This window comes from Indicator indicator, chromosome 3, assembly GCF_027791375.1.
Source record: "Indicator indicator isolate 239-I01 chromosome 3, UM_Iind_1.1, whole genome shotgun sequence".
In the NCBI taxonomy this organism is placed as follows: Eukaryota; Metazoa; Chordata; class Aves; order Piciformes; family Indicatoridae; genus Indicator; species Indicator indicator.
Genome location: NC_072012.1, coordinates 20350109 through 20926824, shown reverse-complemented (window position 1 = coordinate 20926824; position 576716 = coordinate 20350109). Strand labels below are relative to the sequence as shown.

General features: G+C 37.8%; 2 protein-coding genes across 4 annotated transcripts; both read right to left on the bottom strand.

The window, feature by feature from the left end:
- Positions 1-92589: 92589 nt before the first annotated feature.
- On the bottom strand, positions 92590-143592 carry HGF (hepatocyte growth factor). Its single transcript, XM_054399776.1, has 18 exons — positions 143196-143592; positions 135649-135814; positions 130018-130130; positions 129306-129420; positions 124413-124555; positions 122636-122756; positions 118278-118396; positions 109892-110066; positions 107856-107983; positions 106287-106389; positions 104256-104395; positions 101440-101478; positions 100871-100967; positions 97723-97797; positions 96992-97138; positions 96148-96254; positions 93903-94048; positions 92590-92760 (listed from the first exon to the last, which is right to left on the bottom strand). Exons 1-18 carry the CDS (start codon positions 143590-143592, stop codon positions 92590-92592), a joined length of 2502 nt encoding a protein of 833 aa, XP_054255751.1.
- A 68501-nt stretch (positions 143593-212093) lies between these two features.
- CACNA2D1 (calcium voltage-gated channel auxiliary subunit alpha2delta 1) lies at positions 212094-566410 on the bottom strand. Of its 3 annotated transcripts, XM_054399508.1 has the most exons (40): positions 566316-566410; positions 514146-514227; positions 494758-494874; positions 394468-394527; positions 377806-377850; positions 361709-361838; positions 321646-321777; positions 312018-312087; positions 311192-311242; positions 309994-310093; positions 294111-294269; positions 291242-291346; positions 270867-270945; positions 266622-266671; positions 264947-265036; positions 262004-262072; positions 260395-260469; positions 259141-259215; positions 255101-255157; positions 251157-251228; positions 250046-250117; positions 244673-244734; positions 241003-241094; positions 239084-239144; positions 237203-237300; positions 235501-235585; positions 235225-235287; positions 234194-234297; positions 232856-232942; positions 232349-232416; positions 231540-231578; positions 230340-230411; positions 229261-229413; positions 229117-229169; positions 225800-225855; positions 225527-225656; positions 224454-224566; positions 221421-221503; positions 220038-220126; positions 212174-212210 (listed from the first exon to the last, which is right to left on the bottom strand). In XM_054399508.1, the coding sequence occupies exons 1-40, from the start codon at positions 566408-566410 to the stop codon at positions 212174-212176; spliced, it is 3330 nt and encodes a 1109-aa protein (XP_054255483.1). The 3 variants fall into 3 exon arrangements, with proteins under 3 accessions (XP_054255484.1, XP_054255485.1, XP_054255483.1); XM_054399509.1 differs by lacking the exons at positions 220038-220126; positions 255101-255157 and having other exon boundaries at positions 212094-212210; positions 241018-241094; XM_054399510.1 differs by lacking the exons at positions 220038-220126; positions 231540-231578; positions 255101-255157 and having other exon boundaries at positions 212094-212210.
- Positions 566411-576716: the final 10306 nt, after the last annotated feature.

Below are 576716 nucleotides of genomic sequence, written 5' to 3'. Positions count from 1 at the left end.
AGTTGTCCAGGGAGGTGGTTGAGGCCCCATCCTGGTGATATTCAAGGTGAAGCTTGACAAGGCTTTGAGCAACCTAATCTAGTGGAAGATGTCTCTGCTGACTGCAGGAGTGTTGGCCTAGATGGCCTTTTGTTTGGAGGTTCCTTCCAACCCAAACCATTCTATGATTCTATGATCAAAGGAGTTTTTGGTTCTGCTATCAGAAGCAGCATTAATATAAGTAGTATGTGTATGTCTATGAAATTATACAAATTGTAAATAGGTATGTATTTACCTATGAAAAGTGACAGAATTAGAACTCTGACACTCAGTAATAGAAAGAAATAGCTAAGCTAAAATAAAGTAGATTACTTACTGTTTTATGGTAAAAGACTTCTGTTTACTGTCACCTGTAAAGGTGACAAATATTTCCTTCATTCCCTGTGATTTCACAACATAGTATCTGGGCATGATCAAATGCAGAGGTGACCTCTAGAGCTAGAAAGAGTCTCCAGGACCCCAGTCATTGCTGCTTTGAACATACCTGGGACTGCAGAATTTTAACAGTAAAAGGGTATAATTCCTGTTACCAGTGGATTCCTATGGCTTCACTCTACATGATTTGTTCAGATGTTTCAGAATAACTCTCAAGTGATTTGAGAGCATTTTGGACCAAGAAGGTATTCACTTCTGAAGTATATATTTCTGAAGTACATACTACCACATCATCTTGCCTTAATTTTTAAGGTCTTAGTATCTCTGATCCAATATTGAAACAGCAGCTTCATCTCCAATCTTATTTCCACTTTTCACTATCCATTTTTCAAATGTTATGAATTCTAATGCAAGTGACTTTAATACTTTTGCTCATAATGCTCCTCATATTTCATTTAACAGTTACATAACTGCTGTATTTTTTTCCTCAAAATCCCTCTTATTTCCACAACACAGAAGGAAACTAGCAGTTGCTGAACTGGTGATATTCTTTGATTAGTTTTATCTCATGGCTTTCTCATAGTACCTGATTTGTCTGACTGCATTTGTTGCTCTAGTACCGGATTCAAGTATGAAATCTGCTGATAAAGAGCAACAATTTTGTTGCTGTTTCTCAGTGCCATGTCATGGAAAAGGACATGGTCCACGAGTCAGCATTTAGTAACCTATTAATAAAAACAGTTCAGAAATTAAAATGTCTTTCCTAGAACCATAGAATGGCTTCAGTTGGAAGGGACCTTAGAGATCATCAACTCCAACTTCCCTGACATGGGCAGGGTCACCTCTCAGCTAGACTCAGCTGTTCAAGGACTCATTTGACTTGCCTTTGAGAATCCCCAGGAAGGAGGCACCCACAACCTCCCTGGGAAACCTGTTCCAGAGTCTCAACACCCTTGTACTGAAGAAATTCTTCCTAAGATCCAGTATGAACCTACTCTCCCTCAGCTTCAAACCATTCCCTCCTGTCCTGTTGCTAGAGACCCTTAGGAAGAGTCCCTCTGCAGCCTTCCTGTAGTATGCCTTCAGGTCCCCCTGGACACTCTTCTCCAGGCTGAACAACCCCAGCTCCCTCAGCCTATCCTCATAGCAGATGTGTTCCAGCCCTTGGATCATCTTTGTGGCCCTATAATTGTATTTCTAATATAGTTGTGCTGGTCACATGCTGTACTATCCTCCTTATCTTGTTTATTGAGCTAATATCTGTGCCTGTGAGATGCTGGTAAAGACTTTGGCACATGAGGAATGTAGCTGGATTGTGTGCTTCTAGATCCATGCACTCTTGGCTAAAATGGTTATTAACACCATTGGCTAAATTGTATGGAGAAGACAACAGTAGAAAAACTGATTGTTAGAATTTATTGTAGCAAGCTCTGTAGGATTTATGTTTGTGAACTACTGCACTATGAGCATTGTGTTGTCACTGTCATCTTGATGCATTTTCCTGGTGTGTCTGTAACTGGTCTGTGCATTTCACTGGTCTGTGACTGATATTTACATACTACTGATAGTTAGACACCTAATAAGTCAGCTGGAGATAAGCACCAAGGGACTATCAGTGGCTGTACGTGGCTTAGAATTGTATTGAAGTTTATGAAATTTCTTTAGTTTACACTCACTAAGGATCTAGCAGACCCTCTACAAAAGATCAAGAGCTTCATGCTGGCTCCTCTGTAAGTGCAGCAGTTCAGAGGCTGGCAGTGGATTAATAACGTGACTCATGGATATGACAGTCGCTGGGACCTTGTTATAGTCAGAACCAGACCGGAATGTGAGAACTGTAAATCACAAATGCTGAAAATGCTTGAAATCTTGTTGACCATATGACAGAAAAAGTTTAAAGGTATGACATCTTCCCATTTTCTTTTATCAGGTCTATAAGATTTAAAGGAAAATTTCAAGGTACAAAGAAACTGGTGATGAAATGAAGATTTTGTGGGGGGGGTTTGTTTGGTTGTTTTTTTTTGAAATGTGTAGTCAATGATTTAAACTGTACATTGTTCATAAATCTTATGCAGATCTCTATAGTTTCATATATTCATATTAAAATTCACAAGGTTTAAGACTTGTTCTACCCAGAGGGACCATAAAATACATTCACCTTTTTTTTCACATTAAAAATTGAATAAATCTGCAAGCTGGATTTTATCCACTTCCCCTCTTACCCCCCATTCCCCCCCTTTTTTTTAATTTCCGTTATATTTTATTTTTTAGGAGCTCTGCATGCTTTAGTTTTTATGAGAACTTACAGTCCAATGATACAAAAAGACATGTGTTCCCTGCATGATAATCATTGGGGCAATCTAGCATCTAGTGAGATGGTGTGTTCCAAGTGACAAAAAGTGTAAAGCATGGAAAGAATTATTTTGATAGCATAATAATCTACTTAGAACTACTTGCCAATGATTATATATCACTTTATTCTGTGTTTTCACTATGTCTCTTCACTTTTCACACTAATTGCTTCTTCCTAAACATGGAATTTTCCTCATGAAGTCCCCTTCCAGCAATGATGTTCTGTAAGAAGAAAGTAAATTTTTATAGTGACTCATTTTGTATGGCTAAATATCCTGTGTAAATCACCCTAGATGTGTTTGCTTCACACTAAGCAATTCAGCCCTGTCCAAGACCTATCTGAGAGCAGATTTACTCAAACTGTCTTAAGCACAGAACTTCATCTTCTTTCAGATATAGGGGGAAAGGATCATCAGTTTACAGCAATACTTGAAACTGTTCTTGTCTTCTAAACCATTAGTCCAGATCAGTTAACCCACTGCTGAGTACATCACTGTCTAAATGTTTGCTGCCTTTCTGGATGTGTGGAGAACATGAACCACCAGCCAAACAAGGGCTAAGATAGCCCTCAAGCAACTGCAAAAGCTCTTTGGAAATAAGATTGCTGGATTCGGTCAATAATACAAATTTATCCCTGCTTTGAAGAAATAAATCATATTTCTCTTTCAAAAATCAGTAAGAGGCTTGAGGACGTGAAGGAGGAGTAAAATCTTCCTATACTTCAGGGCTGAAGAGAAACAAAACTGATATCTCTTGAAGATAATTGTGGAAGTAATTAGTCATTAGATTTGGCCATAAGAGATCTGCATGGGGAAAGAGGGCTCAAGACACATGTCCTCTTAGAACAACAGATTTTGTTATTTCTAAAATTCAGTGACTTGCAAATCCACAAGTATTTGAGCTAGAAAACATAAGGCTTATCTCAATCTCTTGCATGTAAAAAATTTAAAATCAGCACTAATTATATATATGCTCAATCCCAAAATCTCTTCAGGATTAGGGGAGAAACACTGATTAGAGGATAGATGCTCAGTTCTCAAAATATAATTTTAGTTTTAAGCTGTAATTTAACTAAACATTTTCTTTATATTAACCTACCGTTTAGAAGCAGAAAGTTTAATTCCTCTTGGAGTTAAATATAAGCTTGATTGAGGAATTCTACCTTTGTCTAGGCAACTCATTAAAACATAAAAATTATTTTCAATACCAAAGGAAAAGAGGAGGGAGCTGGAAGGTGTGCAGTGGCTAGGTAGTGTATTAAAGTTCACAAAGCATCTTTCTGTAGTAGGTTTGTTTGCAGCCAGTGTTATAAAGCTTCTCCAAATGAGTGAAAGAAGTTCATCCTGAAGTTCTCCTTGGGGCAGGGGAGACACAGCAGAATGCGACTGAATTTCTGTTTGATTTTCTAATCCAGAAGAAATGAATGTTTCCAAAACAGTTTAGCCTCAGAAATTGCAGGTGACCAAACTAATTTTATGGTATGGAACACCTTTTTTGTTAGTTCAGGTCAGCTGTAGTGGCCACGCTCCCTCCCAGCTTCTTGTGCACCCTCTTACTGGCAGAGCATGGCAAACTAAGAACACCCTAACTTAGGAAACACACTACTTAGCACCAACTAAAACAACAGTGTGTTATCAGCCTTATTCTCACTCTAAATCCAAAACACAATACTGTACCACCTACCTGAGAGAAAATTATCTCTATCTCAGCCAAAACCAGGCTGTGAACTTAAGTAAACCTGAAAACAGCAGTAGAATTTTTTATTATATTTTTATATGATTTTTGATAGTCTAGGGATACAAGGACTTAGTTTTTATTCAAGTCCTTATAGACACTAACTTCTAAAAGACAGTTTCATTTACTTGAGTGAGGTGTAGGAAACTAGTGCACTCTGAAATAGACCTTGATTACTTTCTTCTGTGAGAAAGAGAATCTAACCTATAGCGGATTCATACCAAGAGAGGCTGCAAGAGTTTATGGGGTTAGGTTTCATGTTTATGTTTGAAGAGTTGTGATTCCCTCATCATAATAATCAGTCTTGGTTTAGTGTTGACAAGTATCATCATCTTGACTGTCAACAAAGCTGTTGCACAGTTCTCAAGCCTGGGAAGAGAAAGGACTAATGTTTTAAAATATATATAGTAATCATTTCTATGGGAAGGTTAATGGCCTCTTCATTTGTTTTCACAAAATAAATACCAAGTTTCTTCAAGTTCCAGTCTGCTCACTCAATCACATTCTAGCTAAAACACTGCAAAATTAGTTGCATGTGAGTGAAGTTACCTCTAGGGAATTAATCGCTCAAAACAGATGTAGAGGATCTTCTCAGTTTGATTTGCTGTTGCTGTTCTGCATCAGAATGCTGTCAAGAGGAGCTAGCTAAGGTTGCCCTTTGTAAGGGATGCTCAGCTTTCAACTTTCAGACCTTGTGGATATTACAAGAATGACAAAAGACAGTCCGAGGGGAAACCCTACTGTTTTATCATCCTGCAGCAGATACCCAGCTGATCTCAGAACTGTATTGAACCACTCAACTTTCTCAAGGCCTTTTTTTCCCCAATTTTTCCTCAGGCCTTGACTTCAGTGGGATTTACGCAAATGGCCAAAATTTATAAGCTAAACTACTCCTCCTTTCCCAGCCTTCGTCCTTCCCTGAACCCTTCATTAGCAAACAGAGATGCACTAGAAAACCTCTCTGCTATAGTCAAGTCTCTGCTGAGCATTGGGAGGTGGAACTGGAAAAACAGCTCTTCTTTCTTAAGGAAATACTTCATTTAGGATAGAGCTGAACACAGTTTTACAGCTTTTATCTATTTTTGGAAAAAAAAAGTATATAAAATAATTTAAAAGGAAAAATCCTAATTTTTAAGCTTTTTAAAAATGAATAAAAAATAAAAGATTCTTGAAGGCTTGTTCCATAATTTAGTTGTTGTGTTCCTAGATTTTTCTTTACACATAGTAATATGCCAAATATATTCATTTGCTAGAATTATTTGGGATGCCAGAATACATTTATATAAGAACAGCTAACTAAGAGGCGTTGTGCAAAGAAAGCTAAGAAGATTTCTTTTATTCATTTGTAGGTTTTTAGTTTGTTTTGTTTATTTTCTATAATCTTAGTCTTTGAATAATATTCTTCACACTGCTTGTCAATAAATGTCCAAAGTGATTTTGAAAACATCCTAAATAGGACTGATTTTATTTCTCACCTTACCTTTCTTTTAGTTACTAGTGATCATGTGTGTACTAAAGATTTAAGCCCTGTCTTTACATACTATTTGGCTGCTACCGTGACAATTTGAAACTAATCTTCTTCAAAATAAAGCCTGAAGTTTATCCCATTAGTTTCAGCTGAATGCTTCAGTAATACAAATCATTATATATAATTATGATTTATATTGTTCCAACCCTTAACATTCTGTGATTCTTTGTGTATGATTAATACTTCTGGATTTGAATATGGCTCACTTTCAGTCAGTCAAAGAGTATTCATTCAGTTCCACCACACAGGAAGCAGCTGTGTGGTGCTTAGCTGCTGATTGGAGTCAAACCATGACAGAAGGACATGCAGTGTCATATGTAGTGTAGGTAGCTCAATTTTATCAGTATGGAAAAAGAAATAAACTTCAGAATACAGAGATAAACCCACTACCTATTATTATTTATTTATTTTATATATACCAAAAGAGAAGCCTAGCAAACCAGGTCATCAAACTTTTTGAAGACTCAGGCTTTTCTGTCCAATGTGTTTTTAACTTTTCCACATAATTCCTCTCATATAATAAAATAAAAACAGTAACAATGGTTTTAAAGAGTTTATACTGGTGAAACACTGCCTATTAAGGAGGTTTACTGCTGTGGGGCAGTAGTCTTTTTTCTATCTTTAGCTTCATGTATCAAACTAACCAGATTTTTTTTCCCCAGGATAAACTGAATACTTTTTGAATGTGCCACAGATTTTATTACAGATTTTATTCTGTTGAGAACAAGGACTGTAGAGGAAATTCAGCAGGCTCTAATTATATCTTGTATATTTTATTCTTAGGAAAACTATTTGATACTAAAATAAGGAGGATTTAATACATACACATCGTTGCAATTCTGGGTAATAACTGGCTAAGTTTCCTGAAAATCTTAAGAGCAGGAAGCTCCTGTTGTTCACCTTGAAAGCATATTGCATAAAAACACTGACAATTGCAAGGTGAAATTCTATGATTCATGTTATGCAGGCATTCAGACCAGATGAGTGCACTCCTTTTTGTTTCTGATTTTAAATTATACACATTGAGACAAACATGGCTTTTCACAAGCACAGATACAACTGTACTCACCCTTCAAAAAGATTATGTAGCTCAAATCTTGAAACACACCAGAGAAAACAAACCAGTACAATTGGTGCAATTTCTTCTCCATCTTTATAAGGATGGCTGTTCAATAGATGTGCTTACACAGACATTAATATTAAAGCAGATTGTTGATGTACACCCAAAGTTTAAAATTGAAGATGTGTTCAGAGTTGTGGAACTAGTTTTCAATGACAATGTGGCTGTGGAACTGTGGTGTAACACCCACACTAATGAGCACTTCCAGTCATGAAGGTGGGACATTTTAGCTACAGTGCTAGGGCTAGTCTGGGTTTTTCCCTGTTCAAGGGAAGTCCTGGATGACAGTCAACCAGTGCCTGTTGCAGGGAGCATACATGCTCTGAGAAGCATAGAGATCCCTCCACCTCTGAGGGATTTGCCCCAGGACTGGAATGAAAATGATCATTACTTTTTACAGCTTAACAGTGACATGAAAGAAAAGTATGCTTATTCACCTGCTGGGTACGATCACTAGTGCAAACATCAGGGTAACTGACAATCCTAACAGTCCATTTGTGGAAAGTGCCTGGAGAAATATCATCATACATGTCCAAACCCTAAATTATTAAGTGCTATTTTTAAGAAAGATTCTTGAATTATCCTGTCTTAGAGGTCACATTATGACAGTGGTTGGAATTACTTAAGAGTTTGGTGAAGGAAAACACCTGCAGTGGATCTTCTGCAGAAGATTTGAGTGTATGAGACTGTTCTTATTTGAAAAAAAGAAATTATGAACAATGTAAATCTAAGAGCTTGCAGGTGGACTTGCTGTAGGGGAATCATTGGTAGAAAATAACTCATGACTGTGGTGAAATGTAAGAAGTGCCTCATGTCATGTGAAATTAGAGAGCAAATGGTAACTTCTGATGCATTAAATAAGGAAGTACTAAGTACAATAAGATAACATTACCTTTATGATATATATAATTAAAAAGACCATTATTGGAATACTATGTGACATTCAAGTACTAATGTATTATAAAATATATTAATAAATCTAAAAGGGTCCATTCAAATGCTATTTATGCAATTCATCGCACAGCTAATTTTCCAAACTATACTTAACATATTTTTTGTTTCCTCTTCATGAAGTTTCAGGCTTGTAAATGTTTCCTTTCTTTTGCTTCAAAACAAATATTACTTCTTTGTTTTGTTCTCTCTGTGTAGGATCACAGGTGTATGTTGTCTCTGCCTTAGCTCAGAATGCAGAAAACCCAAAGTCAGGTCCCTGCAGAGGGTGCCTAGCCACTGAAAATGAACCAGAGAAAGTGACAAAGAGCTCTGTATGTAAGAGAGAATGTTCAACATGTGTTCTGACTGAACATTAAAGCTACCCTGGACCAAGTTAACAGTATACATCAATGAGAATAATTGCTTATTTGTTGGTTTAGAAGAAGAAGAAGAGAAAGATTCCTTAGATATATCAGCGTGGGATGTGAAAAAGAGTTCAAATCCCCCTGCATGCCAGAGGTCACACTCAGCAAAGCTAGCTCCACCTTTTTCATTATATCTTTTATGTTTTCCTGTACAACTTATCCTGAAAGATATTTTAAAGAAATTATTTTGAAAAAAAAAATCAATTTTTAAATTCTAACTTGATTTTCTACAAGCTTACACTTTCTTGTAAAATTCAGTTAAAATCCCTCCACACCCCTACACCCCAGTCTGTGGATCATAGAAGCTCATGCTTTCTAGTTTTCTGTAATTAAGAAAAGTTTAAATGCAACTGGGTAAGCAGAGTGTCACTCACAGACATCTTCTGCTCTCTGTTGAACATATATCAATCTCCAGTCTTGGGAGATAAATATGCATTTGTGCCTGTTCTAATCTCAGCAGCATCCCTGCTTTGACAATTGTAGGGTACATCATGTGCAGCAACACACATAGCAAGAATTTAGAGCAGGGAGGCAAGTGTTAGCCTCTTCTTGTGAGAAAGGCTCTTGTTTCACCCTGTATGAACCTGCATTAAAAGCAAAAACAGACATAAAATCATATCTGTTGGGTTGGCATATCCTTTTAATTCTGTAACACAAAGGATAGTTCCTGTTTGGGAAGTGGGAAGATTCATAGAACGGCTCAGGTTGGAAGGGACCTTAGAGATCATCTACTCCAGCCTCCCCACAGTGGGCAGGGACAACTCTCAACTAGACTCGGCTGCTCAAGGTCTCATCCAATATGGCCTTGAACATCACAGTGGAGGGGACATCCACAACGTCCCTGGGCAACCTATTCCAGCATCCCACCACCCTTGTACTGAAGAACTTTTTCCTCAACTTCAAACCATTCCCCATTGTACTATTGCTAGATACCCTCTAGCAGTATTCCTGTAGGATCCTTTTAGGCATTGGCAGGATAACTGTCATTCTTATCTTTGACATTTGCTTACTGCATGATTGGAACTGACTTGCTCCAGGTAGAAAAGATTTCAAATAACCTACAACTCACAGGATATTTCTGAAATGAAGGCTCTAGGAGGATGCAGTGGTTTTTGCAGATCTTTGGAAATCAAAATATAGGGAGTTGGCCTTTGAGGCTTTTTTTTTTTTTTCGTGATGTTTTATTGGTTTGGTTTGGTTTGGTTTTGGTTTGGTTGGTTGGTTGTTTTTTCCATTGAAAATGTCAATTGCTGTTCATTTGACTGTTCTAATTTTTATCTCAGCATATGTTGTACCCAGTATGAGACAAACTCAGTGATAAGAAAAGAGATTACAATTTTTCTGTCTGCCTGGATAATTTACCAGAGATTGTATGGTACAAAAACCTAATTTTATCTGTATACTCAGGAATTATAACATGATTTTAGAGCAGTCATAGGAAGAATCTCTATAAAATTGTTTATTGCTGCTGGCTTAATATAAGTTTCTAAGCAATCCCATTTGATTTTCTTGTCAATTGCAATGTTTCGGCCAACTTTGTAAAGTTTCCATCTTATTAGCTACTCACAGGAGACATTTGTAGACCTGCTTGAAGTTCATATTGAATAGGATGTGCTCAGTGTCTTTGGGAAAAGAAAACAAACAAACAAACAAACCCAAAACAACAACAACAACAAAAAAACCCTGTAAACAAAAAAAACTTTAAAATTCCCAAATTGTCTCTGCTGTTGAAAAGTGGTGTAATGCTCTGCTGAAGGGTAGTAAAACCTGATTTCTGAAAAAAAAAAAAACAAACAAATCAAAACTCAACACAAACCCCACCACAAAACATCAACAACAAAAATTTAAACAAATAAGCAAACAAACAAAACTCAGCTTTATTTAGCTGAAAATTAATCTCCTGCCTGGAGCATTCTAAGTTTTCACGAATGATTGACATTTCATGTCAGCAGTTTTTTGGGTCACATAAAACATGAGTTATTGAATAGAGTTTTTGATAAACTGAATTTCTCTGTATGAATTTGGTGGGCTTGTAAGAGGAAAATTTGCATTTACTTGAAATATAGTTCTTATAAAGATGAAGGATAATTATTAGACCTCCATCCACATACATACATACATGCATACTTACCTACGTGAAGGCAAACCTGATGAAGTTTGAATGAGGACAAGTGCAGAGTCCTGTATCTGGGAAGGAACGGTACCAGGCACCAGCACAGACTAGGGGGCATCCTACTGGAAAACAGCTCTGTGGAGAAAGAACTTGGAGTCCCAGTGGAGAGCAAGTTCTCGATGGGACAGCAATGTGCCCTTGCAGCCAAGAGGGCCAATGACATCCTGGGGTGCAGTAAGAAAAGTATCCAGTAGGTCTAGGGAGGTTCTGCCGCTCTGCCCTGCCCTGCTGAGACCACACATGGAATAATGTGTCTAGTTTTGGGCTCCCCAGTTCAAGAAAGATAGGGATCTGCTGGAGAGTCCAACAGAGGACTATGAGGATTATGAAGGGACTTGAACATCACTGCCATGAAGAAAGACTAAGAGACATGAGGCTGTTTAGTCTTGAGAAGAGAAGGCTGAGAGGGGATTTTATCAACATCTATGAATACCTGAGGGGTAGGTATCAAGATGAAGGTGCTGGGCTCTTTTAAGTGGTGCCCAGAGATGGGACAAGTACAACAGGGATGAGTTGGAGGACAGGAGGTTGTGGAGTCTCCTTCTCTGGAGACTTTCCAAACCTGCCTGGATGCATTCCTGTGTGACCTGACCTAGGTGACCCTGCTTTTGGCAGGGGAGTTGGACTGGATGATCTCTGGTGGTCCCTTCCAACCCCTAATATTCTGTGATTCTGTGATTCCATGGTTCTGTGATCTGAAAACCTTGTCTAATCTGTTGAACCAAACTGCATCTTAAAATTTGATTTCAATAGCAATTTCTCTTGAAAGTAATGCAACTTTCTGCATATCTGGGTAGTTGTTGAAAAAAGTCAATGCAGACCAGAAAGTGACCTTTACTGAACATTCACTTAAAAATAAATGGTGAATTAAAATCTTCCTTACACTCCTGACTGATCTTTCAGCACTGTGAATCCAAGTACAAGGAAAGGACAGGCACAGGAGCAGAACCTATGGAATTAACAGTAACAAGATAAGTAATTTTCTTAGCACATTGTATTTGACAGAAATAATGGAATCTACTTTCATACCTTTCTGTATTACAGATACTGTCAGGCTATGTTTTACTTAGTAATGAAAACGCATACTGCTGTAAGGTCAAAGCTCTGTACTTAAAAGCCCCTCAAGTAACCTTAGAGTTAAAAGATACTCAGATTCCTAGGTTTCAAGCCTGAGTATGTTATACTTTTGATTTAGCAGGATGGTACAAATGAAATGTAAGTAGGATCCGTAATTTTCTTTGGTGATTGCAGAGTAAAACAGATTTTTTAGTCCTGTTTAGATTGTCCTGTTTTCTTAAGCAAACAGATGTGCCTGTAGCACTCAGCTCCCTGCACAGCTGAATTCAGGGTGGGTGGGTTGGTTGTTTTTCAAGGAAGCTCAGGATGACTGGTTGAGATGTAAATGTCTATGCTGCTGGCATCTCTACAACAGATAAGCTCTATAGGCAATGCCTCAAACCCATGGTTCTTTTTGAATGTGTGTGGCCTTAAGTCTGATCTTAAGCACTTAAAGGGCTAAACCAAATCTTCAAAAAAAAAATCAAAAAAGCCACACTGAGTCAAATAAAGGGCAGGTGTTCCTTCATTCATAAAACCATCCCATCTCCCACTCTGCTCATCTAAACCCAGTTGCTTTTAATGAAAGAAATATGTAAAACGTGTTTGGACCATGTATCACGCTTCCATGTCAGACTCTCAGAGAGCAGAAAACAGTGTACCTTCTGTGGACCTCTCATGTTTTATAGAGGTTAAAGATATGGTTTGTTGTTTTAACACCAAAATAACAGTTAACTTTATATAAATAAATTTACATAATAGGCTATGACTTTGTTTATTTGCTTTGAAGCAATTTAACAAAGTGACCCAAAGAAAAGAATTTCAAAAACCGTGACTTGCAAATGTCAGTTGTTGGGGCTTTCTAAAGAAACAATAAGATAGATGATGTGTTAGATTAACCTGAGCTAAGAAAATAGAGTCATAGCCAAAATTATAGACAAAGACTAATATCTGTGCAAAGAAACATACTGAAAACAAACCAAGTTTGACCTCTGGTAATGCAGCAGCTGGGCTATACATGAGTGCAACTTCAGAACGGTTCATTTTAGGATTTTTTTTTTTTAGAGCCCATTTTATTGAAACCCTTCCTGATAAATGAAGACTTGGGTGAGTTTTTGCTATTTTCTTTTCTTTCTCTAAGGAAATCTTTCAGACCAATCTACTGAGAAATGAAATGAAAGTTCATCATACGGCCTGTTGCTATATAAATTTTCCCAAGGAAGAAATTTATGTTATGGACCAAAATGGTGAAATAGTGAATTAGCACATTTCTCTGGATTCCTGTCTCACATCAAAATTTTCTCAGCCAGGTACTTCAATCCCATTTTTCTTCTCAAAGGCACAGTTCTCCATACATTCTGTCTCCCTGTTACAAATAGCTTTCAATGTAGCAGCCTGTTCTCAAAAACTTCCTGCCACCTTGGACTACAGTTTCCTGCCCCTTTTGAGTAAAGTAGCACAAGGAAGTACTTTTGTTTATAGTGTGTTGCATGCTTTTATCTGGAGTTGATGTTTATTTCATTATATCAGCATCACCGAGAGGGTCCAAGAAATCACAACCAGAGATGAGCAGACAGGGAGAAAAGTCTGTGACACAGTGGTTATTTGCCCAGACACAGTGTATGTGATGCTACACCCTAGCAGATCACAGAGAAACATGGCTATCAAAAGGTCAATGGAGGATAAATAATTTTGATAAGATTAACAAAAAAATGAACATCAGGATTTTATTTAACGGGGAGATGTTGGAGAGGATGGAGCTGTAGTGGTAGGACAGGAGCACCCGCATGAGATGCTCTCTCAGATTATGCCTCAACTCAAAAATGCCTATGCAAGACCTCTGTATTTGCACACACAAGTCTGAATGAAAACTCCTTACTTGCAGCTTATCTGCAGAAGTGATCCTAGATCTCAGTCAAATCACAGAATCACAGAATGGTAAGGGTTGGAAGGGACATCTGGAGATCGAGGCCAAACCCCCCGCAAAAGCAAGATGACCTGGGGCAGGTCACACAGGACCCAATCTAATATAATGCACAAAATGTTTATTCTCTTAAAAAATGCTTCCCTTTTTTTGTGTGTTTCCAACAGTACCTGGAGTGCTACACAGTGTTTAAATGAATATACCAGAGTTCGTACATCATCTGGTTGCTTAGAACTTTCATACAACTCATTTCTCATAATTTTTCTGGACATGAGCAATACAGTACTTGTATTTTGTACTTTGAATTAAAAGACTTTAAGGACATGGTAATCTAACAGATGTCCTTAAACTGATGTGACATTGCCATGCAAGAAATATGAAGGCATTCTAAAAAATAGAAATAGATCAAAATATAATTTATTGGTGTATAAGAGGGATAAAGAAATGTGCTAATCTATTTATTTTGGAAAAGAATCAAGCCAGCATTCAAGACAGCTCCCTTATGCATGAAGCATGTGTAAGGCAAGAACCTCTATCCTTGAGGATTTTGTATAACCCAGAGAAAAAAAATCTATTTTTGGTTGTATATTTTAATATTTGTATAACACCTTTCATCTTCTGCCAGAAGACTTACAACTGGTATAAAAGACAAGTGAGTGGATGTTGTTGGCATGAATAGGTAGGAGTTCTGGATTATATTTCCACTGCTAGACAGCCAGGGAGAAATCATTTTTCTGATGAAGACTTTTATGACCCCACTAAAATTGATTAATAACATCTCTCCACTTCTTTGCAGAATGATAAATATGCATTGACAAAATATGAAGTCTAGTAGCTAGGTTATTATTTATTTAATTCAAATTTCTTCCTACATGTGCTCTTGATATCTAATCACCTTTAAATTCCTCTAAAGAACACAGTTGGGAAAGGTGGTAAAAGGTGTCAGCTGAAACTTCAAGAAGTCCTCAGAGATACAAACCACTTTTGTCTTGAACATTACATCACTGAGAAAGAATTTAGATTTAAGCCCCAAAACACAATCTATAACGGTGTATTTTCCTCCACTCCTATGGGTTACAATTTTTTTATACCAAAAGATTCTCTTAGGGAAAATACTTAATTGTCATTATTCATAGGTAAGATGTTTCATGATCGCATACTCTATTTTCCAAAGGATTTCTGCCTTATAATTCAATAAGTATTTAGTTGTTCACCACATGGTTTCAAATCTTACTTAATATTCATCATGCAAGTTTTTGTCATGATGTATTTCATTGATCGATCACTACCATGTTTTATCAGTCTGTTTGTTGAAGATTCACTCATAAGTGTAAACATAGCTGTTCCATAACACCAACCCATCACAAGAGATTGCAAGAGATATTAAAAAAAATCCCAAATATAGTATTATATTCTTAAAGAAAGAATTTGTTATGTGGTTAAAGCACCTCACCTGAGCAGTGAAGATATGAAGAAAGTGATCAGAGTGTTTTGGAGACTATTCCAATTCAGTAATTTATAGCTTACACAGAATTACTGCATAGCAGCCAGAAAGAATCCTGAATTAGCAGACTTTAAAAATCTTAGACGCACAACAGAGAGCCAACACTTCGTACTCTGCACTTAGCCATTACCATTTGCACAAATTATGTTTAAGCAGCTTTTACCTTCTGTTAACTTCTTCAGTGTGGTGATCCCCCTTTTTAGATTACAGCTCTTACAGATAGTATAAAACAACAACAACAACAACAACAAAAATCATGCTAGCTCAGTTGAAAGAGTTTTAGAGAGGCCTAAGCTCTGCAGCATCCTATTCATGCTGAGCAAATGCATTGTCTTGGCATCAACAGTTCATAAGCTGGTTTTTAGATAGTTCTGTTAAAACATTTTAAATGTCATTGTACCTTTTGTCTCTCCTTTATTCTTCAACTTCATAGCTTTTAAAGCACCTATTAGCTGATATTGTGGGCTTTAATTACCTGTCTCACCTATCTGTATGGGCTTTGAGATACTGACTCCTTAATCACCTGTTCCATGATAGTTCTTAACATTTTGGTTTTTTGCCTGCAATGAGTATCTGAACCCATTACAGACTGTTATAAACAAGCATCTTTTCCTAGGCAGAGGCTTAAATACAAAACACTCTACTTCATATTCTTCCTATTTGTACAGGAAATTTGGAAACTGATGTCTGAAATGTATTTACTCAGTTGTGACGTTGTAAAGCCACGCATGGTACCTACTGTTTAAAAATGTGCCCTTTCTCCATTCAGAGATTTATATTTTTTAATTATAGTTTTATATTGACATTGTACCAGAAGAGAAACGGGGTTTATTCAGCCTGGAGAAGAGAAGGCTCTAGGGAGACTTAATAGAGGCCTTCCAGTACTTGAAAGTTGCCCAGGGAGGTAGTTGAGGTTTCATCCATGGACACATTCAAGATGAGGCTTGACAAGGCTCTCAGCAATCTGATCTCATGGTGGATGTCCCTGCTGAATGAAGTGGGGCTGGACTAGATGACCTTTGGAGGTCCCTTCCAACCCAAACTATTCCATGATTCCTGAAATCCCCTATTTGACATACAGCATGTGTATTCATCTGAATATACAGAAATTAAATCTACTTACCTGATGTATATTTTTCCCCTGAAAATTTGGGGATTTTTTTGTTTTGTTTTTCTGATTTAGTTTTTTTTCATTGTAGTTTTTATTTCAACTCTCAACTTAATCACACTGAAGATGAGGATAAGTAGAGTGCATGTATTGTGAAAGGATGTTTCTGGACTTCTGAAGACCAAATGGAATTACACATTAGATCCAGTAAAGTCTCTTTATAAGAAAAAAAAATTGAATTATCAGTTTTATATTCCAAACTGAGATAGGAAAATTAGATTAAAAAACACTGAAAAGAGAAAAATGGTTAAAAGCATCATTCTGCCTTGGGAGGTGATGACGTCACCATCCCTGGAGGTGTTAAAAAAAAAAGTAGATGCAGCACTTTGGGGCACATTCTAGTGGTGATGGAGACGTTGGGTAAAATCTTGGACTTGATCGTAGAGATCTTTTCCAAGATTTATGTTTCTATGATTCTGTGAGCATGCTAGAATATGGTCAATGTGGCTCTGGACCAGAATATTCTCCCCCTCCACTCTGCTCGTGAGACCCCACCTGGTGTATTGTGTCCAATACTGCTACAGAAGAGCTGGGGAGGGACTTTTTCACAAGGGCTTGTAGTGATAGGATGAGGGGCAATGGCTTTTAGCTGGAGATGTAGACTGGAGATTAGGAAAAAATCTTTACAGTGAGGGTACTTGTGCCTAGGTTGAACAGCCTCGTCTAGTAGGAGGTTGCCTATTAGACATGGCAAGGGGGCTGGAAGTAGATGATCTCTAAGGTCCCTTCCAACATAATCCATTCTATGATTCTGTGATACTATGGTGAGACACTGGAACAGGTTGTCCAGGGAGGTTGTGAATGACCCCTCCCTGGAGGTGTTTAATGACAGGCTGGATGAGACCTTGAGCCTCCTGGTCCAGTTGAGGGTGTCTTCGCCCATGGATCTTCCTAAGATCCAGTCTAAACCTACTCTCCCTCAGCTTCAAACTATTGCCTCTTGTCCTATTGCTAGACACTTATGAAATGTCTTCTTCCAGCCTTGTTGTTCAGTCTAGAGACTGGGGAGACCTATAGAGCTGCATTTTAATGCCTGAAGGGATCCCACAAGGAGGCTGGAGAAAGACTTTTCATAGGGCTGTCTAACAATAGGACAAGGGGCAATGGTTTGAAGCTGAGGAAGAGTAGATTTAGACTGGATCTTAGGAAGAAGTTCTTTGGTACGAGGGTGGTGAGACTCTGGAATAGGTTGCTCAGGGAGGTTGTGGATGCTTCTTCCCTGAAGGTGTTGAAAGCCAGGTTGGATGAGGCCTTGAACATCTGAGTCTAGCTGAGAGGTGTCCCTGCCTATGGTGGGGTGGTTGGAGTAGATGATCTTTAACGTGCCTTCCAACCTAAGGCATTCTGTGATTCTATGATTCTGTGAGGCACATGTACCCATAACATTGTCACACAGTGGGGGTGCTGATATTTTCACATCTGCACTTTTGAATTCCATAGCATCTGGAACTGAATTTATTTGTCCCGTTCACAAAACAAACCTCTAGGCTATGTAAAAAACCCTGCATCAGATGTGCAGTTTCTTCCTGCGGTTTCTTGAGATGAAAAAAAAAAGAGATAAATTGATTCCTAGTCCACTGGTGTCATCTGGTGGCCACACGGAAAACCAGCTTTTTCATGTTTTTTTGTGTACCTTGAGCTGGCTGACAGAGGCCTGCTCACCTAGGTGGCCTGAGCACAGGGCAGAAATCCTTCTCTCCCTGTGTTAACAGTTCACAGCTTGTTTTGCCCTGCTCTTTTTGTTGTTTCTCTCCATTCGTGCTCTTCAGTTTCCCCCGGTAGAGCACAGAAGTCTAGAGGAGACTGGGATTAGCTTGCTGCAATTTGTGAGCTCCCATAGGCAAGGGGGAGACTTGATTTGAGGTCTGTAGGACTCATCCCACAACCGAGGAGTCTTTCTGCTTGTCTCTGAGCTGCACTTAAGGATGATGCAAGAAAACTAAAACCTGTGATTCTGGGAGAACAGCTGAGATTTAAGCTACTTGAGAGGTAAGAGAGATTTCAAATATGGTCTAGATTTAATTTCTGACATCTGCACTAACCCTAAAAGTTCTAAGGTTTTATTTTGTCCCAGAGAAAATGAGAAGACAAAATCTTAGGATTTTTCATAAACATTAGTATTTTAAAATATTTCATTTTGAATTATAATTGAAATAAGGGCACCAAAAGGAATCACTTAATTGTCATTAGAACACTTAGATGAATCCATAAAGGACATTGGTATAACAGTTACACATTTTACTGAACCAACATTCAGAGTGCTGCTTCTTTATAAAAGTTATAATGTCAAATCTTTAAGAATTATTATTGAATACCTGTGTACTTGATGCTCCTTCTTCAGTAGCAAACATGCAATGCTATTAATAATAGTTGCTAATGTAACAATTTGATGCAAAATTTTAAAGCTAATGAAAAGCAGTCTTTTTATTTTTTATACCTTTTCTCTCTGTACCTGTTCAATGTCTGGTCATTGCATCACTTAGAAAGATCATTGCCTGACTCCCTTCACAGACCCATCTCACTGAAGAGCTCTTCTAGCCTTTACAACCACAATGTCTTAGAAAGAAAACATGAAATCCTTAAGACTTGCAATACACCTGCAAAGAGGGATTGTTCTTGTCGCTATTTTATGCATGGGCAACTAAAGCAGAGATGATCTGATGTTCCCAAAGAAGGGACTACTCCAAACATTCCCAGGCTAACACCTCAACCACTGACATATACTGAAACTGTAATAAATAAATCCCCCACTGGTACTAAAGTGATCCAGGCTGAACTGTATGCTTTTCCAAGGCAAAGGGAGTCCTTGTACAGGCCATGTACACATGTGGGTGAATGATGTCTGGGGCTAATACATCACTAGATCTTAAAGATCATCTAGTTCCAATCCCCACACCATGGGCAGCGACACCTTCCACTAGACCAGGTTGCTCAAGGCCTCATCCAGCCTGGCCTTGAACACCTCCAGGGAGGGAGCATCCATGACCTCCCTGGGTAACCAGTTCCAGTGTCTTACCACTCTTACTGTAAACAATTTCTTCCTAATCTCCAGTGTGAATCTGCCCTCAAGCTTCAATACATTCCCTCTCATCCTATCACTACAAACCCTTGAAAAAAGTCCCTTCCTGGCTTTCTTGCAGGACCTTTTCAGGTACTGGAAGGCTGCTCTAAGGTCTTCCCAGAGTCTTCTCTTCTCCAGTCTGAACAACCTCAACTGTCTTGGACTGTCCCCATAGGGCAGGTTCTCCATCCCTATGATCATCTTTCTGGCCCTCCTCCAGACCCACATCAGCAGCTCTGTGTTCCTATTATGCTGGGGGGCACCAGAACTGGATGTAGTACTCCAGGTGGGGTCACACGAGAGCACAGCAGAGGGGCAGAATCACCTCTCATGCTGCTGGTCACTTCTTTTGACGCAGCCCAGGCCACAGGTACCTTTTGGGCTGCAAGCGCACATTGCCCTGCTCATGCTGAGTTTTTCATTAACTGACACCCCTAAGTTCTTCTCCTAATAAGGTTCTTCTTTTCATAACTGGTGTGGCAATTGTAAGAATGAAGGTACATTCATACTAGCATATTCTAGACAACCATCTTACCTTAGATCATGCAGCAGTTCTCACAATATGATCATGGAAAGTCCCTTTTTGAAGTTTTTGAAAAACTAGTTTTGTTAAGCCAAGTGTCCTGGACAAATGCCACTGCATCTGGGGCTGTAATGAGAGAATTCTGCTGCTGCTGCTACACAAGTGATTCCAAAAATGAATTTTCATTTGATTATGTTCATAAACATTGCATGTTCAATTAACCCAAATGCCAAATAGTAGAGCTTCTTCTTAACTAGATTCAGCATCTTAGAAATCATCTTAAGTTTATAATGACCAAAATCTGGAGAATTTCTGTTCTAGAACATATGTTCTCCTTATATGTTCCAGGACAAATTCTGTCTTGCTGAAAAGATAGAATGCTGCATGATTTAGAGAGTTAAGCCACACAAAATAATGACAGTAGAAAATATGCACTGTAAAATAACTAACTAAATGAACAACTCTCAGTGAAATGGCAATTCAAGCTTTTGAAGAGAGATTTAAAAAAAAAAACTGGCTTAACTTGCCTTTCTTAGGAAGCTGTGCAGCTCATCTACTGAAAATATTCAACCTGCTTCAAATTCTCCATTTTGCTTGAATTCAATAAATGGTATTCTTTCCCTTATTTTACATTTTCTTGTGGTTTATATGTCAGTCCCTGCAGAATTTGAAATTAAGCTTATATGAATTTTCTTATTTTTGAAATAAGTTTATTTCTAGTTGTATGGGAATCAAAGCTTGAAGCACGAAGCCCCTAATTTCAAAGAAAAAATGGAAATGTTAAATAATAAATTCCAAAGCATTTTCATAATTCAGATAACTCTTCAATCATTTAACTCTCACAGACTTCTTTATTATTACTGCAGTATTCTCTTCTCCCATGTTCTTGTGAAAGCTACCTAACTGTGCTACCAAGGTATCATGGTAACTATCTCATTTGATGGTGAGTCATTAAAATAATGAACAGAGACATAAAGTTTTGTCGAGTGTCATAGATTGAGTTGAACCTGCTGCTGTTATTCATACCATGCTGCAGTCATGTCTGCTTCAAAATTAAAGTGCTAACTGGAGCAAGTATTATGGGGCTTGAAGTTCAGATTGCAATATGGAGGCTTCCTCTTCCCATTGCTGCTTCTGGGTTCCAGATTCTTGGATGTGGTCTCTTTTCTACAGGCATGGAACAAGTGGAAGGCAGGTAGCTGCTGGCTTTGATTTTCTGTTTTATGCTGTTCCCCCAACACCCCCCCCCCCCGCCCCGTGTATTTCACTGTTCTTCATTTCCAAATAGGCTAGGGTGAAGTAATCATGTATTATATTGTTAGATTAATTAAATTATTAGCTAATCTTATGTTACAGTAAACTCTTATCTCTTTATATCAGCCCTGAGTTTTGTGTGTCACTCTTCCCCTCACTTTTGTATTGGGAGAGCAGGAGGTTTAGACCTTGCACTAAACCATTACATGGAGATACCAGGCAAAAGGGAAGATCTATTCATATTTACTTCTCTCCTCCTGTGCCAAAGGTAGAAATAAAGTGATTATCCTACAGAAAGCATTACTACCATTTTGTAGCATTTTCTTTGGGCTTTCAAAATATCAAAGGTCCAAATTAAAAAATATAGATTAACAAAATTTATCTTTTCCTCACTCTACAAGTTCAAACAGAAAGTGAAGAAACACTGAAAGAAGAAATAGCCCACATAGCCACAGGACACTTGCCATAATTTCAAATACTTATTTCTCTGTTTCTTGTAAGTCTACAGATGTATCTGTCTTTCTAAAGTCTTCTCCAGTCTTTCCTTAAGGAAATCTTCATCTCAGAGTGTGCTAATAGGGTTCCTGCAATAGTTTCAAAAGGAAGAATTTCTTTTGTAAATCCACAGTCCAGATCTTTTTCTACCTCTCTTCTTATTATCTTCCAGGACACATGGTCCTACAGAAAATATATATTGAAAAACATTTGATGAACTGCGTTTATAAGAATAACTAGATCTAGAAGTGCCATGGGTTGTTCCATTTGCTAATCAAAATCACAGTTAAAAGGATGATTGACCTCAGCATCAAAGGCCTCAGCTTCACTTGAACACTGTGCTACAGAAGGTTTCTAGAAACAGTGTCCTATAAAATATTTAATACACTGCATGTAAAATGTGAGAAGCATTAATACCAGGACTAATTGGTTCATGTTTCCTTTCTCTTTTCCAATACAGAGCAGAACTTTTGATTTCAGAGGAAATAACTTGTGGTTTCATTTGGAGATACTGTATTGGATTATTGATCCAAAATGTTTCCTTTTTGGCTTGCTCCACTAAAATCTTTCCCCCCACCTCCCAGGACCTACCTTTAAAAATAATCTTATCTCTGTAATGGGACAACCCACAAGCTGGGGTACATTTAATGAAAATTTTTGCAGCTTTGGATGTGGTGCAAACTTTGCTTGCTAGGCTGCTGTTAATGACAATATAAAAATAGATAAATTCTATATTTCAGCTGCTGAAATGAAGGTCCTTTACAGCAAAGCTGTCTTAACCTGGAAAGATTTCATGCTACACAAGTAAATTGTAAATGAGCCTTAAAATGTAAAGAATTATAATTTGAAGCACAGTTTAAAAGGAGTAAAGAAAAACTGCCTAGTGAAGGAGAGATTTTTTTCAACATAAAAGCTTAAATCTTAATATTTTGGGCTTTTGCTGTTCAGAAAAAACCTCCAATGGGCTTTGACAATATGGGCATATAGTCTATAAACGGTGAAGAAACAGAGGAAAAAAAATAGATCTTAAATACTTGAAACTCTATTCCCTTCTCTTTCCAGAAGATGGTAGTGTAGCATGCTCTTAAAGACTCTTGCAGAACCTATCCAGTGTACGAGCACTAAAACTAGAAAGATATTGAGAAGAAAACAGTTGAAAAAGCTAAACTTTCAATGTTTAAAATGTAGGGAAGGTCATTTTAGTCCACTGTTTTTTATGTTTCAATGTAGATGTCATATTCATTAACACAAAAATATTATTGAATTCATGGATTACTGAAATATTTAATAATATTTCATATTTCATGGATTACTGAAATTGTAGAATCATAGAATGGCTTAGGCTGGAAGGGACCTCAGAGATCATCTACTGCACCCTCCCCACCATGGGCAGGAATGCCTCTCAACTATACTTGGCTGTTCAAGGTCAGGTTGGATGAGGCCTTGAACAAGGGAGGAGGCATCCACAGCCTCCCTAGGCAACTTATTCCAGAGTCTCACCACCCTTGGACTGAAGAACTTCCTAAAATTGAGTCTAAACCTACTCTCCCTGTGCTTCAAACTGTTCCCCCTTTTGCCACTGCTAGACACCTTTATGAAAACTCCCTCTGCAGCCTTCTTATAGAATCCCTTCAGGTATTGGAAGGCATCTGTAAACCCCCCCAGACTCTTCTCTAGGATGAACAACCTCAGCTCCCTCAGCCTATTTTAGCATGGAAACGATAGGAAAAACAAAAATGTTTTAGAATGGAAAGTACAGGAAAAACAAAGACGTTATAGCATGGAACCTTTAGAAAATCAAAGAAGTTTTATCATTGAAATCTTAGGACAAACAAAGAGGCTTTAGCATGGAAAGCACAGGAAAAACAAAGAAGGTTATCATGGAATGCATGGGGAAAACGAAGTTTTGGCATGGAAGCTAGGAAAAAAACAAAAAAGTTTTAGAATGGAAAGCATTGGGAAAACTACAAAATTTTGCACGGAAAGCACAGGAAACACAAATAACTTTTAGTATGGAAACCATTGGAAAAACAAAGAAGTTTTAGCATGAAAACCACTGGAAAACCAAATTTTAGAATGGAAAGTATGGCAAAACCAAAAAAGTTTTAGAATGGAAACTATAGGAAAAAGCAAAGAAGTTTTCGAATGGGAAGCATGGGGAAAACAAAGAAGTTTTGCATGGAAAGCACAGGAAAACCAAAGATGTTTTATCATGTAGAGCATGAGGAAAACAAAGACGTTTTAGAATGTTAACTACAGGAAAAACAAAGAAAGCACAGAAAAAACAAAGAAGTTTTAGCATAGAAAGCATGAGGAAAATAAAGTTTTAGCATGGAAACCACAGAAAACCAAAGAAATTTTAGCATGGAAGGTATAGGAAAAACAAGGAAGTTTTAGCATGGAAAGCTCAGCAAAACCAAAGAAATTTTAACATGGAAAGCAAATGAAAAACAAAGAAGGTTTAGCGTGGAAAGCATGGGAAAAACAAAGAAGGTTTATCATGGAAAGAACATGGAATACGAAGAAGTTATATCATGGAAAACATGAGAAAATCAAAGAAGTTTAAGCATTGGGGAAAAAAAGTTTTTGCATGGAAAGCTTGGGGAAAATATATAAATTTTGACATGGAAAAATAGGGAAAAAGCAAAGAACATTTAGCATAGAAAGCCCTGGAAAAACAAAGAATGTTTAGCATGGGAACCATAGAGAAGGCAAAGAACTTTTAGCATGGAAAGCATGAGGAAAACAAAGAAGTTTTAGTATGGAAAGAATGGGGAAAACAATGAAGTTTTTCGTGGAAACCACAGGAGAAACAAAGAATTTTTATCATGAAAAACAAAGAAAGTTTAGCATGGAAAGGATGGGAAAAACTAAGACGTTTTAGCATGGAAACCATAGGAAAAAACTAAGAAGTTTTAGCATGGAAAGCACAGAAAAAACAAAGGTTTAGCATGGAAAGTATGGGGAAGACTAAGGAGGTTTAGCATGGAAATCAAAAGGGAAAAAACAAGTTTTAGCATGGAAAGCTTGGGTGAAAACAGAGACATTTTAGCATGGACAGCACAGGAGAAACAAAGAAGGTTTAGCATGGAAACTATGGGAAAAACAAATTTTAGAATGGAAAGCACAGGAAAAACAAAGTTTTAAAACAGAAGGCACAGGAATAACAATTTTTAACATGGAAACTATAAGCAAAACAAAGAAGTTTTAGCATGGAAAGCACAGGAAAAACAAGTTTTATCATGGAAACTGTAGGAAAACCAAAGAAGTTTTAGCATGGAAAGCATGGGGAAGTAGTAGTAGCAAGTGATAGAACAAGAGGAAATGGCCTCAGCCTCAGGGGAGGTTGAGGTTGGATGTTAGAAGAAAGTTTGTGACTTGAAGGGGTTTTCAAAGACCAGCGCAGGTGATAGACTGAGAAGAAACAGCCTGAAATTGTGCCAGGGGAGGGTTGGGTTGGAGATGAGGAAAAATTTCTTTGTTGCAAGAGTGGTCAGGGATTGGAACAGGCTGCCCAGGGAGGTGGTGGAGTCAGCATCCATGGAGGTGTTCCAGAAACCTGTGGAGATGGAACTGTGGGACATGGTTGAACATGGTGGGGTTGGGTTGATGGTTGGACTGGATGATCTACGTGGTCTTCTTTTTCTTTTTTTTGTCAGCCTTAATGATTCTATGGTTCTATGACTTTCTGCTGTGGGCCTTGCAGATAAATTCAAGCAGGGTTTAAGCAATGAGAGATGTGACAAGCACCTACCAAAAAAACCCCAGGAAGCATTTACATCAGCAAGAAGCAGAATTGTACTGAGGTATGTAAGGATGATATTCCATGAAAAAAAAAGTCTTTCCTTACTTCCAGAATGGAAACAGAAGGAGAAATAAAAATGTAGGAGACATCAACACAGAGCAGAGTACAGAAATTAGTAAGTAGAGCAACACAAGGAAGTAAATGTAAGCAAATCAATAGAGACTCCCAGCATCACATCTATTGGATACCTGCCACCTCATCATGATTCTTCATCATCCTCATCAGGGATGAACTATTTCCTGGTTGTTACAATCTTGATAGCAGAAAATTAATCGAGCACTGTGAATAAATCACCAGGTCACTTGTAATGCTCTTCTGACTCTTGGAGGAGAGATCTCCACATGAGCCACCAGTGGACACTGGCAGCCCAGAAAGCCAAGCAGAGCCTGGGCTGCAGCAAGAGTAGTGTGACCAGCAGGGTGAGAGAGGTGATTCTCCCCTTCTGCTCCACTCTGCTGAGACCACACCTGGAGCTCTGTGTCCAGTTCTGGAGCCCCTCTTACAGGAAGGATCTGGAAGGTGTCCAGACAAGTGCCAAGAGAATGAGCAGAGGGCTGGAATTCCTCTTCTATGCGGACAGGCTGAGAGAGCTGAGCCTAAGATTTTGAGCCTAAGAGTAGGTGTGTGCAAAGAAATGTTTGCATAGGGGAAAAAAATATATATATATTGAATATATATATGAAATATGTGTTAATATATTGATGTACACTGAGCATAAATTGATATATTGATGTATATGTCTATATATGTAAATATGAATATATTGAATATGTGTATATTCTATTTTTGAGCCTAAAAACAGACGTGAGCAAGGAAATGTTTGCATAGGAAAAAATATATATCATTGAAGATATATTAATATATATATATTCAACAGGTATATATTGAAAATATGTTATATATTAATATATGTGCACTTATATATTATATTATTTATATTATATTATATTATATTATATTATATTATATTATATTATATTATATTATATTATATTATATTATATTATATTATATTATATTATATTATATTATATTATATTATATTATATTATATTATATTATATTATATTATATTATATTATATTATATTATATTATATTATATTATATATTACTAATGTGCACTTGCAGCCCAGAAGGTCAAGCCTGGGCTGCACCCAAAGCAGTGTGGCCAGAGATGGAGAGAGCTCCTCTGCTCTGGGGAGACCTCAGCTGCAGGGCTGTGTCCAGTTGGGGGACCCCCAACAGAGAAAGGACATGGACCTGATGGAGTGGGTCTAGAGGAGAGTAACAACATCGATGAGAGGTCTGGTGCAACTCTACTATCTTGAAGACAAGCTGGAAGAGTTTTGGCTGTTCTGCCTGGAGAAGAGAAGGCTCTGGGCAGACATTCAAGCAGCTTTCCAGTACTTGAAGGCGACCTCCACAAAAGCTTGGGAAGGACTGTTCACAAGGGCAGGTAGCACTAGGACAAGAGGCAGTGGTTTGAAACTAGAGCAGGGTAGATTTAGATTGGACATTAGGAACAAGTTCTTTACAATGAGAGTGGTGGAACACTGGAGCAGGTTGCACAGGGAAGTGTTGGAGACCTCGTCCTGGAGACTTTCAAAGTCAGGATTGTTCAGGCAATCTGATCTAGTTGGGGATATCCCTGCTTACTGCAGGGGGGGTTGGACTGCAGGACCTTTAAAGAACATCCCTTCCAGCCCAGTGCATTCTCTGATTCTCTGAGAGGTTTTGTGTTTTATAGGTCTGAACTGGAAAGCAAGACGTTGAAATAACACAGGAGGGTTCCTTCCAAGCAGCATATCAATTAGTAGCCCTAGAAACTTGGCTATTTTTTTGCTGCTTTCTCTTTCCACCTACCTTTTTAGGCCACGAGAGATAGCTCTAAAAAATAATGTCTTCGTTTAGTGACTTTTCAGTGTTTTCTGTCATTTTATCTTGGAAGCAGAAATAAATACCTCATCTGAGGAGATTACCTACAGCTGCCCTGGAATCACAGGAGAAAGAAATTCTTCTGCATATCATTCAGCTCCTAGGAAGTCATCTATACCTTTCCCTCTGCCTTGGCAGAGGGAATTTAATGAAATTTAATTTCATTAAATTTCTCCCTGCCCAGCTCTCCAGCCTGTGTAAGTCTTGCTGAATGGCAGCACAACCCTCTGGTGTGTCAGCCTCTCCACCCAGTTTTGTGTCATCAGCACACTTGCTGACAGTGCTTTCTGTGCCCTCATCCAGGTTGTCTATGAATATACTGAACAGCACAGGTCCCAGTACTGACTCCTGAGGGACTTCACTAGATACAGGCCTCCAACCAGACTCCATCCCTTTGGCCACAACTCTCTGACTTTCCTTCAACCAATTTGCATCCACCTCACTACCAAATTGTCCAGACCACACTGCCTCAATCTAGCTGCAAGGATGATACGGGAGACAATGTCAAATGCTTTACTGAAATCAAGATAAACTACATCCACTGTTCTACCATCATCTATCCACTAGATTATGTCCTCATAAAAGGCTATCAGGTTGGTCAAACATGATTTCCCCTTGGTAAAATCATGTTGTCTACTCCTAATGACTCTCTTGTTCTTGATGTGCCTAAGGACAGCACCAAGGACAAGTTCCATTGTCTTTCTGGGGATGGAGGTGAGGCTGACCGGTCTGTAGTTACCTGGGTCCTCCTTCTTACCCTTTTTGAAGATTGCAGTGGTGCTCGCCTTCCTCCAGTCCCTAGGCACCTCTCATGTCCACCATGACTTACCAAAGATGGTGCAATGTGGTCTGGCAATGACCTGATATGTTCTGCACAATAAATTTTTTGGTCTAGAGAATAGTTTCATATTATTGCAGCTGTGGTTTTCACACACAGTCCTTCATTAAAAGAAAAAAAAATAATGCCTTGCAGAAATTTTCAGTTATAATTGTAAGGATCAGATTCTATGTGATCCACCTTCATATGTGAGAAAAAATTCCACTGGTTTTCCCTGTTATGTTGCTCTCTCTGTAGACATAAATTCGGGGTTGTTCCTTGTACAAACATGGAAATATAGAACCTGAAGGGATCATGCAGTTTTACATTACACTAATTTTGCTTCTGTAGTTTTAGTATTATTTTCCACCTAATAATTTACTCCAGAATGTTGATTGTGATGACAGCAAAAGCAGCCTTCTATCTGATGGGATCAGGTTTAACATCAGTACTCAGTTCTACTTCTCCAGTTGTAAGACAATACTGAGATTTGGTTTCACTGTTCAGTGCAATTGAAATCTTCATAAAAATGTCAAAATAAACAACTGTATATTTTTTACTGAGCCAGATTGTTAATAAATTACAGAGTAGTACAAAAAAAGCTCTAACTTAACTGACATAACTTCAAAATGTAACTTTAAGTAGTTAAGTTTCACAGATCTTTAAACCATAATTTATTATTATAATTAGATACATGATGGAAAGAAACATTCTTTTTTCCATTTTTTTTCAGTTCAGTTCACCCTATCAAATTAAAGTGTACTGATTTTTAAGGATGGATACAGTCTACATTTGGCTTTTTTATAAGATGCAAGGATGTTTCCTCAACAGCCCCCAGAAGTAGTGTGCTTCAGCTTACTGAAGCTGACCAGAGCTGATGTCCAAATGTCACCCTCCAAAACAGGGAATCTGTGCAGCTATCACCAAAAAGATATTTGCGTGAGCCATTAGGGTTCATTAGTCTGTAGTCTGTTCATTAGCACAGATCTCTTTCACACTAACTGTACCTGTGGAAAAGCAAGTCAATTTGTTATTATCATCATGCTTATACACACTGGGAGGCAACACATTCCAAAAACCAAAGAAGCCTGACAAAAATAAGAGATCTGGGTGATTAAATATCTAAATAAGCCTTTACAACTTCTCAGCAGTCACAAAAAAAGAGCAGTTACCTATCTCCTGCCTGGTTTGCTCTCAGGCATACCTTCATATATTTCTCTGAACACACCACATCTCCTGCACTGACAGTGGCAAAGAGAACTACCCTGTGCAGCATGAACCTGTGGCACTCCCCAGGGACAGATCCTGCATGACGGCTGAGGAGCCTGCTCAGCCTCAGCCCAACACTAAGAGCAGCAATGCTTTCTCTGACACACTATTTGAAGGAGACTAATGTTTCTAGAGATTTGGCAGTTCAACCTTAACACTTCAACCTCTCAGCCTACATTCCTCATCAAAAAGGACCCCAAAGTGCCCTATATTCTCCAATAATTGCACAGTATCCTGATCCATTTAGCTGGTTTGAATCGAAACAATCCCCACATGGAAATATTCTACATTACACTAATGGATTATTTGCTTGTATTTTTATATACAAGTATATGCCCAGCATTAATAATCTGTAAATATATCAGCAATTTACATGTGCACTAGCAGACAATTAGAGTTGGGATATTGCAAAAATACATAAAGAATTTTATTGATTCCTGATATTTAGCTTTTATATTATTATTTCAAGTGTTTGGCTTTTATATTACTATTTACAATGCTTGCCTCAGTTGTTGAGGACTGTCTTCTTTTAGAGCTGAGGGGAGTGTGTATGTAAATAATCCTTTTATATCTAAGATATTTTTATGAACTAGGCAGGAGCACAGTGAACTATTCCTGGACAAATGCCTAGGCAAAAGTCTAAAAGAAGATGAATTAGTGACTTGACCCAAAGACTACTGAGTCAAAGAAGGTGATTGCACAAATTTATCATCGCTCTAGATTGTATACAAGAATATTATGCTTAATTATTGAGCTATCCTTTCATCCTGCTTTCCCACCAACACAAAGACTTTGGGATTTCTGGAGCTCTAAGTCAACTACTGTCACTGCTGAATTTTGTATAGTAAGTGAACCTAGTCCACTAATATTGTTGGAATCACTCCACTTGGCTTCAGCAGTATTTGCGGCTTCAGCAGTATTTGCAGTTTCAGCCAAGCTCCAGAATTAGTTTTCCCCCTTAAATTAACTGAGTTAAAGTCATTTATACTAACTAAAAACCTTTTCTTCCTATCAGCAGGTACAGGTCCTCTGTGAATAGATGGCACATAAAAATGTACCTATATAGGGGTAAATGAATTTTCTACTTTGCTAACAGACTTCAAGAAAAAAGTATGTTTGGTCAAGCTAACCAAGAGGATCTGCATAAAATATCTACAGTTTTGGTTTATTTTTTTTTTTGGAGGACTGGGATTTTGTTTTGGTTTTGTACAAAGTGTTATTTTCCACAGTAAGAAACCTGAACTATTTTGCTAAGCATTTTGAGCGTGTATATCACTCATCTACAAGGTAACACAGTTTATATCTTCTAATTATTTGCAGTGTTTATCAATGAGCCCTTTGTGATGGGAACCTTCCATCAATTTTATCAATCATCAGTGTGTACTAAAACTTGTCTTTGTAAAAATGTCAGGATTATAATTTAAATATATTATTATACGTGTGTTCGGCCTGGAGAAGAGAAGGCTTGGAGACCTAACAGAGTCCTGACAGTACCCAGAGAGAGCCTACAAGAAGGCTGCAGAGGGACTGCTTCCAAAGGCCTGCAGTGATAGGGTGAGGGGCAATGGTTTGAAATTAGAGAAGAAGAAGAGATTTAGATTGGGTGTTAGGAAGATGTTCTTTGCCATGAGATTGGTGGAACACTGAAACAGATTGCCCAAGGAGGCAGCTGAGGCCCCATCCCTGGTCAAGGTCAGGCTCACCAAGGCTCTGGGCAACCTGATCTAGGGGAGAATATCCCAGCTGACTGCAGGGCAGTTGGGCTAGATGACCTTTGGAGGTCCATTCCAGCCAAAACCATTCTATGATTTCGATTTTCAGTGCCCTTGCTCACTCATATTTGCAGACCAGAGCTAACTAGTAAATTCCCAGCCAAACACTAGTGCAATGAAAACACGGAAGCAAAACAACTGAAACCTGGTTATTTCCACTGTCTTGTGCTGTCTTATTTGTGTTTTACATGCTTTATACCTTTTAGATGTGTTTCTTTACAAACACAGGAAAAAAAAAAAACAAGTCAACAACAGAAAAGAAAAAAAAACAAACCCCAAAAACCCAGTTGATAGCTCTGGAAGTGGATATGCCTCTCAAAAAGAAGTCTCATGGAAGAATTTTAAATCAGATTTTCTTGGTACTTTACAAAGATCTTAAAGAAGCACATCCAAAACCATTCTATGATTTTATGACTCTTTGTTGATATCCATAATAATAATTATTATATAGATATAGAACAGGTTAATAAAAGAATCAATAAGATTTGTAATATTTTATTCCCTCTCTTCCACAGTTTCAGAAATACATTTGGTATTAATGCTAATACCCCTAATTTAATGCCTAATTTGGAGTCAGTGCAGAAGTTACGGACATTTAGGAAGTGATCACTTTGTAATTCCATATGTTTAATATTAAAATAAAGTGCCTCACACTGGTACTCTGGTAGATGTCACTTCACAGTGAATTAAAATTGCTTTAGACCTCAAGAATCAAAGAGGAATTCAAAATTATTCTGCTCTATAGTTACTCTCATGAATATAATTAAGGATCTGTCAGCACTTTCATTACATAAAGCCATTTTAAAGCAGTTTATTAGTTACTATGGCATCTTGCTTAAAGCTGAAAATGGGATGTGAGTTTCCTTCCTGGGAAGGAATTTTTGTCTCTTATGAATGTAATTGGAATCAGATTATTTTCCCATCCATGACAAACGGGTTAAAGAGCATTGTCTAGTTTTTGTGTTCCTCCCATACAAACAAAATATCTCTGTACTTTAATTTAGCACCTTGCAGATAATTAGCCTCCATCAGGGTATAAGAAAACAAAACAGATGCAGGGCACAGGGTAGATCACCAGCCTACAGGTGTGTATGGCTTAATACACATCCCTGATATGTTTTTTGTTCATCCCAACTAGAGATTTCTCAATATTCAGAGGCCCTTTGGGGAATACCACAAGCTAAGAGCATGTAGTTGTGCAGTTTTGGAGATTTGAAGGAAAGAGTTTAGTCACAGCTCAGATATAAAATACAGCAAAAGCTTTGGGCTTAGGACCATAGAAGTATCACATTTTTTTGCCTGTTTTTCTTTTTGTTTGTTTGTTTGTTTTTATAGATGGGAAGTAGATGAATCAGTTTTATTTGTCAGTATTGACCAAGGCTTAGCATACTTAGCAACTGAAAGGCTTGGGGCTGTTCAGTCTGGAGAAGAGAAGGCTCCGAGGTGACCTTATTGTGGCTTTTCAATATCTGAAGGGGGCCTACAAGAAAGCTGGGGAGGGACTTCTTAGGATATCAGGTAGTGATAGGACTAGGGGGAACGGAATAAAGCTGGAAGTGGGGAGATTCAGACTGGACGTGAGGAAGAAGTTCTTCACCATGAGGGTGGTGAGAGCCTGGAATGGGTTGTCCAGGGAGGTGGTTGGGGCCCCATCCCTGGAGGTGTTTAAGGCCAGGCTGGATGAGGCTCTGGCCAGCCTAATCTAGTGTGAGGTGTCCCTGGACGTGGAGGGTAACATTGTAACTAAGGATGAGGAGAAGGCTGAGATTCTAAATACCTTCTTTGCCTCCATTTTCAACAGTAAGGCAGGAGGACTTCAGGATAACTGGCCTCCTGAGCTGGTTGATGGGGTCAAGGAGCAGTGTTGTACTCCTGAAATCCATGTGGAAACAGTTCGAGACTTGTTGAGTCACTTGGATATTCACAAGTCCATGGGACCTGAGGGAATTCATTCTAGGGTGCTGAAAGAGCTGGCAGATGAGCTGGCCAAGCCTCTCTCCATCATTTTCCACCAGTCCTGGCTCACTGGAGAGGTCCCAGAAGACTGGAAACTGGCCAATGTGACACCCATCCACAAGAAGGGACGAACAGAAGAACCTGGGAACGACAGGCCTGTCAGCCTGACCTCAGTGCCAGGGAAAATCATGGAGCAGATTGTCTTGGGGGCAATCACTGCATACCTGAAGGATGGCCAAGGAATCATGCCCAGCCAACATGGATTTAGGAAGGGCAGGTCCTGCCTCACCAACCTGATCTCCTTCTATGATCAGGTGACCCGCCTGGTGGACGTGGGAAAGGCTGTGGATGTAGTCTACCTGGACTTCAGCAAGGCCTTTGACACTGTCCCCCACAGCAAACTCCTGGTCAGGCTGTCAGCTTGTGGCTTGGACAGCAGCACTCTGCACTGGGTTAGGAACTGGCTGGAGGGCCGAGCCCAGAGAGTGGTGGTGAATGGTGCCACATCCAGCTGGCAGCCTGTCACTAGTGGTGTCCCCCAGGGATCAGTGCTGGGCCCCATCCTGTTCAATGTCTTTATTGATGATCTGGATGAGGGGATTGAGTCCCCATCATCAGTAAATTTGCAGATGACACCAAGCTGGGAGCAGGTGTTGATCTGTTAGAAGGTAGAAGGGCTCTGCAGAGGGACCTTGACCGTCTAGACAGATGGGCAGAGTCCAACAGGATGGCATTCAACAAATCCAAGTGCCGGGTGCTGCACTTTGGCCACAAAAACCCCATGCAGAGCTACAGGCTGGGGTCAGAGTGGCTGGAGAGCAGCCAGGTGGAAAGGGACCTGAGGGTACTGGTTGACAGGCGCCTGAACATGAGCCAGCAGTGTGCCCAGGTGGCCAAGAGAGTCAATGGCATCCTGGCCTGCATCAGGCATAGTGTGGCCAGCAGGAGCAGGGAGGTCATTGTACCCCTGTACACAGCACTGCTTAGGCCACACCTTGAGTACTGTGTCCAGTTCTGGGCCCCTCAGTTTAGGAAAGATGTTGAATTGCTGGAGCATGTCCAGAGAAGGGCAATGAGGCTGGGGAGAGGCCTTGAGCACAAGCCCTATGAGGAGAGGCTGAGGGAGCTGGGACTGTTTAGCCTGGAGAAGAGAAGGCTCAGGGGTGACCTCATTGCTGTCTACAACTACCTGAAGGGAGGTTGTAGCCAGGAGGGGGTTGGTCTCTTCTCCCAGGCAACCAGCACCAGAACAAGAGGACACAGTCTCAAGCTGCGCCAGGGGAGGTTTAGGCTGGAGGTGAGGAGAAAGTTCTTCACAGAGAGAGTGGTTGGCCATTGGAATGTGCTGCCCAGGGAGGTGGTGGGATCACCATCCCTGGAGGTGTTCAAGAGGGGATTGGACGTGGCACTTGGTGCCATGGTTTAGATAGTCATGAGGTTTAGGGTGACAGGTTGGACTCAATGATCTTTGAGGTCTCTTCCAGCCTTCTTGATTCTATGATTCTATGTTAGGTGTACACAGTGGTCTAAGACCATTTTAACATACCAATTTTGTTTAAACTTAATTCTGCGTAAGAAAAAAATCCATGAGAAGTTCAAATAACAGAATAAAATTCTTATCTACTAATACCAGTATTTATCCAAAATTTGTTATTATTTAGGCAGAGCTTCAAGAAAATCAAAGGATAGTGTTATGACAGAATTATTTAAAGAAGGACAGTTCACTAACATGCTGCTTAATTGACTGTTGTGAGCTTTGGAGATCAGAGGCAAGATGAATGTATGCACAATCACTGCCAAGGAATTCCTTGAAAGGAAAGTGCTTGTTCATTCCCAAGAGAAATCATGAGATTGCTGAAGAGGTTAAAGGAGCTCAGCATGCCCCTCAACCATTCAGACAAATCTTTTCCAGGATATGGAGTATTTCCAGCACTTCTCTCATCACCTTGAACAGCATCCCAAGTGGAGTCACAAGTTATTCTTCACAAATGAAAGATAAGCAGTACCGACTTCGTTTATATATGAGCAAGTGTCACCATAAATCAGGACATATGACTGAAACACTTTGATTTCATTAGCAGTCAAAGTAATTTTTTAATTATAAAACTCACAAAGAATTAAATCTCTGGTGAGAAGAATACTGTGGCCTGATCCAACTTTACCCTGCATAAGAAGGTAACTAGTTGTTCTTTTAAAGATGAGCTGGTCTGGGAATGTCAACACCATATGTTTATAAAGGCACCCAAAAAGCTATCAATAGCAGGAGATTAGTCTGACTTACAAGCATTTCAGCAGCATTGCCATAAAATTTCTGCAAACTCTACTTGGAAATAAATAATTAAGAATAATACATTATAGCCAGTTCACCAAAGACACAAGAATATTATCTGCATGCACTGAGAATGAATATCTGTAAATAAATTCAGTGGCTGGAAAAAGGAGAAGCTCAGTCACAGAATTATCATTGTTATCTGAACAAAATAAGGAAAATGAATATGTCATGCTCCTTCTGCAAAGAAAAAAAGTGATAGACACTTGCTTATAAAATTGGGAGCTACATAACAAACCTCCACCAAAAGTGAACAAACAAAAATGCAAGCAAAGAAAACACATGACTAAGGATCAGTTGAAACATAGCCCTTTCCAAAGATTCTTTACACTTAAGGCATATTGCAGGTATGAAGGCTAAGAACGATTCACTAAGAGCCAGGCTGATAGCAAGGTAGATTTTCCTTTCGGAAAGATCACGGCAAGATTGATCTTTCAGCTTAATGACCTGAAGAAGCAAACAGCAGTGCTCAGAAGGGAGATTCTTCTCAAGAATTGCTCTTGATGTTCTTGACTCCACTGTTTGGAAGATAAAAGTGGTGAGGGCTGTAGCACACAATCTCAACCAACATATATTGAGGTCAATAAAGTGAAGATTAGTGACTAAGGAATCATTTATATTGCCACTGAGTTTATTATGAATCTACTGGTTTCATGATGGGCTTTTAGGAAACATTAAAGGTAACTTAGGGTACCATATGTCAACTCCCACCATACCAGAAAAACAGTAGGCACATTAAAATGTTATTCTGATTCTCACAAAAAAAAGTTGTTCTGAATCTCAGAAAGGTTGTTCTGAATCTTACATTTTATTACTTCATCAGTTCTCCTGTTCTAAGAATGTTAAATGGTACTTCAACAATTAATTTTATAGTGCAGTTTAGAGATAAACTTTCATGTTCTTGGAAAGATGTAACATATTAAAGATGTCAGTAAAATGACAAGGCATGTTTTGACTCTGTCACAATTCCCCTGTGACACAGACTGGACAGTGTTTTCCTTTTAAGTCTATATAAAACTATCCTAGGCATGGTAGTATGAATACTATTCTCTTAAATAAAATGAAACTTCAGCTTAAGTTTCAGAATGCTGTATACCAATAAATTAGCTGTACTACATATTCTTTCTTTAAATAAATACATCAAACTATTATAAAAGTAATACCCCTTTATAACTGTTAATAATCAATGAGTGTCTTCTCCAGTGTAATGCTGTTTTCCTATTTTCAGGCCAATGGGCTGATTGGCAAGCAAACCACACAGCTGCAAGGTCTGCTGAATTCAGCTTAAACTCTGAGTCTTCAGCTCTCCTAAAAAATCAGGTCAGACAGCTGAGGTCAGAGTCTGGACTGCTATCAGTTCCCTACCTTCCTAGTCTGGCCTGTGTTGAAGTCAAAAACTCAGACCAGCTGACTAAAGAAATCTCTGGCTTGAAAGCCTATAGATTTTTTTAAATTTTTTTTTCTCTGTGGTTTTTGTTTGTTTTGTTTTGTTTTTTTTTAAACACAAGGATTCAGCTGTGGTTTTTTTTTTTTTTCCAAGGTGTATGCAAGTGTATCTAAAAACAACATTTGGCCTTAATATGCTGAATGACATTCTCTGGGTTCCTGTAAATTATATTGATGCAAGAGGTCATACTGAGGTTGCTATTATCAAGCATAACTGATCAGAATTGTTTTGCCAAAAGACTTTTGAGTGAAGGAAGATTGTTTCATTTGCAGTGAAAACTTTTAATTTTCCTGAAAGTTTCTGTGAACCTTTTTCTTCTGACAAAGAAAAAAGTAATTTCCTTTGGAAAATGGGAAATTTAATTTTCTTTTATCCATTTCTTATATTACCTCATTTGACTAGTTAGACACAAGTACAGGGACAATAATTTGTAAACAGAGTAAACATGAGAAATTTCTCACGATTTGTAAATGCATCCAAAAGCAAACCCTGGGATTCTTTACTGAAGAAACCCCATGGAGTTTCCAGTGAAATCTAATCTTTTTCAGGAAATGTAAACTTTCTGAGAAGTAGAAATTATAAGTTTAAACTGTTCTGCTCAGGGTTCAAAACTCTGCCCAGCTCATGGGCTAAATGGTAAAATCAGTAACCATGCAGTCTTCTGCCACTCTCTGATTTCTTGATTCTGTTAACCCCTACTTTCATTTAATACACAGTATCACTGCAGTGTTTTATTAGTCTCAATAGTTTGAGAAACATCCCTTTAAAACCAGATACAGTCTTACACCATGAAACAAAGGAGATGCTTGTTGAAGGCAAAATATTATGTTGAAAAGAGTGGATTTAAAGTGATCAACGAAAATAACATTGAGATCATTTTTCACTCATCTATTAGGCACTAGGAAACCAGGCCTTCTCATTTTATTTCCACTCTTAAACTCCAGAAGCATGATTGAGATCTAAAATGTCACCTTTAATATTCTTTTACTTTGCTATTAGTGTTTAATTGTAAACAAGTATTCATATTTTTCAATATTCCTGGCCTACAAAGAAGTGAGAGATTGAACGTGATGGAATTGTTTCCTGTCGATTCAATCTCGTTGCCTGTCCCACGCCTGCCCATCTGACCTGTTTTATTTACTCCAGAGGTTAGTCATATTGCAGTTTGCAGCAGCATATCGCTGACCAGCGCATTTGTATTAATTATGTTTTCCTGAAGAAGAAATGGGACAAGAAATTAGGCCAGCTATTCACTGTTAACCAACAGAAACACATTTACACTACTGATCCCAAATGTTCCCTGGGCCTCTGTTTAAAATTAATCCATCAGAAAATCACATGAAGGAAGCTCAAGACCCCCCTCCAATTACATAAAATCATGTCATTAAATGAGACAAATGCTGGCACTGCAACTCACCAGGCGATAATTTAACCCATATGCTTTGGGACTGTTCCTACATCCTTTTGTCCTAGCCAGAATTTATGCAAGATTTTTTTTTCCTATAAAATAAAATTGTATTATAACATAATGATACAATTTTAAGTCTGACTGATTCTAAATAGAAGATATATATATATATGTGTGTATATATATATATGCATTTTAGCTCAGCTGAACATATAATGACTTCTTGGAGACTAATATACAAAGGAAAATCCAAAAATCATATGAGTAAAGCACAAGCAAGGAAGTTCAGTCACCAGGGAATTAGTGTGAAATGTTGTTTCATAACAAAAAAAATCAAGATAAATTCCAACAGATAAATGACATTATTCTGAAAATACACTATTAAAAATATTAAATGTATGCCTCCATCCTCTCCTCATAACCAACTTTCTTGTCTTTCTGCACTTCTCTCTTCCATTTCTCCATGCTGTGTCGTCATTATTTCCTGCTTTGTCATGTTTTAATCATCTTCCCATATTTCTCCTATGTTTTGTCATCTCAGATTGTTTCCCATTTTTTTTTGCCAAGTTTTGCATACCTTCCTTTGAAGTCTGTGTGTGAAAGAAAAGGATAAAACAAATTAAGACTTAATATCAGTTGGATTTTTCTAAATGCACAATGCAGACTGCAAAAAATCTGTGCAGCAGCTTTTCATACTCTGAGCAATTTAAAAAATAATATTCATTAAATTATTAGGCTGATTTGTATATGACTGTAATGAAACTGTATTATTTTGATATTTGTGAAAAAATTATATAAAAAAAAGGACTGAAGTTTGGGGGTTATTTGAACACTAATGGAAACAAAAAGAAAAAAAAAATTTCTAGGGCAGTCATGGCTACTGACGTTATTCCATCGGCCATTTACTATGTGATTAAACAAACTTCAATGCAGTAATCCCAAAAGAATAATGCAGGGAAAAAAAAAAAAACAAACAAAAACCAAACAAAAACAAACAACAAAACCCCCACACTCCAAATCATTATTTACAGGTTTGATTTGTGTTGTGATTGTGCCAGACTGTATGATTTTAAAAGTTTATATGGGGGTCTTTTTGGTTATTGTTTTGTCTCTGTAACAGCAACTTGCCATCTGGAAATGCTAAAAGTGCCTGAAAGATACAGGATTTATATGTAGAAACAATAAGCCCCTCTTCAAACTTCCTTCTGTCTGAGCTATGCTTTTGTATGCAAGCTGCTCTTCTCAACTGTCATTTGGTTTTTATTTTTTAATTAGTCATCACCATAAGACTCAAATTATTTAATTCTGTGAACACTTCTGTGCATTAATGAGTGTTTCAACTGATTAAAGAATAGGCCTCTTTACAGAAAATTCAGTCTGAGATACTTGCTTCATTTTTGTGAACAAATTGTGAATTTTAAATAACTCTGATTTAAGAAAAATTAAAATATGATACTACCAAAACAAGTTTCTGTCTTAGGCTATGCAGCTTTTCTAGGAATTTACCATGCTTATCTATGTTGTACAACTGAAAACAACAATGGACTTGATAAAAGCTTGGTTACAAAATATGATGCATGAGTCCAGAATCTTGCTGCCTAAAGGGAGAAGTTTCCTCATTCATTGACTGGGATCTCATCTCAAGATACTCAGTCCTTCTTTTGCTGACAGTTTCCAAGCTTTTTGATCCTTCTTGCCAGCAAATTTCTTGAAGCTGTACCCAGTAAAGGCTTTCTCTGTTGCTTTTACAAAGCGTTAAGTGATGGTTAGTCTCCTCTGTCCCTGATCATTTACTTCCTTCCTGGTTGACATGCAGATACAAAAGTCGGTGACAGAGGAGACAGAAAGAGGAATCCAAGTAAGTAATTAATACATATTCATAGTAATTTCCATAGGAAATCCCCCTGCCCCCCTCCCCCCCCCCCCCCCCAAAGTACACTGGCTGAAACAAGAGTATGAAAAGCAAGGGCTGGAGACTTTACAGAAGTGGCAAAAGAGGTGGAAGAAAAAGTTTATAGTAGTGGAAGTTTGGAGGCTGAAAGGGCACAGACTGTCTAAGTGACACTTTGCTGACTGATGGATGCATTTGCAGAGTTCCCAGAAATCATCAAACAGAACAGAGAAAACCTTTAACTGGAGATTTGCAGGAATTATTATTGATAGTTTTTTTCCCCCCACACTATGACTCATAGCCAGGAGAGAAGGGTGGGTCTGACTTTTGCAGGGTATTGGTTCTACAATGAAAGTTTCTGATCTTGGTTATTAAAGTGTGTTATGACAGAAGATTCTATGCATACATGCTGGGATCAAAACTGCGCATTAGCTGGTGCTGCTATGATAACTTGAAAGTTACCAATTGCTTTAAAGAGAATACACTTAAGACCCAAATACTCTAGATCTCAGACAGAAAAAGAACCCCTTAGCCCCTATCAGATGACCATCTTCCTTCACACACTTTCAGATAAGGTGCATGTTATTAACAAGCTAAAATAATCCCCTGTATAACTGTTTTCCCCAGGTAGATCACTAAAGGAAAAAAAACAGCTGAACACTTAAGTTGTGTTAGTTAACACAATGTGGTTACCAGTGCAACTAATGTGTTAGAGGAACCCACACAAACTAGAATAGCAAAGTCATATGATAAATTATATAGCTTTTCTGTAAATATAGTTTTCCCCTGTCCTCTAAGAAGCTGTAAAGCACTCAGGGAAGGCATTCTCAGCTTTGTCTCAGGGGACACATGGCAAGACATACCTGGGTGATGCTCATACCTCCAGGAAAATGAATATAAATTAGCTAGTCAGACAAAGCTCCCGTAATGGTTGATGAGAAGAATTAGGTTAGGGAAATTATTGAATAGAATAACTCAAAAAGGTTATACACCTCACAGTTACCTATTTCACTCTGTTGAGGATAAATAAGGCTTATTTAGCTCAAAACTAAACACCTAATCATTTAAAATTCAATTAAATGTTTCCCTGCATTTTCTTCTCCATGTCTATCTTTTTGCAGGATCTAACACGGCTGCATTACACATGATATTTTGGGTAATTTCATACTGGCATCAGTGAGGACGTTGTGATATACAATAATCATCCTGTGGTGCTTCAGTTTTTGACAGAATCCATTCAAAGGTAGGATTAAATGTCTCATGACCCTAAACCCCAGTGAAATCAATGGAAAGTCTCCTAACTTTGTGCATGAGAATTGTGTTTAAAGTTTGTTTTCCTAGGCTGCAATTTTCCAAAGAATCTCTCCTCAATCTCAGTTTTAAGGAATTTGTTATGAAAATGAATGATAGTTTATAGTTTTGGACTGAGAACATGCCTTTATAAGTATCAAATTCAATTACATGTTAACAGTTTAGCTACAAGGTAAATTTCATACATGAAAATGGGCTGTGGAAATTACTAGAGGAAAATCTTTCTGAAGACTTACCACTGCTATTGTTGAATCCTCTTCCCCTCTCCAAAGGACTTTTATTGCACAATATATCTTAAACCAAAATTCATCTTTAAAATCAATAGAAAGAAGTATGAAGAGTTTAACAACGAAAACATCTTTTTGGAATAAACATTGTTTACAGATAATTTTGTTGTCTTTATGGTCAGTTTCATAATCCAGAGCTGGTTCAGCGTTTTATAAATCATTCACTATCTGGATCCACTAAAAAGAACACAGTTGTTTTAGCTAAAGAATGCAACAGAGAAAAATGAAAAACAAAATAATAAAACAAGAAACATGGGTTTTTTCCTTATGTCTTTTTAACAAGTTCTCTTGAAAATAACATATTGTGAGCTAATGTTGATCATATGAGGACAGATCACGTAAACAAAGCCTATCTAGTGATTTAGTTCCAAACTTAAGGAGGACAGTGAATCCCATTATATTTTCATTTTTATACTTCCAAACCATTTTTATAATGTAACATTTATTTTTGGTAATGCTCAAAACTATAAATCATTTTACTTTACAACCCTTGAGTCTTAGGATTTATGAATACAGAAGAAAATCTGTTTCCTATTTGTATGCTCTACTGTTTGGAATTAGATGCTGGGAGAAGAAAATCTTTCCTTATAAAAATGTGATGGAGAAAAATATATGAAAGTGTCCTTGCTTAGGTATGACCAGTCAGCCTCATTGGGCAGATCTGGTGTGTTATGTTACTTGCAATGTAACAATAAATAAAGTTCTTGGCTCACAAGAACAGGAATTCTATTACAATATATATGGGCCATATACTTCTTTCTGTTTCTGGTTTGTGACTGTAATTCACTCTAAGAATCAAAGGTTGTGAGGATCAAGTGCTCCCAATTTAACATAAATTTATACCACCTTTACTCCCGATGAGTTCCCGGTCTGGGTACTATTTGCCTTAGGGTGTAAATTCCTTTCTTTGACTCAGATCAAAATTCTATTGTGCACCTAAGTTACTGTTTTCCAATAGAAACTACTCTGCATTTGTCAAGGATTTCTCATCTTTAGTAGTAGTAATAGAAAAATATTAATAGAAAAAATTCTCAACTTCTTTGGTTGAATGTGAAGGAACTTGTTGCTTTTTAAACTCAGCAGAGACACACATCCTATGCTTTTCTGCACCAGTACACAAAAACCGAGCCTAGATAAGATTTTTAAAAATTATTTTCTTCCTAATACTCTTAAAAGAAAAAAAGAAGGAGAAAATGTGTGGAATTTATACAGACTGACAGAAATAGTCAGTAGTGTTACTGATAACCAATATGCTTCTGCAATCACTGAACTTATTTATAAATATATGTGATCTTTCACATGGGAAAAATTTATATCTGTGAAAAAGAAGGATGCCAAACAATATCAAAAGTCTAATAGGTATTTCTTTGAAATAGTGTAGTGAAGAAAAATTAGTCTCTGAAGGCAGTGACACATGCAAGAAAACGTGTCGCTTTATTTTACAGTCTCTTTTTCAGTGGGAATTAATAGAAAAAAATCAAATGTATTTTCTTGAGATTGCTTTCAATAACATTTTAAAAGTATGCTTCTGGACTTAGACATAGAATCATAGAATGGTTTGGATTGGAAGGGACCTCCAAAGGTCATCTAGTCCAACTGCCCTGCAGTCAACAGGGACATCCTCCACTAGATCAGGTTGCTCAGAGTCTTGGCGAGCCTGATGTTGAATGTCTCCAGGCATGGGGCCTCAACTACCTCACTGGGCAACCTGTTCCAGTGTTCCACCACCCTCATGGAAAAGAACTTGCCCCTAACATCCAATCTAAATCTCCTCTTCTCTAATTTCAAACCATTGTTCCTCATCTGATTACTGCAGGTCTTCGGAAACACTCCCTCAACAGACTTCTTGCAGGCTCCCTTCCTTCCTCCTGGAGCCTTCTCTTCTCCAGGCTGAACAACCCCAGCTCCCTCAGCCTGTCCTCATAGCAGAGGTGTTCCAGCTCCCAGATCATTTTTATGGCCCTTCTCTGGACCCACTCCATGTCCTTCTTGTGTTGAGGGCTCCAGAGCTGGATACAGTACTTCAGGTGAGTTCTTACAAGAGCATCTCAGCCGATCTGCTGCAAGAAGCCAAGGCAATTTCACAAGACCACTGTGAGCTTCAGAAATCAGCCCTGGGTTGGCTAGGTTAAGAGGAAAAACATTAGGAACATAATACACCAAAAAAGAAAAATCTCCTGGGTCATCAGCATTTTCCTCTAGGCCTAATACCAGCTAGGAATGTTAGCAGGATTTTCAAGGTCTGAATCCTACAATGACTTTTATAGGAAGTCTCACATACCTAGAGAAGCCCTAATGAAAACAGGTTTGCATTCAAACAGTCCAGTTACCGCTTTATTCCAATTGCAGTACCTTAGCAGAAAAGAAAAAGTAAATGAAAAATACTTATTTCACAAAAGACTAATTAAAATAATTGACATTTGCAGTCATCCACATACATAATTAGCCAAAAATCCGTTCTCAATTTAGCTCCAGCAACATGTGTGACATTGTGTTCCACGCTGAGTGAATGCCCTAATACTTACATTTTAAAATTAAATGTCTACTCGATGATCCATCTGCTCAAATGGCTCTCAAGTTCAGTTTGACAGACCTAACCAACTACATCCCTTCTTTGTATTCCACAAGGATTTAGGTAGACTTCTGTTTATCTTTGCCTTTTCTCAGGGAAAAGGCTGAAAAAGGGCATATTTAGGCTACATAATGTGCACTACACAGAAGTCGTCTTGAAGTCCAGAAGTCTTTTCTGGAGAATGCTCCAGGTTAGCAATTTTCAGATTGGAGTCTCCATCCAATTATTCTCAATGAAAAATCAGGACAAAATATGCAGCTCTTTTGATTATATAGGACATTTTTTTCCCCAGTATGTTTCATAATCTATTTCAACAGCTTATTGAGGATATGGATCTCTTGCAAGAACTGTATAGACAGCTACTGAAATAGCATACACTTCAGAAATCAATAGTGAGATGCCTGGGTCATAAAATAAAAAATTACTGTGGCTGAACAATGTTTGTCTAAGTTTGTAAAAGATCTAATTTTATTTACACATAAATATGCATTGCATTAAAGTTGTCAGCACTGTCTATCTGTAGTTTTTAGTCAAAAGTTAACAACACATTAGTTGATTTCACTTAAATTAATTAAAGGAAAAAACACATTGAATTGAGTTAACTCTGAGAAAAATTAACAAAATTAAACACATGATCCTGGTTAAATATCATCGTCTAACAAAGGCCACACGTGATTGGAAGGTGGCGGTGTATTGAGTCAGTTAAAAGTTGGTGTTGTACAGATTTGTATTTGCTCTTGAAATGAAGTCTTTTATTGGAGTAATTCTGCCTTAATGCCTCTCAGAACACAAAATCAAGAAGAGGAGCTAATATGGATCTCCTAGATGCTTGTTGTAAATTTAGAAATGGTTCTTTGCTCACCCTCTTTGGGGTAGAGTAAAGTGCATTCACTCTGAAAAACTATACAAGGCTCATCCCATTCCTAATATTAATCATACTTCTCCATTATCTAAAAATTGATATAGGAAATTTTCCTGTGGCCTACCATTATGAACAACTTCGTTACAGTGTTTCTCTGTGAGTTACCATGTCTCAGTAACTTTTTTTGTTGTCCTAGACTGTATTCTGTAGCTCAAAGGCTATTTTGTGCCTAGACACCTGGCAGGCTATAGTTCTGGGCTACTGGATCAGATGCTACTGAATGTAATGAATTTATTCTTTTAGTACTAGTAAATAAACTTTCTGACTGCCTAGATAACTAGTCTGCATTCATAGCAGTGGAAAACTTAGCTGAAGATGTGCGTAAGTGTTGCATTTACCAAATCGCAAAGTCGTTTTTTATTGTGCAACAGAAATAGAAAGAGGCTATTGTACTGGTTTGCATAGCATACTTGTTTTTTTGCACCCTGGAAAGATTCTCCAAGCCAAATCTATGTTGGCTGCTACAGAGGGTTGGCTTAATACCTAAAAAGAGAGGCCAAGGCACTTGTTCAAACAGAGCCAGTACCCCTGGCTCTTAGCACATCTAGCACAAAGGAGATATAACCAGACCATGTTTTGAAAAGCAGCTGTGAAGTGAGGAGTTATGCAAAGGCATGTATTCTGACTCTCATTTTGGCAGGGGTGATTTCCAGATCCCCAGTTGCTTTAAACTCCACTTAAATAGATTCAAGCTACTTGAAAATTACGTGTCTAGACCTACTTTTTCTCAGGAAACTAGCTGAACATTCATGATGAAACACAGGAGTAGTCATAGTAATATTAGCAATATTATCTGCCTTGTAGAATGCTCTAGGGTCTGCTTTTTGCTTGTCATACTGACACACAAACTTATACTGGTTCTGTCATTTCAACTTTACTGTCTGCAACACAGGACTTATGACAGGTAACAGTTTATAACTTTTATCTTCCTCAAACACACTTGTAGTTGTTTCACACTGTTCTTCTAGCAAATAAACTTTGAAGTTTGGGGTTAACTTGCCTGCTTGCATAGAAAAACCTGGTTTACATTCACATTGTTCAGAAATATCATTAGTGTGTAGAAAGTAATAGAGAAATTTCCAATGTCTCTTAATTCTGGAGGCATGGGATAGACTTAGGTCTTCTCAGGGCTGTCAAACAGGCTGAAGAAATGTGACCTCTGGGTGTTTTGGAGTGTGGATTTGTTTGTCTGTTTTCTTGTTTGTTTTGTATTTTGCTCACTTTTTAAAGAAAAGAACACGAATATGATCCCATTGAAATACACAACTGATGCTACTACGATGGCAGCAGTTTTAACCTTTTGAGATATGTGAGAAAGACAACCTATGATATATTTTTATTTATTAGTTAAAAAAAAAAAGTTAGTTTGGCTTATGGAAAAATTAGAATGTTTTAGAATGTGGCTTGTAAAAAGAACATGTGAAATGTAGAAATCAAAGAACTTTTACCTGCAATAGTCTAGTTTAAATCCACCTGAACTGCTGAGACTGAAAATAAAATTTATCAATAGTGTTTGTATGAAAAGAGACAGTTCAGGCCTTGATAATGAATATAGCAGGTCCTTGTGCTGCACAGCCCAGTGTGATGATTAAGGTTCTTTCACAGTGGAGGAATTTCCAGGTAGTCTAGAGTCAACATGGCTGGTTTATATCATTTCCAGGCTCAAAGACGAATATTCATCAAAGGTTCTACTTAGGGAGTCTTTTGTGGTGGGAATAGCCAGTGGATATCTTCCATTAACGTATTTTTGGAAATATTTGTGAGCATAAAGTACAAACATCCTCACATTATTGCTGCCAATGTTTTTTTAGTTAAATCTTTGTTACCTCAGAAAGAGTAAAGTACTAAAACAGGTGAGCAGATAAAGAGAGTATTATTATTCTTGCTTTGGTACCCAAATTATTTTGGTACTGATATCCTAAGCTGAAATTTACTTTACCAAAACCTTGAAGAATTCTTAGAATTAAAGAAATCCCACATTTAAAGTTAAGAATGTGATGATAAAGTACTAATTTTATCCTTTAACCAAAATAAAAAAAATATTTAATCAAAGCATCTAAAAACTGAAATGCTACAGAAGCTGGGAAAAAAACAAGTGTCATTTATTTTGAAAATAGAAAGACACTGAAGTAAAATAATATCTTAGCTGGCAGAAGTTTTCAGAACAAAGTGAATATGTGAGAGATGATGTAAGAAGCCTGAGTAGATGGACTGAAAAAATACAGAATAAAGAGAAGCTTATAACAATGTTTTAGAAAAAGGAAAAGATGCCTGGGCTTCAAAGAATCATGCTGAAGAAAGCAGACAAATTTCAAATCTGTTCAAAAGTGATGACATTTCAGCAAGTTTCTAGGGTGGTTCCTCAGCTGTAACTCCTCCTCATATTGTCTTAGTTTTGCTGATTTTCAACCACAATAAACACCTGCCAAAATCGAACTGGAATCTATTTTGGACACAAAATAGAAGTCTATCAACTGAGTTAGAAGAACAATACACAAAAAATGGTTTTAAAATTTCAAGAACTATGGTATTTTGGATACTGGCCATATGAAATACTGCTCTTTTTCAAATACGTGAGAGCATTTACTGGTATTAAAGAGCTCTGGGAATTGTCACTGTCACAGAGGAGATTAGTGTCTTGGGCTCTTCTCATGGTATTTTCAACTTCTGAACCAGGCTGTGACTAAATTTTTATAATTAAAAACGTTTGCAGTACTAACGCTGACCTCATTTGTCTCTTAAATTCTAACTGAACTTTAACCTTATTAATCTAAAAATTCTACTGTAGAAACAAAAATTTGATCATTTATATATAGAAATGGAAAATATTGGACTTGCTAGGATCCAAGTAAAACACTGTCTGTGGAACAGAAAATGAACAGGTGATAACACTACTTGCATCCCTCTCTTTTCCTTTACATTGTGATAAATTAATTGCAGCAGATTTCTTTCCACTTGCATTCACAGATTGCAAGGAGCAGTCTCCTACAAACAAGACATATGAGGAGAGGTTGAGGGACCTGGGGTTTGGTTTGGAGAAGAGGAGGCAGAGGGGAAAACTGCTCTCTAAAACTACCTGAAAGGAGATTGTGACGAGGTGGGGGTCAGTGCCTTCTCCCAAGTAACTAGCACTGGGATGAGAGTAAATGACCTCAAATTACACCAGAGGAGGATTAGATTGGATGTTGGAAAAATTTCTTTCCTGAAAGAATGATCAGGCATTGGAACAGGCTGCTCAGAGAGGTGGTGGAGTCATCATCTCAGGAAGTGTTTAAAAAAAACCTCATAGACATGGCATTTCAGGACATGGTACAGTGGCCATGGTGGAATTGGGTTATTGGTTGGACTCGATCATCTTGGAGGTCTTTTCCAACCTTAACGATTCTATGATATCTAACAAAATTTTATTTATTCTAAATAAATAGATTACTGTGACCATCTGTAAAATGAGGTGGGATAGAATATTAATTCCCTATTCCACATACTTTCAATTTCTTAGTCATCATTATCAACAACTGATTCTGAGTATATCACACGCTCATGCTACAATACAGTATCTGAAGGTGACCTGCAGGAAGGCTAGGGAAGGACTGTTTAGAAGGGCCTGTAGTGATAGGATGAGGAGCCATGGTTTGAAACTGGAGCACAGTAGATTTAGTTTGGACGCAAGGAAGAAGTTCTTTACAATGAGAGTGGTGAAATACCCAAACAAGTTGTCCAGGGATGTGGTTGAGACGCCATCCCTAGAGACATTTAAGAATGGGCTTCATGAGGCCTTGGGTCTATCTGATCTTCGTGGAGGCCTCCCTGCTGACTGCAGAGGCTTGGACAAGATGACCTTTGAGGCGTATCTGTGAAACTCCAATTTACCCTCTCTTTCTTTAATGCTTCAAAAAGAGTGAGTAACTAATACTTCCACAGAGCAATTCTTTTTCAACCATAGCACAAGATGGAAAGACAAATTACTCCCTAATATCATATATCTGTCGTGATATTCTGTATCACCTTCTGTAGTGAAAACTCTGGATTGAGTGAAAAACTGAACAATTCTCATTAATATCTAAACTAAAACCTGATTTGATTTGGTTTGTTTTTCAAATATTCTTCATATATACTGCAGCAAAATACAGACACAGCTGTGTCTGTCTCTAGCTTCATGTTCCTCTCAAGCTTTGTTTTGAAAAATGGTGAGGAAGTTCAGTCCAAAAAGGAAAGTATTTTTTAAAGTTGTGGTGCTTATTATAAACGTTTGCAATGAAAATTAATCTGAATAGATTTGGAAAACTGACCAGGGCCAAATTCTAAGGTTTTCCTATCTGTTTTCAAAATGACAATTTTAATTATTACTTTAGAATCTGATGAATTTTTATTAATATTAATCAGTCTCAATATATTTTTATTTAAAATAAAATCAATATTTTAAGGCAATCCAGATTTTCCTTCATTACCTTTACTGTAAATGGATAGAAGTCTTAATTTCTATTCAGTTTAGCTTTAATTGATGTTCATTTATCAGATTATGTCCAAAACATGTTATAATAATGATAATGACAAAAAACAACAATGACATTTTATTATTATTGTTGTTATCATTATTATTATTATAAAATTATATGGATTTTCCATTTACACATGGAATGTTATAAGGATTAATTTAGTCTATACATTAATATGAACAATCCAAAGCTACCTTTAATTAAATCAGTATGCCAGAAAAATAATGAATTCATCTCAATTTCTAAGTGATCTGTTCCAATTCTTTTGTCAGTGCATGAATGTATATTTCATTACAATGCATGCCAGTAAACTGACAGCCTCTTCTGAGCATTCTCCAAGGTAAGACAAAATCTGGTTGCTCATAAAGTCTGGTTTTTTTCCTGTATAGGGAATAGGTCTCCCTGGATTAAGCTTGAGATGCATTAGCAAAAAATGAGTGGGATATTTTAAGACCACTGTGGTGTATTACTGCTTCATTAAGGTTAGAGACATTGCGGAATTGCCCCTGTACCAAAACTAATCACCAGATTTTCACTTCTATATCTTACTTATCTTCAGTAGCACTCTCTTGCCCAATATTTGTATTCCAGGGCAAAGTCAGGTATACTAGCTGCTAAATGTTAATATGATATTGTCCTGTGACAGACTGACTTAAAGCATGCCAGGTGGGATGCTTTCCTAAGAACAGTCCCAGGGTCCTGTCCTAGGAGAGTCCCTGAGTCATTTCTTGAAAGACCATGATGTATGTCTCTGACATAAGGCAGGCAGAATTTTTTTCTCTCAGAAAGCTCTTGTCATCCATATTTCACCAGTTACAGAGAAAAGGGTTTGAAGGAAAAAAACCAACATCACCATTCATATGATCCTTCAGTAAATTTAGCATCAGTTACATGCAGGATTTTCAGTAAAACAGAAAATATCTATTGTTAAATGCTTTTTTGCCCATGGAAAATATATCTTTTCTTTCGAATTCTCAGTTCATAACTTTTTTTACAGAATCACAGAAACATTCAGGTTGGAAAAGACCCTCAGAATCACCAAGCCCAACTGAGAACCCTATTCTATAAAGTTCACTCCCTACACCTTATCCCCACGCACGACATCCAAACAACCCTTAAACACATCCAGGGTTGGTGATTCAACCACTTTCCTGGGCAGCCCATTCCAATACCTGAACACTCTTTCCGTGAAAAAAATTTTTCCTAACGTCCAGTCTAAACCTACCCAGTCACAGCTTGAGGCTGTTCCCTCTTGTTCTATCTCTAATTACCTGTGAGAAGAGACCAGCATCAGCCTCTCCACAATGTCCTTTCAGGTAGTTGTAGAGAGCAATGAGGTCTCCCCTCAGCCTCCTCTTTTTCAAACTGAACAGCCCCAGCTCCTTCAGTTGCTCTTCATAAGATTTATTCTCCAGGCCCTTCCCCAGCTTTGTTGCTCTCCTCAGCACTCGCTCCAGCACCTCCACATCTCTCTTGTATTGAGGGGCCCAAAACTGGACACAATACTCAAGGTATTGCCTCGCCAGACTGAAGTACAAGGGGGAAATCACCTCCTTACTCCTGCCGAGCTAATACAGACTAGGATGCCATTGGATTTCTTGGCCACTTGGCACTCTTATGCATTGCCTCATCACTCCCAGTCTGCATAACTGGTAGTCTGATAGCCACATCAGACTGGGGAGTCTCTTAGAAATGTCCCTAAAATGTGCTCCAGGCAGGCAGCAGTTTCACAACTGAATATCTTATTTGGAATCAGAGAATCATAAAATGCTAGAGGTTGGAAGGAACCTCCAGAGATTGAGTCCAATCTCCCTGCAAAGCTAGTAATGGCACTAGCACCTGAAAAGAAAAGAAAAAAAAGCACACTTAAGATGATTTACATGTTTTTTTTTTAACTCTGAAACATGTTTTCACATACATGCCATATACTTCGGAGATTCATATTTATAAATGCTATTTCTGTAGAATGCAATTACACAAAATAAGTCAGAAGTCCACTGTATTAAGCAATAGAAGAGTTTTGGACAGGAGGTAAGCTTTCCCTTTTCTCTCACTGAAAGATTCATGTGTTTGTTTTTTGAACTGAACATGGACAGCAGTCTAGCTTAAGTTATTTTAGATCAATTATTAATTAAAAAAATGCCACTTTAAGTCTATCCTGGAACTTCACATTTTAAGAAAGTAAAAGTTCAGGAAATATGTCACAACTTGTAGGACTATAGCTTGTTAAAAGGACTTTTGTCTACTTCTATTGTCAATTCTGTACAAACTTCTAGAAAGTTTCTTTTATTGAACTACATTGTATTGGAATAGGAGCATGCTCTACTTTATCATGCCTGTGGAATGTCTTTCGTAAAAAGGAAATATTTTGGAAGCTACAGCCATGGAATGAACACAGATTCCAAATCTGACTATCCACTGAAGATGCTAATCAAAAATGTACTTAAATGATTGAGTAGAAAGAAATCGGGAACCAGCTCAAGTCAGTGCTGAGTTCTTGCAATCTGCCAGCAGTTTGGTAAGAAATTTCCTGACAATAGAAACAGGAACACAAGGTCAGCTTAGTTCTGTGACAACAGGTTTGGTCTTGCTGAGATTCAATGAGTCAGTGATGCATACGAGATCAGCTGTAATCTTAGAAACCAAGATGAAAAAGAGAGACTGGATCAAGTGAGAACCCTTCTAAAGGCAGAGGAAGATAACCACCTTGTAGCATAACAACTGAATTGAGCTTTACTGTTAGAAGTCCTTCCATCTAGCACTGAGTCTCTTAGCTGAACGTCTGTCTTAGGCACTGACTCCTATTCAACAGACCAAACAGCTGCATCAGTTTAAGGCATAACCCCCTCATCTTTCTGCTTTTTTTTTTTCCCTCCAGAAGTTATGCAATGGGACTGGAATAATTGAAGAAACTGTGTTTCTGCCTCACTACAGATTAATTGGAGCAACTTCACCTCTTCTAGCTTCAGAGGTGTAAGCACATTTATTCTGTCACCTATTTTCAGGTTGTCCAGCAAAGTGGTAAGGTTAAAACTATCTTCAGCCAACACAGCTAGATCACCAAAGATTTTAGGCCTGTTCTTTCTATTGACTCTTATTGTTAATCCATTTTTTAACATTCCATTTTCCTGTCCTGTTTCTCTTGGTACATAAGATATCACTCCTAATTGCAATTTTCACCAAAAAGATTCTGACAGCACAACTCATGAGACAGGAAATTTCCAATAAAATTTATGCAGAGCTGTTAACTCTGATACAACAATCAGAAAATTTATAAAGACTCACTTAGTCTGTATATCCTAGCAAATTCAATAGGCACTTTATGACAACCAGGGACAAACTTCTGATGCTCATATTCTCTATTTCTGACCCTCATTCAGATACCAAGATGCTAACTTCCAAAAGTGGATGACTGCTTAACCAATCTCAAAAGTGAAGAGATACACCAGGAATTTGCAGAGGAGAGAGGAAAAGGAGGAAAAAAAAAATAAAGAAAAAACTGAGGCTGGTGAGCTGTTGCATCCTAGTATTAAGTTTTATTTTTTTCATTCTCAGGGTATCTACACTTTCATAAACAATGTTAATGGTATAGTCAGAATCCTAGATCTAAAATACTTGGAGAAAACGAAAGCCATCGAGCCAGGTCCTAAACAGTGTTTCAGCAGTTTATGCTGGCTCAAGATGCAATATTTCCTTTAGAAGTTTTAAAGCATAATTTAGATATTTTGTTTAAACGTATAGATCTTCTACACTCAAAGTGAAGCTAAACTAGCCTACTAATACCAGAAGAGCAGGGAAAAAAATTAAAAATGTTACAAACCTGCTCCAGTATAAGACACTCAGAACAACCAAATGTGAATTTACATGTTCTGCTGCTTCCTTTATATGAAATTGCTTAGAAACGGAATGCAGTTGGGACAAATACTTCAGTAAACTCCATGAAATGACCCAAAGCCAAACACTCTTTTTTTTTTTTTTTTTTTTTTTTTTTTTTTTTTTTTTTTTGCAAAGGGGCTGCAAATAGTTAGGTCATGTTACAGCTGATAGAATTTTGTTTTGTTTGTCTTCCATAGCTGCAGATGACAGAGATCCAAAACCCATTGACTTGAATAGACTTTGGATTGACTGTGGGGAAAGGATTTCCACTGTAGATAGGAATGCCAGAAACAATCATTTAAGGCTCTAGTTTCAGAAAAAAAATATTACAGCCTCTCTCTGTCTGTCTTGCACATACACACATTTGTTTAGGATCAAATTCTCTCTCCTTTGTTCATGTTAGATAAGTGTAAAATCACTGAAGCTATTGAAAGAGCAGGGTGCAATCCAATGTGAATAAAGTTTGAAATACTTGCCTAAAGGTGGGAATTTTGACTTCAGGCCTTGTTGAAAAGATATCAGGCACACCCTCAAATGAGGCCAGCAGATTTCAATGTGTTTTTGCATGCAACATCATCATTTAAAAACTTACTTGTACTAAAATTATGTGGAGTTGTAAAGTCAGGTACTACATGCCTAGTTGGTGGCAGAAGTGGAGTTGCCCCTTATTCTTCAGTTCCAAACAGCCTAGCCCCAGGCTGGCTGTGGTTTTCCAGGACTATAATTCACAGATGCAGAGTGACTGGTCCAGACAGCACTCACCAACACATGCGTGTCTCAGACTTCCTTGGAACAGCTGAAAACAGGAACAATTCAGTTACCAAGGGAAGACAACTGAGAAACAGCAGCCAAATAGCTTGCTGCTATCAATCATTAAATTTCAACTTTCAGAAGAAAAGAAATAATTTAAGAAGGCCACAGGTGCATGAGAAGAGAGGAGGAGAATAAGGAGGGGGGAGAGAGGAAGAGGGAGAAAGGAAAGGGAGCTCTGATTGAATCAGTGATTTTTTTTTTTCTTTCCTGTGAACAAAAGTTCAGACTTATCATGAACAACTGAAGATCTAGATGGATAACTGAAGTATTCCAAGGAGACAAACAAGGACTTTCAGTTTCTTTATTTTTTTTCCCTGTGATAATCAAAGCAAGTAATACTTATGAGATTCATTCAACCCACACATTTCTCTGTTAACCAGATTGTAATCTATCAAGATAGTACACAAATTCACCTGGAGCAAGGAAAAGGAAAGAAATTCAGTATTTTTTACAAACACAAAGATGAAATTTCATGATGGAAAACATAAATGCAGTTTCTAGACTTACCTTAGGTAATTGAAGACACTGAAAGTGACTAAAGCCCTTACAAAGTGACTTGGTACATCCATTAGGACTTGCTGAGGATTCTAAAGACTTAGCAGGTATTGACGCTGTCACTGACCCACTGGATTAATACTGATTAACCATGTCTATATCTGACAGTTTATTAATGTCCTTTTTATCCACTTGAGGATTGAGGGAAAAGAAATATTAAATGTGCTGTGTTTCACTCAATACTTTAAAATACCTCTTCACTAAAAGAGCATCATGTATATAAAGAGTGTTGGTTTAATGTATACGAGCTGAGTTATTAGTGTATGTGATACATGACAGTCACTAGTGCAGACAGGCAGAGGAAATGAGAGGCTGAAATTCACCTCAGAAAGACACTTAGATTTAAATGCTAACATGAGTGTGAGACAAATAAAGACCTAGTCATTGGAATCTGGATAGCTATGTGAGATGAGAACCATGCATGGCATGGGGAAGTGGTGCCATTGGATATATTCTGGGACAGTCCACCTTGCCTCCAACTGCCAGAAGCATAGGTCTGTCCCAGACACATCTGCCAGCTCTGTGCATCTAAATGAGTTACAGAATTAGGTGTCCATGTTTAGTCAACAGAATCTTGCCCCAAATAGGTGTTTACTTTGAATATATTTCTTTCAGAATGAACTGAATCATTGTCACTGACTACATGGCATAAGGACTCCATTCAGTTACTCTATGTTGTGGTGTTTAGTGCCATTTAACATACTTTCAGGCATCCTATGTGGACTCCAGCTGGGGGAGTGGTATTAAGCTGAGGGAGAGTAGATTTAGACTGGAATTTAGGAAGAAGTTCTTCAATACAAGAGGGGTAAGGCTCTGCAATAAGTTGCCCAGCGACATTGTGGATGCCTCCTCCCTGGGGGTGTTCAAGGCCAGGTTGGATGAGGCCTCAGGAAGACATCTTTGCCCATGGCAGGGAGGTTGGAATAGATGGTCTTTCAACCTAAGCCATTCTATGATTCTATGATTTAAGATGATTTAAAAAAAAACCCTTGTATTCTTATTCTATATGTCATTTTGCAAAATAGCACACTCTTTGAAACCAAAGCTTCCTGATTACAAGCCAAAGTATCTGTTGCATCATGGTCATATTTGTATTGCAAAGATACATCCTTTCAGTGTTATAAGCAACATGTGAATTAGACATCTTCCTAGTATTATAACATCAGCATAAAAACCTATTAGAGCACCATTTTTTGAAGCTGTGAGAATCATCCTGTCTCTGAGGACTTTCACATATTAGACTGATGCAATACTTGTTCTTAACCAAGTATAAATATGTATATTCATTGTTTATAGACTGTGCAGACTAAGAAAGGCCATGTCTGATCCACAGCTGTGAAACTAATCATGCTTTATGTACGGGGGATTTCAGGGTGACTTCTTGTATCTCAGTACTCTGACTCCTCGTAATGTTCTTTTTCTTGGTTGATAAAGTTTTAAACAAGGCAGTACAACTGGTAAATTAAATCTACTATTATGTAACAGGTTCAAAGAAAAGAAGATTAAAAGTACAAGTAAGAAAAAGAGCACGATTGCTTAAAACATATATTGAAATATAAACATAAAGCCTTCAAAACACAAGTCAGCAGCTTAATGTATTAACTACTTGGTATAAGACAGACATTTACCCCCTATGCAGACAGCAATGCACAACAATGGAATGCTGGCAGTCCTGCCTGCCTGAGTGTTCAAGTGACAGCAGAGCAAATGGAAAAAGTGGCTACCTCTCAAAGCGTGAATTCAGATTATTTTGTGAAAAGCTTCTACACATCATAACATCAGTAAAAACTTTTTCCTGGCTCATAAGCTAAATTACCTTCTATACAATTGTGCTGCTTTGAACATGAGGCAGAAAAACCAAAGGGGTTGAAAGCTGCCTTTCATTTACAATCAGGGGAATAAAAACTCAAGGGTCTGAACATGAAGACGATTTCTTAGTAAAATAACATCTATATCTTTCGAATGTGGAATAGATTTTACTTTCAGTTATGTTGAAGGGAGTAAATAATTAGCAAGGAAATTCATTGCCAGTGCCTTATACTGCCATAGAAAATGCAATGACATGGGAACAATGGGACTGATGTTCCTCTGGAACAGAAGCTGTGGACCCAGCAGAATCCCCATAGAACTTGAAATTGCACTCGACAGTGAAGACAACTGAATCCTGCACATAGATTCTTTTTTTTTTTTTTACCCAAGATATCTAGAGAGACCTCTTCTGATGTGAAATTGTTGGATGGCAGAATCCCCAGTAACTGCAAAATATGTTCTTTCTTCACTTCTTTTTTTTACCCTTCCACTCTAGAAAGACTTGTTCAGAGGTGCTCTGGGTCAGCGGCTGTGGTCCAATAACAATCTGTATGAGACAGTAGAATAGGATCAGGAGCTTCAGTCTGCATTGCTCAATCAGCAGACTGACCTAGACTTCATAAAAATGACCAATGGATCGAGCCCGATGTCTCAGAACAATAATTCTGAAAGCTTGTGAGAGATCCAGAATAAAAACGTGTGGGTTAATTTTCTGTTTTAATACTGTTTTACAGGAAGATCTAGCTTCCTAGTTGCAAACAGTAAAGTGGAAAAGATCACAGAATCACAGAATCAAACATTCATGTTGGAAAAGACCCTCAGGATCACCAAGTCCAACCTTGCTCTACAAGGTTCACCCCTAAATCGTATCTCCAATCACCACGTCCATATGACCCTTAAACGCATCCAGCGTTGGTGACTCAAGCACCTCCCTGGGCAGCACATTCCAATGCCTGACCACTTTCTGAGAAAAAAAAATTCCTAATGTCCAGTCTAAACCTACCCAGTGGCAGCTTGAAGCAATTCCCTCTTGTTCTATTACTAATTACCTGTGAAAAGAGAGCATCACCAGCCTCTCTACAACGTCTTTTCAGGTAGTTGTAGAGAATAAAGAGGTCTCCCCTCAGCCTCCTCTTTTCTAAGCTGAACAGCCCCAGCTCCTTCAGTTGCTCTTTGTAAGATTTATTCTCCAGGCCCTTCCCCAGCTTTGTTGCCCAGATCTCTAAAATAAAAGTAAATCATAAAATTAACAGCTGAAATTTATAGACCACATTGTTTTTCCTGAAGGCAAAGGCCCACACAGGGAACAAGAGATCATTAAAGTTAATATTTGTCCCTTCCATCTAGCTATACTAATTTTAGGACTTTACTGCTTCAGACTTTTGAAGCCAGTTCCTACTGAAATCCTGATGTGCCATGCAAAATGAAAGATGGAAAATGTTTATTTTTTGCCTTATGATAATTAAGAAGCTGGAATCATCCTGTTTTAATTACAAAGCAACTCTCCCTCACTCTGTTTTTTTATGTGTTATGTTTTTCCCTTAATAACATGTAAAGGATTATTACCTATACAAAAAGCTTCTGTCATTTCTTGACAAAAAATAAGTCTTTTCCAGCCTAAATGATTCTATGATTCTATGATATTTCCTGTGTACCATGTGTCCAAACATTATTCACTTTCCTAGTCCAAACAATACCACTGAGTCAAAAGCAGCTTTTGCATAAAACAGGATTTGACCTCATTAATGTTTGTCCTGAGGAAGATGTTTAGAGAAAATGAATAATGTGCTGAGAAATGTTAGTCTAAAGTCACAGGATAGGAAAAGTGGTTTGTAGCAGTCATCTCCATAATAAAAGTACATTTAATTTTATTTAATAAAAGGAAAATGAGATACCCAGAACTGAATTATGTTCCCTGTTACACTGAAAATATCCCTACAAACTGAAGAACCACCCTCACCCCCCACCATGTCAAGTATTCATTACATGCTTTTGCCACCTTTATGTGCCAACTGATATACAAGGCATTATGTCACACATTTCTTGCAACTGTTGTAAAAGCTTGTATCCTGAGAGTGCCATTTCCTGGGCTCAGAAAAGATGTAAGTCTACTGAGAGTGCTGTGGGCATCCATTCAGAAGGACAGCTGTCAGAGAAGTTATGCTCTTTTCTTGATGTATGGCTTGGTGCCAGATCATAGGCAAGAAAACTGGATTCCAAGTTCCTTAAAAGTGAACTCTACTAGAGATTTTCCTCTTTCAGGGAGAGGGCTCCAACTACTAAACTTTTAAGGCGCTGCCTGCTCTTCCCAGTAGCACTTTTGAAATAGATTCTGTCTGGAACTGGAGCAAAGAAACTTACTTCTCCTAATGTGTGAGCACACTGTTCTCCTGAGAAAAGCTTTTATTCCCATTGATGTTTCAGTATTTTTAACATGATTCCTCTTTGTATAACAAGCATAAACAGTCCAAGAGAAGGAACTAAGATTTGCAGTCCTCGGCTGATGTGAGAAGTCTTACTCTTTTCTTCACATTCAATAACTTACTGAAATTTTCCCTGAAAAATAGAAGATAAGATGTTGATGCTCTCAGTAGCAGGAAAAACATTCAACTAACATTACATATGGCCTGAAACAATGTTTCAACTGGTGTTTTGTTAATTACTCTCTTAATTGTGGAATCATAGAATCATTTAGGCTGGAAAAGACCCTTAAGATCATCCGTTGCAGTCATTAACTTTTGTCTTGATTTATTTTGAAAGGAACAGTTTAAGGAGTTTTCAAAGGTGAATCCTAATCTCAAATACAGTGAAGCATCTGTAATTAAAAATCTTCATTTTCCTCAAATACGTCATTATAGATGTCTGCCTCCTGCACATTCTGCAAACCGCTTACAGGTGTCAAAGAAATTTGTTTAAAAGCACTGTAACAAAGGCTTGGATAAGATTTAAGATCTTAAAAGATCCCCAGAAAGTCATCACAGAAGAATAACACTGGCTATTAGAAACAGAAAGGTGTTCTTCAAGAAGGGGAAAGTGCTTTCAAGAAAAAGAAGTGGAATTAAGCATAAACTCTGGCAAGTCTAGAATAAAAAATCACTTTTTTAAATAATTGAATGAGGAATAAAAACTACAAATTAAACTTCTTTAAGAGTATCAATAACAGGAAGCAAGCCAGTTTGCCTTCAGGGTTGATAGATGCTATATAAGGTAAAAAATTATTTCTTCAATAATGTGTAGTCATAGCAGAAATAGCAAGTGAATTATTTGCATTGGTGTGCACTATAGAGGAATGTAGGTAAGCTCTGACACTGAGCATTTCCTTATGACAGACAAATCCAAGGAAATAACTCAAACTGAAATGTGCTTTAGAACAGGTTTAGAGTTCTGATGATTTTTGTCTCATTGATAACATGAAGAAAGAAAAATAATTTTCTCTTGAAAATTCAAAATTGGATTATATTTGAGATTGCCAGAATTGCTCAAATCAGCTTGAATGCTGAGAGACTGAAGGCGTGTTTTCAAAGAATCTGTGAGAAGATACACAGAAAACTACATAATGGTAATTGTCTTGGATCAGGTAATTGAGCTGCATAATGAACCACATGGATAAATATGTTACCATAAGCAATATTCAGCACAAGTTTTGCTGGGAGAAATCCTTCTTCACCACAGATTAGCTGAGAGAAACAAGAATTACAGGTGAGTTATCTAATACACTCTATCTGGATTTTGACAGAACTTTCAAAAAGTTCCTTATCAAAGTTCTTAACCTAAGAGGAAAGGTCACCTCACAGATCAATAGTCAATTAAAAGCTGGGAAACAAATAATGAGGACAAATAATGTGAAATGTTACTATTGGTAACCTACAACGATCTGCATTTTAATGCATGTGGCTAAACATATGTGGCCTGGGATGAAGAGGAACAGAAAAACTTAGTTGATACACGTATTTTCAAGTCAGTTATGCCAGAAATTGACTTCAGAGAGTTGAAGATATAATCTGATAAAAGATGATTAGATATTAAAAGGTCAGATAAAAAATAAGTATTAATAAATACAAAATAGTTAAAAGTAAGTCTAGTTACTCATACATCATGAGGGATTTTAAATAAACTTCTTCCAATGAGGAAAAGCATCTTTGGATCAGTCATTTCTCTAGAATTGCCAGTTCAATGACATCAATAATTGAAGGAAAACAGAATTCTAATAAAGAATAAGAAAGTTTGCACCATTGTAGAAATCTGTGGCAAACACAGGCTGTCTATCCTATGTAAAGTACTCTCACCATACCTCTCTTGAAGTGTGTATAATAAAACTTGTAAAGGTATGGAGAGCTGTGACAAGGATGATGAGAGGTAAGGAATGCTTTCCATATGAGCAGGTTTTAAATAGACTAGAACTTTTCTCAGAAAAAAAGAAGGAACTGAGAGTCATTTGATAGGTTGTAAAATCGTGAATAGGCTGGAGAAGGTGACTAGGGAATAATCATTCTCTGTATTTTATAACACAAGGGTGAGAAGTACCAAGTAGAATTTTCAGGCTGCAGATTTAAAGGAAATAAAAGGAGCATTTTTCCATACAACACCTCATTATGTTGTGGAACTCATTGACACAGATCACTTCCATTGCCAGAAGAGTAAATGGATTCAGAAACACACTAAGTAAATTCAGAATTGGAAGATTCATCAAAACTGATGATGTGGTGCAATATTCAGTTTGAGAAAGCTCCATCAAGAAATGGCTGGAAGCTGCATGTCTGTGCAGTTACCAAAGACTGCTGACCACTATCCATGATATGATATCAGTACACATGAGTTTCCAATCCGATTAAAAACAGATGTTTTTATAGTCTTAACTTTTGTCACAGTTTCCAGTGATTTGCCATTACCCCGAGCCCAGTTCCTGAGGTACATTACCCCTGCACTCAGTCTTCAGTGACTATCTTAGAATGACTTTATCTGGGCCTGTATGTTGCACATTCACATTCTCCTGCATCTTCCACCCTTGTGTTATACCCATGAAAAGTAAACAACATTCTTTTTAGGTCAAATCAGCCCATTCAGGATGATGCTTTTTTCTCTGGAATTGTGTCTCTTTTCCTTGGCCACCTATGTTTTTAAATTAGACCGTTGAAATAATTGTGGATAATTCAGCTTGCTCTATTTCAATAATATGAATAAAACACTGAAAATTATTCACATTTATCCCTTTCCTTGTCATATCTGTATACCACAAAAGTGATTTGATGTGTCCAGCTGAGAAACAGAAATGATCAAATCGTAATACTAAACACAGTAGAATAGAATCCTAAAATTATGGAATCACAGAATCATTTCAGTTGAAAAAGATCTCTAAGGTCATTGAATCCAGCTATTATCTAGCTCTACCAAGCCTAGTGCTATACCATGTCCCTTAGCACCACATCTATACATCTTTTGAACACCCCCAGGGATGGTGATTCAGCTCTTCCTACCCTCAATCAGATCAACAGTTCCTCCCAGCTGGGTCTTATCTGCAATCTTACTGAGGGTGCATTTGATCCCCATGTCTAGATCGTTGATAAAGATACTAAACAGAACTGGCCCAAATCCTGAGCCAATACTTTACAGAATTTCAGGAAGATGTATGCCTCTCTCCATATAGATGGGTAAAAAGGACCAGCCAAAGAGAGATTCCCTCTGCGTTGTAATACCTTCTAGCTCATTTATAGCATTCTGAGGAGGACTCCACTAATCCCAGCTAAAATTCACTGGGAAATGGTGAACAACTGATTGATGTTTTAGAAAATGCTAATTTTCTTCACTAATGTCATGATATTGCTGTAAAGAAATAGGAGAAGCATCAGCTTTTGAAGAGTGTGGTTCCATATCTGCTTCATAGGCAAGTCTAGCCTCATTTAAAACAACTCAATAAGACGTTAAGTCACTTACAGACTTTGAATATTCACATCAGTTTACCAATTTAGACAATTTTAGGTTCCAGGCCTTACAAATCTCTTTTAGGTCCTTGAAGCCAGTTCCTAAATTTGTCACCCATATAAGCCAGGCAATATCTTAAATGACTTAATGTCTGGCTATAGTTTTAAACTTTGGTTAAAAAAGTTTATTTATAGGGAAAGAAATTGATTTTCACAAGTCCTGTAGAATAAGCCTTTAACAGGGTTTTCTAGGAAAAAAAAATATGGCTGAAGCATGCAAGCTTCTTTAGATACTTCAAAACAGATAAAAATTACCTATTTTTGAAAAATATTCGTATAGTTTTAGGGCTTTGTTTAGTTGGTTGGTTTGTTTTGGTTTTGGTTGGTTTGGTTTTGTTTGGGGTTTTTTGTTTGTTTGTTTGTTTTTCCTGCAGGTGAGCATGAGACATTCTGCTTCTACTATACCAAAGTTTTTAAAAAAGATATATACTTTGATAATAGCCTGCCTATCTTATTGCAGGGATGCTATTACTTTGTGTTTCAGAGTTGGAGACTGAGAAAAGGTGCTCCCTTTCAGTACTCAAATTTCATCAGACTGCTGGGTTTTTCCCATCACAAGGGAAATCCCACTCAAGGGAGAAGATATATATAGGCACGACTTGCAGTTGCTTTGAGATGACAAATGCCATGATGAAACAAAAGAAATTTCCCATTAAAATAAACCACATGTCAGATTTCAGCTCAGATTCAGCCAGCTCTCAACTAAGGAAATATGCCTTAGCTGTAGATCATGGAGTAAATTCATATCTGCTTTGCTCAAAGTGGCCCATAGAGAAACAAAGAGAAATATGAGCTAGCACTAAAAGAATAAACGGAAAAACCATCTCATACTTTGACCAGAGTACCCCTGAAAGGGAAAGATGCACACAACTCTTCGCCTTAGGCAATGCTTAATTACCTTCTATAAAAATAAGCTGTGCAGTTCAAGGCCAAACATATCCAGTGAATGTTCAGGATATTCTGTATTACTGGCTATAAAACCTATGAAGAACTGAAGCTTACCACGAGGTTCAGCAAAATATAATCAATTTACTTTGCTGTAGCTAAACAGATTTCTCAGAATCTCTACTTAGCCAATTAAAAATAATTTTAAAAAAGAAAAAATGTGGGGAATAAAGGAATTCTGGAAATAGGGAAGAGAAAATAATAGAAAATTCCCCTGCTACAAGTGATTAGCTTTCTTCATCCTTTAATTAGGCAGACCAGGGAGATAAACAACGTGTTTAGCATTCAGTTTAGTCCACTCAGATTGACTTCATTCCCACAGAAAGCAATGCTGAAGTGCTTAGGATCTTTCTGATAGATTTTTTTCCCCCTAAAGTACTATACTATTTACAAAAAAAAAAAAAAAAATTTCAGAAGTGTGTACATTAACAAGTTTTCTTTGGGCAAAATTTCATGTCTACCAGGAAATAAAATCTGAGTAGAAACACTATTACTGTTTCTAGCTCCCTTATCTTTCTTTCACTGCCCCTTAATCGTACTCTATTCGCAATTTCATAAAACATCATTCTGTCTTGAACTCAGACATTCAACAAAATCTACACAATGATTACACTCAGGTCATCCTGCTTTAGTGTAATTCCTTAGATACACTCTGAGGAATAAAGTATTCCAGAAAAAACAGGTGAACTAACTTTCCTGATGTGAGAAAATGAAGTCTTGAATGGCTGAGAGGGTTTCAGGCCTGATATTTGAAATGTTCTGGCTGTAAGGTACACCTTGTCCTTCTTAGATAAAAAAAGTTAAGATCAATATTTTTCCAAAATATTCATTTCATTCAATCCAAGACCCTGTCATGAGTAAATTACATAGCCTTAGTAGGCCATCAAATGTTCTTTTCTCAGATGAAGTAGTTGAACAGCTTTTAGGGAGTTCTTCTATAAATGGAACAATCAGATCCACAAGATTCATTGCAAAGAAATATCAATGGCTTGTTGGGGAGATGCTAATCCATAACGGAAGTAACAGCAATTCTCTTACTTGTGGTATTCATTTACAAAAAGGCAAGACCAACCAACCAAAAAAATCCATTCCATACATATTTTTATTTCACTCTAGAACTAAATAGATAAAATAGTTTCTGGTGAAACTGACTTTAAACAAAAATCAAAGTAAAATGACAACTGGATATTTAAGTGATAATTCAGTACCCTCTGACCTAGCTGCAAAGTTATAACTGGCCATTTCTGTCATGTTCTTGACTTCACATTTCTTTGAATAATCAATTTGGTAACAGTTTTACTATTTTCAATGTTTTTTCAGCTAAAAAATATTAATACAAATATCTGGATTTTGTTTTGTATTAGTATTAATTATGTATTAGTATTTGTACTAGTGTTTTCTTTTTAGTTTAATCATAAAAAAGGCATGAAATGTGGCTAGCAAGTATTATAGTGCTAATACAATATGGTTAGCACAGTGTGACTGGAAATTAATCACATACCACTAAGAATAAATAATTCCTGACTTTGTGAATAAGCACAGAAATGTAATGTATTTGTAAATATAATGAGCACTGATAATTGCAAGTAAAACCAGAAGTATATAGAAGTTAACATGAATAATTTAAAAAATAAAATACTGCCTTTTCACTCAACTATTCAGCTGAGCTTAGGCTACATCACAAACTTGGAGGCATCATCATTACAATTATAGATGGAGCTGTATGATTTCACCTTTTTTGGTATTATATTTCAAAAACTCTTTGTTGAAAGAAATGGCGTGATGGAGACAGAAGTGATGAATGCACTGAAAAATTGCTTCCTGTCATAAATGACTTTATAAACCTACTGGGAAATTTTTCATGTCTACATCTGGTAGATGGTGACTAATGCAGGATAATCAAATTAGAAATCATTCAGCCAGTAGGGACTAGTGACCACACGAAGGTCCAGTGACTAAAGCAAGATTAGAAGTTGATATGTGTAAATCACAACTGATCCTAATCAGAAGCAGATGCCTGATTTCAGACAGGTCTTCATGGACAAGATGTCAAAAAAGATTACAAATAATTGAATAGATGAAGACAATGAAATGCAGACTGCATTATAGTACAAGCAACTGACAGAACACTGTACAAGTATGCAGATCTTTAATAAAGCTTATAAAGAACATGTGAAACGACAGCTAAATTACTTTCTTCCTGATGCTTATGTAATTTAAATAAATAATATTTAGTATGTACCTCATATGTAAATGAATAGTGAAAATGTGGAACAGTTGATTAAATCAGACATACAAGATAATTTCTGATTTTCTGTGGGTTTGAATCAAGCATTTGTTATTAATTTATGGACTAAAAATACACTTTTGAGGATTATGTGGTTTTATATTCTCCCTAAACCAATTCTGAACTGTAAATTTGCATTTCAAAATGTTCCTAAGAGTGAATATCAGTTTAAATCATAGAATAACTGCAAAATTGTTGCGGCATTCAATATCCCAGTGCCTTTGTTTTCTGAAAATTTTACTGCAGTTTCATGAAACCTTTCTATAATTCCTGATCTTTGTTTTAATTTTATAGGTCATATGCAGAATGTGTTTCAGTGCCTAATAAAGAATTTAGGAGATAAGTAATGGGACAGCATAATATTTTTCTATTCTAATAATATTCACAATTTATTTTCATAGTTTAGAGGTAGTGAATATAGATCTAGGTTATATCAGTACTTCAAAGAAATACTAAGCATATAAAAACTCCTCCTACTACTGCCTTATTCATAGGCAAAGAGATCTAAATATCATTAATTTTATGTTGTATGACACAGGTTTGAATTTATGCAGAACATAGAGAATATTATAAACTGTGTCTGGATGGATATGTTTTGCCATAGCAGCGAGCATTGGGCAAAGGAGTTTGATATTCAGATAACCCAGAGATTTTTACCAAATTGCTTGTGAAAAGACAGGATATAGGTGAATTTTACTAAATGAGATATTTTTATGGTTCCTCAATCTTTTGTTTTCTTCCACTTTTGATTAGGTGATTTTCAGACTCCAACTTTTTGCCAGCTTTTCAGCCTGATTCATTATGTCTTAGTCACAATTTTTGATTGGCCAGCTAAGTCTCACATGGCTCAATCTCCTGCCTGGATGACTATTTAGATACAAATGATATTTGCTGGTATTTAATCATAATTCTATACATAAGTACTCCTGTGAGTTGAGATTTAAGGGAACACATATACAAACACTACGCTGATGTAAATGTTACTCTAAGCCAAAGAACAATTTAGACAAGGTTATGAGTTGGAGAATATCAGTGAAAATGTGAGTCAGAGACTTTCCTGGAAACTAGGAGGGTGGGAAAGGATTGAGCATACAATAAAGTTTCACCTTTACTTTTCCTTACTCAGCGTTGTAGATAGGTTGATGTTGGTCTCTTCTCACAGGTAATTAGTGATAGAACAAGAGGGATTGGCCTCAAGCTGCAACTGGGTAGGTTAGACTGAACATTGGGGAAAATTTTTCACAGAAAGAGTGGTCAGTCTTTGGAATGGGCTGCCCAGGGAGGTGATTGAGTCACCATCCCTGGATGTGTTTAAAGGTCATTTAGATGAGGTGTTTGGGGATATGGTTCAGCAGCTAGCTTTGTAAAGTAGGGTCAACTTGATGGTTGGACTTGATGATCTCGAGGATCTTTTCCAATCTGAATGATTCCGTGATTCTATGAAAAGGGCCATTAAAAAATAAATCAGTATTTTTTTTTCACCAATGCCTTTTAGCTAAATGTTCTTTATTGGTTTTAATGGCAAGATTTTCAATACGAGTTTGAACCTAGCACAAAAGTTCGTTTCCATTATCACATGTATAATCTGAAGGTAAATATGATGACATTTGTGCAACAGTTCTCTACTACTAAAAAGAAAAGGCAGCAGCAGCAGGCTTAAGCTGCTGGCTGCTATATTGCATATACGTCATGTATACTAAACATAGTGTCACTAATCCAGGGATGAAATCATTCTCCAGTGCAGAAAATAGGAACTTCGACTTCCTCAGCCATATACAATAGTTTCCTAAAGATCAAGATGTTTGTGCTCATAATGTTTGTACAATGACTGATAAATTAAGATGAGAAAAAAAAATAAAAAGGAATTTATGTGAGTATATAAATGATCTATTTAGAAGGATAAATTCATCACTCAAAACACATGCGTAATTCACATATAAGTCCTTTTCAGCTCCTGAATGCAAACAATTAGAAGCAAAAGCAGAAAATATGTTGCACATATTTAACAGACAGGATTTTAGAGCTTGAAAAACCTCACTCTTTTGTTAATTCTTTCAATCAGCAACATATGTTGTTTACTTATTGTTGCATCTTGTAAAAAGAAAAAAAAAAAAACCAAAAGTTAAGTTGGCTTCAGCAAATGATGAGCAGATGAATTTTGAAGAAATACAACTGTGTGGCTAGAATTACGAATACCAGACAGTAATGCCATTATACTGTGGGCTTAAGGTTTTTCCACAGCAAAATAATAGCCTGCCAGGCAGACAAACAAATTAGCTGATGATGGACCTTCCTTCCACAACTGACCTTTATCCAAGACAGCCCATTTAACTGATGAGGAATCCTCCTCTTGTACTACTATGATAATATGAAAGTAGTGTGGAGCTGATAAGCTGAAAAGAGTCAGTGAAGTTTCTGACCTTTCTCAGAAGTGCCTTTGACATCAGCTAGACGAGAATGTGAGGACTCAGCCATTTGAGTAAGTCTCCAATGATCAGCCCCTAAAAAGTCTCAAATAACTTCCTTAGTCATAACAGGCACTTTGGCCTCACTCACAAAACAGACTAGCATGTAAATTCAACTCCTACTTAAAATTGTTAGTGGTTTGGATTCAGCTCACTTATCTTTAACCATTTTAAATATAGATGTCTAGTCCAAACTAGTCACTTTCCAAAATCCCCACATAAACTCCTAAGTAGAAGTTTCAGTCTGTGAATTTTCCTCATGGAGTCCTTAGAACTCTGCTCTAAGGCATGTGCTCATTTTGAGTAAAATATCATCAATTATCTGAAGAGCTATCTCATATTTACTCCTTTTGGACTCACAAAACAGTTTACCAGCCTTTGACATCTGTTGACCAGTAGGTTTCGAGTTCATGCAAAAGCTCACAGAAATAAAGGAGGATGAAGTGCTGCCCTTTCTCCCTGCAAACTTTTCTCAATTTGATTGCTCAGACGATGGAGTATTCAGCCTTTTATTCTGTTGTCAGATGATACTGCTTGAATGCACTTCCTTCACATTACATTAGGACTAACAAGTAGTAAATATGCTAAGTAGTAACCTCTTTGGATATATAGAAAAGGAATAAAGAGAGAAAAAACACAGATTTTCTCTCTTTTTCAAATTTTTACTGAAGTTGGTCTAATTTTCACAATGCTAAGAAAGACTAAGCTAAGAAGAGTCTGAGATTCTTTCATCCTGAAGGCTGTGGAACAAGTGTGAAAATATGTCCAAGATGTAATGCAAGTCTAATTAACTTCGAGGTTGGTGCAGATAGACCACAACAGTCAAAACCTGGGAAGAAGCAGACTTTGATCTAGAATTCCCTGAAGAAGGCCAGATGAACATCAAACAAGATTTTAAGCGGAAAGCAGCATCACTGAGATGCTGTTCAATGAGGTATGTTGAGATACTTTCTCAACATATAGGCCTTCATTCAATTTACCTTATTTTCCTAGGAAATCGGTGTTTTTATTATTCTTTTTTGATCCGCTGGCCTCAAGAATTCTGATGCTGTCTGTTAGATGCTGCACTCTAATGGTCTAATGGCTGTGTACAACTAAATTAAATCCACAAACCCAAACAGCTTAAACTTGTCAAAAATCCTTCTAGAAAGTGGGCTGTCCATGCAAGGAAGGCAGATAGAAGAAACTTTCAACTGCAGAAGCTTTCAACTGTATTGACATAATTTGTCAGGAATCAAGGGAATAATTTCTTATAAGCACATATCTGAAAAACACCTCCAGACAGACTCAGTCTAAAAAGTAGTTTAGAAATGAATGAATTATTGTTATTTTAAATAATCCTTTAGAAAATGCAGATTCTTCTTTTCTCATGTACAGATGTCATCTGCAAGCATTCTCTGTTCTGAAGTTTTGTCATCCTTTGAGGCCTCAGGATTTGGCTGTTACTGGAGGACAGATATGAATGTTGATTGTGCTCTAGACTGATAGAAGATGACAAATTTTGTTTTGATCTGCCTTGGGCCACAGGAGATTTCAATTCTTGTCTTAAAAGGATTCAGTGCAAGAGTCTTGACATGAAATAAATTGGAATAATTACAGTAAGTGTCTAATTATACATGGCATGAAATAAACCTCATTTTCAATACAGTTCAGGAAAATCTAATGAGGTCTGATGTTGACACCTATTTCCTTGCTCCAGATCGGGTTAATGTTCTCATGAAATCAGATTGGCTCTGTCAGGATCAGAATATATGGAATTATGAGTAATAAATAAAAAAAATCAACCTGAATTTTTTAATACAGTATTTTAATTCATATTTATGTTAGAAGTAACAGGTTTGTCTGCCTTTTCCCTCTTTTCTACCACTCATATATTTACTTATATTTTCTACCATTGGATTTCTCTCTCTCAGCAATCTTGATATGTGAGAATGTCTCTCTGGCAAATAGAAAACCAAATAAATAATTTGATTGAGTTACAGGAAGTATAAAATCCAGAAAGTTCAATTTTACTCAATAATACAAGTAGATGCACCTGTACTCACTAAGCACACATAACTAACAAGAATCATTGTTATCAACCAACATCAAGTTTCTGATGAGGAGAGACAAAAGAAGTACCGTTCCCTCTCCCACATGAACATTAGGATGCTATTTACAGCTGGAAATACAAAACAAATGGAAGCAGATGAAATTCTAATGTCATAAATCCCTTATCAGTTAATTCTTAGATCTCTAGAATATATCATCTCCAAAACAGCAGCTCTGTTTTCCAGGACAACCTAATCCTACATTTGTGAACTGCCTCTTTTCACAGCCTTAAAGCTCACCTCATGCTGATCACAAGTACTTCTTCTGAGGAGATGATGGTAGACTTTTAGATACTGGCCAAACCTCTGCTGCAATCCAATTTTATGGGCAACCACACTAGGAGTCTGTCTAATTGTTCTGGACAAACCCTGAAAGGTTTATGTTGTCATAAATGAAGCCAGTTGTGATAGTGCACAAACACCTCTGTGTAGATTAGGTAATTTTCATAAGATAATTGACTGGTCCAGGTCATAGTATCACAGAATGTTAGGGGTTGGAAGGCACCTCCAGAGGTCGAGTCCAAGCACCGAGTCAAAGCAGGATCACCTCAGGCAGGCCACACAGGAATGCATCCAGAAGGGTTTGGAAAGTCTCCAGAGAAAGAGACTCCACAACAAAAAGAGGGTTTATCGCCTTTGGAAAGGGGGGGAGGCAACTAGTGATATGTTTAAGGATGTTGTTAGATCACGTAGAAGAAAAATTAGAGAGGCAAAAGCACAGTTAGAAATTAAACTGGCCGCTTCCGTGAAAGACAACAAAAAGCATTTTTATAAATATATTAATGCTAAAAAGAGGGGCAAGAGGAGCCTCCACTCTTTATTGGACGTGGAGGGTAACATTGTAACTAAGGATGAGGAGAAGGCTGAGATTCCAAATACCTTCTTTGCCTCCATTTTCAACAGTAAGGCAGGAGGACTTCAGGATAACTGGCCTCCTGAGCTGGTTGATGGGGTCAAGGAGCAGTGTTGTACTCCTGAAATCCATGTGGAATTAGTTTGAGACTTGTTGAGTCACTTGGATATTCACAAGTCCATGGGACCTGAGGGAATTCATCCTAGGGTGCTGAAAGAGCTGGCAGATGAGCTGGCCAAGCCTCTCTCCATCATTTTCCACCAGTCCTGGCTCACTGGAGAGGTCCCAGAAGACTGGAAACTGGCCAATGTGACACCCATCCACAAGAAGGGACGAACAGAAGAACCTGGGAACTACAGGCCTGTCAGCCTGACCTCAGTGCCAGGGAAAATCATGGAGCACATTGTCTTGGGGGCAATCACTGCATACCTGAAGGATAGCCAAGGAATCAGGCCCAGCCAACATGGATTTAGGAAGGGCAGGTCCTGCCTCACCAACCTGATCTCAGGTGACCCGCCTGGTGGACGTGGGAAAGGTTGTGAATGTAGTCTACCTGGACTTCAGCAAGGCCTTTGACACTGTCCCCCACAGCAAACTCTTGGCCAAACTGGCAGCTTGTGGCTTGGACAGCAGCACTCTGCACTGGGTTAGGAACTGGCTGGAGGGCCGAGCCCAGAGAGTGGTGGTGAATGGTGCCACATCCAGCCAGCAGCCTGTCACTAGTGGTGTCCCCCAGGGATCAGTGCTGGGCCCCATCCTGTTCAATATCTTTATTGATGATCTGGATGAGGGGATTGAGTCCATCATCAGTAAATTTGCAGATGACACCAAGCTGGGAGCAGGTGTTGATCTGTTAGAAGGTAGAAGGGCTCTGCAGAGGGACCTTGACCGTCTAGACAGATGGGCAGAGTCCAACAGGATGGCATTCAACAAGTCCAAGTGCCAGGTGCTGCACTTCGGCCACAACAACCCCATGCAGAGCTACAGGCTGGGATCAGAGTGGCTGGAGAGCAGCCAGGTGGAAAGGGACCTGGGGGTACTGGTTGACAGGCGCCTGAACATGAGCCAGCAGTGTGCCCAGGTGGCCAAGAGAGCCAATGGCATCCTGGCCTGCATCAGGTATAGCGTGGCCAGCAGGAGCAGGGAGGTCATTGTACCCCTGTACACAGCACTGCTTAGGCCACACCTTGAGTACTGTGTCCAGTTCTGGGCCCCTCAGTTTAGGAAAGATGTTGAATTGCTGGAGCATGTCCAGAGAAGGGCAACGAGGCTGGGGAGAGGCCTTGAGCACAAGCCCTATGAGGAGAGGCTGAGGGAGCTGGGACTGTTTAGCCTGGAGAAGAGAAGGCTCAGGGGAGACCTCATTGCTGTCTACAACTACCTGAATGGAGGTTGTAGCCAGGAGGGGTTTGGTCTCTTCTCCCAGGCAACCAGCACCAGAACAAGAAGACACAGTCTCAAGCTGCGCCAGGGGAGGTTTAGGCTGGAGGTGAGGAGAAAGTTCTTCACAGAGAGAGTGGTTGGCCATTGGAATGTGCTGCCCAGGGAGGTGGTGGAGTCACCATCCCTGGAGGTGTTCAAGAGGGGACTGGATATGGCACTTGGTGCCATCGTTTAGATAGGCATGAGGTGTAGGGTGACAGGTTGGACTCGATGATCCTTGAGGTCTCTTCCAACCTTCTTGATTCTTGATTCTTGATTCTTGATTCTTGATTCTCTCTCAGCAGCCTGTTGCAGGGCTCCAGCGCCCTCACCATGAAGAAGTGTCTCCTCGTGTTGATGTGGAACCTCCTGTGTTCTAGCTTGTACCTGCTGTTCCTTGTCCTATCACTGGGCACCACCAAAAAGAGCCTGGCACCTTCATCTTGACACCCACCCCTCAGGTGTTCATAGACATTGATTCCCTCTCAGCCTTTACTTCTCTGGACTAAACAGACCCAGGTCTCTGTCTCTCTTCGCAGCAGAGATGTGCAAGTTCCCCAGTCATCTTTGCAACTCTCCATTGGACTCTCTCCAGAAGATTCCTGTCTCTCTCTCTGTATCATGATTCAGGCCAGCAGACCATGGCCTCAGGGAGAGAAAAACTCCATAAGGATATCGGATTATATCCTAAAAATGAGCTAACATCCTGCAGATTTGAAATCATCTTTAATGTGCAGATTTGGAGGTTTCCACTTCTGCAGAATGAAAGTTAGTAAGGTGCATCCCAAGTGAATGAAGGAGATGAATATTTCCTGTTCTTTCACTTGTTCTCAGTGGAAAAGGACGGTCAGCTACGCATATACAGGCCACAGAGCAGACATTTGAATTCAACAGCCTGGAAATCTTTCTGCAAATCTCAGAAACATTAACTTCTTTTCAAAACTGTTCAAGGGATTAGGGAAGCTACATTTGGGAAACTCAGATGCCCATTCTTTCCCTTTCTGGGGCCAGGCACTTTAAACTGGAAATGAACCAGTGATTAAACTTGAACATACTAGACACCATCATATTGCAATATTGAACAAGAAATCCTGGAAAAAAGGAACTTAGGTCTTTGGTTCACATGACAAGCTCAAGGTGCTTGTCTAGAAGGAAAATTCACAGCTATGGATCAGTTTGCCAAGTTCCAGCATGAGCCATGGCAAGAATATTCATATGAAAATAGGAAAATCTGCCTAGAAATCAACCATGCAAGTCTGATTATGATAAAATAGAAAGAAAAGGATAAAAGTAACCCTCAGCTTTCCACAGGCTACAATTTCCTTTCTCCGTTAGAAGAAATAATTTCTTCAGGATTCATTTTAAGAGTCTGATGAAGATTCAAGCTTCATCTGGGTATTGATGCTGTCACAGGAACAAATCAGAAGGAAAATTGTGCTTCTTCTTTCTTGAATAGTTATGGTAAGCATTTGGTAGATGTGTGCAGATAAACTGTGGGGAGATTACCTTATAATAACAAAACTCCTCTCCTTTGCCAGCTTAATAATCTACAGTAGATCCCCACCCCTGTCTTGCAGACAATAGTGAATACAGAAATCCCAGAAGAGAACTGAAATTACTTTGCCATTGCAAAGTATTAGGGTAGGCTGTATTTCAGAAGTGTCCAAACTGATTTTCAAGGGAAAATCTGCTGTAATCCAAACAAAGTTGATTGAGGGTGCATGCAGAAGTTGGTTTTGCACAGAAAACACAGGAAAATCATGCAGAAAAGACTCTTGAAGTCAGAAGGGAGGTCTTTAACTGATGTACATTTTTTGCCCCTCATAAATCAGGTGGATTGTTGGGTCTGTTTGTCAAGCAAAGCTTTGGTCTTGTAGATTTGGTTATTTGTATTTCCAGAATGGTTTGGGAAATTAGAGCTACAGTGTGAATGATACAGATATTTTCAGAGACATCAGGGAAATATTTCATAAATACGGGAGGCTTAATTTTTGACTGTTCACACAGCTTTTTAACCTGCTGAACAGTGTTTTATAAACAAAGAGAACATGCTGAAGACATATTACAAATTGAATTAGTATCTTTCCCTGTTTGTCATATTAACTAAAACACAGACTTAAGATTCACACCAGAAAACTTCATAGAAACTTGGCAGAAACATAATACAGAACCCAGAGGGAGTCCGAATCATTGTCTTATGTAATACAATAAAATAGATTGGTAATGATTCAGACACAAGTCTGCACTGTCTATGTAATTTCAATATATTTAAGAGCAAAAAACCAAAACAAAACCAAGAAGCAGACAGAATAGTGCTTCTTAGTCAGGATAATTTTACTATTTCAGACATCACATGGGAATAACAGATCTGTAGAGACAACAACGTTTCATAACAGTGAGTGCAAACTCACTCCTGTGTTGTTGGAACTAAACTATAGTTTTGTGAACACAGTGATCACCATGGATCATTTCTTCCAAATGACTACTGTGTGTTAGACAAACAAGATTTCATTAAATGCTTTATGTTTTGTATCACTCAGTGATTTGTGCAGTTAGTGTCCATGTGTGTAACTTAGATTTTTTACAATAGTCTCATCCCAAGGAAAAAAAAACCTCATTAAATAGTACCGCAGCCACTACAGAACATCTTGCAAATGAATGGGTATTGTTCCTTCTTGACTAACAGCTGCTTTTAGTTTTAGTTTACTGTAGCTAAAAGCTCTGACAATCCAGATAGTTTTTGCTATCAAGGTTTATCTCAACCTGCTAAAGTCTAGATAAGGAGTTGCCAGTTTTCCTGCTTCAAAGGAGACCAGAGTAATTGGGACTATAAACTCTCCCATTCATCATTAAAATGCACGTTTTTATAGGACCACAGAAAGCATCTGTATCTTTACTAAGACAAGGCATGCATTAGACAGATTTAAACTGAGACTGCTCAATAGAGCAGATCACTTGTCTGACATTTACAGACGTTAATGTGCACACACTCATTTCAGAAAAGGAAAAAATAGCACATGCTTAATCAGAAGATTATTTTACAGAGTGAGGTCCTCATTCTGCACAGTTCTTTGCTTTAGCTGAAGCCAAAAGCCCTTAGCCCTTCACCAGAGTTATTCAATATATTCCATGTTAAGGCTCTGAAACTTTTCAGTGCAGCTTCTCTCACTTGTGCCTTGCCATAAAGGCATCTTTGTACAGCTAGACCCAAGACCTAAGCAATCTGACAGTGTTTTATTTCCATAGTCCACTAATAGAACCAGGAATCTACCTAGCAGCCATGGTTTGTATAAGATGTACATATTTCTTTATGGCCAGTTTGATGGAATCTTCACTTCCTTTTTGATAACTTGCAAATTTATCAAAGATAGAAGCAGTTTCAAAGCAAGTTCTTTACTCTTCAAGGCTATCATTAGCATCACAATATATAAACAAATAAATTCTACTCTCTAAAGTAAGACTTTGACAGAGGAGTAAAAAAAAAAAAATTATAAATTGGGTTCCTTTCTCCTGTGCTCAATAATTGTAAAATGACTCCCTGATTGTTTCTAATGGAATATTGTAGACAAGGTTGCATGACAAGATGCTCATCAGTTTTCCTAGTAAACGATATTCTAGTATTAGCAGAAAAGAGGATTTTGGTTAACAAATCACTGACAGTAAAATGTATGGCACTTTTCACAAATGTAGAGGTTTCTAACAAGTTGGGTTTTTTTCCATTCAAATGCTGTCTCTGTATATCCTGGGGTTTGCAGGATATATGAATAGACTCCATAAGCAAATTACTTGTTCTATAAGAATGAATGAATAAGAACCATCTTCAGAGGTATTTTGAAGATTTTATATACGTGTGTTTAGATGGGCTTCCTAAGGAAACAGGATCACAGAATGGTTGAGTTGGATGGGACCCTTGGAGGTCAGCTTGTCCAACCCCCTCTCTCAAAGTAGAATCACCAACAGCTGATTGCCCAGGACTATGTCCAGGCAACTTCACCAACAGCTGATTGCCCAGGACTATGTCCAGGCAACTTTTAAATATTTGCAAGGAAAGACTCGACCACACCTCTGTGCAACTGCCAACTTGTTCCAGTGTTCAAGCACCAGCACAGTATTTTTTTAATTGCATTCATATGTCATTTCCTGTATTTTAGTTTATGCCTATTGTCTCTTGTCCTGTCACTGGATACAGCTGAAAAGAGCCTGCTCCCGTCCTCTTTACACCCTCCCATGAGGTGTTTATAATCAGAGAATCATGGAATGCACTGGGATGAAAGGGACCTCTAGAGGTCATCTAGTCCAGCCCCCCTGTAAGACACCCCTTCACAAGGCTGAAGAGACCCACCATCCCCAGGCCTTCCAAGACCTTAAAAATGTTTGTGACCCTCCAGTACAGATGGCTAATGGACAGCTTTGCTGTGATGGTGCATTGCTGGCTCATAGTCAAATACCCTTTGCCCACGTGCCCACAGGCCCATCTTTCTCTAACTATTTTTGAATCTTCTGAATAACTTCACTTTCAAAGAAGGGTAGAAATCCAGAAAACAATTACATTTTGGAACACACAGAACCCTGGACAACTCACAATACTGTTCCTTGTGGTTTGGTGAGGCAGATTTTGTGTTACCACATTGGAAGATATTTAAGGGAGATACATTCAAAGGAAATCAAACTTCCTTACTTCTTCTGTTAACAAAACAACATCTTGTTAATTGTAATTGCACAAGCTACAGGCCACACTTGACAAGTTGCTCAAGTCTGCAATTGAATCATGTATAAAAATATACCTTAAAATCAGTAGACTGCTGGGGAATTTAAATGACATAATAAGGAAACTACTCTTAAAATATTCTATAATGAATATTAATCCTTCACTAAATCATCTTAATGAACCCAAAACAAAACTTCATTTGTATGCTATAGAAATATGGCAGCCTCTTATAAAACTTGTTGTGCACTTCTCTTAATGTATTGTTTTATAAGCCCTTCTAGAGAGCTATGTGATTAACTTTGTTTTGAATACGTTTCGCCATCTTCATAGACAGGAATCTGTTTTATTTGGTTCTCTTACTTGTATCTTGAACAGTATTTGTGCCTTGACTGGTTTCTTTACTAACCTCTAAATATGTTATTTATTGACATACTGAGACTAAGCTTTATAACAATCTTTGATGCTCTAACCTAAGCCTTAAAGAAATCATTGGTTTTGAAAGATCATCTAAAAAGAGAGACCTTTTTATTGTTCTTCAATTACTTTATACATGTACAAGGGCCTACATGTGATTGCCACTTCATAAATGGAAGAGTTTGCTGAACAGTTTGGGGTGGTTTGTTCAAGGATACTAAAAAAAATCAGTGCTGAATTTCCTCTTCTCAAAAAGCTGTTGCATGGTGGAACTGAATGAATTTTAAAGCTCATTTTAAGATCTGGCAATATGAACAACATTGGCATATAATTTTCAGCAAGATAAAATATGCATGTGGAAGAAGAAAGATACTTGCAGTCTAATCCATTTAGCAATCTGTCTCCAATTTTAATGATGTATTTGTCATTTTATTACTCACGAAATGTCATTTATATGAAACTGTCACTATGATATTGGAGAGGAACAGCTTGTGTTAAACTGTCACTTCTTTGCCAACTTTCAATGTTAGTTGGAGTCTACCTCTTTAGAATTTCCCTTGCACTTTCAATTCAGCTTGGATATATTAACCATGTACTAAACTTTTGTACACAGCTGCTGTACAAACCATGTGCATTTCATTTTGGGGTGGATACAGCAACTATAATGTTTAGTTAATCTAACAATATGGAAATTATCCTGAAAATCATTGTGTAAAAATAGCCTGAAATGAAAATTCTGCAGGACCCTCACTTTCTATCATAATTTGAAAACATTGAATAGGTGTCGTAGTTGCTTTCAAAGATAACAAATTAAAAATAAATAAAAGGCAGCGATAGTACATTTCTTTTTTACTTAAAGATGTTTAAAATAATTGTTTTCATGCCTGCTAATCACTGAGCTGAGGGAAAGGAAGGTGTGAAAGAGGCAGCGGCATCAGTAAGGGTGCAATCTAGTTTGATGGTGTAGTGAAAACGAGATGGCACAACTGAGTCTTAAATCTGCCCAGTGTAGGGGAATCCACCACTTCTCTTGGGAGATGATTCCAATGTCTGTCTGTCCTCATTTTGAAAACACTTCACAATAAGAGGCTGATCCTGGGATAGGCTCAGGACAAGCGGAGATGGTGTCCCGTGGCCTTACTGGGCATGATTGATGGACTGGGGGCTGGAATGGTGTTCTGGGCTGTGAGCAGTGCACTGGGGAGCCCTTGAGATGGGCAAGGACATTAGAGCCCCTGAATGCACTCAGGGTCTGGACAGACAAAGACAAAGTGACTCTTGGGAAGCCAGAAGCAGAGACAAGAACAATGGTAAAAAAGAACTGCTACATGCATTGATTGCAACAGACTATTTAAGAACTTCCTCTAGGGAGAGGCACGTCCTCATGGTCTTCCATGTGAATCCCCTCTTGGCATCAACATTTGTTTTAACCCACAAATCTTCATGCTAATCTCAAAGCAGTTGTAGAGTTGTGAAATAGAGATTTGCTAAATGACATAGCATTATTTCTTGACTATAATTCAATTGGTTCAATCAAATAATTCATCTAATTTAGGTGTTTATAGTATACTTTTCAAGTGTACATCTCAAGTATTTTTTAAGCTCCAGGACTCCTTCTGGGGATGGATCAGAGTTTAATTTTTAGAATAAAAGGTTGGACAGCAAAGATCTGGGGCTTTTGTACAAATACATGCATTCTTTTATTCTATAATGTAATCATAAAGGGGGGTTGACCCTGCCACATGAATGTTTTTGGCTTCGTTTTGATCTTAGATGAAGCACGTATCAGAAACAGCTATTATTGTTGTAAGTATATCTCTGTACTCTATCAAATAAGTGTCAGGCCTGGTATACAATCTGTCATTTGTAATTTTGAATCCTAAGAGATGTGTCTAGACAAGTAATAGAGATACTGCAAAGATATACATTCTAAATTCAGCTCCAGAGCACAGGCCATTTATAGGTGCTCCCCATAGACTCTGAATGCCATTAAAATACAACCGTATTAAAATGTTTCATGCATTACCTTTCAACTACACCAAGACATAAAATAAGGCATCTAATAAGACTCTGAAGACTAAACCACAGCACCACAACTTATTTTCATGGGGGTTACATGAACTGTGGTCAAAGCAGAAATAATTTTGAACATATATAGTTGCAGTTGTGGAGCCTTTGAATGTCATTTTAAGATGTTGTTTTAAAAAGAGTATGAAAAGGAGCCACTAACATTTTTAATGTCAGTTTTGGAAGTCTTTTTTATGTTTATGGTGTTGCTGGCTTAGGTACTGTATAAACAACTCCCATCCCCAACTAGAATCCTTACACACATTCAGCTGAAGTCGCAATGCTTTATAAATTCACTGGATTATTTCTGTCTTCAAAGGAAGGCGCTTGTCAATGGGACTTACGTTTATGCTTGAAGTTAAACATATGTTTAATTATGGCTCCAAATGAGGACCTAAGTGGTTTCTTACAGCATAATCTATTCATGTTTATATTATGCTGCTAAGTATGTCAGAAGTGGCAGTCTATCTGCTCTGGCTGAATTCCTATAGGTACATTAAATACATAGGAACAATGTCATAAAGTCTATGCACAAGTATCTTTCTCAGCATTTTGAACATTATGACAGAACTTAAAAAGCATAAAACCCCGCAGTATGATGACAGCATATACAAGTTTATCTCTTGTTACAAGTGTGATGGTTCCTGCTGCAGAATTTTTCAATTGGACAAAACTTATCTGGTTCAGCTATCTTGCAGACTATAAACTGGCTGCTTTCTCCCATGCAACATCTTAAAAAACAGTTATGTTAAGATTCCCATCAAAGATAAACTGTTAGGAAAAGCATCCACTTTTAATTCTTGCCCTCTTACAGCTATGAAAACTTTATCTATCTAGAAGTCTCTAGGAAATGCATCCATTTTTAAAATTTTGTTTTATTTTTATGGTTTGACAAACTGCACTGCATCTGCACAGAGAGAAGAATTAATCGAATGAAGTACCTTTGACAATATTTGATAACTACATAGCAGTACAAAACTACTCTAAATACAGCAGTTGAGGAAATCTATGGCAGTTCTGTATGATCAGATCAATGCAGCAAAGATAAAATCTGCTTCTGAGCCTGACCTTGGAATATTTCAGATTATTTTAATCCTTCACATCATCAGGTAACTGTTTCTTGTAAAGACTCTTACTATAGAGGTCATATTTAGTACCATGTGTAGCAGTTTCCATCTATTACAATAAATCCTATGTAAGGTGACAGAATCTCCTGTAATCAGATCCATTCTAGTTCATGTTATTTCTCTCAATACAATAAAAATTAATTTTGGAGGGAAAATCAAGCCTAGTGAGTCACATCTCTAAATGGACTGCCTGTCTTTGCAGCTGCAGTTTTGTGCTAGATTACAGGGCATGCAATCTTTGTTGCACAAGAAGTCATTCATTAAAAGGTAGTTCTGAGTTATGTGAAGTACAGGACAATATCCTTTAATGATGTAAAGGTGAAATGTTAGTTAAAGACCTCTTTAGTTTCTATGCTCTACACATTATTTTCTTTTCCTAAGAGCTGATGTTTTCTTCATTTTGAATGTAAGAGAAAACATTAGGAAAGGCCTGGAGGGAAGTATAGCGCACAAGTGACTAGTAACAGTCTAATCTCCCTCTAGTATTGGAGGAAAATATGTTTTGGTTTCTTTCTTCTTAGTCAAGTAAACAGATAAATATATTTCCCCTGGCTTCCATTACAGCAAGTTGGCAGTTACAGAAGAATCCTTTCAGTTTTGATTTCCTGTCAGCTTTATTAACAAATGACCACAGAGCACAGTATTCTCTTGGTGTGGTTTTTTATAGACTCCATGCCTTAAAAGGAGTGTTACTGAATAAAATTGTTGTATGTGCTCATTTGGGTGGCTTTGTTTGCTTGCTGTATGCAGTACATTTCCCCTTTTAATGAATGTGTGAAATTGGTAAAGTGATATGAAGAACTGGCCTGAAATATACATATATATATATATATTTTTTTTTTTAATAGTATTTTCCCTTCATCTTCTAACCTGGATTCAAAGGACTGATTAAGTTCAGATGCAGACAGAAACTGGTTCAGGTCATTTTTTTCAATCTGTCTATGGCAGACAGGAAAAAACAAGGTAAACAAACCAGCTCAATGTGCAATGGGCTGAGCTCAGGGAAGTCAGTAGCCTGCTGCTGATTGTTTCCAGCAGAGCTTGCTGAAATTTCTCCGTTGAAGTTCTTCTCATAGGTCAATCTTCCAAAGAAAGAGACCTAACAACAGGGATCCTGAGCTGTTATCAGAAGCTGTGTAGCCACTCATATGAGCTGGACCTAAAATTACTGCCTTACTCTTTCACACCTGAAATTCCCTGAGGGTATCCCCTAACCTTTTCATTTGCCTCTGTAGGACTTATCTATTTCAAGCCAGACATCCATTCACTACGCATGGGAAAGCAGTAGCTCATCTTGAAGAGCAATCAAAACCTGCTGTGTGAGCAGAAGTCTTTTCTGCAAGTTTTTCTCTTTTCCAGAGTGAGTTTTCTTTTTTGTCTCTCACACACCACATAACTCTGTTCTTATAGGCATGGTCTCTGAAGAAAGTAAGGCAGATGTTGTAGAAATACCACTCCACTCAGGGCCTTGGCTGCATTTTCTTCATCAACACATGCACGCCCAAGTAGCCTTTTGCTTTGTATTCTGCAGAAAGAAAATATCCTTCAGTGAAGTCCTCAGTGTTGTTGCTGAATCTGCACTGAGGGACACAGATAGCAGTGCAGGGGAGGGAGAGGGGGAAAGAGAGACAAAGTGACTTCATCACTTCCACCCTTTCAGAAAAGGTAATGAGGAAAGCACTTCCCAAACAGAGAAACTGAAGTGTCTTCAGGCAGCCAAGGAGGCCAAGAAAACTGCTAAGAGAGGAGTGAAGAGAAGAACATTCCAAAAAGCTGTCCTTAGCAGACCATAAATCTTACCCAGCAGACAGTTCAAAGGCATCACTTGCACCAGCCCTACTCTTCCCTGTTTATTTTCTTCCTGTCAGCATTAAAATAGAATAATAACATCCTAAATAAACAAACAAGACCAACAAGAAAATAAGCAAGAACATCCAGTACACAAGAAAAGAAATTGAGTCCTTGTCTGTCAGCAGTGTTGAGGAGTTTCTTGGACCACACTGTGTTACAGCCTGTGCAGACACCACTGCCTCACCGTGTCTTATCCAAGAAAGAAATTCACAAACTCTTCTTCAGTGTCTAAAATAACTACTCAGAGGAATATGGGGAAACCAAGACTATATTAAAATATTTAAAAGGGAAGCACATCCAAAAGGAGTGAGATGTCTTCCTGTGAGGTTCATCTGCCCAAGCTCACATCAGGTTCACAGATTCCTTTCTGCATTGAGTTAGACATTTCTTAAATGTAAAAGGTATTTTATATTCCTGAAGAATTTTTCAGGGAGATAGGAATAAAAGTCCATCCTCCCCAGCTTGGAGTGGAAAAGACTGGAAACTCTGGTGACAGTTTTGAAAGGGAATGCACAATTCATACCCAAATAGGCAGGGAAATACCTCTTTGGAGGAAACCACTGAGAGTGGGAGCCTAGGGAGGTAAGCAAGAGTGCTGGAGGGAAAACAAACGAATTTCATCTGGAAATGAGCCTGGTCTCTGTTAAACATACCAATAAAACTGACATGTTCCTGCAGACTTAGTTGGTAAGATCTGGTGTCATGATGGGGAAAAGTACTGATAAGAGAATTTATTAGTGATAATGTAAAGGCCAACTAAAGAAAACTGAAAACCTTTTTTTTTCCTGTCTTTTTTTTTTCACTCTTACCCACCCTGGCATGTGTATAAATCAGACAGGAAGGTAAGGCCAAATAAAACACTTTAGTAGAAAGTTAAAGGAATTCATGCTTAGGGATTAGTGTTAGGGAGTTACATTAAATGGAAACTTGTTAACACTAAGTGGCATCAGATGGGATTAAAGAACATCACGCATACAAAAGCAGTTTAGTGACTCTGCTAAGATAAAGCAAGAAGTCAGCCTGGAAAATCCATCTACACCTTTAGAAGAGACTCCTGTGCAAATTAAGCCCAGAAAGAGATCCACTACGGAAGCAGGTTTCCACAGGAAAAACATTTGCTTTTAAGACAGCTTTCACATTAAGCCCAGCCTTAACATTAAAATGGAATAAAAGGAAAAAACAAAACCAAAACCCAAAAACCCAGCTTCCAGAAGTGTCTCCAAATGCCTACACACCATTTCAATTAGCAGTATAGATGCAAATGGCTGATACTGATTCCCTAGAGGGTTTGAACATCTTATGAGATAAGGCTGAGCTTTTTTAGTTCTTAACTTTTGAGGCCTTCACATGTAGACTACGGTTCTACTGAAGGGTCCAAAGTAGTATGCAGCTGGCTGAACACTAATCAGATCTACTTGTTTGCTTCCAGGATGATACACACCAATGACAGAGCTTCTATGCTGCTCCAGGCAGAACAAATCCATGTATACACATACACATGAACACACACACATACAGACATATGTCAGCATGGCATTACTGCAGAGCTGGTTGAATTGGTTTGCATGGACAAAGGAGCTGAGACACATAAGACATTTTCCCACAGTTTGGGCTTTCCCTACAAAAGTTTGCCATCACAAATGTGCAAATTCAGGGTGCGAAGAATTCCTGCTCCTGGCCATCACCGCTAAGTTTCCCCTCATTATTCTTCATTATTAGACAAAATGAGACAAGTACTCCTTGTAGGAAGACCTCTCTTCTTGGGTTGTCCTCTTCCTATAGTAAGGCACTTCAGTTAGCACATCTCTGGGAGACAAGGAAAATCCAGGTCATAATTTTTTCTCCTGAAGCTTCTATATAGACCAAGATGTTGTGAATTATTCATCTGGATACCATTGTGAAGGCATCTGTGTGTGTTTGTGTGGGAGGGACGTGCATTTGTTTGTGTGTCCAACAGTAATTTAGTGCTTTAGTGCTCAGTCACATTGAGCCTCTGGCTCTGTATGGATGGCTTTGTATAGAAGGCTGTGGAGAGCTTCCCCAGGGATAGCCAAGCCTTGCTGATGTGGGATGTGTAAAAGCCAGTTAGCCCACTAGCCTATCCCTTTCCCTCTGGTAATGTGCTTGATGGCAAGGTAGGAATATCACTGTGGATAGTTGAAGGCTGGTATCTGAGTATTTCAGGACTACAATGGATTTTCACCTCCTATAGATAATTCTTAAAGACATATTCTGAATACTTTCCACAGGGGAAAAATAAGTTTATGTAGAGATTTTGCCAACAAAAATATAGATTTCAAAGAGTTATAGGATCAGGCAATAACTGGGACTCAACTGCCTCATGAGGATACACAGCCATGAGAAACAGAGGCTTAATATGAAGCTTCAACAGTTTACACTGCTGTGAATAGCAAATTCTTTGAGATTTCACTTAATTAAAAATAATTGAAACAAAAACCAAACACAAAGCAAGAGAAGAAACAATGTGATGTAACAGCTATTTGAAGTTACAGAACTGTTAAACACAAGGCTGAACAGCAGATGGCATATTTACAACCAAGACAGGAGACAATTGTTGACATGGTTGATGTCAATGTATATTTGCTCAGTCATGAATCATGCTGACATTAATCCTCAATGAAAGAAAACTATCTGGAAAATATTCAGTTAGTATAATCTGAACTAAAATAAATACTATAAACTCATATTACTCAAGATAAAACTTCTCTCAAGTGGAGAAAAGGACTATAGCCTTGTTTGTTTTACACTAGACTTACTAAATCCAATGTGTGCCTCTAATGCCATATTTCCTGCCCTATTTTAATAAATTGCTATGAATTGCACTCTCCTGTATATATATATGTATATAGAGAGATTTTTTTAATTTATGTTTTCTTTTTCCTAGTGGAAATTGTGGACACCACGAGATTAAACAGACACAACTTGAGATATGTCAAGCAGATGTCAACGTCTTGTGAACTCTGAAGTAGAATGGTGCTTTGCTCTAGTGGAGAATTCTTCCCTGAGGAGTATATTATTATGTACATAAAAATGCATTAATAACAAATGCTTAGTTTTATAATTATTATTTTAATTAAAATATTTTAACAGTAAGCAAATCAACCAATCCTTATAATCAATTAGACTCTAACTGAGGACAAATACAGGCTGACTGCAGAGTGGGTTGAGAATAGCTCTGAAGAAAGAGACTTGGGATAATGAGAAGCTCACCATGAGCTAGCACTGTGCCTGTGCAGTCCAGAAGGCAAATCATGTCCTGGGCTCATCAAGAGGAGTGTTGTCAGCAGGGCAAGAGAAGTGATTCTGCCCCTTTACTCTGCTCTTGTGAGACCCCACCTTGAATACTGCATCCAGTTCTGGTGTCCCCAGCATAAGAAGGACGCAGAACTGTTGGAGTGAGTCCAGAGGAGGGCCACAAAAATGATCCAAAGGCTGGGACACCTCTGCTATGAGGATAAACTAAGGGAGCTGGGGTTGTTCAGCCTAGACAAGAAAAGACTCTAAGCAGACCTTAGAGCTGGGACACCTCTGCTATGAGGATAAACTAAGGGAGCTGGGGTTGTTCAGCCTAGACAAGAAAAGACTCTAAGCAGACCTTAGAGCTGCCTTCCGATACCTGGAGGGATCCTACACAAAAACTGCAGAGGGGCTTTTCATAACAGAGATAAAACAAAGCGGGCAGTTTGAAGCTGAGGAAGAATAGGTTTGAAGTAAAACATACCATTTTCTCTGCAACTTAGTAGCAATCCTAAGTGCAGATGCATGTTCTAAGTGCTTGATTAAGGATCTCAGATGGTCTCATTGCAAGATCCATAGGGTTCAAAAGGAGGATTTAGGACCTATCTATTAAGTACTAGATGGAGCTTGGACAATGGGTTCAATGCAAGCAGGATCTCAGGTCCTCAGACAGAGAAGAGGGACTTGCACTACATCTTCTGTGATCATATGGAGAAGCCATTGCATCTTCTTATGTGTTCTGAACCAAAGTGAAACAGCTTTGGTAAAGTTATTGAGCTGTTCTGTTGCAGCTTTTCAGACCATATATTCTATGCTGTAAAAAACTCAGACAAGAAAAAAGAATTATATTTTCATTTGAGGGCTTACATTGATATTAACCTTTTAATGGTTTGCCTTTTTTCCTTTCAGCTGTTTTCTTTCCTATTTATTGCACGTGGGTTTTACCAGAACATAGCTGTCCAGAAGGCTTTTGAAGGCAGAATGGATACACAACTGAACTCTACTAAACAGCCTACTCTGTTTACACAAGCCTTAATAAATAGGAAAGAGCAGAAAGCAAGTACTGAGCATGGATGTGGGTTTTTATCATTTGTCATCTGCAGATAATAGTGTTGCAATGATGAAAGATAAAACCATGACAGAATATAATAATTACACAATACTCCTTTACAGACCTTTTTTTTTTTTTCTGTTTGTGTGTGTTTGTGTGCAAATTGCTGTACAAGTAGTTACATCTCATGGCTCCCAGGAGGTAGCAGGTCACCTGAACATCTTTAACACTTTGGTTGTAAAACTATAGTAAGATATGGTTTTGACATATGGACTATTTCTAGATTTTTATAGCTTTGAAATTATTCCTGTATGGTTGAAGCTATTGGCAAGCTTCCCACTGATTTCAGGAATTCCTGATAAAATCCACTGATTGCATGAATCAATTACAAAATCCCCATTTCGAACTGCAAACAAAACAAAAGCGATGTTTACCATGGAAAATAAAGAATCTGGGTTCAAACACTCTGTACATGAATTTATCTGAAGAATGGCTCACTGTTATCTAGCTGGAGTTGCTGGCAAATATATGTTTAAATCACCCAGTGTCACCAAAAGTGCTTAGAACTTCAACATTTTGGATGGATAATGAAAAAGAAGTAATGAACTTACTGTCCCTTATTTAAGCTTACAGGATGCTATGATGCTGTGGGAGCCTAACAATGGTCAGCTGGACAGAGAAATTAATCTGATGGGGCTAATAAGGGTGTTACATATTTCCTTTTATGGCAGCTATTGCTGTTGGCTGGTTTTGACATTAAGTGCAGCAACAGTACCAAGATTCATGCAAGATATTTGTCACCTCTGCACTGTCTTTTGTACCATCAGTAGTAGCAGATACAGTGATGGAAGCCCTTTCCTGAAGTGTAAAGTATATTAAAAAAATTTACTTAGAATTCCAAGCCTCTCATTTGGAAATTGTAAGGAACTACAAACCTCCGATCAACATTCACGTTTAGGTTAATACATCCTTTCCACTGCAAATATAATTTCTCCATAACATGCTTAGGTCTTTCTCAGTGTAGAATTCCAACAGGAATCTCTCAGGAGACTTAGTGGGGCCACAGCATGGATTCAGCTGTTTCTTTGTGTTTATGTGTAATTCTACTATTGAACACATGAAGATCTTTAAAATTCTCCTTACTCTTCATGCTAAAATCTCTCACTGAAATTGGAATGGGAAGCCTAGCAATGGGTTTCCAAACATACTTCTTTAAATAAGAAATGTAATGCTAATTAAGCTGTAGTTTTTTATAAAATACTTTATTAAGAATAATAAGAGTAAACAAGGTTACAAAAATACCAACTTTATTAACTAATGATGCCATTAATTACAGAAGATTTGTAATACAAGTCATAACCACAGTGTTCGCTTTTCATTAGGCATTCAGCTAGCTGTATTCCATGGGAGCACTATTTTTCCCACTTAAATATGAAAAAATACTCTTATCATACACTGAATTCTACAGGCAGCTCCCTGAAGTTAGACCCTATGTAAGGAAACACCATACATAAACACCCAAGAGAATGTTTAAAAAGGAACACTGTAAAATTTTAGGATGAAAAGCCATGTTAGTTCCTGCCAGCAGCCCCAACATTCATAAAACATTAATACACCAGTGCATGTGGGGGAGGAAGAAAATAATTGATAAGGAAACAAGGCTAGACAACCAATCCAACAGATTTCATATAGGTTTGGGGGTCAGCTAGTTTTTAACCAGCCTTCCAGAAGAATGGTGATACAGTCTCATCTCCTATTGAAGCTGCTGCAGAGCTGAGTATCTGTGTGCCTTTCAGTGTACAAGGATGAATGCAGTTCAGTGCATGGCCATAGGAAAAGCACTGAGCAATTTTCAGCCCCCACTCTTTTGACAATCACATTCACTGATTTCAAGGGACATTTTGCCTGAGTAGACTTTGACCCTCAGAGATATATTTGGACCCTTGTCTGAAACGCACTAACTCAAGCGAGTAGCTCTGTCACGTACATTAGCATTACTGCAGCAAGAGTTTGAAGAGTGCCTTGGAGAGTTTTAAATTAGAAAAGAAGATTTCAGCAATAGCAGCAAAAATCCATACCAGTACATTCTCAATGACAGCTACAGTTTCTCTGAGGGTCATGAGGTTTACGAGAGAAAAAGAGATAGGGAAAAAAATCTTCTTCAAGGAAAAAAGAAAGAAGCATCAGCCATTTCTAACACCCAAAGAAAAGCAGTAATTAAATCAAACTAACTTCAGTGGCACAAAATCTGCTCTTAGGTTTTAATTCCAAAATTTATATCTGGTTATTATACTTTTTAGAGACCAAGGATAGGTTACAGCAAGGAAAATGAAGATGAAATTCAATGGAGTTGAAGAATGAGTTTACATAAGTTCTGCACTCTTTGATTCGAATAGGAATAAAGTATAGACCCCACTGAAGTTAGTAAGATGCTCTCCAGCAATTTAGTTGAGCACTAGATGAAGTTTTCTCATTATTACAGATAGAAACATTAAAACAGTGAAAAAATACCTATAAAAGTGTCCTTTCTTAAGAGAATCCTGTAGTTATAACAGTTGCCTGGTACGGTACCATTGGTACCAACAAGAAATATTCACAGGAATAAATGAAGTACAAGTTCATTACCTCATATCATTCTTCTTCTCTTCTCTTGCTTGTAAGTCTCACGTGCTCTCCATACTGAGATAGGGAGAGCAAGAGCACCTGATAAGCAAGTGCATACAAACATGTTAAGTTCTGGAGCATCAACTCTGCACAATTTATTTTACTGAGGCACTGTCCAGAACAAACAGGTAAAAATCCTTACACATTGTCTAACAAAAAAACCAGTATTTTTATCATATATATATGTGCGTGTGTGTGTATAAAAAAAAAAAAAAAAAATCAGTCTTCTGCACAGCAGAAGCTTGTAACTAAAATATTTTAGGATTTGATTGTTTTAGATAGACATAACAAAATGCCTGCAAGTATAATACAGTAAGCACATAACAATTCTTAAAATACGAAGTGTGAACATGGAATTATATGTTTTATCCACATTCTGCTTGTGACTGAAAAAAAAACCCAAAACACCTCAATGGAGTTTTTCTGAAAGTGTCTCTTCAAAACTTAATCCTTTCAATAAGATATGGTCAGTATATACTTGGTAATAATACACCCTTCACATACATGGCAATAATTAACTGTAAATATAACAGGCTAAATCCTGCCCTCCTTTGGCCTGGTAAGCAAGAAAGTCCAAAAGGAGCATAAAGCCTTCAGAGGCAGCCAGAACAGATTGAGACAGACTATTTGTGTAGCATCCACAACCTTGGATACGCTGTACAGAGAAGTCACATTTTGTCCAAAGAACCTATTTACATCAGGAGGAATTTCAGAAGCTTAGCTTGCTGAAAAGACTTCTTCCTGTGTGCCAGTAGAATCTGCTGGATGCTTGACACAAATCTCAGTAAGCCAAGCCACTTAAGCATGGGCCAGTTCACCAGAAGATGTAAGCATATTTGAGTCCTCACTGAAGTCAAAGTGCACTGCTGGAGAAAATAATTTGGTGAGTCAACATGAGGGCTGCCTCCCAAGACAGCTCTTCTGAAGTGGTTACTTTCTGCCAGGCAGAATTCAACCCTGTGTCTCCTGAACCTACATCACCGTGTCAGCTTAGTGGCTATAGAGTTGGAAATGATGCACAGGCCATACAATTGGCTACTGGAAACATTTACAATTACATAGTCACAAGTCAAGTAACAGTGCAGTTACTTATGCAGTTACATGTACAGCAGTAAAACTAATAATTGGATATAGGATGTATCAATTTTCCAGATATTACAGGGTAATAGGTGCCACCTATAATGACCTATTTGCATAATACTTCCAGCCATATAATTAGATGCCTACAAAAGAAAAGTGATTTTTCATAGATACTGATTATCTGTTCCTTTTCCATGTCAACATAAAGGAAAATGATGACTCTACATACAAGTAGGAAAAAAAGTTATTAAACTATTGGTGATGTTTTCCATATTACATACAAGATCATACCAATCACTGCTATCATATTACCCTGAAAGGAATTATACAAAGGGTATCATTTTGTCCAAATCTAGGTAAGGTTTTATTAAAGCTCTTAAGTCTCTGACAGACTATTAACACGTTCTTTTTTTCCAGTATTAAATCTCTCAGCCAAACGCCAGAATCAGTTTTACTTTTTCCTGCTGTAAGTATGGAGTAACTATTATGAAATAACTAGAATCAACTGGACTTTTAATGCTTGCCTTTTGAGAAAGATTTGGGCATACTTGATTAAAATGTCTTTCAATGGCCCAAGTCTGCCAATAGCTATTTAGGATTACTTTTTCAAACTGTATTAAAGCCTCTCTTCAGCATTGTAAATCCACAGTTATTGCTGGGAGTAATGTTAAACAAACTGCTAAAAAAACACTTCTGTGTCTCCCATCATCCAAGAGGAGTTTTGATATATGTTAAGGGACTACTTGCACACTGAAGGAATCGAGTGCAGGACTAGAGTGTATAAGCACTGTGTAAAAGGAAATGATAGTGACTGTGTGAACTCTGCTTATGGCAGACATGTCAAAGTCCATCAAAAATAAAAAAAGATAAATTTCTAAAGAGATGATTTTTTTACTGAAATATTGAAATCTTTAACCTCTTACATGAGAGAAGAGAAATACAATTGCATTTGCTGTCATTGACAGATGTATATATCTCTCAGTAGGTCTTTTGTCATAGATGAAGAGAAATATAGCTGTAGAAAGAATCAGATGTGTTAAATAAAACTATAATTTGTTTCTCCTTCTAAGATAATCTGAAGAGCAGCAAAAAAGAGGTCATTTGATCTATCCCTACAAAATTGTACGTCATCCAGTAATAATTTCTTTGCAAAATTGTTTACCCATTCAAGTATCTTCAGGAGATATGTCATCATAGTTGCATATGCTGTAAGTTACTCCAACATTTATAAAACAACACTGAGAGACAAAAACACCAAAAACACCCATAAATATTAAAAGAAGCTCAACAAACTTGACTATCAAGTAGTTTTAAAAAAAAATGTTGATCTTTACATTACACATTAATTCCATGCTGTCCCAAATCTTTCTTTGAATAGAAGTTGTTGAATTTTTCAGGGTTTTCTATAGGTCATCATAATCTTATGTATCCACCGGGAATAATATGAGACCCGGACAAAAATCCCAGGACGATTTCGAATGGCGCATCCACGGCCAGGAACAATGACACCAACCACTATCTTCAGTCTGTTTTGTTCACAAACCAAGGGACCACCATAATCTCGCTAGGGAAAAAAATAAACAAAGAATATCACTTAGAATCAAAGAATGGTTTGGGTTGGAAGGGACCTCCAAAAATCACCAAGGCCAACCCCCTCTGCAGGAACCAGGAGCATCCTCAACTAGATCAGGTTGCTCAGAACCTTGAGTATCTCTATGGATGAGGCCTCAACTACCTCTCTGGGCTACTGCGTTCCAGTGTTCCACTACCCTCAAGGTAAAGAGCTTGTTCCTACCATCCAATATAAATCTCCTCTTCTCTAGTTTGAAACCATTGCCCCTTGTCCTATCTCTCCAGGTCTTTGTAAGCAGTCTCGCTTCATCCTTCTTCTAGCCCCTGTATCAACTATTGGAAGGCAGTTAGAAGGTCTCCCTGGAGCCTTCTCTTCTCTGGGCTGAAAAACCCCAGCTCCCTCAGCCTGTCCTTGTAGGAGAGGTGTTCCAGTCCCCTGATCATTTTTGCAGCCCTCCTCTGGACCTGTTCCATCAGGCTCATTAGGGAGATCAAATGCTCCAGCCTTCTGAATAATACTAAACCACAGTACATTTTGTGATGATCTTTTCTCACAATTTATCAGCTCTGTTGTGCAGTGACCTCATTATGTTTTGCGTTAGATTTATTCCAGTCTTTGCTTTCTATTCAAACAAAAGATACACACAGCCCACTTTAGCCCTTATGATGAAGAACACAAATTTATTGCAGTCCAATGATGCATTTAGCCATAGTAATGTATTTAAAATCCATGTCAATCCTTTACTGGTGTGCTGGTATGGTGAACGTGAAGCAAAACAATCTCTCCCTGCTCTGTGGCAGGATATAGATCACTAAAACCAGAAATTGTTTTCTAATGCAAAAGATTAATTTTTTTCATGTACAAGTTTAACACAGAGAAAATAGTTATGCTGATGGATGTGTGAACGAAGGTGAGGGTGATGAGACACTGGAACAGGCCACCCAGGGAGGTTGTGGATGTCCCTTCCCTGGAGGTGTTTAAGGCGGAGGTTGGATGAGTCCTTGAGCAATCTGGTCTAGTGGAAGGTGTCCCTGTCCATGGCAGGGGGGATTGGAACTAGATGATCTTCAAGGTCCCTTCCAACCTAAAGCATTCTATGAATAAGAATGTATTTGAGAAATTGCAATATTTACCTCACAAGGCCCAGCACCAATGGTTTCAGCCACAGCACAGATTTCTGACTCATTCACAGTGATCTTCCCTTTGAGATATTGGTTGCATTTCTCATTACCCAAAATTAACAGGTTTGCTACTCGGAGCAGGCCATCATAATTAATTACTAGAATTAAAAGGAGGAAGAAAACTTTATTCAATTTTAAGGGGAAAAGAATAATTGAAGATGCAATGTGGATAAAATCCTGTTACTTTAGTTATTGCACTTTCTCTCCAGTACTCGTAGTTTTGACTATCCCTCCTGTTGTCATATATCTGTCTTTTGGGTTTCTTATGCTTGCTAAAAATAAGCTTTGCAAGAAATTTTTTTGGTGTCCATGTCTGTTCAGTTTTCTGAGAATATCTGGTGAAGTTTTTTGGATTAGAATAAAGGGCTAAGTAACCATATTTACACTGCAGTTCACCACAAGCTTGTCCACAGAAATCAGAAGCGAGACTGAGAATGTTTTCACTCCTATCAGTGAAGTAAGGCTTTTGATCCCTGCCTTAAACATGAGTTAACGTGTAAGAGTGCCTGCCACAGTCTAAGGAAGGACATGTGGCTTGAAAAATACTGCAGCAGATCAGAGTTTTTCTCATTCTGTGCTGGCTCAGCTACACTGAATGACTTTGTGCCTGCAAGGGCAGAGCCACAGCCTTGCGCAATCTCCATTCATCAGTGTGAAGGTCGGGAAGCAGGAGTCCTGTGGAGCTTGCTCTTGTTCTACATGTCAAAAGACAAGCCTGTACAAGCTGCGAAGATAAATAAAGAGCCTGGACCTGCCTGTTCTTTGCACAGCCATCAAAAGAAAATGCCAAGCTTGCTCTTTACCAACTTACCATTCTGTTTTATTTTTTAAAAATGACTGTAACACTTCTTTCCCTGACCGGGATGCCGTGAGGATTATAATAAGTAGTGCATCAAATCTAGTACAAAGTCTTTGGATGACAGATGTTATGTGTTTACTCTATTACATAACTCCACAACATTGCAAATTCCTTATCAGTTCTCTTAAGCTAAGCTCTCCTGTGATGCTGCACTGTGTTCCAGCCTGATTTCCCTGTCCCCTAGTCAGCCATTCCCATCAAAGGGTGGCTAATATGGCCATGCTGGGAACATCAAAGGCAGTCATCTGGGAGAGGGCTGGTACAGATTGCTTGCCACCCACAAAGAAATGCAGCATGATGGCTACAAGGAATACAGAACTACAGGCTAGTTTTTCCTCTGCTTCCAGGACAACATGAGTATGTTGCTGCTGCTTACTTGGGGTCTGTGGCAAAATGACATTTGAGCACAATAATTATTAGAGTACTTATTGTTAACTGGCAGCTATTAACTTTATTATCAACACATAATTAGCCAGATATAGTACTTACCAGACTAAATAAATGTCTGTTCTCGCACATATTTGTATTTACTTCACACAAAAACTGTTTAATAAACATTAAAAAGGTTGCAATGTCAAGTACTCAAAAGTTAGGAAATGCCAGACTTGGGGCACTTTTTTATGTATGTTAATTATCTCTCTGATCATATGACTCTATTATTTTTTCCAGTGTCCCTGTACTCAGCACTGGTGAGGTCATGCCCTGAGTCCTTTTTTCAGTTTTGGGGCCCTCACTCCAAGAAAAACATTGAGGTGCTGAAGCAGGTCCAGGGAAGGGCCATACAGCTGATGAAGGGTCTGGAGAACAGTTCTTAAGATGAACAGTCTGGAGAAAATGAAGCTGTGAGGGGAGACCTTATCGCTCTCTACAACTACCTTAAAGGAGGTTGTAGAGAGGTGGGTGTAGGTCTCTTCTCCCTAGCAACAAGTGATAGGATGAGAGGAAATGGCCACAACTTGTGCTAGCAAGATTCAAATTGGATGGAAGAAACTTCTGCACTGAAAAGAAGAGGCTCCCCAGGGAGGTGGTTGAATCACCATACCCAGAGGTGTTTAAAAAGACACATAGATGTGGTGCTAAGGGTCATGATGTAGCACCACGTTTGGTAGCTTGGACTTGATGTTCTTAAAGGTGTTTTCCAGACAAAACAATTCTATGATCCTGCACTTAGATAAAATACTCAAAGATCCTAAAAACAGGGAAAAAAACAAAATTCCATTTTAGAACAAGTGTTGGACACTGTGGCATCAGGCAATACCAGCAGCCTCACCTATAGTGACAAGAGGAAGTAAGTTGCCAACGTATTCATTTAGGTTTTTAAAAATAGTTTTTTCTTACATCCAGTGTATCCCCATCCATAAACACTGCAACTGGTCTTCTCTGGAATGGTACACCCAGAAATGGGTAATCGGATTATTTCTACAAAATTTGTCAATATAGCAGGTCTGAAAAGAGAAAACAAATAGTAGGTAGTTACTTAACCTTCTAAAATGTATCTTCAAAGTGATGTTAAATTTATTAGAGACCACAGCATTTAAAAACTCTGCTAATTCTTTCCCATCTTTGAAGAATATGATGGATTCTTTGTCCAGTCCTGGTGTCCCATAGTAAGAAGGATGCAGAGCTGTTGGAGTGAGTCCAGAGGAAGGCCACCAAGATGATCCAAGAGACAGGACACCTCTGTTGCGAGGACAGGTTGAGGCAGCTGGGATTGTTCAGCTAATATGGAGGAAGTTTGAAAGCTCGTATATACACGAGGATCTAAGTTACAATCTGATTGTTATGCTATAAGTTAAAACCATAGACAGGTAAATGTTTTAAAAAATAAACCCAACAGAAAAACAGACAAAAAACCAAAATCCACAAAACACACAAACACAAAAAACCAACACAAACCAACAAACCAACCAAACAAACAAAAAAAAAAAAACATTGTAAAACCAAAAACCTCCTAATAAACCTAAACTTGGTTATCAAGAAGAAATAAAATAGGCATAATTTTTCAGAGGTAACATCTGTTTTTTGCATATGCCAAGTAAACTTTCTCATCATTGGAAGATTATCCCATGCAGAAATCATCTGCAGTATCAAAGACAGCAAGGAACTGAATTTGTAAGTCTCATTTAGGAGGAATCTTATTCATCAGTTGAAAATCCTGGAATCTGCAAGAGCAGCTACTAACCTGCTAAGTTTCAGTAAAACCAAATCTGACCCTGTGGGGCCATATACCAACTGCGAGATGTTCAGGACTTGTCTGTGCTTCTCCTCTCCTTTTCCTTTAATATTATGGACTCCGAGCCAGGCTTTGTAGTCTTTCAAATCTTTGTACCTAAATGAGGCAAAGTTGGTTAGGATTTTGTTGTGTATAATAAAATCACTCGAAATCTTTGCTTAATATGATTATGCTAGAAGATGTTAACTAGTAGTCTTCACAAGAAATGGGCTTATGCTACCAATTCCTATTGCAAAATCAGTATGCTGAGATCTAAGTTTTTGATCTAAAGCCATCTCATAATTTTATCTTTAACTGCTACTAAAATCTAATTTTTATTTCCAAATACTTCCCAAACATTTAGATCCTTGGACAGTACGAACCTTTGAACTTTTTGAGACTTTCCCAAGTTTCCTACTTTATTCTGTCCAGTTAAGCAGAAACACGTGATTATTTTCATGAAGAGGCCAACCATTACACTCGGAAAATATATTTATACTTCTATGTAAAATAACCAGAGCTCTTTTATATTAACAACAATAACAACAGAAAATACCAAGGTCTCACAGGACTTTTATATCAGAAAAGTATTGATAGAGCCAAACAGGAGGGAAAACCACTGCATTTAACTCAAAATGATGTGCTGATAAATTCTGGAAAATAGATGGATTTCAATATTGCAAAACCGCAGACTACTGTACCGAGAAGGGAAACACTGCCTTGCTGTCAGGACCCACTCTTCCTTTATCAAAGTGCCACCACAGATATGCTTATTCCTGGGAAGAAAAAAAGAATAATACATTTAAAAAGGTAAAAAAAGAAAAAAGAAAAAAATCCAACAACCTAGTAATAGTATTTTTTTCTACATAGTCAAAAAAATTAGAGAGTACTTTTTCTCCCCATGTTTTTTTTCTGGTGAAAGGTGGATGACTGATAACCTGCAAAACTATGTCTCTGTCCCTTTCCTCTGCATTTTCAACACTTACAGTAATATGACTCTGCAAAGAATAATTCCAATGTATAAAAACCAGGAAAAAAGAGAAATTCAGTGACTGATCATTCAGTGGTTTCAAAGCTGAATTTATAATGAGACCTTATTTATTTATTTTTATTAAAAAAAAAAAAAAAGACAAGCTAATTCTTTACAATAGTATCTGGACTGAAACCTTCAAGCAAGTCCCCAAACTGCCACCAGATGTAAATGACATTTGGTCATTATTCATGCAGGCATTATTCAAAGCATTGACCTCAAGGTGAAAAGTTCCTATTTGATTGCAAATCCTGGGAGATTTCTGTCCCCACATACTTCAGTTGGAAACAATCTGCAATGTATGACATCCTACATGTGATTACAGAAAACCTGCAACATAATATATCAAGTAAAATTAAGGCAATTAAGCATGACAGTCCTTTCAAAATTAAAGACAACTGTGGAATGCAGATTAATTAGTTTCCTTCTTTGTGCCCCCAAAATCACATTTATCTTCTGCAGCTCTTTGGAAAGTGAATCAGAATTGTCAGCAATTTGGGAAAAGCTTAAAAAAATCTCACAATTTATAAATTCAAATCACACAAATGTTCAAAGCTTTGCAAAGAACTTCTGGAAGGAGCCCAGACTCTATATGGAGTCCAAAGGCATCAGAAAAACACAGATGCTTGTCATTTTACTCTTAATAGTATTTTGGTTGAGAAACAAAATATCTGATCCAAAAGGCTGGATTCTTTTTTAAAATATGGATTCTGCCCAGTTTTAATGTAAAAATGCCACAATCAGGAGTATAATGTGTTCTTCCATGTTATGTTTGCATCACTAATTAGCAAAAGGATTTTATAAGATTGCATCATCTGCTTTAGAAGATTGACTAGTACATATAGGAAGATTAAACTTATTTTCATGGGAGACAAATCCAGAGCTGATTCCACAAAATACAAGAAATTACTCTAAATATACTTAAATATACCTGATAAGAGATTATCTATCACATATATAAGGAGATATGTCATTGATTAATTTCATATGTTTGGGCTGTTGAGCCTGGAGAAGAGAAGGCTCCAGGACACCTTAGAGCAGCTGTTCAGTACCTACAGAATCGCTGGGGAGGAACCTTTTACAAGGTCTTATAGCAACAGGATGGTGGGCAATGGTTTTGAGTTGGAAGAGGGGAGATTAAGATTTGAGAGTAGGAAGAAATTCAAGTAAATATAAACATAAATAAATAGTAAAGGTGGTGAGACACTAGGACAGGTTGTGTCCAGGGAGGTTGCAGATGTCCCTTCCCTGAAGATGTTTAAGGAGAGGTTGCATGAGGCCTTGAGTAACCTGGTCTAGTGGAAGGTTTCCCTGTCCATAGCAGGGGGTTGGAACTAGGTGATCTTGAAGGTCCCTTCCAACTCAAACCATTCTGTGAATCTATAAACATTTAGAGGTGGACATTGGGCCTTTACCATTCTTTTTACCTTTTGAGATGTAGAGTTAGTTTTTTTGCAGAACGTCCTGAAGTTATTAAGAATTTTTTTTCAGAAAACATTCTATTTGCTTCCTTGGTAACAATACAAAATAAAACTACATATTTATGCCCACATGTAATACTTAAAAATATAATTTTCTGCAGGACTATTCCAAGAATCTCTTTTTTCATAAAGGAGTCTGCAATTTTTTAAGCAAAAAATCTATGTTGAACTACCTTAATATTAGCTATCTAAATTTTAGGCATGCAGATGTAACTTGTCATACCTGTCTAAAAGTTCCTCACACATCAAGACTGCTTTAAAAAGGGTGCAAAAATAAATTTTTCCAGAGAGTGATTCAGCCCACCTATCTCACTATTTACATTGTCTAAATAACTCTAGGAATAGAGCAATGCTCATCTAGAAATATATTTTTGAACCATCTGCTGGACTTCCAGAAAGTTCTAGGACTGATTTGTTCTCATAAAATACAAAGATTGCCAAGGATTAGAAGGAATTCCAGAATTTATCTGGCAATGAAGCAATGTGGAAAACAGACTTATCTTTTCCTTACTCCAATTTCTTATTTAATACCTGTCTTATAACAAGGTTTTATAAGAGGTGATGAACCATAAGCTGACAGAATCGAGCCGTACTTTAGTCTGTAGTAGAAGACAAAGACTTTTTTAAAAACTTCTTTTTCATAATAAAAGATATAGGACTGATGCATGAGATTTATCTCCTGTTATACATTAACGATTTACACTTCCAGCTGATGAGTTATGGAATCAGTGTAATCAAAGTAGGAAACAATAATTCCATATTCTGTCTTTTACACAGTAGTAAAGCGAGGATCAGCCATAATGTAAGACACATTTCCAGTTGTACATGTTAGGGTCTTGTTTAACAGAATGGAAAAGATTTCCGTATAGATAGTACTTTTATTTTTTTATACAGAATGCATTTTAATTGTACTCATTGATATGAGCAGAAAACTAAATTTGACACAGGTATAAATCCTGAATCCAATTCTTCATGATTAAATCCATTGCTGTTAAAGTGAAAATATTGATACTAAACTCAATTTGTATGTAACAATCTCTAAAACAAACAATTTAATGTTAAATTCTACACTAATGTAATAAAAAGATCTGCAATAGCTAATGTAAAGAGCAGAGCACTATGAATGCTTTACAAGCTCATGTGTGTAAGCTAGGGATAAAAATAATTCACTGATGGAATGAATACTATGGAATCACTTGATGTTTCAGGAATGCTGATTTTCTGATTTTACAGAATTTAAGTACAGTCTAAAAGTATTCTTATCAAGGTTGTCATTCTTTGCAGTTCCAAAGCAAATATCCTAGTAGACATTGTCCTTCTAATCAAAGTGATAGTTACCTGTATGTCAAACTAACCACCCATCCTTCATTAGTTTGTGTTGGGATTCCATTTACCACTCTCAAATGTTTTGTTGAGGCACAAGGAATGACAGTATCTGAAAGCAGGTCCAGAGATCACATTTTACTAAAAACAGCGGTAGGAAACCTGTACAGTTGCACATAAGGACCACAAGAAGGTCAATATTTATTACAGATTAACTTTCCTGTGTTAATGAAATACATTTCTAGAGCATCAAAACTACTTCAGCAAAGCTGGGTCAGCCTTTGTATAAATACTCATAGGGAGTATAAAATGCATATATCTAAAGAAGTTTTTCAGAGATTTACATAGGTATAAAGCAAACATTGAAAATAATTCTCATATCTCAGCACTGGCAAGACAGCAAAGTACAATGAGATAAAGAAGTATAATAAAGCTATTCCACGTTTTCCTCTTCTAAAAGCAATTTTTACCAAGTTTCAGGTTTGTTTTTTTTTTTTTTTATGTTTAACTGATCTTTCTCTTGTTTCCCAATTGGAAAGAAATGGCTGGTCTTAGAGGATACAATACATGCACTGCAAACTTACCATCTAAGCTGGTTGTAGTAGGAGTTGTATCACCTTCACCTAGACAACCACAAAGCAAAATTAAAACAACTAAAAATCTAATAGAGTAGAACTAAACAGCAAATGGTATATTGTTGATTTTAGTAGTCCACAAATTTTTAACTTCAATGATTTCTTCAATACTCTGCAAAAGCACAATTTGGAAAGGACTCACAAGAACGCTGTATTTTGTTCCAAGAAAATGAAATAAGAATTAACAGAAGTTCCAAGTATTTTTCTTCTTGGCTGAATCCTGATTACATCAGGCTATCTGTCATGTTCCATTTACAAGTTTCATTCAAACCAGCAACTGCTGAAAAATTAGGTTGTGACTTTTCTATAAGCTTTCAGGAAGTACATAAGTCAAGTGGTTAAATCCAAACCAGATTTGATGAATTTTTGTCATTTCCTTAAAAATCTCTGAAACTTCAAATGTGCTTTTATGTTGCTATCAGCGAAAACTTATCCTTATCGAAATTTGTTCCCCAAAATCTGGTTTGGTTCTTCCATTGAGACCACAACAGTTACAACAAGGTTGCTTAAGTCTGATTCTAAACTTTTGCCTTCAGTTAAGTCTGCACATTGACGTAGCATTAGGAGCTTGAGGCATAGGTGTAGCTACAGAAAATATGCACAGTCCAAATCCAAATCATCTCATCCAACTAGATTTTCATCATTAATAAAATAGATCCATATCCATGAAAAGACATAGACATATACATAGTTGAAAATGTCCAAGTGTATATACCTATGCATATGTGTATGTATGTATACATATATCATAGAACAGTAGAGCTTGGAAGGGACCTCTGGAGATTATCTAGTCCAATTCACCTGCCAAAGCAGGATCACCTAGAGCAGGCCACACAGGAATGAGTCCAAAATGCATGCTTTGAAAGTCTCCAGAGAAAGAGACTTCACAACCTCTCTGGGCAGCCTGTTCCAGTGCTCCATCACCCTCACAGTAAAGAAGTTTTTCCCCATGTCAAGGTGGAACTTCTCGTATTCCGGGTTGTACCCACTGCAACTTTTCTTATTGCAGGGCACCACTGAAAAAAGATTGTCACCTTCATTTGACACTCACCCTTCAGAAATTTATAAACATTAATAAGATCCTCTCTCAGTCTTCTCTAGGATAAAGAGCCCCAGATCTTTCAGGTTTTCCTCATAAGACAGATGTTCCACTCCCTTAATCATCTTTGTAGCCTTCCATTGGATCCTCTCTAGTGTTTCCCTGTCTCTCCTGAACTGGGAAGCCCAGAACTGGACATAGTACTCCACATATGGTTTCATGAGTGCAGAGTAGAGGCAGAGGAGAACCTCCCTCAGCCTGCTGGCCACATTTTTCTTAATGCACTCCAGGATACCATTGACCTTCTTGGCCACATGGGCACATTGCAGTCTCATGGATAACATTTTGTCCACTCCAAGGTCCTTCTCCATAGAGCTGCTTTCCAGCAGAGGTCAGCCCTCATCTCTACTGGTGCATGGTGTTGGTCCTTCCCAGGGGCAGGACTCTAAGCTTTTATATATATATATAATGTATATTATAATATATATTGTGATATGATATTATATTAATTCCATTGTATCATAACGCAGTTTGAAGTGACCAGCTGAAGGCACCGAGTAAGTCCGCTTGGGGACTGCCAGCATTGTTTGTGTAATGGTTAAGCTGGTTAGCAATACCTCAGTGAACTGCTGGTAGTTTAACAAAAGTTACAACTGAAAACCAGACATATTCGATGTCAGAACTTTGCTTCTAGAAATCATAACCTTCACCATTGCCCTGAGTATTTCCATAGATCCAGATAATGAACTCAGAACAAATAAAATTTGTATTTCTTCAGCTGTTGTTCTTTATCTACATTGACAAAAATAACCTTTAGCACAGTTTGTTTACTTTTCACATAGATGCCAAAATATCACCTGAGACTTCACATATCACCTCATGAAAATGTTGCACTTCAGACTATGAGAAAATACAGCAGATTTGCAGCTAGGAATGAATGTAACATTATCCTTAAGTTCTTGAGATGACAGACATGCACTCAAAAGCCTGATGTTCCATTTAAATGTTCTCCCTGGAGATACAGCTCAATGGTTTAGAAATAAGAATTGAAGTGAAAAAATTTGAACATAAATATGAATTGCATATTTTTCAATGTAAATCTCTCTTTTTCTACTTCAAGTTACTACTGAAATCCCTAGGATCTTTCTATCTGTTTATTTAATCTATTTAGATTTTTAACTTGCAGCTTTGGAAGAGTGATGTTCCTAATTCTTGCCAAGAGTTAAATCATCCCATAAATATCTGAAAGCAGAATTTTATCTATAAGGCACATACACACATCAGAGTACATATAGTGAGTTTTCCTAACTTCATAAACAAATACAAGTCACACAAAGCTTGTAGCACAGAAGATAACTGTCCCTGGGTGTCTTGAGGCCACAGCCAGCATTCTGACCACCAGACAATTCTTTGTCTCCGTCCAGCCCTCAGTCAATAGCTAGATCTGTTGGAAAATGTTTGACCATCTGTAATAGCCCTTTTATGCTCCTACTGCATAAACAAGCCTTGAAATCTCCAAGCTGATCAAGGAAAAAGACCCCTTGTTCATGTATTGCACAAGCAGCTTCTGTCTGTTCCTTCTCAAGTCATGCACAACTGATTCTTGATTGAATTACACATTTTCTGCTGCCACAAGTGGCAACAGAAAGGTAATCACACGTATGTGACACCATGGCTTCATTGGGACTGCAGAGCTGACAATGCCTGAGGCACACCAAGTACTCACATCGAGAAATAGGGCAGTAATCCCAGGGAACGAGAGGATCATCTGTGTAACACCAGGGACCATGAAAATCATCATCTGGGTTGCGGCAATAGTTTTTCTTCAGTTTACTAACATCTGGTTCTCTGAATATTTGTATATGCCTACAGGGAAAAAAAAAAATTCAAAGTGCTGAAAAGCTTTATACTATAGCCCAAATTTTCAGAGGTTAAATGTTGCTTTGCCCCACATTGTAATATTAGCTGATTGAGAAGCCTACAGGTCAGAGTTTAGGGCTGGTTAAAATCAAAGGGAAGATGAGACCCAAATATTTGCTGGATCTGAGTCCAAGTTTCCTCTGGTTGGCATTTTTAAGCACTGTATCCACTGGACAGCTAGGAGGTTTTCTTGCACTTGAGATAAAATCCCTGGACACCCTCAGGAGCTACACTAACTAGAAGAGTGTCTGTGTTCCCCTCTGCAAATCCATAGACTTCTCTGGGAACACAGGTATCTTCTCCCTGAAGATTAACAGTTAGCAGAATGGAGTACTGAATCCACTAAAAAAGATGAAACTTAGGCAAAGGAGACAGAAACACTGAGCAGCAGGCAAGGAAAAGGACGAATGGCAAACATTAATGAGACACTTCAAAGGTGAAATTTTGGGGTGAAAATTTGAAGCAGAGAAAGCTGTTTATTTCTGTCTTGTTAAAAAGAAGCATACAAGTTTCCTAAGTTACACCTGCGCTGCTTTTTCAGTTCATAACCAACTATGCACGCTGCTTCTAGCACACCCATAACCAGAGTGAGAATGATAACACCCTAAAGAAGTTCCCAGATGGAACATTTGTGGTAGTAAAGAAAGTCTAATCTGTACTCAAGATTACATGAATGCAATTGTGTCAAGAATCCAGTAGGTTCAAGCTGGTTTGTTCACAGCTAAATCAACACTTATCACAGACTCAAATGTCATGATCTTAAACCTCTGCCTCCCTCAGATGACCAGCATACTGGAATACACATGCCATCTCTGACCCTGTGTAGGAAAAAATACACAGAAACATAGAATTGAGTTGGAAGGGATCTCGAAAGGTCGTCTAGACCAATCCTACCGCAGTCAGCAGGGACATCCTTCACTAGATCAAGTTGCTTAGAGCCTTGTGAACCTGACCTTGAATATAGCCAGGGATGGGTCTTCAACTATGTCCCTGGACAACCTGTTTCCTAAAGTCCAGTTGGTGATTCCAAATTGTGTTACTGAAATCTGCCTTTTGCAGTACAGCTTCCCCAAAGGCTTACCTACTGACATACACATTTTCACTGGACTGACTATCAACAGGAGCTAAATTCCAGAGGGCAATGGCTGATGTGTCAGGCATTATGGCTGTGATCATGAGCACTACCTCAACAAGAAGTACCACATGTAATACAGACACAGTCATATAAACTTCGGGAACTAAAAGACAACAAAGGGAAAACTGAGGAACTTGAAAACTCACAACTTCTTCTACTTAGAACTGACTCATTCCTACTTTAACAAATAAATTCTATTTCTATTGCTTGAATACAAAGCCAAAGTAATAATAAATGACAGAAATTGCGAGTCGCACTGATGACGTTTGGTGTGTCATTAGATCATAGACTTAAGATTCAGTTTCAGGCTGTTAAGAGACCTTAAGTAGTTTCAAGTGCAACCTTCTGCTTGAAGCACCATGAGCTATGAGATCAGATTCATGAGAGAACAATTGCTGACTTCATTTCTACTATCATTTCATAGAACAAAACTTTCAAGCACAAAGATGGGGGAAACCACACCAGTAAAGTAAGCACTAAGAAACATCCCAAAGCCTGCAATTAGTGGTTAGCCTGAACAAAAACACGTTGTGTAATATATTTAAACACTAAGGAAAAAAAGAAAGAAAAAATAACAGATATTAAAATCTCCAGGGCATAAGGGACTATTTTAGAATTGCTGCAGCAGAAAGAGATGCCATCTGGAGGCAGTATTTATTCAGGACTCACTCAACCATCCCTTTCTCTTTTGTATAAACACACCTACGTAAGTCTTCAATATTCTTGTCCCACGTGGAGCAAGTCAGTCCAAATCTTGTTTTGGATAAATTCCCCATGTAACTCTTGCCATTGCCACGATAACAATCTGGGGGAAAAAAAAAAAAAAAAAAAAAAAGGGATGATTGTGCAACATTGAAAAGAAAACTCTTCCTCTTTATCAGTAATCCAAACAAGTAAAACCAACTCTTACAAGTCTTATATTTAGCAAACACTATACAATATAAATCAGACAACTGCATAAATCAAATCAGAAATAAAATAGCAGAAAGTTTTAAAATTTATTAACATAATTTCTTGCTTGAGGCCTTCATTCTCAACACAGCATTTAAAATGTTTTCTTACTTAGATAAAAAGAGGAAAAATCACTTCCATAAATAGGCAGTGTATGGTTAATTTAAAAGGGTAACACAGAATATCCTAAAAGTTGTCTGGAACTGCTTTATATAAACAAAACAACATTGCCCCTTATTGCTCCCTCCTCAAAACTCAGACACTCTCAGTCTACTTGAAGCAACTTACCTCTGTGAAGATTCTGGATGCTGGCAGCAGTCTATAATTCTAGACTTACATTATACTTTGGCAAAATCAAAAAAATCAACATGACTTTCATTTAAATGTGATTCAAACCCTTGCCTGTTCACTCAAGCAGAAGTCATGTTTCATTCATAAGCTTTTATCACAAATCTTCTTGAGATTTTTTTTGTATGAAGTATTTAATGTCATATTCATCAGTATTTTTACTTTTTGATAATTGTTACTTTACAGAAAAACACAGAATGAAAGTCAGAGTTTAATCCTTTCTCTGATATAACTCCTGCAACTGCAACAGTTTCAAATTTCAAAAGACAAAATGGCTAAAATTTAAAGACGGAGTCCTTAATTCAGTCCTGTGTTGGATCATTGGTCTCTCTTCCTCAGTATATGCTATGATTGACCTCAGTTCTTAGGATGCAATAATAGGGTAATACCAAGTCCTCATGGGAAAAACAACATTTTCCTGAAGACTCAGTTTGGGCTTTACAGGCAGAGGCAGCGACCTAGACTTTACAGGTACAGAAGCACCAACCTGAAACCAGAAAGAGGCTATAATGGAAAGTGGCATGTGATTTTTACAGCTTAACTCCTTTTAGACAAGGGGGTATTAGAAAAAGAAAAAATATTTCCGTGGTCTCATATGTAATTATAAAAATACTGTGAACCAAGGAAATCATCTCAGCTCTGGAAAAAGACCTTTCAAACCAAGAAAGGTAAGACAATGGAGCAGATCTCCAGCTAATATAAAATGGCACACACAAATAAACTTGTCTGAAAATCAGATCCAATTGCAAATCTTTGATGCAGCTTTCCCTGCTGAAATTGAAACACGAACTGAGAAACTCATCTCATTTTCACCATAATGAATTTCAAGTATGCAAATAAAGCCAAAGAGGAACTATACAGGTGTAATCCAGATGTACTGAGACCAGCTTCTCCAGTTTTCCAGCCTGCTTATCTGCTTTGGAACAGTACAGCACTCACTAAAAATCATGTTACCACCCTCCCCTCTGTTACCTTTTTCATTTGATACGTCGCATTTAGGAATCTGGGAGCAATAACCAATACGGATGTTTGGGTCAGTGGTAAAACACCAGGGTGATTCAGATCCATCTGGATTTCGGCAGTAGTTCTCCCTCAAATCTCTATAAAAATAAATATGCTAGCTCACAACAGTGATAACTTAAAAGCACTGATGCATTCTATTGCTTTTTATTATGAATTAGCAATAATACAGGCTTCATAAAATCAGTATTTTACTGACCAGTGTCAAGTGCAAGGATATGAGGAGCCAGTAAGAATACAGTGTCCAGAAAAATAGAGTAATTGCAATGAGAATATAGTTATGGGATTAATTTTCAGTGGACCTGTGTTTTGACTGGCTATAAGATTTCATTTGAAGGTTAACAATATTGTCAATATAGTTTATTTTTAATCAGGATTCTCAACTGAAATTTGCATGCAGGCTGACATTTGATACACCTGCAATCCATTATATGTGCTTTTAAACACAAACATTACCCAAGTGCTTAAAATTCCCTGCACTTTAAATGATTCTGCTGAGTTTAGAGAAACAGAGTCCTGTAGACTGTCAGCAAATCATTTCAGAAACTGAATCTTGGAATATAAAAGAAATGTATATGGAAATTTTATACAGCTGTTACCTTTAAAGTAAAAGCTAGTCACAAGGGAACATCTTTAAATGTCTCTCACAGCTTGCATGAAATAGTCAAACCTCTTAAATGTAAGTTTTATTTTTCCATGTCCTGACAGTTGTTGCCATGTTCTGTGCATCTCCATTTTTCACCATATTTTTCTGTCTGCAGCACTTACAGATAATAGAATACAGAAAGAATGGGTCTAATACTGTAATTCTTCCTCATGTGAGCTTTGGACAGTAGTTCTGTTGATTTTACTCAAGCTATTTGCCTGAGCAGCCACTATGCTCTCAAATATGGGCTGAATAAGCATCCCTAATATTGCCAGCCCCCAAACCACTAGGAAAATAGTTAGAACTGCACAAGGGCCTAATTCTGCAGCAGGATTACACAGCTACAGCACAAACTGATTTAAGTGGTGGTTTCTCTGATAAAAACCTGTGCGATCAGGTGTAAGCACTAAATTCAAGCTGCTCCTGAGATGGACAGAGGAAGCTCAGGATCAGTCCTATTTTCTATTACAATGATGACTGTTACATTTTCAGTAGATGTGTTACAATGCACAGTAGTTGATCAATAAATTGATCAACAGTAGTGAAGGGAATAAGACCACAAACTTAACTGTTTTGCTCAAACAAGTCATTGTCAGATTGACAATCCAAACTCAGACTGGCATCTTCTCTTAACTTTGAAAGATCCAGACTGTCAAATCCCAACACAAGCCCAGACTGATATTTAGACAATAAAGATTTTTAATACAAATGAGGCTTTGGGTGCATGATGGTCAATTAGGTTTCCTCTATGCTGAAAGTAAAAAAGGACTGAAAGAGCATGACTAAGGTAACTGTCTCCAATAAGAAGATTATGCACATCCTAGGAGTTTATGTACTGTACAGAAAGGTTAGATCACCCATGGTTCTTCAGGCAAAACCACCCCCATTGATGCAAATACGTTTTGTAATGAGACAGAAAAAGGATTAAAATGATGGAAAACAAAAGAAACATCAAGTACCACAAATGTCAAGTGTTGTAAGCAGATTACACTTAAGTCACATTTAGGACATATCAAGTCAGCCACCAAATGGCAGACAAGCACTTACCTCCTTGAAAGAAAAACAGTGGTAATATACTAGCACTATTAGGATTCAAGTTCCAATCTGGTGAATACATTATTGAAGAAAAAGTTCATAAAAACCCTAAAAGTTTTATGCAGATTCATCTAGAACTAGTATTTTGAAATCTGAAGAACTTTTTTTTCCCTATGTTCAAATGGTTTTCAACATCATCAAGCAGAGTGAGTGAATCAGGTTGCAGCAGAGAGAAAGAGATCCTTTGGTGACAGGAATTTCTAAACATTTAAAAACTAAGCTCTTCTCACACTGCAGTAATACTCACTTGCACTTGAAGTTCTCAGGAGTGATGTTGTGCTGGTGAGGAAACTGAGAGTCCCACCTCTGGCACTGAATTCCACTCCATATGGTGTTGACTGTGCCACGGTAACTCTCACCCTGTCCCTGAATGCACGTTGATGTCGCAACTGTTGCCTCTGTGGTGTTCACAATGCTTTCATCTGCAGACCCAGAGAAGAGATGCTGTTTTGTTTTCTTAAGACTAGAGTCTAGCTCAGGATGTCAGGTTTGAAGTCTACATTGCAGTTCAAATCATGGTAATTGGAGCTCTTTGATGAAGTTACCAATCTGATGTCTTCTACAGAATAATTTTATTGTCTCTACGTTCACATCCATGAAATAACAATAGGTGTTAGACCTTATGCTAGTTTATCCACTTGCAAGCAATGAATTTGCAACACTCAAGAGTTTTTCTTTAGTGAGACACCTGACCTATATCACTGAAGGTCAGGAGATATTCTTGGTTACTATTTGCCATTTAGCAAATATTTTCTCGTTTGCTTAGTTTTACAAAACAGAGTGACGACCCATGTGCACACTGTTAAATATGTTCATACATGCCTGCAGGATTAAAATCCAGTTGGTTTTCTCCAAAGAATTCCCAAAATATCAAATCACAAGGAAAAAAAAAAAGAGATGCAGATAAAATAAAATTAAAAAAAATAGTAAAGAGAAACAGAAAGAGAGGGAAGATAAATTCTATTATAACGTAATGTGCTAAATCCTCCTAGAAGCTTTTCTTTTTATGCCTCATATAGTTGGGTGGGTGGGGGAGGGCGAAAGGAAAAAAAGCCCAGCTCTTGGAAATCAAAGATCAGTATTCTCCATGGAGAGACAAATGTTTTAAAGACTAACAAATTCATCGGACTCAAGATCTTTTACAGATGTTGATATACTCTGCATTCACCCTGGTGTGGGCTGTCTTGAACTAAATTCAGAACAACAGTGGTTTTTGAAATGACTCATTCGCATAACTTGAAAGCCCCTTTTTATTTCTTACGCAATTTTCATAATTGCAAATTAATGGCACAGATATTGCATCAGATATATAAAAAGTAGTACAAAACTAAAAAGCAACATTTTTACAATGTCCTAAAAAGCTCCCAATATAATCTTTTTGTAAGTAGCTGTCCATCTTTTGGCAATTGCTGTTGTTCATAAGACTGATTTTATTAATTGCTTTAAAAGCATTAGCTGCTAGCATTAAATATGTTAATAAAGTTGTATACTGAGTTTTCTTCAAATGGTCCAGTGACTAAAACAATATTTGTGTGTTACCCATAATGCAGCTCATTCCTGGTAACTTGAGCCAGTTCTGTGAACTTGCAGAGAATATGGATCTTAAGGAAACCAAATGTCATAACAGATGGGTCTGGCTGATTCGCTGTCTAATCTTCTATGTTAAAGATCACTTCTCTGTCAGATGAGAACATCAAATTGTGTAGTCGAATTGCACATTTATCCAAGCTGGAGAAAATTTCCCTTTTTCTCTTCATCTGGTTAATGTTTTTACATCAGTGTTCTGTGGTCAAATTAATTCCCTGTCCTTCCCAAGGCATTTTGTCTGCAAAGGTTGTCCTCTTACAATAGGATTGTGAGTTCCAACTTATTTCTAAAGTCCTTTGACTGCAAGTATCACAAGCAGCCTTCTGCAGGCTGACAAATGCACCCTTTCTAGTGGATTGATCATGCAGGCTTACAGCTAGTAACCATATCAGGTTGTTCAGAGTTCTCTTGAGCCTGACGTTGAATATCTCCAGAGGTGGGGCTTCAACTCCCTCCCTGGGCAACATGCTCAAGTGTTACACCACCCTCATGGTAGAGAACTTCTTCCTAACATCCTAAAATTTCACTATGCAGGCAAATACTTTCATTTCATATTAGAAGTACCTTTTTGTTGTCATTGTTCAGTTTTTATACTATTAAAGAAAGATGAAACAAAATATAATCTTATAAAAGACCTTGAGCAGCCAAGTCTATTTGAGAGGCATCCCTGCCCATGTTGGGGAGGTTGGAGTAGATGATCTCTAAAGTCACGTCCAACCTAAGCCAGTCTATGATTCTATGACACTATTCGTGATTTAATAATTAAATATCACTTTTTATTTCTGCATTAAACTTTATTATTAGCAGAAGAATTTAGTCATTATCTAGCAGAATTTTACTACTTTTGAAATCTATTGCAAATTCTTTTTTCCTTTTTATTCTGATAACTCAAATTAACCATGTAAGACAGATAGCTACTTGAGGATTTCCTGCTAATATATCCACCTTCACATGTTCACTCTGAAGTCCCTGACCAAACTATGATAATGCAAAGGTTTCTTTTTTTTTCCATGAAACCCTCCTTATTTAGATATTAAAAATCCGTAACTTTATTAACATGGGCCAGCTCATGCATTCATAGATGCTTAAGTAAAGAGATGAAACATTCTCCAGAACTTCATGTGCAAAGCCACAGATAGTCGTCTTTGTTCTGGTTCTCACAGTAATGTCAGCATGAGGGAATCAGCAGGGGCCTTGAGTCATTCTACAGCTGAAGTAACCAGTTAGAGTACTATTTCTGGCTTTAAAGAAGAAAATACTTCAAAAATTTTAGGTCAGTGGTGAAACTCCTGCTGACTTACAAGAAGGTAGAGATTTTGATGGAGTATTCATGCTCTTTCATGGTTATGCTATCTATACATTTTTTGAAGAAGACAGTTGAAAAATAAATTAGTCCTAAGTTACGTCATCAGGAAGATTCCTTCTTTTGCTTATATTGTTGCAGTATCTTTCTAGCGTGTCAGTCATCAAAGGAAAAGGTGCCTTGATTTGCAGCAAAGGATTTTAAAAGAGTAGATCTTAAAAGAGATGAGATGCCTAATCCAGTAAAGTAAATGTTCTAAAGACAAAGCCCTCATTAAGTATGATCCATGCAATTCATTCTACAAATGTCAGTAAGAAACGTGAGTGACATTATGGGGAGAAGCTGCTCATCCTGAGTTACATTATTTCAAGATATCCCTGCCTGAGGCAATACCATCTACAGTTCTGGGCAATATGATGGTGGAAGCTCTTTGCTTTCTGTGTGATTCCTTCAACGTACTGTCTTACAATTCAGGAAACATAGGAAAAAACACGGCCCACTGATTTCTAGTGTTTTGGGGGGTTTTCAGTTAAAAAAAAAAAAAATCAGAAGTTGAAGAAACAAATTAGACTCAAGCTCTGGAATCACAGTACTGAAGATCTGTCACCCACAAGCTGCACACATACAAGTCATTTGTCCTTGTCCACAGATAGATCTTTACAGGTTGTTTCAGTATCTACAGCTAGATCAAAACATTTTTTAGCTTTAATTAATTTTAAAATTTAAAAAAATTAAAAAGGGGATCTCTGCAGGTTCAGAGCTCTTAAATCTCACTTTCAAAACTCAGAAATGATGAAAAGTCTCTGAGAAGGATCCTTTTTGAGGAAATGTAAATTAATCCACTGCATACACAATGAATGCTGGATCTTTGCTATGGCCTCTGTATGACAGAAAGTGGAAGGTAACACTTTACCAGCTACATCAGTGCTTTTTCACTGCCTTTCTTTCTACAAACATCTTTATCATACACAAATATTAGGCTTGAACTGAGAGGCATTTTTATTTGTTTACATGTTATAATTCAACAAATAATCCTTAAATTAGAAATTCACACTCAAATGGGAAGTGGAAATCTCTGCTTCTAAAGAAGGATTAATTTAATACTGGTAATTCTTTGTCTTTGCAAAGGTTGCAGGCACAGTGAAACAGCTAATTTCACACCTAGATTCTCAATTTTGTTTTTTCATTGCTTGTTCTTTCCCATCAAACTCAGAACCTTACTGAATTCTCTCAGGGCTTTTTGGGCTACAGTCGCTTCTGCCTATTGCCTATGAGTACTGACATCAAAGCCTAAATTCACGATCAAATCAGCTGGGTGAATTGGAAATCAGGTTGGTTGCAACCAAACATACTTCTTACAATAATAATCCTGTATCGCTCTGCAGCTTTCAAATGAATGACATTTGAATTAACCCCCCCAAAACGCTAGCTTAATTTCTGGGCCTCTATGATAGCCTTCTGGCTCACCCAAAGAAGCACATCTATCATTTTTTCTTTTCTTTTTTAAAAAGCAGCATTAGCTCCCCATTCCTGTCTTCCCTGTAGCCCATGCCCTCCTTCAGGCTGAAGTAACAGTCATTTTCTTTTTCATATTTGCTGTCACTGCTTACATTTCTTCATTTCATCCTACACTTCTTTATTGCTGTGATAGTTGTCCTTTTATCCTGTCTTCTAACCAAAAATTTTCTCAAGCCAAAACCACAGACACATATGTGAGCAACTTCAAACCAGTCCTGGGGTCCCTGAAGTCTTAATCCAGATCCAATTTTTGCAGCTTGAGCCATCTCTAATCCTTAATTGCTCCTGTCATCTCTTTCTCACAGCCCTGGCTGCAAGCCACAATGTTTTATTCTGCCTTCTGTGCTTGGAAATAAAGTTACGATGCCCTCCTGTCTCTTCAGTCTTGAAAACATATTTTTTTTCTGAATTCTTCCTTCCATTGACTCTTTTGCTGAAAATTTTGTATATGAGCTGTTGTCAGCATTTTGGCTAAAGAGCATACTAGCACTCATGACATGTAGCAAAAGCCGCAAGCAGCAGGCTGCCTCGTGGTCACTCTCCCAAAGAGAGGACACCTACGTTTTTGTATATGGTCCAAGGACTTGGATTTGCAAAGCATGTTTTCTAATTAGTATTTCTTGTAAAATATATAAACAGTACTCAGCATACAAATTAAAAACCTGTGTGACAATCCAAACCACAAAGCTATAAAGACTCACCATGCTCTCTTTTTAGTGTACTGAGATTGCACACAGCCACAGCTTCAGAAAATGGATCAGCCACTGCAACCCAGAACAGTCTGGTGTTTTGGGCTTCCTGCTGGGAGGTGGGAAAACAGTTTTCCTATGTGCCTCAAGAAGGACAGAAAACTGAAAACAGGGCTTTGATATTTTGTGTTGATATTCTGGTACCAAAACTGGTGATTCAACAGTAATAGCAGCAACAAATTATTTCACTGGATTATAAAGCACTGAGCAGCACTGCATCTCCTGTAGAGAGAAATGCTGCATGTCTGTGTTAACCATCCTTTGGAATTATCTGCAGGACTGTTCACTTTCAAGATCCCTACTTTTGTATTCTTCCTCATATAGGTTGCTTTAGTAACTTCCACAGAGCTACAGCTTTTTGCTGTGAAAAGACACTTTTCCTTGTGAAATTTCCACTGGTCTTAAGGTGCTTTCTAATTGAAGAACAAAGAACCAATTTCTAGTTAAGGCAGTCAAATTTTGCTTAGAAATGAGTGAAAAATCTTTAAGCACCACACTGAAGTCATGATAGTGTGGGTTAAAAAAATGGTTTGATGATTAGCTTTTCTTCAGGAGTCTAATTGTGGCTTAGGTAGATGAAAGTGACATTACAATGGTTTGCAGGACATTTCCTACCCAAGTATTTTATAAAGCTTTGGCCAGGCTCTAGATACTGAATATTTCATGGACTGTAACTTTACGTGACCAGCAAAACCAGATGTGAATCCTCAGAACACTGACACATCAGCTCAGGAAATGCCAAAGGATAAAGGTTTATAAAAGTTGCATTTGTGAAACAGTCAGCTGTAACTTCAGAATACTTTTTTTTTTCATAACAAAAACATATCTACCAGAGGAAAAGAACACATCTACAGATGATTCATGGATTATGTAATAATTAAAGAAATGTAGGAATGTCTAGATTAGAAAAAACTTCCAACCCCAAACCAAATGAAACCCACAAACCAAAAATCTAATCCAACAACCCCTAAAAATGAACTCACTAAAAAATTGGAAAGACAATTCAGTTATGGAGCTAAGCAAGACTTGTGTTCCCAATGGGGACAGACTGAACTTTCCTCGTTATCAAAAATAATCAATAGCTGTAGATGCAATTACATGAATTAGTATTGCAGTTCACAGGCCAAGCTTTCAACATGGCTGTGACTTAATTAGAGCCTGACACAAAACAAGCAATAATCCTATGAAATTTCTTCTGTCTCTGAAGAACCTGATCACAAACATTGCTCAAGGTCACAAAGTAACCCCACATTTTTACTGGAGAATAATTTCCCTAATTTTAGCTACTTTATACTGGATTTTCAATGATATATGGTAGTTCAGAATAAATTCAATTGCTCTCCGCCATAAAGTGCATTAAGAGCAATTCTTACTCAACCTGTGGTTTTCAAAACATTGACTATTTGATCAGACATGACTGCCACAGTAAGAAACTACACTGGCCAGAGCTAAGAACAAAAAAAGAGAGAATATTCTGGACTGGTAGAGGCAGAAAGCATGGGATAATTTGGTTTGGTAAGAATTCCAAGGGAAAATGGAGAATTCCATGCATCCCCTTTTAGGTAGCAACTGCTCATGAGCATGCCAGCCTCTTTTCTCTTCCCCTCTGCTCGAAATTTATGTTAACATTATAGGAAGATGAACAGGATTACATTATGGAAACAGGGATTTTGTAAGATCCACTACTGTATCTATGTTACCTGGATTTTAGATATCCCAGTAATGGTTTATCTTCATTTATGTAACAAAACTAACCAAATACAGAGAACTTTGAAACTTACACAGTCATTACAAATCAGTCTTTTTGTGCTTATCATATTTTTCATTTCTTCTTTTGTGAATTTTCACATAAATCTAGTTCCAGGTAAGCTTTATTGTTCTTTTCAATTGAATCTATGCTCTTCTATACTCTTCCCAAGAGAACCAAATGAATTTTACAATGACAAAAGCCTGCTGAAGTGACACTTACAGATAGATGAAAAGCAGAGTGTCTGGTTTCAAGGATTATTTTTTTTAACACTTAATTTTGGTCAAATGTGAAACAGGAGAACAAAGAAAATTATAGTTCCCAAAATTGCACATCTAAGAGAAACTGACTTTCTCATGAGCTGACACGACACTGAGTTTCACTGAGTAGTTTTAACAGCTTTCCTCTGCCTCTTCTGCACAGAAAATCCAAAAATGTTGCTGTCCCTTTTCTGCCTGTATTCATGGGAACTCTGCCACAGGGCTATGGCACATAAAGAGTTTGAGTGCACCTTAAGCAAACTTGCAGGTGATACCAAGCTGAGTGGTGTGGTATTTTCAGGAAAAAAGAAAAATAAAGAAAAGAAAATCTGCCTAGGTATTATGAGACTGCTTTTAACAGAATGCTTCTACGTGGCTTATTTCACATGTTGTCAGTTCACTAAAGACAAAAAAATGGACTCCAAATTTAGCAATGAGAAGCATGGGAGTTAAGAGAGGAGACTATCACCTGTAAAGCAGATAAGTTGTGAATGAGGTAAGGAATTTTAGGGATGTAAATCTCAGTTTCTTAATTAAAATGTCTCAAGAAAACTTAATTCTACCATCTTCCTCAGTCTCAACATTACCATTAAAGTATAGAAAAAGTACTTTATCTGAGTTTTCCAGGACCATCCAGTAGTTTTACCTTTCTTGATGGCCCTGTACTTCTCATTTAAGACATTTAATTATCAGTAGAACAGATCTGTCAGAGCTGCCAGCAAAGTTAGAAGGATCAGGACTTTGAAGGTAAAACATGCTGCTGAATGCTCTAAAAAACTAAAGTGACTCAAAGTGGGCATCCAATATCTGTATCCCTTAATGCTAACTTGGATTCATTTATCTTCTGTAAAGTGAGGTTGAGGAAAGCCACCATCTTGTAGCTGACAGATGAAAAGAAATTAATTGCCTGGGGAGTGCTTTGATACTGCAGTGATGAATATCACAGAGAAACCCAGGAGGAAATTAATAATACGGTCTTCAGCACAAGTCTGAATATTTTGCAGGAAACAAGGCCTAGAACCACACAAGGTGCAAGTGGAAAACAAAGCAATGAATATTTGCTGACACAGAGCACTGCATAGGGAAGAAGATGTGCCTGCAACTACTCCTAAATTGTAATGCAGCTGCCCAGAATGACCAGACTAATACTGTTCATAAGATCTTCATAATGATGTTGCCTCATTTTTCTTACTTCTCTATTTTTATGTTTTAATGCAATTTCCTGTACAGAAGGTAAACATATATTCCAATGCTAAGTAAGCACATATTCTGGTGCTAACACACAACTCTTTCACTTCCTGTCCAGATTAAATGTAATGTCCAGATTATAATATGATTATCTTTGAAAGCTGTTTTAAAAGTCAGTGAACTGCAACAAATGAAGTAGCTATGGTCCTATATTGCTTGGACTATCTGTGTCCAGATTTTTTGGAAAGGAAGAGGAAGTAATAAATTTTGCTTGAACTCACCACACGTTTTAATTGCACAGAACTCCCAGGGGGTGTTAGGGTCAAGAGTGTAGCACCAGGGTCTCAGTTTGCCATCAGGATTGCGGCAGTAATTATCATCAAAGCCCTTGTCAGGATATCTGCAAACCACAACAACAAATGTGTCAAGGAAGTCTTCCTGGCAACACTACACAAGCTTGTACAAGGTACTTAAAGGACAGTCTTCAGCAAAGGCAAACAAGAGCCAGTTACCATTAACCTTGGGTCTGATCCTGTGAGATGGATGATGTCTTTTAACACTATTAGAAAATTCATAACATAAAATCTCCTTCCAGATATGCAGCAGAATCAGACCTACACTGGGGGGATTCCCTGCTGTGCTAATGCACAGGATACCGGATGGGGTAACTCCACTAATTGCTAAATTCTTGCTCCTGTGTCTGTCAACTGATGACCAAACGCTAAAGCCACATGGGTTTTTAAAACAGCCCAATTAAAAGTGGATTATATAAACACTGCCTGACATGCTGGACTCATTAAGAAAACAGGTTCTTCAGTGCAACAGCCATGAGTTCAAACTGGAAGCTGTTTTGAATAGTTATGTTACTAATGATAGCTCCATTTTTGCAATAGAGCTTATTCTAGGTCATGCCCTCATTTCAGGCATTAGGGGGGGAAAAAAAAAAGAAAAATAAGGAATTAACTTCCATCTCACTTTGTCTCATTAAGATTTGGAACTATTGTGCCATTTAATTGTTTCCATATTCCTACAGCAATTATTGAACAATCAGGCAGACATTCAAGATAAGGAGAGGGTTTGGTTTATTTGGTGTTTCTTTTTTTTTTTTTCTTGTGTGTGGACGTGTTCTATATTATCATCTATAAACTTAAAGACAAGGAGATAAATGAATATATTTTATTTTTCCTCCAGTGAATACAAATTGTCTTGGTTTTCTATTTTTATTGAAACGTGTTTGTAAAAGAAACATGAAAAGTCTATAAGAGAACAATAAAGTTAACTATCTGGGAACCTGAATCCATTTACAATGGCAAGCAGATGTGTTTCATACAAGCAGAGGAAAATGTGATTTACAAGATTGCGCTTTAGCTAGGATGCTTTTTCTGTCAAACGATTATCCTAATTTTGACTCATGCATTTGCAACTTGATCTGCCATACCATGAGAAAAATCAGGTTCTTCATTTCTACAAGGGACAGGGACAGAATTTAAGTAGAATTTGAAAAAAAAAAAGAGAAAAGACAAAAAAAATTACCCCCAAATCCAAAACCCACCCAATAAACCAAACATAAACACAACCAAAAAAACCCCAAACCCATTAAAATGGCCAAGAAGAAGCCTTACAAAAAAGATAATTCAAGTGCAGTCAAGCATGTGAGACTTCAAGGTCTAGCAGCAGTATCCTGCTTTCTGCCCAGTAGAAGGCAAACTGTCCAATGATTTCACAAAAGAACAGTTAATGAGCTAATAATATAGCAGAAAATGACATAGATTTCAACACTTAGTAGGTCGAGTGATGTTGGAAGCACATGCTCTATGTCCTGTACCAATGGGAATTCCATGGTATTATCCAGGAACAGAAGAGTTGTAAGGTGTCTGCAGTCATAGCTCTCAAAATCCATTTGAAACAATTGCAGATGTAAAAAATCCACTGCCTAGAAGACACGATTCTTTCATAACACTGAGTGCTCCCTTCACCCTAATATTATTTATGTTCCCACAGTACATCAAAGGTGTGCCATTTACTAACTAAAACTTAAGTAGAGATGGAGCAGTTTTCCCAGGATTAAGCTTTTAGTGTCTCTGTGGGATGGAGTAGTGTCCATGAACTGTATCCTTCCATCTATTCTATGTTGCCTTTGCTAGAGCCACAGCACACTTTCCAGTCATCAGTTCTTCCCACAAAATTGAGGCATTCTTTTGGTGTTCTTCATTTCCGTTAAGCAAAACTTCCTCAATTCCTGTAGAAAAGGCCAACTGATACCTTTAATACATAAATATTACTGATAAGATAAATAATAAGGCTTCAAAGAGTTCACACAATTCAAAAGGGAGATTAAGAGTTCATCCCTCTGTTCTGCACACTTCTCCTTCCCCACTACACTTAGGCACAGACCTCTTGGTTAGCTCCAGCAAAGAGCCTGAGGTTTCCAAGATCTTTCAGAGCCCTACATATTTCTTTTTTTTGCCCCACCTTGAAACTGCAGTAGTGTAGTTCACTGTCCAAACATAAAGGAAGTATACAAGAAATAGGAACAAGACCATTTTAATAAAAGGATACCTGCAGTTAAAGTCTTACATAATACTTCAACCTAACATTGCTCCATGTAGTAGGTACCTATTTTCACAGCATGTTTAATTTTGAGCAGAAAAGCATAAGCATACTTCTTTATGCTTCTCTATGCCTAAATTATCATCCTCAATGCTTTTACTTCCATACTGATCCATAATCCTTCCTGTGAGGAGTACACAAGAGAAATGGAGCTTCAGAATACAATTCTGCATCCACTAAGAGCTAAACACAGGTCATGTGGAAGCTGTTTAGGGGAATTACTGTTACTCTTCTGAAAGCACATGCTTATCAGTTCAATCTGGATGGGTCACTTTTTGACAAAATGTATTTTCATTGTAGTCTGAAAGGTCTCAAGGAGACACTTTCTAAAGAAAATCTCTTAAGGAGGAAGGCAATAGTCCAAGAGACTGCAGTGAGGCTGAAAAGTCATTTTGCAAGCAATCCAAAATTAATGTTAATTATTGTTTGTACCAAGAAGCTTTACAAATGTTTAACTCCCAAGGAACAAAATTTTTTGCTGTGACTTATTCTAGAACACACAGCAAGTGCATGGCAAAACTCAGAAACAGATTATCTTCAGCCCCAGTCTACTAATACAAAATATTTATTGCAGCAGAACTGTGGGAGAGCCTGCTATTATTCATGAAACAGGTCATCAGAGCCAAGAGAAAAAAAGAGGTTATAACACATAAACTCCAAAAATGCAGATCCAGTTTTGCTGAACAATTAGACTTTCTAAAACATACCCAAGCTCATTTATCTGGGTATTGAAATTATATTTTATTTAGCAGAACAGTTCAACACATTGATACTTTCAGTGGAAGGTTTCCATCAATCCAGGGGTGTTGATTCTTGCAGCCTTCCTCTAGCAGTTTAACTTTATTCAATGCACTTTATAAATGGAGTTAATAGAGGATTCAGAGTAAAAGTAAAATGAAACTTTTGTCTAGCTTAAGAGAAACTTAAAGGCCCTCTTCTGTGGCCTAAACCCCACATAAAATCTTTCCAAAAGGGTGCAGTATAGATGACCCTTTGTGGTTGGGTGAATTCTACTCTCTAGGACAAATCCTTGTCTTGCTGTTTCTGACTCATCTTTTGGCAGTGTGTATCTATTTAAAAAATATAATTTAAAAAAAAGGTTAAAATAGCTGCTTATGCGCAAAATACTAAACAGAATAATGAAATCTTTTCAGGGTTGGAAAAAAAGTCCATGTAGTAGATACATATTTTTGTCAAACTAATTGGGTGCTTAAACCTGACTACAACAGAAGACCATCTATAGCTTAAAACTTATTCACTTTTTTTAAAAAAGTAATATACCCTGATTGGATAATGTTAGCACTAATTGTGCTAAGAATTCTACGAAAACTTCATTACTTTCAATCACTATTTACTTTGTGATGACTTTAAGGTATTTTAAGCTGACTGAAGCTGGATCCCAACATATATATATATAAATATTCAGAGGTTAATTTTTTACTGTCACAGAATTACAGAATACATCTGGTTGGAAGAGACCTCGAACATCTTCCAGTCAAACCTTTGACCCAGTACTGAAGAGTCAACACTAATCCCTAACCACCAGGTACACCTGCTGCTTAAACACCTCCAGGGATGGTGACACCTCTACTGCCCTGGGCAGACCATTCCAATGTTTGAGAACGCTTTCAGTGAAGAAATATTTCCTAACATCCAACCTAAACCTCCCCTGGTGCAGCTTGCTACCATTTCCTCTCATCCTGTTCCTTGCCATCAAGGGGATGAGGCTCGCCCCCTCCTCACCCCAACGTCCCTTCAGGTAGTTGTAGAGAGTCAATGAAGCTAGGGAAGAAATTTTGATCAATTAATGCGGTACAGCACTGTGTTATGCAGCTATGTAATATAGCCACGACTGTACAAAAGAGTCTCTAGTCCCCATCCTGCATCTCCATTGTAATTGTAGCCAGCTACAACTGGAGAACTCCATAAATTTCAATTCAGCTGATGATGATTTTGCCCAACCAGTTCAAGAACGTGTGACATTCAGAATATAACCACATGGATTTGCTTGTGGGGTAAAAGAGATTACCTCTCTGGGCGAAATTTGTGCTTGTGTGGTCTCTGAAGATCCCAGCGCTGACACTCCTTGCCTGACTCAGTGTGATCCATTGGCCCTCTGTAGCTCTCTCCATTGCAGGTCATGCATTCAACTAGGGGGGAAAAAAAAGTACTAGCCGTTTATTATTCTGATGACTCACAACACACACACACAGACACATTAAATTATATCCCTGCTGTTATAAATTCAAACCAACCTAGAGAGGTATATAAAAGTGCTATCTTTTAGTGAGGTTGGTATGGGAAATGCCCTTTGGGATAGAATTGCATCTCTTTCTTAAATCTAATCCAGATGCTCAAATTTGTTCTCACTTAACAAGACACTTATGGTTTTCAAGCAGGTAGGTGCGAGCTGCTAGAGACATTCACATTCCTAGCAGATTTTTAACCTTACCTATGGTTAGCAGCAGAGAGACACAGATGCCTAAGGAAGAAGTATTTCTTAGAGGTGATATTCTCTAATTATACAACATTTGTTGTTCTAAATCACTCCATGTCATATTATAGTAACATCTCATCCAGAATAATGGCTGAAATTTCACACAGTACAGTCTGTCTCTTTAAATTCTCAGCACTTTCAGCCACATATGATACTGTTTCTTTTCCATACTAATTCTTTTTGGCAGCTTAAACCATGATATATTTTCATCCCTGTTTTGGGAAAGTAGGGGGTGGAGGGAGAGTGGGTAGAAGCTACCAAAGGGATTTAAAAATCACTGTTAAAAAAATGTGCTTCATAATGTAGAATAAGAAGTCTTAAAATATAAAATATATTCACCATAATTAACTATAGATGTATTTCTCAAGTGTCCCCTAATTAGAGCAATAGTAGGAAGGATCACTTAGTAAATACTAATTCATGCAATTAGAGACTTCAGTCAAAACATCCAATACCAAAGTCTTTATCCTGCAGTGAGCTCCAGGTCTTATCCCATTTGAAGTTCACTTCAATTGATCTTTAAATGTTAGCTTTTAATAGACTTTCAAGCTCCTTGTAAATAATTCTCTTCCTCCACCTTCTGCTCCCTCCCTTCTTCTTCCTTTTCTTCCCCTTTCACTGCATAGCTATTGTACGTAGCACATTAGCAGGAAAATTAAAGGCATCCTATCCCAAGAATTTTTAAGAGTTGATTGACTGGAACTAAATTGGCTAATTAGCAAGAAATAAGAGCTTCATTTGGAAGTTAATTGAACTTAGAAGTCAACAAATACAAGGGTGTCAATGAAGTGTCTTCCAAATTCTGTGACTTGAAAGTCGAATGGCATTAGATTTATAAAAAGTTCTACTTATTTACAGTAGTTGTTTGAAAAACAAAACGCTTTCTTTGACTGAGCTTTTGAGGTGTGATTCAGTATCTGTATTTTCATCAAAAAGAAGTTAATTTTACTGTGGAATGGTACTGGCTGATTTTATCATGTAGTAATACTAAAATTGCTCATGAACTAGACAAGAAAAAAAGTACCAGATTTGTGCAATCAGCACAACTTCATTTTTTCCAGCTCCTCCATGACCAGGAAAATATCTGCTGAGCCTGAAATCTTGTTCACATCTTCCAGAGTACTGTTACATAACAAGATGTCTCTTGCACTCACAACTGCTTTTCTTGGTACGTGGGCTGTTCTTGCTAAGAAATCACCTATGCTTTCTCCAAAGTCTATCAGCAAGTGTCACTGAAACTATTGGAAGTTCTGAGCACCTGCTGTCAGCAGAGAAAAGACAACTTTACATGTGAGCTGTTCTGCATTACCTTGTGAGCAGAGAGGAATATCACAGACTTCATGACGTGTCTCTGGACTGGTGGTGAAACACCAGGGCCCTCCTTCTTCCCCTCGGGGGTTTCGGCAGTAGTTTTCTCGCAGGTCTTTACCCCGATAGCTCGAAGGCAAAAAGCTAGTTTTAAAATGACAATCATTACAGTATAAGAGCATGCAAACCTTGGTGTTAATCATACTATTTTTCTTCACAAACAGTTAGAAGCAACCACATTTCTGCTTCCTTCTCCCTCCACCCTGGTTAGACAAATGCACACACCCAAATTATCTCTCCATTCACAAATACACATCTTCAGTAAGGATTACTCAATCAATGTCCTAAATCTGGGACAATCTGTCTAGCCCATAGCTTGCTCTGGCAAGTTTTACTCCTGTCCCTTGGGTGTCCAGAGCCAACTATCTGCTGCACAGCCAGAGGCAGCAGCACACTCCCTACCAGCCCTCACTGTGCTGTCCTTCACAAACTATGACTACTCACACAAATAATGGAAGGCTCTTGGACAAGATGGAAAAACGGATTGGGTGCACAGGGGGACAGTTCACTGGGTTCTTAGCCATGTCAAACCTGCCTATTCTATACATGTTCTGCACATATAGGAGACCCAGCTAGGCTTAGTGTGCACCTACTGCATTAAACCCACAAGCAGAAAAATCTATGCCCATGCCTGGTCAGGCAGTAGCAAGAACTGAGCATCAGGACTGTGTGAGTGTGACCAAGCTGTGTGACACACCATGGTGAGAGGCTTTCACTCTCTTAAACCATGTACTGCTTTGCACTTCAACTTTAGAAGTTTCCCTAGATCCCACTTTAGCTATCTCGCTTAGTTGAAGTTAATGTTCTGCCCCAAACCCCACTGTTGTCACCTTAGGGTCTGCTACTTACAGACCCACTCATCATTGCTGTTGTACACATTAGGTTATCTAACAGCAACCTAGCTGACCTTAAACTGTGCTCTCTCTCTCTCATTATATTTTCTACCTTTTCCTGTAACGCAGTATTAAGTAATAATACCCTGTAGGATTTTTTCCTTAGATTAGGAATTCTCAGTCCAATGCTAAACACTTTGTTTTTCTGTAGTGATTTTATAGAAATGTGAGCTACTAGTCTATTGTTTTGGGTTTTTTTGCCTGACTGATATTCAGTACGAGACTTTGCTGCTTATATTTAGTCCATCAAATACAAACTCCCCAGGGTCAAGGTTTTGTGTTCTTAGCTGTCTGTGAAACTATGTGCTTACCTCTAGAGAAACCCACACATACACATTAACACAGAGATATGTATGTCTATAGGTCTATATATATATTTATACATAAAAGTAATAGTAGTGATTTCCCCCCACAAACCAGGGAATAGCTAATCCCATAGAAGCCGTTTCTGTTAAATACCACTGCAAGAGCTCATGACCACACTCAGGCTGAACATGGCAGGCAAAACTTAGTGGCATTTCAATGCTAGTTTCATTGCAGTGGTGCTTAAAGACTAACTAAACCCCTAAATTTAATAAAATAAAAATCACATCAAATGTTGTAAATGAATACCTGGAAAAATGTATAGGAGGTCATGTGGAACTTGTAATTCTACTCAATAAAATTAGTTTTGGAGCTTTCTAAGGTCTGTTTCATTCTTTTAACTGAAGTATTTTCAAATTCTAGTGGAAACATCACAAGAAAAGTACGCCTTTTACTCTGAAAATTCCTAATATTTTAATTGGGGAATTGAGTTTTGTTTTGTATCATTTTTTTTCTGTTGTATTTTGTTTGGTTGGTTTGTTTTGGTCGGGGTTATTTTCTTCACCAAGGGAATTTAAAGTTATATATATTCTACAGAGAAAAGAAAAGGAATAAAATTTTGTCTAATTTCTTTTAGAAGACTGTAGACACTTGCAGCTTAGAAAACTAAACAAAGCCTTTGGGACAGTATTTGTACACAGACACTGATTTAATTTATATATAAAAGCAGAAGAGAAATGCACGCTTTCTACTGTCCTGGGCAAATTCTATGCTACAAATGAATAAATTAAAAAAAAAAAAAAAGAGAGAGAGAAAGAGAGAGAAATAAATATAAAATTTTGACATGTGGCATTTTAATAATATTTTACTCAATTTAATGAATCTTTGAACTAACTGAAGTGGAAAATACCTCTGTTAATCACATTATGCTTCTAGTCAACGTAAGGCGGAGGCACTACTTCAAAGTGTTGTTCTTATTTTTGGTGCTTGAAGAGAATATTTTTTTATCCCTGTAAAATTGTTACTGTTGTTTTTCCTCTGCAAGCTTGTAATATAAACCTTTCCATTTCTTTTTAGATAAAGACAGGCCTGGGCAAAATTTTCTGTTGGAACCTTGCAACCTGTGCATACATTAAAGTAGTTTGTCAGTGCATATTAGAATATTTAATTTTCCTACTGGAAAATCTTTCTTAAAAATCACAGGCATTAAAAATATAGGGAAAAGGCATTTCAAATTATGTCATATACGCAGCCTTAAAAAAAAAAAAAACACCCTATAAAATCTAAATGAATATCACTAAAAACTGAAGCTGGGTCAGATATAGAAATGGTTTCAACAGGTACTGAAGTAGCATTCTTGAGAGAGGAAAACGAGAGATGCCTTGAAGAGCCATCCATAAATGAAGACAGAGCCACTCAAACTGTGTGCTGATTTAGTTCAAATATTAGGTAAAAGGAAAAAAAAGAAAAATTCAGAATTTGAATCCAATAAGAATAATTGTAGAAACAGGTTCAGCCACAGCAAAAGTTATGGGAACTAGCAAAAAGCCTGTGTAGTACTCATCTCTTCTATGACCATTTCTCTCTGAACACTTTTTGCATTGTTTTTATGCACTTAGATAAAAAAAATATTAAAAGTGAAAAAAAAAAAAAGAAAGGAAAAGGTAGTCTTGTAATCTATACCAGTATGGAAAAAAAAATAATGGAAACCTGGTTTCAGCTGGGAGTCTCCAGGTTCTGCCATAACACAAATAAATAAAAATATAATTTGTTAAATCAAAGCACAAGTTTAAAGTCTGAAGTTATTTCAATTCTGTCTAGAAGGATAATAAAAAATTAGTAAAGTACATTTCTCCCTTGAATATGAAAAAAGGGATTCATTTTCCAATGGGACTTTGTGATAATCAGATGTTGAGAAAAACTGACCTAAAAATCTAAGCCTTTCATACTAATAAGTTCCAAACACACCACTACTGTCTGCTTCTTCCCATCTCCTTCATGTCTGATGATGAAATCATATTTTCTGATGTTGAAAAACAAAATTAGCATGCAGCCACCTCATTTATCCAATGACCTTTTAAAAACTGAACTTATTGCACAAGACAGGAGAAAAGTCATTCTCATAAAATCCAGCATACAAGAGCAGCTGTCCAAATGTATTAGATAAAACTGTGTATGCTGTATATTAAAATGCAATTTAGTGATAATATATACCATGCAATCATTTTTCTTTCATTAATTATATAAAGTCATATGTATATTTTATAGAATAAATGCTCATTCATACTTAGGCTGTAATTACTGAGGATTCTTTCACTTCTAAAAGATGAAGATTGCATACTTCAAGGCGTTGAGTCTCAAGAGGTCATTGCTGTGGGAGCTGATGGTATTTATCATATGTTCACTATTAAGAATGAGTAGGGCTTCACACTGAAAATCAGACACACTACCATCTATATTACAAGCAGCCAAGTCCAGCCAAGTTCAAGCCTGAGGCTCAGTTTTATAACACATCATAAGAGCAGAGGATCCAAGAATCCTTTGCGTTTTAATGTTGTTCCAAGATATCATCTTGCACACGGGATAGATTTGGTCAAGACAGGAGTCAGCACTACATAGCCTAGTTCCTCAGTAGCTATCTCCAGACTGGCTGCCACTAAATCAAGTGTTGATTCTAGGACTCCAGAGGAAAGGGCAGCAATGTGGCTAGGAAGCTTATGGGTTTGGCTCTTAAGGGTTTATTACCCAAATGGCTAAAACCAATGCAAAAAAATTCAAAGATAAATGGTACAAAGAGTACACCAGTAGTTGTGATTGAATCTGTTTTTACCATTACTCTTATTGGCTTCAATCCTTGGCTTTTTCCTTAGCCAATATAGCTGCAATTAAGTCTACTCTCAGGGTTTAGATAAGGCCTCAGTTCCTCACTGTATCAGGTCTTAAACTGAAAAGTTAAGTTTCACAGCAGTTCCCTAATTCTTTAGTAATTGCTTGTATGATCTGAAGGAAAGGATTTCAGTAATCTCTTCACTCTTTGCCATGTATTTGTTTCCTGGTCTAAGTGCTTTATAGAGTTTAACATATTCTACAAATAATAGAGAATTAATAGTAACTATGCAAAAGATAGTAACAAGAATTAGATACTGATCAAATATGTAGGCTAATATTCCTCATATCCCTCGCTTCATAATATTTTTTTTTTAATTACCCATTTCCTGGGAGTTAATTACAAAACAGTGATAAACGTCCAGACTCCAAGCTGAAATTATGCAGATGTTTTGTTTCTGCCAGTAGCTAAGAGATCAAAAAGGATATAAAAAAACCCCAAACCAAAACCACCAAACAAAAAAAAAAGAACAACAACATAAACCCCAAAGCCTGACACAGGAAAGGAAGGGCTACAGACACACAGGCTGGCATTAGGAAAGACCTTTTTGGAGAAACTCTGAGAAGGTAAGGATTTTCTTGGGTCTGCAGAGAGGCATCTCTTTAGGGAAAAGCAAGAATACACTGAAGGGATTTGTTTGTCTAAGGTCAGTGTTCTCATAAATTCTTTGTCTGCTAATAAGTCAAAGTAGTTTGACTTAATGGAAGCTGTCTGGGCACTATTCCCATTGTCTCTGCTCCTGAACTCTTACCTGTGCTCATGGGGGATCATTGAATTCCAGGCTTGACACTGGATACCACTTTTGGTAACAGATATGGTTCCTTTGTAGTCTGCTCCTTTTCCAATGATGCAATTCCTGACATAGTCTATTGAAAGAAAAAAAGATGAAAATTAGAGGTTTGGTTAATGTAATTAAAATTAGAGATTATCATCAGTTTTCACATAAAAATTATATTTTAATAGCCTTTAAGTAATTAATTATTCAAAGCAATTTTTAATTGTCCACGTACTATTTTTTTTCAAAATATGGATTGCTAATTTCTCAAAGAAAACTACATGAAACCTAAAAATGTTTCTAAAATGTCTAATAGATCAGAAGTCCATGTCTGTGGACTTAATTCCCCCTTCTCATTAATGAAGTGAATAAAAGCAATATTAAGTCAGCAGTAGTAACTCATAGAGCTGAGCTTTTAAGCAGTAAACTAAAGTAGTGATTCAGTTTAGTGCATATGATGGCAGGCAAATATGCAGGTTGGAAAACAAAGCATGAATAAGTATGTAGGAGAGCTCATGTGGCAGTCAATCCAGGGTATTTGTAAATAAAACTGTTAGATACAGCTTCCAGAATGCCTAAAACAATCCCATACCCAGGATTCTCCTACAGCCAAAAATCACTGACTGACCTCAGCTTTTTTTTTTCCCTCCATAGCTGGAAAAACAAAATCAGTAAATAAATCAGTTACCCTTCTTTTCATACAGATCAAACGCATGGTCTTGCTTCTTTCTCACACCATTTGTCAAGCTGTTGAAGGATAACCAATGGCACCGTTTTGTAACTCTGTCATAAGCAAAGGCCCTGCAAAGAAAATCTGGATGAGAAAAAAAAAATCTCTGTGTGGTTTATAATAATGACACATGGCCTGCCAAGGAGCATGCAATGACATCAGATTTATTTTTACTGGGAAAGTCAGAGAAACAGTCCAAATTACTTTTTAAACCCACAACTGTGCTGACAAGAACAAAGAAACAAAGAAATTAAATTGATGTGGCCATTACATTAAATACAAGCTTGGTTGTTCACACTAATCTAAGAGTTCCCTTGTCATTAAAGATCTTTGTTTTAAAAGTGAGATAAATGTGACTGAGACAGCATTTGTGTCCCCAGTTGTGCTGCTTTCTGGAAGAAAAAATAAAAGACAACTAAAATATCTTCTTTGCAGTGCTTACAATATGCCTCTGAAATACTTAGTCCCTCACTCTGATGGCTTGAGGAAGATTCAAAGACAAGGAGTCTGTTTCTTGCCTAGAACAACAGAGTTGTTTATGAATAAGATTATTTTTCTTAATATCTAAACTGTGATAATGTAACTACAGCTTGTCCTTGCTTTGCTTTTGTTTTCTTTCTTTCTTTCTCTTATTTTTTAACTACTTTCAAAGGTAGACTACAATATTTGCTGAACTGAGTGGATTTTTGCAGGACAAGAAAGAGAAACAAAAATCAGATGAGTAAAAATACTTTCAATATTTTAAATGAAATGTGTAGATCTTTTTCTTCTTTCTCTTGAAAGATTCTTGAAGCATAGGTAAAGTATTTCAAAGTATGTTAAAAACATAACTGACTGCCTAAGTGGGAGGAATGGTTATTTCAATAAGAAAATAAGAGAAAAAAATAACCCCAACTACAAAAAACACAACCCTCAAAAAACCCTGAAAACATTTTTTCCCTTTAATTTCTCATTAGAAAAAAAAAAAAAAAATCACTGACATGATCCTATTGTCTCTAGCCTATCATGAAGTCTACATTTCACAGTCACAGAATATCAGGGTCTGGAAGAGACCTCCAGAGACTGAGTCCAAACGCCCTGCCAAAGCAGGATCACTTGGGGCGGGTCACACAGGAACACATCCAGATGTGTTTTGAAAGTCTCCAGAGAAGGAAACTTTCCTTTCATAAAGAAGTGTCTCCTCGTGTTGAGGTACTAAGTTCTGTGTTCCACCTTCTACCCATTGTTCCTTGTCCTATCACTGGGCACCACCACAAAGAGCCTGACACCTTCACCTTGACACCCACCCCTTAGATATTTATAGACATTGATAAGATCCCTTCTCAGCCTTCTCCTCTCAAGACCAACTAGCCCCAAGTCTCTCAGTCTTTCTTCACAGGAGAAATGTTCAAGTCCCCTAATGATCCTTGTGGCTCTCCGTTGGATTCTTTCCAGCTGGTCTCTGTCTCTCTTGAACTGAGGAGCCCAAAACTGGACACAATATTCCAGGTGTGGTCTCACCAGGGCAGAATAGAAGGGGAAAAGAACCTTCCTAGACCTGCTGGATACACTTTTCTTAATGCATCCAGGATGCCCTTGGCCCTCTTGGCTGCAAAGACACGTTGCTGTTCCATGGATAACCTCCTGTCCACTAGGACTCTAAGTTTCTCCATGAAGCTGCTTTCCAACAGGGTGGCCCCTACACTGTACTGGCACCTGGTGTTTTCCCTCCCCAGATGCAGAACTCTGCACTTGTCCTTCTGTCAGTAAACCCAAACCTTCTGATGTATTTTATTATGACATGAGAATGCATTTTAACACTACTTTATATTATCCAATACACACAGATTTCCTATACTTCATCCATACATTTTCTAAACTTCATCCTTGCCATATTCCTGAGTGCTGAATCCCTCAACTCAAAGTTCCTCCATCTTCATTTAATTCATCATACAAGTTTTTCTGTGTGAAATTTTCCTGGCTTCAGTTAAAAATATTACAAGATCCTATCCAACCTCCCCACTCCTCTCTCTTTCAAACATCCTCTTCATTATCGTTTCCATCACCAAACAGATTTTTCATCCAACTGCTCTCTCTACTCTGTTGACTCCAAATGTTTCCAACCTGCTAACCTTCATCCTTCTGCCCTTGCTCAGCCTTCTGTTCTCTCCTGGCTGATTCTCAAATATGAGCATATCCAAGTGCCTCTATCTCCATCTTCGCAAAAATATCCTTGACCTTTTCTGCCTTTCCAATTACATTCTTTTTTCCCCCTCCTCCCTTCTAAAGTGAGGATGCAGAATGCTTTGTTTACAAACATTTCTTTCAGCTTTTGCCTTTCAGTTGCCTTTTGGTTTCTTTCCAGTTTGGCTTCAGCCACTTCTGCACAAAAAAGTTTCTAACAATCTTTTCTTGGACACAAATCTGGAGGGTTTTTACACTTCCAAAGTCAACATATTAAAGTAAATTCTTGGACTGTCTTCTACTGATACTGCCGATCACAACAATTTCTGGTGTCACCATTTGTGCTGAGATAGTCATTAGATTTTCTGATCAGATACTGAAACCCTGTGGTCTGTATTAGAATCCTCTTCTGTGTAACTACTAAAACACTGCAGAAATGAAGTACATAGCAGAGGATAAGACAGGAATGGCTTTGCAGTTAAGGAAGTGACATGTCTGCAAAAATCATCTGTATAGCAAATAAAATAGTAACTGTATTACCTTTTCCTCATCCGTAAGAAATGTAGTGAGGAAAGCTGCAAGCATGACTGAAGGAAAACAGTGGGGGTAATGGACTGCAAATGATGGTGGAACAAGGGAATAAGAACGGCTTAGCAGCAGGTTAACAAAGCTGATAGAGGAGGCAGGAAAGAGAATTATTTAGAGTGATTTAGAGTTAATAACAGTCATTAAGTCAAAAAGGCAAGGTAAGAGCATCTAAGTAGGATGGGGGATTTTAGGAATAGTGTCATGAAGAAGAAAGAAGTCAAAGTAAAAATCTTCTAACTCAGTTGGAAATTACCCAGATCTATGCAGCAAGAGAAAAAACAGTCCACTCTGAGAAGTGACATATATTAGCTCCAACAAAATTGTTAGAGTTAAAAACATCAAATATTAAGGATTATCGAATATAATATTAAATATTTACTTGCAAGTGATACAGAAACTTACTAGTAAATTGAAGTTGTCTTTTTAATTTTTTTTTTCCTTCCAGAAATAAGGGGTTGCTGATCCTTTGTAAGTTTGTGGTACATGTAAGATGCTACTTTACCATTTCCTAGTAGAAAAGAAACCTGAGTCTCTTTCTGCCTGTGTACCTCACAGGGCACAGATCCAGGTGTTGCACCTTCCAGTGCCATTGTCCCAATTAGATTAAAAGGCATTTCTATTTTATTTGATCTTACTACTTAAACAAATAGAGTTTCCATCCAGAAATCAAACATCAGTGTCGTGACCCAATGGATGGAAGAGAACTGAATGGATGTGGAGTATCAGAATCAAGACGTGAAAATGCCAATCAACAAAGAAAAACCCAGGTTTGTTTTTCAAGTACTTAAAATGACACTTATGTTAACTTCTCTCCTTATTTTAGAATGCTCCCACAGCAGACAAACTAATTGGATTTAATTTAAGTTAGTAATAAATTTCACAGAATCATAGAATCAACCAGGTTGGAAGAGACCTCCAAGATCATCCAGTCCAACCCATCACCCAGCCTTATTTCACCCTATATCAAATTAAAGACTGGGGACCCTAGGAATAAAATGGAAGCATTGGTAATAACTGGTTCCTTTAAAAGGGAACACATGTCAAATATGTGTTTACAGTAACATCAAAGAACTGTGCACACTACAACAGGACTCATCTGGGGCCAGTTGGGAAACCACAAGAATGTTCCCAGATACAGCAAAGCCCTCCTGCTCTGCTCCATAGTGGTAGCACAGGCAAGACCTAACAACCTACATCTCTGCTACTAGTGTTCCTTTGATTAAAAAAATGTTGTTAGGGAAAACTGGGAATTCAGAGCATGTGTAGTCAGATTTGTAATTCTTTTTCATCTTCAGTGCAAAATAATTACATGACTGATTTCAAATATACTATCTGTGAGTAGGACTCTTCCCAGCTCTGTTCTCAAAGTCCCTCATGGCTCCTCTGTGTTGCTTTATTGACTGATTAGGCAAGGAAAATTTGCCCCTTAATAAATACAAGAGACACTGTCCCAGGAGAAAATAATTTCTTCACAAATGAGGAAGTTATAAACATTCAGAGAGATTGTAGATCATTGGTCATGTAAAATAGAATCAACAAATATATTAACTTCTTATTTTCAGCACATAAAACATACCATCCACAGCATCCACAACTAGCTTGAGACAATTTTCCTAAGCAGCTGTTGGAATAGAGAATTGTTGTTTGCTTGACATAATTCAGAACTTTTTAATACTGTGAAATCTAATTTTATACTACTCCATGCTGCAGACCCTCAGAACTCAAGGATCTATTGCTTCATTGAATACAACCTGATCCACTTGGCAATGATATCTGTGGAAGCTCTGCCAATAGGAAAAGGAGTAGCTTGTACCATGTGAAAAATATTAGTGTCTGGAAAATATTTCCTAACAGAACTAAGTAAACTCTGCTCCTTGTTTACATATATAAATAATCAAAGTACAAAAACAACACAAATATTATAACACTGGAATTAAAGGCTTAAACAAGGAGTAAATTACAGTCAAGGACCTTTTCTGCCAAGGAAGAGCTTTTGTTATCATATTTGGTCTAGCTTCCATTTGTAGCAGTTGTCAAAACATTTTTATGTGCCGACATCAGGCTCGTATTTAGTCCAGTACTTACCAGTACAGAAGTCATCCATCCTCTCCAAGATCCTCCTGCATTCATGTACTCTCATTTATTGCTAAAGGTCTAGACTAAGAGAGGCCAGGGGGATAATTTAAATCTAATACATGGGAAGAATAACAGTGATTTGTTCCAGAAAATAGTAGAGAATATGTACATGGCAGACAAGCAATTAGCTGTATGATGTGTTTCTAAGAGACAGCAGATGTTGAAGAATAGCTATCATATATTTGTAGTGATTGTGCAGCCCAGAAGGTTTGATTCCATTGTATCAGCTTCATAGTACTTGTCAGTGAACTTCAGCAGTGCATGTATCTGTGCTCCATGTGTGAGGTTCCCATTGACTTCAGCAGGAATAATGTGCAAAGAATGAAGAGAGAATATGGTCTGAAGTGGTGCTGAAATACTGCAGCTGTGATGTGTGACAATAACCATTTTATAAGAGACATAAAAATCTTAGAAATGTTCACTGAACACTACAGTCCAGTCATCCACATCTTAAGAAGTCCATTTTTTTCAGCTGTTATGGAAAAAATTACAGATTGGACAAGTTAAGACAGAACAGCTCAGATAAAGCTTCAGAAAAGACTTACACCCATTGCACAGGTAGAACAAGATCTTGGAAATCAGAGCAGTCTTTAGGATGTCCTCTGTACAAACTACCACTGGAGACACTTGCAGGGAGAACTTCAGTAAAAGGGTATTTTAGAGCTTTCATTAGGAAAAATAAAATAAAGATATATAACTTACTTGCAAGTAAATGAAAGGCCTTTGTTCCTGCTGCATCTCTTGGCACATTGCTCAGTGGTATTTAGCAGCTTGGTTTTTACTTCCAGTGTTTTGTTTACTTTAATAAGCATCAACTCTCCTGTTTTTTTGAAGTCATGAAGAGGATTTCTCCTTCTTCCTTTACCCTCTAAGAAAGAGGGGGTGGGGGGGATTAAAAAAAAAATAACACTGTAAAGTAAGCACTGAGATTAAATATGGCATTAGAAGTGAATAACATTTATTAGGAATTGTAGAAACATTGCTATGTAAAGCATAGAGAAATTAATAAAAATAAGGTACAAGCAGATACTTGAGAATATTTTATTATTTTGGATAGTCATCTCCATTCTTAAAACAGGAATGGTAGGAAGTATAGCAAAATTAATTTCAAATAAAAATTTGAATGCTAGAATTAATGCTAGAAAAGGGTGAAAGGAAAACGTTAACCTTTGTAATTTTTTTTTCAGAACCCTCAAATTATCTGAGATCTATATAAATATTTTCATGAAAAACTCAAGTAAAAAAAAAAAAACAAAGAGGAACAAAGGTCTGTACTGGATGGACAAAGTGTACATACAATCAGAAGGAAAAGGATATAAATGTTATAGAGCATCACAATGTGACTGTGATAAACTGACCTTAAAACAGCAAACTTTCTATCACAATTTGTGAAAGTGGAACCTGAAAGTGACACAGAATAACCATTTCTTCTCCTTCTGCTACAGTGAAGACTTAGTGTGAGTCTAGTGTCCAGCTTAGATGTGACTTAATTAGAATTGTTAGCCTACAGAAAAGAAGATGAGGGGAGGCAGAGACCATGGCACAGAAACAGCCTGCATTGCTGCAGATTTCTGAAATAAAGGAGCACGCTGATCAGGTTTCCATGTCTCTGTTGAAAGGCCCGGAGGAAAGACTGCAAAATGAGGCATAGAAGATAGGCTAGAGATGTTTGAAAAAAGCACAAGAGGAAAAATCTTTGATTTTTGCAGGAGAAACACACAATTTTCCAAATATGCATGTATATTTTGATTTTTTTTCTCCATAGAAACCAATTTGACAACATAGATTGACAATGAGGGTAGAAGAGCATCTTTAGAGAGTGATTCTTGTTTTTCTGAGAGACTAATAACTTAGGAAGCACAAATTGTCCTTTGGATCTATTTATCCTGTTTCACTCACTGATTCCAGATGAACATTTTGGATTAGATGGCTAATCCAGGTAAAGTTAAGTGAATGAATCCTTCCTTAATTTACCAAGTAGGTAATGGTGTTTTTTGTAACTTCTTTCCATATAACTGTTTTCACAGCTGTCTTTTTGTTTTTCTCTAGAGAATCTGCACCAATGACAGAACATGACTGCTCAGGAGCAATTTGTTAAATTTAGCTAGAGTTTTTCAAACCTATGAAACCTCAGAAAAGCATTGTCTTACTCTGAACAGAAAATTCCTCATGCAAGTGCAGTGTGTTTAAGTTAGTTAACTTTTGCTTTGTGCACTCTGCACAGAAGCTCAGAAAAACTCTGTAAATTGAGATAGTTGAGACTCTGAAGGAGTTACTGACAACTCCACATATTGGAAAGCCAAGTTCGTTTTACAGAACTTCCATCCTGGTCATTAAGTAAGCTCACATTTTTTACTGGATTCAAGTAAATCACACTTCTCAGTGCTGAGTTATCCTTAAAATACACCACATTCAAATGAGATTTCATCAAGCTTCAGCCTTAAAAAAAAAAAAAAAAAAAAAAAAGAGAGAAATTCAAAGGAGTAGAATATCTCTGCTGCATGGTGCCTATAAAATAATCTTCATGTCATCCTACTCTCCATCTTTTTGAACTGCTGGTGAACTATGCTCTTGCCTTGCACTTAATAGATCACAATTTTTATTGCAACTACAAACATTTTCAGAACAAAACACAACACAACCTTCACATCCATGTTATTATTATATGAAGAATCTTTTGAGGAAATGATCAGATGCTAACCAATTTAGTGCTGTGTTAGGGACTCAGTTCTCTTCAGCATTTTTAGTCTTATAGTTGTTTAGTGCACAGGTGCACTAAATGAATCATAGAAGAGTTTGGGTTGGAAAGGACCTCCATAGGTCATCTAATCCAATTCTCCCTACAATAAGCAGGGACATCCTCCGCTAGAGAAGACCTCTCAGAGACTTGTCAACCCTGACCTTGAATATCTCCAGGGATGGGATCAATATGTTTAGGGAAATGCTACGAGGAGACTTTTGCCTTAACTGTCAAAACCCTGTTACAGAAAACCATTGTATCTACACTGATTTATTTTTTGCTGTACCTGTGATAGAGCTAAAGTGCTATGAAAAGGATTGCATCTGCCCTTTAAGGCAGACACAGTAAAACAAGTCTTCTATAAAGCTTTTGTGGTAAATTTCCTCAATCTGTTATCTTACAAGACATACTTGTTAGATCCATGCTGTCTTATCCAAGACTTTGATGTCAAATGGAGGTAATAATCTGTACAGAAATATCAAAGTATTCTCTTTCAGCTCCTGGTGATAACATTTGCTGTCTACCAATAAGTGTCATTATCTTAATTCCCAGTGATAACAGCTTCTTAAACTCACCAGGTAACATGCAAGAAGATGATTAAAAAAAAAAAAATTCTGTTCTGCCTGAAGAGCATGGCTCATAGTTCTGCCTTTTTTATTTTTCCCTTCTTTCCCTAACAGTTGTCCAAAGAGGATTATGGGTTTGATTCTGCATTTAGCAATTCATAACAGTCTGATTTACTTTAGCTTTCAAACATCAACATTCTATGACTTGCCTATAATCCAAAAGGCAAAGAGCCAAATGCATCTGTGGTGTGACTATTAGAACCATTAGAGTAATAAGAAACATTACTTTTACAAATCTAACACAATTAATAAAAATAACTGAGGCTTTTAACTTCAAATTAGGTGCCTTTATTATTAAAATCTTAAATCAAATAGTACCCCAGAAGTATTCTACCTTAAAGGTTATCATGCAATATGCTTTAACCAGTGTTCCTAATTTCTAATTGCCATTCATTTCAGTTTCTTAAACTCTGGTTAACCAGAATGTTGGGGTTTTTTTTGGTGTGTGTAGCATATCTGATGTTTCTTCTAGCTGAAGACCAGGAAGTCTGACATTCCACCTGACTTGAAAATAGCAGCTGACTCAACCACACAAGAATCTAGTCAAGTATGAATAAACATTTTTTTTCTTCCACAGAAACAACCACTAATTAAAAATATTTTTTCAGTCAACATCAAGACATTCCTCACAAAGGTGAAAGTGGTTCCACTTTCTATTTCTTAACATGATAGCAACCTTGGCTGAACAGAAAAAAGTCAGCCAGCGTCCAAGGAAATGGGAACTACCACAACTGCTCTAGCAGGATGTAGCATTGGATGAGCACTCCGCAATCTCATTTGGGATTTCCACAGTCTCTCTGCTGGAGCTTCACTATTTTCATAAAATAAATATTTACTGAAGAAAAAAGTTCCTCACACTTAAAGTTATCTACCAGGGACTTACAGGAACTCAACTATGGGTTCCCTCAGTACATTTTTTTATATGAGGTCTCTGTATAATTTTCTCAGATATGAAGCATTAACTGAGATTAACGCAAACTATAGAACATCTAGCATCTAGATTTTCAGCAACACCTTTTCTTGGAGTAGTTCCTGTCCATACTAAATAAATAATCACAGAGAATGTAAATTGCAATTCTATAACATTTTAGTGAGAAAATTCACTAGGAGGTTGTAATATGTATATTCTAGAACACACTTAATTGCAAGTTTAATTATATTTATACAAAATACAATCAGTAAACCACCAAGCACTGAGATGCCACAGTATTAAAAATCAGAAAGGGAGACAGTTTCTCAACTAACATGAGAAATAAGATTGATTCAATAAAAATGTTTACATTCAAATCTCACCCCTTCTTCGGATAATTTCTAATCACGGGGCTAAAGGGAAAATGGCAGCAAAGTAATTCCTTTTTTTTTTTTTTTGCTTCTGGCCTGTGCCCTGCATCAAAAAGGGCCTCCTTCCTTTTGTTTTATTGCAATTTTGCATCTCACTTTATTTTACAGAACAAAGATACCAAAATTCAACACCAAATTTTCCAAATGAGAAGAAAAATACATTTAAATTAAGGGTTTAATATTTAAATCAAGAGTTTTATTTCCTTATTCTTATTTGTTTACACTTGCCAAACTTCAGAATTGGACTACTCAAAAGCTTTTTTTTTTCCTACTTTCAGTTACTAATGTAAGTCAGTTGGATATAGGTCTTTATAGTGTGGATTAAAAAAAAGAAAAAAAGACCTTTTAGAATTTTCAGTTTTCAAAAAAAGTATGGACAGTCACATAACAGCACCACTGTTCGTTCTGTTTGACAGATGTCTGAGTTAAACTAAATCTTTGGGATTAAAAAAAAAAAAAGAAAGAAATTAAAAATGCCTAAATTCCTCAAGATGGTAGATGATGTCAGAGAACTGCAGGAATCGACTGCAGTCCTTCTAAACAGAGCAACAAAATACAACAACAACAAAAAAATTATGTCACTGGGATGAAAAAAGGAGGGAATTTCTCCACACTGTGTAGGAGGATCAGAGAAGCTGAAGATTCAAAATAGATTCCAGAGAAGAAAAATGGTCATATAAATTGACACAATTATTTCAGAAATACGAAACAGACATAATTCCTTTCTTTAGTACCAATCAGTATTTCAGATCTCTGTTTAATATTTTGCATCATGTTTTAAACGAAATTAAGTCACTTGACCTTGAGCACTTAACAGATGGACTAATTAGAGATTGAATTATTTGTGTTACAATTGATAACCAGGTCAGAATGTCAAAATGAGATTAGCTATTAATTTTGCAAACAATCATCACTGCAAGGCAGAGTAAACCAGATTTCCCAATGAACTAGGAAAAGAAAACCAAACCAAACCAAGCTGTAATTCATATGATTTAAAACTTGCAAAGAAGGGTGTGAAAAAATTAGAAATTTATCATCATATGAAAGAAAAAAAGAAAAAATTAAAAATCTTAAAAAAAAAAAATCTTCAACCTTAAAACATTCAACAGATTGAGAGAGTTAATTCTGCCACTTTACCCTGCTTTGGTGAGATCTCATCCAGAGTACTCCATCCTCTGGATGGACCCTTCAACACGGGAAGGACATGGACCTGATGGAGCAGGTCCAGAGGAGAGCCCCAAAAATGATCAGAGAGCTACGAGGACAGACTGAGGGAGCTGGGCTTGTTCAGCCCGAAGAAGAGAAGGTTCCAGGAGACCTAATAGCAGCCTTCCAGTACCTGAAGGGGGCCTATGAGAAGGCTGCAGAGGGACTGTTTACAAAGGCTTGCAGTGATAGGACAAGGGACAGTGGTTTGAAATTAGAGAAGTGCAGACTTAGATTGGTTGTTAGGAACAAGTTCTTTAGCATGAGGGTGGTGGAACACTGGAACCGGTTGCCCATGGTAGCTGAGGCCCCATACCTGGACACATTCAAAATGAGGCTGAACAAGGCTCTGAGCAAACTGATCTAGTGGAAGATGTCCCTGCTCACCACAGGGGAGTGGGACTAGATGACCTTGGAGTTCCCTTCCAACCCAAACCATTCTATGATTCTATGAAAGTACAGTTTGACACAACAAACATAGCAAACATATTATCGGGGAACACCATACAAGACAAAAATTGCATGGTAACTCCCAAGGAAATGTATTCATAAGTATGTGTCTGACTGGAAAAGGAAGAAACAAATTATGTTAGATCTCAATAAAATATACAAAGCAAATATCTGTGAAACCATGGATTATCATGGTGCCAAACAACACTTTTTGGAAGATATCAAAGCTGAATGCTTATCTCAGTATAAATCATGATAATTTATTATGAAAATCTCAAGTAAAGCATGTTTAATTAAATGCATAAAATTTTATTTGGTAAAGCTTATTAAGAGAAAAATGAATAAGTAGGGTTTGAAATAAAAGAACAGTTCCCAGCATACTTGTGATGAAAAACTGTGTAAATGCAAGGAGGTATTTAACTTGCCTAGAACACATGGTTCAAAGAATAATTTAAATTCAGTGATATATTTTGAAGACAATGCTTCCAAAGGAAATAAAACATGAAGAGTAAATTCATATTGGTGCAGGCCCCATTTTGACAGCATAAATATACTGGGTTTGCTAAGGAAAAAAAAACAAACCAAAACATGAAGCCAAAAGTTGACCAGATGGTGCAAGTAGATGTTACTAAGTGGTTTCAGACTCCACATGCTTAAGTTAACAGTAGGGTCACAGTAATAAAAGAATATGTTAAAGGTTAATGTTGATACTAAAATAATTAATAGGCTCATCAAAGTACTGTTATCTATGAGAACAGTTAGGAAGTATTTTTTAAACAAAGAAATTCAAGACAATTTTCTCTCTTAAAGCAATTCCTAGCAGAGTCACTTTAATAAAAAGAAATAATGCTGAGCATTTTAATTTCCTTTTAACTTACTTTCACTTACTTTGACTTCTCCTTATGCCTGTTTCAGTATCAGAAATATCCAGACTCTTGGCTAAAATGAAACTCTTTTCCAAAGAAGAAAAGCAAGAAAGGCCAACATAGTGAGGAACTGAAGCAATTCTAGAATGTGCTTGAGAAAAGAACTTTGCAGATTGAATAGGCTTAGATGCCAGATTATTGTGGTTATTTATGTGAGACAATAATTTGGTGTGAGAGAAGTTTACCAAACATACTCCTAAAAACTGCAGTCAGCTGTATAGATGGACATTCACCAAAATAAAACCAGCTGTCCAAGGAAGCATCTCTAAGTTGTCACCATTAAATAGTTTCTCAAGAAAGGTATCTGGAGGATGATATGATTACTCCTTAGCAAAAGAGTCACCGTGGGGCAAAAAAATATCTACAATTTTTAGAAAGCAGTTTAAAATACAGGTGTGTAATTTAAAGATTTTTTTTCCTTATTTTTATAGTGGCTTTCAGTTTAGCTGTTGAGCAGTATCAGGAAATCAAGAAGATATTTCTTTTTGGCTTTACACTGCATATTACCACTCTCTCTCTCACACACACACATACATACCCCTTATTAGCAACTTCAAATATTGCCATGTTACTTTGAACCCAACTTCGTGTTTATGCTAAATACTGCCTTTGTAACCCTTTCCTGTTGTCAGCATGAAAGCTCAAGAAGCTAAGGATAACGCTAACAACTGATAGTATATTCTAAAATTGGATGGTAGATGCAAGAGGACAGCTCTTTTTCTTCCAAGAAAAGGTTATCTGCTTAGCAGGATGCTGAGACTCATTGACAGAAACAAATGTTCTGCAGTTCATACTCTGACTTGCTGTACATATCTAACCTCTGGTTAAATTACTGAGAGGATTTTCCCTTCTAAGATTTGTCTTCTTATGCATTTTGCACAAGGATTAAATCCTCACCATTTCACATTGCATTTCACAACCACAACAAGTATTTATTGTTTCCATCAAGGCACCCAGTACCTTGTGCACTTTGCAATGGGGGGTCCCAGTCACCACTGAGGATGTTCAGTAAGGAGACAGGGGTAAAGGGAAACGCACACGCAGGCAGGGCAAGGATTTGGGCAAAACAAAGAATGACAGCCTGCTGATGGCAGATAAACTGCCCTTGGGAGGAGTGAAGAAAGCCTTGCTGCTTGTTGTATACATAAAAGTAGTGCTGCTGGCCAAGACTGGGAGGTGTAGGAAGAGCTGGAGCTGAGGGGAGACAGAAGGAGCAGCCAGTCTCTGGCTGGGCCAGCGGTATTGAGGACTCCCAGGCATGGCTGGGTTCATCAGAGATGACATGGGTGGAGGCCTGCAAGCCATTGAAAACTCCTGCAGCTAGATTTTGCCAATACATCTGACTAATCTGGAGCATGTTCCCAGCTCTGCTTGGCTTCAGTGATGCTTTCCATGTAGGTACTAACCACTTTCAGGAGCAGCTCTGCTATCCTCTAAGTGCACTGACAAAAATATCTACAGAAAATAAAGATGGGGTAACAGCAAGAAGGTCCTCACCTATTCTTAGTTCTTTGTAGTTGCCGTACTTTCCCACTACAAGGTAAAAACACTGCACATAGCAAACTCCTGGCCAAATTGTCAGCCTGTGGCTTGGACAGGAGCATTCTGCACTGGGTTAGGAACTGGCTGGAGGGCCAGGCCCAGAGAGTGGTGGTGAATGGTGCCACATCCAGCCAGCAGCCAGTCACTAGTGGTGTCCCCCAGAGATCAGTGTTGGGCCCCATCCTGTTTAATATCTTTATTGATGCTCTGGATGAGGAGATAGAGTCCACCATTAGTAAGTTTGCAGATGACACCAAGCTGGGGGCAGGAGTTAGTCTGTTGGAGGGTAGGAAGGCGCTGCACAGGGACTTCAACAGGCTGGACAGATGGGCAGAGTCCAACATGATGGCATTTAACAAGCCCAAGTGCTAGGTTATGCACTTTGGTCACAACAACCCCATGCACCATTTCAGACTGGGATCAGAGTGGCTGGAGAACAACCAGACTAAAAGGGACCTGAGGGTACTGGTTGACAGTGGGCTGAACGTGAGCCAGCAGTGTGCCCAGGTGGCCAAGCAGACCAATGGCATCCTGGTCTGGATCAGAAATAGTGTGGCCAGCAGGATCAGGGAAGTCATTCTGCCCCTGTACTCAGAACTCATTAGACCACACTTTGAGGACTGCATCCAGTTCTGGGCTCCTCAATTTAAGAAGGACATTGAGATACTTGAACGTGTCCAGAGAAGGGCAACAAAGCGGATGAGAGGTCTCAAGCACAAGCCCTACAAGGAGAGGTTAAGGGACCTTGGGTCATTTAGCCCAGAGAAGAGGAGGCTTAGGTGAGACCCAAACTACCTGAAAGGAGGTTGTAGACCCACAGGGTTTGGTCTCTTCTCCCAGGCAACCAGGGGCAGAACAAGAGGATACAGTTTCAAGCTGTTTAGGATCAAGGTGAGGAGAAAGTTCTTCACAGAAAGAGTAATTGGCCAGCGGAATAGGCTGCTCAGGGAGGTGGTAGAGTCACCATCCCTGGAGGTGTTTAAAATAAGACTGGATGTGGCACTTGGAACCATGGTTTAATTGTCATAGGGTGTTAAGTATTAGGTAATATGTTGGACTTGAATGATCTCTGATGTCTTTTCCAACCTGGTTGATTCTGTGAGAACAAGGTACAGGTGATGTTCACATGTCTTGAAAAACAATGGAGATTTCCTCTCCTGTGAAATGCAACTTTCCTTTATTTAGAAACTCAGCTAGAGTAGCTGCAACTTCTTAGCATCATTTTTTCCTGCAAAACTAGAAAGAGAGCACCACCATTTTTGGACCCATCCCAGAGCCAGAGGAAAGACCCTCAACCAGCCAAGATACCACACAGAGGAGCTCAGACCCAGAAAAGAAGCCCAGCCAACACTCATAGATGATATTGGAAGGAGCATCAATTTTCTTCCTACCTAACCGGGGGGCCACCAGGCCCCCCGGCCTTTGTCCTCATTACCCACCACCCAGTGTGCACCACAGGGACTCACCAGTGATGAGAAGAGGATCCCTCAGCCCAGATGGGCTCAGCTTGGAGCTTGTGCCTTTCCTGGGGGGGATTAAAAAGGGAAGTGGGTGGGGAGGGCAAAGTGGCCACACCTGGGGTGGGAGGAGACTCCAACAGAGCCCAGGTGCTCTGGATTTGAGGTGATAAAGGGGGGTAAAGGGGGTGGGTGGGGGGCAAAGGGGCAGATATGGTGGGAAAGGGGAAGTGGTGGTGAAAGGAGGGGACTTTAAAATAGCTTTGTTTTCCATTAAATCTTTCATAATGCACAACTGCAGTTCATGCTTTGCTTTGCCTTCATGCAAAAAGTACAAACCCATCAATACTTCATAAAATAAAGAACAATTCAAGGCTGCATCTTGAATACTTGGTTCAGTTTTGGGCCTCAAATATATCCAAGAAGGATATTGTGTTGCTTGAGTGTGTCCAGAGAAGGGTGGCAAAGCTGGTGAAGGTTCTGGAGGGCAGGCCTGGTGAGGAGCAGCTGAGGGAATTGGGGTTGTTCGGCCTGGAGAGAGGGAGGCTGGGGGGAGACCTCATTGCTCCCTGCAGCTCCCTGAAGGGAGGTTGGAGTGAGGTTGGGGTTGGTCTCTTCTCTCTAGTATCAGGTGATAGAATGAGAGGAAATGGCCTGGAGTTGTGCCAGGGAAAGTTTGGATTGGAGATTAGGAAAGTTTTTTGCTGCAAGAGTGGTCAGGCATTGGGGGAGGCTGCCCAGGGAGGTGGTGGAGTCCTCATCCCTGGAGGTGTTCAATAAAGGTGTGGCCATGTAACTTGAGGACATGGTTTAAGGGCCATGGAGGCATTGGGTTGATGGTTGGACTGGATGATCTTGGAGGTCTTTTCCAACTGAAACAATTCTATGTTCTATGATATCATGCCATTTCTCCTACTATTCATGCTTTCCAAGCAAGTGTGGTGATCAATCCTTTCTCACCTCCATGCTGCCTTCTAGCATCTGTCCTTCAACCCCACCTCAATGCTGACAGAGAAAGTGAAATTCCAACACTCATCCAGTACAAGTAACTGCAAAATGTTCATGGCAACTCTTCTCCCCACATCAAGCTTTTACCCATCAAGAGGCCCAGTTATCTTACTTTCAAATCTCCTTGGAAAAGTTTGAAATGCTTAAGTGGCAAACTAATGTTCAGCATAAAGATCCAAAGGGGAGATATTATGCTCTCCAAGGGAGACTGCACATTTCCCTTCCAACCCTGGCCTCAGCTGAAGTATTACAATAATGACAGATGAGCTCCTCCAATAAGAGGCTTTCCTTTCCTTGACTTCAGCACACAATTTTCCAGTTTTATGCAATGTTTTAATCTCGTGTCTTTCAACCCTATATTCTGCTGCTCTATTGCTTATGAAAATGGCATTAATAGAAAATCCGTTAAGCAGGGTAAGTGCTGCATTACGTGTGAGAGCAAAACAAGCAGCCCCTGGCACTGAACACCAAAAGGATTCCATTAAACAGAAGGAATATAGTCTTCCAACTGGCAGAGTACCATTTTGCTTTGTTGACAGTATATAGTATAATGATTATCTACAGCTGGGATGGAGAAGTATAAATCATATTAAATTTTTAAAATATACTTAGCTATGCAGACCACAGGAATACACAACATTCATGCATCGATTATGACTATGGGATTTTACTATATATATGCATTTTTTTTTAAGCAATAGTTGTTTGTAGGAACTAAGTGCAACTCCCACATCTTCATTAGCAATGGCTTCAGATCATCCAGACTACAGCAAATCCTGAGACATTTGAATAAACCCACTTCGCCAACAGTCTCTTCACAGAAAAAAAAAAATCTTTAATTTAAATAACTCTCTAGTATTCACTCTTTTGCACTATACCAATCTACTTTTTGCTTTGATTAAAAAGAAAGTTTCAGTTTCATTAATTAACATTGTTAAAAAGACACTGTCTAAAAGTACAGAATAATATCTGAACAAGGAAGAGAACTCTCTGATAAAGTTATTAGTTACAGACTAATTTCTTGGTGCAAGTGACAGACTTATAGGATATTGATAATGACTAGGCAAACAGCCTATAGGAACCCTGCATATTTATCTTTCACCAATCACCATCTTATCTTTTATATATTAAAAAGTAACTCAGAAAATGATAGTGTGGACAGCTTGCTGACATTAAAATTTCTTAGTGTTTTCTTCACCCTTCTTTTTCCTTACCCATTAACACAATCTTAATGTATAAGTCAGCAACCTCAGTAACACAGGACATTGTCTTCACACAGAACTTAGGTCATGAAGTTCTAAACCTAAAAGTCCTGTTCACAAAAGAAATAACATTCATCATTTGGTACATTATAATCAGCTTTGACAGAACAGTAATAGAAAAAGTATGGCCACTCATTAGAAAAATACCATTTTTCCCCCTGATTTTTAAATGCTGTTTTCATCATTTAGCTTGTCTTTATGTATAAAAATAAATATGTAGGTAAATATTTCTTAAAAACATCCTGTTTAAAAAATTTCAACATCCCCTACAAAGATATGTATGTTGAGAAAGAAAACAAATATTTTCAGAAAGGAATGGCACAACTGTCACTTGCCTACACTGTAAAAGCCTAGACACTTTGGTTGTAGAACATGTATTTTTAATAAGCAAGGTAAGCACATTGGCAGTGTGTGGTAAAACTTGTCTTTCTTACCCATAAGGCAAACAATAGGATTTATGAATTTTAAGGGGGAGAGGGAGGAAAGTTAAAGAAGAGAGAGTTGCCAAGAAACTGTCATTATGAAAGTTGGCCAGAAAACAAGTTCTACTCTGTGAAAAATTCTGAAGTTTTGGAAATCTAATTTTCCTCCACATCAGGAAGAACCAAACATCTACTCCTATTGGTTATGGTACAACCCTGTCCATCAGTCTACTGATACTGGCAGTATGGAGGCTGTCGCTCAATCTCTCCTGGTGGAATATTAGATGAAATATTCATTGAGCCTGGGTAAACTACAGACCAGTGCTAAGAGCCAACAGTGAGGGAGAACAAGGACTTTCATTCAAGAAAAAATATCCTAACTATCATGAAAGTAACCATGACTTAGGTTCTTATGAACTTGGATATAAACCAGTTTCTGTATCTTTAGCCCATGGAATAAAGTTGGGGTGGATTTATTCTTTCTGCTTGGTTTTGTGGGTTTTTTTCTTTCTTTTTTTTTTTGTTGTTTTTTTTTTTTTGTTTCAAACTAGCCCATCAATTGATAGTTTTCTGCCACAAATGAGGGTTTCTCAGCAGCAGACACCACAAGCTAACGTGAATGTCTCCTGCAGCAAATGGCTCTTCCATTTGATTTGGGGCAACCAAGACAAAAAAGATTTTGTTTAAAAGCAATTATTTTTGTGAAAAGTTTTGTTAGGCCAACATTTTCCAGAGGAAAAAAAAAAAAAATCCTGAGAAAATTCCTAACCAGCTCTAGTCTTCATTTTCCAGAGAGATGTCACATCCATACAACAGAAATTGCAATGTGCATGGAAAAGGAGTTCAGAAAGTGTAGTAACATAATGGCTGTATATCTGTGTCACCTGCTAAGAATGCCCACAAAGGCAAAAATCATCACTGAGTAGACAAGCACAGGATGTCTGGTGAGATGATCAGCATCCCAAAGAATCACATTCTCGTGGTAGGGGAACAATGACAGGTTTTACTGCACTTGCTGATGCCAGTCTCTTTGTGTTTGTTTTTTGCTTTGCTTTTTTGGGTGGGGGGTTGTTTTGTTTTATTTTGTTTTTCTTGCCTACCTAGGCAAAAAAAAAAAAATATTCCACTTTAAAATCTTATTTGGACTTTTTTTCTTTTTAACTAGAAAATATAGTTATGTCTTGTAAGCCATCAACATCACTTGCCATACACATTGCCTGATGCCCTCATCCTTTGCCCCAGGATGCTGCATGTGCCTGCTCTTAGTCTGTGTGCTCCTGGCATATTTTTCCCTGAATTGTGGCTGTCTTTTGTTTCTGTCTGTGCAAAGGTCTGACCCTCACAATGTTGCCGGAAGGAAGGAAGGAGAGGTTTGTAGAAACCTTTGCAAACTTTTTAGTTTTTTTCTTGGCCTTAAACTTCCCCCAAGAGGGCCAATAGAAGCAGAGTTCACTCTTCAGATATCCAGTCCAAGGGGGACACTTCAGGAAAGAAATTCAGCTTAAGAGCTTCCAGCACTTGATTACTTATTGTTTGTTCCTACCCACCCCAGCCCCCCTCCAAACTGCTGGATTTCGTTGGGAACATCTAATGAAATTACAAGTATTTCAATCTGGAAACAGCACGTTCATGCTGCTGAACTTCATCAAGGACATTCACCTTCAGCAGCATACTATCTTGTGTTTGGGTATTCCTTGACAACTTCTGTTATTTAACATGAATTCTTCCACTTGGAAGTGGGGGATACATGTTCATATCCTGATAACACCCAGGAGCACCTATGGGCGACGATGAGATTTCCATCTCTTGCTCTCAGTGTCTCCAGGGCTCCCCGTCCTGAGCAAGCCCCGAGTTCACCTTCACCCGGGGAGGAGGTGACAGGAAGCAGCGACCTCTCCGCAAACCACCAAAAGGTGCCGTGTCTGCCCGCAGACCGCGAACACCACGCCACAGCAGAGCGCGGCTCGTCCCGACCCGCCGCGCTGCCCCGGCACGCTGTGCACCGCAGCCCTCCCCGGGCGCACAGGCGCTTGGGCGGGCACCGGCGCACCTCAGCCCCCGCCCGGCTGCTGGCTGCTGGCTGCGGTGCGAGGTGGCTGCCCTGCCGAGCAGGTAGGGGATGACAGGCGATGGAAGGCGACAGGGTCGCCCCGCCTGCTCCACCTGCGGGGGGTGCTGCCGGTGCACCGCCCCGAGCACCCACCCTCGCCTCGGCAGAGCGAAGGAGAGGGGAAACCATGCAGCTGTGAGGTGGAGGAGGGTCGCTAGCGAAGTGATAGAAAAACTAACCTGCCACAGGGATGGTGATGGGAAGCAGCAGCAGCTGATGGAGCAGCAAGGCTGGCAGGAGTTTGGTGACCCACATGGTGTTGACGGCTCCCCCGGCGGCTGGCGGGGAGGAGAAGAGGAGACGGCTCCTCGGAAGGACCCAGTGCACAACCGGTCACTAGAGGAGGCAGAGTGAGCCGAGCTGCTTTTTATTGCGATGATCTAAGTTTGTTGTGTGATTAACTGGAAAGATCTGGGTCCCAACTCCCTCTTACGGTAAGAAACTGTTTAACAACATCCCCTCTCTGTGTCTTCTCCTCCCCTCCCCAGGATCTGCCTACCCTCCCGCCCCACAGCCAGCCCAAGGATAGGGCTACCACCGCGTCATCCCTCCCTCCATCCTTCCCTCCCTTTCTCCTTTCCCCTGCCTCCTTCCCTCTATCCCTTAGAGGTTCAAGAGGTGCAGCCCGGCTCAGCCAAGCTCCTCAGCCCTGGGGCTAGTGTCTTGCTGTTGCTTCTCCCCGGCACTTCCTGGCTCTGTAGACCCTTTTGCCCTCTCACCTGCAGCCAGAACAAACTTATCCCTCCGTGCAAACATTTCCCTTCACAAACTCCCCGTTTCTTCACCTGCCCACGAGCCCCACCCCCAGACAGCATCCTCGTCCACAGCCCTTTCAGCAGGAGTCCCCCATCTTCTGGCAAGCGAAAAGGCAAGACCAGTAAGAAAACACCTTGCCTCCAACCTGCCCATGGCTGCCTCTGGACACTAGCCTGGCCTTTTCACCACCCTCATTGGCCATCTGACAAACACCACTTCCCCAAAATTGTGGCAACTCTGGGGAATTTAAAGGTCAAGTATCAGCTGGTTGGCATCATTCCAGGGAGATGAGCATCAGTCTAAAGTGAGGCCTGACCTTCCCTCTGTCACAGATGAAGTGGTTGTAATTCTTCTGTTGCACTTCATTTTAACTTCATGGAAGCAATGAGATTTTTTTTGTTGTTGTTTAAAGTCATGAGACTGTCCTTTGTGACATGTGAGTATTCGAAAATAAACACTTCAGGAAAAGTTCTGCCTTATTTTAAACTATTCCTTTCTCCCATGCACTCATCTACCAGCTACACCACAAGTACGTGACAACACAGCAAAATGTTTCCTCCTATTTTCCACAAATAAATCAGAGACCTGCATGTGGTCCCATGCCATGTGAGTCAGGAAAGAGGACTCCTCCATCCCAGACTCCTTTGCCTAGTCTTACTATCCATACTGCTGATAAACACCTATGAGTAGAAGTTTTTCTTAAAATTAGTTGTTTTCCAAGACACAAATATTAATTGTTAAGTTTTATTCTTTTTTTCCCCATAGTCCCAAATTATTGGGTTTTTTTCCCCCACCCAATGTGTACCTAGTGGCAAAACACAAAATTTCAGTTTGGGAACTACTGTCCTGGTAAGTGAAAGAAAGGGAATGGAAAGAATTTGAGAGAGAGTCTGTGAAGAAAATATTTTGAACTTTGGACATTATAGGGAAAAAAAAGTTTGTGTGAGGAAAAAAAATAAAATACAACAAACCCAATCAACAAGCTGAAAGCTGCAGATGAAAATAATTTCTAGCTTGTTTTATTTTGTTTTGTATTATTTTGTTTTTTTTTCCTGTATTTATTTTTCTCTCAAGAATAAAAGTTAATGTACAGGCATCCCTTAGAGATTCATAACCTGAGAAAGGAGAGAATGTATTCCACTGGCCAATGCCCTTGTGTGAAATCCTTGTCCACTGTAACTGATGGAACATGAATATCTCACTTGGTGTTTGTTTTCTGTTTTTCTTACTATGCTTAAAGATAGACAAAAATATAAACAATAAAGGAACAAAAATAAACAGCACCATGCTGAGCCCAAAATAGTGACATTGTGTTAACCAGATGTATTTGACTTGTGGTCCATGCATGTGATGAGTGACCTTCTTTTTTTAAAGCACAAAATCCATTACCATACCCAAAACCATTGAAGTCAAGCAGATTTTTGTGCCGCTGCCTTCCCTGAGGGGAGTATTTGGCCTTTAGTCAGAATTCTTCTGAATTTTAGGAAGACTTCTGTTGTGTCTCTTGAAGACTGGGTTGCTTCTTAATGGAGAAAATATTTTACTATATTGATTTCTGTTATTAATACATACTCCTGTAGATTATTCATGATGTATTTGCAGCTCTGCTTGAGTGTTCAAGTCATGGGCATAAGCTTCTTTGCTACCTCTGTTGTGCTGGGCAGGTGCCTCTCCGTAGTTCTGGTTCTTCATTTGTCTGATTTTGGGGACCTGACAGAGGTCCCTGATGGACACTTTTGCCTTGCATATCTGCCCTTAGTGGAAACTAGGACACACAGGGAGGAGGAAGAGGGACAGAACAGGGATTAGAAAGAGAAAGGTTCTGTAGAGTCTATATTCAGATGCTCTAGTTCTAGCCAGTCAAAACAAAGGTTTGCATCCGGTTCTGGGAAATGCACCATATATTGTTTTCTTGCCCCACGCATTTTACAACTGCAGCATATATTTTAGTTCAGTTCCATCAAATTTTATCTTGAAATGTACTTCAATATGAAGGAAACATGAAAAAATTGCATTTTGTTCATAAGTTTTCAAAAAACATTTCATGTTAAATTTCAGTTTACATCAACAAAAACTTAAGATCTAATAATCATGACAATCAAAAATTTGTAGGTTTCATGCGAGAATATGCTGTTATGTTTTCTGACCTTTTGAGGGCATGTTTTCTGATCTGTAAATCTGTTTCTCTTTTTATGTTTTTGGGGATTAACTGAGAGTAGGGATTTTGGGCTTTCTTTTCTTTTTATTTTTTTCCTTCTGTTTTTTTCTGGCAGCTGTACAAACTTGTGCTGATAACCTGACTTTCAAATCAGTGTAGCTCTGTATTAAGTAAGTAGCATAACATTTCTGTAGAAGATATCTAAAAAGAAGAATGTTACTGCACACTTTACCAAAGATGTATTTGCTCTGGACTGCTTACATGGGTAAAATAATGTGAAAAACCTTATTTTGATTGGAAAACTAAGCAGACATGACCAAATACATAGAAATTGCTATATTTATATTCCCTTTTCTGACCATAACCACAGCTGGAATACTTTTTCAGATGTAATTTACTATTCAGAAATGCTAGATACTCGCAGTTCCGGAGGGAGTGTTCCCACACACAAAGTAATACTGTCACAATTAGCCCTAATGAAGGCTTTTCTAGATGAACCAAAATCTATTATATAAATTACCTCATGTTCAAAAGAAATCTTTTTACTTCTTGGTTTATCTGCTATAGGTATCACTCTGTCAAGATCTTATATTGTCTAATCATGATAATACTACAACCAAGTGCATTTAGTAATTATTGTTCAATACTGAGTTGATAAGCAAACAAACAAAAAAAAGTGTCAGCCTGCCTAAGAAGTTTAAACCAAGCAATTGTGATTCACATTTCAAGCAGGATTTTTTTTTTTTTAATAAACTTTTTTTTTTTTTTTTAAGACCAGAAAGGGAAAAGTCTGAGGTAGGGACTGTGGGATTCAAGGCTGCTGGGAAAGGCAGAGTTTAAACAGAGCTATAGCATATGCTACGTTTCAATACTTGCTGAAGCATCTCAGCTAGAAGCCCAGCTGGACACAAAGCACTCCCCAGCTTAATGCCCAAACCTCCTTTATGCAGAAAGAAGTTAAATAGCGCAGGAAGGCTAAAAGGAAGAGGGGGAAGGAAGGGGATAACAAGATCCAAGCACAAGGATTAATGTCTAGTTGAAAGCAGAAGCTCAGAAACTCCCCTGAGTCCACTGTTTTAGATTCAGCCAAAAGGATTTTGCATGTCATCGTACTAAATGCTGCAGATCTGAACTGCTAGTCCCAGAGAGCAAATTCACCACACCAGTCAAATGTTCAGAAGCCCCATGCAGTGAAGCAGGAGAGTGTGGCGTCTGAGACAAGGCTTCTGGTTGATTAGCCACCAGGGAAACCCAAAGATGAACACAAGAGCCACACTTCCTTCTGCAATGTAGGCACTAACCTGCAATTCTGAGTCAGTCACCTCTGCAAACATGGCAATTCGCAGGTAAAATTCTGTATGTATTTAATAATCTAAACTGTCTAGCTTTAAAAAGTTTCTTATTCCTTCAGCTCATGTAAGAGCTTATAAATAAAAGTCAGGAGCTGTTACCTGGTTTTGTAGGCACAAGGTGTGGTATGATTTGATTTGAAACTGTACAGTTGCACTCTACTCCAAAACAGACACATGCAAGCAGCTTCACACCTTGACGAGCACTTTCAAGGCACAAGTGTGCAAAATAATATATGGCATATGAAAATACAAAACTGTCTAGATTAGAGTAGGATCCTGGGAGACCTAATAGACACCTTCCAGTACCTGAAGGGAGCCTACAAGAAGGCTGCAGAGGGACTGTTTCCAAAGGCCTACAGCGGTAGGGTGAGGGACAATGATTTGAAATGAAAGAAGAGGAAATTTAGATTGGATGTTAAGAGCAAGCTCTACACCTTGAGGGTGGTGGAACTCTGCAAGAAGGTTGCCCAGGGAAGTAGCTGATGCCCCATCCCTGGAGATATTCAAGGCCAGGTTCAAAAAGGTTCTGAGTAACCTGATCTAGTGAAGGATGTCCCTGCTGACTGCAAGGGGGTTGGACTAGATGACTTTTAGAGGCCCCTTCCAACCCAAACCATTCTATGATTCTGTAATTGTTTTATACACAGATGCATGGTCCTGGGCAAAGTATGGCCTTGCAGTTGCTGAGGTTAACAAGGAACAAGAGGTCAGAAGTGACTTATTTATGCTGGTTTCACCCATTGTAATTCATACATATTTTAACATTTAAACACATAATTCACAACTTTCACCAGACCCCCAGGTGCTTAGGTCTAGGTTTTTAAACCTTCATCAGGCAATCCAGCATCCATCTCTTCAGTCAGTTAGTAAGATAAAGTCTTTGTGGTTTTCCTATGTAAGACATATCGCAACAGCTTTTTACATATATGTTATTTGCTAACTAGATGAATAAGTTTTGGTATGAATGCTATTGAAGCTGTTTGTGGCATGGTACCCAATGGCATTTGATGATAATACAGCCCTTCAAGATCACTTTGGAAATTAGTCTTTCAAATAGTTTGGGAAAAGAAATGATAAAAGAAAAATGCAAACATCTATATAAAACATTTTGCCATTAGTAGGAAATATCTGATCAGATTTTGTCTGATCAAAATTCAGATATCTCCACACATAAATGCTTTTTATTTACAAGAAGAATACAAAATATCCCTCACTCTACTTAGGAGAATTGTTCCTTGTATGTACTCAGAATTTAGATGTATTTGACTGAGGACATTTACATTTGTTTGTTTCTTCTTCTAATAACCTGCAGTGCCAAGAAACTCTTGAAAGCATAAACATCTTTGGCAGTACTGATAAATAGATTCTAAAATATTTTGTCTGTATTATTTAGGGCCTAATTTGATCTGCAAAACCTGTATAGTAGATTTTATTTTATTTTATTTTATTTTATTTTATTTTATTTTATTTTATTTTATTTTGTGAGTGCAAGAATGGAAGAAAAAAATGAACCTCTCTTTGATCTTAGTTTACTAAATCAAGTTGTGGGGCTGGCCACTGGGGGGGAAAAAAAAAACACAAACCAAAAAAAACAGAAGGTGAATCCATTTGATATGAAGCAACAGCCCTTGAAGCCCTTAGTTTTCATGCCATAGTTACTGAGTTACTTCTCTGAAGCCAGTTCCTCTCTATAGTATTTAACTAGTCAAATATGCATCAGTTTGTGCTTCTCTGTAAGTATTCCTTGTTTCCTTGTTTAGCAAATAAAGAAGTGTGGTGTTGGTTTTTTTTTTTTTCATGCTTATTAGAAGGTATCTTCTCTAGAAAAAAGTAGTCTGAAAATCAAGGATTTGGACAAATTAATCTGTGGTTACCACCCAGTCTTCAGCTCTCCTTTATTCTAGTTGTTGATCTTTTTTTGATTCAGAAAGCATTAATCCCTTTGCATATTTAGATTAACTACAAAGATTATTCTGAAAATCTACATTTGTGTATATATTTTTATATATTTATATATTTAAGTGCATTTAATCTCTTTTATTGTTGAAAATTTTGAAAACATCAACCCAAAGTGTTCAACAACTAAGGAAATCTCCAAATCGGATTGATTTTAAAACCACCTGCTTTTTAAAGCAGTTTAAAGATTTTTAGGGCCTGAGCTAAAGTTTCTATACATGTGGTTTTGGCAATACAGTAATGCTTACTCTGAAACTTTTCTATGTACAGATAATTCACCCTTCCCTCTGCATTCTTTAAGTCAGGGGAACCCAAGAGTGTACTTAAGTAAAACCACTGAACATATCTGGCTGGATATTTTTCAATTAGCTGGCTAAACTCTAACACTAAAAAGCAGTTTTCTAAGATCTTGTTATGTGTTAAATCCCAAGCTGGAGAACAATTTTTTGATTTTCTACAACATCTGTTTTTTCCCTCTTTTCAGTAATTGCTTCTATTTTAAAGACAAAATAAACTTTTGGAGGATTTCAAATTATCATTTTAATCAATAAAAAAAATTAATTTCTAAAATTATAATTTCATTCTATACATTAAAATAAATAATAATGTGAAAAAAATAATAATTCAAATAAACAAAAAAAAAGATTTCCCAGGAAAATAATAATAATAATAATAACAATAAAAATAATAATAAAGAAATGTTAATGTAGAACAATGCATTGTTTTGTTTAACTTAAATGTGTACTTTTAGGTTAGGAACAGTTTAAAACAGGTTTTCTCTATGAGGTATTGCTCTAAAAATACTATTAATATCTTTCAAAACAGTAGACATTTTAAAATGTAGTTTCAATATGTTTAGAGTAACAAAGAATAAAAGTATGCTGCTCATTGTGAATTGAATTCAGCAGTTTGAAAATCCAAAGACAAAAGCCCTTTGAATTCCAGAGAATGAAGACTTCCAGAACTTGCTTGTCAAGAGTAAAGTCTCTAGGATTTCCTATCAAAGAAGAGAATTTCTGCCTCGGGTGCTGTGAAAGATTTTAGAAAGAACCCTAAATAAGAATAGGTAGTGTCCTAGCTCTCTCAGACATGAGAGCTCAGAGAGCACACAAACGAAAAAAAGAACTCACAACTCATGACCATAAAGCACTGATCTTTCTTGGCTTAAGATTTTTAACCCCTGAGACTGAAAGCTTTCCAAGATATCAGAAAAGATGTTATCAGAAGAGGAATCTCAGCTTGACTTCTTTTCAAGAACAAGCTTTAGGTACTTTATTTCAATTATTCTTGTTTGAGGCATGAGCTTTCTAACACAGCTACTGGAAAACAATCAAGTAGGGAAAAGGAATGTGTGGCTACCGAATCCAGACAGGAATTCTCCAAGGAAGACGGGGACAAACAGTTATATTTCTCTGCAATTTCCATTTCTTTATATACTAAAGAAAAACCTTTCTCCGTAAAGTTTTGTCCCTTAAATATCTTACCATGGGTGGTGCAATGCTGGTACTGAAGTGACACTGGTAACAGTGTGATTGTTTTTCATTTGTTATGCCAGTAAACACATCCACTTTTTCTCTGTGCTGTTTTCAGTATTACATGCCTCAGCATCCCTTTTCACCCAGTCCCTGTTTTCACAGAGATTAATTGTTGCCAAGCTTTTTCCTTATAGGTGAAATTTGAGCACGGATGATTAGGCTTCACTGCACACTAAACAGTGTCTGACTGTATTTTTACCTTAGCATATTCTACTGAGGATTTTGCTACCAACTTCTGCAGTGAATACGAGATTGAAACACAATTTAGATGTAAATTCTAAACCTGTCTGCTTGTTCACATGCATCAGTTTTACTCAAATTTCCCAAAATTATGATCTCATTCTTGACCTCCAAAATCAAACTTATGAATTACAAGATGCCATCCAGAAGGACCTGGACAGGCTGGAGAGTTGGGCTGAAGACATTTTCATGAGATCAAATGAGGCAAACTGCAAGGTCGGTCCTGCACTTAGGGCAGGACAATCCCAGATATCAGTACAGTTTGGGGGATGATGGAATTGAGAGCAGCCCTGCAGAAAAAGACTTAGGAGTGCTGGTGGATGAGAAGCTGGACATGAGCCAACAGTGTGTATTTCCATCCCAGAAGGCCTCTGGCATCTTGGGCTGCATCAAAAGTGTGGCAAGCAGGTCAAGAAAGGTGATTCAGCCACTTTACTCTGTTCTAGTGAGACCTCACCAGAAGGTGGTGGACTGTGTCCATCTCTGGGGCTGCAACACAAAAGACATGGACCTGCTGAAGCATGTCCAGAGTAAAGCCACAAAGATGACCAGAGGGCTGGAACACCTCTCCTATGAAGACAGGCTGAAAGAATTGGGGCTGTTCAGGATGAAGTAAAAGCTCCAGGGTGACCTTACAGCTACATTTCAATATCTGAAGGGGATTTACAGGAAGGCTGGGGAAGGACTGTTCAGAAGGGCAGGGAGCGATAGGAGAAGGGGCAATGGTTTGAAACTGGAGCACGGTAGATTTAGGCTGGGCATCAGGAAGAATTTCTTTACAATGAGAGTGGTGAAACGCTGCAACAGGCTGTCCACGGATGTGGACCCCATCCATAGACGCGTTCAAGATCAGACTTGATGTGGCCCTGGCCCTGGGCAGCCTAATCTAGTTGGAGGTGTCTGCTGACTGCAGGGAGGTTTGACAAGATGACCTTTGAGGATCCCTTCCAATCTGATGCAGTCTGCATCAATCTGTGAATCTGACAGCAATCAAGTTTGTCCAGGGAAAAGTATGAAAAGAGAACAAGTTTGCAGTGACACTTCTTTACAATGTTTTCCAACCTGCCCACATTTGATGGTCAGCCAATTTTTGGTGCTATGAAATTATCTTCAGGGTGCTTTAAGACTTCCCCCCCCCCCTCCCCCCCCCCCCCCCCTTTATGCAGTCTACCAAAGTTCCAATGTAAACAGATAAACAAAAATAGGAGATAAATCAGCTGGACAAGAAATTTTCAAATTAAATAACTTTCTGACTTATTTTTTACTTCCAGTACAAAATTTCTCACATACAAACTTTTTCATATACTACAGAATGTTAAATGTTAAAATTTTATTACTTTTCCTTAAGATTAAAAAAAAAAGTGAATGAAAAATCTGAAACTCAAGAACCTCTGTCCTTTACTTGGTTTTCACATAAACACTTGATATAAACAATTTTTAATAAGAAAATAAAAACCGTCAATTTTGAAAATACATAGATTTACATGGTAATTTTAACCAATCCCATATTTATTGCCACTAGATAAAACAATGTGATTTCAATCCATATATTAAAGAGCAATGACAATAAGCTATCTTTATTTTCACCTGAGATTATTTAATGCATGTCTCCTTTAGTTATGGAAGCACTTCAGATAAACAACTGAGGATCTGCGTTAAGTACCCACAGGAAATAGAGGTCTGTGTCATTCAGCTTGAATGAACATCCAAACTACATTTCTTATAATTTCTCCAGTAAAAAAAAAAAAGTGGGTGTTTGGTTTTATTTTTTTCCTCCCAGATTAAAATAGCAAGCACACTATCTTTGATTAATCTGTATGTTATGGCAAAGATATCTGACATAGTCCCATTGAAAAGACTGGTGTAAAAATCTGACCACTTCTGGAAATAATCTTCCAGTTTTAACAGGACGCATAATTAACTAAAATTTTTAATGCACTATATCACATTTTTTTGAATCTTTGAGCACTAATTACTCTGATAAACCACTTGCATGCTTCATTGCCAGTAGCAGACCTTGTGTATGGGATTTAACATTTTCTTTCTTCTTTTCCTCCTTTACTCTCTCTCTATTAACCTCTCCTTTTAAATTTCTTTTTTTGCCTTTTTTCTTTTATTTCCTTCCTTTTTTTTTTTCTGTCTTCCAAAAGTTTTATTAAACCCCCAAATCTAGCAACTATGTTTCCTGCTAGTAATTATTTTAGGTGGCATACTGAGATATGTTATGATCGTGTTGTCTTCCTTCCTGACTTTGTAGATATCAGAGTGACAGCTGAAACATGAACTTAAAATAGAACCAGAAAATATATTTCTTCACAGTGCAGTATTTTAAAAGAAACTTTTTAAGGAGGTAAAACATTAATAACAGCACAAAATGTTCTGTCATTTTTGTGTATCCATCTAGCACAGGTAAAGTACTGGCACAATAACCAGCAGCCTACTAAATTTTTATTTCCAAGGATCTCCTGTTACAGGGAAGCTAAAAGACAGAGTTTAATATCAGAGAACAGCTTTTATACCAGTCACAAAGATCACATCTGAAGATGTTAGAGTTGGGAGCAGGCTGTAACTCCCAAGTTGTCTAAATTTTGCTTATAGCTATTCTCTATTTCATATAGAACCTTAGCTTCAGAAAAGCATGTAAGTCTCCTTAACATACTAACACTCATGAATGTTCATTACATTATGCTTTAGAACATGTATATCAACATAAAAGATTTGTAGGTTTGCCCCAAACTATAAACTAGTTGTTGATTTGTGTGACACATTTAAAGAGAAAGTAAAACATACTCACACATTTAAATCTTTGGTTACCTCTTATTTCATAGAATGGTTTAGGTTGGAAGGGACCAACCTCCCTGCCATGGGTGGGGACACCTCTCATCTAGACTCAGATGCTCAAGGCCTCAACCAACCCAGCCCTAAACACCCCCAGGGAGAAGCCATCCACAATGTCACTCAACAACTTAGTCCAGAGTCTTATCACCTACATACTGAATAACTTGCTAAGATCCATTCTAAACCTACTCTCTCTCAGCTTCAAACCATTCCTCCTTGTCCTTTTGCTAGACACCCTTAGGAAAAGTGCCTCTCCAGCCTTCCTGTAGGATTGTTTCAGGTACCAGAAGGCAGGTCTAAGGTTCCCCTGGCATTTTCTCTTCTCTAGGCTGAACAACCCCAGTTTCCTCAGCTTATCCTCACAGCAGAGGTAGTCCAGCTCTTCTATCATCTTTGTGGCCCTCCTCTTGGGCTTGCTCCAACAGCTCTGTGTACTTTTTCTTTCTATAGGACCTTTAGACAAGTATTCAAAAGAAATTTTTGAGTCTGTTATTGTTTGCTTATTTATTGAACTAATTTTAAAAGACAGAGAAGGAAATTGTGAAGACTTTTTACTCCAAAATAACTTAATAACTATTGATCAAGTGATCAGAATTATGTGGAAAACCCATTTAATTTTATCATCAGCAAAACACAACAAAAATTCATTAAATACAAATCTCAGCTTTGTAAAATCAAGTCTGAATGTACAGCTGACTTTTGCAATGTCATTCAACGAACACAGAAAAGTACACATTCAAGCTGAGAATTTTAGGTCATCTGGCCAGCAAAATGTCCAGTGAAGTGGAAACTATGGTGATATGAGTATTCAATCAAACATGCCTATAAATGCAACAGGAAGGAAAAGCATTTTTCAGCAGTGCATCACCCTGTTTAAGCCAAGACTGATCACATACTAGATGAACAATGAGTCAATGACACAACCTTCTTTATGAGAAAAATCTCTGCAAAGAAGAAGGTTGTGGAGCATTAATTGCAGCTCAGGGAAAAAGCAGGTTGTTTATTCATTATTTTAAACTAGTTAATAGAGCACATATGTTATATTTTAAATAAAAGGAACACTGTGTTATGTCCAAATTTAATATGTCCAAGAGAAAAAGTGTAGTTACAATAGGTTGTAAAAAAAAAAAAAAATCTTTTCCACTTAGCATGTCTAAATAATAAATGCAGATGTACCATCTGTGTTTGGAGTGGAAGGCTGCCTACCCACAAATCCATTTTAAAAAGCATTTTTATGTACACACCAGGAAACAAAAGTGAAAATAAGAAGCATAAAAGAACTTTGAAATATATTCTGGAGTCCAGGAAATCTGCAAATACATTACAAGGAAGGCAGATAATTGATACCTGCACCTCTATCATAAATTGATAGGAAAAGAAATTTCTGCTTGCATCTTACTGTGTCTCTGCTGTGTTACACCCTGTATTTCCTACATATTTCTATCCTGTAGTCCTCCATCCTTAACAGGAAGCCCATGTTCCTGAGTACACATGCCTCCTCCTGAGAACACACCTGTTTTATTCTCTGCTTCCTTCAACTACCTGGCACATCCCACAGCAACCAGCTGACAATATGTTTACTATGTTTGTTGTGCTGACCTGTCCTTTCATAGAACCATAGACTGGTTTGGGTTGGAGGGAACCTCCAAAGGTCATCTAGTCCAACCACTTCTCAATGAGCAGGGACATCCTCCACTAGATCAGGCTGCTCAGAGCCTTGTTGAACCTGCCCTTGAATATGTGAGTAGGAAAAAATGCTAAGAATTAAAGAATTATGTTCAATGAGGCGAAACTGAAGAAAAGGTCCATTCTGTAAGTCTATTTTAAAGGATTTCTGAAATTACAAAACAATCAGAACTTTTCAATAGATGTCAGAATTTAAATTACATTTTCCAGTTTGAAGAAGTTTCTAAATATTTTCAAATTAAATCAGAATGACTGTGTAAAGGAAAGAATTATAAAATAGAACAGAATTATTTTAGAACTAAAAATCGTAGCTGCTGCAATCCTATACTTTTTATAATATTGTTCCCCAAAACACCAGTTTTTGATATTTCATCAAAACCAGGAAAAAAATTAGAAAAAGTGTCCTGTGTAGCTATGGTTCTGGTTAGATAAGTCATGAGCCAAGAGCTCAGGAGATGAAAGAAACCAGCATCCCGGTCATAACAGCACACCAAAGTTATAAATGAATCCACAATTACATTTTAGCTAATTTTGATGTATTTATTATCTCCCTGATATTCTGTGATTTGTGTAGGAATCCCTATGGGAACATGGGAACATGATATGTAAATCTCAATATGCACTATGCCCACGAATATAATTCTTAATCTCATTCACTTTAGTTACTGGTTATTGCAATTCTTACCTATAATATCCAGAAGGTGTTGTAAGGCTCTGTTCATTCATTAAAAACATGAAATCTGCTTTGTATGAGCAGTGCCAGATTCTACAACTAAAAATGGTATGTACTCATAGGATTATATCTTATAGAGGGAAATCATAACTGTTCTTTATATTTGCATAATCCTATTTAACAGACTTAAGCCATAATTAAGTAAATTGGGAACTTTGTCAGCATTTCAAATTAGTACAACTATTTCATCAGAGCAAGCCCAGAGGAGGGCGACAAAGATGAACCCGGGACTGGAACACCTCTGATATGGGGACAGGCTGAGGGAGCTGAGGTTGTTCAGCCAAGAGAAGACTCCAGGGGTTGGACTAGATGATCTTTGGAGGTCCCTTCCAACCCAGACCATTCTATGATTCTATGACAGTAGAGCTGCTTTCCAATAGCTGAAGGGATCTTACAGGAAGGATGGAGAGGGACTTTTTCTAAGGGTGTCTAGCAATAGGACAAGGGGAAGTGGTTTGAAGCTGAGGGAGAGTAGGTTTAGACTGGATCTTAGGAAGAAGTTCTTCAGTACAAGGGTTTTGAGACTTTGGAATAGGTTGCCCAGCAATGTTGTGGATGCCTCCTCCCTGGGGGTGTTCAAGGCCAGGTTGGATGAGGCCTTGAGCATCCAAGTCTAATTGAGAGGCATCCCTGGCAGGGAGGTTGGAGTAGATGACCTCCAACAATCCTTCCAAACTAAACCATTATATGATTAATGTTTCTTGCACTAATATTGTAACTGGCAGTCTTTGACATTTATTCCTTAATTAAATTATTTATTTTATTAATACTAGCCAAATATTTAGAAGACCCAGGATATAAAATGTTTCTTACTTCCCTGGAATCAGAATTTTATGCAGAATATTTTATTTAGCTTATTTTTTCAGATTGTTTCAAATTTGAGGGTTAGGGATTTTTGTTTTAAGTTACCTCCAGGAGAAGAAACCTTTAGGAAAAATCAAAAAATAAAAAAACAAAACAGAACAACAAAAAAAGCAAGAAAAACTGGGATTATAAATAAACAATTCTCATCTGAAGCACCCTCAGCAGACAGCAAACTCCTCCCTCCATTAAACATTCAAATATATGACTGTACATGAAAATCAGATAGGCATGAGGAGATTATTCCAGTTGCCAAATGGGTTTTTGAACCATATGGCAAACAGCTATTGCTCATATGAGCAAATTTCTAGAAGCTAATTTGTTAAATCCAAACAGAGGATCTTGCAGTCAAATATATATTTGCATCATAGTACCTTGCAGTTTTTATTTGCCATTGTCACCACTGATAATGCAGTCTCTTATGATATGCTGTTTCTTTATTTGACAGTGACCTACAAAGCAGGAGATAACAGATATACAAAATGCAGGATCTAAGTGGTCACTGTTACTGAAATATTCAGTAAATGGAAATGTAATTTCTTGTAATCGTAGCAAATTGCCACAGACCTACTTCAGGCATGTGTGATAATCCTGGGTTTGCACAGAGGGCCATTCCAAAAAGATTTCTTTTGTTTTTGTCATGTTATCTCTGCCACTCAGCATACTCTACTATGGTAAAACCTGTCAATTGATTTTATTGCAAATACTGTTAAAAATCCTACCTGTAAGAACTTAGACTGTATATGTGAGGTGAGGACCATGCTGTTTCACTCCCTGCAACTTTTTCTTTCACTTGAAATCCTAAATTGCTTTCTCATTCTACAGCAATGTTTGCAAATTTCCTAAAGAGCACTTCCTTTCCACAGGAGAGACATGTCATGTTTCTTACCATCCACTCATGGAGGACCTATCTGAACATGTCCAGGAGAGTGTTAATTTATGCAGCTAATTTGCGCTGCCCAAATAATGCAACACTTGATTCTTCAATGCAATAGCATTCATTTCATGACAGATGCAAATCTATTCCTTTCTTCCCTTAACTCCTGGTTTGCAGCCAATAACACCCATGGAACTGGATCAGAACATCTGTCCAGCCTTGCTCCTTAATATGAATTACAAGGGATCAACATTGTTTCTAAAGAGTGAAAAACAAACCAAAAAATACATCTAGTTTTCCTCTTCAGATAATCTGCATTACATGATATTTTCATATCAAAACATAGTAAGGAATGACAACACAAAGGACATAATTCTCTTCAAAACAGTGATCTCCACAATGAAGAAATAAGAGTCCCTTTGACATGTTCCAAGGCTATCCATTTCAATATAAAGAAAAAGTGTTTGAAGGAAAGACATCACTCTATGGACTTCATCAATACAGGAACTTAGAGAAAGTCTCTGTTCTTAAGGTTAATAAGAAGGCATATATGAATATCTACCAAGATAAGAATTACAAAAAAATAAAAAATATATGTGAACTGTTCAGTAAAGAAATCTGTACCTTATGACTGTTTCACTGGAAAGAGTTCAAAATTTTATTGCCCTGATGCTTAGAAATGCTTAGATTGTTAGTGTTTTGTTTTCATGCTAAGGGTGCTCAGGGCTAAAGTTCTTGTGCTTGAAATGTAACCTGCCTTAAAATACTTTTCTGTCTTCCTTTATTAATTGAGACACATTACCAGAGAAAAATATTATAATTCTGCCTTTCTCCCCAGGCAAATGGACTGAGTTCTTTCAAGCAGTGTTCACAGAGCCCAAATTTATGTACCTTTCTCTGCTTCTGAATTTATGAATGATGAACTATAGAATATTTCTCTGCTATGACATCCACATGTAAGCCTGGGCAGATTGTACTGTTGAATTTCATTCTACTCCTAATATGTCAGTCATAATTCTTCCAATAATAATATTTGTATTTAACCTGCTTGATGTTAACAGTTCTGCTAACGCTACATCAGGGCAAGATTCAGGCATGCAGCAGCCTTCCTTCTGCCAAGCTTCAGTTTACAGAAGAAAGATACTCAGATATCTGGACCAGAAAGGAGCTGTGATGTGTTCCAGGTGGGTCATCAATGTAAAGTGAAGAGCTGGGACTTCTGGTCAGTATGCAGTATAATTCGACATCTAGTCTAAATACATCTAACATGTTACCTAAAACTTCTAGCGTGCTACCATTAACAAGCTCTACAGAAACATGCATACCTTTTCATTCTGTAGCCACTAATAGAAATACTAAACAACATTAGCTCCAAAGAATTACAGTATCTACCCTGATACTTCATAGATTCATAGAATGGCTTGGATTGGAAGGGACCTTAAAGATCATGTTTCCAACCCCTGCTGTGGGCAGGGACACCTTCCACTAGACCAGGTTGCTCAAGGCCCCATCCAAACTGGCCTTGAACACCTCCAGGAAGAAGGTATCCACAACCTCCCTGGGCAACCTTTTCCAGTGCCTCACCACCCTCACTGTTAAGAGTTTTTTCCTGTTATCCAATCTAAACCTACCCTCCCCAAGTTTCACTCTGTCCCTTGTCCTATTACAAAAAACCTTTAGCTGGTTCTCAGAGCCTCCCCTGTGTTAGTTGATTGAACCAAGCTGGAGCAGCCCAGGGGTGGCATTGCCTGATGTCCATGATCTGCACCCTCCAGATGTCTGGGCATGGATCAGCTCAGGCTGATGATGGGGTCTAGGTGTGCATGCAAAGCTGCCTTCATCACAATCTATTGTTATCTTGCTGTCACAGATTTACAATTGATTTTTGTAATCATAAAATTTATAGTTTCCTATTTGATATAGCATCAAATGTGCTTTGGATATACACACTGTCTAGAAAACAGTGATATCAAAAGGCTCCTGTCAGCATGGCATGATTAACTTTGATAAACTCATTCTGTACTATGTAATTTTCTGTTTATTGTGAAATCTTCAATTACTTTTCCTCCAGGTGTTCCACATTACAAAGGTTAAACTATTGCTCTGCGGCCACCCAAGATCTCATTTTTCTGCTTTTAGATATAATTTCTGTATAGTATATCTTCTAGCTATAAAAGACACTTCAGCTTGGTACTTTTTTTATTAGTTCTTACTGCATCTTGTAAGTCAGTTTTTGTAAAGGTCTGAGATGATGCTTACCCGCCCTCCTAATTTCAGTTTTTATCTGCACAACCAACGTATGAACACAGGCGCTGTTGAAAGACTTGTCAGTAGAGAGATGGGAATTTTCAGACACCAGTCTAGATCTATGGGTTTGAATTGTTGTTTATGAGGGTTTTATTCATTGATTTTAAAGGAGCGTGGGAAAACCAGGCTTCTGATTGCTTTGCTTAAGTGCTTAACACTAGGGAAGCCCTACCAGGGCCCTGAGTGCACTCAGAGGCCCTAGTGCCCGTGATGGCACCTGAGGTTCCCACTGCCCTTCCCACATACCAGGACCCCATTCTAGTCCCAGGGCCAGTAGTGCCTGCCCTAGAGAGGCCATAGAGTACTGTCTTGAACTCTTCCAGAGCCTTGCCCTGTTCAACTGGACCCACCCCATGTTTGATGTCTCGACCTGTTCTCAACCCACGCCTGTTTCCACAGCTGGCCATCCTAGGCTGAGTTTGATCCTAGTTCTCCTCGTTGGCTTGGATCCTGACCCCCACCTGAAGGCCAAAGTGCTGTCCCAGCCTTGGTCTGTCACTGTCCACAAGCAAATGCCCACAGCCAGGGGCTGGGACTGCTTCCGCTACCCCTTGTCTTGCCCTGCCCTGCCCTGGTTGTGAGGGAGAGACTCTGGCTAGCAGACCCAGTCCTACCGCCCTGGGGAGGCCCTGACACCATCAGCCTCTGGCCTAGGGAACCACCAGCCCTGATCGACCTTATTTCTGGGCTTTACTTCCGTTGTAGAGGTGGCACCTTTTAAAATTCAGTCTATCTTCTCATTACAGTAGTTACTCTGTTGAATGTTTGGGTTTGCTGCCACCTTACACTGTCTTTTATCTCTACACTTCACTGGACAGAAGTCAGACTTCCACGTTATAGACATTACTAGAAAAGTATTTTGCTGACTTGTTTTATTTTCCTTTGTAAAGTCAAACGCAGCTTGACTTTTTGAAATTGTCACTTTGTACTTGCACTTTCTGACCTTTAAAGTATATCTCCTTTTAATGACCAGCCCTTTTCCCCGTTTCAGATAGGTTCCCTGTTTACTTCTAATACTCTTTTTATGAGATCTTTGTTTATCTAGTTAGGCCTTTAAAAAGCTTTCTTAAAAGTTTTTCTTCTCTCTGAATGAGATGCAAATACCAGATAATTTTTTTATGTTTGACTTAGATAAATTCCACTCTCTCCACTGAAGTTTTTAAAGCTATTTATTCCAGTTAACTTTGTTAATTAATTTTCTTAATTGTTAAAGTTTGTAAATTGGAAACAAACAAAAAACCAACACCCCAAACAAACCCTTAGCTCCTGATCCATCTTGCTGAAGTCATTTAGAGGGGAATGAGCCCTGGATGGTAATACTTTCCCATTTGCACAATGTATTACAAAGTGATTTATACTTGTCCAGTCAAAATGCAAGCACTTCTGTTGATATTGAGTTTAATTGGGCACAGTAATGACTAAAGGCTTTTAAAGGTCACTGCATCCAGATGTTCAGCTATTAGTCACCATCACCCAACAAACTTTCTACAGTAAATAAAGATAAAATAAAGAAACACTGCATCCTTCAACAAAATTAGTGAGACTTGTAAGATTATATTCTGCTTTCTGGTCAGCTATATTCAGTTCCCCAGAACACAAAATCATGCTACTTAAAATAAATACCACTGAAAACAAATTTTACCCTATAAGGAAGAACTATTCTTTTCTTTATTCAGGGAAGCAGACTTTACTTCCAGAGGTAACACAATTACAAATTAAAACTAGCAGTCTTTATAACAGGACTGATATTTTGCCAATTGAATAGTAAGAGTCTTTTTGAACACTACAGTTTGTATAACCTCTTGCATTTGTTTAAGCAACTCGTAATAGCTACCTCAGTTCATTTTAGGATTAGCATTGAAAATTATCTTTTTTTTAAGTTTGAAAAAAAATCATCCTGTTGGAATCAAGGTTCATGTTCATTACCTTTGGCTTAATAACTCATTCTATATTTTAAATTTACATAAGTTGAATAATTAATTTCCAGAAAGCAGTTTTTATAAACTGACTCCCTCTGATAGTATTTCAAACTGTTACACAGCATTTTCATATGTTAAGGTAAAATAATTTTTCTTTTTTTTTATACTCTCTTCCTAAAGATGTACATAGAACTTTTAGATTTCTGCAACATTTTTATACTTTTGTTTATCAAATTAAAACTTACAGAAGTGCTATGAGAAATCACTGATTTTAACCAGATACATACCATGAAAAATTCTTCCACTGAAGAAGGAAAGCAATGCTATTGAATCTTCTTTCCAATCCATCTTTACCACATTTCATTCAAAAGGCTGTGCTCCTATTTATCAGCACTCTGTTTCCCTGGTGAGATAAAGAGCATTTTTTAAAAGATAGATTGCCAGGCTTCACAGTAGTATTCATTTGCTGGAGTGATAAATCTAGAGCTAAACCAGAATACAGTCTCATTTAATCTGAGAGCATTGTCACAATTTATGTAATGGGCTGCTCTAAATGTTAACAAGAAAACATCCTATCTCTTTTTCAAATGTCAGCCAAGTATTTTATAGATTTCTTTCCATCCCTTCTTGTAGCCCCTTTAGTTAAATTAGTACAGCTGTCTGAGAAATCAGATTTAAGGCCTTTCAATTTTCCCTTGATCTGAGAACAGATGCCTCAGGAACATTTCTAAGCAAAAGATAAAAAGGACCAGTGCAGCATATTTTCTAAATACTTCTAGACACAGAATTGACAGGTAGGCAGGTAAGGATAAATTCTATGAAAAGACTTAAAATCCTGGCAACAAGCTTGCAGTGTTCAGAAGCAGATCCAACTAAAATATGTTGGACCAGTGCTGTCCTTTTTTTATAAAAGCATCTAGCAGAATTTTTGTTAGTTAAAAATACCATAAATGGTTAGGATGACTCCAGTTTCACTTAGATATTAAATGGCAATAAGTGTACTTTATGAAAGAAATATTTGAGAGTCTGGAGAGCTTACATTAAAACATGACCTCTAGGCACACAGCAAGGGAAAGGTCTTTTCCATGCTCTTGTTATTTTACCTTTGCTAGATGTTAAAGGCAAATGTTGTAAAATGTGCTCTGGGTGTGATGATTGGAGGTTCTCTGTCTTCTGCTCCTCTGCAAATGATACCCTTCAGCCGCAGGCAACTTCACCAACCTGAAAACAACCACCCACTGAAATAAGGGAGCACAAATTTTCTTGTGCATAATTCCCATAAAGGTAGCTGTACTCTAAGCAGGCTGCTTTGCTCAGGGAATAAATCACTTGAGTAGGAAATAAGGTCCCTGGCTCTGCAGCTGCTCATGTTGATTCACCAAGTGAAATTAAAAAACTGTAATGTGAGCAGTGCTGACACCACCGTATCCTACAGACAAAGCAGTTAAAGGCGTTAAACTATAGTGCTGCCATTGGCATCTGCAAAAATAAATGGAGCCTACTTTACTAGAAATTGTCATCAGTTTCTCATTTGTGCTGTAAAATTAGCAACTCCAACATTGTTGGGAACAAGGAGGAGAAAACACACTGCAGTTTAAAGTTTTCTGAGATTTAAAAATGTTTGTTTTTTTTTTTTTTTTCAAACACTTGGTCTTTTACTACATTAGCTTAAGCATTGCGAAACATCCCATCCACCCTTGTAATTAAGCTACTGTTTATTTGTTTTTATGGAGTTTAAATTAAAACCATGATTTTTCCTACCTAAAGGGAAGCCGGGGTTGAGCAAACATCAAGAAAATCATAAAAGAGAAACTTCTGTATGATGTTGCTTGTTTTTTTCCTATAAAACATAAAGGGTGAAATCCTAGCCTATTGAAGTCATTGGGAGATTTGTAATTGACTTTGAAGGGCCGAGATTTCACCCTTAAGAAACAAGGCTAAATTTTCCAAAAGCAGTCTGATTTGGAGTTGCTTGTATGTGCCTGGTTGATGCTTTGTGCTGAACTTTAATGCTCTAGAACTCAGTTGCTGATGCTCAGCACTTCTAAAATAGGCTCACTTGTCTTAATTTGGATCATCACTGCACGAGGAATTAAAAGCTGCTTTTGGAAATTTTTAGCCTACTTCTGTAAAAAGGGTTTTAAAATAAATAAAATTTACTGTGTTATCAAAAACTTTGTTATTTCTATTAAAATAAGCTCTATGGAATAAATTGAGAGCAGAAGTGAAAACTGGCAAGAGATACGATCAAGAAAATAGCAGGGGTTTAGTGTTGCCCTGGTTTTTGTAACCCTACTTCACTGGATATTTTGAAAAAGGGAAAAAGAGCTGGTGCAATACTTCCATCAGACTCTATTAGGAGATAAGAAAACTCTGAAACTACAGAAAATAGAAGTGACATATTTACAGCACTTGCAAAAGGAGAGGTAGAGAAATTGGATTTGTTTAAAGGGCACATTTAAATTTAGATTGGCAGTTTCATGTGGTTTAAACAATTTCCTCATCACAAACTGTAGCTTTTCTTCCTGAATCCATGTGTTTACTATGCTGCTATCAATTGTTAGCAATAGAAATCTACAAGAGGAACTTATGCAACTGGGAATAAAAAATCCTTAGACAGGGCAGGCTGAATTTTTGAAAGTGTTACAGGAAAGGTAAAAAGTTATCTCTGCTTTGTTGCCTCCAGCAGATGTTATAAAGTTCTCATGGTCCCTCCTTTGTTGCAGGCACAGGGCAGAGCAGATGAGAAAACAGGAGAAAAAGAAAGTTCATTGTACAACTGATCTCTTACAGAAGGATGGATCTGAACAAAAAATGTGTTTTGTGCTGGTGGAGGCAGGACAGGTCCAAGGCTATTCTAGCATACTTTTCTTCCACTGGAAAAAGAGATTATTTGGGAAACCAGGAGCAGCCAAAGTGGCTCCTTGTAGTACCACACTTTATCAAATATCTACAAAGAAATTAGAAACACCAATGAAGATGTTGCACGCAATCCAATATCAAACTCCTTTATTTTTGCAACATCCAAAAGAAGGCAAGGGCCTTACGTAGATTATGATAGATCAGGCTGGGATGGTTATCATAGACTGGTTAGGGTTGGAAGGGACATGAAAGATGTACGGTTCCAACCCCCCATGCCATGGACAGGGACACCTTCCACTAGACCTGGCTGCTCAAGTCCCTGGCCTTGAACACCTCCAGGGAGGGAACATCCACAACTTCCGTGGGCAACCTGTTCCAGTGTCTCACCACCCTCACTATAAAGAATTTCTTCCTAATATCTAGTCTAAACCTGCCCTGCTCAAGCTTTAATCCATTCCCTCTTGTCCTATCACTACAAGCCATTGTAAAAAGTCCCTCCCCAACTTTCTTGTAGGCCCCTTTCAGGTACTGGAAGACCACTATAAGGTTTCCCCAGAGCCTTATCTTCTCCATATATGTTATATGTCTATTCCACTTAATTTTACGTGTGTATGTATATATATGTATCTATATATGTGTGTGTATATATATATATATATATACACACATGCACACACACACACTCCCCTTAACACCTTAAATACAGCTTATCAGATTTCACAGCCATGGAAAAAAAAAGATTAGTGTGGATAGTATCACCTTTGCTTACTTCCCAATAATCTTTCCAACTCAGAAACAAACAAAACTAAAACCCACAAAACCCCAAAAAGAACCCCAAAAAACACACTTAAACTTTTCAGCACCTTAGCAGGTAGAACTGCTGACATTGCCCACAGATCTTAACCCCAAATGCAAAGAAAGTGCGTTTCTGGCAAATAAAATGAGATTGAATGATGGCATGTGAGAGACAATACTTCTGAAAGGTAAACTATATGTGCTGGGGATAGCCTGACTCAATGGTGGATTCTTCTAATGTGTTATCTAAGTAGACCAAAAGTTTTGTTCTGGGGGAAATAAATAAATTAATATATACACATTTATTTTGTAAAACACCTTGTAGGAAGTAATTAGTTTCAAAATCATGTCAGCTATGATATTTGCTGTTCAGATCATCTTGGCTTAATGCAACATCCAACCATAACCTCTTGGTTGCAAATTCCTACCTCTTGCACTATAACATTCTGGAGTTCCAAAAGGCAAGATTTGGATGGTTAGTATAAATGACATCTTGATAGAATGAAAATTCATATATATAAAATTTCCCCCCTTGTTTTAAAAAATTTCCACATCTTGTGCCTTTTTAATAAAAAAAAAAAAAACTAACAAGAAAAAAGGTCAGCTCAAGCAATAGCTGAGGTTTAAAAGTTTCAACACGACATGGAAATAGTTGTCACTGTACTGCAATGTACGGTCTTGCTCCAGACAAAACCAGATCCATGATTTGAAAATTGCCTGATGGGCACTCCAAGGACTGAGGTTCTCTTTATTAACTTGTTTAGAACTTTATTCTTTTTCTAGTTCATTTTACACAATTTTATAGATATTCATGCAGAATAAAATTAACCTGGGAGATAATAAATGGTTGTGCTTTCAGCAAACTTTGCAAGCAAAGGAATAAAATCATTAATGTTAAGTCTGAGTTTATTCATCACTAAGACTTATATTTCCTTAGTACATAAAATGTGAACATGCTTACAATCATAACTTATTAGGTAATGTCCATTTTTACAGAATATAATGAGGAAAGCACAGTTTGAAATGCCCTTAGCTTAATAATATATAACACCTACTGTGTACAGCTGCAAGTTGAGAGAAGTGATTTCTCCTGTTTGTTCTGCTCTTGTGAGACCCCACCTCAGATACTGCATCCAGTCCTGGTGTCCCCAGCATAAGGACACAGAGCTGTTAGAATGAGTCCAGAGAAGGGCCACAAAGACGATCCAAGGACTGGAACACCTCTGCTATGACGACAGGCTGCAGGAGCTGAGGTTGTTCAGCCTGGAGAAGATAAGGCTCCAGGGGAACCTTAGAGCTGCCTTCCAATACCTGAAGGGATCCTACAAGAAGGCTGGAGAGGGACTTCCATTGGGGTGTCTAGCAATAGGACAAGGGGGAATGGATTGAAGCTGAAGGAGATTAAGTTTAGACTTGGGTGTTCGGAAGAAATTCGTCATTAAGAGGGCTGCCCAGGGAAACTGTGGATGGGTGTTCAAGGCCAGGCTGGATGAAGCCTTGAGCAGCTGAGTCTAGATGACAGACATCCCTGTTCACGGCAGGGATTTTGGAGTAGATGATCTCTAAGGTCCCTTCCATCCTAAGACGTTCTATGAATTTCTAAAAGTAAATTCTAACTTATTTTCCCCTGAAAATGTATATACAGTTCTTTGGGCTTTTGTTTGTTTGTTTGTTTTTTTAATGTAATATTATTTTAAATGAAGAACATTCAAAAAAGAGATAGGAATAATGAATATTGAAAAATATTTTTTAATATGTAATGCAGGAAGATATAGACCTTATGTACAATCTGAAAATCCGTAAAGTCAATTACAGGCAGATAGAACATGTTCTTGTACTTTAGAGAGATTGCTCTGTAGAATCATTAAAAATCTCTGCAGATGGAAATTAAACCAAACTAGACCTAACCACCTTACACACATTGATATATTGATGTCAGAAAGACCAAAATTTCTACAATAAATTGTCTGCATTTCTTGAAAACCATCACGAAAATGAAAGTAGAGCAAGAATAAAAAAAAATACACAAGTAACAAAATAATCTGCACATGTATCAAAAACTTTAAAGGCAAAAATATTTTAAGAGAGGAATTTTTAATCAAAAATATGAGCTTGCAAGGCAATTGTCAAAGTATTTTGTTTCATTTTATTTAAATATATATGATCTATATTTTACATATACTTTACCTATATGATCTATATTTTACACATAAGTTTGTAACTACATTTTACAATAGCAATTGCAAAAGAGCAAGAGGAAAACAGGTAATAATATTCAAATAACGCTGACTTTCCTCTTGACTCCTTTGAAAATTCATATGAAAATACGCAGTCTGCTACCCTCATTAGTCTGCTAATTAGTCTTGTTGAAGACAGACAGGAATGTTAAGTTGCACTTGTTTTCTAGAAAGGTATGAGAAAAATGACATTTTTGTGACTACTTTTGCATTACCACATAGTGTTTTTCCAACTCAGTTATCACACTGATTTGCCAAACAAAAAAGGCTGTCAGCAGTTCTTGTCCCAAAAGAGCAGTAATGTTATGGTTAAGTTTTTGAACAGCTTCATCTCAAAATCTGAGTGACTGGACCAAATTATTTTCTCTGTTATACTGTTGAATATTTAACCAAGGAAAAGAGTTCATTTGATAAAGTATTCACAAGCAGACCATACAAACATCTCTGCTTTACAAATTAATATATTCACATGTTAAATCTTAATGACAATTAGAATGATTTTGGGAGAGAATAATATAGAATCCTAGAATGGTTTAGGTTGGAAGGGTCATTGGAGGTGATCTACCCCAACCACACTGCCAGAGATGCCTCTCAACTAGACTCGGCTGCTCAAGGCCTCATCCAGCCTAGCCTTGAAACACCCCCAGGGAGAAGGCATTCACAACCTCCCTGGGCAACCTGTTCCAGAGTCTTAACACCCATGTACTGAGGAACTTCTCCCTAAAACCCAGACTAAACCTGCTTCCCCCTCAGCTTCAAACCATTCCTCCTTCTCCTACTGCTAGACACTCTTAAGAAAAGTCCCTCTTCAGCCTTCCTGTAGGACCCATTCTAAGCCATTCCCAAATGGGTAGATGAAATGGCACTAAAATTTGCATCAGCATTGTGCAAGAGTGGAGGAAATCACAATTAAGTTTTTTTCCGTTGTTGAAGTTGGATGGAACTGGGAAATGAATTGTTTTGGAGGCAGACTGAAAAGTTTCACTGATATCTTATTCCCATATTTATAAATATGGGAATTATAAATATGGGCAGGTATTCTCCTGAGGCCATTTCTTATGTCATTAACCACATCAAATATTGCATTATTAAAAGGTAAAATAAAATAATTCACCATGTCAAGAGTCATTGAATGGGAAGATTGCATTCTTTTCTTTGATCTTCCTTTTCAATTTTAGGGTATAAATTCGAGTTATACCCAACCAATTGATCAGTATAGTAAAACAAAACTTGGTAAACCAAGTATTCTTACTATGGGCAGGGTCTGCAAATCTATGTCTATTAAAAAAAAAATTTAAAAAAACCAAAATCACAATTTAGGACTATATTCACAGTTAGATTTACTTAGAAATAATGGTGCCTCATACACTTAAGAGCATGATTTCACTGCATGTAAGAAAAGAGGCCTTCTTTTGTGCAGTGAGTTCTAAAAGAAGTCTACAAATAAATAATTTTAATGAGTAGACTTATTGAGCAGAAATTCTGAACAGCATAGGAATTTGTATTTGCTTTGAAAGCCAACTGTTCTGATGAAACATTATATTCTGGACTGTCAGTAAATTTCCACTCTAGAATGTTATTCAACTCAAAAATTCTTCTTAGGCAAGATACTTTCCAAAAGACATCTATATTTCCTATGGTTTGATATAGAATTAGCCACAGTGATGGGCTGAGTTCTTTGTTGGTAGGTGATGTTCTCCCAGTCTGGCATCATTCCTCAGTCTGCTAGGAAAGCCATGATAGTAATCTCTGTGAAACTGAAGTAGTGTCTTAAGTGTTCTTTTTATCTTTCCCTTTTTGGTGACTGTGCCACTTCTTGTTGTAAGAACACAAAGACTAGAAGAAATCGTAAAACCAGATAGAGAACTAATAAAAAAAACCACCCATTAAAAAAAAAAAAACCTGACAGAGAAATAAAAGTAGTAGGATTTGGGGTGCCCTTTTACCCTTTAATTTTCCTCACAACACAGTATCTCCCAAATCATCTCTCTGAGGGACAAAGTTGATGTCAGATGAGAATGTTCAGTCTTCTTTTTTTTTTTTTTTTTTTTTTTAAGAGAAACAACAATTAAAAAGGGTCAAACATCTCATTAAGTTTGGGAAGTACTACAGAGCTGATCCAAACAAAGCAATAAAGAGATAGAACACATCAACAAACCAAGTAGGGACTTCACATAAAAAGAAATTAAAAAAAAAGAACCTAAGGAAAAGGAGTGTCTTGGTGTTCTAACTTCCCTTGGTGGTATTTTTCTCTCCTTTTTAATACAAACTATGAGATTGAATTGTATTAGAAATATTTTATAAAGAATTGGTGAATGAAATGAGGAAACTAAAGAGAACTCTAACTCAGATATTATAAAAATATTTGCTTAATATTAAAGAATATGAGAAGTTCCATCAAAACTTACTCAGGTACCTCTTTGAATAATGTGAATAACTGAGATAGGGAAGTCAGGCCCTGAAGTCTTGGGGAATACTGGGCTGAACTTCCACCACTGTGTGACGGAAGCCCACTTCAATATTATATCTTACAGAGAACTCAGAGAAAGCCAGGCGCTACTGTTCTGGAAACAACAAAAAATACAGAGTGAGTGACAGGGCCTGTTTTGAAAGGTTTGCACTCTGTGTATTTCTGGAAGAAAAGAGGCAGAGATTGCACAGCTGCCAGTAACAACACACCAAGAACAGAAACCGGCTTTATGAGCACCAGTTTAATGCTACGTTAACTGCCTCGCTTTGCTTTTGTTAAGCTGCTACACTCTAGGTGCTGCAAGGTTACTTTCACATAGTGACACCACTGAACTCCAAATATATAACTCTCGGCATTAACTGAAAGTGTTCACTTGTATCATTTGGCCCTTATGCCATGTTCCACATCTTCATATAAATTTTGGTTCTATTAAAAAAAAAAAATCCGAGTATGAAGTGAAACAAATACTCCATGTACTCCTTCATTAATCATTTGTCTGTGCAGGGCAATTAACAATTAGTACAGATGCTTGTTGAAGATTAAAATTGCTCTCCTCTGGGTTCTTTTCTGTGTATCTCTTAAAATTCAAATTTCTGTTTCCTGGCATGGAGCACATAGAGCATCAGTATTTTTAGATGAGCTGCCATTAAAAGAAATCCTTTCAAGGATTTTAAAATCCAAAGGAACAATTATGTGAAATCTGTTAGGCCTAGGAGAGACCTTCAACGTGACATTATTAAAGGTAACCAGGTCCAGAGATATGTTTGAAGTTAGATGAAGTCAAAACCACCTATTAGACCTTGACTTGTAAGATAAAACATCAGGAAAAAAATAAAATCAAATAGGTAATTTTCCACTATGCTCTTTTCATTCTTTTAAAGAATGATTGGAACAACACAGGTTTTTCCTTCCAGAAAACTTGTTAATTTCTTCCTCAGTAGACATATTTCTGGCCATTTAGTTCTATTTCTGCCTTTCTGTCAAAGACTAAAAGGAAAAGAAGGTTTCTTTTTCTGTACATCAATTTGCATCTTCTTCATTCTCCCATTTTTCCTTGCCTAGAGTGTTCTTTTCATTTTTAGTGTGCCTTTACGAGTTTTACATCCACCATGGCTGTGATGCTTTCTTTTCCATCTGCTGAGTCAACTGCCTTATTCTTCCTTCCTCCTCATTCTGTTTTTTTTTTTCTTTACTTTTCACTTACTTTCCAGAACAAATGAATTAAGGTGACTTTGCACAAGAAAATGGGGACGTATTTCAGTGAATTGGAGAGGAACACACAATTTCCTAAAGACCACCCAGCAGACTGAAAGAAAAATTGAAGCCCATACGTGAACCACATGGACATTTGGATTATCTCTTTTCAACAAAGACAGAACAACAAGAAAGGACAGAGGAATGCTTATAGCTTTCAACCACTGACCTGTTGGTGGCATTATTCTGCAAAAAGATCTTAGTTCAAGGTCTGTTTTAAAATTTGAAAATTGCTGTTCTCTAACTAATTTAGGAGTCTCATGCTTATCATTACTTGTAAATTTACAGCTGTTCCATCTATCATCAACTTGCTAATAGGCAATTGTGCAACTCTCAGGAGTCTGCCGTAAGAAATAAGAGGAGTAGGTAGCTGCTACAGCTGCAATCCCATTCCACCTCAGGATCTTCTTAACAGCATTCTCAGATGTGTAAACAATCCATTAGTAACCTGAGGGAATTACTACAAGCATAAAAAGCTGCCATCACGGAATGAGACAAGCCTTTCAGATTGTGATGAGAAACTGCTGAAACACAGGATCCCTGTACACCAAACCAGCAGTTCACAGGTCAAAAGAAGAAAAATAGCAAACAAATATCAAAGAAAATGATCAAAAGCCACTGAAATTTGATGAAGATCTGTTCTCCCATATAAGAAGTCTTATAGAATCTGTCTTAACTATCTTGTCTTCTAAATCTTAGAGTGTGTATGTCATCTTAGTTATTGCTTTTACTGCAAAATAACTATTCAATCCAGCACATGAGCCATGGTAGCCTCCCTCTGACTCTTTTTCTGGCTTGGCTCAAAGCCTATTTGATCTTCCTGTTGCCCTGCATTTAGTCATTTCCCTTCTTCTTGGTAGCCAGTTTCTCTCAGGCCCTCATGATTGTTCTTCACTGCTCATTTCTTTAACTGCTCTGTCAGCAACCTTACTGGCAGCTCTGTTTCCTCATTATCAGCCATTACATCAAGACTCCCTCTTTTCCATGTTTACTTCCTTATTTGTTTTGTCTGCCATGCCTAGAGGAAATACTCAGCATTTACACTTCTATGCTTCAGAGCTTTTAGAGTTAAAATCTCACTCATTTTATCCTCATCTAGAACAGTTTGTCTGTTAAGTCCAGTATGATCAAAGCAAGTTGTCTACACTGCTTCACAGAATGGTTTGGGTTGGAAATGACTATAAAGACCTTCTAATTCCAAGTGCTGCCATGGGCAAGGACATCTTTCACTAGATCAGATAGCTCAAAGATCCATCCAATCTGACCTTGAACATTTCCAGGTATTGTGCAGTCACAATGTTTATGCACAGCCTATTCCAGTGCCTCACCACCCTCATGGTAAGGAAGTTCTTCCTTAAATCTATCTTCTTTCAATGTAAAGGCTTTCAGTTTACTTCTTTTAATAACCACAGCTAACAGTGTTCTTGTATTGTTTAATCTCTACATACCTGTAACTTAAAATAATTGAAAATCTTTTTTTAATTACACCATCATCCATGCTGGAGCAAATTCAGCCCTTTCTTTCTTCACATCACTCTGACCCATTCTCTTCCTATCATATATACGCATTTAAATGTGGATCTTCTAGGTTAGATAAGCCTCACAAAGTTTCTTCAGCATCTGTCACAATTTCTACTTACCAGTCTATGTGTCACACAGTTGTTGACCTTGCGAGCCTGTCTTTCAAAGAGTATGTTCTTTGTTGATTTCTTATCAGTCTTTATATGTGTTCACCACTATGCAATGTCCCCATCCTTGTTCTTTGAGTTCATAGATATATGTTGGGCAAATCAGACTACCTGCTTTCACCCAAATCACTTGTAAAATTCTCATCTACATAGAAAATTAAAATAAAAATAAAAATAAAAAAAGAATGCAACATGTGAAGAACAAAAAAAAAAAAAAAAAAGAGGAGGAAAATCCAGGATCATTTTAATCAGTTCTTCTGATGGGTGGTTTTATGATCTCATTGTCATGCTTTTCCTTTCCCCTTGTGAGTTTCTGACATGTGACATATTACTGTATATGACATACTCTTTGTATAATTATTTGGTGAGAATCTTAGCAAATTCCTGGCCACAAAACACATAATATAGTAGGGCTTTGTGGTTTTAGCAATAAAATACTTTTTTTTTCTGCCTAAAGTCCCCAGTGAAATTTCAGAATTAATTGGTAGAATTATTGGCTGAGGATTCACCTCTGCTATGTAGTGGGGATTGTTTCACAGATCCATCTTAAACAGCCATAAATTCTTAAGGACAATCCCGATAGGGAGAAGAGGGTGGGGGGGGGAAAAAAGAAATAAAACTCCCCATTCTCTTTTGAAAAGACAGACGTAGTCAGATCCTATCACTTGATCTTGTCTGGTTGTTATTCTGGATGGCTGCAATACCCAAGACTGCACTTTCACTTCCTAAACATTCTTCCAGGGACAGAATGCTGTTGATGACTCAACATTACCTTCAGAAACTACAACTATTGTTCTCTGAAGACTTCAGTTCCTGTTCTTCTTCTTTTGGTTAGATATTTGCAAAACTGAGAGACCTGGGACCATTTCTTCTGGAGAAGAAAAGGCTGAGAGAGAATCTTATCAGTGTCTATAAATATCTGAGGGGTAGGTGTTAAGATGAAGGTGCCAGGCTTTTTCTGGTGATGCACAGCAATAGGACAAGAAACAACAGGTACAAGCCAGAACACAGGAAGTTCCACCTCCATACAAGGAGACATTTCTTTATGGTGAGGGTGACAGAGCACTGGAGCAGGCTGCCCAGAGAGGTTGTGGAGTCTCCTTCTCTGGAGACTTTCAAAATCTGCCTGGATGCATTCCTGTGTGGCATGCCCTAGATTATCCTGCTTTGACAGGGGGCTCCAACTTGATCTTTTAAGGTCCCTTCTAACCTTTAACATTCTGTGATTCTGTGACTATTTTTAACTGCTCCTGTTACTAACACTAGCAAATATTGCCTTTTAAGCGTGAAGAGTAAACACCTCTATAAAGTTCCAGTGTCTAGACTGTTTAAAGTTCCATCATTGTACATGAATCCATTTGTTTTGTACTCTTTTATTTATGGAGTGCAGAGGCTGTTTTACCATTCAGTAAGAATGCAAGGTGTTTGTCTCCTCCCTGGGAGTGTCCAAGGCCAGGTTGGATGAGACTTTGAGCAGCCAAGTCTAGGTGAGAGGGAGGTTGGAGTAGATTATCTCTAAGGTTCCTTCCAACCTAAGCCATTCTATGACTCTGTGAAGGTGTTAAGAAATCTAGGTATAACTGACTAAATGTTGATCACCTCTAAACTGGCTTTCAAGTCCCCTGTTGCAGACAGTCGAAAGAAGCAGTTGTGTCAGAGTCATCATTCATTTTGTCATGAGTTGAGTATGTAAAGATGACGAGAGAAATGTGCTCTTCATCTTGTATTTATAGACACAGCATGGAGAACATATATATCTACACTATACACAAAGAATACCTATTGATTAAAATCTTAACCCTTCAGTTGTGTTGTGGCCAAAGTTTTATAGATAACTGACACTTCTTCCAAGATCTTATTTTCTGAATAAAGATCTTTCAAGAAAAACAAATGACTAATCAAGCAAAAGAAGGTCAGCCATGGTTTAGCTTCTCTTTGCCCAAAATTCACTTAGTAACTATGACAGAAAACATAACCAAACTGTGCAGGAATGTCCAAGTGCCTCTAACAAGTAGCCATAGGACAACCATACTGAATCAGGGGACTGAGGTAGAGGTAGATGTTCCTATTTTTCCTTTTCTTTCACAAAAATTGCCTTTCTGCTTTGCAGCCTAGTATCACTACTGACTGGGATCGCAGAAATACGTGCTATCCAGGAAGGAGGACCTCTCTTTCTTCTCTCCCATCTGTAAGTAATTGCCAAAAATGAATTCCCAATAGCCATGTAAGGATGAATCATAAATGATTCTGTCATAGGCTGTTGAGTTCCACTCTATATGTTTGCCCAAAGCCCAGGTTAGCTCTGAGTCAGGGGGTTAAAAAAAATCTTGTAGAAGACAACAGAACACATTCCTGTGGTAGGTCTTACTGGAATTATGTTTGGTCTTAGAAGTGTAGAGTGAAGTATAAGGTAGATTTTCTTTATCAATGATCATGGAAAGTTCACCTATTGTAGGCACCAAAACCTGACAACAACCATTAAAAAAAAAAAATCTAAAGGTAATTTGCCACTGCACATAATTAAATCACTTATCTTTTAACCCCTAAAATATCTACATAATCTGTTTTTCCTTCCATCTCTACATTCACCTTGACATCACATATACTGGTGATTTAATGTAGACTTAGTTGGAGTTGAAAATGCAGTAAATCATGGTTTTGCTCCGAAATTATTCAATAAAGCATGTCTGTGCCACAGACGGGATTTTTTTAAAGAACTTGAAAGAACCTTTTTTTACTGTGTTTTATTTCATTCAGTTTACCAGAGTAGTGGGGTTAATGATGTCTTTCTGAAATATGGAACAGATAGAAGTAGACTGCTCATGTCATGCCAGCAGGCCAAATAAATAATTAAGAGGTTCAGTTGTAAAAGTAAGCAGCCTAATTTACCTCCTCTGGTTATAGGAAGACACTGATCAATATCTGTCTACAGGAATCGCAGAATGTGGTTGAAAGGGACTTCAAAAGGCAGTCTAATTCCACCTCACTGTGTCATGTGTGGACTAAATCTGCCATGTGGGTCTCTTGGCTGATTTTGGGGTGCATATTTCATATTAATAGTATCATACTCATCTTGAAGAAGGATGCAAATACATAGGGGATCAGACCCCTGGAGCAGATTTGCCTTCGGGAGCAACAAAAGAATACTCTTATTACACCTGAAATATAATAATCTGATCTACAAATAACCAAGGCTAGGTGACTAGGTGGCATTTCCCAGTCTTAAGTAACAAGATTATCATAAAACAATTGTGCTGGGCTTGTGTTAGCTACTGGTGATAACAATAACTAGAGCAGACAAAACAAATGTCCCAAGATTTGAGAACATTCTTAAATTCAAATTACTTGTGACCATAGACAGATCCTTCAAGTTATAAATGGCATCTGAAGAATTCAAATTGCCTCCACGATTTTTCACATATAGATATTTCAAACTTAAACTTGAGTTTTTCACGTTCAACCATTTTCACAGTCATTATTATATAGTTAGCCAGAATATCATTTATACATAGAAAATTTGCTTCCTTAAGGTCTCCTTAGAAGCTAACCCCCTGCAAACAACTAAGAAAGTTTCTTTTTCAAATAAGAAATTCTGGAGGGATGTTTTGAGAATACAGAACCAAAAGAGAATAAATCCTCATTTAACTTATAATAGCAGTAGCTGCTAGAAGTTGTACTTTCAAGTTATGTTTTATTGAAAGATGAAGACTGAAACCTGCAGATCTAAATCATCACCAGAAAACTTATAGGATAATATTAGCTGCTTGGAGAAATAAAATAACTACAGCTGCATTTTACTTTTTTAAAAATATAGGAACATATCAAAGCCTACTCTACTCTACCTCTTTATGTCCCAGCTTTCAAGTGATCACTGATTTTAAAATGTCACAGTAAGGGGCAATTTACCAGCAGTGCCTATCAGACCTGTATCTGGTCCTAAAAAAGACCCTCATGATAAAATGATAACTAACCTTAGCTAGTTTGAATTTCATAGAATCATAGAATGGCTTAAGTTAAAAGGAACCTTAGAGATCATCAACTCTAACCTCTCCACCGAGGGCAAGGAAGCCTCTCAACTAGACTCAGCTGCTCAAGGCTTCATCCAGCCTGGCCTTGGACAACCCTGGGGAGGAGGCATCCACAGTCTTCCTGAGCAACCCATTCCAGAGTACTACCACCCTCTTAATGAAGAATTTCTTCCAAACATCCAGTCTAAACCTACTCTCCCTCAGCTTCAAATCATTCCCCCTTGTCCTATTTCTAGACACCCTTATGTAAGGCCCTCTTCAGCCATCCTGTACGATCCCTTCAGGTATTGGAAGGCAGCTCTAAGGTCTCCCCAGAGCACTCTCTTCTCCAGGTTGAACAGCCTCAGTTCCCTCAGCCTATCATCATAGCAGAAATGCTCCAGCCCCTGGATCATCTTTGTGGTCCTCCTCTGGATTCACTAAAACGGCTCTATGTCCTTATGCTGGGGACACCAGAACTGGATGTATTCTTCAAGGTGGGGTCTCACAAGGGCAGAGTAAAAGGACAGAATCTCCTCTCTTGACCTGGCCCACATTATAACTGTTGTGCAGCTTTTCAGTTCACGATTTCATTCCATTGTGTAGTATGAAGAAAAGCAAGCAAACGACACTCCATTAGGCTGAGATATCATACAGATCAAAGCAATAAGGAAATTCACCGGAAACACTTTTTGTGTGTGGTTGTATCATTGACGTCAATTCAGGAGTTCTGTGTATCTCAAGAACAGATGTCAGTTTTCAAATGTTTTGTATTATAAATAAATTGGCTTTTGACCTGAGTAATGAGAATGCTGTACTTTGGTTGTAAATACAATTCTTACGGCTAAACAGCTCTAAACTTCCAGTTCTGAGATATGTTGACTTAGAGAAACATAACCAAAAGGGGAAAAAAAGGGAAAAATTAAAGGAAAAAGACACAAAAAAGTTGTTCTGGGAATACACAGTACAAAACATGTATTGCTGAGAATTAGAGTAAACAGATTTGAATAATTTATTTTAATCAATGTAGTAAGAAGTAGTATGAGTAAAGATATGTTGCGAATTAATGGAATCTTAGTGATTTTTCAGTTTAGTTTACATTTATTAGTCTTTGGAATCTGATCAATAGACTGAAAAACAAAAATAAGATCCACTAAACTCCAAAACTTCAAACTCAAAGTGAAGTGATCCAGTCTATAAATATTGTTCTGTGACAAAACTCCATCTTTGTCTTGAGACCTGAGGCAACACTACTGTGCTGTCACTTATTTAGGATAGCTCTTTTTCACAGATTTGAAAGAATTTATTCGGCATAGAAAGTTGCAGATAACACAGCAGAAGGAGCTGGGATTAGTTCAGTCAGAGACTCAGGGTCAGCTCCACAAAGTCTCATGGATGCATTCCAGTGCAGCCTGCTCTAGGTGATCCTGCTTTATCAGGGGACTTGCACTTGATATCACAGAGTCAGAACTGAAGAATTAACCAGGTTGGAAAAGACCTTCAGGATCATCTAGTCCAATCTGTCACCAAACATCATCTAATCAACTAAACCATGGCAATAAAAGCCTCACCCAGTCTTATTTTAAACACTTTCAGAGACAGTGACTCCACCACCTCCCTGGGCAGCCTATTCCAATGGCCAATCACTCTTTCTGTGGAGAATTTCTTCCTAACATCCAGCCTAAACCTTCCCTGGTGCAGCTTGAGACTGTGTCCTCTCATTCTGTCACTGGTTGCCTGGGAGAAGAGACCAACCCCCACCTGGCTACAGCCTCCCTTCAGGTAGTTGTAGACGGCAATGAGGTCTCCCCTGAGTCTCCTCTTCTCCAGGCTAAACAATGCCAGCTCCCTCAGACACTCCTCATAGGGCTTGTGCTCCAGACCCCTCACCAGCTTTGCTGCCCTCCTCTGGACACATTCAAGCAACTCAACATCTTTCTTAAACTGAGGGGCCCAGAACTGGACATGGTACTCAAGGTGTGGTCTAACCAGTGCTGAGTACAGGGGCAGAATGACTTCCCTGCTCCTGCTGACCACATTCTTCCTGATTCAGGTCAAGATGCCATTTGCCTTCTTGGCCACCTGGGCACACTGCTGTCTCATGCTGAGCCTTCTCCAACCAATACCCCCAGGTCCCTTTCTGCCTGACTGCTCTCCAGCCACTCTGTCCCCAGCCTGAAGAGCTGCATGGGGTTGTTTTGGCCACCATGTAGAACCTGACACTTAGATGTGTTGAATCTCATGCCATTGGACTCTACACATCTGACCAGCCTGTCAAGGTCCCTCTGCAGAGCCCTCCTACCCTCTAACAGATCAACACCTGCCCCCAGCTTGATGTCATCTGCAAACTTACTGATGATGGACTCAATCCCCTCGTCCAGATCATCAATAGAGATATTGAATAGGATGGGGCCCAACATTGATCCCTGGGGGACACCACTAGAGACTGGCTGCCAATTGGATTTGACACCGTTCACCACCACTTTCTGGGCTTGGCCCTCCAGCCAGTTCTCAACTCAGCACAGATTGCTGCTGTCCAAGCCACAGGCTGACAGCTTGGTCAGGAATTTGCTATGGGGGACAATGTCAAAGGCCTTGCTGAAGTCCAGGTCGACTACATCCACATGATCTTTGAAGGTCCCTTCCAACCCTTAACATTCTGTAATTGTGTGTGAAATATTTCCATCCAAGGTTCTAGATTTCCAAGGCAAAAATCTAGATTTAAGTGAATGGCAAAGTCCAAAACTGATATAGAACACTCCACCATTTATTCTGTGCCCAGATCTCAGTGGGTTCAAAATTGGCCTAACGCCAAAGCTGCCATCTCAACACTGAGTGATAATTAAAAAGTTATGCCATAAAATGATTTTCTAAGTTGTGACACTAACACCTCACTACCAGCTTGCAGTATTCCAAAAATTGAACCGTTTAGTACTTTCTTCTATTCCTGTTGTGCAACCTTCTAGGGTAGAATATCTGCTCTTAGTTTTGATGATGCTGATGACAAAATTGTCTCCTTAGTTAATTTTCCTTATATTCATCACACCACTGAATATTTTTGTGGATGGAAACAAAGCACAGTGAGTGAATTTGCACCCTCCTGCTGAGGTATTGCTTTTCCACAGTAGGGTTGGCTTTTGCAAAACATTTGTCCTGGAAGATGATGAATATGTTGGCTTTGGGTGCTTTGATGTCCTGTTTTTTGCTGTCTGCAATGACTTCACAAGGGACTATCAGAAAATGAACTAAAAATCTGTTGAGAAAAGGCATTCTTAAAGCAATTACTTATTTAGAGAAAATAAATATAATTAGTAGAGCTATTACAAATATTACAAATTACTAATATTACAACAAATATTAGTAGAGAAATTACAAATTTCACTAAAAATAATTTGAAAATATAAAATTAAAATAATTAAAACCAAATAAATAAAAGAAATCAACCAAAAAGATATATCCATGGAGCTATTCCTATCATACTCTATCCTATTCTACCACAAATTCATTGCAAAAAAGACTGAAAATCTGGAAACAGATAAATCAAAATATAAACATTACTTCAAGAATAGGGAAATCTTTGTGTGTCTGCCTAAAATATAAAGTTGAATTTTTTTTCAGTTAAATAAGAACTTTCTTTTTAGACAAATAATGCATTTTCAACATTAGGGTTTGTTGGTTGATTTTTCTTCTTCAAAAATGCTGTTTAAGACCAGTTCTCAAATATCTTTCCATTATGGATTTGAGCCAAGGCTTCAGTGGTGGCCATTCAGAAAAGTAAAAGTTGGCTCAGAAAAATCTGGAGCAGGATTTGAGATATTTTCTGTCTCTTTCTTGCCCTGGAGACAATTAACTTCTCTTTGCTTCAATTCCAATTCTGGAAGGAAAGTGAAGAAGTAGAGACTCCTAACTCAAGTAGTACTGATAAGGGGGATAGCGTGGGAATTCCAACAGTCCTACATAACACTATGAATTGCTAAGAACACCACATTTTTGCTACCGGATCTCTCAGTTCAAATTCTAAATTCAAACTCACCATTTACCCTAATTAATTCTGGAGGAGATGAAAATATTTAGGTGCTTGAAGGCCCAGATTAAGGCCAAAATATCCTGAACACCTTGTACTCCACTTTTGTTATGTTCAATGCCTGGGCCACTCATTAGGAGATGAACACTTGATGGAGGCACAGAGATTTCACTTACTCGATCCCATGCGTAGGCAATAAGCATTTTAAAATCCAATGCAAATTCAGGCCCTATAAGAGAAGCAACCTTACTACAAAACTGTTTGCCAAAAGTATTAATGAAATACAGTATGGGGTTTTGTTGCCTGAAAAATTTAGCTTGTCAAGTGCTGGGTGTCTGTATCGTGCTTCATCACATGATGTGAACTTCCCTACACCCTGTTTCTGCTTTATGCATGAGTCCCCCCTCACATGGAACAGAATGATTTATAAACTACAAAGTGTTTGTCAGTAACTCAGTTAGTGGTGCTCTGTAACTGAACTGATGGAAAACAATGAAGAGAAAGTTCAGTGCTCTTTTGTTTTGTTTAGAAGTTTTTGGTTGCTTTCAGAAACTCTACAGCCTAATCTTTACAGTCTCTTATTAAAAGTACTAGGAAAGTTTAAGGTGAAAACAAAAACATTAGAGAGCTAAGCTTGGAGTGCCATATGGACCTTACTTCAGGAAAAACATTATCTTATTCATGTAGAGAAAAAAAAAATTGATAATGACAATGCATAATATATATTAACCCTTGGAAAATCTCTTTGTTGAGTACATGGAACTGACATTGATTAAAGCAGAAATCCCACGTGTGTTTTCATCCTGTTCTAAATTATTCAGGTCCTGGCAAGAAAGTACTTCATGCACATCCAAAAATAAATAAATCTTTGACCAACCAATAACTTTTTCAATGCTGTATTTTGAAGAAGGAAAAGAGAAATTTTATGTCAATCTACAAAAATTAGGAAAATTAATTTATTGCTGGTTGGGAGATCTCTTCTTTTTTAAAAAACAGAAGGATTGTCCTTGTTTTCATAAATTCCAAGCCTTTTTAAAAGGCAGAACCACAGAGGGCTGTACTATTTATTTATTTATTTATACTTTTTAACCTGTTTTAGCTTTTCTGCCTGGACTACCTTTGAATAATTCACATTTTTAAGCACCCACACATTTCAACTGAAGAAGGTTAAAGATCCTTAAGAGGCAGACATTAGGCAGACCTAAAGCTATTTACCAGAAAGCTGGACTAAAGGTTACGCTTCTTGATTACATGCACAAGTGCTGACCTATATTTCCCCAATAGCTGTCCTCTCACTTTCATTTGTACAATGTATGTCTTGGATTTTTCTCATTAACTCTGTGGCGTTCTCAACTATTCATTTCTTCAAGCTGTTTTTAAAAGATATTATTGAGCCAATAGTATAACATGACAAATTACTAGTAATCACTGTAACATTTCATAGCTCCAGATAGGATTGGGATTCCACTAAGAAAATAATCATCTGCCTGGCCAACCTCCAGTCTAATAGATGGATCAGGGAGAGGGTAGAACTACAACTGTGTGAGCATGTATCCGTCTCTGATAGCACACAAAAGTAGGCATTGGTATGATGAATATCATCTCATCCTAAAAGGACACATCCTAACATAAGGTAGAAAGTGTTTAAATGCACTGTTTTGATCTATCACACAGAAAATCAAGTGTTGAGCTCAACAAAAGACATCCAGGACACAGACACAAGAATCTAGGCAATATGGATCACATCTGGTACTTTTATATTAGGAGACTACTCATATTTTATTTTTGCTTTTCTATGAAAGGAAAAAAAATAGTTTTAAAGATGAGAAACTGGAGAGCAAAGAAAACAACCCAAGAAAGAAAAAAAAAATGGATAATACTCTAACTTTGTAGACATCAAATTACTTGAATGAGATTCAAAACTCTGACTGAGAAATGAAATGGAAGACACCTCAGAAAGGAGTCAAAGCAGCTACATGGCATTGGGGCCTTTTCCAGTAATTAGACACCTCTTCTCCTTTCTTGTAAAATTAACAAGGACCACTATGCTTGAAATATCTAGAGGGCTAGATAGGTTCCCAGTGCCTCAGTTCTCTACACAATGCTCAAACTCTCCCATTTTCTTGCACTTTGCTTGGAAGGTGTTACTTTTGTATTCGTGTAGCTCTTCATCCATGCCCCCAATATTTTGCAGGCATTCAGAGATCTCTTGCACAAAATCTCTGCAGCAAAAAAACATCTGCCTTTTAACAACAGGTCCTTTCAAAGAAAATAAAATAACCATCCATACAAAATGCACATCATCTCCATTAACCCTCACATTCCCTGTCTTCACACTTCCCTAACAACACAATCTTGTTCTGCTTCATGAAGCTACTGCTTTTTTGCTATTTTCAATCACTTTTTTTTTTTTTTTGAGGTAAAGGTGACATCTTTAGGCTATTGAGAACATGCCATCTAATTAAAGCATTTAATTACACAAGCTGTGGAATTCCAGAACACCCTGCTATGACTGATTTCACAGAGCAGAAGCATTATCACCAGTAATATCTTCACTTTCTCTTTTTTTTAATATGAAGCAACAGTTTGCAATAGAAATTGATAGCAAGAGAAAAAGAAGTAAAATCTCCATGTACTTCACACTTTTGATGTGCTGAATTGTTCTGACATACCTTTCATCAGGTTGCTGGTGAGAAGGTTCTGCAAAATATCACAGAGAACTCCTAATCTGGATAGTCTGACACTGAATAGTGCTTTACTTCAGGGGTTCTAATATTAATACAGGTTAAGAATTCCGCTTCAGGAAAGGGGATGGAAATTGGTATTATGAGGGAGTGATCAAGCCTCCTGGACATGAGTTATTCTGATCCTGAGGGATACTTGATCTTGTTCCCTTCCATGGATATCTCTCCTTCCCAGTTTTTTGCTCTACTATACAATTCTCACAGTTTTGGTGTTCCAAAGGAAGGTTGTCACCAAGAAACTGATCAGTGACATTGGTACATAAATATTCTTTAAAGTTAACATTTTTCTCATGTATTTACAGGAGTAAAGAATCATCCAGAAAAAGGTGATGATGAGTTTTATTTTTTATTTCCTCTTTTGTTTTGGTTTTGTGTTTATTTAGAAAAGAAACCCTCAACTTTATACAATAGATTATTTGAAAAGCATGAATCTCACAGGGCAACAATATTCTCAGTGCTTTATACTACCTTCTTTTACAGTCATGCAAGTCCTGTACTCAGACCAGCTTTGGACTGTGTTTGTGACTATGGAATATGGGCCTCAGAGTGAAAAAACAGCTGTAGGCAACTTTCAGCCATGTGCAGTCCTAATGACCAAATTTTCAGGATTCTAAAAGTTTTCATTTTCTTAACTCTTAATTAAATCATTAATTTGAAGAATAAACATGAAAAAGATTTTTTTTCCAAGGGGTATTCAATTTTGGAAGAGACTCTAGACCAAATATCTTTCTGAAAAATATAATTAAAAATTCAATAGAGACTTGCATGGTTCCTGGCAGAGAAACAAGATTAAGATCTAAGCTTTATTCATGGCTCAAATCAAACCAAATGCTCAGCCTTTCTAACTTGCAGAAAACTTTGGCTAAGTTTTTATTATGTGCCTCAGTTTTGCCAAAGATGTAGATACCTGCATATATTTAAAGAAAGATATTTTTCCAAGGCAACAGAAACTCAAAGCCCTGTATCATGGTTAAAAAAAAAAACAAACCAAACACCACAAAACTTGCTTTGCTGTATTTCCTCTATTTACAGGATAAGTAATTAACATTAGCAGTAGCTGTAACTGGACTGTGTGTATCTCAGCACTGTTTTATTCAATCTGCATTTAAAAAGCTTACAGTCAAAATATATTTATAAGATATATATTAAAGCAATCAATTTATCCTTTCAGTTTTTCTTTTTTTTTTTTTTTCAGTCAGAAATCTACACACATAGGAAAAGCAATGGCCTAACACTAAAAAAAAAAACCCAATTGAGTTAGGTTTGGGGGTTTTGTTTTGTGTTTTTTTCCTTCAGAGATTATAAAATATATCAATGCCTTTTATAGCCTGGTAATCTAAATGGGGAAGACAAAAGGCTACTAAGTGGTTTCTTCAAAATCAAATTTTTGTAAGAGTAGTAACTCCTGATACAGCCAACCACGGACTTCAACAGAAGTGTAAACATTATGACCAAAAAGGGTTCTCTTCCTGTTAAATAGATCATTGTCAAGTAATCTGAGGTGATTCTTCCCCTTTGTTCTTGTGAGATCCCACCTCAAATACTGCATCCAGTTCTGGTGTCCCCATCATAAGAAGGGCAGAGGTGGTTTGAATCATAGGATGGCTTAGGTTGGGTGGGTCCTGAGGGATCATCTACTCCAAAATCCCTGCCATGGGCAGGGATGTCTCTCAACTAGACTTGGATGCTCAAGGCCTCATCCAACCTGGCCTTGAACACTCCTAGGGAGGAGGCATCCACAACTTTGCTGGGCAATTTATTCCAGAGTCTCACCACCCTCAACCTGAAGAACTTCTTCTAAGATCCAGTTTAAAACTACTCTCCCTCAGCTTCAAACCATTCCCCCTTGTCCTGTTGCTAGACACCCTTATGAAAGTCCCTCTTCAGCCTTCCTGTAGAATCCCTGGAAGGCAGCTCTAAGGTCACCCCAGAGTCTTCTCTTCTCTATGCTGAACAACCCCAGCTCCCTCAGCCTGTCCTCATAGCAGAGATGCTCCAGCCTTTTGATCATCTTTGTGGCCCTTCTTTGGACTCACTCCAACAGCTGAAACAGACCTCTCTACCTGCCCAAGCTCCTGTGGGCAGAATACTACACATTTGTACAGCTCCTGCCTGCAGGCAGGATAGTTATTCCATCTCTGGACTGCAGAATGAGTGTGAATGCTTCTCATCCATTTTATCTACCCCTGTGCTTCCCAGGCCAAACAGCTTTGATTAAAGATGTAGAGGCTGGATAGCTTCTAATCAGGATTCTTAGCAAATGAAAACAGCACTCACACCTCTAGACTCATAATGCATGTAGGTTAAGTATGCGGCTTTATCCATTTATATTAAAGAAAGTATTTAATGTAATCTTACATGCACAGCTTTCAAACTCAGACTGCAGTTTCCTTGAAGCCAACAGCCCATCAGTGTGGTTATATACAACACTCTGTACACATACGAGTACTTATTCCTTCCATACACTTCTGAAGTGACTGAGCTTAACCTTTTTTGTTCATAAATTCCTGGGGGATGTCAATAGACTTAGTTTGTGTCACAATGTTTTACTATTATCTCCCAGTTATTCATATTAAGTCTTTAAGGCAGACTCTAATTTCAGCCTCAGGCTCAAACAGTGCTTTCAGGAAGATTTCTGAGAGTGTAGTTCATGGATGTTGTACATAGTGTCAGCACAAAGATAAAGTGGGAGGCATCGTGCCTCTCATCAGTTAAATGGAAGTAGGCAAGCCCCGTGGGTAGGGAGTTCATTGTCTCAGCACTGAGTGTGAAACTGGAGAGAAGATACACTCCTATGAAAAATGTGAGAAAATAAAAAAGGGACAATTAGGCATGTGGAAATACTATAAATTCTCAGAGAGATGCGTTTTATCCCAGATGAGTTGTGAATATGAACTAAGAGTGTGACCCATACATTTTAAAGCCAGAGAGAGTGTTATAATCTTTTGTGTCAGTCATCTGCATTACATAGGTTGTCCTTGTGAAACATAATCATGTATATTCACATGGTTGGGTTTGGATCTGACAGGATTTTGATGTTTTCTTCCCTTAGGCTGGTTACAGTTAGAGATGGGATCAAAGCTGTGAAGCACAGAGTTAAATGTAACGCACCCTTCACCCAGGCAGCTTTGAAGTTAGCATTTGCAGCTGGATCCATCCACCAGCCTCATTTCTGAATTAATCGAGCATCACAAGGTAACTAGAGAATTGTCCCACATTAGGAATTTGGGTGATGCTACACACTTGGCTTTACCCATGGAGTTCCACCATGGAGGTGTATCTTCAGCCAAGGCCATAGCTTGTGCTGAGCTATAGCTAACAGCTTGAGGAAATTTGTCTCTAATCTCGGACAATAAGTTTTTATTATTTATTTTACTGTGTAAGCTTTTTGCCTGAACTAGTCTTGCCATTGAAATCCTACTTCCCATTAACCACAATTAAAAGGGCAAAATGTTTGTGGCTGTCAGTGCCAGACTAACTGCTTCTGACCTATTGCAGTCCTGTGATGATTTGGGTTATATTAGAAGAATGCTGAAATGACTGAGACCTCCTCTGCTGCTCTATACAGAAGACATTTAGGTTACAGATGAGATGTAACCCTCAGGAAGCAGAATTTCCCCTCTTTCTAATCTACATAAAGCAGTCCTGACATCCCACAGCAAGCAGTCCAGTAAAAACTGTAATTACAAAGGCTGTTTGTATGAAACTGCAGAAGTTATTGACATTAGGGACATGAGCAGCATCTAACAAACATCAACTTGCTGTTGGGAATGGCTCATAAGAGCTCAGTCGTTCACAAATTTCATACCCATCATTTCTAAATCCTCCACTAGTACTTTCCACCACTAGGGTATTTGGATATGCTGTTATAGTTGAGAAAATATAGTAGGGATGTCATAAACCTACCAGCATTGATATGAAACAGGAAGAAGATAAAGGCTTCATCCAAAATTGAAGAGAGAGAGAAAAAAAATATTCAATTTTGCACAAATTAGATTATGCAATTAGTACTATATTGAAAAAAGAATTCAAAAGTACTAAGCCATTGCAAACATCATAAACACTTTCTGGTACGTATCTAAGGAGAAACTCTTATAACAGGACTTGAAGGGATAGTAAAGGTCTCCTCCTATTCAACACTTCCCTAAGTAGTCTAGAAGGAATAAGGTCTTAACCAAGAAAGGTAGAAGTCCCAGGCAAGTGAAGGTTTCAACAAATCCCCAAGAGACAGGTTGCTTCTACCAGGACCATCATCTAATAGATTAGCAGTAACTGCCCTTCTGAAAAGATGCCCAGCTATTACAGAATCACAGCTCTGCTGCCACAGTCCTTTGTGGCTTAAACAACAGAATAGCACATTCAGTTGCTCGGGGTTTTGGTTGCCTTTTTTCTGTTTGTTTGTTTGAATTTGTTTGGTTTGGGTTTTTTGTTTGTGGAGGTTTTTGTTTTGGTTTGGGTTTTTTGAGGGCTTGAGCTTTCTTTTGGCTTTTAGATTTCACAGCAAATGGCACTTCTGTAGCATGTGGCTGAAGCAATAAGAAGCAAAGACCATCTTGGTCTTTAGTGATTTCTGCAAGAAGGAAGGAGACACTCTGAAGTTCCCATAGTGAGTATGAACACTAACTCTGCTATTTCACCATAAGCAGAATCATCAGCAAACTGATGTTTAAAGCACTGATGAGATAGATATTTAATGCCTCATTTTTCCCATCTTGCATTTGCAATGCAAAGGAATAGCTACCAAAGAAATTATGAAATGCAAGTACCTAAACTTGGAGCACTGCTCTTGGAAGTGTAGAAAAGAAATAAAAGTTTCATTTTCTATTATCTCAGTGCATGAACCTTTAAGAAGAAGGAATGCCCTGACCTTAAATCCTGCTTCAATTTCCCTCGTGCAAGAATATGCATTCCTTGAGGAGAAAGAAGCGAATAATGCACTTTAAAGCTATTCCTGTGTTTAATGCAAGAATTCTTGTTTAGATAATTCAACAAGTCACACAAGCTTTCCAGTGAAGTCAGCAGGACATCTCACACGAGATTTTCATGTGCCCTAAGTCTGCAAGAGTCTGAACTCATTCTTTATTTACATATTGTTATGACATCCTTGTTCCTGTCTCATATTTGTGTCCTCCTTGCACTTTAAACAAAGCCTCTGTCCACTTTCCATTATGATTTTGTACAGAGGGAAGATGGGCATCGAGTTTCAACACAGACTAAGGCAGATGGGCATCGAGTTTCAACACAGACTAAAGTAAGGGAACTCTGTCATTTTCATAGGTCTCACAGAAAAAATTGTAAGCCACTAATAGAAAAAGAAAGTCACATACGTCTTTCATTGCCCCACATTCATCTTTCTAGCACTGATTGCAAATGCTCCTCTGTGGGTATGAAATATATTAATTCATTTATTTGCTAGGAAAAAAATGTTCTGAGAAACTTCATGAATCACCAAACACTTAAAGCTTCTCGTCATTGCTGGGGCATATGTTTTTGTGACATGCAACACTTATATTAACAAACACAGCTGTTTAGAAAACCATAAAATGTGCAGGTGCAAGAATGACAAAAAAAAAGAAAAAAAAAAAAAGAAAAGAAGCCCCTGCCCCTTTTTCTGAAACAACTTTGCCAGTTTTTGTATTTTTCTACTAGGATTCTTTCAATATTCCTTAACTTTAAAAACCTAGATGGGGGGTGGGGGCAGAGGAACTCAGGTTTCCTTTTATTTTAAAACTTGTCTTCATTGAAAAAAAATTGGAAGAAATTTGACTTTAAAAGCCATGAAACAAAATCACTGAACAAAACAAAATCTCAAATTTACTTGGATTTTTTTTTTTTTTAACAGAAATCCTTTTACATTTATTGAAGTACTGTAACTGTCACTTAATGTGGGAATGAAATTAGCCTGGACAACTGGACCTACCAACCTGCATAGACAATAAATGCCCAAATATCTTTTCAAGTTTAACATATGGGGTGTTTTTAGATGATTAACTGTTATTAACCCAATTGTGCCTGGTATTAGTCTGTCCAACAACAATTTAACATCACAAATTTCTTATTTATGAATGTGATAATCTACATTTCATAAGTGAAATTGCATTCCCTGGTACAGATGTAGGAGTCAAACCCTCACTTTAGAGCACACCATGGAGTAATTATTTGATATCATGATCAGTCAGTAACTCCAAGAGGATGTGTTGATGCTCTAAAGAAACATACTCCATACTCAACCTTTCAAACTTCTCCTTCAGCTCCCAAAAGAGCTGTGTCATGAGTGAGACACAGAAAACAGGTGACTAACAGCCAAAGATTTATACAATTAAATCTGCTTCCCTTCCAACACAATAAAATTACAGGTTCAGATGTCAGAGGGGAAAAAATGTTGCACAACTAATTAAACTATTAAATTATTTAGAGAGACAAGCCAAAACATGCACACAACTCATAAAAGGAAAAATCTCTCATGGCTACCCAGGAGATATATATATATATATATATATGTATGTATGTATATATGTATCTGTACTCACCAAGGAAGGGCAGTGTGAGGTTCCTTAGGTTCTCTTCTAAATGGGAGAAGTTCTGAGCTGCAAATGCTACTTCTGTGGAGGAAGAGCAAGAGAGCTCCTCTTTATAGCAGAACTCCATTTATATCCCTGTCATTTTGGCTGGGATCAATTGCTCAGTTAGTTGGTTTTCCAAGTGAACAAAAGGATCTTAGACTCAGGGACACTAGAGCTAAAAAGCTAATAAAGATCAGCTCCTCACAAGTCTCACCTGGAGGCCTTCCCTGAGCTCGGTGGGTGGTTGCAACTGCCACACAGAGGTACAAGCAGCTCTTCTGGTTACTCTTTCTTGCCCTGTGAATGTGTCCTAAGCCTCATAGACTATTAGATTACTGGGGTATTTATAAAGGACCTGAGAGAGCAAAGCTTTCTTTTCCTCCATGAGTACTGCTTACTCTTTTTTTAGGAAGCCAACTCTTAATACTGAACATGACATCATCCAGAGGAAATACTGAGTTCTTATCCTCCCCCAAAATATAAATAAACTAGAGAGAAACACATGTACAGAGAAATACTCCTAAGAAAAGACTTCAACCACTTCTGTAGAACTGGAAACTAGTTATGAGTTGTGAGTGCAAGTGAAATGTGCCATAAATCCCAGGTGTACCACATGTTTATTCAATGCCTATGGCCACAGCTGAGGTGTGAAGGCTGAGACCATCATCTCTGCTCAGTCAGATCTTCTCTCAGCAGTGCAACACACAGGGTGAGCAGGCTCTGAGTGTGCACAACCCCACGGAGTGGGACATGTCCTTACCTGTAGATTAATTTCACAGGCTTTATTGTATCTGAAATGCTGAGGTGTGGTTGTGTAACAGACCCTTTTCTAAAATCAAACAAACAAAGTGGAAAGGTTATTTCTTTACCTCACCCTTACTTAGCAAGTCACAAACATGATTTTGGATAGAGCTTGACTTCACAGTGGAGTTGTTAAATACATCATCAGCTTTCCCTACACTGCATTCTAATTTCACAAATAATTTATCAGCCTTCATTTGTGGATTACATTGGACCTCTGAACTTCACACAAACATTTATTTCCTCAGACATCCTAGAGAAAAATTATTTGCTTTGGAAAGAGTTAGGAATACAGCTGAAGCATTTTTTTCTACAATCTTTGCAGTAGGAATATTGAATTGTTACGAACACCAAAGCTCACAGCTTTTCATCACACTTTTAGTAGATATTTCATTTTCCCATGAAGGTCTGATGTATGATGACATGTCATGACATGTCACATAAATCCTGAGGTGTAATAGTGATTCAAATAGTTTTCTGATTATTTTTCAGTTTCTTGAAATAACCTCAAAAATTCTCACAGAGAGCAGTTTTTCTTTTATTTTTTCATTTTATTTCCATGAGAAAACTACAATAGCGTATTTTGAGATCTTGAAGTATCATTCTTAAAAATAGTATATTTCATGGAGATTTGTTGTGGGTTTTTTAAAGCATGAATAGATGTAACCCCAAAAACAGTAAAAGATAAAATTAACAGTGGTATCTCAAGCATAAAGTAGCTTTTAAAAGAAGCACGATATAGCTTCCATTGTATTCATCAATGTAATAGCTGATGAAGTTTTTTATTCAGTGAGAGTATTTAAACACATCCTTGCCTTTATGCGTGTGTAACATTCGTCCCAGCAACAGAGTGAAACAAGTGCTAAATTTAAAGCAAGTGTTTCAGTTCTATGGTTTTCAGAAAACTGACTGCAACAATTGTTTTCATGGAGCAACCAGATGGCACTACTAGAAACCTCAGAAAGGTCTTGCATCAATAACTTTTCCAACTTTCAGAACAAATGATTCTCGAATTTCCACAACCTGTTATTAGTAATAGAAAAGAGGTAGAAAAAGAGCCTTGTACACTTATTCTACCTCTATCAATCACCATTACTGAATCAAAAGGACAATCAGTTGTTAATCAACTCAGCACAATGCTATCATGCCCAGCAGTATAATAAAGACAAGAATTCTTCAGTTTTGGTCTGCTTGGGGGGGAGGGGGGGGGAAGAGAAGAAGAAGAAAGAACCCACATAATTTTATTCTAATATCCAGAATTTATAGCTGTACAGACTTTAATTCATGATTTACTAATTGAAATGTATAAAAAAATATTACATTCAGCAAACATTCTTTCTTCTCAAGCTCTCTCATGTTTCCTAAGGTTAGGTCAACAACAGTGGAACCCAAAATGAAAGATAAATCACCTTTAAAAATATTAATCATGAATCATAAGAAAATATGAGACAAAATATCAGTGAAGTCACTTTAAAAATATTCAGATGATTTTATATTCTGTTTTCCAACAGCTGCATCTGGTTCTATTTCACATAAATGCAAGTTGGACATCTATAACCTCTGGGTTCATAACAGATGTTGTCATGAAGTTGAACATTTTTACATAAGCAAAAAGCTAAACAAATTCATTTCAGCCCACCCAATGTTTCCAAAAGGCAGTTGCCTGGCACTGCCAAAGATTGTATTACTCCATGCAAAACTATACCCAGACACTCCAGACATATTTGTCAAATTTTATTATTTGTGGGTTTAATTATGAATTTAATCTGACCAGTGGTGAGTAATGCCATCTAGTACAGAGAATGAGGCCAGCTCTGCTGTGTGTTGGTGTGGAGAAATGTTTGAAAGTTGCTTGTAGATGTTACAAGCAGCACTGCTGTAGTTGTATTGCTGAGCACTGGGGTTAAGGCCTGCCAGCAGTCTGTGTGGGCTAGGAAGGTATCAGATATGTGGGTGGTAAAGAACAGTCATCACTGTCCCAAGTGATGAGATGTGAACAACATGGATACCAACTTCTCTGGGTATCAATGTGAACTACAGCCCCCACTTGCAGATTGCATTCTACGCATCCTAGGGAGGCTGTGGATGCCTCCTCCCTGGGGGTGTTCAAGGCCAGCTTGGATGTAGCCTTGAGCAGCTGAGTCTAGTTGAAAGGCAGGGAGGTTGGAGTAGATGATCTCTTCCAACCTAAGCCATTCTATGAATCAGAGTCTGGTATCTCATAGCTTTATATTCTCATATGGCTTTAAGCTTCTTATTCCCATTAGCATAGAGAAAAACAAAGAATCTTTTCTAGGTTGGTTAAGATTCCACAAAAGACTGGTTACTTTCCTTTCTAAAATATGTCTGCTTTTTAGAAGCACCTAAAACCTTCAATCTTCTCTTCCACTTTCTGCTCTGAGAAGCAAATGTTAGGCAGTTTGAAAATCCAGACCCTTCCTTAAGTATTTTATCCACATAAAAGTGTGAGGAAAAAATTAGTACAAGGCAATTTAAAGTTTTTAACTTTAGATTAAAAATCTTTTATTTTTTAAATGGAAAGTTCATCTATCACAAGCAACACAGTAGCAATAAATTGAGTATCCACATACAATTTAAATACAACTTCACTGATATACTACTGACTGCATCAGTTTGCATGTCTGATTTGTTTGGAATTGAAATTGGCTATTTGGCTCAGCATCTGTGAATTTAATTCCACCAAGAATCAAAGCTAAGTATGTCTGATAACCTCTAAACCTGCAGCTGTTAAATATCCCATAGTTTTTATAAAAGATTCTGTATCTGTTGAAGAAAGCTTATGTCCAGTACAGCACTTCAAAATGGAGTAGCCTCTATGTCCAGTTTTGGGCTCCCCAATTCAAGAGAGACAGGAATCTCCTGGAGAGAGTCCAAAGGAGGCTATGAGGATGACTGGGGAACTTGAACATCTCTGCTACGAGGAAAGACTGAGAGACCTGGGTCTATTCAGTCTGGAGAAGAGAAGGCTGAGAGGGGATCTTATCAATGTCTATAAATATCCAAGGGGTGGGTGTCAAGATGAAAGTGCTAGGCTCTTTTTGGTGGTGCCTAGCAATAGGATAAGGAACAACAGGTGCAAGCTAGAACACAGGAGGTTCCACCTCAATATGAGGAGAAATTTTATGGTGAGGGTGACAAAGCACTGGAGCAGGCTGCCCAGAGAGGTTATAGAATCTCCTTCTCTGGAGACTTTCAAAACCCACCTGGATGCATTCCTGTGTGGCCTGTTCTAGGTGGTCTTCCTTTGCTAGGGGATTTGGACTCAATGATGTCTGGAGGTCCCTTCTAACCTATAACATTCTGTGATTCTGTGATCACATCCATATGATAAACTTTGGAAAAAACCCTATACAGCAGAAAGATACTAATGTGAAACAATTAAAATTATTGCGTTTCCTGATGACAATTTAATCATGCATATTTTTTGTTCTTTTTGAAAGACTTTATATTTTAGGTGTTTTATTTGTTTGTTCGTTTAGTTGCATTTAGAGGGGGGAAAAATAACCCAAACTATTCTACCATAGTCATAGTCATTTGCACTCTTTTTGGAACTTGATTCTGGGATCCACTGGACTGTGTAAATCAGTTGAACTGCAGGCAAAAGTCTCAGCTATGGTAAAGGCAGCCCAGGGTCTTAGTTACAGCAGCTGAGCTATAATATATAGCATTTCTCACTATTCGGTACTTTTTAGATGGCTATTTAAGCTATTTAAAAAAAAAAAAAAAAAAAAAAAAAGCCCTCCAGTAACAGAATATCCATTACATTGGACAACTTCTGGAAACAATAAAGGTGCCTATCTGTGCATTGTTCCGGATAGGTTTTCATTCAGAAGAAGGCCAGTTTCTATTCAAGACACTTCACTCAACTCCAGATTCTATAAAATCAAGTCTCACATTATTGGCTCTCTTTTATGCTCTGAAAAGGAAGCTTTGCATGCAGGCTGCCTTAAAGCACAACTTTACTCATGTCATCTGCCACAGAAAAGCACAGCATGGCTGTTCGACCTTGTGAAAGCAAAACATAAAGATAAGTTGTTAGAAGCCCATGGGTAGTATCTAAAAGGCATAAAAATATTTGTGTCCACATGCATATGTCCCAAAAAATACTTGATATATCAAAACTTTAGTTTAGCATTTACATTCCCCAAGAGGTGTGGAAGTGATTGAAAGCTTTTCTCTTGGACTTAACTGCAGCTTTTCTCAGTGAAATTTTATGCATCTGAAACCTCAGATATGATGTACCTTGTCCCCTGCTCTTAGTAGAGGGAGACAGAGAGATAGACCAGTTTGCTTCATTTAGATGTACAACTCTTCTCACCACTCCTGGGGAATCACAGAATGTTAGGGGTTGGAAGAGACCTCCACAGGTCATCAAGTCCAATGCCCCTGTGAAAGCAAGATCACCTGGGACAGGTCATGCAGGAACACATCCAGGCAGGTTTTAAAACTCTCTGGAGAAGGAGACATCCACAATTCCCAGGTCTCTGTCTTTCTTCATAGGAGAGATGATCATGAATCACCAGGCATTGCTGGAATTGTCCAGCAATTGCCTTAGCCTGGCTGATACACCTCAGGGTGGGCAGCAGGCACTGCTGTGGTGCCAGCTGTGTCATTTTTGCAGGCTGTTACAACTACAAATCATTCTTCTATCTGTTTTCCTCTTGGCCAGGTTACTCTCATATTTCTGCTTACAAAGCCAGCCATGTTCAAGAAAAGAAAACTTTCTTAACTGGATGAAGTAGTGTCCAGCTGGTCCTCAAAAATAAGCAATCTGTCACCACTGTTCTTCCATGCTACTGCCTCAGCTACAGGATTATGCAAAGCTGGATGAAATCACACTGTGTCACATGTGAGACTGGAATTGCAGATAGATAAATAGATAGATAGATAGATAGATAGATAGATAGATAGATAGATAGATAGATAGATAGACAGACAGACAGACAGATAGAAAATCTGCCTTCCAGAACTCTCTAGATATTCAGGTTCTACCTACCTGTCTGTTTCTACTTCTGCCATAATGAAGTGATTAAATATCTTGGGGAAAAAAAAAAAGCAAAAGCAATGCGAAAAGGTTGTTTGCTTTTCTGCTCATTGTAGATCTTTCTGATTGCAAGACTATTCAAGGTAGCCATCTAGCTTGTAGGCTAGACTTCATTGCTGATTCTCTTTGTAAGTGCTCTTATTCCCTCTCTCATAGATATCTTCAAACTAAAGACAGATTAGAAACAGATTTTACACTTTTGAGACAAATATTTTAAGTGGAAGCACACAATGCAAAAGATGAGTAACACCCCCTTCACCATCACCACTACCTTCCCTCCACTTTGGAAGGAATTGTCCAACACCATGCTCCAAGCACAGCTACTAAAACAAGCTTTTCTTTTCTCAGGACCTGGAGTGTGGCATCTCTTTTGCTGTGTCTTCATAACAACGGCTGTTGAAGTAGACCTAAGGCTGTATCGTTGTCTGGTAGCCAAGACTCTAAATTTCACATCTGTCTTCCCTTAAGTGGAATTTACTGAGCCCAGACTTTGATCCTAGGAACTAGCCTGATCCAGCAAAACAAAAATATCGGGTTTTAAAACAATATATCTCCACTGCTTGGTCTGTCTTTCTCTGAATCTAGAATCCTCATACTTCAGGTTCAGTTGGCTGTGTGTGCAACTGCAACCACAATCAAATCCCCAGTGCCTGGTCACTGAGTAGTCTCCTTCCTCCACTGATCATATAGCATGATTTCCACTGATAAGCCTAGGAACACAGACAACCAGCAAATCCCCCAGTGCTCACCTAGTAAATCCCAGTATGTATTATTTAGCCCCAGGTTCTCAATTTTTTTATATATGGTATTTCCCATACTGGAATTCCCCAAAGATGTCAAAAGGAAATCCTGCCTTCATATGGGGCCTTTCACCCTTTATGCAGACTACAGGACAAGAGAATGCTCCTTATTTCCAAGCTATCTGAAATCAGGCATTGTAGCATTTTTACAGGCAGAGCTGAACCACAGTTGCTTGTAGTTTGCTCTTAGAGGTAACTGACTAAACCTTACCATAGTGGACTCCTGAAACAACCAAAAAGAATATGTGCTAACCATACATACCGAAACACAGGACCATTAGTCAGTGTACCAACCATGTTAATTACCCTTTCCATTGTGTGTGTGTGTGTTACAATGCTCCAAAATATTATTTTTTAAATAATCAAGCCACAGAACCCAGTCTGAAATCATAAAGTTAAAGCAATAAAAGTTAAAATGGAAATGATGAGATAGCTTCCATTTCCATGTCTTGTTTTGTCTAGGAAATAACTAACTCAATGACTGAAAAAATAATTGAAAGATCTTCTTGAAGAGTGAACACCACTGAAGTAAAATATTTCATATTTGCTTTCTCAAAACAGCTGTCAGAAACTAGCCCAAAAAATCCCAACACCCCCCCCAAAAAAAAAACCAAACCAAAACAAAACAAAAACCAAAATTAAAATAATAGATAAAGTAGTAGACACAGCTTTTACTTAATGTGATAATTCCTCTCTTCAGGAAAGCATACAACTACAAGAGGTGGCAGAAAATTCTTTTTTAAGAACCCGCATTCTGATCATTGAGGCAGATGGTCAATGCATGGGCTGGACCAGTGTCTTATATGGCAATATCCTAAACTCTTTTCCATTTCAGAGTGAACTCTTAATTAATTGCAGACAGCTATAGTTACATGAGACAAATCATAATCATCTTTGCTATTTCCCCAAACAAAACACTTACTACCAGGTTCAAATATCTGCTCTACAAAACATGGGATGTTGACTGGATATCTAGTCAAGATATTCTTTTATTCAAAGAAAAAAGATGTTCAAACCCCAAAAGTAACAGAGGTGTGAGTGTTCAATAAAAAAAAGAAAACTTTAATTAAAGATTTCTGGCCTTCTGAACAAGGTTTCAAAAGGAACGGTTGGCTTCTGAGAATGTAATATTCTCAATCAGGAAAAGAGATCAATAAATATACATAGAAAACATTTAGAAAACATCTGATTAGAATTTAAGTAACATCATTTTCCTGAAAACATCTCATTTCAGTTCTCTTCTCCCCATATACATTTTGTGGGAAAAAAAACGCCCCTAATATTCTAGTGGAAAGTAAGTCATCATTCTCAATAGCCTTCCATCAGTCTCAATGGCCTTCCATCAGTCTCAATGGCCTTCCAGTACCTGAAGGGGCCTTACAAGAAAGCTGCAAAGGGTCTGTTTCCAAAGGCCTGTAGTGATAGGATGAGGGGCGATAGTTTGAAATTAGAGATTTAGATTGGATGTTAGGAACAAGTTCTTTACCATGAGGGTGGTGGAACACTGGAACAGGTTGCCCAGGGAGGTAGTTGAGGCCCCATCCCCATAGCTGAATACCCATGGAGGTATTCAAACTCGTGCTTGACGAGGCTCTGAGCAACCTGTTCTAGTGGAAGATGTCCCTGCTGACTGTAGGGGGGCTGGACTAGATGACCTTTGGAGGTCCCTTCCAACTCAAACCATTCTATGATGGTATGATACTATGAACACCTTTTGCGACAGGCAGAGAAAATGTTGTATATTTAGGGTATAAATTTTATTTAGCTGAGCTAATGGATGTGACAGTGACTTGTTTTATAACATCAATGTTATGTAACTTCTTACTTTTCACTGATGTGTAGCAGCAATGGAGTTGCACTGGACAAGGTGAAGTCATCTCTCAAAACAATATAGTATGACAGGCCAATTGTGTTCTGGCACTATTTGCACCAGAGACTTGGAGGGAAACCTCACTGCAGTGAAGCTATTCCCAAACTGAAGAGGTGAAGCTGGAAGTTCCAAAAGTGGGGGAAGAATCTCTGTATTTTCCAAGAAAGTCTGCTCCTGATACTCAATGATTAGTGTGTCTTTATAATATAGAGTTTAAATTAAATGTGTACCAGGAAGAGATTTTGGGGGTTTATTTCTACATCTCAGTAGCAGTGAACAAACAGAAAACATGATACAATGAGTTCAGCATGTGGAGGTAATCATGTAGTTAGGTGGCCATGTTTAATCTAATTGAGGCCTGTAATCCCTGGATGTTGATGCACAATGCCTTGAGGCACTTCTACATGGGCGATCTGTTACTTTGTAGCTTTAGAGTCTGCATTTCATTTCTTACTCTCCTATCTGACTCCTCGGGGATTTAGTAAATACAGTAGTAATTTACTATTGCCATTCTCCCTGAGTTTTGACACATACACAGTCAAGGATTAAAATCAGGCTTCTAAAGCAGCTACCACTGACAGCCATCTGCCCTGCCCTCCCAACAGAGATTGCCAGTGCCACCACAGTAAGCCTGAAAACTCAGTGAAGCAACTCCTGAACGTTTCAAGTCTGTTCATTCAAGTACATAGATCCGCTCAGAATTTAATGCTTCGCTGAGAGAACAGCAGCAGTACAGAAGCTGATCCATAAATCATGCAGCAATCTTTGTCAGAGGTGGGGCAACAACTAGGGCAGTACCCATCTAAGCCATCTGATTTTATTGTGCTTCACCATGTGAATGAACTCTTGGACTTCATCGATGTTTACAAGTTAGTAAATGAGCATCCTTCCAAAAGCAAATGTTTCAGAACAACAGGACTACTTCAGATGTTTTGCAGACTATTATTTTGCTGTGTGCCTTACTGACTCAGTTTTTGTTAGCTACAATTTCTTCACTTTTACAACATATTCACAGCCACAAATGAAGCAGAAATACAGTTTGCTACACATCTTTCTTTGAACCTCAACAAGAACAGTTGGGTCACTCCATAGTAGAAAATCTCTCTTTCAGATACGTGGGTGCAAAATCAGAAGTGTTATAAAGCAAATTATGTAGGTTCTTATCTACGTGTTGCTATTATACAGAACAAATAATCAAACTGGCTGTTGATTTTAAATGATAAACTTTTATTCTGAATATACTGCTTTTGCACAAGAATTAACACAACGGTTCTAGGATTATAAACTTTTTATAACATTATTGTACAAATTTTTACAAAAAAATTATTTTTCCAGGCTTGTCAAGTTCCACAAAAGTGTCAAGAGAACACAAGAAAAGGGAGAAAGACCTGCTTGCTGTGTGAGAGCAGCCAAGTCTTCTTTTGCAGAAACGCACACTGAGCATTTAGATAAAAATATCCCAGAAAGCATGATCCAGACATTCCATACAACACAAGAAGAGAAGACAGCTTTGTCAGATCACAATCGCAATTTCATGGCATCCGAACAAGACAGTATCCCTTTAGCCTCAGTGAAGTTATTTCTTCAAGATGATGTTTTTCTTTTAAACCATAAACAGGACAGATGCAAATAGCTGGGAAGAGGGTGAGGTTAACTTTTCAAAACTCTTGAATTGTTTGCAGACACTTTGTTTTGATCTTTTTACAGTAGTGTACAATGAGTATTAACAATATTAACATTGTGGTATGCAAAAAAAACCCCAACCAACAAAAAACCCAACAAATATCTGGCCTTTGTTAAAGGCTTGGTTGTCTGATGAGGCTAGGCAAAACTTTACCCTAAGAAAGGAATTATTATGATTTCACCTTCGGTCTTCATTCAAAAAACACGTAAGTGTGTTGCAGCGCCTTGTAGGCATTCAAATACTTCTCAATAACCAGCGTCCTAGATTCTGATTTTTAGGACCAGTAGGACGGAGGTTGTGCTTTGAAATTAAGACATACTAAGCACACTTTCTGAGCTTAAGTGCTAATGGGAACAAAAGGTCTTAATGTCTTTTCAGTGATACTGAAAAACTCTCATCCACAGCAAGTAACACTTGGGTTGCAAAGGTCACTTAAAAGGGATACTGCCTATTTGAACCCAGTAAGGCCAGTTTTGAAGTTAGTAAAAGGAACATCATAAGAAAACTTACAAATGGCAGCAATACTGGATTTTTGTCAAGTTAAGCAGTAAAGCCTCAAGCGTTAGAAACATGAAAAAGATCCAACTATAGTCTTAAAGGTACAGGACCTAAAAATCTTGTCAATTAAACCTGCTATGTCATGTTAAAAACCTGTTACAAATATGGACCACGGTCAGTATCTTGGCAGTAATGCTGGTTGTTTAAATGAAAAGATAGAAAGAAACCTTTCATGTTAAGTCCTCAGATAATGTTTTGCACAGTACCATGCTGTAACAACTTTAATGGTGGTTGTCAGGCATACAATAGACTGCATGATTTCTGTATAAACTGAAATAATCCCAACAGGTCCCTTAGTGGTATTTAAGGGATCTGAGCAAATATCATCAGAGCTTTTTATCTGGCTTTAAAACAGAAACCCCTTTTTACAACATATAATAATTTGAAAATGTCTCCATTTAAAGCTAGGGATCAAGTTTCTTCTCTCACAGACAAAAGAAGATGACTACTATGCATTATGTGAGAGTAAGGGTACTATTCTGCATGAGAACATGTATTTATTCATGCAAGTTACTTCTAACAGATTGGTATTCACATTCTGAGATAGCTAAAGTTCACACTCCATTTTCTACCTGTTTTGTAATTTGCATATTAAAAAATGTTGACCATCACTTGGATGTAATCAAAATATATATTTATTTCTTAAAAAAAAAGTCAATATTTCATTTTCCTTTCCTTTTTTAAAGCATTGAGTTCTACAGGGAAGCCCTCTGGAAGGGCCAGATCCTGAGTTTTCTGCCAGATAGGTCTAATGGTTGAAAGTCTAAGTGCTTATATAGAAATATGTTCAGGCCATATAGAGGGGCAGAGAGGAACACAGGACATTTGCCTCTTTGGGTAACTCAAGAAGGCAAATGTGCTTGCATGGCATGGGCTTCTCCTTTTGTATTTGAGCACTCCAGGGGAAGTGGGATGGGAGCAAAAACTATGGTTGTTTTCTGTGGCTGCGTGACATTGTGCCATATCTCTTTCTGCCTACAGACTCTAATCAACAGTTTATTAATTAATTCAAGATACAGCCTAGCAGCATAAGCAAATTGTTCCAAAATGTGAAATAATGGCACTTTTCATGAAGGGTTTCTTTTGGGAAGCTACATGAAAGCTATAAGAGAACTTAGCATACTGACAATCTTTGAAGAAATTTAAAAATTAAAATGAAATCTAATATATATTTTAAGTAATCTTAGAGTAAACTCTATGAATGTCCTGAATATTGGTCTAATCCTACAAAACTTGTTCCTTCCATAAAATTTCAATTGACCATGTTTGGGAAAATGACAGGATCCAGTCTCAGCGTTAGAAAGATTCATTTTTTTTTTCTTTTTTATCAGTTGGTAACTGGTAATAGGGAAAGAGAAGTACAAAAATATGACTGGAAGGTAGAGCTCTAAATCTCCACCCTTATTATCAAAATTAGCTCACCTTCCCTGAGGAGAACCTGAAGTCATCCAACAGACTTAATTGTACTTTAACCCCATGACTCTACCAGAGATATTTTTTTAGAAGCTAAATCTGATCAGGGTTTATTTTTATCCCTCACTGTATTCCCAAACATGAGAAAATACGTATCTGGAGCCAAGGCGCATGAGCAAAATAACAAACCGGCCATGGGTACAACGACAGTAGACATTTGATCTTTCAAGCCATGCCATGGCTTTGAGTAGCTAGTTTGGTTCTCATAGTATACTAATACATGCCCAATTACTTCTTTAAGCTTTTGGCATGATCAAAATTGTATCAATCAATTGCCAGCATATGCATACCAATGCTTTGCATTTTCTTATTTATTTATTTTTAAGAGCTAATATAGTGTGCCATGTTAATTAACATTTGCATATTGCAGTCATTAGCAGAATTGTACAATACCAGCAGAGTTGCACATTCATTGGTTTAGCTGTCTTGCAAGACTGTTTAGTTCTGAAAACTAGAAAAGAAAAAGCGCAAATCATATTTTTGCATCAACACTATGCTACACTGTCATACTGGAATTTACTGCACCAATCTGTATCATCACCAGTGAGGCTGTATAAAAACAACTTCAAAAATTAGTATTCACAATCAAGTATCAATGTGCATACATAGAGATTCAAGGCTCCCCATTTTTTAGACTATTTCTAATCTCAGCAGCCAGGACAGTTTTTCTGTTAAATATGCTATTTTCAATAATAAATAGCAAGAGTGTAAGTTTGAATATCGAGGGGTTTTTTTATATGAAGGAAACAAAGGGGGAACCTAATATGAACCTTAGAGAACATATACTTCCAAAAATAAATGTGTTAAATTTGATTTTTATATCCTTAAAATAGCTGTACACAGGAAACTCAGATCAATCCCATTTTCCTATAGCAAAACTTACCCCTGTTTTCTCAGCTTTTTCATTGCACAGTATATTCAGAGTTCTTTTCTTCATAATAAAATTTAATATGATTTGATTGCAACACATTTGCAATGTTCAGTTTCACACACAATAAAAGAATCACTCGGTTACCTTTTCAATGGACTATACTCTACCATCAAAGAAAACAAACTGAAAAACAATAACAGCATCATCATCATGCAAAATACCCTTGGAAACCAACGTTCAAATATCACAAAGACATTTTTTATTCACAAGTGCTTTTGTTTGAGCCTTTGAAGGATTCTAGTAGTTTTCTATATAACTGCATTGTGAAAACAATGTTTGATTACTTTGAAATTAACATTTTTCTGAAAGATAAAACCAAGTTTAAGATGAGAATAACTTTTTAGTTAAACTCTCAAGCACCTTTATATATCCAAAACCAGAAGTTTCCCTCCTGCCTTCCTTCCCTACTCCCTTCATTTCTCCCTTCCTCTCCTTTCTTCCTTTTCTTCCTTCCTCTCCTCCCCTCGTTCCTCCATTTCAATCATACTAAACTTCTGATAGAGACTTGCCAATATTTTAATTTTACTCAACTCATTTGGACAAAGCTGATGTTCAAAGCAGCTGTCATGGTGCTAATAACATCAGCCAGAGAGGACATTTTATTTTTTCTTTCCCTTTTTTTTTTTTATGTTCGTTTAAAAGATATCCAAAGCTTAAATGAAAGTCACATACATAAGATATTGTCAGGGGAGCCCTTTTACATGAAATCATCAAGATTACAACAATAAACAAACAAACTAAAAAAACCCAAAACAACAACAAAAAAATCTTAGATTCCCCAGTGGAGCACATACAGAATTCTGTTTGGATGGCATAGATGATGCAGCATTCACAAATGTTTAAGGATCCAACACTCCAACATGCAGCCACCGTGGGTGCCTTTATGAGTCTCACAATGAGTGATAACCAGACACGAGCACTGCTGCTCTGCTGCTGACCCTTCTGAAAATTAAACTGAGGCTATCATTTTGGCCGGGTCTTGTTTAAGTTATGCAGGTTTTGGTTTAGCAAGGTCATAACTGGTAGTGTCTGCTGCCAGATAACAGCCAAAGCAGGACCAACTGGATTCCTACCATAGACCACAGTGATGGACTCAGACCAGAGACACCACCGCAGTCAGCTGAATCTTCCTGTTAACAAGAAAATAAGAAATAATTTAACATTAATTACAGCTACATTTCCTGAGAAGTAACCTACATTTTAGTCTTCAACATTTTGAACTACCTTTGAATCATCCTTTTTTTGGTCTTATATAGGTTATTTTCCCTAAAATAACAGCAAATAATTCCTGGAAGTTTGTCTGATTTTTTAACCAAAGAGTGTCATTACAGCGTTAACTTTATTAATTAATAAAGGATTAAATATTTACAAAGCTTACTGCAGTCTCTTATGAACTAAATGGGATACTTACATAACAAAACAAGAAATCCTATGGGACTTACAGGGGTGGGGGGGGACAGGACAGTAATAAATATCTATATTCTTTAAAATTACATCAGTGTGGAGATTTTGAGTATCATTTTATTGTGAGGAAAGATGGAAGAATAGGTAAATTTTCAAGAACAGAAAACAAATACCACAGTACGTTCATGTCCATTTCATCACCATGGTAGCACAGTAAAATAAATATGAAAAGATATGATCAAAGAGAATGAAAATCCTTTCTGTTTCAGATGCTGTATTCAAGAACCAAAGTTTCAATTGTCTTTTTGTGCATGTTTGATGCAGCTTGTAGTGAAGACATTTTTCAGTTTGAGGGCTTGCTCTGAGCTGCACCCTCTGTCAAACCAAACTATTCATTATGCTGGACAGCCATCATGAATCTTTTCCTCATTCCTCTTTACCCTTAAGTGCTGTTAATGGATCCCACTTTGCCTATAATGCAGAGCATCTTTCACATTATGGACCTATTCATTAGTCTAGCTGAAATACATTTGATACCTGTTCTGGAGTCTGTAACATCTTTACACCTTCTTTTGTCTCAGGACTGATAAAAACTATATTTAACTCTTACAACACCAGGACAAAGTGCCAGCCATCCCCCAGCTGCTCTGTCTACTGGGTCTGAGACTCATGGGTAGCTCTGAAGGCTGAAAATATGTGGCCTTCCTTCCTCTTATTTTCACTGTATTCTGTACCCATTACATAAAAATAGACTTTCAGTTTTCTATCAGATATCAAGTGTCCAAGGAAAAGATAACAGTATAGGTAGGAAGGAATGTAAGAACTTGTCAAAGTTTGACAAGAAGAAATGTGCAGGGGTGGGCAGCCTGTACCTTAACAGTAACAGAGCCTGGCTGATGGCACAGAAATCAAACAAGGTCTTAGAACAGAAAGCTGAGGAAAGCCACTGTGTATGGAATAGCTCCTGGTTCAGACTGACAAGGCACTGAGGCACATGTGACAATACTCAGTGTGCCTCAGGAAAGGCTGGGGGTTTAGGAATAGAACATACCATCAGGATAAATAAGGAAGGGTCATTAAAATGTGCTGGCACATCTTCAAGCAAAACATTTAAGTGCTTCTACACAGATGCTAACATTAAGATGAGGGAATGGAGATAAATCATCAATGAACCATCCCAAAATAATAACAACAGAAATGTGGTGGAAGGACAGAGCGTTGTCAGGATACCAGCTTTATAAGATTTGAAACGGAGGATGTATAGCTGAAGGGTGGTGTGTACAAAGTATAACAGTATAAATGCATTAAAGGAAAAGGAAAGTGTAAGGGAATCTCAATGGGTATGAAATTCCAGTCTAATAATAAAAACGTAATAATGAGATTGCACTGCTGTCCACCTGACCAGAGTGACAGTATCAGCCAGGAAATGTTATGTGAGATTAGAGAAGCCAAATAGAAATGAGGCTGATGCTTTATCAAAAAGAGATGGAGATCACATTTTTGTATATGATAAGTAACTGTGTATCAGAGCAGTACATGTGGTCCTCCTTAAAATTATTAGTAGAGAGCTGCTTTGCATAGCTCTAGTACAACTCCAGTAGCTCTGCAGACCAAAATACAATAGGATTTAGCATTGTTATGTGTGAGCTCAGGCCAAACAAATTCAAAACAAAGGATATCCATTTCAAGACAGGGAACTATGTAAAACCTACCAAAACAATTTAAAAAAACCCAAGCAACAAAAATCACAAAAACAGGGAAAAAAGCAAAACCTTAACAAATAAACAAAAAGGAGCTTCTCAAAAAGCAAGTTCCTCACAAGGATCCAGAAGAATATTTAGAAATGTTGCAGTAGATATCCAATTAAAATGAATGTCAAGTTAGAACAATCAACCATCTACTCCCCACCACCACCCTCCCACAAAAAAAAACAGGCCCAGCATAACCAATCCTGCCCTCTGCTCCCTGCCAAGAAAAACAAAATGAAACTCAAAACCCCAAGGAAATACCCCTCCATGAATCAATAGGAAAATGAAGTACACTGTCATAAGGAAAAGGTCAATATTTGAGAAATCAAATTTACTCAAATGGGCAAGAACTGGAAAGCACATAAAAATGGCAGATTAGATATACACAGGAAATTGAGAGGGCTGATAATTTTTGATGACCTTCCTGCAAAATACACTGAAAATGGTAATAGAAAGTTTTGAGTAAATCAAAAGCAAGAAGCTAAATATGAAGTTAGGGCAACTGCTTGAGCAGAGAGATGAGAGGAATCAAAATCAGCTTGGAATAAATGCACTGATAATCAGATAAAACATACATATTAGACTCAATAAATCATCAGGTATGATATCAATCACCAATGGTCTCATTTAGAAACTTGAATACATAAAAAAAAGAGAAAACTAAACCAAAACTAGCATTCAAGTTCTTCAGAAAAAAAAAAAAGAAAAATATCTTCATTCTGTGCTAAAGCAAATAGCTCACATTAGTGTCCTTTATCAACAGTAGCCATTTCCAGACATGTGTCTGTGTTCTGTTAGCTATGTAATTTAGTTCTATAATCTTGCCTTAGACTTTTTTTTCCCCTCCAGTTGATTGCACTCTACCAAGTTCAAAATTCCTAAGGTTTCCAGTCCACAAGCAAGTCATAAGTGAACTCTGTTGCACCACACTTGTAGTGGGATGCTAATATTTGAAGATGCACTGAACTTTCTGCTTTATTTAGTTTGGCTCTGTCAGTTTTTGCATCTGCATTGTGTCTTGTCATGTAGCCTTATTTCTATTCAAACCACCTAAAAATAGCCCTGTTGCTTCTTCCTCTAAATGACTATCATCAGAGTTGGAATGATCAGCAAAGATTTCCTCATGTATGGGTTCAATGAACAGTACTCAGTGTTACCTCTTGGCATTTAAGAGGTGTAAGGTCGTGCACCTAGGTTGGGGCAATCATATATATTGATACAGGCTGTGGGATGATAAGATTGAGAGCAGCCCTGCAGAAAAGGACTTGGGGGTGTTGGTGGATGAGAAGGTGGACATGAGCCAATAGTGTGCTTGAAGCCCAGAAAGCTAAAGGCTGCATCAAAAGAAGCGTGGCCAGCAGATGGAGAGAGGTGATTCTGCCACTTTATTCTGCTCTGATGTGACCTCACCTGGAGTACTGCATCCAGCTCTGGAGCCCTCAACATAGGAAGGACATGGACCTGATGGAGCAGGTGCAGAGGGAGACCATGAAAATGATCAGGGGGCTGGAACATCTCTGTTATGAAGACAGGCTAAGGGAACTGGGGTTGTTCAGCCCAGAGAAGACCTAAACATTAAGCTCTGGGGAGACCTAACAGTGGCCTTGCAGTACCTGAAGGGACCTTACAAGAAAGCTGCAGAGGGCCTATTTCCAAAGGCTTGTAATGATAGGACAAGGGGCAATGGTTTGAAATTAGAGAAGAGGAGATTTAGATTGGATGATAGGAACAAGTTCTTTACCATGAGGGTGGTGGAACATTGAAACAGGTTGCCCAGGGAGGTTGTTGCGGCTCCCATCATTGGAGATATTCAAGGTGAGGCTCACCAAGGCTCTAAGCAACCTGATCAAGTGGAGGATGTTCCTGCTGACTGCAGGGGTGTTGGACTAGATGACCTTTGGAGGTCCACTCCAACCTAAACCATTCTATGACTCTATAATTCTATGAAATACTCTGAAAATACAGCACAAGGTTTAAAATTTTACAATAGAGGGGAGATGTCTGGAGAATAATTAAGAAATACATTGATGGCCTTAACCGAAATTGTTTATATAGAGAAGAGAAAATATCATTATAGTGAAAATGACATCCAGTGTGACTATAGAGTAGATAGGCCTCCACAGATAGAACTACACAGTACTCATCTTTCATGTCACCTCTGCATTGGAGAAAATATTTGGTAAACCACGTGGATTAATTAATCCTCCCTCTATATTTACTCAAAAAAATACTCTGTTCTGTTGCCTGTTTTTATTTAATTTTTGAGGTTCTTTTTAAGCTACATAACTATTTATGGGCACTGCTTTTACTTTCAATAGTTATACTATATAATATTCCTAGTGGATTGAAAAAAATCTAATTGAGTATCTTTTACTTTCTTCCTAAGACTACACAAAACGGTTTATAAACGACTGACAGCTTCACAACATTGAAGAATTGTCTTGAAAGTCTCCTGCAAGAGAGGCATCTTGTTGTTATGAATGACAGAATTAAATTGTACTAGATAAAAGTATGCAAGCTTTATATGAATATTTCAAGGTTGTTGAGATTTCAACCTCATATTGATCAAAGTCACTTTGAATTTTGGAGGTTTGTAGACCAATTTCCAATGGTAATCCATCAGTTCTGCCAAGAAGAATTTCTAAATATTCTTTCTGGAATCAGTTACTCTCTTGAGTCCTAAGCCAAGACAAAAATAGCAGTGACAAAAAAGGTACTGTAAATCCTATCTAAATTAGGTTTTCCTCCCCAGCATTGCACTTTCTAATTTTCTTTGTGCTTTAGCTGTGCTTTAACTGTGCTTTAATCAAGAGAGTTTTGATTACATGCTAATTTAATTTGTAAAAATTAAAAAAAAACAAACAAACAAACAAAACAAAACCAAAACATTAATTTTATGGAAATTAGTGGAACCTCATCATTAACTTGGAACCACATTGAGCAAAATACCAGTTTGGAATGATGTTCAAAATGTCTTTTTTTCAAAACACTTCCCCTGTTGCTGAGGTTTAAGAAATTTTAAAATTTTTTTCCTGTAAATATTATTTTGAGATTTCTTATAAAATTTCTTATAGCAAACTACATAGAAATATTTTATCTTAACTTTACATCTGGCAATGCAATTATACATTGAACTATTTTTAAGCAGTTTCACTAAATTCTCCAGCTGATGATATTAGTCATTACTACATTAGTTATACAGAAAGCCTGAATACACAATAGATCTGTTGGGGATGCCACCTCTTTGTTGTTTTCAAAATAATATTCTGTATTCTCTGCTTAAAGAGAGAAAGAATTGGAAATGGAATTGGGAGTACTCTTCTTTAGCCAGTTATATTTCATCAGAAGTGCATCAGAAATTTCTTGCATTAATAAGTCATATATCAAATTTCCTCACATGTCTGAGCTAGAGAAGCATCAAATCCCAATGTCATCTTCGTCACGTTATGCCTTACTATGATAAGTCCAGAGAGGGTTATTTTACAGCATCACACAGTTGCAGTATGGAAATGAATGGCTTTACAAACCCATATATTCATTGTTAGTATAAAACCCACAGATTTATTGCTACATACAAACATTTCCTTGAAGGCAATGCCAGTTCAAACTTTTAAAGAGTCATATGGAAATATGCACAGATGTATGCACATGCATGTCTAAGTCTATAAACATTCTTGTTTAGTAACATTCTTGTTACTCCTTTACAAGTACACTCTATTTAATATCCTAAAATTTGGTCCTGAAATCTAAATTATGTATCAGAACCCATTGTGCTGCATTGACTATAAAAGAGACAAAACAAGCTTCTGATCTTGCCTTTAATACCAACTGGCTCCTACAAAGTTGTACTTTTTATAAGTGTGTATTTTGAATTCATATGGCACGGAGAACACTTTTGCTTTCACTCAGGAGTCATTTCAAGTTCCAGTGTGTGGTCTTCCATAAATTTTGTATTACCCTCCTTTGTCTGGACTACCACACAAAGATGTTAAAGCTATCCACACACATAACAGGTATACAACCCATCCCATCAAGATTTATACAGTGGTCTGGGATGCAAATCACCCTCAAAGCTCCCTCTGATGTCACTGCAAGCTGACGGAAATAGGAGGTTCCCAGAAGGGGCTGAAAACTTGTAGAGTTCTTGTCTTCAATGTCAGACATAACGAACAAAGTCAGTATGCCCATGCAAAGTGAAACCAAGGCAGCGATAAAGACTATTTTTGGTATCCTTGATGAAAAAAAACCCCAACAACTCAAACAGCTGCTGTTATTGAACCTAATCAGCTGGTTCCTATCTGTTTCCGCTTCATTGATTTTAATAAAATGGCACAGATTAATGCCCACTGAGAGCCGATTTCCAAAATCACAAAGTTATTAGAAGCAGGATGGATGAACAAAATAACTTCTATAAGTTTCTGCTGCCGTAAGTCCATTAGCTAAAACTATATTTTGTGGGTTACCCAGTATTTTCATCTGCCTTCTTGATCGGAAAGACCATTTTTGACATAAAAAATTCAGCTAGAGGTGGCTCTCTGGGCTTTTTGTATATTGAACAATGGCTTTTCAACTAAAATAAGGTTATTTACAGAGCAAATTCCATAAGCAATAAACATGAGATATTAATCTTCTAGATTTTAATGTGAAATACCACTAGCTTGGGGGAAGGAACTTCCAACCTTCCAACTGCTGTGTAAGTTCCCAAGTTTGCTAGAAATTAAATCACTTAAATATGGGATAGGGAATTTTAAAATTACCAAAATACAGCTGTTAACCAGAACTTTTAATCTTTTCTCACCGTTGTTTGAGTGATATTAATTGATTTTTTTTAAGTATAAAGAGAATAGAAATTATTGAAAGAATTACTATTGTAATTTTCAATATTTTACTACACTATGAAAAATTCTCTTTCCATGGCTGACGCTCAGTTGGCTTTACTTAGATAGCTATGTTAGCATCTCCCTCTAGTGGTTTTCTTAGTAATAATATTGATAAGAAACGCAGTGCACAAAGTCATTAATTTTATTCCTCTTAGATTAGGAATACTAGCAGAGCAGTGCACACTTTCACACCATTAAATGCAACACAGTCTAAAATGCCAAGGCTTTCATTATAAACCTATGTCAAGATGCAGGACTTCATGTATCTATGTAGTTCATTAGAAGAAAGAACTCAAATTCTGCTATAATTAAGCAATTAATATTTAAGGTTCAAAAATTAAAAAGTTAAAATATGATTGTTCATAGTTTAACTGAATTGATGCACACTATTATCATCATTAACATTTGTGTTGATTGGAATGAAGTGAAAACTACTTACTCTTCTCAACCACAACACCTGCTCTTACACAGAACACTCATCTGTGCTATCTCTAAGTACAGCTTTATTTTCACAGGTCTTGCAGCCTCTTTTAGGTACTTTGTACATCTGTTTGTCTCTGTGCAGAAAACTTCCTTTGTCTATTTCATTTTAACAGGGACAAGGGAAAAATGTTTTGAAAGGGCTGACGTTGACTCAGTTGGTACGTGTGCAATCTCTACGAGCCAACCATATAAAACCAACAGGTTCCTGCGTCTTTGTATTTGCTAGGCGAGAGGACCTCGTGTTCTGTAACTGTGATTTATAAGGCTCCAGACAGAGGTTTTTCATATTTAATTTTCCACAGTATTGCAATAGTAATTTGCACCAGATTGCTGCTTTGGGGACTCGCTTCATTCTATTTTCTTTTCTATGCTTAGTAAGTGAAAAAAGTCTGCTATTTTTTTAAGCCAAGAACAAAACAAAAAATTAGAGAAAGTAACTGACCATCCACACCACATGAAAACTTGCAGAAAAATGAAGATAGGAGCAGACGTCATGGCAGAGGCACGACTCGTTGTGCATATAGGCTGATCCTATTAATAACAGGCAAAGTAGCAAGTAGAGGAAAGGAAAGAAAACACAGAAAAAAAGACATACAAGATGAGATATCATGCAGATTGCTGGCAGTTAGCAGAGTTAATGTGAAAGCATCCACCCAAGAGCAAGAGATTCACAGCAGCTTTTGCAAATAAACTTAACCAAAACAATTCACTCTTACAAAACACATGACTTACACACTGATTAGCACATCAAGCTAGTGAGCAAGAGTTGTACTTTCACACACAATCACATCAGGAGTATTTACACTAGCCAAACAGTTTTGGATGTTTTTTTTAACTTTGTTTAACTGTTGTTGGCCAGTAAGACAATTTCCTTTTCAAAATGAAATTTCATTACTAGAAAAAACATGCATAACAACTGTCTGGATTTTTTTTAATGCTCCTGACAAGTTAGTAATTGTGCCTCCTTAGAGAAAAGCAGAGAATATAGTGGAACAAAACTTGGTATACAGCAGTTCTAGTCAACTAACTGTACTAGTTTTGGACAATCCTTAGCAGAAATTGGATGACATATTACGAATGCGCTTTTTAAGGCAGGTACTTCCCTGTTCAGTACTTTTTGTCTTGGAATTTATTCTGAACAATTTGAATTCAGCATATTCACTTTCATACAAAATTTTGAAAAGTAATTCAGATAGTAATTCAAAATATATATATGTGGCACAGTTACAATTTTTTTCTCCTTCAAAACTGTAATGTGTACGATAGAGGGAGTACTAAATCGTATAGCTTTGCTGATTGCAGCAAAGCAGTGCAGTTTTATACCCATTAAGAAAGTGACCTAAGGTTAACATATATTTTCAGAATTTCTAAGAGGAACAACATCCTAAATCAGATATAATATTTGGAATCATTTAATTAATTACTTGGTATTTCAATTAATTAATATTTATAGTTCATTACTTAATATTTGGAAATACTACTGCAAAAATACTAAACCAGAATTATCAGCTATTTGTGAAAGCTACAGAATTTCATGGCACCATTTGAGACTGTCAGTTTTACGGTCACTGATCTATTAGGGTTTTTAGTTGGAATCATGTGTGAAAGTGCAATGATTATAGGAAAGGCAGATAAGAAAGCAGCTGCTATTTTTATGTTAATCATGAGATACTTGAAATAGAGTGGCTATGGTCTAGAGTGAACAGTATGTTTAGTGATACATAGGTTACCAGGCATCACACTATAGTTAAACATAGTTTTCACTGCTCTTCTAAAACTGATTGATTTTAAACATAGTCCTAAAGTCTTACAAGTTCAGTTTTACCTGTTTGGCTTCATCAAAACAGACATCAGGACCCTTTCTGTATCTAGGTTGTTTGACCATTTCACAGGGATTTGGCCCTTCATCTGTATCTTTGGTTAAGGAGTTTGACTATTTTTTATGCACTGTACATTATCAGAATAAACATTCTGGGTTTACTTTTGTAAGAAAATAGATGTTCTATGCTAATTCAGATAGTACTGAAACACATATCAATAGATACAGTTCCTTGTTTAATGTAAAGAAAACCAATCTAACCAAACCCTTCACATAAATCATAATCAAATATTTTTTTTACATTGCTTTAATCAAGAAAATAAATATCCCACATGACACTTTAGAACCAGTACTTACAAAACTTACAAAAAATCAAGGTGAAAGCTGAAGTTTAAAAAATATTTTCTGTATTGCTATTATTACTATTGCAGAAATATTAAAGAAAATACTTGATAAAGTAGTAAACTTTCAATAGTGCTAAATGTTTATAGCATATGTCACCACTGAGTTATTCTGCTAAAATGAAGATACACAGTAAAAACAAGGAATCCTTCTTGGATTAGTGATGCTAAATACAGGATGAAAATTGCAGTGAAGGCCTGTAAGAGCTGCTAGTTTTCCTTATGTACACCTATACTGCCCCAAATATCATAAGCAAGATCATCTCACTGCAGGATTTGATAATAAATGACAGAAAACTTAATCAGATCTCATTATTTTATCAGTGATGGAGACAGAGAAAATGCTGTCTGGGATAATAGCAGAGCAGAAGGATACAAATGGGAGCAGTGAGATGCTTTTTGCTAACTGTAAACATGAGGCAATGCTTTAGTTTACAGCTCTGAATACTCTGATTGCTGATATTTATACTTCACATTTGTGACAGGCTAACAAAGGACATGAGTCATTGCAGCATACTTGAAAGACACTTGGTAAACTGTAAAACCATCTTCTGTTGAACCTGCTTATAGTAACACTCGGTATGTTGTTTCTTTTATTTCACTGTTGGCAGTGCACATATTAAAGCTATGCTAGACTGTTTTAAAATAATTGAGCACAAAAGCTTTGTCTTAGTAGCTCTAACTTAGACTTGAAGCATTCCTATTCATGGACTCCTACAATGTGCTGTGGCAGCTTCATTGCAATGACTGAAAGAGTCCAACAGAAGGCAAGATAGAGAATCTACATCTGTCTTTATTCAGATGTTATCGGACTCAACTCCTCTTTCTACTGCCAGGGCCCAGCTGAAAGGGAAGTCAAAACGTAAAAATACTCCAAAAGGCCATGTGCACAAGCAAACCTGTACCAGCCAGAAGGAAACAGGGTTTAATAATAACCATCTCAATAGCACCCAAAGGTCATTCTGGCTGCTTGTGCGATATGCTACATCTGTATTTCACAATGTACATTAGTTATAGGAAAGAGGGAATGGCTTTGTACTGCATAGTTGGAACAAAAATAAAATAGTTCACTATAAGCCCACCCAGATGCTCTGGCTGCCATTTTAGGTCATTAATGGCTTTCTAGAAGATTTAGGCCCCTCAGAGAAATTCAAGTCATGTGTCCATTTCCCACCAAACATGCTTCCTTTTCTATAGTGACTCCATAAATTGCCACATTGTCTAAAAATTCAGACAGTGGCAACAGTTACTCAAACTATCATGTACTGTAGCCAATTAGAACATTAGACTGCATTCACATAGTCTTGTGATGACACAGGTATTGCTTACACTCCAATGCAACTTCCTTCTCAGCCCAAGCATAGAGGAAATTCCAGTTTTAGTAATGCAGCAACGAACACATTGCTTGTGCCAAAGAAACAGTCATCTCTACCGTCATCTGCTTTTCTTTCAGGGATGGGAGAGGTTGTCCTAACCAACTTCCTGATGTGGACAAAGATATTACTAATTATTTTCCACATTCTGTGATAAGAATTCAAATGAGGATTTGATTTATTGTCTCTAGCATGCTTCTCAAGTCTCTACAGCTGCCCTAGACTATGTGTACATTGTTTTTATGTATTTACGCCATTGTCACCTGTGAGTACCTATTGGAGTGGGTGGTCGTAAATTACAACCACCTTTCACATGCTTTTTATTTTAATGCATACATTGCAAGAACTCTGCTTAGTATGTATGCAACCTGTGACTCTACCCAGCCCTTCAGAAAATCTATGCTAGCAGATGGATAAACTCTAATCTTTGATGGCTAAAGTAGTTTCCACAAGAAGTAATCAGTTCTTGTTGTCACTGAGCACACACCGAAGTGCTTCCATCACCTCACCTCAGGGTTGCAATCTGTGCAGCATCCTAACTTTTCGTAACCAAACACTCTTACCTTAGTGTTGGCCTATTTGATATTTCTTTAGACAAATATGCCTTTGTCTTACTAAAGGCTAAACAAACCCAGGACTCTAAGGCTTCTCTTGTCTGTCCTGTGTTCCAGATGCTAACCACCTTGGTGGCCCATCACTGGACTTCCTCTAGTATGTCATTGTGGAACTGAGGAGGCCGAAACATAGCATTCCAGATATAGTCTCATCAGTGCTGAAGAGATGGGATGGATCAATTCTTCCAACCTGCTGACTACACTCTCAGTAACATACCCCAGGATGTGACTGTCCATCTTTACTGCACAGCATAGTGACAACTGATGTTCAACTTCTTGTCCATCATGATTCTTAAGTAATTTCTGCAAGTCTGTTTCTAGTCACTCTGCTCCCAGCCTGCCCAACTGCATGTCATTATTCTGTTCTGGATCCAAGACTCTGCATCTGCCTTTTAGAGACTTCACTAGGTTTCTGTGAGACCATTTCTGTTTAAGTTCTCACAAATAGTATCTTTCCTCTCTACCAAAACGACTGCTGCCACAGATGATTTGTGCGATCATCCACAAATATTTGCTTCTTCAAGTACTCCGGTGGTAATCATGCTACTAGTATGTACATAAACAGGCCATTTTTTTTTCACTATATATTTTTGTGTATCATAGCCAAAAATCAATCCACACTACCAAATAATGTGCTTTTTTAAAGGATACCCGGCTTCTCTGCTTGCATCAGTGGCTTTGGGTCACAGGAGCGGCACAGCAGTTGGCTGTCACTAATAATGAATACTAGATTGGTGTTTGAAATCTTCTCTGCATGATAAAGTCTGTAAAAAAGCCAAGAAAAAACGATGTTTAAATGAAGCAAAGAAATCCATATTAAAGAAGGACACACAGTACTGGAATAAGAGTAATCCAACTTCACAGATTTAGTCTGCATGCTACTGTTTATCTTTTCCATTAAGGAACGGCAAGAAACATTTGTAACAATTTTTGTAATCTTTTTGACATTGCTATGGCTCTCCCTTTCAACTAGACTTATTAGAGGAAAAAATGGAAAAGAGCGTAATATGACTTTAATCGACTTAATAGCCAGCTCTGTACTGCTGCAGGAACTGTAGTGAGAAATAAAATCAGTTCACTGACAATTCTTCCCCTGAGAACACTGAGAAAACCCCCAACCACAATACAAACAAACAAACAAAACCCCAACACATAAACTTGTCTGTAAAAAGAGAAAGAGAGTACGTATGTTGTGTACTGGATGTGTATCTGTTGTATTTTTAAGTACATGTAATCACACAAAAGGCCTTTAAGTTAGCAGGGTCATTTTCAACTTGGAAATAATTGAATGGTGTCATAGAAACATAGAATGGTTTGGATTGGAAGGGACCTGCAAAGGTCATCTAGTCCAACCCCCCTGCACACAGCAGGGACTTCCTCCACTAGGTCAGGTTGCTTAGAGCCCTATCAAGCCTCACCTTGAGTATCTCCAAGGATAGGGTCCTGGGCAACCTGTCCCAGTGTTCCACTACCCTCACAGTAAAGAACTTGTTGCTAACATCCAATTTAAATCCCATCTTCTATAATTTCAAACCATTATTACAATTAAAATTCATTCTAAACAAAGAGCACAATTTATCATTTTATTGCCTAAAATGATATTCTCTAAAGTAAGTTTGATGTAATTAATTCAAAAGATACATTTTGTTGTTATAATAGTGTCATTATCTTTTTTGATGTAAGTGAATATACCACAGTTATTATCTATATTGAAGAAATGTTACCTGGAACAGTTTATACAGTCTACAATCCCACCAAAGGATTTATCATCGTTTTCAAAGAAGTACTGAGTTTGCTCAGTGATACAGCTTGTTTTAGGCAGGGTGGCACCAAAATCATCTTCTTCCATATCAGCTGACAGAAAAACAAAAAGAAATAACTCAACAATAACATTTTAAAGTCACAGATGTAATGAGGACATCCAAATATCGCCCCCAGCCTAGATTCTTACCTTCTACTTCACTCAAAGTTGACTCTTTAACATTCTCTTGACTTACCTGCTTCAAGGAATCGTGGAAAAGTCAAGCTCAAAAACAGCTGCTGTAAGATAGACCTGAACACAGAAAGACAATAGGTATTTGTTAAAGGGTCTTTGTCTTCTTTGTACTTTAATGGATCTTAAAAACCTACTCAAATACTAGTTATTAAGAAAATCATCACAGTTTATGATGCTTTTGCCAGCTATTAAAGCTGTATTTATTTAAACTTTACATTTTGATTCTGATTTTCTTTTCAATATTTCTTCCAGGTCTTCTTTCACATTAATCTTGATTCTGCTGTTAAGATTTGCTATCATTTGTGCCTATAACTTAATATAAATGTTATCACACCATCCATGTCTTCCTCATACACCTCTGTGCAAGCTGGAAGAAGCAGGTTTGTGCTCCTCTAACACTAAAACCAACCAGAACTCCTTTTGAAAAAACAATGCTCCTGAACTTTGTACTGGTTAAGGTTCCTTAAACTGCTGAGAAGGAGACGACCACTGGAATATTACAAGCATATTATAAAAATCATTACTGTAACAGTTGACGTTCAAAATCATCTCCGTTCCTGCTCGTGAGTAATGGCCTATATTTTTCTCCTAGAAACTTAAAGAGCTCCATTTATTTTTTTTTTTCACTCAGTATAGTATTTTTCCTATTTTATTTACTAGAAGCAAGTACCAGATTGCCACATATGCAGTTCCCTTCTTCTCTACCAACCTACAGAAATAGGAACTACAACACTTATATTCCTTAACTCTGCTTGGAACTACACCACTTATATTCCTTGTCTCTGTTTCTGCTTAAACCTCCTTAAGCTGTAGTTTCCTGTTGTCATGCTTTAGATTTGGTTCTTACCTACAAATATGACATGATTGCTCCTCAAGCTCATTCTGTTCTAGCAGCTGTTCTGAAGACAGGAATGACTTCACCCTGCAAGATTTTTCCCATTGCTCCTTATTCAGTATGCTCCATGTATGAAGAGACTGAATCTGCCTGCCACCTTGCCACTGGAGGCATTAAGGAACTCTGGCTACACACCCACAGCTTTGTGCCTTGAATCATCAGCTAGGCAGCACATCAGCCATTATGGATGAGAAGAGTCTTGATGCCATTCAACAGTGATGCAGTTTGCTGACAGAAGAGAGTCATCATTTGTAAGGGCTTAGCACAGAACTTACAGGGAACTGAGTGAAAGAAAAGGAGTCTGGGAAAATTGTAAAGTCTTCTGAGTTAAAAGAGCATGAAGGAGGAATGCTATGTACTCTCCTGACTAAATGATAATGTACCCCATGTAATTGTTTTAAAATTACCACTCACACCTTCATCCCTCATTGTTGCCTGAAACAGAATAGTTTTCCTTAATAACCTGGTTTCTCTTATTTCCCTGCACTTGCTTTTACTTTTGGCAGGTGCCTCACTGAATCTATTTTCGGTTAGCCCTCTGCTTGCTTAATGGACTTCTCTGTCTGCTTCTGACCTAGATTCCACAGAAAGTACTTTCATGTGGTGCTTTCAAGCTAAACATCACACAAACTAAACTTTAGGTCTAAATTGAGTCCAGACCATGAAGTCTGATTTGAACACTGATAAACTAAAGTTTCTCTGAGAAGAACTCAAATTTCTTTTCTGGATTTTTGCCCATCTCCAGTTTTTGAAGTTTGCTGCTCTCCAAGAAAACTGAGAGTTTTGCTGTTGTTAACAAAATGTAATCAACAATAAAACCAAACATACAATGCTCATAGTAGTATCCGTGAGAAAATTACTAGATGTTTGTTCAGCTGCTATATATTTTAACTCTTAGCTTCATAAAGTAGGTAATTTATTCCAGCTTGATAATTATTACAAAAAATGTAAGCATCATGAATCTCCAGGATAAACAGAACAGTCTCCAAGGGTGCAGTCTACACCAATGAAAAAGTATCATCTAAATCCCAATTACTTATCCCAGTGTGGTGCTGGAGGAAGTAGCTGATAAGGGTGTCTACCTACACAACTATTAAATGGGTAAAATTATTTCTGGGACTGTTGCTGATAAAACACAAACCAAAATCAAAATCAAAGAAAGTTCTTCAATGGATTTTTAGTGATTGTGAAAGATAAACCTGATTATTTCTGCAATTTGTAATCTCAAGGTCTATCCCAAACTCCACAACAGTACAAATATGATAACTTTTCCACTCAGCTATAGAAAATGTGAAGTAAATGACTGCAGAATTATCTAAAAATGTTTTTTTATATATTTAGTTCCTTAAAATAGTTCAAAGAACCAACTAATTATCATTAGAACTTGTAAACTCAATTGCTCCATAAGATGGTCATAAGATGTTACTGCTCATTGCAAGGTAAGTTGGACTAGATGACCTTTCAAAGGCCCTTCCTTTCAACCCAAAATATTCTATAATTTTGAGATTCTATGATTCATGTGGTTTTGTAAAATGCTTCAATGAAAAGTAAAAAACTAGTTTAAGACTTCTTGCTGGAAAAATGAAAAGGCAATATTCTGAAATAGGGAACGAAGTGATCGGTAATTCTGAATGGAATTATTTCATCTGAGTCTTCACATCTGCCAGTCAGACAGGCTATTAGTCACAGAATGTTAGGGGTCGGAAGAGACCTTGAAAGATCATCCAGTCCAACCCCCCTGCTAGAGCAGGATCACCTAATTTAGGTCTCATAGGAATGCGTCCAAGCAGGGTTTGAATGTCTCCAGACAAGGAGACTCCACAACCTCTCTGGGCATCCTGTTCCAGAGCTCTGCCACCCTCAGTGAAATTTTTTTTCATTCTGTTCACATGGAACATCCTCTGTTCCAGCCTGCACCTGATGCCTCTTGTCCTATCACTAGACATCATTGAACAGAGCCTGGCTCTGTCCTCCTGACGCTGCCTTTCACATCTTTGTAAACTTGAATGAGGTCAACCCTCAGGCTCCTCTTCTCCAAGCTAAAGAGTCCTAGTTCACTCAGCCTTTCCTCACAAGGGATGTTCCACTCCCTTCATCATTGTGGCTCTGTGCTGGACTCTTTCAAACAGTTCTCTGAGGTCCTTCTTGAACTGAGGGGCCCTCATAATACCAACCCTGCTTCCTGAAGTTGCTTTTGTAGAGCCAGAATACACAATCACAAAACTTGGCAAAAGTAGTTTTGAATTCAGCTGTTGCAAGAACACTGACTTTTCCAAAGAGTTTGAATTTTCACCACGAGAAACAGCAGAAACAGCAGAAAGAGTTCAGAGCATCTTTATGGAAGAAGTAAAAATGACTAACAGTTTAAACTCAATGACTAATTCTAGTTTGGACGCACAGATTTCCTACACACTTGTACTTACCAGGCAGCTGCCGAAGCCCACCATCCTAGATGCAAAATATCTGTTATTGTAGGCTGAGAAAATAAACAACAGAGATTGTGTTATTTGTATAAACATGTGCAGACTTTTAAGGGAATCTAAGTCACCACACAAGGGACTACGAACCACGTAAGCAGAACGAAGTCCAGCTCCTTGCTTTGGTTCTTCTTCAGGATCACAGACTGATTGGTAGTCATACGACTTGTTAAAGGCATACAGGGACATGTTAATCAGGTTTCGCATCAGGCCAGGATCAATTTCACCAAAGAATCTTCCAATCTGATGAGGGAGAATATATAGAAGTAAGTTAAAATGCTTCATGTGTTTTCTCATAAAAAAAATGGAATGAATTTGATTTTTTTACCCCCCACCATTTTCCTCTTTACATAATACATCCAGTTGTGCTGCTTATGTATCTGTTTCTTTGTTTGACTATTTCTTTTCCAAAAGAGAGTCAGATGGCCCCAGATAGATGTTAATTGTTAAATGCACCCATCAATAATCATAGAATCACAGAATGTTAGTGTTGGAAGGGTCCTCAAAAGACCATCAAGTCCAAACTCCCCTGACAGATCAGGGTCACCTAGAGCAGGTTACAGAGGAATAGATTCAGGTGGGTTTTGAATGTCTCCAGAGAAGAAGGCTCCACAACCTCTCTAGGTGGCCTGCTCCAGTGCTCTGTCACACAGAAAAAGTTTTTCCTTATGTTCATGTGGAACCTCCCATGCTCCAGCTTGCACCTGTTGACCCTTGTCCTACCATTGGACATCACTGAGCAGAGCCTGGCTCCATCCTCTCAACACTGTCCTTCGCATCTTTATAAACATGAATGAGGTCACCCCTCAGTCTACTCCAAGCTGAAGAGACCCAGCCCCCACAGCCTTTTCTCAGAAGGGAGATGTTCCACTCCCTTCATTATCCTGTTTAGGGAAAAGCAAGAGGAATGTGAGAAAGAAGCTGTGTGGGTGCCATACTACCTGCCGCCACCACTGGCAGCCTATCAGCTTAAGGGCAGAGCACAAAGAATGAAACCTAGTGCTTTAAAACGTAAATAAGACTGTGAAAAGAGCTAACAAAATAACTGGAATTTCTGATATGGCAAAATTTGTGATTCAGAACTGCTACTCTCAGGGTAAGCTGAGAGTGATACGCTGTTTTTTCCTCTTAAAACTTATTCCTGTTGTTTTTAAAGTTTTAACACGTACCTGTTGTGTATATTCATCTCTATTTGACATCAAAAGAAATCCACCATCGTCAAGGATAACACAGTCCACGTGCTATTGTAAGAAAGTAGAAAGGATTTGTCAAGACAACATTCTACAAGAAACTGTTTTTTATCTAGCACTTGAGACGTGTTTTCAAACCAGGCTAAATTACAACCCCATAGCCGAGGGCAAATACTAATCTATAAGTAGCATTATCAGTATTGTAAAAGTTTGTACACGTCACAAGATCCCTTGTGGCTTAATTTCATACAAGTTATTTTGTAAATTCTTATTTGCTCAATACTTTGTAAGTTTTAAGAGCGCTATATCCTTATTAAATCTGATTACAACTGAATTTCAGCTCAAAATAAGCAACTGCAACTTCTGGTGTGATTCAGCCATGAATCCTCCTTCATGCTCTTTTAACTCAGCAAGGATTGTAGTGGGTTACTCCCAGGTGTCAGGTGTAGGAATGGGAAGCCTACTGGTTCCCTGTGTTTTGTACTTTGTAAAAGATCCTTGTAGTCAGAGATTGCAAAGATAGCAGTGAGGCCAAATCGATAACCTCCCAGAGGTCTCTTTTTGCTGTAACTCTTGCATTTAATCATGTTCACTTTCCACAAAAGAACTCACAGAAAACCTGAGCAGAAAAAGCTTTTAAGCACATGGCAGAATATGATACTGTGATGGCCCCTAAAAGCTGTCCTCCCTTGAGTAACAGCAGAGCTATGGCATCGCAAATCCTGAATGGGCTGTGAGCAGAGATGAAAACTGTTGAAGGGCACATCGCATACTCTCGTGCTTTTCAGTTTGCATTTACCCTTGTCTAAGGCACATCTAGCAGACTTTTTCTCAGATTTCCTTTTAAATTATTACCTTCCAGCAGGATTTGCCTCTTGTTATGTAAATTGCTGTTACATTTTTCTCACATTTTTCTTCGCATCATTCTCTATGGCTCTTGCTCTACTTTTTTCCTTCCCCATAGCTCTCATAACCTCATTGCAGTGATTCTTGCAACAACTACTTTACCTGACTTTTATCCCCCCCTTACCCTCCTAATCTTTATCTCTTTCTCAAGAGCCAAATTTTCCATAAAACTAAACCTCAAATAATAATGAAAGAATTAATGTAGATAAATCTAGAAAGAATGAGTGAATTTTCATCATCTGACGGACATTCATAAACTGAACATATTCTTACCATACTGTTTCTCTCACAGCCACAGATTTCACTGTTGCACTGAAAAAACAGAAGGGCAGTAATCTTCACAAAGATGCTTCAAAAAACCCTGTATCTTGCAATGACATTAATCAATCAAGACAAGAAAAGGTTACTTGATTGTATATTAATTTATGTTCATTTTGAGTGAGTATACTTTCTCACAAATATCTTCACGAACAGCTTGCATTCGTACTTATAAATACTACAATCTCGCCTGCCTTTAATGAAGTCTCTGATGCATCTCCTTTTTTAAGTATGCTCATCATATTAGAGAGAAGTAGTTTGGAGGACTTGTCAGGATGCCAGTTTTGTGAGTAGAAAGTAAAAGAGAAAGAAAATCTACGTTTCCTTATGTCTGCCTCAAAGCACGAGAATCTCATGTGATAAAGGAAGCCCATCCCACCATCTCCAGTCAGCTTTTATGTTTTTTTGTAGCTCTGATGTTGGTTGCAATATAAAACTTTTACTGTTCACTATTAATAGATTCACCAGTTCTTTTGTAGACTTTATTCACTGCTACAGTATAATCCTAGTAAGGAGCCTACTGACTGGAATATGTCATTTTTCTTTGTCATTATTTATGTTCTATAATTATGAAAGTAAGACAAGTACAAAATGCAGACTATTTCCACATAGATTTATTTTGTGCATTTGGATGATTTAAATACCACAACTACTTGGCAACTACATATCAGTGTGACTGACACAAAAAGCTATTAGACCTAATTGCATCTGAAGTTTTGAGAAATGCAAATAAAGTTCAAAAAAAGGCTTGGTCAATTGCTTACCAGGCTCTTGATTGTGGTTTTTGTGAAATTTTCCATCCAGCTGGTTGCATCAATCTTTATTCCAACAACTAACAAAAAAACATGAAAGTCTTATATAGTAAAATGAATTTAAAAAAGGTAGCTGTATAACTGTAAAAAATCCCAAACAAGCCAAACAATCCCAACCTCCTAAAAAACCACAAACCAAACAAACAAAAAAACCCCAACAAACCCAAACAGAGATATATTATAGTAGTATCTAAATAATTCAGCTGGAAAAGCATAAAATGTGAGTTTTGCTCAGTTGTCTGACCACCAATGTCCTTCGTAAGACTGAAAAATTAATCACTCTTACTCAAACACAACCAGATCTGTGGTTTGATTTCCATTGGCATGATTAAAAGCCTCAGATTAAAGAATACTATATAAAATTAAGTTCCTTTGCAAGCTCAGTTAAATTTCTAATTCACAGTTGAGCAACAACCAACTAACTAATGTGTTTAGAGTTTCAGCACCATTCTATCTTACCTGCTGGCTTCAGAAGCTTCCCATTAATTGTTATTTCCACCGCCTTGCTTACCATAATACCTGTTTCATAGCTATTAGCACCACTTTCTGAGAGTATGGAAGGAGGAAGGGAAAAAAAATGAGTTAGGAAGATATGAAAGCTTATTCCTTTGAAACTGAAAGTAGTGATTATTCAAATGATTCAAAAAATTCCTGATTAAAAAAACCACTGACCCACTTGCACTATGCATTTATCACCTGTCATTGTTCAGATCACTAACACCTCTTGAATGACTAACAGGAATAATTTTGTTTATGTTTCTTCAAGGTTTTTTACGTGGTTTCACTGTCTCATAAAGTTATCATAGTCTTTTGGGGGGTTTTTGCCTTTTTTTTTTTCTGTGAACAGGGCTATGAATAGTTTTACACATGTGAGCAGCTCTGTTAAAAGCAGGATCAGTGCCAAAGATTTTATCCCGCTGTCGTCTGCGTATTTTTCAATGCAGGGTACACTGACACCACTCACTAACCAACAATTACTTCTCTGACAGACCTCAGCCTGTTTTCAACGCTACTTAGTATGAAAAACCAAGTTAAAAGTACATTCCCTGGAGCTCTTTGAGAACAACAGAGACTTCAGGGAATTTAATTAATTACCTTGTTAATATTTTATTGAGAAAAGATGAAATAAATAAGCATGAAATAACAGTAATAAAAGATACCATATGTTTGAGAGAGGAGTATGTCAGTTGTGGTAGCATCTGCTTTTAGATGATCTTGGCAAGGTTAATGCTGCTCACATCAGTAATGAGCACCTAATATTGTGCATATAAAGGTTTAAAATATCACTGTATTTCAGACAAACTTTTCTGGTGAATAACAGCAATTTGACATAGAATTCAAAGGCAAGGTTTAAATTAAGCAGTGGTGCAGTAGACAGAATTGTGGTTTGGTGCTGAGGAGGTATACAGAACTCAGTTCAAATATGGCTTTTTTTAGGTAGCATTATTGTCCCTGAGTGCAATTTTCCTTCATTGCCTTTTAAAATAATTCTGCCAAAGCATGTCTGTAAAACAAAATTTCAGTGTAAAAAATGAGCACCAGTAATCTGCATTCTTTCAGCCTTGTTAATCCTGAGGATACAAGGACACCAAGATCAATGACAAGTTATGATGTCTGTTGTTTAGTGCTCTCCCAGTTACCTTTTCCTTAATAATGGGAAAAAAACCCCAAGATGTTTTCCTAAATTTTGTCCTACTTGCATCTTTTGTGAATGACCTCAACTGGTATGGGAAAATTCCAAAAGTACACTTATGTTGAACTAGCTAGCTCTGACATTCCAAACTAGTGATGACTTACTGTTGTAGTATGGAGCTGTGAAAATATAGTTGTCATTATCTAAACTCCGTTTGTAGAAGCTGACTTCATAAGTTTCAGCATTTTCCAACCAATCTTCTCCTGCCCTAATTTAAAAAGTGATCAAAAAGAGATAGTTAGAGTCTCATTAAAGCTGTGCTGCAGGGTTTTGGGGCTTTATTTATGTTTTTTCACGGGTTTTATTATTCATTTGGAACTAATGTGAGATTCATTTATACAGTCTTCAGACTTTGTCAGTTTTCATTGGTTAACTTCCAGGTGTAATTATTTTTAAAAGCCCCCTTGGAATAATAATAAAAAAATAGTATATTCTTGGAATAACACAGATCTTGTCTCACCATTTTTAGATACGTTGAGACAAATACAACTGTAACAGTGTTTGCTACAAAAAATATACAAATCTTTTTAGCACATGCTATCTCTTCAAAAAAATGATTCCAAAATTTTGTATCACTCATAACATCAAAACACAAAAGGAACTGATTTGGGGAGTAAAATTCATTGTCATTGTGGGGAAACACAGAAAAACCTAAGATAAAAGTCTGGTCTGCCATTTACTGGTATGGTGACCTCATTATTCTCAGTCACAGACAGAGATGTCTCGTTTATTATATGATCCCTTTCTCATTCCCTTTTTGCCCTCTGCTAATGATATATTTTTCTCTCTTCAAGTCCCTGCACTATTTGGTCTGCTCTCATTACTCAAAACAAAACAAAAAAGTCTACTACTTTACAGTATTTGCAGTCCACCAGCCTGCCAAACAATTGAGCTCTTAGGAGTAATTATGGATAACCATGGCCCCAATACTACTACCAGGGTACTGCTTTTACTGCTACTATAAACCGATTAGAAACTTGGAGTACAAGGGCCTGTTATGGAAATAATGCTACAGATCAGACACACATAGAATTGAGCAAAACAAGACATTTAATTCATTTTATAGTTATCAGGAACAACTAGACTGAAAATTATTTAACATTCAAGTTTCAAAATGATCAAATTATACTGTTACCTTTTTGGGAATACTCTAGTAATTCCACCATCTGTAACGACAAACTGTGCAACAACACCGTCACTGTAAACAAAAAATAAGATTTAAAATGATAATTGACTGCAACTCTCACAAATTCCTATGTCAAGAGTTGCTGGAAGCGCAGAATTATTAATTAAACATCTGTGCTGTGTAAATATTAACTGTATATCTGAATACACACACACACATATATAGTATTTTATTACCAAACTATGAAATGCAGCAAAAAAATCAGTCAACAAAAAGAATACTTACAGAGACAGTGTACTCCAATACTTTTGGGCAAGTTCATTCGTAAATCCTGCATCCAGCAAAACTCTAATGACCATATCAGTATTACCTATCAAAAGAGTTTAGACATTTAGCTGACATCATATGACACTGGGTTGCATTAAAAGACTAAAACGAAATTCTGATTTAAGATGCTATAGCCACAAAATTGTGCTAATTTTAGTGGACATACTAACTCCAAATTACATCAAGTACTTGCTGCTAAATAGATTGCTCTCAGACTGTTCACTTTTAAACTTTGCCTTCCTTGTGTCCTATCATAGAATCATAGAATGGTTTGGGTTGGAAGGGAAGTCTAAAGGTCATCTAGTCCAATCCCCAATCATTGTTTCATAGGAATAAGCAAAGCGATAAGGGTATGGGTCTCAGTTTTGCAAAACCCTATATACATTTGTAAATAAACCTATTTTTAAAGCATATTTTTATTCAAACACTTTTTATCTTGGGTGATGTAATGAAACAATATATAATTCTTAGTTATATTTACTCTTATGCGCTAGAAAAATAGAAATAATTCAACAATAATATATTTAAATGATTTAAGTCCCTTATTTACTAACCATAGCATATACTACAACATTACTGTGTCCTCAATATTCACTTATATAACTAGTAAATATTAAACTAGCATTTCAATTTATTAAATGAGTTAATCATTTGAGGTGAATACTTTTACTTCCAATATTGAGTCAATATTGATACAAGGGACAGAAATAAAATTTTAATCAGCCAGCAATGTGTCAATGAATATGATCACCCTATTAAAAAAAAAAACAACAAAACCAAACACCCATACTTGCACATAAAAATAGACTTTTGTGAGAAGATCTCATATTTAAGTGTGCATTCCTTCAGTTACAGAATCTAGATTCTTATTGAATTGATCTGTGATCTCTGACACCAGGTTAAGAAGACTTGGGGAGCCCAAGACAAAAAAAAAAAAAAAGGGGTTAATCCAACTTTTAAAAAAGAATTAATAATGCTAAACAGACTTGCATGGATAGACAAACAAATCCAAACATTGATTTTTTTTTTTTTTATAAGAACCAGACTGAAAGTTTATTCAAAAGTGTTAACTCCTCATTTATTCTAAATGGAGTTTAAAGCTTCATTTCCAAGCATGAATACCTGCAGAAAGTCCAATTCTCTCCACTGCAGGAGTTACATGAATCTGTGGTCTCAACCAAATCAAGATGAAGTGAGATCTCTTTAATCAATTTCTGAAGCGGCAAATGACCTTCCATATATTTTATTTGGGTTACTGGTTACTTCAGTTCTTGGCTTCTTCACTTACTTTGGTTATATAAAGTGACAAGAAAGGAGACTTGAGATTTCGTTACAATATTTTGAAGTCTGTTTGAGGTTTTGGGTGATGTGCTCAGCAGAAAATTCTTGTTCAAAATACTTGGAGTGCATTAAAACAAGCTGGCAGTTATTTGCTGCTAGAACAGAATGCTAAGAGGAATTGTGGAAAATACTGGGTGCATAATACTCTCAAAAAAGTGAAAAACAATTTAAAAATCTCTAGCTTGGGCAGAAAATCCTAACATAATGAAGATAAAATCCCAAAGCACATGACTTCGGCATAAAATTTTTGATTCTGACTATTTCTTATTTATAAATAATTTCCAAAGCGGGGGAAAAAAGAAGTGAGAAGGATACTTACATGATGGACTGCTTGGACTGTTTCTATCAATAAATTCATTGAAATTTAACAGAAATTCAGTGTTGTTTTCTGATTTTTTTACATCATTACAGTATTCTCTGGAAAAAAAAACCAAACCAAACCAAAACAAAAATACATCAGTTTTCTCATATTTCTCTCCTTTGTTACTGAAGTACATAAATACAGCTCAGCAGTTTTAAAGTCCAAGCAGAACTGTGTTACTATAATGTTGTGGCTGGCACTACTACACAAACCGACTACCATGGCTAATATTGAATTTTTACTATATTAAATATTTCAGGCATGTACAGGAAATAAAGTGCTCAAGTGTCTGACTAAATCTGAATTATAGAAAAATTCCTACACAGCATAGATTCCCAGAAAAAATAATTAAGTAATAGAGCAGGCTTTGAAATTAGGAGAGCATAGAGTCTGTAAACTAAACAAGAAAATACCCAGTGAATTTAGATTGCTCCTGGCTTAAATCATAATGGAAAATACATAGACTGCTGCTCAGCTAAGGCTGGATTTATTTCAGGTCCTATAATCTGAAAAGTCTTAAAGGCAATTTCAGTAGGGTACACACCAGATGAGCATACAAACACATTTTGTCTTGACATATGCAAAACAGATAAACATTAAACTGCTGTCCTTTATGCAATGTAACAAAGGAATATATCATTGGGCAAGTCACTGAATATGAGCAAGCACAATAAAAGCCACTGGGCATTTGGAAGACAAATATTAGATGGTGAGTGGCATTAAATAACTTTAATTAAAATGCAGAAAGGATTTAGTACTACAAAAGGAAGCCTTTATTTTTTTTAAATGAGCTTTTTATATTAAATTAATTTTATGAACAAAAGAAGTCTGTTAAGTATTTCATATCAATAAGGTATCTTATTACCATTCACTTTACCATGACCCTCAATGACTAGAGGCAGAATTTGCTTTGCTGTACCAACATTCACATTTAAACAGAGCTGCTCTGTATCAAACAGGCTTTGTTCATGTAGATCAAGCCAACAGCTAGGGACTTGGTGGCAACTGCTAATTGGTACAACTGATTATCAATTACTTTAGTCCTTCATAAAAATTCAATTAAACTGTTAAGCTGAGAATACATTTAAAGACAGAAATCTGTGTTTTGCGTATGAATCAATCTATTAATTGAAATAAAGCTATTAATGAAAATTTAAAAGGATACAGTAATTTATAAAACAAATAAGAAATGCAACAATCCTTAACTAATTGTGATGGTATAGCATTTCCTTATAAAGGACTGTCTTTTAAAGGAACTTAATTTTTGAGAACTATTTAACACACCATGTTCTCCTTGCAAGCATCCATTTACAAGGGCAACGGTGACTATGCAATTTCACATTAAAAAAAGAAAAAAAAGGAATTAATGAACTTATTAGATCAATTTTCAATGACTCCATTGTTCTTTATGTTCAGTGAATCAAAAATTAATTTATCTCTAAGTGATAGAGAGCTTTTTCTTGAAGTTGGAAAATGTCTTGAGGTTAATATTATGATATCTATTTTACAAATGAGAAGCTGAAGTACAAAGCTGTAAAATCCTAAAAGTCAGAATCATAAGAAATGAAAAGATGTATATAATATTTCCATGAAAATATCAGTATCAGATTTTGGAGCTCTCCTTGATTAATATAAACATATACATAAACATATTTACACTTGAGCAAGAAGACTGATCTTCTAAAATATGAACTTAAATTAGTAACTTCTAATTTACTTAATATTCATTTTACCAATATGAAACTTCATTGATTAAGTCAATATTTTGTAAATGTCATTAATCTTACCAAATGCCTATGTATTGCTGAGATAATACTTATTAATGGGAAATTAACCAACCTTGGTGCTATAAATGTATAGCCAGCTTCATCGAAATGATCAAGCTTCAGTGTCTCTGAATCTACAAAGGTGAAGAATAAACACCAAGTAAGCAAATATGGCTTTTTACCATCATTTTTCTTCTCAGAATTTTTGACTAGCTTTTGCATGCATCTACGAATTTAGAAAGAAATGTTCATTCTGAGACACTTTCTTACTAATACACTGTATACTTCTCAGTATTTCACAGCACAAGAAGGAATTACTTGTTATATGAAAGATATACTTAGCAATAAGTTATTTAAAAACTTAGAGAAGATATTTCATTAGCATGACAACATAAAAATATAGGAGATGTTTTCATTAGAATTACAATTTGACATGAAGAAATATTTGGGACACCAAGTTGTTAGAACATTTTGGAAAATGCTTCTAGAATTTTCTGAAATAAAAGTTTAATAACCTGATCCATATAAGCATCAGTTCCAATGTCACCAAAAAAGCTTTAAAAGCTGGTATCAGTGAACATTGATAGGACTAGACAAAGGATTAGAGATTAGCAACATATTGAAATGTGCATGAAAACAGAAAAACATTTTACATCCTTCTCTTTTTTCTTTTTTCTTTTTTGGTTCCTTTCTATTGCTGTGGTACCAATGAACATGGGAAAAAACCCAAGATGAGGAATACAGAGGAGAATATCCAGTAGGAATAGAAATATAAGTGAAAAGTATCAACTGCAGTAAACAGAAGGAAATTGAGCAACAAGAATATACTTGCCCTTTTTGATTGCCACTATCCATCAGAAAGAGAAAGCAGGGAAACAGAAAAAAACAGGGTAAAGCAAAAGGGGTCACAAACCAATATTTTATTCAAACAGCCCCTTGAATAAAAATATTGTGCATAGATAGATCAAAGGTTCGATTTACATACAGCTATAGGCTGGAAAAAAAGACAAACATCTTTTTAGACTGAAGAATATGTTCTTCTCAATTAATTTCCAAGTACCTTCTATATACTGTGGCTATTTCAAGGGTCTGTTTTTCAGGTTGCATTGATAAAAGTGCAAAAACAGATGATCTAATCAATCAAGAGAATCATATTCACTTACTAAAACTTTACTTTTAAACTACTTACTGTTTGACAAAGTTACGAAATAAGTCACTGATTATTATTCTACGTCATATGCAGGAGATGAGGGCAGAGAACAGTGATATAGTGCTAACCAACTTTTTTGCTAAACAAATAGTAACTATGCTTGTCAGAGAGATTCTAAGTGGTTTCAATTTAACTGCATATTTGTTCAAGTTTATTGTAACTCTTGGAAAAAGTTAAAAGGATGTGATGGATTCTATTTTGTCTACTATCTAGACAGCAGTTAAGCTACATCTAATAAATAAAAAGCATTTGAATACTCACAAGTGTCATTTCCACTTATCTCTCCAGAATCTGTAAATGGCTTGAAATTAGTCTAATCCAAAAATACATCACAAACATCTTCTAAAACTACTTGTAAAATGCAAACCAAAAATTTAGCTGCAAGTGCTTTCAGATTCATCTATCTCCACAGGCAGTAAAGGTAACTACTGTAAAAATTACTCCAAAAATGCTTTTATTATAGTCTGTATCACAGCATTTAGCTAATAGAATGAAAAAAAAATAGTATCCAGACCCTTAAAATGACAGCAACAGAGGATACACAAAGCAATGATTCTACAGGCACAGAGTAAGGGGGAAGGAATTGTCAGTGGAACTGGGATACCTGTACATATTCTATTTTTATAGAATATTTCTTGTACCTTGGAGGGTACAATGGGTTGGAATCATTGCTGTAGATTTTGGGTACATCATGATAACATCAGTGAATTTCACACAATTTATGAACTTTAAACACTGCTTTTTTAAAAGTGATCCTGAGACACAGAACAAAACCAGGGAACCTTCACAGTACTTACATCTGGCTTGTATTATTGGTTCATCAATTCTGGCTTTAATATAATAAAAGCTGTATGATGGTAACACCAATGCCAAACTGCAATAGAAGTTAGAGAAATAAAGCAATTACATTATTTGGAGCAGTTTTCCAATTTCAGCTTCTATGTGTTTTGAAAGCAATTAACAGGTTTGGAAGCTGGATCATCATAAGAAATGACAGCTATGTACTGACATACCAGGCTCACACTGTCTAAAACCTACTTTCACAAGTAGGTTCATGCTGGTCCTGAAGTTCTCTATGTTCATTCTTAATTACACTTTTAAGGATAAATGCAATTTTTAATGGATAAGCAAGGAATTTTTAAATAATTGTAAATAACAAAATATGTGATTTCTTATGTCTTTCTTGTACTCACATAGCATCGCAAAGTAACACGTAAAAGTGATCACTGATTGCCTGAAGCAGCAGGTACTGATCTGCATGCATCATATAATGACAGAGTCTCTAGTAAAACAACTAGAGGTATTGATTAGGAAGGGTATCTGGCAAACTTTAATTCACTTTACATTCAAGAAGAAAAATTTTGCAGCCACTGTTCTGAGGGCAGCTGCTGGATGCATGCAGAATGCATGATTCCTTATCTGACCAATTCCTTAGATGCATAGGTCAAAACAATAACATTCCATGTGAGCCAAGAACAACATCCTCACATTGGCACCCTTTGATTGGAACACACTGCAGAAGCCACTTCCTGGACATGCTGGCATCTCTTATTGGGAAAAGATTTTAGTTTATGTGTGTGGTTGGATTTTACTGGTCAAGGGATTTATAACAAAGAATATAAAAACCAACCACTTTGAGCAACAGGCACTTCAGTTAGGGACTTAGGCTGGGGATTTTTGTCTAGGGCTGCTAGGGACTTCTGCTTCTGTTGGTTCGCCACTTCGTCTGGCAACAGCTTCAGTGTGGGGATACTGCAAGGGATATGCTCAGGACTTCTGTTAGCTGCTTCATCTGTTGAGGGCTTCTGGGATGTCTGCTGTAAGTGGGACTCTAAGACTCTGTAATGCTGGGGATTCTACAACGCATCAATAAAGGACTTCTGCGTAGAACTTCTGATATTCTCTGCTCTCTGCACTTCTGGAATCTCGTTGCTATATGGCAACAGAGTTTGTGCCTTCATTTGTCACCCAATGGTGCCCGTTTCAGGAAAACAGAAAAAACAACAGCAAAATATTTTCTTCAAGTCTTCAATCACCACTAAAAATATCCAAACTCATTATGTAATAATATTTTCAGAGTCACAAAGCATTTGCAATGTATTTTCTTTGAGATTATGCTTGTTTCTGTTAAAAATACATGGGGCTTTGCAAATAAGTTCAATACACATATAGAAGAGCTCAGTTCTAGAAAGGTATATAAAGAACAAGAGATCTGAGGTATCATCATCTCCCACATCACATTCTTAATTTCTGCACTTGGATTTCATCACTATATAACTGCAAAGTTTCTAATGGATAGCTACAGAAATTAACATCAAAAAAGTTGTACAGTTGAGCCATAAATGGAATGACCTTTAATGATACATTTGCCATTTAAACAGAATATAAGTGAGATTGGTAGAAGGCTATCGCTAAATATTCAGCAATTCTCCTCTAGGGAAATCAGTAGCAGTTTATCTGTCATTAACAGTTACTGCTAGCAGAAATTGCTAATTAAAATTTATAATTTTATGTTTAATAGGTTTTATGTAATGTGAGTCCATGGATTTATTGCTGTATCTCATGCCAGGGAGCTCAGCAAGAATTAAGAATTCAAATAAATCAAATGCAATTTTTTTTTTTTACTGATTGCTCAATGGCATAGTTTGAGAAAAGTTTCTTGCAGAGTATAAAGACAGAGGCAGTTCAACAGAAAAATGGGATGCTGAATAAAAGATCCTACATTTGTATTCTCTTGTTAAAAGTTATTTTTTTAGTTGTACATACAAATTAATGTTTGCGTTGTCATTGGTTGTACATCTGTGCAGAGCATAACAGAAAATGGGAATAAGCTTGGCTAAGGACTACTGTAATTCATTACAATAAAAGTATTGTTTTGGTAAAAAAATTGACTCAATATTCTTCCATCTAGTTTTCAACTCCAGTATTTTAACTTTTCTGGGACTTGGTAAACCTTAATTTGCTTTGGATAATGACAAATTTCTACATTCCTTTTAATATTATGAAGCTCTGTGGTTAAATGAGGTTGAAATAATATACACACCACAGTTGCATTCAAGGTGGGATGTGCTCTTACCCATTACGTCATTTTTTCCTGCTGCCATTCATCAAGTAAGTTTTACAACAATGGGTTCAAGCTTGAGCATAGAAGGTTTCACCTCAACATGAGGAGAAACTTCTTTACAGTGAGGGTGATGGAGCACTGGAATAGGCTGCCCAAAGAGGTTGTGGAGTCTCCTTCTCTGGACACATTCAAAACCCGTCTGGAGACATCCTTGTGTGGGCTACCCTAAGTGATCCTGCTTTGGCAGGCGGGTTGGACTCGATGATCTCCTGAGGTGCCTTCCAATCTCTAATGTACTGTGATACTGTGGTACATACAAAGAGGAATCAGTGCTACTTAGTAAAAACATGTGAAAAACAGATATGGATTTCAGAGATAATTGGTAGCATGATTCCTGCCCCTAACTTCTGACATGAAGGTAGAGAAAGTCATGACATAAGTAATGACGGTAAATAAAAACTATTTGCAAAAATATGTCATGTTTTTATTTAAACTAAAATATAGCATTTTCCTTCTTAACAGTGACAAAGCAAAGAAAAAAGTGTGAGGAGGAATCTATGAGAAAGTGTACAATTAAAGGTCAAAGTATATCATAATACAGGGAAACAGAGCACCAATCGTAAAAAAAAAAAAAAGTGTTTTTCCTGCACACAGAATTACACTTGTGACAAATCTCAACAAATGGATGAAAGATTTTGGTTCTAGTCCTTGCATAGAGCAAACAATTCTGAGCTCTAAATCTGTAAAGGAATCCAGAAAATCCTGCAGGCCTGGACACCAGACAATATGTTTTGGACTTAGCACAGAAAATGTAACGCTAAAAATATTTTAAAAATTAAACAGGTAAGTAACTACACTAAAGAAAGTGAGGTGGGTCCAGAGGAGGGTTATGAAAATTATTAGGGGGCTGGAACACCTCTGTTATAAGAAAAGGCTGAGGGAGCTGGGGTTGTTCAGCCTGGAGAACAGAAGGCTCTGGGGGGGACCTAATAGTAGCCTTTCAGTACCTGAAGGGAGCCTACAGAAAGGCTGCAGAGGGACTGTTCATAAAGGTGTCCAACAATAGGACTGTTTCCAAAGGCCTGCAGTGATAGGACAAGGGAAAATGGTTTGAAATTAGAGAAGAGGATTAGACAAGAGGAGATTTAGATTGGATGTTAGGAACAAGTTCTTTAGCATGAGGGTGGTGGAACATTGGAACAGCTTGCCTACGGAGGTGGTTGAGGCCCCATTACCAGAGATATTCAATGCCAAGCTCAGCAAGGCACTGAACAACCTGATCCAGTGAAGGATGTCCCTGCTCAATGCAGGGTGCCTGGACCATTGGAGCTCCCTTCCAACCCCAACCATTCTATGATTCTGTAAGTCAGAGAACAGAAATCAGTTACCTGTAATCAGTGCCATTCACAGCAGTCCATGTATAGGTTCTGTTTCCTTTATCAATGTATCTCTACAAAGAGATATTGATGAAAAGATAAATTATTCTCTGGGGTTTCCACAAGCATGACCTTTTCTTGCAAAGTACTTTTAAATCAAGTATACATCTGTTGGAATTCTATTAGTTTGTTAAAAGAATGACTTGAGCTTCAACTCCTTTCCTTAAACATGTTCCAAACACATTATGCACAAGATTTACCCATGTCTTTTCTATTGAATATTAAATAAATGCAAATTAAACAAAACCAGACAAACACGACCTATCATTTTCCCTTTTAAATTCATTACCAGGGTTATGCAAAAGTTTTTCTATATGAATTATATTTTGTAAGAGGCCTTATCCCCTTTTTGAACATTTTGCAGTTAAAATATGAAAAGAAAAAACCTCAGTAATAAAAAGACTTTGCAGGTAACTCTAATAACAAAACTACGCAGCATTTGTCCTTCAGAGTTGCAGTACTACTGCCTAAATGTGTTTTGAGTCATACCTACAGGCATAGCCAAGCAATTCTGACTCTATAGGCATTCTGTGCTAAGCTTACATGTGTTTTTAATCTCATTAGAAGGGCCTTGAATTTGTGAAAAATTTAACATTGAAGTGAATGTTTATTTTTAAATAACTGAATACATTAGGATAAGCTTTACCATTCATTTTCTTTTTGTATGACTAATAATGGGATAGATACAGTCTCACAGTTCCCCCTAGACTGAATTATTAATGAACCTATCAAGTTTAATTCCAGCTGCAATATGTTATTATTTTATAATCAGAGATTTGTAAGTATGCCAGTAAGGAAGTCTGTGCAGCTGTTGCACTGCAACATTACAAACATTGGTGAGAAGTACCACAGGTATATATTCATGTTAAGTGTGAAAAATCACTATTGTTATGAAAAAGAAGTGGGTTTGGTTTTGGTTTTTTTTTACATTATAATTTGAGCCCGTCTCATTACCTGGATGCTGTTTTTCAGTATAGCATGACAGTATAAATAATAGTGAAAAAACAAATCAATGAGGAAATTAAGGAGAAAGAAAAAAATGCATATATCAGTGTCTAAAATCCTAATACATTTTATATTTAAGGAAAAATATGGATGAAGAGAGTCCTGTCCAAGTCTGTTTATATTTAGTAATGTGCTTATACTATTATTTTAGCTCAAGAACAAGTAAACACTTGAATGTAGTATTGGCAGGTCCTCCAAATCAAATGCAGCACCATGGGTTGCACACTTCTCTCTGCTGGCAAAGTGGAGAGGAAGGAAGGGAATAACTGGGATCATTAAATCCTGTGAACATGCTTGAAAACAACTTGACTGAAACCTCTCTTCCAAGATAACCAGCAGATCATATCTTCTCATACATCAGCTCCCATTTACCTTCGCCTACTTCATTATTGAATGGTCTGAGATCATTAGATGCTCAGGTGGTCACTGCCAAAGAACCTCCTACATGTTACTGCAGTTTTTGTGACTCTTCAGTTTTCACCTTTCACCCTTCTCTGCCCACCCAGCTGCCTGAATGTGGCAATGGTTTTGTTCCTATGGCATCTTCTCTGTTAGCTGGAAAGTGCCTGAGGCCTAGGGAGACTCCAGCACACCCCACCCACACTTGCCACAAATCCAGTCTCTATGCTGTAGTGTGAGGTCATCTCCCAAGACACTGCTAGAGCCAGCTGCAATACAAAAGGAAAGCAGTGCATGCTTAAACCAAAGAGCAAAACAGAAAGGACATAAATTTTAACCCTCGAGACTGCAACTGTCAGTTCAGAGCAACTGAACACATCAACCCTTTAATAAGAAAATAGAAGAAGCTATCAAGTCCTAAGTGGTGCATGGCTCGTGCATGGCTTTTATGGTCTGAAGAAGTTTTATTCTGGCCCTAGCAGCCTGGAGCTGGGAGGGCACAATGGCTTCAAACAGTCATCATTGCCAACCATCTCTAGCTCCTCCTTTCTTCTCACAGAGAGGTCTGAGTAGACAAATCTTGAACATGATGCAAGGGAAGGTAAGGGGGAAATAATTTCATTAGGCACTTAAAACATCTAAGATCAAAAGACCTGGGATATTGTATCCCAATATAGACTGGAATCTGGCACCCCCAATGCCCAATGCTGTAGTTGACTCCAGCAATTGCCAGTGTAAATTCTTCACCTCCCTCTTAAGGCAAACAGATGCAGGACCAGATACTTCAGGTCTTTTTTACCACATCCAGAAAAATGAATGCACAGCCTAAGATCTGTTCAATAACATTCCCATGAATGCAATTTCTTGTATAACTCCAACGGTTCTATTGCATTTTTGTCACCTTCTAGTTCTCCCTCTTACAACTGCCTGCCCAGAGCCCTTTTCACCTGTAGACATGGAAAGGCACTCCTTAAACAAAACAAGTTTGAAAATGTCCCAGTGAGTTCCTCCCCTCAGGAGCAGCTTATCCTCAACGCAGATGCCAGAAGGATCTTGGACTCTCCCACAGTGGGTCAGAAATGATCCAGTCTCCCTTCAGAACAGGGGGACAGGCTTTCTAGACAGGATGGCCTCCTGACATAGGTGAGGTAGCAGAGGTGGTTTGCCCTACCTAGCCAGCAGGACCCTATTCATTAACAATCCTCCAACAGTGGCACATCTTTTGCCACACAGCAAGATTTCCCTGTAGACTGTAAAGCAGCATTATAAAGCTGTACTTAGAAGGGATGAGATGAAGGCTTTATTGTGAGAAAGCACAAACAAGAGTCCTTACAGAAGGAAGAGGGACTGTTTGTCTCTGCTTTAGAAGAGGATGGGAAGAAGTGAAATGTAGAGTGAAGTCAGATACAGAGGAGTGTGGGCATGTTTAACGAGATCATGGAACTCCACAGGTTCAAAGACCATAACTTATGGGCATGTTTTGCACCTGGACAATGTGTGAGGTCTGAGTTCAATTTACTTTCTTCACAGGGAAAAAGTAGGAAAGTGTTACTCTGCTGACTACATGATTACATGATTATAATTAACACCATCTTACAACTATATTTTTCTGCCCCAGTGAGGCTGAGGATCCATACCCAAGAACAGAGTCTACAAGGTTCTACCCTTTCTGAATAAGGTATTAGCAGGAAGATGGAGCCCAACACTGAGTGAAATTACAGAGGTTTTTCAATATAACAAAACACCATGACAATCTTTCTGCAACAAATTCACAATGTTGTTAGAAGGGATTTGAATAAATACACAGATTTTAATCTGTCTCCTCACAGGTGGACACATGTGTAAGTCAAGTCACTGATCTCTTCAACAACACCCATACCACAGGAATAAAAAATGCCTCTGGTGGATGAAGATCTTGAGGATGGCTTCCTGTCCTCATTTGCACTCCTTTTAAGTAACACTATCAGAAGCCAGGATACTTTGTCAGATTCAGCATACATACTAAAGGACTGAGGAATGGTCATAGCATGTCCAGCTCTAGAGTCCTCGGTACTGGAAAGACATGAGCCTATTGGAGTGCATCTAGAGGAAGGCCACAATAGATCAGAGTCATGGAACACCTTTCCTGTGAGGAAAGGCTGAGAGACTTAGGGTTGTTCGGTCTGGAGAAGGGAAGTCTCTGGGGAGACTGGGCAAACTTCTCATTAGGACATGTTGCAATAGGACAAAGGGTATTTTTTTTTTTTTAAACAGGGTAGATTTAGACTAGATATAAAAAAAGAAATTTTTTATATTGAGGGTGATAATAAGGGTCATTTCCCAGAGACATGGTAGATGCCTCATGCCTGGAAACACTCAGGGTCAGGTTGGATGGAACACTGAGCAACCTGACCTCACTGAAGATGTTCCTGCTCATTGCAGGGGGCTGCACTAGATGAATTTTCATGGTCCCTTCCAACAGAAGATGTTCTATAATTTGATGATTCTACATATGTTCCCAAAGGTCTTTTGTGGAACCAAGTGACCATGAGCTTCATACTGTGAAATCACAGCATGGATGAAGGATTGAGACATGTTAGAGAAAAATTCAGCTCCATTCTCAGTTTCATCTAGGAAGGGTAATGTGCATTGCCACTGATTTTCACACACAAAGAGAAGTTTCTACCATGTTTAATGCAAAACTAGATTAGGAAATATTTTTCTTCTGTATCAACGTGAGATTAATACAGAAATCTTTCCTCAATGCAAAATTGAAGTCAGAGAACTATTCAATATTGAGCATTACTTTGTGTAACCTGGCCAAAATGTAAAGCAGAGTTTAAAAGTTGCTATCATCTATTAAATATTGAATGGAATATAAATAAGGAATGTGCTGATTTTAATAGAATAAAAATATTTTAAACTCTGAGGCCTGATTTCCTGTCAATTTAACTCGATTAGATTCTATAGCATATATGTTGCAAGAAGAAGGCCCTCTTCACTGCACCATTCTGCCATTTAAGTACAAATAGCAGAGCCATTTTTGAGATACCACAGTTACAGGACATCAGCAGGAGAGGGCAGCTAGTGTTACATGTGAAAAAATTACACAGTCTCAAGTAATTCTGCTGAATAGTGTCATGGCGTAGTATCTGCTTGATGTTATACATGCTTCATATTCTTCTGCTAAGTCATTAAATTGGCTTTTTTCAAAGCAAGTTACATTGCGAGTAAAAGTTTTACAAAGCTGTTGTAGAACTGTAACTGTGAGACACACTCTGGCCAGAACCACTCCTTTGGAACACCAGTCAGAATTTATTCCTGTTGAGATCCAAGAAGTAGAGCATATATGTAAAGACCCATATCGAATCTGAGTATTTCCTATTGCTAGGAAATGTGTCTGTCTAATTAGAAAAAAAAAAAAAAATCTTTAGTAGGAATTAGCATTTTGGACAATAAAATAAAGAACTCAACAGGCTATTCAGAAAGCACAACTACATAATATAAGATGAATTTGCTTATCCCAGATAGTTTTCATTTATGGCATACAAAATGCTATTTTTTTTCTCACAATTTTCTTCCCATTCAACCACAACATAAACTACCAAACCCATGCCCACACGCCTCTGCAAGCAAACTAAGTACTTTGTTTGGGTATTCATGCACAAAAGTAGGCTGGGTCCATTTCCTGGTCAACAGAATGTAAGACCTCATCAACAACTGCCTGATTAATGATGCATCAAAGAAACCAAGAAACAAAACAATTCTTCTTTTCATAAGCACATAATTTCTTTTACAATAAGCCAGTAAAGCTCACAGTCTAGAGGGAAAAAGTGATACAAACTGACATTACAAAATTAAAATCTTCTCACCGTTTCAGGGATTTTTCAGCTTTTTTTTTTTTTGTTCCTGTAAATGTAATTGCCTGTATTCCTATCTTACCTCATCTTGGGACTTGACCAGTGTTTCAAATGTTTTTTCTCCACTTTCTCCATCTATCATTTTTTTCCGAATCTATTGGCAAGGGAAAATAAGGAAAAACAAGCAAACAAAAAGAACTAGCACTGAATGTAACAAGAATAATCTTTTCAGTGATTCAAACTATTTTGTAGGAACACAGAAAATAGTGATGCATATGAAAGTCATAGCTCTTAAAAAGAAGTGAAGTTTACAATTTTCAGATTTTTATAACTAGAAGTTGCTTTATCCAAAGAACAACACTTCTGGTATACTTTGCGTAGCAAGACCACCCCCCATAAAACTCTTTGATGTTCGGCAATAGCAAGAGTATGAATTCGGTGTGGATGAGGAGTTTTGCCCAGCATTTCTTGTGCTTTGCAGAAAGATTCTGGTAGCAGCATAGAGTCACAAAAACATTTTTTTTTTTTTACAGTCTGAGAGTAATTCCTCTCTGAAGCAGACATTTCAAAGAAACTTAAGGCAGAATTTAACTGATGCCAAAAAATGCTGATTAGTGTCATTCTGAAACAACTTAAAGTGGGAAAAAAATACGATAAAAGAAGGTAAAATGTTCAAAACTCCTCCATTTTATTTCATAACCTAACAAACTAATTTTTTTTAAATCTCATATTTCAATTTATTAAAAAATTACTAATAAAAATATACGGAGGAATTAATTTGTTGTCAATACTAAACTTTTTCAGTACTCTCACCACAGCAGACAGAGAAATACTTTTAAAATAGTTGAGGTAACATATGAATATCCTATTAAAAAGTGTTCTGCTCTGAAAAAATTTACAAGCCTCCTCCCCAGGAACTGCCACTTAACAAAGAAAAAATAAAATATAAGAGCAATCATGGTGTCTCAAAATCAGAGGAATATAATACAATATTCTTGCCAATGAGTAACACCAGGTCTCAATTTGTTTCAATATAACTTTGTCTCTCTATAAAGTCATTATATTGACAAATTTAAAATTGAAATTTATGATGAAATAATTTCCCATTCAAAATCTAGACCATTTATTATTTTTCAGTTATTATAAAGTTAAATACAAGCAGCATCAGGTACTAAGAAACTAGGCAATCTCACCTCAACTTTAATATCGTTTTCCAGTTCAGCATCTAGAAAATCCAGCGTGACAGGCTCCTGGGATTTAGGATTCTGGAGCAGAAGATAGTTAATGATCAAATAATAAAGACAGAGTACTGTAATGTACAAATCATTCTAATCCCTTCATTTCAAAGCACACTACTTAACTGGGCTTACTTACCTATCTATTTTAATCTCCTACAGCATGTGAATTACTAGTGGCCCTTTCTCATGCATTTTACTTCATTAGAGAGGTTAATTGGGGAAGTGAAAATCAAATTAATACTAATGGCCAGTGTCAGTCTACAGTCTCTTGTCTATGATCATGCTGGGAAGCTGCTTCCCCTACCGCTGGGATATCACAGATTGTAAGGGTGGGAGAAGACACATCAGAGGAAGCTTCAGATATGAATTCCCAAGAGGGGAAACAGAAATCTGGGACAGTTTTCCAGTTGACCAATAACATGGGGCCACTGAACTCTTTTGCAGTTTTGCCAAAAGCAGGCTACAGACTTGCTGTGAAGAGGTGGGAAAGGACTTTGGTTCAAGATTCAAAGAGGTAGTAAATACAGCAAATTATTTGTTTGCTATAAAATATAATCTCTTGTGACCAGCATTACAGGACAGGAGTTTCAACATCGGTAGTTTTCTCAATTTAAGAGGCAGAAACCCGTAGCACAGAAACCCTGTGACTCAGCAGCTTCAATACCTAAGGAATGGACTTGATGTTCAGCCTTGACTGTGGAGCACAGAAAAGTTTAACGATTTGCATCTAGTAACCATGTGCCATAGGAGTATGGGAAAGCCATTGTAGCTCTGCTGAACTAGCTCAGATCACTCTCCAGCCTCTGCTCTTATCTAAGTTGCAGCTTCCATTTACTTGGACAGAGGAATCCATTTATTTTGACCAATTTTCGCTAAGCCCCACTGACTATATTTTGTGGTTTAAAAATCCTCAATCCTCCTCACTCAGTAGTTATTTAATACACCCCCCCCAAACGAAGGATTTTTGGAAAAAATAGTATGGTGATATGTAACCATTTAAATCTGATAATTTAGAATAGTAGATTTTAAAAGTACAGGTTCTTTATTATTTTTTTAATAGAAAATAATTTGTTTTGTGTAATAGGACAGTTCATACATGAACAAATCTCAAGGCCTCATTTTCTCAGTGACTGCTGTTTCTTATACAATTAGCAACAAAAAATTGTCATTACCTGATATTATTGTTTCAAGACTAGTGTAATTTTCGATAACTATGTATTTAGTGGATTTCAGCTAAACTAAGTTGTTTACAGGGTAGACTAAGGTCCCTTCTTTCAAAATGATAGCTGTATTCCTTCTAACACTGGCAAAGTTACATGACAGATGCACTTGTGATTACTCTATCAAAGAATGTGTGTTTCATCCATCCTGTTACCATCCTGGACAGCTGGTAAAAGATGCCTTCATGTAATAGTGTAGAACATTAAGATCTTAACAGTAGCCCTTATTTTCAAGACTGTAATATAGAATAGTGTTAGAAGACAAAAGATTATTCCTTCATATTATTGAGGAACAGATGTATGTATTTCTGAGTATATGGAATCATTCCTGTTCTTAGCAAGCAAGACTTACTATCTGCTAAGAGAAAAGTTAATTTATTTTCAGAAAGAGAATATGGAAAGATTGCAGGTATTTCTTTTAAATGTCTACTGATAACTTCAAAGAAATATGCATGTTGTTATTTGCGTAGGATATATAAAACTATTCAAGTTTAATACAGTAGCATTAATATATTCTCTCTACTAATTTTAAACAATTCAATTACTGTTATGCAGTTGTCTTTCCCCCCAAACAAATCCACACTCTCAAAATAAATAACATAAGGCTAAAATGTAAAAATAAATCTGAAAAAATATATTTTCTTACATGCAATGGATAATGAATAGCATGGTCAAACCCAAACAGCATGCATGAAGCCATTGGCATGTCAGAGGAGGCATTTATGAAGTTCGCATTCCATTTCAACACACAAAGGAACAGAGAAGACACAAAATGGTAAAAAAAAAAAAAAAAAGAAAAAAAAAAGCCATCACATCAAATCAAGATCAAGATTCATTTCAAATGACACCCCAGGCTAGTCATAGTTAAGGAGTCCCAAAGACAAAATAGTCAACTTTTAAAGTCCATCACAGTACAAGTATATATTAACTGTTCTTGTTCTTTTTAAGACTCATATCACCACACATTCTTTATAAGGTACTTAATGACTTTTAACAGATGAAGAAACTAAACATGTATAGATACATAATGTGTCTGAGGCACAAAGAAATCCATTATAAATTAGAACAGAAAATTCCTAGCCTCATACTTTCAATGGAATATTATTTTCCCACTGCCACTTTCCCCCCAAGAGTTTTTAACAGTATTTGGGCTCCATATTTTTTTTTTCTTCCAAGGTTGCCATTTAGTGGGGTTTATTCCAAGCTGTGAAGAAACAAACTTACTGTTCAGTTTGCTCTTCTCTTTATCCAGTCATGCACACAGCATGACTAGAATAAGCATAACACCACCGCATTCACCAGCACAACTTAATAAAACAAAAGAGAAGTAAATCACTAGCAATGAAGCATGCAAATAAAGGGAGTGCAATCTATTTTCAGTATGGCAAATGAAGGCAAAGATCTATTGTTTCAATGACAAATCAAAAAGGAAACAAAGAAAGAAAGAACTGGTGCAGCAACACAAAATAATGTTTGTTAAAAGGTCCTGTGTTTGTGGAAGGTCGGTATTCTCACAAACTCTACAGAAGGCTTTCTCTGCTGAGCTGCAGGAGCCTAGTTCCTACTCACACCTGCCAGTATGAACAAAGTCACAGGCTGTTAGGTTTTTAAAATAGATTGATGGTAAGATGGTAGCCAAACCTTGGACCCCAGAGGGAGACCCAGGAACATCTATAGTGGATGGGAGACCAGAGCTTTTCCAGACCTCATCTCACTGGACAGGCAGCACCACCAGGCAAACCCAGCAACAGCCAAATCATATCATAGCACGCTGAGGAGCCAGGGGTGCTCAGAAAATTGAGATTTTTATATGTTCCAGAGCTATTGTCTTCAGTGCACAAGCAGAATATCTTGTTTTTCTACATATGGTATAAATGCAGCACTTGACACTCAGTAAAATCACTGACTTGAATTAGATTAGGATTTTATACCATGTTTTGCTGGTGTTGTTACACAAGACACCAATTTTACATTATATATTCTAATATGTGTAAGAAATCAACAAGGTATACTGTACCTAATCCTGTTATTTTGCTAGTGACATTTTGCTAGTTTCTTCAAGGATTTTTAAGTTTTCGTTTAATGTTTGCTGCTCAGGCATTGCATTATATAAATGTTGCTAATTTCCTTTTTCTTGTACAGGTTGATGGCAGTTAAGTCTCTGGAGCTGGGTGTGCTACACCAAGAAACTGATGAAAATAGCAGATAAAACATATGCCCTACACTGACTTCCCTGGGACGAAAATTTGAACAGCTCATTCAAATTCTGTAGTGTTAGACAACATATACTGTACAATAAAGCTTGGCAATGAAGCCATAAGAAAGATCCTGACTTTGGGTGTATGCAAGTAAAATTAGCACAAGTAGTCTCTCTCTTTTTTTTTTTTTTCTTTTTCAGTCTCCAAATTAATTTCAAAATCTAAAGAATAAATTTTACAGCACAGATCTAATTAGCACCTATTAGTAAAGCACTACAATTCAATGGAATGTCCTTCACCACAGCCAAAAACATATTTTCTATTATTTAGAAAAGAAGGATGCAAGCTTCATGCTTTGGAAGCTGTTTATCAAAATAAACAATTCTCTAGTTAGATTTTTCCTAGTAAGCAGGGCAAAAGCTTTCTATTTGTATTTTCAAGTCTATGCAATCTAATGCACTAATCACCTCCATCCAGTTACCTGTACATTTGGTCTCCTTTTTCTCAGTTTAACTTTTGGTATGCCCACACCAATTTGCTGAAGTAATAAAAAAGCAGTGATATATATTTTTACACTATTCATAAACAGCTAACTTAAAGAATGGAAGCTTTCTCTCAACATCTATACTCTCCAGTACACATTTACTGGAAGCACAGACTAGCCCTCATTCCACTCAAGAGTTCTTAGCTTTCTGCCAGACTTACAAAGAGGTTTTGTCTAGGGAAACAAAAACCAGGCATACGTTAAAGAATGTGAATTATGGTAACAGAGAGGTCTGTTTAAAAAAATAGCATATGAAGAGTTTAACTTTTTTGTTTACTTTATATCTGCTCTCAAAAATGTATCTTATATTTCTTTCAAGACCATAAACCACCAGAAAAAATACTGGACTCTGCTGAAGGCAACTGGAGTTTTAGAACTACCACAGAATGGATTTTGCTCACAACGATAACAAAAATTAAGAAAAGGATGCTAATCTTTAGAAGAGATTCAGAAGTTGAATTATTTACCGTTTTCAACTCTTCTCTAACTAAGACTAATCTTGTTAAAGCATGCTTAATGCGTTTCAGTGGCTATGTTCATTGGATGACTCTCATGTTCTCTCCAAGACAATGGGAAAAATACAGGCACATACGCACATACACACAAAGAAAACTGATATTGAAACATAAAATTCAGTATTTGTTTAAAAATGTAAAATAATTAACTACAGAAACTTGAATAATGGCATTTTAAGCATTTTAAAAATATACTAAACAAAGAAAAAAGGCTGCCAACATAGCTTTCATGTGCAGATAAGAACAATATGGGAAAATTCTTAATGATTTTTACATGCTTTTGAACCTGCCTGTTATTAAATTTTCTCACTTATGAAAACAACTTCACAAATTCTGTATTTCATAGCGTTTCTTTTGTGAGATGATATTGCAAGATAATTTCTCAAAATATTGTGTTGAACCAGTTGTGATTTGAAGTTATAGACATTCAGAAGAAAAGCAGAAGACATTCAGAAGAAGGAACTGTTGGAAATTTAATACACCCTCACCTCTTCAAAGGTAAAGATGTAGTGATGTTTTAGATTACATCTACTGAAAAATTGCTGGCAAAGAGGGTTAAGATATTGTTTGTTAGTAAGTTAACGCTGATGAAGGCTCAGCTAAAATTAATATGACATGTTAAACAAAGTCCAGGAGTTCCAAATAGATCTGTCTTCATAGTGTACCTTGGTTTTAAAACGTAGTTCTTGTACGAGTCTGAATAGCATGCACCACCCCAAACAAACTGGGAGTGAAAAATTCTAGTCTGTGTAACTGTTAATAACAACAACAACAATCATAATAGTGTATATGCTTAATATCACATTTAGACATTCTACAACATATAACGCATCATTGACTTTTTGACCACACTCTAAACCAAACATTTTAGCAGTATGCGAAAACATTTCTGGACTTTTATATCCTTTTAAGTAGAAAGCGACACAGAGAAACCATGACAATTAGTATCCTAATAATCTCTAGTCTTCCAAGATTTAGTTGGGTGGAGTGGTTTCTCACTCTCTAACAAAGGTTCTTTATTCTCCAACATCACAAGTTTACACTGCAGTGTGAGATGAACAGAATACATATCCATGAGTTTCTCACAAGAATATGCCTCAAGCAAGAACACTACATTGATACCTATTACACTTCTCTATTAACAAAAAGAAAAAGGTAAAGATACCACTTGCCATTCCTAATCATGTCTAATGAAATTATTTGGTCAGTAATGATGCATATATTTGTTGAATAATTCAATAAGAAAATAATAAAATCAAAGCTTTCATTTTTTAACACATGAAAACTTAATGCATATAATCCAGAATCTGAAGTCCTGTCTTATGAAGACTATATTACAATCTTCTTTTCCTTTTTTCTTTCCTTTCCTTTTTAAAAGGGTTCTCTCAAAATAAATCAAAAGGAATAATTAATTGTTTATTCAATAATTAAGATCAAGTTATTTTTCTCGTCTCCAAAAGATCTTTTCTTTCTTCTTTTGTTACATACTTTGCAAAAGATTTTAGACATATTCATTACTTCACCAGGAAATTAATTCAAATATTCACAATGCAGACCTCCACCAGCTTAAGAACTGAATGAATCACTAAAATATGTAGATGAATTCTCTATTTCTCTTTCTGCCTTTGACAGTTAAAAATAGTGAAACTGCTAAATCAGGGATCTGATATCCCTTTTGTAGCTATGATAGGACTTCATGGTGAAGAAAAAAGAAAGGACAGATGCACAGTCAAGTAGCAGTTGCTACTATTCTGCCACAGGAGTACGACTGGGAGAGAAAAAAGTGATGGATATCCATGCAATGTACAAAGCCCCAGTATTTCCATGTCTAAATTTAAGTGGCATCTTTAAATTCCACTGAATGCTAAATTATAACTTAGAAGTAGGATGCCACTAAGGCTTAAAAGCCTTACTAACCTTATTTACATATGCATTGACTACTTGTATTTATCTTGGCCACATAATGCTCAAACAATTTTTAATACTGACAAAACCGGACTACAGAGAAAATTTGTTTGGTCTTCAGTATTTCTAGTCCAGAGAAAGGCAACAAAGCTGGTGAGGGATCTGGAGCACAAGCCCTATTAGGAGAGCTTGGGGGAGCTGGGGCTGTTTAGCCTGGAAAGGAGGAAGCTCAGGGGAGACCTTATTGCCATCTACAACTACTGAAGGGCGGTTGTAGCCAGGTGGGGGTTGGTGTCATCTCCTGGGCAACCAGCAACAAAACAAGAGGACACAGTCTCAAGCTGTGCAAAGGGAAGTTTAGGCTTGATCTTAGAAAAAAAGTTCTTCACAGAAGGAATGACTGCCCATTGGAATGCACTACCCAGGGAGGTTATGGGCTCAGAGCCCCTGAGGTGTTTAAGGAAAGACTGAATGAGGCACTTAGTGCCATGGTCCAGTTGATTAGATAGTGTTGGGTGATTGGTTGTACTTGATGATCTCGGAGGTCTCTTCCAACCTGGCTGATCCTGTGATTCTGTGATTACTACTTCTAACTTCTTATCTGTAAATAATCCATATATTTCTCACAACCTGGAGTGATTTTTCAACTATTTTGAAGTAGTGAAATTTTAATTTTATCATTTATACAATGCTATATTTGTGGACTGTGAAATCAAGAGACAACACAGGAGCGACATGGACCTGACGGCATGGGTCCAGAGGAGGGCCACAAGTATGACTGGGAGCCTGGAGCACCTCTGCTACAAGGACAGGCTGAGGGAGCTGGGGTTCTTCAGTTTGGAGAAGAAAAGGATCTGGGCAGACCTAATAGTGGCCTTCCAGTACCAGAAGGGGGCCTACAAGAAGGCTGCAGAGAGACTGTTTCCAAAGGCCTGAAGTGATAGAATGAGGATCAATGGTTTGGAACTAGACAAGATGAGACTTAGATTGGATGTTAGGAACAAGTTCTTTGCCATTAGGGTGATGGAGCTCTGGTAAACAGAAAATAAGCAAATAAACAAATACCAAAATACAAGTAAAATACATTGTGTTTGCCCCTGGTTTCTGTGGGCTTGCAATTATGAATGCTTCAATTTCTGAAATGAGGAAGCATCACAAAATAAGCATGTGCACTAGTAACCTCCTTTTTTTGTGCCAAAAGCATCTTGTAGCATACTATAACTCTTTTCACAATGATATTACAGCTACCACTAAATGTTTCAATATTAATATGTATATTAAAAGATATATTTCACATATACAAGTGTGCATGTAAAATATTTACTTATATTTGTTACATAAATATTTATTTTACTGATAACCAAGTTCACTATCAGCCAATGCTGGCCTTTGTGCTGACTAAGGCAGAACTAGACAAAGCCATATGTTCAGAACAAATTTTTCTGACACCCCCATAACTGATACATCTTTACTATTACTCTTTGACATTTTGAGTAGATGTTTTTTTCTGTTATTTCTGATTATTATGATGATAATATTTCTGAATGGTTTTCATACCTTTGGTTGGAGATTTGGGTGAAGTAGCACATACCCATTAGGATCAATTGCAAAATAGTATCCATTTGGACAAAGCTGAAAGAAAGAAATTAAGTTTATCATTATAGAGTGATGAGCATTAAAGAAAGATTAATTAACTATTTTAAAGCAATGGTCCTATTGAAGAAAATACATTGCCTCAGGCATCATGAAATATGAGATATACTCTTCTAAAATCATAAACTTGAAGAATAATTTAGGCTGGTGGGATATATGAAGGTCATCTGCAACAACCCTTCACTGAAAGATGAGGTAACTTCAGAATAAGATCCAACTTCAATGTTGGTTTCAAAGGGTCTTTGACTATCTCTATTGGTGATTCTACAGACAATTTAGGCAACCTGCTACAGTGGTTAACCACCCTGCTAGTTGTTTTTTTTTTCCTCTAATTTTCAGTTGGAATTTCCAAGGCCACAGTTATGTCATCTGCCTCTTGTCATTTGCTACAAACTTTCAAGAAATGTTGAAGTTCATCTTCTCTATAATGCCCATTAGGTTCCTTCTTCAATCTGAACAAATGATCTCTGTCAACTTTACGTGTAATCTAACCCCTTGGCCAACCTAGGGCCCTGTATAGAGTGTGCCCATATCCTCAGCAATGGAAAACATCAAAAGTTGGACACAGTACTCCTGATTCAGGTGTTCACTGTATAGTTCGCCTTCTTTACTGCAAGGTTACTCTGCTAATCTATGTCCATCTTCTTCTTCCCCGTGGCCCTCAGGCCTGTTCCTGACTTTTGAACCAGTCTGTCCTAGCCTTTTTGGTGCCATGGTTTAGATAGGCATGAGGTGTAGGGTGACAGGTTGGACTCGATGATCCTTGAGGTCTCTTCCAACCTTCTTGATTCTTGATTCTTGATTCTTTACTGTGGCATGGGAACATTTCATTGTAGATGCAGGATTATGCATTTGCCGTCAGTTAAATTCATCATGTTCCTCAGCTGTTGTTTTCCACAGTACTAATAATTTTCTTAGAAATTCCCTAGCTAGATATCTACATATATAAATCAATCATACTGGGTAGGGTACAGACAGACATGTAGCTAAAGAACTTTCTTACATCAGAAAATCTACAACAATGGAAAAGAATACAGGAAAAGAAGCTTGCTGGTATTTTGACTCACATCCAGTCTTTACTATATGACTTCTGGAAGAGTAAGCATAGAAACTGTACATAAACGACACATAGAGAAACCACCAATGAAAGCAACTTACTGTAAATCGTGGTGTCAGTTTTTTTATGTCCTCCAAAGAGACATCAACCCCCATGACTCCAAGAATCAGCTGATTCTGTTAATATTCCAAAATGTTAGAATATGTTTGATGTATTTACAATGCAGAATAACTGTGACAGTCAGGGAATTTGGATTTGACAGCCACCATTGGAGAAGCTGCTTATTTACCCCACATGGGGAGAAGGGATTCATAACCTATATGAGGCAATTTAGTCTTGAGAAGTGAAGACTGAGAGGAGATGTTATCAATGTCTATAAAAATCTGAGGGGTGGGTGTCAAGATGACAGTGCCAGCCTCTTTTCAGTGGTGCCCAGTTATAGACAAGTAACAATGGGTACAAGCTAGAACACAGGAGATTTCACCTCAACATAAGGAGACATGTCTTTATGGTGATGGTCACAGAGCACTGGAGCAGGCTGCCAGAGAGGTTGTGGAGTCTTGTTCTCTGGAGACTTTCAAAACCCATCTGGATGCACTCCTGTGTGACCTACTCAGGGTCATCCTGCTCTGGCAGCAGGGGTTGGACTTGATGATCTTTTAAGGTCCCTTCCAACCCCTAAAATTCTGTGATTCTGTGATGTTAAATAAATTTGAAATATAAGTTGGAAAATGCAGTCTACAACATCAGATTCAGGTAGAGACATAAACTGAGCAGAACCAAGTTCTCCTCTTGTTTCTCTATAGAGAACTAGGACTCTCTTACTTCTAAAAATATATCCTTTGATAATCAGGAGACACTCCTTTGGAACCAGGCTGAGTGAAATCCAGGCATTGTCTTGCAGATAAGATTATGAAATTCTTTGGTTTTTTTGTGTTTTAAAGGGAGACTATGAGAACTATTCTGAAACTAAATACAGCAACGGTAGAGACAGCATCTGTATTTATTCGTTCTGAGTCTATATAATACCTGAGAAACCAAAACAAACACCTTGTCTAAATATCTATGTATTTTAACTTGAATGAACATGAATATCATCAAGTGTATACTATTTACCAAGTATATTCTAGATCTGATTAAAAACAACCAAACAAAAAAACCAAACAAAACCACAACTCTTTTAGTGAAGGTATAAATTGATATCCATATCAGAGAACAATAAGGATGGGTCATTGTATTTATTTAATACCCAGATTTCAATATAAGTACACAGTGCTCTTTTTTACTATCACTAAAATCAATTAATTTATATTCTCTACGGCATTGCTTTTCACTATAAAATGCCAGAGCTTCATGTATTCATTACAAAACTATCTGAACATTTTTTTTTTTGGCAAGGCCTAAAAAATATCATCTATTTCCCGTCTATTGAATGCTTAACACATTCCCAGTGCCACGAGGTAACAAAGCCATATCAAGGAATGGCATAACCTGAAACTCAGCACTACAAAAAGGGTGATTTGCATTTTTCTTGTCCCTAGGAGGTTATCAGGAAAATAGGTGACCTGTGTTTTTCAGATGTTCAAGAAAGTGCAAAAAGCTTTATGGCAAACCACATTTTTCAGGAAGTTTAGCTATAAATTTAAAAACAAAACAAAGCAAAACAAACATTTTCCTTTTTTTTTTTTTTTTCTTGAAACAAGAGCTTACTATTTTGCCATTTTGTTCCTTTGTTAGGTTGAAGACAGGTAGAGTTCCTGTAATCACAAGGCCCAGCTCCTAGGAAATAACCACAAAGAGAGGGAAGAAAAACACTTTTTAGTTCAATAACAAACACTGAACCAGGATATATTAGAATACAGGCAGTACTGCAACTAAACAGTACATTAAAGTACTGACATTTAGTTTGCAAAAAAAAGGACAAAATACTTCTATTGAGCAATGTTATAAAAAGTTAAAAATACTTTTTTTTTGGTGTCCATCTGATAATGAACTATAAATTATTTTTTTTAAAAAGAGATGGTGTGCAACAACTTAGGATGTAATAACATCCCCTAAATATTACGAAAACATGTTTAGAGCTACAGTACCCACCACACTAAAAACAAACTAAAAAAACCAAAACAGAAAACAAACAAAAATTTTAAAAAAGAGAAAAAATAAGAAGGCAAATGTTCAGATGGCAGGCAACAAATACATACAGGACATATCAACAGACATTTCCTACTACTTTTCCTTCCATCAACTCTTTTCACTGGCTTGCAATAATGACCATCACCAATTCTGCAAAATAAGTCTGTTGTTGAATTGAGGCAAAGAATCTGCACTTATTTGGAAAAAGGTAAGAAATCTGATTTCCCTTTCTTAACACTCACAACTCATATTTAAAATAGGATCCAGAAAACCATACTTTTAGATAGCCAGTAAATTTTGTGGTCCAGTGTAATTTGTCCACAGGTAGATTTCTAACTTTTTTTTTTTTTTTTCGTTAATGTTAACGTTTGGGATTGATTTAAAATTTTTGTCACCTTTCTGATACTTCCTCCTTCCATGTATTCTGCTGAGGAGCCATAGCACTTTTGTTTCCTTAAAAATATAAGCTAAAACACTATATTGATCCACTCTTATGAAATATGTTCTCCATTTTCCCAGTCTAATAGCATCTTTTTGAATTTTAAATCATCCTTCACAAACTAAAGTTTGTGTATATAATGAAAAGTGATGATATCAGGTTTAGTAGCATTACAAGCAAGGTAAAGAGAAGTGGAGTTTTTAGGAAAAGTAAGAAATGGAGATGAGTCAGAAAGAAAGAGTAGGACATTTTTTAGAAGCATAGAAGAGATACATAATGAAACAGGAGGGTTATGTATGGGGAAAAACACTTTCTCTTCCTCAAAAAATGTACAGTTAGAGAAGACAAGAATTGTAAATAAATTATGACTAACTGGTAAACCTAAAAGTATCTGAAAACTGTGATTGTCTTGCAGAAAGTGAAGCCAGAGCAAGGAGGAACCTGGAGGAACAGGGCAGGAAAAGAGTGAATTGCCACAAATACATCAAATTATTCAAGGCAGTCTTGAAAGACAGCTTCAAATGTAAGTACCTCTTCAGGGTTTCATAACCTGAATTTGCTCAATTCACATGCTGCCTCATGTAATAAACTTTGCATTATTCTAGCCTTAGGTCCAAAACAACTGCTGGACAGGAAGATAAAAGGACAGGAAAAGGTTCAGTGAGGCACAAGTAGGAGAAGAATAAGCCCCAGAGAAGCTCCTTTCTGGAACTGAAGATAAAGAATCAGTGTGACAAGTTAGTCCCAGCACCTGCTAAAACTGACAACCAAAGGCTCCAGAATGAGTTAGATACACCTGTGCTTTCATGCTCTCATCTCTGATAAGAAAGCTCTCAAATTTCAGCCTTTACTTGGACAGTTCACTTGGGTTGGGTAAATAAGTATGCACACACAGAGATACATACATACCTAATTATATGTACAGACAGACTCATATATATAACACATGAGCAGAGAAAAGCTTAAAGGAAAGACTGAATGCACCCTCTGAAAACACAAAATAGTACAACAGAAGCTTTCAGGTGTTACTTGTTTTACTTCATTGAAAAGATCACTTTCTATCCCTGAGTACAAATTTAGCTTTGGCTTTACAACAGGATATGTACAAAACATGGGAACTTTTGACATAACATCCCATATGTTTCCAGTAAGTACCTCTTACAGTAATCAAGACATGGTTAATGAACTTCTGGCCATTGAAATTACAAAGAAAAACTAGTTCCTCTGTGTCACATGATGTGTTGATAAAAAATTTACAGTAATGATGACAGGAAGAAGTGGATTTTGACATGACATTAGATGACCATGTGAACTTGGATAAATGCATGATTCCAGATGACCGTTTTGCAATAATTTTTGCCTAGTTAGAGTTATTCAGACAAAGAGTTATCTAGAGTAGCAGATTTGATTGCTGCTAATAATACTTTGCATTTCATAGTTTCCTGAATATGTTTGGCTTACAAGACTGAAGTGATAAATGTAACAGTAAGGAAAGCACTTCATATATCTTTTTTATTTTCCTATTACTTACACTGTCCAATTAAAAAAATCATTACCTTGAATAAGCAAGTAATTACAGCAACATGATAATTTAAAGATCCGAGTTCAGAATCTGTTAAAATTCCAAGTGACATTGACAAGTTTCATTCTGCCTGAAATACATTCAGGGAAAAACAGCCAACCAACAAAAAAAACCCAACCAAACAAAAAACCCCCCCCAAAAAACGAACTCCTCACATAAGACATAACCCTTAACACAGCACAGATGTAACACTACAAAACTATTTGCTTCTTTGTTCTTTCATTTATTTGAGGACAACAATGACCTACACTTAAAGTTCTGTGTGGAAGATCTTTCATTTTTTTCTCTCTGCTACAGGTCAGGACACTGAGGAAGATACAAGTATTAGAAATGGCTGTATGGAAAACTGCTCTGTTGAAGTGTGTAGATGTTTGGATATCATAGGAATATTATGTTTGGAACAATAGGAAACTGAGTCCTCAGTACTGTGAAAAATGGACTGCTATAGTTACTGATTTGATAAAATTCTTTCTTTGCTAAAGATAAATACAAACCATACCAGAGCATCCAGATAGACATTTGTCCATTGAACTTGTTTGGCTTTCTCTCCAGCTAAAACCATTGGTCTTCCCAAAACATCCAGATATTCCTGCCAAAAAGTGTAATAAACTCATCAGAAGGCACAAAATCCAGAAACAGCTTCAAAAACCCTTCAATAATTAAATTTAAAAAATGAAAATATCAGAAGAAAAAAAATAGTGAAAATTCACCACCAATCCAGGATTAGTATTTATTTGTCTAAAATTATCCTACCCAAGATTTCAGTCTTCACTTTGCAATATTTACTGTCGAGGGAATTCCTGCATTTCAGTTTTGGTCACATGGACCTTTAGTCACCCATAACCACTCCACTCTTTCTGTGAAGTGGGGATTTGAACTGTTTTTGATCCAAAATGAATTGCTAATGACATAATGAAATTACAAGAAGATCACAGAACCTTCAACCCAGAAGAGAGAGTGGGAGATGGAGGGTGAATGGTTCAACATCTGGGTATGTTAAGCTCCTTGTATGTAAGCTCCTCCTATGTAAGTTACAGCAGCAACTTGCATAACTTCTATTGAAACAAAAAAAAAATCAGGGTTTTAAAACATTCCAGCTCAGGAGTATAGCTAAAGCTGGTGATCTTATGAGATGTCACATTTGTGGTCTGATTTGGGAGCAGATGCCATCAAACTTGTTTCAGTCTTCAGCCTTTTCAATCTGTCTGATCATATTAGGGATAAATCATGCCAGATACTTTCTGGAAGAGTTTAACAGAATCAAAGGATTTCTCTTCAAGCCAAAGGAAGGACTTACTGCCAAAAAATATCATGCCTGGTCTTGGAAGGATAAAAGAACTGATATGGTATTTCTCTACTTTTCTGGACACAAGAATACATGGATTTTCAGGCAACTTGTCTTAACATCTCTTCATCTACAATGTAAGCTTGGATGACATCATATAATGCCAGGGTCCTGGATGACATCATATAATGCCCTAAATTGCTAAAATGCAGACATTTGGAAGGAACAGAGTCTTGTTTCTTCCAGACTGGATGGATTAATCCAGGAATCTCTCCTAGAAGCTGCATTGTACCCAGTCACTGTTTCTGCCCAGCTGAGTTCAGATATTCCAGCAGGGCTATATACCTATCCACAGCCTCCTCCACATAATACGAACCCTTAGGATCATGCTAAAAGGCAGGACACGGATTATGAATGCTTTGACATGTCATAAAAATTAACGGCTTTATACATCTTGATTAAAAAATCACTTCTGTGTCTCCAGATCAGAGTGACCATGTAAGGTCAGGAGGAAAACTGAGACCAAAACACAGTCCTTGTGCAGAGGTCTGCAGGATACAAATCACTTCCAACACAATGTTATGTGCACGAGGGCAGCCTGCTTCAGAGAATGCTAGCATGACCAGTGAGCATGAAAGCTGCTGTGGGCCAGCTAGACAGGGAAAGAGGGATCACACTGTGAATTGGCTCACTATAACTAATAAAAATGAGAAAAAAAATAGAATACTTCCTCATAAATAAAAGAAAGCCTTCCTTTTTTTTGCTGTTCTTAATGTAGAGTATATTAAAATTTAATTGATGCAAACAGACATAAAACACCACAGATTCAGGAGTATCAGTTACTCCACTTTGTGTTTTAACTGCATGTGGATCTGGCAAACACACTTACCTGGGTATTTATTCTTATGGCTCCAATGGACGGAATTTCATAATAATAACCTAAAATTTGGAATAAAAATAATGTCAACTCACTATCATGTATTGCTAGTATCTTAGATTTCAGGAATTTTATTTAGCTTGTAATTACTAATTTATTTTTTATAGAAATTATCAGGCATAAGTGGAATACTGTTTCAGTAGGTGCCACCACAATGAATGGCCACGTATTATGTGTTACCATGCCACACAGGCTAAGCTAGTTACTCCTAAACAGCGAGCGAGTATATAAAGTGTATTTCTATCTGTTGCTTTGAAGATGAGATAATGCACTGAATTTGTACTCCTGAAATCCCAGTTACTCTAATGTGCAAGGATATTTAATGGTTATTTTAATATAGTGTGACAGGACCCTAATTGTATGCTGAATGCATATAAGAATGCAAATATAGCTACAGTCTGCCACAACAGTGAAGTTCATAGCATAAAAATACAGGGCACTCTGTGGAAATGATGAAAAAAACTAATGGGTATTTCTTCGAACTAACCATTAGAAATATCTGTATTCAGCATTGATTCTATTATGTATTTGTTTGACTTAAAAATATTACTCATATGTATCAATAAGACTGAAGACAGATACTGAGATCTCATTTCAAGCCAAGTAAGCTGTAAGTCAAACTGGAAGGAAGTTGAAGCGGGAGGACAGAAGAGTTCTGAGCTAGCATTTAGTTTGCCATAAACAATGTGTGACTTGATAATAAAGTAAAACTTTTAATTAAGGAAAAAATTAAAGAAAAGTTTGCTTCTTTGGATGTGCAAACAAAAAATCCCATCAATTTTGGACAGAGAATTATGATCACTTTGCCTCAATAATTAGATGACATAGGTGGCTATGCTTTAAGCTAGCTGGTCCCCATTTGTTTTAGACACTAGAGTGCACATGCATGTATTCTGAGATACAAAGATGTCAGTCAAAAAAGCCCTGCTCAGAAAACAAAAATACTCTTTTTTTTTTCTGTAATTATCTGACAATACAATCTGCTATTCATGAAGCTGTAGCATCTCCTGTTTAACTTGTCAGCATACTGAGGAATTGGTGAGGCTATGATACATGATAAATATGATATTTATACAAGCTAAGTTTCTTCTATTTTTTCTCTATCTATATCTTACTCTTTCTCTTATCTTTAGTTTATATTATTTCCAAGCTTGAGAATCATATCTTAATCTCCTTCCCTAGCAGTCTTAATTTTTAAGATCTTTTGAAATCTATCTCACCTCTCACCAGTTTGTCAAATACTTTCACATTTTCAGTCAAGTCTTGAAATTGCTTTATTTAAAATATTAAACAAAACTGATAATTTCTCTGTTTCCCATTTATCTCTTATTTCTTGTACCATAGTTATATTATAAAACATTTGAGACACCTCTTTCTCAAAGTCTTATAAAATGTTTCTGACTGCATTTATATACAGAAATTTTACATCTTTTTTATTACTATTCCTAGGTAAAGAAATCAGGATACAAATAAGAAATATAAGATTATCTTAGATGTTAAAAAATCACATCAAGAATGATTTTGATGTGTTCTGGTGCCCTGTAAGCTTTGGAGAAAAAAAGAAAGAAATCCAACCAGCCAACCAACCAAAACAAAAGAAAAAAGAAAAAAAATTCCTTTAGTCCAGACCCCTTAATATAAATCAGCTTTGCTTAATTTATCTGTCATCAGTTCCATCTTTTCATAGATGGCTACTACAAGCAGAATTCTCAAAACTCATCCATAATATCTTATTATTATACTATTGTGATAGATTTCTTACAATATAAAGTTTCAAATAATTAGAAATAAATATGCAGTGGGTTTGTTTCTTTTAGGGTTTTTTGTTTGTTTGTTTACCTTTTTTTCATACACACATTAATTTATCAAATAACTTTTTGGAACTTTTATTAGAATCATAGAATTGTTCTAGTTGGAAAAGATCTATAAGATAATCATTGAGTCCAACCATCAGCTGATTCAACTGATGTGGATCATTTTAAGGGAAAATCAGCATCACTAGCAGTCACATTTTCAAAAGATATTTTATGCAGATTTTGAACTTCTCAACAAAAAACGAGTAAAACAAAAAAGAAGGTCACTCAACTACAAAGGAAACTGTGGCAAGTACAAGGCTGTTAAATGCATGTTGGTATGCTAAGGAGAAGCTTTAGGTCTCCTGGTCTGACATATTGATACAGACCCCTAAGCCTGATGACACAGATTATCCAGTTATTGGTCTAGAGGTAAATAGATGAGCAGAGATAGCATGGACTAAAGTCAGATTGGAAGACTCATTCCAAAGCCTTATGAAAAGGCATCACTCTAAATGCAGCTACTGATGACAACCATACTCCTACTGTGCCTGTCCCTGCAATGAATGACAGCCTTGATTCTTCATCACCCAACAGCTGTCACAGCTGACAGGAGCTACTTGCCCAATCACAAAAGCAGTAAAACATTGGGTCTTGCTTTTCAGGCATCACATCAATCTTTTGGTGAACTTTTTTCACTGTATAAATAATGCAATTTATTAAAATTTCATCAGGTAAAATAACTAGAGAACAGTAACTTCATCATCCTTGTTCCGAGAATTAACATTTAAGCAAAGAATGGATGGTAACAAGTACCCAGCTACATGTAAAACTTGGCATGAAGGTGGGATACAGACATTCCAAGTTGAGAAAGACTTACTAAAAGTGCATTCTTTAGAAACTATGTTTGAAAGTGCCAAAGAGAAAGTGAAGTATGCCTTGAAAAATAATAAGGAGACTATAGAGGTATTGAGCAGACCGGAGAATCATAAAATCATAGAATGTATTGGGTTGGAAGGGACCATCTAGACCAATCCCCCTGCAGTAAGCAGGGACATCCCCAACTAGATCAAGTTGCTCAGAGCCCCATCAAGCCTTACCTTGAATACCTCCAGGGATGGAATCTCCACCACCTCCCTGGACAACCTGTTCCAGTGTTCCATTACCCTCATAGTAGAGAAGTCCTTCCTAATGGCCAAGCTAAATCTACCCTGCTCTAGATCAAAACCACTGAATAACATGGCAAGATTTCAAGTCTTATTTTCTCTCCTGAGCAGGTAGGCTACTTTCCCTCCTCAAAAGCAACATTATTTTAGACACTAGGTTGTTCACTGAGACACTGTTTTTTTCAGAAGTATTTACATAATACAAGTCAGGAAATCACTACACATTTCCGCTCCAAGAGTAAGGCAGATATTTCGCTCACTGAGGATAGCTGCACATCTCATGATGGGAAGAAAAGACTTGAGAAAGGTAAATGCAAGTTCTGCTACTCTTTTCTGGAGCTTTAACACAAATCCTTGGTGTGCCTGACTGACACAGAATCACGGCATGTTAGGGGCTGGAAGAGACCTCAAAAGATCATTGAGTTCAACCCCCTGCCAGAGCAGGATCACCTAGGGCAGGACATGCAGAGACACATCCAGGTGGGTTTTGAATGTCTCCAGAGAAGGAGACTCCACAGCCTATCTGGGCAGCTTGTTACAGTGCTCTGTCACACTCACAGTGAAAAAGTTTCTTCCTTACCTTTATGTGGAACCTCCTGTGTTCCAGCTTGCACCCATTGCCCTTTGTCCTGTCATTGGACATCATTAAGCAGAGTCTGGCTCCATCCTCCTGACACTGCCCTTCACATCTTATAAACACTCAGGCTCCTCTTCTCCAGGCTAAAGAGATGCAGCTCCCTCAGACTTTCCTCATAAGGAAGACGTTTCACTAAAAGAAACTATGCAACTATTCTAACTCAGTCATGCTGTCAGATGCACTTAATAACCCCTAATATTGACTATGAAACTAGTTTATGAAAGTAAAGGTCCTTTATGAGCTACATGAACACCTGTTTGCTTAAGAACTATGTGCTTCCACCAGTCAGTCAAGAAGACCCAAACAACAGTTGCATGTATTTCCCTTCCACCAAAAGTGATAAGTTTATCCATTTATGCCTTTCAAATGTACAGAATTTTAACAGCCCTTCTCCTTCTGGAGGCATTTTTCTCTATATATACAAACCAAATGTTGCCATGGTTAAAATACAGAAACACTGTCTTGCCACAGGCTTGTAAGGCTTAGTTTTTTAATTTAAAAATCAGGCTGAAAACAAATAATCTGTAATTTTTAGAGAATAGTAAAGATATTAGCCACCCAAAGATCTGCCAAAGAATAATTTAAAAGAAAAACACTGTACCTTTATTTTCACAGGCCATCCACTGTATGGGTCCTTTGTCATAATTATGTTGACCAACAGAAAATGTGAACACACGTACCTAGCAAAATTAAAACCAAATGCATATTACTTAATGATACCTGCACTTTGTACATATTTGAACAGGAAAATAACTCTGTGAAATTTGCCTTTTTTATCATGGTAATAGATACACTATTATTACAATATTAGATTCATAGATTCATACATTCACAGAATGGTTTAGGTTGGAAGGGATCTTAAAGATCATCTAGTTCCAATCTCCCTTCAATGGGCAGAGACACCTTCCACTAAACCAGGTTGCTCAAGGCCTCAACCAACCTGACTGTGAACACCTCCAGGGAAGGGGCATTCACGACCTCCCTGAGCAACTTGTTCCAATCTCTCACCACCCTCCCTGTAAAGAATTTCTTCCTAATATCCAGTCTAAATCTGCCCTGAACTGACATCTCCCAAGTCCTTCTCTTTGAGACTGCTGTCAAGCCACTCTTTGTCCAGCTTATATCTGTTCTTGGGATTGCCTGACTTAGGTGTAGGACCTTGCACTTGGCCTTGTTGAGCTTCATGAGGTTGGCTTGGCCCCATCTCTCAAGCCTTTCCATGAAGTAGAACTCAAGAAGAATATTCTTTCATACACTTTTCATACTTTACAGCTCTTACAATGGTTGCATCCATTAAGCATTTTAACTTCTTTTTTAACCCTACTGTGGCAATTATAACTCTTCAGGCTTTGTTAAATTGGTTGACATAATCTCCTATCACTATTAGATGCTTACTAATTAATTAAAATGAACAGATGCATGGTGGTAGAATTCACAGCAATGAAAATCATGATTTTTTAATAATTTCAGAAAGAAAACCCAACAAACTACCACATTAAATTTTCAGATACTACAGAAAACAGATTCTCAGAATTTCAGTCTTTTTGATGTAAACCCACTAACTTAGTACAACCACGTTCCATGGAAAGGATAGCCTTCTGATAGTTCACTTTAAGGCATATTTTATAAATGCAATGCCATTTTGTTTAGGCAATGAACTCCAATCCATCTCATCAGATAAGGGGAATTATGCCTTCAGAAGAATTCCAGAATTCACCAAAATCTATCCACATTTTGGTCTGAAAAGAACTTTTGCAGATGAAATTATTTTCTATTCAAATTGTCTGATCCAAATAAGAAAAGAATGAACCAAAACCTGGTGGAATCTTGCAAAACACAAAGAAAAAATACATATCTTATGTTTCAGCTTCTGGTTGAGTATTTTGTTCGAAAGCTAAGCATTTCTGTAAGAGGTAGGAAAAATATTTTCCAGAGAGTTTAACAGGTGTTCACTAGCTGAGTTTGTTGTTTTTGTTTTTTCTTAAATACAGAAATAATGTCAAGTTTTTCTATAAAACTAGTAAAACTATCAGATACAGGGTTATCTCTCAGTAATGAGTCAAGCCAGTTACATTTCTAGTTACACAGACAGGTATGGAATGATTGTACATATGAGATAGCAATATTTTGTTCTCATCATTCATATGGATAGGGGCAGATGAGAAATGCCTCACATTACCTTGAAAATAGAATTGATAGTGCAAACATAGAATCATAGAACTGTTGAGGTTGGAAGAAACATTTTGAGATCAAGGCCACCTCACAACCTCCCTCCAGTTGCTTGCTTCTCACAGATTCTCACCTTTTAAGTTTACAATTCTGTTATTTTTTTAATATTGTACCACATTGTAAATTCAAGTTACATTTGCCATCCTGTTTTTTTCTTGGTCTCTTTTACAAAATGTCCATTTTCTGATTGATCTTTTTGTTTCTATTTAATTACCATCTATTTTTTTCCAAGCTGAATATCACAATGTTATTTTCTATCTGTACCTCTCAACTCACAAGGTCCCTACCTACCATACTTCTGGGTTGTTTGAACTCACCACTGCTCCCAGTTTAGTGTCCACTAAAGACTTGATTCAGAATGCCATCATCTCAAAAACTTATGGTGCAATTAGAAAAAAAAACACTGAAGGCCACTAGTTAGATAGCTGAGTGACCTGATGTCTCTTTTGTGTTAGAAGTAACTAATTAACTTCAGACAGAGCCATGTGGGTTTGCTTATGTGTGTATAAAACAGGAGCCAATTAGACTGGACTGTCTAGCATTTGATCTCAAATGCAAAAATGAAACACTGCATTGGATTCAAGTTGTGAAATGCTATGTAATTTAGGGAAAAGGAGCAGCATGTTAAATCTGCAACTAATCTGTAAAGAATTTAGAATTTAAATTATTGACAACAAGCAGAGGACAATATATCTGATTTAGTGTTCCTTGGATAATTAACAGAGATAAAGAACTGCAATGAAAATTGGAGCTTTTAATTGTTCCTCGGTTTGGCAAGAGGGTGGAACATTCAAAAGAGTTTTCTTTTTCCTATTGCCTCATCTGGAATTGAGTAGAATGACAGACCAGCTGGAAAAATGAGTCAGCAAGTCAAATTAAACAATCCAATTTTAGCAAAAAAACATGCTCTGTGATAATATTTTCTGTGACAGGACCCAGAGTGAGCCAAAGGACTGAGATGTGTCTGTCTATATCTCTTCCTTATAGACATCTTTCCAAAGAAGACAAAAGACTTTTAACAAGACACATGTAATTACTTTTAATAGGGAATTTATGACTGAGAACACTTGGAGTAACTAGATCAGACACAATGACTATGAGCACCTCTCCCTTTGCCTGTTCTTTCTTTTAAGTCTGGTTTCAACCAGCTAAGTGGATTCCTGAACTGAAGCAAACTGCCAAGTACTCTTTGATCCCAAGAAGTTGTTTTCCATAACCACTGAGGCCTGCTTGTTTCTTTGTGCTTCTCTGCAGCCTCAAAGGTTCTGCATACACTACAGGTTCGTGGGTCTTTTTTGCTATGCTCTTTCTATCCACCACCCACATCAGTGGATGCACACTTCTGTTCCCCAGGCCATTTCTCAGGTAAAGTGCAACTTTGCCTCCACAAAGAGAAAATCCATTCATAAAGAAGCATAACTTAAAAATCAATAAAATCCAATGAAGCCATTGGAAAAACAAAACAGGAGCTGTCACACTTCCTGATTTTCAGAGGTGGTACACCTAGAAAACTCATACCCTTAGAATGGAATAGAGGCAGGCCTGCTCTGCCAGCTCACTCAGATACAGCATTGAAACTTCTCAGAAACAGAAAAGCCCTACTTTCTACCTACAAAGGTTCAAGTCCAGAGCTGTGTTAGTTTTATCAAGAATGTAAAATGGGTATCTAATTCTCCACTTTTCTCACTGCAACTAACCTTGAGGAGAAAGCAAAAACTCTTTTCTTCTTTGTATTTTTCATTTACAGTACACAGTAAAACAATATACTTATTAACAAACAAAACAAGTGTAATATTATCACAAGGACAGTCATAAGTAGTGCAGGCTGCCCAGAAAGGTTGTAAAATCTAACTCCTTTGAGGTTTTAAAGAATGGACTAGGGAAAGCCCTGAGCAACCTGGCTTGATCTTACTCCTGACATTGGACTAGAGACTCTGGAGGTCCCTTCAAACCTGACTTATCCTAAGATCCTATGAAAAATATCAAAGAAAAACAAGCAAAAACCCAACTTTTAATCAGAGGAAGTGGTTGACAAGAAATAATGCTACAGATAACACAGGGGAAAGTACTATACTGAAGAAAATACAAATGCCTAATTATATAATTAATTTAGTTTTATTTTGTATTTCTCTGCATCAGAAAAAGCTCATTAAAGCCAAGGTGAATAGAAGGATTCCACCTGCTACAGATATTAGGGGACAATGGCACTCGAGTTTTGTGATGAAAAGAGAATGAAGAGCTACCCATGGAAAGACTGCTCTTCCTACAGATCTCAGTTGATTTTTCCCTGTCATCTTTGTTAGTTTTGCTATTGGAATAAAATAAAAAATAAATTAGACTCTTCCTTTGGTTTTACTATGCCGTGAGTATTAAAGATAATTAACAGCTTGAGTGAAGTTAATTCAAAGTGGTAATTAAGCACAAAATCAACTTGCTCTTTACACCACTACATCTATATAGGGAATGTGTAGGCCTACAAGAATCTGAGAAACTGCAAGAACTGTGCACACGGTTCAGAGAGGATGAATGTGCAGAGTTTTTGACAGATAAATTATTTGCCTTTAGTTTTGTGCTGCAGCAGCTAGAGAGAGCATCTCTTAATTTCTCTGTTTAGGGTGAGATTACCTGAATTTTGGAGATATATATTCCTCTCTATGGGCTGTCAAGAGAGCTATGTGAATGATTTATTCAGCTACATGTAATCAATAAGAATCCCACCAGGACTGCAGGCGTGCATCTTTCTTTATCAGTAGATAAAGTGACTCAGTGATTTCATCACATGATGCAGATACAGTTTTCATGATGACAGTAAGATTTTGCAATATTTTATTCTGGCCTCTATAAAGCAGCTAAATAGCTACAGAATCACAGAATGTTAATAGTTGCAAGGGACTTTGAAAGATCATCTAGTCCAGCCCTCCTGCCACAGTAGGAGTAGAGTAGGTCACACAGGAATGCACGCAGGTGGGTTTTGAATTTTTCCGGAGAAGGAAACTCCACAACCTCTCTGGGCAGCCTCACAGTGAGAAAATTTTTCCTTATGTTCACATGGAACCTCTTATGCTCCAGCTTGCACCCATTGCCCCTTGTCCTATCACTGGACATCACTGAGAAGAGCCTGTCTACATCCTTCCAACACCGCCCTTCACATCTTTATAAACATGAATTAGGTCACCCCGCAGTCTCCTCTTCTTCAAGATAAAGAGACCCAGCTCCCTCAGCTTTTCCTCATAAGGAAGACGTTCCACATATCTGTTTGCAGATAATCCCTTCTACCATAGACAAAGAGAACACATGATAAAGAGGAATAAATAATTCAGTAAATCCAGCATTACCCACGAAACTATTTTTCCCACTAATGTGTTTACAGATTATCAGATATGATGAAAAATCACTTGTGGTTTATATTTAATTGGTACACTTCTGAAATAAGAGGACAATACACCAAGCCTATTTTTCTACATAAAATCATTAAAGTGCTTTTCTATATTCCATTAGGCACTGCATCTTCTGAATCTCTTATAAGTACAGCCTTTAAACCACTTAATCATTTTGATACTTTTCTGCTGTAGGTCAGGGAAATGTTATGTGGTTATCAAGCTGCCACAGTTAAAACTCAAAATGCATTTTTTTTCTTTACTGCCTTACATCTGTGGGCAGAAATCTGACGATGATTTTGGATTTTCCTAACTAACCAAGGCCAAAAAGCATTTATGACCACTTTGAAGTGAGAACAGAATCTCAGAGGATGACCTGAAAACCACATATATTATTTAGAAACCACCTAGGCTTAGCCAATAAGAAACACCAAATACAAAGTTTCACCCAATTCTAGTCCATCATCTGTCATACTGAACTGCTAGATTCAGGATGTCCAGGGATGAAGTCCTTAACAATTTGGGTTGCAATTATAAAAGTAAACCTGTTTTTTGTTGTTTGTTTGCTTGTGGGATTGTTTGCTTGTTTCTTTGTTTGTTTTCCCCAGGAAGCACAAAAAGAAAAGAAATAGAATTATGTGTTCAACAACAGGGGTAAGACTCACAATTCTGTGCTAGAGGGAAATTTTGGGATCCCTTAGGGTGTTTTTATGCAGTAAATAAAATGGGACATAACCCATTGCGGTGGGTTGAAATTTCCCTCCCACTTTAACAACACCAGACTAGCCTAGTTTGGAAGCAAATGAAGTGGTATTTACAAGCAAAAACTACCCATTTTCTTTCTCAGGCCATGAAGGCAAGTGGCACAGCATGGCTCACAATAGTATGGCAAAAATATGTTGCCAGCCTCCCTCCCTGTGTGTTCCATCCCCCACCTTGTATTGGGCAATCTCATTATAAAATCTTTTGGGTACAGGCCCTGGCTCATGCAGGCTGGACATCTTTGAATTTGTAGACAGGAAGAAAGTATGAATGCATTTCAGAAAACACAGAATCATAGAATGGCTTAAGTTAGCAGGGACCTTAGAGATCATCTACCCCACCTCCCCACCACAGACAGGGACACCTCTCAACTAGACTCAGCTGCTCAAGGCTTCATCCAGCCTGGCCTTGAACACACCAAGGGATAAGGCATCCACAGCCTCCCTGGGCAACCTGTTCCAGAGTCTCACTACCCTGGTACTGAAGAACTTCTTTCTAAGATCCAGTCTAAAACTACTCTCCCTCAGTTTCAAACCATTCCCCCTTATCCTATTGTTAGACACCCTTATGAAAAAAGTCCCTCTCCAGCCTTCCCATAGGATCCCTTCAGGTATTGGAAGGCAGCTCTAAGGTCCCCCTCGGGGTTCTTTTCTCTAGGCTGAACAATCCTGGCTCCCTCAGCCTACCCTCACAGCAGAGGTGTTCCAGCCCTTGGATCATCTTCGTGGTCCTCAAGTGTTTGTGGCCTACTCAACTGCTTCTATATTTGACCCTCTATGCTTTGATTCATCATAACATTTAACTATGCAAGTAATCCCCTTGACATCAATGGAAAAATCCTTTAATTGAAGCCTGTGTTTAAAGACTAATATAGCAGGTGTATTGAACTTCTTTTCTAGACATTTATCCTCAGTGAATTATTTCTCCCAGATTTTCCATGTATAGTTGCAGTCTATTATTAATATCTTTCTTTCACTCCAACCTCAAACTTCAAGCTGTAATGCTAACTTATGAATTCATCATCTAATTATAGTCTGTGTAATTATAGTCTAATAAAGGAAAGAAATAATGACACTCTAAAAATTAGCTCGCGTTACAATGTAATGTTAATCCTTCTTCTATCTTAAAATAAAAAGAAAAATTATGGGTTTTTTTATGTAGTAGGATATTATTGGAGACTCTCATTTGCTTTGGACATGATTCTATACTGATAGAAGATACATATATACAATATATTTTTACTATATATTTTTCTGCTGGGCCCAAAACCATTTAATGATCTTAATATATTTTAAAAACCAAACCAAGGACACCAATGTGTGGTGGAGTTATATGTAATTACTCTATAAAAGGACTAACAATTGATTATAACATATGCATACAATGAAATTCACATCTTCACTCTGAAATCTTTATATTGAAAGCCATGAAGTCCTGAAATCTGTTTTAAGAACACAGTGTTTTAAAAATTAAAACATAAAAAGTGGTTTCACCCTGTTTGGTTTTGGTTTGGGTTGGGTTTTTTTGTTTGTTTGTTTGTTTGTTTGTTTTCTCACAGAGAAAACATATCTGCAAGAAATTTGGGTTATTTTCTAGTGCAGAGGTTGAAATAATTATGGTTAACATGGTTATTATACTGAAAAATTTCAGAATTAACACTCTCACAGAATTGGAAAATGACTAATTATGTTACACTCTTCTACATCTCCTCAGTGCCACCTTGTGGAGCTCCAGCAGCTGACTGTACTTACTGAAGTATGTATGAAGGTATAAATATGCTGCCAATACCTGCTAATCTCTCTCTGTTAAATTGATTACAATTAGATAGATGGACCACTGATTATATGATCCTTTATGTCTTTACCTAGTTTATACTTAATCTTTGACAAACCAAACATATCACAGAAGCACAAGCAGGATAAGAATATTCTCTGTGCTCACAATAACTTACTGTAGGTATATGACATAACAATGATGAAACTATGTCCTCTGCCTCCACAAATCAGGTGAAGTTTTTAATCTTAACATTTTCCAGCTCTAGGTATAAATCAGTTCTGTTTTATTATCTTTTTACATTAATCTCAAGAATAGCAGTAAAAAAGAGAAAAACGTGCTTTCAAAAGCACTGGTAGGACTTCACAGTGATGTGCTTGAATTTTAGAGTCAGTCTGGCTGTGTCAGCCCTACCAAAAATTTGGCCATGGATCACTCTTCAGCCTTAACAGAGCTGTGACAACAGAGCTCATATACATGCATAGAACTTAGGATGTTGCTTCTTCTATCTTCTTTCCTTTCCTTGCTGCCCCAGGAGCAGTTCCAGCACCTACTCTGGGAGTGTGCCAGGTTTAGCTAACAGTCAAAACCTATAAATGATTGCAGAACACTGTCTGAGGCCATGCCTTGATGCCATGTAATTTGCTAATATAAATGGTACCTTAAAACGTTTAAATAAATATGATGCCTCCAATAGAGTGCAGTGCAGTTGCTGTCTGTTCAGCTCAATCTGCTGAAAGGAAAAGATGGATTTTATCTGGAAAATCCCAAAAGAGCAGGCAAATTTGCTTCTGTGATGAAGATTTGTGGCTGCGTCTCTGTCTTAAAGGACAACGACAGACCGGTTGCTTCTCCTGTTCCACCACAAGTGCTTTCCTCACCAAAACAGCCCACTTCAGAAAGAATTCAGTTTGGATCAGATGATTTTCTAGTTGCTCATCCTGTTTCCCAGATGAACAAATGACACTGTCAACTTTTGAATAATTCAGCTGTTGAATGTTTTACTTTGACTACCCGGGTGCTATTTGCTCAGCTGATCTGTTTCTTTCCTTGGTTTCACAAAAGAAACTTTGCAAAGTTTCTTTGTTGAAATGGAAAACAATTAAATCCCTCCTTTCCCTATAAACTACTTCTCCCTAGCTACTTCTCCCTCATCATTTAGCACTCCTTCTGAGATTTCTTTGTCAATTTTGTGGCCCATATCAGGAACCAGACAAAGGACTTGTCGAAGAAATTCCCTCTGTACTCTGGATTAAAACCATTTTAGGCATTTATCTGATATTGAAAACAACATTTGGAGGAAGCTGAGCAGTTGGAAAGGAACAGATTAATTAGATAGACATTTACCATTCATATTGTGACACTAGGCCTTTTTTTTTTTTCCTGTTGGCCTTATAAACCCTTTAAAAGAAATATCACAAATACCAGCTAAGGTTCCATTGAAACATTCCACTAACTAATTCCAACATTACTTTCAATCAGGTACTCTGGCACTTCTTTTTTCCATGCAAATAGTCTTTCTTTGAAAATCATAGAAGCATAGAATATTTTGGGTTGGAAGGGAACTCCAAAGGTCTTCTAGTCCAATCGCCTTGGAGTGAGGAGGGACATCTTCCAATAGATCAGTTTGCTCAGAGCCTTGGTGAGCCTCATCCTGAAAATCTCCAGCCATGGGGCCTCAACTACCTCCCTGTGCAACCTGTTTTAGTGTTCCAGCACCCTCATGGTAAAGAACTTGTTCCTATCATCCAATTTAAATCTCATCTTCTCTAATTTCAAACCATTGCCCCTTGTCCTATCACTGCAGGCTTTTGGAAACAGTCCCTCTGCAGCTTTCTTGCAGACCCCCTTCAGGTACTGGAAGGCTGCTATTATGTCTGCCCAAATCCTTCTTTTCTCCATGCGGAACAACCCCAGCTCCCTGAGCCTGCCCTCGTAGCAGAGGTGTTCCAGCCATCTGACCATTTTCATGGTCCTCCTCTGGACCTGCTCCATCAGGTCCATGCCCTTCCTGTGCTGAGGGCTCCAGAGATGGACACAGTACTCCAGCTGATGTTTTATCAGAGCATTACAGTATTATAAAATAATGTATTATCTCTCTCCTTTGTATACTTACTCCCCCCATTATTTAGTCCCATAACTCCAGTGCTTGCACAGCTTGCTAAGGGCTGGAATTAAGCAGTTGCAAAGAGTTATAATAGTAGAGGGAGAAGGACGTGAAGGAAATGAAAGAACCATCAGGAACTCTCATTTTCAGTAAACACATTTCCCTTCTGGGATTATCAGCTATACAAAATTCACATCTAATTCTACAATAGCCTGATCTTCTCAGGAGCATGAAAATTCCAAATGAGAATGATTTAGTAAGTTTGGAAAAAGGATATGTCAGTTAACCAGATGAAGTGACTTCTGCATTTGTTCACCTGCTGTGTGTCTTGAAGATTCATGTGGAAATAGAAGAGTGCCTTTAGACCTTCATAGAAGATCTAATGAAAATGCTTCACATTCAGTTTCTTTTCATTTTTTATTGTGAAAAATATTAATAACTACTGCATAATAATTGGAACTCAACATTGCCATACAGCACTGTGCTCAGAGCAATCTGACCTTGTCTCTGTTTGCAGGTAGAATGTTCCATTATGACACAGGCAGGCACTGATGATGCCTGCTGTCAGCACCTGCCAAACATCCTGGCATGGCTGAAAGACCAAGTCTGATACAGAATCATGTAACAGAGAACGTCCTTCACAGCTAATAATTAATGCAATCACTGTGCATGCCCACTCATGGTACTTCTTGATATATTGCATCTGAAATCTCAGGACTGTTTGTGAGAAATATTGCGTGTATACAGATTTACAGATACCACCTAGCCTATAGATGATTTAATAATAATTAAATTAATCACGGCACAATTCAGTCCTATACCCCCAAAAACCCCAAAATGACAAAACTGAGTGGTGCATGTGAGAAGTCTGAAGGACAGGATGCCATCCAGAGAGACCTGGACAGGCTGAAAAGGTAGGCTGAGGGGAATCTCATGAGGTTCAGTAAGGCAAAGTGCAAGGTCCTGCACCTAGGGCAGGGCAATTCTAGATATCAATACAAATCACTTTAAAAGTAGTGGCAGGGGTATTTTCTGTTTCTCACCAGAATACTTATCCGTTACTCGAAAGATTATTTTTGCTTGCTTTTTTTCAAAACTGAAACTTTTTTTTTTTTGTCCAAAATGCTATACAAAAGGACCTTCTTAATTCTTAATTACATATAATATTTTTTGCTTTTGAAATGATTTCTCAAACAGTGCTCTTCCATCTCAGGTACCAACAGTCTCTGAAGAACATAAGCCTTCCTTTCCATATCTGTAGCAATCTCGACTACTTTACATATAAACTGCAGAGAGTTTCTACTTGCTGAACTGACATTTACAGTACACCTACCCTTTCACTTTCTCACTTCCCATTTCATATGCCTTCCCTCTATTATGCTTCTTCAACGTGACTTCATAGTTCTCGTTATCGGAACGAATAGCTCTGTCTCTTGAAATGTAAATTTCCTTCTTAACCTGTCATCTGTTTAGGCTGCTGCATGCATACCTCTTGTACCACCATCTGTTTGTTTCAGCCTATTCTCTTGCCTAATACAGAGATTCTGTAACGTTCCCCTTTGAGCCCAAGTGCAAAATCTCCCACATATTTTCATCTGCTTTTTCCACCAGTGCATCAGCAAATCTTTGTATTCAAAGATGTCCCATGTCATCTGAAACAATTTCACCCACTAACAGACTAATGTTCAGTTAACACTCAACACTTGTCTACCAGTTGGCCAAAGAAACATTGAGAGACTAAGATTTTGATCAGATTTTAGAGTAACTTCCTAATAATTAATTATTTTAAAAAATACATTTAGTTGTGGCAGCTTCGTTACATTAGTTACTGCTGAACCTAGACATACATGTCTATGAGGGTGGATGGGCTATACCCAAGCATGCTGAAGAAGCTGGTAGATGTGCTTACCAAGCCACTCTTCATGACTTATCAGCAGTCCTGGCTAGTTGAGAGATCCCAATAGACTGGAGATTAACAAATGTGAGCCCATCCACAAAAAGGGCCAGAAGGAGGGCCCAGGGAACTACAGACCTGTCAGTCTGACTGTGGCAGCAGGGAAGGTCACAGAACAAATCATTCTGAGTGCCATAAGACACAGGATACTCAGGCAATCAGGCCTTGTCAGTATGGGTTCATGAAGGGCAGGCCCTGCTTAACAAACCTCATCTACTTTTATGACAATGTGACTCACTTGGTGGATGAGGGAAAGGCTGTGGATATTTGTTATAGGTTAATACCTAAGTGTCCTACCATAGAGATAAAAGTCCTCTAGAGACAGAGTCCAAGGGGCTTGTTGTGCCCAATATGCTTTTTTCCCTGAATGCCTTTTATGCTTTCGTATATTTTTGTAAATAGTATTTCTATTTAACCTCCAATTCTGTGTGAGTGTTTTTATTTTACTCCTTTAGGGTGAAATACTTTCTGTTTGGAGCTGTTTTCCAGCTCAAACCAAACCAATGTTGCCTGCCCGGACTTTGATACTGTTTTTCCCACAGGATCCTCATGAAAAAACCTGTCTGTCCTAGGCCTGGACAGGCACACACTGATGGATCAAACTCTGGCTGGATGGCCAGGCCCAGGGAGTGGTGGTGGATGGACTTAAATCCAGTTGGCAGTCAGTCACAAATGGCGTTCCCAAGGGCTCAGTGCTAGAGCCACTCCTGCTTAATATCTGTATCGATAATCTTGACGAGGAGATTGAGCGCACCCTCAGCAAGTCTACAGATGATGCCAGGTCAGCTGGGAGTGTTGATCTGCTGGAGGGTAGGAAGGCTCTTCACAAGGACCTGGACAGGCTGGGTTGATGGGCTGAGGCCATTCATACAGGCTTCAACAAGGCCAAGTGTTGTAACCCCTGCACTTGGGTCACAGTAACCCCACATAGCACTAAAAGCTTGGCTCAGAATGCCTGGAAAGCTGCTCAGCAGAAAGGGACCTGAGAGTGTTGATCAACAGCCAGCTGAACAGGAGCCATCAGTGTGCTCAGGTGACCAAGAAGGCCAACAGCACCCTGGCCTACAACACAGGACTAGAGAGGTGATTGTCCCACTCTACCCACCGCTCTCTACAAGAACCCAAAGAGAGGTTGTAGAGAGGTGTGTGTTAGTCTCCTTTCACAAGTCACAACTGATGAGACAGATGGAAATGGCATCAAGATACACCAGGACAGCTTTATGTTGGACATTAGAAAAAACTTCTGTACCAAAAGGGCTTGTTTTGCCTTATAGAAGTTCAGGGAAAGCTCTCTAAAGAGGTGTTGAAACAGAAAGAATAAATACCAAAGGAACTTTTGGAATCGAAGAAGAGATGACATAAACATTAACAGGCATGGCCTAGATATTAAATTGCTCATTGCAGAAAGTTTCAAGCCTTCAATTGTTGAATTCTAGGATAATACAATAAACTCACAACTCACTGAAATGCCAAATTCCTGAGTGAATGCATGGGGAAACTGAGATAGGACAAATCTTCTGATGCCTAACCTCAACCAGTTATGCCACATATAGTATTTGCTTTCTCTAAATAAGTAAAATGCAGTGTGACTCTCTTGTCTTCATCCTGAAACAAACAAAAGTGCTTTCTATATTAAGTGACAGTCTATCCTTGTTACCTTGATTAAGCATCTTATACCATCTGCAGCATCAAGCTATACGTGATAGCTTGAATCAATCACTATTAATGCAGTGGTTTGGAAACGAAGATCAGCAAAAACGAAAGTATCAGATAACAAAAATGAAAGTATCATATAATACCCTCCATGCCAAATTTGAAAGAAACAAGCTGCCACTTGAGTTTTATATAACAGATATACATGGTTCTAATATGACCGATAAGATTCCTTTTCAACAAAGCTATATTAAAACTTTCATTAGCCTTCTGCAGTTCTCAGCACCACCACATGAATTTTTATCTCACAGAGTAGAAAAAAATGACATGTGCTAAACCATAGTCATACTCATAATGAACCAGCAGCCTAAGGAGAAACTCAGTACCAGGACATATATGTGTGTGCAGACACACACATGGAAAGGTTCTTCTGCGTTGAAATCCTTTTCCTAAAATAAACTTTACTCACCCTGCTGCATCTCTTAAGTCTGCAGCAATCTTGCCCAGTTAACTTGTATACATACAGAGTACAGCACTGGGGATGTGATGGTTGAATGGAAAGAAGGTGAAAAGGGGAGAAGAAATATAATGGATATGACTTACTTAATGAAATCTTTAAGAAAAAAAACCTTAAGAGGTGATGTAGTATAAAGAGATCCGTGACAGTGACGGAAAGACTGAGGCAGACTGCTGTAATCATAGAATCATAAACCAGTTTGGGTTGGAAGGGACCTCCAAAGGTTGTCTAGTCTAAGCCCCCTGAACTGAGCAGGGACATCCTCCACTAGGTCAGGTTGCTCAGAGCCTTGGTGAGCGTGATCTTGAATGTCTCCAGGGACGGGCATCAACTACCTTCCTGGGCAACCTGTTCCAGTGTTCCATCACCCTCATGGTAAAGAACTTGTTCCTGACATCCAGCCTAAATCTCCAGGGCTTTACACTTTGCCTTATTGAACTTCATCACATTCTTAGCCCACCTCTCCAGGTCCCTCTGGATGCTATCTCACCCTTCAGACTTATCAACTGCACCACTCAGCTCGGTATCACCTGCAAATTTGCTGAGGGTGTCCCAATCTCACTGTCAGTATCATTGATGAAGATATTGAACAGCACTGGTTCCAGTATAGACCCTTATGCACACAGTAGTGGTATGTCAGCTTAGGAGGTGACTGCTGAAAGCACAATATATAGATGTGTTTGAAAAAGATCATCCTAAAAATCACTATACTTTGATTCTTAGTAGGGGCAGAGGGCTTCACACACCATCAGGTAACTGTGGTTCAAAATGTAGGTTTGTGGGGAAAAATGCGTTCTTAATATACTGAAAAATTGGAACAAATGGTGATATTTCATGGACTTATACACTTAGGACTTTATATAGCTTAATATTGTGCAACTTGATTATTACTGAAGCACATTTGGATAATGAGTGTCACAGGAGGAAGACCACTTATATGGAGTATTTAAATTAATTAATATAGTGGCATTAATTTATGTTAGGAACTCAGGAGCTGGGACAGTGGATATGTTCCAAGCCTTTCATTAATAACTGGAGTTAAGAAAGAGAAAAAAACCAAAAAGATAATTTGCTTTAAGAATAAAGTATTTCCTTCTTTTAAACTTTCTATTAACACAGAATACATTTTTACTTGGAAAGAAAAAGGAATGGGTTGTGGGATTTTTAAGTATTGACCCAAGCTTCACCCAGCATATTTTAGCTGTACCACTTGTGCATGTTACAGTACATACAATAAATTAAAATTAACAGCTGGAACATAACATACTCTCAAGACAGAATTGATTATGAAAGGAGACAATCTAACCAGCTAGCTGGAGATTTCTTCTATGTGGGATTTCCTGTACCATCACTCTGAGAAAATTCTCAACACAATGAGTATCAGTAGGAATGAAAAACATCTTAGTGTCAGGCTGTCTAAAGATCACAGAAGGCTAACACAGAGAAAGCCAGAGAATAATCTACAACCCAGAAAGCTCAAAAAAATAGCTTACATTTTATCTATCAAACTATGCCACATGCCACTCAGACACAAAGCAGAACAGTGCTCAGTTCAACACTTAATTAATTACTTTATGTTATATCTTGTGTCTCAAGTCTATCACACACTCAGAAATGTGGAGTACACATTGACAGCTGTTAAGCTCCATTTGAAGTGATGTTATTGTTGAGAAAGATGATGTTTCTATTTTCCGCTCTGTATGTACCATTTGAAGTTACAGTCTTCCAGTCTCACACCTGATGAGAATCCCATGGATTCTCAGTAGAAATGTTGTGGACTGTTGCAATGGTCATTTGCAGTCAGGATTGACACTTTCATCTTTGTTTGGAATGATTCATACACCGCTGCTTAGATGAACATTTAGGAACAGATTCTTTACTTATGAACAAGTTCTTTAGCATGAGGGTAGTGGAACCCTGGAACAGGTTGCCCAGGGAGGTAGTTGAGGCCCCATTACTGGAGATATTCAAGGTGAGGCTTGACAAGGCTCTGGGTAACCTGATCTAGTTGAGGGTGCCCCTGTTAACTGCAGAGGGGCTTGGACTAGATGACTTTTGGAGGGCCCTTCCAACCCAAACCATTCTATGATTCCATGATTTTTTTCTTTTTGGTGTTACTGACTTGCAGTTGTGCAATAACAGATTGAAATAAAAAAAAAAAAAAAAAAAAAAAGTGGTTCCCTCCTTCAGTAATAGCAGCAGGAAGTGTTTTTGTTTTAGAAGAAAATTTTGCAAGCACCATCTCATTTCATGTTATCATTTCACTGACACACTGAATGCAATGAGCTACTGCCAGTTGTAAGCTTCCCAATGGAGTTACAGCCTTCTCCCATAGGACCTCCATGACTGTAGCAGTTCTGTGCCCACCACATACAGATATTTTAATAGAATTTAGTTGTTGGAAAAGTTCTTTGCATATCTTTTTTTTCTCAAATGATATTTTCAGAAAAAAAAATGCCCCAAATGAGGTTGCATTAATCATAGAGTCCTAGAATGGCTTACGTTGGAAGCAATCTTACTCACTCACTGCCATGGGCAAGAACACCTCTCAACTAGAATCGACTGCTCAAGGCCTCATCCAACCTGGCCTTTAACACCTCCCAGGGAGGAGGCATCCACAACCTCCCTGGGCAACCTATTCCAGAGTCTCACCTCTCTCGTACTGAAGAAATTCTTCCTAAGATCCAGTCTAAACTTACTTTTTTTCAGTGTAAAGCCATTCCTCCTTGCCCTATTTCTAGACACCCTTATGAGAAGTCCCTCTCCAGCCTTAGCATGACAGAATATTCTGTGGGAATGAGACACGAGACCCAGCTTCTGGTTCTAATCTTACTTGAGGGGTCAGATCAACCCACCTGACCCACCCAAACTTCTGTCATGCTCAGAAACTTCAAACAACTGGAAGTGCACGACGTAAGTTTACATTCTTTTTCTTGCTCACATGAACTGAGCAATCCCTCAAAACACAGATTTCAATGGGCACAATTTGCCCCAAAGATCTGTAGTTAGATTTCTATTTTCAGTCTGAATTTAAAATTCTCAGGATGGAGAACGCCTACTGGGCCTACATTTTAAATAAACTTACATTGCTATCTTCAGTGAAGCCATCTGTAGCACAAATAAAATGAAAAATTACCACCCCCATTCCTGAACTTTTAGCATGCATGTGGTATTTCACACATCTAATGTGAGTGCCCCAAATGTCACCGTTAAGATAAACGTGCCAGTTCTTAAATATCAGGCACAGCACGTAGTTACAAACTGTGACAATAAAAACTGCATGCAAAAGTGAAACACAACTGTGATTTTCTTCTTCAAACAGATGAAAAGTGGAAATGTTCCTCCTCAAAACTGTTTCATAAGTTTCATAATAACCCTACTATTCATACTGCAAATTATTTGTGAAGATTGAAATTATTTTAACTATAGCATTATGCTATTTCAAAAAGATTAACCCCCTAATTTAATAGACAGATGCTAGACTTGAGGTTGCTCTTTTAGTTTATTTTATTCTTTCACTTCTTAACTTGAAGATTGCACAAAGGGAACTTCAAAGAAATGTACTAAGCCATGTCATCTGATGCGTCAAAACTTACTGAAGCTTCATTCATGCTACAGAATCACAAAGTAACTGACATGGAGAGTAAAATACTTTTACAGTTGGAGCAAGTTTACATCAAGAAGACGAAATCAAGGACTAACAGATTTGATTGAATGCTCCTGTATTTGTGTGAGAGAATAAAAAAATAAATTTACAACACAGCATGTCTAGGTTGGGCCAATCTTAGAGATGACAGTACAGGCTGTGGGATAATGACACTGAGAGCAGCCCTGCAGAAAAGGACTTGGGGATGCTGGTGGATGAGAAGCTGGACATGAGCCAGCAGCGTGCACTTGCGGCCCAGAAGGCCAATGGCATCTGGGGCTGCATCAAAAGAAGCATGGCCAGCAGGTCAAGAAAGGTGATTCCGCCACCTTGCTCTGCCCTGGTGAGACTGCACCTGGAATACTGAGTCCAGCTCTGGAGCCCTCAACACAGGAAGGACATTTACCCTGCTGAAGCAGGTCCAGAGGAGGGCCATAAAAATGATCACGGGGCTGGAACACCTCTGCTATGGGGACAGGCTGAGGGAGCTGGGATTGCTTGGCCTGGAGAAAAGAAGCCTTCATGGAGACCTAATAGAGACCTTCCATGGTTCAAAAAGAGAGAAGAGATTTAAAGTGGACGTTAGGAACAAGTTCTTTACCATGAGGGTGGTGAAACATCGGAACAGATTGCCCAAGGAGGTAGTTGAGGCTCTGTCTGTGGAGACACTCAAGATGAGGCTCACCAAGGCTCTGAGCAGCCCAATCCAGTGGAGGATGTCCCTGCTCAGTGCAGGTGGGTTGGACTAGACGACCTCTGGAGGTTCCTTCCAACACAAATCATTCTGTGATTCTATGCCTAAGGTGCAAAGTGACTGACTATGATACAAGACACTAAAGATTCATGCTTTTTGTACTGCATGAAAAAGGTAAAGCAAAATTTTCCAAACCAATGGAGAGCAGACAAGAAAAGACATCAGTTGATATGTATTTTACTATGGTAAAACATGGAAAACTGGTCTTACATTCTGTGGGTTATTTCTGAAATAAATTATAAATTGCATACAATAAAAACAGCAAAACCTCAACCCGTAAACTTTAAAGATCTCCTCAGTTAGTACATGAAAGCAGAGCAGCCTACTATGCAACTAAGAAGATACATTATGTTTGTGATCTTGATTTCTAAAAAAAAAAAGTATATGTGATTTTTTCATGTTATGTCTGCCAGTTATGTCATTATGTTCTATTGAATTAACATTAAATTACACAGAAAGGGAACAACGAGAGAACTCACGTCATCATTTTGCAATCAGCTGCAGTCAGTAAAGAGAGCATATTTTGTATCAGTCTTATTTTAAAAAATATTAGAATGTTATGAAAGATTGTCAAGGGAATTTCATTATGATATCTAAAAATGAATTTAGTGGTTTAATCTCATCAGAAGTTTCTCAACCATGAATTTCCCTTCAACACCCCAAGGAATGTTACTGATGGAAATCCAGAAGGAGAAAGCAAATGGTTCTTAAAATTATATCTGTAAAAACTTTGGTAATATTTCTTGTATTTCCAATGTCACCTTGGAGAAAAATAGGAAGGGATAGCACCTAGCAACCAACTACTTTATTAGACAAGCCAGAAAGCATAAGGCTTACTAAGGTTTGAACTTGTAGGTAAACAGAACTCAACCAAGTGTAGGAAATTTGCCTTGCATTGTGCCTGCACAACATTTACTTGCATAAGATAATATACTTAAATAATCAGAAAGCATTATGATGACCATTATCACCAGCGTACCTTTCTGGATATAAAAAAAGCCCAAACTCTCAATTTCTAGAAGGAACAAGAAAGTGAGAGTATACTGAATCACTGAATCATAGAATGGCTTAGGTTGGAAGGGACCTTAGAGATCATCTATTCCAATCTTTACAACATGGCCAAAGATGCCTCTCAACTACACTCAGCTGCTCAAGGCCTGAACAGGAGCCTCAAGCTGCAACTGGGTAGGTTTAGGCTGGACATTAGGAAAAAAAAAAATCATGGAAAGAGTGGTCAGGCATTTGAATGGGCTACACAGTAAGGTGGTTGAGCCACCACCCTGGATGTGTTTAGAGGTCATTTGGATGTGTTGCCTGGGGATATGATTTAGGGGTGAACCTTGTAGAGTAGGGTTATTGGTTGGACTTGGTGATCCTGAGGGTCTTTTCCAACCTGAACTTTTCTGTGATTCTGTGATCCAGCTTTCATTTCAAATTGATTAATTGATGTATAGCGATTTGCACTGAAATGTAGTAGAAGACAATTTACAAAGCTAATTTATTTCACATATACATTCATACATTTGTACATCTCTAAGTATGCAAAAGGTATACCAGAAGTTTGATTAGATTCAAAAACTCAAATCAAACCCAGCACAAGCAGTAATCCAATCTCATCTGAACAACACAACTCATTCAGTGCTTCTCATGTCAAGCCCCTAATTCTGGTTGAACCACACATCAAATTTCATCAATAGAAAGCCATCCCACTCCTAGCTAAGACATTCAAATGTATAATTAGCCTTACTGAGAAAAGCATGTGGATTTGTTCCAGTACAAATCTATCCAGACTCTAACCTTGAGATGTATTTTGGCCTTCACTTGATGAACAAGACACAGAAATTATTCACAGTCAGGTGATACACAGATATCTCACATCACTTAACTCCTGTGTTTCCATTTGATAATCCAGTAATTACACTAACAGAAGAGAAACATCAATAAAAACTTTCATTCTCTATGGCTTTATGCATTACCTCTGTACCACTTGCCACCAATGGGTCACAAGTTGAAAACATTAAATGTATTTTATAGGCTTTTCAAGGAAATGCTACAGATTGAAAAAGCTTTAAGTGCCTTATGGTTTGATATTAATACATAAAAATATTTTTTACACATAACAAAAATGCTTTCTTTTCCATATTTAAATGTTCCTCTTTTTGCTGTAGCATTTTATGCAGTAAAATCTTTCACATATCACTTACTTTTTTGTCTTCATTATATTTATGGAAAATTTCTTGTGCTCTTTCTTCACCACCATCAGTAAACAACATAATAATTTTATTGCAGTTAGCTCTGGAGACGCTATGCTGCAGGAGATAAAAACAGAAGCTATTTTAATTTCAGGTTATAAGGAATAACAGCTGTTATATTTGATGGCTTTAATATCAGCATGCTTACTCCTTTAACACAGTAATGATAATACTTGCAGAATCTCTTGAATTTCATTCAATACCCCTTTCAGAATGAAAATTAGATTATAAAATACAAAATACAATAAATCCAATCAAAATAAGATATATAAAATAAAAGCAATAAAATAAATTAAAAAATAAACCTAAAATAAGATAAAATAAATAAAATTAAATTAAACAAAATAAACCAAAATCACTGTATTAACATGAGTAATTATTCCTCTGAGATGATTTGCATTGATAGCTCAATATTAAGTGAATAATTAATTGTAAACCAAACCAAAAATCAATTACTCAAATCAATAAAAGATGATTTCAAGACATTATTGGGTTTTTTTGGCCACACCATAGTTATTATGTTATGGGGGAAGATAAGCTCCTGAATTACTGAAGCAATATAACAATAAATATTGCAAAAATAGTGGATAAAACCCTAGGAATCTAGATTATTGAAATTATTGAATTAGTATGTTGAAAAAAGTGTCTTATTCCATCTAGTGACACATCAGACAGTGTCTTGTTCATGGCAAAAGTGAAATATTACTTTGATATTCGGGAAAATTGTTTGAAATGACTGTCACCCAGAAAGAGCCCCCATAAAAATTACTATGAAAACTGAAGGTGTTAAAAAATATTCCATTTCCATGGACCTTAAAGCAATCGGACTGTTTGAATTAGTAAATGTACAGCTGGAAATTAACCCCTAAGCATATATTTTTTTAATTATTATTTAAACTTGCATTATATCATTCTATTGTATTGTCTTGCCACCTGAGTCCATCACCAACTCTATCACCAGTCCTTTACTCTTCCAGCCAGATGAATTTACCAGTGTCTGAAGACAATGACTGTATGTCTACTGCAATCTCTTTATTTCCCTTGATATACACCTCCACAGTGTCCTGCCATAATTTACAAGCTTGCAGAGATTATATGATACCAATCACAGCCCTGTCTCCAGTTATGAGAGAGAATGTCCCACTGTGAGACAGATCTCCAAATATTTTGAAGCTTTTTTTTTTTTTTTAAGTCTTGCAGACAAGCCCACTCCGATGCTTCCCCTGTATTCATGTCTTAACACTGGCTGTAGGCAGAGCATACACCTAGTGCTGTACCAAATGCAATACAAAATGCTAATCAGATATAAATGCTGTGAGGAGAAAGCTGTGTTTTGTAAAATTTCTTATATCTTCCTGCCTCTGCACGGGGCGGATATTAAAAAAAGAGGAAATGCATTTCCCCTAAGAACCCCAGCTTTTAGAATCCTTTTTGCAGTTTTAAATAACCATCACCAGAGGGCACCCAATCATTTTCCCACCAAACCCTTGCTCTGATGAGAAAATAATCTTGAAAACACTGTGTTTTCTTTTCCTCACTCAAAATTTAGCAAGGCTACATTTTTAACCATTTCTAGACCAAAGGTGTGTATACTATGACAGGGAAGTGTCCTGTAGTCCAGAATCTGGCAGATTAGGAGAGGAAAAAAAGAAAAAGATTTTTGCACTAAGAGACATCACTGATGTATTACAAAAATAGTAATAAAAAGAATACATTTCATATTTATTTTTTAAGATAGATCCTTAACTGCTATAAATTGGTATTGCCCAAAATTACTTAAGTGAAGATTCAAGATGCAGTCTTTATGAAGGTAAATATACATATATTTTTAACAAGTACACAATTTTTTAAAATTTACTAATAACAACCTCAAAATTTATGGAAAATATTAATATTCTGAAAGACTGAGATTGGGTGTAAATTAGAGAGCACTGTGCAAATATAGATGGAAGTAATTTACATAATATTTTATGAAATTATTCTTTTTACATGTTAGAATACTCACAGAATCATAGAATGGTTTGTTTTGAAAGGACCTCCAGAGGTCATCTAGTCCAACCTCTCTGCAGTCAACAGGGACATCCTCCACTGGATCAGGTTGCTCAGAGCCTTGTCAAGCCTGACCTTGAAGATCTCCAAGCATGGGGCTTCAACCACCTCCCTGCACAACCTGTTCCTGTGTTCTACCACCCTCATGGTAAAGAGCTTGCTCCTAACATCCAGGCTAAATCTACTCTCCTCTAATTTCAAACCATTGCCCCTCATCCTATCGTTGCAAGCCTTTGGAAACAGTTCCTCTGCAGCTTTCTTGTAGGATCCCTTCAGGTACTGGAAGGCCACTGTTAGGTCTCATGTGCCAAGTATTCTTAAGTTGTATACTCCCTAGAGCTATGATCAACTATTTTTTGACCTATAATAAATATGAAATTACAGGTTAACTAAAGATTTCTAGGAGATACTGTGGTAAAATTGAAATAATGAAACTGTAATACAGAGCTTTTCATTTTAAAATTGCCTGAAAATGAACCACTACTCCAGCTTCATGACAACTGAGAATGTCAAGCTAAATGAAAAACTGGGTAAATGACTGAAGTGAAAACAGTGCAGCACATTGAAAAACAAATTTATTCTCTAATCTTGGCAATTTGCTGAGGGATGTGCAACAAAAAACCCAACATATTGTTGGGATAAATTTACTTGCTAAATAAAGGTTTGTACTTCTACCACTTAGTTACACAATGGAGGAGTGTGCAGGGGCCATGTGAACGTTCAAGTTCTCCTTCTTCACTTTAAAGCAGAGAGAGATTACTTTCATACTTACGTTTAGCAGCTGTTCAAAAGCATAACTAAAGCCTTTTTTGTAATCTGTAATTCCTTTAGCAGAGATTTTATAGACAGCTTCTTTCAGTTTCTTCTTGTTCCTCACATTAGCTTGGACGAGATGATTAAAGCAACTGACATTTTGAGCGTTATTGTTGAACTGTAAAATAAATAGAAATAGTATAAAAGATAGTTAATAGAATTAGAGACACACTTTCTAGGTACTGTAATAGTAAAGACTAGTAGCTTCTTGATCATGTCACACCTGGATTTTCTTTTGTTCTGCATTGAGAATGCCCAACAGTGTCTGGAGATTTCACAACTAGGCAATTAATATATTTTAAAATTAGGTGTCACAAGGGGATAACTGTTTCCAAAAACATGCAAAAACACATGAACAAGTACTTCAGTTTTGAAAAATGCAATGTTGTGTTTGACCACATGCTCTACAGAAGAGTCAGTTGTACATAATAGCATGACAAAGCTTGCTTTTTTATCTTTGTGATAGTCTATTTATCAGGCCTTTAATTTCCCTAATGCCACAACTGTAAATACAGTATTATATATCTAAATGATTTATTGTAAAAGGAGTATGAAAACAGGGTGAGATAATGAAGGTTAAAAATATTTTCTGGTTCTCCCAGTGTCACAATGCTAACTTCACCTTTGAAATAAATTAACATGTGGAAATAGTTACCTATATTCAGATTTGCACCTTGAATATTCCTTTAATGTATGTCATATTTCCCACAAAATATTATTTTGCTAGGACCAACCCTCCACCATGATTAAAATGTATGACTTCCAGATGAACCTTAACATTTCCATTCTGTCATCTTTTATGGAAGTTCTTTCTCCAGACTCAAACAAATTATGGTAATCCCTTTTTCCATTTCCCCTCAGTATCATGTGATGATTTTTTATTTACAACTAAATGATCACATAACTGTAATCAATTCACTTGGAAGCAAAACAATGATACACTCAGTGGTGTTTCTTAGAGAAGTTTCTTTCAGAAGTAACCAAGAAATCAACCAGTGATTATTAGGTACATTAACCATGTGGGAGTGAAAATAGTATTGTGCTGAGGAATTATTTCAACTTGCCTTGACCTGATTTTTTAGCTATGATGGGAGAATTAATGATGTATTTTCAAAAAGACAAGATCTGAAAATTAATTCTACTTATGAGATGGGATCAAAACCAGATCTTAGAGTCAGAAAGTAGAAGAAAACCATTATCTGTTAGGTATTTCTGCTCTATAAAAGCCAGTTTCATCTGAAAAAGTGGAACAAGAACACTTTTCTGCTTCATCAGTGACATTGTATGCAAATTATTTGATGAACTAATATAAAACTAACCATAAGTTGCAACTTACGGTCAGTGCTTGCCCTATATTGAGCTATAGCAAACAGTGGTGTTTGGTGTTCAAGTGAAAACTTTTCTCTGAAATGCCACTAACATTAAACTGCAAACCTAAACTGCTTGCTAGCAGTTCTGCAAATGTATCAGGATAATTATTGCTTATGAACGTCAGGTACCTAGCATATGGATCAGTGATTACAGATAAAAAAAAAGACATTTTAAAGATTGACAAGAATACTGCCTGTTTAAGCAGTTAACAAGCAAACTGTGCTACACCTAAATATCAGGGCCACAAAAATCATCAGGAAGGTGAAACACCTTATGTATGAGGACAGGCTGAGGGAGCTGGGGTTGTTCAGCCTGAAGAAGAGAAGGTTCTGGGGAGACCTAATAGCAGCCTTCCAGTACCTGAAGGGGGCCTATAAGAAGGCTGCAGAGGGACTGTTTCCAAAGGTGTGTATCGATAGGAGGAGGGGCAATGGTTTGAAATTAGAGTAGATTTAGATTGGGTGCTAGGAACAAGCTCTTTACCATGAGGGTGGTGGAACATTGCAACAGGTTGCCCAGGGAGGTATCTGAGGCCCCATCCCTGGAGATCTTCAAGGTGAGGCTCACCAACTCTCTGAGCAACCTGATCTAGTAGAGGATGCTCCTTCTCACTGCAGGCGTGTTGGACTAGATGACCTTTGGAGGTCCCTTTCAAGCCAAACCATTCTATGATTTCATGACTATAACGTTACACAGTAAGATACCAAGACTCAAAATACCTGCAATAAGCCTTTGACAATACTGGCCACATTACCTGTCTCCTAGGTACCATAATAATGCTATTTAAGTCTGCATGATTTCTTTAAAACCAAGAACAATTGTTCTTAACAATATACTCAATCACTTAATATTTAACTGTAAGAAAGAACATGAAAGATTTCCAAAGCCAGTTGCCATTTCAGAAAGTCTATAGTCCTACAAAATGAAATCCTATCAAACGTGCAAAATCAAAGTAATTACAGTTCATATTTTACTCAATAAAATACTCTCAAACTATCTATATGAAGTATATCAGTTGATTATTTATCAGATTGGCATTTCCCCTTAATTATTTCAGTATAGATATGTATGTCACCAAAAAAGCCATTATGACAAAACCCAAAAACCCAGAATTTGTGTATGATGCTGTGACTCAGTGAGTCACCAAACAGCTGATGATACTTGGAAACAATTCAGTTGTTAAGGTCTAAAGACACCCTATACAATATGTCACCATCAGTAACAGCTTCTAGTTTTTCAGCTGTATAAAACACTTATTCCTTACCTAAGCTACAATAACAGGAGCTTGCAGCAAAACACTTGGAAATCAAGGAAAATAGAAAAACCTTTGTTATTTATTTAAAGTACCATGAAGTATATAATTAAGTTTGTTCATAGTGAGATGCATTTTTTGCTAGATTATTTGTTGCTACCCAATATATTTATATCATTTTGCAGTGCCTGCTGTTGGGATCTCCCAGAATGATTCTCAGGTCTGAGGAAATCACAGAATCATAGAATGCATTGGGTTAGAAGGAACCTTTAAAGGTCACCTAGTCCAGCATCCCCACTCAAGCCTGTTACATTGGGACACAAAGAGTGTTAGAGAACTTCATCTAGTTTATCATGAACCAGTCCTACAATCTTTGGCTATATATAGAGCATCTCAATAACTTAAAAAATAAGTTAATCAATTACGTTTAACATGAAATTCTGAACTGCATGAACCTGGTCATTCTGGAGAAAGTCAGAAACATAAATACTAATCTCATAGTTTTATAATGGCTTTGTCTTTATTTTCCTGGTCAGAGAAATATCAACTTGCAAACCCAGTGGAAAATCATACAGAAATTCAGTGAAATACCTAAATGCTAGAGACCTTTCCACTCCCTTGGGTAGTTCCATTGAGCTGTGGGCTCCTCGAGGCACAGGCAACCCTGCAAGCAATAGTGCCTCAAGAGTTTAACAGATGGAGAAAAGAACGGGCTGTCATTATGAAACTACTTTCTGATTCCAGAATAGTTACTTCAGTATTGTTAAAAGCCTCCTCTTTTCTGGAGTATCAACCAGGAAATTGTTCTTTAAAAACATTAAATCTCCTACCCCAACACCAGAATATTATATGATACAAGAGAAGTGAAACAGATGTTGATTTGTTTCCTGTATCTCTTTCCACTCTAAGCATTCTGTGGATATGATGGCAAACCGAAAAATTAATAATAAGAGACCCTACAGACAGATGTTTTTTTTAAGAGGACAGTATAAGACAAAAGAAGTGTCTGTGTGTGTTTTTTTAAAAAAGGGTCCAAAATGAAGAAAGATCAATATTCAGAAACTGGATATAGAGGGTCCAAAAAATATTTGAGACAGGTAAGTAGAAAGATCAAAGCTATCAAGTAGCCTTGTAAAAAAAAAAAAAAACCAGCAACAACAAATCACACCAAACACCAACCAGTAAACAAAACAGATAAGAAGAAAAACATGTATATTTTTTATTCTTTCCAAAACTGCATTCCGTTCAATATATTACTGGCTGAAGAGATAGAAACTGTCTTGTATATTGAGAATTTTTTGTTTGATAAATCTGGGTTTTGCAGATATCAGACAACCTCTCCCCAGCTGACAAGCTAAGGAAGTAACACGCAGCATCATATAACTCCAGAGACATCTACACTTTAGCATCACAGATATTTTCCAGCATTACTGAGTGTCTGAGACTCCTTGTCAATAGCCCAGAAGTGTTCTCATTTTATTGGTGAGAAAAGTGAAGCAACAAGGAAGAAAACAATAATTCTGAGGCAAAAACATGGCCAGAGGCTTTAATCTCAGTTCTTGACTACTAGAGCACTAGAATATGTTTTCCCTTTCCTTCGTGCAACAAACTCCAAGTCTGCAAATCTGCCCTTTAACTTGATATTAGCTATTTTACTGTATGTCATTGAAACCACAAGGTCAAATATGGCACAAATTATTAAAGAATTATCATTTCTTCAAAATGCACACACAGCTAAGATGATTCATTCTGAAGACTATAGCACTGCAAGATAAAAATCTCCAATTTCACAGTCAATGTAGAAATTGATGAATGTTTGAAATTCTCTATATCCATCTATCCTTCTCTGTATATCCAAATATATCTTCATCTCCTGAGAGGTATAAAGGTTATAAATCCAAAATCCAATGTCAATCATTCTTTTGGCAAGTGTAGGAGGCTATTTAAATGCAAATAAAACATTTCAATTCATTCTGCTTCTTTTTATGAAAGGAAAGCCAAAGCATCCCCTTCATTACACTGCCTTAGAATTCACATTATGTGTAATGATGGCAAAACAAGAAGGCAACAAAACCAACAGCATAAGAAGAAATGTTATAAGGAATTAAAGTGTAATATCTTGGGGCATTAATTTATCTTGACCAGAAAATGCTTATCACTATTTCTGACAGTCAACAGTTTTGGGGTTTTTTTTTCCTGCTTTATCTGCTGTCTTTGTACTTATGTGTACAGCTATTCATTTTTTTAAAGGTATGTACTCGATTGCTTTTATGACATGATCAGGAAAGTAAGCTGTAGTCCCCATTTATTAGATGCTATCTGGACAAAGCACTAATCCACTGAGGAAAGCCTATATTCTCCAAAAGGATGGAAAAGGAAAAGAAATTGAGGAAATCAACTCTAGCTCTGTGACTGAATTTGAAACCAAACCAAACCAAACCAAACAAAACCACAAAATCTTTTGTAAATTATCCCATTAAAATACAACAACATAAACAAATCAAACCCAATTAATCAATGAAACCATTCCTTGAATGCTGTATCAAGTCCTAGTGTCCCCATCATAAGAGAGACACAGAGCTGCTGGAGCAAGTCCAGAGGAGGGCCACAAAGATGATCCAAGGGCTGGAACACCTCTGCTGTGAGGATAGGCTGAGGTAGCCTAGAGAACACTCTATGGGGACCTTAGAGATGCCTTCCAGTGCCTGAAGGGATCCCACAGGAAGGCTGGAGAGGGACTTTTCCTAAGGGTGTCTAGCAACAGGGTAAGGGGAATGATGTGAAGCTGAGGGAGAGTAGGTTTAAACTGGGTCTTAGGAAGTTCTTCAATCTGAGGGTGATGAGACTGAAATGAGCTGCCCATGGAGGTAGAGGGAGGTGATTCTACTGATCCATTCTGTTCTGGTGAGACAACATATGGAGTACTGTGTCAAGCTCTGGAGTCTTCAGCTTAGGAAATACATGGACCTTTTGGAGCAGGTCCAGAGAGGAGCCACAAAAATGGCCCCTCGCCTGGGGTATTCAAGGCCAGGTTGGATGAGGCCTTGAACAGCCAAATCTAGTTGAGAGGCATCCCTGCCCATGGTGGAATAGACGATCTCTAAGGTCCTTTTCAACCTAAGCCACTCTATGATTATATGAAAGTTTTCAAAATCAATTAGCGAAACTTCAAAAAACTTGTTCAAGTTTTAGTCACTAGGTGGCACTACAACAAAAAAAATTAAATGTCTTAAAAATGTTAATTCGAAACGGGACATTTTACACTTCTGGTGGAGGTCATCGGCACCTTCTGTGACTTGTACGTGTTTCTCAGTTCAGTTAAACCAGTAAAATATTCTTCTATGCCAAATGAGTGAAAAATGGAATTTTAAAACCTAAACTTTCTTTTTAAAAAAATAAATTCCTCATGACACATGACATCTCAGATCCTGAAGGATGAATATATTTTTTTCCCATACAAAGGATACATATTACTAAAAGAAACATCTCAATTTCTAACAGTTTTAATAATCATATTTACAACATTCACAATGGAAACCCTGTAAAATGGCCTCCAACCTAAATGTCTTTCTGCATCTTCAAAGTCTGTAAAAGTTGTTTAATACTATGTTTAGGCAAAAAATTCACATTTTCTCAACGACTTTACCTGCTGCTGCCTGCCTATTCTTCACTCATCCTAGTTAGTTTACTAACATCTACTGATTCAACACAGCATATTTAAACAGAATCTCCTGAAATTATACCTCTAAGCTAAAATAAAAAAAAATTCCACAAACAGAAAAATGAAAAACAAACACTAAAAATACACATATAAAAATAAACATGTGTATAAAAATACACGTAACTTCTGAATTACAAGAGACCCTGCCTTAAACCGTATGCAAGTTGTGTATTTTTGAACATTTAGAAATGACCATATTTTGTAGAAAATCAAATAAATCTGAAGAAAGTAGTAATTCCTGTATTGAAATTTACAACAGATTAAAAATCCCAAACATTTGAAATACCAACATTATGAAAGCTGGTAAATCAGAAACATCGCTTGGGGAATACTGGAAACTGAGAAAAATATAGTCAGCTTGCTGAAGATCTAATCAGATGCTACTGATGCTGACTTTCAATCTGCTGAGGTTTGTTGCTATGCTACTTCTACCTCATGGCTAAATCAGCTTGGTGACCCAGTTGTATCTATATGTATTAAATGAGCAATAGTGAAATAGATCTGATTTCATCAGGCTTTTGTCTTGTAGCTAAATCCAGATTTGCTGGGATTTTTGCCCCCCCCCCCCCCCTTTTTTTTCCCCTGTTGCTTTATGCTTGGTAATAGGATTTTAGGGTTAATCCCAAGAATAACTGAATCGTGAATAAGTCCAGTTAGAATCTATATTTCAGCAGTGAGAAGACTTTATAAATATTTATCAGGATGCATTTAGGGAATAGTAAGAAAGCAATTTGCAAAGTTTTATTCCCATGTAGATCTCAGTACACAGAAAATGTGAGGCACTTCAAGCAATAAAGGTTTGTAATTTGACATGACAAAAAATAATATGTGGTGTTAAAGTTCAGCATTCATATCTTGTTATAAAATAACTGTTTTCTTCTGTCCTATGACCTGCATACAGATAGCCTTTAGAAATACAGTACAGCTCTACACATGCACTGTAAGGAAAATCTAAACCATTGATTCTAGTACTCAGAAGGAGCACACCTGCATTTCTTAATTTGAATTGCAAGCATGGGATGAAATAAAATTGGAATTACATGACAATTTACTCTATTAGTATTCCCTGAAATTTAAAATGTATCGGATTTCTTTTCATTGTGAAAGGTATCTGTGTACTATAGCCAAGAGCATTCAACCATGATAAAACTGTGAGATCAGAAAATATCTGCTGAAAAAAATACTGTAGCACAATATGTGATAAAAATTTGGAAATAGAATAAATACTGGGCCAAAATGTTCTCTCAGTTAGCTTTGTTAGCCTTTCTAAGCAGTATGATTATCTGCACATAAATCAATGCAAAGCTCCCACCGAGTACAAGAGGATTAATGTTCAGAACATGAAGTGTGATGCTGCTCTGTGAATCTCAGCGCTATAACAAAGAACATCAGCTAAATGTGAAAGATGAATTAGTTTAGCAAGCTGAAGTCATTTGTGGTCATTTCATGATGCTGTGGCTCAGTTAGCATGCATTATTTAGTTGAAATCAAGTTGTTTCTGACTTTTACTGAAAATTTCAGTACTGCAAACTTTAGCATCTCCCAGAGTAAACTGGCTGATCTGAACTACTGCACTACTGCAGTGCTCTAGTCCTGTAGTCTACACTGCATGGCACTGCTACCCAGAGTAACCAAAAGAGACTTTGTAGGAAATTCTTCTGCAATTTTTGTTGTTGTTGTTGTTATTATTACTATTATTGTTATTATCATTAGCATTATTAGCACTATTATTATTATTTTCACTTGACTGGGGAAAGCTTCATTCAATCAAATTCAAGTTGCGTAAAACACAAAACACCCTTGGCCAAAAAAAGACGAATCACATAGAACAGAATCAAGGAATAGCTCAGATTGGAAGGGACCCATGAGGATCATCAAGTTCAACTCCCTAACTCCTTGTAGAACTACCTAATACTAAACTGTATGACCCAGAGAGTCATCCAGACACTCCTTTGAATCTGACAGGCATAGTGTCATGATTACTTTTCTAGGGAGTCTGCTCCAGCGAGTGACCATTCTTTTGGTGAAGAACCTCTTCCTCTTCCTAAGGTCCAGACTGAACTTTCCCTGATATAGCTTCATCTGGGTTTCTCATGTCCTATTGGTCCACCAGAGATAAAGGTTGGAGTACTAAACCCTTATCTATATATTCACTTGTATATGTGAGGTTTCTGTTCAGGGCATCAAGAACAAGACATAGTTAATGCACAAAATTACAAGAAAGACATTTCAGCATCAGGCCATATAAAGGGGATTGCAGCCATATAAAGGGGATTGCGGAGAACTACATCATCACCTCCATATTCCTATGGCTTGATTTAAACATGCCTGTCTCCCTTGCAGTTTCTGGCTGCTCATGGTGCTTGGGCTTCCTGAGCAGCAAGGAGGCTGCAGCAGCACATTGCTGATGTGTGAGATGCTGCTGCTATGGCAAAGAAGTGTGAGACAGGAGGGAAAGGCGTGAGTCTTGAAAGCGTTAAGATTTGAGAAGTTGATGAATACTTCATTCATGGTTTGCCTAAGTAATCCTTTAGACTCACACCAAGCTAACATCTTGCCACATGTGTCTTAAAATTTTCATATACCAAATAAATGACTTTATATAAACTACATTAAAAAAAAACAACAAAAACAAAAAAACCAATGGACAGACTGCAATTTCTTCTTTTTTTTTTTTTTTTTTTTTCATGAACACAATGAGTCATTGAGGCCAGCTGAGCCCAGCCTCTTCCAAACTGGTAAGGAATGAGTTCATTGTTCAAGAGACCATTCACCCACCACAGATTTTTAATTATACTGTCACAATGTCCCCTAATAACTGTCACCTAGCTGGGAAGTTGACCTAAAAATGCACTTTTGGCCCAATAACTGACATGCCATAAGAACTGCAGGATGGATGCTATGTATAATGAAGCAAGTATCTCCTTAATAAGGCTTGTGCTCTACTGAAAAATAAGAAACTGGAAATAGACAATATCTTTATTAACCTTTGGAACCATGAGATAAAGCTATCACTTCATTTTATATATTGCAAGACTACTCATTTTAAATACTAATAATATACTAGAGGGCTAGGATTTATTCTGGAAATCACAGAAGCCCATGCCATGTGCTGCTATGAGTCTGACGTCCTGACATTTGACAACTGTAAGAGGAGACAATAAAAATCTCTATTGATGCCCAAAGCAATCCCTCAGAGTGGGAATGGAGGTGACATTTCTAGTAATCTGGAATTGTCAGCTATACTGTACAGTAATGAATGCACAGTTTCCAGCAATATCCCTGCTCCTGACATCCTTATGTAGAATTCCAGCTTTTAATTTCCATTCCTTTTGGCTATTCAGGCACTCAACTGCTCTATTCCCTAGAATTAATGCTTTGAGAAAGACCTAAAATGAAACAGATCTTGTTTTAAAATTTGTCCTATTCCTTTTCCAAGTATTTCTGTTTCTTTTTGCCTCTTATATCTTTTGAACATTTTTCCTTCCACAGCAAACACAACAGTAAAAAAATAAGCTATGTTAAAGCAAATAGCAACACACAAAAAGAAAGAAAAATATGTGGTCAGACATTCATCTTCTTAGATGATTCACTCAGGACTGTAAGAACCAGGCTTTCACTTAGTCTTTCAAGAACCAAAAAATCAACCATAAACCACTTTCAGTTCTCACAGAAGACACCTAAAATCTTTTTCTGTAAAATCTGAGTAAAACTTTTTTTGTATTAAATTAGTGGTATGATTCACATTTATGTAACAGAATTCAGCCAGAACAAAGGAGAGACACAGTCAAAATCTGAGTTCAGCAACTCATCATTTGACTCCCAGGAGAGAGGGGAAGTCGTCTCTAGCCATGCCACTGAAGCTGTACAAGTATTTCTAACTCATCAAGTCAGATGAAGACTACAAGAAGATTTCAAGAATTTGACTCCTAGAGGTCCTCCACTTTTTATTTTTCTTCATACAAACTTTGCTTTCCTGAGGATCAGAGTCCTAATGAAGTCAATTTACTTCATTTCAAAAAAGTCAGATAATATAACATCCTCTATACCCTAATCTTTCAACTCCAGCCTCACCTGAAATACATTCCTATAGGATCATTAATTCCTGTCTCGATTTTCTCTTTAGATTGTCTGCAAAATTAAACTGTAATTCTGCAGACAAACATTTTATTGTGTCATTTATACTACTCATTACTACTCTCATTAACCCATTAAATCCCCCAATTCTAAATTCTTCCTAACTTCTAAAGAATTGCTGGGTTTCAATGGTTCCCAAATTTTCTCCATTGTTATTTGCAGAATACTCATCTGCATTACATTTGCTAAACGTATCATCCAGATCTATTTCCCACACATGTATTTCCATAGCTACACAGCCTATCTCTACCTCTACTTTTCATCAATGCTGAAATTGAATACTAGATTTTGTTCATAACTTCTTTGAGCTTTGTTTAACCAAGCACCTACAGTGCTAAACAGGCCTGTATGAAAATACATGCAGCAAATTCTCTTGGTCCCTGAATGAGGAAGGTACAAGATAATGACCTTCTACTAAAGAATGTTAATTATTTTCCATTAGGAATCATTCCTATGATGATACATTTCTCTTTAGCTATCACCTTTCCCCATTTTCTTGAAAATGAGACATTCGACTTAAGAAAAATTGCAAGGTCATGATACAATTAGATGGATTGTTAAGAGCATCGTGAACACCAACACTTCAGCTCTACACTTACCTTTATCTCACTTTTTGTTGACTGTGCAAAAAAACTAATGACCTCCTCAAGAAAAGAAATAAGATATATTTGTTTAGTGCCTCACAGAGTTCTGATGCCTAGGAGACCATATGCTTCATTTGAGCTCCTGTGATTCACTACCTGAAATGTTCCAGGATTAAGTCAGTAAATCTGTAGACCTACAGTGGGAGCTTGATTCTCTGTCCTTCTTTAATTTACCTAATAATGGAAAAGATGCTACGTAGATGCTTTTGGATTTTCTCCCTAATAATGTCCATTATGGAGCATAAGAAAGTAAGGACTGTAGTACATTAGCAATCCTGCCTGTAAGCCCTTTCTCACTGGAGACCTCCTTTTCGTTTCCTCTAGATCAACCAAGAGAACTAGTTCAGTAGCAGTATCCCACACTGATATGATCATGCTTGATTTCTTCTTAAAATAATGGGAATAAGGGATGTATCTTCAACAGATTGCTTTTATCCCCAACAATAATTTAATAGGCTAGATGCACAGTTTTTTCCTTGAAATCAATTAATCCAGAAATCTCTAATTTTAGTTGATGTGCAGGGCTGCACAAAAGCAGGAGATGAGCTTTCATTTTTCGGCCATGATTCTATCACCCCTTGTATGCCCCTAACAGTAGACCTCCAGCTCCTAAACAGTAAATACTGGTTCAGATTTTTACAAAGGCTAAGTGATTTTAAACAGTTCTGTGGCTCCTGACCTTCAGCATGTCTATTGCTGTAAGGCAGGTTTTTACTTTGTGTGGTTTTTTGCACCTCCACAGATTTGCAGTTGAAATGTTTCTCCTGCAAACTGCAGCCTACCCACGATCATAAATAAATTGCATGCTCTGCGTCAACATTTGAAACCAAGTCACTAAATCATAACGTGCTGGGATGGAATTGCTGCCCCTGTCATCTACCACTTACTGCTATCAAAGCATATAACCAGATTAGTGGGAAAACAGCTGTATTACTCACACATTTAAGCTATATCAAACAGCAGGTTTTCTTTCAACAACAAAGCACAGCACTTCAGATAAGAAAAATGCAAATCTCAGAGGAAATTGTGACATATTAACCCCTGGCAATATTTACATGACTTAATATTTCATTCAGCCTTTTTACACTGGAAATAATTGAAAGAAGTATATTCAATCATAAGAATTAATGTATTTTAACACATCTACTTTCAAGCTTTTTATTTCCTATTATCTCTCCATACACAAAGCAAGGTTAATTAAATAATCCTGTCACTTTCTAGAAGTGACACAACCTTAAATCCATGTGTCTCAGTTGTGGGCATGAATCATCACACATATGGGTTTTGTGGGACAACATCTTGGCAGAGGTTAGAGGTAAAAGAGCTCTCTAGTTCACTCAGAACCATGTTAATAAATATTCTGATTATTAAAGCTAAGCTATAAACCAGCTGTTGCTTTTTTGGCCAAAAATTTAGTGGGGCAAGAACAATTGTGGCTAAATTCCTTTTACTGCTAGTTTTTCATATATCCATCTGCTAATATTGTATTAATCGAACATTTTCACCTAGCTTTCTGAACTTTTAATTAGCCACTGATGCCAAATAACAGGATGCCTCAAGACAAAACATCCTTAAGGATTAACATAAAATGTATTGAATAAATCTACATTTCTTTCACATACAACAGAATACTTGAGTTGAATAAACATTACACAAAGAGGTTGAAAAAAGTTGAAAATTTAGATACTCCCGGATAATATAAATTCTTTGTCCAGCATTTAAACAGTTATGCTGGGCAATCCTAGATATCAATCCAGGCTGGAGGATGATGAAATTGAGAGCAGCCCTGCAGAAAAGGACTTGGGAGGGCTGGTGGATGAGAAGCTGGACACGAGAAGCTGGGCACTTGCAGCCCAGAAGGGAAATAGCATCCTGGGCTGCATCAAAAGAAGCATAGCCAGCAGATGAAGAGAGGTGATTCTGCCACTTTGCTCTGGTAAAACCTCAACTGAAGTACTGCATCCAGCTCTGGAGCCTTCAACACAAGAAGGACATGGACCTGATGGAGTGGGCCCAGAGAAAGACAACAAAAGTAATCAGGGGGCTGGAACACCTCCCATCTGAGGACAGGCTGAGGGAGCTACAACTCTCTACAACTACCTGAAGGGATGTTGAATCCAGAAGGGGGCCAGACTCTTCTCCTTGATGAGAAATGATAAGACTAGAAGAAATGGTTACAAACCGCAGCAGGGGAGTTTTAGGCTGGATACTAGGAAATATTTCTTCACTGGAAGGGTTCTCAAACATTGGAATGATCTGCCTAGGGCAGTAATGGTGTCACTATCCCTGGGGCTGTTCAAGCAGTGTTTGAACCTAGCACTTAGGGACATGGTTTAGTGTTGACTTTTCAGTGCTGGATCGAGGATTGGATTGGATGATCTTTGAGGTATCTTCCAACCAGATATATTCTGTGATTCTGTGAGCTAGGGTTGCTCAGCCTGGAGAAGAGAAGGCTCTGGGGAGACCTAATAGCAGCCCTCTAGTGCCTGAAGGGGGCCTGCAAAAAGGCTGCAAGAGGGACTGTTTCCAAAGGCCTGGGATGAGGGGCAACGGCTTGAAATTAGAGAAGAGGAGATTTAGATTGGATGGTAGGAACAAGTTCTTTACCATGAGGGTGGTGGAACACCGCAGTAGGTTGCCTAGGGAGGTAGTTGAGGTCCTATTCCTAAAGACATTCAAAGGTGAGGCTTGACAACAATATGAGCAACCTGATCTATTTGGAGGATATCCCTCCTCACTATGATTCTATATGTAAATTAAGAGGTAGTTTGGGGTCCAGATTTTCCAATGGTGAAAGTTCCACAGCTCCACAGAACACATAAATCAATTCTCAGTACTTTAGTACTACTTTTTTTTAAAAAACAGTGAACCTAACAGCAAAATTTTAGCTCCCTAATAGCATTACAGAAAAGCTTATTTCCTTTAATAACAATAATAAAACCTTTAGTTTGTTGGGGTTTTTTTATTGCAATTTAGACTAAAGAAAATTGAATAATCCAGTATTAAAAACTTTAACACAGGAAATGCCACTGAAGAGAAAAACTTCTCTCTAGTACTTGGAGAAAGGTCTAGCTAGACTGACAAGCAGATAATAAAGCAATAAGCACTATTCAAAGAAACTTCTGATAGTGGTATTTCAGGACTTTCTCCCTGCAGGCTGGCTACAACACATCTGCAGAAGCTGAAAATCATCTCTAAAATCATTCCAGTTACTCACCATGCAGGCTGTCTCTTCTCATTAAGACTATGTCAATATTCCCATCCTAAATCCTTAGAATCAAAGCTCTACAATTTAACAGCCTGATGAAAACTTAAAAACTCTTGCTCAAGGCCAGAACATGACATCCTAGGTATCATCCTGAAAACTGAAAGTTGCCCATAGTTTCTTCTACCTCCCTAAAACTATTTTGCCTTCAGCTCTTTTGAAAACCAGGAATTCGCAGTTTAAATTCCATGCAAATATTAGAAAGACTAAAATGGCATTAAAAAAAAATTAAAATACTCAAAACAATTTTAGAGAACTGTTAAACCCCAGCTTTAGGTCTGATTGTCAAGTGTGGTGTGTAGTGTTTACAGTTAGTATTAAAATTTCAGATTATGTTCTGAAAATCTCAGCTCCTGAAAAGCCAGCCCTGAGAAAGTCAGCATCACCTTCATCTGAAAAGCCTTACAATCTTATCTTCCTCCTCACATTCCTGTGACCTGCATATACTGCCTCTCTACACGTAAATTATCTACATTTTTTAAGTGCCTTCATGGAGTTGCCCCTCTATTATATTATTTATTATGGGAAAAAATTGCTATGATGTCAAGTTATTAACTGTAGAACTTCTCAGCAACACCTCTTCATCAGATAGATATATGGCTGTATATCTTCTGTCACCATGCATTAATTAACATGAGCAACTCAAATATCTGCTGTGTGGAAGAAGGAACTTCTCCTTGCTCTGTATAATTTTGTCTCATATCACAATATAAAACCTAGGAACCACCAATTATTTCAAGAGAATTTGCATATACTAGTCAGACAGATGGTATCTTACACAGACCAGAGCAATATATAGGAAAGTAGTGAGTGTGGATGTCATATGTAAGATGTAAAATCAGACCCTGCTATCATATGTAATGGGTTAAATCAGGGCCTGTTTCCTGGTGTTTTGGTTTTTTTCCTAAGTAAGAGGAGATTTTATTAATGTTTATAAGTATCTGAAAGCAGGGTGTTAAGAAGGGGGCAGGAACTTTTTACTGGTGCCTTGTGACAGGACAAGGGACAATGGACACAAACTCAGGAAATTCCACCTCAACATGAAAAAAAAAATTCTCTACTGCGAGTGTGAGGCACCAGAGCAGGCTGCTCAGAGAGGTTGTGAAGTCTCTTCCTTCCCTAAAGACTTTGAAGACCCATCTGAATGCATTCCTAGGTGACCCTGCTTTGTCAGGGGAGGTTGGACTTGATGATCTGCAGGTGTTCCTTCCAACCACTACCATTCTATGACTCTAGAAAGTAAAATGTGGCTACTCAAAAACTTGTTTAAACGACCGTTGCCCTTCACTGAAATGTAGGTAACAAGAAAACCATAATCCGTATGAGCGATTTTGTGATATATTGTAAGTCTCTTGTGAGCAAAACATTCAGGCATCTCAGATCTGGCATGAAAAATAGCTTGCTTACAGCTTTGTTGATTATGTAAATTTTGGGTTAAAGACAGATACTCACTGAAACTACATTCACAAAGTCATCATCAGACAAGGTTTCCAACATCTCAATGACCGAGGTGCGGATTAGCTTCAAAGTCAAGCCGCTGACACTCCCACTCCTAACAGAAATCCACAAGAAAAAAAAAAAAGCTGAATTTAAGAAATGTTATTATAAAAATGCAAAGAAAATATAAATTACTTACCACAGCTCTCACCAACTTTCACACTAAAATTGCCAATACTTCTCCTGAATTCTCCAACTCATCAACAGTGTTACAACATTATTATAAAAAAATATTAAGTCCAAACCCACCACTCAAAGTCCTCATCCAGTGGCTCAGATGAGGTGATAATGGTACATTATTGCCTCATTTTCCTTTCAAGAAATCTATTTTCCTTTCAAGAAGTCTGAGGGAGTCGACCACCTTTAACCATTAACTAAACATTTCCAACTCCTACACACAGATTTACATCTTTAGATTATCAGATAGCCAAATGACAGCTAGTTTGATTCAAGGCAAAACCTAAGCTGAAGAAATAACAAAAGCTAATAAAACTCACTGCTGATAAAAAAGCACTTCAGTATCTCAAAAAGCATTAAATCCAAATTCACTTCCTGATAATTTTTTTCAGCATAAAGCATTCTCTTCAACATATTGGGTTCAATGCTTCCTTCAATCCCTTCCTTCGGTAATGTTGAACATTAGCTAAACAAAGGAAGCCTTGCCTAGGTAATGATTTTTTTTTCTTTTTTTTTTTTTTTTTAATTTCTATGAATATTTTATAGCAAACTTGGCAATTTTTAAATATCTACGGTAAAACATGCAAAGTCTTATGTTTCAGGCTTAAGAAATCATGATTCAATCTATTGTAATGAGATAAGTAATTTGAGGTGGTTTGTTTGTTTGCTTTACAACATATCTTGGCATGCACATGAGAATCTTTCAGTTGAACACTTCAGTAATTAAGAAAATGAAAGCAGAATAATATTACATTTTAAAAAACACTTCCTTCTCCCCAGGTTAAATATTTTTCAGGTTTGGGCTTTCTGGAATGACTTTTTCCTGTTTATTTATTTTGTCTTTACCAAGATATTTGATCCTTGCATATAAAGATTTTTTCAATCCTCTCTCCATCTTCCAACATACAGAGATTTGCTCAATGTCTGTAAGCACTTTTATCCCCCTAATGTCAATAGCCAGACATTAAACACTTACGCATCAACTAGAATCAGCATGTCTTTGGGAGATGCAGCTCCTTGGATATACCTGAAATAAACAAAGGGCACAAGTGACACAAATTTGCAAACACGTTTGTTATGTGTGATGGAAAATACTGCCATCTCTAAACTGAATCCAGTTGAATTAACAAACTCTTCCTGTTGTAGTTAGCAAAAGATCATGTGCCATTATTTTCTCATTTGCTGGGTCAGAATTCTAAGTAAACTAAAGCCTAAACCGCATTAGGAAAAACCAGGAGCAGGATATACTGATAAAAATTCACTATTTTCACTTGTCAATAAATGAAAAACATGAATGTCACTTCAGAGCTAAAGATCTTGATGATAGAGGAATTATTACACCAGCCCAACTTTGGGAAAAATATTTCACCTTTGAAAGAATATTGTCAATTAGTAAGAATATGAACACCAATTTCAGTATGCCTTGAATGGCATACAGAGAAAAAAGATGAGAACCAGGCCCACTGTTCTCTTGTCATTTACCAGCTACCAGTGTGTCAAAACCACTGATATATATTGGTACTTTGGCATGTAATCAAAGTTTTTGCTATTTGCTAGTTATCCTCCTATAACAAGGTCCATGTAAAGCAATAGTACAACATATTACAGGAATATTGCATACCGAGTATCGTGATTTGAAAATTGTTTATTCAGAACAAATGTTGATTATTTATTTCTTTTAATATCAATATAGAAAAATAGGAATTATTAGACATAAATAATCAGAAAATCAGAACATTTGCCTTTAGAAATCTATCTAGAAAGTAAATGACATATACATTAGTCCTTTATAGAAAGCTTACCATGGTCTCCTGCGAACATCGTACAGATCTATTTTGTTTGGAGTTCGACTTTTATCTACCCATGGGGAAGCTAAAAATGAAAAAATATAAATTATAAATATTATCTTAAGTACTTTAAATACAGCAACATAATAAATCAATATCAACATTTGGTGTGGATATAAAATGTCCGTATTTGAAAAATCTCCTATATATATGAGCATAGAATATAACACAATAAATCCACACATAGATTTAAGTGTGGCTGGCAGGTCAAGAGAGGTGATTCTGCCACTTTGTTCACCTTATCTAGACTACTGTGTCCAGCTCTGTAGCCCTTTACACAGGAAGGGCATAGACCTGATGGAGCAGGTCCAGAGGAGGACCCTGAAAATCATCAAGGGGCTGGAACACCTCTGCTGTGAGGACAGGCTGAGGGAGCTGGGATTATTCAGCCTGGAGAAGAGAAGGCTCCAGGGAGACCTAATAGCGGCCTTCCAGTATCTAAAGGGGGGTTACAAGAAGGCTGCAGAGGGACTGTTTCCAAAGGCTTATAGTGACAGGACAAGGGACAACGGTTTGAAATTAGAGGAGATTTAGACTGGATGTTAGGAACAAGTTCTCTACCATGAGGTTGGTGGAACACTGGAACAGATTGCCCAGACAGGCAGTTGAGCCCCCATTCTTGAAGATATTCAGGATCAGGCTCACCAAGGCTCTGAGCAACCTGATCTAGTGGAGGATGTCCCTTCTCAGTTCAGGGGGCTTGGACTAGATGACTTTTGGAGGTTCCTTCCAACCCAAACCATTCTATAATTCTATGATAGATAAAGACCTTAAAGGGCCAAGTTGTGTTGAAGATAGAGATACTGACTATAATTAACCACTAGCTTCAATGGAACCAGAATTTAAAATATAGTGCTTTAGAATATGAAATAACTTTTTTGTTTCTTTATTTTACAAGTGCTTAATTTGAAAATCTCTTATAAATTAATCTATATGATAATACTGCACTAATCCAAAACTCTTATATGCATCTAAAAATTATATACTGACTCAAGAGAGCTTTTTCTAAAAATGCAAATCAGAAAAGTAACATGGAAGCATCACATATTCCGTAAATAATATAAGATGAAAACATCCATGTTTCTGTAAAGAAAATTATAAGATTAATAACCTTTTTCGAGCATTTAATCTAAGCTTCACCATAATTTTCAGCAAAGTCAGAAATGTTTTCCTTACTGAAAAACAAAATGAGACTTTCAAAACCATTTGACAGCTTAATGAGCATACATAAAAATGTGAAACATTACACAAAATGAAATAATGTTCTGCAATTTTCTTTCTCACTGTTTGCCAATAGCACTGGGTGAACTATTTCTTGATGTTAATCATTTTTCTGTCTAGGAAATCAAGAAAGATATAGGCAGCTCCAGGATTCTTCCTGAAAAACATTAATCTAAGACAAATGGGAAGAATTATTTCATCTTTACCCATGAATATAAAAGCCACTGGCTTTGACTAACTGCTCATTCTTTATTTTACTAAATGAACCCTTTCCTAAGTGAACATAACCTGAGTTGGCACAACAGCTACTAGACCCTTTAAACCAAGCATAACCCATAGGATATTTATCAGCCACAGAAAATACTGCATGTTGTTACACACCAGAAGAACTATCAAGTCTATTCCAGTATTTTCTGTGGTCTCAGACTAGACCACCTGACAGGTCCTTTGAGATCTGAAGGGACAGGAAACTTTGAAATTTTCAGAAATTAGAAAACACAATTTTTGAGATGGGTATACAAAAGCCTGTAGTGATAGGACAAGGAGCAATGGTTTGAAATTAGGGATGAAGAGATTTAGATTGGCTGTTAAGAATAAGTTCTTTAGCATGAGGGTGCTGGAATTCTGAAACAGGTTGCCTAGTGAGGTGAAGAAGGCCCTGTCACTGGAGATATTCAAAGTGAGGTTTGACAAGGCTCTGAGCAATCTGATCTAGTGGACAATGTCTCTGCTCACTGTAGAGGGGCATTTGACTAGATGACCTGTGGAGGTCCCTTCCAGCCCAAACCATTCTATGATTCCATGATAATAAATTCATTTCTGGAAATTGCCTTATATCTTATTGGCAAAGGCCATTATATGGTCTAAAAGGAAAGCAAAATGAAATACACACAAAAAAACGATTACACATTTTTCTAAAAAAAAAAGAAAAGGAATATACATTTTTCTAAAAAATTCAAAACAAACAAACAAACAAACAAAAAACAACCAAACAAACCCCCCCAAACAAAACAAAACAAACAAAAACCCCCAAACACACTAAAAAACCCAAGTTGAAGGTCAAGGACTTTAAGTTTTATTTATGTAGCCTGTTGTATAAAATGTACATTATTTTTTTTCAGATGCTATGGAACCTGACTCACCTAATTCCTTGAAGAAGTCTGACTCACCATGTTGGTTGCATACTAATGTTGTGAAACTATGTCAGCACTACACAGTTCTCTTGCACACATTAGGTTTCAATAATGTTCTCCTTTGATGATTTTCTTGTCTGGCATATGGATAGATTTGATATTTTATAAATTATTCATTAGATTTGATAACCCTCCCACTTCTGTTGTTTGTATTATGGAGAAAGAGGCATGGCTATATCTCAAGCAAGAGTAAGGCAAGCTTTTCTGTTCTTTCTGCTCATGTAGAGTGGAAATCCTGTTTTGTTGATTACATGCAAAATCAATTTATGCAGGAGAGGCTGTCAAAGGGTAAAGCCTACCTGAAAGTATTGCTCAGAAAAAAGAGACCCTGGCTACATGTGCTCATATTTAATTCATGAGATGACTCCAAAAGCATAGGTGAATGTCATATGGGAAGCCTTTTTTTGAGAGTTCTGCCAGATGAGACCTCATTTACATCTACTCCACTCTACTGGTCAGGTATGAGTGTGCAAGGCACAGATGACTTATTAACAGTTTTATATCCCTGTAACACATTTAGGGAAAGAGCCTTAAAGCTTATAGTAAGACAAATATGCTATCTTCTATCATCTTATTCTCTCTTAAACTTCATTTAAATTTCATTTCAGAGTTTTACTGGGCAGTCAACCTCAATGTAGCATCTACTGGGTTAGGCAAACAAGTATTTGTTAAAGCTGATTAAAAGCAGTTGCATAAACTATTTTGTCTCTCTTTTGCTACTTCACTCTAGCTGCTACTAGCTGGTGTCTGCTCAGCTCTGCTGATTTTGGCTGCATTCCTTGTTGTGGCTAAGTACTAGAAAGCTATACTAATTCCTTTCTCCTCTTCTTCTCTTTCCCTTGTACATGGAGAGGGAAGGAAGGGGGAGGGAGAAAGAAGCTGTTGGTAGCTCCCTAGCTTTGTCCAGAGGGGTCTTTGTATGGTTTATAAATTGTAAATATATATATATATATATCGTACATATTCATTGCATTTCGTATTTCTAGACTTTAGTTTGCTTGCAAATATAGCTTCCTTTGCTTCCAAAACCTTCTGAGATAGTCTGAGATTTATTTTGGGAGTAATTCTCCAAATTTATGATGGGGGGTAATTCCTAAACCCGTCACACTATCTCTCAAGTAAATATTCATGTTGATTCAAAACCTCCATAAAGAGACTACTCAATTCCATGTGTCAGATTCAGCAAAGTCTTCCTCTGAGCACAGGCACAGCCTACAGCTTATACTTTGCCTTTAGTTTCGTTTCTTATTTCTTCTCATCTTTCAGTGTACTTCTGTGTACAGACCTGTGTTCGGGTTTTCCTCAGCTTATTTCTCAGAAAGAAGTCAGGTGAATTTTAGTGTGGCAGCAGCAACTTTGCAGAATTACTCACTTATTTTTCAATAAAGGTGAAAAGTGATGAGGCATTACAGTTCAAAATATTAAACAGCTGTTGTGGAGTCGTCTTCTCTGAAGACTTTCCAAACCTTCCTGGGTATGTTCCTGTACTGCCTGCCCTAAGGTGATCCTGCTCTGGCAAAGGGGTTGGACTTGATCCCTGGAGGTCCCTTCCAACCCCTACCATTCCGTGATTCTGTGATTATCTTATAACTGGGTGGATCCGCTTGTGTAAGTACAACACTCACTACATTGTTTTAGAAAAACAAGCCACAATGAAACACATTGTAAGATTTTCCATATCATGGGCATGTTAGATCCAAATCATGTCAGCACAGGTCCTCTTCCCCAAGATTTCACACACACACACAAAAAAAAAACCAAACCAAACAAAACAAAATAACAAAAAAAAAAAACCCAAACCCAAACCCAAAACCCAAAGGAACAACCCTCAAAGAGGCTTCTTTCAATGTAAAAACTAGAACTATCCCATCCAACCTGCACACTAATTGCACAAACTGATAATTTTTAAGTTGAATTAGTAAGAAAGGGTTTTGGGGTTTGGATTTTTTTTTTTAACTTTAAGTGCTCTTTTAAAAGTTGAGTTGTTAACAGGAACTGGGAGCTATAAAATATAAAACCTTTTGCAAAAGAAATAGTTAAGTTCTCAGTTTTTCAAGGCTTTTGATTCATTTTGTATGGATTTTTTAGACTTTCTGGTCTTAGCATCTGCTTCAGTAAAGACTTTCTTTGGAGAGTTCAATATCATAGCTGCAGCACTATTGCTTGCCATTAATGGTTACACAAGAGCAGCTGTGCACAGCAAGTCCTTCATTTGAAGAGATACCATTTTATTTTATTAGAAATTGATTTTTAAAGCTCTTCCATTATTAAAATATCTAAGCAGGGAATACTCCAGTGGCTGAGTGAGACCTGCTTCACTGACATCTGGAAATAGGTTCAAGATGAAGGAGAAGAGATAATACTAAATCTCCTCTATCCAGGTTTTTAATTCAAGAATTTTAAGACTATATAGATAAAAATATTTTTCTGGATAATCAGTGCTGCTTTTCTTTATGTGTGAATTTTTGCTCTGAACACTTTGTAAGCCCTAATTACATAGGAATATCCTAGTATAATACTAGCATAAGCAACATAAAAAGATATTTTGCAATTAATTAAAAGTTCCTGTCACACGATGCTTACTTATTAAAGTAAGGTAAATACAAGGCAGAAATACAATAAAAAATGAAAAGAATGCAACAGTTCTGATGTCCGTACTCTTCAGCATGGATACTACAAGGTTCCTAAGAAGATTAAAACACCTGCTAATGTGTAAACAATGCTACAAATTTAAATATGAGTTAATGAATATAACAACACGCTAAATCTTTTTTAAAAAAAATGGTGTTACATGTATTCCTGGCTTGAATTCCTAACCTTCAGAGGATCACTGCAAAAGTCATCTCACTATACCTGTTTCTTTTATCTGCAAATTGAGGACAGTGACATTTTTATTAAACTAGAAGGTGTTCTCGGGTTTCAAATGAAGCTGTTTGATATGCTGTGTGGTATATATATGCCTTGCAGTATAGCATAAAATAATCTTTGGAGGGATGTTGGAGAACATGAAGGCTCCTAGAACAGTGTTGAACAATCTTGTGATACAGAAGAAACAAAGCAGTGTCCAGTGCTATGCATTGGGAAGGGCTGAGTACTGAGTTAAGTTCTGGGCACCTCAATACAAGGGGGACATTGAGGCACTGGAGTGGGTGCAAAGAATGACTGAGCTGGTGAAGGGCCTAGAGAATGAGCCTGATGAGGAGCATCTGAGGGAACTGGGACAGTTTAGCGTAAGGAAGAGGAGGCTGAGGAGAGACTTTATTGCCCTCTACAACTACCTTAAAGGACAATAGGGAGAGGTAGGTGCTGGTCTCTTCTCACAGGCAATTAGTTAATTAATGTGATAGAACTTAACTCAGTACTCAGCCCTTCCCAATGCATAGCACTGGACACTGCTTTGTTTCTTCTATATCACAAGATTGTTCAACACTGTTCTAGAAGCCTTCAAAGCATCAAACTACAACTGAGGATGTTTAGGCCAGTCATAGGAAACATTTTTTGGCTGAAAGAGTGGTCAAGCATTGGAGCAGGCTGCCCAGGGAGGTAGTTGAGTCACCATCCCTGGATGGCATGTCATGCTGAGAAAGTTTCACTTTAATTTCCCACATTCCCAAATGACAAGGGAGGATCTGAAGCACCTGGGAACAGGTTAGCATTTCTTTTTCAGTTTTATTATGAATCACCTCAATGTTTTGGACCAAGTGTGGCACATTCCCACCTTCAGCACACTGCAAACTACATACTGTCACACTGATTCTAAGTTCAACATCCCATCAAAAGAGATGTTGAATCTATTCTTGTGTCATCATGTTACTGTTACTGCTATGAAAAACCCAATAACTGGAACCTGAAACTAGCCATATTACCCTTTCCAGTCTTTGACAAATAAAATTTAGTACCGCTCCCAGAGATCTGAGTTGCAGTACCTGATAAAACATGTTTTTTATTAAACATTCACTTAAAAAAGAGTTTTCATCTGAGTAATCCATTGCAGACGAACTTTATTAAGTGTATTTATGGCCTTAACTAGAAAGCCTCTTATATCATATTTATCTACAGATTAATGTCTACTGTCTGCAGTCAAAACAAAAAATTCATCCTCTGCTAAGGATCTTACTCTTACCAAAAAAAAAAAAAAAAAGGTAAACAGAAAGGTGATATTTGACAAAAGGCACAAAAATACAAAGTGGTTTTAAAATTTGTTTAATTAGCAATTGCTCCAGTGAAAATAATATGCTTCCCATTGCAGTATTTTAATGAAACATTGATTAACAATTCTAATCCCCATTACCTCTATAATTAAGAAGGATTCAAGATTAAAAGAGGAACTAGTTGGCTTGTACCTGTACTTCCAAGTAACCTGCCAAAAAATTGGTATTAGATTGTTGTTCCAGAAAGCTGCTTTCTAAAATCAAGCAGTAAAAATAGCTGGGTAGATGCTTCACAAAATATAAGTAACTTGCTATCTGTCAAACCATATTAAACTACTTTAATTAAATTATTTTTCTGTGTAACAGATTTGTCCCCTGTTCACTGGTTAATTATAAATGAAATCTGCAGTCTGATCTATATTAAAGTATCTTTCTGTCTACATGGAATAATAAACAAAACATGTCCACAGGGAATGGATTCAAGATTTAAAAAATAAAAAAGTTTAATTTTTCAACCTCCTGTCACTACAAAAATAATCTCTTTGAAAATAATATTATAAAAATAGCCCAAAACTAGATGTACATTAGAGGTTCTAGGTGGCCCTGCTTGAGCAGAAAGGCTGATCTGGGTGACTACCAGAGGTTCCTTCCTACCACAATCATTTTGTGCTTCTGTGATTATTGACACGTATTTTTACCTTTTAAAAAGGCACCAGATATTCTGCATTAGATAGACCTTTACATACATCCTGCCAGAATATTAATTTCATTCATTTCATGAACTGCCATGTATCTCAACCTAGCTTATAGTCAGAAGGAAGCTGTCTTGTCCTCTCAACAGAGACAAGGGAACACAAATGTACTAAAGAGGCAGACAAAGCACAGCTGAAAATTATATAAAATTATATATGGTGATAAAGAAGTGTACAACAGTACCAAAAAATAGAATATATGTAGGAAACAGTGGGATGCGTGTAACACAAAAATCATCTTATATTTTACACATACCTTCCACTCATAAGATTGCTAATAGAAAGATCCCTTCATGCTGCTGGTTACTATGGTGACAAGGACAGCCTTAGAGCTTGCTTAGCACAGAAGTGATGTACCATCTAGCCCATTACTCAAGACAGTGGGATACTATCTATTAAACACAGTCATTCAAAAAACCTGTGACTGAAGACACCCTCTATAGCTTAGAGATACCAAAGCAGAATTTTTCTAAGGGAGGAAAGACTGAGTGGATATATTTCACAGAATAATGATCAGACTTATCCATGCATTTTTATTTTGGGTTTTGATCATTCCAAAGTCTTTCACAAATATTATCACTATGAAGTTCATGACTCTGATGCAGGCTTACCTAAGGTAAATATAATGAGACAATATTTTACATGTGAAAAGCATCCATTCTAGTATATGAAATGTGATTTCATTTTTTTGAAAAAATGTTTTTGTCAGCAAACAGAGACAGAGAGCTTACAAAAAGCGAAACATGGACAACCTTGCATAAGACCTATTCTAAAAATCTAGAATCCAAATCTAAACCTGATTTGAGCTATAATGGGAAGGAGAGGGCGCACAGAACAATGCACATACAACTTAAAGGTCTGTCAGGACTGTTCCAGGTTGCTGTGTATGTGTATAGAATTCAAGAATTGAAGAATTACCCAGGACTTTATGAAATTAAGTTCTGACAGGACTGTCCATCTAGTAAAGACTTAGGCACTTAGCTATGGAAAAAGCAAGAGGTGTGAGGATCTGACTGTTAACAGTACATTGTAATTTATGTTTACATGGAATATAGAGAAGCAATATAACCACCTGCAAACTAGGGAAAACACACAGCTCCTATTTTACAGAGGTCCTCTAAGGGAAGAAAAAAAAAAAGATTCTGAAGTTTCTGTGTTGTGCTGGTAAAAAATTGTCTAGACAGGTTAGCAAGATATAAGAATATATATTTCAATATGAGATATGAGATTTCAATATGAGATAATCTTACACTTGAAATGAATTTCCTAGAGTTTGGCACAGAGATGCATTTAAGACACATTTCTTTGTCAGCACTTGGAAAATATCCCTCTACAGTAAGTGGTGACAAATGGTGATTCCAAACACAGCACTAATATATCCCAAAAGCATTGAAATAGAAGACTTGGAAATAAAACAAATATGAAATTAGCGTTTTCAATATTATTTTTACTGCAACAGCTAACTGTATTTATTTCATGAGCATCTAACATGACAAAACAAACAGGATTCAAGAGCTATGAAATATTCTTCCTGTGAAGTAGCCTAAGGCAATTTCAGAATAACCTCCTTCACCTTCAGAAACACAAGCAATCTCATATAAACAGAAATAAAGGATTTCAAAGTTGTGGGTAAGAGACAAGACATTGTACACAACTGTCTTGTGTGTAGTGGACACATTATTGTGGCACTGATAACAACAACAGCAGCAGCACAGGCAGTCTTTCCACTAGCCTGTGTACATCAGCAATCAAATTAAGGCTATTGAAGGGCTAAATTCAGTAAAATATACATCTATTTAAATTATTTAATTAGTGTGATCCAGTAATGGGACTCTTTGACAGCTGGAAGACATGCTGGTTGAGATAATCAAGTTACATTCATTGACCTTAGCTTCAAGAGCAAACACAATAATTGCCAGAGATTGTGGATTCTAACACAGCATAGTGCAATCATATTTTTACTTACTTTAACTATAATGATACCTGTATAGTCACTGACTAGACAGGTAAAAACACCAAACTGGCAAATATTCAAAAAACAAAATGTAACCCTTCATCTTTTCAAAGGACATCTTCTTCTGTTCATCTTACTATAAAAGTACCATTTCTGTATTTCACTCCCAGTTTCCTCCCCCTCATGCCAGCTTTCTGGCAGTATTATCACAATTCTTGGGTTACTTTTGAAAATGTATGCTGCTTTATAGCTTGTAAATAGATTTTAAGGCAATATGTGGCATAAGACAGTTCTTTAAGAGACTTCACTTACCTGGGTAATACCTAGCGAGGCCAGTTGCGCTACCAAAAACCTGCCATAATAAAGTGGGGTCTTCTTCTCTGTTCCGCTTGAACACATCATCCAAGGCTGCAGTCCAGTTGAGTTCATTTAACACAATTGTTGCTATAAAAGACATAAAATATTTGGTATTAAAAATCTACATCCTAACATAAGCAGCAATGACTACAAAAAGGAAACTGAACTACTTCAGAAAGTAATAACATTTCATTTAACTAATCCACAAAGTGGACTTAAAGAAACACACTCTTCATTCTTTCTTCATTCCCCATGCTCCCTTCTTCCCACTGCATTATGTTTATGCAATTTCCTACAAATACTTTTTTTTTTTCTGAGATATCACTCTAGCTACAATTTCCAGTTAAAGAAAAACTAAACACAACCTTGTAAAGTTCATGTTTACTAATTGCAGCATGCTACAATAATAACCAACTAGAATGACATCCACAAAAGTAGGTCTACATCCCTTAGAAAGTTAACAAAAATGTCACTTTGCTCTGGTAAGACCTCAGCTGGAGTACACTGTCCAGCTCTGGAGCCTTCAACACAGGAAGGACATGGACCTGATTGAGCGAGTCAAGAGGAGAGCCACAAAAATAATCAGGGGGCTGGAACACCTCTGCTACGAGGACAGGCTGAGCAAGCTGGGGTTGTTCTGCCTGGAGAAGAGAAGGCTCCAGGGAGACCTAATAGTGGCATTCTAGGGGGCTACAAGAAGACTGAAAAAAGACTGTTTCTGAAGGCCTGTAGTGAAAAGATGAGGGGCACTGGTCTGAAATTAGAGAAGAGGAGATTTAGTCTGGATGTTTAGGAACAAGTTCTTTAACATGAAGGTGCACATGGGAAATTTCTCTTGCAAATGAGCAAGTCAGGCTGAAATAAAACCAGTTCACATTTAAGGCACCTGAGTAGCATCACAGTACAACATTTGGTATACAAGTCAAAGTTCTTGTCCTCTGCTATCATGGAAAAAATAAAAATAAGGACAGATTGAAAGTTAACATTTGACAGCCCATTTCCATAGTGAGGTTGTTAACAGGTACTAGAGAAATGAAATCACAACATTAAATTTTATAGCCTTGTTTGTAAAGGTTAAGGAGAAAATTGCTAGACCATGTGTTTTGCAGAAAGGTTTGTCTGATTTTCTTTTCAAGGTAATTTTAACATAATATTGCTATCACAAAAATATTAGATTACATTTGCAGCTCTTGAGATTCCCTGTAAACAGTAAGCTTGAACTATATACCTGTCTCTTTGCAAGAAGGTAAGTACATATATGTATGCATTTATGTATGTATTAAACATACATATATATATATGCTTAATTCAGAAAAAATAATAATTCCCTGAGGCATCATGAAAAATAAGTTAACATTTTAGGATGGTTACTGTTCAATTACCTGGTTTAGATCCTGTTGGACCTACTGGGTAATTAAGAATTATGTACAGACTTTCAAAATTTTACTTTGCTTCACATCTTACCCCACAAAACCATTAGAAACTCTGTCATTACTTAGGTAATAACTTTTTCTCACTGTAATTTTTTTTCCTGTTACCATTTCTACATCTGATGTAGAGAGTACTTGGCCCAGTGGAAGCCTATGCCAGTGGTTCCTGGTGGCATTCAGAGCACAAGGGAGACAACAAAGCATTTAGATTTCAGAGTCCTCTATGAATTCCTAAGTCTCAGAACAATATAAACCAATACATTTCTTTGGCCTTGTGACCTGACTTAAAAGTGCTGCAGCCTGTCTCCAAATTTGTCAGTGACTTTACCAGCCTGGTCAGAGCACTGCTACTCCTAGTCAGAAAAGTATTTAATCAGGAAAATAATATTTTATTGCTAAGCATGTTCATAAATGCTTTTCTAAATCAGTGACTGTGCACCTCCTGAAAATCATCCTCATCACATATAAAATGTGATACAAATTTCTAAAGAGAGGATTTCCTTCAGACTGTAAGCTATGAATAAATAATAAGTAATGAATAAACTATCTTAATGAAGATATATTAAACTACTGACTATACATGTACAAGTGCTGTTGCAAAGAGTGCCTGTGTAACATCACTCTCTAAGAGCAATATATATATGAATTGATATTTTTACACACAACTCTGCATGTACACAGTCATATATAAAAATATATATTTAAAATACATGCATATACTAAGAAAGGAGAAACTAAGAAGATCATCTACAGATAGTAAATTAACTAAGTATTGAAATACTGAATGGACCTGATAATTTCAGCCTTTTATTAGACTTGCTGAGATTAGGCTATAAAGCAAGTAATAGAGCTCGTTAGATCTTATTTGCAATATTTATGGAGAAGTAATGCTTTATAGTTAAAGTCAATAAATCTTATTTGTGTCCCACTTTCTCTTTCCTCCTCCTCTATAATTTTCTCCCAAAGACAAATACAACACTCTAAAAAATCCAAAAATCTGCAGCAAGGAAAAAAACAAAACAAAAAACCCAAACCAAACCAACCAAAAAAACCCAAACAAACAAACAAAAAAAAACCCCAAACCAACTTGACACATGAAGCTGGAATTAAAAAAATAAACTATATGGAATTCAAGATCAACAACGAGAATAGAACATCCTAAGAGAAGCAAAACAATCTGGGAAAAGGCTGCTAACAGCATGTAACATCTCTTCTGAGATGCTGAAAAACATATCTTTCTGCACTCCAGAAATTCATAGATAAGTGCCTGAGCCTCATTTCAGAAATAAACTTTAATAGCACACGTGAGGTTACATATCTATCACCTTACTCTTAATTCACTTTCTCACCATGACAACAACAATTTGCTCTTGGAACAGACACGCAGCCATTATGTGTTGAGACTGATGAGTAAAGAGCTTATTGGACAGTCATTAAAATTGTTCCTGGAGCAATCTGCTATTTGTAATTCAGATATTCATTCAGGATGTTTTGGTTGGTTGGTTGGTTGGTTGTTTTTTGTTTGTTTGTTTGGTTGGTTTTTATCTGCAAGTATACTTGAAATAGAAAGAACCCATATTTGTGTGAACTAATCCAGTAACTGATAAAGAAGTAAAAAGATGAAGGGAATTTTTGCTTGAATCATTTATTTTTCCAAGTGTTTTTCCATAGCTTATATTACTCTTTTCTTTCTGCTAAAGAATACACCCTGGACTTCAAAAGGCAAACTAAATCAATCCCTTACTTGCTTTTGTTTTCCTTTTTTTTAAATACAGTACCTCTGGTAACAGGTAATTTCAAACCAATATCTCTAGATCCAGGTTTAAAGCTTACAGCAACCAAAGAAAAGCAATCAAAAAATGAACATAAGCAGCAATAAAGCTATTCTTCAAATGGTTCAGACTGAAATATCATGATTTTCAATTTGCAAATAAAAATCAATTCAGTTTTGCCATCACTAGCTCATAGTAGAGCCCATGCCACCTGTCAGAACAAGACATGGATTTACACTGCCGTCCTGAATACAGTGAGAATTTAATTTTTTGTTGTTGTTGTTGTTATTAAGCAAATGCACTATATTAAAATAAAAACTTGAGATATTATAGCTACATCTGTTGAGGTGCTGTACATCTTAAACCTTTCCCTTTGAGTTAACTTCAGTACAGGAAAAAGCTTTGGAGTGATAATTGGCAGAAAATCTAGTTGGCAACAACTCCAATAAACTTATTTCCAATTCTGCTAAAAAGAAATCTTTGAAGATTACTACTTCACAGTAGTAATCTACTTCAGCTACCACCTTTCACTTGATATGGGCAAGATGGGAAAAAAAAAATCATCATACAATAGGAAACGTTATTCTTTCTGGCTAATTCCACTGAACTCCATCCATCTTTTCCTTTCCTCCTCTCCTTATTCCTTATGACACAAGGTTTAGGGGCCTTTGCAAGGAATGACTTCAATTTCCCGCTGCAAACACAATGAATAAAAAATAGAGAGCGCTACCATGCTCTCTTTAGAAGAGCTGGAACACACTTATGATTTATTCAATATATAGGCCCTGGCCTGCACACAACACAGAGTGCAACTTTATTTGAAAAGCCTGAGAGCTATTTACTGTATCTGAAAATATGTGAGCTGCTGCTCCCTGGTGTGGCAGCTACATGTACACTGGGGAGAACAGAAGGGAGCTCCTCAGCAGCTCATTAATCTTCTTTCACTGTTTGGAATATATTACACTTCCATATCCTCTTTAATGAAGTTGACTCATTGATTTCTTTAAAGATAACAATGACTAATTATTGTTATGAATGAAATAGATATTTGCAATCAAATATTACACTATTTAAAAGCATGCACATAAGGAACAATACATTTTCAAGTGCATATTTTTTGTCTATGTGTGCAGACTCAGAGGCTTCCATCTGTAGCCATGCTAGCCAGATATTACAGGTACTCTACTGAGGGTGTAAACCAGTCTTTTTCAAGATTACATTCCTTCCATTTTACATTATATCATTGTCATTGGAAAGTTGTATTCCCATTTCATTTTACATTGGACTAAGTAGAAAGAGTCTTTTTGATTATAAAGTAATTGTAGTTAGATATTTGTGCTGGCTTATATAGATGTGTATATACATGCACACACATACTTTTTTTTCCTCCATAATTCCCAAATACAGTAATTCAAAGAACTATTCTGTTAATAACTTTCACTTCAACCCTTCAAATTCAGATGAATGTTTTAAGCCATCTACTTCTCTCACACAAAGTTCAGCATGAGCAAGAGGCCAAGGCAACAGAAGGATTATAGTGACTCCAAACTGAACACTGTCTCCAAGGTAACTGGTCCTAGAAGTGGAATAAAAAATTTGAATTTTGATACTTAGGTTTTACATAGAAAACTGCAGGAAAGTGTCCAACGCAAAACAGTTATACAAAATCCCCCTAATTTCACAGATGATTAGAAATCACTTAAAAGCGAGTACTGGAAAATTCTGAGAGCCAGGGAAGCTGGGGAGTGTTCTACTCAGCCTCTCTATAGAGGTTAAGTAAATAAACCTGAGCACGTTGTGACATAACTACATGGACTTCAGCGTGTATCTGCATGATTTAAATATATTTTGCATGCATAGTCCAAGGTGTTAATCAAATTTATCAGATTTTTATTAACTGAATGTATTACATTAGTTGTAAACATTGTATTAACTGTATTTAGCTTGAAAACATCCACCAGCTAGTTTGAAACTGTTCTGTTTATTCATTTATTTAGCTACATATTTTGAAAAGTAAAGAATTACAGATGGGGAAAAAACACTACAAACAGAATAGATTCTGTTCATTTTTATCAAAACAAGGATTTATGAATGCAAAGGAAATGCATCCTTTTCATTAAAAACACAGGGGGAAAAGAAAATATAAGTCTTAAAATTTAACATACAATAACTGTTATATAGTGGTTTTTCCAGCTGGATAGGTCATTACTGTAAGTAATGTTCTGCTGGATCTTGCACATATAAATCAGTTACAGAATCTTGCTTTGAAAGTAGCATTTGTATTTGGAACAGTTACTGGATAATCAGAACTATTTGGGTAATATGCATTTAGTGGTGCATAAAAAGCATTAAAACACAATTTTTAGCATATGGAACAATAATGAGATAATTTCAGATTCTATGATTGCTGAAAGAAAATTTACAGAGTAGAAATTTCACACTCTTAATTAAAAGCATAAATGATTAAATGTCATGTACTTCTTTAAATGAACAACTGCTCTACTCCCCATTAAATATCTGACATTATGTCCCAGACACTTCTACCAATAATTCTCAGAAGCCACTGGATTCTAGAGTAGTATTGTGCCTGTGTCAAATCAAGTACATTAATTGGCAGTGCCATACCCTATATGCTGACTGTCTTAGCTGCAACACGCTGATAGATAGATGGGCACAGTAAAAGCTCGTTAAAAGAAACACCCAGGAGAAAGAAATAAGAATAAAAATGTCAAGAAAGGAAGATGGAATTAAGCTTCTCTTATAGCTCAATTAAAAAGAGTTACTACAAAGCAGTCTCATAGATTCTTCAATACACAGTCATAATTTCTTAGCAAGTTATTTATCTCTTTAAAACATAAAAGACATCCATATTTCACATTGCAACCAATTGCACATCACAGTATTTGTGGATGTTACAAGCTGGGAATGAGTGTTGTTTTCTGCCTTGTTTCCTCCAATATCAAAATACAACAGCACATATTCTAGAATGGAGTAATACCCTCTCTAAGCAACCACACAGCATTGTAGGATTTTTCTCAGAAGATGCTTAGAATTAAAAAAAAATCTGAAAGATTCTGTTGATTAGAGTTATTCCAGAGGACTTTCAGATTTTGTTGATCTATGCACAGTGCAGAAACCTAAGTACAATGGAAAACAGAATGAATTTATTGATATAATTACAGCAACACCTGACATTTCACTATTTCTTATTTGTTTTCACATTTGACTTCAAGTAAGCCCTCTAATTGGAATAGATTCCTTCTTTAAGACACCCAACAGATTAAGTATTATTTTAAAATTAACGGGTTGCATTTTTATGGAAATATCAATGATTAAATATCAACAAAACACCCACTTAGAAAGAAATAATGACTACATTACACAGATTAACTCTGGTTTTCCTCTGCTTTGCTCTAAGATTTTTTTTTCTTTTGTTAGCATTTCAAAGGATATCATAGTGACACTCAAACTAGCTATAGAGATATGCTTGATCTTTAATGAAGACTTTTCTCTATTGAAAAAATAAAATAAAATTAGGTGCTAACAAAAACAATCAAAAGACTGGAAATGCTTTTCTGGAATAACTTCTTAAACTTCAATAACTTTTCAGTCACTAGAGCATATTAAAATTTCAGTAAGTCTTAAATGGTAGCTGGGTTAAGTGAGAAGGAAAGCAGCTTAAAACAGACTAACTGAGGCAAAAATGTTTTAGCTCCTACCTCCTGTTTTCTGCAACTTTTCAACTATTTTGGCAATTCCCATTAAAATTTATATTAGTTGTAACCTCAAAACTCAATTAATTTGGAAATGGATACCATCAAATGTTCATTTTATGTAGATCACCTATCAATAATTCTTTACGATCTTTCTTACAACATGTATATTAGCCATCAACAATAATTCCTTTTATTCTCTCTCCAGCCATGGTAAATTGGAAAGCACAAAGATCTCTAGCAACAATAGAGATATACTAATACCAGAAAATAAAGGTTTGTTGACACACAATGTCATAATCTATGTTCATTTTGTCTGTTATGCCAAAAGAATTAATTGCAAGTGGGCAAAATGCTGAAAACAGCCACCAAGATATCTGGTAAAGAACAGAAAATCTGTCTTCTGGAAGGAGACAGTCTGAGTAATACAAGCTAGAAAAAATGAGACAGAGTCATAAAACAAATACAGTGGACATTCTCCACTAGAGCAGGATGCTCAGAGCCTTGGTGAGCCTTGCCTTAAATCCAGGGATGGGACCTCAACTAACAATTTGGGCAACCTATTCCAGTGTTCCAGCACCATCATGCTAAAGAACTTGTACCTAACATCCAGTCTCAATCTAAATCTAGTCTTCTCTAATTTCAACCCATTGCCCCTCATCCTATCACTGCTGGCCTTTGGAAACAGTCCCTCTCCAGCCTTCTCATAGACCCCCTTCAGGTACTGGAAGGCTGCTATTAGGTCTTCCCAGAGCCTTTTCTTCAGGCTGAGCAAGCCCATCTTCCTCATATCAGAGGAAGATGGTGTTCCAGCCCCTTGATTGTTTTCATGGCCCTTCTCTGGACCTGCTCCATCAGGTCCATGTCCTTCTGAAGCTTGAGAGCTTCAGAGCTGGATGCAGTACTGCACATAAGTTCTCACCAGAGCAAATTGGCAGCATCACCTCTCTTGATCTGCTAGATGTGCTTCTTTTGATGCAGCACAGGATGTGATTGGCCTTATATATGCATAAGGATGGCACTGGCAGAATAACAATTGCATATAAAGTACTTCAGAAAAAAAAAAAACAGAGCAGGCAATTAGGAGGTGTCTTTTAGGGTAGAAAGTCTTTTTTTTAGGAGACACAAGCAAGGAGCCCAAATCTCTTCAGCTGGAACTTGATCTGCTGATCAAAGGAATGACACAGACTATCTAGATTAAGAATTGGATTTGTCAAGCAAAAATGTGCCCTATTCTGATTTATCAACCAGTGTTACAAACAAAGAAAAGGTTCATTTAGAAGCTTAATTGTAGTAACCACAAACACTGCAGTTTTGTATGGACATGGCAACAGAGAAATTGTAAGTAAAAGCTCTTTTCCTACTAATTTTTAATTCATGAATATTAAATGTTTGCAAATAAACTCTGAATAATTTGTTACTACATCGATGTATACATGTCTACATAATAACATACATATGTATGTTCCATATATATTTTAAAAATATATTTAATAATAATTATATATATTCTAAAAAAATCTATGTATTAAATAGATTATCTATGGAGAATGTGCATATATATCACAGACAACATTTTTTCTGAGGTTTAGGGCATTTTAATACATATTAAAGTAATAAAGTGGATTTGGCTAATGGATTCTAATGTAATCCCCATATAAATGAAATATTAATGAATAGCAGGTTGGTTTAATCTACCTAAATGTATCTCTGGCAACAGAAATCCAAGACACATCAAGTGTGAGGGGAATAAAATGCACAAGTAGAAACGTGAGCAAAATGATGATGAGGCAAGGTCTGTTTCATTACCTGAGCTGGTACAGATGGAACAGCTCCTGCTCCTTGTCAATATTCTAACCATCTTATGGATGAGGTTTGCTGACTGAAAATAATGAAGTTATCACAACTTTCCTTTTTGTTGTTTTTGATGGTGGTGGTTTTGGCCAAAGGTTGTGCCACAAAAGAAGAGGTCCCCTCACTCCAACTTATGAAACACCTGTCCCATGTGTAACTGCCTTATGCCTTCTCAAAACCAGAACATAAAACTAAAACAGAAATTCTCATTCTTTGTCCTGGTATCATCACAGGTATTATATCTCAACTGTTAATTAAGCTTGGTTTCATGTTTTTTTCAAGGTTATGTGGAGGGAATATAAATAAAACTCTTATCTTTTAAATAGCAATGGCTATAGGGTACTAGAAAGGTGAAAGTTCAAAGCTTTCTGCCTGCACAAACAGAGGTTCGCCTTCTCTCTCAAGACACTGCTATTTCTTGCTCTAAACAAAGTCTTCACCTGTACCTTTACAAGGGGAAGAATATTTTTATTTCCTCTATAGTACTCAGTCAATGAGGAACAACACAGACTCCTGTTCCTGTTCTTCCAAGATGCTATGCTGCATTCCACTCTTGGGAGTGAATCCTGGTCTCCCTGCAGTTAATGACTAAATTTCCATTCTGCACAGGGAATTGATTTCATCCTTCATCTTCAGAAAGCTTTAACTATACAGTGTTCAGCTGCTTTCTCTGAATGTAGTATTTTGTCAGTCACAATAAGCAGATCACGGAATTAGGAGCCAAGACTTATTACTTTAGATATTTTATGCAAATGAGAGGAAAAAAAATCATCCTTGCAAATCACTTCACAAGACTCCAAATGCCTTTGAAATAATAAAAGAATCAAAAGGATCTTTGGGAATGCAGAAAAAATTAAGCTGCTTTGGGTTTTTTTTGTCTGCTTTTCACGTCATGAGTACTCAATTTTCTCTATGAACTGTTTTATTCACTTGGTATAGCAGTTCTTCATTCTACAACATACAAACAGAAACACATTTTTATAATCATGTGCTTGCTGAAGATCTCCTTGTCTTTAAATTACTTTGTGATTATGTAAAACCATAGGAAGAATCAGTAATATTGCAGAAAACCACTGGAATGGGATGAAGAAAGAAATCTTACTGCCCTATTATTTAAGATATCTTATTGCCTCATATATACCTACCCTAATGCTTTAAACTGTGCTTTTAGCTGCTTTATTTTCCTAGATTTAACTAAGGGCCACAATACTTCTGCAATGAATAAGTATTGTATAAATAGAGCTTTTAAAATTAGAGAAATTGCTGAGTTTGAGGATTTCTAAGGGCTTCAATATAGATCATTCTCAAAACTAGAAGAGACAAATATATTAAAGAAATACAGAAACAGATGGAACAACTGCTGTGGAGTGAAAAAAAAAATGCATAAGGAACCAAATTGGTTAAGAATACATTAAAAACATCTCTGAAGTCATACAGGATGCTAAACAACTACTTTTGACTACAAACAGCGATCAAGGATTGAGAGTAATGTATTTTCCTAGGATAACGAGGAGCATATAAAATTATGAATCTGGATTTTAAATAAAGTTTTAAGATGCGAAATACAACATTAAGATATAATGAAATACAACATTCACCCCTATTACATGCACTTCTACACATATTTAGCTTTCATATTTTATAAATTAAATAAGGAAAACCTGAATGTCAGGAGCTTAGCACAGCTAAATTCTATTGTGCTCTGGGTGTGGTTTTTTTAGCATATCATGTTTTAAAAAATGACTGTATGAAGCAATAGAACACTTATAGATTAATGCAAAAGACCTTTAAGATCATCGAGTCCAACCATAACCCAATTACCATGACCACTAAACTATATCCTGAAGCACCATGGCTACACACTTCGTGAACACCCCCAGGGTTGGTGACCGTACCACCTCCCTGGACAGCCTATTCCAATGCCTCACCACTCTCTCAGTAAAGAAGCTTTTCCTAATGCCCAATCTAAACCTCCCCTGGCACAACTTAAACTCATTTCTCGTCATCCTATTGCTGGGTACTTGGGAGAGATGACCAACACCAGCCTCACTCCAACCTCCTTCCAAGGGAGTTGCAGAGAGCAGTAGAATCTCCCCTTAGCTGTCTCTTCTCCAGACTAAACAATCCCAGCTCCTTCCGCTGCTCCTTATATGCCATGCCCTCCAAACATCTCACCAGCCTTGTTGCTCTTCTCTGGACATGCTCCAAGATCTCAATGTCTTTCTAGGCACTTGAGCACAGCACTCAAACTGTGGCCTCACCAGGGCTGAGTAGAGGGGCACAATCACTTCCCTATCATTAATGAGAAACTCATTACTTTCCTTTTGTAATGGCATCCTGGTTTCCGTGGTCTCACCTTTACCAGCCAGCAGCGATGTACAACGGAAGCAGGTTTGTATATGCTGGAGATGAGATATTTATATTATACAGCATTTGGAAATTTCATTTTTTGCTACATCTGTTCTGTGCTGTAGCCTGAATGCCCATTAACAGTTGATGTGGGCCAAGTGCACTGCGAAAGGGCACCTTCTGGTTTAGCTGCATCAGGAGGGAATCCAGCTGCCACTCTCAGGGAAGGATCAACAATGTCAAATACAGTAACTTGGGCCAAACAGCCTTAACTTCAACAGGCATTTCTTATCTGAACAGAAATACTAACTTAGAGACAGCTCTCATGAAACAATAATGAAGGGTCAAAGAGATTAGATAGTGAGTGAAAAATCACAGAATCACAGAATCAACCAGGTTGGAAGAGACCTCCAAAATCAACATTTAAAGAAACATTGTAGGACTAACCAAAGACAATTTTTTTTTTTTCATATAAAATGGGAATTCAGGTGTATGACCTGGAAGTAATCATTGGATATCTCTTCCTTGTCCCCTTTCTTAACAGTTTATGCCACAGCAAAATATAAAATACTGTCAAAGGCATTCAGTTCGTGCATACAAGGTGCCAAAAAAGCAGACAAGCTATCCATCAGAAGACCATCCCCTAAGGCAAGGCAATGGAAAAGAGAAATGCTGTAGCTATGTAATTTGTAATGATTAATTAGTTGTTTATTAATGTATTATGATTTCATTTTGCTAAGTACAATCTAATCACATAAGCAGGAATCTTTAATGCCTTGGAAATTTTAAAATGAGAATTAAGACCTAATGTAAGACAAACACGAGCAGTAGCAGCAGAGCAATAGGGGCTGTTGAAGAGCTCTGCCATACTCTTCAATTACCTATTGTCCTCCTGCTCAACATGCATCTGCCTCTGACCTCTCATTCCCTGCAACCTGTAACAGAGAAGTCAGACCAAATAAAGGAATAATTTATATATGGAAGGGAATTTTAATGACTATAAACTGAAGAAGTAAAGGAAAAGTGGTGCAAGAACCCACTTGATGTAGAAATGGAGATATGTTAATGACAAAATAACTGAAATTGTGTTCTGTACAGGCATATAATGAGATACTAAAAACTGCTGAGAAGTTGGCCATGAGCCAGCAGTGTGCACTTGTAGCCCAGAATGCCAACAACATCCTGGGCTGAATCAAAAAAAAAACATGGCCAGCAGATCAAGGGAGGTGACTCTGCCACTTTGCTCTGCTCTGGTAAGACCTTCCCTGAAGGTCCATCCAGCTCTGGAGCCCTCAACACAGGAAGGACATGGACCTGATGGAACAGGTCCATAGAAGGGCCAGAAAAAATGATCAGAGGGCTGGAACACCTCTGCTACAAGGACAGGCTGAGGGAGCTGAGATTGTTCAGCCTGGAGAAGGCTCTGGGGAGACCTAATAACAGCCTTCCAGTACCTGAAGGGGGCCTACAAGAAGACTGCAGAGGGACTGTTTGCAAAGGCCTGCAGTGATAGGATGAGGGGTAATGGTTTGAAAGTAAGGAGAGATTTAGACTGGATGTTAGAAACCAGTTCTTGACCATATGGGTGGTGTAACACTGGACCACGAGGGTGGTGGAACATTGGAATAGATTGAGGAGGGAGACAGTTGAGGATCCATTCCTGCAGATATTCAAGGTGAGGCTCAACAAGGCACTGAGCAACCTAGTGGAGGATGTCCCTGATCACTGCATGAGGTCCCTTCCAATACAAACTATTCTATGATTCTAGTTTTACACGTACGTCAGGTGATCCTAAGGTTTAAAACACAAGTAACACGCACACCACTAAATATCAGCACCATATTTCTGAGTTAAAAATTAGGTGAAATATAGAGATGCAGTTGATACACATAAACATATATTACTGATACTTTGCATAAAAATAACAGTTTTTTTATTCAGGATTAAACTCTCAGAAGTATTACTGTACTCCAATGAGCTTGGGAAGCTTTAACTGCTCAAGATCAATATTAATTTTAGAAAGAACAGATTCGTAGTTTAGTTCTAGAATGTGTGTTCAAATACAAGAAGATTAAAATAATGATAGTTACATGTTAAAATATATTTCAGTGATTTTTAAAAATTCTTGAATTTCAAAAAACATACCCAGAAAAAACCACATTGATTTGCAGAAGAAAACTGCTCTTTGTTCCAGTATTAACCTAGGATTCACAGAGGAGGGAAAAATTGTCACATCTGAATATAAACCATATAATTTCTTTGCAATAATTTTAGAGTATATATATAATTGTATAAATATATGACTATATATGTACACACATACACACATACACACCTATACTTCTAACATATATACACATACAGCACATATACGTAAAAGCAGTGAATAATCAGTCCAATCTATAGTTAAGACAAAAAACACAGTTCTCAGAGAGGAGTAAGAGAAATTGAGATGAATCCTCAGGGTGTATATTACTTCAGTCCTACTCTAGGCTTCCACTAGCTATTTCAGCAATTTATATTTTGCTCATGATCTCGCTTCATCTGCTTAGAGCTGTCAGTGTTTGTACCCAGCAAGATGCTCTTAGGTTAAAATAAAATTTAAAAAAAAGAAAAAAAAAAAAAAACAAACAAACAAGTCAAATAGAATGTTTGTTTTCTCTCTGAAACATTAAACAAACCAACCAACCCAAAACAATAAAATAATAAAAAAGTTATAGCAGGGTTTACCGTTATATTTTTAATAATTCTCTAGGTCTCTAACCTGGAATTAACTCACATTTATTCCAGTGACTGTTTTCACTGATTTAATTAGCATTACATTACCCTAAATATTCCAAATAATACACTCTTCAGCAGGATTTCCAAGTAAAAGCTGAATCAGCAAATGCATCAGCAACATATAGATACATATTTACTGGTGAGAGCAGTCTTATGATATGAATGTATACTTGTATGATAAGCAGAAGGGGTTTTTTTTCCTCCAGTGTAGATAGTAAAATCGAATAGCAATAATATCAGCCACTATATCAGCATGTATTACATTGTCAGACTTTAATTACTATTTTTTAGCTCTGCAGAGTCTATCTAATTCAAAAACAGAACAATGCTGTCATGCAGGAAGTCTGGATTGCTCTTTACATGACTGTGCAATGACAATGGTCACCCGCCTCATTGTTCAGTTCAGTGACTTTGAGATGTTCTCAAGCTCTGAAATTAAACACTCAAGTAATATTTCTGTCTTTGGAAAGTTTAACTATGAGAATGCATAATAAATGCTAATGGATCGTTTGTGAAAGATCATAAATGAAATAACTTACCAGAGCAAGTGGCAAAGAAATCTTACTGCTATTACAATTCTAATCTTAAGAGACAAAAGATGAATTTAGCTCAGTAACAATGAGCCCCTCAGAGAAGGCTCAACAGTGCTTACTGCATTAACATTTCTTTCCCTTTCCCATAGCTCTGCCTGCATATACTGATGACATTTAAAGTATTTTTCAGTAGTCAGTGCTACTGTCAAGAAGTCCAACCATCCTTCAGAGAGGAAAGCTTAAAACATCAGTAGCAAATAAATTACTATCAGTGCCATAAAGCAAAATTGATCAACATCTGAAAAAAGCTGTGTCATAACAGCTGGTGCTCCAAAAACCCCAAACAACAATCCCTCTCCAAGCACACGTAGTCACGCTGTTTTCTGCCAAGAAGAAATTTCTGGAGCATGCTTACAGAAATCTCTGGAGGGGGGAATATGGGGGCAGAGGAAAGACAAACTTTTAGTGAAGATTGCTTTGTGCCTTTAATAATACAAAACACCTCAAATTTCTTCAACTCTGCTGAAACACAAGGCCTAGAAAGCTTTCTCATAGAATCATAGAATCATAGAATCAAGAAGGCTTGAAGAGACCTCAAAGATCATCGAGTCCAACCTGTCACCCTAAACCTCATGACTATCTAAACCATGGCACCAAGTGCCACGTCCAATCCCCTCTTAAACACCTCCAGGGATGGTGACTCCACCACCTTCCTGGGCAGCACATTCCAATGGCCAACCACTCTCTCTGTGAAGAACTTTCTCCTCACCTCCAGCCTAAACCTCCCCTGGCGCAGCTTGAGACTGTGTCCTCTTGTTCTGGTGCTGGTTGCCTGGGAGAAGAGACCAAACCCCTCCTGGCTACAACCTCATGTTTGTGATTCTCTCTGTTCAGTACTATCAAACAGTGTATTCTTGCAAGACATGAGACTGAAAGAACTGTCTAGGAGAGATAGTTAACTGTAAAGCTGTGTCCCAGTTCTTGGAGATACTCAAACCCCATATGGATAGGGCTCTAAGCAACCTGCTCCACCACATGTAGACGGAGGTCAGCTTTTGCGTTTAGTCCAGAACTCCTTGAACTGGGTGGCTGGAGCTCTCTGCGGTAAAACACACACACACACAAAAAGGGCGAGCCACTGAAAACAGACAATGTAGAGATTATGAATTTGGATCTACCCCTTACAAAGATGCAAGTAATATCTTTCAGAAGTCTGTACCAATTCACTTTCTTTACTTCCTGAGCACCTTGTTGTGATTTGCTATAATTTACAAAGAATACTGAAGAAAAGAGGAAGTGCAAGAACTAAACATGATTTTGGAGTGACTAAATAACAGCTTATCTCAATAAGCAACTTAAATCAACTAAAAGCATAATAATTATAGAAGTAAGTACACTAGAGTAATATTATCCCTTATATTTATACTTTAGATATATTCTCAAACACCCTGATCTTTTTCATGTAATGATCTGTATTTCCCCATTGCACACATTTTCATATTAACTTAACTCTTACAAGAATCTTCTGTTTTGTTTTGTTTTGTCAGCCTGCATTGCATTTGTTGTTGTATCAATCACAAGCAAGCAGCCATCTTTCACTTGTCAAATTCTATTCCTCCCTATTTCAGATTCATCTCATTCAGGCAAAGAGCTTTCACGTCTCGTGTCAGCTTCAATTGAATTTTTTTGTATTGATCTTTTTAAAGTAACAGCTTTCAACTTCCTTATCATCTTCATAGGAATCATGTTCATTTTTATATTGAAGTCATCATTTTGACACTGCATTGCCTTTCTTCACATTAGAGAATTTCTACTGTAGAAAATATTTTAAAATCTTGATTTCAACATGGTCGTTAACTGCTCAGAAAGACAATCCTAGAACCCAGTGATGACTTTAGTCAATGTCTTTACAGTTTTAAATTCACAGCACTCTTGGATGATGTCCTTCTATCTTTACACTAAACAATGCCCATTCTTCAAAATATCCCACTGATTTTTGCTGACTGGAAATAACCTAAATTTTTCTCACACACATACATGCACATACACAAAGCCACACATCTCTTTTATAATACAAGTAGGCCACCTGACATTTTTTATTTATTTATCAAGCTCTTATTATGAAAATCTTTAGAAAAGCAAAACTTTCCATCATGGTCAGGAAATATTTCTCCAGAAATAACTAATAAACAGCTAATACTTCATTTCTGTGATTTCATCTCCACACAACTTCACTCCTATTAAGCTCAGTGAAACACTTTCCTCTTGTGACCTGAACATGCTGATTACTACTAGCTCACAAATCTGACCATTAAAACAGTCTGTTTATGCACACACATTATCACAACTCCACTTCAGGGTAAAACAGACAAAAACGTGCCCTGACTAGAAGTGCATCATCATTATCAACACAGGCTGGGGGATGAGGGGACAGAAAGTAGCCCTGCAGAAAAGGACTTGGGAGTTCTGGAGGATGAGAGCTGGACATGAGCCAACAGTGTGCCCTTGCAGACCGGGAGGCCAATGGCATCCTGGGCTGCATGAGAAGAAGCACAGCCAGCAGGTCAAGAGAGGTGATTCTGCCACTTTGCTCTCGTGAGACCTCCCCTGGAGTACTGCATTCAGCTCTGGAGCCCTCAACACAGGAAGGACATGGACCTGATGGAGCAAGTCCAGAGGAGGGACACAAAAATGATCAGGGGGCTGGAATACCACCCCCTGAGGACAAGGGTTAATTTATGCAGGTTCTAAATCCTGTACTTGCACAGAAATTGCAGAAGCAGAACTTTTCCATGTCATAAAAATGAAGCCACTACAGTTACCATTCTTCCACAGTAAAATCGTAAATTTGTTAAAACTAGGGGGAAAAAAAAAAAGAAACAAAGAGTGAAAAAAATTTATGTGGGATGTGAGAACAACTTTTTTGAATAATCAAGTCTTGGCCTAATGGGATCTAAGGAGAATGCTTTTCTGTTTTTTAGGTTTGTTTTCTTTTTTTAAAGGGTGACAAATAGATTATTGTAAGAATCCACATCTCTTTTTATTCCAAATGGAACACTATTAGCTTGTTTGAAAGTGCATTTTACTGATTTGACATATTAATAAGAACTATGTATGGCTGATCTGATATATCTGTAATGAAACCTGAAAACATTAATTTCTATACTAAAGCCAGCACCAGAAGACTAGCTGGCCTAATTTTCTGCTTACTTGAAGTGAACAAGGTATGTTATTTATGATACTATGGTTGTCATTACTGCATTAAAGAGCAAAAGGCAACTTCAATTCTTTGATAAAGTTAAATTGCTGTTGCTTCTAAGTCACTGAACTTCCAGTTACTGTCAGTGGAATTTTCTTTCCTCATAAACAACCTGTGTACATCACTTTAGAGAAAATAAAACAAGGCATTGCCTCTTGAAACATCTGCATACATTCACAGCAGAGAGTGGAAGAGAAATTACAAGCATTTCAACCACTGAAAATGCAAAACTAAATTATTTTCTTCTGAAATTTATTTCTGATAGAAGTTACATATGCAGAACTTCTATGCACACATGTGCATAAGGTAGAGTTCCCGACTGAGAAATTCCAAAGATTGCAAATGTCAGTGAGAACAGAAACTAACATCAGGCAGGAATCAGAGGTTGTGATTGAAGAGAGGAAGGAACAACGAGACTGGACATAAGACTGCTTGCACTACAGAAGCCAAATCAAAGAACTGAGAGATGGGTAATCAGTGGGAAAACTGCAGCACCAAGACAAAGACCAGCTAGTGAAAAAACAACAGTATAAATTTGCTGTCTTCAAAGATACAAAGGAAAACCAAGCAGTGGCAAATGATGGAGAGTGGAAAGAAATTGAAATTGCTAATTGAAAAGGAATGGATGACACTGTAATTCCTCAAGGACCACCTAAGGTAGCATTTCTGTCACTATCTGAGAAAGAGATATGAGGGTGAGATATAGATTTACTTGAAACAATAGGAGACAGGCGACCAGAAAAATCACACTTGCACCAATAAGCATCTTTAGAAAACAGTACTAAGGATAACAGGCTTATTATATGTAAAGTTCCAGTCAAGTTTCCTGTCCCCTGGGAACTAAAATACACAAAGCCAGAGATGAAACCAATGACAGAAAGACAGGGGTTACTTATTGTTTTTCATGATGGAATAAATAATTCAGTTTGAACCTCCTTCACACGGATCAGAAGCAGGTGTGCAAGGTGACAAAAGATATTCAAAGAAGTGGAGCCTTGAGTAATCCTCAGGAAAGAAATTTTCTTGTGCACAAAGGAAAAAGCAAAGGCCTAGAGACATCTAGAGACATCTGACAACAATAAGCACAAAAAAAGTACATATGTGACTAAAGCTCCCAACAGTTTCCAAAGAACTACTGAAGAAAGAAAAGTCAAAGTTGGCACAAATGGTGAGACATTTGTATGACCAGAGGGGACAGAGGTGAGACATTTGCATGACCATTTCACTTAATGCAAAAAGCACTGAGAAGCAAATGAGGGAAGTGCAGCAATATTGAAACAAAACATCTCAGAGTACGGAACAGAACAGTCCAGTCAACACGCCAGTTAGAACCACAGAATCATTCAGGTTGGAAAAGACCACTAACCCTACTCTACCAAGTTCACCACTGAACCCTATCACTGAGCCCCACATCTAAACAACCTTTAAACACATCCAGGGAGGGTGACTGAACCACCTCCCTGGGCAGCCTATTCCACTGCTTGACCACTCCTTCAGTGAAAAAAAGTTTCCTAATGTCCAGCCTAAACCTATCCTGATGCAGCTTGAGGCCATTCCCTCTTGTTCTAGCACTAATTACCTGTGAGAAGAGACCAGTATCTACCTCTGTCTATTGTCCTAGTTGTACAGGGAGATAAGATCTCCCCTCAGCCTCCTCTTCCTCAAACAAAACAATTCCAGTTCCTCCTCTTCCTGTAACTAAACAGCCCCAGTTTTGCCATATCCACAAGAGTTTTGCACTGGCTAAATGACAAGAAAATGTTGAAGTGCGTGTCCTAAATACAGCATATTGGACAAATCCTGGAAGAAGTTGGGGTCGCTGTAGAGGATATAGAATTGAATACAGAGAGGATCAAACATAATGAAAATTATGACTGTAACAGAAGAATGTAAAGTTCTAATGTAGTAGTGCTGTATTTTTGGTGAAAAAAATATTAAAATCTTGTCATGACATTTTATTTCTGCAGTCTGCTGCGTGAAAATATTGTCAGATCATAAGGTTATGAAATAATAATTTTGAAAGCCCCAAAAGGATCTACTAGTGAAAAAAAGAAACAGGGTGTGTTGAAAAACTCACTATCATGGAACATACATAATTCCCCACCCCTAAAAAAAAAAAAAAAAAAAAGCCACTATTGAAAATACTTAGATATTTTCAATCAAAAGATAGACTTCTTTGTGAAATGCTAATTACAAAAATGGAGATGTGATTTTAAGTTTATGTGACTGATTATTTAGTCACCACTAGCAGACACTGTATCACCTGCTAAACATGAAAAAGCTATAAAACGAAGAGGAAGGTGTCTCCTAACTCCTGCATGTGAGCTCTGGGTAAATATTCTTTTCAGTTTTGAAATAATGAGATGGAATAATTTCAGTTGAAAGGGACTGTGATGGTTTGAAACTGTCTTTTTAATTTTTTTCTTGTAAAGTTCAGAACAGAGAAAGTGAAAGAATGTAAATAAGTCACTATTGGGTGTAAGACAGCAAAATAACGATTGTTCTAAACACTTCCATTGGATAGATAGAAATGTTTAAGAACTATTACCCAAAACAAAGTAGGCACTCTGCACATTCTGCGTTCGGCAGTGGGGGCAGTTGCTGGGCTGTCTGGCTGCTGTTTCTTCTTCTCTTCTGGCTGAAGATAACACACTGACCTTGGCAGCTAAGTTAACAACTTTCTGCTTAACAAACTCTGCTTCTCTGTCCAGGGGGGTCTGGGGGGAAGCTCCTGGGAGAGAGAGAGGCCCCTTTGGGAGGGTCCCCTTGGGGGGAAGCAAAGGGAGATCAGTTGTGCTTTTCTGTTGATTGTATATATTTGTAAATGTTGTGAATTTTGTATATTTGTACATATTCATTGCATTTCATTGTAGATTTTAGACTCTGCTTGTAAATACAGCTTTTCATTTGCTTCCAGACTGAGCTAGCCTGGTTATTGTTGGTGGGGGGAGGAATTTCAGCTCACACCGACACAGGGACCTACACTGATCACCTAGTCCAATTGCTTGACCAATTCAGGGCTAACCAAAAGTTAAAGCTTGTTATTCATGTGGTTGTTCAAATACCTCTTACACATTCACAGGCTTGGGGCATCAGACACCCCTCTAGAAAACCTGTTGCAATGTTTAACCACCTTCTCTGTAAAGAAATGCAGTCTAATCTTCCCCTGAACAATGCCCATGACTCCCATCACTGTATTCCAGGAAAAAAAATAAAAGAGCTCAGCACCTCCCTTTCCACTTCCCTCAACTCAGGAAGCTGCAGAGAAGAGCTTGTAATAATGATTTTGAGGAGAATTATCAGGGAATAATTCATTTTATTTTAAAATCTCTGAGAAACAAAAAGAACCTAAGATGAGCAACCAGATTTAGTGGAGGATGTCCCTGCTGAATGCAGGGGGGTTGGAATAAATGACCTTTGGAGATCTCTTCCAACCCAAACCATTCTATGATTCTACGAATGGAAAACTTAAAAACTAGACAGTGAATCAGCTTAACAGAAAACCATAAATACTGTTTACTATTTTTACTTCAAAAGAAAAAGGAGATAAAGTTGTCACACCCTCCACGGATAAATCACAAGAATGAGGGTATGGGTCAGGGCTGATCAGTGAGAAAAAATACATCTTAGAAGATATTGGAAGAAAGTTGACATGGTATTTCTTTTGCCTGCTTTGCTTTTCTATTTCTTTCTGACTCATTAAAAAACCTCAACCAACCAAAGTAACAGAAAGGTTGAGAAGCATAAAATATATTTCAGATAGTGAAAAATTAATTATATAAAAATTCTTTCAGCTTGGGGGAGGAAGCCTTAAAATCTCTGGGCAGTATATTAAAGAAGGCTATAAAAAGACTGGTGTTCTAGAAAAAGTAAATGTTCAACATATTGCCCTTTTTCAGTACAAAACTTAGGAGAAACTAGGAAATGGAGGAAAAAAAAATAAGAAAAAAAAAAGAGAGAGAGATACTTTTTTTGCACAGTACAAAACTTGTCACACCGTGCTGAAGAGACAGAGTAAATTTGGCTTCAAAAATCTGCTGGCACAGGAATAAAAAAAGATCTCCTGAGGAACATGAAATACAAAGGAATTGAACCTGATCAGGAAGCCCTTCAGCTACAAATTTCAGCAGACTGGACATATATTAAGGATATACATTTGTCCTACTTTGAAATCTTTCCAGGAAGTCTTCCAGTAGCTGCTGATACTAAAAGATTTTTAAATAAATAGTCAGGATTTTTATTTTACAAATGTGCTGCTAGTGTAGGAAAAAAATGCACTCAATCTCTCCTGCATCTATTCCTGTGACACGCTTCCATGCTGCCATTGATATCCTACGTAGTTAAGTTTACTATGGGTGGAAAGTAACTGCAAAGTACTTTATGACCCATATCTGGCAACACCAAAGGGGTAGATGATTTGTAAGATGTGGGCTTTTGAACCAAACATCTACTACTACCCTTGGTGAGATCAGCATGGGTGACAGAACTACAACAGCAGGAAATTGAACTTCATTGTGCACACTGTCCCTTGCAGCACTGTGCAAAGCACAGAAATTATTGCTACATACATCTGTAATTTTTATAGAAGCTTTAAGTATTTGGTTTTTAAAACAAGAAATATAAGCTATTAGCTGAGAAACAGCTATAATAAATGATCACATTTTAAATATTAAAATCCTTTAAACTTCAGAAATTATTTCATAGTTGCCTCTGTTCATAGACATATTCTTGAAATAACAAAGAATGGCTCTCCATTATCATTTATAACTTCACTCATAGCAGTAATAAACAATTACACTGAATTACCAAGTGATCAATAATAATGTCCTAATAGCAATAAAAATACTATATTGACTGTGATTTAAAAAGAACAGGAAGAAATGCATTGGTATAAAGTGGTTGCAATACAAACCTATTTAAACAGTATCTTCAGATGAGGCTTTTCTGTAGTGCAGTTAAGTGGTTTATGAACCATCCCAGGAACAATTATGCTAAACGGGCAGTGAATTACACTGCCCTCGGTAAATCTCAAGCAGGTTCTCTCATTTTTAAATTGTTGAAAAACATATCTCATCCTAGTGGAATACACAAAAGGTTTAAAACATTCTTACTAAAGATTTCCTCTTTGTGCTGTATGGGGTTTGGTACAACAATACTGTGATTTGGTCCAGTGATGTTGCCTGAGCAAAATCATATCCCAGAGCAAGAACCAGATGTTTTCACAACGGCTCTAGTTATACATAGCAAGCCAACCCAAAATAAGGCAAACTGCAAGGTCCTCCAAGTAGACCAGGGTAATCCTCAACATCAAAAAAAGGCATGGGGATGATGAGAATAAGAGCAGTCCTGCAGAAAAGCACTTGCAGGTGCTGGTGGATGAGAAGCTGGACACAAGTGAAGTGTGCACTTGTAGACTAGAAGGCCAATGGCATCCTGGAATGCATCAGAAGAAGCACAGCTAGCAGGTCGAGAATGGTGATTCTGCCACTTTGCTCTTGTGAGACCTCCCCTGAAGTACTGCATCCAGCTCTGGAACCCTCAACACAGGAAGGACGTGGACCTGATGGAGTGAACCCAGAGGAGGGACATGAAAATGATCAGGGGGCTGGAACACCTCTGCTGCGAGGACAGGCTGAGGGAGTTGGGGTTGTTCAGTCTGATTCTATATAAAAATAATAGTACTAGTACTACTAGTAATAGTACCCAAATTGAGAGTTTTTGGGTTGGGGAAGGGGATCTGATTTTGGAATTAATAAGTCCTCAAAATGTAAAATGTTATTATTGTTTTCATTCTTATTTTTTAAATATTCATTTGATTTTTCAAAAGGTTGTGGTGTGTTGTTTTGGGTTTTGTTTTGAGTTTATTTTGTGTTTTAGGTTTTTTTTGGTATCAATATATAACACTTTATACATTACAATTTTTTTAGGTCTTTCCCCAGTTGTGGCTCTTATATTAATTTGCTCATGAATATGTTCTGGATTTTGTTTGCTGTTGTTGGACTTTTGTCATAATCACACTAAACATCATCTCTAGAGGCCTGAAAATGAAGTCATTGAGACCAATCATCCTCTCATATTATGTGAGGCATTTATATTCTCATTCTGTTTCTGGCAACAGGACTATGATACAAACTGTTTTGATCAAAATTAAGCTTTTTTTTTTTTTTTAATCTGCTGAAATGACATAATTCAACAGTAACCCTCTTCTTTCCTCTTGAGAAACTAAATGTCCCTATTCCTAAGGAGTACTCCATAGAAATTGGCCTTTTCAAAAACATGATGCTAACAACCAGTAACCAATAATAGCCTGAAATTGAATTAGTGTGAACCATGTAATCATCTGGAAGGAAATAGTCTATGGCACTGGAAAACTGAATATTCTCTCTAATATATAAAGAGAGATTTTAAGTATGGTGTTTCAAATCACTCTCAAAATAAAGAAATATACATTTGGGGGATCTAGGAAAAGAACTATCAGCATAAACTTGAATTTTCTCTTTATGATGAAGTGATACACAAGAGCATACACAATTTATTACCACACAAGGGTAAGAGGAAGGTAAAATGGCAGTCTAGTGAGATCACTGCTTCATAACGGCAGATTTAAAGCTGCCCTGGAACAAGGTGTAACTTTTTCTAAAATATGAATATTTCTGGAGGGAACTTCTAACTCTGTGCTGCCTGAGAAAAATTGCTCAAGTTTGGTTTTAATATTTAATGAGTTCTCTACAATATTTCAAAAGAACGACTAGAAAGAGACCATTATAGAAGTACCCTCTTTTATGGATGACATGAAAGGGCTATGCATAGTTAAATTAACAGTTAATCAGGACTTCTGAGAGAATCTAATGCATTTATCATTAACTTTACAAACATGTTCTTGCAAATCAAGGAGATTTCTTTTCTCATCGAAAGTAGAATTTTAGTTCCTTTTTTTCATCCATCAAAGCAGAAGGTTCATGTTTGTCAAGAACCCTTATACTATGAAAAGAGAAGCTACTACTTGATCCTTTTTTCTGTGAGGAATTTTCCTATTTTTGTCCATTTGTTTTGATGTAATTTAAACAATATTTTATGGCAGATAAATGAATAAAAACCCAAAACAAAATAAAACAAACATATCTTCCTAGATATAATTTACAACTGTATTTGGAGGAAAGCAGAAGTGACAGCATAGAAGTAGTGCCTGCAAGTGATTTATCCCTTAACAGATTTTATAAATTAGCTAAAACCAGATTTTGCCTCTTCCTCTGTCTTCCTTAGGAAGCTGTATGAGACATTAACATCTGAGACAACTATCTGAGATCAAAAGAGTTTTTGTCAGGCCAGGTCTCAAAAAAAAAAATCACTAGAAGAGAAAACCTTCAGAGCATGCCACATGATGAAAACAAAGAGACTTCTGATACTTCAAATCCCATTACTAATTTACAAAGCAGAGACAAATCCATATTCCTCAAGTGCATTTGAAGAATGCTTCCTGATGCATTTGCTAAGTGACTGGCAGACTGCTAGTGTACTTTTTACTTTGAAGAATGCATTTTCCTCACATATTTTTGTGGGTGCACAAAGTATCTGGTGGTGTTAGGCACAAATCCCTCCTTAAAAAGAGAAAAGGTAAGCTTTGTTTTGAAATAGAAGACTGAGCCAGATATATAAAAGAAGTAAGGCCTTACATTTGTCCAATTCATTTAAATGGTACAGAAAAGTATGAAATAATTAACATATAAAATTGCATATAACAGCATTTTCTATAAACCTGAATAAATTTATGTAAACTAGCTCTTTAAAAAGAGCACCAACAAGTTTGACTTGCACACTGGATAGAATTTCAATTTACTGATTATCATTAATTTATGTACTTCCACAGAAGTCTGTGGTGTTCAACAAAAGCTGTTAAGAAAATATATTCAAGAAATGGTACCAGGGAATGATCAGAATAAAAAATTCTAAAAGTGAAATGTTTGTAAGTGGAGCAGACTTTTATAAAATTCCAAGATACAGCATAGAAGGTAAATGTCTTAGAATTATTTATTTAGAAAAAAATATTTTCTCTCTAGAAGACCTATAGATAGATATATTAGAAAGAGACATGTCTTTCATTAGACTATTTCTTATAAAACATTTTGCACCACAGAAATCTCTCTGCTGTTACTATACAAAGTGATTCTTCAGTGTTTCAGAGCTGTGTGTTAACCTAAAGGGATCTATGTGTACTTTGAGTAGCTAAAAAAGCTTGCTTCCAGTTTTTCAAGAATACGTAAATTATCAAGCTAATAAAATCATGTTCTCTTTTACATCCAGAAGTTACACTGGTTTAGGAATTAAAAAAATAAATTAAATAAAGAAACACCACAAACAACAAACAAAAAAACAATTAACTTTTTTCTTAGTTTATGTAAGAATCTGAATCTATGACCTGAATTACCAGCTAATTACCAGCACACACAAGTTAGAGGTTTATAGAATGCACAACACGTCTTTATTATCTCTGGCTTATTTTCTCTCTCCTTTTGTTACTATCACAATCCCATTACTGTACCTTCCAGCCTTCTACTTGGCTGACGACGATGTTAAATTTCAGTATGCTGCTGCTGAACAAAATGTGCAAAGAATCTTTCAGAGATCACAGAAAATAAAACTATATGAACTAAAGAAATTACTTGCTGGATTGTATATGAAAGATATATGTTATCTTATGTTACAGATTCACGGAATGGTTTGGGTTGGAAGGGACATCCAAAGGTCATCTGGTCCAACCCCCTTGCAGTCAAGCAGGGAAATCCTCCACTAGATTAGGTTGCTCAGAGCCTTGGTGAGCCTCAGCTACCTCCCTGAGCAACCTGTTCCAGTGATCATCACTCTCATGACTAAGACCTTGTTCCTAACATCCAATCTAAATCTCCTCTTCTCCAATTTCAAACCTTTGCCCCTCGGCCTATCACTATAGACCTTTGGAAACAGTCCCTCTGGAGCCTTCTTATAGGTCCCCTTCAGTTACTGGAAGGCCACTCTTATGTTGTATGTAAGCAATATATGCCATATTATTTTTCTGATATGCTTTAGATTTTCAAATCAATTTACTACAAATTTATGTGTGTTTATGTAGTGTGTATTCTACTACACTTCAATAATTTTGTTTCAAACAACTTAAGAGACTCCAGGAAGTTACCAGTCTCTGAGGAAGAGTCCTACAAGCTTCATATCCTCCACTTTTCTCAGCTTCTAAATAATAGGATCACTTTATAGAGAAAGAATAGCGGAAAATACTTTTCAGTATTACAAAATTATTTCAGCACATCTAAAGTGAAACAAAAGAATTTTGCTATAACAAACAACAAAACTCTTGCTAAAGTAGCTAATAGATCAGATGTACTAGAAAATCATAAGGAAACATCTGTTTTCTTAGTATTTCCAGAACGTGCATGTTGAAAACAATAAATAATCTAAAAAGAAGAAACAAGCACACCTCTTAACAATAATAATCATGATTTTGTATTTCCTCTAAGTGTTGTCCATATTTTGGATAACAGCCTGTTGGATGCAAACAGCTTTTATCTATGTGAAGCTGCTGGAATGTGTAACTCATTCTGAACACAGCAGGCTGCTTCAAAGAAGGGGAAATGCTATCCTACATCTCAGTAATTTGTAGCAATAACAAGTTGTTAATAAATCAATGTCTCGTGTGGAAAATAAATGTTTCCATTTCACTTTGCGCTTAAGCTACTGGCAAGACACTGACTTTCTGTTGGATCAGCATGCCATTACATGTCAGCCAGCCATGTGCAGCAAACACTGCCTAAAAGACTAAACACTGAATTCTAGGCTTATGTTCACAAAAACCCAAATATCAACAAAACAAAACAAGAAATCCAGAGATTTTTTGCAGGTGATCTTACTACAGTTAGTCTTGCAATCTGTCAGCCTGGTAATTTATAGATAATTCAATATTCAATTTGAGACAATCTGGACACCTTTTGAATTCCCAAAATTCTTACCCAAGTAATTAATTCCTGTATTACAAATATTTAATCTAAGAAAAGATGCTCCCTGAATGTAGGGCAGATTTTTCTGAGTTGTGTCCCATTGGGTTTTGGTTATCTCCAAGGACGGAGACTCCACAACCCTCTGGGCAACCTGTGTCAATGTTTGAGCACACTCATAACAGAAGGCTTATTTTTTCTTGAGTTGAGAAAAATGCAATGTCTTTTAATTATGTCCATTGCCGCTTGTCTGTCATTAGGCCCTACTGAAGAGAGTCTGTCTCCATCATTTTCAGTTCCCTTCCACCTGACATTGCTACGTACGGACAAGATTCCCTTGAGCCCTCTCATCTCCAGGCTGAAGTACCCAAGCTATCTCAGTCTCTCCTTAACTGTAATACACTTCAGATCCTTAAAAATCTTCATGGCTCTGCTCTGGACTCACTTCAAGAAGTCTGTATCTTTCATGTACTGTGAAGCCCAGAACTAGACACAGTACTCAAGTTGTGGCCTCACCAGTGCTGAGAACCCCTAAGCAGCCTTCAGCATATACTTGTGCCTGGGTTATGCTTCCCCAGATGCAAAATTCTGCATTTCCCCTTTTTTAACTCTACGAGGTTCCTGTCAGGCCATTTTTCCACCTGGTTGAGGTCCCTCTGAATGGTGGCACGACTCTCTGACATATCTCTTCCCAGGGAATTCCTGACTGTGGGAGAAAGTAACCCACTCGCAACATCACCAATTCAGTTCTGTCCTGTGCAGTAATAATTAACTGCCACACCCCACTTGAGAAATATTCCTGGGGAGCTCTTCCCTGATTACCCAGGGAAGTTCAAGACATTGTGACATTGTGCCTTTCAGACACATAAAGAATTTCTCTGTAGATCTATTGACTGTTGTAATGCTCTTCACACAAATGTGTGTTTATTATTTTAAAGATATAAAGATGATATCTGGATAAAAGGAAATCAAATTCTGTGGCCCACACAATCACTTGCAACCTTTACCTTTTCTGTATTTTTGAATCTTAGCCTTCTTACACAAGAAGATACATCAATAACCACTTAATTAAACCACTTTTGACGTTGAAACGTTCCATATTAATTGCAAAAAACTATTCTATATAGAATCAAAACACTTTACGTGAAAGTATATTCTGCATATTGAAATTCTCCTTCCAGACAGAAAAAGCTAAACACCATCCAAAATTCTATCCTCTCAGAGAACGAACCAAGAAAATGTAGATTTGTTTCTATTTATATTCTACACCTAGGTTATTGCAATGATTACTGTATAAGAGAATTTAAGATCCTAATTATAGTTATTCTTTAAATAACATTTTCCTTTTTCACACCCTTCTTAAAATAGGACCCAAAAGATGATTGAGTGCTGCAGTCTGACTTGGCAGATTCTTCACACTTGTCAGTCAGCACCAATACATATGGAGAGTGGGTAAGAGGGAAGAATGTGTTATGGTTGATGAAATTATAAATAACCACAAATAGGCAATTTTGGATACAACTCAATTAACTTTAAAGGAATTTCTGTTTTAAGTTATCTGAAGAAAAAAACAAAATGGATTCCAGAAAAGAAAAAAAAATAAAAGAAAGAGGTGCAAGTTATTTAAACCATATAACCTAACAGCTGAGCAGCTGAGTCTATTTGAGAGGCGTCCTGCCCATGGTGGGAGGTTGGAGTAGATGATCTCTAAGGTTTCTTCCAACCTAAGCCATTCTATGATTCTATAATCATTGGTATCAAGACTGTTGATGCCAGAATATTGTACTATTTACATCTCAACAAGTGACTGGCTCTTTTTCTGAGAAATAAGATCACAATGGCCTTCCTAGGCACAGTATTTCAGTATTACACTATAGGAACACATTAGCCACAGGGCCAACTACACTGTACGTCCTGGTTCTGATTCATCACTAAGTTGTTTCTACATTACATTTGTGTCATATTCAGATAGAATAATTTTTAGAGCACCTTCATGTAGTGAAGCTGAAATTAAAAACATCAAACTCAGAGGCAAAGGTAGACATTCTCCTTTGGAGCCCTGCAAATGAGCAACAAAACTGAAAGTATTTAATACTCAGCATGCTGTCCCAGGGATTGAGCACTTCTATTTGGACTCAATGAAATTACATGGAAACAACATACAAAATACAGATTTGGTATGTCCTGGCTGTGTGGAAACTTCAATCAGATGCATAACAAAATGTTCATTCCTGAGATTATTTTTTTTTCCTGCAATACAAAAGCATACCAGCAGCCCAAATAATCAAAGCCTCCTCACTGCCTGAAGAAAAATTACTAGGAAATACTAAATTAACATCTTCCAGCATCCCCTCCAGCTAGGTGGTTCCCATGCAGTGTCCATTACTCATCCACCTGTGCCACTGGTGGGGGCAGAGAAAATCAATGAGTAAAGCTGACCCTATGAAGAAGGGAGGAGTGCGGGGAAGGCATTTTTAACATTTGGGTTTATTTCTCATTATCCTATTCTGATTCAAACAGTAGCAAATTAATTAATTTCCCAAGTGGAATCTGTTTTGTCTGTGACAGTAACTTGTGAGTAATCTCTCCCTGTCCTTACATTGACCCACAAGCCTTTCACTATATTTTCTCTCCTATCCAGTTAAGGAGGGAAGTGATAAAGTGACTTTCACACGCACCTGGCATATAGCCAGGGTCAACCCAGCACTCATAAGAACCATGGGAATAGAAATAATTTCCAAACATCTGTTATTGGCACAGTGTGGCTACAAAAATCTGGTTTCATCCTGCTGGGTATATGCAAAATAGAAGATACCAACTGACACTACAATCTCTTTGGGTGTTCATGTAGCCAATCAGCATTAATTCAAGCATCCCTGGAAACTAGTTCATATGGTACGACATCAACATTTGAGTCGCAGGGCTCTGAAGATGTAGGTGCCTTTTTACAGCCCCAGTCTTTAATTCTTCTTCCTCTTTGTCAAGCTCTATGTGGCTTTTGCTGTTGCTGTTGTTTCATTCATTGTTGTTTTTACTATTTTTTTCTTTTGGGCTTGTGTTGTTGTTTTTAATTTGCTATGAGCCATTCTGTCAGCATGTTCCAGAAGATTTTCTAAGATTTTATTATCTTATTTCCTTCAGCTCATCAAGCTGAGCTACCCAAGTGCACTTTCAATTTTCAGCTGCCAACTAAGAAGGCCTGATATTCCCCCTTCCTCTTCTCACTCTTTCTCCTGTGGTCAGCAACTTTTTGTTTTGTTTTACCTCCTCATATTACAAAGTAAGGTGCTGACCTAAATGGGCTTGAGTGCTTTCAAATGCTACTGGAAATAAATGGATAGCAAAACCACACAGACTTTCACAGGAACAGGCCAAAAGGTTAAAAACTGCAAATATCTTCCCCTGAAATACCCCAGAGAATGAAGTTATACAGAGGATCATTTTAAAGGGTGGTGTGTCTAAGTGTATACAAAAGAATCATTTAAACCCCTTGCAAGGTGAATCATTATAGAATGGCTTAGATTGGAAGGGACCTTAGAGATATCTACTCCAACCTCCCTGCCATGGGCAAGGATGCCTCTCAGCTAGACTCGGTTGCTCAAAGACTCATCCGACATGGCCCCAGGGATGAGGCATCCACAACCTCCCTGGGAAACCTATTCCAGAGTCTCACGACTCTTGTACTGAAGGAATTCTTTCAAAGATCCAGGCTAAACCTACTGTCCCTCAGCATCAAAACCATTCCCCCTTGTCCTATCGCTGGACACCATAATGAAAAGTTCCTTTCCAACCTTCCTCTAGGATTCTGTCAGGTATTGGAAGGCAGCTCTAAGGTCCCCCCAAGTCTTCTCTTCTCTGGGCTGAATGACCCCAGCTCCTGCAGCCTATCCTCATAGCAGAGGTGTTCCAGGCCTTGGTTCATTTTTATAGCCCTCCTCTGGACTTTTTCCGACAGCTCTATGTCCTTCTTATGATGGGGACACCAGAACCGAATGGAGTATTCAAGGTGGGGTCTTGCAGGAGCAGACAGAGTAAAGGGGCAGAATCACCACTTTTGCCCTACTGGCCACACTCCACTTGATACAGCCTAGGATACAATTTGCCTTCTGGGCTGAAAGTTGCATTGTGTGGCCTACTTCAGTAGAGTTAACTAATGTTATCATGTTAATTGATGGAAAAGTCCAGGTCTCATTTTAAACAGATGCTTAGGTTAATTGTTATACTGGTTGAAAAAAAAAAATGTGCTTTTAGGTGTAGGACATGTGCAGGCAGAGCTGGCTCTAACCAAAAGGGCAGGTAATGAAAAGTCTTGTTCAAGCTCAGAAGCCCTGTTAAGAAGCAGGTACTTCAAGCACAAGTGCGCTCGCAGGCATGCTTGCGTGCATACATAGCTTATTCAATTTTATTTAACTAACTCAGAACTCAGTGTAAATCCATATAAACAGATCCACTGGATAATGTTCAGGGTTGTTTTTCCACTACATATTTTCACTAAAAATTAACCCAAGGAGACAAAACTGATGAATATTTGTGAAGAAAAGGATAGAAAGGAACATTGTAATTAAAAAAAAAAAAAACTATATGTATATAAAATTCAAAGGTTTATATGCTGTAACAGAACTATTAAAGAAACCCAAAAGATGAGCCAAGAAGGCAGAGGGGACTGCAGTGGGAGAGAACACAGTAAAGAAGACAGGATGCCGAGGCTGCAAGATATCCGTCATCTTCAGCAGAAATAGGACAAAAGCTATTTACTTATGAAATACTACCCAAGAGGGATATGAAACATTACAAGAGATGCTCTTAGAGACAATAGGGAAGTACTAAAGGCAATAAAACAAGACAGAAGACAGACAACAGCAGTTATGCAGATATCTGCTGAATCAGAAGATGAGAAGAATGAACTGGAAATAAGATGCCTAACAGGTAAAAAACATGATGACAAGGAGAAAGTAGAGAGGCATATTGAGTCCTGGAGAAGAAATAAAGCTGAAGAATCCAGAATCTTTACTATTGAATGAATGAAAAAAAAAAAACAAAACACCAAAAAAAAACAAACCACAGACAAAATGCAGACTCAAGCAGAAATAAGAAAAGGGCAGCCAAGAAACACATGAAAAATAAGAATAAACAGACATTAAATAGTAAAAAAGGAAGACTAAAAAAGGGAGCAGGCCATACTTCTTCCCCTTTCCTTACCCATACCTCAACATAGTAAAACTGAGTATGAACCAAAAAGAGAAACTTAACTTGTGGAGGAGAATGAATCGACAGATTCTCAATCAGTTGAGGAATACTCCCAAACCTCTTACACTTCCATTTAAAATAGGTTTTAAGACCCTTCAGACAGAACACCTTTTATTATTTTCCTATGAAGTCCTTTCCACAAATTAGTGTCTTCTTGTTAGACATTATTTACTTCAAGCAATTAGGCACATTTTTCCTAGTAGTCAGATCACCATATCTACTTGATTGATACACTCAAACATGTCTAAATGTTTATTTTCATTGTGAGCTTGCAACAAATATTTATTCCCACATTCCCTTATATTTGTCTGGAAAGAGTTTTGAATAAGTAATGACACAAATTGCTGTGAATCTGAAAATACTTTAATATGCTGTGAATTTGCACTTACAGAAGGGCCAAGTAACTTTATGATGGCCTGGCATCAGCAGAAAGTTGGAGTGGATAACCTCCAGAGATCTCTTCCAAACCCTATCATTCTGCAATTCCCTTACTGCAGAACAAGTCTGAGAACATGATTTCCATCCCTCATATTGACAGAAGCTTTTAGGTGATGCACAAAAAATTGAAGTGATATTTTCACTTCAATGAGGACCTAATTTTGGACAATGTCTACAGCCCATATCAACCTATTTATATATATATATGTAAAGCCAGATTTATAACATAAAGAATCCTTACAACGCTCTCCTCAGCACACAAGAAGAATTCCACACACAAGCACCAGTCACTCTCTCAAGATCTTTGTCAGATTTTTCCTTTTTTTTTTTTTTTCCATTAAAGATCTACTGATATTCTGTGTTCTGCTTTGCAGTCTGTAGTGTAAAATTCAAATGTCACTGTTAACTGTTTTTACCAGAAAAACATGGCCAATCTTACAGAACAGCCAAGTTTCCTCTCTTGGTATAAGAGGATTCAATATTAATTGTTATGCTAAGCTGTGCATAAGACAGAAAACATTGCAGAAGGAAGGGAAAGGGATCTGAGAAGCAGCCATAATCATTTGGCCTCCAAAACAGATTTTGGCAGTATGCACAGCTTCGACATTACTCAGTCAAGCAGCCTAACAGATGCTACAATCTCAGGGCCTGCTCTAGTATGGAAGGTAATTCTGAATACACATCACATTCCACGGTCAAGGAATCTGCAGAGAGAGGTAGCTACACTGAACAATAATCAGCAGTCAACTCCCTAGAAAATTATTTTTCATTTATTTTATTACAAACTATGCAAATTAACATTACACACTTGGGGGGTGGGGGGGCAGAGGGGGAGAAGTAGTAACACAAAGGTGTTTTGGCAACTTTCTGCTTCAAACTGAGTTTTCAGAATTAAAGAACTTCGGAGATCAGTCTTGGAAGTCTCTTCATTGTATGGTTTTCTGTTTTCTTGAAGCCAGAACCATAATAACCAGTTTAACCAGGTATCAGGAGTTTGGCTTCTGATACGACTTTTTAAATATCACCATGGCATTAAAAAATCTTAAACAATAAATCATAGAATCATTAAGAATGGAAAATACTTCATGTCTAACCCTAACCCAACTACCATGACGCTAAATTGTATCCTGAAGTGCGACATCAACAGCTTCTTGAACTCCTCCAGGAATGGTGACTCCACCACCTCCCTAGGCAGTCTGTCCCAACCCCTCACCACTCTCTTAGTAAAGAAATTTTCCCTAGTGTCTAAATCTCTGCTGGCACAACTCAAACCCATTTCCTCTCATGCTATTGCTGGTTACTTGAGAGAAGAGACCAACAGCATCCTCACTCCAAACTCCTTTCAGGCAGTTGTAGAGAGCAATAAACATCTCTTCTTATCCTTCTTTTCCAGACTAAACAACCCCAGCTCTTTCAGCTGGTTCTCATATGATGCCCTCCAAACCCCTCCCCAGCCTCATTGCTCTTCTCTGGGCACACTCCAGGACCTCAACATCTTTCCTATCCTGTGCCACCCAAGACTGAACATAGTACTCAAGATGTGGCCTCCCCAGAAATGAGTACAGGGGCACCACCACTGTCCTACTCATGCTGGACACACCAATTTTGATACAGGCCAAGATACTATTGGCTCTCTTGGCCACCTGGACACACTGCTGGCTCATGTTCAGCTCATGTCCTTTGAGTATTTAGGAAGACTTTTATCATGTCAGAGATCCATGCAGATGAACTTCTGGTTAAAACAACAGGAATGACATCATATAGAAAGTGTTGGTTTTGATGGTGCCCAAAGAGGTCACTGTGAAAAACCCCATAGCAATCCAGTCAAGGCCTTGTCACTTTACTTGAAAACCCAAAGGCAATTTTTTTAGTTTTGCTTCTTTTAAAAAAAAAAAAAAAGACATGAACAAAATAAATAAGCTCATAATTTCCTGGATTTATTAGGATACAAATTTTAATTATTTCTATATTTTATTTCATAACATACTAAAATGTGACTTGATTTTGTGGAATTTGATTTTCACAGGGAATTCTATGTCAGTACAGCTACACTCTCTGAAGTTCTGATTCAGCAATACATATTTGTTCTGTTTTTTTGTTGCTGCTGTTTTTGTTTGTGGGATTTTTTCCTTTAAATATCTCTTTAGATACCTCATATTTGTTTACCAAAGGTAATGTGGGATGAAAGATATCAACCAGAAGGTAAATTTCTGCAGTTAATAAATAAGAACCTAGAAGATCAGGAGACAGAGTTATCTGGAGTATTTCTCTACTGAAGTATACAGACGGTAAATGAAGTTTGATAATTTGAGAGGGAAATCATGTTAAACTTGGTCTCAGGCTAAAATGCTAGACTGTGGGTCCAGTAACACTAATATAATCCCAGCAGCAAAATATAAATACCTTCTCATGGTGGAAGATACTGTTCAAGTTGATTTGCCTTCTGAATTCTGACAGAACTAAGCTTTTTCATCAAGTTAGAAAAGCTGTTTCTCTTTTGCTGCTTACTTAAAAGGATTTTCATTCAGAGTATTAGTAAGCTACTTGGGGAGAAAAGGGGAATCCTAATTATCAGATCACAAAAAGCAACACAGGCCCTAGAGTTCTTTTCTTAAGCTTCTGCATCAGCATTTTCCTTTCAGGTTTAATATTGAGCCAAGCAGGCAGTACTTAGGGACTCAGCTGCAACTAGCATTGACTTTATACTTACCCCAAGCCATAGTGTTGGTATTTAAAACAAGATGACACTGAAAATTCATTTTAGGGTCCACTTCACTCACTATGTGTTTTCACAAGCAACTCACTGAGTAACATCACATCAAGTATTTAAAAAAATAAATTAGGAGAAACAGTAGTTTCTTATGCCATCTGCATGAGATATACATAATGATCTAATCCAACTTCTCTTTCTAATTTAAAGCTGTGAACAAACACACACACGAACAGAGCTGATTTAGAAGAAACCATGACAAAAGCAGTTCCGATTAGCTTCAGTTTCTCACTTATAACCAAAATATATCAATAGCAGAAAAGGACTTGGGGGTGCTGCTGGATGAGCCCAGAAGGCCAATGATATCCTGGGCTGCATCAAAAGAAGCATGGCCAGCAGATGGAGAGAAGTGGTTCTGCCACTTTATTCTGCTCTGGTAAGACCTCACCTGGAGTGCTGTGTCCTGCTCTGGAGCCCTCAACACAGGAAGGACATGGACCAGATGGAGCAGGTCCAGAGCAGGGACATGAAAATGATCAGTAGGCTGAAACAGCTCTGCTACGAAGACAGGCTGGGGGAGCTGGGGCTGTTCAGTCCTTGTCCATGTGCTTTGCCTAACATCTTTCCTAAAACTGTAACACCAGTATAGACTTAACATCTAGGGCAACACTTGCAGCAGATGGCACATTATGCATCTCAGACAGTGAGGGCAATGTGTGCTGATACCCACTAGGCAGATTAGCATCACTTGCCTTGTGCTAAGGATTTCCTCTTCTTTCTGGCCTGGAATTCCCGTGTTCTGCTTAGGGATAAGCAGGGTACAGTTTTAATGGGGATTTAGAAATAAGACTTCTGTTATTACTAATAGGAGATGCATGACTAATTCCCAGTGCATGTGGTAGAAAGAGGACCTGAGGGTCTGTTCTGTTTTCAGTAGCAGACTGATTTTATTTCAAAACCTAAATAGGAATCTTGAAAAATAACAAATTGAAAGCCTGATTTAGATCTGTTGTATTAGAACTGTCCTCTTGTGCAGTGGGGCTATAATCCTCAGAAATAGGCAGCAAATTAACCCTCTAGACTTTTTCCCCTGTCTCTACTTAGACATTAGCATCAGATACAAACAACCTTAACTTCTTTATAATATTTCTTTCTGCAAGTATGTAACCCATGAAGTAATAACCTAGATGTAGTGAATGGATATCTTGTAATGATGGGTCACATATTTCTACAGTGAAATAAAAGGAATTACTTCATAAGAAGCTTATCGCTGTATTTCAAGATAAGCAAAAATCACTACATATGTAGGAGGTCAAAGAATATTTTATAGCACTTAGTTTGTCAGATTTAAACAAGAGGTACACCACTAGAGAATTACTGGCTAAACCAGTTTCTCAGTTTCAAAGGGCTTGTAGAGGATGTATTCACACATTCACAATTCCATACGACAAATTAAATAGTTGATTAATATTTTTCAAATAATAAATAACTAACAAAAATGAAACCTGAATAGGGAAGAAAAGATGTCTTGCATATATATTGTTTAAGCATCAACAATTCTTAAATTCCCAGCTTCATACAGAGTCAAAAAAAAAAACCACCAAACCAAAACTGACAAAGCATGATCCAAGTGAAATACAGATCTAGGAATGTGCCTGGTTGTAACTGTAATCATCCTTCTCCCCTAAAGACCACACACTGCTACTGTAAGAGGCAACAGAAGAATGAAAACTAATCTCAAGGAAGAGTAGACAAGTCAAATACCTAGTCAGTGAAACCAGTTCTCTAAGATCCAAAGAGCAATTCTTTGTTTCACTTGACATTCTACAAAACATACACAATAAAGGAGAAAAAAATGAATTCTGCTTCAGTTAAAAAAAACAACGGTTTCAATGCAGTAAAAGTTGTAAACTGTGTCTTATCCAATGTTTCACAGAGACACTTGTAAGAGATGTTTTCTAAATATTCACTGGCAGGCTGTGGTGTAGATGAGGAATTGCAGATCGATTGCAAACTATTTTCAAACTGTACAACTGCTCCTCACTATAGAGTGGGCAGTGAAACCTCTAGCAAGATATGACAGGCTTGCCCATGTGAACAGGAAGAAAAATGACTGCAGTGTTTAAGATATGCTATCAGTCTTTCTAGGGTTATTAAGAATACTTGTGGATGGGATTGCTCGTGAAAACTTCAGTTCTGGAAATCTGTTGGTGAATGACTACATTCCAACTGGTCACCGTGTTTCAGAAGACATGTTGAAGTTGTTACTGTAAGATAAAACTTTCTGACAATTGTGTTTATTAATATGAAATCTGAATTTTTTTTATGTATTGTCAAGTTGTTATTCTGGAAAATACCATCTGTAACCATCTAGCTATTTAGCAAGAGGATTTTGCTCATGCAGAATTAGTCTTCCCAGTAATTTCCTAGGCTTCCCCATCTCTGGTAATTCATATGACACACAAGCCTAAAGGATTATGAATTTCTCATGAAGCATTTAAGATGCACATGCAGTTACCTTTCTCAAAAAAAATGTGCATTTCTGTCCATTATTATTTTATCAGACACTAAAGTGGTATCTTTCCTATGGAAATCATAGGGACATAAGTGTCTTTAGAAAGATCTGAAATGTTAAATTCAACACAAGAAATTATTTTACATAAAATTATGAGGGCAGTCTTCTATCAAAGTTTGCAAGGTTTTTACAAATGCCCTAATAATGGAAGGCAAGTTTTTATAACATTTTAAGAGCAAAGTAAGGATTCTCTTGAAACAAAAGCAAAGGAAATGGCCTGTCTCTTCCTTGTAATCCTGCAATTAAGGTACACTTCACAACTGATTAAAGCCAGAATCCAAGAATTATCATCTATCAGTCAAACACATCATATAACAACAGGAGCTGCTATGATTCTTTCCCTGATCATACTGACATTTCCATTTTCATCTCCATATCATACAAGATGCCTGAACTGTGACCATGAATTTTAAAAAGCTTAGGTCACATTAGGGTCTCTTTCTTCCTGATGAGATTATGGAACAAGACTGAATGCTTGAAATTAGGGTCCTAAATTAAAAATAAATAAATTAAAATACCTTATTTAATATATCTTTCTCTTAAAAAAATATAAAACTGTTTTGGATATTGAAATGCTGCTTTGGTATGGTTGGTTTGTTTGGCTTCGGGTTTTTTTAATCGGATAACGATTATTTCTTCATTATCCTGGGATGCATCAAGAAAAGTGTGTACAGCAGGTCTAGGGAAGTTCTTCTTCCTCTCTACTCTGCCCTGATGAGACCACACCTGGAATGCTGCATCCAGTTTTGGGCTCCCCAGATCAAGAAAGACAGACAACTGCTGGAGAGGGTCCAACAGAGAGCCACGAGGATGATTAGGGGACTTGAGCATCTCCCCTATGAAGGGAGACTGAGAGACCTGAGGATGTTTAGTCTGGAGAAGAGAAGACTGAGAGGGGATCTCATCGATGTGTATAAATATCTGAGAGGTGGGTGTCAAGTGGAGGGGGCCAGGCTCTCTTTGGTGGTGCACAATAACAAGACAAGAAACAATGGCTCCAAACTTGAACAAAGAAGATTTCACCTGGAAATAAGGAGAAACTTCTTTACAGTGAGAGTGACAGAGCACTGGAACAGGCTGGGAGACTTTCAAAACCCACCTGGATGCATTCCTGTGCGGATTACCCTAAGTGATTCCTGCTCTGTCAGGGAGGTTGGACCTGATGATCTCTTGAGGTCCCTCTTCTGACCTCTAATATACTGTGATACTATGATTATGAACATAGAAAAAGGAAGTTGTTTTCATCTTGGAAGACACTGATACCTGTACTAAAAATACAGATTAAAATTTTGTTTGGAGATTATTTGTTTATAAGAATGGGACACAAATAAGAAGCTTAGCATGAAAATAAAATTACTTTGTTTATGTATTACTTACAGCCTTCATAAATATCTGTTGGTATGTGGACTGCTGCATGCTGGTAAGATGTCTGCCGTCGGAAAACAGGATCTTCTTCAAACACAGGTCTGATTCTCTGGCTGCCAGATTCTGTGTCGTTCTTTTCCAGCTTGTTAAAGAAAGATATGTACAAAGGCAACATATTACAAAGTATGCTAAAAAAAAAAATAAATTCATTCATATTTGCCTCTTCTTACATAAAAGACTCAGCCTAACACCTTACACATCTAAATTTCCTAAGTGCCTGGAATTTTTATACCCACAATGCAAAGCAGATTCATTTTCTTTTATTATTTGTAATTAATTGTCCTGAATCTTAAATACAAATACTGTATATTTCATTTTTTTCCTTCTCTAGATTATATAGTTGTATTGGTTAAGCTGACTGGCTCTGTGTTGCAGGAGGGTGGAGAAGTCTGTTTTGTACTGCAAGGTGATCTTGCTTTGGGGCAGAACAGACAGTAAATGATATGTGCTGCACGATATTGCTGCTGACCATGATGTAGATGGTCTAGAATAATGGGTGGAGAATGTACTGGTCTAAGCTGACTGGCCCCACTAGAAGGGACAGGGGATGGGGCTACCCCTCACCACCCACAGTGGCACAGCAACAGCTAGATTGTCTATTCTGCCCCATGCTGATATTGTGCTCACTGCTTGACAGGAAAGGGTAAATCACAAATCTTTAAATGGTACTACTAATACACATTTCATAAACAGACTTTTTGAGAAGCAGTGGTGCACACCTAAAGAAAGGTAATGAAACCTTCTTAGAACTCCTGGTTGAAAAAGATTTTGTTGAACGGTTTCTTTTAATTATAAATCTCAATGAAATTTCATGTAACTTTTTATATACAAATGCCTGGATGGAAAGGTTCCCAAATAACCAGGTTCTCAATCCTCTACCTGCCTTGGATTCCCACCCTCTTTCATATGTCTGCACCCCAATTTATTGATTTCTTCCAGTTCACTTAGTCATTTGGGCAATATTTTAAAAAATTGAAAAGCAGAGAATTTTTTTTCACTCAGCTACAAAAATTGCACAAGGTACGGAAATCAAGGAGGTAGTGAGGACCAGAGGGAAGGTGATATTGTCTTCATATGGCTCAGCTTAAACGGTCACAGGAGGCCCCATGGCATGAGTAGGCTGCCACTTAAATCAGTAATTAATTAATTATGATACCAAACGATTAGCCATGCTGGCTATTCTTTACATGCTTCCACTGTGTCTGATCCCCTATCACAGAAGGCAGCTAAATTTTAACTTACTCACAAAGTAATCTAGTTCAGCTCCTGTATCCTTATCTGCTTCTTCAGAGGTTTACAGACAAATATTATTCTAAGCACAGATTCAAATGCTGCCTGAAGTAAGCAGAAGACTCTGATGGATTTCAAGAAGGTGGTTTCCCATGGAAACACAAAGGACAGAAATCATCTAATCAGTGACATCCACAACAACATAGCAGTGTTGACCTCATCACTCCAGGCTACCTTCATAGTCAGTGAAGAGAAATGGGCATTTTCAGAGTGCAATTCATCTCATCTTAATTAGATACCTATTCTCCCATGATATCAATCACACCTTAGAATTGACTCCTATTTTCCGCTGACTATAAAAGTAGCCTTAGGGCAAGTTGCCTAGATGCAGAAGTCTGCAACATAGCTGTCTAGAATTAGGTGAGATGAATCCCACAATGCAAGTGTATTACACTTACGGAAGAAAAGGAGGTGGGTACTAATTTTGACTACTTTTATGCAGCATAACTGCTGTATCTTATGCTAAATAAGTTAAAGTCCTTACTTTATGCTTCATCCTGTTGGATGAGACAGAAGGAAAAGCATAATTTAATACTCAAATAGGATAATATTTTATCTTTAAGGAAAACTGTTACCGTGTACAGTCCAGGTATATCATGGCATTAAATAATATACATTGATGACATGTGTAAATTACCTAAAACCTTTATCTTCCTAAGAACAACACCTAAGCCGACATGTTGTATTTTACTTTCACATGTGTGGTATTATTTTCACTAACAATTTTTGTGGACACAACAACCTGTTACAGAGGTTCCCAACACAACTCTGAATATCACAGAATCACAATATGTTAGGGGTTGGAAGGGACCTCTAGACATAATCCAGTCCAACACCCCTGCTAAAGCAGGATCACCTAGACCTGGATGCACAGGAACACAGGGAGGTTTTGAAAATCTCCAGAGAAGACAACTCCATAACCTCTCTGGACAGCCTGTGCCAGTGCTCTGTCACCCTCACCACAAACGTCTTGTCATGTTAAGGTGGAATCGCCTGTGTTTCAGCTTATATCCTTTCTTTGTCCTATCACTAGGCACCACTGAAAAGAGACCATCACCTTCATCTTGCCACCCATCCCTCAGGCATACTTTGCCATTTAGATGCTCCTAAGACAATGTCTTAGTTTTGGAATGTGCCACTCTCTCAAATCTTCCAGAAGTTTAAACCGTGTATTGGGTATGGCTGGGATTGAGTTAACTTTCCTCATAGCAGCCCTCATAGTGCTGTGCTTTGTATTGGTAGCTAGAAAGGTGTTGATAACACACCAGTGTTTTGGCTACTGCTGAATGGTACAGCATTAAGGCTCTCTCTCCGAACTACCTCCCAAAGGGCAAGAGAGGTGGGCAGGAGGCTGGGGTCAACCCGTAAAGCAGACCCAAGACGACTAATGAGATATTCCATACCATATAATATCATGCTCGGCAATACAAGCTAAGAGAAAGGAAGGGGAGACAAAGGCCTGCATTATTAAGACATTTGTCTTCTGGAGCAACCATTGTATCCTAAGGCCCTACTTCCCATGAAATAGCTGGACATCACCTGTTGATGAGACACAGAGAATAAATCTTTTCCTTTCCTTCCATGCACAGCCTTTGTTTTTCTTTATTAGAACTGCCTTTACCTAGACCCACAAGACCTCTGTTTAACTTATTTCCTCTCCCCTGTCCTGCTGGGAAAGAGGACAGATAGAGGGGGTTGTGATACAGTGGTTTATATACTTGGAAACAAGTCAATCCTCTACAAACTATTATAACTTATTTTGAAATGCACAAACTGGAGCCAAGATCAGTAACAGTTTATGCATTCCATACTTCCAAACAACACAGTGATCCTTTCAGACAATATCATATGGCTCAATCTTTATTTAGTTTTTTGGTGTTTATTGCTTTTTAATTCTACATTATCATGCAGTGTATTTTTTTCTCCCTGTAGAATTGGAATGTTATACAGTAAACAAATTATGGAGTCTGTCTTTTGACTTCCTGCAGTTCAATGTAATGAGTTTATGTAGTTCTTCAAATGCAATTTCAATAACCATGTGAGAGAATGTCTCCTGTCTGAAAGCTGTTTGATTTTAAAACACCCTAAATCTCTAATTTCTGAAATTAATACCAATGACTATAAATTCTCAGTATTTTCACAGACTGCTTCACACACACAAAAAGGATCACCAAGCCACATTATTACAATAAACCACCAGAAATAATGGGTGTTTTCCACAATAAATATTTTGGAGTGAGAGGGGATGATAAAAGAGAAAGATGGTGAACCACAAGGTCCATCCCATCAGGCCTTGCACAGAAGTTTTCGTACTATATTATATTTAATTTTCCTGAAGTATTTGAACACAAAAATCACCTTTCTTCTGCTTTGTATTTACATTTCAGTCCAAGAAATAGATACTAGCTTTCAATCTCTTCTGTTACTCATGTGCTATGGAAGAAATCTGTTGACAAAATTTGATTAAACTTTGTTGAAACTGAAACAGTTTAAATAATCCACCTGAATGCCTTAAACTTTCAAATGTTACTGTGTTTGCCACATTTCTAACAGCATACATACAGAGGCTCCCCCCAAAAGTCCTGTGATAAAATTCTGCTCTGTTGTTCCTTCTAACAATATGCCATGATACCAAAACAAGAACATGAATCTAAAAAACTCAATTTAATTGATGCAGAACAGTGGATGTGCCAGAACTACATAAAGTAATGTAGAAGCTTTTTGTATCCCTATTGTTGACTTTTCCTGAGAGTATTTTGTGCTGTACAGTTCCAGTATTGAATCTGCCCCTAAAAAAAAAAAGACACCAAATGACAAAACCCTATACAAGTTTTGCCATTTTCTTCATGTGGGATTAATTTTACTATTAAATCTAAAGGTGTCTGAACTATGCTGCACACAACAGAAAATTATCAGAAGAATTACAGGTGAATTAGCGTTGTACTCACTCAGGCCACTACCTCCTAACCAGTCAAGACTAATGCTAGGCCAGGCTTTACACATCCAATGTTTATAGTGGATTCTTCTATACAAACTTAAAATAATTTTGGGTTTTATTCATCAAAATTATGACTCTAAAGTAACTGTTGTCCAAATTAGAAAAGATAAGAAAAGATTAAAAAGGAAAACCTCAATGATATTAATTATTTTAGGTTAGTATATCTATTAAAAGCCTGACAAATGATGCCATTGGTTGGTACAGTTTTGGAACAGAGTTAACCATTTTTTTTCAGGAAAGCAGCAAACCATATTTTGAAGGAAAGTAATCCAGCAAGTGAATATAATTAAAATCCAACTCCAACCATTTTTTCTCTCGAGTCAGAAGCTGAAATGCAATCAATACTGGCACAGGAAAATCCCACAGGAGATACTGTCCAAAGATTAATTTTCTCTGTATTCAAACCTGGCCTTACTTATTGAATTACATTGTTACCTACCACTGACAGTCAGCAAAATATCTTACTCATTTCTCTGCAATGAATCTCCAGACCTATTTCTCCCTCCCTTGTGAGACAAACAAACTCCATTTCACTGTTTGTCTCACATTTGTGCCATTTTAAGGTCAGTTTGTTGTTTGCTGTGTTGTTTCTTTTAAACTAGAGTATATTTTCATGTCTCTATTGTTCACCATCAAAATAAAGGTAAACTGATAACAAAAATTCAGGTAAAGTGGATTCTTCTGTAGCTGTTCTTTGTGGTCTTGGCTAACCCAATTTTGGCATGACCGAAAATAAAGCGGAGGTTTACATTCTGATTTTTTACGTCAAATACTGAGAAGAAATAATGCAACTTCTCTCTAATTTGTGTTCACAAAGCCCTTCAATGTATGCACATGAGGTAACTGGAAGCTTTATGCTAAGAAGTGCCAGTTGAAAAATCATATAATGGCTTAGGTTGGAAGGGACTTTAGAGATCATCCAGTCTAACCTCCCTGCCATGGCAGGGTTGCCTCTCAACTGGACTCAGTTGTTCAAGGCCTCATCCAACCTGGCCCTCAACAGCCCCAGGGAGGAGGCATCCACAGCCTCCCTGGCCAACCTATTCCAGAGTTTCAGCACTCTCATACTAAAGAACTTTTAAGTCTAAGATCCAGCCTAAACCTACTTTCCTTCAGCTTCAAATCATTCTCCCTTGTCCTATTGCTAGACACCCTTATGAAAAATTCCTCTCCAGCCTTCCTGTGGAATGAATCCATTTAGTATAGAAAAGCAAACCACCATTAAACCAAAATGAAAGAAGGTCATGTCAGGAAGCTTTAGCCTAGTTTAGCTGCCAATTTCACTTTCTATCATCACAGCCAGAGGAAGATCAGTGGATTTTGTTTCTTTGCTAATAAATTTTCATTTAGTTGAAAAGAACTGGTTACTGAAGAAATAAGATTTTTCTTTTTTAAAAAGCAAACCCAAACTTGGTGGGTTTTGCTTCTTGCAGCTGTTGAAAACCAAAGGCCAAAAAACTGATATTAATTTAAAAAATACCATCAATGAAACATAAAGAAAACCCACAAGCAAACTGAAGCAATCTTCAGTTGTTTTCTGCAGGCAAGCTCTTTTCAGGATCAATGTAGAAGTGGCTCAAAGCATCAGAACATATTTCATATCAGGATAAAAGAATATTACTTTTCACCCTAGTATCCCTAGGCTTTGTTTTGCATAAAATTTCACTGTTTCTATGGTTTTAGCAAGACCAAAATTCTATCATTCCATTTATTCATAGAATCACAGAATGGTTTGGGTTTGAAGGAACCTCTTCAGGTCACCTAGTTCAAACTCCATCTATAATGAGCAGGGACATCCTCCACTAGATCAGGTTGCTCAGTCTTGTAGAGACTCACTTTGCATATTTCCATGTATGGGTCCTCAACCAACTCCATGGGCACCCTGGTTCCAGTGTTCCACCACCCTCATGCAATCTAAATCTGTTCCTCTCAAATTTAAGACCATTTTCCCTTGTCCTATCACTACAGGCCTTTGTAAACATTCCCTCCACAACCTTCTTGTAGGCTCCCTTCAGGTACTGGAAGGCCACTATTAGGTTACCTTCTCTCTTCAATAAGTTTTGTATTTTCACCTACAAACTGTAAAATTTTGAACCTCTGAGTCTCACTGCCCAAGTTTCTTTTGGTGAACATCCTGTTCTGCTCTGTACAAAGTTATGATATTATATAAAAAATAGCCACAGATTTTTTGCTGCACTCAGGTCCTTATTCAAAATCAGATACGCTGTTCTGTTGTTTCCTTAACCCTTCTTGAGGAAAGTCATTCAGCAGAACTATGTGCACAGCTCCTTCAACACTGCTGATGGCCCCATTAAAATTTACAACTGGAGCTGAGAGGGAGAGTAAAATAAGATGTTGTTTGAAGCACATGGCTCAGCAATATACCTGCAGCTAACAAAATATGGGAACAGGTCTTCTAAAGACAAGACAGAGAAGTCAATTTTGAAGAGGCAGTATTTCTAATAGCCACAGCACTTTCATTGCATTTTAGATAATGTCATGAGTGCATTTGTTTCCAATAACTGTTTCTATTACCTTTTTGATAGATGTGATTTTCCAGCTGTGGGAAAACTGCCAAGTGCATGTAAATGGTTGTGACAGAACTGTAAAAAGTTTACCTCACTTTCGTTTGTGTGGCAGTGGGGGACTGCAGCCTTCATTCAGCTACACAGAGATTTTAAGAAAAGTTATGTCCTTCTCTCTACTCAGAGACAAAACTCAATGAAAGTTACAAAAAACCTTAAGAAAACAGTTGGCTCAGAGCTTCAAAATTCTTATGTTATCTGGTTAGACAACAAAGGGATGTCAAACATAAGAATATATACAAATTCATATAAACAAACACAAGAATATATAAATATAAGTATACACACACAGATGGTCATGGTAGCTTCAGATACAGGGAACTAGTTTTCTACACTAGTGTCATGCCCAGTTTCATAGAATCATTATTGTTGAAAAAGACCTTTAAGAAAGAGTCCAGCTGTAGTCCAGCTACCATGGCTACTAAACAATATCGTGAAGCAGCACAACTACAGTTTCTTGAACTCCTCCAGGGATGGTGATTCCACCACCTCCCTAGGCAGCTTCACCACTCTCTGAAATGAAGTTTTTCCTAATATCCAATCTAAACATCTCCTGGCACAACTCAAATAATTTCCTCTCATCCTATTGCTGGTTACTTAGGAGAAGAGACCAACAGCAGCCTCACTCCAAACTCCTTTCAGGCAGTTGTAGAGAGCAATAACATTTCTCCTTACCCTTCTTTTCCAGGCTAAACTCCAGCTCTTTCAGCTGCTCCTCACATGATGCCCTCCAAATCCCTCCCCAGCCTCATTGTTCTTTCCTGGGCACCCTCTCAGTACCTTTCCTATCTTGTGGCACCCAGAACTGAACACAGTACTCAAGCTATGGTCTCACCAAAAATGACTACATGGGCACCATCACTGTCCTACTCCTGATGAACACACCAGTTTTGATACAGGCAAGGAAGCTCTTGGCCTTCTTGGCCCACTGGACACACTGCTGGCTCAGTGCTTTTAGTGTTCCCATATGCTTCTGAACAGGTCATTTGACTACCATATGCAAGTAAGAAAACAAATGAAGTGAATGGAACTGTACAAACTGTCTTCTGTTGATAATTTCTATGTCTCTACTTGCAGAATCATCCCTGTCTAGTGCATGCACAACTATATTAGCTTTTCATGGATGGTTCAATACCTTTCCTATTGACCTTAACGGTTCACAGTTCCAGATCAGAACTTTTAAGTACTCAGAAAATTATCTAACAAAGTTTTTTCTTTTTCTTTCTAACCCAAATTATTTAAAAATTTCACTGCATCATGAGTTTGGTTTCATGAATAAATGAATCTTTCATGTAATAAGGACTTGAAAGTCTGGGAACAGACACTTCAATAGGACCTGCAGTGACAGAGCAAGGTGTAATGGTTTTAAACTAACAAAGGGTAGATTTAGACTAAATATAACTAAGACTTTATACAATGAGGGTGATGAAACACTGGAACAGGTTGCCCGGAGAGCTGGTAAATTCCCCATCCCTGGAAACATTCAAAGACAGGTTGGATAGGGTGTAGCCTTCTTTAAATCATTGATCATTCACACCTCCTTAGCATACTCAAAACGTGTGTATTAAAAGTAATAAAATAAAAATCCATCCTTGACAAAAGTCCCATATAATACTTGGTCATCTCAGAACCAAAATGCACTCCAGATTATTTTCTGTACAGCAGTCAATTACCTTTCAAACTAGCAACTCCTCTACTATTATTGGAATAAATTACACTGCCTACCTTTTACCACCCCCGCATCTGATTAAAGATCATATCCCTGGAGAACAAGAACTGTTAAATCTTCTTAATGCTTTGCTGGGAATTAGTTACAATACCAACTGAATGGGAACATTTAATTAATTTGATTTTTCTCATCTCATGCAGTTGTCTTTGCCATGCTTTGCTAAGCCATCAACTGATCCTGTTTCACAGTTCATTCTTATCTTTGGTCATACTACTTAGGTCCAGATTTTGCACATCCTGCAGCATACTAATTAGTTACTGCTCTTTCTTCATTTCTACCATCTTCTGTGTCAAAAATATTTTTTAAAAAGTAAAACCCTAATTTGAGAAGGAGGTTGGACTACAGGAACTCCAGAAACCCTCCTAAGCTAACTTTATTCTGTTATTCTCTGAGATGATACTAATTGGGCTCAAAACACTGTACAAACATCACTCACTAATTCATGCTTTACATGAATAGAATGCAGCTTATCATTAATTAAATGCCAAGTGTATCCAGGCAGATAAAAGCAGTAGGGAACACTAAACCATGCACCGACCTTCAGGTTAAATATGGACCCTAGACTTTCCCTGGAGACTAAGTACCATATACCTAATTTAAGTAAAATGCCATAACATTATGAGAGACCATTTATGTTTTTTCTAATAGCTTTTATATGGTGAAATACTAAAAATGCTGTCAAATTTCAATAGTATTGACAGTGACTGAGAAAAAAAAAAAAATGAAGAAACAGGTCAGGCTTTGAAAGAACTGAAAAAAAAACAAACCAAACAAACAAAATCCCAAACAGAAAAAAGGGGAAAAACAAATAAACAAACAATCCCCCCTCCCCCCCAAAAAAAACCCAAACACACCACACGAAAACCTCCACAAACCAAAACCCCAAACAAAAAAATGCACCAAAACCAGGGGACAAAAACACTTTTAAAGTATCAGCTGAAGACGAATTCCGAATTCAAAAGTTATTAGGATCTGAACAATATGATTACCCAATGGATGAAAAGTTATTTGCAGCACACAACACAAATGAACTGCAAGAGTAGGTTTACTCCACGTTTTCATATACCAGCACTAAACATGTGAAAGACTTTCAAGACACAAGACAAAAGCAGCTGCACAGATGGCCTCTCACAGCCATGTGGGCAAGAAATGTTTCTGAATCTAAACCCCAGATTGTTTCCTATTCAGCCCTACTGAAAATATGACTCAGGCCCATAACTACAGAGTAAATAACCTTGAATAAAACGAGAGGCTTCAGTTCTGAAGCTCTGGGGCTTTGCCATAGTTATTTTTCATTGTTAATGAAGAGAACTGGAGGAAAGAGTAACACTGGAAACAACAGAACCAATTTTATATTCAGCAATTTTGCTTTTCAGCTCAGTCTCTTGTAAGTGACCATGCCTTCTGAAATTAACAGCAGAGTTTTGCAGGCAGTGTCTGCTTCTCAAAGTGATAACACTTGAAGCTTATAGTTATTACTAAAGGTTGATACATAAAAACACTCTTGCTTGTACTTTCTGCTATAGAAATCAAGGTCACTGCTTTATCTGGCATACCACCATATTGGAGCGCTGTAAGTGAAAGGACCTTAAGCATGTGTGTGAAAAGGAGAGGACAGGCTAGGTGACCCAAAACTAACCAACAAAGTTGGAGGAGACTGAGGGGTGACCTCATTCATGTTTATAAAGATGTGAAGGGCAAGTATCAGGACACGGAGCCAGGCTCTTCTCAGTGATATCCAATGATATGACAAGGGGCAACACGTGCAAACTGGAACAGAAGAGGTTCCACATTAACATAAGTAAAAACTTTTTCACTGTGAGGGTGCCCAGAGAGGTTGTGGAGTCTCCTTCACTGAAGACATCCAAAACATGCCTGGATGGATTCCTGTGTGACTTACTCTAGGTGATCCCTGCTCTGCCGGGGGGTGTGTGGGGGGTGTGTGTGTGGACTAAATGATCCCTTCCAGCCCCTAATATTCTGTGGTTCTATAACAACTTCACCTTTTGGACTTGCTTTTATTTACCAATAAACAATTACACTAGAGTCACTGCAATTGTTATCTCTCATGCATTTGATATTAGTAGGAGATATCTTGAAGGAAGAAATAGTCCATTAAACTGATGAATCACTAGCTTTAGTTGTTGATCTTTGATTTGAAATAAATTTAGCCTGCATGGGGAGACCAAGCACTGTTCTTTTGTGCAAATTTGCCTTCAAGGTAGGATTCTCTGCATTAAGAACATCCTCATCTGTTTTAGGATGTTGCAACGACAGTTATCACTCTTGCCATTATTATTTCATAACTCTGCTTCACAGGTAGGAGATAGCTTTGGGGCAGTCATATATTTCATCTTCATGTATTTTTCATTGTAGCCTCAAACATATATTCATTTGGGAGAAGCCTTGCACAATTTTGAATAAATAATACAAACCTGACAGATTTTTTAACTGGAACACTTAAATAAAAAATAATAATAAAAATGTAAGAATCTCCCTGTGACAATAGATTATTTCATTTCAATAGAAAATAAAAGGAGTGTCTTTTCTTCCTATGGGCTTGACTCAAGCTTACCTATACTGCCTTGAAATAGAAAGACCTGACATGTTTTCCACTGACACTTGGCAAAAGGCAAACATTCCTCAGTGAGCAAGCAGCAGAGTGTGTCAGTCATGCCCTCATTATCACTTCTGGTGGTCACATTCAAAAGAATGGCTTCCAAATCACACTGTTAGAAATTACAACTTTGGATTCCAGACATGACAGAGCAGAGTGCACAGCAAAAACACTGGAGTATGCATTTGGACTCAATCTTTGGAGGTCCCTTCCAACCCCTAAAATTCTGTGATTCTGTGCAATTTTCCTAAAAGAGTTGAAAGTTAAGGGACCATGAAATTGCTGACATTAAGGGCTCTGGGCAACCTGATCTAGTTGAGGATGCTCCCAATTACTGCAAAGGGGGTTGGACTAGATGATCTTTGGAGGTCCCCTCCAGCCCAGACCATTCTAAGATTCTATGAAGAGTAAGTCCTTTGGAATTAAAAGGATGAACAGCAGACAGAATGCCAAACAATAAAAAAGATACAGTTTTCCTGTTTACCCCTCCTCTCCATCATTAAAGATCAGATGCTCTGTGTATCTTCACAACAAGAAGTATATAAATTAACCACGAATGTTATTTTTATTGCATACTGAAGGGTGAAAGATATAAATCCCTAAAGTGTATTCACTTCTTACATAAATAAAAGGTAAAATACGGATCTATCTATTTAAGAAAGTTCATTTTCAAACATATTAACTCATTGTGAAAGACCAGATGCTATCCAGAAGGACCTGGACAGGTTGAAGAGGTGGGCTGAGGAGAATCTCACAAGCTGCTATAAGACAAAGTGTAAGATACTGCACCTAGGTCAGGGCAATCCTAGATACCAGTACAGGCCAGGAAACGATAGGAGGTTGGACTTTGGAGGTCCCATCCAACCCAGACATTTCTATGATTCTATGATGATGAGATTGAGAGCACCTCTGCAGGAAAGGACTGGGGGTCACTGGTGGTTGAGAAGCTGGACATGAGTCAACAGTGTGTACTTGCAGCCCAGAAGGCTAATGGCATCCTGGACTGCATCAAAAGCCGCATGGCCAGCAGGTGACAGAGGTGATTCTGCCACTCTGCTCTGGTGAGACCTCATCTCGAGTATTGTGTCCAGCTCTGAAGCCCTCAATGAAGGAAAGATGTAGACCTGATGGAGCAGGTCCAGAGGAGGGCCACAAAGACAATCAGGGGGCTGGAACACCTCTGCTGCAAGGACAGGCAGAGGGCTGGGTTTGTTCAGCCTGGAGAAGGCTCTGGGGGGACTTAATAGTGGCCTTCCAGTACCTGAAGGAGGCCTACAAGAAGGCTGCAGAGGGACTGTTTTCAAAAGTCTGCAATGATAGGATAACCACGAGGGTGATGGAACACTGAAACAGGTTGCCTGTGAGGTAACTCAGTCCCAGTCCCTGGGGATATTCAAGGTGAGACTCAACAAAGCTCTGAGCAACCTGATCTAGTGAAGGATGTTGTTGCTCACTGCAGAAGGGGGTTGGACTAGATGACATTTGGAGAAGATGGAAAGAACAGGTTTATAGCTTACTCACATTTCTCAGGGAAGATTACTGAGATTAAAAAAGAAAAGAAAGTAAAAAAAAAAAAACCCAAAACCACACTTATAGCTGAGCAAGCAAAAAATTATTATACTCAATTTCTATGTTCTCCATCCGATGCATTCCAGCTTATAAACCCAGAATAGTGTTATCTTAAAAACCCAACCCTAAATTCACACCTGAACACCCTTTCTTAATTTTACAAGAGCTTTTGACTTGCTCTAGAAAAAAAATCCTCGTTATTTAAAAATAACCCTTCAGTGCATAGTGAAAAGCCGGACTACCTGAACACATGGAAACAGAAAAATTACCTTTATAAAGAAGATCTGAAGTCACTAGAAATAGAGACCAGAGAACTGAACAGTGAAGCAAAGATGATTATCAACAAGATGGCACACAAAGGACTACAAGAGAAAATGGGCAAAGCAATATTAAAACTCAGAGAAAAGGGCATCTTAATGTAGTACTGCTCAGTTGTCCTATAAAAGCTCTGCAGCATTTGTCCAAATGTGACACAAGCAATTGAAACCTGCAAATTAAAGTGCATGGCACAGACTGCAATATATCAAACTGAAAGGGTTCAAGGGAATAGGACAGTGAATGAAAATCTGAGAGACCTGTATTAAATCACAAGTTTGGCCATTATCTTCCTATAAGATATGAAAAATGAGAATATAATACCTTCTACTTTGTTGTAAGGATAAAAAATATTAATTATCATGAAATGCTCACACATTACATACAGCTCTGTGGGCAAAACAAGCAAGTAGAATCTAAATGGTGTTACAGAAAAAATAAAGTACAGAAGGTATATTACAGATTGATGGACTAAAGGATTACACATTGATTGTTTTATCTGAGAGACAAAAATCCAAAAGCCAAAGAATGACTGGTTTTCATGTAGCTTTTTGTCATCTGGTTTTTTTTTTTTTTAAAGTCCAAGAAAATACAATCATGAGATTCAAAAAAGTCCTTCATGACAGCTATTGATAAAAGACAATAAACAGCATAAAGAGGAAGAAAGAAGACAAACTATACTGTAGTGTATTAACATAGAGTGAAAACAAAACAAAAAATAAAACACAGAATTTAAGTTGAAAGATTGCTCTTCTGATAAAGCTCTAATTTGAAACGGAGATGTGGGAACAAGTGAAAGCTGACAGGCAGACCTGTGAGATTAATTTCTTCTACTTTTTTAATATCTAAAAAAAAAAAAAAAGGATCTGAAAGAGTCTATTATAGGAACATAGTCAAAAGAGAAACACACATCTGGAAGTGGGTTTAGAGCAAGTTGAGAGTAGCGCTGAAGAAAGAGACTTAGTTTGACTGATTGATGAGAAGTAGTGCCATCACGAAGCCTAGTGGGCTGTGCTGCATCAAGAGGAGTGTGGCCAGCAGGGCAAGAGCTGATTCTGCCCCTTACTCTGCTCTTGTGAGACCCCACCTTGAATACTCCATTCAGTGTGTCCCCATTATAAGAAGGGCATAGAGCTGTTGGAGTGAGTCCGAAGATGAACCAATGGCTGAAACATCTCTGCTATGAGGATAGACTGAGGGAGCTGGGGTTCTCAGCCCAGAGAAGACTCTGGGGGACCTTAGAGCTGTCCCTCCCATTACCTGAAGGGATCCTACAGGAAGGCTGGAGAGGGACTTTGCATAATGATGTCTAGCAATAGGACAAGGGGGAATGGTTTGAACCAACCTCCTTTCAGGTAGTTGTAGAGAGAAATAAGAAGTTCCTTTAGCCTTCTCTTCTCCAGACTAAAGAACTCCAGTTTTCTCAGCTGCTACTCCTATGCCATGCCTTCCAAATCCCTCACCAGCCTCATTGTTCTTCTCCAGACATGCTCCAGGACCTCAATGTCTTTCCTGTACTGTGGCACCCAGAACTGAACACAGCACTCAAGCTGTGGCCTCATCATGGCTAAGTACAGGGGTACCATCACTGCCCTACTCCTACTAGACACAGTTACAATGTTACTTGTTTCTTGAGAGATTGGTCCTGACTCCCATGAAACTATTCTTAACAATTAAGTTGATTATAAACTTAATTCAAGAGTTCAAAAAGTCATAAAAAAATAAAACTGAAACAGAAATCAAAATAGGACACCAAGTGGAATTTTTTTTTTTTTGTTTGCAAGTCAATAAATGATATGTTCAGGCACATTATTTCCTTTTCTGCCTTTGTAACAGATTTGGATCTACATTGTACAAGCAGTCACCTCAAGACCTTTCTCAATATTATGTTTAAGCTTTGTAATTCTGTTCCCAGAAGTGATTAGCATATGCCATGTCACTGAATTTAATGAGAAGAGACCGATACCTTTCAAATTTAGGTTACTTCTAATGCATTTTACTTAAAGTATGCAAATTTTAAAACTCAAGACAGTAAAGCCTTCTTGTATATGAATTCCAGTACTCATAACTCTAGACAAGCATATAAAATAGTTCTGCTTGACATGATCTATGTACCTTCTTTAATAGCCTTACAGCAGAAGCATCAATTACAATAGTGAAGCCATCAATCTCTAAAGAATACTTGATTAAAAAGTGCAAATGAAGCATGCTGGCAATTCTAACTAATACTTTTACATCAATTTTTCTTTGGTTTTATAAATTAAATCTATAATGAATACAAGCAATTGTATTATCTCAAGTAAAGGTGAGGATAACTTGTCTTCTCCCTGAAAAGCATTAAGATTTTTGATAGTTAAACCCAGACAGGAAACTTAAGCCATTTCAGCTAAGAGTTTTAGCAGAACTAGGAACTGAAATATGCATTTTATCTAAGAGTTGGGGCTGCGTTTTCAGTTTCCCCAAAGCTTATTGCAATCATATGAGTGATCACAAAATGGATAAAAATAGTTGTTCAGTAACATTTTACACCTGTGTTCCCCTCATGTATGTATATTAAAAAAAAAATCTTATGAAGAAAAAAAATAGGATTAATATGAGTTTAGAAAACAGGGCCAGAAAATAAATTATTTACATGTATAATTTTAATTCTCTAGTCCTGTAACTATGATTTTATTACATTTCAAAAAGTGAATGATACTGCTGTCAGGATCTTTCTTCTAGCACATTCCCTACCTCATCAGTAACTCAGACTCTATGAAGGAAGACAGACTGAGTATTAGAACATAAAATGTTACCTGGATCTTGAGGAAACTTTTCAAGACATTTCTAAGTTACTTGTTTTTTTTCTTCTGCAAAATATTTCAATGCTAGTCTTAAAGTTTCATTTTCAGTCCTTTAATTCTCTGAAATTAAAGGTAACATAACAAAAAGAAATGTATTACTTACATCATTCTGGTCATCTTTTGCATTGTAATAGATGATATCATTATTCTGTAAGAGAAAGAAAAGTAATTGTGTTAGTTAGAAAGGAAAGTTCACTAGTAATAGCTTGTAGCAAAATACAATTTCAAATGAATCCACATTTCTTCCTGCATTCTTTTTGAAATATGACAGAATCAGACCTTTTCTTGCTCTCTGGTGTATGTAGTATTTCCCATCCTCCCGTTTAACTTCATTCATTTAACAAGTATTTTGTGGTAAGCTACGTAAGTCACTCAAAAAGCCAGCTAGAAAAGCACAGACAAGGTTAGACAAAATCCAGAGCTCATAAAAACCTTCCTAAGCCATTTCTTTTACAGACATATGACTCTCATAATGCGATGAGGTGATTTATGCACCATGACATCTACCGGGCAACAGATATAATGATGCAGGGACATTGCTAAGTGGGTTAAGTATTCATAACATACCCGTTCATTGTTTTATTCACTTCCTGTGGGGAAAGTAAAACTTAGGAAAATACAGCAGAGGAATGTCTGGCTGGTGTAACATAGAGTGGATCCTGGCAGCCCTGTAGAAACACTGTTCCATGTAATTCAAGTAAGCAACGAAGAAGAAGATTACTAGTTTCCATTACAAATCAGACAGAAGCTGCATACACTGTAACATCCACAACAGTTTGACAAGTGGCATATTTCCTACAGAAATCAGTTTTGTTTTCTTCTGAAATATTTCTGAATCATTCAAAAGCCTTAAAAATTTAGGTTCACTATAGTAGCTTTCCACTACGATTGTTGTAATGTGCCCTGTATTTTTTTGAATGAAAATAAGCAAGTATGTGCATTTCTGGATGAAACAGACGTCTATGTACATATCTTTTAAGACCATTTAGTTTTTCAATAAGTGAAGAAATTCTATTTCTCCATGTCCAGCAACTTGTCTAAAATAGCATTGCTATCTGCTGCTGGACTAAAATGTACTTTTTTTTAATCACCTAGTAAAGAATTACATTTCAGAAACATGATACATGATACTCACTCCACAACCCCAAATTAGACATTTTGTTAATCTATTCATATCTTGTAGATCTTTACCCTGCCAGGAGATATTACCTACATAGCACATAAAATAACACTGACATTAGTCATATCTCACTGCTCTTAATATAAAAACCATGAGATACAGGGCTACAACACACTTAATGCTGTACAGGTCACCAATTAGATTCATGGATCAGTTAGATCTTTAGAGGACAATTTGTCATAATTTAACCACTTCATGCTGACAAGAACAAATTGCTTTGCTGTTGGTTCTCAAGCTAGTAGTTTAGTTATTTATTAACTTCTTGACATTTGAATCTTCCCACTGTAGCATGCTTGTCCACCAGGTAATGCTGCACACTTAGTCAGGAAGCCTAAGACGTAATGCAAATATTCTAGACATTTATTTTTGTTCTTTACCCAGTAATGCTAAGAGAGGTGGGGCAAAGATTCACTGTCACTTCTGTTCATGAATGAAGGGATTTAGTAAGACAATTCTGAAGCTGAATTTATGGAAGAATGAATAAGGAGTTCGAAATCAAGAGAAAACCAAACCATATGACAAGTAACATCTGATTTTGACTATTCAGTTTAAAAATAGAACAGATACAACTTTGGAAAACATTTTAAAATCAGATGAATCCCACACACTTTGGAAAGATTAGAATAGCATAAATGCTACAAAAATACTTTATTAAATGTTGGCAAATCCATCTGCTTTAATTTGAAAATAATTTTCCTGTATCCCCTTGGATAAAGTTATGCATCTAAAGAAGTTCACTCTAATACCTTTAGGGCAATTAAGACTTAAACCCAGCTTAATAAATCCTATGGCAAATAAGCAAGATAGTTTTAGTTTAATCCCTCATATAGTCTGACATGCAGTTTAAGGCACAATTAGAGTCTTCAACAAAGCTAAATATGATCTACCACTAATAAAAAACAACATTGTGGCAGTTTTAAGCTATGCCTTTAAATTTTTGTCAAAGATCTTGAACAGAAATAAATAACTATTTGGTGTAAAAAGGGAAATAATTTTTCTAAACAGTCCCATTGAAGAGATATCTACCATAAGATTTGGTTTCCCAAACAATTTCCTCCTCTATTCTTGCTTCAGGGGGCTGGGAGACACTAACTTTGGGCTTCTGCTTGACCTTGGCTGCATTGTTTTGGCTAAGTCTAACAGCAACTTTCTCTGCTCCTTTCTCTTGTCCCTTTTGTACAGGGGGGTAAGGAGGAAGCAGAGAGAGAGAAGTTGTTGCAGCTCCCCTGGTCTTTGGCCAGGGAGTCCTTTTGCTGTTTACTAATTGTAAATACCTGTAAATATTGTGTATTTTTAGATATTCATTGCATTTCATTGTAGATTGCAGTTTTGCTTGTAAATACAACTTCTATTTGTTTCCACTGAGCTGGTCTGGCAAATTTATGTTGGGGGGGGGTAGAGGGGGTGGAATTTTCAACCCACCACAAACATCTATCTGTCAAGAGAATTCCTTTAGGGAATAAAAGTCTGGAACTAGGGAAAAAAAAAAGAAAAAAAAAGCAAAAGGATGTAGACTACTACAACCTCTTTTGTTATATCTCTGAAACACACGTAAAATAAAGGGATTACCAGGTAATAACTTCTTTTTTTCCCTCCTTCTTTATCCATGAGCAGAAATACTGATTTAACTCCTGTCTTTAAAGTGAATACAAAGTCAGGCACTATACTGAATTAGTTGCAGTTATTGCGTCTGAATATGGGCTGTAAGAAATGGGTTAGAAAATGCACTTAAAACAGAACCAGAGAATGCGAGTGGTTGGAAGGGGTCTGGAACGATCATCTAGACCAAACCTGCTGCAACAGCAAGATCACCTAGGGCATGTCACACGGGAACACATCCAGACAGGTTTCTGAATGTTCACAGAGAAGGAGACTCCACAACCTCTCTGGGCAGCCTGTTCCAGTGTTCCAGCACCCCCACAGTGAAAGTTTTTCCTTATGTTCACATGGAACCTCCTCTGCTCCAGGTTGCACCTGTTGCCCTTTGTCCTATCATTGGACATCACTGAGCAGGGACCTGGCTCCATCCTCCCCACACTGCCTTTCACATCTTCATAAACATGAATGAGGTCACACCTCAGCCTCCTCTTCTCCAAGCTAAGGAGACCCAGCTCTCTCAGCCTTTCTTCACATGGGAAATGTTCCCTGAGGTCCTTCTTGAACTGAGTGGCCCAGAACCGGATACAATATTTCAGATGCAGCCTCACCAAGTCAGAGCAGAGGGCAGGAAACCTCTCTCAACCTACTAACCACACCCCTTCTAATACACCCCAGGGTGCTATTGGCCTTCTTGGCCACAAGGGCACATTGGTGGCTCATGGTCATCCTGTTGCCCCCCGGGACTCCCAAGTCCTTTTCCCAGAGCTGCTCTCCAACCTATATTGGTACATGAGGTTGATCTTGAAACAGGACTCAGAAACAGCATGTTTTAAATATCAAATTATTTTTAATTAAATGACAAATATCATCCCAGTCCAGAACTACTTCCCCATATGGGCAAATGAGTAACTCAGTTTAGGCAGTTCCCCCCCAAATATAATTTGATTAAAGCACTTTCCCAGAATATTAAATTTGATACACTAATTAACACCTGTCAAGTTTACACTATAACTTCCGATAAGCTTTTCTTATTGGATTTGTGTAAAAGGGCTTTTCTCAAGATTCTGCTGAGACTAATAATTGGAACGAAAAGATGAAGGTGAAGATTACAGGAGGATTAGAGGTGCTGCATACTCTTTGTGATAGAATACACTTTCTTTTACAAGGCGAGAAAAATCAACTTATTCACCATTCATTTAGAGGCTATTCTTTCAGTGAAATTGTCCTTCTGGAAAGCGTTACTTGTCCACTCACAGCTGCCTCAGAGTGATAAATAAATTGAGTAATTTATTAATCATCTGCATTCTAGACAGGGTGACTAAAACATACAACCCTCATATAAACAGATAATTTATCAGATAAGAGTGATGTACAGATACAGATTTCATATAAAAATACATTATATGAAAAATGTTCTTTCAAGTCCTTGATATCAGTTCTGATGGATTTTAATCTGAGGCCAGACTGAAAGATTACAGTGCTGACAGTGGATAGAATTTAGGCTTCTGAATTGAAAACTGAAGTTCATTGAAATCTAAACCTGAAAGAATCCAAAACTCTGGAAGTCCTTGAGTTTCCAACATTAATATTCTCTAGGTACCTTAGTAGTCCTATTTCTAGAAAGACTTCTGAGGAACTTCAGCATTCACCTTTATGAGAATTTAAACCTTACTTCACAGGTTTACAGAGGCAGGACCCAAAACCTGAAGCCTCTCAACCCTGTAAATTCCATAATTGAATACATAATTCTTTTGAATATGTCACAATTGATATCAGCCAAATAGATTAATTAAGCCACAATTAGTAAATTAAATGGACACTTGTTCTGCTTGACCATCTCTTCCCTTCTCCTTTTCTCCTGACCTTGTTAATAGTATAGTTACAGGGCTTTCCTATTGTAAACTTAGTCATTGTGACCAAAGCCATTGTGAACTTCTGAAGCCCAAATTCTCCATTAAAGCATGCCAGATAGGAAATCCAACATTTGATTCCTAACTTTGATTGAGGATGGATTTTGTGTAATACGTTTTCTCCAACTGAAACTCAGAAACTTATACACCAAAAAAACATACTTGATATTTTTCTTGTGAAAAAACACATTAAGATATTGTGTGTTCTAAAAATGCAAAACCTATTGAAATATATGTCCTACATACACTAGAGTCCAGTCATGAGGCAAGTTATTTTACAAGGCTACAGTATTTTTGAAGTCTTAAAGCAGGCACAATATGAAAACACTTGTAACAATAAACAGGTTACAAATAGGAAGTCAGACATCACACTGTTAAAAATTCTGAAGACTCAGAGCCCACAATAACATCTGACTAAAGATTTTATGACGCAAAGGAGTTGAGAATTGTCTCTGCCCATGGTGAGGAGGTTGGAGGAGATGCTCTTTAAAGGTCTCTCCCAACCTAAGCCATTCTCTGAAAGCCACATGGATATTACTCTCTGGTATAGCTGATTATATCACACAATGACTGCCATTTTAATTAGACTGAAATTTTTTAAAGCTGAAAAATCCTCTTCAAGGCTAATATTTTGACCTCAGGTAAACCGAAAAGTTACCTGTCCCCAGCTGGCTACGTGAAGCTTTTCCTTTTGTTATTGCTCACTTTCACGTTGAACTGAAACAGTGACACCACAGATACTGACAGTAACAGGCTATAGAACAGCACACTTAATAACCCTAAATGTCTTAAAAATAAAAGAAACATTCACACTTGTTTTGTTCACTTTGTCACAGAAAAGCCAAGTTTAGTAAGATAAGAACCACAGGTCTACAGTAACTTGGGAAGAAGGATCAGGGCATCCACTGGCAGCAAGAGGTAAGCTTCAAACCTATTAAGTTTTATATTTATTTATTTTCAGCACATGAAAACAAGGAAAGTTACCTGCATTGAACAGATGGAGAAATCTGTCATTTCTGAAAACCAGATTTTCCCTGTAGACTTGAATGTGAGACGAGACAGAGAAATAGGCTCTGAAAGACTCCTAGCTTTCTCACAGTCTGCAATCTAATTGTGCAATTTTGTTTTGGTTTTCTATCAAGTAAAAAGCACCAATTAATTTTAGAAATAGCATTCATTCTTTGCTTACTTCCACCCTGTGTGTACCCAGCACCTAAACAACCATCCAGGAGTTCCATATCTAAGATAAGGCTATGAAAAAAACTCTTGGGATACACAGTTATTTCCACCTTTTAAAGGGAACATTGAGTAAAACAGCTCTATACAACAAAAATAAGGCTATGGGCATTAACAAAACTTTAGCTCCAAATACCTTTATGGTGAGGAATCAAAGAACCAGTGCCAGGATCCATAATGCAAACCACATCAGTACCAGCCAATGAAGCACGGTAAGAAGCTCTTGCTCTTAAATCATCTCTAATTAAGAGCTGATTACTTGATTGTATATACCTGCAGCCATTTGAAACAAGTGTTGAACAGGTTGTAATCTCCTTTATAATTATCTTTAATTACAGCTCTGTAACTTTAAACTTTGAGGATGGTTTGGTGTTGTGTTTGTTTTTTTTTTTTTAGTTTATTTGTTGTTGTTTTTTTTTTCAGAAGAAAAATAAAGGCAGCACAAGAAATACCATCTGCTATGCTCACAGCTCAATTCAGTCCACACCATCTTCCAAAGACTCTTTCCCAGAATCATAGAATAGTTTGGGTTGAAAGGGTCATCTAATCCAACCCCCATGCAGTTAGCAGGGAATCCTCCACTAGATCAGGTTGCTCAGAGCCTTGTCAAACCTGACCTCAAGGCATGTAGCTTTAACTACCTCCTTGGGTAACCTATTCCAGTGTTCCAGCACTGTCATGTTCAAGAACTTGTTCCTAGTATCCAATCTAAATCTGCTCTTCTCTAATTTCAAATCATTGCCCCTCATCCTATCACTGCAGGCCTTTGTAAACAGTCCCTCTGCAGCCTTCTTGTAGACCCCCTTCAGGTACTATTAGGTATCCCTGGATCATCCAGTCTGGCAAAAAACTTTTGCTGGAATTCTAATTTCACTTTTGTAGGTGAAAAACAGATAGCATACAAAGCACATAAAGCCCTCTCAGGAGAAAACACCAGAATTTTGTGCAAGTACAGAAAAAAATTAATGGTGCCAAGTTCCTTTATTTTGCTGTTCCCATATGTAACTCTTAGAAATGCAAAACTAAAGCTCCTCTCTTGAGAAATGGTGATGCCCAATGGACTAAGAAGAGAATCCTACCTCAATTAATTATTCATCAGGGATTATTCATCCATTATTAAAAACAGAGATCTATTCAGGATTAGCATAGTCATGTTTATTTGTCATATCTTCAAGACAGTTACAAGGCAGAGTGCTCCAGTGCAGTATAATTTGGGACTGCCAAATGGGAAAATAAAATTAGAATGATAATGCTTTCCATAAACACATAAATTACAGGCAGTCACGGAGCTGGCCTAGAGCTCTCAAGACTTGCTATATTCTAACGTTGATTCAAGTTTGGGCATTTATTTATACAGTTCTGATTTGCTCATTAGCTCATATCTGCTCACTGCACAAAAGAACAGGAGAAAAGTAAATAAATGCTTAACAGCCCACATTTCTGGACAAATCAGGTAGAAGTTTTTTATATCCATGATGTCTCAGCATCATGCATAATCAGAATATTGTTAATTTTGAAGAGTCTCTCTGCTCTGTTATGTAGATCTCTTGCTTTGTGGCAAGTCTGCAGAGATATCTGCCACTTCATGAATCACACATCAGCATTTTCAGGATATAAAAAGCCAGTTTCACCTTTTGTTTGAATTCTAAGGAGAATTAGACTATACTCAGGGAATAGGAAAGATAACAATTCCAACAAGGCCATTAAGCCAAATGCACCTCTTAATAACAAGATAGTCTAGCATTCCTAGTATTCCCAGAATATTTTAAAACTGATGCGAAATGGAATTCATAATAAAATTTCTATTTCAACCTCAAAAGAGTACAAACATCAAATATTTTTCTTTCCAACTACTGAAAAAGTTACTCTTTTTGGAACATCACTTCTTGGTAGCATATCTTAAGAATATAATGTTTCAAAAATCGTAGAATGGCTTCAGTTGGAAGGGACCTCAGAGCTCATCAACTCCAACCTCTCACACCATGGGCAGGGACCTCTCTCAACTAGATTCGGGTGCTCAAGGCCTCATCCAACCTGGCTTTGAACACCCCATGGGAGGATCCACAACCTCCTTGGGCAACCTATTTCAGAGTCTCACCACCCTTGTACTGCAGAACTTCTTCCTAAGATCCAGTCTGAACCTACTCTCCCTCAGCTTCAAACCATGCACCCTTGGTCCTATCACTAGACATCTTTGTGAGAAGTCCCTTTCAAGCCTTCCTGTAAGATCCCTTTTTCTTAAGCCATTAGACTGTTGGGGTTTTGTTGTTGTTGCTTTGGTTTTGTTGGTAGGGGTTTTTGGGGTTTTTTTGTGGTTTTGGTTTTCATTTTGTTTGTTTGTTTTTTTTTTTTTTTGAGGGGAGGGAATCGTTGTTGTTTCTTTGATGGCATTTTATGACATCTGAGGTCTATAGACTTAAATATGTAAAACTTCCAGTTTCTGTATTCGATCCTTTTTCTCTTTTAAAGATGATGAGCTGTGTCAAAAGAAAGCTGCATTTTCATGTAGTGTCTTACAGGAAACCTGCGTCAAAAGAGGAGGAGCTATCGAGACCTCCAAAAATCCCAGCAACTGATCTCAGAATTTCAGAAAGGCTCTATATTTCATGAGAAATATTAAGTGTTTTACAAACCCTTATGTTTATATATCCAAGTATTTGACCCTCTTCACAACAAACACTCAAAACCATCCTAGGTCTAATTTGATTCTCCAAAATGTGGCTAATATGAATGGCATTTCTTTTCTGAAGAACTAAAAATGTGTAATAATCTCTGAATTTCTCAATCTTATAGAAGTCTGCCTCCATTAGGAAAAGCTATAATTGAATGTTACAGTCTCACTTCATTGATTAACTTTTTGTGCATATCAGAGTGAAAATGGAATTTAAATTACAAAAAAAAATTTAAAAACACAAACAACACTCTTCTCTTATTAGTAATTTAAACTCAGCAGAATTAAGCCAGTTAATAATCCCTTTTCCAAAATATTGGAACATTTCCTAAAGTCAGTGTATTAAAGGGTCAGGTTAACATGGCAATTGGAGAATGAGTTTGCCTAGAAGATCATGGAAATAGAGGAAACTAGTTATATCCTAGTCATACCGTCAAGAACAAATCAAGGAGAAAGGTAGTGAAAACGGTTGGTTTACAGACAAAATAAACAGCATCTTTGAACTCCATTTCTAATTGATTTCACTGAGTCACAAAGAGTAGTAAAGGACTGTGAAAATTACTTAGCACAAATTTATGTCAGCAGCTGAATTTGAAGGTGAAAGGTAAAACCAAAAAGCTGGTTACCTTCACTTGTGTTACAAATTCTGTGAACTCTTAGAAAACAGTTATGCTGCAAAAAGCTTTCCTTCACATCATACTTCTCTATTGTAAAGATCCTCTAAGGTGTTAATAAATTGAGTACAATAGCACCTCCTGCTTTTAATGAGATTTTTTTTCTTTCAGAAAGTACATTAAAGACTTATTAAAAATGAAGGTGATAATGCACATGTATGGTGTCTTAATAACGAGAACTCACACCTTTCTTTTTCTCTTTCCCAGCTGTATGGTTTTTAAATTACTTGCCTTGTCAATAAGTAGAAAAAGTATTAGATGTCTGCTAATATATTTGATATTTTGGATGGAACTCTTGAAAGATTCTGCAACGATTGAAGATGTTTTTTCACTTTACTCTGAAAGCTTATTCGCAAGTTCCCTATCAGGGATGCACTTCACTGCCAGAATGAGATCCTTGCAATGATTTACATTAAAAGACAGCACTCCTGCACTAAAAGCATATAAAGAGATGATAAATAACAAAAACAACAACAACAAAAAAAAAAGACCAAAAGATCATAGAATCATAGAATGGTTTAAGGTTGGAAGGGACTTTAGAGATCATCTGCTCCAGTGTCCCCACCAGACTTATATTTGGGTTATACCTATACATGTTCATATTAGGTCTTATACAATGGAACAAACGCATAGCAGAATTCTCTTGTGGCAACCCAGATTTTTGAGGAAGTCAGTGATTTCTAAACTCAAAACTCACCTAAGAGTCTACAAAGCTATAAAACTCCAGACAAGCTGCAAGAGGCATTACCCTTATTTTTATTTATTTTTAATGATCTGTCTCTAAGACATATTTCTAAGATCTAACTGGTGCCTCCTAGAAACCTGTAAACCAGAAGGCATCAGTGAGACTTTATGAAAAGAAGAATTGGAAGATTAAGGCAGGATGCTGGAGATGGACAAGCAGACAGTGGGATCCTCTTTCCAGAACAGAATGTCAGGCACATTCTGTACTCATCTGGTGAAGCCCATAGCATGTGTCTCCAAGCAGGTTTCACCACGGGCATGTTCACAATAAATTTCTACACTGAGAATCTCTTCTTCATAATTATGGAGATCCTAGGAAAGTGAGGTGAGAGTGCTCAGAATGCCATAACTGCTCTATCCCCTGGCTCATTTTGAGAAAGCACTACTGAAAAATAGTATAAGTGATTTGACAAGCATTAAATAAATACCACAACAACCCCTAAACCCACCCAGTTTCAGTAAATGTGTTTCATTGTTGTTAACTCTGCACCTCACTGTCCTATCACTTCTAGCACACACACAGATCCCTGTTGGCTGAGTAGAAAGATGTCAATGTGCAAAAAATCACTGACAGAAAAAAAATGTTAAGTTCCTGTCAGTGCGACATAGAATGGCTTAGGTTGGAGGGGACCTTAGATATCATCTGCTCCAACCTCCCTGCCCCAGGCAGGGACACCTTTCAACTACACTCAGGCTCAAGGCTTTATCCAACCTGGCCAACATGGTACATTTTAAATTAAATTACACACAACTGAAAGCTATATATCACAGAAAGAAGATGGACGCAACCTTCAGAGACTAAAATATTACCCTCTCTAAAAGCTTTACCATCTCCCTGTCAATTTAAACTGGTCATTCACCTTTTTTTTTTCTTCTTCCCCCAAATCACACAGGTTGTAGAAGTGTGAAGAAGCCATATCCAAAACGATTCAGTCAACAGAAGATTTATTTCACTAGGTTTTGGATCAGTATATTGTGTGAAGATAAAGACAGCTTTTACACTTTGCTTGTGTTTAGTGATGTTAAAACTTCCACAATATGACCTTACTGGGAAAAGATCACCCTTCTGCTTTGTGCCTGTAGGGACCAGCTTCCTGTACCCCAGGTCTGGAGCCAAATATAAACAGTCTCATTTCCCACAGACACTCTTTGCACCCAAGAGGACTCTTAGTGGTGCCAGTCATTATTAAGAGATCTCTATCCTCTCTCTGCTGATCTGAGAGAAAAAAATATTCTACTTTGTTTTCTTCACAGTTTTTCCTTTTCAAAAGGAAAAGTGTATTCACTGAGCTGACTCTTTGGAATGAAGTAGAGCCTTTTAAGGTGCAGTGTTTTAGCATTGTTGTAGCATCCACAATAAATTATAGACAATCCTGAAAATCTTGAACCTGCAACACAAATCAAGCACAGGGAGATGCCTACTACTGCTCTGCTCTTTCAGGTCACCTCTGGGATCAACTCCTATCATCCGAGACTTGTTTTATCTCAGTTATCCTTTTTTTGTCTTCCATTTCTTTGCTAAGCCATATTTCACTTCTGTTTTATGCAGCTAACATCTGTACTACCACCAAACGCACACCACAACCACCTAACACACACAAAACAAAAACCCCCCAAACTATTCAAAAGTAGCTTTCACATGACTTTTTCTTTAATTTTAAGCACAGTAAACATCAGTGTACACATCAACATCACAATAAATGCTGTCTCAGAAATACTAGGACTACAAAAATGGCCATTTATGCAGATGGTTAAAAGATAAGGATATTGAAAGGATTTTTCATGGGCATTTTAATGGGATCACAATATTACAGTATATCAGAAGTTGGAAGGGACCTCAAGAGATCACCAGGTCCAACACCCCTGCCAGAGCAGAGATAATTCCTAAAAGTCTGAGTCTCAGTCTTTATGTAAATAAGTGGATGTTAATAGGCCATCCATAAAACCTCCCCTTTTTAAAACACAAATGAGATATGCCTTATGTTTATACATATGTAGGTACAATTAATATTTCAACCCAGATGGAAACAAAATTGCTTTAGTTAACCAACCATTGCAAGGCAATCAAATGCAGTACCAAATGTAATTGTAGAAGATCTATTTGGGGAATAACAGCAATTACTTCATAGTGAATTCTCTTCTCCTCCTCCCAATTCACATACAATTTTTTCATGCATCTCTACAGCAGAAAAATAATTGGACCATCACAAGTGTCAAAACCACCCTCCTTTCACTCTGCTACATACAAGAAAATTCAAACTGACAAGGCTGTTTCATTTAGAAATATTGGTTTATCCCTCTGATTTGTAACTGCATTAATCTAAAACCATTTATGTAGGTCTCATATCTCCAGCTGTACATGCAGCTAGGGAATTGGACAATATCAACAGGGTTAGAACTGGTACTTTGGCAGCCTTATGATTGACACATGCAGCTCTGAATAGACCTTGGTATTATGACCAACCCTGTATGCCCTTGCTCTTTTGGATTTGTTTCACTGAAGTCAGCCCATATATATTTCCGTAGAAGGAATGTTTGTGTTATTTTCTCCTTAAAACTCCACAGGCTATTATAAGGCTCCAATCTGACTGCCAAGGACATTGCTGATTGAAAGCTTATTAGAAGCAGAAACAGATTGCCCCAACAACTTTCTTTCTACAATGATTCAAGTACAATGCTTGTGGAAGAGCTTTCATCACCAAAACCCGAGTTCCGGACAGACCATTTATAATGCTATCAGAAGGACTTTAAAAACCCTCATCCACAGAAAGGTTTATGGTATATTTTTTATTTTCCATCACAGTCAATAGAAGAATGAATCTTCCAGTGAAAATTTAGTTTATCAGAACGATCTATGTGAAAACTAATTTGAGCAGGTATTTTCTAAAAAGTGGGCCAGAAGAGAAGAAAGATTACTCCTGGCAAAAAAAAAAAAAAAAAAAAAAAAAAAAGTACCAAAAAAAAAACAACAAAAAAAGTTAAATTATAAAGAGACTTTATACATTTATTTGAAATTTAATTGCATAAACTAACATCAAGGTTATTATACAATGCATACTGTTCTCATCCAAATTCAAAACAGTATAGGCCAAGCTCCATTTGCAGTTACTTTGTTAGAAGTCTAACTGCATTTTGGTCTTATTTTTATTTTTTTATGATCATAATCTTTGCCTGAACACAACATTAATATAAAAATCACATTTAAAAATTATTTTGAGACTTCTTGGAAATGAATGCTGATAAGACAGGAAGCCTCTGTGGTATGACTGAGTTCTGCAAGGAAAGGGAAAAATAAAACCAGAAGCTGAGATGATGCTGTGGGTGTGGTGCCAGGAAGGAAAATTATTACAAAGAGCATCTGACTGTATTTACACTGTTCTGCACTGAGTTCATCAAACCTGCAAGTTTGTTTTCTCAAAACAGAGACAGATTATAGCAGAAAAGGTCACTGTAGCACCCTCATTACTGCATCTCTATAGAATATGCATTCTGTGGTTCACCTTGTAATACAAGCTGTGGTTGTGCAGTGCTCACTTAAAAGCCTTCAGACTGTATTTAGAACCTCTTTGCACTCCTAAAAGCCAGTCACTCTCATCTGAATTATTTGACCTGACCTTATAGTGTTTTTGTCTGTTTTCAGATCCCCAAGTGTCTAAGGAACACTGGATCAGACAGGATATTACAGAAAACCATTGGCCTTTAACTGGGTGTCATTAGGACTCCAGTGGATGCACAGTCTATGTTTGTAGCAGCATCACATAAGAGCACCATCTGGTTTTGTGCCTGAAGGAACAGGTAATGAAGGCATAATAAATGACTTTGACACTTAGCAAGGAAATGTATCATAGTATCACATTACGTTAGAGGTTGGAAGGGTCCTCAAGAGATTACCAAGTCTAATCCCCCTGCCAAAGCAGGATCACTTAGGGTAGTCCACACAGGGATGCATCCAGGCAGGTTTTGAATGTGTCCAGAGAAGGAGATTCCACAACCTCTTTGGGCAGCTTGCTCCAGTGCTCTGACACCCTCACTGTAAAGAAGTTTCTCCTCATGTTGAGGTGAAACCTTCTGCGTTCAAACTTGTACCTGTTGTTTCTTGTCTTATTATTGTGCACCACCAAAAGGAGCTTGGCCCCCATCCACTTGACACCTACCCCTCAGATATTTATACACATTGATGAGATCCCCTCTCAGTCTTCCCTTCTCAAGACTAAACAGCCCCAATGTGGCCCACAATTAACAGGCTTATAAACATGCAGCACAAAATTAAATTGGCTTGATCTGTAATAAAGAATTAAGCTTTTACATTTTACAATCATTTGTTTTCCAGTAAAGTATGAAATTACTGAAAAGATACTTTAGTGTTTGATCAGGTTAGGGTCTCTTTCAGTGCTACTAGAACCCTAAAGAGAAGAGATGCAGTTATTAACATATAGAAAAAGTTTCTAAAAACAATAGTCTATGACTCCCAGTATAGATAGTCATGTAGATAACCAAATCCTTCTGTATTAAGCTTTTTCCTTCTTTTTTTTTTTCCCACCACATAAGCAAAACCCAACTTGTAAGAATCTTTCCTACGATTGTGTGTTTCATTGCTTGGAGTATCACACTTCAACTGATAGTAATCATCACTCTGATGTGTCCTCTGTAATCATTCCTCATATTTCAAAATGAATAGATGACAGAGTACATCACAGTGCTACATCCCTGGGCTCATTAAGCTTCATATGAGCTTCTAAAGTAAAAATCATAAAATCGGAGAATCGCTGAGGTCATCTACTCCAACCTCCCGACCATGGGCAGGAATGCTTCTCAACTATACTCAGCTACTCAAGTCTTCATCCAACCCAGCCTTGAATAGCCCTAAGAGGAGGCATCCACAACCTCCCTTGGCAGCCTATTCCAGAGTCTCACCACCCTTGCACTGAAGAACGCAGGATGGGTGTGGTGTAACACAGCCTTTTTCCCCTCAAATCCCAGAGCACCTGCGCTCTGTTGGAGTCTCCTTCCACCCCAGGTGTGGCCACTTTGCCCTCCCCGCCCACTCCCCTTTTTAATTGCCCCCAGGAAGGGCAGAAGCCCTAAGCTGACCCCATCTGGGCTGAGGATCCTCCTTCTCTTATCACTGGTGAGTCCCTATGGTGCATACTGTGTGACTGGGGGTGGGGGGACAAAGGCCAGGGGGCCTGGTGGCCCCCTGGCTAGATAGGAAGAGGGTTGATTGTCACTGCAATATCATCCATGGATGCTGACTGAGCCTGCTTACTGGGGCTGAGCTTCTCTGTGTAGTATCTTGACTGCTTGAGTGTCTTGTCCCAGGCTCTGGGATGGGTGTGTAAAAATGGTGGTGGTGGAGCAGGAGCTGTTTAGGCAGGGTAGAGGATCATGTAGATAGAGCAGGAGCTGGTTTGGGAAAATGAAGGAGGGTGGGGAGAGGTGGTGATAGAGCAGCAGCTACTGTAGACATTTCCTTATGGGGAATAGATAAATATACTTATGGCTCAAATGGATACCTATATTATTGCTATATCAAAGTGGTGCACACTTAAGGACAAAGGTCTTCTAATTAAAAGTACCTGAGATGTCTTTAATTTACTTGCCCTATGAAAAACAGAAGGAGTTGTATAAAATAAAATAGTTTTTGTCCAATACTTGTTAGAAGAATGGAAAATGTATTGATAGATCTGGTTTTAAGAAGTGTGACAAAACAGGTGCAGGGAGGACCTAACGATCATGAAAGTTGCCATGGGAAGGGTAAACCTTTTGTGGATTAAATGTTTTGTGAAACTGCTCCTCTAAGCTAAATCACTTGTTTTTAATACCAGAAATACACTTTGTAGCTTAGCCTACCTACATTCAAAAGGTAAATCTCTGGGGAGACCTAATGGCAGATGTTCAGTACCTGAAGGGGGCTACAGGAAAGATGGAGAGAGATTGTTTGCAAAGGGCTGCAGTGACAGGATGAGGGGCAAAGGCTTCAAACCAGAGAAGAGCAGATTTAGATTGGATATGGCAGAGCTGCTGAACGCCTTCTTTGCCTCAGTCTTTACTCCTAAGACCAGCCCTCAGGAATCTCAGTCTCTAGAAACAAGGGAGCAGAACTGGAGGCAAGCTGCTCAGAGAGATGGAGTCCACTTCTCTGGAGACTTTCAAAACCCACTTGGATGCATTCCTGTGTGGACTACCCTAAATGATCCTGCTTTGGCAGGGGGGTTGGATCTGATGATATCTTAAGGTCCTTTCCAGCCTCTGATATATTGTGAACTTCTTCCTAAGAACCAGCCTAAACCTATTTTCCCTCAGCTTCAAACTGTTCCCACATGTCCTGTTGCTAGACACCTTTATGAAAAGTCCTTCTTCACCTTTCCTTTCCCAGGATCCCTTCAGGTACTGGAAGACAGGTCTAAGGTCCCCTTGGAGTCTTTTCTTTGGGCTGAGCAATCCCAGCTGCCTCAAACTCTTATCACAGCAGAGATGTTCCAGTCCTATGTCCCTTTTATGATGAGGACACCAGAACTGAACACAGCATTCAAGGTGGGGGCATATCAGAGAAGAGTAAAAGGTTAGAATCACTCAAAAGTCCACTTTACTCTCTAGAAACCCAGACTGTTTTCTGAATACAATAAAATGCCCTTTCATATCTGATGTTTCTTTTTGTGGTGATTTTATATAAGCAACATTTTGTAAGAACATCATTAACATTTCAGAGTAAAAACTGGAGAATGTTAGAAGGAGAAAAACTGAAACTTACCCCAAACTCATCCCTCCACTGATGTGATGCTTGATACTTCTCCGCTTCTTTAGCGAGGCGCTGTAGACCAAACAGAGGGTAAAGTTTTAGTCTTTACTGATTCTTCACAATCAGTGAAAGAAGCAATTTCTTCATGTAGATCCTCTGTCTACATAAATTTCTCTATTTTTTTTGTTACTTACTGAAAACTAAGTATATTTGAATAAAAATGTACCAACTTCAAAAATGTTGTTTTCTGTATTATTAAGTACTATAATCATGCACTGGCAAACTTAACCCTCATTTTACCATTTAAAAAGTCCTAGTTGTGTTCAAACTCCATCAATATCCTTCTAAAAATATTTTCTTTTAAACATGCCACCTTGCCTTACATCATTGAATGTTTTGGGTTAGAAGGGACCTCCAAAAGTTATCTAGTCGAACCCCCTGAAGTCAACAGGGTCATCTTCCCCTAGATCAGGTTGCTCCAGGGATGGGTCCTCAACTACCTCCCTGAGCAACCTGTTCCAGCATTCCACCAGCCTCATGGCAAAGAACGTCTTCCTAAAACTGAATCTAAATCTCTTTTTCTCTAATTTCAAACTATTGCCCCTCATCCTCTCACTACAGACCTTTGGAAACCATCCCTCTGCAGCCTTCTTGTAGGTTCCCTTCAGAGCCTAGCACTACAATCTCTGTACAGAGAAAAAGAATTCTGAGGTTTCAGCAATGGAACCCAAAGTACTGTATAGCAGTACAGAAGCTGGGAAATCATGACCTGGAAGAGAGGGCTTTAAAAGTTAACCAAATGCTGAAGCATCTATTTCCATGCTTTTGGAGGATGCTTGACAGCTGTAGGATTATGCTTCGAAGAGATCAAAAAGGGCTGCTGTCAGTTTCAGCCACTGTGATTGACACAGCAGTTGATGTCAAATGTAAAGTGCTGAAAACCACTGTGAGTAAAGAAGCATTTGTTTAAGAAATGTTTCTAGATGAAACAACTATTTCTACCACTGTTTTTTCACTTTTTTAATGAATGAGAACTGCTCTCTCCCTGACTATTTTCTAAATATTGTGAAGGATGCAATGTTTTCAGCACTTTTCAGAACCTTGACCTCAGCAATAAAAGAAAATTATCATTTGAAAGACAGTCACTGGCCACAAATAAGTTTGTTTTTTTTTATCAGACTTCGAAGAAAGTCAACAGTCTAGTTCCAGTAGATTTCCTAACACCATTTAAAGACAGTGGCTACCTTAAAAGCAAAGCATGCATTGGGAATGGCAGATAAGACAGAAATGTTATTTGTTCCACCAGCCTGTGAACTTTTCTTTAACTTTTAAAGGGCTTTCAAAATACTACACATGTGGACAAAAAAACAGACCAACAACTAAAAAACCCAAAGCCAGGCTGCTTGTCAATCTTAAACTGTCTATTTTCAAAGGTCTTGTCCCCAGGTTCCAACACATGTTGCTAGTTCTGAAAGACAGCCTTTGATGCAGCACAGACTGCAAGAATAAGACCTGAAGAATCTTTATCTGATCTGCAAAGATAAGCTGTCTAGAAGGTTTATTCATCTTCCAGCCTTTTTTTTTTCTCCTGTATGCATGTCAAAGCTTTATCTCCTCCTAGCCAGGACAGAACTCTGTCTGCTAATGGCCCAATTACAGTAATAATCAGTACAGTGAAATATTTTTTTCCTCTTTTCTTGTGCTTCTCATTCTCCTTTAAGTATTTTAGCTTGAAAATAATATTTGACTATCCCTTGACATGTTATAAAATAGATTATAAATTGTTGTAAATTATAAAATATGTAAGTTTGGAATTATTAGACACCAGTAGCCCCACTAAGCTTTCTAAAATAGCAAATCCATAGATATTTTAGGTTATTTCAAAGCGATAAATACCCAGGGGGAAGATATCAATATCAAGCTTAAACAGAAAAATGTAAAATTCAATGAACTTCAAATATGATCCAAATAAGTCAATCCTGTTCTTGCATGAACAGGGTAAAAAGTTACAAGAGGTGTGTATAAAAGTGGTTTCAAACAGGAATTTCATATTTCATTTGAAATACAATCATTTACAGAAGAAGAGTGTTTATGAATTGCACATAAATTACAGGAGAGAGATATGAGGAAAAGATTTTGTAAAGACTGAGATAGGGTGTCTGAAGTGCCAGTTGGAAGACTGATACTATTATTTCACTTCAGGTTTAATACAGGCTGTTAAAATTTTAAGGAATTGCATTTTCACCTTCATAAGCTGTTATATTCTGCATTAAACCAAACTAGAATGATTTGCTTCCATCTTGGTTCTACTGTTTTGTCTTCCATTGGACTATCTTATACTGTAATAATAATTCTGTGTAATCCATTAGCCAAATACTCCATTAATTTTGCTATTACAGAATCAAAGAATCATAGACTCGCAGAATGTTAGGGATTAAAAGAGATCTTGAAAGATCATTCAGTCCAACTCTGCTGCTAGAGCAGGACCCCTTATAGGTCACAGAAGAATGCATCCAGGTGGGTTTTGAATATCTCTGGAGAAGGAGACTCCACAACCTCTCTGGGCAGCCTGTACCAGGGCTCTGTCAGCCTCACAGTGAAAGAGTTTTCCCTTATGTCCATAGGGAACCTCCTATGCTCCAGCTTCCACACATTGATCCTTGTCCTACCACTGGACATCACTGAGCAGAGCCTGGCTCTGTCCTCCCAACACTCACCATTCACATCTTTATAAACACGAATGAGGTCACCTCTCAGACTCCTCTTCTCCAAGATAGAGCGTCCCAGCTCCCTCAGCCTTTCCGCACAAAGATGTTCCTCTCCCTTAATCATCCTTATGGCTCTGTGCTGCACTCTTTTGAGCAGTTCCCTGAGGTCCTTCTTGAATTGAGTGGCCCAGAATCATATGCAATATTCCAGGTATGGCCTCACCAGGGCAGAGTAGAGGGGGAGAAGAACAATTCTCAACCTACTAACCACACCCCTCCTAATACACCCCAGGATGCCATTTGCCTTCTTAGCCAGAAGGGCACATTGGTGGCCCACGTTCACCCTGTTGTCCACCAGGACTCTTGGGTACTTTTCCCCAGAGCTGCTCTCCAACAGATCAGTCCCCAATCAGTCCACATCTCAGATTGAACTAAACATACACCTAATTACGCTGATTTCAATTGCAATTCTATAAGGTTTAAGATCTCCTCTTCCAGGTCATTTTTTTATGCTCTTAAAAGTCATTTGATCACTAATACTGCAGGATGTAATTTACCATGATAATTCCTATTATCAGGACAGGCTACCCCAAAGTAGAGCTGTTATTCTATGCATTACTGTATTCCATTCTGTAAATACCATTAGGCTCAGTAGAAGTGTACAGAATTGTACAATTCTGTACAATTACAGAATTGTAATCCTTACTAGGTATTTATGCTACAGGGTCACGGTCTCTCTCCTACTCTGGCATCTGCTGTGCCACATGATGGTAATCTGATCTGTGGTCTGTTAATGAGAATATCTGAAGCATGTAAGGTCACAGACAAAGACTTAGTTTATAATTGGTCTCCTATATTCAACACAGTTGTATGAAAAATCCCCTGCCATACTCTGGAGCCAGTTTCAAGTTTGTCATCTGAGGCAGCAGATGAATCATATTCTTAAGGGAAAAGAGTACATGAGAAGTTTGCTGATGTGTGAAATTTACCAGAGCACTCTTTATATAAACGCCTGGACCAAATTGATCCATAATCTAACACAACCAATAATTAGCACAATTGTTGAAAAGCTAATGCCATTGTACTCTGAACCATGATTCAAAATAATGCCTCCAACTTTGTCTTCCACTTTTAACCATTAACAACCTAAACTGATACTTTTATAGATTACAATACCCATCTTTATTTACACAATAAACGGAAAATTACTTTCCATAATTTACGTGCTTGCCTAATGCATTTGAAGTAATTTCTGGTTTATTCAGATGAACTAGACTTTCTCAGTTTTTTTCCTTGTGTGATGACATCATACCTAACACAAAGCTGTCATGTAGCCTAAAAATGCAATTTAATAGGAAAAAACCCCAAAACGTACTGTCATCTTCCATATACTCAGCAGACAGATAAAGGATTTCTGTATCTGTTAACAATTGTAGTCAAAAATCATTCTTTATGACTCAAGACATTCCTACTGTTTGAGTGAAATGGTAGACTGGTTGTCTACAGAGAAATTTTACCCTTCTAGTGATTCTCCAGTTCCAAAGCAGAAGACTTAAAATTAATGAAGCTCCTATTTTCAATAAAAGCAGAAATAAATGGAAAGCCAAATCTGAACTGAAGTATCTGAGATTACAGTTTTTTAGGTGAAGTTAACGCTCTCTGACATGGATAACCGTATTGATTTTAATAGGGAAAACTGAAAGAGGGAGACCCTAAATGAATGCACTGCACATGTGGATTTTGACATCTTAAATGCTGTGTGAAATCCCATGTGCAAATTATCAAACAGAGAAGCAAAGAGTAACATGGTGCCAGTACTACATCTACTCCTAAAGAAGTGCAGAGTCTTTTAAATATGTTATACTTTAGTCAGAATGTAAGTTAAACTTTAGTAAGAATCTAAAATCCTACAGAAGTAGTCAAAGGTAGCACTAATATTAAACAACCTCTGATTCTTTCCTAAGGAAAACTACAGAATGGCTGGAACAAGATACCCCATTGAAAATCATACTGATGAATACATAAATAAGCTCAAACACATATATTTACAGTTCTGGAGAAGTAGTTGAGCTGGAGAGAAGATGCTGGGGGCACTTAGAACTGCTTTCCAATACCTGAACACTCCTATAGGAAGGCTGGAGAGGGACTTTCCATAACAGTGTCTAGCAATAGGACAACGGGGAATGGTTTGAAGCTGAGGGAGAGTAGGTTTAGTTGGGATCTTAGGAAGAAGTTCTGCAGTATAAGGAATGTGTTGCTCAGTGACATTGTGGAAGGCCCCTCCTTTGGGGTGTTCAAGGCCAGTCTGGATGAGGGCTTGAGCAGCCAAGTCTAGCTGAGAGGCATTCCTGCCCATGGTGTGGGAGGGTTGGAGTAAGTAATTTCTAAGGTCCTTTCCAACCTAAACCATTCTGTGATATGCACCTGGGTGAGTGCACAGTGTATGGAACTTGCAGGGGGAATACTGCCAAATATCAGTCAGTAGCTGTCGGAAAAGTTACTGGTTCCCACCTCAGATTGGTCTCTAATGTTCATAATTGGTAGTAGATGAAAAGAACTCTTACATGAGCAGTCAATGGGATGAATGAACTGCAGGTGCAAAAACACTGCTGGTGAGCACCTGCCTGAGTATTGGAGAAGAGGACAAATCAAATACAGACACAATGAGGAACAACTGGGACAATTGAGTCCAGTTCACCGCATATGAGATACGGTTTTGTATGAACTATCCAACACATTTAATATGCTGCAGTATAAGTGTACAAAAATATTCTGCCAATTATTGTTAAAAAGCAACAAATAATGTTGCTTTGTTCAATTCCATGTTTTCCAACTTTGTGGGGAAAGTGAGGGAGGATGGAGATTCAGTTCCTGAGATTAAGCATATTTCTAGGATGCCTGGAATTGGGAGGTTTGAGAAGCTGGGCACCTTGACACTGTGAAAAATGTTTCAGTAGACAAGAGAGTAAGATAAAAAGAACTGTAGATAAAGGCATGAAGAAAAATGATCAGAAAAGTAAAAAAAAATAATCTGTCAGGTGCATCTTGACACTCAGCAGTGAAATTTTGCTACAGTGGTGCACAGAAACAGCAAAAGACCAATTCTTTTAACACATAATTTATCCTCTGATTTGCAGAGGTTTCAGACCCTTAGAGCTTATTACATTTTCACTCTAATAATTCAGATGCCTTAAATGCAAGTCACATTAGTGTTACAATTTTAAACAAGCTGAACGTGAAGAACACATGCTGAATCCATTAGGCTGAAATTGCCAAGTGCTCCAACACATCATAACTTGCACACCACCACCATCTCCAGTACACTGCCTGCCTTAGGAAACTTTTACGCTTCACAGCTGAGCCAGCAACTTCACAGACACAATTAGAACCTGACACATGTATCGAGTAGGCACGCTTTGTTACCCTGCTTTTTCAACTGTAGAGTATGTGTAGTTCCTAGGAACCCAGAGAAAAGTCAGGACTATATAAATTGATTATAGGAGTATCCAAATTAACTTTCTCCAAAACAAAGGTTCTAAAATGTCAAAAATGTAAATTTCCTCTAACGTGAAAGAAAAAGAGTAAAAAGGCAAAAACAAAAGAAGCACAAAATACAACTCTTAAATGCTTAACATTTGTATGTCTGCAGTTCCGTTAAAATCTGATGAGGATTCAAATGAGGACAAAACTGTAACGGACAAAACTGCCAAGAGAAAAATAAGAATAGGAATAGACCAAGTAAATAAATCTTTACTAAAGGACAAGTAGAATCATAGAATGGTTTAGGTTGGAAGAGACCTTACAGATCATCTACTCCAACCTCTCCACCATGGGCAGGGACACCTCTGAACCAGACTCAGCTGCTCAAGACCTCATCCAACCTGGCCTTGAACAACCCTAAGAAGGAGGCATCGACAGCCTCACTGGGCAGAGTTTCACCACCCTCACACTACAGAACTTCTTCCAATATTCCCATCTACACCTACTGTGCCTCAGTTTCAAACCATTCCCCCACATCCTATTGCTAGACACACTTATGAAAAGTCCTTCTCCAGCCTTCCTGTAGGCTCCCTTCAGGTACTGAAGGCAGGTCTAAGGTCCCCTCAGAGTCTTCTCTCAATGCCAGCTCCCTCAGTCTATCCTAACAGTTTTAGCATATAAAGTAAAGCAGAATGGTGAAATGATTTAACCAAAGTCACACAAAACATTAGTATCAGGTGCCAGTAACTTTTATGTCCATAAGATTTATTATCTGAATTAATCCATTGTATTTTTCTGGTTTTCTTTCAGTTGTTTCCTCCTTTTTATGATTCTATACATGACCTATAACTGTGCCAAAAATGTATTTAATTGGCTGTCCTAGCAAGTAATGGACATATTGCAATCAGCGTTCATGTTATGATTTCCTCCCAATTCTTAACTCACCAAAAAAAAAAAAAAAAAAAAAGAAAAAAAAGGAAAAATTTCTAGCGTTATTCCTCACAGGTGACATCTGAGTACTACAAGCACTTAGGGTTTATCCATGATGACTTTCACCAAAAGGTGTTTAATTAGGATGTCTCACACTTTTCTATGTATGAAAATCTAATTGCCACCTTCTAGTTCAAAGAACACAATCAAGAAGCATTATTCTGTCTCAAAACTGCCTAAGCATCTTCCTTGTGTCACTTCTACATCTGGTGTTACTTAAGTTTATTTTGTTTTGCAATCTTGTATATTTCCTTTCTGTAAAGGAAATATATTGAACCCTACTGCAAAATTTAGCACCCTACAGAAGGTGTTTCTTTCATTCCAGCTAGAACTACTTACTGAAAGACATCATCATAATCAAAATATGAACAGCAAAAATTATTACAAGAAAACTAACATTTGAAAAAAAAGAAAAAAAAGAAGTTGATAGACATGTCAAGAATGTCACAGTACATCTTAAAGCAAATTACGGCAGTATAATGCTAGGCAGAAGGTTTGATGCAAATAACTCAGTATGGTGCAGGTGGCTGAAGCTCACCTGAGTTGCACAGATCCTGCCCACAGGAAAGAATTTCTTCCACAGTCCTGTTACACTCACATGTTAGATGGCAGAGACAATTGTCAGAAATCAGACTGAATCTTAAATTAAAAAACTTGACCTGACATTTGAAGGGCTCTGGAAGACTGTTAAAGGTTTAAATTTATTTTTAAGCACTGCAGAACATTCCTGCAGGATTTCATGGAATTGCATTTGGGCTATATCATTAAGGAATACAAGAGAATTGATAATTTATGGAAAAATTAAAGGCAGATTCTTCTGGGCTCTTCCCTGTCATATGAAACATTGAGATTTGAGAAACCGGATTATTTCATGCTGTCATTTAGGTCAGCAGCAGTATTGAAATATTTAACCTCTTCTATCAGAAAATTACTCTTAATACTAAGGACAAAAGCATCTTAATCTCCTTCATAAAATCAGCCTCTAGATTTAGGTGTTTCTACTGCATTGCTGTGGATTGAAAATGCAGGTTCATCTTCATGTTGCATCACATAATGACTTTCGTTTCATCATAGGTTAGTATTCCCATAAATAACACTAAAACACATTCACTTGCATATAGAATAGCAGCTTCAAGCAAATGAACTCCACGCTTAAAGCTTTATTAAACTAAATTACACCTAAGTTTAATCATATACTGAACTCTAGCTATGTCCTCTGGTCAGATGTTTCCAGCAAATCTGAACCTAGGATATAGGGAACTGGGAACATCATCTATCATGCAGCAATATGAAGACCTAGTAAAGAAGAGACAACAGAGATGCCTCCCACGATGATACTTTATGCTAATATCACTACTTGGAGGTTTGGTTTAAGCAACCAAACAACTTGAACATTCATGACAACCAAACAGTTACATGATTCATTTGTGTTGCGTTAAAGGGTAAGTAAAAAATAAGGAAAATTAAACCTATTTAACAATTTTAAACTGTAAACTGTACTTTCAAGACTTTTTGTATTTTGTATTTTTTGTCATATGCCAAGTCAGACTTTAATCACAAGTCTCACCATACCTTTCTCCAAACCTCACATCTTGGACTCAGGCACACTATTCTTATCTGTTTATTTAATGTATATCTCATCCCCATCCTTCACATAAAGAAACCAAAAACAAACAAAAAGATGTGAGGAAAAAAATTTCAGCAAGACAACAACAACAAAAAAAAAATTCAGATGTATTCAGATACTTATAAAGATCACACTACAACTTTGAAGGCTTTTCCTGCTTAAAAAAAATTGCTGTTGTAGCTGCAAATAGCACCAAACATAGACAGATGTGTGAGGACAGTATAGAATCATAGAATGGTTTGAGTTGGAAAGGACCTCCAAAGGTTGTCCAGTCCAACTCCCCCTGCACCCAGCAGGGACATCCTCTGCTAGATCAGGTTGTTCAGAGCCTTCGCAAACCTTGGAATACCACCAGGGATGGGACCTCAACTACCTCCCTGGGTAACCTGTTCCAGTGTTCCTCATCCTATCACTACAGGCCTTTGAAAACAGTCCCCCTGCAGCCTTCTTGAAGGCCCCCTTCAGGTACTGGAAGGCCACTATGAGGTCTCCTGGGAGCCTTCTCCAGGATGAACAACCCCAGTTCCCTCATCCTGTCCTCACAGCAGAGGTGTTCCAGCCCCCCAGCCATCTTTGTGCCCCTCCTCTGGCCCCACTCCATCAGGTTCATATCCTTCCTGTGTTGAAGGCTCCAGAGCTGGACACTATACTGCAGGGAAGGTCTCACCAGAGCAAAGTAGCAGAATCACCTCTCTCCATCTGCTGGCCACTCTTCTTTTGGTGGAGCCCAGGGTACTCTTGGCCTTCAGGGCTCCATGTGTACACTCTTGGCTCACATCCAACTTCTCATCCACCAGAACCTACAAATCCTTTTCCACAGAGCTGTTTTTGATCATCTCACCCCTTCCCTAGCCTGTATTGATAATGCAGCTTGTTCTGACCCAGCTGCAGGGGCCTGCATTTGGTCTTCTTGAACCCCATGAGTTTCACCTGGACCCCATTTAACCACATAACAAAATAAGAAGCTATATGACCAATGTAGCAGTCGTTGCATGTGGATTTACATAGCTTGAACTGCTTTTCTTGAGCAGTAAGAATGTGGTTTAAGAGCTGAATCTTCACTATATTTTAGTAGTACCCAATTCATATTTCAGTAGTACCCATCCCTTCTTAGCATAAATCTTGTCAGCATTCTCAGAAGCCAAATATGTTTCAATTTGTAATGTTAAGATTTAATTTGCTAAGAGTACTTAAAACGTTTATTTTTCAAAGATACCGTTACTAGGTACATTTGACAATGTCAATTAAATACTTTTCTTTCTTATTGTCAAACAATCAAGTTGTCGGATTTGTTTTAAATTGAATCCACAACATTGTACCAAAATCTGCATGGTCAGAAGTAGCTTATTAATCAGTTTTAGGGTTTTATTATTATCATTTTTACTGTGTTTCTTTGTTCTTGTTTTGCTGTTGTCCTTTTGGTTTGGTTTTGTTTTAGATTTATGGAAATAGTACTGACAAGATGATAACATGAATCCTAAACAAATGAAGTTACTTTTACAAAACCTAGGCAGATAGTCTGGAGAAGGAGGGAAGGTAACTCTGAGAAGCTGCAGTACAAGGTAGCCACTTGCCCCTAGAGATCCAGGTAACTTCCAGAAATCGGTGGGATTTATGAGAACTGTACTGCATCTATACACAGCTTACTTGTGGTTCAAATATATTCTTTCCCAAAAATGTGGCCTAAGCAGAATCTCCACAGTTTCCATCAGGGACGTAAACAAGTTTTTCTACCTTAAAATAGATGAGATGAGCCCAGCTTCACTGTCCACCAGCTTCAGGCTGCACCAGGGTAAGTGCAGGATAGACATTAGGAAAATTTTTTCGCTGAAAGAGTGGTCAGGCACTGGAACAGGCTGTCCAGGGAGGTGCTGGAGTCACCATCCCTGGATGTGTTTAAAGGTTGTTTAGATGTTTGGCTTAGTGATATGGCTTAGTGGTGAACTTGGCAGAGTAGCATTATTGGTTGGACCTGATGATTTCACAGGTCTTTTCCAACCTGAATGGTTCTGTAATTCTGTGATTCTATGACTTATGAGGCAAAAAAATAATCCAGAAAGTTATTCCCTACAGAACTATTCCTCTGTCTGTATAATTATGATAAAAATTAATTGTTTTGCTCTAAAGGCTTGCCACACTGTCTCCTCATTTCCCTGACACAAAGTAGCTCAATTTAATGACAGAAAATAAAGATCAGATTCTCAAGTACAGTACTTCTACTGACCTTCAATACAAAATAATGTGTTAGTGTTTTAGGGGTAAGTGCACCTCATCTAAAAACTTCCTATAGCAGACAAGATTACCCGAAGATTTCAGTAAAATCTCCTCTGTGCTAATCTAAGTCCCTTGTCAACTGTGATTTCATATTCTACTTTTAAGACTCTACCAACCCTAGGCATATAAGAATTTAATGTTTGTCACAAAGACTCAATGGACCATGTGTGTTCATGCGTAGACAATGCTGTTCTATCTCATATAATATATTGATGCTAATAGAGCTGGGTTTGAGAGCTTAACAGCTCTCCAAAGTACCCAGATTTGGTACTTAAACAGCTTAATGAAATCTAGTATTATGGTTCCCTTGTAAATAAGCAAATACATTTCTGCATATTAAAAATACTCTTACTAGTGTATGTTAACCAAACTGCTCTGTGATTTAAAATTTCCCATTATTTGTCACTACAGCATGTGTGCTCTGTCTCATTATCAGTCAGGGGACCCATTTCTGGGCAGGCATACAGAAATCACTGCAGAATTGGAATGTAGTAATACAAAGCAAACTTTTTATGCAGCTGAAGCTTTTGCATACCAGAATAGAATAGGAATCCCTGAAGAATAAGTGTTCAAACACAATATTAGAGCACATCTTGAAGTGTAGCTTAGCTAATAGCACAGACTGAACTGAATTGATTTTCTTCAGTTATTTAAATCTCATTTTATATGCCCTATTTAATTCCCTCTCCATTTAAATTGATATGAAATATAAAATAACCTCTAAATAATTTAGTGTGAGAAAACCATACAAGCTAATTAAAAGCTAAAACTCAAAACTCAAATATATTATAAATATCTCTTTTTTAACACTTTTTTTTTTCTGTTTTGAAGCTGTCTTTTGTTTTGGAAAGACTATGAGGTTTTTTGTAGTTTGGGTTTTTTTTTCCCAGAGTAAAAAAAAAGTGCTTACAAAGAAGACTTTAGGTTTCAGTTGTTTTGATTCTATGTTATTAATAAGGATTTGTGTTTTTTTTAATGCTGCTGAAATTATAATCACATGAATAGAACCTAAATGTCACGTTCTTAACCATGCAATGTAAAATTCCATAGTTACAAATTAAAAGAAGTGCCATCATGATTATTAACTGCTCTCTTTAATTATAACTTGAGCACTTAAATGCCACCTTACAACATATTACCCAGACCAGACTTTGCTGGTGGACGTCATTGGGAAGGCTGGAAGAAGCAGCAGAAAGAGGGTGCATTAATGAATAGCAGCACTTTCCATGAGCATATAGATCCCTGTGCCTCAGACATGTAGAAAGCAATAATTAAAAATAAAAAATAATCTCCTGTAGTTCATAAATTACATTACACTTCAGTTCTGTGTCAAATAACTCTTACAAGAGATACTTGCCCATTAAGAGCTCTTCTTGGTGTTCAGTGATTTTCAGGTAAAGATCTTCCTGAGAACATAATCAATCTATGTAACATCTAATTAACGTTTTCAATTTATCTCTATTATCTAGTTTCAAAATTGTAAGAATCGTCCCCAAAAAACATTTCTGATCTTCTCTTACTCTGACTGAAACCATAAAACATTTTTTTTGTCTTTTTCTTGTAATTTTAAGGGGTTTATCCCTTAAAATACTTATTTTTCAAACACATATTAGGGCCCCTACCTTCACATTCTCTATCAGTGCCATGTGTAGACTTCTACAACTATTCAGTACACAATTCTAAAACTTTTCTTTTTTTTTTCTACTTTTCAAATTTTCATTCAGAAATTTATTAATGGAAATATAATTTTGAAATATGAAAAATGAGTCATAGTTTCTGTTAAAATAAAACTGTGATTATTATTTCCCAGAAATAAAGGAGTGTTTAAGAAATTTTATTGCAGAAATCAGTATTCTCACTTAGGTTCTTTAATAGTAAGAGCAGTCTGGAGACAAAGCTCTCCATGCACCCATTACTATTATCCAAACTGTTCCTTGACTCTGTCTCTCACACATACACACATAAATTGCTACCTGCAACTGTGTAACCTATACAGCCAAATCATATAGAGCCTGGCAACACTCTGACTTCATATTGTCAGCTTGAACCTTAGATCTCAAATGCAAGAAGAGACACCTAGGTTTTTTTAATTGTTATTTTATTTGGAGTTTCTTTGTAGCTTAATTAAAGCAATGTCTGATGGTTCAGAAGATGAGAACGTGCTGCTCTTGCAAGGTCTGACAGCATCCTCAGTTAAAATGTAATAACAATTTATGCAGGAAATAGTGAAATGTGACATTAACCCTTAGACCCCAGCTTTACAGAATACAGACTTTAATAGTCTTATCTTTCTTTTATTTCCATTAATTTATTTAATCGAAATATGTTACTGTCAGCAGAGTATTTTGATATACTTTAAAAGAATGTTTGTAATGAGCTTTAAAACTCTTAGCAAACACCAAGACAACAGCTTTCATATAGTAACCTACTGTACTTTAGACCTATTTTAGGGACTCTGTTCACATTTACAATGAAATCTCAACACAAGAGTAATTCAACTATAATCCAAGTGGGTCAGGAATTTTTCAATATCTCTTGTGGGGGCAGTTGTGTTGTTTGGTTGGTTTTGGTTTGGTTTGGGTTGTTTTTTTTGTTTTGTTTTGTTGGATTTTGTTTCTTTAAATTTAAACACAGACATTTTTCTGAATGATGAACTTTACCTAATCTCATGGCATTCAAGGAGCCTCTATAGGAACCTGGTTGCTGATATTTCTATTGTATTGTGATATGACTCACGACTGTTTCTGAGAAACTGGGGGATGAGAAAAATCCTTAGTAAAAAGACATCAGGTACAAAGCAACAGTTTAATTCTGTTGTGGGTAAAAAAAAAAAACACAAAAAACTTACAATAAGAAAAAACAACCAAAAAAACAGGCAAGAAAGCAGAAGATAATTTAGAAGATTTTTTTTTTAAGAAGAGAAAGTTAAAAAAGAGACTGCAAGTATGCATTTAACATTAATTTCTCTGCAAGTCAAACTTTTCTTCCAAATCAAATAAAATAATAAGTCAGACCACAGACCTTAAAACCTCAGTTTGAAATCTTAAAACTTCTGAAAGTTTTAAGGACAGGTTAAGCAATGGAATTTTGTATCATACTCTGCACTGTAATGCAGTTAAAAACAGCAGTTTCTTCCCTCTGGCATTCACTACAGAAATAAATATGAACTTCCATTCATGAAATGAGAAAAGACACTTCTCGCCAGTTCCCATACAATGAACAAACATGTCTGAAATTTTAGTGCTTTCAGGTGTGTCTAAGAGTACCTTAAGAATACATTCTGGCACAAATAATGTCATTTACTTCCAACTGACTCAAGAGGATGATATGAAGAAGCTATTCTATCGAACACATAATTAATTTTTTACATTTTCTTTTCTCCTCCAGCTAACACACCAGAACATTGAAGTTAAAAAAACAAAACAAAACAAAAAAGGGAAACAAAGGGGGGAAAAACACCAAAACAAAACAGAAACAGAAAATGGGAGTTTTTCTTTTATGTAGAATCATAGAATGGGTTGGGTGAGAAGAGACCTCCAAAGGACATCTAGTCCAACCACCCTGCAGTCAGCAGGGACATCCCCCACTAGATCAGGTTGCTCAGAGCTTTGTTGACCTTACCTTCAGTATCTCCAAGGATGGGACCTCAGCTACTTCCCTGGGCAACCTGTTCCAGTGTTCCACCACCCTCATGGTCATGAACTTCCTCCTCAAAGTAATTTGATATTTCATCTTTTCATTGGTTTTCCAAGTTCTGTGGTTTTCTAGACTAAGTTTGTCTTTGTTTTGAGCATGTGAGCTGTTGAGGAATGACTCCTGGAACTCCAGCAAAGACAAAGAACACTGTTATGCTTTCAAGAAAAAATAACTGTAAATAATGCTGTGGCAAAATCCTCTGGAGTATCTGCCACCCCCATAAACCAGAGATTCACAGGAGCAGACCCGTCTCAAGAGTTAATCTCAAGTGCTAAAACAGCTGGTAAACTCCAGTGAAGTGCAAAAGATGGAAATATCCCTGGGACTGTACTTCATCACACCACTAATACCACCTGGCATTGCATAGACGTGGTGAATGAGGCCTCAGCTCTTCTTGTTTCAGTCCTTTCCACAAGAAAATAATTGATTGGTAGCTAGTTGTCAGCTTGCTATGCACTGCAATTCTGGCCAGTCCTAAACTGTCAGCACAGGAAAGGTAAGAGTCCATCTTCCTTACTCTCCACCCCTGTGTTGCTTGAAGGGCACTAAGGATTAGCCTTGCCTTAAATGCCAGACAGTTCAGACACATGTGGCTGTCACTGGAAATACACACTGAAATGCTACTGGGCTTTTTTGTGTTGTTGTTCTGAAGTTGTCTTTTGTTAATATGCATGGATGAAGAAAGAGGTCAGATTTAATGAGAGATTAAATTATAATAAATTCACCATAATTGATTTTGTAATTAAATATTTTGTTTTTCAGAAAAGCAACTAAGGATAAAAATCATAATGAATCTCCATGCCCTGCTGCATACAATTCCTTGGTAGAAAACCACTGATGAAAATGAGAGAAGGAACCTGCTCAACAATGCTGAAGGCATGCTGTCTTGTTTCTTTATAGTCAGTAAAAGCTGTCCAAAATCCACATCCTCTGATCTGCTTCATTTAGCATAGGGGCTTGTCGATGCTTTATCGCAGAGTTTTGTCAGACTGGGATTAAGATGTCCTAAAATTCCCAAGAGGGTAATCCATCATAACACAATGTAGTGTGTAAACAATGGACACCCACAAAAGGCTCAGCTGACATGAATGATAGGTGAATTGAGGTCACAGGCTTGATGCGAAGACATCGGACAATGCATAGCCAGGCTGTCAGTCAAGCCATTAAAAAGGAGAAAGCAGATGAATATGAAACAGCAAATAAACAGATTGGCTTTTGTTTCCTTGTTCTTAACGGCTCAAAGGAAATAGATGCTGAGGCTAATGAACACATCCACACTGTGTGCCAGTGCACTTCTTCCTTATTACAGCTCTGAGTCAAAGAGAAATATTCTGTACAAGTTTCTGTTATGGTTTAATAAGGCCAGATGTGGCATTTTCTTTTGCTAGAGATGATGTAATTTATTTCTGCCCCTATCTACTCCCAGCACACTTATAAGAAGTAGGTTTCAGCTCCAGCTTTTTTCCGCAGAGATGGGAGCATTGTTTTTAACTTTTCAATAACTCATGATACTCAATCAAAGGTATAAAAACTTCATCACTGGAACAGGTTGCTTAGGGAGGTGGCTGAGGCCCCATCCCTGAAGATATTCAAGGTGAGGCTCACCGAGGCTCTGATCAACCTGATAGAATGGAGGATGTCCCTGTTGACTTTAGAGGGACTGGACTAGATGACCTTTGGAGGTCCCCTCCAACTCAAACCATTCTGTGATTCTTCTTTACTTACCCAGACAGCACATCAACTGAGCACAAGTGTCCACCTAAAAGTGAGTGGAATAGCTCACTACAGTGAATTTAGGTATCTGTAACTGAAGCCAGATCACACCAAATATCAATAATAATTATAGACACAAACCTAGAGACATGAGACTGCAGCCCTTTGGAAGAACACATGGTGATTACTTAACTGTTATTGATATTCCATGTGTAGATGAATATCAGTTGACAAGGATTTCTGCTCTGAAGCTATAATGAATAAGAATCCTAGTGGTGAGTGTGGATTTCTTAAGGTTATAACCCCAGAGCAGAAACAAAATACTTTTGTCTTCTTTTGTGATTTTTCTGCATTTGGAGAGATTTGAGTCTTCTGACAGTTTTACTTTGATTCCGTATTTTCTGCTTTGTGAGTCTAAAAGGTAATATTGATCTCTGCCTTCAAAATTTACTTTCCCTAACACCATTATTTGTTGCTAAGCTGAGAACATTTGTCACTTTTTTTCACTGCAATGAGTCATCTTCTGAACATTTCCTTTGTTGTTTGTAAAGTCTAAAACAACTATTGATTTATTGTCAACACATCACATCTTCACTCATAATCTATAGGCTTTATTCTTCCTCCTTCTTTTCCTTCATTGCCACCTATGGAAGTTACAAACAGACACTCTATCTTATATTAACCTCTGAAAGGCAAAGGGCTGTTGTGATAATAATATTTATTTATTTTCTTACTCCTGTCTGTGCATAGGTGATTCTACCACTTTGCTGTGGTAAAACCTCACTTGGAGCACCCAGCTCCAGAGCCCTCAATACAAGAAGAACAGAGACTTCATGGAGTGGGCCCACAAAAGGGCCATGAAAATGATCAAGGGGCTGGAACACCTCTGCTACAAGGACAGGCTGAGGGAGCTGGGGTTGTTCAGCCTGGAAAGCAGAAGGCTCCAGGTAGAAGAGAAAAGCTCCAGGGAGACCTAATAGCAACCTTCCAGTACCTGAAGGGGGCTACAAGAAGGCTGCAGAGGGACTGTTTACAAAGGCCTGCAGTGATAGGCAAGGGGCAATGGTTTGAAATTAGAGGAGATTTAGACTGGATGCTAGGAAGAAGGTGCTGGAATGCCCAGGGAGGTAGCTGAGGTTCCTTGCCTGGAGATATTCAAGGTGATGCTGGACAAGGCTCTGAGCAACCTGTCTAGTGGAGAATGTCCCTGCTGACTGCAGGGGGGTTGGACTAGATGATCTTTGGAGGTCCCTTCCCACCCACACCATTCCATGATTCTATGATTCCATGATGGAAAATGGTTCCCATTCAGGAGTTTAAAGAATTTCTTATGAAAATGCCATTTAGTTTGTTTGAATATAACAATTTTGTGATAAGCAGAATCAAATTCCAGACTGATTTCAGGAATCATAAAATAATTTGTTTGAAGGGATCTTTGATGGTCAGCTGCTCCAATGCCCACTCAAAGCAGGGTCATATGGCTGAGGGTTACACTTGGTTGTTTTTTTTGATTTATTACCAAGGTGTAGATTCCAAAACATGTCTTGGCAACCTGTTCTAGTGTTGACTATCCTTCTTAAAATATTTTTCCACATATATCTAATCCCAGTTTCTCATGGTGTAGGTTTTATACATTGCCTCTTACATTTTCTGTAATTTTTCACAATTAGTGAAAATTTTCAATAATATACTGAAAATGAAAGAAACTGTGTATCAATAAACTCACTTTGTTAAAAAACCATGTTAAGTAGTAAGCCTCAAGGAAAATAAGCTCGCTAGTTTCTGTGTAAGTAGCATCTATCATGCCTGTCCCAAGGAAAGTGATGACTTTTCATCATTTAATTTCAAAATTACAACGAATAGGCCCCATGTAGGTTGGATACATGACTATCCACACACTACACACCACAGGGAAACAGTCACTATAGTATTAAAAAATGTGCACAGCTTTTAACAAGCTGATTTCTTTACATTACTAAAGTATCAAGCAATAAAAATATTTGTATTACCCTTCATGTACACGACTGACTTTTTTCTGTCAGATTAGTTAGAACTTAGTGTCCACAAAACTTAGTGGCAACAAACTTTAAGTAATCTTGCCTGTTCTATTTTTTCTGTCCAAGAAAACAGATGCATTCTTTGTTCTTGTCTTACAGGTAGACCTCTCATAACCCACTCTTACCAGTGTCCCAGTTTACATCTTACCTATGATTTTGAAGTTTATATAGCCTGAAAAATGTTTTCTGGGAGATGATATAATATTATAATTTAAGAAAGAGGGATTCAGCAGTTCAGTTCCCCAGACCACATGAGGATTGCAAGTATTTTTCTCTCAAGCCATGAGAGAATTGGCAGCAGAGCAGTAAAAGAACTAAATGCTTCTTCTAAAGGCAACTTATTCCGTAGGTAATCATGACACAATTCACATTCTAAATCATTATATTAAAATGTCTTATTAGAATAAAAACCCCTCCACCAAATAAATGAAGAAATTAGAAATTCCAATCCATATCTCATACTGTGAGAACAGGAACTCAACTGATGCATATTTTATGAATATAGCAAAAAAAAAAAAAAAAGTACAGACTGTTTTTCATATTCATGACAAGCGTTGCTGAAAATATTAATCGCATTCATCTTCAGGAAAATGTAAATTCTCCCTAGTTCTTTACAGGACAGTTTATTCATATACTTTGTCTTATCTGAGCAATCCAGCCTTTTTTCCTCTTCATCTTACTATATTAGGCTATTTCACCTTTCCAATCTCTCTGGAGTGATTTGAAACATTTAATGACAGTAAACTGATCATAAATAAGTTTTACCTAATAATTGACCTCCATGGTACAGTTAACCATTTTTTTTTTATTTTGCCTTGGGACTCCTAGCTGCCCAGCACATTTAATTATTGCCTCTAATCAGTGCTTAACCATTAATGGTAAAGTATTTGACACTTTAAAGGGAAAGTGACTGAAGAAATGACTGCCTTTAATGTGGCAGTTCTAACAGCCACACAGAGCACATTCACACTTCAGCTAGTAAGCAGTCATTGCTGGCATGTGGAGAGCTAAATGCATCACTCTGAGGGGCCAAATCCTACCTTCTTAATGCTGCTTGCAGGCTAAATTGATATGGTTGCCTCTCAATGCAATGCCATGCCATGCCATGCCATGCCACTTAAATGCATGAGGTGAACCATTCCTGGTCATATACTATCTGTAGATTTAAAGTCCTTCTTCTTTTGAAACATCACCCATGCTAAAAAATAACTGCTGAGGAGTGATATTACATTGGAGAAATGTCTGCTTTTAGGGACACCTATCCATTTTATTATAGATTTCAGGGACATATGCAGGCCTTCTAAGAATTTGGGTTTTTAAATGTTCTCTCACTCACAGTGTAAGTCAGCTACAAACTGACGGTTAGAAAACTTTCTCTCACCATATGAATATCCCATAACTCAATGGCCTCGCTTAGGATTGGCAACTGCTGCGTTATGTTTCAGACATGTCTTAGGATGACATTCAAAGATCTCCACTACAGCTCCTGTATTAGGATAAATGGCCCAATTCATCATAATAAAGGCATACTCCTTTCCTTGACTGAGAATGCAATGTTGTGTATGGTTCAAACACCATTCTCCTTTCCCTTAAGAGCTAAACACATTGTCAGCAAAATCTTACTTCTATCAGACTGTTTGCTTAGCCCAAAAATCTTGGTATTTTGTTTTGTTGCTTTATTTTCATGTGCCTATAATAGGCAGCACTGATACTGAAGCTGCTAGTCAGTGTCCTAATTAATTGTGTTTCTCTGTTTCTCACTTGATCCACAGTAATGACATGCAAAATGGAAATACCAGTGCATCAGCCAGAGCTCTTGTAACCCAATCACCAGCCTGTCAGATGCAGAAGCACACTGCTCCTGTTCAATCTACTAATTTCTAAGTCCCCTAAATGAGCCTTGTTGGCACAGTGAGCTGCCATCCACCAAAGAACAATCTTTAAAGATAGAACTGTCTTGATTCAAAGCAGACCTGGAGAAGACTCTTGGCACCTGTGTATACTGCTGTATTCACAAACTATTCATGACACACTCAAATGATGCAAATTAGCTGATGCTAAAATGCATCAAGAATATCAGTTTCCCCTTTCTAAATCTCCACAAGCACTTCATAGGAGAAATATCTCAGTTCTGCACTAAGATTACTATTTGCACTAGTAATTACGTCAATTAACTGCACTACTAATTCTTCAGATAATGGAAGCTATTGCCCCTTTGAACCTCAGAATAAGGTACCAAGTCAACCTGACACCTGTCAAACACTGTGTTAAAAAGCTTCCTATTAGGAATCAAAGCAGAAGAGATTACATAAAACATTTGGTTACTGAAAATATTTCCATTCTAAATGACAATGTAGTCAAAAAAGACCCAGTTGCATGGAGCTCTTGAGTGTCCTTAACTATTTGTAACCCCTCCAAAAAACCCCAACCAACACACAAAACCAAACCAAAATAATCTTCCAGAGAGGGAGAAAAACAAAAGAGAAATGAGTTACTTGCCAACTGCGAGTGCTTGCAAAAAATCCACCCGAGAAAAGTTCAGTTCAATTGGAACAGCTCTCCTACAAGGATAGCTGAGGGACCTGGGGTTGTTCAGCCTGGAAAACAGAAGGCTCCAGGGAGACCTAATAGTGGTCTTCCAATATCTGAAGGAGGCCTACAAGAAGGCTGCAGAGGGACTGTTTAAAAAGAGCTGTAGTGATAGGATGAGGAGCAATGGTTTGAAATTAGAGAAGAGATTTAGATTGGATGTTAGGAACAAGTTCTTTGCCATGAGGGTGGTGGAACACTGGAACAGGTTGCCCAGGGAGGTGGTTGAGGCTCCTTCTCTGGAGATACTCAAGGTCAGGCTCAACAAGGCTCTCAGCAACCTGATCTAGTGGAGGATGTCCCTACTGAGTGTAAGGGAATTGGACTAGATGACCTTTGGAGGTCCCTTCTAACCCAAACCATTCTATGATTATAACTATATATGCTTCTATAATGATAATATTTCAAACAACGTTGTTTACTGTTTCCCTTCCTCAAGTTTTATTCACATAATAACATTCAATTTTCCATGCCATCTGATAGAGCAGAGTGTTGTGAACATATAACAGTACTCAAATGTAGCAATAAAATGCCTTCATCTGCCCTTTAAGTACTAATCTTTGCTTTCACATAGTTAAAAACAGTTTATAGCTTATCATGGTCTGTTCTTACTCTGTCACTGTTTATTCACAGTTTTTATAAAGATCTGATTTGAATGTCAGAAAAGAAAAAAAATGTTTCAAGAGTATATAACAAGTAGATAGCTTATTTATTCAAAACAGAAAATAAAATATTATATGAATGAGCAAGTGCTATGTGGATACTGCATTTATCCTCTTTTCAATCTTCTTTACAATGCATATATGCACAACAAATATTTCAGGAAATTAATTACCTTTACAGTGCTTCAAACACAGCCATTTGTCCAGGCTTCTACATACAAATCAGAATCAATCCATACTACAGAAACTGACCCACTTCTATTTATTATATACTTCCAATTATTCAGAACAATCAAGCTCAGTTTTAACCCTAATTCTAACCTGGTTATTCTGCTGGAACATGTTGATGCCATAACTTTTGGCAGCAAATGCCAAACCCCACTAGAAACAGACATTAGACTCAGTAATAAATCAGTGTCTTCACACTGGCATTGTAAACCCACCACAGTAAAAACCATCTGCAGAAAACTTTCAGTCTTCCAATATGGCCCCAAGTTATCTGGAACAAGCAGCGAAACTAACTCATACAACTGAGGTGGACCACATTCTGCCAGTTGAGTCTGGGGTCCTTAGCTTTTGCAGTAAGAATGCTTTCTCTCAATAGCAGGGAATGGAACAGAACCAATTATCCTTCTAATTCAGACAATTAATATAATAGATTGGAGGAAGAGGGAGGAGACTAAAAGTCAATTTCCTTAGCCTTAGCAATACTCTGAATTCCAACACAGAACAGTCTGAGCAGTACTAGTTCCCTAGGGCTGAATGCAGTAATGGTGTGGGATGCTGACACAGTCTGATAACTTCTGAATTTTAGTCTGAAGCTCCTTTGCCAAGTTCTTCACTACTTAGAGATTTTTCTTTTGTTTTTTTTTTCCTTTTCTCTTTCTTCTTTTTTTTCTTCTTTTTTCTTTTCTTTTCTTTTCTTTTCTTTTTTCTTTTCTTTTCTTTTCTTTTCTTTTCTTTTCTTTTCTTTTCTTTTCTTTTCTTTTCTTTTCTTTTCTTTTTTCTTTTCTTTTCTTTTCTTTTTTCTCTTTTCTTTTCTTTTCTTTTCTTTTCTTTTCTTTTCTTTTCTTTTCTTTTCTTTTCTTTTCTTTTCTTTTCTTTTCTTCTTTTCTTTTCTTTTTTATTTTCTTTTCTTTTCTTTTCTTTTTTCTTTTCTTTTTTCCTTTCTTTTCCTTTTCTTTTCTTTTTTCTTTTCCTTTTCTTTTATTTTCTTTTCTCTTTTCTTTCTTTTCTCTTTTCTTTTCTTTTCTTTTCCTTTTTCTTTTCTTTTTTCTTTTCTTTTCCTTTTTTCTTTTCTTTTCTTTTCTTTTCTTTTTCTTTTTCTTTTCTTTTCTTTTCTTTTCTTTTCTTTTCTTTTTTCTTTTCTCTTCTTTTCTTTTCTTTTCTTTTTTCTTTTCTTTTCTATTTTCTTTTCTTTTTTCCTTTCTTTTCCTTTTCTTTTCTTTTTTCTTTTCCTTTTATTTTCTTTTCTCTTTTCTTTCTTTTCTCTTTTCTTTTCTTTTCTTTTCCTTTTTCTTTTCTTTTTTCTTTTCTTTTCCTTTTTTCTTTTCTTTTCTCTTTTCTTTTCTTTTCTTTTCTTTTCTTTTCTTTTCTTTTCTTTTCTTTTCTTTTTTTTTTTTCTTTTCTTTTCTTTTCTTTTCTTTTCTTTTCTTTTCTTTTCTTTTCTTTTCTTTTCTTTTCTTTTCTTTTCTTTTCTTTTCTTTTCTTTTCTTTTCTCTTCTTTTCTTTTCTTTTCTTTTCTTTTCTTTTCTTTTTTCTTTTCTTTTTTCTTTTTTCATTTCTTTTTTCCCTTCTTTTCCTTTTCTTTTCTTTTTTCTTTTCCTTTTCTTTTATTTTCTTTTCTCTTTTCTTTCTTTTCTCTTTTCTTTTCTTTTCTTTTCCTTTTTCTTTTCTTTTTTCTTTTCTTTTTTTCCTTTTTTCTTTTCTTTTTTCTTTTTTCTTTTCCTTTTCTTTTCCTTTTCCTTTTCTTTTCCTTTCTTTTTTTAACCCATCCCTATCCAGTAGTTTATGTTGCTGACTCTGCGGTTGGAATCAAGAGGGTTTAAGCACACACTTCACCATTACTTACTGGGAAACAAGTCTTGAAATCAGGACAAGGTACAATACAGTTCTATATTGTCAGTTCCTTTGGAAAGGAGGGCTATGTTCTTTCTGTGTTTACAGAGCCCATAGCACATGACGAACCTTCAATCCCCTAGATATTCAACAGTGAAACTTTAAAATCATAAAGAACAATTCCAATTGTCCATTGACTGTGTGATATAGTCTAATGTCTTATTTTATTCCCATTACTGCATACAGTATTTTGCCATAACCATGAATGGTTCAATCCACTCTGTTGTGTTGTTCACATCTTGTTTGGCTCTGCCACATTCCCACTGGCACTGTTGGCACTTTCTGTTTCCTTGAGCTAAGGACGTTATTTTCTTCTGGATCTGGAAATTGCTGTCAGTGTAATGAGCTACTTGCACTGCATGTGTTTAATACTCTAATCCTGGTAAGACACTGCTGCATCTTGCACATCTCAAGGAAAAAACTTTAAAAACCAGCATAAAGGGAAAAAAAATCACATCACAGTCTCCCATTATGAGGTATCAAGACAAACCAGCACAGCTGATTTGTGCCTAAAGAATGTTCCATCCATCCTTAGTGATTTTCTATTCACAGCAGGTACCATGTATTACACAGGCAGTTTGAAGCATCTGTCGATACCTCAGGCTGCAATGAGGAGGCTGCAGTTTACTGGTGAGCCCTGGCTGGAAAGGTTCTCTAGGGAAGCTCAGATATTACAGGATCATGTTAAAAATGTTCCTGCAACAAAGACATTTTTGCTTGGCTGCAATATTAAAAAGTGATGCCTGACCAGTAATTAAAGATGCTGCCAGATAACAAAAAATATGTTCGGCTAGTTAATGTATGCAGATGTCACTACAGAGAGTGATCTCATAAACAAAGCAGGAAATAAAACACTAGCACAACAAATTAACCTTTATGGGTTAAGCACCTGTGAGCAATGAAAGGGATGGGATGGTTGTGTGTTGTCCTTTTTTGTTGTTTTTGTTTTTTTTTTTTTAATTGAGTCATGAAAGGATCTTAACACTTCTGTCAAACAGGATGGACCTGTGCATGTCATTATGGTTTTGCACCTCTAATTGCTCCATGGCCACTGTATACTACCCATTATCCTCATTTCTGAATTTGAGGATGGTACATTCTTATTGCAAAACAGTGCTGGGTGCTGTACACAAAGAGTGTTATTAGCATTTTAATCAGGCACCACATAATGCAAACAATGCTGGTAACACAGACAACCAGCTCTGTCTTTGCACAACACACCTGTCAGGATATTCCCTGCTTAGTTAGGCAATGCTCCTAAAAAAATTGTTTTGTTTTGTATTATTCTGTTGTTGGTTGGTTTGGTTTCAGTTTGTTTGTTTGTTTGGTTATTAATCAATGTAAAAAATATTAACACTGCATCTTGACAGGCAGCCAATGTTCTGTAATGCCTGAATGAATCACTGAAAAGCAGTGTGCAACTAGAACAAGCTGGGTAATATGCAGTAGGGTATGAAGGAACTTTTGTTTTCTTAGAGATAAATCCAGCATCTGACATCTTAAAGAGTGCAGATTAATACCTGTCGCAATTATAAGCTGGGAAGTGTATTAATGTTGCTGCATCTCTAGTAATAATAGGGCTCTTTTGAAACTATGCTACAAAATACTTGCCTTCTACATCCTTCAGCTGCTAATTCTTTAGGTTAATTACAGATTCTATCTATGAGTATTCTCTAAACAGTCATTTGAAATAAATAATAAGGTTGATGTAAATCATTCCTAGGTGCTTTTTGTGAAGATAGATTTTTGAACCAATACATCATTACCGTCTGCCTTGTCAACTTTTACTTCATGCATTATTTACCTTCTAAACCATGGTGACAGTGGTGGAGCAATAACGTTCTGTTTTGAACCTCCAGCTGCCATCTATGCAAAATAAGTTGAATGCCAAAGAGATATGAAATATTCATGTTTTCACCAGTTTTGTTTTTTTTTTTTCAAACTGACAACATCCTAATGCAGAGGTAACATTAAAGGCTAGGTATTTTGGTCATTTATTTACCTCTTCCACTTGAAATATGAAAGAATTCTGAAAAGCAATATAGGTCATTTTGCCCATGGCAGGAGGAGTTGGAACTAGATGCTCTTTAAGGTCCACTCCAACACAAACCATTCTATGATTCTGATTCTATGACTGATTCTATGATTCTATGTACTGATTTATTCATGAGGAGCAGGAGTTTCATTGGTTTTAGTAGCTACCTTATCAGTCATGTCTTACAGCATATTGAGCAATCAAAACCTGGCTTTCCTCAGACTGTGTCAGCATTGCCCCAAGTCCTCATCAAATATGTTCACCCTTTCTTCTGGTTATACTTTTATGTGAAATTCACTGTGTCAGAGACAGCTTGAGCAAAATAGCAGAGGATGACAGATGTCTGTGAAGTTGAGTATCATAGAATCACAGAATGTTAGGGGTGAAGGCACCTTGAAAGATCATCCAGTCCAAACCCCTTGCTACAGCAGGATCTCTTAAAGCAGGTCACACAGGAATACATCCAGGCAGATTTTGCATATCTCCAAAGGAGACTCCACAACCTCTCTGGGCAGCCTGTTCATGCTCTGTCACCCTCACTGTGAAGAAGTTTTTCCTTATGTTCACATGGAACATCCTCTGCTCCAGCTTGCACCCATTGCCCCTTGTCCTATCATTGGACATCTCTGAGCAGAGCATTTAGTCATCATTCTTCCTAAGTTTTGTAATCAATAGTCTAATGGACTCGAAACACACATATTTGTTTCATATATAAGATTCTTCAAACTTTGAACAGATGCTATCCTCTATTCTGAATTTAATGAAGTGTTTTGGGTACATCTCTAGAGCAGTTATAGCAGTTTCAACTTCTAGGAACGTCACGCAATTCGCTGCTATTGCACTAGCTAAGCTCTGCAGGTGGTCACATTCAGAAAGGACTAGAAGATCATGACAGTCCTTTGACCTCTTCATTCCTGCTAAGAAAATGTCACCAGAACTATGAGCAGCTGAGGAGAGGATTTTATACTTCCTTGTACACCACACTGACAAAAGAACTTCTGTTAGAAGAAGAGCAAAGGCCAAAAGAGAGTAAGAATAAAATTTCAGCAGTAAGCACTGGGGTTAATAAATCTCAGCAAGGATGGACAAATAGACAAATATATTTCAACACTCTGGACTAAAAAGTCAGGAAAGGTTTAAGAAAACTGAGTGACCAAACCAAAGGAGGGAAGGAGGAAGATTTGCAAATAAAATATTGGCAGTTTTCAGTACTTGCTAATTTTATATCTGGGGTAAAAGTTAATTATTTATTTCCTAGTCAATACCATCAGAAATACAAAAACTAAATACATAGAATGTAATTATTCTAGTTCTGATTTCAATCAATAAAAATAACTGCAAGTATCTACAGAAATATTATATTGCAGATCAAATGTTCACATACCATTTAGCACATGCCAGAAAATAAAACTTACCTCTGCAATAACTACTCTGTATCTTCATTTATATAAGCATTTTAGAAAAATTCATGAGGCAGAAGTCAGGAGCATTTTTTTTTCTTTTTTCAAGTTTAAACATTCAGCAGTAAAAGGTTGTTGAGTACATTTAAAACTCATTGAGTGAATATATGTTACATAGATGTGAAACTGCTTCTGTCTCAGAGCAATTTGTTATCCATCATGTTGCTACTATTCACTTATCCACACGGCCATCTGCTCTACCCACTGCTACATATCCTCAGCATGACACAACTAACCGAGATTTACAATGACAAACAAGATTCACTTCCACACCAGAGATGCTAAACTAAAATTTCACAAATCCTAGTAGACACAGCAGAAATTAAAAGCTTTCCTGCTGGATTGGTATTGCATTCAGTTGAAGGTGTTTACAAAATGCAGGTACTCTGTGAGGGTAACATGGGAGACAGATCCTGTTACTCTATTGTGCTCGATTGACTCACTCACCCAAAGCTCATTTCTCTGGCTCCTACTGGAAAAAAGACTCAATGTCCTGTTTAGTTTCCTAATATGACTAGATCTATTGAAATAATTAGCAGTAGTCATATGCTTAAACATCCTCAGTTTGCTGGAGTAGCACTATAAAACTGAGCTTTAACGGAATAGCTCAGCTAACACAAAGTGCTAACTAGACACACGCTCACATACAAATTTCTTTACCTTACACTTAACATTTTTTAACTTTTATCCACTGATTTTCAGATGTATTGGTTTTGCATAGTAAGGCTTTGGTAGATGAAGAAAAGGATTACAAAAGTGGCTTCTGTGAGAAGCTGCTAGAAGATTCACCTATGTCCAATGGAGCCAATGCCAGCTGGCTCCAAGATGGACCCACCTCCAGCCAAGGCCAAGCCAATCAACAATGGTGGCAATGCCTCAGGGATAACACAATTAAGATGGGAGGAATCCCTATGCAATGGCAATTGCAGTCAGAGAGATAAGCAAGTGAGAAAAACAACTCTGCAAACACTAAAGACAGTGAATAAGGAGAGGCAGGATCTGCTCCAGAAGCCAAAGCAGAGGTTACCCTGTAGCCCATGGTGAAGGCCATGGTGGGGCAGGTTGTCCCCCTGTAGTCTATGGAGCAGATATCCACACTGCTGCCCATGGAGGTTAAATGGTAGCAGATATCCACCCACAGCCTATAGAGGTCCCCATGCCAGAAGAGGAGGATATGTTTGAGGGAGACTGTGACCCCAAGGCTTCTGGTAGCATCTGTCCCATGCTGGAGTGAGTTTGCTGGCAGGAGTTGTGACTCCAAGGAAAGGACACACACCAGAGCAGTTTGTGAAGAACTGTAGGGAACAACTCACATGGAAAAAGTTTGGGGGACTGTCTCCCATAGGAGACATGCTGGAGCAGGGGAAGAATGTGAGGAGTCTTCCTCCTGAGGAAGAAGGATTGGAAAAGAAAACACGTGATGAACTGTCTATAACTGTCATTCCTCTTCCAATCTATGCCATTGGGCAAGAAAAGGCAGAGAAAATCAGGAGTAAAGTTGAGCCTAGGAGGAAGTAGAATGGGAGGAAAGGTGCTTCTAAGACTTAGTTTTATTTCTTATTAACTTACTCTGATTTGATTGATAATGAATTTAATTAATTTCCCCTAAGTTGAGTTTGTTTTGCCCATGATGGCAATTGGTGGGTGATCTCTCTCTGTCAGTATCTCAACCCAAAAATGTTTCATTATATTTTCTCTTCCCTGTCCAGCTGAGGAGGTAGAACAGCTTTGATGGGTATTTGGTGTTCAGCGAGAGTCAACCTACCACAATCTGAAAGAGATTCCTTAGCTAGCAGGTGTTTAAAAATTGGAAATTAAGAGATAAAACCATTTAATTAATAATTGCTCATATTGCAAATAAATTATCACTAGCTATACAATATATTTTTGCACATAAAATATGACTTGGCCAATTAAGAGGCACAAGAAACATTATGTGACTTAAATTGTCATTTCAAAGCTAGTTCTCCTACCTGCCTCTTTCCAAACTCTGCCCTTTTGCACGCATTTAGAATGTTTAACAGGCACTCAGAGGTGCTTGTTTTCAATGTGTTTAAGAATACAAATAGCTATTTCCATATTTGAAATAAATAATTCAGTAACCATACTCAAAAAATAAATTGTGTTTGCTTAATTTTTATGAATCACAACTCTAAGCAGACAGAAAGCTAAAGCTTGTTAAACGTATTTCAGGAAATTATACCAAGCTAAAGAGCAACCAAAGTTAGGCAATTTAATATGAAAAACAGATTTTTCACATAACCATAACCAGGAACAATCAAACAGTTAGCTAGTAAACAACAGGCTGCACCTTGCAGGAAGCACATCTGCCTTTCTCTATACAGAGATAAAAAACTAAGCTAAGCATGCAAAAACTGCAAAAAAGCAGAGCTAAGGCTACCCATTTAATGTGACTTTGTCCCTCTCTCTTATCACACCAAGTAGACAGAACAAGTAGAACTAATCCTTTACTTCAGTTTCAGTGTTTAATATATTGGTTTGTACCATACTGACCACCAACCATTCAGACCTGGTTTGCATGTAGCATTCTCTTGTACATCTGACACAGTAAAATTCCAAAATTTCCCTTATTCTTCAGTAATATTGAATTAAATTCTTGGGGGAAAAAATTTAGTATTTAGTTTTTGTATTTCTGATGGTATTGACTAGGAAATAAAAGTTGAAAAATATTAAATGGGCAAAGGTGTTGCTTTCTTTCCATGTGTCAGACACTGAATTTCTTAACTACATGTTGTACAAAACCAACAAACTATTTCCTCTGGGATACATAAAATCATAAATTTAGAATTTGTCAAATTTACAGAAACACTGAAGCCTATGTAAAATTAGAGCAAAGAAACCCTTCTTCATTCTGAGTTTCAGGTAGATAAATATTTGTGCTTCACAGTTTAAAACACAAGCAGTGGAAAGCAATTTTACCCCAGATATAAAATTAGCAAGTACTGAAAACTGCCAATATTTTATTTGCAAATCTTCCTCCTTCCCTCCTTTGGTTTGGTCACTCAGTTTTCTTAAACCTTTCCTGACTTTTTAGTCCAGAGTGTTGAAATATATTTGTCTCCAGGGAGACTTAGTAGCAGTTTTCCAGTACTTGAAGGGCTCCCATACAAGAAGGCTGCAACGATGTTGTAGTGTGCCCTGTTTACAAGGGCATGTAGTGATCTGACGGGGATAACGGTTTGAAATTAGATGATATTTAGATTGGATGTTAGGAACAAGTTCTTTACCATCAGGGTGCTGGAACACTGGAACAGGCTGCTGAGGGAGACAGTTGAGGCCCCATCCCTGGAGATATTCACGGTGAGGCTCAAGAAGGCTCTGAGCAACCTGATCTAATGGAGGATGTCCCTGCTCACTGCACGGGGGTTGGACTAGATGACCTTTGGAGGTCCCTTTCAACTCAAAGCATTCTGTAATTCTATAAATAGATGTTATCATTTTTAGTATATCATTTTACTATTTAATCTTTATTAGAGAGAATCAATTTTTCATTCAACTGATTTTTTTCTCCACAGTACCCACTGAGAGAGACACAGAAAATCACAAGTGTCATGCCAAACTGAGGAGCTATACACTTCTGTTGTAGACTGTTGTAGCTGAACTAATAAAGGAAAACAAGCAATAGTCATTATCTGATTATTCATTTCTGGAAGGTTCTTTCTGTCTCATTGAAGCTGTACCAGCTGTAATGTGTGATTTCAGCCTGGATTGCACCAAGATTCTGTCACATCTTTTATATAGCCTTTATTTCTTTCACCCTGATTTTTCATTTATTCTTGCAGATATTAATACTGAAGAATAAAAGAAAATGGTTTTGAATGAAGTAAGCAGAGTATGGGTACACTAATAAATAAAAATGTTAGTAATACAGCTATTTTTAAATATATATGTCTATGTATGGATTGGGATGGAATAACAAATATGTTACAAAAGATAATAAATTAAGCCCTTTCTTACTGCATTAACTTCAAAATGTGTAATTTCATACCATTGCCCTTGGACTTAATGTTCCGATACATTATTTAAGCAATGAGGTTTCCCTAGTAACTCTAAAAGTTATTAATACATGATCTCATTATTTAAATATTTCATGTTTCAAAATACAATCATCCACCACGTCTTATCACATCACAATCAGAAGAGCAACTGGTAATAAAAAAAAAGGGAAAACAAATTTGAGTTCAAAGCTTTGTTCATTATTTTAACTGCTAGTAACTGTCAATCTTTTTGCAGAAGTTCTCCAGGTAACAGTGAATAGTAAATCATTTTTTCCATATAATAGGGAATAGTAACTCATTTTTAAAACAAAATTCTGCATGAAGTTGAAAGAAAACATAAAACGCTTCAGCTGAGGGCTGCAATTATACTTGGATAGAATACTCCATGCCAAATCTTCTGATTTGATACAATAATAAAAGAAAGAAAGTCAGCAAGTAAGAGAAACAGCAAGTAACAGCTCCTTCCTTCATCTATTATCACCTGGTGATGGACTAGGGATCTGATTGACAGAACAGTGCGCAAACAGGGAAATCACCTGAAAAAAATTGTTAAATTCTTTATTTATCTATATCACTATTTCTTATTCATAACCTCTAGGTTAGGGGCCTACAAAAAGGCTGGAGAGGGGATTTTTCCAAAGGCCTGTAGTGATAGGATGAGGGGCAATGGTTTGAAATTAGAGAAGACTAGATTAAGATCAAGTGTTAGGAACAAGCTCTTTACCATGAGAGTGGTTGTACACTGGAACAGCTTGCCCAGGGAGATAGTTGAGGACCCATCCTCGGACATATTCTAGGTCTGGTTCAATAAGGCTCTGAGCAGCCTGATCTAGTGGAGGATGTCCCTGCTCACTGCAGGGAGGGTTGGACTAGAAGACCTTTGGAGGTCCCTTCCAACCCCAACCATTCTATGATTCTATGATCCCTTACAAGTTGCACCCTAAGTTTCTAAGAAAGGTGCAGTTGTATATGACTAATAAAACTTAAGTATCTAAGGCTTTTGAGTATGATAAAAGTTGAAAAATATTAAATGGGCAAAGGTGTTGCTTTCTCTCCATGTGTCAGACACTGAATTTCTTAACTACATGTTGTACAAAACCAACAAACTATTCCCTCTGGGATACATAAAATCATAAATTTAGAATTTGTCAAATTTACAGAAACACTGAAGCCTATGTAAAATTAGAGCAAAGAAACCCTTCTTCATTCTGAGTTTCAGGTAGATAAATATTTGTGCTTCACAGTTTAAAACACAAGCAGTGGAAAGCAATGAAATACACAGGGCAAACAATTTTCAGATTTTTGTACTTTTTGTTTCAAACATTCCTCTTTCTGCAACAAGTGATACTAAGGTAAACAGTGTAAAGAAAGCTAGAATAAATTTTACAAAGCATTTTCAAATCTGTATCTTGTTTATATAAAATCAGTAAGAGCTCTTAAGCATTTACTTTGTAGATCCAAAATCATTTCACTTCTTATAAGAGATGTTCATCTGATGGCTAACCTAATATGATACAGCTTTTGGGAAACAAACAACAACAACAACAAAACAACAAACAACACAAAAAACCCCACAAAAATACCAAAAAATAAAAAAACACCCAAAACCAAACACAGAAACATAACTGCCATTTTTATTACAATGGCAGATTTATTCATTATCACTTATTCCAGACAAAAGTAAAGCCATTACCCTCCACTACTCCAGGTTAAATCCTACATAGGAGTATCTCTTCTTGCCAACCTTTCTATTATGGCAGTGTCACACTGCAAATTTCACAGAATGATGCATCCAACTCTCACAGCAATAGCTTCTGAGTTGCCTGTGAGCATCTATCAGCGCTTTCTCAAGTGTCACAACTGACATAAAAATCTCCTGTGTTCAGTACTCTGTTGAATTCTACATTTCCGTATTTTTCATACAAGCTAGCACAGGATAAGGGACACAGGAGCAGAAAAGACATGGGACTCATGCAGATGGTTTGACACACAAATATTTTAATTAGTCTGCTATTCAAATCCAGACCCTGGCAATGCAAAGGAGAATAATTATGAACGTGAAATTAAGCTAGATAGTGTGTAAGTACAACAGGAACATGTGGCAATGGTTTATGATGCACAAAACACCAACTTGAGATACTAGGGAAGGAAATTAGCCAAGATAATTAATGACATTGTTCCAGAACTCAAGAAGCATGGAAATGAAGTGCCTTTCAGCATAAACCTCATTTATCTACCATGCAGCCTTCCTATACAAGTTTTTCTTTTTTATATATAGTGCTCTTCACTGATAGTACACCAGCTTTGGAAAAAGGAACTGGAACTGCTGCTTTAAGAGCAAGGTTTATGATAAAATTATTTATTTGGATACTCAGTACCACTGAATAATACCCTGTTGGCTAGTTCCATGTATTACTTTAATTTTCTAAATATCTAGGTAGCAAACCTTATGGTAGAGGAATTGGTTAACAGGTAAGCAAACTATGCTTTTCTTTTTCTATTTTATTTTTATGTCTTAAAAATAACACTAACATGAATGATCCACCTAGAGGAGCAGTTTTCAGTGGAACAGCTGGTTCCCTTGTTTCACAGCCTGCCCTTGATCAGATACTACTAAGGATGATAATGTTCAGCATTTAGGCCATGTGACCAAGTGAGGAAGACTAAGGTAAGTATCTGTACCTCCACATTCACAGTAATGGACCTCTGTTTCTGTAATTTTACTGTCTAGTTTACCTTGATTTTCCATCAATATAAAAATGTCCAATCAGTTTTCACTAAAGTGTAAATGAGTGACTTGAGTCTCTGTTCAGATTCTCATCTCAACTGTGGAGCAGTTCCTGTAAAGAAACTCTGTTGAATAATCAGGTTTGAAGTTTTGTTTATTCAACTTTTATGGACTTACAGGACAAAGGGAGATCTTAAAGATGGCTTCTTCTCATCCAAAAAAGAACAAGAGTAAGATTAAAAATTCCCATGTACAAAACAAGCAGCTAGAAACTGGAGATCTCCAGGATGTGGCTAGCAATGTATTTTATGAATTGACAATCTTTCTTTTAATGAAGAACAGTGATTCTACTCAATATTATTTCAGTATTCCTCTATAAAGGCACGTGAAACGCTCTAATATTGGTACTTGTGTTAAGAGATACTTAACGTTATTATGCTTTTAATAACACTGGCTTCAATAAATGCACTGCATTGCCATGCTTCATTTTCCTGAGGCACCTCCTTAACAACAGAAATACACCATCAGAAGAATTAAAACACCAAATTCTGCCTGTCACCATTTTCACACCATGTAAGTTCCTGGTACTTCAGTTTCCTCACTAAAAGGAAAGCTTGGGAAGTCATGTTTATAAGGATATTTGGGGTAATTACTATGTGACAAAAAAACAAAACCAAAACAACAAAAGAAAACAAAATAAACCACCCCAAAATCTTTAACTATTTCATGTCAACTGAGTTACATAAAGGGGAAGAAGGAGCTGGTCTTGTGTTTTTTATACCTTGGTTTTTTAATTTTTCTTTCTCTCTCTCTTTTTTCCTTTTTTTTTTTTTTTTTTAGCTTAATGTTGACCACAGTTAAATTTCATTTATCATGGAGACATAGACCGTTTTGGCTTGGAAGGGACCTTTAAAGGTTACCTAGTCCAACCCCTCTGCAGAGACATCTTCAACTAGAGCAGATTGCTCAGAGACCCAAAACTCCTGACCTGGAATGGTTCCAGGAATGAAGCACCTACCACCTCTCTGGACAGGGTCTCACCACCCTCAGTGTCAGAAATTTGTTCTTTGCATATAGTCTAAATCTCCCTTTTAGTTTCAAATCATTACCCTTTATTCTGTCACAACAGGCCCTGCTAAAAAGTCCCTCCCCAGCATTTCTGATCAGCCCCTGAACATATGGAGTTCAACTAAGTAATATCTGACAGTTTAACATTACATGAACTAGGATTGGTTTTATTTTTTTATGTTGCTTTTATCATAATGAACAGCTAGATTTATGATGATGAAGTATTGAATTCTGTCTAAAATGTATTTTTGAGTGTTTTAGTACCATTGAATTATGCAGTTTAAAAATACATGTATTTGCTTGCCAACTTTCCTTATCAAATGAAATGAATCTCATGACAAATGAAGATAGCTTTGAAAATAGCCTCAATTTAGAGGCAGAACCAACACTGCAGATACATTAAGCCTCATGCAGATGTATTAAGCCTCATGAAACAGGCTTTATAAAAGCTTAATCAGACACTCATAAAATATTATGCAAACTGAACCAGGCATAAGTTGATATTGTGGCTTAGGAAATAAGTACTTGTTATATACAAAATTCCCTGTCACCACAGGATTTTTATTCAGCTGTGATAAAACCACACTACTTATGATAATTAAAAATTAAAATAGACATTTAATTTTAAAAATATTATAATGTTTCTTGTCCACACATTGTCTCCAAGATTTTGTTTTTCTTTATTATCCCATTTTGAAATTTTGGTCTCTTCCTAATTTGTTACTAAACTCAGGCATTGGATGCTCTTCACCAGCTGTCCCAACAGGATAGATACATTGCTCATTCTGTTTATGACAAGGGCATATGGATAAGAAATTTAGCTAGTATTAATTTTATTTCTCATTGACTAAACAACAATTTTTAAAGACTTTTAATTAGTATTTCCATATTTTAGTATTTCTTAATAAATCTGACAGAGAAATTTTAGCTGACCAGACAGAGTTTAAATTTAGATCTTCTGCAGTATGATCAAGTGATGTAAGGTTATTAAACACTGGAAACACAAATCCAGTAAACAACATATGCTCATAGAGAGGAAAATGCCTATTAAGTTCAACTCTAAAAGACTCTACCAATTAAAATAATTTTCCCATTCTCCTTGACAATGATGCAAAGCTTAGAATTGAAAAGTCATTAAACGTTCCTTAGGTGCTCTGTAACGCTCACACAGTGATTTTTTTTGCTGACAGTAACAGCTTATTTTCACTGTAAACACCTTTTTGCTTCCAAGGAGCAGATGAGCATATTGCATACAAACACACCCAACTCCTCCTGAGTATTATGGTCAGCCTTAGACTACAACATCATCAACAGCACCACAGCAGGGAGAGAATATCAAACTCACAGCTAGGCTTGCGAGGAATGCTTGGGCGTATCACCATCCTGTAACTGTTTCTCTAGCTTTAGTCTATCCCCTCTGAAAATGGAAAGTAACCTCAGAACACAGGAACTTCAGCTTGTGGCATGGATTGTGGTCACCATGAGTACCTGAGCTTAATCAGGGACTCTGTTAGCACACATACGCAGTGTGTCTTTTAGCACTGGTTCTACTGCTCAGGTTCAGTGCACCCTTTGGAAAGATTGTGATACAACAAGGATTTAAACAGGGAAAATACCATAATAGATATACTGATAAAACTGTAGTAAACTGCTAAGAAATCAATAGATTTTTTTTAAGGTTTTGGTCTTTACATCCAGCTGTGTCCTGAAGCATAATACAGAAGAACTCTGCTGAAGCTTCACTCTTCCCATGATTGTGAGGTACATGTTTTAATTATAGCTTTCATCCCCACTAAACCAAAACCTGCAGTTATTCTACACAATAGCTGTAGCAATCCTGCATCACTACTTTCACTTCCAGTTGACTTCCATACAAAATGTACACCTTTTTTTTTTTTTGTCTCTCACTTGTGTACTTTCAGAGTACTACTAATGTTATCCAAACACATTCAAACAGAGGAGCATCACTTCAAAACAGTAAATGAAGAATCCTGAAGTGTCAGTTATAACTCAGTCCATGAACTAGTAGGTCATGCTGAGTGAGATGTTGTTAGCTTGTTTAATTAGATTCATTTTCCTATCTGCCTAGATAATCTCCCAGATCTAATTATAATAGATATTTATCATAGAATCATTGAATGGTTTGGGCTAGAAGGGACCTCCAAAGGTCATCTAGTCCAACCTCTCCCGCAATCAGCAGGGGCATACTCCACTACATCAAGTTGCTCAGAGCCTTATCGAGCCTTGCCTTCGAATATCTCCAGGCATAGGGTCTCAACTACCTCCCTGGACAACCTGTTTCAGCATTCCACTACCCTCATGGTAAAGAACTTGTTTCTAACATCCCATCTTCTTCTCTAATTACAAACCATTGCCCCTCATCCTATCAGTGCAGGCCTTTGGAAGCAGTCCCTCTGCAGCCTTCTCATAGGAGCTCTTCAGGCACTGGAAGGCTGCCAGTACGCCTCCCCAGAGCCTTCTCTTCTCCAGGCTGAAAACCCCAGCTCCCTCAGCTTGTCCTCGTAGTAGAGGTGTTACAAATCCCTAATCATTTTTGTGGCCCTCCTCTGGACCTGCTCCATCAGGTCCATGTCCTTTCTATGTTGAGGGCTCCAGAGCTGCAAGCAGTTAATTGTTGAAACATGTTTGTTTTAATATGGATTACACAGCTCATTCTATAATTGAATGCTGAAGTGCTTTACAATATCTCTTACAGACAAAAGGTATAGATTTAATAAAAAACTCGAGCCTAGTTTCAAACTATAAGCTGGATATCACATGATACTTCAGAGAGCTTTAAGAACAGCACTGTGCTTATGAACAGAAACCATGGGAACTCCAAGACAACAATTGTATGCTGTCATATTACAGAAGATAATTTTAGGAATGCTGTTATAAAATTGAATTTAGTGTCTATCATCATCAGTCTGGAAAAGACCACTGCTTAAAGACATGATAAAAGCCTATAAAAACATGATTGGCATAGAGGATGACCAGAGATTGTTTGCCCTCTGGCTCTTCCAATACAAGGGCAAATAATTGAAACCAAAAGAAGGAGATGCTTCTTCATGACCTTCATAAACCTTCCTCAAGCACAAAACTCCACCTCCCAAAAAAATCAAGACAAAGCAAATTCCACATTTGATGTGTTTAGCTAGAGCATTTCTGTCTTATACGGAGAACAAAATTTCTGGGAAGCTCCTCCTCACGCAGGAATTAGTTGTATCTTTGCATTCAGGTGTGGAGCAGGCAAAATAAACACACTGACAGCAAAATGAGACTTGTGTCATGTCTCCTTGCCTCATTTCTAACTAATACTAACTTGCCTCATACTAACTAGCAGACTATAAACATGATGTCATATAAAAATAAATATATTCAATAAATATAAAGATTTCACAACCAGCAGACTCATGAAGCTCAACAAGGATGCAGTACTGAAGAGGGAAGATTCGATGACCTGAGGCTACATGGTAGCAATGGTGCTCTGTTCCTAGAGGAACATCCATTGGACTTCAGAATGGTGGTGGTTTAAACTGTCTGTCTTCACCAGCTACCTCTCCGTGGTGAACCAAGTGAATGGTTATTTCGGAATGGCACCTAAGTCCTTGGCCACCCTAGAGTCATAGCAGTGCACGGTGGGAAGGAAATGTAAATATACACACAAGACAGTAATTAGTATTTCAGGTAGCCCCAAGACAGTAATTAGTATTTCAGCTAGCCTATCTGCACTTTCCATTAATACTCAATATTCTGTGGCCTCTGGATAACATTCTGTTAGCTCCTCTTTTAGGACTCCTATTTAGTTGTGGTTTAAGGCTTTCTGCCAAGGCTCATCTTGTTTATATATACTATTTCTCACCAGTAGAAGGGCTGCTGTGGTCTGTAAGGTCTATCAGGTTCGTACTCAGTATGCTATCGAAGATATTTTACATCTTCCTAAAGAGAAACTTGCTGCAAACCACAACGTCTCCATTAATTAATAGGGATTTCAGAAACTTAACTGCCTGTTTGTTTTTGTAAATCATGAGGCTAGCTAACAGACAACAGATGTTGATTTTATCCTTCTTGCCATTTGTCACTTTGCATATAATCTCTTTTTAAGACCAATCATTGATTCCTCATCTGAATACTGAGCCCAAATTTTCACGTTAAATTTATACAATAGCAATGCTAAAAATATCTCAAGTACAAAGTAAAATCTGTTTATATTATTTGGAAGATTTCCTATCCAAAACATGCTATTATTAACAAAATGTTTCTTATTCATCTCATTAAGATATAACAACTTTCACTCCTAGCTCTGCATGAGTTTCCCAGGAAAAAAAATGAAATCTACAACTTATTTCTGGGACACACTGAGTCCTTTTCAACTTAGCTGAGAATTTGGGTTGTGAGTTGAGACAAGATTCACAATGAAGGCCAACACCCCCTTACATAAACCAGGAGAGCAGTGATTTCCAGAGCTAAACAGTAACTTTATGGCCAGATCTTACACATATTGAAATGAATGTGGATCATAAAAATATAGATGAAATCCAGAGTTTAGAATGTCATGGTAATTTATTAAATGGCAGCAATTGTTTTGGGATGCATGCCCAGCACATTGTTAATACCCCTATTCTTCAGAAGCAAGGACATCATATACTTAGTATTATCCTGTCCTTATTTTCAAGTTTCAAGCAAATAAAAACATAAAATTAGAGTCTCTCCAGAATTTCTTCTTCATAGCTTTTTTTCTCCATAATATACTTCTGGACTAAGATACTGTTTTCAGAAACTTCTTTCCTAGAAGCTCTCACCTTGAAATATGTATCTGTACCTAAGGAATAAAATCAAAGCACAGAGGAAGAAATGACTCACTCTGGAGGGCACAGGTAGAGTAAGAGTCGTCTCTCACCAGCAGAGGCATGACCTCAAACCGGAGTAACTCTCAACCTGGCTGTCTCACAGCGTTATCATGTGTCAATCTTTTCAGGGTCAGTAACTGGTGATAACATCCTAAGAATTCTCTAGTTTCCTAACTCTCTCTGACACTTATGAATAAATATCTCCTTGTCTAACCTTGCCACATTTATCAAGTAGGTAAGGTGCAGGAGGATGTATTAGAAGCTCTGAACATTCGATTTTGAACATAAAAAGAAAACATATAATCTGAGCTAAGTACAGTTCATTAATGAGATGACCAATCAGCTGTAATCAAGATTTGATCCTTGCCCACAATATTTAATGCCCACAATAATTCCTCTAATAACCTCCTATTTACCAGTCTCAAGAATACATCTTCAAACTTCATCTTTCAAATATATCACTTCCAGCACAAAGGTTGTCCTAAGAATTATTTTCTTTTTGCTTCTCTGATATCATCCTTTCCTAGTTCTTCCATTGCTTTGATCTCTAGTACATCAAGTTTATCAGAACCTTGTCATTTTTCTGCAGGATTCTTATGGCAGTCTTTCAGGGCTTGGCCTAGTCTTTTCTTTTAATTATCTCCCTCTACACTTTGTCTCCAGGTTGCATTATCCATAGCTGCAAGTTCCAGCACCATTCACTAGCTACTGTTCATGATTCACAAACATTTGTTTGTCACAAATCCCTAACTTGTCCAAATAATTTTTTTTCTGCGTGTGACTGACAACCAGCTCAATTCCAGTGGCTAAAATGTGACTCAAACTTCCTTCTTCCAAGTAAAACAAAGGAAGAATCCCCAAACCCCGATAAAAGGCAGGCACTGAGACAGCTTCCCATTGCCCTGAATCACACTGGCTTATTCACCCTTTGCACATCACCTGCTATCATTATGTTTAGCAACTGGGGCACACATCTTCATTTTCACTGTTCGTAGAACTCTGACATCATCACCATCTGCGATGCCACTGAACCCAACAATCCGCAGCCAAGGCTTATTTGGCCTCCAGCATTCTTGGCAAAGGCCAGCTGGGCCCAGAGCATGCACGGCGTCTCACACCTCGATCTCTCGGAGCGATCCCCACTTTCTTCTGCCTTCTAGGAATAACGCCGTACATTTCCACACTAAACCTTGTACAATTGGCTGGCTTACGACGTGTATGAACGAAGCGAGCCCTGCCCAGAACCCGGGCACACAAGCAGCGGCGTTCTGGAAAGCACTCTGCAAGGAGGCTGGCACGGCTTCGGGCAGAGCGGCCGGAGCGGCAGAAGCGCAAGGCCGGGAAAGCAGCGCCGTGTTGGGCCGGAAGCGCCTGGCTGGGATCGCTGGCCTGGGTCGGGCCAGGAACGCGGGCCCGAGGCTAGACCGGCAGCGCCAGTCAACAGCGCCACCTGCCGGCCCCGCGTTGAGGGGCCGGGCTGCGCCTTAAGCGCTGCCGGCGGCAGGGTGGGTGTTGGGCGAGTAGGGTCCTCCTGCACTCTGAGCTCGTCGGCTCCCCGAACCTCAACCCCCCGCGACGGGCCAGCCCGGACTGCCCTCCCCTGCTGTCTGCCCTGCAGCACACCCATACGAAGCATAAAGTCTTTTCCTGTTCCCCCAAAACAAAATTTCTCGCTTTGGCAGTCTTTAAAGGTCAAATCATGCTCCTGGCGCCGGGTATTTCCATACACAGGACTGTTTTGCAAAAGCTGTGGCCAAAGACCCCATTCCCCTGCTGCTTTAGCCAGCAGAGGGCCAGCGGGCTCCTCTCTCAGCGAAATGGCCAGACAGCTTCCCAGTGGGGAAGGGAGTCTTCACTCTGACGGGAATCAGAAACAGGCAAAGAGTGATCCACTCGGTTAGAAAAATCTCTAATAAAGAAATAAATAATAAAATATTAATTGTAACATTAGCAAAGTATCAAGCATATATACAGCCAAACTGTAAGTAGTCAAATCAAGCCCAATACTTGCTATGTCATACTAATGATGCTCACCAATGTGCTCTAATTGAAATATGGTCATTAGAAATTGTTCAGATAGTGTCAGAACTTTTTGCCCAGAATAATTCATCTGTAATGCCTTTATCATGAAAAGCAAAATGTAATTTTCAATTTTATACATTAAATTACAATTTATTATATGAATGGTAGCATGAATGAGAACATAATCTAGGATTATTAGTTTTGTTTAAAAAGATTGAAATCCTGAGGTACCCATTCCATTAAGTAGCAACAGCAGCAATTTCAAAATCCTAAGATAATTTTATAACTCTTGGTTTTTTTCCTTCTTCTCTAAGAGGCATTATTACTACCAGAGCCTCAGTGCAGATTTAATTAAAATCAATTTTTAGGCAAGCATGCCAATATTTATGCCTGGTTTCTCTGCATCTGATAGGGAAAAAACAAACAAACAAACAAACAAACAAAAACCAAGAAAAGAAAGATTTGATTTCTGCACTATGAATGTGCAGCAGCAGCACTTCTCTATGTTTATCTCTCACACAACAAGAATATACCGGTGACAGAGTACAACTTAACCACTCATCCTTACAGGTAATCACAGCATTTATTTTAGCACTTAAAACTCAACACCAACTACATCACCCAAAATCAAAAGTCTCATGGAGATTTAAAACCATAATAACAATTCTGAGCATCATTAATGTATGTATGTAATGTATTATAGTCTTACTGTTTGGATTGATGTGGCCCTGGACATCCTGATCTAGTTGGAGGTGTTCCTGCTGACTGCAGGAGGGTTGGACAAGATGACCTTTGAGGGTCCTTTCCAACTTGATGCAACCTGAAAATCTGTGTTCTTAAGCAAATAAGTATTTTTAATAATAAGCAATCAATGAAGAGTATGAGTATTTTAGAACACAGAGTGTGTGCAACAGCACTGATGAGAACATTCTGAGTGTAACATCACACATTGGGATAATTTTTAATTCTGTGTGTAAGCGTACGGTGTGACATCCTAGGTAGTGTAGTTTCTATGCAATTCTTCATTTCTTTCCTAGGACAGACACTTTTACTTGGCTAAAGTGCTGTCCCCAGTGTAGTCTAGCAAAGCTCTTTGCAGTGTTACTCAGCACTAACAAGACAGTGACATCAGTAGAGGACAGCCCCTTCTGCTTGCTTCTGCTGTGAAGAGTTGGAAGGACATAGAATTGTAGAATCACCAAGGCTGGAAAAGACCCTTAAGATCGAGTTCAACCATAACCCAACTACCATGACTATTAAGCCATACCCTGAAGCTTCTTGAACACCTGCAGGGATGGCAACTCCACCACCTCCCTGGGCAGTCTGTTACAATGCCTCACCACTCTCAGTAAAGAAGTTTTTCTAATGTCCAATCTACACCTCCCCTGACACAACTCAAACCCATTTCCTCTCATCCTATCGCTGGTTACTTGAGTGAAGAGATCAACACTAGCCTCACGCCTCCTTTCAGGTAGTAGTAGAGAGCAATAAGATCTTCCTTTAGATTTCTCCAGACTAAACAACCCCAGCTTCATGATTCTTGTGCTTTAAGTCACTGGGTCAGGTGCACCACCAGTATATATTACCATCTCTCTATTGCATGCAGTTGTATTTGCTTAATTCAAACTAAGTGAAAATTTGGCCCTGGATGTGTTTAGGGATGTGGTTGAGTGGTTACCTTCCTAATTCACTTTTTAAGCCAAAATTTTGCGCAGCAGTACTTCAATGTGTGCAATGCTGCAGCACATCCCAACATTAGGATCAATTTTATATATTCATACCTGTGTTACCTCTTTGTAACAGTGTGAGAGCTGAAATCCCCCTCCCACACCAACAAGCACCAGGCTAGCCCAGTCTGGAAGCAAATGAAAGCCATATTTACAAGCAAAACTACAATCTATGGTAAAATGCAATGAATATGTACAAATATACACTATTCACAACATTTACAAATATGTGCAATCAACAGAAAGACACAACCAAGCCCCCCTTGCTTCCCCCTCCCCTCGAGGGGCTGTGCTTCTTCCCTGGGGGGCCTCCCCCCCCTATCCAGAAGGACTCCCCCCAGACCTCTCTGGCAGAAGGTAGAGGGTCAAGAAGCAGAGAGGCTGTTAGACTTAGCTTGTCAAGGTCAGTATGCATGTGTGTTATCTTCAGCCAGAGAAGAGAAGAAGCAGGCAGACAGAAGCCGAGTAAGCTGAGACTGCCCACCTCCCCAACATTGTTTTGAGTAGAGATTCTTAAACATTTCTATCTCTCCAGTGCAAGTGTTTAGAATAATCATTATTTTGCTTTCTTACACCCAATAGTGATTTATTTACATTCTTTCACTTTCTGTGCTCGAACTTTGTGAAGAAAAAATTTAAAAGTCTTAAAACCATCACACTCTTTTACTAAAGCTATTGGCCATCTTAAGCTGTGGCATCAGAAAAAGCAAATGCAACACCTCTATCAGCTAACACAAATCACTTTAAGTACACAATTGTGAGCTATAAAACCCTTAAATTACACAAGCACTGCTATCAGAATTTGAATAACACATTAGCAGATTACATTACTAACTAGCAGATTATGTTGGCATTTGTTTTACACTTTGGCAGTACAAAGGCTAAGGGGTCAAAAATTGTACCTTTTGCCCACCACCAGGTGCATTTTAAATATTTTCTGAGTATGCAAAAATTTGTGCAAACAAGTTCTTTACCATGAGGGTGCTGGAACACTGGAAGAGATTACCCAGGGAGGAGGTTGAGGCCCCATCCCTGGAGATATTCAAGGTCAGGCCCAACAAGGGTCTGAGCAACCTAATCTAGTGGAATACGTCCCTGCTGACTGCAGGGGGGCTGGAGTAGATGACCTTTGGAGGTCTCTTCCAACCCAAACCACTCCATGATCCTAAAAATGCTTTACTGATGCTGTGATCTGTTATAAAACATGAAAGTAGATTAAGTTTAATGGATGTAAAATACTTAGGAATTAAAATCAAGCAATGTTTCTTTTTTGTCAAGAGAACATTTTTAAAACAAAACTAGATGTTAATTGTATGCTGAAACTTCTCTTAATTAATAACTGCACCAACATGTATAAAAAGTCTCTTCATAACAACCAACAGCACAGCAGCCAAAATTAGCTGGTTATGTGGCTTTTAACAGCAGTGAGCCTGCTCCACTGATCTAAATCTGAATGCTGAACTGCTGAACCCATTTTCTAGGATAAATTTAGCTGTTCTTTCGTGTTCCACTTTTCCTTGGTACTTGGATCAGCTATGCAGCATATAATTATGCCAGTGCAGTTAGACAGCACTTTCCATCTGAATGTCTCAAAACGCTTTTCAGACTTAATTACTTTGGACTTGGAAATCCTTTATGACGTAGATACTATTAGTTGAATTTAATAGAGGAAGAAATGGAATCACGGAAGAGGGGAGTACCCAGGAATAGACTGAAATGAAGCCTTCCTCTCCTATAATCTAGGTTTTGTTACCACTTTAGTTCTGGAGATGTATGAAGCCAAGATGCTCTTCAAGTTTGCCATCTGGACATACTAGGAAATATCTTACTCTTGACTATGTTAAGCAGCTTGACACCTACTTTAGACATAAACCCAAATAAAATCAAGGCACTAAATAATTCCTCATTATCTTTGCAAATACTTTGACCCTTATCCCTTCCCATGCCTAACACGTGCTTAAAAGCTCAGGCCTGAAAAGAGGTGCAGTGGTATCCTTCTCGCTCTTTCTATACACGCAGCATATCTTAATACTAGGAGTTAAGTACTCATACAGAACAGGAGACCAAGCTCCATTTTTATCTCAGCATGAGAGAAGACTCATATTTTGCACCTCTGTGGAGAGTGTCCTATTATTTTATATGAAAGACACCTTTCCTTTTCAAGGTATTTTTAGCAGAAAATAGACAAAATGAAATAAACCTTGAAAACTCCCTTCAGCAGTAGTTCTTGGCGGTAGGTCCCAAATTAGGCATTTAAATAGTAAAAAGATTTAGATATACCTATATTCTCAAAATATTTTATCAAGTAAATGAACTTCATATCCTTGACAGACTGTGAAATCTCACCTTCACCCAGAAGGTTTCCTAAAATGCAGCATAAACTTCAGGACCAGAGGATCCCTCTCTGCTCAGCCCTAACCACTGAGAACAGCACCTCTCACCATGGTAGCATGGTTTATCAGGAAGACTGAAAATTGCATCCCTAGAACCTGGAGCCTTGACACCAGATTGTCAGGACCAGAAAGCTGGTTTTATTTTCATATTTTTTTTCCTGGGCTGTGAGACATTCACTCAGGGAACATGGCTTAAATGCAGAATAGATCACAGAATCATAGAATCTTGGAACAGCTTAGGTTGAAAGGGACCTCAGAGACATCTACTCCAACTGCTCCACCATGGGCAGGGATACCTCTCAACTAGACTTGACTGCTCAAGGCCTTATCCAACCTGGCCTTGAACACACCCAGGGAGGAGGAGTCCAAAGCCTCCCTGGGCAACTTATTCAAGAATCTCACCACCCTTGTACTGAAGAACTTCTTCCTGAGATCCAGTCTAACCCTACTGTCCCTCAGCTTCAAACCATTCCCCCTTGTCCTATTGCTAGACACCCTTATGAAAAGTCCCTCTCCAGCCTTCCTGTAGGATCCCTTCAGGTATTGGAAGGCCACTCTTAGGTCTCCCCAGAGTCTTCTATTCTCTAGGCTGCACAACCCCAGCTCCCTCAGCCTATCCTCAAAGCAGAGGTGTTCCAGCCCTGGGATCACCTCTGTGGGCCCTTTCTGGACCATGCCCAAGCTAAGAGAAGAACTGAAAACAGCAACATTTATTAATACTACATGCTACTTGTGTTGACAAGCCCAGATGAAGGGAAGGGCTTATTAACTGGAATACAGGATCACGAAAAGGAATGGCACCTGCGTAGTAATGTGCTGAATTAAATTATAAATCAGTCATGCAGAAAGAGAGCAGAGAGGTAAAACACTTATTAGCATTTCCTAGACATCTCTTGCTTATCTAGGTCACTATAAAGTACTCTCTACTTCTTTATCTGCCAAAGATCAATTTCCTTTATCATGTCTAGTAACACACAATGAAGTGAAATAGTTAATTAATTGTTAACGTCTGAGTTTATGTGTACATGCATAGTTCTGCAGTGTTACTTACAAAGAATTACATGCAATATAAGGAAAATTAATCCTGAATACACTTTTCACCCTGAACACCATTTGGCTCTTTACACTGTCTTGTGTTTTGCAGACAGTATGGGCTGTCACCAACACAGAATTCACAAAGGTTGTAGAACTGGAAGGGTTCAGCAGCACAGAATAATAGAATTGCAGGGGGAAGGACTCCGTGGGAATTGCTAAACACTAAATCTTCCTCTTCCATGCAACAAAAACATACTTGTTTATAGGATCAATTGCATCTTCTCAGGTAAGCCTGAACAGCTATTTCTTCTAATTCACAGTTCTGGTTAAGAGTTAGAGGTAGCTCACATGTCTGGATAGAAGAGAAAGCAATTGATTCCTCAAGGATGTTTTTTAAGGATGTAAAAAGAAAGTCAACTTAGAGGGCTATAATGTATAGCCATAGTTCCAGATCTGGCTTTCTCTTTGCTCCCACTGTTTATAAAAAGTGTGGATAGTTAACTACCAATCACTTAGGCTCCTGGATTAGAATTTAAATGTTTGAATATAAGAGCATCACAGGAATACAGGTAGAGGTATGAGAAAACTGTGTACAGTGATAGATGTCCTTAATTTAGTAGAGCTCAGCTTAATCTTTAGTTTCTGTTATGCATGTATACATAAAATATTCCTCCCTTATACAAGTGATCGTCAGTAACAAAGATTAATCTCATTACTGGCTTACTCAGTGTTACGATTGAGAAACATTGGGAGATACATGGAATATTTAATGGTGCATATGGAATGCAAAAGAAACTATATAATTTATTGGCAAAGACACTTGAGGAAAGAGTGCAACACATTGCTGCTCCTCTTTCAAGAATAACTAGAAAAGCAAATCGGTACTTGTTCATTTCCTTGACCCTGCTTCTTTCCCCAACTATAAATTCCACTATAGAAGCATTTGCATTGCTCTAAAATACATACTTTAATAGCAAGGAGCATAATTAAAACACCATGCATGTTAATTCTTTTGGCATCCTGGTGTCATACATTTGAGGCTAAGGTATAATGTGCTACAAGCATAGCTCATGGATCAAATGCTGTTAGCAGTGGTCCATGCAAATTGGTCTCTTCCAACCTAGGCCATTCTATGATTCTGTGTTTCAGGATAAGGCTGGTCCTCAAGGCCAGCCTGGGTGGGGCTTTGAGCAACCTGATCTAGTGGAAGGTGTCCTTGCCTATGGCAGAGGATTTGGAACGAGATGATCTTTAAAGTTCCTTCCAACCCAAAATACATGACCAATGAACATTATTTACAAAAAGGATGTGAGGTATATATATATCATGTCATTCACACACTAAGGATGCTTGTGAGTGCAAAAGGTACATTCAAAATTCAATAATACAGTGGTAGAAACAAAAACAGTCTGAACGCTATGTGAAAGCTAGAACAGAAATAGCTACAGAGACCACAGTGGAAGGCTAAGGGCTGTTTTACATGAATCTGTCCACAGACTCTGCAAAATGAGCTGCAGGACTCAGGGGGATTTAGAGAGCACTGAACATCCTTCAAGCCTGCCCAATTAGACCAGTCTGCAAGGACTTCGTAACACAGTGTCTCGTTTTTTAAAGGAGCAAACAGAACCTTAGGTAGTATAAATTACTCTTGTCACTTCAATTCCACCACCTATTTAAAGCAATTTATACTATTTGCCTTAGTGAGCAAAGCAGAAACGGACCCTGGAATAGGTATTTGCAGATTTAAACCTCTTATTCTCATGAAAGAATTGTGCCTGCAATGCATAACCCGTTTTGACTCTGATCTAGCTTAGACAGCCTGCAACACCTGATTTTTTTGAAATGTGATAGCACTGATCGCTATGAAAACCTTAACTTTATAAGCAACCCTCAGGGAGATGACAGATTTTTCCTATGCTAAATAGCAATTTTGTTAAATATACTATTACCTTAGCAAAATTTTTACAATTAATACTTGGGGTTTCTATTTACAAACAGAGTAAATGGACATTTCCATTGCAGAGAAGTCATGTCAGTATAAAATTAATGAATTGATCCTGAAGCACAGTCTTACTTATTATAAAGATATCATAAGGTGATTTGTTTGAATTCTTTTTCCTGCTAATTTGTTGATGTATAGGCTTACCTTTTCTGATAGGCTGAACAAACTTTTCATAGCAGTATTTTTCTCCATGTGCCTATATTCACCATCACTATCACTTCACAGCAGGTTTATGGAGTATTGACTGAGTATTTTAAAGAGTTCATTGTCATGTTAGATTTCACTTCAGAGTTGACCTGAAGCAGTTTCTGTGCTGAAATGCTTTGTACATCTGCAGTTTCAGCTAGGCACTTGTGTTTAGAAATGCTGATAAACTGGCACCTTGTACAAACTAAAGGCAAAGCAATTTGCATAGACTAGTAGTATTTATAGTAATCCTTCTCACTACTCTGCTACAGAGTTTGAAGCCAGAAAGGACCACCTGGAGTAAAGTATTGTAAAGTGGTGGAGCAGAACATGTGAGGAGAAGAGAGGGGTACACACCTTGATGATGAGATGCATGGTCAACACTATCTCTTTAGCATGGAGGTGGTGGAACACTGGAGATTGCTCAGGAAGGTAATTGAGGCCTTATCCCTAGAATAGCCTGATCTAGCGGAGGATGTCCCTGCTTACTGCAGGGGGGTTGGATTAGATGACCTTTTGAAGTCACTTCCAACCCAAACCATTCTATGATTCTGTGATTTCTGGATGACTGGTAACTTGGTATCAGGTATACAAAGTCATTTTTTGTTCCCTTTTATGAATCATACAAATATATCAGTGCTTTTCCAGATTTCTACAATCTCTGTATTACTTAATCAAAATGAGTATCACTGGACCACATGTTTTCCCAATTTAGGCTTAGGGTTCCTTAAAACATATATGTTAATGTTCAAGATATTTATGCTTTATTTTGTTATTGATCTCTTTAGTGAATTCATTAATTACAGTTTTATTGCTTTTCTATCAGAGCTTCCTCTGAGTTTTCTATCATTGTTTCCTTCTTTGAAACTTACAGTAGCTATTTTGATTGATTAATGCTGATAGTTTAGTTTCTGTTGCCAGTATTCTAAAGACCTGGATTCAACATACAAAGCTGTTAAGGCTTAGTCAGTGAGCATCCAAAAATTCAGTAATCGTGTGTCTAGAAGGAAATCAGGCAAGAAAGAAAGTGAATCCATAGCCTAAGGCACCTTTGGCAACAAAACACACATAGAGGCTTTGGCAGGCGGGACAGAGTAGGCATAAAATGTGCATTCTCTAAGCCTGTACACAGGGCTTTTATTTGTGAAAATTTGGAGTATGCAGTGTGAAGTGATTCTTCTGATCAGCAGGTGGGAGTCTCTCAGGCTGCTAACCCAAGATGCAGCTCCAAAATTCTGCCTGCCATCTCTTGCAGCATGGCCATTATTGCTGAGTGTTTGCTGTGCACCTTGCTCTTTCCCACATCTGCAGTACCAGATTATTCAGGCCTTCTATATGAATATTGTTCTCTTAATTATAATGTTTGGTTTGTGTCTTTCACCAGTTATTTTTCATCTATGTTATAAAGAAACAAAAAACTGCAAACACAGCCCTTCTATGTCTTGTATTCTGGAGTTTGAAATGGAAGGATCCTGCTGACAAGAAACAAGCTTTTTTGTCAGCTCTCTATATTGCAGTATCATCTGGAGATCCCCGAACATTTTCAGTCTAAACTGGAACAAACACATGGCAAATGACACTGCCTACAGTGAAGAGCTTACTGTCTCAAAAAGGATGGAAAAAATATAATTATACCATTGTTCAGTAGCATAAAGTGATGACATCAATTGGCTTATGAAGAGAAGATGTCTGGCAGAAAAGCAACTTAAAGCTGATCTGCAGTGGTCTTTTCCAAAAGACTGGTGTTCTTCTACACAGATTCTTTATTCACTGATATTTACAATCCTATGATTATTTCCAGTATTATGCTGAACTGAACTTCTTTTGAATAAGAACAGTGGACCAGTTACAGCATCTCAGAAACGATCCTTCCCTCTACCAGTAGCACACATAGCTGAGGCTCAGTGACTGAGTGCCTTTACAAATGAAAGTCTCCAGAGTTACCATTCCTGATACAGCAATTACATCTTAGGGAGGCTGCAAAACATTTTCGTAGACTTTAAAGATCATATGATAGCAAAAAATAAAGTAATTTTATTTTAAAAAGCTAGAAGATGGTGAGTAATGGCTGCTGTTTTGATCTGCCAATTTAATCCAGCTGTCTGAAGCAGGAATTTTATGTTTAACTTATATCAATCCTTCCTAGATACATTCACCATTGAAAACTTAACAAGAACATTAATTAAACTGAAACAAGCAGACAAATTAAAGATTAACTAAATACACTGATGAGGCCATCACCAAATAAAAGATATTAATGAAGAAACATTTCTTGCAAAAATATCCATTATCCTGAAACTGCTGTGTGAAAAAAAAAGGAAATACTGATGGTTTTCTTCTGAAGCATTTATTACTAAGTTGAACATGATTAAAGAAAAAAGGAAAGTATTTTCCTGTTTCTTTCCAATAAAAATACTTCAGGCAAAGCAGTCTTTTGACACATCTAGTACTCTGAGATAATTCAGGGTAAAATGTAGTGAAGTCACAGATTCTACCCCTCATTCAGGGTAAAATGTAGTGAAGTCACAGATTCAAAATGTTAGAATATTAAAAAACACAGCACTGATGTGCTAAATACAAATAGCCTTTGAGTCCTCATGCTGCAAAAAAATATACATCACATCATCGTTAATGTTCTGGATCCTCTGCACACATCTCTTTACAGCTCAAGGCACTTCTGCTGTTCTCTCTTGTAGTAAAGTGTGAGCAGATCTATGCCCTGCCAGTAGCAACAGCCCATAAGAGCTCAGTGGTGATGTCAAGCAGCATCCTTAATACACCAACAGGTAAGTCAGAATAATAGCATTTGCCCCTCTTACAGTGGTTTGGGAAGACAAATATAACAGAGACATTAAAATACACAGAAATGTTAAATGCCAATCATCCTTGGGGAAATTACTTCCCAGATGAAAAGATTGTGCTTCCAAGATATTTTTCTTATGATCGGGTTGAGACTTTGCTGTTGTGATTCCATTTCCCTGGCTCCAGCAACACCACACGGTGTTACCTAAACACTCATTTGCTATTTTCATACGTAGAATCATAGGATCTTAGAATGGTTTGGGTTGGAAGGACCATCAGCTTTGCACTACTCACTTCAGTCCACACAATGTTCCAAAGACTTTTTCGTAGACTCATAGAATGGTTTTGGTTGGAAGGAACCTCCAAAGGTCATCCAGTCCAACTCTCCTGCAGTGAGCAGGGACATCCTCCACCAGATCAGGTTGCTCTAAGAATGGGAGCCTCAACTACCTCCCTGAGCAACCTGTTCCAGTGCTCCACCACCCTCATGGTAAAGAACTCGTTCCTGGCATCCAATCTAAATCTCCTCTTCTCAATTTCAAACCATTGCCCCTCATCCTATCACTGCAGGCCTTTGGAAACAGTCCCTCCTTCTTGTAGCCCCCCTTCAGGTACTGGAAGGCTACTATTAGGTCTCCCCAAAGGCTTCTCCTCACATGGACTGAAATATTCCCCCGCATTGTAACTCCTCCCTGAAAACATATTTTAGCTCTAGTACTCTGTAGAGATTTTTAAAAACCTCTGCCCAGAAATCAACCCCTTCTCACTTAACACTGGCCTCTGTAGTTATTCATTTGATTTCTTTCCAATCTCTGAGCATTTATCATGTTCAGAAGTTTACATAATGTGTATCCTTGTGTATCAGTAGTGTGATGCTACTAATGCAGTGCAAACATGATTTTTTACTTCTTGTTTTCCTTTTTCTCCTTCTTCTTCTTCTTCTTCTTCTTCTTCTTCTGATCTTTGTCTCTGTCAGCATTACCTGGACTTCTCCCTATACTGTAACTCAGAATATTAATCGTTACGTTTATCAAACTATATTTTGCTGAGCCGAATTTCTTCTTTTTCTTGTGTTTATTTTTTTAAAATAAATATTTATTTATGTATCGGTTTTGTTCTGTCAATCTTCTTGCTGCCCCTCTGTGGTTTTGTGCCTTCAGTGCTATTTGAAACCAACCTTTGTATTGCATGCAAATTTAATGAACATGCTGACCGCCTCCTTCTTAGAGATCATTAACGATGATGTTAATCCAGGCCAGACTTAAAATCTCCCTCATGCTACTTCATTAGACTAGTTGTCACAGTTCAACATACCTGGCAAATTTACTTTTGTTGTAAATAAAGGATAATTTCAATTATTTTTAAAAATCTGAGCCCAGGTGTACAAGCAATGACTCTGGCTTGTCACCAGCCTTTGTCTGCAGGCATGTACTCATTTTACAATGGTGTGAAAATGTGTAAAGCCAGATGTAATTAATTTTGCAACTAAGGCTTCATGCCACAGTATCGAATATATCACTAAACAAAGTGCACTGCTGTTGATGCTCTCAATCTCACAGGACACTATGTAGTCCAAAGGGATGATTGCAGCCCAAATAGCAGAAAAATAAGCTCCCTACTTGGAGGTACATAAGTGTTTCATAATAGAACTATGTACTGCATGGAAAGCTGCAATGGGATTTTTCTGCTGTCATTCTTTGCTTTAGAGGTTCAGCTAATACTGCTACACATGCAGCATGAGAGTTCCAAGGCCAGGCCCACCTACAGAGACCCAAATTCACCTACCTACCTGGAAGCGCCCTAAACAGTTAGCTAAAAGCTGTGCACTGTCAGGTAGGGATGACACTATCCTTTTCTTTCAAGCTTTTTCAGTTTGTAGAAAACTAATTTAATTTATATTGAACCTAAGAAAGGAGTGAAGCATGAACAGGACCCTGAAGCATAATAAATGGGGGGCTGAATTGAGGGGTAAAAGACCTTGCTTTGTACATATTGTACAAACATCCACTTAGTATACAATACAGTCATGCTTCATACAAACTTGAACTGACACCTCATTATGCAGAGTGCAACTGCTTTCATATCGTCTCTTCAACAGCAACCGAATGAGGATATCCATGGAAGAAAGTCAAATTAGGCAAGCCAGCAATGATACTTTTCCAGCATTCAGTAATTTGCATTCAAGCATAGCCTTAAGCCCCATGTGAAGCTTTCCTATTTAAAAGCCTTGATGGATTTTGGTTTGTTAACTGGCTCAGCATCCTTGACTGTCACATTGAGGCATTCGTGAAGACCTGCAGCCATGAGTTCCAGCCTAGGTCTATGGTGGGTCCTGCCTGCTTTCTCCAATTCAGCCTGGTATCTGATAGGTTCATATGATGCTTCTTGCCTCTCCTAACAGATCTGCTCTTACCACATTGACATGGTTTGCACAGATGTAGCTAGATGTGGCCCCTCAAACAAGCAGTTGGAAGGGATCTGCTGTCTTGGAATTCTCATGTATTAAAATGATCAAGAGAGGTACAAAATGTAGTGGAGAAAGATTCCAACATATTGTAAAACAAAACTGAGATTTCATTCAATTATCAGTGTAGTACGAAAACAATGCACTGTACAGATGAAATAGCTGTTGAGTTTGGAAATGCCTTAAAACTATCAGTCTTTAAAAGTATTTATGTGATTCATAATCTTTCTCTTCACCTCTGCCCACGTACTGCTTTTCACTTTGCTTCTATGACTCTAAAAGATGTACCAAGGCCAAAGAGTAAAGACTAGTAGTGTCCAGAGAATAAAAGATATTAAAATGGTCCTCTTTTTTTAATATTCCTTCCTTCAAGAAAAGCGTTTTTTCCATTGTCGACATAGTAATGCACAAAGTGTCCAAATGAAAATAAACAGAGCTTTCACAGGAACTAAAGATATTTTTTTCAGTTTATTGATAACAAGGGAAAACCATTACTCAGTAAGAAATGAAATACAGACTATATTTGCTGAAGAATCAGCTGAAATTCTGAGCATTAACTATATCTCAGTTTCAATTAAAAGAAGTGAAGTTCTAAACTGCAGAGACTTTCACCAATTAAATAGTTCTGCCAGAAGGAAAAGGAAAACGAGGAAAGAAATGTAAAACTTTGCCTCTGCCCATTGTTATAAACAACTAAAGGGTATCTAAGTGCAAAGCCACTGTCCAACCCATTTGTAATTCTTTTGTGGCTTCTTTTGCTAAATACACAAAGAAATAAAAATGTGGGTAGGGGGAACATAAAGAAACAGTCCCTCTGCCGCCTTCTTGTAGGCCCCCTTCAGGTACTGGAAGGCCACTTGTTATGCCTCCCTGGAGCCTTCTCTTTTCTAAGCTAAACAGCCCCAGCTCTCTCAGCCTGTCCTTATAGGAGAGGTGCTGAAATACATTAGAGGTTCTGAAACTTCCTTTGATTTTCATCCACAGAAAGTTTTAAAGGTTCAGAAAATGTGAATGGAATATATATATCTTCATTTCTTAGCAACTCCAACAAGGATATAGGCCATAGACACAACAAAATACATATTCCCTAGAGTTAGGTGACAGTAGACCTTATATTTTTCTCCCTCTCCTCCTCCAGGAAAAAAAGTATCTGTATTTTGCTGTTCCTTTGGTGCATATACCAAGATCAAGCTGTCATCTGATTTGTTTAAGATCATGTATCAACAGAGATGATAGAATCACACACCCTACAGAACTTACAATGCTAATTGATATATGTGTATTGCAGAAGATATGAAGTGCAGCCAAAAAACTGTTGCGTGCTGGAAGATCAATCTATGTTTAGGTTGTTTAGGTTTACTTTATTGTAAGCTTTTTTTTTTTTTTTAATGTTATGTCATTTTTATGTTCATCCATTCCATGACAAGTAAAAATAGCACAAATTTTCTTTTTAGTTTTTTTTTCTTTGAAAATAATAAAAATCTATCCTGATTTATGGTTCAGCTTTTATGTGTTTTCATGTGCATAGCTAAATCAGCTTGCCTCTACTCAGCAATAAAGGCAAACCAGTGTAAGAGAAAAGACAGTGTTTGCTTTTTTGTTTTTTTTGAGGGGGTTGGTTTTGTTTGTTTGTTTGTTTTTTATTCTTTTGGAAGATTTTATTTCTATACATTTGTTATACCCTTACATAAAATTCCTGGATGAAACCTAGCCCGTCCATGATTCAGCCTCTGCTACATTCTAGTTTCTGGACTGTTAGGATACAACAGGAAATCTGGTCTACCAGAGGTTATTCCACACCCAAATAAAAATGCATGGGGAACGAAAGAGCTCTTGAAGGAAATCCCCTCTACATAATATAATTTCCTTGATATGCTGGCTGCGCTGTCATCTCCAGAGCTGAACATTTGGCCTGTATGAACTGTGCTTTTCTACACTTTTACCTCCCTGCTCATTTAGCTTGCTCCGCAATCCTTACAAGGACATAGGACAGCAGAGGAGCAAACCCACACATTCCATGATGGTACTATCCTGTTGGCTGTGGTGTACCCCAAAATAAAGGCATTTTCTATTCCTGCTCCTGTGAATTAGAGCAGTTGGAGACACACATTCAAGAGACAAGGGCCCTAGCCAAAGCAGGCAAACAAGAACCCATTGTTAACTTAAGAACGATGTTAAAGATCCAGGTGGAAAAGAAATCTCTGGAGCAGAAATCATTCCACTTTTTTTTGTTTGTTTGTTTGTTTGTCATTCAGCCTAACAAGAAATAGTGAACCTCCCCAAAGGCCTTTCATAACTTGTTTTTGTTGGTAACAATAATACATGATTATTGAAAACAGTTATCCATACTTGGGAAGGTGGTGGAGTCTCCATTTTTGGAGATATTTAAAGGCTGTCTGGACATGAACCCAGTCAAATGCCTCTAGGTAGCCCTGCTTGATCTCCAGAGGGCCCTTCCAATCTGAACCATTTTGTGCTTCTGTGATACACACCTGGATACACATGTCCCTGTGTACAAATGGATTACCTGACTACAGTGAGAGAGATAAAACTTAGTTCCCATACATCAAACTCCAGAGCAGTCTTTGTGAGTTCCCTATAACACAAGCTCCAGTTGCCTTCAGGTACTGCAGGAAAATCTTCGGAAATAAAAGTTTATCTCAAGCAAAAAACATCTGTAAAAATGAAATGCTTAGTGAAAGGCAACAGCATGTTGCCCTACTCTTTTCATTCTGGAAAATCAGAAAGGCTTCAAAAACTATTAAAGAGGAAAACCTGAAAACAAAACATAACAAAACAGATGCCACTGCAAAATTAATGCTCCACAGGCAAATACTCAGAAGTCCTAAAGTGCAAACTTAAGACTCAGTGTGTCACTTTACAACCACCTCCAGTGAAATGCATTTGATGAATAATACATTTTCACTCAGCACATAACTAGCTGTTGGCACTCATTACATCAAATTAACTTTGAACTAAGTCCTTGGCATAATTCCAAAAGATATTGGGCATCCCTGTGGAGGTACCGCCATGGCCCTATTCAGTAGAAATGCCCCATTAACCCATCCTAGGAGGCAGGAAAGTAGTTTTATTCTTTCAGGTGATGAAATCCAAACACAGAACACACTTTAAGTGGTTTGCTGCAAGTTAAAAGGAAACCTCTAGAAGATGCCTCACAAAACAGACAGAAAGGAATCTGAAAGTGCCTCACCATTTAGTTTCACCTCTTAACTCCACCATGAAGGGAACAAATTATACCAACAGTTTTTATGAAATGACCTTTCTTTTCATCTGGCTATTAATCCTCTGCAGCAAAGGTGGGAAGACCGCTCAGTAATCTCCCTTGTTGTGAACACTTCTCGTAGATGGATGGAGCTGCAAGGTGGACAAGCAACAGAAGTTTGGCTATTCCACCATCTGATAGGAAATGCACCACATAAAAAGACACTAATCCAAGGCCTAACTTTCCCCATTGCCTTGTATTTGTGATTGTGGGAAGTAACTGACAAAAAGCCGTCACAGACATCCACAATTATCAAGGACCTGAGAACTGTTTCCAAAGGCCTGTAGTGATAGGATGAGGGACAATTGTTTGAAAATAGAGAAGAGTAGGTTGGCTGCTAGAAAAATTTCTTTACTGTGAGTGTGCTGGAACACTGCAACAAGTCGCCCAGCGAGGTAGTTAATGCCCCATCCCTGGAGATATTCAAGGCTCAGGCTCAACAAGGCTCTGAGCAACCTCAGTGTAGGGGGTTGGACTAGATGACCCTTGGAGGTCTCTTCCAGTCCAAACCATTCTACTATTCTGTGACTTTAAGAATACTCAGGCATGATTTTACTCCCATTTTGTCACTTAGGATGGGTCAGTAAGGACAAATGAGGCCAAAAGGAAGATGAAAAAAAGTGACAAATTATGTGGCCCAAAGCAAGACTGGTTTCCATGTCACGCTCAAACACACCATTCACGTGGTTCATAAGCTATTTTGTTTCACTACATTTGGTGTCTCATTTCTAGAGCTACAACTGAGAAAATATGCAGCTTAACTAGAGAATACAGGAGGTTCCCAGTGAGGTTTGGCACATAAGACAGCACACTGGCACCAAGCCGACAGCAGACTATGTTTAACAACTACTGATATACATTACCATAGCCTTGACACTAAAAACACGGATCTAGTGCCAGTCATTCTGCTGCCATTTAAATTCATATACATCTTGGGATGGTTTCCATGCATGCTGGCAGCCAAAATGCAGTGAAAAAGGAGGCTCCATTTTGTAGATAAATAAATGCAAATGTGCCTAAATGGAGTTGAGAGATTCTAGGAATTATTTTAAAATACAAGAGCACAACACAGAATTGTTGGCATTATCCATCATGAGAACAAGAATTTATTAAGTATATGCTATTTTCTAGACCAGAAAAACAGGTGGAAGTACCATAGATGCTCAAGTTCTTAAGTTTATACATCAGTAAAATAACAGAGTGCTCATGCTTAGTATTTGGTTTTCAGTGCATTTTTATTTGTAAAGCCCTAAATTCCCTACAAGAAAAATATTCTGAGTGCGACGCATTGGACAATGGAGTAGCTTGTTTCTTCTCACATGGAAAGCAAGCACAGAACTAGAAGGAGAGATGGCAAATGACATTGTAGGCCATATCCCACAATGTGAAAGAGTAATACAATTCATGTTGCTGAGGTTTTCTCTGAGGACTCCTAGCGTCACATCCTATTAAGCAACACTAAGCATCCTTCCTAGCTACACAGTAGGAAAAAAAATCCAAATTGTATGGCAGAATTTGCCCCAAGGAGGGAACTTCATCATTTTTATATAAAAGTAGAACAATGTAAACATTAGGCTTATGTATGGGAATTGTGAAGATATTAAATACCGTGGACATGTAGTGCTATTAAACAGGGAGATACTAAGTACTTTGAATGGATACTAGTGACACCAAAAGATATCTGTAGTACTGACCTGGTGTTAACACTAAATAACATGTAAATAGAAGAAGCTCCAGTTAGTATTTTTTAGCATTCCACTCTAAAGAGCTTATTCACAGAACAACGGAGACATCCAAAGTGTCAGATCTTGTGCAGGTATCTCATTGTCAATGGGATTCCTCAGCTTTCTTTGGAAAATAAGGTTGCTTTAACACTGTTGCATGTAGGACACCCAAAATACAGAAACACACCAAAGGACAAGTCTAAGATGTTGATTATCTAGCAATGGCAACAGCTTGTGAATACTCAGGCAAAATATTGCTCATCAAACCAGACCACTATACTACCTGAGCAGGAAGTGACCTTTAAGGAGTTCACTGTGGCAATTATTCATTAATATAAAAAAAATACTAATTACCATGGAAGCAGTCACTGTAAACCATGAGCACACAAGTGAAGGCAATCAGAAATTGAAACAATTTCTATTAATGCAATGATATATCTCTATGTTCTTACTATCCAAAATAATACTACTTCTCAGTAGCATGGGCTTAAAACCTGTTGGTGTTTCTTTCTGTACATTCATGCACTTCTGACAATAGAGCAACAAAAATGAATCTGAAATGAATAACAGAGAGGTTTAGGTTGTATCAGTCATGGCTCAGTGAAGAATCTAAAGGCTGATTAAAAAGTAACAGTGGGGTTGCATACCTTCTGTTCAGCCTACACATGCATATGGAGCAATACATCAATATTTAAGGAAAAATATATGAAACCTGGACTACAAGCAAAGAAAAATAAAGGAAACTTGGAGTACAAGTACCAAAGCTATACATTAATTGAATTAATGTATCTTCACACTCCATTTTCATGCTGACTCCAAATAGTGAGCTAGCAAGTGTACTGCTCACTTCTTTCCATAGGGGATAGATTGTTGTTATTTACCAGGATGACCAAACTGAGTATGTGACATCCCAGTACAACAGAGAAAGTATGTTGTGTAAAGGACCCTTTACACAGTTCTGCCCTATGCTTTTTATAAGCATATTTGTGATGATTGTTATATTAATGACCCTTCTTTCAATAGGTTCAGAACACGAAGTTAAGCCTTTTAATTTGGTTTGTCTTGAATCTCATTTATTAGAGGGGTAGACCTTATCTACTTAGGTATGTCCTTAGTATTACAATAGGTTATAAATAAAGGCAACCTATATTATTTTTAGACAGACTTCTCATAATATTAGTAGAATACTGTATATTTTAATGTTATTAAATGAGCTCCCACTGATTTTAAATTTTATTAAGCTCATAAACTCACCATTTGGCAGAGAAATTACATTTTCAGATTTTCAAAGCAGTATAATGAGTCATGACCTATCCTTTCTATTTGTCTCCTCAGATTACCCTTCTGTTGGCTAATTTTCCACATATTTTCAATTTCCCCCCAACACTCAGATAGGTATTTGCACACACACAGAGGTAATATCAGAAAGCATTTGGGATGCTTTATCTAGGCTTCCTTGCAGCCACTACCAGCAAAAGCAGCAGAAGAAAAGGCAGTTTCATATCATATGTCTCCTGTCTTTGATTAATCTACAAGTCGTCCATTTTAATGACTCTTATAAATAATTCAATTTCTAATTATGCTATAAGCCCACTAACCTGCAGAAAAATAGAGAAAGGTAAAAAAGTAGGGAAAAGGGAGGGGAAAAATGCATACATTGGATCAAACAATGCCTGCAGCAACTGAATTACTCTTACTGGGCTATTCTGTCCCTATGAGACGCACATCCTTCATAAATCTAAAGTGTTTCTCTAATAAACAGGAAAGGATTACACAGAAAGTTGGAATTAAAGACAATAATTCTGGAATCTGCTTCTTTTCCACCCAGTTTTCCCGTTCCAGAAAGTACATGCATGGGTGAGATGTGCTCCTACTCTGGGTCAGTTGACCATGCTGACCCTTCCTCTGCAGTGGGACCAGCTCTATGTCTTTGCACATTACCCTGATCACAATGGAAGGGAACAAACCAGTCACAGAAGCAGCTCTGGGTTTGATTTTTTTTTCTTCTCTTTTAATTCCTTCATGAGGCTAGGAAATCCAGTATTGAGAACTCTCTTTTTCAATGCTTGAGGAGGTGAGTTAGGAAAAGTCCCTCTGCCCTCATCCAAGGAACATTCATGTTCCTCTATGCACAGCTGAGCCAGAGCTTTAAGAGGAAACCTAGCTTCTAACAGCGTAGAAGTTCTGCAGCTCTCCTTGCACCCAGGTCTCATTTTTCTACTGCAGAAAACATTGCTGCTAAATCAACTGCCAGCTACAGCCACCCCTTTTTTACTTTAATCAAAATACATCTGACGTGAAAAGTTGGTCAAGGTACAAGTGACAGCACACAGGGAGCTGAATGATCTCCTCCTACCTACAAGTATTTTTTAATAGCAAGGAGGTCTCTCGATACACAGCAAAGCATCTGCTCATTAGCACTGTTTCTCCTGCTGACACTTCCTACCCCTCCTCCTCTCCAATCTTTAACAACCTATCCTAAAGCACTTGCAAATTGCAGAATGTGTGACCTGTGGAGTTGAATTTGTATTGTGCATATTAATGCATTGCTTTCTAAAAGTTCCTTACAAAAGTAATGAGCAATCCAAACTCACTGTGGCTTTTGTCCAAAATCCCTGAGATTTATTTTGAATGGCAGCTATTTGATTTGATCTGATTCCTTCCCAAAATAGAATTCTATATTGATAGCATATGCAGGGCTTGTGGGCTTCCACATTCCTAATTTTAGAATTTGGGCTCCAGACTATGTTAAAGGATATCAGGGTTATAAATGCCACAGATCTACCTGGCTGGGTTTTTCACAGAGTCACAGAAAAAATATTCCAAAGTATTCACTGCTAACAGCCTTCCAGTACCTGAAGAGGGCTTAAAAGAAGACTGGAAAGGGACTATTTCCAAAGGCCTGTAGTTATAGGATGACAGGCAATGGCTTGAAATTACAGAAGAGTAGGTTTAGAGTGGATGTTAGGTGCAAGTTCTTTACCATGAGGGTTGTGGAGCACTGGAATAGGGAGGTAGTTGAGGCCCCATTGGGTTAAAAAAAAAAAAAAAAAGAGAAAAGCAAACTCCCAAAACAACAAAACCCCAAACAAACAAAACCACAAAACACCAAAATCCACCAAAACCACCCACCCACTCTTGCAAGAGATCAGATTATTTCTTTTCATGTAAATATGTATATTTGAGAGAACTACTTTATTTTATTTTTAAAAACAAGCATACTCTTGGATTTTGTGATGTGGTTCAGTGTGTCAGTTCTGGAAGTTCATTGCAAACATCATTCCTTTATTGTTGATGTTGTACAAGTAAATATAAACTCTGCACTGTGGAAGCCCTTGGTACAAAGCTCAATGGATGTAAGCTGCAGCACCTCAACACAAGGGGGAACTTCTTTACTGTAAGGGTCACAGACCACTTGAACAGGCTCCCCACAGGTTGTGGAGTCTCCTTCTCTGGAGACTTTCAAGGCCCATCTGGATGTGTTCCTCTGTGACCTGAGCTAGATTGTATGGTCCTGCTCTGGCAGGGGGGTTGGACTCAATGATCTCCTTGGGTCCCTTCCAACCCCTGACATCCTGTGATCCTATTACCCTAAGCTAAAAGGTAAATATTGGATGGCTGTAAGATTATGCTTCCCGATCAACTTCTTCTCATCTCTTTACTTACAATATGAGAAAGCTAAAGACTGTTGTATCAATTAAAGTTATATGAAGATGGTGAACTCAATGTGTGTCCCTTTGTGTATGTGAGCTTTCATAGCAAGCTTCAGATCTGGCACTTGAATTTGATTTTCCACATGGGTCTACGTTACCCAGGGCCATCTGTTCAGAAAACACCAGCTCTAAATGGCTAAAGCTTAACTTTTCAGATGATGGAGAGTGCAGTACCCTGTAGGTATATATAAATCAAGTTCTTGTTACCAAAAAAAAAAAAAAAAAAAAAAAATCCTGTTCACTTTTGAAGCTTAGGTGAAACAGAAATCAAAAAGAGAAAGATTGAGACCTTATTTACAAACACAGTAAGGAAACTTGGCTCCAGGTGACTTTTAAAGTGAGTACATTATACTTAACTTTCATTCAAAGAGAACTGAAGTAGGAATTACTAATATGGCTTTTATTTGATTTTTTAATTATTATTACTTATTTGGGGAGTATTTTAAGGGAATAAATGCTATAAAATATAAGCCTAGCAAAGAGTATATTCCTTCTACCAGTGAGAACACATGGCTTCCTGGTGATAATCTACTCAACCTCCCAGCAGTGAGTGTGTTCCAACTACACAGTCACACTGAGAACCAGAGCAAGCCCAGGAATCACATGCCACAAAACCACTTGGTTACTGGGAAAGCTCTGCATGGAGGCTTCCTGGTTTGAAAGAGCTAAAGGGTAGAAATATAACTAAAATCTTACCTTGTAGTCAGTTCAATTGCTGCAAACAATTTTAAAGATATAAATATTTATCTAGAATATTTACCTCAGAAAGATAATTATTTTGCTAATAAAAATGTTAGAAAAGAAGATAAAATATATCAAAAAGAGAAATAGTAGAAATAGACAGATGAATTTAAAATTAATTACTTTTTAATGTAAAATAGACAAAATAGAAAATAAAAACATTGAAAAATCCTCTGTAAGTGATTATCTGATTTTTTTGGCCCTTTCGAAAAGATAGTGGTCCCAGAAGCAGACAATAACACAGCCACAATAAAACCAAAAAGATCAGAAATTTCATTCCCCATTCAGAAATTAATATATCTGAAGTAACAAGATAATTATGACAGCAGCACACAATAAAATGCCCAAGAATTAATTAGGTTAATACATAAGAAGGTAGTTCTAGAACAGCAGCAGGGTTCTTTCTGAGCTACTAGCCTCAGAGAGAGAATTCTTCTCCAGAGCTGATGTTCTCACACTTCAAAGCAATTTGGCTTCTGCAAAGACTGTTCACAGGTTGCTGCCCATGAAATCCAGAAAGTTCCAGTGCATTTTGTCAGGGTGGTCTTCATTGTTAAAGAGATGTCTGAGAAATTCTGGGTAAGTAAATTCAGGTTTTAAGTGAACACATGAGCTGAAGAGGTCTAAACAGCTCAGACTACAAATTAGAAGGCTTGAGCATGCAGCTGCCTGCCTTTGTTAGGATGGTTTTCATGTTTTCTGACATTTCAGATCTTGTACAGTGACCAGAAGCCTCATAAAACAGTCTCCTGTTTTCTGCTCACAGCCATTTTCACCGGGCAGTGTAGCCAATTTCCTCACAACAATAACCCAGTAACGTTAACTGCCCCAGCAAACAAATCCTTCTTCCTCTGTCTCCTGCATCAGGCATAGCTCAAATGCTGGCTACAGCACTACGCAGGAAACAAACCTGGCATACAAAGCATTGATTGCCTTTGCCATGTTACTCACTGGAAGAGAATATACTTCAAAGATCTGGCATGAACAGATCCCTGAGTTTATCTGCAGGATTAAGGGTTGTGGTGTATACTAGAAAAAAAAAAAAAGAAAAAAAGAAAAGTAACTTTTAGAAATTTCTGCAAGATTTACCACGCTTTCCCTTCTCAGTTCTCTCAGTAAGCAAACACTTTCCAGGACCTTATTTTCATGAGTTCACATAATCCCCATTAAGAGAGGGAAATGATAAATCTACATATTCCTAGGAAAATACGGAAGTCACACCAAAAAATGCCAAGTTTGAAAATTATTTCACTAGATCTATTTCCTGTTAAAGTCTCTAATAATTACATTTTAATTAAGTGTAACACCTAATTCAGTCTCTTCATTTCTCATTCACTTTAATTCGACTGCAGAAGCTCTAGCTTGAATCTCATGTTTATTCTTTCTGCACAATTCTGCAGCATAGCCTGCAGCTGGGACATATTTCACAAGATACCCTAGGCCTCTGGCTATGAAGTTCATTTGAACAATGTTAAGGGTGACCCTAAAGCTTCTGTTATGAGCTGGGCTGGGACCACACCATTGTAAAGGTCCCATTTAGACACAAAACCTGTGAGTTTTGTCCTTTAAGGATGAAATCAAATGTAAAATTTATTTGTATTTACTGTTCAGGAGAAATGACAAATTAAATTCTGTACTCAGAAAAAGGGATTATTGGGCTGAGTTTACAGATTAGAGTTTGTAAAATACTACTATATTCTGTTTTGAAAGCTGTATTTGCTCCTGCTGCAGTCTGACTAACTCTCAAATACAACAGATAGAAAGGCTTTTGAGTTAGGTGCAAAATAAAAGCTTCACTGTTAACTTAATACTTAATGATCTTGTTCATGAATAAGTTTTTGTAAAGCTGAAGTCAAAGCAATTGTATTTTGTTATTAAGATCCAAGCTACATATTAACTGCAACACCCTGAGAATGAACACAGGGCATTCTCTCACCTTTGTGATTCAAAAGTGGGTTTGAATTCTTACATGGAACAAAGTGCTGTATCGATAATTCAAATAACAAGTCTGCTAGGTATTAATTTACAACTGTAAGAGTAAACAAGCACCGAAGCTTAGTAAAATTGATTGATATTGCATTAGAAAGAGCATCTTATTCTGCTGCATTACTGTGTCTTTATTTTAAATGTCAAGTAATATTATCACCCTCAATGAGGTCATAGAATGTAGTGCTTCCAAAGTATAAAGCTCATGTTCTCTGTGGAAGGCTGTCAGATCAGAACTATGTGTGATCATACTGAAACAAGAATAATTCTGTTCCTATCCAACTCTCTATGAGAGCAATAAAAAAAAAAAATCATTGACTTTGTCCTAATGTGCTCTCTAGCATGAGCAGCCTTACATAGCAGCAAAGTCCCTTAAAGCCTGAGGAACACTGCACACCGAATGACTCGACTTTATTAAAGAAGTTAAAAAAGCATTACACAATCCACAACACAGCTAGCTCAGAAACAGTCAAGGACTGAAAATTTTCTTAATTACAAGAAAAAACATGGGACAGTTAACAACAAAAATACATTTTTCATGGAAGCACAGAAGAGAGGTTTTATGATATAAAGGGTAAGTACTGAAATCAAAAGTGGAGAATCGTTTGGATACAGGGAAAGAGAAGTTAATGCTTGTCTAGTCTGATTTTGCTGGGACAGGGAAAGAGGGCAGGATGTCTTTTTGTCAGGGTTATTGTAGAATCATAGAATGGTCTGGGTTGGAAGGGGCCTCCAAAGGTCATCTAGTCCAATCCCCTCTGCAGCAAGCAGGGGCATCCTCCACTAGATCAGGTTGCCTAGAGCCCTGTTGGGACTCACCTTGAATATCTCCAAGGATGGGGCCCCAACCACATCCCCAGGTAACATGTTCCAGTGTTCCACTATCCTCATGGTAAAGAACTTGTTCCTAACATTCAGTATAAATCTGCTGTTCTCTAGTTTGAAGCCCCTTGTCTTATCACTACAGGCCTTTGTAAACAGTCCCTCCCCATCCCTCTTGTAGGCCCCCTTCAGGTACTGCAAGACTGTTAGCTCTACACGGAGCCTCCTCTTCTCCAGGCTGAACAATCCCAGCAACCACATCCTGTCCTCGTAGCAGAAGTGCTCCCGCCCCCTGATCATTTTTGTGGCCCTTCTCTGGACCCACTCCATCAGGTCAATATCCTTCCTATATTGAGGGCTCCAGACCTGCACACAGTACTCCAGGTGAGGTCTCACCAGAACAAAGTGGCAGAATCACCTCTCTGGATCTGCTGGCCATGCATCTTTTGATGCAGCCTAGGATCTGGTTGGCCTTCTGGGCTTCAAGCATACACTCTTTGCACAAGTTCAGCTTCTTGTCCATCAGCACCCCCAAGTCCTTTTCCACAAGGCTGCTTTCTATCACCTCATCCCCCAGTCTGTATTGACAGTGAGGATTGTTCCAGCCCAGGTACAGAACCCTGCACTTGCTCTTGTTGAACCTCATGAGGTTTATGTGGACCCGCCTCTCCAGCTTCTCACTCTTTGGCTCAGTGCTCTTTGGCTCAGTGATAAACCAAGAATTATAAGTGAAAAACAATAAATGGAGGCCAAATGATCCATATTTTTCTTCTCTATGAATTCCCACATGTGTATTGAAATGCAACCTAAGGCCATGTTCTTTTGAGGTATTTATTCACTTCAGTGTTTTGACAAAAAACAATTGCTACTGAACAAGATTTTTACAGTGCTTTGTGCTAATGACATCTTGATCACCTGTGAAAATGAAGCAGATGCTAACTTGGAAACTGTCTTTAATATCAATTAAAAAAAATAATAAAACTTGTGGTTGCAAGCTCCTTAGGAAAAAAAAAAGTCTATTCCTTGCTCTTCTCGTTAGTGGTAGAAAGATAAGACTTAGAACTCTGTTTCCCATCTCTCCTAACTTCTCTTCAAAACTTCTTTGGACTTTATTTCCCTTCTCCATAGGGATTTTGAACTTTTTCCTTCCTAAAAATCGAAAAATCAGAGGGAAGTAAAGAAGTAAAGTTGTATTTTATTGCTGGGCAGGAAAGAGGGACTGCTGGGCTGAAAGGGAGCAATCAATGGCTTGCTACCTTACTGGTGGCTGGTAACAAGCAGAGCACATGAGGGGTCAATAGTGAGGCCAATGTTGTTCAATATTATTGACAACCTGGATGATGAGATAGCGTACATCCTCAGCATATTTAAAGGTGAAACTAAATTAGGCAGAGTGGGTGACATGCTGAATGCCACAACTTCAAGCCAAAGACACTTTGAGGAACTTGAAAACTGAATCAAAAGGAACATCGTCCAGTTTAGCAAGGAGAAGGTCAAATGTCTGCACCTAGGATGGGATAATCCTGTGCAGCAGCACCACACAGAAACTTAACAGTTACAAGCACCCTGCAGAACAGGAGTTGGGGCAGACACACCACAAATGAACCAACACTTGACTCTCGTTGCAGAGAAGGCAGATTGCCTATCAGCTGTCCCAGGAGCAATGTAACCAGCAGACCAAATGAAGTTTTTATTCTCCTTTGCTCAGTGATGGTGAGGCTGCATCTGAAACAGTGTCTGCCTGCACTGTTTTCAACTAAACAGGGATCCTGAGAATAGAAAGAGTTCTAAATAGGATTACCAGGATGATCACAGACCCAGGGCATATGAGCTAGAAGGAAAGAGGGAGGACTTTTATTCCACCAAAGAAGAGGCTAAAGAGTGATCTAGTAGAAGTCTACAATTCTTTGTTGTATTGGCAGGCAATATGAGGGCCACCAACCACAGACTATAGATTGAGAAGTTCAAGTTATACATTAGGGGGAAGAAGCTCACTAACAGTAGTACAGCTTTGAATCAGGTCACTCAGACAAGCTATTGCATCTCCATCCTTGGAGGTTTTCAAGACTTGGCTATGTAATGCTGTGGCTGACATGGTTGTAGTGTTGGCAAGTCTCACTTTGAGTAGGAACTTAGATTAGATGACCTCCAGAGGTCTCTTCCTACTAATTTTTCTGAGATTTGACAGTAATTACAACATAGTTGCTTGGCATATGGCAGACAAATTTAATCTATAAATTATTCACCCTCAGGAAGAAGAGCCAATAGGGTCTATACTTCAAAGCAGCATTTAAAGAAACATGCAGTGTTCTCAGATTTGAACTGCCATATGGGACCTGCAGAGAGAAAAGTAGGACTAAAGGGACAAGGATACCAAGGGAGAAGAGATTCAGGCTCTGTGAGTAGAAAGTATGGAAACTTCTAGGACAAGAAATCATGGAACAAATCCTAAAGGGAAAGGGAAAAAAAAAGTAAAACATAAGAAGCCAGACATAAGATTTGGAACTGCTGATGGAAGCAGATGGAGGAAAACCTCTGAGGGTTCCTCTTGACTGACTGCCCAGGGAGATTGTAGATGCCTTCTCCGCAGGGGTATTCAAGGCCAGGTTGGATGAGGATTTGACCAGCTGAGTCTAGTTGAGAGTCATCCTTGCCCACGGTGGGGAGGTTGCAATAGATGATCTCTGAAGTCCCTTCCAACCTAATTCTTTCTGTGATTCTGATTGACATGACAAAAAAGTAGCTTTTTAGTGTGATTTTATTTAACACAATTTTTACAGTGTACGCTTCAAGACAGGGTAAGGTTTGCAGAAGCTCTGCATCACTTTTTTATTTTGCTTGTTATGGAGTCACATAGCAAGTTGACAAACTTAAGTTTCTCAAATTGCTTTTGACAAACAAGATTTGAGAACTGCTGAGAAATTTACTACAAAATGTCCCCCAAAGTGCCTCTACTATTCTCAGAGGCACAGTGCCATGAGATAATGTTTTGCAGAGGTCATTAACAATATGGTGCTGGAGACGTCTTTCTCATTTCGTTTTTTTCATTCTCCTGCTGTTTTGAAGTAAAACTTAGAAATTTGGCTTTTATTTTTCTTTAGGTTGGATACAAGCCTTATAGGAATTCCGGTAGCAGAGCATTATATCTGTAATTTTGTTTTCATCATCTTTTCTATCTCCTGTGTCTTTGAGATGTTACAGTCTAAAATCTATAGAAGCAACAGAAGAGGCAAGAGGCACAAAAGGCCTGAATTAACATAGAATCATAGCATGGTAGAGCTTGGAAGAGACCTCTGGAAATCATCAAGTCCAATCCCCCTGTCAACGCAGGATTATCTAGGGCAGGTCACACAGGAATGTAACCAGATTTGTCTTGAAGGTCTCCAGACAAAGAGACTCCACAACCTTTCTGGGCAGCCTGGGCCAGTGCTCTGTCACAGCAAAGAAGTTTCTCCTCATGTGGAAGTGGAACTTCCTGTGTTCCACTTGGTACCACTGAAAAGAGTCTGGCCCCATCTCCTTGACCCCCACCCTTTAGCTGTTTTGACCTGTGTGGAAGAAATGTTAAACTTTTTGCTAATTTAAGAACTCATTTAACCTTAGCATTTCAGCCCTGAACGAGAATTGCATGCAATCATATCTTTACATCAAATTTTGAAAACCTGAGTCACACCTCAAACAAAAGAGCTGCTCTTGTGAGCTGCAGCATGCATCCAGCTGTGACTCAGGACCACGTATTCCCTGTAGCTGTGGCCCTAATCCAAAAATAAATCTACAGCAACAGATCCTAATGCTAGAGGAAGGACCAGATTTGAATTCAACCAAAAATATTCCAAGGTAGTTAGATTCAAGGCTCAGGTTGAGCTGACATTAGGTATAGTCCTGAAATGGCATTTACTCTTTTCTGAATACAAATGTTTCACTGCCAATTCCAACCAATTAAAACTATCTGCATCTAAACGCTGTCCTTGCTCTCCCCTCCTCTTCTTTCAACTTTCTAATGTCAAGTAGCTCTAACATCTTGTCAGCTGAAAAACCTTGCTAAACAATTGAAGAGTAGGGTAGGGATTCTTTTATTGTCCATTCTTCTTCTCCTGATACATGCTACTGTGAATTTCTTCATAATGAACATTTTTATGACACTTCCTTCAAAATAATTACAAGTCAGACAGGAAATATTACAAAACAAAAAGCTAAGCAAAGGCTTCAAAGCACAAACATGGTTATGTAGAACAAAGGCTTTTTCAGAAGGAGATATTAAGGTTCAAACAAAATACCTCAAAAAGGTAAAGCTTCAAACTCAGACAAAGTGGGTGACTGAACATTTGAGAAGCTTGATGAAATGAACTTTCCAGAGAAGAACTGTGGGATAAGTAATTTCATTGCCAACACTATCGCTTCAGAAGAGCAAATAAATAAATAAATAAATAAATAAATAAATAAATAAATAAATCCGGGACTGTTTTATTGTTTCTTTGGTTGGTTGGTTGGGTTTTGGGTTTGTTTCTGTTTTTCACAATAGGTTGGAAGAGATGTTAAAGATCATCTACTCCAACCTCCCCACCATGGGCAGGGACACCTCTGAAGCAGACTCAGCTGCTCAAGGCCTCATCCAACATGGCCTTGAACACCTGCATGGAGGAGGCATCCATAGCCTTCCTGGGCAACCTATTCCAGAGTCTCACCACCTTCATACTGAGGAACTTCTTCCTGAGATCCAGTCTAAACCTACTCTCCCTCAGCTTCAAACCATTCCCCCTTGTCCTATTGCTAGACACCTTTATGAAAAGTCCCTCTCCAGTCTTTCTGTAGGATCGCTTTAGGAAATGGGAGGCAGCTCTAAGGTACTCCTACAGTCTTCTCTTTTCTAGACTGAACAACCCCAGCTCCTTCAGTCTGTCCTCATAGCAAAGGTGCTCCAGCCTTTGGATCATCTTTGTTGCCCTCTTCTGGACTCCCTCCAACAGGTCTGTGTCCTTCCTATGATAGGGACACTAGAACTGGATGCAGTATTTGCGGTGGGATGTTAGTACAGCAGGGTGAAGGGGCAGAATCCCCTCTCTTGCCCTGCTGGCCACACTCTTCTTGATGCATCCCAGGACACAATTTGCTTTCTGCGATGCACAAGCATACTGCCTGCTCATGGTGAGCTTCTCAGCAATCAACAGTCCCAAGCCTCTTCAGAGCTACTCTCAACCCACTCTGCACCCAGCCTGGGTTTGTGCCTGGGACTGGCCTGACTCAGCTGCAGACCCTTGCACTTGGACTTGTTGAACCTCATGTAGTTTTCCTCTGCTCACTTCTGAAGCCTGACAAGATCCTTTTGAATTTCATCAGTTATTTATTCTCCTTTCTCATACTTCCCTATGTCTGGTACAAAAGAAACAAAAGCATTGGCACCAATAGCACATTATTATCCTATTTTGGGGTTGTTCCAATGCAGGTTGGCAAAACAGGGATCATTATCTTTCTAAGAGATGATAAAGAGAACATGTCTTCCACACATAAAACCCATCACTTCTTCCTGCCTGAGGAGAGAGTTCATGAAAATTGACAAGTTGTCAAACTAATCGAATTGCTGTGATTTTGTTGCTATCTGATGCATCCTCACAAAGGGAACTTCTCATCTGTCTCTCCAGAAGCAAAAAGTCTTTCACGAGCAATCATATCAGAAATGTACAACCAAATCAGATTCTTTTAATTCCATTTCCCACCTTTTTTTTTATTATTATTCTTATTTCATTGTCCTTCCTGCATTTTGGCATATTCTTTCAATTCCATTTACCACTTTTGTTTTCTTTCATTGTCTGTCCTGCATTTTGGCAGATGTCTTCAATTCTATTTCTCACCTTTTTCTCTTTCATTGTCCCTCCTGCATTTTGACAAATTATTTGACAAAATGCTAATCATTTGCTTTCAAATTCTCTATTTGTGTACGCACAATTTATACTGATTTTTTCCTTTTTAATATTATATTCCTGTGTGCTTTCTGAAAACCAAAAAGAGCTGATAAATGGTTGATAAATATTAATCTGTAGACAAATACTCAACCCTAAAGACAATTTTGTAGAATTAAAGCTATGCACTTGGAGCTTGACAGTTTCTCTCATTTTCTACACTTGTGGCAATAGCTTTTCAACCCTACTCTGTGTCTCCCAGTCACAGACTGTAAGAAATACTGCAAACATAAAATGATGTCTCCTCCTAAATTGAAAAATGAATTGTCTGCAACTTTTTTTGATTTGAGGATCCAGTTCTCAATGAGATAATAACAAATAGAGAGCGACTTTCATGCAACCTTGAAAGTAATGAGTTCTATGTACATAAACTATAATATTCCCTGCAATTTATAGGTCAAGTCAGGAAACATCCATTTCAATTTCATTTGAACATACACTGATATTCATCAGCTGAAGATGTGGCTCAGTAACTATATCCCTGTAGAGTGGGATCATGCTGAACAATAACAAATAGTGATAGAAAAAGAGGGAATGGCCTCAAGCTGCACCAGAGGTGGTTTAGGCTAGACATTAGGAAAAATGTTTCACTGAAAGGGTGGTCAAGCATTGGAGCAAGCTGCTCAGGGAGGTGGTTAAGTCACCATCCTTACACGTGTTTAAAAGTCATTTAGATGTGACGCTTAACAATAAGGTTTAGTGGTGAACTTGATAGAGTAGGGTTAATGGTTGGACCTGATGATCTCAAGGATCTTTTCCAACCTGAATGATTCTATGATTCTATGAAATCAAGCTGTAACAAAATCATGTACTCAGGCACAAGCACTGCACACTGTTCTAACCACCAAGCAAACCTCTCAATGGCAAAACCGATTAAGAGGCAAAGTGAATCATACTATGTTAATTAAACTTGAGAATTTACAATGCACTTCCAGCAAGAGACTTGTACTTCTCAGAGTGGCTTTCTGAAAGAGCAGGGGACAATAATACTTTTGAGTGTTTTCTAGAGCACCTCTGAGTCAACAAATCCCCTTTTCATCAGAGTGCTTTGGAATGCAAAGATCTCCCCCACAAAAGGAGGATTTGGCACAGGCTGCCTGTTGTTCAGCATTTCCTTCCCAACTCTATTGCTCTTCTGGAAAGGCTCGAACGCCAGTCACATCAGGTGAAAACACATTTCCCCCATCAGGTTCCTGTCTAGTTCTATCATTCCTACATGGAGCTGTAGCATTATCACAGGAAGGGGCTCTTCTGCAGAGAACTCATGGCGTGTGTGTGCTTTTTGTGTTCTTTCCAACGAGACAAGTATCATCTAGCAGGATTTAGCTCTGCCATTTTCATTGAGAACCTGTAATTATCTTCCACAGGCAATATTTCAGTCTAATTGATGAAAGGCCAAAGCCTCTCAATGGCACAAAGTGACATATTACAGACAGCTTGGGAAGTATCTCGTCATGGCTGATTCACAGACAGCACTGCAGTTTAATGCCCTTCTGCAGGCATTTCACTTATTTAATCAGTTCTACTCTATTCACTCTTTTAACATATAGCTCGATGTCCAAGGCAAGTCTGAACCTGTACTGCTCTGGACCCATTGGACTACCATTATGATCAGCAATGGGAACTGTAGATGAGAGGTGAAGTCTGTAGAGGATGATTAATATTTATCAGAATCATCTTTATTAATAGACAATTCAAATACTAATTCCAGGAGGATACAACAGAGCATTCTCTGTCTGATGAGGAGAAATCAATCGCATCAAGCTTATGTACATCCCCGTGAAACCAAAAAAAAAATGTTCTACAGACCACTAAAACACAGCTGCTTCCTGCAGCAGAAAATGTTTTGAACCTTACAGCCATATCATAGAATCACGGAACTGTTGTGGTTGGAAGAGACCTTTGAGATCATTGAGTCCACCTCATAATCTCCCTTCAGTTGCTAGCCCCTCCCAGATTTCCAACATCCCCCCCATTGCTATCACCAAGCTCCAGAGCTGGACCACTGAGTCAAGAACATCCTCTCCAGCACATTTTGTGTTCTTTATTGGGGCAGGCGGAAGAAAAAGGCAACATGAAAATCCCTGCTCCCAAATCTTGGGAGCACCTTGGGAGGAAGATGCCCATCTACCATCAGCTAAGCTGCTGTTGCTTGATTTTTCTGCTTTTCATCCTTTTTTTCCTTTGTGTTGTCAAAAAAAAACCCACCCATCCCACAGCTGGAGGGGTAGGGAGGAATATCAGAAAAAATTTTGCTTTCACAGGAATTTCTGGATGAGCCAGGTAATTTTCAAACCTAGCAGTGCCACCTGTGAAAACCACCATTGGAAGTGAGGAGGATAGGAAAAAAGAGAAGAAGAATAGAATAACAGGAGGTAAAAGATTTTGTTGTTGTTGTTGTTTTGTTTTCATTCAGAACTACAGGAAGTATTTAAATAATAAGCACAGTCCAATTTCCTAAGGTGGAATTTGTTTCTGTTGACTACATTGAGTCAATGTAGTGTCCTAGTTTTCTAAACTGTGCCTTGGGATCTCTGATGACTGTAAGAAAAGGCTTCATTTTTATGATGAAAGTGATGAAACACTGGGAGAGGTTGACCAGAGGGGTGGTAGATGCCCCATTCCTGGAAACATTCAAGGTCAGGTTGGATGGGGTTTTGAGCAACTTGATATAGCAGAAGACGTCCCTGCTTACTGCAGGGCAGGGTTGGACTAGATGACCTTTAAAGGTCCCTTCCAACCCAAACTATTCTACAATTCTATGATAAAGTGGGATGTGACATAAAACTATTGCTTCCAGTAATTGGAATTTCTTCACATGACATCTAATTTGACTACAAAAAAGAACCAAAGCAGTACAATGGGTTTAGAAGATACAACATGCTTAACACTGCACTCCTTAAAAAAAATCAGACATTTTTTTAATCAGTGTTACTTTGTCAAGACCTGAACCCCAGTATCAGTGGCATCAGATCTAGTAAAGCAGACATAATAATAACCAATTGCATTAAATTTAAAAAGGCAAGGTAAGTTTCCATAGTCCTAAACAAATCATTCTGTATCCCCATAAACCTGCTTGAGGGGTCCTAGTATAGACTTTGACTTACTTGCTGGCTCATCTGCGTTATTCCTATAACATCCCCTGTGTGCACACAAAGCAAATAAGCAGGAACTAGAGTTGGTTCCTAAAGATTCAGGGTGTAGTAGTGCCCCATCAATACGTTGCCCCTCTTTCTTGTTTAGTGAAGAGAGTGGATAAAAGAAGTTGACAAACAGGGAAGGTGAGATTTATCTGACCAAGGGACTATACCCAAAGCAGCCCAGACTTTCTCTATCTCATCTACAGGTTGCTATCTAAACTGGACCAAATGAATCATGCTCTAGAAAAGTCTGCTACTCTCCACTGTTTGTAAAGTTTCTATAGAATGAAGTGTGACCAATTTTATCTAATCATTAGGAAAAGAATCAAGCACAAATCCCACTGTATGGACATTGAACCAGCATTAAAACAGGATATAAAGGACATGTTTGTATACACTAAATATCTTTGCTCCTCAGTGGAACAAATCATATCTAGTTATGGAAGTTCCACTGATTTATGAGCTGAAGTAGTTCAGTGTAATACGTGAAGTAATGTCCTCTATCACAGAAAACCAAAATAAATACTTAAGGTAAATTTGACATAAGCCTGGTGGCTTGTGTCTTCATGATATTGTTAACATATTTCTGTCTCTCTAGATTTTAAAATTCCTGATAGATTTTCAACTTCAGCTCTGAACCAAGCAAGACTTTTTGTTTCCATGAATTCAGATAAAAAGTGAATGCAAGAAATGAGGCAGAGTAATTACGTTTCCCCACAATAAGGTCTCACTTGAGGGACCGATATGCCCACTGTTATGAAATACCAAATCACAGTAACATTTATCTGGGGGAACTGGTGCCTTATAGCACCCAGGCATTGCTTCAGAAATCAGTAAGAGACTATGATGTTTCATATTTTATTTCTTTTTCTACTAGTGACTTTCACATCTCTGAAGGGGTTACTGGCTTTTAGTAAGTCACAAAATCCAGATGAGCCAAGACAGGATTTCAAGCAGTATTTTAGTCTCTGTTACGACAGCCTTACGACAGCTTAGTAGAGAGGTGTTTATCAAGGTCCTGCCTAGTAGATGACAAATCAGGCTTCCAGTTCTTGCCAGTCCTTACCTCTTCAAAATCTGCTTCCTTTTTACTGAAAGAAAGAGCTTCCTGGGTGTCTTGATGTCTGTTATTAAAGGTGTCAAAACTAATTAATGTGCTAAAGGCTCACTTACTGTTAAAGCTAATGAAATTTACTGTTCTGCCAATTAAGTGCCATGCCACTTACTTTGTCTCTTTTTGTGACAGATTTAGGTTTGGGTCTGAATTTGGAATATATTCAGTTAGATTTGGTGCTTAATCTTATCAAATTATCGTGAACTAAATAAACAATCCATAACTTACAGGATATAAAATGGAGTTTCTTCCTCAGTTTGTAAGTGAAAAATGCCCATACAGAGAATATCTATTCTGTGCCAGCAGAAAACATATAATTTCCTGATCCTTCCATCCTCCACAGTGAAGACTCCATCATGGGGTGACAGGGATAGGTGTAATGGTTTCAAACTGGAAGAAACTGGTTTGGAATTAAACATTAGGAGGAAATTCTCCCCCATGAGGGTGGTGATGCACTGGGACAGGTTGCCCAGGGAAGTTGTGGAGGCTCCAAGTCTTGAACTGTTCAAAAGCAGGATGGCTGGGACCTTGAGCAAGCCGGTCTAGCAGGAGGTATCCCCTGCCCATGGCAAAGGGTTGGTACTAGAAAATTTTTAAGGTCCCTAACCAAGTCCTCTTCCCTATGCCACAGAAATTACTTTGTAGTTCTCACCCATGTCAAGCCTGTATCTCTAAGATTTGTGGACAAAGCACTGACTCTACTTTTTTTTCAAAGCTCAAGATCCCAAACATCGTCATAAAATCTTTATACATGTAATGAAAAGTTAATAAAGAATCATTTTACTGATCAATTATAAAAGAGAGAACATGAGGATCAAGAGAACATGAACATGGACCAAATAATCGATTTCTTCTGTGTTTTCTTCTTTTCCTTTCATCTTTTTGGATTGATCTTGCCTATTTCAAGTCTCATCTTGCTCTCCTTGCAAGCCAATTAACTGTTGCTTCTACCTGAATCCACCTCTGCTGTTTGTCTCCTTCTGTGGTTTCTTCTTTGTGGTTTTCAGTCCATGTTTCTGGCTTCTCTTTTGTGCATCTTCTCTCCCTTTATGGCAGTTTGCAGACCCCCGAGACAAATTTTAATTGTATTGAAATTGACATTGATGCATGAACCCAGTGCTGTGTAAGGATCAGGTATTCTGTCATTATGCCACAGGATTCTCCATTTACTAAGCTCTGATGTTAACAAAATAAATCCCTTGTGTCACTTTTCCTTTTGTAAAAAAGACACTGGGTCAAATTCCTCTATAGAACAAAAGGACACAGCAAGACATTTTTCTGTAATTTCTTAAATTAGCATCTTACTGTTGTTTCAGTTGTCTGAATGCACTTCAGTCTTTTAATGATACTGCAGCTCCTTGACTCCCGTGAACAGAGGGTAAACAAATTACCTGAAGGTCTCTAGTATTGTTGTGAAGACCTGGGGTTTTGTTGCACAACCCAGATCTTTCTTTCAATTAAGCAACATTCAAGGTTTTTACTTTTATATAAAATTGTGGAAAGTAAACAAGAATTGCTGCAATGAAAACAACTGATTTTTATTTTTTTTTAATCAATTCATGGCTTGTGGTATTAATGGCTTTGAGAAACCACAGAAATCAGTCAATGTCATTTTCACAGGATTGAAAAGTATTGTTCTTTCACCATAATACATCATTTTATAAGCTCACACTAGGCACAGAATAAAAATTATCCCATGTCCACCTTTATGGGGATATGACATTTATCCTCTCTAGTCCCTAAAATAAAGAGAAATATCCAAATGACAATATTAAATTCATTTCCCCCCATATCCTCTCTATAAAGTTATTTTGAGCAATCTGAAAAGCACAAATTATGTATGACAGAAATACAGTCCTCAGGCTGGAAAATATCCATTCGTGTTATCAGAGTCACCAGAGGCATCAGAAAACCCCCAAGGAGACAGGAGAAGAAGAAAAACTACGGGAAAAACAAGAGGGAAAAAGTCAACTAGAAATATTTGCCTTACTCTGGTTTTGAACATGGGAATCAACCTTACTTCCCCTCCCTCCAAATAAGGATGACTTGATGTCCCTTAGGCTAATTTGGGGCAGTGAGCAATCTACAGGTGTCACAGCACAGCAGTCCAGCTCGAAGGGAGGCACTGGAAGATAGCAATCACAGCCTGGCTAACAGGGAGAAGGACAAAAACATCAAAATGTCAGCTAATTTGCAACTCATTTGCTACTTATTAAGCCTGTCCTTTACAGACTGTTTTGTTTTTTCTTTTTCAAACAAATACCACTTTCATCTGAGGACACTCACAATTAGCATGGATATATTTCTTTTGGCTTCCAGAACATGGCCTCAGGATCAGTTCCCCTGGGTCTGATGTGCAAATCAATTAGTGTATAGTGGTTCAGCCTTCTCCCATATCCTTTGTCTCTGCCATAGCTAGATGGTCGATGGCTTGCTTGAAAAGCTTGATGTGCCACTAGCTAAATCCTTCTCATGAAGGCAGATCCAGACAGAATTTAGTTTTTCGTGTTTTATTTGTCTTAAATATAATTTGGTCACTCCTGTGGCTGCCCCCTGGATGTTTTCATTACTTCCAATTCTGATTTCCACTGAATGTCCTTGCTTGTGTTTGTGTGCACATTTTGTTTGCTGGGTGTCTGTTGCCTCAGACCAAAATATCTGTTTGATATGTTTCCCTGCACTGTCCACATGGTGAAACAGGTCAGCATCAGAGAGAAAATCAAAATCCTCAGCAGGAGCTAACCCTGTCTCTCAAATGACAACCCATGCCACAGATAGTATCAGTGGTTTACAATACTTCCAATGGCTCCATGTGCTTAACTAACATACAATTGCAAATTGCTTCAAATTCTTCATATTCCTGATAATAAAATCTCTGTGCTTTGGGACCAGACCACTTACTAGGAGGCCATTTTGGTCGAATTTACAAGTTTTGTGGTTCTGAAAGTAAGCATCTTGTGATATACACAAAATTGTATGAAGAACTTAGATATGCACCAACCAAAAATAAAGACTTCAGGAGTCTAATTTTCTTATATACTTTAAAAACCCTCTTCTGTAACTTCTTGTATATCTAACTGCTCCCATGTTGGTAAATTGGTTTTGGTCCTTCTTTTCAGACTCTACAAGTGAACCCTCTTACAGGAAGATTCGATGAAAACAACGTGCAGGAGATTTCAGGGAAAAAAACCTCAAGCAAACCACAATTCTATGAAAGTCTTCATCATTCTTCAACACTCTAGCAGTTTAAAGGGAAGATGACCAGATTTGAGCAACCTTTTTCAGTCTCCTAAATTCTCCTCAAATGGTTAATTTCACATAAATATTTTTTTTTTTTAAATGTAAAAAATAAAATTCCCAGGTAGTGCAAGGATCTCATCACAAAAATATCTTGAGATCTGCACAAGTAGCACATTCAGGTCAAGTCAACAACATATGAAAAGCTGATCCATTGATGTTAGTCTTTTTAACAGGAAGGACATGAAAGAACATTTCCTTTGATTCTGCCAGTGACAAAATTGATATCCAACAGACAGGATTTTACATCTTTGATAGTGGAAAACATAATTCAGGAAAACCTACTGAGCCTAAGAAGGTTAAATATCTATAAATGACACCAGTGAAATCTAATTCTGTGTTTTGCAGGTCAGGTAAAAGCCTAATATTTCTCTCTGGTCTATTTTTAAATGTTTGTCAGTTTGGGAAATCTGTCAGGTATATGAAAGAATTAGTATTTATACTTGAATATATCACAGTTTGAGCTTTTCAAAGAGAATAAGGGCTTCCATATGGTACAAAAAAGTTGCAGCCACTTCTGGCATTATAAAAAAACCTACAAATCCGCAAGGCAGATGAGCAAGGAGCAGGAACAAAGGAAGCCTACATTCCTAGCTTAGACAAGGCAACTCTTTAATAAAGCTTAATTTAAGCAAAACCAATCACACACCATAGATTCACAGAATGGTTTATGTTAGAAGAGACCTTGAAGATCATCTAGTTCCAAGCCCCCTGCCATGGGCAGGGATACTTTCCACTAGACCAAGTTGCTCAAGGCCTCATGCAACCTGGCTTTGAACACCTCCAGGGAGGGGGCATCCATGACCTCCCTGGGCAACCTGAGGTGTCTCCCCACACTCACTGTAAAGAATTTCTTAATCTCCAGTCTGAATCTGCCCTCTGGAAACTTCAATCTATTCCCTCTTGTCATTAGTTTTTCATCATTAGAAGTCCTTGCAAAAAGTCCCTTCCCAGCTTTCTTGTAGGCACCCTTCAGGTACTGGAAGGCTGCTCTAAGGTTTCCCTGGAGCCTTCTCTTCTCCATGCTAAACAGCCCCAACTCTTTCAGTCTGTCCCCATAAGGGAGGTGCTCCAGCCCTTTGATGGACTTCATGGAGGGCTTCATGGCCCTCTGATGGACACACTCCAGCATCAACATGTTCTTCTGATGCTGGAAGCACCAGAACTGGATGCAGTACTCCAGGTGAAGTCTCATGAGAGCAGAGTGGAGGGGCAAAATCTCCTCTCTCAACCTGAGGGTCACACTTGTTTAGATACAGCCCAGGACACAGTTGCCTTCTGGGCTTCAAGAGACCATTGTAGGTTCATGTTGAGTTTTTCATCAACTGACACCTCCAAGTCCTTCTCCTTGAGACTGCTCTTGAGCCACTCTTTCCTCAGCCTATATTTGTGCTTGGGATTGCTCCAGACTAGGTGTAGGAGCTTGAACTTGGCCATGTTGAACTTCATGAGGAGGCCTTGGGCCCACCTCTCAACCCTTTCCAAGTCCTCTGGATGGCATCCCTTCCCTCCAGTATGCCAACCAGGTCACACAGCTTGTTGTCATGCACAAACCTGCTGAGAGTGCCTTCAATACCACTGTCCATATCACTTACAAAGGTGTCCATGTTGTTATGTTTCTTTTTTTTTCTTTTTCACTTTATATTCAACATTTAATAGACAGCATAAACAAACTGACCTTAAAGGCAGCTTCTGAGGAGTGCTGTAAAACTGAACCTGTTACTGGCACATCTTGTGTCAGGGATTTATACATTCTTGCAGGCAGCTCTAAAAGGTAAGGCAGAAGCAATATATAGATGAGATGCAGTTCGCTTGGCCTCCCTGACACAGCAGCGGTTCATGGGAAGCACGAGTACTGCTGCAGCTGGCATATCAGTTTTCATTTTAAATGTGTGAAAAATGAAAAGTAGCTGTCATCTTCCTATCTTTGTCAGGTTATCAGAGTCCCCTGACTTTAATATACTGTGGGCTGCTGTTAAGTATTTTCTCACAAAACTGTTCATGGGGTTAAGAAAGCAGATACAGACACTTTCTAAGCAATTGCCAAGCCCTTGCCAATGGAATTTACTTGCTAATCACAGATATTTCCTGATGGCTTTTACTGTAGTGCTCCATCTTTGTCACAGCCATTACAACTGCAGATAAAGACACTGCATGGAAAAATATCAGAGCCTGAATTTTTATTCCATTATTATAAAGAATAGATATTGCAAAAACTCTCACTGCAGATCAAAAAAAGTTTTTAAACTTTATATTTCTGTGTTCATCTTTTTAAGACAGCAGTATTTTCCCCTGCATTACATTTCAAAGAATCACAGAGCAACTCCCCTGCCAAAGCAGGATCACCTAGGGCAGGCCTTATAGGAATTCATCCAGGTGGGTTTTAAAGACTCCAGGCAAGGAGACTCCACAACCTGTCTGGGCAGCCTGTTTCAGTGCTCTGTCACCCTCACCTTTACGGAAGAGTCTCCTTGTGTTGAGGTGGAACATTCGGTGTCCCAGCTTGTACCCATTGTTCTTTGTCCTGTCACTGGGCACCACTGAAAAGAGCCTGGCACCTTCATCTCCACACCTACCCGTCCGATATTTATAGACCTTGATAAGATCCCCTCTCAGCCTTCTCTTCTCCAGACTAAACAGGCCCAGGTCTCTCAGTCTTTCTTCATAGGAGAAATATTCAAGTCCCAAAATCATCCTGATACCTCTAATTAGTCTAATGAGTCTAAAGTCTAATTAAGTGAGTCACAAAATCAGCTAGCTTACTATTAAGGTTTTTAATTCATAACATAGGAAAGTTTTGCAGATATCCCTTAAGTACATGTCGGTATAAACATCACTCCATCCAAACACTCTGCTTACAGGAACCAAATGAAAACTTGGTTCCATTACCATTTATTACCTTGCCTGATCCTCACCCAAAAATGTAAAAGAAAAAAAATAAACAGAAAACTTTGCTGATATTAGATGCAATTTGACATGGCAGGAGTTTCGTGCACATGATAGGGGAGCTTCTAATTATGCAGCTATTTATTATCATTACTTTAATTCCATATAATTGAATAGAATAGTATAGTTTCCAAGCTTAGAACCACTGTCAGTAAAGAACCAATTAGCAATATAATGTTTTTGTGAGAAAGGATAAAACGGTCTTCTCTAGGCAGAGGCCACTGTGACAATACATTCTGTTGAAAGCATGTAGTAAGTAGTAGCATGCAAGTAAGAGCAATGTCCAAGTCAGTGCACAAGAGTAACTTGACACACAGATCTCAATCGCACTGCAGGAAGAAAAGATCCCCTGCTGAACTGAACATAGCTCATGGCTAAATAATAAATCAGAGCATGTAGTCAAGCATCCTGCAAAAGCACATCTCATTCCCACATCTCTGCCACTTCATGTCCTCCCTACAAATTCTAATCCATGGGCAACAGTTGATGCAGTTGTAGTTGCAGCTGAAACTCAATGAAGACTTCTTAATAAAAGATTTTTTCACTTAAACAGCAGAACCAAGAATTTTACTAATAATTCAAGAGACTACTTAGAGTATAACTAAATTCAGAGACAAAAAAAAAAAAAAAAGAAAGAAAAAAGAAAAATCAAGCACAGTATCGTGTTCTGATGTGGCTAAGAGTAGAGAAGCACTAAGTTAATGTTTCTCTTACAGCAACTCATGCAAGTCTCCAAAGCTCAAACCTGTTCTAAAGAATGTGAGGTTCTATATGTATCTATATCTATATCTATATCTCTACATCTGTATCTATATCTATATCTCTGTGTGCGTGTACGTACACAATTCTGAACCTCTACTGTAGTTTAAGCCCAGGCAATCTGACAAGACTGAAGTAGCACTGGTTCACAGAATTATAGGATGACTTAGGTTGGAAGGGACCTTAGAAATTGTCTACTTCAAACTCATCACCGCAAGCAGGGACACCTCTCAACTAGACTTGGCTGCTTAAGGCCTCACCCAACATGGCCTTCAACACCCCCAGGGAGGAGGCATCCACAACTTCCCTGCACAACCTATTCCAAATTCTCACCACCCTCATACCAAAGACCTTCTTCCTCCCTCAGTTTCAAACCACTCCCCCTTGTCCTATGGCTAGACACCCTTATGAAAAGTCCATCTCCAGCCTTCCTACAGGATCCCTTCAGGTACTGAAAGATGGCTCTAAGGTCCCCTTGCAGTTTTTTCTTCTCTAGGCTGTGGGAAAAGCAAAATCCTTAACACTAAGACCAGTGGAGTCTAGTACATGAAGAGTCTTCACAGCAGATTAAATTTCATTAACCATCCCTAAACAAGGTGAATAGGCACCAAGAATTCCTAAGCTTGAAATACTCAAACTGCTGCTAAACATACACAGTTAGAAATATTGTACTCATTTCAAATAATGTTTCAGAAGGAAGCTAGTGGAAGTTCTAAGATTAGTATAAACCAGATGAGGTCAGCATTTCTTTGCACTGGAAGAATATCATTCTATTAAATTCTTCCAGGATGTTTCTTATAGCCACTATTACAATATTTTAATTCCAAGTCATACTAGGAAAAAGCTATCACTAATACTATTACATGTGTAATACTAAATCCACAGTTAATTCTGCACAAAATCTGGAGTGCACAGCCTGCAGACATAAGCTTTGCCTACAGTACAGCAATGATTATCTATGCAAATATGTATCTTATACGAAGAGGAGAATCTGGGGGGATCTTAGAGCTGCCTTACAATACCTGAAGACATCCTGCAGGAAGGCTGGAGAGGAACCTTTCATAAGGGTGTCTAGCAATAGGACAAAGAGGGAATGGTTTGAAGCTGAGCGAGAGTAGGTTTAGACTGGATTTTAGGAAGAAGTTCTTCAGTGTGAAGGTGGGGAGACTCTGGAATAGGCTGCCCAGGGAAGTTGTGGATGCCTCCTCCCTGGGGGTGTTCAAGGCTGGGTTGGTTGAGTCAAGTTAAGAGGCATCCCTGTCCATGGTGGGAAGGTTGGAGTAGATGATTTCTAAGGTCCCTTCCAATCTAAGCCATTCTATGCTTCTATGATTCTATTGCATATACAGAACCTCCTTTTATAAAACATTAGAACAGCTGAAAGCATAACATGCTTAATTCAAAGGTTAAAACCATAAAATCATAAAGTTAATGCACCTTGTAACAGTATCTATGCTCCATATTCACAGGTACAATGACACACAATTATAGTTGTTACACCACAGTTTGTAACATTAATTTTGCCTCATTTTCATCTCATTAAGTCACCTCTTTAGCATGTTCTTATTAAACACAAACTATGGCTGTAGCAAACAACAAAACTTTAGAAAATAATCTAAAAATAGGTGCATATCAAAAATTAAGAGTTGAAATTGTAATAGGCTGAAGAGAAAATATTCCTCAAAATCAGAAGGCTTAGAAAATTACCATTGAGAATAAAAATTACACCATTTGGATTTCTACTTCTGATGAAAGAAAAATACATTCTAAATGAAAACTTTTCAGATCATAGCCTTACATTTGAAATTACTACAGTGTGCTTTCATTACATCACACATACATAATATTTTCAAAGTTTTAGTTTACATAAGAAGACAGGTCCACATTTAGATATGTTACAGTGTTTTTATAAGGAGTTGAAACATATGAGATGTAATACTCTTCCTAGAATTGTAAAATGCCGTGGACTAGTCCTTTGACTTTCATTCTTTGTTGTTCATGAAAGACATGTCCTTATGATGCACTTCAGGTATTCCTTCTCCTGTAATATAGCTATTACAGTGTGTACAGGCTTTGAGGAAGGGAAAAAGAGGATAGCGCTGGGGAAGGGGTGGAAGGACCCCTTTGTTGACCCAGTGGGAAGTCTGGCATGTCATTAATGCTATGAAGAAGAGAACATGACTTGGAAATGTTGAGAAGACTGCATGGTTGACACAGTGTGTCACTAAATGTTTGAAATGTATTCAGTTGTCTATATTTGAAATCTGTCTGAAAACATTCACCTCTAGGATTTCAATTCAGTCTGTTTTTATCACCTTGGGAACATGTAAACATGCTCCTCTGTTCATGGACACTCATTTTTTTTAAGACCTGATTAAACATAAATACATCCTGACATCTCCAGAAAACATGGAAACCCTTAAAAAAATTAAAAAAAAAAAAAAAGGAAAGAAAGCAAAAAAGCCAGCACAATCATCAAGGGGAATTGCTCACTGCCTGCTCAGCAACAAGAGTGTTTCAGCCACCCACTCCTGCACCATCCGCCCAAACACATCTAGAAAAAACAAAATTATTGCTCCACGGTGCTCTGACTCAGACAAGGTACTGGGGGAATAGCCACTGAATTTAGCAGCAGAGGCTGTCTGTTTAGTACTTTACATTGCACTGAGCATTAGTGAGTCAGTGCTGCTGTAACACAAACCAACTTGGAGATAGCACAAAGAGCAAAGAGGAAACCTGGCCATAGCCAGTGTGCAAGCAAAAATTGAAGCTGAAGGGTTATGTAAGATTTTTTGGTACGAGAGAGGAAGACCTAAAGCATCTTCATCATCTTTTTGATTTGGTAAGTGTTCTCTGCTAGCTCCTTGTGGGGAAAAATCGCTTTCGTAATGAAGGTGTAACCTGCTGAGATCTGTAACAGGTTACACCACAGAAATATTTGAGCAACTACTCTTGAAAAGTAACAACAATGAAATTCTTTTTCTTCTTCTTTTTTTTTTCTTTTTTTTTTTTTTTTTTGTAAAAGAAATATATATTCTTCCTTAGCAATGTCAAACCTGGATGTAATGAAGATGTTAATGGAGGAATCTAGAAGGAAACACCAGTTTTTCATTCTCATACAACCCAATGGACACTGTACTGACCATGTTAATCCAGGACAGGAATCCAGCTCCCTGCATTCTTCATGCTGCCTGCCCAACTAGTAAGTCCACCACTACACAGAAATATTTTCCCCTGTAGTAATTCAACAGGGTGAAAATCAACAGCTTCCTGTCTTTGCTCCGGAGATCATTTCAGAATTCATGGAATCATGAGAGTACAGTGCAGACCCAGGTTCAAGGAAAAGTACAAACTCTGTTGGTTTGTTTTGTTCTAGTATTTAAAGGGGGGGGGGGGGGAATCTAATTAGTACATGACTTATTTTAACAGCAAATGAAAGTGGCACTATATGAACAATGAGATTTTCCATAATTATACCTGTCATATTTATGTAGAACAAAAGTTACTGCCTAGGGGCAGTTGTAATTATGATCAAATGGTGGGTGGTTGAAGTTTTGATAACAAATAGAGAATTGAAAATACATTAAATCCCCAAACAATTTCATGCTAAAAGTAATCTTTTTCTCAGGGTACACCAAACCTTGAGATGGACAGAACTTCTGTTGTTGTTATAAAATGATAAACTTGAAATAGGTCAATTATGTTACTGTTAAATGACCATAGGCTAGGTGCAATAAACTCACGCAATGCATTTCTTCCAGCTGAAAAGGAATCAATTTGATGCTGAGAAAAGCAAAAAAAGAGAAAAAAAGAAAGAAAAAAAGCCCAACCCAAACCAAAACCCACACCAACAAAATATAAATAAAACCCAAGTGAATAAACCAAGTAACCACTAAAAGCCCCAGTAGGAATTCAAACTGATTTCTTATGGAAGGGACAGTACCCAGGGGTTGGTACTGGGATCAGTGCTGTTTAACATCTTTGTTAGTAACATGGACAGTGGGATTGAGGTACCCTCAGCACGTTTGTGGATGACAACAAGCTGTATGACCTGGCTGACATGTTGGAAGGAAGGGATCCATCCAGAGAGACTTGGACAGCCTTGAGAGGTGGGCCCAAGCCAACTTCACGAAGTTCAACAAGGCCAAGTGCAAGGTTCTACACCTGAGTCAGGCAATCCCAAGCATAAATCCAGGCTGGGCAAGGAGTGGCTCAAGAGGAGTCTTGAAGAGAAGGACTTGGGTGTGTCAGTTGATGAAAAACTCAACATGAGCCAGCAATAGTCCTGTGCTTAGCACATACATCTGCCCTCCAGCTGTGCTCATCTTATGTCCACATGTCAAAGGTGGAATTTGGTCCTAGCTGACTCCACTGTTCCACTAGGAGAGTCAATACGTTAAAATCAGGCATACTCTGCAGAGCTTCAGTCTTTGGAGCTATTGAAGTAATAGGCTCCTTTCCTCTTAATACTAGGAACAGACATGTAAACATATTTGTAGAGAGACCACAGGGGACCACTTCCAGCTCCACAGGAGTTCATAAATCAAATCCAAATATATACTTAATCTAAGGCTTTTAATTTGAACCTGCTAAGCATCTGCATATAAAGGAGTGAAAAATGTTCCTGGACAGCCCTTGGACTTTGAAGAAAACATGTCTTCATCACAGCAACACATCACAAAATGTATCATAACCTTGTTTCTTGAAGCTTCCCCATCAAAGGGAATTCATTTCACCAAAAGAATTAACATAAAAAAAACCCCACATGAAGTACCTCAGCCTCTACTAATAAAGATTTTTGCAGGGGTAGCTTACATTTGTTTATCAGCAAATTTAGAGCTGGATCACAGAAAGCTGGAAATTACAATTTAACTCTTCAGAAAATAGCATAAAGCAGTTAATTATACTGCTTTCCTTCAGTACATCCTTCTTTCTGAGATTTTCCATGGAGACTTATGGTGCAAGGAAATCACAGGGTTCCTGGGGTATTCTGCCTTTTGTACTAACAAGTACATCACAGGTCAGTGCTGCAAAGAAAGCTGACAGGAGCTTCCTTAAGGAAAGGTTTCACAAAGAATTTCCACTAGAAAGCCTGAAAGGTGTGATAAAGGTGGTAGGTGGATACCTTAAACTGATAAAGGAGCAAAACCTATGAAAGAAAGATGCCAAGTAAACATGCTACTTGAATCTGCTTCATATTTTTACGAAGACAGAGATTAATTATTTCTCCTCCACTAGCTCTGCAGCAAGCTGTTTCCAAGCCTTGCTGATCTGATCCCTTTAAAGTTTAATTGGAAGGAGCCCCAGGTTTACCTGCATTCTTTCCCAAGGGTCCCAATTAGCCACGTGTCTGAAATACTGGCACAAAGCTGTGCTGCTACCACAGAGCAGAAACTCTAGTATTCCAGGAAACAACCTGTAGCACTTCTGAACCCATCCTCTTCTACAATTCTACAGTCTAGTTAAGGATACTGCAGCAGTATAATAAGCATTATGGCCATGCTGTAGATGACTGGTAGGAAGACTGTTTGAAAACAATGACTATTCAACTATTCACTGTTCAAGGGTAATTTATGAAATTACATAACCAGCATGAGGTTACCCCTCAGTTTTCTCTTCTCCAAGCTAAACAGACACAGCTCCCTCAGTCTCTCCTCATAAGGAAGATGTTCCAAACCCTCAATCATTTTTGTGACTCTGCGCTGGACTCCTTGAAGCGATTCCCTGAGGTCCTTCTTGAACTGAGGGGCCTAGAACTGGACACAGTATTCCAGATGCTACTTCAGCAGTTCCACTGAAGTTGAAAATTAGTCTGATGTGTGTACAAATTTCATCAGTCAAAATTGGCATTTTTAAATTTAATCTCACTCTGATTCTGCAGTAACAATTTATTGCATTTAGCTCAATCTCACTAAAAATTTGACCAAGAAAAAGGGAGGAAACACAAAGTTTCAGTGTAGCAAAATATTTCAATTTCTCATTAAGGAAAAACAAAACAAAACCAACCAAACAAACAAATAAAAAAAGCCTTATACCTCTTCCAAAGTAAAAAATGTAGGAAACAAGTATTTTGGATTTGGATAATATTTATTTTGATTTTTAAACTATTATTATTAATTATTTACAGTACTTTGTCTGTTTGTGATTTATTGTTGATTTTTCTTGCTGAGAAGGGCTTGTCAGAAAACCTACTACTACACATGCATCATCTGAGCATTTTGTCATGGTCTTCTGATCCCAAGCCTGCCACAGACTTATGTCTGAAGTCAGAAAAGAAATCAAGGGAATCATGTGCTGAAAGACAACCTATTCCATTCTATTCTGTTCCATTCTCTTCCCAGTCATGTTACAGAAGAGGATCTGGAGCATGATTTAGGCACACAAGACATGGTAGAGAACATCTCCCTGCTGTACCTAAGCCTCTCCTCTTCCAAATAGTTATAATAAAATGATTCACAGGAAGCAAGTAGCTGGAAATATTCAAGATCAGGCTCAAGAAGGCACTGAACAATATGATCTAGTGGAGGACTTCCCTGATGACTGAAGGGGGATTGGACTAGATGACCTTTGGAGGTCCCTTCCAACCTAACCCGTTCTATGATTCCATGATTCTATGAAAATATTCCACTGAGACAAATGCTGAAATTTTGCATAGTTAGGTACTAATGCTTTTAAAGAAAAGATATTGAAAGACAATAGTATATTCAGAAAAGAGTCCTAAAGTAATCCAGGAAAAAAAGGCTTCACAAAGGCAGAGCGTAGACTCAGAGAGTTGTGTGCATTACACAATTATTGTGCAAGTGTTTATGGATCATTTTTGTGTGCAATTTTGGACCCCTGAAAACACCACTTACATTCAGTTCTTCTCAGTCATGTTGTTTTCAGCAAACAAGTGGAGTTCTCCTTTCACAAAAGACTTTAAAATATTCCATTTTGGTATGATTGAAAATGTAAACATAGTGACTGAAGGAAAGCTTAGGAGTCTTGAGAGAGCTGGCTAAACAGCATTAGGGTATGAAACTTGCAATGTTAAAGAACTCCTATATTCTTCTTCAGTCTGTTTAGATAGACAACATTCCATTAAACCAGACAAATTGGGAGGAAATTAAATTCCTAGCATGAAATACTGTGATTTAGAAAAATGAATGTTTTACTACAGAAAAGTATTCTTCTGCAAAATTTCCAGCTAGCCACAGCACAAAACAGTCTTACACCAATAAACGCATCACCATGTTTCTTGGGGCAGATGATCTGAATGGAAGTCAGCAGACCAAGAAATAAGAAAGAAAACAGCAGTTCTCTTCACCTATCAGGCAGAAGCACACTTGAAAAAAAAAAATCTGGAGGAGAAGCTGCCTGAGGGTAAGCCTCAGCTAAGAAGGGTAGCAATGCCCTGGAGACAAAAACTGGGACAAATCCAAGAAAAGACACAACAGAGGTTTGAGTTGCATGATTTTCTTTTAAAATCTGAGCATTTGAAGCTGAAAAAAGTAACTTTGTAACTACAGGAAACAGAAAGAGTTATTTGGAGCAAGATCCCACCTTTCACAGCCGCTACAATAACCCCCCCCAGCTCAAGGTAGTGCCTGCTGTAATGAGCCTGTGCACCTGCAGAACATCTTTCACAAATGAAATTTCAGTATCCTTAACCCTAGACAAATAAACCTGCTTGCAACAAATATGAAGAATCCTCTACAGGGATTCAAAAACACAGCCTCTGCAGAATTAGCCATGGCCATTTCTTTTGTAAGGGGATTCACTCAATTGAATACATAAAGGGAACTGAATGGGAAAGAATTGCTATCGCTACCCATGCTCCTTATTTTTCTCCACAGCAAAAGTGAAAGTAACATAGAAGCTATTCTATCAATGATATTCTGCTGTTTAAGGGGAAAGAAAACTTAAACTGTGAAGCTGATCATCCAACAATATTATTTGCTACAAGCTCTTTTTAGCTTTCACCATCTCCATAACAGTTATAAGCCCTGACTGCAATACACTGTGTTAGCAGGACAGAGATTCAGCAGGTGTCTCTCTAAGCTAGCGTACTAGATGACATTCCAGCACTACAGACAGTTCAGGGCTACAAAAAGCCAAATGATGACTCATGGCTATCTATGAGGATATGTGAAGTGGGAGGGACCACCCTCTCTAGCTGTCAACAACAATACAAGATCTGCAGAAGGCAAATCAAGTAACCTGCGGAAAGAAAAAACACAGAAACAGGCAATATTTATAAGAAATTTCATTGCAACCCTTCCAATTTATTTTTCCAGACTTTTATGATGCCTTCCAAGGAATGTGAGTTATGTGAATTTATCCTCTGAGGCATAATGTTGCATCTCGATAACGGTTAATAAAACAAGACTCAAGGCATGACAACTAAAACCAAATTCAAACATCTGACATGTGGACAAGTTGACAAATGTTTGACTTCTCAAGTGTCAAGTCTCACTAGCTGTCATTCCAAAAACATTTGCTTCAGCAACTACAACTGGCTTTCAAAATAGGCTACATTTACAGCTGCAGATTTCAGAAAGCTCACACAGGCATTCACTTGGCATTGTAGTATAAAAAAATGAGTATGTGGAAACTTTTTTGCTAGTGCAAATTTCTAGTTCAGGTATTCTTGAAAACAGTGTGGTATCGGTCTTAAACTCACCTGTGAAGCTCCTGACATCTCTGAAGTTTCTGTTTCTGCTATTTGGACCAGCTCTAGTCATGGACTGAAATTTAAACCTAATACTGCAAAAGGGAGATGACAATGTCTATTCTGACTACTTGCAGGAAGCATCCAGAAATAAAAATTCTGACATTTTCCACCTCAGTATGCAGAGAATTGATGGAGATACAAAGAGTAAACATATAAATACACCAGGAGTCCTAATTTTAAAATTCTACCAAATACATAATGGAAATAACACAGAACTAAGACATGCTGTCATGTAAAAACATATGATGTGTGCATGATCTTATGGTCCTTAAACAGAGAACAACTGAGAACAATTCATTTTACTTGCATTTCTCTATCAGTATGTTTCTGATAGGATATTAGCACAAATAAAGGCATTTGGTTTGTGGTGCTGATAAACACTTTATATAATCTTTTCACTAAATAATTTCTGCTAAGGTAAAAAGGCCACCTCCAGTTTGATATTGAAAGCTAAAATAAAAAATAAAATATTTTGAAATATTAAAGAGAAGAAACAGACACAGTGTAACAATTCCAAGGGGAAAATGAACACGCTGGAGTAAAAATAAAATTAAACCTGGCTGCATGGTACAAAAACAAGCACAGGCAAAACTCTGTTCATCTATTTGACCAGTAATTTTCTCTAATAAATTGGCCCTTTACCAGCCATGCAGGCTTCCTCATCTTAGCAGTCAGACATGAAACTATTTTGGTAAACCACTCAGTTCACAAAGTCTGTTGTCAGTTTCCTTATGACGTCCAGCTTCTCACGTACCAACTAACAAAATAATTCTAACAAGGTGTGGGAAAGCGTTGTTTGTTGGAAGACAAACCACAATTCAGACTGTTTTCCTTCTCTGAATATCTCCAGCTTCACCAGCAGGACCAGACAGGTCATTCTCCCTTTCTACTCTGCTCTGGTGAGACCCCACCTCAAGCACTACACCCAGTTCTGCTGCCCCCACCATAAAAGGGAGATGTTGATGCTGGAGTGGGTGCAGAGGAGGGCCACCAAGAAGATCAGAAGGCTGGAGGACCTCCCCTCTGGAGACAGGCTGAGAGAGTTGGAGCTGTTCAGTATGGAGAAAGCTCCAGGGAGACTTTAGAGCAGCCTTCCAGTACCTGAAGGGGGCCTACAAGAAATCTGGGAAGGGACTTTTTACAAGGGTTTGTAGTGATATGACGAGAGGGAATGGATTAAAGCTTCAGGAGGGCAGACTTAGACTGGAGATTAAGAAGAAATTCTTTACAGTGAGGGTGGGGAGACACTGAAACATGTTGCCCAGGGAGGTCATGGTTGTCCCTCCCTGGATGTGTTCAAGGCCAGGCTGGATGAGGCCTTGAGCAACCTGGTCTAGTGGAAGGTGTCCCTGCCCCTGGCAGAGGGCTTGAAACCAGATGATCTTCAAGGTTGCTTCCAACCTAAACCATTCTATGAATCTATGAATTATCAATACAAGTATCTAACACTGCCTGTAACTGGCAAGTGGGTCAAAAGGGTAGAAAACGGAAAACAAAGAGAAAATAGCAAGTTTATCAAGAGGTGAGAGATGCTTCTTTTTGTACTGAAATAAGTTTTGAAATCAGCTCTCAACAAAGATTATGTTTTTTAAATCATCTAGGAAAGAGAGGGAAGGCAAACACATTTTATCTTAATTAACCTTCTGATGCTATCACAACTCAACAGTAAAGCTGATACCTCTACCTGTCTCTGTTGATTTTGTGGGATACCACAGCTATGCATAAGGAAGTAATAAGAAAGATCGGGTACCTCTATCAGTTCAAGATGTAGTTTATCAGTGTCTTATCATGACAGTGTTTACTGTTTGCAAAATAACAAGTGAAATCAGAACCATAATCTGCCCTCAACTTTCAAAGGATCTAAACTACATCTCTGGACAATGACCTAATTTTTAGGCAAAGACTGTCCCTCACACCCTGAGGATAATTACAAGTAGATTTAACATATTTAAAGGCATAATAATGAAGGTAGAGGACAATTGTTATCATCAAAATGCAGTTTTTTTACCAGATTATGGTAGGGATTGGAAAGCTTTAACCTTGTGATTAGGGATTTAAATGGGAAGGAAAACAATCACAGAGCTTCCTCCAGGGTAAAATGTTTTGTCTATTTACCTTTTAGCTTAGATAATAATTGGAAAAATGTCTATTTCCAGTATACACACTGGATTATTTGGATACAATTTCAACCCACCTGTGCAAGTGTTTCCAAATCTAGATGCATATTCAAATCTATTCACAGATATTTTCAGCTCATAGACCTGCCCCAAGTTCTTATGGATCCATTAGCTCTAAGCCTAGATTACCAAGCAGAAGTGAGGGACTCCATTGTTAGATGTGTCTATTTAGGTTCTTTGGAATTTCTAGTTCAGCTCAGGAGACCAGAGGCTGAATTGCAACAGATACCAAGAGATGCTAGTCAATGCAAGTTCTGCTAAATGAGTGGACAACTCAAATTTATCTATGGAGTATTTTTAAAGAGTGAAAAAGAGTTAGCCTGGTTATTGTCACTCTGGGAGGGGAATTTCAGCCCACCATACTGCAACACTTGCTAGTACAGGCAATTTAAAATTAGCAGACCAGAATGTAGGTGTCCCAGAATGTTTTCAAGAATGTTAGGCTGGTTTTAGACATTCAAACAAAAATCAGTCTAGAGTTTTGGACCCCTTCCCAAAACCAGTACTATCCAACATACCTTCAAAAATTATTTTAGCTTTATAGGTCTTTCAGGCTACAGAAAAAATCCCAACCCTATTTAAAGTGCACAGCATCTCTGCCCAGAAATCTCAAAGTATGTTATAACACATGTTTATTTAGATTTCTCAGTTGTATTGTGAGACACTGAAGCCTTATTACAGGCAGGCAGGGAAATACTAAGAGATCTGGACACACTTGCACAGCTGTGTTGAAACTGCATCTAAACTAGCAGATAAATATTCTGAGTGCCTCATACACAGACACAGTTGTACACCTTGGACATTTCCCAAAAGCACGTAGAAGGAACCTGTCTCCTAGCACACAATCTGTGCCTCAGTTTCCATGGAAACTCAGTTTCCTCAGTTTTCAGAAGAAACCAAGGCATAAAGGCTAGAGTGAAGATATGATGTCTCTGGTTGAAATATCTGAAGAAATCTAGACAATAAGATGTAAATCTGCATTTAACTTGTCTTTGTCTGCATGCAACCCAAGAAGCCAAAGGCTTACCTTGAACGACCTTAACATAAGAATTTAATAGCTAAAAGCAAATACAAATGACCTCATAACAAAACAAAGAAATATGAATGTCTCTCATCATCAAGGGAAGAATATTTTAGTGGACACTGTTTGTTTTACTCTCAGTGTTTGCCTTAGAATATGAGCAGAAATGTAAGAAGAGTTTATCTGTAAATAGACTGTGAACATACACCATAGTGTTGACAATAAGGTTCTGACTCTGAGGCTTTCAGCTTTCCAGAAGGACATATTTCATTGTGGAAAAGAAGATTTGGAGGGGAACATGTATACATCTTAATTTTGCACAGGACAAGTAGGATTCACGCCAAAGTATCATACAAATAAGTAGCCAGTAGTTAAATAATTTATGAATACAGAAAGGGATCATTTCTAAGCAAGAAATAGGACATTTTTATCTTGTTTTCATTTTTTCCTCTGCATGCTGTGCTTACAAAGACTGTTGATAGGTGTTCTTTATTAATAATTTTCTCTCTTAAATTTAATTTTCTTTTATCTAAGAGATCTAAACTTGCTTACTCTCTTTAACTCAAATACACCAACAACAATCATCAAGAAGGCAAATCTGCAAATTTTCCTGCTATAGAAGATTAAGGATGCTCCCTGGTACACAAGAATAAGGGGCTGCTCAGATGGGCAGTACAAGGGTGGTGAGGCTCTGGAATAGGTAGCCCAGGGAGGTCGTGGATGCCTCCTCCCTGGGGGTGTTCAAGGCCAGGTTGGATGAGCAGCCAAGTCTAACTGAGCCACATCCCTGCCCATGGCAGGGAGGTTGGAGTAGATGATCTCTATGGTCCTATCCAACCTAAGCCATACTATGATTCTATGATTTACTAGCACAAAGTTGCATAAAAATACAAACAATGTTGGAGGGATGCAAAGTTATTTCACATTTAAAGATGCTCTTGCATCTTAAAGGAAGCCAACATTATTAGAAAAGTCATCACTAATATTTGCTTAATATGACCTTGCTCAAAGATGAGTAGCATGCCTAGAGAAAATCATGTTATCCCTGAGGTATCCTAGTCTCTGAACAATGACACCATTGATGTCCTTCATTGACATCTTCCTCATGGCATCACTAGAGGATGTATAACCTTCGTGCAGGGTCAGTATAAATATCTGAGTCATTAAGAGCTCTTCAGGTCAGGTGACAGCACAAAGAGAAACTAACATGAAGTGATCCAAAATTAATAACCATGTAGAAAACAAGTCCACAAAGAGATCTGATGAGGACTGAGATTAATAAAAGGGTATCTTTTCCCTTAAAGTAATGCTTTTCAGGCTTTTTTTGGCTTTGGGGATTTCATGGGTTTGGGTTTTGGTTTTGTTTGGTTTGTTTGTTGATTGTTGTTTTGGGTTTTGCATTTTGTTTGTTTGTTTGGGATGAGGTTTTTTGGTTGGTTGGTTGGTTGGTTTTGTTTGGGTTTTTGTTTTTCTTTTTTTTTTTTTTTGTCAGACCAAGCCCCTGGGTGAATGAATATACATTAGAAATACATTTTTGAAGAAACAGTGACAGAATGCTCCAGAAAGCTAACATTGATAATGATTGAGAAAAATGTCTGTATCAGAAATCAGAAGTTGAATCGAACAATTAAAGTTATATTAAAAAAGTTTAAGTCAGTTTTCCTGTTTGAGAGGTTATACTCCTTTTTAATACATTGGCTTTGGCTGTGGCATTTGATACAAAAGGAAAAGTAAGTTTTCTCAGGAACCATCTATGACCAATCACCCCTAGAAAGCTGCTCTGAAGACAATTTTGATATATTTTTATTCTTAAAATATAAAATATAAAACTAGGCAATATAGAGAGAAAGGAAATACCATATATAATTAGGACATAAAAAGTACAGAAAGTTCACAGGAAGTTTTGGCAAGGCAAGCATCTAAAACCTGGCAACCTCTGTCAGACAGCTCAGACCTTCAGGAACTGGAGTAGAAGACTATTTTAATAGGTTATTTCAAACACTTAGATGGAAAAAAAATAATGGGATCTTATGTAGGTATTGTAATCCTGTAATTGATGTTTGCAAATTCTAGCAATTTCTGGGCATTAAAGAAAAATTTAGAGATGTTCCAGATGAAGAGAAGCATTATTGATGAGTATTTAAATGACAGCAAATTAGATTCAATTCTGTGAAATATGAGGGGGAGCTTAGATTTCTACCTGCTTGGGGATAAATTTCTATCTGCATGAAGTGGCAAGAGTGATAGAGATGTTACACAGAAGTCTAGTTGAGATATACTAAAATGATGGCATGCAGCTAAAAATAATAAGTATTACACATTCACCACAGCACTGGCAGTACAACCCCAATCATTAAAGACATCACAACTCATATAATCCAAAATAATAAAACTGATTTTAAAGTCATAAATCTTTAACCACTAATACATCTGGAGAACTTTTTACTTGCCTTCAAGACGCATTCAAAATTATAAGAAATTCTAAAGGCTGCAAGACTTTTCGTTTTTCTTTTTTTTTTTTTTGTAAAAAAAAAAAGGAGTAACAACAGACAAAACAAAACAAAACCAAAACAAATTAAAAACCAACCAAAGAAAACCAAAACAAACAAATGGATTATTGAAGGAAAATTCAATTATCTTCCACATCAGGGAACTGCATCATAGTACCCTTTCAAAAAAGTGACCATGAGCTTACCTAAAACGAGACAGATAAACTTTCACATAAACAGGAAAACTGCTCTGGCATCTGTTCTAAAGTAGGCATGAGATACTTTTAATTTAATTTTCTTTACAGTTTAAGATTGAATCACCACAGACACACACAAACCTCTCCTGCTATGAACAAAAGGCAGGCAAAATGGGTACCTTTCATGGTACCTATGCGTGGACAATGGACTAAGTAAAATCTCATCACCTACAAGGAAGGGTAGTCCTCAGGATTACATGCAACAGCAGTTTCACTCTCAGACTTATTCTTCAGCTGCACAAAACTGTACTGATAAAAGGAATACTTGATTAGGACCCACCTGCCCCAACTTTGCACACCTAAAGTATAGATGGAGGTTCCTCTGATAGAGAAAGAAAGAAGTACTTCTGTGCTGTAGTTCATCCCATTTTAAAGTCTTACTCAGCTCAGGTCAATCCTGCCTGAGAAGTGTCTGTTTTATTCCACTGAACAAAAAGTAGCTTAGGACGACCAGCTGAGTAGAAGTCTACTGTGAGGTGAACTAATCCCTCTTTCTTCTCTCTTCCACTTTAAACTTTCACATTCAAACTCATCTGCAAGTCTATGTGGATATGTAATTGCTCCGGGAATCCCAGTCTGCTCTTCCACCCTTTAAGCCTATTTCTAATAGCTCTACTCTGTACAAAGCTTGTTTATGAATTCATCTGGATCCTCCCCATGAATGTTTGGTCAGTATCTTCTGAGAAACACTCTAAACTCTCATACAAGTCAGAGTTGGGGAGTGGGGAGGAATCATAAAAAAGCAATTACCAAGGTTTAGCATCTTAGGGAACAGCAGAGAAAGGGACTGCAGGCAAAAACACTTTAAAGAAATAGATACTCATTATTTAAAGCATAAAAGATTAGGAGGATGCAATGCAGCATGGTCTTCACGCTCACAGTTTAGCATTAAATTTGTTGATACAAAATATGATTGCCATATAGATTAAATTAGTAAATCAGAAACAGAATACATAGGGAAATTAATTTGATTCACATCTGGCTACATTTGTTGAAGGAGAAAAATTAGTTGCTACCATCAAGAATGAGCAACTAAAAAGGTGAAGACACCAAATATCAACAGCTTGAGTTATTTTAAAATCACATTTTATAAAAGCTCCACTTCTTAATTCCCCAAGATACTAACTGTAGAGTACAGTGATCTTCAAGTCATAAACATCTGTGTTCGTCACTTAGAGGAACATTTTCCAATCTATTTATAACTTGATTTGTTACTTGGCCCTGGTTTCTAATCTGTCCATCAATATTATAAGCATCTGCCCTATGCCAAAAAACTAATGAGTTCATTTTCGACCATGAAGTCACAAACCATCTTCCTTCATCTCATGTCCTGTATGCATCAGGCTGACACTGCCCGTAAGTGTACAGGCTGCAAATATAACCATTAAAGCACATTTCAATATAAAATAAGATTTTGGTCTTAATGCTAAATGGAAAATCTAATCCATTAATACTCACCACCAAGGCTTTAGACCTGTTACTCAGAAGTTTTTCAATATCTCTGGCTGCAATCTCCACTAGCTGACGAGGATTGTTGGCTTCTACAGTATACAAAGCTTGGTTTTTCCTGTAAATCTGCAAGAGGGAAAATGGAAACATATAAAAATGGTGAAAGATATTAAAAATACATAACATGATTTGACAAAACAGGCATCAAGTTGTCCTCATTTCTGGAGAACTGGAGAGATTCAGAAAGTCTCCTGTTAGGAAAATCCAAACACCCCTTGTGAAAGAAATACTTCATCTTTTTGTTTGAGATGTAGAAGATGCTACTGAAAGTCATCTAATAAATCTTCAAAACTGACTGTTTCTAGTGCTGGACTAGTCAAAGCTCAAGGAATATGGTTTTCATAGAGTGCTGAGAGAAATGGCCATCCTGTAACATCACTGAGGCTGAAATCAAATTCTGCCTTGAATGCTGAACAACAAACATACCATATGAAGCGAATCATTTAAACTACAGTGATGCAATCAGTTTAGTCCCTTATTTATTTATTAATATTATAGTGTTAGTATTTATGAGGAAAAAAGAGGAAGAGGACAAGAAAACGAAGAAGAGGAAGCAGGAGAAAAGGGAAAAGAAAAAAAAAGGAAATGGGTAAAAAATTAAAGAGGTAAAAAAGATGGGAGAAAAATGGGAAATAAACATAATCATGTTTCTCTTCTATCATGAATAAAGGTTAGCTCTGGTAAACACTGCTAACCATTCCCAAAGCACAAAACATATGTAAAGGAGATAATTTGTTAAACAAGGCCACTACCATGAAATGCACACAACCACAAGAGGTAAAGAAATAAAAAAAACCCATAAAATCCATTTACCCATCTCTGTCTTACTAAAAAGAATAAAAAGGGAAAAAAAAAACATTGAAGGGAAAAGGAGAGGGAGAGAGAGAGGGAGAGGGAGAGGGGAAAAAGTGGATAGCTTATGACTAGATGGGTAAATGGGAGAAAAGTAATTTATGCAACTAACAGATGGCCTGAGTTTACTCAAGTACTCTGCTTCTGTGCAACGCTGCCTAGTGGGGCCTGTGCTGTCTCCCACGGGGTAATTCCAGGCACAGGCAGGAACAGACCCAGTGCTAATGCACTGGCTGCCATCCAGCATAAGAACTGGGAAACTACAGACCAGACTGAGGCTACCAGCCCTGCCAGGTTTCTTGGGTTAAAGCTGTGGAGACCTTGAAGAAACTCAGGAAAATATGTCTCTGGGGCTTGTAGCTGATGGGTATTTATCACACATAGATTTCTGACAACTACAGTCGTAGCTGTAAATTTTTCTCTGACATATCTCATAAGCTGTCGTAGGTTTTCATCACTTGTGAATTTTGCAACACATTTTTTGACTTTGTGTTTTGTATTTGTTTAATTGTTTGGTTTGTTTTTTTTCTTTCAGAAGTACCGTCTTTTCTTTCCATCACTAAACTAACTTGATTATAGTCTGGATATTTTTGAGGCATTCACGTTGCAAAATCGCCACATAACGTTTCTCAGGTATAACCAAAACTCATTCTTTTTAAATTTTTTTTGAGGACAGATGTTAATAAGAGAAAAGCTTGATAGGCCAATTACTAATCAACAAAACTGGAAATAAAGACCTTTTATATTGCAACTGATCACTACAGAATTTTTTTACATTTTTTTCTCTGAAACACATTAAATTTGAAGAGTAAACTATGGGATTCAGAGTTAAATCTACTGTAGTGAACAGAAAAGCCTTACAGTCTTTTAGCAAGGTAAGAGTCAAAATCAGTTTTGCAGATTAAGATCAGGAAGGGAAATTTCAGAGGAGCATCTAAAGTGGGCATGGCCATCACAGGTAAAGCCAGTGATCAATGGCTCAATGTCGAGATGGCCATGGCTGACGAATGCTGTCCCTCCAGGGTCTACAACAGTACCAGTGCTGTTCAATATATTCATCAAGGATATTGACAGTGAGACTGAGATACTCTCGGCAAGACTGTAGATGATACCAAGCTGAGTGGAGAAGGTGATAAGACTGAAGGATGGGATGGGTGCCATCCAGAAAGACCTGGACAGGCTGGAAAGGTGGCCTGAGGAGACTCTCATTAGGTTCAATAAGGTAAAGTGAAAGAGGTCAGGGCAATCTGCAATATCAATACAAGTTGGGGGCTGACGAAATTGAGAGCAGCCCTGCAGAAAAGGCCTTGGGGTGCTGGTGGATGAGAAGCTGGACATAAGCAAGTGTGCACTTGCAGCCCAGGAGGGCAATGGCATCTTGGGCTGCATCAAAAGAAGCGTGGCCAGCTGATGGAAAGAGGTGATTCTACCACTTTGCTGTGGTGATACCTCACCTGGAGTATTGCATCCAGCTCTGGAGTCCTCAGTACAAAAAAGACATGGACCTGATGGAGTGGGTCCAGAGGAGGGCCATGAAAATGATCAAGGGGCTGGAGTACCTCTTCTATGAGGAAAGCAGAGGAAGCTAGGGTTGTTCAGCTGGAGAAGAGAAGGCTCTGGGGCACCTAATAGCAGCCTTCCAGTACCTGAAGGGGAGCCTGCAAGAAGGCTGCAGGGGGACTGTTTCCAAAGGCCTGCAGTGATAGGATGAGAAGAGGAGATTTAAATTGGATGGTAGGAACAAGTTCTTTACCATGAGGATGGTGGAACACTGGAACAGATTGCCCAGACTGGTAGCTGAGGCCCCGTGCCTGGAGATATTCAAAGTCAGGCTGTACAGGGGTTGAACTAGATGATCTTTGGAGGTCCATTCCAACCCAAATTATTCTATAATTCTGTGATGACAGGGAGGACTTGGAGAATGCACTGCCCAGGCAGTGTTGATTCCCTGGCATCTTTAAACACTTAGTAAAATACAGTTTCTAATAGGCTATGATCTAATTGCCTCATCAGAAGTTAAGGTGAGGCATCCACACAGCCATAGCTTTGCACCCCACCATCCAGAATCCTAGTACATATGGAAAATTTGCACTTTCATACCTACATCTACACCATTCTTCCAGCGAACATATGATTCTATAAAGCCCAATTTGAGGGCAATCCATTTTTTCTCACGCTGCATTCCTATAGGGTAGTTATTCCTGTACCTCCAAGCTTGAATGGTTCGAAAGCTGAAGACTATCAAAGTGTAGTTTGGCAGGTATGTTTGCAGGGAAAAAAGTACATGTTTTAATTTTTCTTCTCCAACTATCAGAATAGTTCAAAAGTTTGATTCATTGAACAAGGAGGTAGAATCACAACAGGCAGAAATCCTACTCATACTTCAACTTAAAACCTTTATAACAGGCATTGTGGGTGTTACCACTGAGAAAGCCTGACTATGAGATTGGAGAACAAATTCAGAACAATCTCCTCAAAACAATCTTTGAGTTGCAAAAAAAACCCACTTCAGAGTAGAGTCAGTGACTTTCTCATCCTCTTCTCTTTACCCCATGGCAGGGCTTGAAACTTTTATCTCCCCTGCTTCTAACACCAGTGGAAGATTTATCCCATAAGCTCCTAAACGAAAGGCATCAGAAAGAACTTGGAACATCACATCCTTTATTTTCCTGAAGCGTGAGACCTGTCTCAGCTACCAACAGCTATCATTAAGAAATATTCACTAATTATTTAAGAGAAGCGTACATAATTTATTTGTTGCCTGCTCCCCTTTTCTTTAATTTTCAGCCATAGCACTGCAGCAGTTCAACACAACACACAAGGAAATGATAGGTGCTTCAGGGTTTGGCATCCCGTGACAAACCCTTCCTTCCTCAAGCCTCCCACCTAGCAGTCAAACACAATTAACTGAAGCTCATCTCAAATAGTCATAAAGGGTCTTATCAGCAAAGGGGTGCTCATTCGTATTTCAACATGCAATTTGGCAGGCTGCATGGCTTGTTATGAAGAGCTCATTTAAATGCATTTTATTAAATTGCTTTGACCAAGTGAATGCTGGTTTCTGTTGGCTTCTATGTCCGTAATAGTGTTTAGTACTTTAACCACTAATGTTTTGCTAAAAGCTTTCCAAAATTTCATAAAAACCCCTACCACTTTTCACAGAATAAAGACTCATTGCATGACTAAGTAAAATCTGGAAGGTCACAGCACAACAAATATTTCCATTTTTCTTGGAAGCCAATAACCATGAACTTCTTTATTCAGGCAAGAATGTATTAAAATTGTTTTCTAAGTGCTGAATACTTATTCTAGTATAGTGAACTTCAAGGTCTTCAGGGAAAGAATATAATGAGGAGATTCACATTAGGATTCACATTAGGAGATTCACATGAGGATTTCATAGGATGAAACAACACAAGAAAGACAATAGCTGAATGTGGTGAACATTAGGAAAAAAAGCCACCTCCCCAGCAGAGCATATCCCTCTCCACTCAGCTTTCAAGGCCATGTTTATAAATGTCGCACAAAGACTTGTTTCTCATAAGATTCACAAGGGAATGTCAAACATTGCTGTACAAATTGAGAGAGAATGAAAGAGGCACCTTCACTGAATACCTTTTGTTACATTCTGATCCTCTTGCATCATCTTTGTGAACCTCCTCTGGACTCGCTCCAAGGGGAAGGCCACAAAGATGATCCCAGGGGTGGAACACTTCTGCTAATAAGGACAGGCTAAGGCAGCTGGGATTCTTTAGCCTGGAGAAGACAAGACAATGGGGGGACCTTAGAGCTGCCTTCCAATATCTGAAGAGTCCCTCCAGAAAGGTTAGAGAGGGACTTCCCACAAGGGTGTCTAGCAATAAGGAGGAACAGTTTGAAGTTGAGGGAAAGTAGGTTTAGACTGGATCTTAGGAAGAAGTTCTTCAGTACGAGGGTGCTGAGACCCTGGAATAGGTTGCCTGGGGGGTTTGTGGGTACCTCTTCCCTGGGGGGTGTCCAAAGCCAGGTTGGAGGAGGCCTTGAGCAGCCAAGTCTAGTTGAGAGGTGTCCCTGTCCATGGCAGAGAGGTTGGAGTAGCTGATCTGTAAGGTCCCTTCCAACCTAAGCATTCTATGTGGCAGGCACTGGAGCCCATCCTAACATTGGAATTGTATTTAAATGGCCCTGATGCTTTACTACATTCTGAGAAAGTTCTTGAAGGTAATAAATTATCTGTGGTTTGGATCTGTGGTCTTGGCACTATTTGCACAGACTCCACAGATGAAAAGGAAAAATAGTTTATGTTGAATTATTCTAAACTATAATAGAATTCATTTTCCTGTTGTTTGGTTGGTTGATTGATTGGTTGTTTTGAAACTGTCAGTCTTTCACTTTAAGAAAAAACTGTCTTCTGGCAGTGGTAACATGGCTGAGGGCCCAAACATGTGACATGAGCACGCCAATCTCAAGTCCATAGACATAGAATTCATATGAAACAAGATCTTCAGAAGTTCAAATGTAGAATTTCAAAAGTTAACCAAAACCACTGTATCTTTTCCTACCTTGAAATGTGCTTTGGAATAGATACACCCAGGATGCTGATAACGGAGTCTGTCAGCAGTCTCAGACATGACAAGCAATGAACCAAGTCAAAATCACAGCTTTTGGTACCACTTGACACCAAATCTGGTACTCTACAATGTGTAATTCTCTGATAAAATCAGTATGAATTGAAGAGTGATGCTTGGTCTTTGCAACATTTGGGGATTTATGTAGCTTTGGGGTTTCTAAACCTAAGCCTGAGCAAGCACCCAAGTCACCTTTATACTAATTGAAAGGAACAGGCAGTTCCAGAGGTTTATTCATTCTGATACAGAGCATCTGCTCTTTATGTAGACAAATTATTGATTAAAATAAAATCCTTGCCTAATAAATTTTATTAGAATATTTAATTTAAAAGGTAGCTAATGGGATAACACAGGAGCTTTTCTAATTTATACATATACTCAACTGGCCAAAGATGTTGTTGAACTCTGAGCTCATTCATTGTTCTTCATTCTCCCTCTCTCCATCCAAAAGAAAAAGACATCATATGGATTGGTCATCAAAAAAAAATATTTTTTAAAAATTAGTATTTCATCCTGTGGAGAAGGGAAACATTTAGCTCAAAAAAAAAAAAAAAAGGTTTATTTCTTCCTGAAGTTCTGGGTAACGTTAACATTTTCAAAACAAATATTTTTATGAAAAGCTATTGTTTTATCCTCAATGTTCAACATGTTTTACAGAAATTACAGCTTCAGTTTTAATAATTTTGTTTAACTTACAAAATGTCAGCTAATAACAGCCACGTATTCACTAATTATAGTTTTTTACTTAATGCATGTCATGAGGTTCGTTGATCATGATGTCGTTAATGTGAGGAAAGTGGGGAGGAGAGCTGACATCCAAACATATGAAAAGATCTTGGGAACAGGAGGAGCCAGAAAATGGAAATAACCACTTCAATCCATGTGAGTGATTATTATTGCTAACTTTTTATCATGGTAGATATTTTCCTTTAATTTTCAGTAGTCATAAACAACTATAAAATCTACCCAGAGGCAGAAATTCTGTCTTCTTATTGCCATAACCTATTTCCGCTGTTACTCTAATGCTTTGTATTTCTAATACATGCCAGGGCACTTTTTTTCCTCACAAGGAATTTCTCTTCTTTGAATCACAAGTGATCCATTGTAGAACACATTGAAAAATGCTCCTTCCCAAGGAGCATTCTGTATGTTCACAGAAATCAGCCTGAGAATTTTAAATATGTCTTACTCTCTGCTATACATAATGTACAAATAAGATTACAGCTGCTCCCTAGCAACTCACAGATGCCTTCATTCTTGAAATTCATGGCATCAACACAAAGGAAAAAACCCACACCAGTAGTTTAGTGTAGCTGTTACATTTCAAAATCCCTTGCCTCATCACTGACTGCTATAAAGGTCCAGGATGACAAGTGACAGGACAGCTGACATGTTTAAAACCATAACATATTGTAGTCATGATGTGCACATTAGGAAAAATCATCAGAGCTATTTCGTTCTTCAGGAATACATTCAGGCTGAATTCTGCAAGATTCTGGGAAAGGTTCTGTATCAGTTAACACCAGAGAGAGAGTAAGTAGTACCAGAGCCAACTGGCTCACTCAGGTGTCTACTCAAAGGAAAGCAGTTAATCAGGGATACTTCGTAGGATGGAATCATCAGACACTTTTGGCTGTTGATAGTTAACAAAGCAGTCTAGAGGACTTGAAAATTAAGAAGTAATTTTGGTAATTGTCACTTTGTATTCAAACCTTCAGAAAACATAAAATCAACTTTGTACCTCTTCTATTGTATGAACACAAAAGCAGACCTACAAATATTCCTCTGTTAAGAAAAATGTATTTAAGGCTTTTGGTTATGTTTCATAGTGATAGCAATAAAGTTGGTTTCACAACAGTTTAACTCAAGCTTTTAGATGAGACAGGATGAGAACTCAAAAAATCCCAATTTATGATGAGAATGACAAGTGAATCTTTCTTGTAATAGAAGAAGAAGAATATGAAGAAAGTGCTTCACATTTCTTCTGCTTTTCTAGCACATTTTGAGGTGGGCCCTCATATAATTTTTCAAACTCACTTATTGTAAGGAAATTTTATCCACCCTCAACAGCTCTTAATGCCAACTGACTATCTCCAAATATAATTTTAACTCACAGAGAACTAGCAGTCTTTCTGGTGTTTTGCTAACCACAGGATTTGGAGACTGGTTAGCTACAAAGTTTAGGTTTTTGTTGGGTTTTGGGGAGTGCATTTTTTTAAAAGAAATTCTTTAATTTGCTTTCAGTTTCTATGAAAAATAATCTGAACATAACCATGAATAGGACAGATTTTATTAGTTTTAAAGCAAATGGAAAGTTAAAAATTAACCAAGAACAGTGCTTTGTTCAAAGATAATCCAGATCACCAAACAGTAATTAAAACTATGGCAATATTAGGCCATCCCTTCCCTTGAACCTGAGCAAGATTTGTTAATGCAGACACCTGTTCTTTGTGACTTAGAGCTGATTTTGTTTGCTGGAAGAAGGAACTCTTCAAAAGGCCAGATTATTGCTGAGGCAGCAAGGAGAGAGTAGCATCTGGGGTAGGACTAGATGATCTCCAGAGTTCCCTTCCAACTCCTAACATCCTGTGATCCTGTGATCTTCAAGTAATAAATGAGGCTCCCCATGTTTTGACAATCTCTTAATTTCCATTTGGATTACCAACAGAATTTGCAGATGTGCCTTCAAATTTCCCAGACTGCACTTTTAAAATTGCTTTAAAATTTTGCTAACATCTTGACATTGGTTAGCAAAGTGTAAACTCAACAGAATTTAGTTTGAAGGATTCTATTTTTAATGCCTGCAACTTTGGTATTTGGTTATATATAGAACATAGCAGTGGCAGTGATATACTACATATGGGACATACCTGTATAAATATTGCATGTAAAAAAACCCTGTTACTGTATTTTGGGAATCTCTAACCAATCAGACCCATTTCATACATTATTTTAATTCTGATAAATGGACTCTGACTTCTCAATAAGTATCTGAAATGCCCACACTCCACTGTACCCCTTCATAATTCCATTCTAGAAGTAATCCTGGTCTCACTTCCCTTCACCACACCCCCCTCCTTACCTTAGTGTCTTTGCACTTGTGTAAAGATAAATACAAATTGCACTTTTGCAGCAAAGTTCTGCTATAGACCAACCAGAACCACTCTGTGTCGGTGTGAGCTGAAATTCCCCCCCCCACCAACAATAACCAGGCTAGCCCAGTCTGGAAGCAAATGAAAAGCTGTATTTACAAGCAGAGTCTAAAATCTACCATGAAATGCAATGAATATGTACAAATATACAAAATTCACAACATTCATAAATATATACAATCAACAGAAAAGCACAACCGATCTCCCTTTGCTTCCCCCCAAGGGGACCCTCCCAAAGGGGCCTCCCTCTCCCAGGAGCTTCCCCCCCAGACCCCACTGGACAGAGAAGCACAGTTAGTTAAGCAGAAAGTTGTTAACTTAGCTGCCAAGGTCAGTGTGTTATCTTCAGCCAGAAGAGAAGAAGAAACAGCAGCCAGACAGCCCAGCAACTGCCCCCACTGCCGAACGCAGAATGTGCCGAGTGCCTACTTTGTTTTGGGTAATAGTTCTTAAACATTTCTATCTATCCAATGGAAGTGTTTAGAACAATCGTTATTTTGCTTTCTTACACCCAATAGTGACTTATTTACATTCTTTCACTTTCTCTGTTCTGAACTTTGCAAGGAAAAATTAAAAAGACAGTTTCAAACCACCACACACTCATAAAAATGTCCTGGACTCAGGGAAGTTTCAGCAAATATAAATCTGGTAACCCAATGAGTATACAGGAAATGTTTCATCAAATTCAAAACATCAATTTTGCTTAAATTTTCATATTAAGTGGACACCAAAATGGAGCTGTAATTGTTTTATATGGGTAAAAAGTCTTATCTTTTTTATTTTACATGAAAAAGAAAAAGTGATTTAGTTTTTTGTTGCATTGAGAACACAAAGAGAAAAGAATGGACTCAATGCTTTTCTGACTTTTGCAGTCAGTCATTGTGAACCTCGTTGGGTAGCACAATTTATTGAATGAATACGAAAATTTCCTTAATTCCCACATTCAACTCATTTAAGCATTTGTTTTCCATTCTTAGAGATCTGGACAGTACACCCAGGACACACAGTGAACAGCTTTACAGTCATGCAAGTTGTGCCCATAAACATTGTTGTATTAGTTAAGTTTTCCACTTCCAGGGGTGGAGAAGGATGGAGACTGCATACCACTATACTCATATAAAATCAGATGTGTCTTAAAATTCAAGGTCAAAATAGTGACAAATGCATCAGAATCTATAATAATCAGAATATTTTTTAAAAAATACTTAGACTTACAAAGTCCACAGACAAGATCTCCAGAGAAATGTAAACCAAACGCATTTATTTGGGTTATTATTTTTAAAAGCAAACCATCTTAACAAAAATAAAATCTAGATCACTTATTTCTTCTTTCTATTTTTCTTAATCATAAACCTCTCCATTTCTTCAACCTTAATAAGGGGAATGTATTATATTCTGGAATGTGGCCATATATTCCCTAGGTCCATCTGGTAGTTTATCATAGAATAGTATGAGATACAAAACTCTTTGCCTTTGGCTAAAGCACATTCAGACTGAATCCTACTGATAGACACAGGATTTCTAAAATAATAAATCTGGTAAAAATAAATGGAAATTTCAGTTCTGTGAACGAACTTGGGTTTTTTTAATAAATAATACCAAATTCATATAGAACCTTTGTTAATATATCCCATCAACTTTAAAATTTTTAAAAACAAGCTACTTAAATACCCTAGAAAACAAGAAGAAAAAAAAAGTTTACTCCTGATTTATCTGTCAAGCTACCTTTTGAAGCAGGAATTTCAGATCCTCTATAAGAATAGAGAAAAATCACCCAGATATAAAATTTACATTAAGTTCAAGAAAGCTGGTAAACTCTCCCCTTACACAGACCTCTATATAGTTAAAAGGAAGGCAAGCTACCTATGACAGCTTCTATAGGTAGTAAATCAGCAGCATGCCTCTGTCTGTAGAGCCTCTAGAATACAGTACTAATTTAGGTAAAGTCTGTAAGGAATCCAACAGAAAATTACACCTAGTTTATAATCCCTGCTGGCAGAAGGAAGCTTTCCTGAACAACCCTGCCCCAAGGCAGTTGAAGTTAGAGATCAGTCTCTCTTACAAGTCATTCATCTCTGTTAAACTCTAGAGACTGATCCAAGACCTCAAAAGCTAAAAGCATGGACTGGGAATCTGCTGCCAGTCTCAGTGCTTCAGCAGACTCACACCATCTGTGCATTAGGCACACAGACCTCACACTGAGCAATGGATGAAATGTGCTCATGCAAAACCTCAGCTGAGTGTTGTAGACAAGAAAGAGCTAATTATTATAAAACATCATTCAAGAGATAAAATAAATTAAAAAATTCTAACAGTCATTGGTGGACTCATCCTGTGAACGGAACTCATTGCCACATATCAAATATCTGTAGGTAGCTTGCTCTCTTTTTTTGAGGAAGAAATGGTATTTCTGCCTCAGTATGAACATAATTTTAAAGGCCAAGGCAGCCTATGTGGTTTCACTCTACAGCTCTTGGGACTTTAATAACAGTACGCCTTATGAGAATCATGCATGGATTGTTTTTTCAGCCGTATAGCCAAAAGGAAACAGATTCAGAGTAGATTTCCTTGGAAATGCCTCTCTGCTGTTCTGTTCAATTACAACATTGCTTGGAACATAATGGTATCTTTTTGCCATAACAGCCATAGTGAAGCTCCAGTGTGTTTGTCATGTCAAAGCTATTAACACAGACCCACATTTTTAATACAGTGTTTATGTAAAACAATCAGTTCAGAACAGACAAGCTCACGCATTGCTATTAGGCATGTGCTCTACTCTGAGGCCTGGGTACTCCAGGGTTCCCTGTTTCCTCTCTCCTGTCCCTAGAGGTACTTTAAGAGCTGGAAATCAGAAGCATACTTGTCATTTATTAGATTAAAAGAGCTGTCAATTAGCTTAGTCATGGGTTTTTGCCTGAAAGATCTATGTAAAAATGGAAGCTGCACATACTTCCATCAAAATGGGACTACATATTTACTTAAGTTCTGTAGTTCAGGAGGCTCTCCAATTATTTTCTGTGCAAGCTAAGGTAACTGTTTGTAGGTAGAATGTGACTTTGAACTTTTTGCAGCTTTTTGTATTTACTAAGACAAAATGCCTAGTGATAAATTAGTGAGATTTCATACAGGCAGCTTCATAATACCTGATAAAACAGAGAGTTCATGAGTAAGATAAAATTATAGGAACCTTTTTAGGTTGAAATAAAAACTACATTACTTTATTTTCTTTTTATTTAAAAACACAATACTTAAAACATTTAAGGGCATATAGTAAGTTCTGTCTTTGTTGAGAGACAATTGAAGAAACACATTGGACCTCTAGTATCTCCTTACAAATATTTGCCTGCCCGTCCTGTCTTCCTGTTTTCAAGTTTAAAGGTGGTATGCAACACCTTCTTATAAACATTACCTTTGCTCTTTTAGGGAAAAAAAATCTTTTAAATCACAGGAAGGACCAAATTATGTCCTTTTCATCTGGACAACTACAGAATAAGATCAAGCTATAAACTCTGTATCTTGTGTAAAAATCTTTGATTTGTTGATTTTTTTTTTCCAAAAGTACATTTTACCTGTTTAAATTGTAAATTAAATGATATGATTCTTAGCAAAAATAAATCATCATGATCCACAGAAGCCACAGAATCACAGAACCAACCAGGTTGGAAAAGAGCTCAGAGATCATCATCAAGTCCAACCTATCACCAGACAACTAAACCATGGCTCCAAGTGCTGCATCCAGTCTTTTTTTGAACACCTCCAGGGACAGTGACTCCACCACCTCCCTGGGCAGCCCATTCCACTGGCCAGTTACTCTTTCTGTGAAGAACTTTCTCCTTACCTTTAGCCTAAACTTCCCCTGGCACAGCTTGACACTGTGTCCTCTCGTTCTGTCACTGGTTGCCTGGGAGAAGAGACCAACCCCCACCTGATTACAGCCTCCCTTCAGGTAGTTGTAGAGAGCAATGAGGTCTCCCCTGAGCCTTCTCTTCTCCAGGCTAAACAACCCCAGCTCTCTCAACCTCTCCTCATAGGGCTTGTGCTTGAGACCTCTCACCAGCCTTGTTGCCCTTCTCTGGACATGTTTGAGTATCTCAATGTCCTTCTTAAGTTGAGGAGCCCAGAACTGGACACAGTACTCAAGGTGTGGTCTAACCAGTGCTGAGTACAGGGGCAGAATGACTTCCCTGCTCCTGCTGGCCACACTATTTCTGATGCAGGCCAGGATGCCATTGGCCTTCCTGGCTACCTGGGCACACTGCCAACCAGTACCCCCAGGTCCCTTTCTGCCTGGCTGCTCTCCAGCCACTCTGTGCCCAGCCTGCAGCACTGCATGGGGTTGTTGTGGCCAAAGTGCAGAACCTGACACTTGGGCTTGTTGAATGCCATCTTGGTGGACTCTGCCCATCTGTCCAGCCTGTCAAGGTCCCTCTGCAGAGCCCTTCTACCTTCTAACACATCAACACCTGCTCCCAGCTTGCTGTCGTCTGCAAACTTACTAATGGTGAACTCTATCTCCTCATCCAGATCATCAATAAAGATATTGAACAGGATGGGGCCCAACACTGATCCCCCCCAACACTGGGGGACACCACTAGTGACAGGCTGCCAGCTGGATGTGGCAGCATTCACCACCACTCTCTGGGCTCGGCCCTCCAGCCAGTTCCTAACCCAGTGCAGAGTGCTGCTGTCCAAGCCACAGGCTGCCAGTTTGGCCAGGAGTTTGCCATGGGGGACGGTGTCAAAGGCCTTGCTGAAGTCCAGGTAGACTACATCCACAGCCTGCCCCACATCCACCAGGCGGGTCACCTGATCATAAAAGTAGATCAGATTGATCAGGCAGGACCTGCCCCTCCTAAATCCATGTTGGTTAGGCCTGGTCCCTTGTCCATCCTGTAGGTGCTGTGTGATTGCACTCAAGACAATCTGCTCCACAGTCTTGCCTGGCACTGAGGTCAGGCTGACAGGTCTGGAATTCCCTGGCTCCTCCTCCCGGCCCTTCTTGTGGATGAGCATCACACTGGCCAGCTTCCAGTCATCTGGGACCTCTCCAGTGAGGCAGGACAAGTGGTAAATGATGGACAGTGGCTTGTGAACTCATCTGCCAGCTCTTTCAGTACCCTAGGATGGATCGTATCTGGTCCCATGGACTTGTGAGTATCCAAGTGGCTCAGCAAGTCTCTAACTTCTTCCTCCTGGATTACACTGGGACTGTACTGCTCCCTGACCCCATCAACCAGTTCAGGAGGCCAGTACTGTTGAAAATTTGGGCAAAGAAGGTATTTAGCACCTCTGCCTTTTCCTCATCTTTAGTTACGATATTTCCCTCTGAGTCCAGTAGAGTGGAGGTTCTTCATGCTTTTTATTGTCCTTTACAGAAGTGGCTAATTTAAGTTCTAACTGGGCTTTTGCCTCTCTAATTTTTCTCCTACATGAACTAATAACTTCCTTAAACATATCACGAGTTACCTTCCCCCCTTTCCAAAGGAGATATTCCCTCTTTTTTCCCCCCTTAATTCCTTCAAAAGATGCTTGCCCATCCAGGTCTTTTGGCACATTGGGACAGCCCGTTCCTGTGCCTTCAAGAGTTCCTGGACCTCTTTGTTCTTAAGGGCTGCTTCCCAAGGTACTCTCCAGGTTAGTTGCTTAAATAGTCAGTGGAGGTCTGCCAGTTTTCAACCAGCTGAGTATTTTGGCATCTTGAATCCTGACTTCCTGCCTCATTGAAGCAATCTTTGCATTACTGTAATAAGGATATCACATCGGTATTAAATCCAAGTTGGAGTTCTCCCAGATCCTGCCTAAACTCCCAGTAATGTCCAAAAAAGCAGTATTTAAAAATGTACTTGAAGACTATTTTTGGAAGACCATTTTGATACCATTCCCAGATAGTATAAATAAGACTTGAAGGAGACAAGGAGGAACTACACTTTAAACACCATCAGTCTGCTGATCACAGAACATACATTTAGATGTTATTAGTATTTGTGTTGATTCATACCAGCAAAGCAGTAATTAACCACAAGTAATTCAGAGGAAAACTGATCTAGAATTAAAGTGCTAATTGGAAAAATGAAAACCCTAGCTGAGGTGATTGGTTGGACCAGGATTCTATTTGCATAACAGATATCAAATAGTGAGTAAAGATGCATCTATACATTAAAGATTATATTTTCTTTGTGCACCATAATAAACTCAGTTCTCACTTGCCTCTCCTTTTCTTAGAAATACCAATTTTTTCTTTTTCCTTCTACTCCAGTTATACTGATTTGCTTGGTTAAGGCACTGGATAAGGGTAGCCTCAACACAGAGCTTCTAATTTAATGGCATCCAAGCTTTCTTTTACTATTTTACTTACTACAGGCATTATATTGCTGTCATTATTGCTACTAAGATATTTATTTTTCAGATTTTTCCTAGTTTACATAGGTACTGATCTCAATAGATCTGCCCTTGCCCTAACAGATCCCTCACTTGAGTTTAATGGTTGTTTAGCTTTGAATTTCTTTATTCCTTTGGAAGTACCTATTACATCAGTTTTACATTCTCCCTGGTCAAAAGCACTCCCATTCTGAAATCAAATTGAGACTTCGGGCAGTGTTCCAGTGCATCTCCATGATAACCAGGATAAAATATTTCACAGTTTGACCACAGAATCATAGAATGGCTTACATTGGAAGGGACATTACACATCACCTACTCCAACTTCCCCAACATGGACAGGGACACCTCTCAACTAGACTTGGCTGCTCAAGGCTTCATCCAGCCTCGCCTTGAACACCCACATGGGGAAGGCATTTACAGCCTCCCAGGGCTATTTACTCCAGAGTCTCAGTACTCTCATTCTGATGAACTTCTTCCTAAGATCCAGTCTAAACCTGCTCTCCTGGCATGTCACTAGACACCCTTATGAAAAGTCCCTCCCTAGTCTTCCTGTAGGATCTCTTCAGGTACTGGAAGGCAGCTCTATGGTCCCCACAGAGTCTTCTCTTCTCTAGGCTGAATAACGCCATAGTATTGGTTCCTGCAGCATTAAGACCCACAGACATCTAATGCACATGCAAACACATATAGCACTGATGAACCCTAAGATATCTTCAATAAGTTGTGGGACAACTATGAACTTGCATGATTGAAGAAACCCTGATTTTGATGAAGCAATTCACTTCAGATGAGAATGTAGGAATTATGCTATCCTTGTCCCTTTAGAGATGTTAATAGAAGACTCAATTGTATAATGCAGAAATAGCTTGTAGCTTCACCTGAACCAGTGGGATCTTTTTTCCCTGAGTCCAAGAAGAAATTGACCAGGCTGTGAAATGGTTATCATGTGTTACGCATCCTCACTATGTGCTTTCACCTCATCACTTAGCCAAATTAAAATTAGAACAAGGAAAGACATTTCTTCTACCAGAGAATCTTTCTGACTAAAGTACAGCTTTGCAACAATACACGCTCTGGTACTGCAGATGTTTGCAGAAAACAATTTCTAATAGTTTACAATGGAAGCATTTTAACCTTTCTGTTTCTGTTATCATTCTGACTTTGGAGGGAGAAGGGGCAGAAAAAGAACCAAAATAATTGTATATATTTTTTTGAAGTTTCCAAAAGCATGAAGACTACAGACTTGGTCTAAATAGTTAGAAGATGCAATAAGTCAGAATCAAAACTGAAAATTCAGTCTGACTGTGAAGTAGTTTTAAAGCTTAAGAAACTGAAGTTCTGTGAATAGATGTGACAGGCATGCAAGCATGCTGGTTTTAATGGCTTGTAGTCTTCACTTTTCCAAGATTGTGGTCCCATTTCAGAAGAAATCTGACCAAGTTTTAAGGCATAATAAAAGCATATAATTCAGAAATAGGAAAGTGAAAATAGTTTGTAAACCTGAGGACAGAGGAAAAAAATTGCGTGACGTATACCTCACAGTGCTTTACAGGCAAGGGAGCTAATTAAAACCTTGCAGCTAGAGAAAAGCATCATACAATTAAGGTCAAACAAATGGCTTTGATATAAAGGGGACATTTTATGAGAAAACATCCCCCTTTCATGCTTTTAATTCTAGGATTACAAGCATGTATTGATCACCTCATAGTTACCCTCTGAGATAATTTATCTGCTTCATGGGTGCTGTATTTTTTCTTTCAAAAAAGAAACTCACCTACAGTATTTGCAGACTAATGGCTTTTTCTCAGTGTGAATGTCACTGTGTTATACTTTAAGTACAGCTGGTAGCACTACATATTATTATGTTTGCCCAGCAGTTCGCAGGATAAAACTGTTTTAGCAGCTTGTAAAGTCTGCTGAATGTTAACTACATAAACTGAAATTTTTCTCAGGGGGAAAAAAAAATAGTGAGTGACAGTATCTATCTCTTGGCTTCTCTTCATCTATTTCACTATGTCACCTTTGCACGTAAACCCTGGGCAAAATGGTTGAGAAATTAACTCATCATTTAGCTCAGGTTAGAAGTTCTCTCTAACTCCTTGTCCTGTGAAATACCCTATATCACTTCCACTCTAGATTTAAAAATCCACATCTGTTTTCAAAGATACACTTTTTACTTCTATATGTTTAAGTAATTTTAGCTTGAAAAACACATGCAGGTCACTGCAAGACTTTATCAGATAAACTCCTGAGAAATTACACACAGGAGACCACCACTTATGGAGAACATCACATCCCCTCTGCAGGTAAAGCTCATACTTGTGGTCTCTCAGGTGACCTCTACACCACTGTGATCTAAGCAGTGGGAGAAAGAGGAAATGAAAAATAAACAAAGAGCAAAGGGCAAAAGATTGGCATGTCAAAGTAGGAGTATTGTGGTTCAGGCCCAGTCAGCAGCCAAGCCTCATGCAGCCACCCACACAATTGCCACCCCATTCCCCAGTGGGATGGGAAGGAAAATCAGGAGAAAAAGGCAAAACCCCATGGGTTGACATAAGGAAGATTTAGTAGAACAAAAACAATCAGAAAGAGCAATAATACTAATGAAATAGTATATAAAGGGAGTGATACAAAATGCAGCACTGATAACCATAGTCTGGCCTTTCCTTTCCTCTCCTGTCCTGTCTGCCAGATCCTGTCCCCACACCACAGTCAAAGCACCCATGTTTGCCTGGCCAGCCCTTCCCTTATATAGCAGGCATGATGTAGTGTGGTATCAAATACCACATTGACTGCTTCAAATGTCTGTCTTGGCTGTGGCTGCTCCAGCTTCTCACAAAGGGGAAAACCAGAACCTGGACAGAAACATGATTCTCAAGCCTTGTTCTCTATCAACAGATACGATTGAAATCCACCTCCAAAACTCCCATCAGCGTTCCACGCTGGATAGATCTCACTGCTCCTCAGAAAACTCAAGTGACAGACATTTGTGTGTTACTGAGATCTTATAGTGGAAAACCATGTGTATCAATTTGATGTTCTGTATTAGGATTTAAAGACTTCTTTTGCAGTTTTTTGGGGATTTTCCAAGTTTAAAAAGTGCATTAAAAATATCTGTCTTAAACTGAATTGCAATATGAAGCATCTGAATACTAAGAAAGGCTAGAACTAAAATAATCTCTGCAATCTTTATTCATGTTTCTCATGTACATGCAGTGATGCAGCCCTGCCTTCTATAGGACAATGGTTATCTCATCTAAACTAGCTACTCATCTAGCCTCTTATATTAATTAAAGAGAAAATGTCCTTCTGGAACAGGATTCTTGTGAGACATGTGGATGTCCGGGTAAAAAGAAATTAAGATCAAAGGAATACATTCATATACAGTGACAGCTCTGAGAAACTTCACAACTCTTTCTGTGTGTTTAATGATATCTTTGAAATACTGCTACTATTTATTTCGTGGATCATTTGGGGGTATTATGACTTCTGAAAACCAAATCACATATTCAGCTCCCCAGCACCAAGGGCTTGTGCTGACTGACCAGATAACTTATTTTCCTGATGTAATAGCAACATTTCCCTTCATTATTGAGTTCTATACCAACCCAAGGATCCATCAGTTGACAGAAGGAGCCATGGGACTTGTACAGGGATAAGGTGAGAGATCTGCATGATCAAGTGGTTGCATACTGGATCACGATGTTTACACACAAAGTTGTACAGGCAGCATAACCCTGATATTTCTGAATTGTGATTTTATTCTTCTGCAAGTTCCAGTGTCTTTTTACCTTCCATGAATGGAATAGAGTAAAAACAACAAAAAAGAAAAATCTTAATAGCAGAAGATTTTTAATTTTTCCCGAAAACACACATTGAGTTAAATTGGAACAGATGATTAAAAGTAGTTTTCATTCTCATCTACATTTCATCTAACAAAATGATTCTTCATTTCAGTGAATACATGTCAGAAAACCACTTGTGTTAGCAAGTCTCCCTTGTTAATAGAGAGTAGAGTTTTCCACTGCTGTGAAAGGTTGCTTCCTGGATACCATGTTTGACAAACAAATAACATAAAAGCACTTGCTTCAGGTGGAAGTGTTGCACCAGTGAGAAGCTTTATATCTGATACTGCAAAGCTGATTAAATATTAGCAAGCACTGAAACCTTAAGAGACTGAATCAATGGATGTCTGTGTTAGTCATTTCTCTCTCATTAAGCACTGCAGAGTTTAATTCCCAAAAATCTTTTTACTATATTAGGATGAAATGTTTGTGATGCTCAGATGATGCACACCATTCACTTCATTTTCTAGTTACTGCAGTCTAAGGTGTGTCTTACTCACCTCAGCAAGCTTGTCCACTCCACTTGCAGTTCGTGCTAATGTTACGAGATCTTCTTGCATCTTATCTACCCATGACTTTATCCTACACAAACCAAAAAGAAAAGAGAGACATCCAATCAGATCAGTGGGAAACGGAACTTGCAAACAATAATGTAGATTAAGAATTGGTCAAAACATCACATAAAAAAATGATAAAATTGAATACAAAATGCAGAAGACTTGTCTTTGCTGAAAAATAACAAGCTTGGAACAGATTAAAATATTCAAACTACACCTCCATAATGTTCTTTTTCATCGGCTCAGATCTAAGCCACTTGCTTTTTCTTTTATTTTTCATTAGCTGGAGTTTGCCTGATGCTCTCCAGGACAGCCTTCACTATCAGCTGTAGCCTTTTTTTTTTACAGATGCCAGGTTCTGTTTCCAAAGGCAATACAACCTAACTTAGACCACTTCAACAGAGCTGGGACATTGCCTGCCAGGACGATTTACCTGTCCTACGAGTATGAAGAAACCAAAATAATGCCATCATCTTCCATTTTTAAATACTTCCAACTTTTATGTGTGAAAGAATGAGGTGTATGAAAGGTGTGAAAGAGATGCATGTTACCCAAATGTGTTTTCAAAAGTGTGGTAGTTTTAGACTATGCCTTTAATGCTGGGGGGGGGGAATTTTCAACCTACCACAAAAAGCATAAAAGAAATAATTGAATATGCTGCAATTTCTTTTTTTTTTTTTTTTTTTCTATGATTCATTTCAGTTATAAAGCTTCTGGGTGTTGTTTCAGGGAGGATTGATTTTTAAATTGACTTTTTAATTTCTTATTGTTTTGTATTTTTGCTGTATGTATTACTCTTTTCTCTAAAAGGAAGCTGGAGTGATGAGAACATAGATTAGTTAGGAAAAAGTTACCCTTAAAAACATGAATTACTTATTACCTCTATTACATATCAATGAAATAATTTTCCTTTTAACTTGCAAAAATATTCTTGCTTTTCAATAAATATTTCTTATGTATTATCTCCTACATTTCCTCTAGTGTAGTGCTACAACTATTTTGATTCCCATTTCAGGTTCTCCAGCATAACTAGGCTACATGCTTCATTTTGAGGCAGGTTAGGGCAGACAGTATCAGTCTGTAAACAGCAATAGGAAAAAGTCCACCTTCGTTCCAATCTAATGGCAATTTTCCACCTCAGCTGTAGGTTAAATGTAAATACTGATGATTCTTCCAGTACTTGCTGTATATTCACCTAAAAAGGTGATTGTCTTGAATACTCCTTTTACCCAATAAGACCCTCTGTAGTGGAAACTGCCCTTTTCAGACTTGCTTGTGCAGTAGCAAGTACAGCAGTGTCCAACATAACCATAGACTCATAGAATCATAAAATTATTCAAGTTGGAAGAGAACACCATCTAGTCCAAACCCCCTGCAGTGAGCAGGGACATCCTCCACTTGATCAGGTTGCTCAGAGCCTTATTGAGACTCACCATTGAATATCTCCAGGCATGGGGTCTCAACTACCTCCCTGGGCAACCTGTCATGTTCCAGTGTTCCACCACACTCATGGCAAGGAACCTGTTCCTAACATCCAATCTCAATCTTGTCTTCACTAATTTCAAAGCATTGTCCGTTGTCCTAGCACTAGAGGACTTTGGAAACTTTTCCTCTGAAGCCTTCTTGTAGGCCTCTTTTCAGATACTAGAAAGCCACTAATAGGTCTCTCCAGAGCCTTCTCTTCTCCAGGCTACACAACCCCAGCTCCTTCAGCCTGTCCTCACAGCAGAGTTCCATCCCCCTGATCATTTTTGTGGCCCTCCTCTGACCCACTCCATCATGTCCATGTCCTTCCTATGTTTTGAGGACTCCAGAGCTGGATGCAATACTCCAGGTGAGGCCTCACAAGAGCACAATAAAGTGGTAGAATCACTTCTTTCCATCTGCTGGCCATGATAAAAAATAACTTCAGAAGGGCTTTTCTAGATCATTATCAAAAGTCCAAATGATAAAATGGGATTCTACAACTCTAAAGAAGCTCAGTAGAATTACTCTTGCGTTCTCTCAAGATTTTAAATAGCATCATTACTATTACTTATAAAGCCTAATGTCACTATTTCCACACCTCAATTATCCCATCTTGTCACCTGACAGAAGTGTATATTTGAGATATATCACACTCCTCATAGATGGTTTTTCAGAAATTTCACAATGATATTGTAAAACTTTCATGGGAAAATTTGAAAGAATGTCAAAAACAAAACTTTTTTTTCCCCCTAATTAAGGCATCATATTATCTCATTGTACTACTTCAAAACCATGTATCTTTAAAAAAATGAAATGAGCCTTTAGGCACTGAAATGTTTTCTGGTGTTCCTTCTACCTGAAGCCTGTAGTGCAATAGCTGTTTGACAGCTGCTCATGGTCAGAGTTTATTCAGCAATTGGAAAGCTGTCACAGCAAACGTGAGCTCCCATGACTTAAAGAAGCAGTGGTCTGCTGCAAAGGGCACCAACAAAAAGCCTGTACAAAAGGTTAGTTTGTTCCTATCATTATTAGTTTGACAGGAACATTGCAATGGATGTTCCACTGAAAGGTGATTACATTTTGCAGTACAATTGATTTTAACCCTCTTCTCCCACACACAAGTTTTCCCCCTCTAAAGCAAAGGCTAGAAAAAGGAGTATGCATCTTCTAAGTGATCTGAATGATGAAGGGGACTGTCTGATTAAACACAGCCAGACACGGGTCATTTAGTGGGGAACTGGAAGGTAAAACCCTGCTGCTGTTGCCTGGACTGTGATCACTGATGAAGAAAACAGCCAGAACGCTACAGAGCCATCCATCCACATTACACTATTAGCCAATCAGCTATTTTGATAACACAGCCTGTGTGGATTTTTGTGGTTTGTTTTGTTGTTGTTCTTCTCTTTCTTTTCTTTTCTCTTTTTTTTTTTTTCCTTTTAAAGTAAGACAATTATATTTCCTGAAGTCAGAGGATTTTCACAGGTACATCCCTAGTCACACTCTGAACAGAATATAATATAGCAGGTGCTAGACTAAGAAATCTTTCTTTTCACTTCATTGAAATCTAATTTTTTAGGTTAATGTTATGGATACCAAACTATATAACAGTATCACAGTACATTAGAGCTTGGGAGGGACCTCCAGAGATCATCAGGTCCAACCCCCTGCCAAAGCAGGATCACCTACGGTAGTCTGCACAGGAATGCATCCAGAGTCCAGAAAAGGAGACTCCACAATCTCGTTGGTCAGCCTGTTCCATTGCTCCGTCACCCTCACTATAAAGAAGTTTTTCCTCATGTTGAGGTGGAACTTCCTGTGTTCTAGCTTGTACCTGTTGTTTCTTGTCTTATTATTGAGCAACACCAAAAAGAGCTTGGTCCCCTCCACTTGATACCCCTCAGATATTTATAGACATTGGTGAGAGATCCCCTCTCAGTCTTCTCAAGACTAAATAGCCCCAGGTCTCTCAGTCTCTCTTCATGAGGGAGGTGCTCAAGTCCCCTAATCATCCTCGTAGCTCTCCGTTGGATTCTCCCCAGCAGGTCCCTGTCTCTCTTGAACTGGGAAGCCCAAAACTGGACACAGTATTCTAGGTGTAGTCTCACCAGGGCAGAGTAGAGGGGGAGAAGAACCTCCCTAGACCTGTTGGACACACTTTTCTTGATGCACTTGCAGAACAGAGCACTGCTCAATTATAAGGGTTAAAAAACTACAGGATATTTAGATGTAGGACAGCCTGCATATAACCTTTTTCCTGCTGAAACTGATGCATTTTTTTTCCTGCTGACTTCAAGAAAATAGGTTCATGTAATTACCTGACTTAGCTTTGTAGGCCACTCATATTAATTTAAGGTCTATTAGCTGACTTACGCTTTAGTCTTACAAGCTAAAGAGGTGCCATCTCTCCCCAGTTAAGCTTACATTTTGCTCATATTTCTAAATGCTTCTTGAGTATGAAAATAGCAATTGAAGTAATGAAAGCTGCAAGTTGCAAAAGGAGGAGAAATGCTTTTCAAAATAGGTCAATATTTCTTAGGTTATTGAAAAGGAAAAAAATACATAACAGATTGTCCCTAATTCAGTAGAAAACTGGTGTTAGGCAAATGAAGATAAATGAAATTAAACTCAGAAGGAGTGAGAGAGCAAACCTTGTGGTGTTTCTTTAAGCTAACCCCACTCTTTTTTCTTGCTCAGAAAAACCTTCACTTTCAGGATCAGATGCTTTTTAGAAGATTTGCTGCCAATGAAAGAGAGGGGAAAGGCTACAAAATTATCATAAAAGCAGGATTCTCAGCCATTCTTTGTCTCTCTTAGGCAACACTAAAAGGGCAAACAGAAACTGTTATTGTAATTTGTAGAAAGCAACTGAAAGAAGAACATATGTTACAAGAGAAATACTAGCCTTCTACACAGAAATTGTCTATGTTGCTGCATTTATACCACCTACTGCAAAACTACTGGGCTTTAATATCACCATATATTTTGATGACCTATTAAGCTGACAGTACTTGTATTTCAGGTATGTGGGCAGATGGATAGATTTAGAGAGAAAGAGTAATAAAGGCAGGTTTTGTGAAATACTGAATAAATGGTCATAATATGCTAACATCCCACTGATTCTAATCAGGGAAAGGAAAGGGTTGCATATGGAGAGACTGATGCAAAGATCAGTAAAATCCCATGGTTATCAGATCAAGGTCTTGAATCTGCTCTACTAACCACTCTTTTCAAGGAAACCCTCTATACTACAGCTAAAAGAGCAAACAGGAACCCAGTCATGTAGTATTGATGCAAGTGACCCCCACATTATTTTGACCAGCAGCTCAGGAGATGAGATTTCAGCCACTGACTTCAGGACAAAGTCAATGATCTTAGCAAGTGAAGGGTAGATTTGTCACAACTCAGTAACTGCCTGTGTCCTTACAAATGGTTTGTTTCTTAATATTGAGTCCCAATGGCACGTTCCAGGATGGAAAGTGTTTACTGGATGGCAGCATGAGCTGCTAAGCATTTGCCTCAGTCCCTAGAAAAGCAAAAACTTTTCTCCATCTCCACTCAGAATTTCTAGGCCCTACTAACTCCTTCACCACAACATCTCTTTTGTAGCCCTGGAGCAGCTTGAATGGCCATTTTTCTATCACCATCCAACAAAACCTTGGTTAAATATCTCTGTCAGAAGGCTTCAAAGATGCACCTGGGCACCCTGACTCAGAGACTGGACCTTGTCACTGCTACTCACTCCGGCTGAAATATCCTCTCCTCATAGTTCAGTTCAGTTCTTTATTTATGATCACCTTCCATGCAAGCAAGTATGTGGTAGAATCTCCAAGGCATCCAGCTGTTAAAAAGAAGTGACCAAGTAATTCCTTTAAATATGGTGTTCACTTTCAAAAGCCAGGATCAGCTTATTTATTGTTATTTTATAAATCTGTTCAGTGTAACCCAAGTGGCTAAATGGTGTTTAGCCACACATGTTCATAATTACAGCATCTGCTTCACAAATATTGCCTCTCAGTTTGACAAAAGTTTTCTTTTGTAGTCAGAAGTTTCCTAGCAAATAATATGAAAAATATTCCATAATGGAAATTACTGTTGCACAAAGTGTCATTTAATAATTTAAGATCAATCTTTAATGTAATTCTGACATAGAATCAGCTGCAAAATTACTATAAACTGTAGAAAGAACAACATAAGAGTTACTATGTTTAATTACTAAAGATTATAGAGCTGAAACAGTTTAACAGAAAAGACATAACACATTTTCAGCTCAAATGACTGTCAGAAGTCCTCAGATGTGTTTTATTAAAGCTTTTTGCAATCAGATGTACATCCAGTACCATGTATACATTAGTACTGAAGAAACAATCAAACCCTCAAAATCTAGTTAGCAGTTTTGTGGCTGAGAAAAAGAAATTACAAAACAAAAATCCCTAATTTGTTTCTAATCTGTACTAGATGAAATGTAGTCAATTTTATTTTAAATTGTGGTAGTCTATCACATGGCATAGCATATAGCATACGCTATAGATGGAGAAGCAGCTATTGGAGAGATCTGGGTGTATTTGGCCCCACTGGAGTTCCCCCAGAACTGCATCTAAGATACCTGTCCTCCTCTCTGCTCACCCCTGATAACTGATATTTAAAGAGTGTCCAAGGCAATCTGGACTATATTCATTATTCTAGTAGAGATACTCCACTAAGGAGACTGAAACTGATCCCATCTCCCGTAATATCCTTGTAGGTAAACTCAAGAACAGTGGGTTAGATGATTGGACCATGAGGTGGATTAGAAACTGGCTCAACAACAGCGTTCAGAGTTGTGATCACTCAGAGTCCAGCTGGAAGCATGTGGCTAGTGGTGTTCCACAGGGCTTAGTACTGGGTTTTGTTCAGTATCTTCATCAGTGACCTAGACGAGGGGATTGAGTGGACCCTCAGCAAGTCTGCTGATGACGCGAAACTGGGAGGAGTGCCTGTGCTGCCATCCAATGAAATCTGCACAGGCTGAAGAGCTGGGTGAAGGCAAAGTTCAGTAAGGACATGTGCAGAGTCCTGTATCTGGGGAGGAGTAACACCAGATACCAGTACGGACTAGGGGTCATCCTGCTGGAAAGCAGATCCATGGAGAAAGAACTTGGGAGTCCTAGTGGGCAGTAAGTTATCCATAGGACAGCAATGTGTCCTTGTGGACAAGAGGGCCAACAGCATCCTAGGGTGCATTAAGAAAAGTGTGTCCAGCAGGTCTAGGGAGGTTCTCCTGCCCCTCTGCTCTGCCCTGCTTAGACCACACCTGGGATACTGTGTCCAGTTTTGGGCTCCCCAATGCAAGAGAAACAGGGATCTGCTGGAGAGAATCCAATGGAGAGCTGCGAGGATGATTGTGGGACTTGAACATCTCTGCTATGAGGAAAGACTGAGAGACTTGGGGCTGTTTAGTCTTAAGAGAAGGCTGAGAAGGGATCTTATCAATGTCTGTAAATATCTGAGGGGTGGGTGTCCAGAGGAAGGTATTAGGCTCTTTTCAGTGCCTTGATAGGCACGTGTCCATTGATAGGACAAGGAACAATGGGCACAAACTAGAATACAGGAAGTTCCACTTCAACAAGAGAAGACACTTCCTTATGGTGAGGGTGCTGGAGCACTGGAGCAGGATGCCCAGAGGGGTTGTGGAGTCTCCTTGTTTGGAGACTTTCAAAACCCTCCTGGAGATGTGTTCGTCTGCAGCCTGCCCCAGGTGATTCTGCTTTGGATGGGGGGTTGGATTAGATGATGTTTCAGGGTCCCTTCTCCCAGGGAAAGTATTGCTTGCAACTCCATATGAAATTATTATTATAGAAATATAAAATTATTTATAATGGTCATTTAATGTCAGACTCATTTTGAAAATATTCTATAATCATTTATGCACTGAAATAACAACAATGGTTGGCAAAAAAAGTGCAGAGCTTTTTTTTAACACAAATATGAGCTATTTGCTACCAAGCATCAAACTTTATAACCTTCTTTCAAATGAAATTTTCTGTGAGGTTGGTCCTTCTTGTTTAATAATGACAAGGATTCATAAATGAAACATCTATTATATCAGATGGCAGTATGCCTCCCTCTGATAAACCCATGTAATCTAAGAAAAAAAAAATTACCTCGACTGTCCTCCATCAATGTAAAGTTACTCTTCTTCTAATTTGTGTTTTTCAAGATTATATACTTTAATAATTTTTGTTGTACAGTGTACTTCAGAGAATATTACTTGAAAGCTGCACACCCAAATTAATCAGCTCTTTCATTTGCAAATCTATTCTTCCTTTCAGAGCCTGACTTCCGATGTGCAAAGCTGTCACCTCTCTAAAATGCCACTGCTGTGGCATGTGTAGTAACAACGTTTATAGTGATGAAGAAAAATATATTTGGAAACACCTAAATAAACTCCATCTTCTAAAAGATAAGCACTATCTGCATTCAGTGCTGCCATTTAAAACAAAAAGTCACATATCAAAACAAAAGATGCAAAAGATGCAAAGCAGAGATTGCTGTACAAGCAAAAGATTAACACAGAATATTAAGTTTCTACAGAAATTAACATCACATTAGCATAGCCATGCTGTCTTTAAATTCTTTCAATTTCACAAAGTCGTGCTGATTTACACTAAGTTTTTGCTAAAGGCACAGCTGGCATGTTGTGGTTCCTGGGATGCAAATGCATATTAATGGCTATTTGAAAAGGATAACAGTACAGGAGAAAATACTCAATGCATTCTTTTCACAGAATCACAGAATGTCAGGGGCTGGAAGGGACCTTGAGAGATCATCCAGTCCATCCCCTCTGCCAGAGCAGGATCACCTATACCAGGCCACACAGGAACTCATCCAGGCAAGTCTTGAATATCTCCAGAGAGGAAGACTTCACAACACCCCTGGGCAGCCTGTTCCAGAATTCTGTCACCCTCACAGTGAAATAATTCTTCCTCCTGTTTCCCTGGAACTTCCTGTGCCTCAGCTTCCACCCATTGCCCCTTGTTCTGTCATTGGGCATCGCCAAGAAGAGCCTGCCTCCATCCTCTTGGCACTCACTCATTTACGTATCTATCAACATGAATGAGGTCACCCCTTAGTCTCCTCCAAGCTGAAGAGCCCCAGCTCCCTCAGTCTCTCCTCATAAGGAAGTTGTTCTAAACCCTTAATCATTTTCGTGGCTCTGCGCTGGACTCTCTCAAGGAGTTCCCTGTCCATCTTGAACTGAGGGGCCCAGAACTGGACACAATATTCCAGATGCAGCCTTACTAGGGCAGAGTAGAGAGGGAGGAGAACCTCTCTCGACCTAATGACCATACCTCTCCTAACCTCCCATTCAAGAGGTTATCAGTCTGTTCCCACACACACACTGTGGTTGTGTCCTAAGAACAGATTTGAAAATGGTCCATTACAATATGAGGTCCAAATCCATGAACTCTTTGAATGTTAGCAAGCCCTGAGGAGGTCAGGACTCTTGATCCCAGGATCAGGACAGTGTCTGCAGAGGCTGGTGCAGGTGAACCTTAGATATATTAAAATTATGACTAAGTTTCTCCAGGATGTTAGCCAGATCAGATGCATATCAGGAGTGCAATCAATGCAATTAATCAGTAAAGAACCAGAAGCTACCAAAATCTTATTTCAATCTTCCACTTTATGAAATTAACCTTTTGAAATAGCTAGTGTCAGGATCACAGGCTGGTTCAGTTATGAACAGTTGTGCAGGCTTTGCTCTACATTTGTAATCCTCCAATAGTGATACATAGTATTTTTCCTAAATCTGCAGAAACTGGAGCTAGATGTCACTATCAGAGTGATACTAGAGTGACAGTTGCATTCTTTGAAAGAAAAAAGAACTCTTACTGATAGCTCAAAAATTACTTGTATAAATCCTAGGAAAATAACAGTACAGGCTCATGACATTCAGGCTTCACTTTCTGAAGTCTGTTTGAGGAGACTGCAAGCGTTTTGATTCAGAAAGCTCAAGCATGGAAATGGTTTCCAACTGTGCATGCAGGGCCAAAGGGCTGTAAGGGTCAGTTCACAGTAAAGCTGAACAAGAATGACATTAAATGTAATGCAGCTTTAAAACAATGTCTTCTCAAAGAGGCTTCGCTCTCCTTTCTCAGGCTAGGGTAAATGCTCCTAAGGTCAGGAGGCCACAATGCTTGTCAGTGCATTCAATGCACATTAAAAAGACAGGCTATTAAGGAAAAGCCTCTGACATTTACTTGGGAGTTAACCGTCCCCCCGCTTGTACTTGTCCCCTTTCCCAATTTCAACACATTCCCTAATTAAGCATCAATACAATGTAATAGAATTGATGGAGTAGTCATTATCAGGAATTACCCATTCTCCTATCAAATCAGAGTGTACAGAAAGGTCTGCGTATGAAATGGGTGAACTTAATTGCCTGATGGTCCCCAAGGGGGATGTACAAATAGATCAAGACATCACACATGCACAACTGATCTCAGCTCTGACACAAGCTTTTTGTCACTGCTTCATCCGTCTTTGCTTACTAGGGTTAATGGTGGCTGGAGTCTACCCCAGACAATTTAGTAAAGAAGAGCATGGGTTGTGTTTCAAATGAAGCATACCAGAACACGGGATTTAGTGACATTTTGATTAAAGGTCCATACATAGCAAAGACTTTTTATGAGGCAGCTGCTTAAAAGACAATCTATTTGAGTAAAAACAGAGCAGGGTAGCTGGTATCCCTTGGCAATTTACTGTGAAACATTTGGTTGCTTCACAACGATCTGATTCACAATCATTGCACTTGCATGGTTGGTTGATTAAATCAGTATCTCTAGCAGTCATTACAGTGAGCAAAGAAAAAAAGTCAATTGCTGAAATAATGTCTCTCTGTGTTATGAAAAACAGATAAAAAACAAGAGTGCATTCTGTTTCCTTTCCCAGCACCTCCTTCTCTGTTTCCATTTCCCAGTATAATGTATTGGGGGTTTAAGTTACAGGTCATGAATAGTATTTAATTATGAAAAGTATTAATTCAAATCAGTAATGACAGGTATACTGAAGGGAGTGCGCTACCAACAGTTTAATACACAGTTGCAGACTCACTGATATTGATCTAGGAAAGGATTGGTTTACTTTAAAATAAAATAAAATTAAAAGAGAGAAAGAAGGGGATTCAAATAGCAACAACTATGGTAAATTGAATCTGGATGGGTGTCACTAAGCTGAAGAGAGCAATAGTTGATCATGACAGAAAATGGGAATGAAGGGACAGCTCTTACACTGAAAAAACATGAACTATAAGATTGAATTGCTTAATTAAGATAAAGCTCTGTGAATGAGAACATTTCAACTTTTTTAAAAACTTCATTTTATTTCTAATATGCTACCCTAGGCAGTTTCCAATTGCTCAGTGAAAAGGCTGTCAATACCATTAGGGTAGAAAGACTGAGGAGCCTTTTAAAGTAGGTGCAGTTTTTGTTTTTCTCTTAATTGTCATAACTGTAACACACTTTTTGCTGTGAAAACATACCAAATTCCAAGGATACATTGAATGCCTTGACAGCTCTGACATTTTCCAGATACAAGGGAAGGCAAAATCTTTGGTACAGCTGTGTTCTCATGTTCACCATAAAGATGGTTCTGAAACACTAGAGCCATACCTATGCCAGACAGTCATTCAATTTTCTTCACAAGCATATTTTTCATACATTTTTTCCTTATTTTTGTGTGCATCTGACATGTTAGGCTAGTAGTTTCCCTATCAAGGTTTTTTCTTGCCTATTCTATCGCCTACATGTTTAAACAAACCGCACAGCATGGTAAGGTGTGTGCCACTTTCTTATTTCAAAATATTCACATAGATCTATTTCTAATTAATTAGCAGTACCCGTGCAAGTCAAATATGTACAAGTCAACATGTGCAAGTCAAATAAAATTGCCTGCAACAAGCACCAACCCATTAATCATTTTTTTTTCAAAGAATGTGGTTAGACTGCACAGAATGCAGGTAAAAATCTTTTCCAGATAAAAACTGATTTGTTACACTGTGACCACAAAGCCAGCTTTAAAGTCTGTCTCATTGCCCATCTCTGACATCCTAGTTTCTGATTAATACTTCAAAGTTGCATTGGAAGGTCCTAGATTTTTTTTTTTCTCTGTGGACTACAGACACTACATTAGATGAATGTAGAAGATGGGTTCAAACAGGGCCAGATTCTTAAGTGTGCTTTGTTCATAACCTGATCAACGTCCTTTGAGGCACCTCCAAGTGTCTTGAAGGTTCACTGAGCTGAGTTTTTATGAATACACATACTTTTATTTCCCTTCCTAAACCATCTTCACTAATCTCTTTTCTATTTTAGAGGCTGTTTAAGGAGTGAATTCAGAAATCATTACTCAGGACTCAAAATGAAGAGTGTGGTTTGAAATTTATTTATTCTTAAATGTAATATTCAGAATAATTTTATTTTACATTGGCTTTATCTAGGTTATTTGAGAAAGCTTACAATGGCCCTTTAAGTATTAGCCCAGCTTCAGGAGGGGGCAAAGGTAACAGATGTTGTTGTCTGAAAGTTAGGCAGCAGTAATAGGTGCTTTATGCGCAGACAGTCAAAGTATGTTTATCTGGAACTGATTATGAGCTGTTTGTTTGACTCACGCACCTTTATGTTCTGCTACATGATTAACTCTGAAGATAGAAACTATATCCTTACTGCAGCATTACACAGTATTTAGTGCTTTGGAGAACAAATGAAGTCTATGAAGGTTTTCCTAGAACAAGACTGAGGCATTCAGTGCCTAAAGGATCTGTGTACTCAACCTCCATTACCTTAATGACAATCTAAGGGGTACTTTTGTCATCTGCTTTAGGTTCTCTAGTTTTTCTAAAGTGCCTCTTTGGAATTTTCTGCCTGCATGGGGGAGACAAGTGCCCAAGTTGGGCTTTTTGAACTTCACTTAAGGATTGTATCATGGGGTGTATGGTCCAGGAGCTTTCACAAGTATCTAAACCTCCACGTTTCTTTTTTGGAAAAAAAAAAATAATAATCCTTCACTAAACTGTCAGTGTGCCTCTCTACAAAAGCCCTTCTTCAATTCAAGTGAGAGTTTGAGAATGGGCCACATTTACAACCACCCTAATCCCTGTGAGTATAGAAGAAGGTAAACAAAGACAGAGACATCTGACCGCCCACCATTTGTAAATTAGCATGTGCTTTTCTCTACTAGCAATCATGATTGCTGAATGCTATCTGGAAAGCATTTTGAGATCAGCTGATGTCTAAAAGGCCTTTAGCATGCACAATCAAAATTTGATCCATTTCTACTCCTTCCTAAGCATGCTGCAGAAACACAATTTCTTTTCATTTAAAATAGGAGAGTGTAGCGCTGTGTGAGATCTGTTGCCTGCAGCACAACCGATGAAACTTTAGACATGAGATAGCTTTCAATGTTACAAAGGTAACAGACCACTTTAACGAAAGTTTAGAATCGGTGTTTAATATTTAATCAACTTAATACTTTGATTTATGTAGGCTACTGTACATCCTGCAAGGGAAAGAAGAGTACTTTCAGGGACGAGCATTTGGGGAGAAAAATGTTGACATTTCTACTCAAGTTAAACTCCTAATTGTGTATGAATCTTTTATGGTTCTGTTTCTGTGAATAAATGACTTTCACAATGCAAAAAACAAAATCAGACATTTCTAAACTGTGGCTTATGATAAACTGCCATCATAAAACACTAGCTTCTCCTCAATTGCAGTGCAAAATCAGCACTAGCATCAGACACTGGGAGAGGCATTAATGCACACCCAATACAGGTTAGTAATGTTCTTTCACTGTGTAGAAATGCTTTGAGATGGCTAAAACCCGTTCTCGATAAAAGAAAAGAAAATGAAGGCAAAACAGTGCCTGATTTATGCACCAAAGTAATTAAATTCTTAAGAATGGTGTAATTTGTATGACTACATCCTAAGTATGTAGTGTTGGCTGAGATGAAAGGTATAAGTATATAAACACTAATATAAACATGCAAGAGCTTCCTCCATACACACTATTTTTATAGTATGCAACGCAATAAGATATTGAAAATGTGTATCAAAATGTACTGTAAAAATATCTGTCGGCTTTCATTTACAACCAAGGTATTGGCAGCTTGGTTACCATGCTCTTGATAACTGCTAAATAGAAAATAATCAAGTAGAATGTTCTGGATTAGTAAACTGCAAAATCTGTTGCTGTTCCCTGTCATGATAAGGTCGCAGTATTCTCTTCTCCACTTCCGATGGCATGCTTTGAAATTGTCTCTTGCTCTACCTAAAATCGTACACGGCTCAAAGATTGCTCTCTTCCTACACTTTAGCAAGTGTACATTCGCACTGACTTTCGACTTCTGACTTTTGCCATTTACCTTCAAATGTCAATCCAAAAAGTGTGTCAGCACAAGAAGAGTCACATCGTCATTCACACAGTCCATTGGTATTAGCTTTGAGAAGTGAACATGGGAAGATTGACTTTGTTCCCAGAAGAAAAAGGGAAGTGACCTATGAAATGTGAAACTGACCTTTTATTTGTTATCAGTCATCGGAACTAGTAAAAGGGACCACCCTCTTTGTTATGCTTATTGGCCCTTTGTCAACACTACATGCTCCAAATTGGTATTTCCTGAAAGGCTAAATGAATTACAAGAGACCCAAGGAAATTGTGGCAGAACCATGAAAAGTAACATCATTCTTGTCATTGGCTCACTGGAATTTTAGGCAAGAAATTGTGAGGAGAAATACTTCATTTCTGCAAATCTCTAACCTCTCCAATATTCAGAGAGAAGCAGCAAGCAAAACCATCCAGAGCAGTTGTATATCTCCACATCCACTCAAATTCTCAGCACTCACCTGATGTAATAAGATCTCGTTCTTCATTACTTTTCACTACTTTTATGATGAAAGGATTTCACAGCAATACAGACACCAAGTTCTGCTACTTTTCCATGGTGAAAAACTGACATGAACCAACAAGGCATTTAAAATTTCAAAAGAAAACCCAAGGAACAGCTTTGTATGTGGTTACAGTTCAAAAGATTAAGCCATTATTTCTTTCAAAAGCTACCTGATAATGGATTAAGCAAGATGCTACCAGCTTGCCTCTTCCACAAGCCCAAGACAACTGCTCAAGGACAACCAGTTCTCTAATTTCCCCAGATGTCATGTCACCTTTAGAATCATAGAATCACTGAGGCTGGAAAAGACCTTTAAGATCATCGAGTCCAACCCTAGCCCAGCTACCATGACCACTAAATTATATCTTGAAGTGCCACATCTACATGCTTCTTGAACACCTCCAGGGATGGTAATTCCACCACATCCCTGGGTAGCCTGGTCCAATGCCTCACAACTCTTTTAGTAAAGAAGTTTTTCCTAATGTCCACTCTAAACCTCCCACACCACAACTCAAACCCACTTCCTCTCTTTGTATCGCTGGTTACTTAAACGAAAAGACCAACACCAGCTTTACTTCAACCTCCTTTCAGGTAGTTGTACAGGTACTCTAGGCCAGAGGGTCTCCTGGATTGGTCATAACTGATTTTTCTAGCTGTGTTTACTTACATCTCCTCTTGGTAAAATATTACTCAGCTTGCGTGGTCATAAAATGTAACACTGGATTTCTCACACAGGGTTGTTTTTGTTGTTGGGGGTTTTTTATTATTTTTATTCAGGGCATCATGCTAGCAAATCTAACAACTGGCAAAGCACTGAGGTTTGCTGTCTTGTAGTTTGAATCCAAATAATCCAAATTATGGCTTGCATTTTATACACATTTACCAAGTTCCTCATGCATTAGCTCATGCATTCTTCCAGTAGTTCTCATTTTCTATCATATACATACCATCGAGTTCATTGTTTTAGCCATATGCTGAAGATACTTCCAAGCTCCAGTTACTAGGAAACAGCATGTGGTTTATTTGTGCTGTGCATTCTCAAAGGCCTGTTTAGATGCACATCTTCTGCTACAGGTTTCTGTAGAATTATGTTAGTCCTTTGATAGTCACTTCAGTGACACTGCGCAGCCTACTTGGATAGTTAAGTGCTTAACTGCTTAATCAGCCATGCACTCAAGCTTCCATGACTTAAGGGACATGCATACTGTACATTTAGTATTTTTCAGACTAACACTGCTTTAGCCTTAAGCAAAAGAGAAAAAAGGATGCTAGAATAGGATCCTTTCAGCCAAATTCTGTGAAGTGTGTAAAACTCTTACTGAAAATAATTTCAGTGTGTAAGGAATTAAATAAAATGAATCTTTTCACTGGACTCAATGAAGTCTATCTAAAAAGAAAAAGGAAAAAAAAAAAAGAAAAGGAGTTATCAGTAGGTATTTCAAGAAGTTATTTTTATTAAAAAATAATGTTGAAAAGGTTAAATTTACATGTGCTCCAGGCAAAGCCTGACCATTTTTATCCTCCCTAAAGAACTGTTTTAAATAAAGTGAAAGGATGAATAATAACAAAACAAAACAAAACTAAACAATCTAGTATTAAAGAAACCAAAGGACCATGAAAATGATCAGGGGGCTGCAATACCTCTCCCATGAGGACAGGCTGATGAAGCTGAGCTTGTTCAGCCTGGAGAAGAAAAGGCTCTAGGGACACCTAATACTGGCCTTCAAGTATCTGAAAAGATACTTAGAAGAAGGCTGTAGAGGGGCTCTTTACAAAGGCCTGCAGTGATAGGATGAGAGGCAATGGTTTGAAATTAGAGGAGATTTAGATTGGATGTTAGCAACAAATTCTTTACCATGAGGGTGGTGGTACACTGGAACAGGCTCCCCAGGGAGGTGGTTGAGGCTCCATCCCTGGAGATATTCAAGGTGGGGCTCAACAAAGCACTGAGCAACCTGATCTAGCGGAGGATGTCCCTGCTGACTGCAGGGCAGTGGACTAGATTTTTGAAGGTCCCTTCCAACCCAAACCATTCTGTGTTTCTATGAAACACAAAGCTGTGTTGTGGGTAATTAGTTTTTTTTCCACACAGCTCTGTTTTGAAAGATGCTGGGCAGCTATAAAATACTTTCACTGACTGTCCGCATTTATTGATTACCGACTCTCTTAATGGCTCGATTACTTCCATGACTCTATACAATCAATTACTTTAAGTTAAAAGCCACTCTGAATCATGACACAAACACATTAAAATTGCATCACTTAATAAGGAAGCAGCTTAAGGAACACACCTACAATGTTCAATATGGTCTTTGGGTGTTAGCCCTAAACAGCAGAATTCCTGGCACCAGAATGAATACTTTACAGCATAGAGTAATGGCACCTATAAATACGAAGCATGACATACTGGAAGCATCTGAACAACAGTAATTGCAGCTTCTACTTGAAATTGTTTTGGGGAATTTGATGAGCTGCAGCTTAAGTACCACAATGAAAAATTGATACATTAAGAATGGACAGGGGAATGAAACAATAAAGTAATGAAAAAAAGGAAAAAAAATACTTCAGGGAACTTGCTTTTTTCCTTCTTTGTTATGGGCCTGCTCTTTTACAAAGAGTGTCTGCTATAAAATGATAAATCTCTTTAACTCATAACAATTTCAAGGAAATAAAAAGTAGAGGGATGGAGATAGGAAAGGCTATGAAACTTTTTTGGTTTTGGTTGTGGTTTTTTTCCATCAGGAAATGGAGGAAAACAGTGGAGTTAGAAAATGTTCTGAATGACATCACTGAAACAGAAGCTATGTTGATATCAGCACACCATGTGGAGCAAATCAGGGGAGCAAATCAGACACAACCAAATGCCCAAATCAGGTGAACTTGGGGACTTGGCCCTGTGGACTGCCTGTGAGTTGTTAGAGAACATTAGTCATGCTTGTGAAACACAACCTCCAGTTAATTTTCACATGGACTAAAATTTATGTGCTCCAAGATCATTATGCAATGTGGATCCAATGTATACATTCCTGATCTGAACTAAAATGCTAAATACACCAGAATCTGCAGCTAAACTTAGTAAGTTTTTGCATTAATATTTGTACTCCCTTTTTTAACAGCCATGAGAATTTCCAACACTATTCCTTTTTATTTTTTTTTAACTGAGACCACTGTAAAATAGTTTGCAACATAAAGATTTGATTTTTATGCTCATTTTATCCCTTTATCACTCATTTTCATAACAATGGCCCCCACAGATTTATGATTCCATCAAATCATAAATAAATCAAAATGTGTTCAACTACATGTAAGAAAGGTTAGACTCAAGTGCCAGAATTGCTGTGTAGATATGAGGTACTCAAGACAGTTGGGAATGAGGGTGCATTGCCTTCTTTATCTATACATCAAATACTATGAAAATCATTTTATAACTCATATTCTTATTATCAATGTAAAAAGGAAAGGTCATTTATGTAGGTATTTATAGAGATACTTTTTATTCTTTTTATTAGGTTTTTTTGTCTGTATGTGTGGAAAATATGTTATCCTTAGATTCCCCTCCTTTCTCAACATCCTCCTTGAACGGAGAGGACTAAGAGGAGTGCTGTACTCCAGGTGCAGCCTCATCACTGCTGAGAAACATGAAAGAGCGATGGAACTTATGGTACAAGGTGAGTTTCAAACCACCTCCCAGAGTTCCAGCTGTGATGCAGCTGGACATGAAGCATGTGGGCCACAAACTCCCTGAGCAGGCCAGGAATTCCTGTGCAGATGAGACCACAGACTGGTCTGAGTCAAAGGACTTACTTTAGCTATGGTGAATGACTGAATACCAGCCACCTACACAGCAAAGTCACTAACTGGTGCAGGAGCTTTTCAAGTGAGAATTTTGGGCAGATTCCTCCAGGAAATTCCTGCTCTACCTGAACTGATTTGGACCCTTCACTGCACTAATCAAAATCCCTTGGGGTGAAACTGGCTAGACACTCTCCTAGGTGGTTTCTGCTGCAGGATTAATTTAATTGTACATTAATAAGTTATTTTTAAATATACAGCAGAAAATAATCCTGTATGTCAAAGCATGGTCATGTAGGACAGCCTCTTCTACAAAAGTAAGACAAGTAGGGGATAGTTTAAAGTGATGGATAACATTTGCACTTAAGTGATTGTCCAGTGGCCACTGGATATAAGAATTCAGAAGAATCATGCTCATTACAAAATTACAAAATACTTCTAACTGTTGCTTTTTCCAAAGGTATTTTAAATATAATGCAATGATACTCACAAAAGTAATAAATTATTTGAATTGCAATTTTCAGCAAGTAAACAAAAAAATAGGCAAGAAATATTATTTTCACAGCAGTTTTAAACAGATCACCTACTTCTTTAAACATGTGCATGTGTCTATATGTAAATATCTGCATAGAAACACAAACACAATATAACACAAAAGTCTTTTACAATGATTCATGAACACATCAAATGATTAACTCCAAATATGGAGTAATGAAAAATTGTAGCATTTACCGAGCTGAAATTCATAGTCATTCTGGAAATAGTTTAGAAATAAATAATAGTAGTTAATGGATAGCTCTGCTATTTCTCACTCTAACTACTATTAATAGAGAGTTCTGCACCATGAGGGTAGTGCAGCACTGAAACAGGTTGCCCAGGGAGGTAGTTGAAACTCCATGTCTGGAGATATTCAAAGGTGAGGGTCGCCAAGGCTCTGAGCAAGCTGCTCTAGAGGAGGATGTCCCTGCTGACTGCAAGGGGGCTGGACTAGACGACCTTTGGAGGTCCTTTCCAACCCAAACCATTCTATGAGTCTATGATGAAGAGCTAGTGTAGCAGGCATTGGAGACCTGCAATGCAGACTGAAGAATAGATTTTTGCTGCTGTTTCAATCTGCATTCTTACATCAATAGAGATTACTCTGATTAGCAACAGTGTCATCTTGGAGCAGAGTTTAAACTGTGATATAGCAGCTTAAAGAAGAAAAGGGAAGAACTGTGATACACTCTAAAAGGACCAGCTGTACAAAGATGGTGAAGCACACATAAAGTTGCCTGTGCTAAGGCAATCTCTAACACACTATTATCAGTTTTGTATCAATGTAAGAAATTAGAATGGTGCTCCAAAACTCCAGAATAGATTTCCCTTGTCTTGTAGCTAATAAAGCTTTGCCAGGTCAGAAAGAACCTAACCCCTATAATTTATTATGATTTACTTATTTTTCCTCATGAAAAGAAAAAGGACATTCTACAGCCAGAAAGGTCCTTTAAATCAGTGCAGAGGCTTTAAGTATTATCAGCATCTCCCACAACTCGTAGCAAAGAGAAACCATAGCTAATTTTCATGTGAAGAATTTAGGAGCATGAACTTAATCTCCATGTCAGCAAAGTACTGATAAAAAGATGGGCATTTACAAGATTATTAAATTCAGATAATGAAGCAGATAAGGTGTGGTACAGGAAGGCTGGCTACTTATATGAATGGGGCCTGAGTATTACACAGAGTTTTGAGATAATCTGAAGAAATAAATGGGAGGGAAGCTTGGAGAAGGAGGTTTGGATGAACATGACCCGCAGTGGTAAAAAGCAGCTTGCTAAGTTGGAAGGATGTTGTTCTGGGGTTGTACAACATGCTACACAAATGCTGAATTTTACTGTAATTAATTATTTCTTCTGCAACACCATATGGGAACCTATGGACCACATAAGCCAGCTACAAATACAGGGGACACCAAGATTGTTTTTGGAGCAACAAATCATCAGTAAAAGTGTGATATTCTTGGAAAATGCTGTCTTCTGTGCTTACTTCCATCTGACTGGAGAAGTACCACTTCCACCCTAAAACCTATGTTATCACTGCTTTATGACCAGTCTGTTATAGCCTGCCTCTCCACATGGTCTATTATCCAGCACAGCACTATGGCTGATATGGCTATGTGCACCCTGAACACAGATAGCTTAGCAAAGTGAGCTTGTGTTTGCCCACATATATAGTCACAGCCTAAGGAACTGTTCAGTCATATGCAAAACTGTCTTATTTCTATCAGCTTTTACACTTCAGAAACAAAACAGAATTGCCATGTGATAGGCAATCCACACTGACAGACCATACCCTTGCAGGTGAATACCTGAATGACTCCTGCAATATAATTGTCTCACATCATTTTGACCTCACTGCAGAGGATTTTGGATATCTTACAAGCATCATTAATGTTGAAAAGAGGTACCTGGTTTACTGAGGTTATTTCACCCATTCTGATATTAGAAACATAGCAGGGTGGTTTTTTTTGTTAGTACACTAGAGCATAAAGAATAAAAAAATAAACTATCCTGCCAGAAACCTGCACCTCAAAGCACAATAACCACTCTATTAATAAATTACTTCACTGGAATCTCTCCATGTTTAACTTGCACTGTACCTGTTGATATTTAGGCTCCAGGCCGAGCAGAAAAGATGTAGAAAATCTTGATGCTGCAGCAGAGGTGTAAAATTTTTTTGAAGACCTTATTTAAGAAGCTCACCTTCAAGCAAATTGCCTGGCACACAGACTCACCTTTATGCAGTGTGATGTTCAACTCTTGGCAAGCCAGAACCCTGAGACTGACATACTACTGAGAAAGGAATGATAAAACTTCAAGAATATAATGATTCTTTTTTTCTTTCTCTCTTGAACCTGTGCCAGTGTTTTATCTGTCACAGGAGAACAAGTGTGAACATCACACTCTATTAATTCAGTTTTCCCTTTCTGGCATCGATTTCAAAGGTGTTGTAATTCAACCAGCTCAGAAACCAGCAGCAGGCACCACAACTCTCTAATACTGGGCTACCAATATCCCACTGTTCAGTCCTCAGTCTGTCTATAGTGGGAATTGTGCTATATCTCCATGGTCTAGTGGAATCCATTCTGGTATGGGACTGATGGAGTTAATGCAGATCTCCCAGTTACAGCTCCTGCTGGGTGGAATCAAGCAGGGATTTAGCAGAAAGGCTTTTGCAGTCGTGGTTCCCAGGGAGCGTATACCTCTATGTGACACAATCAAACCTTCCAGTCTCAGCGCATTCAGAATAGCAACATGGTCTCTACTGCGCACAGAGAATGGCTCTAAACTTTTCTGCTTTTAACAGGAATTTTTCTACATGTGACAAGTCAGTTTGCTTGGGAAAATACCACAAAAATTCATTAGCACATTGTAAAAAACATGGTGTATCTGGACATCAATTTCTTGCAAGTCCTTGCACAGAGACATTTCTAACAGTAAGTTTAGTTTAAAAATTAATTCCAAGACCTTCATATGCAAATAACAGAATCACAGAAATGTTCAGGTTGGAAAAGACCCTTGAGACCACTAAGTCCAATCGATAACCCTACTCTACAAGGTTAACCCCTAAACCATATCCCCAAGCTCCACATCCAAATGACCCTTAAACACATCCAGGGTTGGTGACTCAACCACCTCCCTGGGCAGCCCATTCCAATGCCTGACCACTCTTTCCATGAGAATTTTTTTCCTAATGTCCAGCCTAAACCTACCCAGTCACAGCTTGAGGCTGTTCCCTCTTGTTCTATCGCTCATTACCTGTGAGAACAGACCAGCCCCAGCCTCTCCACAACATCCTTTCAGGTAGTTGCAGAGAGTGATGAGGTCTCCCCTCAGCCTCCTCTTTTTCAAATTAACAGCCCCAACTCCATTCAGTAGCAAAATTTATCCATTAAAGATCATCAAGAATTATGAAAAAAGTAGAATGTTTGGGCTTTAAATAATATTGGGGAAACAAACAAACAAACAAAAACCAACAAAAAACAACTGTTTTTCTAAAGCCTTAGACTTTCTTTGAAAAATTTTTTCTAATATCTTTCTAGTCTCATTGATTCTTTTATTTATTCTCCCTAGCTGTGATCTACGAGATGCAATGTAAAGTAAAATATATCACTTTTAAGACTAGTTTAATAATTTTGAGAGGTTTTACAAAAATAACCTTTTCCTTTTAATCATTTTTAAGCCACCTTCAAATGTCATCTTGGACTGATAATTTGGTTTTTTTTTTTGGTGGGTGAGTGGGTTGTTTTTTGTCGATTTGTAGGGGTTTACTTATCTTTGTTTTTTGTGTGTTTTGGGGGTTTTGTTTGTTTGGGATTTTTTGTTGGTTTGGGGGGAATTTTTGCTAAAGAAAGAAACCTGAAATTGGGAGGGATGCTTGGAGAGACCTAGACAGCTATAGAAATTCTTATCAAAATTCTTTGAACAACAAAGTAACCTACTACTACACAACAGTTTGGATACTGTGCCTGTTTCTGCAAAAAATGGTAATTTAATTATACTAACATAAAATGAAAGACATATTGCCTCTGTTTATTTAAACTCTATAATTCCATATCATGACATGGAATCTATTAATTCTTCTCCATGGAAAAGTTTCAGTCTTTACTATGATTCCTAATTCCTATAATTAACTTTTTTTTTTTCATAGGAAATCTGACACATAGAGCTTTGTGTCTCAGACATTTAATGCATCCCTTCTACAAGGCCTGTGCATAGTCACACATTCACAAGCTAGGTCTTTCTGAATCCCAGGACACTTCAAATATCTATCATCCTATCATCTTTCTGAAAAGGACTTCTGTAAGCTTCTGTAAGACTGAGGGACAGATAAAAGAAAATCTGCTAATAAAACACAGACAGAAATAAAATAAAGGATAAATAGAGTCATTGTAGTATTCTGGCTCCAACAGTATGAATCACAATAAGGAAAGATTATTGGCCTCTTCTTTCAGCCTCTTCAACACAAGACTGGCCTGAAAAAAACACTCTGATTTAAAGAGGATGAATGGAAATAAAATGCCTACTCCATGTGGCTAATCACTGCTCTCTTCATCCTTTGAATACGTGTCCTTACTGAATTCTGTCTTTCAACTGGTCAGGAAATTTTCTAAGGATAAGTAGTCCTGGAGATGGAGGAGAGGTCTGACTATAGAAATTGTGAGAGGTGTCACATTAACCAGAATTCAAAATCGGTGACAACACTGATCTATAATCTACCATGACCATACTACCCACCGCAAGATTTTAATAGCCTGCTAGTACATGTATTTTAAGTTTTTTATCAGGAAAGAAGAAAAGTAAAGTCATACAATTATGAGCTCCAGGACATATGCCTCCCACACATAGTCTACTTTGCACATTTCACCATAACACTATAAAAACATCATGAATTAATTTCATCTCACCCTCCAAAAAAGCTATTAAAGGGTAGATTCAGATTGGATGTTAGGAACAAGTTCTTTGCCATGAGCATGATAGAACACTGGAACAGGTTCCCCAGGGAGGTAGCTGAGGCCCCATCCCTGAAGATATTCAAAGTCAGGCTTGACAAGGCTCTGAGCAACCTGATCTAGGGGAGGATGTCCCTGCTTAGTGCAAGGGGGTTGGACTAGATGACCTTTGGAGATCCCTTCCAATCCAAAACATTCTATGATTCTATTATTCTATATGACCAAGGCTTTTACAAGTGTCTGATTATTCTGCACAGGTATGCAAGGCATGGCAAAGTAAGACTACCGTTCCAAATTTGGTGAATGGTTACTTTTACAAAAATCTAATCCTATATATAGACACACAGAGCTGCTTTGGAAAAGGTACAGACACTCATATAAATATTTCTTTTTATTTGAGAGAATTTTTCTTAGTTTCTGAGCGTGTTGTTTCCCATAATGTGACTACTCTCTGCTTCATAGCAGTTGCCACTTTTTTGCTTCTCAATAGTTCTTCTCCCAAAAAAATTTTATGTATTCTTTTATCTTCTCCCTTCAAAGTGATTTTATTTTTTTTTTAATGAATTAACAATGAGACCACTACACAGATCTTCTACACTTTCTAAGACACTGTGCAGCAAGGTCAAGTTTGTTCACTGGCTATTTTCTGAATGCTTATGTTACCTCAGTAGTGTTTAAATGGATGCTGTCAGACTTGTATTATTCATCCTCTTATGAATTCCCTCTTCAATTTTATTTTGCTAAAAATGACTAGATTTAATGAAAAATACTTGTTTAACAGTATTTTGTGTTCCATAAAGCCATCTGAAACATTCTGTAATAATGCCTGACACTATTTACACATTTTTCCAGAACAGTGTAATTGCTTGGTATCTTCCTAGGTCAGCCTCCATTCTACTTTTTTCTTTGTTCCTTTCAAATAGCAAATACTTCTTCTGGCGCACCAAGCTGGGTGTATGACTGACACACAGGAGGGAAAGGGTGTCATCCAGAGGGACCGTGACACAATGGAGAGGTGGGCCCATGCCAAGCTTATGAGGTTCAGTAAGACCAAGTACAGGGACCTGTATCTGGGTTGGGGTAATCCCAGGCACCAATACAGGCTGGGTAGTGACTGGCTGGAGAGCAGCCTTGAAGAAAAGGACTTGGAGGTGCTGGCAGATGAGAAGCTCAATATGAGACTCCAATGTACACTGTATCCTGGGCTGCTGGAACATGTCCTGAGCAGGGCCATGAGGATGATCAGAGGGCTGGAGCTCCCCTCCTATGAGGACAGGCTGAGAGAATTGGGGTTGTTCAGTTTAGAGAAGAGAAGTCTCTGAGGAGACCTTATTGTGACCTTCCAATTCCTGATGGGGGCCTACAAGAAAGCCGGGGAGGGACTTTTTAGGGTGTCAGGTAGTGATAGAACTAGGGGGAATGGATCCAAGCTAGAGGAAGGGAGATTTAGATTAAATGTTAGGAAGAAGTTCTTCACACTGGAACAGGTTGCAGGAAGGTGGTGGAAGCCCCATCCCTGGGAATTTTTAAGGCCAAGCTGGATGTGGCTCTGGGCAACCTGATTTAGTGGAAAGTGTCCCTGCCCATGGCCACGGGTTGGAACTAGATGATCCTTTGGGTGCCTTCCAACTCTGATAATTCTGTGATTATGTGTTTCTGTGATTTACAGTAGATAATTTTCACAGAATCAGAGGCTGTCGCTTGAGAAATCTAAAATGTATGCTGTCCAGATCTGCACACTTACAGACTGTGTAAGTCTAACTAACTAATGCTTTGTTATGCTTCCCTAGGGATATGCAAACGTGACAGTTTGACAACTGCTTGGGGATAATGAAGTTCAAATGTTCTGAGGACAGGAACATGCATTTTGGCTGAGGAAAACTGAGTAGTCATCTTTTCCATTAACACACTGTCTTAAAGATATACCTCACAACATTGAAATCTACAGAATTGGAATTTGCATTTATTTTTGCAGGATTCAATTTGAAAAAGTCCTTTTTAAGTTTCACTGCAGTAGGCCTTGTACTCTCCTGTTCTTTTTTTATCCAATTTTATCATTACTTTGACATTTTCTAAGTTCAGAATCTGAATCCTTTTGTATGCCTCCACTGCTGTCATAATGTGCTGTGCTGCTATTCCCTTTCCTTACTTCCTCCCTTTTTCTTCTATTTTTTCCTCTGTACAGTCTTTTAGAGACACTCAGCTTTCAGACATGTGCAACTGTAAGCTCTACAACTGACTACTACAATCTATGTGATAAATGCCCCCCTGAGGATACATTTACAAATCCAGAAAAAGAAAATGAACATTAAAAAAAAAAAAAACACCCCACACCACAACCTACACCCAAAAAACCCAAAGTTGCATTCATGGTTCAGTCATTCCAGAAACATGATTATTATAATAATCTCTACCATAGCAGCATATTCTTGAATTCTGTTCTACAAAAATTCTGAATGCTACTGTGTAATAGTTAAGTCTTCAATGACTCTACTGAGCTGCTCAGATTGAAGTAGGATTATAGTCTGACAAAGCTTCTGCTGTATTTTTTGCATGGGGTTTTACTTTCAAGAGAATTTTTTTTCTATGTAAATTAATTACTAGATGCAGGCAGATCTGCTGAGTTGCTATCTTCATAGTTTGATACTGATCTCATTATATTTACTATAATTAAAAAAAAAAAATTGGTCTCCACATTCCCTTGACTGGACTTCATATCCAATATAAATCTTGATCCATGAGAGACTGTCATGAATTTAGCAGAAGTAGCACATTCCAAGAAGAATTGCCAGGACTACTGCACGCCTGAGGAAGATGACAAGCTGAGAGTGAATAAATCCCGGACCAGGTACCAGAACATGAGTTTTATGATCAACTGTCTTACAGTGTAAATGGAGCAGAGTGCTTCTTCTTGCTTTTATTTATCTGTAGAGAAAAGATGCTTAATCTTTCCAGTTGCTGAAAGACAAGGAGCTTTCAGAACAAATCTGGCAGCTTCTATGGGAATCTCTATGTTCAGGCACACCTGAATCACACTGTTCCTGCTAGGACAACTGATTTTCCTTCCTACAAAGGAAAGCTTGTATCGTATAAATACACTTTGTGGTGAACCTTTATTAAAGTTGAATATAATGGAGTTAGAGAGGACAAATATTTGTATATATACAGATACTAGTCCATTAAATGTATTTACATATTAATTTAGAATCTCAGTGCATTATGATCTTAAATTAATTCAGCATCTCTATGTTGTAAAATGTGACAACTCTTTGCACACTCTTGCAAAGAGACTCAAGGAAATTAAGTGCCAGTCTAAGGCTCCAGGGGTTCTTCTATCTCTGAAGATTTAGGCTGTTGCCTTTACCTCTTCCTTGCAGACAGAGAACAGAAATGTGTCCTGGCAACACAAAGAAATGCATTTTCTTTTTGTCATGATGCCTAACATAGGATCTGGATGAGAACTGCAGCCCAGAAACTCAACTTTACCTCACATACTAGTTCAGGAATGAATCATATCTGCCATCTCCCTTTACTGGCTAAATTGTACTGCAAACATGCTCAGGACACAGCCAAGGTTCATCCCGTATCACGCCTGCACTGGTTTACATCTCTTGTGCAGGAGGTAGGAGTAGCACAAGGAGGAAGACACAGACAGCAGCAGAAGCACAGACTGGCTGGATGTAGTTAGATCACATCTACAAGAGGTGACAGAACACATTAAAAAGAAGGGAAAAGGAAAGGAGAGACAGCTAGTGACATCCTCCAGCAAGTGTTTTGGAATGCCTGCAGCCACCCTTCAAAGGTGGGCACGTACATGTCAGACGCTCAGCAGGTACTTCCCATGGCTATGCTGGGATCACTCTCCAGCAATACTAACATTTTCACCATGTCCAGGACTGACACACTGCTCTCGAAAGTCTCAAGAATTACAGTGGCACAGGGAGGCCCTAAAAGTTTTATCAAGGCCAGGAAGCACGGATGGGAAGGGCTAACTGAGGAAGCTAGATGAAGTGTAGTCCATACTGTCGTTCTCCAGTGTGCATTTCAGTCCCTCCAGTCGTCAGGCTGACACTTTGACAAGCCATAAATGTCTGCTGACAAGAACCATTAAAAACGTAGTGGCTCCTTATAAAGTGCTATGTTTTGGCACGTCACCCTAAAGCCACACTGCATCAACATTGCTCCAGAAGACATCTTCTGTGGGGCTCTTGCTGGAACTAGGAATAGAAAAATCTATGACATTGCTTCAAAAAGCCAAATGTGCAACAGCAAAAGTTAACACATAAAGTATGGTGAACACAAAGCTGTCCTGTCTTGACACCCTTTTTCAGGTGTCCTTTGAGGTACACAGTTCTGGATTGCAAGGGCTGCAGTCCCTTAACTGGGAGAAATACCATTAACTGTCTATTGCCTCCTGAAGCATAATAATGGAGAGTGCAAGTTTGGGTGAGAGAAAATGCTCAGTCTTCATGAAAGATGTTAAATACTCATAAATGTGGATGTTTCAGCTTGGACACACAGCACAGACAGCAACTGGACAAATACTTCTGAATCTTCTCAGAAGTAACCCTAATGTTGCTGTGTGATTAGCATTAAGAAACTGATTTCTTAATGTGGGAAAAGAAAAAAAAAGTAAAAAAAGGCATATAAATAGTGAATATAAGGAAGTTATTTATATTTTTTGTCCTTAGGTTCACAAAAACTCCAGAAATCTGGATTACATTTCTTAATTAAGCAACTCAAGATTAGTTTGAGCACATCTGATTCAAATAATCTTAAAAATCACTATTTAAAAAGACTAATTGCAAAACTGGGCGCATTAAGCTGCCACACTGCCAGGTGGGAATACTATCTTTGCCAGCAAGCCTTTAATTCTCCTCATCCCATTCCTATGGTTACTTAATCCCCACTACAAGGTATATAAACAAACATAGGTGTTTGGACAAGTCAAGGTGGAATCTTTCAATCTAACCATTTTGCAGAGCCACAGCTCTGGCATATGTAGTTTTCCCTTAAGAGGATCATGCTACTTGAGGATTTGCTACTAAGGGATTAATTCCTGAACTAGAAATGCAATGACTGCACTCAGGGAAGTTTGCAAGCAGGGTAATTAATATAAAGGTTTTAAACAGTTTAAGGTGTATGTCTAAGCAAGACAAAAGAACACTTTCAATTGGGGTTCTCAATTTTCTTACAGTCATGGAAACACCACCTATGAAGTTGATACACAGACACTTCAGTTCTAAAATTCTGTCTATAGGTGATGGGTTTACAGCTTCCCTGGTGTTGACACTTCAGTTTAACATTGTATGCTGCATGCACTAGTTTCTTCAGGACGTGAGCAAGCAGGTGTCTGTTACGACTGATACCTGCATTTCTAGGAAAGTCTTCCCTGCAAAATAGACAAGGTAGTACTTCCTGGAAAGTTTTTCTGGAGAGAGCATAGTTTATGCTGCATTGCAGATTTCATGGCCTATGCAAATGTAGACTCACAGGGTTACAAAAGTTACAAACATTTACCAGATCTGCCATGTAATTTGCAACCTATGACTTCTATAGCATTGGTATCTTCTACCTTGAGAGAGCTGTTGGATCAGTACTGTCTTTCCAACACTTGGATGACAGAATTGTAGCCACTCTTAGCCAAAGTAAGGAACACTTGGCTAGATCGTGCCCTCTGACCATTGTTTGGTGACAATGGTGTGCACATGCATGTTCTGGCAATGTTTTGAAATGAGAGAAGAGTAGCTGTAGATTGGATGTTTAAAAGAAGTTCTGTGTCATAAGAGTGGTGGAACCCTGGAAGACATTGGCCAGGGAGGTAGTTGAAGCCCCATCTCTGGAGATATTCAAGGTCAGGCTCTACAGGGCTCTGAGCAACCTGATCTACTGGAGGATGTCCCTGCTCACTGCAGTGGGGCTGGGCTTAGATGACCTTTGAAGGTCTCTTCCAACACAAACCATGCTATGATTCTATATACACAGAGTTTTTTGTTGCTTTCTTTTAATAGATATTATCATTTTAATTTGTAGGATCTGTTTTCGTAAAGTACCAAGTCTTCATTTTGTTAAAAAAGGTATATGAGTTTTAGCCTGTGTTGTAATTTTAGAGTGGACAGAAGGTCTTCTACCCCTCCCCGAAGGAATAAAAGAAAACCACTCACATAGGATTGGAAAGAATTGGAAATTTAAATGGAAGTACTATTCACAACTATATACAACAGTACAAAATCATACAAAATACACCAATTCTTATTTATCTTTGGCCCAATTCCCTCCAACCTGGCCTTTACCAAGACCTCCTTAGGCCAACATTGTCCAAAACCTCCCCCCCATCCCCCCACCAGGCCACAATGACAAACCACAATGTCCCAAAACAGGTCGACAACTGCTCTCCCCCTCCCCAAATGCAGCAGGCCAAAGGACTTCATGGCCTCCCTCCCCTTCCAGGCACCTTTGTGCAGCAAGAAATTATCTTGCCAGCTTAAAACCCTACTCCCCCACAAACCAGAGATAGGAGCCACCACAATGCCCAGAGGGAGAAGGGCAGAACAGACAATTATGCCTGTTCATATAGGGGATCAGATGCAGGATTATGGGAATGAAACAAGAAAAGATTACACTTTCCACTATCTACTTGCTGGACTATCTAGTCCCTCTGGAGGACTGTACACTCTGGTTAAGACGTCCAACCTTAAACCCACAACAGCCTGGAATGGACAAAATTTCGCAGAGACTGCTGCAAGAATGATAGCTTTAGAAAGAACAAAAACAAATAACAGGGTAAGTTTCTTTCACTGAAGAATTATTTTCATGACATCTAAAGTATTTTCAATCTTCAACATAGAGAAAGTTTTAGAAATATGATTTTTTTTTTTCATGAAGGGAAACAGGAGACATATGTCTGACCTGTAAGTTCTGAGATCCTGTAAATCCTAAACCAGAAATGACAGAAAAGATGATACTATGTAATTGCCACAGCGTAGGTTTGCATTCAGACATGAGGATCACAGTTCTTCCTTTACTTCTTAAAACTGACATCCTGCCCATCTGTTTTCTGAACCTTGTATTTTGACAGCACTGAATTTGGCCTCTTCCATGTAACTCTTGGCATAAAGAGTCCTATTTCACAAGTTACCTAAACACTGCTGCATGAAGAGTATGGGAATAATGCTTCATAAGAGGATTTTGTTCACTATCATCTTTAAAAGTAGTGTCTGGAATTAAAAAATGAGTACATATATTACTTTCACTCAAACAAGTAAAATACTTTCTATTCCCCACAAGGTCTGAAATTGCTTCAATGCAAATTCTAGTAATATAAGTACTACTAAATGAGAGTAAAAAAAACCTTTTAAAACCTATACAGCCTTCTGAAAAGCAAATACTTGGTTTGCTTAAGGGACTACCTTACAGCTTGAGAGGATAATTCTTGTGTATCACATACGATACAGGATCTCCGTTATTTATATAACTAGCTCTTAGTCATAAAACTGTTTTGAAAACAGTGAAGGGCTCCTTCTCTCTGTGGGAAAATTATAACTGACTGTGCTTTTTTTTTTTTTTCCTCCAGATTTATACTTCCTATCTATAACTCTGGTACCTGAAAGCATACAAGGTTTGTGCATCGTCCAATCTGACTGCTTTTGCCAGGCTCTAGTGACGAGCACAGAGAGGAGAGAGGAAACCTACTTCAACCATGTAATCTGTGCATACTTCAGAAACTACTTCATCATAAAAAAATACGAGCTCTCCTTAAGGAGTTCCTCCTCTCTTTATTGGGACAAGCATATATTTGTATGACTAGCAATTCTGCAAACACCTCCTATCTAAAGCCATAGATTCGCAGTGATTCTTTTTGTTCTGCATATTTGCACTTCAAGCAGGGTATTACCAAGCATGCAATATGACCAGTGGGTCTATTTTTGCTAACTGTATTAGTCACTCTGCCACAAAGTACCCTTAGATGCTCTTGGTAACCTTCTTAAAGCCTTAATCCAGTTATAGGCAGTATATCTTATCCCCAACTTCATCCCAGTAAATAGACAGATAGATGGATAGAAAAATCAAAAGATCAACAGATAGGGAGGCAGATAGAAAAGGTTTTAATTAGGAAGGTAGTGTCCCAACTCTCACAATATAAATGCTTTTGGTTGTTTGTTTTTAATTATTTTTTGATTGGAGCAGTTTTAGTATGAATTGTCCTGAAGAAACATTGGGGTTTTGCTTCATATAACTTTATGATGTAAAATACATTAAAGGAAATATTTTCAGGTAATACCAATATGGACCTAATTTAATGCCTGTTGAGGTTGATGGGAAAATCACGTGAGTCAATTTTTTATTCTGTTTAGAAAAACGTACCTAGACTATGACAGCATAAAGCTGAAAGCAGAGAACACCAATTCTGTCCTGATTTAAGAGTATAGAAGAACCCTGTAGACGTACAGCCACAATATCACTACTGTATGAGAGCAGACTACTACCTCCTCCATCTAATAAATATCAGACTGGTAAAATAAATTCAGCATAAAAGTTCTTCAGATTGTATTCAGCAAATGGGAAGCCAAAGGCAGACAGAATCTAGTCAGGTCTCCAGCCAACTAGAAAAAATAAAGTGTTACAGTGAAAAATAAATTTGGAGGCCTGAACAGAGAATAAACTTCCAATTATTACATGCACAAGCATTTTTGAACAAGCTGTTTTGCCATCCAACCTGGTGGCTCATACCTCAGCAGATTTATTTTTACCTACCATAGTCACTACTGGTTGCAGCTAAAGCTGTGCTCAGGTAGCTGCATTATCAGCTTATGGCAATTCTGGTTTGCTCCTTTGATAAGTGGCAGTCAGATCACAAGTTCACACTGAAGAGTATACCATTTCCTTTGTCTCCATATACTGAAGATCACAACCAAAACTATAAGGCTTCATCAGGTTCAAGTTCTGATCTGTGAAATGTAAAGGAACTTCTTGAGCTATATTAGAAGGGATGTGGTTAGTAGGTCATGAGAGGTACTCCTCCCCCTCTACTCTGCCCTGGTGAAGCTGCATCTGGAATATTGTGTCCAGTTATGGGCCCCTCAGTTCAAGAAGGGCCTCAGGGAACTGCTTGAAAGAGTCCAGCACAGAGCCATAAAGATGTTGAAAGCAGTGAAACATCTCCTTTATGAGGAAAGGCTGAGAGAGATGGGTTTCTTTAGCTTGGAGAAGAGGAGACTGATGGGTGAATTCATTCATGTTTATAAAGATGTGAAGGGCAGTGTCGGGAGAACGGATCCAGACTCTTCTCAGTAATGTACAATGATAGGACAAGGGGCAACGGATGCGAGCTGGAGCAGAGGAGGTTCCACGTGAATATAAGGACAAACATTTTCACTGTAAGGGTGTCAGAACACTGGAACAGGATGCACAGAGAGGTTGTGGAGTCTCCTTCTTTGGAAACATTCAAAACCCACCTGGATGCATTCCTGTGTGACCTGCTCCGGGAGGTCTTGCTCTGGCAGGGGGTTGGACTTGATTTTTCAAGGTCCCTTCCAACCCCTAACATTTTGTGATTCTGTGATTCCACTCAGAAGGTACACTAGATGCAGTCTGGATTTTGAGACTATCACTATCAAGAAAGTTCTACCCATCCCAGTATCTCTTGTCTCAAATCTGAGAAAGCCTTCTTTTCTTGGAAATGTCTTCTACCTTAAATCAATTCTCCTTTATTTGGGACCTTATTTCATCTAGGAGCCCTCTTACTTCTTTCTGGGGGCTTGCGTTACTCTCCATCAACCACCAAAGCCAACTCCTAGACCTGGTAGAAGCTTGCAACAAATTATCCCAGTTTATAAAACAGTGAAAAAAAGAAATAGAGGAACAGGTTGTTTCTCATGGCTGACTATAGGGAGAACACTTTACCAAAAATAAAACCTTATATAAGCATAACAAGCTCATTCCATACTTTGATACAGAATTTTTCACAACCAGATAAACCACATGTAAGCACTACAACCATCCTGAAAAAAAGTACTCTTGACTTTCTAAGCTACCTAAAGGCATGGACTCCACTTGTGTTCCTCTGTTTAACACATTGTTTAATACCCTAGAAATGCATGACAATCATCAAACATAAAAAACAAAGCAAATCACTAACAAAAAAAGGTTTTTCATCACATGCAACTCGCTTGTCACAACTATATATTGAATTTTAGGACCTCATTCTCTTCTTTGTAGACTGTGAAAAAAAAATCTATGAATACTACTGGAAACTGGTGACACAAGAGAGAAAGAATTTGAGATGCCTGCCTACAGACTAACACAAAATGTGTAAATTGCCTCTAATACAGTGACACAGCTTTTTTTTTTTTTAAGAAAATAAAATAAAAATAAAAAATCCCCCACAATCTTGTAAGGACTGTTTGCAATGGTAAAAAATTGACGTATTCAATTTGGCCAACTAATTTTAAGTAATTGGTACTGTACTGACCTCAAAAAGAACATAAATAAATGTACATTATGAAAAATATTACTCTGGGTTAAAAATATTTCTATTGAGGACTATAAACACTCAGTACCAGGACTAATGCATTTCTCACCAAGTGCCTAATTTCTGTGTATAGCAAAGTCAAATCCAGCTACTCAGTACACTTACAGTTAAGTCTCTTCTGCTGAGGAAAAAATCATAGGAAAGGTTTGAAAGTGTGTTCCTTCATCTAAAAACTGGAGATTGTCTTTATACCTACTGTCAGTGTTTTTCCCTAACAAGATATGACACCATTACCTAAGCTGCTGAAGTCTGGGAGATCTTTAAAAAACATTTTTCTCTGTTTTCCATCACAAGAGCCATTCCTGACAACTACCACTTCTGAGACACGCATGCTTGTGGTATTCTTCATGCTCTAGGATATCTTGGTTTATTAATAACTTTAAAGAAAGCTTGTAATTGAATACATTAATAAACATTTGAAAGAAACACCACTCTGGAGCCTAGTTGGTTAAGAGAAATGCTAAATCAGTGCTTGCTGATTGTTGAAGCCAACTGACGGGTGGCTTCTATATTTAGGATCCTCCTTACACCTGTCAAGAGACAGAGACAGCCAGTGAAAAAGAGAGTATGTGCACTAGAGCAAGCAATCCAGAGAGTCATCTCTTGTAGCAGGGAGCTAAAAATAAAAGCAACAAAGAGCAATAAAGAAAACAGAGCAAAATCTTATTATTTATATTACCCAGCTGTTCTGTGACATGCTGTCACCAAGCGCTTCGAACAAGGTATGGACCTCATTAGTTATCAGTGACTTCAGCTTCCCACAGGAGGCCACAGCAATACTCAGAGCTGGATGCAGTCCAACTGTGTCAAACCTATGCTCCTCAGGTGGATCCCTTTCTCTGTCACTCCACAGCTGAAAGCACGAGGTCTTTATGGCAGCACTTTCAATCCAAAGCGAACTCCAGTGAATACTCCTCCCCATGGTTAGAAATGTCACTGGAAATGGGCTTTAGCTTTGATTGGCACCTGTCTGAATCCAGGCTGCTCTCTGCTAATCTGACAGCTCTTCTTTCTATACTGGTGATTTGTAGATGCATACATAAACATAATAAACCAAAAATCATGTAGATTGCTTTAAATAATACTGTGCAACACATTAATAAAACAATGCTGTTGTAAAGGCTTCAAATACACCTTTTTGTCTTAAATAGAATAACAGAGGAGTATCACATTTCAAGTGGAAAGGCACACAGCTGTAACAGGAGCTTGCTATCCACACATGGATGCTGTCTTCCTTCCACCTTAAGTGTACCACTCCTTTACAAATTTTGATCTCCCAGTAAGCAGAAATATTTGAGTTTCTACAGATTAGGGATAAATAAATAACACTGCTGGCAAAAATAGGAAAAAACATGCTATCTGAATTTGTACACACACCCGTTTTTAAACGCTACATTGCCATTCCTAAACAAAGAAACTGAATTTCATTCTACCTTCCCTGACTCATATAATAATAAACCAAGTTATTTTAAACAATATCTGATTCACCATCAGATTCCCTGCATACTTTTATGGAAAAGAAAACCAAACGGCCTTAATTTATTCTCTAGTGTTCAATAAATTGTATTACTGGTTAAGATTAATTTAAGTTTGTGTTTTCAGAAAGCAAACAAAAAAGCCCTTTTCCCCCCATCAATAACAGATGAAATGCATATTTATTTGTTGAAATGTGCACATCTGGGTGAGACAAAATGCTCAATCATCATGAAAGATGTTAAATACTTACAAATGTAGATGTCTCAGCTTGGACACACAGCATAGACAGCAACTGTATCTTCTCAGAACTGACCGTAATTATTTGCCTTCTAATTTTAACCACCAGTAGGTAGTTACACTCATTACATCTGTGGAGTGCACAGAACTAATGGTTCGGTACATAATTATACAGAGGCAAGATCAAATGAATATAAAAACACATAGAAGGTAATGAACATACATTGAGCTCAATAGAGAACTAAAGTCATGTGGATGAAATTTGTGTGTGATCAACACAACCACACACTCGATGCATGTATGTTAAAATAGTAGAAATAACTTCAACCTGTACAGGGCAAAATTACAGATTTATTGACATCAACATGAATTTTGTATTCTATGTCCATCCATTTCCCCCATAGTTTACAAAAGAGAGGATTATGTGATTCAATACTTGCTGGAAATCAGATCCAAAGCAAGTTGTTATGCCTGGATGGGTGCAGAATGGTAATGACATGTATAGTGAAGACCAACTAACTAAGACAAGTTGACCATGTAATATGCCTAAGGTCACACAGCAGTTTATAAAAGGATTTTTAAAATTTAAGTTTGAAAAATAGGCTACATTTATTTAACAGCTTATAGTGTTTTTTTTTTATATCATGTAGATTAATAAATATTCAATCATGTTACAGAATATCTCACTAGTTATTATCACCTATAATAATGGGAAAATATAATGTTGCTGCATAGTATCAGTAATAATGCCAGCATACAGAAAGAAGGCAAAGCATCTATCAACAGTTAAAATACGTGGCACACCACTCACATCAAAACCAGAGCAACCCCTGTGCACTCACACAAAGGATACCAGGCTGAACAGTTCAAAATTCACTAAAGCTGAGAGATGAGACATTGAAATCTCTTCAACAGGCTCTTCTGGCTGAAGACATAATGGGACCATATTAGATGTATTGTAATAAATTAATGCATCTAGCTCCTATAACTAGCTGTGCCCATGTGCTACAAATATTTGCTCATATTCACAGCACAACTGGATGGTCTAGAAATACTCACACAGAATCATAGAACCGATAAGGCTTGAAAAGACCTTTAAGATCATTGAGTTCAACCACCACCCAACTACCATGACCACTAAACTAGATCCTAAAGCACTACATTTGCATGCTTCTTGAACACCACCAGGGATGGCAACTCCAACCACCGTGCACAACATCTGCAGGGGAATAATAAGAGACATCTGCAAAGTTTCATGAAGTCTTAAAGGGTGACAACATATATTTACGACAGACTATGAGCCTTGTACCATGTATTGGGTAAACTACTGTTCTGTCCTATGTATGCCTAATGGTGTAACCAATGGCAGAGGTTACACGACTCCATTGGGTATTATACCATCTAACCATTTAACTACTTGCCATCATTGCATTGTCGTTGATTGGTAACAGTAATGAAAAAACTACAGAAAGTGATTTGGCTGTCTTGATTCATGTTAGAGGTGCACACATATTAGTAAACATAATACTACCCCTGTCATTATTTGTTCCTCTACAGGTAATATCAGAGAAAACCCTCAGGAGACATAATCTATATTGCTTAATCATTACTAGGGATGTTGTTTCCATGCCAAACTTTCTGTCTAAGGTTCTCTGTCTCATAAGTTTCTGTCACACAGAATCCATAATAATATTTGGATTATTTCTTTATTTGAACTTCCAAGTACTACGTTAGTAAGAACACAGACACATATATATGACACATGCACTGCTGCTATTTGAGGTCTGTATAGAGGAATACTCTGTCACCTGGTCTGAGATACTACATCGCTCATATATATTAAGTTGAATTGTACAGAATAAATTGAACCATACAATAATTAATAACCACAAATACATCAGAGATATAATAACTGATGCAACACATTACTTCCTGTATATAATTTCTATGACTTTTTGGAATGTTTTTTCCACCATACAAAAATCAGGGAAGACAGATCATTTCCATGCAGCTTTAGTTTTAGTACACTAAAGAAAAGTTCAAATTTTATTTCATTAAAAGATATGACCTAAGACAAAAGTGGACATTAATCATCACACAGAATTGTCAGGGTTGGAAGGCACCCAAAGGATCATCTAGTTCCAACCCCCCTGTCATGGGCAGGAACACTTTCCCCTAGATCACATTGCCCAGAACCACATCCAGCCTGGCCTTAAAAAATTCCACCACCTGCCTGGGCAACCTGTTCAAGTGTCTCACCACCTTTATGGTGAAGAACTTCCTAACATCTAATCTAAATCTCCCCTCCTCTATCTTGGACCCATTCCCCCTAGTGCTATCCCTACCTGACACCCTAAAAAGTCCCTCCCCGGCTTTCTTGTAGGCCCCCATCAGGAATTGGAAGGTCACAATAAGGTCTCCTCAGAGTCTTCTCTTCTCTAAACTGAACAACCCCAATTCTCTCAGCGTGTGCTCATAGAAGGGGAGCTCCAGCCCTCTGATCATCCTCATGGCCCTGCTCTGCACATGTTCCAGCACCTCCATGTCTTTCTTGTAATAGGGGCTCTAGAACTGGACACAGTACTCCAGGTGTGGTCTCACGAGAGCGGTGCAGAGGGGGAAATCACTTCGCTGGCCACACTTCTCTTGATGCAGCCCAGGATATGATTGCCTTTCTGGGCTGCAAATGTACATTGGAGGCTCATATTGAGCTTCTCACCTACCAGCCCCTCCAAGTTCTTTTTTCAGGGTTGCTCTCAAGCCAGTCACTTGTTGTTCGGAATTTTTCTTCCTCTTTCAATAATATAATAGTTGGGGAAAAAAATGGTTAAGCAATGGAAAAAGTACTGTCCAGCTCCCAAGTAATACAGGAGAGGTTTTTACTTTCAGATTTCTTTTCATTACAGATATAGATGCCTATCAGTCCAGAAGCACCATAAAAACTTTTAGAGAATGAATCCACAAGACACCTAATTGTATTACCAAGGCATTGTGTATACTTAATCCGAAATTTCCCTGCCTTAATTTGTAGATTAAAGTCTGCAGACCAGCTGATAGACTGAAATAACCTTTACCATAATTCTAGCAGAAGTTTATATTCAGACTCTTATTTTGTTCAAACAGCTAACAGCAAAAATCAGCATTCGCAGAGAATATTACATTTTGAAAGCCTTGTCCAAACAATTTTCTATGCCCTTTTGAAGAATTCACAGATGAACGAGAAAACTGGATAAGAACAGAAAAACAAAGCCTAGAACTCCCAGGGTTGTGGTTTTTTTTTGTTTGTTTGTTTGTTTGTTTTGGTTGGTTGGTTTGTTTATTTGTGTTTGTTTTTGTGGTTGGTTGCTTTTTTTACATAAATAGCTTGGAAAACTTAAACCAAAGCTAATTTACAACTTGGAAAACATGTCAGTTTCAAGATGCATAGAACAAGAGTTTCTTCTTAAAAAAGTAAGTGTAGCAATAACAAGGGATTAAATATGTATTGAGGCAGACAAAAAGTAGTGAATTATTTCACTTGAGAGAAAAATCAGGTGGCCATTATAGCGCTGGTTTTAGAGCTTCTGAGAATTTTTTTACTGTACCATTTCAGTTGCATTTCAGACTCCCAGAGAACACAAACAATGTAATATACCAATACTTCACTGCAAATAGGCCTTATTTTTTGCATTGATTTTGTTTAGATAGACATTGAGTGGTAAAAAGATTGTGTAATTGCTCTATTCGGAAAATAGCATTAGCGGCCAAGAAAACCTTCATTAGTTCATTATCCAATTTTCCCAGGTGAAAGAGATGCCGTATGGAGTGTGTGTGTCTCTGTCAAATCACATAGTGACAAACCACAAACTGCAATCTATCTAAATTACTGTCGAATTAGAACCTCCATTCCACAACAACAAACAAAACTGTGTGCCTCACACAGACTACATTTTCCTGTTATATATTTCTTTAAGGACATTGGACTAACACACATCTAGAATACTGCAAGTTAAAAAAAAAAAAAAGGTTTATTTATTTTATTTATTGCTTTGCAGATATTATAAAGATGTTTCTATGAGTAACAGAATCATAGAATTGTTTGAGTTGGAAGGGACTTCCTAAGGTTATCTAGTGACATCCTCCACTAGTTCAGGTTGCTCAGAGCCTTGTCAAGCCTCACCTTGAATATCTACAGGCATCTGGCCCAAATCACCTTCCTGGGCAACATGTTCCAGTGCCTTCATGGTAAAGAATTTGTTCCTAATATCCAATTTAAATCTCTTCTTCTCTAATCATAAACCATTGCCCCTCATCCCACCACTACAAGCCTTTGAAAACAGTCCCTCTGCAGCCTTATTTTAGGCCCCCTTCAGGTACCAGAAGGCTGCTATTAGGTCTGCTTGGAGCCTTCTCTTTTCCAGGCTGAACAACCCCAGCTCTCTCAGCTTGTCCTCATAGCAGAGGTGTTCCAGCCTCCTGATCATTCCTTTGGACCCACTCTGTGAGGTCCTCCTATGTTGAGGGCTCCAGAGCTGGACACAGTACTCCAGGTGATGTCTCACTAGAGCAAAGTGGCAGAATCACCTCTCTTGACCTGCTGGCCATACTGCTTTTGATGCATCCCAGGATGCCATCAGCCTTCTGGGCTGCAAGGACACACTGTTGGCTCATGTCGAGATTCTCATCCACCATCCTCTCTAGGTCCTTTTCTGCAGGGCCATCTCATTTTCATCACTCCCCACCCTGTATTGATATCTAGGATTGCCCCTAGGTTTTCAGTGCCAGAGACAATGTCCTTTGCAGCTTTACCAAAAGTATCTACAAAATCCATCTGTCATATTAGTCTTACATTGGAGTTGCATCATGAATAATTAGCTGTAGAAAAGAACTCTTATTAAGTCAAAAATTGAAAAGCTGTAAAGTCAAACAACCAAAATAAGAATTCATCTGCATTTTAATAAGTAAGCACATGTAAGCATAATTCTGCTTTTGTGTATATATTTCATATCCTCAACGAAATGTTTTTCCAGGAGAAAAAAATCAGTTTTGATTTCATAACTGAAGATGGAATTTTAATGAATATTCATAAGTAAAACAATTTAAGGCCATAAGGCAATTTCAGTATCTTGAATTCCTCAGTTTTCAAGAGTTTAGGGTTAGGTAGGTTAGTAGGTTAAATTACTTGGAACAGATTTTTTTTAAGAATGATCAGCACTTTATTCTATAAACAGATTATTCCCCCAGAGAGTAGCAGGACAATTGTACAGTAGAACACTACACACTAAAAATAATTAGACACGTGGAACAAAATATTTAATCTTTGATGTTTAATCTCTGTTTGCAAGGCTGAAATCATCACAACTGCATATTACTCCATGTTTATAGAAGCATGGATATCTACAAGAGTAACGGAGTATTTTCTGTGCAAAACTACCTTGAAGGCAATAAAAGTATTTTATTTCATGAATAAATAGAGTTATGAGAGGCAAAATCACTATCAGCAAAATATTCCTTATGGCCATTTCTGTCTTTCACTATCCATACAAGGAAACAATGAATACTTTTAATCCTGATGTTGCAGACTGGAAGATATGCTAGGAACATTTGTATAGCAGATGAGTAAAAATACTGGCCAAGTGCTGGCAAAGCAAAGCAGCTATCACATCAGAATTTCACCTCATGTCCCCATAAATGTCCCCTTTCAGAGTAAATTCAGCTTCACTGGCAAAAAAAACAATCAAGTTTGTCTGTCAATTTCTTGCTGGTTTTAAATATAATTACTTGAATAATCAAGATTTCATACCAGAAGATGAACAAATTATTTGGCTGTGCATAATCAGGGGTTAAAATACATTACTTCTGTCATTCCTACCATTACAAATTGCAGTGTTAAACTCTAGAATGAATTGCTTAAGGAGAAAAAAAATAAAAGAAACACAGAAAAACCCACAACAAAATAAACCTGAGAAAGCCATTTCCAGCTACAGTTATCCTGACCATTACTAGATGTTGAAGGATTTTGAAAAGGGAAGTATTTCCTCCTTACAACACCATACATATATAAAACTGTGTTTGTTCCTAATCTAGGGGAACATTTTTCAATGCCTTCTGGCACACTAAGAAGTTCTTTTTTACATGGACACTTGTTCAGTGGGGCACAGACAATGAAGTGGTGTCAGACCTTATCATTTAAAAGGAAGACAAATGACCGCATCTGATATCACGCATGGTTTCTTTGTGGTATCTTACTATTCCCCTCTGCATAGCCTAATAAAATCATGTATTACATTTTATTTTCTATAATTTTTACAATCAGACCTTGACAGTGATGACTCACTCTCTTGCAATGAAACCTGTGTGTGTTTAATCAGAAATTATTTTATGTGGATTCATCCTTGCACTCAGGATTTAAATGATACAGTACTGATACTCATTTTGCTGAAATTACCCTGGTGCAAAGAAGGATGAAATTGGGTACCTAATCATTTACAAAGACATTTACAGCATATCCCAAGACAAATTTCAAAGGCATAGCCTCAAACTACCACAATACTCTTAGTCATGGAACAAACCAATTAACCCTTCATGTATTTCTAATCGGTCAAAGGTGACTGTAAGGATCAGATTCTGCTTTCATTTACCACAAAGCTTTTCACCATGAATATAGTATATTGAAACCTCCTTCAGACATGTTGCTGCATATGCTAGTGATCTGCTCCTAGTTTATATATCTACTAAAATATATTCACAAGAGGTAAGAGTCTAACCCAAAAAGGTGCTAAAGGAAGAAACAACAAAATTGGTAAGAAATACAATACTGTTGTTACTGCTTGTGGCAAGCCAAAATAATTGCAATGAAATCTGCTACTCCTGCTTGAAATCTTAACAGCCTTGGTGATTAGCACATAATTAGTGATTGTTAATGATTTTAGGGATGTTACTAGACCATAAACAGAAATAAGTTGATGTTGGACCACCTGACTAGTACTAATTATATACCTTTATGACCATCTTTCTCACAGATGCAGGACACCTTGCAATATGCAACATTTAATCAAGTGAGATAACTGGGGTATCATTCCCATGGTAGAAATGTAGAAGGAATAAAAACAGAAGTAGCCAGTGCTGCAAAAGACGTGAGTAGCAGATCAGGTTCATGAACTCAAGTGTCATGAGCAGTTAGCTAGCATTTTACCCACCTATTGCCTCTGTTTTAATTACAAAGTAGAAATTTCATATTGCAGATTTAAGATAAACTGGGCATCTCCAGCTCCAAGTGACTTCAGCAGCACGAACGATTTGCAATGTGGCAAAGGAGTGCAGCTCACAGGCAGCGCTGGCATGAGTCAGATATGCTGGCTTCTTTTCATGATACTGTCTGCAGATTTTTGCTGACTCCCCTTAGTTTCTAAAAACGCTGTTAAGCTTATGTTTTACAATCTGTGTACATCCAAGAAGTACAGATCATGGGGATTAACTTCTTCTAACTCCCCAGATCTCAAGTTACCAAAAGAAGCAGCTCTATAATGGTACCTTTTCTATAAAGATTCTATTATAAAAACACCCTTTGAGAACCAGGCTAAACAGATGTATTACCCATCCAGGAAAAGTTTGGTCATGCAAGTTTCTGAGATACAGTAAGAGTATGGCAAACACACATCTTAATAAACAAGGTTTAACAGCTTAACAACACTTTTCAACTACTGAGGGATTTAGAGGCATTAGCTAACTAATTAATCTTGACAATCAACCCTTGCCTGACTAAATAGTAAGATACTGCAGTTTCCTACTTTTGTGAGAGAAATTAGTGTGTAAAACTAAGGTACAAAACTTAAGAAATAATGCAAGGCAGATAAAGGGAGGAAAATAATGGAGACATACAATGATAAAGAGCTCAGCCAAGATACATTATAGAAAACAAAATCAGAATATTTTGTATTAAAGTAAATAAAACAGCCTATTGCCTCTTTTTTTTTTTCTTTACTAAATTGGTGCCACTGAATTAATTTGAGAGAATAGTCTCAGATCAAGAAATACTCACTGCATTAGGAAACCATCCTAACAAAGGATAACTTTCCAAAGAAGGTGATGATGTAAGAAAGCTCATTGCTTCACTCAATTTCCATCTTCTCCCATCCCACATTCCTATATGTATATCTCTTCACTTTAACCTGTGTCTGATAAAAAAAAACTAATGGACTTGCTACACCTCTGTGTAAAAAGAATGAAATTACACAAGGTTACCATTAAATAGGGATTTTTGCAATATTTATTGTGAAGGTTCATTCAGCTGTTTAGAAAACAAATTATTTTCCCCACTAGTCTACATCAGAATATCATAAGGACTGTTGAACTCATCCCTCAACAATCTGACAAATCTAATGGGATACTTGATCTGTGTATGTGGCAGTAAAGATTTCACCTGGAAGAGTCAGAGAAGGAATAGTAAAAATCCTAGTTTTGTCAGACTTCTAGTCATCTCTTCTTCATTACTTTCTTCCTTCCTGTGGTACCAATAAATGTGATGCTTACAGCTCAGGCTGCAAAATGGTTCACTTGATATTCTTTGACAGAACAGCCCCCATGACTCAGTTTCCTCCTATGGAAAAGGTTTCAATTTCTAATCAAGAGTCAGCATAAGTCTGGTGTGTTCAATTACACAGTTGTGAAATGAAGAAAACTTTCGTTGTACTGGTTTGTTTAAGACTGCCCTAGGGCAAAAAGAAAAATGCAGCATTGTATTAAAAGCGACAACTCAGAAAAATGGCATCTCTTGATTTAGGCCTTAGTCCTGCCACCCTGACCCAGAGAACTTTCATAACTTTACACCTACTTGAAAAAAGATTTAGTCCATGCTTAGCCAAAAACAAACAAACAAACAAACAAACAATTAAAAAACGCAAACAAAAACAGTAGAGAGAGGCAGAGATCATGGGCATATTGGCAACATTTTAAGATTTTGGACTAATCTAGTGAGGAGCTGCATAGATGAAATAGAAGCACCTGAGTTATAAAATTGTTTGGAAGAACCAAGTCTAGATTTTCTCTTTTAAGTAAAACTTACCATAACTTACCATCTATCTGCTACAAAAATTAAACTATAGACTCAGCCACTCCTTTATGTTCTTATTTACTTCACTAATCAGGTCAAAAATAAACCAGAATTTATTATAATGGATAAATTTGAGAGTCTTTGCTTGTAGACTTCAATTGGAATTTCATGTGTATGAGGACAATGATTACTGTGCAAACAATTATTCTCAGCCCATATGATTCATACGTAAAATTACTCTCTTCTTTCTGCATTCCTGGCTGAACGTTCATGGTTCTGGACAAAAGGAAGAGATTTTAAAAATGAAGAATGCTTAAATCACTATGTAGAAAATCTGTTACAAAGTCAGATTATAGCTCTTGTCCTGACCAACTCTCAAATGAGATGGAGAATGTATTTTTAAAAGTGGGTGAAAAAATAAAACACTTTCTACAATGGTAAGCAATATTCTAACTTCACATTCATAGTCTATGGGTATTTCAGGCCTGCCTCAGAAATAAAAAAGAAAAAAAAAAGTCTGATTTTGAATTACTGTAATTAACTGGAAAAGCTTGCTGATTTGTTGATGCTAAATAATGTCAATCTTTTTCATAAACTTGTTAGAATCTTTGCAAATAATTAGCTAAAATTATACAAGGAAGAGAAATTCAGCTCTTGATCATTGTTTTGTTGTTGGCATACAGAGAAAGGTGGTGTAAGGAAGGACATGGACAAAAAACATCAGTCCTTTCCCTAATATCATTAGTGTAGCATTACCAAATGGTGAGCCATGTTCTTGTCACAGTGTGCTTGTGAAAAATTTGAGTCTGGGAGGAAGGAAGACAGAGTTTGCTCAGAAGCAGAGTAGGTCAAAGAATAGTTTGGAAAGCACTTGAGAAGGAAAAGACAAATTCATCTTGGGCTGAATAGCTGCAGGTACATGCCACTAATTTTCAGCTATTTTGAAAAATCTTCACTCTTACAATGATTTTTTTTTTTTTCCTGAGACTGTCAAAGGGACTTTTTAATTTCATGGCATAAGCAGCATAGTACGGTCCTACATTGAGAAGATCCAACCCCATGAACAACACTGAAGTATAAATGCAATTCAGAGGGATATCACCATCAGTGTTACTATTTGCACCTTAAATGTGAGCCACTCCTGCATCACTACTGTATGCGCTACATAGTACTGTTTGACATGAAAATCATACTCTCTGCGAGCAATACTGATTTCACTTCTCTTTTACTATTGGAAACCAGAAGGGAAGAAAAAATCACAACACTCCTTAATAGCAATGTCCATTCTGCTATAACAAACTATGACAGAATCAGACTCTTGGTCTGATCCTACAGAGCAGAGCATTGCCCAATAGAAGGTAAGTGGGATCAAGCTATTTAATAGATACAAGAGAAATAACTCTGAGCTGTAATCTCAATCACTTAAGTATTTGTTGATACCTGTTTTGCAGCAGCTGTAGGTGGAATAAAAAGTTGATGCTAGAATGGGCTAAGAGAGATCTAAGATACAATGCACAGGCACCGCACAGGGGTAGGGGCAGATATGCAGTTTTTCTTTTGCATTTCTTAAGTTCTATGAATTATCGAGGTGTTAGGTATGTTTCACCAGGACACAGAGAACACTGAGCTGTCATTCCTTCCACCAAGAAGTTTGATTCAGCATTTGTAAGAGACATAAAGCATGGCATCTGGCTTTACCATATTATAATTATGATCCAGCAATTTTATTCTAGTGTTGTGTTCTGGTAAATCTTTTCTTTTATTAAAGTAAGTATCTTAGCAAGGCACTAGAAAACAACACTGTTTGCAGTCCATATACCAGCTTTTGCCACCAAAGTCTTTATAAGCACTCTAAGCACAACATGAGTTCCAAGCATAGAGGGATCAAGAGCTCATGTATAGCTGCAAAGAAGCACAAAACAGTCTGGGGTCCAATTCTGCTTCTATTGTGGTCAACGGCATAGAGAATGAGTCATTTTTCTCTTTAACTACTAAAATGCTCCTGAAGTGCAACTGCTGTCTCATGGAGGTTTAAATCAAACATAGGTCTACAAGATAATACTACCTTGGGTAAGAATTCTTGCAGAAGGGAATAAAGAATAAAGGCATAAGCGTGTCAGATCACAGTTAATCAGTGGGCATCTATAATCTGGCTTGTTTCCTTGTCACAAAAGATTAAAGTAATAATGATTTGACCATGCTTCCATCAATTTAAAATGCTCTGCTAGACAAATATTTTTAAGATCTGTACAACAGGCTTTCTATTTAACAATGAATACATTTCAGACTAATGGGCTGCCAAGCTCCATCTCTCTTTCTAGCAGCTGAATTCTTGGATAAAATCATTTTGCAGGATATGAGCAATGCAGTTCTGAAAATAGCATCACTGCAAAATGAAAGATGGCAAGAATCTCTACAATGCTGATTTATTTCAATGAAATTTTGTCTTAGGATGAGTATCTGGATGTTTTCAGATGAATTTTCATAATAAAACATATATCTATGATTTTCTTTTAATTTTGAGGTCTCAGCATAAACATCTAATAGAGAAACAAACAAACAAAAAAAATTTACATCATAAAATATTTAGAAGAGAAAAATGCTTTGTGTATCCAAACAATTTGCATTTATCAGAGCCGCATGTACAGGGACAATCATAAAAAGAAACCAGCACTAATCAACAAGCTGTTTCACACTTATCTTTAAGGACAGAAAAAGACTTTTTAAAATGTCTTTCGGTTTATACATCTTGAGTAATGCTCAGCATTGAGACATGTGCTGCTGAGAAAACACTAAGAGGTGATACTGCACTTCCCTGATTGTTAGTAGCTTACATATTTTGGCTTTCTTTCAAATTCACTGATACAAAGATGCACTTCAGCAGGATATTTTTTTTCCCTAATAATGAACATTTCAAAATAAATTGGAAAACACAATTTTCAGATGAGAAGGAGACTGATATTAAGGAATCCATTAATGTAGTTGTCTTTTCTAATTAACATTAGCAATAAAATTGGCATTCCTCTATCACAGATTGTATGGTAAAAATTAGAGAGGTGTCAAAATCCCTCACTCTGACAGTAGAAACAGATGAAAAGAACACATCATAAATATCTTTTATATGCATTCTGCCACTGATTTTATATAGCAAGCAATGATGAGTACCAAGCCTAGATACATTCTCTGCAAGACCTACACTTGTTAGATCCATGTGCAGGAACCAAAAATACAAATGTCCCAGTTGTGCAAGCCTAAATTCATATGACTCATACAGACTTAGAGTTGTCCTAATGACACTGAAACAGTAAGGATGAATCATTCAAATAAAAAATAGGAATACACAACTTCTTTTCTATATATCTCCTGTCAGTATGCATATATACCTGTTTGTTCATATGTATATTATTTTTATCCTCTGTATATTATTTTTGCACTCAGACATATTTATGTAAGTATCAGATCTGTCATGAATATAACACCAAATTTAATCTCTACATACAGAACAGGTGACTGAGAAGGAATAAAAGGATGAGATAAAGGAAAGAGAGAAAGTGAGTGGGGGAGGAAAAATAGAGTAAATACAATAAACCCAGACATTAAGCTGTATGCAGAACAATATAATTATAGAAAGAGTACCTTTATGTTGAAAGGTTTTATCTGTACATTTATCAACATTTAGATATCTGTTTTGTTGATTTTTTTTCTTTTTTAATGTGTATAAACAGGTTTATCTTCAGAAAGCAGTAGGTATATCTTCATGTTATACCTTACTCTCACTAAAAATATGAACACTGCTATATTTAAGAATTACAACATTTTTAAACTCACAACTATGTTTTCATGCAGTATAAGAACAGAGAGTTCTATGATACCTTTATCAGAAAAAGTACAAGTTATGTTTACTTAATAGTATTTATTTTCTTAAGTCTGTATAGATGCAGATAATAAATAAATATATATGGCTACAATGAAAGAAGTGGGTTGAGTACTGTGCTAGCAGTAGTGTGGTAATAGTGACAGGAGTATAATATACAACAATACTGTCATATATGTGCAGAATACCTGCTGTGCTGCATGTATAATTGAAGTATTTGGAGTTGCTGTCAAAAGTAAGAGCACGATAAACAGTACCAACATAAAACAGATCCTTAATAGATCATACAATGAAAATTATACCTTTTAATTGAATCTAATATATATCAATCAGGAACTCAGCCTTATTAGCTAAAGATCAAGAAAAATTACCACTGTACTTAAATAGTTCATAAAAGTCTTCAGTATTTGCAGAGAAATATTCCAACACAGCAACAAACGTGATTGCACCACCTATTTAGATTCTCAATGATAAATTAAGTCATCAGTTTCATACAGCACAATCTTTCACCTCAAATTCTCCATACATTGCTTGATAAATATGTCAGAGCCTTCTTCCCTTGCCAGAGAAATAGAATTAGTCAAACGATTGAGATTCGATCAAATAGGCATTGCTTAAACCTTCAGTATTTTTTGCTAAAAATGTTTCCTACTTGTATGACTACTGTATTGGTGATAAGGACTTCTGAATGTTTTAGTAAAAGCACATGTAAAAATGTTTTCTGATGCAGAATAAACAAATGATTGAAGGAAAAATGACTGTACAATAATGAGCTGTTGATGAAATAATGCACTATAGAGCCTTGAATATGCACATTTTTCATACAAAAGCTGAGCAATTATCCTTCCTCAGACTAACTTTTTAATACAAAAAGACTGAAAATAATAGGGAGAAGGCAGGTAGTTAAAAACATAAAATCAGCGAATCTTCAGTTCTTCAATTATTAATAACCTTTCCTTCCTTTCTTCTTCTCTTCTGTTTTTTCCCCTATTTTTAATAATCTGAAGATATAAAATCTTTCACATTAAGGGCATTTACACCACTTCTCTTTGTTCTTCCCCATTTGTAAGCTATAGTAGGAAACAAAACACCACTGTCAAGTCTTAAAAAATAATCCAAAATTTGTTTTCTCTTTCACCTGTTACATCATTACTTTTTTTTGCAAAGCAGCTCTGCCTGCATCAACCTGTTGTGCTGTTATCTAAATGAACTGAGCCTTATTTGCACTTTGGTTTAATTTCAAAGGGAAAATATTACTATGAAAGATTGACAGGTGCTATAGATTGTTTCTACTATATTTCAGAGGAATAATAATGAGTAAAAAGAGAGAAAACACACTGTGTAGAACATGGAAATGCTGTTGGCTAACATATTCTGAATTGCTTAATCTTGTATATAGTTATAAATAAAGCTATAATTAACATTATAATATATATAACATGTTTTGCTGTTGTCAATTTCTATTCTTATGACTGGCAGTAAAGGTAAACTCCAAAGAGAACTAGCAAAACAGTTTTAAGGCAATATCACCTAATGTTACATGAAAGTGATCTAGACTTCTATTTGAAAAGACACAATATCCTTCTTATACAGTACTCTTAATTTCACTAGGTTCCATATTACTCTAGAAAAATCTGTATAGAAGATAATCTGCCAATAGTTGTGTGTGATAACCTTATCAACTCAATTAGAAACAGTTAATATGGCAGCTCAAAACCAAGGAAAGAACTAACTTTAAATGCCCTGGGTTTGTATTTTGTCACTCCTACTTCTATATGGCACATATTTATAAACTGCAACAGGAGAATATTTTAAAAGATAATTTTCCTTTCGATGAAAGTCTATATTTACACTTATCTTTGTATTCCTTTCTTATATTTAACAGTGCAAGCATCCTTTCGGGTCTCTCATAATGGAACCGATACTTGGAACTCAATCCGATTATAACAACCTAGCAGCAGTACTAATTGGGGAAAATGCACTGATGGTAATTGCTGCAAACTCATCCTTCTGTGCAGGATGAACCAGGCAATAAATTCTACACCGCCTTAAACAATAGGGAAGACTACCATTAGCACTGTTTTTCTTATGTAAAATGCATTAAAGTGAGTCATCCACTTAAAAGTTACTTAGTGGTGGCTTTAACCCAGATTCAGGGACTAAAGTGCTTTACCAAAAAAAAAAAAAAAGTATATATATATGTATAAAACAAGTAAAAACAGTAAGATGAGTAAGAGAAAGAAAAAGGAAGAAAACACGGTCATTAGTCCGTGGTGTTTTGTTGTAAGGTTGTTTGGTTTAGTGTTTTTTTTTAATTTTTTTTCCATCTGTAGGCGAATCTCTAATGTGGTATTTTAGGCTATTTTTCCCTTTATTTCATTGCATGCTTTCATTATGTGATCTCTGCACTGTACTTGCAACACTTTCATGCTAACAAGTATGCAGTGCTTTAAAGATTTCTACCTTACGGCCACGCAAAACATAAAGCTCCTTGCACCGAGAGCCTCCACCATCTCTCCTAAAGGCGCTTTTTGAGAAGTAACGAATTGTAAGGCCAACGCTGAGGAAAACAGTTCGTTAGTTGTGTTGCTTTAAGCATGCTACAAGCCCTCTGGGGTGGCACAACGCGTGCGCACACACAGCACCCCACCAACATCCACGGGCAGAAAACAAACCCTGCAACTGTCAAAATATTCATGGTGAGCACTGGAACACAGCCAGGTAGGAGTGAGCTGAAGCATAGGCTCCAAACTCAAAGCAATGCTCGCCTGTCTGTTTACCACACCTGCCGCAGAAAGGCAAAAACATCTGCCTTTCCCTTGAATTTTCATAAAATTGCTAAGTTTTTTGTTTGTTTGTTTGTTTTAAACAGCGTTAAAATTCCAGCCAGGCTGAAATAACCTCTGTGGGAGGAGGGGGCGGGCTCTGTGTAACTCGAAACTTTCCTGTGCGCACGGCTGAAGTGCCAGGGGTATATTTAGAGCTGGGATCTGCTCTGGAGCGGAGCTCTGAGGTAAAACCTTTACCTCAAAAGTACCTCTCTTTGCCTGCTGTGACCGGGGCACGCTCCCCTCCTCCCAGTCACCGCCCCGGAGAGGGCCTCTGCTACCGTCACTCTCTCCCAAGCATAAGCAGACGAAATTCTGCAATTTTACCCCACCGCCACTTTCCGCCGGGACTTTATTTCCCTTTGTATTTTGGTCGGCATCGCTCTCACAGAGGTGCGGCCGTGTCCTGGTTCTGCCCCCCGCCCCGGATCCCTGGATCCCCGGACCCAACGGGCACTTACGTGGTGGCAGAAGGGAAAGGTCCCTCGGAGGAGTGGTTCATCACCAGGGACTGGAAAAGTGTCAGGCTAAAGACTAGCAGCCAGCCAGCAGCCATCTTCCTGATCGACGATCGATCCCCTTCCCCAAGTCGGCGAGACGGCAATAATAATAAATTCAATTATTGTGTGTGTGGTGGTCGGGGGGGGGGGGGGGGGCTCTTGTTTTTTAAAGCCTCCTTCGCTCCCCCCAACCCGCCCCCTCGCAGGAGGCGCAGCCCAGAGATGTGCGGAGAAGAGGGAGCGCGGCCGAGGGTGGGAAGGAGGAGGAGAAACGATGGAGATCTGTGGGTGGAGAGGGGGGAAGAAGAGAAATAGACAGAAAGAGAGATAGTCTACTCTCTGCTACTCAGCGGCAGCTCCAGCTTCATCTGATCCGCCGCCATCAGGGCTACTTTTGTAACAGATCTCCGCTCACTCTGTGTGTGTCCTTCCCTGATTTATTCCTCTGATTGCAGAACAGAAAAAGGAGGAGGAGAGAGGCAGGCGGGGTGGGGACTCCTGAAGGGAGAGGAGAAAAGAAAGCGAGAGAGTTGGAGACGGCAAGATCGCTGCCGACTTCTGCCTTCCCTGCCGGCAGCGGAGGAAAGTCGGGGCGGGGAGCGGGGGTGGGCGCCGGGCCCTGTGGCGGCCGCGCTCCTTACAAGGCAGCCGCGGAACTCCTCGGGCCGGGCCACCCCCGGCGCCGCGGGAGCCCCGCACCGCCCGGCGTGGGGCTGCGTGCCGCACCTCCCGCCCAGCCGCACCGACGCTATTTTTAAAACCTCTTCGTGCCGTATTTTAAGTCCTCCCCTCCTCCATTTAAGCAGCAGCCGCTCTTAGCCCGTGTGCCACCAATCGGGGCTGCATTTATATATGTATTTCGCTGCGTGCACATACAGGTCGCTTTTTTCGCTTCTGGCCGTAGAAGCGCACCTCAGCGCGGGGGGCTGCCCGGCGGAGAAGCGCGGCCGCCCCCGTCCTTCGCAGGGTCCCGTCCCCGGCGGGTCCTCGAAGCACCTCTGGGAAGCTAGCTCCTGGGAGCACGGCTGTGAGTCCTCAGGCTGCATCCCCGCTCCAACCGGACCTCTAATCTAGATATTAACATCCGATTTCTTTGAAAATTCAGAGGACAGGTTCCCTCTCCCCTGTTTTATTTTACCGATATTCACGTATACCAGTCTCTGTGGCAACTATATGTTCTCCATACGAATGGAGAAAGTAATCCAGGGAAATATTTCTTAGCTTTTTTACCAAAGCAGTTGAAAGTTCAGTGAGTTTTTATTTTCAGTCTCTGGAGTGTTATTTTTGTTTGTTTGCTTTTATTATTTTTAAATGTCAATGTAATTTTATTAGAGATACTGTTATATATTTAATTACCCCGACAGGTGAAAATGACAGAGCAGCCCCCATGTTCATGTTGTTTTCACATCCTTTGTATTTAAGGGTTGTATCATCTTAGATGTATAAATTCATCACAATTTCTATAAACTAGAAAAGTGTTCCTCTCTATTTTAAAGATGGCAAAAGGACCAAAGCTGAGATACACAAAAGAAGAATTGAGTGTTCACATTGTCCAGGCTCCAAGTAATATTTCAGTTGCAATCTGTAAAGCATTCAGTCACTCATCTACATTGTTTCTGGATTGGAGCTGGCACGTTAGAGCTGGTGGGAAGAACTCCCAGTTGTCTTCACCTATCCACCTACCTCTTGGTACGTAGGATTCAGGGTTTGGATGGAAGTCTGAAATAGCAATTTCTAAAATGATATTGAGGCCTGCAGACTTAAACAGACTGAAGAGTGCCTATAGCCCAGCTTTTGTAGTTCTTCATAGGGTTTATGATTTTGCCACAGCAAGTGGCAACACTTCAGATACACATCGATAATGCATCTGAGTACCTGCACTTTCATACAAGGATGTAAAGGCAATGATGGCCTTTGCTGCAAGGTACAACACAATGATGGCCTTTGCTGCACAGTCACGGGCATGTGACACAGAGGTCCTGCTTCACAGTGGATGCATCAAAATGAGACCCAGGATGAAGAAAAAAAAAACATTGGGGAGTAAAGGCCTGAAGAAATGAACAAGAGGAAGAGACTGGAAACGTAGGGTAGCTCAAATTGCACCAGGCCACGGCAAATTTACTTCTTAGAGCGTAATTTAAGGCATCTAGTCACTCTTGGGCCCTACACTGTTTTAGGGCAGCATTAACCAGTATCACGAGGATATCAAGTCAATTATAAACAGGAATGTTCCCAGATAGGACTCTGAAGGTTGGTGTGACTTCATGCCTAAATTCTGCTGAAATCTACAAACTAGGTGTTCTGTTAGATGTGCCTCAGAACATGTACAGCCTCACCTTGGGCAACAGTGATGGATTAACGCTCCAGAAACACCCCTTCACAATAAAGGATGGAAACACATCACCTGGCTCCTTCTCTACCTGAAGGATCCAGCATTTGCTCACGTCATCTCTGTTCAACAGGAAAGTTCTAATGTTCAATTCCAAGCTGCAGTTTGCCTAGAGGCCCACCCACTCCTCACCAAGACATGGGTACTGAGCTGAGTAAATGATGCCCTGTCACTGAAGTGGGCAAGATGAGACAGATGTGCACACTGGTCAGGGGAAGAGAGAGTGCAAATGACTCTGCAAACCCACATGGGAAATGGTTTCAGCAGGTAAGAATAAGCAGGACCAGTCTCCCTTAGATGTACAAGTTCAATATAAATACAGAAAAACAGAAAGGTCAAAGAATGATAATATAAAATAAATAGAAGAATACAGGTTTATGCAGGAATATGTCTTTTATCACTGGCATAATTTTCTGTAAGCTTACGTTTTTGATGCCGCATCTATCATTTGTAGAGCTCCTTAGGGCAATAATTATTGCTACTGAAAATTCCAGCAGCAATAATACATGGCCAGCAATGCAATGGTGCAATGCATGGGTGCGTTTGCACCGTACCTAGTACAGTAACATCTAGATTGTGACTATTTCAGTACTAATACACTGTAACAATAGCTGAAATGTGAAAAAGGTGCTAGAGAAAATACCTCTATATCTTAATATAGCAATATTTGAAACATCAAATCTGCCATGCTATTTAAAACTGTATAACAAGACTCTCTGTAAGGCAATCCTCCAGTAAATGCCACCCTAAGTGCAAATGAATGCTTGTGGAGTTCAATGAAACCCAGAGATGAAGTAGAAACGTTGGCTGTGTGCCAGATCCAGCACACAGGTTAGCTCCAAACAAGCTGGTTGTGGTATTGAGGAGCAGCAAGGAAAACAGAAAATGAAGCTCAGCAAGGGCTATGTATGTGGCCTTGGTAGGAAGACTTAGATATGTGGTATACAACTCAAGTTCAGCCTGCAAATTTTACAGGATTTACAAGAAAACTTGGATGGGAACCTAGTTTTGAGAAAAGCTGCACTCAAATAACAGTTTTCCTTCAAAATTAAGTGAGACTTGATGCTGGGTTTTGAATCTTTGCCATTTTTTGGATCGCAAACTTAGGAAGCCATTGCCACTCTGAAGAATGGGGAAAAAAACAATGCAGGAGTTACTCCAGGAACAATGTGCTATTTACTAATTACTCAGTCTTTTGTTTCACCTAATTATTTATAACTTGAAAATGCATTTAGATACCATGTGTTTGATAAAGATGCACAATGTTTAGAAATGTTGACCTCATCCTACAAATGTACATAGGTATGAGTACTAAAATGAGTTCCCACTAGCTTTGACAGAAAAGTGTGATTGACTCATAATATAAACAGAATTAATTTTCATTATATTTCTTCATCCTCCCATAATCCAGAAAAAAAAAAAAAAGTACAAATGTAGTTTCACAATGAAATTTTTAAAAGCCATTAAAATGGCTTGATCATCTTAAATGATCAATTCCTTTCCATCTGATGATTATTGAATTTCCCTACATGGTCATGTTTCAAACAATATTTTTAATATGTGGTTTGTAATTCACGGTGATATTGCACTGCAAATATTCTTTTAGCTTATCTAAAGATCTCTTACAGATTACAAATCTTAGTTTTTTAAGCACTTAAATATAGATTTGAATGACAAACCACAAAATGAAATCTTTCTTCATTCTTACTTCACCTCATTCTAAATTTACTGTTTATCTGACCAGACTCCTTTCTGTGAAGGAACACAGGAAAAAGAGGCACTGATATAGTGAGAAGGATCTAAAAAAACCATTTGCTTTGCTTACATCTGTAGTGTAAGCACTTGGTGGACTTGACAGGTGTAAGTGTTTCCTTGTTTTATTATTGTACGATTCTGCTGAAATTACTGGGTGTCTTTCAATTTGCCATTGTACATCAGAAATAAAAATTCTCATTGCAAAAATACAAAATTTATTTTGCATCAAAGGCTTCTCCTCAGTGTAGAATTTCAGTAACAAGTAATAATTTATGATCAATCCTTTCTTTTTAATTTCAATTTCTGGATATATTATTTACAATTTCGTAATTTATTTATGCTGTCACAAATCCAGTGCAGGAGACAAAGACCTGGGCCTTCTATATCTTAACCATAGTCTTTAAAATTCCCTGGATATTAAGTTAGAATCAGATTCAAAATTGCATTAATCTGCTTTTATGCTTGCAGGCAAACTCACTCTTCAGTAACCAGCATTGTCATAAAGCTCTTGAAGAACAGCGGCATTTGAAGATCATGATATAAAGTGGTTGTAGCACCTGTATGAAAAGACAGCACTCAGTGTCTTTGGTTGTTGTTTTGTGATAATCAATAAAATGGTAATAGCTGTAATTCTCACTGTCCCTAATCTGTGGTATGCTGAGTCTACTTCACCTCTGTGGCTGGGATGACAAGCTAGATGGAACCGCAGATACCATTCAGCTCAACCAAAACGTGCTTGCTGAAATACTGTAAAAACTGTGTGACAAGGTCTTTATCAATGCCACAAGGATACCAAAACACCTTTTTGTTCCTGACATGTGGTATCTTCTTTATGTCTGTGTATTATGCAGGGCAGGATGGGGTAATCTTACTAAATAATTCTCCTGTTTGCTTGTAGAGGACTTACCAGGGAATGCAGGCAGCTTGATCTTGATTTCTAATTTCAGGGGAAAACATCTCATTGAAATTTATACCAGATGGAAATGAAAGATCTAGCCCATTGCAAATGAGATAATTGTTTTACATATTTGAATTGGATATAATTTTATATTGTAAAAACTTTGTGAGCATCATCCACTGGCAAGGTAGGCAACACTGTTTTGTTCTCACCCTCGTTTTTATTCACATTTGAGGAAGCAGGCTGTAACTAGCAGAAAATTTTCCCTATCTGATATACTTGTTTAATTTTTTTCTTGCTATTTTCAGATTTGAGAAAAGCATTCATCCTGATTCTAGGCAGGAGAGCAGGGATGTATGAATTTTGACAATGAGTGGTTTTGTTTTTCTTTTTTTTTTTTTTTTTTTTTTTTTTAGTGTTTGAGTGTTTTTTTGCCACTACTCTTAAATCAAACCATAATTTAAGGTTAGTTTTATACTGAAACTTGAAGCCCAGCATAATAAATATTATTTCAGTGACTATCAAAGACAACTATCTTAAAACAAAGTGCCAGAATTGTCAGACTTCATCCATTTTGGAAGGAAGCATAATGCAAAGTTTATTCAGTTATAACTGATCCTGATACATCTACCCAGGACACTGTAGCATTATGTGGAGATAGAAAGTTCTGTGTTCATTCTATGATGATGATGATTTTGGAAGGAAAAAAGGAAAATTAACTCTTTTTTTTTTTTTTTTTTTTTTGTTCAAGGATCACTGTATTATTTCACAGTGTAATGTAGAAGTGCTTGTTGAAATCTCGATGTTGTAATATGATTCACAGAAACCATAAATGTCAGTAATCTTGCTGGAGGAAACCCTCAATTATAAATGCTAATTGTTGCATGTTCTGAGCTTGTAAAGAAATATAACTTCTAAGAACAGTCTTATATAAATAACATATATGTTTTGCATAAAGATGGATTAAGTGACACAGTATTTCAATACAATCTTGTCTATCAGCCTAATCTATTTTAACTGAGTTTATTCCACCCCTTCCATTGACTTTAAGGAGATACAGTTCTTTCTTCAACAACAACAACAATATATCAGGTAGTTTAACCTTGTGAGATTCATCCTTACACCAGTAGAAGCTTTTATAAATGTATGAATGCTGCTGTCCTGAAATCTATTATCTTGGACATCATCCTACTGGAAGGAGAAGACAGCTGCTTTCAGAGGTGGCAGGCAGAATTATCGTAGCAAACCGCTTCCTGGCAAATGGAGCGAAGCCACCTCAATATCTCATACCTCCATCGAACCTAATTAACCAGGTGGTTATGAAAACCACATTCAGGACTTATTCCTAAGATTTTAACTAGCAATATACCTGCAAAAGAATAAATGTTGTCATGCTGTCCAGCCACCAAAGATGATTTTGGAAGTTTAACAGAGTGAGCTAAAACCTTAATAAGAAAATTGTATTTGACTCCCTCCCTTTTCGGAAAATAGTTATTACTGCTCTCATTCTGCACTTGGAGAGGTATATATGGGAAAATGAAGTTTTACATGGAAAAACGAAGTTCCTTTGCCTTATCCAATAGTAAGTGCTATGCTTTTAGTTACATGATTCTTGTTTCAGTGACTTGTGCTCTCAGTCTATGAGCGCCTGAATGCTGGTGTCTTTGGACAAGGTTCTGTGAATGAACTGCCTCCAAGAATCTTTCACAGAGTGGTATTTCCATTCAGTGCTGGATCATCAACCTTATGATACTTTTAAGTGTTTTGAAATTAGAGAAGAAGAGATTTAGATTGGATGTTAGGAACAAGTTCTTTACCATGAGGGTGCTGAAGCTCTGAAACAGGTTGCCCAGGGATGAAGATAGAGCCCCATCCCTGCAGATATCCAAGATGAGGCTCAACAGGGCTCTGGGCAACCTGATCTAGTGGAGGGTGTCCCTGCTCACTGCCAGGGGGTTGGATCTGATGACCTTTGCAAGTCCCATCTAACTCAAACCATTCTATGATTCTATGTTGGCTCTGTTTGTAATCAATGGGCATAAACCAGTATGTCCACAGAATGATGCAACTCATCCTAAAACAGGTTGTCACGATGATATTTATGTCCTTTTTATCTAGCTTACAAACTATTAATTAATACAACAAAAATGGCTCAGAAGGAATATGGATCAGGGAAGAGGTGAAACAAAAAAGAAGTAGGAATAGAGGAAAAGAGTTAAGAACAGGAAAGTATAAATTCAGAAGGAAGGGTATTCATGTTTAATTGGATAATTTATATATTGTAAAAGGAAGATAAATTGAAAAAGTGAAAGGACAGTTGAGGTGAGGATAAGTAAGGTGAAGTAACTAAAATTAAACAGGAAGATTAGCAGAAAGAATATTAAGAAGATGAAGTATTAAGGAGAAAGAAGACATAGTGCTGAAAAGAAAGAGATGCAGAAAAGTGGGAGGGGTAACAAAAAAAACCCCTCACTATACATATTCTGCAAGTCTTTCAGGATGTCAGGAGAGGACACTGTAGGCTGCCATGATTTTGCCATAATCACAATGTGTTGGATTAAAAGTGGCCCTAGTTTTTTGGCATGGGGCCAAATCTAATATGCTTTGATCCTAAACAGAAATTACTAGCTCAGATAAGAGAGGTCACATAGCTTCTGGTTTAGAAGCAAAAAACACACTTCTTGTGCACAGAGTGAGCATAAGATTCACTCCTGTGTAGTGTAATGCACCTCAATCTGATAATACACTGCTACAGATTTCATGCTGTAGTTCCGAATGAGAGAAGCTAGTGGAACAGATCATAGACTTTATGTTGAGTACCCTTGAAAAAATAAAATAATTTTTAAAAAATTATAATATTGCTTTTCCAACAAAGAATAAGAGTGGATATGTTCTTTCATCCCTTTCATGATTTTGTAAAAATTTTTAATTGACAGTTCTTTTTTTCTTTTTTTTTAAATCTATTTAGCTTTTAAATAAAAAGTCAAAAGATAAAAGCAGCTGTAGGTAAATTTACACATCTGACCAACCCCAATCTCTAATCAAAATGAAGGAATAGATTGAAAAGTTGCATTTCAAGATTCTGCTAGGGATTTTTTTAATGTTGTCTGAATGAGTAAGGTAAAATTTTTATATATGCCCATAATATCTATATGGGTCAAATTCTTTGCAGAATCATACTCCATTAAACTATGTAACAAATATGCAATTTAATCATATGATTTAATAATAATTTCAGAAGCCATAGTATATGTGTGTTAATGTTGTGCCTCCTTGTTATAACTGTCTCAGCACAGCCTGCAGTTCCATGCAAAGCAAAAAAAGGGCAGCTCTGTACAACCCACTCCAAATGCTGGGATTAATTATATTGTAGACTTCATCATGCACTTGCAGATGTTATTAATTACTGCCACTCCCAGTTATTAAGCTGTTTCCATAGTAACTATGAGAATTTAAAGAAGGTGTGAAGAGAAGTAAGTTGAGTGGTTGTTTTTGTGTTGTTGGTATTTTTTTATTAAAAAGAAGAAAAATGCAATCTGACTATATATATATATGTGTATATATATATATATATACATATATATATATATATATATATATATATATAAATGAGTAAATGAAAATCCCCAACGTCTAAGCAATGCATGACATACAGGAACATGGACATTTCAGAAGGTACTAAGGTACTTAAATAATCAATTAGTTAAATCAGTTTTCTGCTCTCACTTTATCCTTCTAAGTTTAATCATCATTTGCACTTTTTGGTACAATCTAAAAAATTCTTTAAAGTTGGAGAGTATGTAGTGCAAGTGCACATGTAGCACTGTCTCCAGCATCACATACATAGTAGCTATGAGGATGCTATCAGAGGTGCTGATTTAGAATGAAAATATTTTAAACACTGATTTCTATTGCTTGAAATGATGAAGACTTGATGATAAATTTAATATCTTCTGTGAATTATAATTAACTATGTGACAGTGTCTTCTGCAACTGAAATAAAGCTTTTTACCTCCACTGCCCAGTACATTACAAGAAGAAGATCAAAGTGTATCAGCTAACACACTGAATATCTACTATTAACTTTGAATAGTTTCTAAATTCTGAGTTTGAACAACACTTGCTGTTGGGTAAGAAGTATTCTGAATACATCTAAGTAGAATATCCTGGTAACTGGAGGTGCAAATAGTTTAATACTTACTCTCATATAAGACAATGAAGTGATTATTGTCCTGGGTTAACAGAGTCCTCTCTCACAAGCCCCTCTACCTCTCCACAGATGGGAGGGAAAGTAACACACAAAAAAATTCCCTGGGTTGAAGTAAAGAGTTGGGATAAAGAGTTGAGGTAAAGAGTTGAGATAAGGAGTTGAGATAAAGAGTTGAGATAAAGAGTTTTATGGGAAATGATACAATGCACAATTCCCATAGCCTATTTTCAGGAAAGTACACCAAAAAGCAGAAGCTGCAGCAGAAGCCAGCAATAAGATGGTTCCTCCCACCCAAGCACCCAGCCAGCCCAGTGGAAGAGACCAACACCCCAAACTTGGAAACCGGAAGCAGCAACTGGAAGCCTCCCATGTTACAAACTGAACTTCAAACCCTGTCATATTTGGCTCCAGCCAGCACTTTCATTTTAAAGCCAGCATAACAGCAGCATGGTATTGAATATCAGCAGCAAATTCAACTCCACTCATGACATTCTCCACCCCTTATTCTATACCATCTGTGTCATGCCCAGCAACAATTAACATCGCACAACACACATCGTACATCAGTCACTGTCCGTTCTCACTCCAAATGGGATTGCTTTGCACTGCACAGAAGACTGCTCACTGCAAGTCTGCATCTGTCCATGACCATATCAAATGGTGCGGCTGTCTTTCTACTCCTGGGGCAGTCAGTTCCAGTAACTGCTTCCCCCCCTCCAAGTGAAAGCAAAGTGAAAGCTTGCATTCTGGTGCTCTGCTTCCAATGCATCTCCCTGTCACACCAGAAATACAGATGGGTTCCAACCCTCACAGTTTGATGGTATCAAAATACACTGTGTGCCTGTATCTGAATCTTGTGGGTTCAAATTGCCAAGCTACTGGATCCATACAGTCCAATAAACTCAGGTGTCCCTCTCCTCCATTTGGTTGGAGGCAGGGCTCCTCTAATTCTGACTGGAATCCCTTGCATTTTGTGAAGATGCAATTATTGATAAATTATAAATTATTGCAGCTTGAAACTACTGTGGGCCAAAAAAATATTTTGATATTTAAAGATGATATGACAAAATAAAACAAATATTTTCTTTTTTTTTTTTTTAATACCCAATT

Coding starts and splice junctions, on each gene's coding strand:
- CACNA2D1 (XM_054399508.1), bottom strand. CDS start 566,410: ATGGCTGCTGGCTGGCTGCTAGTCTTTAGCCTGACACTTTTCCAGTCC. Junction 270,946..291,241: donor AATATAATGAAGACAAAAAA/GTAAGTGATATG, acceptor TAATTTTGCTAG/GTACGTGTGTTCACATTTTC. Junction 265,037..266,621: donor CCATAAGAATAAATACCCAG/GTAAGTGTGTTT, acceptor ACTTTTTGGCAG/GAATATCTGGATGTTTTGGG.
- HGF (XM_054399776.1), bottom strand. CDS start 143,592: ATGCTCCAGATTAGTCAGATGTATTGGCAAAATCTAGCTGCAGGAGTT. Junction 110,067..118,277: donor CTGTGCAATTAAAACGTGTG/GTGAGTTCAAGC, acceptor CTGGGTCTGCAG/ATGAAAGCATTGTGAACACC. Junction 97,139..97,722: donor AGGCAGTGTTTCCCTTCTCG/GTACAGTAGTCT, acceptor TGCCTCATTTAG/GTACAAAGATTTGAAAGACT.